Genomic DNA, 466,486 nt, shown 5'->3' on the forward strand with positions numbered 1-466,486 from the left:
CCCCCCGTGCGGGTGGCACATAGGAGTTGGCGAGTCTTTGCCGCGGATGGCACTGCTCCGAGGGCCAAGGCTGACACTCCCTGTTCCACAAACCAGGTGGCCGTGCATGCCGACCCCGCCGAGGCCAGGCGGGGAACAATCCGCTTACGGACAGCCGCCCCTGGTTCCTTCCCCCCGGCACCGTGAAGGGGCGTGGCATCGCCCACAGAGCAGCTCGCTCCGGTTGCCCGGCGCATGCGTAGGAAGGACTGACGCCTTCAGCTGCTCTCCTTCCGCGGTCAGCAATTATCCCGACCGGAACAGCGATCGCTCCTGCCCCTTTGCTTTCACCAGCGCAAACACCTGCAGCCAGTTCATCGGCAGCGGGGCCCGCAGAGCAAGCTGGGGATGTTCCCCCACTGGCTCCGCCACCTCCAGCCAGCCCGGCTCCCATCCGGCACGCGAGCTGCATCGCTGAAGAAGTTCCCAAACCCGCCTCGCCGCTCCCAGCTGGCCCGCTCCCCGCTGCTCCCTTCAGGTTGCCAGGGGATACGGACGGGGACAATGGCGAGCACCAACAGCCTGTCCCTCAGCAGGGGCGTGTCCTTGCAGCTGGGGGCCGGCCCGACCGTACCGCGAAATCTGAAGATCCACATTCCCCTGGGATCATCACCTTCCCTGGGATGGGGGCCCCCTTGCTCTGTGGGGTCCCTGCCATGCCTTGGAGCACTCCATGTGTCCAGCTCTCATTCGCGGGGTGAGAGGAGTGGGGGCCTGAGAGGCTGTGGCTTGGTCCATGTCCAGGTCGGTCGGGGAAAGGGCGGAATGCCGGAGGGATGGCCGAGACATTGGCTGCGTGATGGGGGCGGGTAGTGAAGGAGGAGGCGGGAGTGACCCGCTCATCCTAGTGTTGCAGTGAGTTATTCTAATATTCAAATAAGAATAGCAAAATTATGTATTAGACGTAGTTATGCTAAAAATTGTAACCTAAGTAAGCTCTTAGCATGATATATGAGAACAAAAGACCAGTGTTGCAAGAAATCAGTAGAGCATGATTATCTAAAGAATGTGCAGTAGAAGAAGAAATTGTCGTCTACATGATGTATGTCCATAAGGAATGTTCTGTTAGAGATACAATGTAACCGTTAGTCAAGGACCAGCTTAGAGATGTCACGTAGAACAAATAAAGCAAAGAGATCAAAAAGATGAAGTAATCGTATAAACAAAAAGGTATATAAATCTTGTAATTTTGTCTGGAGCCCGGGACTCTGATTTTGGGACGTTAGTCTGCGAAGACCCCCAGGGCCCTCAATAAAGCACCGCATAAAACAACTTTGTTGTTTTGTGTTTTACTCTCTTTGGATACGGGCAGCAGTTTTCTGGCGACCGCGGCAGGACTCCGAAGGTGGCTGGGGCGGTTCACGTCCTGATCCACTCCACGCCGGCACCGAGTGATTCTCGGGGAGTCATCGGTTCGTGCCCGACCCCCGCGCCTGTCGGACGACTGTGAGGAGGTAAGCCCGAAGGTGCTTTATTTCTGGTATTGGTTCTTGGGTGCCTGTCCGTAAGACGAGGTGGCAATCCTCGCAGGATTGGGCTAAAGACGTCTTAGTGGAAAAGCCTAGGCGCCGGCTGTAAGACGCGGCGAAAGCTTCGCTTGTCCGGCACTTGCCCCTCGCGGCGACGAGTAGTGGCAAGATTGGTTGGGTTGGTCTGTTCTATTTCTCTCTTTGAAAATTTCTTTTTGTATTCTCTGTTTTATTTCGCTGTGGTAAAATTGTATTTGGTTGGTCTGTTCTATTTCTCTCTGAAAATCTCTTTTTGTATTCTTTGTTTTATTTTGCTGTGGTAAAATTGTATTGTGATATGATGCCTTTTAAAACGTTTAAAGCACTTGTCCAATCCAATGAGATAGTGCCGGGGAATACCCCACTGGGTTGTTTGGTAGGGAGATGGAAATCAGAAAGCTTTGATCAAGACAGATTACGGAAAGGAAAAATGATTGATTTTTGTAATCACTTGTGGCCCTTGTATGCCTCTGAGGGAGGGCCAGAATGGCCTTTAAATGGCACAATAGATCACACTGTGATAACTCCCCTAATGCAGTATTTAAGGAGGAATGAGAAGTGGGAGGAAATACCATATCTGGATTTGTTTTACTATTTGGGACAAAAGACAGAATGGCAGAAGGAATGTGGTATTATGATGTTAAAAGTCCAAAATGATGAGGAGAAAGACTGTCTGGAATGTGAGAAACGGAATGTGTATGTGAGCTGTGCAGTTAAAGCCAACTGAGAAGAGGAGGATATGTCACTGTATGTTGCAGCCTCCACGCTACCTTTAGAACCAGAGAAAAAGGAAGGGATAGAGATTAGTAAGAAGGATTATGAGGATTTGGATGGGGATGATGAGGATGAGGGGGATGATGATACCGAATCTTTGGAGACCCCAGGAGTCTCATGGGCAAAGGTTACCCTTCGTCCCCAAACCCCTTCCCTCGGTAGTTCCCGTAGTGTTCAAAGAACTCCACTCGCAGCTTGCACGCGACAGGGGAGACAGAATCAGGGGAAACCACACATGATTGCGCCGCTGAGAGAGGCAGTAGGGCCCCAAGGGTGGTAATAAAAGTACCTTTCTCCCCGAGTGATTTAGTGATTTGGAAACAGTCAGCGGGAAGCTACCGGGAGGATCCAGAGAGAACTGCGCGGGTGATAAAAATGGTTATTAAAACACAAAATCCTGGTTGGAACGATTTGCAGGTGTTGTTAGATACTCTGATGGATTCAACTGAAAAGGACATGGTGATGTGTGCTGCTAAGGAAAAGGCTAGGGAAGATATACGGGCACAGAGGCTGGCAGGAGTTACGGTGGGAGAAATCGTGCCTACCGATGACCCGGGGTAGGATCCAAATAGTATTGAGGGGCATCGGAGGTTGAAAAAGTTCCAGGAACTGTTGTTAGAGGGAGTAAGAACGGGAATGCCTAAAACATTAAATTGGTCTAAGCTGTATGCGGTAAAACAGGAAAAGAGTGAATCCCCGTCAGCATTTTTGGAAAGGCTGAAGGAAGCGGCAAGGAAATACACTAGTTTGGATGTTGAAAAGGAAGAAGGGCAGTTACAGATAGCCTTGTTGTTTACGGGTCAGTCACAGGATGATATTCGGAGAAAGCTGCAGAAATTGGAGGGGGAGGATACCCGGAGGCTAGATAAACTTTTAGAGACTGCTTGGAAGGTGTATAATAATAGGGAAAAGGAGACAGCAAAGAGACAACAGGCCAGTATTTTGGCAGTAATGCAGCAGCAGGCTGGAGGACAAAGGGGCAGAGGACGGGGAGGCAGAGGACGTGGACGTGGTGGTTTTTGCAGAGGCAGGGGATTCTTTCTGAATGCAGGGACAAATATGGGGGGTTTTGGCAACGGGTTTACTCAAGGAGGATAAAGCTCAAATCAGTGTGCATTTTGTAAACAGATTGGACATTGGAAAAATGAATGCCCTGTAAGGAATGGAATGGGGGGAGGTGGAAATGGGAGTGGAATCGGGAGCCCTATGGGAACTTACCCAATAGCACCACCAGATGTCGCCCAAGCCCAGGCAATGATGCTGGGAAATTGTCAATATCAGAGCTGACTAGACCGGGACCTCAAGGTAAGGATAGAGATAGGGGGGTACAGAACAGGAGTTTATGGTAGATACAGGGGCTACTTATTCAGTATTAAATAAACGTCTAGGACCAATTAGTGACACTACCATACAAGTGGTCGGAGCTATGGGACAACTTGAGGAGAGACCCTTTCTGAAGCCCCTCAGTTTAAGGTTTGGTGGGAAGGAACTGGATCATCAATTTTTATATATGCCAAATTGTCCAAAACCGTTATTTGGTCGGGACTTATTATCCCTACTCAATGCAAAAATTATTTTCGAAGATGGGAGAGCTAAATTGGAAATTCCACATGAAGAAATTGGGAAAATTTTCATATTAAAAGAAGCCGATCCAGTGCCAATCCCGCCCGAAGCAGAACAGGCAGTAGTCCCTTGGGTTTGGGAAACAGGAGTACCAGGGAAGTCCAAAGCAGCCCAACCCATAGTGGTGGAATTAAAAGAAGGAGCACAACCAGTTAGAATTAAACAATATCCCATTAAGACAGAGGCAAAGCAGGGGGTGGCTCCCACAATAGCTCAATTTATTACTTTAGGGTTATTACAAGAATGTGAATCGGAATACAATACCCCTATATTCCCGGTGCGTAAGCCAAATGGTAAGTACAGGCTAGTACAGGATTTAAGGGCAATTAACAAAATAGTTAAGGACATCCACCCAGTGGTTGCTAATCCTTATACTTTGTTAACATCTGTGTCAGAACGCTTTAAATGGTTTACTGTGATTGATTTGAAAGATGCCTTCTTCTGCATCCCACTGGCCGCGGAAAGCATGAAGTACTTTGCCTTTGAATGGGAAGACCCTAACACAGGACGGAAGAAGCAGCTGACATGGACACGTTTACCCCAGGGATTCAGCAACAGCCCCACAATCTTTGGCAATCAGTTGGCCAAGGAACTGGAGGAATGGAGGACCACCCAGGTGAAAGAACCACCGTCTAGGTATGTACTCTTGCAATATGTGGATGATATCCTGCTAGCTACTGAAGAAAGAGGGGTATGCCTGACGCTAACAATTGCACTGTTAAACATGTTGGGACAGTCTGGTTACCGAGTATCGAAAGAAAAGGCACAACTCATTCAGGAAAAGGTGCTGTATTTGGGTTGTGAGCTGAGCCAAGGACAGCGTAAACTGGGGACAAATCGTGTGGAGGCGATCTGTTCTATACCCCTCCCTAGAAATCATCAGGAATTAAGGTCCTTTTTGGGCATGGTGGGATGGTGTAGATTATGGATCTTAAATTTTGGACTGCTTGCAAAACCATTGTATGAAGCTCTGAAAGAGCCCAAGCTAGAATGGAATACTGCTAGAGAAAAAGGCATTCCAGGAGTTAAAGCAAGCTCTAAAAGAAGCCCCTGCTTTGGGCCTGCCGGACCTGAATAAAGATTTTCAACTTTATGTGAATGAGAGACAGCAGTTGGCATTGGGGGTACTTACCCAACGATTGGGGTCCTGGAAAAGGCCAGTGGGTTATTTCTCCAAACAATTGGACACTGTCAGTATGGGGTGGCCGTCATGCTTGCGGGCCGTAGCGGCCACTGTCATACTGATACAGGAGGCTCGAAAATTAACATTGGGAAGGAAAATAGAAGTGTTCGTTCCCCACATGGTATTGACAGTGTTGGAACAGAAAGGGGGACATTGGTTATCATCTAGCAGAATGCTACAATACCAGGCCATTTTGAGGGAACAAGATGATGTGGAACTGAAAACAACTAACCATATCAACCCAGCTGAGTTTCTCCGCAGTGAAACAGCAGAAGGGGAATTAGCCCATGACTGCATGGAAATAATTGAGCAGGTGTACTCCAGCCGGATGGATCTGAAGGACACACCAATGGAAGATCCCGACTGGGAGTTGTTCACAGATGGATCAAGCTTCGTGGAAAGTGGGACCAGGTATGCCGGGTACTCTGTTGTCTCCACAACCCAAGTTATAGAAGCCAAAGCATTACCTCCAGGAACCTCGGCCCAGAAAGCGGAGGTCATAGGCCTTACAAGGGCACTGGTACTCAGCGCTGGAAAGAAGGTAAACATTTGGACTGATTCTAAATATGCTTTCGGGGTAGTACACATACATGGAGCTTTATGGAAAGAGAGGGGATTACTTAGTGCACAAGGAACTATGATCAAACATCACACAGAAGTTTTAGCCTTACTAGAAGCAGTCCACAAGCCAGAAAAGGTGGCCGTCATGCATGTACGTGGGCATCAGAAAGAAGAAGGAAAAATTTTCCAAGGAAATCGCCTGGCAGATTCGGCTGCCAAGGAGGCTGCACGGCTGGTATGGACCCAGATGGCTTTGATCCCTACAAAGGTAACCCCTATTTCTCCTTACTTAAACAAACCACCACACTACTCATCAGAGGATGAGAAGCTGGCCAAATTGTTGAGGGCACAGAAAAACGCAACTGGATGGTACGTCACAACTACAGGACAAGTGGTGGTCCCAAAACAAATAATGAATGCAATCCTTGTTACAGAGCACAATAAGTGTCATTGGGGAGCAGAAGTATTGGTAAAATTTTTGAAAAAGGAGATGGTTTCTAACCAGATGTTAACAATGGCAAAGCGGGTGAATGCAATGTGTCCGGTGTGTCTGAAAAATAACCCCATAGTTAGGAAGCAAATCCAGCTAGGTAGGCTTCAAACTGGGGCAGAGCCAGGAGATTATTGGCAGTTAGATTTTTCAGAATTACCGAGGGTTCAGGGGTACAAGTATGTGTTGGTGTATGTGTGTACTTTCTCAGGATGGCCAGAGGCCTTTCCCTGTCGTACCAATCAGGCTAAGGAAGTAATCAGGACTCTATTAAAAGAGATCATTCCGAGATTTGGGGTACCATTGGGATTGTCGTCAGACCGGGGACCACATTTTATTGCTAACATTGTACAGGAGGTGGCTAGAATGCTTGATATCACTTGGAATCTACACACTCCCTGGAGACCTCAGTCGAGTGGTCAGGTTGAGAGAATGAATCAAACACTGAAAAATCAAATAAAGAAAATCTGTCAAGAAGCCAAATTGCAGTGGCCGCAGGCTTTACCGTTAGCTTTGCTCAGAATTAGGATAAAGCCTAGAGAAAGGGTGGGAGTCAGCCCTTTCGAAATTCTGTACGGGAAACCGTATCATGCAACTACATTGAGGGGCGACCCACATGTGTCCGGAGATCAGGTGATTTTCAATTATGTTCTATCCCTTCACAGAGTTCTCAGCGCCTCTGCGTGGAGCATTGCAGTGGAATCGACCACTGCCACTGGAAAATCCTGTACATGACATACAACCAGGAGACCAGGTGTACATAAAGAACTGGCAAACTGATCCCCTGAGGGAAGCATGGGATGGTCCGCATCAGGTGATATTGACAACCTTTACAGCTGTTAAAGTAGCAGGGATCGACTCGTGGATTCACTACACCAGAGTCAAGAAAGTTCCTGCACAATGGGAGACACAAGTATTATCCCCAACTCGGATGATAATCCGAGCAGAAGAACCACATTGTTAATTATTGTATTTCTGATAGTAATAAGATGTCCTTCTGTTAATGGTTTTGTTGTTGTATCAGTCCCTGAACCAGTTGTAGGAGCACTGGAGGGAATGAATGTCAACTTAACTTGTGTTTTTACAGATGACCAGAGAGCTGGAGCCAGGGAGGTGACCGTATATTGGAAAAGAGGGAACGGGAACCGTGCCGAAAATCACAATGCTGTCACAACTTGGGATAAGGATGCACAAATTGGTAATTCAATCATCACTTTAAGAAACATAACTGCGGGGGGACTCAGACTTGTTTGGTCAGGATCCGATGGAGCTTAGATTACAAATACATACAGTTAAGGGTTGGGAATTGGGAGAGAAATGATACTGGGATAATCATAACTCCTTCCACTGCTGATGTTGATATGTGGGATGGACCTCCTTTGCGAGTTAATTGTTCTTTCACCACCCAGGATTCTTGTGGTACTATTTATTCAGTCACATGGTGGAAATGGAATAGTGCAGGATTGTGGGACAAACCAAAGGGTTGAAGCAATGCATAGGTTACAGATCAGGGAGGTATGGGATGGTACAATGAGACACAACCACGATTGGGAGAATCAGAATCAGAAGGAAAATACATTTGTATAGTGGTTTGTGGGATGCAATCCTCATATGGAAAGAGAGAAGTTAAAGGAAGAGCACACCTGGGAGAGAGAATGAGACCATCACATTGGGTATATCGAGCAGTGGCAGGATCCCCAGTGATATTGATGTGTGAATTAGATTTGGGAATGGCATTTTCCGAATTTGGATGGTGGTTTGGGGGAAGTAATCTTCTCCAAACAGCTAAATACCAGAGGGAAAAGAGACTAGGGAATACAGTAACTTTAGTCGTTCAAGATTTGCAATCCTCAGACAAGGGTATGTACTGGTGTTGGGTGGCTCAGGATGCTTGGTGGATACACGCTAGAACCACAGTTTCGCTGACGAAAGGAAGGGTGTTTAATCGGAGAATTAGAGAGTTGAGAAATAACTTCCAAAGGGGGGAAGAGCAAGAAAATTTAGTAGTTGGGTTAATCAGAGATTTTGGGGTAGTACAGAATGTTTCAAAAATTACGGCTTGCCTGCCACTACCACAAGCTGCAGGAGAGCCCATTCCGTGGGGAATAATCCCGATTGGACCCCTACCAAGAATGGAGAGAAATACCACTCAGATATGTCGCAGTGAATTGAAACAGTGGGTGGAAATGGAACATAAAATTGTAGGCAGTCGGGAGTCCTGGTCCATTCCTGGGAGCAGGGATGATTGTCAAAAACTACCTAGTTATCGAGTTGCCAAAATAAGACGATTTAAAAGTGTGGGGCGGTGCAGCTATGATGAGGTCTGTAGAGCGAGTGCTCCTAAGACTGTTTGGTATAACGAAATAGTATGTCAGAATGTTTCTCAGAATATTTCATTAGAGGAAGAATGGAAGACAATATGGGGGCCCAGTCTTTTAGAGACCTATAGCTACCTAGGATTGGTAAAGTGGTGTATCCAGTGGATAGGAAGTAAGAACCAAACCCATCGCTCAGTCACAGCAGCGGTGACAGCACACTGGGAGCTTAGGAAGCAGAAAGAGAATTGGAATTGCACACAGGTGTATACCTGTGACACCCCGGAAAATGACATTGGACTAATTCCAGTGAGAGTACTACTTAAGTGGGGATGTGAATGCCGGGGGTACAATCACTCAATAAACGGGAATATACTTAACCAAAATCAAGTAAATTGTAGATCAACCACAATTCGCAGCCCCGGTAATTTAGTTTGGGTAATGGGACACGGACAGTGGACTACACATCTCCCCATTGATGGGCCAGTTACACAAATCACACTTGGGATTCCTACCTTATGTCCATTTTGGAGACAATCAAGCTTGAGTGAGAGAAATAACAGACAAAAGAGAGATGTGAGTCCTGAAGATGAGTGGCACGAACCAGATAGTGGTGTTAAATTTGGATGGGCCCTGGAATCATTCTTTGCACCTATTGCAGCATATCGAAATATGAACATGATTTATAGATTGATGAGTCAGACCGAGAGATTGGCAGCGGCCACCAAAAAGGGATTTAAATATTTAAATTTGCAATTGCAAGCCACTACAAGGATGACTTTGCAGAACAGAATGGCGTTAGATATGCTGTTACTAAAAGAACATGGGGTTTGTGGTTACTTGAACAAGAAAATAGATCATTGCTGCATCCATATCCCAAATGTGGCCATTGAAGTAAAAAAAGATATTTTACAATTAGAAAATATAGAGGAAAAGACCAAAGAATTAGAAAAATAGACAGAACACAATTGGATTAGGGCATTGTTTGATTCCTTAGGGCTCCAAGTCTCTGGTTGGATATCGTCGGCAATTCAACATATATTGATGTTTTTGATATTAATACTAATCATTTTTGGAGTATACAGATGTATCGTAGGTATGATTAGACGAGAGCGTATGCACACTTGACGACTGATGAATGCAATGACTCAAATTCCAGCAACACCACCGCCCCCGTACAAAGAGAACAGACATGCAAATGAAGCTGAAATAAAGACTTGAGCATTCCTGCAAATCTAAGATTGAGAAATGCTCAAAAGGGGGAACTTGTTGCAGTGAGTTATTCTAATATTCAAATAAGAATAGCAAAATTATGTATTAGACGTAGTTATGCTAAAAATTGTAACCTAAGTAAGCTCTTAGCATGATATATGAGAACAAAAGACCAGTGTTGCAAGAAATCAGTAGAGCATGATTATCTAAAGAATGTGCAGTAGAAGACGAAATTGTTGTCTACATGATGTATGTCCGTAAGGAAAGTTCTGTTGGAGATACAATGTAACCGTTAGTCAAGGACCAGCTTAGAGATGTCACGTAGAACAAATAAAGCAAAGAGATCAAAAAGATGAAGTAATCGTATAAACAAAAAGGTATATAAATCTTGTAATTTTGTCTGGAGCCCAGGACTCTGATTTTGGGATGTTAGTCCGCGGAGACCCCCAGGGCCCTCAATAAAGCACCGCATAAAACAACTTTGTTGTTTTGTGTTTTACTCGCTTTGGATATGGGCAACACTAGGATGGGCACGGGCTGTCCCAGGGACCCCAGATCCAGGGGCCCCAAATGACCCCAGTGAAAAGCTGGGGGAAGGGAACAAGCCACATGAATCTGGGCTCAGCAGTGATGGAGTCGCCGCCTCGCCCGCCAGGGCTGGGTCTCTCGGCCGCCACTGCTGGCTTTCTCAGAGGGAAAAAAAAAAAAGAAAAGAGGGGGAAATAGCTACCGTCTTCACTGACAGCTCAAAATGCTGGAAGGCTACGAGTCAGGCTCGGCCCAGTTCATTGAATTAAAGGCTGTGGCCAGGCCATTCCAGAGATTTCTTACATACCTCTGAATTTGATTAACAGTTTTACATAGAAAATGTAATCCTGCAAACTCTCCAATTAGAGCTTGGGCTGTGGCCAGGCCCTGACTCTACATGTATGGGATGACTGACAATCAACACAGATGTTTTCTACATCCAAAGGATTCAAATCATTTTGGCTTGGCAATTTGCTCACATGTATCTGACAGCTGAGCCTATTTTTAAAGGGAGTTTGGAAAATCACAATCCAGATATTATTTCAATTCTCTGCTGATTTGAGGTTTATAAGCTGTTGCAGACTCTGGGATGACAGTCAGCGCTATAATGCCTAAAAGCTATATAATGTCACATGTGTTATTGATTATATGCATTATTGGAATGATTCCTAATTGTTGCCAATTTCTTCTTCATTGCATGGTTTTGCACTGACACTTCCTCATACGCATAACCAAAACACACCCATGTTTGGGAACATATGGAAGCAATTTTTCAGCAAAGTTTTGTCATCATCATAGTATGATGTCCCTATTAACCTTCTTCAGCTATTCTCTGTTTCAGGACCAAGAAGAACATTCAGGGATGTCAAAGATCAACATCTCTAGCTAATGGACCTTCTCCTGAAATTCAGCTTTTTGGACTTTAAAACAATGATAGTTTGTTGCATTCTCCAAAGAGACATTGCTATTTGGTTTTCTCATATTGTAAACCCTGTCTTAGTGATATGATAGAAATAGTTATTCTGCAGGTAGAGAATCTCCCTGACCATTCTAAGTCAGCATCTGATTGAGGTTCTGATTGTCAACCAGCAAATTGCTAATGGAACCTCTGGAGCTGTGTTTGTTCTCCTTCCTTCACAGGGCCCTGCAGAGGACTACAAACGCTGCCTTTCTCTTTAAACACAAAAGGGTGAACTGTGGCAGCAGCTCTCTGGCCACAGAGAGAAACCACAACTTTCCCAGGCTTTCCTGAGGAAGGGTATGAGAAGATCAGAGAAGAGAATGATAAACAATTCTTATTTTCACTTGCTGCACCTGTTGTTGTGAACACGTGGAGTGGGTTATGGAGATTTGTTTACCAAAGTGTGGTTTCTTAATTAGCCAATGGTGATGGTGTTTGGATTGGAAGACCAATTAGGTCCAGATGTATTGTTACTGTCTATAAAATCAACGGGAGAATAGAATAGAATAGAATAGAATAGAATAGAATAGAATAGAATAGAATAGAATAGAATAGAATAGAATAGAATAGAATAGAATAGAATAGAATAGAATAGAATAGAATAATCAGCCTTCTGAAAATCATGGAGTCAGTGCTAATTATTGCCCAGCTGGGGGCCTGTGGTGACACCAAGTTGACTTCAAATTTTCTTAACTTATATAAACTGACAGCCTGTCCTGGACTAAATTCTCCTTTCTGAACTGAAGAAGACAACCTGGTAGCTGCAGTTTTGATAACCTCTTCTGAGAGGAGGAATTCTTGCTTGAACGAGGAAGTAGAAGAGTCAGTAAAGCATCTCTGTGAGGATATTGGTATTTAGTGACAGGAAGTGAATATTCTGAGATTACACAGTCATGCTGTGTGGGTGTCATCACACAGAGGAAATGGAAGGAGAGTTTTGCATCCCTTGTGGCATCTTATTCTTCCACTTCACTGTCTCAAAGTTATTTAGGCTTCATTTCTGCTATTGGAGTCTCAGAAATGGGTCATTCCATTTAAGAAAGAAGGGAATTGATATTTTTGAACTTGGTTTAATTTATTATGGTAGCATGTTAGCTACATCTGTCTTCCTGATCATGCCTGATTCTTTTTCCTGGACATACTATGCATGTAAGAGTGACAAAAGAAATCTGCTGGAAACTATTTTAACAAAATGCAATCCTTCAATAGGTTTATTAAATGACAGTGGCTAGAGAGACCAGAAAACATATTAGATTCTTTCAGCTTAAGGACCACTGGCAGTGCAAACTTATAGTACAATATTACAGAAAAACAATATTTCCCATATGCTTACATTTTCAAAGGCAGCGTGGCTTTTACAGGAGGCCTCTGTTATAGATGAGTAATGCTCACAATTAAGCTCTCACAAAAAAGCTCTCACAATTAAGGGATGAATACTGTGTGTATGTTAAGAGAAGCTTTACTGATGTATAGTTATGTTATTGTGTTTTGTTGTTTAGGCGTCCTCTGTTCTTCCCACAGTTTCCTTTCTTTCCCCTCTGTATTGTTGCCACCAGACAGCCCGGGCTGCCAGACATGTGAAGGGAAGGTGTGCGCACGGGCCCTTTGCATAGGGCAGCTGAGAATGGGAAAAGCTTGGCGCTGGAGGGGTGAAGCATGACAACACCTGACTGCCAATCAAGTTGGAAGAAAGCAGTTTCCACTAATGGAATGGAGAGAAAGAGTTAACGGACGGACCTTGGGAGGGGTCAGGGTTGCCTGATGCAACCCACCAGGGCATAAAAGGCAGAGCAGCCATTTTATAGAGGAGCACATGCTGGTTAATCATATGCTCCCAGTGTGCTGTTATTTTTCCTTATTCAGTCTTTTTTTGTGTTTTGTCAAGATTTGATAAACCTTTGAAATTTTACAGTGAGAGGTCATTTCTCACACCTCTACGCAACTAGAGAGTGTTATAAGCAGGAGCATCAGGAATATGATTTATGTGAATTCCTCTTCAGTTTGTTCTTTTGCTTAGGAAACAATTCTGAAGGAGACATTTTCTGCCCAATGTTTAATATGTTTAATATGTTTGCTGGTACTCTGAGATTTTTCCTTACAGTAAGCATGTAGTGCTTGGCTGAGGTTTTTATGCTTTTTTTTACAGGTATCAAGGATGCTACACACAAAAGAGAGTGGTTGATGGATGTTACCTCTAATCAGCTGAGGTAAAGGTCAAAATACACAATAAAATGTTACTGTTCTAGAAGAAACAAGAGAAGCAAAGACAAAGACATAGCAAAAAAATTATTATGCAATTTTGTCTTTAAACACTTTTATTCAAAGAGTAAGTTATGTTCCCTGTAGCACACAAATGCTGCTTTTTAAGTAATTTCAAACATTTCAACAAGATTATCTCTATGTGCTTATTTATGTGAGATAAAAAAGCTGGCATATGCAGTGTACTCGATTGTAAGATTGTGCTCCTAAATTTCATGTACAGTTAGAATTAATAAGTTATTTCTCCTTGCACTGAAAAGCCTGCTTATGATATCACATGGTTTATTTGGGAATGGAAGAGGAAGAGTCTAAAACACTCTATGCTGAAACAGTCTGAATCTGCCATCTTGAAAGGAGAAAACATGTATGATAAGAGTTTATTTCTTTAAGGTAACATATTTGGTGGTGCTGCAATGGCATACAAAAGGTATCTAAGTATAAAGTTCAGACTGAAATTTCCCCAGCAGTGTTTAGCAGCATTCAAACCTGAAGTTATTTTAGGTGTAATCCTGTGTCTGTTACTTCCTTTGTGCGTACTGAAGTATAAGCATTTAAGATCTGTACAGTAGATGTCAGACTTAAGAGGAATTTTGTATGCATCAGGGTAGGGTGAATATACCCTGCTCTTCCTGAAATCAATGACTTTCCACATTGTCTGCAATGGAATCAGGTTTATGCTTCCCACTTCCAAAAATGCATAATCAAACTCCAAGTATCTAGCTTATGAGGTTTGAAAAGATAATTCAGATTTCTTTCTAAGAATTAGATTACTAAGAGAAGTAAATTGTAAAAAAAGTTTACTGTGTAAATGCAGCTGTAATATATACAGTAAAATCTATCAGGACAAGTCTGCTTAAAAGCAGCAGCAACTACATTATCTTCACATCATTTATACACTATAAATAAGAGCAGAATAATAAGACAATCTTCTTCTCTAATTCCTGTGACAGTGAGGGCCTGACCTCCTTAACAGATTTGTGGGGCTGTGTAATAGCTGGAAAGCGAGCTGTTCCCCTAGTAGTGTTTTTTCAGCACTGAGTTCCTGGGCTTGAACCCCATTAATAATCCATGTGGCTTTCATTGCATTTACACTTGTCTTTTCCTCAAATATTACAATTCCATTGGTAAATACACTGACATCATATCCTGCACTTCTCAAAACTGTATCTGCTGAACGACCCAGTTTAAATACTGGTGTCAAATACAGTTTGCCCTTTATTTTGTTCATATTCATGCTGCTAAAACCAATGCCCTGTTTTAGCAGGGAAGAGTTCTTGTAGCTTGATGAGTGTCTGCAGATTTGAATACCTATGGGAAAGCCTGTGCAAACAAACCATAAAACTGGAGTTTAGGATTAACTGTAAAATCAGATAAAACAGCCAGACTCAGTAAGCAGCAGACATGAAAAGAATGTGTCGAGGAATTCAACTCAGGGGAATTCATTGATCATATCTCTTTGGAAAACAAGACAACAAGGGCTACAGAAAATTTTTAGCTGGTATGTGTTTTTAGAACTCTCTTGAGGGTTGTCATTAGCCAAGAACAAGTGATGTGTTTCACTAATTCAAAATAAAATCAGTGCTATGAATCAAAAGGGGCTTTTGTGACAGAGCAGGGCATCAAATTTTGGAGATGTCTTCTTTCTCCTTGTACATGCCTGATTTCTAGATGACTCCTCTGTTGTCTCCACCTCCTTTTTTGCAGCTAAAATAAAACAAATTTATTAAATAACTGTAATGGCAATGAACAAAAAGCACAATTAGCTACTTAAAGTTGTCCATTATGCATGTATGAGATTATTTTTCTCTGTACTAGTGCAAATGTCACATAGCTTATTGTTTCAAATATTTCAGGAGACCACATTTTGTATGCAAGGTCAATGCTGAATGCAAAGGAAATCAGGCTGTAGCAAAATTTGTAATTTTAGATTATTTTTTTTTCCCAGGATTTGGCTTTGCTGGCAAACAGTGGCTTAATGACCTTTTGGCAGTATGTATTTCTTCATCTAAAATGTTGTGATCTTTGGGAGAGGTTTTCCTAAAATTCCATTCTCCTTGTTTCACATACTGTTCTAGGAAAAAAATTGAAGGAGCCAAAAAGCAATTAGGAGCAGCAGTGCTTGCAAAAAGAACAAGCAAAGTACAAATGTGAAATAGAAAAACTGAGTAAAATGTGAAATAGAAAAACTGATCTTTTATTGATCCAGCCTCATATCACACAAGGAAATAATGTCACAGTAATAAAAACAAATCATAGTTTGTAGGAAGAGATCACATCTTCTGAAAGATCGAACTTTATCACTATAAAAAAGGTGCAAATTTTTGGACATGCTAGCACTTCTCTGTGTCAGAGGGAAAATATGGCTTGAATTTTTTTGTGATATGATAGCCAGATATCTTACCTTTTCTTCTTTAGCAACCAGAACGCTACTGCAAGAATGATGAGAACTCCCAGAATGCAGACGGTCCCAACAGATACCACAAAACCTAGGAAAAGAGGGAAAACATGCACAAGTGTTAATACCGTTGCCTTGAGTGAGTGGACAAGGTGAGTCTCTGATCTGTCGTAATGTCTGCATTCTGCATCTGCAACCTTTCTACAGCCTTGTCACACCACTTTGTGACTATGAATGGGCAACTTTGCACACATGTTCTCTGTAAATTCCCAGTCCCACAGCCTGCTCCACAGTTCACAGTGCTGTGACATGATACACATGTTGAAGTCACAATGCCAATGTGGAGGCCCTGGTACAGCAGGTCATAGCAGGAGTATGATTTTTATGCTATAATAAATCAGAACTCATAAAGAAACCCAAAGAATTAAACCCAGGCAATCAATGACGTTAAATTCAATCCCTTTTGTTCTCTCACAGAGAACACCACTGACTGTGGACAGCTGAAGAATGATTTTCTTTGCTGTTGAGAACATTGCTTAAAGGCATCAAAGAAAGTAAAAATGAATTCAGGATATTGGTATGAAAAACTGGGTGATCTCTTGTTTGCATAAAGATTTAAAAATTATCATAATGCTGTATTTCTTAGTAAGCTTCGTGTACACTTTTGGGAATTAAAATATTTTGGCTTCCACAAAGATCCCGGAGGTGAGCTCCCTTTTCTTAGCTGCATTTTCTTAATTTATTTACACATTTTTAAAAATGTTTTTTCAAATGATTCGTTCTCACTAAGTAACATCAGAGCACTTTCAGAGTCAAACTGACAGGTTTCACACATTCCATCTAAATATTTTCTCCTATTAAATCAGCTGTTGGTGAAACACAAATGTAAAATGTGGAGTTTAACTGCATTTGACCCATTAATTTAAAGTCCAGCTGAATGGAAGAAGTTTGCAATTCATGGAATTGAAGAGAAGCTGTTTTACAAAAGGTGAGTTTTGTCATAATAAAGGTGTCAAATGGACACAAAAATATAACACCAAAGAGATAACTGTAGAAAAAAAGAGCCTGTAGTTTGAAGGGAAAGGGCAAGGAGCACTTTTGTGTGATGAGAGGATCTTCTTAGAAAATTTAGTTAGATAGTATTTCAGCCTGGTACTGTAATCAAAACTAGACATGAGTTCCTGTTTAACTCAAGTGGTTTGAACATCGTAGCAAATTCCAGCTGCATTTATATGAAGGGGATTTTGCTGATAAGACAAAATATATCACAAACACACGCGAGTTTTGCTATGTAATCCTTAAAGATTAGAGACTTTTTGAGATGTGGTTCTTATAAATAGTAAGCGTGAATTTAGATGCTCATTACTGTCATCAAAAATGTGGATGACTGAACATCTCTGTTATTTTCAATTTTGCTACAAAGCACACGCCAGTGGCCCCATCTTGTGGTGCCTGTGCTCAGGGGAAGGTGGCAGTTCAGGCTTGTCAGTGATAAGGCAGAAAAGTTTCTTTGAAAACCTGCTTGCCAGGGGCTTAGGTGTGCACAACAGGATTTCTTTTACAAATTTCAATGGTTGCCTGGCTCAGTCCTTGACTCTCTGCATTGCCATTCCTTCCCTTAATAGGTGTGCTCTGTTTCTATTTGAGATGCAGCTGACTGCATCAGGCTGGACACTTGCAGCAGCCGCGTGTACTTCAATGAGCTCTGACAGGAGCCATTTTTCCTTCTTTTTTTTTTTTTTTTTTTTTTTCCTTTCTCTCCCTTTTTTGCCCTTTAGGTGAGGGGCTGCACCTGTGAGGAAGCTTTTGTGACTCCAGTAAGTGGAATGTGAGATTACAGGGGCAATGAATACTCTTTTTGAAATGGGTTGAACATTTTTTCTATGGTTCACTGATAGAGTCAATGAGCTTTTGTAACTTAATGTGCTTAGACTGAATGGGGTTTCTATTAAAGTAGCACTGAGCAATGTCCTTCATAGCCATAGAGACCAATTCTGGGGCGTGAACAGCCGGATGGGCAATAACCCCTACAGTTTAACTCTGCTAAGTCAAGCCAGCTTTAAAGATACACTGAAAATGCTTTTATAGCTGGTGTCATCTCTGCGTGAGAGCCAATATTGTGCCTTAGCAGAGGGAGAACCAAATGTTATTATTTGGTTTGGCTCTGGTTCACAGCAACAATTTTGAGTGTCATATCTAGATCAAATTTCCCCTCATAAATGGAAGTAATAATGCTTACACTATTTCTGTGAAATGTTTGGGGATTCCTAGATGAAAAGCATAGTCTCAGATTTTCAGTTACTGGCTTCATGGGTTGTTAACTCTCTACCTTCTACCAGTAAGTACTGTATGATTTATAGAGAGAATATAGTCAGGTGCTGAAAGGTCAGTTTAAGAAACAGAGGGAAAACTGCATTTCTCACTTCTGACTGGCCATTCAGACTCAGCAGATCAATGGCTTATAGGATCAATGGCTCTTAGGAATTGACAAGATACCCTTGCCAAGTCCACCAGGTAGTGAATTGTGATAAACAGAGGATGAGGGTAGAATATTTAGAAGTTGGATCACTACAGAGGATTCCATGGTGAACCTGTTGTAATCACAAGGGTGGTGCTCACCCTGGAACTTCTGGTACTTCAGGAGGTGTTTCTGCAGTGGCATAGCTGTTGTAGATTGTTTGTGCAGGGATTTAAGACCTGCAGAGGAAGCCTTAGTCTCAGAAACGTGGAAGCTGCATTGCAAATTCTGCTGGTTGAAATCATTGCACATAATCTGGCTTGAGCAGTGATTTGAAGATGATGATTAAAATAACCATTCTGAACCCAACTAGCTCTCTAGTCAGCAGCCAGTGTTTGAGACTGGAGGTTGGAGAATAAAGTTTTAACCTCTTTGTGGTCAAATAGGAATGCCTTAGGGGGCATTTTTCTGGTTGGCCAATCCATAAAAGCAGAAAAAAGGCTGACATAATCTAGATTTTTCCCTCTTTCACTATTCAGCCATCTTTTCATTTATTCAAAATATTGTTTGTGCAACTAGTATCACTTTGTATATTAATCACAGAGATGTTAGAAACTGTTGATAATTTGGAAAACTTGTTAAATTGTAAAATCTTCTTAGGTGTTATGTTTAGAATCTAGCAACAAGAGCACTTCTAGTGTAATTCTCATTTTAAGAGATCAGACAACTTTTAGTGGCAAATCTAAATCATCTCTGATTTCAGAGAAATGTTTTGCCCAGGATTTGTTTTGGCTGATCTCTAATTTTCACTTTTCTTCTTTATAGCTTTCTATTAGAAGAGATACTTTATGAAAGGGTCTGTCTGCAGAGGGGAATGGCAAGAAGAGCTACTGCAGTGTGCCAGCAGGGAACTGTTTCTGTTGTGTCCAAAACAGACAACTCGTGTTTTCTGGTTTTCTTCTAAACAGTGAAGAAAATGGGAGGCGAAGTTGAAATGATGCTAACACATTTTATTAATTTGAAAGTTTACTGCTTGGCTAATCTTTTTGGTGAAGTCTGCTTTTTCTTTTATAAATATTTTAATTTCAAATAGTGCAGTGACTTGCCTAAAATCATCTGCCTTGAGTGTACACGCCAGCTTCACAGATCCTTAAGAGTATATGTTTGCAAGACAACAAAGAAGTTGGAACAATACATTTTGCACAATGTACTCAAAGGCCTTTCTGTGGGGTACAGCTCAGCTTCTCACCACAGATGAAGACTTTTGTGCAAAGCCCCTCAGCCAAACTTACGTGTTGTCCTTGTATAACACTACAGAGTTAAGCTTTTGAATCAGTTCTTCCTCGTAAAATGGTGGTATTTTGGTGTTTTGGTTTTTTTTTTTTTTATTTGTAACACTGAATCATACAATCAAGTGTTATGAATTATATTTATTTGTCAAGTTTGAATTCCTCAAAGATCTCTTCTGATTCTGTATAATTTCCCCAAAACAGTGTCCCTGAAGTTAGGACTCCCTTTAAATGTGTGGTCTGCATAAGATCAAGTGTGACCTTGCTGAGAAGCAGCAAATGTCAGTGGTGAGACAAGGCCATCTTAAGCACTTACACTGGCTGAAACAGCTTAGCTGTGGAGCTGTTTAGTATTTAGAGTGACAGCAAATACTTCTGCAAACCATGACAAGGCCAATCATGTCTTCCTTCTTTTATCTCCTTGCCTTTGATCAGAAGGGTTGCAGGGCTTCCCTGATACCCACTGTGGAAAAAAAATCTTGCCTACCCTGGGAATACCTTATTCTTGTGCAGTTGCCCATGCATAATGCAATATGAGAAGAAAAAGCAACAAAGTGAACTGCAGGGAGATAGCTGTGTTTTTGCAGTGGTACAGTCGAACAGGACTGCCATTCCAGTACTTCACATGTGCAGATCGCTGCGCACTGTTTCTTTGCACAGAAGCATTCATACAACTCACCTTCATGGAAGGAGATAAAAACCAGTCTTTCATGGAATTCCTGAACATTTCTGAAGTTATCAACCATTTCCAGGGGTTCTGGGTCATCACTTTGTGTGCAATACATGGCTGTTTCCAGTGCCAGTAACTATAAAGGGAAGCACCTGTTCAGCTCAGAGAATACAGAGAAAGCAGAGCCTGTGTGTGATCACTGGGAGTGTTTGGAAAAAAGAGAAAGGGGTAGTCAAAGGGAAGGGACCCATTAAGTTTCATGTGGCCTGTGAACCCAAATACAGAAAAATGTTTAAACAGTATGACATCTCCAAGTCCATACCTGTATTTTGTTTACATCCTGATGAAACTACTGCTTACTATCAGACTGTCGGCCAGGAAAACTCGATGGGAGGAAACATGGTAGATTTCTCCAGCATACTCTCCCTGGACCAGTCTAACTCCTAAGTAGTATTAAAGGCTACTTTTTGAAAGAGTTCTTTATTTTGGTAAGAGACATGGTCTGACAGAAGCTGTGAATGTATTTTCAAAACAAGGAGCTTGCAGTAATTTGATCTGAGATTTTGCTAATAATATTTCCCCCTGTGTCTATAATTAGGTGAATCAGAAGATAGTGATTGTGAGTTTATAGTCTAGGTAAGTGGCCACCTAAGAGCAAAAGAAGGTAATTAGATAAGCACAAACAATGTAAGTTGGGAGAAAAGTTAGGGAACTCAAGATGGATAAATAACACAACACAAGCTTTTTAGAAACTTTCCAACCCACCCAAGTCCATCAGGATCAAAGTAGCACCAAAATACTTGGTGATTAATGTTCAGATATGGAGCCCAAACAATAATCTGCAGGTAACTCATTGAAAGACTTAGAGCAGGGAGTAAGTACATAATGAAAATCAAATTCATCTCACTTGACTGGGATTTTTTTAAGCTGAAAAAATACTGTACCAATTTCTGTGCAGCAGTCTGTCCTTTGTTCTGGCCAGCTGAGAACGTGCCAACAGAGAACAGAATGGGATATTGATTTATGTTAGTTCTGTGCTGTTCTTCCCACTTAAAGGATTTTAGCAGTGGTCACTGCTCAGTTTTACAGGAACATATGAGAAATCCAGGAAATGAGACTATGTATTTACTGTTCTTTAGCAGACACCAATCAGGGAAATGTGCTCTGCTGGAACTTGGAACTTGCCTGGTCTTGAGAAATTTTAACGGAGTGTCGGAAAACCGTCCAGAGAACGCTTGGGTAGCAGGGAGGAGTGGTCAGGGATCCTTTGTAGCGATAATACTCATCCAGTCTGTCAGGAAGCAGTTCTTGAATATTGAATCCAGGGACCAGGACCTTCTGATCTAAAAAAGGGGGTTTGTGTTAAATATTGCATCATGATTACACAGGTGAAGTCAATTTGCTTTTTGGTAAGTAGGATATTTTCAGTGTCATATCACTAGGAAAAGAACAATATCTTTTAGCAGAGGCACTCCCAGTTTAATATGGACTACATTTTTTTAAGTTTCTTATGTACAAATCTTGCCTGAGACACCAAATGAGAGTCCTCTAGGATAAACTGTGGCCATATTAACTAAAAAACACCATGTGGAACAAATAAGGCCCAGTCAGAATCACATGGGGCGTGCTAGCCATACGCTCTTCCCAGGAATGCACATTTGGAAGCCTTTCACAGTCTGTGACAGATTTGTGTGGGACCTCTGGACTGTTTCTTCAGCCAGTTCAATCTCTCTCAGGGTGATATCTGATACTCTCAGTCATTCTCAATCTACTTAGTCACTCACCCTTGTATTTCACATTCTGGAAGTGCCTGAAGATCTTTTCGTAGGATGGGCTGAAGGGTCCAATCTGTAATGATCACATTATCAACAGCTGCAAATCACTAGTCTGAATATGAGTCTGTGCTTCTGGCCTGTCCTAAGGCAAAGGCTTCCGCTGTCCAGATATTAATGTACTAGAATGGCATAAGTATTTTGTAACTCAAAACATTCCCTCTGTCCTCACAGCCATGATAATATTCCTGCTCCAGGGCTGTAAGAGTTTCTGTGTTGTACTGCTACCTTTACAACTGCTGTGCAGACCTTTTGTGTGCTCTGACCCTATTACCCTTGCCTGCTCAGAGTGCTGTGCAAATGAAGAGAAGCCCTTTCCTCTGAGAGCACTGCAAACAGAAGTTCTCAGCTGCCAGGCTTTCAGTTCATCTCCTGGTTTCCAGTCAAAGCCACATTTTCCCACCCACAAACATTTTTATAGTGCTGCTTCTCACAGCCCAGGGAGGTAAAGATGACACTGTTGGGTACCACAGGGCCACAGGCCTACAACTGAACTATCTGACTTCTATCACACAAGACTGTTTTTCAACTGCTACCAGGAGCTTTTCAGTCTAATAATCAATGCCTTTTTTATGAGTTCTTCAGAGCTGGTGCCGACCAACTCCTCTGACAACCAGACATAGTAAAAGGGTGTCCGTACATTAACTGTAATACCCACCATCTCTCTGAAAGGATTTCCAAGACCTAATCTCCATTGCTCATTAACTTGATTTTCAAATACCATTGCTTAGAAATAACGAGAATCCCAGTATTATTCCCTAGTGTGATGTACAATACTCTGACACTTCACAGCTACAACTTCCAAATGAACTGAAATTTAACACAAAATTACTCTCAGAATCTTAGAGGTGCTAGGAAGTGAGCTTGGGTAATATCAATGCAAGCTTTGTGTGCTAACTGGAACATTTTACTTTTTGATGAAAATGTGGAAACTTGTGGTTTTGCTTTGTTATATTGCAGAAAATCCTCACATTTAAAAATTATCTTTACAGTTATCTTACTGAGGAGTTTTAATCCTCAATAAGAATTATATAAGTACAAGCTACCAATTTTTTTCTTTTTGTTTAGAACCACTATTATCTTCATATGTGGGACTTAAGAGAGAAAAATTGGAAAGCTGTCCTGACATCTTAAAATGTCACTGAACATACCAATTTTCTGTAATCTGTGATTCAAAGAATCTGGGAAGTTAGCAGGCAGAAGACTGTGGTTAAATCCTAATTCCAGTCAGTGGTCAAAGGCAGGGTTGTGTCTGCCTGTGCCTCTCTGCTGTGTTCAAACTACTTCATGCTACAGTAGGCAGATTTGAGTGAATGAGCTTGAAATTCACTGTTGCCTCTAATTTGACAAGCACTACCAATCATTAGTTTGTAAATGAATGCAAAAAAATTGGATTTAACATAGCTGAAGTTAATTTACTAAAAAACATGAGGAAATACTCAGAATTCCTCTTTTCGGGGCATTTGCTCCTGGTTTGGTATGTGCTGCTAGAATCTGACTCTTTATTTTATTGTGAAAGAGGAAAGAAAGGTCCTTTATTCAGCCACTGTATATAGTAGTAGTAGTAATAATAATAATAATAATAATAATAATAATAATAATAATAATAATAATAATAATAATAATAATAATAATAATAAATTAAGGTGATTTTGTACATTAAAGGTCTCTCATAACTGAATGACTGAAAGCATATCCTAAACAAACAGAAAATAAAGATCCCACATCCTACCTCAAGGAGAACAGCCAAAACAGCCAGTCCATCTGCTTTGTCCATTGCTGCTGTTATATCTGGGTATTTCTCCGAGTTGTAATGTACAATATGCAACTACAAAGGAGGAGATACTTTGTTACAATAACATCTGGGTTATGCTCACGTTTATGTTTCACTGTTAGAAAGGACCATGCAGCCACCTCAGGATAAGACCGTGCAGGAGGGTTCTTCAGTGACTTCTGGCTACAGCGGTAAGATCTTTTTAGAGAATGGCAGAAGGTCCTGGGACCCACAGCCCTGCTGCAGCTGAGTTACACGCAGCCCACACCCCCCCCCACACATGATAAGAAGAGAAAGAGAATTCATGACTTCAGCTTCAGGGTATCTTGACTGGAGTGACAGTAAATTTTTCTGAAAAAATAACACCTTAGCACACAAATGTTTGGAATGCAAACCCCAGTGTTAAATATATCTAAATAAGTAGATTCCTAAAGCGCTCTTATGCAAACAAATTATTTTGGCTAATTTCTTTTTCTTAATAATTTTGAGGTAAATATCTGATTGGTGCTGCTTATCAAAATCTATTCCCGAATCCATAATTTAGAAATTAGAAAAGATAAACTGTTTGTCACTTGTAACTGCGGGCTGCGGCCACAGGGAATGTGTTCTCCGGCCAGCTCACTCCCGGAGACAATAGGCAGTCACCAGAGAGGCGCCCCGGATCCCTATGGAGACCTTCCCGCGTGGCGGCACGTACAAGGGGCTCGCGGCTCCCTGCAGCAGACGCCTGTGGCCCGGGAGACACAGCAGCGACCCAATACGAGGGACCGAGGCGAAGGAATCAAGAGGAAAAGCTCAGTTTCAGTACCACCTTTTCTCCCCCTGAGAAGTCAGGGACAAGTGACAATAACTGAGGGCAAAAAGTTGCTTTTAAGGAGGGGAGGCAATAAGGGGAGGACACAACTTCTTGCCAATAAAAGGCATTAGGGAAGGAGTGCAGGATAAGCGCTGTCCAATAGAAGCCAACAAGAGGAAGGAGCAAACCTTCAAATCCAATCTTGCTTCGAGGAAGAGATAAAGGACAGGAAACATTCCAGAACAAAAAGGGTGTGCTATCTTTGATAGACCGGGGGATTGACATACACTTGGCGGGAAAATCTTGAGGTAAACAACTCAGGACTGAACCCTCGGGGAAGCCAAATGGGGTACATGGAATGAACCTTTACAAACTTATAACAAGCAATATTTAAAACCTACTACAGAAGCACAAACTGTAAAATAACAGACTACCACAGTCATTGTACAGAAGAAGGTGAGTAAAGGTAAACAGAGCAGCACTGTTGTACAGCTAAAAGTTACCTCAAGTGACCTGGTGCCAGCTCTGAATTTAGAATCTAAACTCCAGCTTCCTGACTTAGTACATCCGAATCTATCCTTTTTGTTGTGCACAACCCTTTTTTTTTTTTTTTTTTTTTAATATCCCTAGATCATAAATACTTGGCTTAGAGACTCACAGGCTTTTACAGTCATTTACCCAAGACAGAGATCCCACTTTGAAACATAAGAACCTACCCAACCTTCTTTGCTTCTTTCCCTGATCTGAGCTGGTCTGCCTTACCTCCGCTGCAAAATGCTTCCCGCCAACAGTGTGCTCAGAGCCTTCGGACTTGTTTTGGTTTCCCCAGTGCAGGTGAAGTTGAGATGCAGTGTATTCAAATGGGAGGTTTCTGATGAACATAGCAGGTGACAGATACATTTTCACTGTAAGCAGGTCAAAACCAGATAGGAACAAATGATACCACAGCTCTCAGGAACAGGACAAATAAAAATACCGAGTCTAAGTATGTTATATATGGAGCATGAAAAAAGCAGATTCTTGACTCAAATCCATCTCAGTCCGTGGTAGGAGATAAACACTTCTGTTGTCTTTAAGCCTTTCTTGGTAGACCAGGATTTAGAGCATTTAGAACATACCCATTTCTATTTTCCTAAATACATGAATTTAATGTGACAATTGTTGCTAGTGGAAATCTTTGAGGAATGTGAATTTATCTCAGACATTGATGACACAATTATTGATGTGTCAAAGCAAAATTTAGGCTCGTGTATCTTCTTTCAATCCCCTTATAATGGTTGAAAATAGCTTAATAAATTAATATTTCTCAGGGTAATTTATATCCCCTGTTATATTGAACTCTGCTGCCTCTTAATCTTCTTTTAAGGACACAGGATAAAACCAAATAAATTCCCCCTTTCCTTGCTACTCCCAAAATCCAGAACAGCGATGTCAAGCAGCAAGACAATCCTCGGCCTTAAGAACGAGCATCTTCTCTCTTGACGTGCTGGAGGGAGACCTTTGTATGCATGACCCTCCCGTCTCCTCACTAAGGCTCTTGGGTGGGGAAGGCAGGCTGGCTTGTTGAGTTTTTTTTGTGTAGAAATTACAGCAGTAATTCTCAAGCCAGAAGAAACTTCTCCGTTGTTCACTTGGAGCATTGGGAATTTCATAAAGCAATGGCTTATGTCAAGAACAGATTGATTCTTTTGCAATTTATCTGTATTATTTTCCAGACTGAATACAGTTTGGGTTTGGACTGCCCTGGACATGTTTTTCAGGAGAAACAAGGCTCAAAACCGTGCTGAAGTAACAGCTGTGACCCTCTGTATTTTAGACTTCTGCTGAAAAGGGTTTTTTTTTTTTTTTGAGCTCTACTGTTTTCAGTCTAGCTGATGTAGGTGATTGTGTCTGGATGAGCTGGCTGGTGAAGAAAATCAAACATCTTATAGGAATGACTTGACAGCACAATACTAAGCATCTTAATGGTTTCCTCTAGCTGAAGGAGAAGTTAGCAGCAGATGGTATAATGATCAGTCCAACAGAGGCTAATTTTTTGTTACTCAGAGGTAAATTAATTTGTATCTAAGTGTGGTTTCCAGAGTAGGATGCATCTCTGCTGCTTTCTAGGAGGGCACTGACATTGGAAAAGGAATTCCCATTTTCTTGAGGGGGTTATACTTTTGTCTCGACTTTCTTTAGGAAATAATCCAACTTCATGTTTTAGAGGTGAGATCTGACAGTGGTAGTGGCTTAGGGTCTCCAAGGAATTTGCTTTTACATGTGTGACTGTTTTGGGAGGGACAGGCTCTCAGTGCTGTTCTTTTGGCTCCTTCTGCACTCTGGCACCCTTCAAGTACACAATGACAATATTTCCTTCTCTGCCTATTGGCTGTCACATCAGCCTGGTACATTCAACTGTGACAGTCCAGTCTTTCTCTTAGGACTGAGAAGGACTTTTAGGAAATGAAGGTTCACAAGGAAAGGATGTTCCAGCCATTCCTAGTCTGAAGCAACCTGGTTTTAAAGGAGAAATTGATCAAGAGGAAAACGAGGAATCTGTCCCAAGAGGTTGGCCCTTACTGAAGAATGGGCTTGTGATGTTCAGTTGAGCAGGTCAACTTCACTGAAAGAATGATAAAAAACCCCAATTTTTGCATGTTGGTCAATTCATAACCAAGCATGTGAGAACAGAGGCCATCTTATAATGCAGGTTATTTTGATACGTCTGCAGTAAAGGAGGATACAAGGAAGGAGGGCTTTGTAACTATTCTTATTTCTATGTCTTCAAGTGTTTCAGGAAGGAATAAAATATGGTGGGGATCACTCACTGGTATTGTATATTGTGTCATTATTGGAGACCTTTATGAGACAGCATCATCTCTGCCTTTACCTACTGTACTGGCACTGATTCGGTGCTACTGTGGGGAGGACCTGTTTGTACACTATTTCTAATTATTTTTCTGTCTTCTTACCTATCACTTCATATCACTGTCTATCTTACCTTACACTGAAGAGGTTTCTGTCTAGTCAAAAAAACAGAATGGTGCTCCTGCATTTTTTTTCCTCTTCCCCATGCCCTCCCATAATTCAGTTGAGCTGCTTTGATGAATCAAAGAGACTCATTGCTCATATGTTATCAGTTAATCTCTTTTTAGCAGAATCACAGTCTGTTTCTGTGCACCTCAACCAAAGTAATAAGAAAACCTTGGACACTAATTCTGACATGCCTAGAGTTTATTTTAAATTTCTTTATTTAAAATTTTAGTTACTGGGAATCCTTTTGTACTTAGTACTTTCCCAGATGTATCTAGCCTTCTCTGTAGATGTAGGTATGCTGATGTGAAGGATTTCTCATCTGATTAGCAGCTTAATTTAATTTAATAATCAAAGGATTTCCCATGAAGTAAAAAAAAAACAAACCAAAACCAGTGAGTTCCTGCAACTTCCTTTTACCATTCCTTGCTGTCTGTGAGCTCCCTTACCTGAATGGCCATTATTGATCAATGTAAACTGGTCTGTGGAGGGCACGTTATAGCCTATGAATTCTACAGGCAAGAGATTAGAATCATACTGGAGAATAGCTTTGTGGAAATCAATTGGTGATTGGAATACTCCTCCACAAAATGGGTATTTCTTTGGCCAGGCCTTCTCTCCATCAGGACCTGTGTGAATTAACAGAGACACATTTGTCAAACCTTCACTATGCAGTTAACACAGAAATTCTCCTGTGTCAGCCTTCACAAAAAAATTTGGAAAAGAAGCCTTTTCTGAATTTTTAAGACTTTTCTTTTTAAAAAAGGACCTCATTAAAATGGAGGTAATGAAGAATATAATCATTTTTCTGAGGGTGTTGTGACCTAGAGACAGGTCTGATTATATCAGACCCTCAGACATTTCCTTACTTTACAAACTGTCTGGCACTATCTAACAGGATTGCATAACCCACAGGGAAAAGCTAACGTGCAAAAATTGAAGGTGCTATGGTAATTTGACCTGCAATAACTTGCTCAAACTCTGGTGAAACTTTTCTTCATCACAGCCTTTTGCCCGAGGTAAGATCTACAAAGAATAGATAATATCAAGAGAATTTTAATTGTGCCTTTGCTTTAACTGCACATTAACAGCTACCAGCTGTTTACAGACAGTAAGATGAGATGATTTGGATTTGAATACCAGAAGAGGTACTTGCAATTTTTGTTTCTCCTTGTCTCTGGACATTCATGGTTCTTTCCAAGGCAGGAAGGTCCTTAGGGACCCAGTCTGATCTATGTAACACAGGACACTGGGCCTCCCTGGATAAATTTCTACTTCCATGAGGCCATTTTTTTTCAGAAGGGAATAAACATCTACTCTTCCTTTAAGCAGATAAAAGATACTTTATTAGTGCCTAGTGGATAATTACTCTCCTTGGCAGCTTGCTTTTCACTGTGAGCCTGCTGTTCCCATACTTTCGTTCCTCATTTAAGTACTTATAATATAGACGATATAATTTCTCACTTCTCTTAAACTATGTAGATTGAGTCCCTTGAATCTTTGATTAGAAGGCTTCTTTTCCAAAACTATAATATTCCCAGTGGCTTTTTTGAACGGGCAAAGCCAGTTCAGATATTTTATGAAGGAAATTAACAGGCAGGAGGATACTATTAGCAGTTCACCTTATTTACATGAAAGACAATTGCCAAGTAAATGCATATTGGGGGTGAATCTTTCTTAAACATAGTTCATGTGACAGAACCAACAAGACCAATTCTGGTAACTGATAAGTAACAGACTTACTTTCTTGGTAAAGCTGTTTAAGAGTATTCAAGAAATAGGGTTAGCAGGTGACATTGTTTGCAGTGTGCAGAGTTTGACAGACTCAGTCATTGCTTTTCAGTATAAATAGGCTTCGCTGTCGCTGTAACTTAAATTTTTGACTCCAGTTCGCTGACAATCACATCAATTTCTTTCTTCTTACATCCTTGCGGTACTATCTCTAAAATTGCTGAAATTATTTTAAAAAGCTAATAAGTGTTATGCTGACATTATAGAAGCCAAGCCTCTCCTCTACCTATTTTTGGCAAATAACAAATACATCCAGAAGAGCATGAATTCCATACTGTGGAATACATACTGAAGAATATTACCCAGGAAAATATGCATTAGGATATTCCAAGAAATTACAGTTTCTTAGGTTCAAGCTCACTGTGCATGACAATGACACTGAAATTTAACACTTTTCAAGGAACTAATATTTCAGCAATGTCAGAAATTTGTTGAGAAGCCTTTATTGTAAAAAGACTTCAATAATTTTAAAAGTTTTGATAAGGTAATGAGTTTGCAAGAAGATTTCAATATATTACATATCACAGCTTTGAAGACTTGATAATTAAATAGGCGATTGATGTATAAAATAGAAGTCTAGTCCCAGCCAGGGAGTCATGAAGTACCAATCATTTTTCAGTACTGTGTTTGGGTGACTTAAATGTCTGGAAGAGCTGGCAAAAGAATATGGGAACTTCACACCTACGTTTCCAGTTCAGAAGGAAAATTTTGTCTTTTCTATAAAATGATGTCGCCATTGCAGTCTTTATGTACCTTGACCCTTTTCTTGACATAAATCTGCAACTCCACTTACAGGCATTTAAGCTATAGAACCTTTTGCTTGTTTCTCACTCCTGCTCAATTAAAAAAAAAAAACAAAACAAAAAAAACCAAAAAACCAAACAAGACCTCTTTTTTGGTACAAACCCAGATTTTACAGAAGTTCTGTCTTTTATCACATAGTCTTTCTAATTTCAATGCCTCAAAACTCCCATCTCAAAGAGTTGAGCTCACTGCAGCTTAGTTTTGCGTATGTGAAATTGAGATTTCCAAGGTAGACAAACCACACAGCTGTAAGGCATTTCTCAGTTAGGTCTGCTGAAAATGGATGATTGATTGTGAACCAGATTTTCCTTTTTCTGTGCCAGTACACTCATGTAAATTCAGTGGAAATCACATTGTGTTTACAAAGGCTTTTTCTGATCACTACTGAATAGAGAACAGCTTGTGCATGTAAGATTGGCCTGTGCTACAAGTCCCAAAAAATATTAACAGAAGAAGTATTGCAAAATTATCTTCAAAGGTAATTTCCTTTTTGTGTGACACATTTGTGATCCAGGCATTTCAGAAGTGTTTGCTGCTATGAGGATCCCACCAGGACTGTGTCAGCAGAGCACTAATTGTGCCATGGGCCTGTTCTACCACCTCAACACTCTAATTCAGCTGTTGGAGTGAGCATATTAAGGTAAGGAGCTGCTGTTGCCAGTGCAAGTAGAATCCTTCCTGCTACCACTGCTCCCAGTGCTGCCAAGAGCACTCCCTGTCGTAGGGGGTGCAAACTCAGGCTGCTCAAATCCAGCTTGTGGATTGCTTTGCTTGACATAAGTTTGCAGGACCATGTTCCCTTACCACATTGAAAATAGCCCTGAGCCTGACTGTGCCCTCACAGCTGTTTAATAAAAAATGCCTTTAAATAAAGCAGGAATAATTTTCTGGATTGTCTGGCTGCCCACTACCCAGTGAGCTGAGCAAAACACCCTCAGCACCAAGACTGCATGTAACATTTCCTTTGACAGCTTTATGCTTTCCAGCCAGTCCCAACAACACTGGTGCTGCTGGCCAATGCAGGACAGATGTTCCTTCATGAACAGTGGTGTCTCCTCCCAGGATATATACACTGGCCCATTTAAGATAAGGAGAAAACAGCCCTATGAGACACCAGTGGTACCAACAGACTGTTGCTCTGATGACCAATTAATATTCGTGTTGTTCCCGCTTCTCACAGTCTATGCAAGTTCTCTTGATCTGAAGTAACGTAGTAAAATACATTGGGTCAGTAAAACAGGGAATGCCTGTGGTATTTTTGCAGCCAGGCAGAGCACTTTGCCCTGTTTTCAGCCAGCTGGAAGCTGTAAAGCTGCTGTTTGCCCCGGGCTGAGGTGGTGATGAAGGCTGAGACCAGGCTCACTGCCATGGTGACATGACCGTGGGGTTTCCATTTTGCTCAGTGCTCGGTAATACCGTTCTGTGCACACAGAGCCAGTTATTCCACACGTGTGTCCAGAGGGAAGCTTGTGAGATAGAGGAATTGCCAAGGGCTGTAGCTGTCGCTATTACTGCATTCAAGTGCTGTATGAGAAATCTGGGGCATGTTCTATTGTGTTCACTACAGCTGGCATTTCTGAAGGGGAAGTGAAAGGGTCTTAGCACAGGTTCTCAGCACCTCACTGAATTGGAGTATTTGGCAGCAGCAGAATAAAAGAGTTTTCAAGTCCAATTAACCTGATGTCTGTTACCAGCAGTTCTTGTGCCTGCATTACAGCATGAAGTTGTCTCTTCACATGCTAAAGCATGTTAATAATTCTGTTGGCACTATTACCTTAAATTTGTCTGCAAAGCTAGTTTTCTCTGTTGTAGCTGCTTGTCCATTCTGAAGGGATGATTCTGGTTCTCTGATTTCATTACAGCCCACTTACACTACAGAAAAAGAGCCAGGATCCAAAGAATTGAAGCCTAGTATCTACTTCTACCAGGTTTTTTGGGGGGCAGAAGACTTCAGCCTGCACCTCACAGACACACAGTAGGATTGCCAAAATCTGTGTGCATATGCTGTCCTGAGCTGTGGGGCGTTGGAACCCCTCTTTCAGCTCTTTAACTGAAAATGCTTTCCTTATGATACACCTGATCTACTTTGTCCATCTTACAGAGAAGATGGAGCTACATTTCAGAGAACACAAAGCAAGCCTGTGTCACCAGGGGTGGAGGCCTCAGGCCTCACTGCTCTATGGTGTTTCCTCCAGGCACTTTTTCTTGGTCTATATACAAGGGTAGTGGAAACAGGAAGAAGAAATAGTATTGCTGTAGTTAGGCTAAGGAAGAAGCAAACAGGAGAGGTTTAGCCTTTATCTTTGATGTATCTTATGCAATAGTTTCCATTATAGGCAAGGTGAACTCTCATGTCTTTGGAAAGCCTGTGATGAATAGAAAAGGCCTGATCACATGCAGTGTCATCTTGCTTTGCCACTATGGCCTGAGGTATTAACACTTCATCAATGTTCAGTTTTACATATTGTAAAATATGTAAAATACTCAACAAATAGAAATCTCTGACAATGAGCACTCAGATTTCTCCTCCATCCTTAATCTTGTACCTTGACTCTCATCTTGACATCAGTCTGCACTGTGGTTATAATGGCTTTCTTTCTTTTCCATTCCCATTGACTTAATTTCAGTGAGAAGCACTGCAAAGTGTTTCAGGGGCAAAGGTAAACAGTGGAAGATTTAGAACGCCATAAGGATCAGTAGAAGAGTATGTAGGGGCTCTTTCCTGGCTTGGCACAGTCTCTCTAATAGCAGTTTTTCTCTGTGGGGATCAATGCTTTACCTCTGCTTTTCTGTACTATTCTGTACAAATTCAGTTACCACTTCAGGTTTTTGAAGTTACTTTTATATATTTGTTTTTATATGTTTTTATAGATATGTTTCAAAATCTATAGCTGAAGGAAAAAGATAATCTGTTTTGTGAACCTTCTCTTTATCCTCCTTACATTTAGAATGTCAAAATCAGACTGCAGTATGGAAGAGCTTAACAGGAATTTATGAAGTTGGACACTGAGAATAATACTTTGAAATCAACACTGGTACCCAAATTCCTAGGAAGGGAAAAGTAACTAATTTAAACAAGGAAGGAGGGCAAAACTTCTGCTTTCATGGTAGTAAAAAAAGTCTTGTTTTCTTTACTATCCAGCAGGGTTAGGTTTATCTGATGGCTGCTGTCAAAGTGGAAAACCCAGACTTTTGATAAAGCTGTGTCAAGCTTTTTCAGTACTGGGAATGTGAGGTCTATGCGTGGATGCTGGCAGATAGACACGCAGCTGGCAGTTCTCCTTCTGTTTATGTGAAGCAAGTCAGGTAAAATAGAGCACAGCCAAAAGGAGGAGCTCCTAGCAGCAAGTTCAGTCTTGGAAGTTCTTTGTGTTGTCTTGGAGCAGTATGAAAAGCTTAAGAACAAGATTTTTTTCTGAGATTCTCTATACCACCTATTTCTGTGGGGGTATTTGGCATGTAAAATGCTACTCTGAATGAGGAAATACCTGGCTAGAGGATTTGATCAATTAAAAGAAAAACACTAGATAATTCTTTTCCTGAGCAGCCACCAGGTCCTTCTGAGTTAGTAGATGACTAAAAGGATTAGTTACAAATTAACATTGCTTTCATAAAGGTGATTTATTCTTCTTTGTCTTTGCTGGGATCTTCAGGGACCTGAGCCTCCAGAAACAGAATACAGGTGACTTACTGAACTCTGATTCTACTTGAAAAAGAAGACTCATGTGGGTAGGGAGAGAATGCTCTTTGCAGAACTAGGCTGGAATGTGACAGCTGAGGAAACAGAGGGCTTCAGGGACCATCTGCAGTTGTAGGGTCAGCTTTAGTTTGCTGAAATTCTTGTCATTCCACAAGGAAATTTAGAATTCAGTAACTGATTCTCAGTCACCTAGATATGAAACCTGGTGGATGAATAACAGATTTCAAGAAAATTGACCAGATTCAAACCTAGGTAAGGATTGTGATCCCAGTAAGTACTCACCAGAATACATTTGGCCAATTGTCTTTAAAGCACAGAAGAAAGCCATATCATTGTATGTATGAATTAATACTTACCAATATAAGACCATTTTGACACTGTTTAAAGAAAAAGGAAATATTACTGTGAGTATTTGAAATTGATCTTACTCTGTAAAGAAACAAATTGCTACTTAAACCCATGTATTGAATATTGCCATACTTTTATCTATCGTTCTAGTCCCAGCTGTTGAACAAAAGATAGAAAAGCATGGATACTTTCAAACTTTCTGATATTATATGAACATTTCTCACTCAAATTGTAACTATAATTATCCCTGTGATCCTGCCCATAGGGGTGAGTTCCTTGTGGTCACTTAAGTCTTGGGGCAAGACTGCTCTCAGGACTTTTTTTTTTTAATTGGAATATACACAGGCTGTCTCTAAGTACACCCCTGGGATTTTTCTCCAGTTAGAAAGCTAACGAATTAAGTGGAGTGTAACTACAATGAGCCCCCCTATGCCTTGTTGAGGAGTTTGAAAAACATCAGTGCTACACTGAGAAGTGATGGACAGAAATTAATAGATGGACTTTGTAAAAAGGGAGTGTAACACATGAACCCATATAACTCAGAAAATCCCAAGGAGTGACTGTTAAAATGATCAATACTTGTCCACTGCTTAAGGAACTGACCTCGGGACAGTATCTCTGCATGTTTTTGGAAATGACTTGACTGACAAAATGCTCTTTTTAATATTTTTTTTCCTAGTCCTGAAACCTACTTAAAATCACTCAGCTTGCTGCATAGTTAGAGGTGCTCATCTTGACAGACCTGAACAGTTTGGGTTATCAGGCTAATGCTGATCTTTACTCTCTGCAAATTTAATTTTATTTCTGCTTAGAAAACAGTCCTGAAATGCAAATCTTGCAAACACTCAGTGTGCCTGTGAGTGTGTCTGTATGAATGCAGGCAAATATTTATCATTTCATGCACTTGTCTGCTCAATACATGGTTCTTGGCAGCATTTCTTGTGTTCTGAAGCGTGGTCACAGATGCAGCTCTTCCCTAAGAATGTTGTGTGAAATGTTTGGGATTAATTTGTTGGGTTGTGCAAGTCAACTGCATTGTATTGATATGTGGTAGGAACATGAAACTCTCTGTTTTCACTTTGTTAGGACCAATGTGCCTCATTCGTTTGCACTGGAATTTTCAAAACAAGGTCTGTGTAATCATCCTGACTCAAGTCCTCAGGTTCCTCTCATAGAAGAATTCATGTTTAAGATTTCAGGATGAGAAACCTCACTCTCCTCTTGCCTTCTCTCTGCAGGAGATTATCTCTTACTGGGGTTTTGGGGGGTTGCTTGTGTCCTTTGGTCATTCTGTAGACAAAAATTGCATAAAGATAGAAACGACTGGCAGTACATTTTAGAAATGTCCTCATTTGAGCAGGGTTTGAAGAAATACTGGAGAAATACAATAGCTACTCTGTTCATGCTCTTATTGACCATTAAAATGTGTATGAGATGTAAAAACTATGATTTTTATAATCTACAGCATCCTTAAGACAATCACTTTCAAGCATTTATAATATTTTGGTCAGTTATGCCACTTGACAGAAAAGTAAATGAAAGCTTCAAGTCTTTTGCCAAGTGAAGTATTCCTTAACATCTGAGCATTTTGATGATCTGCAGTTTGCTACCCTTATGACTTTATGGTGAGCATAGCCATAGAGCTGCTGTAGGTAGGGCTGAGGCACATTTATAGTAATTTCATCTTGGATCAGGAGATGAATCAATGACCAGAGAGCAGAAACTTGCTGATTTTGTCTGAATGAACACAGACAGCTGCCAACCTCAGACCCTGAGGAAGGTTTTTATTGCCAGCCAGGGGCTATGCACAAATCACGAAAGGGGCGGGACTGCTGAGGAAGGTATCTCGAGCTGTTGTATTTTCCAGCATCAGTCTCATGACATGGCTATGACAATGGGAAGATGCCAGCAGCTCACATCCCCAGCAGCAGACAAAGAACTCAGTGTTACAACTCACTTAAAAGTTTTTTGACCAATCCCACAAAGCAAAAGCATGTTGACAGTAGTTCTATCTGACCACTATCAGCACATGTACCTTTGGTTAAAACAATGCTTGCTTTTTTATAATACAATGCCTGCTTGTAAGCCTTAAGATACAATGCACAGAGCTCCATTATTAAGCTTAGAACTTCCTCACATCTGGCTAGATATATTTTGCTGTAGCTTAGAGAGTTATTCTAGCCAAGTGTTAATGCACGAACCATTGTTCTATTTGTCCTTACTTTCTACTTCTTATATGACTTTTCTGCTGACAAGTCTCATCACTTCTGCTTAGCTCTAATTGCAGTTCTGCTGTTGCTGAGGGCTGTCTTTTGCAGCTTTCCCAAAACCCTCTGATTTTAAGGATTCCCTCAGTTGCTTTTATTCTGCCTGATAATGAAATGAGAGTCAGCCAGACTGTCACATGGTGTCAAATTGGAGGATTCACACCTAGAAGTGAATATTCAATGGCTCTATGTCTGTGAGCACTCTCCTGGCTCTTTGTTCATGTTGGGATGAGTATTGATGAGTGACACAATTATGCGCCCATACATGGCAGAGGTTCCTAGAGCCAGTGTACCTGCATTTGACTGATCAACAGCCAGGGATAAAATACATTTCCAGTGTTACTTGAGAGCTAGGAAAGTGTGAATGCTTGTAAGTGTGATAATCTACTTGGAAAGATGTCTGAGATGGGCAGACACTGTAGCTCTTGCCACTGGACTGGGTTCTAAGTCTGAGGCAGGCACTCTCCAGAATTCCCTTCAAGATGTATCATAAAACATATTTTCAACAAATCCTTTCAATTCCAAACCTTCAGTATGGTCACGGAAAGCACCTGTAAAGCATCAAGCTTTATTTATTCTGTTGTTCTGGAAAGCATCAATTTCTAGGAATCTCTCTCATTCAGGTGGGAGATTCTTCTATAGACTATAGGCATTTTTTCAGAGGACATATGCACAAAATAAGAGATGACCTTAAAAGTCTGAATTCCATGCTTTTTGCTGCTTATGCAAAAAACCTGATAAAATGCTTCTCCTGACAGAGCTCTCTATGAACCAACAGCTCTGGATTATGTTTGAATCTCCTTGATTTTTGTCCCATGAATATACATGCTGAGTAACACAAAACTTTAGAACAATTCTCCTAATATCCGATAATAACACCAGGTAGATTATAATTAGTTTGAAAAAATGAAAATTGATTATAATCAGCTTGAATAGATGAACATGACTCCTAAAAAGAGAGAGAAGAGTACCAACCTCCTGAAACTAGACTTGTTTCCAATATACGAGAATGACCTCTAGTGTGTAGGATGCTTTACAGAGATTGATTTTTTTCTCTCTGGTTTAAAAATAAACAGGCAGAGGGAAAGGTGTGATGCTTACACTAGCTCTGAAAGGGCCAGTCTCCATTTCATTTTTTGAGAAATAAAAATCACAAAGCAAAGCATACTGAGCATGCAAGAAGTCTGTAATGCCAAATAAATCAGAGGACAAATTTCTCTTCCCTGTATAAGTCAGAATACCTATTCTGAGAAATTAAAATAAGGATACTAACTCCAAACAACAGCAGACTGCAACAATATACAGCTTGGAGCTGTATAATGAAAAGGTGCCATTTTTCTGCATAAATGGCTGCCTTAAGGTACAAGAGATAATAAAACAGAAAGCTGAAAGACTTTACCATTCAACGGCGCTTGCACTGAGAGCTGTATCTTTTGGAAGAAAGTAAGCACAGTAGCCACTGTGACTATCCTGAAGCTCTTGGCTGACATCTCAAGGAAAGACTTATTCCAGCAGTTCAGTTTCTTTGCACTCTGAAGAAATTCCCTTGTAAACATGTGGCAAATAGCAGAATGCACATAATATACAGAGCTTCTGCTAATGAGTTATTGCCCTCCTCTCCCCTTTTCTCTCTCCTTGCCTTTAGCACTGCTTTTTATAAAGCTCCTGAGACTCAGCCCAAAACAAATGATGTAATCAGACCTGCCTCTATGTCAGAACACCCTCAGAAGACTGATCATATCCTTCATTACCTCAGTTTTAGTGAGGTCCTCAAAGGGAAGACTCCAGCACTTAGGAATTTAAACATGGAACTTGAGAAATTATTTTGCAGAGACAAAAATGCTTTAAAAAATCTGTACTCCTATGGGCCATACCACAGTAGAGTTTTTCTAGCCTGTTTCAGAGAGTTTCCCTCAGCTCCCATTTTTGGATCAGTCTGATCTAGTATAATGGCCCACTGTTAGGACTGGAGGGAAGGGAGGAGAAATGAGGTTCTGTGTGGAACTGGTAATAACTCAGAGGGACCACGGACATTTCCCACAAAAACAGTCCAACTTGTCAGGAACAGATTTTTTTTTTTTTAGCTGAATGCTCTTGGAACCAGGAGGACACATGAAGTAGGGAGGACTGAAAATTCATGAAGCAACAGTCCCAGAATCTGATATTATTCAGGACATTTATGGAAGAGGGGTAAATAGGAGCACAGAGGACATTTATGGCAGAGGGGTAAATAGGAGCACAGAGTATAAGTTAATGTCCTTTTCTGTCAGTGACTGAGGAATAAGCTCTTAAAGTGAGGATAGTAGAGGAGCAAAAGGTGGGATTGAAGAGACCATTGGTTTTATTTGAGTACATTATTATTTATAATTGTTATTAACTTCTTGCTATATATCAGTAACAGCTTTATCATGTATTAGTATTGATTGGTCAAACTTTATTTTATTTATCAGCTACTGTGTAATTGCTCAATGTTATTAAACATGCTTATTTTTTCCTACCATTTATGAGGTTGCTTAGGAAAAGTTGACTATAGCATGGCTCACTTCTGCCTAAATCCCAGGCAAGGCCCTGCTGTAAAGCATGGTTCTGATCTATTGCTGCTCTTCATCCATAGCCCAGTCCTCCCAGTCTAGGTAGAGGGAGTCTGCAAGGAGCAGCACCAACTAATTAATGTCCTGTAGCCTTTTAGAAAGCAGCTGTGGTTGAGAACACTTCCTCTCATACTTAGCATTTTTGTAAACCTAGATTGTAATTCTGCTTGTTTTGGTTCAGACAGATGTAATCAAGAGTTAGAGAGTGTAAGCTACAGTGAAAATGTTTTTAACATGACTTCACAAGTGCCATAGTCCAAAGCAGAGGGACACATTAGTACAAAAGGCATAATGAGTGTGTTCAGCATGAGGGCTATCAGCACACAGCTGTTGCTGCATGCAGGACCACCCTAACCCAATGGAAATTTGGAAACACCATTTTGTAGGTTTCTGTAGAATAAGTCGTTTTGTCGTCAGCCTTCACATAGCTGGCAGCCAGTCTGACAAGCTGCTAAAGTTGGCATCAAGAGCTGAAAATTACCTGCTCTACGAAAAGACCATGCTGTGTAGGAGTGTATGGACTGAGCTATCTGCTGAACTGTATTTTCTTATCTCCTTCCTTCACCTTTTCTGCCAGTGCTCTTGAAACATTCACCATGGTGAAGTATGCTCTGATTCTTAGAATCTCCCTCAGACCGTTTTTGCATTTTCACAATCTGTACCTCTCCTCCCCTAGATCCTGCTATAGCAGAAGCCATTTTGGCTTCACATCTATGAGAGGAATTCCAGGCAGTGCCTGTGCTTTCAAGGCTGGCTGGAGAAAAAGCTCTTTGCTTCCAAAATACAAGCCATGGAAAAAGAGAAAAAAACTCCCTGACACAATTACCTGCCGCTGTTCTGCACAAACTACATAGGGATTGCATTTTATTCTGGCTTTAAGAAATTTCAGGTTGCTAACAGTCAGTTTTCATTTCCACACCAGGCCAAGGCAGAGACAGAACAGCATTTTCAGATGGGGTGGCTCATGAGAAATAGTAGATTTACATCCTGAATGTGAAAGGTCAGGCTGAAATGCTGTGTGGGTTTATCAGTCTTTAGCTTGCACTGTTCTGTAACCTTGGTGGTGTTTTGCCAAGGCAGTAGTAATGCAAAGACTGATGTGATAATGGAAAGTGTACAGGACAAGTTCAAGGCAAATGGGTGAGACAAGGCATTCTCATTAGAGAGTACATTTGGAGTTTTCACTTGCAAATTCTGTGAGCATTTGACTGACCACAATCCTTCCCTCTTCCTGGTGTGTTTAACCTCAGAGATAAAGCCGTAATAAAAAAGAAAATAAGGTCCTCTCACCAGCCATTCAGGTGTTGGGTGGAGCTTCTAGCAGCCCTTGGCACTTTGATTCAAAGAAGGCTCTAGGGAGTGTGGTGACCCAGGGCATGGCACATCATTGAGGGTGTGGCACATCTTTGAGGGCATGGCACATCTTTGAGAGCATGGCATGTCTTTGAGGGCGTGGCACATCTTTGAGGGCATGGCATGTCTTTGAGGGTGTGGCACATCGTTGAGGGTGTGGCATGTCTTTGAGGGCCTGGCACGGCAGCTTGTGCTGCAGTTCACACAGGCAGCACAGGTGGTGTTCTGCTCAGTGCCTTCAGTTGCAGGGACAAATGATGAAAGGAACAGGAGAACCTGCATTATCAATAAGTGGCTTAAGGTCGGGTGCCATCAGCAGAGTGCCTTTTAGATTCTTTGATCATGGGGCAAATTTTATGGCACCTGGTCTGCTGGAGCCAGATGTCTGGCTCCATCTCTGTTAAGAGCAAAAGGATTCTAGCCCACAAATTGGCCCAACTCATTGAGAGGGCTTTAAAATAGGTTTGAAGTGGAAAGGGGATGTAACTGAGCTCTTCAGAAACAAGCCCAAGGATGGTAAGTCAGGGTCAGGGGTGAAATCAGCAGCCCAGCTGAAGTGCATGTACACATGTACACTTATGCTGAGTGTCAGCATGGGTAACAAATGCTTGAGTGCTCTGCCCAAGTCTGGGCCCTTCAGTTTAGGAAGGATGTTGAGATGATTGAGCATGTGCAGAGGAGGGCAGCAAGGCTGGTGAGAGACTTGGAACACAAGTCCTGTGAGGAATGACTGAACAACCCCAGTTCCTGGGGTTGTTTAGCCTGAAAAAAAAAGAGGCTCAGGGGTGACCTTATCACTCTCTATAGCAACCTGAAAGGTGGTTGTAGTCAGGTGGGGGTCGGGCTCTTCTCCTAGGCAGCCACTGACAGGACAAGAGGCCATAGTCTTAAGCTGCACCAAGTGAAGTTTAGGCTAGACATTAGAAGAAAATTCTTCACTGAAAGAGTGATTGGACAATGGAACCATCTCCTCAGGGAGGTGGTAGAGTCAGGATCCCTGGATGAGTTTAAAAAAAGACTGGATATGGCACTCAGTGCCATGATTTAGTTGATGAGGAGGTATTAGGTCATAGGTTGGACTTGATGATCTCAAAGGTCTTTTCCAGCCTAGTTCATTCTGTGATTCTGTTCTGATGTGAGCAGTGTCAAAGGTTGGAGGAGATGCTGATACTGCATTTCTTTAAAAAACCTTTTAGTAAACATACAGCTAAATGGCCAAAACAAACAGACTATGGAGCCCCTTGCATACTGTAAACAGAAAGCAAAGAGGGTCAGTTGGATCCAAAAGAAGCAATTACCTTACTTTCTGCAGTAACTAAAATCAATCTGGGTGATAAGGCCATCTTCTGGGGTCTCACCAGCTCCCCAGTTTGGGAGGCTGGTGGGTGTTGGGGGCTCTGCTGGCAGTGGGGACCAGTCGGAGTGCCTGAATGCAAGGCTCAAATAATACAAACCCAGTAACTGCTGTCTGTAAGCAAAAAGTTTAACCCCAGAGCAGTCTGAGGAAGGGCACAGCATTGACAGACAGACAGTTAGTTGTCTCAGAAACCCTAATAGTGCTTGTGGAGTCTTGGGTGATAGGCAGTATTCACAAGAGACACCAGACAGCCTTGAAACTGAGTCCTGCTTTCACATTTGAACTGTGCTGGAATACAAACCTTGATGTCTATGTTTGAAATGTCAGTGCATGCTGCCATTTAGTCCATTCTCTTGGAATCTTTAATTGTGTAGATAAAATATATTGCTCAGAGCTGCAGTATTTGTTGTCTTCTTTTTGACACCGATTCACTTAGAAAGGACACTCTATTGTTAAACTGGTCATTTCCAAATTATGGGATTTTATTATTTGTATCTCAAGCAAGTTCCTTGTTTCCCTGACATGATCTTCCTTCACGCCTTTCAGCCTGTCAAAACAACACTTCTAAGTAACTGAAATTTTGGAAATTGTCCGGTACCTTTGTTTATATCACATCTGAATGTGGATACGTGCATCCTGAGGTGCAGTGCATAATAGTAGATATTTTTCTGCTGGGTTTCCATTTTGGTTTGGCCTTGTTTACATTACATCTGCAAGTCCTCAAGGTAAGAACTGCTTTTTTAAAAAATCATATTGCAGATGATACAAAACCAAGATACCGATCCCGGGTCATTGCAAGCTGTGGAGTTAGAGCAAGAATGCACAAATCCAGTCCTCTGCCCTCTAAATTATTCTACCTCTTGAAATTCCCTATATGTTAGCAATTTCCCATCTGCCCTCCCCAAAATATTATGCCCTTATGAAAGAAGTTTCTGCTGTGGCAGAGTAGCCCAATGAAGTTATATTCAAAAGTTCTTGCATGTTCTGAAGTAGATGCTAAATGGGCTGGGAACTAGCAGACTGAGCAGAGCAGCACTCCAGGATTTCCTGTAAGAGGTGGTTAGGCACTGTTGTGTGTCACCACTTGCACAAATTTAAATCAATTTCCCCAACATTTTTTTTCTGTTCAAACTGATATTCAGATTTAGTGCTTGTCTTCCCTTAAGTCTGCTCTCAAACAGATTTACAGAAGCATGTGAGATCACATCAGGCACAGACCTAAAGGTCCCTCTGAGTGCATAAGTTGATTTTGTTCAGTGTATGTCTTCAGAAGGTTTCATTTCTCTTGCATTTCTGGACTGAAGTTAACCTATTACAGTAAAACATGACCATAAAGCAACTTATTTCAGGTCCCAGCTGTTGGGAAAACCCAACTTGTATTTAAACAGTAGACTAAACTATGATGCTTAGAATAGGTTAAACAGCACCCATAAAAGAAGCAGACTGAATGCTGTATTTACAGTGTCTGTGACTGTAACCAGTTAGAAATACTGCTAATCTTGGCATGCAGGTGAGTCCAGAGTACAAATATATTGCCAGTTAATTTAAAGGCACTACATTCAGTTTCTGAGAAAAAGACCTGTTAAATATCTGCTTAGATGCATGTAGGGAATAACAAACTGATTATATACAAGGGTAATAAAGCTTTTTGGTGCTAATAGGTAATATGACTTAACTGAGTTTCTCAGTCACAGGGATGAGGTGGATATGCTGCTTTGGTCTCTAGGGCATGGTTACTGCATGGTCTGCAAGGGCATGGCTCATTCTGTGGCAGGAGAAGGCAGGAGGGTCACTTCTGATGTAAGTGTGTTCCTGGGAGCCATGCAGGGTAGTGGGCTGTGTTGTTCATAGTGATGGCTATGAATGATGTGCAAGAAGATCTGTTATCCAAAACAGGCTCCAACAAATTTCTTTGTCACCTACTAGGATGGTGACCCTGCCACCACATGACAAGCACAAATGGTATCCTATGTTAGGAAAGGTTACCTAAGAAAGTTGCATGAAATAAGAATTTCAAAGCCAAAATGTTTTTGTGGTCACTGCTATGACTAAAAGGGCTTCTATTTAGTAATTTATAAACAAGCTGAGGATTTGTCAGGGGGTGTGGGGGGGATGAGAAAGGATCCTTGCAAGGTGGCAACAGCCCAGAAGAAATTTCCAAAAGAAGTTTCCAGCAAACCTAAAATGTAAATTCATGGTGTACTCAGGTGCACTTTATATAACAACTAAATGACAGATATATGCTTGTTAGTCACTATATTTGTCCTGTCTGCACACACTGAAAAGCCCAAAAGTGTGGTTAAAAAAAGGCTCAAGCAAACAACTCACAAAACACTGTACAGCAAAGTGAGGCATTCCACTAAAAATGGAACACAGCTTTCTCCTTACTGCTTTGTACCCCTGGATCCTGCCTGAAATACTCCTCAAAATAACCAGATCATTTTTGTTGCTGGCCTCTGCTGTCTGCTTCACTCACCACACATGGTCATGGTGTTGGCTTGAGCAAGGAATAGCCAGAGTAAAGCCTTGCTATAGAGAAGACAGAGGTATTACTGTCAGTTCTGGCCTTGTCTAGGTTCTAAGGCAGGCTAGAAGAAGGTGAGCTGGGCAGGGTGCTGGGAGTCCCCATGCTGATTGTCATATTCTGACTGTGGGAATGACTTGCTTCTGCTTAATTTCTGTCCCTACACCTCTCTAAATATCTGTAGGTGCTGCATACTTTCCACATTGTGGCCAGCCAGACCCATAAGGCAATATGAACTGGGGAAGTGTGGAAAAATGGCCAGTTTCCTCCTTCCAGTTGTGCCCTTTGCTCTGAGCATTGAGGTTCACTGCAGTTGCTGCTGCACAGGATGCAGAGGCCCCTTGTCACTACTCCACCAGCTCCATCAACACAGGATGGCTGGCTAGAGTCCAACCAGAAGTTGTTCCATTTCTCTTGGAGTGTCTATGTCTCTGAGGGAGATTATGTGCTCATTAACACCTATTCAACTCTAGTTTTTCTATTACAAAAAAACAGCAAATAACAAAGACAAGTCTGCTTGTGACTGGAAAAAAAAATTAAAAAAGGAAGAAAGAAAAACAAACCCAAAAATGCACTTTACAGCTTTTTCCAAAATATCTTTAAATTGTCTGGAGTGACTCACTGACTCTGTTACACATTGAGAGATCTAAAGGTATAAATTAAAACAAAACTAGAGAGATGAATATTAATCCTGCTTCAGCCTCAGCTCCAAATGTATTTATGGCTTAGTGTTCTGGCTTGAGCCTGTTCTAAATCAGCAGGAGAGCCTATGCTTAAGAAACTACAGGATGATTAAAATAGCCATCTCTTTCTGTGGAGATTCATGCAGAAACTCAAGGCAGGCTGTGTACCAAGCACTATTTTATTATCTTTGGAGACATAAAAAGCTTGCTTGGTTTGTCTGGCCAGTAAACACTTTGCCAGTCATATGTTGGCTTTAAAAGCCAATGTGAAAGTTGTAGTTTTCCAGAAATGTCAATCCTTCATAGTGACTGTAAACCCAGGGAGTTACAACTGGGGAGGGAGAGAAATGGGGGCCAGTTTTTTGCATGAAGGCATGAAAAAGTTTTAAATTTAAATGTATTCTGCTTACATTTAAATAATATGTCCCCAAAATCTTTCAAAATATTAATTGTCTCCAGGAATGCAGGGAGTCCCTGTCTGCTGGCCTGGGTTCCCTTTGGGAAGGCAGTGCACCAGTGGTGCAGTTGCTGGTTTGAAACCTCCCCACAAGAGGCTCTTTGAGGCAGCCTTGGAACATGGAGCTGTCGGAGTTGTCCCACTAGCTTGTTTGCTGCAGCAGTCTTGTGTTCAGAGCTGCAATGTGATATTTCATGCACACTGATAGCCACATTATCATAGCAAAGAGAGTCAAAGGGACCAGCATAGGCCAGCACTGTAGAGTGGGAACATTGCTGAATTGCCTCTGTTATTACACAACCAAGAAATGCTGCAGCTGTTTGCTTACAGAGGTGATTGGGAATTACTTCTTCACTGACAGGCAATGGATGAAGAGTTTTCCCACATTATCTGCATTTCCACATTTTCCAAGAATGTGTCCAGATGATGGCAAGTCAGATGGATTCTTCAATTTCACTTTTCATTTTAGCCCTTAGTGATGCATCTGCATACCCCCTGACAACTTGTAGTCAGCTGAGTAAATATAATCTCAAATTGCTGAAAGATTTGTAGGTGTCTCTGAGAACAGAATAATTTGTAAACACTCTAAGCAGCATGTGCCAACAACAGAGACAAAAGGTACACAGTGCACATTCTTGCAGGAAGAAGCTTGCAGGTAGTCCTAAGTCTTACATTTCTTGTACATAGATACCTTGTGGTTTAATATTGCTAATGCTTATACAGCTCTATCAACAATTTCTGCTGCTTTTCTCATGACAAGGTGATGGCAAATTCTCTCTGTAGGAACAGCCAGGGGTGACTGGGCATTGGCTGAAGAGATGCCTGGTACAACAGCCTGCTGGCAGCACAAGTGCCAGTGCCCTAACCCCAGCCAGGCAGGCTGGTTCTGGCTATGGGTGGTCTTCAGGCCAAAGGAGGGAGGTATGGCAGGATGGGTATGGCAATGTTTGGGGTCAGCCTGATCAGCAGCCCAGTAACTTGGATTGTTTGGGGCTTGGCAAGACTGCTTTCAAAGGTTTAGTTCAGCTCACAGGATGTCCCAACAGCTTCTTATTTCAGAACAAGCTGAACATCTCCCTCTCCCTTGAGATTTTGCCATCTCAAGTTTCAAGTTCCAGCTAGAGCAGGAACATTTCAGAAGGCCTTGTTCAGTCCTTGAATTCACAGATGTTAAGTGAAGAGAGTGTGGAAAGGAAATCTGGGCCAATGGTCTCCTGTTTCACAATTCAGATTGCTACTCAACAATGTGAATAACTGGGCCTGAAGAGTAACATAATAACAGTATTAGTAACATAATAATGTAATCCTAGTGACATGGCAAGAAAATTCCTGTTTCCCTGGTAATGAGCTGATCTCCAAACAGGGTAAAATGTGCCATTTTGCAAACACAAATCTCATTCAAGCTAGTATCAATAAAGTGTGTATTCTGTCTTTGTGTATAATGGCAAGTTTTTCCAAGGGTACTTTGCTTTGGAGTCAAAACACTTCAGAACCAAAATACTCTGATATGCTGGCACCTTTTGTGTTAGCATTTACAGTTTTTTGTGGACAGTAAATTAGAATCAAGATCTAATATGTGTGTAGTACAGTACAAAATTTGTTGTACAAAACTGGAGGCAAGTACGTGCAGAAGAGAGGTGGGATGCCTTTTTAGCTTATGGCAAACAAAGCAGAAATAGCTTGTACAGTCTTTTGACTATCAACAATCTTGTTTAATATAGCAGAAAAGCGATATCATTTGTGTAGAATTACAGTTCATAGATAGATATGCTACTTTTACTGCTGTAATATTCAACAGATATAATTAGTATATGCAATTAGATATTTTTTCACCTCTAACAGAGGTTAGAGGTGAAAAAATTCATTTTAGATCACCCCGTTCATCTTGGGACTTTCCATTTGTAAGTGTTTGAGATGGGAGTTCAGAATTTAATTTTAATATCTCTTTTACAATAGTTTCTTAACATGTTAGTTTTTCACTGGCAAGTAGATTTTGCATTCTGATTCCTAAATTTTATCTGAAATAGTATAATTCTATACCACTTCCTTATCTTCCTAATCCTCCCAGATTATCACCAGAGTAATATTTACATTTTTTGTATCTGGATTATTCTGTGATGTCCCTAGATTTGTTAATTAACTAATCATAACAGTGAAATTGAAAACCGGAATGTCATTTAAACATGCAGTACTTGTAGCTTAGAAGTAGCTTAAAAGTAGCTATAGGTTTGCCCCTTGTGACACAAGAAATGGTACCAGCAAGTTTTAGGTTCTGGAGTTACTTGAGCGCTTCTGAATAGTTTTCCCTTCCTTGATAATATGGATGCGCTGGTCCTGACTATGTTGTTTTCCAGGCAAATAAATACTACTAGGTTTTCTTTCAACAGGATGCTTGGAAGTTTTTTTCCGTGCTCTGATACAGAATGTAAACTGAGATGCCTATTTATTTTTCTTTTATATATACCTGTACTTCCCCCATTTGCCATGTTTAGTTGTGATGAAGTGAAATTAGTTATCTTGGCTATAAAATGTTCTATTCTGATGGGGTAAAATAAAGTCTGCCGATCTTCAAATAAGCTTAAGCAGAAGTACAGAATCATTATTTCCAGGACTGCCTTTGGGAATAATGTAATATAAATTTTACATAACGAATACACTAAGAACTAAATCGCAGTGGCATGAATTAATACTGCTGGATGTCACCCTGATGAGCTTGCATTATTGAACAGGCTCTGGATCACAATAAACAATTGATGAAGCTGGTTGGTAGCTGCCAGACATATGAGAACTTTCAGGCATTTGTTTAAAGCATGAATTTAAAATAACTCTTTGTCTGTACAAATAATACCTAATGTGAAAACCATTGAGTTTATTTGTACCATTTGTTCATCACATCTTCATTGGTTTGTTAAAAAAAACCCACCACAGATATTACTCACATTCACCTTAATTTATCCCCTTACATTGTGCCCAAGCTGGGATAGTGCAGAACAGGCAAAGTTTGGGGCAGAATTAAAGCACTGCCTTTTTTTTTTTTTTTTTTTTTTTAATTAGATGCTTCTGGAATCCTTGGAAAAGTGATGTAAAATTAGTATAGGCTCTTAGAAATTAAAGAAATTAAATCTCAGATACATATTTGAATTATACTTTGAAAAACCCCCACAATCTTCTGATGGAATCTGTATCAGCCCCATGCCATTTGTACTGCCAGAGTCAACCTTATTTCCCACAGGAAGCAACTCATTCAGAAATGAGGGATGCTTCCATATTACTGGAGAGAACCGTAAATCCCGTGGCAGTAGATGTCCCGGGAATTTTTTGCAGTGCTGGTGAGAGCAGGGAGAGTGTAGAGTCCTTCGGCCCTGGAACCTTTGCTCCATGCCTTGTGTCACACCGCCCTCAAGGGGCGTGCTCGGCAGTATCCTGGGCGTGCTGGGACGCAAGTCCTGCCCATTAACACGCTTCAACTCAGGCTCCGAACTGTCACAGATGCTTGCTCTGGGCATTTGCCTCCATTTAAATTCTTTGTCCTTCATCTCGGAGATCCTGCATTTTAGAGAAGAATCTTGAACCTTGTAAAGAGAGGTGCTGGTGTTCTTATAATCTTATGTGTGAGCTTTATTTTCAGAGGTAATGCAGGAAATGGAAATAGATTTGTTAATGAGATGTGTCAGGAGAAATGTGCTTGTCGTATTTAATGTGCTCTAGTGTAGTTTCATACACAGCTGTCTGCAGCTAAGCTTCTGTCCACTGCAGATGGCATAAAAGTCACAGAACTGCTTGGCCAACTTCAGTAGAGGTTTTATTAAGCTGAGACCTTGTGTTACAATTTACCTATATTCTAATGCTTTCTATTGATAATTTGCCTGCTAGCATCTGCCTCAGAGTTGCATCTGCACCAAGTAAAGGACTCACTTTGTTCTGGGCTTTTGTGGTCTCCATTACTACTGCCATCATACCTGAATGTTTCAGTGCCCTGCCTTTGGGAAATTGGAGGTGAAAGCCAAATCTATCAAGTTGCTACTAGGTCTGGATTGGCATGTTCAGAGCGGTCACTGTGAGAGGCTGTGTGGAGTTTAGTTGCCACCTGGGGTTAAACCCAGTGCTCAGAGCAAAAGGTTTGGTAATATTCAATTCACCTGAGTTTTCAGAGCATCGGTCAATGTCCCTCATTCTGAATGAGAAGAAACATGCCATGGGGAGATGATCTTCTTTCTATCTTTATGCATTGAATCTAGAAGTGGAGGATGGATATGTATCCATAGAGATAGGAAAAAGTCCAATGTGTGGGCTCATTTTACCACAGAGCTGGACTCTTTTCACACCTGTAGTTGAGAAGGACATTAGTCTTCAAACAAGTAAACAGGCTACTTTGTGAAGAATTTGGTTTAAATAACCTGCCAGGTGATATGCTAGATCTGTCTGGCAAAGACTAAACTACAGTTCTTCAGGCCAGCATTCATTCCACTTTTACAGCATCATCCCTTCTTCATTCCATACTCTCCAATTTCCACAGCAAATATGGAAGTCAGCTAAGGCAACAATCTCCTTCACTAGGTCCACTGAGTAATGTTCATCTAGTGGCTTTAAGGAGGCCAAGAGCACAAGGAAAAATGCTGCTACTGCATCATTAGATCATATAATAATACCTACTCATGGCAGGTAATGTTTCAATGTTTTCAAATATTTAACACCACCAATTTTATTTCTGAGGAATACAGCAGAACAAAGGAACTCTCCATACAAACTTCCCCAGTTCCACTGTAAATTCTTAGTATCTATGCAAGATACCAATTCAGGACCAAATTCTAAGCTCAAATGCTCTCAGGAGGAGCCTATAGCATAGATGGACGACTACATATATCCCAGAACAGGATGCTGTGTGAAATATCTCTGTTTTAGTAGAGATAATGCTCTATTAAATCGAAATTTCTAATATACAGTGCTAAATCAAAAGCTCCTGTTCTACACTGATTGAACCCATTATAAGCATGCCTGTAGGATTTATATTAGCTACTATCTAGAGTACTCTGATCTGAAGAAGGGTGGGAGCAAGAGGTGAGGCTCTCGTTCCAAATCCAGTGATTTGTACTGAAGAAATCTTACTGAAAAAGCTAACCAAAAAGGAAAAACATACTGTCCTGGTTTGAAGGATGTGAGTTTTTTGGGATGCTGTGGGCAAACCAATAGGTGCTAAGATTTGAATACTGGCACCTTGTATGGCCACTGAGGACATGGATACGCCTCTGAGAACACAGGGGGTTAAAAGGAGAGAACTCCCAGGGGGAAGCTCTCTTGGTTCAGGTGAGTGAAAGAGGTCAGACCTCCCCTGCCCAGGTGCGGTCTGGGCGGGGAAGGGGAAGCCATGCGGCCGGGTGAGGTAGGCTGGATCCTTGGACAGAGAAGGGAGGTGAAAGCCCCTGCGGGATGGAAGGGTGGAGGAGTACTGAAAGACATCGGCAGCAAACCCCCCCACCCCCACCCCGAGAGAGAGCGCCTGTGCCTGTGCCTGTGCTTGTGCCACCTTGAAATTCGATATCATGTGCTGGCAGCAGAGCTGAGAAGGGAAGGCATCGAGAAGGTGCCCAAAAGGACCATCATGGGAGTTCTGGACTGGCAGAGCCCAAGATTTTTAACCCTTTTCTTGAATGATGAAAACCTTACAAATGGTGATCCTCCTGGAGCTGTATGAAAAGAGAGCTAGAGATGAAATAGGAGGAAATGGGCAAGTATGATGGAAGTTGGTGCAAGTGAAAGATGTCAGAAGAGTTGAGAAAAATCCTAGGTGGGAGGAGATGATAGAGTGGCCTTTGGCTGGACTTTTCTTGTATAGCCATGGACAGAACCATTTTTCCTGTGACATAGAGACTGCATTTAGGGGGAGGCAATGGTTTGGAGCCAAGAGAGTGCAGTGATGTGATGCAAAGGAGTGGCATGAACAGAGACGACGGGTGAGGAGGGTGGTTGGTGCCCTCAGTGAAGAAGATCTCTGTTCTTGTGACCCCTCAGCCCCAGGGAGTGAAATTTGGGGGGGACAGGTGTCCCAAAAAAGAGAGACTTTTTTTTTTTTTTTTGGAACTGGGCAAAGCATCCTTAAGAGGGGAACCCTAGAAGCAGCTCTGGTCCATGCACAGTGGTGAGAGCACTATAGGAGTGCTCTATATATATATAGGAGAGCACTATAAGGAAGATGTCACGATGGCAAATGATCTCCGGGTAGTGCCACGTGTGACAGGGAAACACGAGAGGTTTCAACTGTGTTTCCTGGGGAAACCTATGGTTTACCTGTGGTACAAGAGGGACTCCTCTCTTCTTGATGAACTGAGAATTGATTATCTGAAGGGTGGTGATGGACTGAAAGTTGGTTATCTGAAGGGGGTGGTAACTGAATTGAGAATCCAAGGTTTTGTCTTACTGTGATGTATTGGAAATTGGTGGGGGGAGGAGGACTGTTTTGGAAGGTTTTAATTCTGAGTTCTATGTGTGTTTCTTTTTACATATAGTTGTAGGTTAATAAAGTTTTTTTTCCTTTATTCCTAAGTTGGAGCCTGCTTTGCTCTATTCCTGGTCACATCTCACAGCAGACACTGGGGAAAATATATTTTCATGGGGGCACTGGCATTGCTCCAGCATCAAACCATGTCACATACCCAGAGCTCCTACCAGTTTTCCTCTGCACTCAACATGTACACCTCACTGCAAGCTACTGAAAACCATCCTTGTTTACTGTAAGCAAAGCTTTTGAGATCTGAATGCTGAGAGTTGCATTAGTGATCAATTATTTTTCAATAGGCAAGGAGGCTGCATTACAAACATGCTTTGCTGGTCCTTATGCATCATCACATATGTGATAACTGCTATGCATCACGACTCCCTAACAGACAAAATCATCCTTGCTTAAGTACTTATCTTGGCAGCTAGAGATAAAAAATACTTAAAGGCTACCATATTTTCCGTGGGCATGGCAACTAAAACAAAGAAATTAGCACATTTTTACACAGAATTACACGGGTCAAAGATGCAATGAATGGCTGTCAACCAACAAATGAAAACTCCATTATTATCTTGCAAAGGAACAAGGCGTAAAGTCAGTGATAGCAGGGCTAAAGTGAAAGTAGACAATCAAACGTGCTTATTTTACCATATTTAAATTTAATCTTGTTAATATATTGTTTTCTTACTTTGAAAGACTACATATACTAACACAATCCACACAGAGGTAAGAACTGACTGTTTTGGTTAAACTCCGGTTAATACTGCTTGGAGAAGGCCAAGTGATGCAGGTAGAAGGGGAAAGTGAGAAGAGCAGATCTAATTGAGGTTTCTTACTCATTGTTTGTAAGGATGGGTGTGGCACAACGCGAGGATTAAATGTATGCATTAGTTAGAAAAGACAGCAACTGCAGTCAAACTGCTGCTTTAATGTATTGTCTTCATTACACATTGTAGCAGAGGATGCAGAGTAAACAAAAGGACCCTTTGGCTAATGTAAAGCATGCTAACATGACCACCTTTTTAAAAGCTCCTTAAGCTAGTAATTCTTAGATATATATGAAGGTTTGTATGTTGTAGGAAGCAAATTTAAATAGTTTTCCTAGTTGATTTTTTCTCTATTTGTACTTGCTTGTTAAAAAATTATATAAATTTCTTAATATAAATTTTATATAAAACATTATATAAATATAAATTTACATTTATAAATATAATAATAAATTTATTTAACATTTTAAAATATAGATTTATAAAACATAAATTTATATAAAATATTATATAAATGTTATACAGGTTATATATAATACAACCTGTAAAGTATATGATATGAGTGTTACCTAATAGATCATATATTTCAAGTTTGAAGGATGGGGGTGTGTGAGGAAGATGTGGTTTTGTGTCAAGATAACATTTGCAGCCATTTAATTCACAGTTTAGTATCAATGACCTAATGCTGCTTCTAATTACACAGCTAGAAATGCAAACTAATTCCATAGAGTGTAGTCCAAGTAGTTTCTGATGCTGTGAAGAATTGGGTCTTTCATGCTCTGAATTTCCCCCCTTGTGTAAAAAGGGTGAAAAAGAACAAAGGGTTAAGAATGACATTTTGCCAAGGAGATTAGTGACCACCAAGACATCTTTGATATTAATATTTAAAGTGTCTCATCTGAAAATCCATTCAGAACTGTCAGTTTCTAAAGTATTCCTTCACAAAATAATGCAGTACCACATATAATAAATAGAGGTAGATGCTTTCCGTGTCTACGCAAAGGTCGTACAACAGGCAAAACCAGTGGCAAAATTGCATTTCTCACATTAAAGTAAGAGAAAAGGTCTAAAACTCCTAATATGCAATGGTTGTCACAGCTCCTTCGACTAAAAAATCCCCACTTTTATGCTGGTGGGCTTTATTTGCTCTATTTGAAAAGGAACTGTATATTGGTATTGCAAATTGCTGAGTGTGAGAACTGTTATGTGGCATTGTCTGGTAAAGCTGTACACAACATCTGTACTTTTATTGCCACTTAAATATTATAGTTATAGAGTAGGAAATTCAATAACAGGCTAAATTTGAGGCCATGTAGCTCTTTAAAAAACGCTGGCACAAGCCTCAGGCCACGGTTCTTACAGAACAGAACACTGGATGACAGGCTGGACATGAGCTGGCAATCCGTGCATGCAGCCCAGAAAGCCAGACGTGTCCTGGGCTGCAGGGAAAGGGGGGATTCTGCCCCACTCAGTGAGACCTCAGCAGCAGAGCTGCCTCCTGCTCTGGGGGCCCAGCACAGGAAGGTCGAGGAGCTGCTGGAGTGAGTCCGGAGGAGGCCAAGTTGACCTGAGGGGTGGAGCAGCTCTGCTGTGAGGAAAGGCTGAGGGAATTTTGGGGTTTGTTCAGCCAGAAGACAAGCTTCAGGGTGACCTAACTCAGGCCTTTCAGTACCTGAAGGGAACCTACAGGAAAGATGGGGCATGACTATATGGCAGAGCATGAAGTGAGAGAAGACAAGTGGGAACGGGTTCAAATTGAAAGAGAGCAGGTTTAGTTTAGCTATTAGAATATTCTTTACTGTGAGGGTGGTGAAGCCCTGTCACAGGTTGCCCAGAGAAGCTGTGGATGTCCCATCCCTCGAAGTGTTCAAGGCCCGTTTCGATGGGGTCTGGAGCAATCTGTTCCAGTGGAAGGGGTTGGAAACGGATGCTCTTCAAGGTCCTTCCATCCCATAGCACTCCCCGAGCTCCGGAGGCCGCTGTCTGCCAGGCCAGGCCGGGCCGGGTCGCTCGCCGCTGCCCGGGGGCGGCCGGCTGCCCGCAAAGCCCGGCGGGTGGGGAGCGGCGCGCGGAGCGGACGGGAGAGAGGGCGGCTGCCCGTAAAGCCCGGCTCGGCCCCGCGCGGCGCGGAGCGGGAGGCCGTCCTTAAGATGGCTGTTGTGCGCGGGACGCCGCCGCTGTAGCCCCGCGAGGAGCCGCCCGCCCGCCCCGCTCCACCGCGCCCGCCATGGAGTGCCCGCACCTCGGCTCCAGCGTCTGCATCGCGCCCGACTCGGCCAAGTTCCCGCAGGGCTCGCCCTCCTCCTGGTGCTGCAGCGGTGAGTGCGGCCTGCACTGCGCGGCCCTCCCGACCCGAGGTGGCCCGGCCGTTCCTTTGTCCTCGCTGCCCGGCGGCGGGAGGGAGCCCTGCGGGCGGGGGAGGGCTCGGGGGTGCGGGGGAGGGCGGCTGCCCCGGCCCCCACCCTCCGGGGCCGCCCCGCGAGACCCTCTGAAGGGGGCTGCGCCGTCCAGCCGCGGGGGAGCTGCGTGTCGAGGCAGGAGCGGAGGCTGCTCTCCGACCCCCGGCCCTGCCCCGGGCTGCGAGCGCAGCGCTGTCCGGCCCGGGGTGGGCAGCGGACTTTGTCCCGGCGGGGCCAACGTCCGACTCCGCGGAGCGCTGCGGGGCCGCGCTCCGCGCTCCTTTTGTCTGCCGGAGGAGCTGCGTGCTCGGTTCTGTCCCGGGACCGCGGCTGACGGGAGAGGAGCCGCTGGCAAATGCAGGGTCAGTGTATTCTTCTAATTGGTCTGAAATTACTTTCCTTTTTTTTAAATTTTTTTTTTAATTAATACACGTTTTTGGAAGGACTTTAGAGATTGTAGTTTTAATAAGACCGTTGTGTCTTAAGGCGTCGCTTGGTACCCCCCCTTCAGGCCAAGGAGCATCTCAGTGAAGGTGGTCTGTGGAGGTTTGGGAGTCACGCTCACCCGCCTGTGAGTCGGTAGAAGTGAAGTCGTCGTCTTTTTTTTAGTATTTTGCTCATTGATTTAATAATGCAAATACCCTGTCATCACTACTGTCCCTCTCATGATCTTGTTTGTTCAGGGGCATTCCCTTTAAACGTTCCGTGCGCCAGGTGTTTTAAATTGAGCTTTCTACACAGATAAGCCCCGATGTTTGTTGTCGTTGTTTGTTTGCTGTAGTTGTGTTCAGTTGTGCTCCATACGAAAGCGGACACAACTATATTGGTTTCACTTGGGAAGTAGGCCCTGCTTAGAGTACTTGTGCCTGTGGGCTCCGGGGAGAAAGAGAGAAAGCCTCCTTAGGGAAGGGCCGGATGTATTTTAAGGTGTTCCTTTTTTTTTTTAAAGGAAAGATGGTTCTCCTTTGTCTGGTAGTGTCAGTGCCTGTGGGAAGGCTGCTGCTTACTTAACTTGTTCCCTGATTGCAGTTTCCGGGAGCCAAGGTGTGGTAGTATTTCTACTTCCTTTTGCAAAACCAGTTATTTTTTCTTTTGATTTAGAGGGTGTACACTTTCCAGTGGAGTCATGTGGAGAAATTACTAGAAGGAAAGGAGAAGTACAGGAAAAATTGTTGTCCCTAATGGTTTTTACAAAAACAAACAAATATTGACAAGAAGTTTAGCTCTGTAAGTCCATCTGTTATCTTCAGAATATCAAGGGTAAGCAAAGTTGTCATCAAGAAGCCTATGGCAGTTCAGAGAACTTAGATAAAAGTACCAAAACTAAAAAGATATTCTGAGGTATTACTATAACTTCATAGCTTAAAATAATAGCCAGTTTCTGGCTACCCTCCTATGCATTTCACTTCTCAACAAAGAAGTTCAGCACTTAGAACAAATTTTTCTTTCTTGTTCAGAGGAGTTTCTTCCAAACCAGCACTTACAGGGAGAGCCAACTGCTGGGCAATCACCAGAGTTCTTTTACAGCACTGAGGCAGGAGGAAGGTATGAGGGCTTTTTGGGACCTGAATAATGATGGCGCTGTATCTAAGGGAGTTTTTTGTGTGTAATGCTTTTTAAGAAAATAAAGATAAGTCACACAGTACTCACATAGATAACTGTAGAAGTCTTAACAAGTGGCTAGAGGAAAAAGCTAGATAGATTGAATTTAAAGTCCAGTGAAAAAATAGCAGGCTCTTGTTAATTTAAAGCAAATGATACGGGGGGGGTTTTTAAAATACCTGTTGCATTTCTACTAGTATACTAAAGTTGTAGTGCCTCAGTTCTCACTTCCAGCTAGCAGTATGTGATTATTGTTACATTACCTGCTTAATAGTATGTAGAGTGCTGTCTTCTTCTTGTTTGTACTCATTTTGGTGACTTTTATTATTTTTAAAGATATGTAATACTGGTTTATGTCAAGTCACACTAGATATTATATCTTATTTGCTGGATTTGATGTAACTTTGTAATATAAAATTAAGCAACCAATGCTGCATGTAATACCTTGTCAATATCTTGTCAAAATTTCATGCATTTTCTATTATTTTTGATGCTGTTTTCTAAGACTGTGTGGTTTTAGTTCTGTTTGGTGGTGGTAGTGTCCCAGTTGTAGAAAAATATTTGGAAGGCAGTTTTCTGCAGTCTGTAATTACAGGGCATCTCTCATCAAGTGTGTTGTCTTAAACTAACTCAGAACTTGTCAGTCCTGTTCCTAATTGTTGCTAACCTTTCCAGAAAAGGATAGTGATCCAGGAAACTTTCTGGCAGACACCTGATGTGCCAGTGATAGCAAAATGTTGCAGAATAGGTTGGAGAGTGAGTTTTAGCTCAGACTCCCAGTGGCTATTTTTGTAATTATCTGTGTAGCTGCCGTGCTCAGTGATGTACACTGGTTAAAGTATCTTTTCCTTGTCTCTCCACAAAAACTCCTAATTGCAACAATAACTTCACAAGGTAATATGGAGGCACTTTTAAATATTGTAACTTGATCTTGAATATTGTGTTACTGTATAGTGGAGGAGTGTTGCATTTTGTGCTGGTATTTTGAAGCCAGTCTTACTGAAGGTAGGGAGTCGGTAAGAGGAGTGTATGTAGCCTGAGCTGCTCTCTGATGGCCTAAATAAGGCCCTTGAAAACTTCCTGCCAGAGTTGCTTTGGAGGTCTTGTGATGAAGGAAGATTCTTAAAGAAGCACTGGGAGGAAGCATTGCCAGCAAGGATGTGATCCCGATATCAACGGGTTTGCTCTCAGTTAATAAGTAATGCAGTATGTTCATTTTTAAATGTCTCTATGTCTTCTGTTATGTTCCTGTTAGGTAGTTTGGAAGTCAGAGAGTTTAAGGCCTCATAAGGTGGTGTGCTTTCCCCTGGGTATTTAATCCAGTTGGGCCTGCTGTGTACAGTAAGCCGTGCAAAAGAGTGCAGAATGTTTTGAGGTTTTTTTGGTTTTTTGTTTTGTTTTGTTTTTGTGGATTTTTGTTTTTTGGGGTTTTTTGCAGATCTATAGGCAGGTTGTTCTTGTTGTAATTGGGTATTTAGGAGATATATATGCAAAGTATAAATGGTGTAGAAACTGAAAATGGCTTTTAATCAGTGCTGTGATGTGAAATTATGTGGGCAGATATCTGCTAATTCCAATTGGAGTGCAGTCTTTCCATGCACTTTAATTTCTGAAACTTGTGCTGAAGTTGGAAGCAGAGTCGCTGGAGGCACTGGTGGAACTGTGTCACAGACTGAAGCTGTTGCATTTGTATGATGTGCCACACCTTCAGCACTTTTGTGCAAATCATGTAATTATGAAAAGTACTCTGGAACAGCTCAGATGTGGTATTTCTCAACAGCTTTTCATAGACTCATCAAACCACAGGGAGCCCTGCCCCACCTAAGTAAGATTGCAATCTTCTAAGCACACCTGTGGAAGTCTGGAGTGGTTTTTCAACTATTTTCTGTGTGGTTGAGGATTCATTAATTGTTCTCACTGGGCTCATTGGTTGTTCAGTGTAGAATCTGAAGTTCTATCTTTAGAAGAACTGTGGACTGATAGGATTGCATCTGCTGATTTTGTGATTTTTGGGGTTTTTTTAAAGGGCAATTGCACTGGTGAAGGATGCCTTTGGTTTCAGATCGCTATCAGCTGAATACTTTTTCTCCCTCTTAAAGAACATAATTTTGTTAAGTATTGAAGAGCAGTTCTGGCTGTAGACTAGTGTTTCCTGTAAAAGCTGAATATATGTGCCTGGCATCAGTTTTTTGCATTCTGATTTCTGTTGCATAACAGTTGAAATTGCACCAATGGTCAGAAGCATATATTGTGGGATTTGGAAATGACACTGGGAATATGAAAGTCAGGAGAGCCAGCACTAGCGAGCTTTTTGATGCCTCCTGAACAGTGATTATGCTGAGTTAATGACTTTCTTTGTGTGTGTTTTAAGTTACTAAAATATTTGGTGAATTCAGTTTGTTCAGGATAACACCAGATATCCGGAGTGCTAATTTTGATTTGAGATCAAATGTTTTGGGCTGACTAGGGCTTTCAAGAATATGACTGCACTAGATCAGGCTGCTTTTGATGGGCTTTTTTGCTTGCTGCTTCCCTGCCCACCCCCCATCAGATTAGGTTTTTCTCAGTTTAGTCTCAATGTTCTGCTTTCACTGGGGTAGGTAATGCCATTCTGCCACACTGGGATTTCTGGCTTTGGACCCTTGCAGTCAGTGCCAAAACAAATACAGTATAAAAGAAGAGGTACAGACTTTACCCTCTTGGCTTTTCTTTTCATCCCAACTGCTTCTTAGCATTGCTTCTCCATTTCCATAAGTATTTCTGTCTCTGTCTGCTTTTCCAGTTTTATTACTAGAGGTCCTGATTTCTTCTGTCTTTTCATTATTACTGTAATGTAGGAGGAGGGAAAACTTGCTGAAACTGGGGAGGGGTGGGTAGGACCTTATTCCTAAGAAAACTTCAGTTCTCTGTGTGTAAACTCAGGGTGAGATCATGGACAGTGTTTGGACCTAATGGTCTGTATTGTATGTGTGAGGATTATTTGTCACCCTATAGCTGGAAAGTTAATTCGGCCTGGAAATTGCCAGATTTATTCTGAAATTTAAATGACAAAGTAAACAGATTTTCAAAATTACCTCTTTTTATTTAGTAACTTTAATTTCAAAGTTAGGTACTATTTCACCTTTTCATTTCTCTGGGTTGCTGCTATGCAGGAATGCTTGTTAGTAACTCTATAGGTTGTAATATCTCCTTAGATTCATTCCCTGGCTGTTGTTTTAAGTTAGCTTGTTAGATTTATGTTATTTCAGACTCAGTCTTGTTTTTCTTAAATTTTTTTTTTTGGTTTTTTGGGGTTTTTTCCTGTTTGAATTGGTTACTGATGTGTGAACTGACCATGGGGTCAGCAGCTACCCTGGCCTATGAGGTAGAGCACACTGCTTTGGAACAAGTTCTGTTAGAAGATACACATTTATTGAGATAGGATAAAAGTCTCAATTTTGGTCTCATAAGTTAGATGGAAATTTTTTTTAATTGCAAAAAAGAAGTGAGTCTCTCAGATGCTTAGTATCTTTTACAAGTCAGTAAATTTAAATTGGTGGTAATTAATATTTTCTAGATTTTCTTTTGAAAATTTTGTTTGTACTCTACACAACAATCATAATCTATCACAAAATTTGAACATTACATTGTGGAAGAGGTGCTTCAGAGGAAAGAAGTAGACATTTAATACGTTGCCTTTGAGAAACAGATCTAATGTTCATGATGATTTTGAAGATCAACTTTGAAGGGCAAATTTTACTAGTGACTGTTGTAAGTATCCAGTGCTTTGAAATGACTCTTCAAAGTGTAGCAGGTAAGGAGACAGGATCATCTGACACTGTGGAAGCAGGACCAGACACTCATGTGTGCATGGCAAACTTTTGATTTACCTCAGATTAGGGTAAATCTCATTACAGCTGGTTTCAATGTAAACAGGATGATTTTCACCTGCCCTTCCCAAGCTCTGCAGGGTATGCAGGTGTTAAACAGTATCTCAGTGCATTATGCTTTGTTTGTCTCCTCGTGTCACGGGGCTGAGGCTGGCACACTGACTTGCTAAGTTTGGGGTTTTTTGTCACGTGTGTCTGAGGTTGACAGAGTGAAAGTTCCAGACCCAGTGTTTGGAATGAAATTAAGCTTTGAGCCATTTCTTATTCGATCGGTAGCACTCACTTCATTTAATACCCCATTCATGCTTTGCTTTCTGTTTTAACTAACATTCCTTACCTAGGTAAAAAGTGATTAAAAGCCATTAATTAAAATATTCCATGAAGGTTAGAAAGTACAATTTAAGAAAAAAATTGGATCTGTAAGCTAGTCAAGGCTGTTCTGATTTATACTTCAGTATTGTTTGAGGAAACAGATTTTATTGTAGAGTGAATTTGAATTGCTTTATGGTGCCCTTGGTATGGCAGTAGTGCAAGATTTTGTCCTTAAAAATTATTTTCCTCAATTATAAGAGGATGTGTTAAATGGTACTTGGCAGTGTACGCATCTCACTTAGAAGTCTTATCTAGTATGTCAGAGCAATCCGCTGGGTTACCCCCTTTGGAATATCTTGCATAATTTTGGATCTTGTAAAGGTAGTTTGACATTTCTGTGGCAGATTTAATTACCCAGATGAACCTAATCCCAATACCCCCAGGCAGCCTGGCAGAAAAAGGTGGTGGTTCTGGAAGTTGGCCTGTCCCCGTAGTGCAAGCAGCTTTTTGCCTGTGAAGGTGATACCCTCAGGTTTGGGATGGGGGTTGAAGGTCCTTAGCAATATCAAACGGGGAAATACTGAGTTTTCAAGGTAATTCATAGGTGGGAATATGAGCATCTGCTTATCTGTGTCAAAATAGGTGTATTTTCTGTGAGAAACAAAGCTCAGTCCTTAAAATCTTTATAAGATTAATAAGGGATAAAAGGGATAGTACCCAGTGCTGGGGTGTGTGACGAACTGCTAGAAGCATACCGTTAACTATAACAACTCTTCCTATATACTTTCTAATTCCATTGGTCAAATGCAAATTAATGAATATTATATATATTCAAACATTCCTTTGAGTTCACATGTTCCAAGAATTCTTTATCGTAGTTTGACCCTTGACCTCATCTTCTTAGAGTATGTGCCACAATGCAGATGGGATTTTGAGAGTCTTGTATTTCTTCATGAGGCCCCCTGTCTGTGGTTTGACAGCTATTGTTAGCCGAAGGGTCTGTCGTATATTCTTCCTTGTGCTTTGGGTGTTATTTGTCTGGTTTTTTTCCAATATTATCATATAGATGTTATAGCTATTTTTACAAGTACTTTCAATCAACATTAGCTATTTCACTGTTGTCAGTCAGCTACAAAAATAAAGGCATTAGTTATTATTTCACAATTACAATTACTTCTGCAAAAGTTAGTTATAATACACAGTACATAGCCTCTATTATAATATTTCGCAAAAGTCTAAACTATAATGTATATGTTTATTATGCTAAGATATACAATTTACACAGAGATTAGGGTATTAACCATAAAAGGCTGACAAATTATACTATATCAAAAGAGATTACAAACTGTACTATATTAAAATAATTTACAAAAGCTAATAATAGTGAAAGACAATAACTACATAGGTATTTATAACATTTTCTCACAATACCCTTAACCTTTTTAGTCTTTTGGAGGTTTCATTCATCCTTCAGTTCATGTTTTGATTTGGTAATGTTTTCATCCGCCATGCATTTATTTCTCTCTCTCTCTCTCTCTCTTTTTTTTTTTTTTTTGTCACAGGGGTGGTTTAATATGTCTTCTTTTGCTGGTATTGGGGAAGTAGGCATGTAATAGTGGCAACTACAAACAAACAGATTATTACTAGATTATATAAAGAAATCAAAAAGACTTTTTTCCCCTGTTTTCCCTCCTGTTTCCAGTTTGCATATTTTGACCTGCTATTAATTGCTGACTTATTCAAAATGACATTACACTGTTGGCTTTGCTGGGTTTTTTTTGGCTGCTGTCTGAAAATGAGCATTTACGTGTCTTGCTCTAATGTAAGGATTTACTAATTTTTTTGGGTTTTTTGTGGATTCTGCTGCTACACTGATGAACGATATCTGGTTTTCTGTGAAGGCTAAAAGCATTCAATTTTAAAATATCTGTATTTAAATTTGTATGCTAATTAATTATTAAAGTAGCCAAACAACTAAAAAATGTTTTGGAGTGTTGAGGAGAAATAGAGGCAGTAATTAAAAAAAAAATAGCTTTTGGCTATGCCTTTTCATTAACATCAGACTACCTCTATTGTTTTCTTTCTGTCAGTCTGTCTTTCCATACTTTTCACTATGCTTCCAGGTAGGATGTGATTTTTGTGGTATATGCAGGAAGACCAACTGCTGACATGTCTGCGTTGTCCTGGCCACGTAGAAAGATGAAATTCTCAGAAAGAAATGGCGGTGGTGTAGCCTGGGAGCCGAATGTCTGTCTGTGACCGGCAGCGCTGATCTGTCTCTCCACCCTTGCCCAGAGCAGCGGCGCAGCGACTCAGGGTGTCTCTAGCGCTGCTGGGAGTGACCTGACTTTGGTTTGGCGCCTCCTCGCCCCCAGTTCAGCCACATCCTGGGGACCTATATACGCTGCTTAGAAGTAGTTTTCCTGACCTCAGCGTCTGCTTTTCTATCACTGCACTGAGAATACAAGCAAACTAAAACGCCTGCATTTTTGTAACATCCCCGTTTCTCAGTGTGGAATTCTGATTGCATAATCTGAATGCCGAGCTGAAGCCAGTGTGTTTGAGTGTGGGGAAGGGAATTTCAGGCCGATGAAGCTGATCACTTTGTTCTGACATTCTTCAGCGTTAGGAATGTGTTGGGCGCTTCAGTGACCTACCTATTCTGTGAAAAGTTGTGCACCTACCCCTGCTTTGTATTCTCATGCAGGTGTTGTTTAGTATATCTAAATTATGTATGGTTTTCCACTGTAAATGGGAATGGTTCACTGTAACCATGTGAAATTTCTTCTATGAGACTGAGTAATGCTTTTACTTAGCACAAGGAGGAGGAAACTACCTGTATGCATGGGCACAAATAGTTCACAAACTATCACTAAATGACTTGTCTTCTTACTAGAAACCTGATCTTTTGGATTTTGGCTGAAAGATAAAGGCAGGGAAGTAACTTGGGTTTTTTCCCATAGCTGCAAGTGAGGGTTGTTTGTTTCTTTCTTTCAATGTTCTTTGGAGTATTATTTACATTCTCTTATATTTGAATGTGATTTGAGTCAGGCTAGGACTTGATGCTGTTGAGACTTTTCTTCATTGTGAAAGAAGGTTTTAACATTTTTATATGTTTAGTAATGCTTACTAGGAGACTTGCTTCCTTATGAATTCTCTTGCTTTGATATAAATGTAATTGAAATTTCCTTAATATTTTCTCAACTTTTAGTTTACATAAGTGTGTATTAGTTCATTTTAAAACAAAGCGTTTTAAATAGTATCATTGAAAATCTTTTCCCCTTCTGTCTGGTTTCGTTTTGGCAAGAATGCTGTTTTTCTAAAATATGCAGTAAAGATGTCTTACAAATGAAAGTTATGCAACATATCATTAAATAGAATTTTTTTTTTTTGTAACAGTTAAGAGTTTAGAGCAAATTTAGTGCACATATGAACTTCTTTTAATAGGGCAGAGGGAAGGAGTGAAAGAAAAACTTTTTGAAATTGTTTGGAAACAAATGGGAGTATTCTTTAAAACCTGGAGAATAAAACCAGCTGGCTTCTAAGTGTAGAACGTGTCACTAGTTTTCAAAGCCTGTAATGTTCCTTTTTCCTTCATTCTTTGTTTAGAATGGGGCGTTTGTCTGCTCAGGGGTTTAAAAAATACTCTTGGAACATTTCCTTCCTTTTTCAGTCACCTGACTTTCATTGCAGTTATTCACCTGGAATTTACTGGCCTTCTTAAATATGGAGAAGATGCTTTTCCCAAATGCATATACACTTAAAACATTGCCCACCCAAAGAGAAAAAAAAAAACCCACAGTCAACAACCATGCACATTTAACTCTGTATTTAACTTGAGGAACTTATTCCTAGATTATAAGATATCATTAGTATTCTTACTGCATTTCTGGGTTTGTTAAGGCCTTTTCAGTACTTTTGAGTCCTCCTGAATGTAAACATACATTAAGGTCAGATGATAATAAGAAGGCTTGTGTGTACACTTGAAGGAACTGCCTTTTTAAATACACAAATGATTGTCAGAAGCTGGGAACCTGATCAGTTGTATTGGTGTATCTGTACTTAGTAGTAAGGAACTTACATTGCCTGTTAGGCATTTTTACATGCTGCAGATAAAAATGCTAATGTACCTTGGAGGATACCTGTATTCTTTAAGGCTTCTTTGTTTCTAGCAATAAGGTGTTTTTTTCAATGCCAGAGTGTCTGATTCTGGACATACCCACATACCCTGCAGTCTTGACTGATGTTCTGTGATGCGGAAGACTTGTAATTTTTGCCTTGAGATGCTGTTTATAGTATATGTTGGTTTATAAGTGAGTTTGTGGGCCAGGAGGAAAGAGTGCACATGGCTCTCGAATGTTGTGATTTGGTCCATTCATCTTGCTGGAAAATCCTTGGTTCCAGTCTCAGTTTTAACAACTGAGTGTTTTGTGTGGTGGATTTTGAATGTAGAGTGCATAGATATTCCTTGCTGTGGAGCCTGCAGCCTGGGTGGAAGCTGTAAATGCTAGGCTGGGCCAAAGTTTCATTCAGTCTCTTGCTTTGTCTCACTGTTCCCCAAATGTACTTACTCATGGAAGGAATTGGCAGTCCTACTTCAGCATTTAGAAATTGTCTGTAAAGAAGGTCTTTCAAGGGTAGGAGGTACGTGCATCAAACTTGTGATGTTCACATCTTGAGTGAAAGGGCATTTTGTGGAGAAAACTCCTCTGCTGATTTATTCAGTCTTTGAAGAAACTCATGCCTGCATCCAGATGGAGTTCCAGAGCTCTGAATTCCAGCAGTGGGCAAAACCTTTTTGCAGCTCCAGCATGTAAACCTAGAGGAGGGACCACATCCAATGTGTTTGTCTCCTTGATGTTTCTCATAAGTTAATAACTTGAGTGATTCCCTACTTAGAACACCAGCTTTTGTGAATGACTCTCAAACACCTGTTGCCTGTTGTATATTGCATATGGGAAGTTCTGTGTGTTCAATTCAATTCTGTGTGTTTTGGCAAATCACCTTACAAATTTTGTGCAGAGTGATGGCTTTTGGGATATCTTCCCCTTGTCTGCAGTTAAAATGATTTAAAGGACTAAGGTGTATAGGCTAGTAGGCTCAGTTCTGATCTATGCTGGAAAAATTATTTTGGTAAATCATTCAATCCCTTGTTCTCATCTGTAAAATGGAAATGGGTTTTCTGAAAAATGCTTTGAATCCTTTGACTGAAAATCTTTGCATTTGAAATGCTGTTACTAAAGGGGGTTTCGTAATTTTGGTTAAATACTCTTACAGAATTTTTTGTCACCTGGATTTTTGCTTGCAAATTTCTCCCACCTTTACTTCCAGATTCTTGGAAAAGGTAGCTTTCAGTCTGATTCCCTAGGCCTAATGTGTCACAGCAGAAGGTTCATGTTTTACAAGGAAGAGGTTTCTCATTTTGGTGTGTGGATTGTTGCTGCTTTTTTCTTCGTATGTTGCTAGTGGAGACTTCCCAGCTCTTTTGCCGCAATTGCCAGGTTCTTTAAGGAACAAAATGGGAGTCCCATTACTAAGTCATAATTAAACAGGACACAGATATTTTTAAGGCAAAATTAAGGTAAAGGTGTGGGAAAGAAAAAGTAATCCATTTCTTGTAACAGTATTATTGTGGGGTTTTTGGATAGGCACATGTATGTCACATAATACAGCATGCTGTACTTATGTAGCATAGTTGTATGTTTGTCACCAAGTGCTTGTGTTTGTGGGATTATTTCCTCAGCACAGTGTCAGTGTACCACTGATACCACAAGTCTGTACTCTTCCTTCTTCTTGAGTGGAGCCACAGTGGGGGTTTTTTATTCAGTTTAGCTTGTTTTGATGTAGCTGACCCATTGTCTGAACATAAAGTGAACTAACCAGAGGTCAGTTAGTCTGGAGATGTTTGTGTGCAGGTCACTGTGTTATTGAGGTCTATAACTGAGCCAGTAACATGGGAGTGCTGCTACAGCTCTTTTTGGGAGCTGAGCCCAGGCTGGTAAAGGCTGGGGAGACTATTGGAAATTGTTTAGTGACCCTAATCTTGTTTCAACTCAATGTACTTTTAACCGAAGAACTAAAGTATTTTTCTTAATATGCTGATATTTGGTGACCTTTTCTTTAGTGTAACAATGAAGGGCTATTTTAAACCATGGCTCTAAGCAAAGTTCTGTAGCAGCTCTGGCCCGGAGTCACTCCTGCTGTGTTGATCGCATGGCTGTGCTGCTGCCAGATCTCTGGCGGACACTGCATCTTGCAGGTTTCTGAACTTGGCTGCTTTACAAAAACTCCTTCCTGTGTGTCTCTTCCTTTTCCTGCTGCTTTTCTCTGTTACCAGTTTTACAGCTATGCAGTGTGCTGTTTAAACAAACCCATTCATTCCACAGGTCTGTTGTATACCTTTACATAGCTTTAACTTTCCTTCAGTGACAGTCTGCATCTTTGCTGTGTAAGAAATGCAGCGTTTGCCAGGAGCAGTCATGCTTCACACGAGTGCACTTGGAGTCAGTTTTCAACAAGGAAAAAAAGTCAAGCACAAAAAGTACATATTTGCATGATCATGGGGGTAGGATGGGGTGGGGACCCTGTGGTGAGAGAACACCAAATTGATTAGCCGTATCTTGCTCATTCTGTTTGGCGTAACTTTGTAAACCTTATCCGGGTGATTTGTAAAAAGTGGAAGCTGTGTGGATGCCTCTGAGTGTTCTCAAAGTTATGTATGAGTCTCTACTCTCCTGGGGATGGATTGATAATTCCTCTTCATTTAGTGAGGGCTTTGCAGACTGTGTAACACGTCAGTATTCAGGTTTTTCTTAGAGAAATCATTTGGTAAAAGAGTTCTTCCCATTACATGATAAAAAAATTGTGTTTCTAAGTTTCTGAATTAAGATGATTTTGATGTAAGGTGGCAAATGGCCTCAGAATAGATTGTGGCATTGCAGCTTTGCTTTCCTTTTTCTTTTGACACATTAGTGTCGTCTTTGCCTGACCACTTTAATCTATTCTAAAAATACAGCAAATTGAGGCAGTTGGTAGCTGTTTCAGTAGCCAAACCTTTGTCCAAGCTGAGAAAGCAGCCGATGTTCCTTGGTCTGTATACCACTAAATAAGACAGATAATTTTTTTAATGGGGTTACAGTGTGTGAACATAACTTTAATCCAAAGTAAGGGATGCTAATGTAATGCTCCCCTCTCTTTATTAAGTAGTGCTTAAAGCAAAACAAACCAAACCTCCAAATCCGAATTGGAAAACTGATTATGGAGCAAATATTTTGGCACCTATACAAATGAAAATCATTCCTCATGATTTAGTGTGTGTGACCTGAAAGTCCAGAATACCCAAATCTGTTTAAGGGGTCAACTTCCAGGGCTGTGTAATGTTCTTCGAACTGAAAACGGATTTGCTATGGATCATTCTCTCTCACTTCTGGCCTACTTTGAAGGTTACTTTACTCCTTTCAGATGGGGTGCTGACATGAATAATGTGCAGTGTCTTTATACATGAAGCCCAACTGTCTACCTCTAGTTTAAATTGTAAGTAGTTGTAGGACAGTGACTAAGTAGTAGTCACTGTAGGACAGTAACTGTGATTTTGCTGTGCATTCCATGGTGCCTGTCTTGATAGAGTCTTAAGTAATGCCTGAAACTTCCGGTCTAATTTAATTTATAAAGTAGCAAGATGATAAGGATGCTTCAGGATCTGAAGGAATGCCTGGAGAGCCAGGCTTTAATGCAGTTATCTGCTGAGCCAGCCTCAGAGAAATACAGAATGCAATCTCCAGCAATGTCTTTAAAAAATCAGTTGTGTAATTCTCTGAGAACAGAGCAATTGGAGGTCACAGATTTAACACTGGATTCTGTGTTTAATCTTAGTGGGAGTCACTTCCATGTGGTGTGAGTTCATTGTGGGTGGAGATGTTTGTGCACAAGATAAACTACACATTTCTGAAGTGATGCAATTGGTGCAAAGTTCTTCCTAAAAGTTAAAGTAAACATATGAGCCATCTTTTCCCATTCCCTGATAGGAAAGATGGAAAATTTTAGTGTATGCGATTTTTTTTTTTTTTTTTTTTTGGTATTGTGCAGAGGTTGGACTTGTTTGCTGGCTTTGTGCAGAGCACTCAAACCTGCAGAATGAGCACTCCTTCAGTATAATTTAACACTTGACAAACAAGCAGTACAGGTATTTAAAGTACCTGAATGTGAAATTGTAATTGTCTGGTAGGGGTGGAAATCTGTAGTAATAGTTTCCATCATAATGCTTTGACCTACTGGTTGAGAACCAGTTCCATGTGTAGATGATAACATAGTGAAAACAAACATGTTATTTCACAGTGGTAAATTTCTGCTAGGATTTTAATCCTAGGAAGACCTTTTTATGTTCCTGTCATGGAAAGTGTAGTGCTTTCTTCACACAGCACTTAAACACAGATTAGGTGCATGAATGGTTTTGGCTTCTTTTTCTTTCCTTCTGGTTAATATTTTACATTGCCGTTTGTAAATTCAAGCAAATAAGAGTGTGTCAGGGTAGACCGGTGGTTTCTTTAGCCCATTTTTAATTGATAATAGCTGTTTTTAAGATCTTCCCTTTCTCTTCTGTTTGCCAGTGTTAAATTTTGGTTGGGTTTCTTGGTAATGTTTTGGTCAAATTTGACAAGCTTCTTCCACGTTCGTGAGTTGAAATGTAACCTGAAACATCTCTGCCTGGCTGCCCTCTATTTATTGCAAGATGACCATTACAGCTGTGGGAATAAGCAGCTTTAGAAATAGAAAAATTGGGCATTGCAGAACCAATGCCAGATAACTGAGACCTGTGAGAAAATCTGTTTCTCCAGTAAAGTAGCTGAAGGAAGCAGTTCTGCAGTCTTGACTGAAGAGTTTGAAGAAGTTACTTCATAAAATATTTCTGGAGAATGTGCCTTTTTTCCCCCCACATAACACGGTAACATTCCCATTTTAAACGTGCCTTGGTTTTTTAGCTTTTGAATTGAAATACAGCAGCTATTTGTAATAATAAATTCAAATGCAGAAAAAAAAAAGTTTAAAAAGGAATAGGAATGTACTCTTTTTTCCCCCACCCAATTTAAATCAAAAAGGTAAAAACTGCTATGGAAAAATGTATTACCTCTTCTAAATAGCTAAGTTTGTCAGTTCTCTGTTGAATCAAAATTGACCCCTTCCTTTTTAATGAACATTTAATTTGATAAAGAAACTACTTTTCTTAGCTTGGTTTTCTCTGATAGTCTTGGATCTTAACAGTTTACTATGTACCATGGTTCATAGCTTGGTGAACTGTATTTTGAATTTTGCTACAAGTCCTGAATTAGCCTGCTCAGATGATCCTACCCTGGAGCAGCTTCTATGCTGCTTCAGTTCTTGTTTTAAGGTGTGACTCCAGAAGGGGAGGGCTGTTCTCAAGCTTTCCCACAATAAATAACAATACAAGTAATTTACACATACAACCAGGGTCAGTCCTCTTCTCTTTGTCTTTCTACCCCCTGGCCTCACAGACCCTCGAGTTCCCAATGCCTTTTCTTTCTTCTGTGACTCTCTTCACTGGCAGTTCCGAGCAGCAGAAATTTATGGTATGCAAAATGTATGGGTCTGGTATCATACCCTTTTGTATTTTGGGGATAATTAAAGTTGTATTTTGTTTTCTGCCCTTGTAGCAGTGCACTTAGCATTTTATTTTAATTTTCTCATCATATTAGTTGCGTATTTGGAAGTGTAATGTTTCTTTAAATTCTGTAGTAATAGATAGTTGTTAAGAATTATATTTCATTCAAATCGAAGTATTGTATTTTGTAGCATCCCGCTTTCAGTGACCTGCTGGGTTGGAATTAGAGTTGGAATATCCCATTTCTATGGCCCTACCTTGGGATGTTGTTTCATCTTTTTTTAGTGTTTGCCTTTTTTTTTGTTTTGGTTTGGTTTTTTTGGTGGTTTTTTTGTTTTGTTTTGTTTTGTTTTGTTTTTGTTTAAGCCCTTTAGCTTAAAACATCCATATTTTAAATTTTCTGGATTTAAAATATGACAGCCAAAAACTTAGATAGTATTTTCTGATATCTTGAGTAGATTGTGAAGCACACCACTGGTGTTGCATTTTAACCTTTCAGCTTGTGCGGGACTGAGGGTGAAGTCATTATGGAAAAATTCTGTATCAGCACTGCAGCAAAGGAATACACATTGTATAAATGGTCTGTATTAGCATGCATTGCACAGCAATTTATTCTGTGTGCTTCTTTATCAGATTGCCACGGCTTCTTGCAATATCTTCTTAATAATGGTTTCCTGTAGAACAAGTTTTATGAAACAGAAGTGCCATAGCTTTTTATCCTGTGTTCACTGGACTGTTATTAAAAGCCAAAAGAAAAAATTGGATGGTTTGCTAGTGTTTTTTGTCATTCTGTTATTCTTGTATTGTATTTTAAAATCAAGTAGACTTCATTCATTTGACACTTTTTTTAAAAAATCTTTTATAGTGTGCCGGTCAAATAAAAGTCCCTGGGTCTGTCTGACGTGTTCGAGTGTCCATTGTGGAAGGTGGGTACAGTGTTAGGGTGCAAATCTTAATCACACCTTTATCTTTCTCCTTTGTTGCTTGCCTCTGAGGCAGTTTGTTCAAAATTTGCCTGAAATAAAACTTTTATTATCTCATTTAATGTTGTATGTTTATGCTTAACATGGTTCTTTGCTACTTTATGAGAGTCCAGAGATTATATTCAAGATATGGGGGTTTTATTTCATTGGGTTTTTAAAGTAAAATGGACAGTAAATTTGATTGCTCACTTCAAAAACTGTGTGGAGATCTGATAGTTTAGTAGGCTGTTGTAAAGTTCCATTCTGTGGAACTTTACTTTTTCTTTTCTGATAAGATAAACACAGTAAGAATTGTTGTGATGTCACAAGTTGGCACAGCTTATTTTGAGAGAAACAGTAACTATTCAGCTGAGACTGAAAATAGCTTAAATGTACTGCAGTGTAGTTCTGGACCTAAAGATATTGCCATAGCCTGTAAGAAGTAGCTGCCATCAGAATTCCCTCCGACTTCACCTTGATGTCTGTATTAGTTGAAGTGCACCAAATAAATTGTGGAAGAATTATTCAGTCAGTGCTGTTATTTATTTGTCAAGATAATTGTAGAAAATATGCTGCTGTAAATGTTTGATATGCACATATTATTGGAATGCAGTTAGTATTGACATTTAGACAGTATCTGAGACGTGAACATGTTTTCTTCTGTTGGGTACCATCTGTGCTGTTATTCTGGAAAAGCATTAAACAGTGATTTTGTCTTTTAAAGTGGTTTGAATGAACTCCAGCTTTTGGTTGTTTGATCTGGGTATCACTAAGTGCTACAGTTTTAATAATGTGTCCTATTAAGATTTTCTGACGCTGACCCTTTTTTCCCCTCTATTTATCTATTTAATAAATTTATACCTGGTGGTAACTAAGATGATATGCAATGGTGTGCAATAAATAACTGGAATGTTTTAATTGTTACTAATCTTAAAAAAAAATACTACTGTCTCCAAATATTGTGTCAGTTATTTATGGCAGGTTATTTTGTCTTTCTAAATGGCTCCCATCCTTAGAATAGAAAATAATTGAATGAGGAGATAAAATATACCTTAGGGCTCTTTTTTTAATTTAATGTGCTTAATTTCCTATATATCAAACTTTGAGTATGAAAATGCTCATTGTGTCAGCAAAAGAGCTGCAGGATTTTAGATTTCTTGTTCCCTTATGTTAGCCACAAGCTCCAGAGACCAAGCTCATCAACTTGATGTCTGTAGCATTAAATCATGCTGCAGAATGGGAAAGCTGAAAATGGGAGTCAGCCCCTCTGTTAAAGGGATCCCAAACACAAGTGCTGGTGGGGAAAAGGTAGAGCTATAAGAAGAGTATAAGTGAAGGCAGTACAGAGAACTAAGTGCACTACAGGTATGGGAAAAGGGAGTTCAGGGTTTTCTCAGTTGTGGAAATGAATTAGTTTGTTAGCACAGATTCTGGGATTTGGTCAAGGAGATAATGGGGCCAGTTTGGACCGCTGGAGAGAGTAAAGAGGGAAAACATTAGAAAATTTGGCCAGTGTTTTCACACAGGTAAATTGTCTTTTTAATGCTGTTGTAAATATTGGATGCCTTTTTTATTCCTATTCTTTTAATGACTGTTGATTACCTGTTTAGAAGTATAAACTTCTTTCTTTTACATTTATTTTAGATATGTGAATGGCCACGCAAAAAAGCATTATGAAGATGCACAGATTCCTATGACCAATCATAAGAAAACAGAAAAACAGGAGAAAGTTCAGCATACTGTGTGTATGGATTGCAGTAGTTACAGTACATACTGGTAAGGGTTTAAACACTGTAATTTGACAACTTCTTATATACTAGAAGGTGAAAACATCAGACTCTTGTGCAGCATTATATTATACACATTTTTGAGCATTTCATCTTTTGCTTTCCAGACCTGTCTTTTTGGAACACTCTGCTTTTCCATGTGTATTGCAGCACTGTACAGTTACTGGCTGTAACTAAACTCTCACATGTCAAATGCCTTAAACAGAGAAGAAACCTTTTGAAAGAAGTGCTGTGGGGTTTGGAGTTGCTTCTGTTTGCTTTGGGGAATGTGGAGACCCAACCCTCTTAATTGTGAAAGCTGTTTGGTTGGTGTTGCTCCTTCCATCAAGCCCGTGAGCCTTTCACATGTCCTTTATTTGTCAGGATTCAGAAGGTAAACTATTACATTGTAGTTCCTGTCCAAGAGATCTGAATTCGAGTTGTGCTTGTTTGTGTACTTTCTATGAATCTGGGAAAGTGGCTGATCCTGTTGGGAAGCAGCATCAAGTCTCTGGCAAGAGTAAGGAAAACAATCAGAAATGTTTCTTTAAACAGTGCAGTGGCCTGGGTTGATTGCTTCTGTGGGGTTCTTTGCAGTGTGATATGCACTGTTTAGGGAAACTTAATATTGATGCTGCTAATTTTGGATTCCCCATGGTCCTTGTTCCTCAGAGGGCCAAGACTGGGAGTCAGTGGAAAGCACTGCTTTTTGCCTCAGCATCCTCCATCCTCTCTTCCCCCTTAAGCAAACCTGCTGACAGGTGCTTCCCCATTTGCAGCTGCTCCATGGTTTCCCGTTTGTGTTGTTACTTGTGCAGTGTGGCAGAGTAGGATTTGAGCAGTGTAAATCTTGGGGAAATCCCTGTTACACTCTTCTAAAATTACTGGGTATGTGGCTGCTCTAATGGGTATTTTATTCAAATAGTTGGGTGTCTTTTGGGTAGTTCATTAGGGAAAGAAAGTCTGTTTGATGAAGTAGTTTTATGAGGAATGCTTCTGTAACAAATATTTTTATCCCAGTTAAGTGATTTCACCTGAAGAAATGTTGTTCAGAGCAACTGAAAAACTGCTCAGATGGTGGAAGCAGCTGTAGGTATTTAATCACTGACTAAAGGTTTGAGTAACTTTGTGGTGTAGGGGAATTTTGCTTTTATTTGCATTTTATTGTAATGACTGGCATTTTTATCTGCTCCTATGGCATTACATGAGAAAACAGTCAAGTTTTTGAAATTAACAGGGCAGGAGATAATCCTCCTTTTTAATGCCTTTATTAAAGTGTTCAGCTTAATATGGGGGTTTTGGCACATCTGTGGGCTCCTGCCACCACTCCCAGCAGCACCTCAGAAGGACAGGATTAGATGTTGCTCTGTCCACCAGGAGCAGAGCCAGGAGTCTTGTCCTCAATGGGGGTATACCCAAGATTCCTATGTGGCTTTTGGTCCAGGGGGTCCTGGGTCCGACTGGCATCGTTTTCAGTCGGGGTGAGGAGTGACCGAGGTTCTCAGTGTCTCTGCTGGCTTCGGACCTCAGCCCTGCAGTCCAAACACCACCTGACTTCTCAATTCTGCTTTTGCTCGTCTCTTTTGGGGCATTTCCCAGGATTTGGTGAGGGTCTTGTCCCAGTGCAGTCTGGGTTTTGAGATAAATTTGCATAGATGCAAATTTCCTCCTCTCCCCACCGTCGGGGGGTGGGGGGGGGTGGGGTTGTCATCCTCCTGGCAGCAGGCGAGGGTGGTACTGAGAAACAAGAATTCTCCACAATAGAGAGTTAAATGGCGATACTTAAGGATACTCAACAGGTGATTACAACATTTAACTAACAAAAGAACTCTTTGCCAGCGATCAGTTCCCAGTTCAACTGCAAACGCTGCAGCTCCTTCTCTTAAAAAAACGGTCAATTCTTTTTTTTACTCATAACAGTTTGCCAAGGGGTAAATATGCACAGGTTACCAGCATTGCAGCAGCTGTGAGAAGCTAGTTTCATTTTCCCAATCAATACTGGTAGGAGCTGAGTTCTATGTTGTGGCTTTTTGTTTTCTTTGAATTATGCCTTGTGTTCCAGTCATTCTGAAGGTAATAATCTGTGGAGGAATTTTAGCAGGGTATTTGGAGTCTTTGTTTATATCTCCATTATGACAGATAGGGTTCCGAACTTGCTGAGGCTTGATGAATTACAGCAGAAGTCTGAGCACCCTGCTGACCTTATCCCAAACTATGTGGCGATTGCAAAATACCAGCAGCCAGACTGGGGGCTGTGGGATCTGTTACTGACCCAGCTGTACTGGGCAGGGCAGGCAGACCTGCACCTGGGGAGGTGTGTGTTTGTGGGAGCACAAAAGGGAAGCAGTTCAGCATGTGATGTCTTTTCTGCTGTAGTCGAGGGCTGAGTCATCTGTGGATGAACTGGAACTAATTGTATGCAGCTTTTCCTTGGGGAGTTCTGTTGTGTGGATAAATCACCAGCAAATTATAACTCCTGTGCTAATGTGAAGGTGAACAAGTTTCAAAAGCAGTTTATCTTTGCTTTCATTTAGGATATTTCAGGTTTTTCTCAGATGATAATCAGGGAAAGACACTTGAATTTGTTACTGCACCTGGTTGAAATGGGCACAGAAGTTTAAAGATGAAACAGAAGGCATCCAGATCAACTTTTCCCCCTTTGTTTTGGACAGTTCTGTGGAGGCTGCTGCCAGTTAAAGCTAATAGTTGGGTAAATTTGAGACGTAATTAGGTATTCTGGAGTGTAAATTGGCTTTCAATAGCTTTGAAAAGCCTATTTGTGAACTGCAGTGTAGACATTAATCCAGTAGACAGTCCTAAGTTTATGCCATGGTGGTTCCTTTAAGTGAACTTTTATGTAAAGATGAGTATGTTATGCTACCAGGGTGGGCTGCCTCAATAATTTGAAAGTCAATAAAATACTATTGTAAGACTTAATTGAATTTTATTTCTACTTTAAAATAATCCAGATATTTTGATGCAGTGTCAGCTTTTATATTTTTATTTGCAGTTGTGTTTACTGCAGTAAGTTGAGTATGATGCTCTTATTCCATTTTTATCCTATGGATCTGAATTTGCTGTGTTCCTTGGCTTGCATGATAGTATCAGTGAAAAGGCCTGTATGGGCTTTCTAAGAAGGCACCATTTGGTCCTTTGCCTTCCTTTGGCCATGACATAACCTGTAATGCAGTCTTTCCAGAGGGTTTTGTTCTTTGCTTACTCAGTCCTCCTATCCAACTGCTCAATTTTACCAGTGGAAAAGTTGAGAGAATTTGTTAATATTTTGTTATGAGAGTACAACTCTCTTCTTGATTCTTTGGTCACTTTTGGGACAATAGATGCAATACTAAACACTCAGACTAAATTATATTTGAGACCTTAATTGCTAAGAGAGTCCTGAATCCCACTTTTTGGACGTAATCAGCCTTTCAGTTAGTTCTAAAGTACTACACACAGAGTTGCAAGAAATACAGATCTTTTTTGTCTTCAAACTGTTATAGGGTGTTTTCTCATTCTGTGTTAGGGGGATTTTTTGTGCACGAAAAGTAAAATGATACATGTAAGAACCCCACTTTCCTGAAAGAGGACTCTTGTAAATTGGTTTTCTCTGTGCCAGTGCACAGACAGTTGGCACTGAAGAAGAAAGGCTCCCTTGTTGATATATTTGCATAATATGTTTCCTGTGTTCATTTAATCCTAGACACAGTTTGCAGGTCAGGTTTCTCATCCATTACCCTCCTGGTTATCCCTTAAAGGGACACAGCTGTGTCAGGGGTGTGTGTGTGTTCCTGGCTGGTGTTAAAATAACCAATTATCAAGGACTTAGAAAAATTATTTTTTAGTCTCTGTGAAGAGGGTTCTCTTTTAAAAACAAACCAGACTTACTGTGCTGGTGCCTTGAGCACTGGAAAATGAGATTGCTTAGTCCTATTATTTTGCATTCTACAATCAGTGAAAATAAGAGTAAAAAGCATTTTATCCAGACAGTAAAACTTGAGCTATTAGGTGTTGTCATAACTAAGGAAACATGGCTTTTCTTAATTTTTCCTATCCTTCAAGTTCTTCAAATCTAGTCAGGGCTTTTAAACACAGCATGAAGTTCTGTCCCTCCTAAGCACTGTAACAGCAGTAAGCGCTCATGTTCCCAGAGCAGTGCATACATTCACTGGCTCAATGCCATTTTAGAAGCAAAGGAGGCTAGTCTTGGAGGTAGCAGAGGTACTAAAAATAGTGTATAGAGGAAAATACTGTACTAAGCCATATAAGGGACCCTCTGCAAGGTATAGAATTTGTTCTGTGTCATTGCTGATAAAGCATATTTTAGAGCTACTGTATCCAAAAAATGTGTATGTTGATTTGCGATAATCCTAAGGATCATAAATGAAGCAGCTGTTTTGAATGGCAGCTTCCCATACAGGATGTAATTTCTCAGCAGTTTACCCTTAAGGTGTGAGGGCTTAGCAAATTTAAGTTACTAAAACATAAACTTCTTCTAAATCTGTTTAATTGGTTTATCCAAAATAGTTTGGAGGTAATGCTGTTATTTCTAATAGTAGTGCTGAATCCTCAGTGTTGCAAGAGGTAGGTTTAATAGGTAGGTTTAAAAAGCCTACCTATTAAAAAGATAAATAGAAGATTGTCTTGATTCTAAGTGAAACTTACGATTGCTTTTCCAATGTTGGAACGACCCTGACATTTACTGATGTATTTGGTTTTATTGTTCCATCTTGGGGCAAGTACTAAACTGGCGTGTAAAAATAAGGTTAATGTGATCTTCAGGGCATGGGAACAATGAAATCATCTTTCAGCAATAAGTTCTCATTGACAGTTTCAGTGAGCTTGTATCTGCTTCCATTCCCTGCTTTCTCAACAGTAGCTACTCCAGCATTAGTGGCAGTGTGACTGTGCTGGTGCAGCTGGGGTGCCCCTGCTCAGGAGTTCCACACTGTGTATTAGCTGACTGGGCCTGTGTATTCTGAGTGTTGGCCTGAGAGCTGGGTCCAGGTTGGTGGGAGTGCCAAATGCAGGAGCACCTCATTAGGTCTTTATAGGTAGCTAAAAAAGCTGACAAGGACTACCTAAGATGTGGCTGAAAAATAAGGACATTAGCAGACTTCTTCCCCCTCCCAAACTAACTTGGTCTGTGGCCATCTTTAAAAATGTAAAAGAAAAAATACTGGTAATCTTACTAATTTCTAGATCTTGTGTTGTTGCAGGCCCCCAGCTGGGTAATAATTTTCATTGACTCCGTGATTCCAGAAGGCTGATCTGTCACTTTATTATACTATACTTATTAAGAAACCCTTACAGACAGTCACAATACCGGTGGACCCAATTGGTCCTTCAATCAAAACACCATCACCATTGGCCAATTAAGAAACCACCCTTTGGTAAACAAATCTCCATAACACATTCCACATGATCACAACAAGTGCAGCAAGTGAAGATAAGAATTGTTTATCATTCTCTTCTCTGATCTTCTCACAGCGTTTCCCCAGAACAATGCCTGGGAAAGTTGTGTTTTCTCTCTGTGGCCAGAGAGCTGCTGCCATACCATAACTCCTGCATGCAATGTTTGGATGTCTCGAGAGGTGTCATGTTAATTTCTCTTCTTAGAGGAAAAAATCAGAGGTACTGAAGACACTGTTCTCAGGGGCTCCATTCAGTGGCAAGGACCTTTACTTTTTCAACTCTGTAGCCTTTTTAATAATGTAGAATTCAAAGAAACACTGGCAATACTTGCAGATTTACGCAAGAAAGAGGGTTGTGAATTCCAGTTGTGCCTGAAGTCAGTAGCTTCATTAAATTAGGAAGCAAATGTGGATCTGCTCCAGGAGAGGAATAGCCTGAGGTGATGATGATTATGTATTTTGCATTTGAGTCACTCTTGAGCCAAATGGAAAGGGGAGACATAGCTACAGTTCTGATATTAAACACATCCAAAGTTAGTTTTCCTCACTTGTTCACTTGCCTGTCAAAGTTTGAAGCTGTAATTTGACACTTCACAGTATGTACAGAAACTGATGAGTGATTTGATATTTGTGGTTAAGCACGAGATGCAAGTTGCCACAGACTTCTGGCTTGACTTTGGAAAACTCAAGTGATCTCTTAGTCTAGCATCTTCCCTGGAGATTTTCAGTAGCACAGACTTTTTTGTTTTGTATATATCTGTTCAGCACTTCAGGTTTCAGTGATAACTTACAATGTTAAAATAGTTTAAAAATTAATAAAAGCTTTATATTCTGTTTAGCAGGAGTCAGTGGGTCTTTTCTGACAATTCTGTGGATAGACTACTGATTCTGCTTTTTGTTACACTGTTTCAGTTTTTGTTGAACTAGAATTCTGCCTCAGGCCAGGCAGTACATCATGCTTTTGATTTATAATAAAGAACTAAACAAGCAGCAAACCCATGTAATAAGATGGTTCCTGTACCCTCTTCTGCTGCAGGGGGTTTCTTGGAGGGAACCAAACTCAGTGTGAGGTGCTGTGCTCCCCAGTTTCTTATAATTCACTGGATCCCTTTGGTGCTTTCCACACATAGGCTTGTGTGGTTTGATCTGCTTCACTGAGGTGCTTTGCGTATTTTGAAAAATGTTTTTCTTGCAGTTATCGCTGTGATGATTTTGTAGTCAATGATACCAAGATGGGCCTGGTGCAGAAGGTCAGAGAGCACCTACAGAACTTAGAAAAGTAAGTCTTTTGTTTTCACCCAGACTGCCTTGGGCAGACTTGTAATAGTGCATCATTGAAGTGGTATTTGTTTCATATGTGTATATGTATCTAATTACAAATGTCTTAATCCTTCTATGTGTCTGACACTGTGTTTAAAAACCTTTTCATCGCTGAGAAGCAGAGGTGCAGAGGAAATGAATTTGATTGATCACGATCATATGTCCTGTTCTGTTGTCAGAGTTTTGTCAAAAAACCAGAATAGGCTTTTTTTATCAGAGAAATTCAAGAAGTGCAGGTGGAAGTAGTTTTCATATTAATTGTACAGTTTGATTTGCTAGCAAAAAGATTAAGAAGACTTAAGAACTTTGGAGCTGCACAGAAGAGACATTTTTTCCTTTGCCTCTGTCTGGTGCTCTTCCACTGGAAAGCAGATAATCTGATCCTGGGTGATGTATGTGCTGTGGCCAGTCCTAGAGAGCAAAGAGTGCTTGCACAGTTGGCCTGAAAATCTTACCTAATGCCAAGCAGAAAAGAGAGTGCATTCAGTGCTTCCATATACATCAGAATGCCCCTGAGTTCACACAGGACTCCTGCTACAAAATTCCTGTCATCTGGAGAAATCTCTGGATCCTCCCTGAGCTAAGTGTATCAATTACTTGGTAGGTTATATTAATATTTTCATTATTTTCTATCCTCTTTTGATGGTCTTGTCAGGTACATTATGATATGTAAAGATGTTTAAGTATAATGAGAAGTGAATTGGAAACATCCAAGCAATCTAACTTCTTGGGAGGTAAAAGATACAGTGCAGGCTTCTATTCAGTGTAATGGAGTTTTTTCTTGGAGGGCATTTTAATAAAAAAGAAAAAAAAAAGGAAAATCCTACCAACCAAACTCTGAAACAAGCTATGATTTCAGCATCCAATTAGAGAGAAATCATCAACTGGTTTAACTGAGGGGCCATTAATTTCCATTGATGTGCAAAAGACTAAGCAATTATTTTTGTAACTTAGTATTACACAAATGTTAGAACTTCATCTACTTTTCTTTAAGTAAGAGAAGTCAGTTATAATATGCAAGTACTAACATCCCACATATTCTTGATTTTTGGTATCTTAATTTTGTCCTGATTTTTTTTTTTAAGTTGTATTTTTAAAGGCTTAGATGATTTTCCTTTCCTTTGGCCTAGGAGAAGGATGAATATTTTAGATGACAAATAGCTGCTACTAAAGCCACTCTTGAAAGCACACATCCCTAAGCAGAACATCCAGCATAAACTTACTGGTGGGCTGTGGGGCTGTGCCCTGAGGGAGGTTCAGCCAATTTCATACTGCAGCAATGGGGAGCCTGTTTGCTGTCAGGGACAACTGGTGACAGATGAAATCACTTTGTTAAACATGAGTTGATTTTCTCTGGTCCATTCCACACAATATGTAGTTTTTTCTGGTAAATAACCACTTTTAATTGTTTTCCAACAGTTCAGCCTTTACATCAGACAGACATAGGAAAAGAAAACTATTGGAAAACTCATCTCTGAACAGCAAGTTATTGAAAGTAAATGTAAGTACAACAGATCCAGTACAATGAGTTTAAAGGATTTTTGTAAACCTGCTGATGTTTATAGTTGGCCTACACCCAAATTGTGCTTGGTGCACTCTGGCATCTTCTGGCCACACACCTGAAAAAGGCCCTTCACACACAAACATGGCTGATGCTCTTCTGCATTTCTCTTGATGTAGACTGAGCTTTCCTGGGCTTTAGAAGGGTTTTGTGTCAAAATGGAGCTTTGCTTTTTTGAGCAGGCAAGGAGCTTTTGTCATTTTTTGGGTTTTGGGTTTTCATTGTCCTGGGTGCAGAAGGCAAAGGAGGAGGTACATCCTTGAGGAAGGCTAAGAGTAATTGTTAGGAAAAGGTAAAAAATGTTACCAGTATTTTTAAAAAGCTCAGTAAAACTTGCTTTCAAGAGGAACTATGGACTGTTTTTAAGCTTTTCTTTTCCTCATTTGATCTTCCTGCTATTTTAACTTCAGATCTGCAGGATAGCACCCAGGAGAGGAGGATCCAGCCCTGGCTAGATGGCTGAAGGGCTGCATCATTTCTTCCAAACAAGGAATGTCCCAAGTCAGATGTCTCTTTTGCACAGATTGGATTATAGGAATTTCTTATTTTCATAATTTCTCCCAGAATTTTAGGATGGAAAGGGGAGATACTGACCCAGGTGTATTCAACTGGTTCATTTTCACCCTTGGGAAAATGGGGGCGAGATGGAGCAGAGCTTTTGGGCTGTGGGACAGTGGTGTTACCAAAAGGAGCTGGAGGAGCAGCTCCTTCAGCCATAGGAACAACTCCCCAAGGGGATGGGAATGGGAATAAGAGCCTGGGGTGGAGCAAAGCAGTTGGTTGCTGTTGGCAAAGTCTGGAGGGGCTTAGTTACTTTAAAAAATGCACTACTACAGTCAGTTTAGGGTTGTCTGAATGTGCTGTCTGCATTTCCTGCACTGTCCCAGTCTTGCAGAGATTGAGGAAGCCTAGGAGAAATAGTTGGGCTTTCTTGCTATGGCAGTAACACAGCATCATTGTCTGGAAAACTAAAAGCCAGTAAAAACCAAACAAAAAATTCCAGGCAACATTTAGATAAGGACAAGACAGACTTAGAAAGCTTGAACCAAATGCTTCTTTTATTCTTCCTACTCTGTGCTGTTTTGTCAGTTTTATTAATACTTCAGTATTGCCTCTAACAACAGATTCTTTTTTATTGTTGGCATATTGAATCTTATCTTGAACTGCAGGGGCAGTGCTGCATTAGTGCTGTGCTGTGGCACTTGGGGCAAGAGTGAGAAAAGAATGTGCTCAGGACACTGTGGTGTTTGCACTTTAAAACACTAAAAGATTTAAAAGCCCAGCTTTTAAATTCTCTTAGAATAATGCATAATGCCCAGAAATTTGATGAACTTCCAGTGTGGTATTTTGTGAACAGTGGAATGTGTCCAAATGTTGCAGATTCTAGAATCATAAATGCAGCGTTGTCCACATTTTTCTTCCCTTTACTCCCCACCCGCACTGGAGATAATTTGACAAAAAGCAAGCACATCTGTGGGTTCATTGTTCTAGGCTGTAAATGGTGTGTATTTTGCTTCTCTTCTTTCAACTCTTTGCCTCTTCTTTGCACAGTCTAACTTAACTGTTTATTTCACTTGACTGTTTATTTCAAATAAATGCTGTTGTCTTGTCTTTCAAAAACCCTTCTGGCCACCACAGAATCCCACTGAGACTCAGACTAATGCTGGTGACTTAAAAGCAACCTGTAGGTGGCCACACTGTGCTTATTAGATGTGGGAAAAGATGGATGAGGATTGGTACTTTAGGTTTTCAAAGGTGCTGTAGGGAAATTGCTCTCCAGTTCTCACTAACGCTCTTGGAGTGTGAATATTTAACATACATACACACAAAACCTTGGCAATAAGAGCCTGTGATTAACTATGTTGTCCTATTCTAGATTTATTTGCACAGGAAAAGACATAGTAGAGTTTTCTCTTGACAGAAATGAGTAAGAGAGTTTTCATGTCAAGATGGAGCTTCAGGGCAGTTTGAGCTGCTGAGGTGGTTGCTTTGGCTTTGCAGCTGCACTCAGTGTAGTTGGTTATTGTTCAGATCTGTGCTTGATCCAACAGTGATGGCTCTGGAGGGGGGAAGTGGTGGAGCAGTGATAAATCTTTCTGTAACCTAACTGTTCTCATTCTAGGGAAGCACCACTGCCCTTTGTGCCACGGGCCTTCGGAACTTGGGGAACACTTGTTTCATGAATGCAATCCTTCAGTCACTCAGGTACATTCCCCAGCTCTCCCACCACTCTCAGGGGGCTCGTGTGCTGTAGCATTGGGCATGTGAATTTGGCATGTTCCCACTGGACAGAAGCATATCTGAATTTGCAGGAGTGGGTGTGCAAGGGTCAATAAAGTTGTGTTTCACAGTGTGATGCACATCCCATGGTACAGCATTCCAGAGGAAACATGCTGTGTCCTTGGCAGACCAGGAGAGTGCCCCTTCACTGCCAAGGCCAGTAAAATAAGTTAATTTTCTCAGCAAATGCAAGTCTGGGTTGTAAGGAAATGATAGCTCAGTCTGGCTCTCTTAGACAAAGCAGAGCCAAAATGTAATTATTTTAGGAAGCTGGGATGACAGTGATATTTGCGGATCTGCAGAGTTATTGATGGAAGGTATTTGCTATAGTGTTTCTTGTCTCTTGAACTGTTTGTGATTACCATCCTGTATCACTGCATGAAGTGGTGTTTATGCATTTCAAAGAACAAGCTCCAGAATATATAATATTATGTATCCTTTTTCTCTGCCCTTTAAGGATTTAATTCTTATTTCATTTTTCCTAGTAACATTCAGCAGTTTTGCTGTTACTTCAAAGAGTTGCCTGCAGTGGAGCTAAGGAATGGGAAGACAGCAGGGCGGCGAACTTACCACACCAGGAGCCAGGGGGATAACAATGTGTAAGCTCTGTGTGCCTTGTGAGCTCTTAGCTGTGCGGGAAACAGCAAGTTTGGGCTGCTGGGGCCACTGGACACTTTTGATCTTGCACAATTCACAGGGGACAGAGGCACAGAATAGTTGTCTACAAGGAAAGAAACTCGTATCACTTGCAGCTTGCTGTTACAGGTCTGATGCTGCAGGGAGAGGCAGTCAGATACATCAGGTAGTGCTGAGTGTGACATGTTAAATCATGTTAAGAAGTCCTCTTGATATGTGCTGCAGACATTATGCTACTGACTTCCAGCTAAAATAGGGTCATGAGGATGTGACTGCAAGTCACCTTACTGCAACTACTACTACAGAAAGTTCAGGAGTAAGTGATTAATGATCTGAAGGTTGCTTGAGCAAGTGTTAAAAGGATGATGTTAGCAGAGTCCACAATGAAATGGCAAACAGTACATAGGTGTTCACATGAGTTCATCCTGAATGTCTGAAATACAATTTTCCAAATCTGTGTGTCTTCAACAATTGTGGGTAGGATTTTGGACGTAAAATCTTTGAAGCTACTGGAAAGGATACCTAGTCATTACAGTCTTAACCCAACTAATGTCTGATACTTGTACCATTGAACAAGTAAACCTCTAAGGGTTGTAAACAAACGCACATTAAACACAGCTCTTACTTTCTTTACAGTTCACTTGTGGAGGAATTCAGAAAGACACTCTGTGCTTTATGGCAAGGAAGCCAAACTGCATTTAGTCCAGAGTCTTTATTTTACGTTGTTTGGAAAATAATGCCAAATTTTAGGTAAGTTTTTTAAAAACATAATGGTATTCTTGATTGCAACCACATATTGCTGGTGTCTTACTCTAAAAAGGGCTGCATCCACAGGATGCACTCTGCAACTTTCCATATGCCTACAGATGTGCTTTGAAAAGGATCTTTGCTTTGATCAACAGTTTTCTGTTCATCAGTAGTGTTTGCTTTTTCTTTCTGCCCTTCTACCACATGTAGCAGTTTCAGAGAGGATAGAGATCTCACATGGGAAACAGTGGTAGTTGCACCTCTGAGCTAGTGTTCCAAAGGAATCAAGCTATTGACTGGTTGGTAAGTGCCAAGTGCAGGGTGTTGACAGAATCCAGGCTTGGCTGCAATAAGAAAATGATGTAGTCAGATTAAAAAAGATAGAGCACCTACAGGTCTAAATGCGAACATACTGGCTGAAACTTCCTTGATTCTCTCAAAATACAGTAGTCACCAGCTGGACATGATGTAAGGGCTATAAGAGAAAAATCCTGTGCATAATAAGCATTTTGGGCCCATACTTACAAAACAGATGATAAAGAGAAAGTGGTAAAGAAGGTTCCCCAAGTAAACCCAAGTATCGTTCCTCTCTAAGGTCTCCCTGTCCTGACCCATGAACCTCTTTCAAAAGAGCACTGTCATCTGTTAGGATATATTGTGATGTAGGTAAGTTGCTGTTGTAGTTTATTGTAGTTTGGTTTTTAGTTAAGGAAAAAATCCACCAACTACGGAAGTAATTCCCTATAAAAACCGTAACAGCTTCATTAGGACCTGACAAAACCAATCAGCTAGCTAATTTTAAATATTGTTAAACCCTGTTGTTTAACCCTGTTAAACCACTTAAAAAAGTGAAATATGCCTCTGTGAAATCACCATCAACAACATAATCCCAATTCAGAAGCGCTGAAACAGCTGAAAGCAATGCTGCGAGCCTCTGCATCCACTGCCTGGCAGAAATCATATGACCAACAACAAAAAACCATTTCCTAATACAAAGCCCAAATAAAAATACATCGGACTCTTTTTCCCTATAACTCATAAAATGCCTTGGAGAGATGTAGTGTTCTAACCACAGCCATGCGCAGAAACACCAATACTAAAGCAAGCACATGTTGAAGTAACTGTAATTTGATGAAAAGCTTAGAGAGAAATGAAAGAGATGAAAACCTTGCCCCAGGGATAGAAGAAGAGACCTCTGCTTCCCAAAAAATAGATAAAGAAAACTTTGGTCTCTGTACTAGAACAGCTCATCCTTAAAATTGCACCCCAATAAACTGAAATGACCCATGGTAGCAATTGTGAAAAAACTACAAAACGCAGGAGAGACTTCACAATTGTTAATTTCCAGGTGGTAGCTATCAGTGAAAATTTAAACCACGGAAGAACTGTTTTTTGTAAAAAAATCTCCATGACATGGCAAGAAAGACTCCTCTCCCTAAGCAAACTGAAAAAAGATTATTTTAAAAGTAATAAACTGACTACAATACCACATTTTGTCTCTATGTTGTCAGAAAAGAAAGAAGAGTTGGAGGGAGTAGAAATGTTCTGAAGGTTTATTCTGATTTCTTATTATTTTTCTTTTAGTTTGGTTAATAAAGATTTCTTTATACTCTTTAAAGGTTTGAGCCTGCTTTGCTCTCTTCCTAATCCTTATCTTGCAGCAAAAAATGAATAAATAATTCTGATGAGTGCACTGGCATTTTGCCAGTGCTAAACCCACTACATTAGTTGGTGTGTTAACTGAAAAACTCAGATTAGCAAACCAAAACCACTGCTGTGGCTCCATGTTTTCACATAATAAAGATATCTTCTTCCCTGTTATATCTCTAGCACTGCTGAAAAAATGCTGTGAAACCATCTGCTCAATGAATAACCCAAACAGCACAAATCTGTTTATTTTGTTCTTCACATAGCTAGTTTCATTTTGCTTACGAGAATCAAGGAAGTTTAATACCAGTAGTTTCCAGCAGTGACCAAAACATTATAGTCAAAGAAATATCACCCATTATGTCTGGGGCTAGTGTCCCTATTATAGGCTTCTCCATAATTCTTGTTAGACCAAGTGAGGAACCTGTTCCTTGAAGTTCCTCAGGCAAATTTTCAACTGTGGATGCTATCATAGCTTTTAAAAGAAAAAGTGCTCTTTTTTGGGGTTCTCCCTCTTCCCTTTTTATTCCCAGTTTACTGGGAGCATGTCCACAATTAATGGATAAGGGAACTCATAAAATCAAATGGAGAATGGAGTCAGCTGCTTTTAGCATGTCCCTACTCCCACGTGATGCAGGGAGAAAATTTGAATTTGTTCAGTGCTTAGTTGAATCTTCTAAAAACTAATGATGCTGAAATTCCAGTTGTGTCTTGTGTGGTCCCTGGGAGATGAGGAGGAGAAGGCAGATGGACAGATGTGTGGAAGAAAGATGGAGCCAGGAGCTTGCTAGCAGCACACCAGCCACTTTAGGGTGTGCTTATGGAGCCTGAAATGGTGGGGCAAGGGAGGAGCAGCTGGAAAGGTGTTCAGTTTAGTCCAATGAGATTTTTGTTGTTAAAGTGAAGGACTGTGAGTGCTGCTCTCCCTGAGGAGGGTTATAGAAGAAGCTGCTGCTTCTGCTGCCCTCTGTGCCTCCACTGCAGCAGGGAGTGGAGAATGCCATTTGTAATTACTGCAGGGCCTCTGGGCTCTCCTGCTCCCTGGCTGCTCTTACGCTGCATGCCAGGGCAGTTCTGCAGCCTTATCCCAAGTTGCAAGATGTGTGTTTTGCTGATTTACTGCTGAATAAGTAGTGTACTTTATTTTCCTGGTATTCCTCTTTATATCCTATCCTCTTGCCACTAAGAAAAAGTGTTGGGAGTGGGCTTGAATTGAATTGCTTCAGGTGGACAGACATCAGTTTTGTTATACAAGCAGACTGTCAGACTGCTTTTTGCTGAAGGGCTCTAACATAATTTATTTTAAACAGTGCCAACAATGTGGAACAATTCCTGAGATTTATTTGTGGCAGACCAAGTGTGCCAAGCTCTTTTGGGGAATTTCATGTCGAAAAGGTGTCTGAAGCAAAGACTTACCATACATTTAATCTTCGGCTGTTTAGTGTGGTTGGGTTTGTGGTTATTGAAGAAATCTGTATTCAGTAACCTAATCAAATCCTGTGCTACTGTAGCAACTTCAAAGCCCTGCACAATTAACATGCAGCTTTGAAGCAGAGTTTGGTTATACTACTTTGTTTTAACAAACATATAATTACTTTGCCACTTTGGGACAAAAAGTCCTATCTTTGCTGTACAGGACTGTGGCCTGTTGAAGCACAGCAGTGTTTCTGGGTGCTGGGTTTTCTGTTGTAAAAGATAGGCAGAGCTGCCCATGTGTCTAGATACAGACTCCTTGATTTATTTTAAAGCTGCTGGTTTGGAAGAAAGCATTACTGTAATTCTACAAGGTGAAAATTGTTTATTTTTATTATCTCTTAGCAATACTCTCATTGGACACATCTGTGTTCCTCACTAAGCACATCAGCCTCACATTGCATATTTCTGTTGCAGTGAGTCTGTTAGCATTTCTCTCCCCTTCTGGGTACTCTGCCTCAAATCGTACAGGATTTTTCCCTCCCCTGAGCACTCGCATTTATATACCCATTTGTATTTGTCTCCCAGACATTCCTATCTGACGGCTACTGCCAGCACTTAGTAGTGTGGTGAAAAAGGGGAGGCCTGATAAAGCAGTTTATGAGAATGGACAGGAGGTAGATGGGAAGCCAGCTCTTGCTGTGTAGGGATTTCTGTAGCTTAGGCCTACAATGTCTTGCACATACTCAGGTCAGTGTTGCACAAAGCTTTCAGTGTTTCACTACATGTGTTGCCATACTTTGTCTCAGTGTGCCGCTTAATGGCAAGTGAACAGCAGCTGTTTGTTGAATTTGATTCATGATTCAGCTTAAACAACTTAAAAGGCATGTTTTACCCTGATGGCTTCTCTGTTCTTTTCGGTAAGGTTTTTTAGTGGTGAAATAATAATGGTGACTGAGCAGCATTGCTGCTGATGACACAGTACAGCTCCACAGACTGGAGCCCTGTCCTGCCAAATCCAAATGCTCGAGAGATGCTCTGAATATCCCCATCATTACCTCCTTCTCCCAGAAAATGAGTTATTCAGGGGAAGTGTGCAACTCTGGGCATGGCTGTAGACCTCATCCTAGAAGAAATGGTGCTCTCATCCTAATTATTTCAGACTTTATACTGATGCTGAAAAATGCAGAATAGAAACCTAGAGACTAAATTCCTGCCTTTGTTGAGGAGGGGACTAAACAGACAAACAAACACTTGTACTTGCTGAAGTGAGTGGGATCAGGGACTGAATGAAAACCACTCAGAAATATTGACTCTGCATCCCTCATGAACAATACATTTTGTGGTGTCTTTCTTTTGAATCTTACCAGGTTTGAGATTACAATATATTGACCTTCACCTGTGGCCGATTCAAAGTAGGGACAAATAGTCTCCTGTCTGAATCAGATTCAAAGCAGTTCTGCCGAGGCACAAATCAATCATAGTCAGTACCAAAGGAGACAGAGGAGAAACGACTGCTGTCATCCATTGTTAACCGGGACACAGTCCTGGGATGTGTCCACATCCCCACAGGCTGGTGAGGCCAGATAACAGTGTGGCTGCACCGTTAGGCCCAGTGTGTTGTGTGAGCACGTGGCAGGTGTCTGCTGCTCCCTGCTGCTTTCTCTTCCTATCTGAATTGTATATTCTTAAAGGTTTCTCCGTTCTCACAAGAGGCATGCAGAGAGCCCAAGCTGCAAAGGACCAAAGTTACTTAATTTGTCGGGACAGACACTGCCGTGTCTTTCCAGAGGCTACTTGAAAAACTGTCTTGGTACCAAGCACATATGGAAAGTCTGCTCGGTAGGATTAAAGAAGCAAAGGTTCTTCTCCTGTGATCCTTGTGCTTGCTGTGTGTTGCCTCTAAAGCAATTTTGTTATTGTTTCCTTTTCTCTTAAGGGGATACCAGCAACAGGATGCCCACGAGTTCATGCGTTACCTTTTGGACCATCTACACTTGGAACTCCAGGGTGGCTTCAACGGTGTTTCACGTTCAGTAATCTTGCAAGAAAATTCTAACCTGTCTGCAAGCAACAAATGTTGCATGTAAGAAATGGTTTTTAATTTCTTCAAAGCCTTCATGCCTTTGCATGGGTCTGCATGTGGTGGCTGTGGAATTTCAGATTCGGTGTTCCTTGTTTTAGGTTTTCTTCTGACTTTAGGCAGTGCAAAACTGTAGGTTATGAAGATGAGCATTCTGTACGATCTGTGTCCCTTCAAAACTGTCTTAGATCAGCAGTTTCATAGGTGTGAGTGAGCATACAGGCTGAGCTGTAAAGACATTTTAATTCACTTGTCTTTCAGAAATAAAAAACTGTATTTTCTGTACTCCATAGAATTCTTTCTTCTCTCCAGACAATATAATTGTCTTAGGGTGATAGATAGCCTGAATGTTGCAGGAGTGAAAATGATGGCCAGCGATTTTGATGTTTAAATTGTGAGCTCCTGGATAAATGACTGAGTAGTGCAGTTAGCGCTTGAAGTCAGTTTTCCAGCAGATGATCTCATGTATCATTTGACAGTTACAGTTGGTGCTTTATTTTGTGCATAATTTTGGTTTTTATGCTACTGTGTACCTTGAAACAGGTGTAATTTGGGTGTTTGACTATTCTTTCTGTATTTCTCAAAATACTGGTTTTTCTGACCTCTGTCCTAGCTGTGTTTTCTCTTAAGAGAGAAAACCTTATTTTTCTTCAGGAAGGAAAGTTGTCAGATCAGCCTGCACACTTGGTCCCTAAGTCCTTAATTCTCTACAGAAAAACAGAGTTGAGTTTCTCCTTCTATACTGATTAGGACAGAGTAAGCAGGCCTGAGATGCAGGGTTTTGTAGATTTTTTGTTAGGGAAAGCCTAACAAAGTTCAGACTGTGCTCTTTACTGCATTTATGTTGTGTCGCTGATGCTTAAAAATCCCCCAGAAGAATCTTAAAATGTTTGTAGAATTGACATATATTTGAAATCTAAACTGATTTTGTTTTGTCAATGTTTTGGTTGTCAAAATCCCAGGAAAATTTAATCTTTGTTCACCTATCTACTGTAAATTTGTCTTGGCACAGTGATGTGGGGTAAGCTGCCCTTCTTATGAGGGTGCTTTAATGCTTCCAGTAAAGTGATAAATAGGCTGTGAATGCTCTCTTCTTGTGCACCAGTCCATTTGAGCAGCTATTTCCTCTTACTTAGGAAGCGTTGAGATGAGCTGTAAAGACGTAGGTGGAGTGCAGGCAAAGAACACAGGTTTCTGCAAGTCTGTAGTGTATAATAACATAACTTAAAATTTGTGTGTTTTTTAAATTGGACTCTGAGAAGCAGATTACATTATCTGCTAAAAAAATTCAGTAGGAAAGTAATGAAAGCTTAGAGAACAATGCCAATCTTGCACATTATCATGGCTTAATGCAACTTAAGCTGCCGTTGGCAGTGAAGTGCAGAAATGTGCTCAAAGAAGTCAAAAGCACATGTAAGAAAGGGTGTAGAGTTAAAACAAAATATGCTTGACCTACCAAAGAAGAAAGAATTTTTGTTTCAGATGAAATCTTAATTATAGGGTTCAAATCCTGGACCTGTGTGAGCATCCAGTACAGCTCCACTATAGAAATGCACCCAGCTGCACCACAACACTTTCAGTTTGAGCATCTGCTTACAGTCCCCCAGTTCACCCTTTCTTTAGGTCCAAGATAAAGCAGTATAGGCACCACACTCATTTGATGTGCCCCTGGGCAGCTGCAGTGCCCATTCTGCCTGGAGCACCCAGTCCCTGTTTCATTGGCTCAGCCCAACAGCAGGAGGTGTGAGCACCAAATATTGGACTCGTTGGGAATTCAGCTCAGGCTTTCTGGCTGACTGTACTTCTCTGATGTGGTTTGTCTAGAAATGGAGCGTCTACTGTTGTCACTGCCATTTTTGGAGGCATTCTTCAAAATGAAGTCAACTGCCTAATATGTGGGACTGAATCTAGAAAGTTTGACCCATTCCTAGGTAAGATGCTGCCTCTTGTGTTCCAAATACTGTGTGACTTAGAACAGAAAATTAAATCTGAAGCTTGATTTATTTAGATGTCACATGATGGACCCAGTGTGTCAGCCTGAAAAGACTAGGCATTGCTCTATTCAGCCCTAATTTTGTTTTTTAAATCATTGCTTTTCTAGACCTTTCACTAGATATTCCAAGTCAGTTCAGAAATAAACGTACTAAAAACCAAGAAAGTGGACCAATGTGCACGCTACGAGGTAAGAGTGCCTGGCTAATGAAATCATACCAGGCCCAAGAGGATTTTCTTTCTTATCAGAGCATTTCTAATGTAGTTCGCTCTTCCCAGACACTGATCTGTAGTGTTGCCCTTGGGTGTTCACTGGGGCTCTATCCTCAGACGCGTGCGCCCATGCCCACAGTGAGGGTGGCTCTTGGGGGTTCTGCATTTAAACCACATCAGTGCAGTCCAGCAGGTTGGGCAGCAGTACTGTTACTGACTTTGGTTTGTACAGGATGTTCGTTTTTACAAATTTGTGAATAGACCTGATGAAAATCATGAAATATTCAACAAAACCTTCTTGTTATGTCTGTTCACTTTGTATCTAAAGCCAAACAGGCTTTAAAAGTTGAATATTCTGTGTTAGAAAATTATTTGTCTTCGTTTGAAAGCAGTTTTGCTGAATGTTGGATGGAATCTTGTTTGGAAGATGGAGATTTTGGGAATGCATGTTTGTTTCTTTCAAAGTACTTCTAGCTGCTTTCAGGAACAGGGGAGTTTCATGTTACAGCGTGTTATTGTATTAAAACATCATACAGCTTTTTTGCTGCTCAGCTAGATATAACTAGAATGGTTGCACCAGATGAGCACACTTATATTGCTGTATTTGTTGTATTTCATGTTACAAAAACCACTTGATGTATCTGCATTTTCTAGATTGTCTTCGCAGTTTTACAGACCTGGAAGAACTTGATGAGACAGAGCTGTACATGTGTCACAAATGCAAAAAGAAACAGAAGTCCACAAAAAAATTCTGGATTCAGAAACTACCAAAGGTTTGTATAAGCATGAGAAATAACAGTGTGACAAAATGTCAAAGGAAATAATGGTTCAACCAAGACCTCTTCCTCCCTATGCCTATTGCAGTGTCCAGCATCGAGTTCAGCCCTCTCCTCTAACACACCTTTTATAACTGCCCCCCCGTAGGTGCTATGCTTACACTTGAAACGCTTTCACTGGACAGCATATCTGAGAAACAAGGTTGATACATATGTTGAGTTTCCCTTGCGAGGCCTAGACATGAAATGCTACTTGTTAGAGGTAAGAAGACTTCCTGATGCCTTCTGCAAGCAATTTGTTCCATGGCATACATCTTTATTACAAATTACAGGGTGCTACTGAGATTTGAAGAGTTTCTGTTTTTTCCTATGACAGCCTGAAAACAGTGGCCCAGAGAGCTGCCTGTATGACCTCGTGGCTGTGGTTGTGCATCACGGCTCAGGGTGAGTACATGGAGCCAGCCTGTCCTCCTGGCACAGACCTTCTCCCATTCCGGTACATGCAGAGATAATGAAGGGTTCTCTGTCCCAAGCACATGTATTTTAATTGGGGAAATAAGATGTAGTTTATAAGCTGGCAGGGAGCTAAGCTGAATTAATTTCAATAGATCCAATAGAGTCAGGCCTGTGAATGTCCCCTGGCAGTCTTTGGGCTTAATGAATACATGTGTGAGATTAAATGAAAATAGTCTAGTGCCTCTACAAATAAAAAAGCCCTAAACCAAGAGGAGGAGTCAGGGGGCCTTCCAGGAATTAATGTCTCATTTTGAAATTCTTACTATAAAACAGGACTATTTTTTCCTATTTTTATTCATGTTGGAAGGTACATTTGCATTTATGTTAAAGTGTATGAGCATGCTTGGAACAACTGCCGCCCAAAGATGCGTATGGTGAAAGAGATCATCACCATTACCTTTCCTGTCACAGCAGTGAAGGCTCACAGGCATGCCCAGGGAAGGTGCTGGGCATAAGGTTACTGGGAGTCTTTTAACCTCTCCCAGCTGGGGACAGATCTGTTGAGAGTAACAGTAGAAGGGACAGGACAATGTGTTCTTGTAGAACTTTAATTTGAAGAATTTGAGCCCCACAGCTCAAAAAGAGAAGCATCTGCTGTGCAGGGCTGTGGGTACCTTCCTTCCTCAGGCTGCTGTCAGTCCCTTGGCCCCAGCAGAAGGTGCCTGAGTGAGGAGTATCCCTGACTATTGTCCCTCTGCCTGCTCCACAGCGTTGGTTCCGGCCACTACACAGCGTATGCAGCACACGAGGGCCGCTGGTTCCACTTCAATGACAGTACTGTAACCCTGACTGACGAGGAGACCGTGGGCAAGGCCAAGGCCTACATCCTCTTCTACGTGGAGCGCCAAGCCAAGCCTGGAGCAGAGAAACTTTAATACCTCCTTTGCATTCTTACTTATCAAGTCCACCGGACAAACATTTCCATTTTTCCATAAATACTTGATCCAAGACTTATTAATTTCATTGTGCACTTTGCAATTTCCTCTTGTGGGTTTTTGTTTTGTTGTGTCAATGGTAGCATTTGACTTACTGAACTTGGACACAAACTAACTTTTTTTTAGTCATACCAGAAAACCTCAGCAGATTTTGATTTGCTGCTTTAGTTGTGATAACTCAATTTTTATATATATAGTTTCATGAAATAGTTATTTGACTTTTTTATATTAAAGTTTTCAGTTCTCACTTTCTAAAGGCACATTTACATCAAAAAAACTGTCCTCCTTACAAGCAAGATAAATGTGTTTTTGATCATAAAGCAATACAACTTCATGCTGTTCGCAGTCCTATTATGTAGATATGACTTAATCTCTTTAAATCAATGAATTGTTTGCATGTACTGTTTTCCCTCGTGCAAGAAACTTTAACAGTGACCTCTGACCAATCATCCTTTGTCTGCAGAAGAGAGGCAATATAACATCATTAAGTAGACCAGGTAATTGCTGCTATATTGGTGTGTGTTCAGGCTGGTGACTTTCAGGAATCATTGTAAATAAAGAGTTGGTTCGATTGTATCAATACTGCAATTTAATTACAGTACTGCTCAGATATGCTGCCCCCTAGCCCCTGCAAATTTAAAACAATTATCTTTACCTGTCTAAATTACTTTGCGCTTTATGGTTTTATAACTGAACCTGACTAGCATTTGACATCTCTTGGTTTAGACTGTCATCCTGAAATTGGATCATGAACACTTATGTGCTTGAAAACTGGGGAGACTTCCTGGCAGTAGAATCCCAAGTAGAACCTCACCTCTCAGCTCCTAGTGGGAATTGGAAGTACAGTCCCAAGGGCTGGGGATTGTGACAACAGGTGTAGGTTTAAATGCAGCTCTGCATGCAGCTTTGCTCCATGGCTACAATTCACTGGGAAGCAGGAGGAGACAGAATGGTGTTGCATGCAGGTACTTTGCATGAAATTGTTCTATCAGTTCAAATGCAAACTCAAGAAAGGATGCTCAGTCTCTCACAGCAGAGCCCTCATAGGGGAAGTGCTAAGCCAAGCATGCTTGTGACTGGAGCCGGCTCAGAGAGCTTCTGTGGCATTTACACACTGGCCCACAGTGGCATTTTTGTTCAGTCTCTAGGTGAACATTGGAGTCTTGGTGTAGTTTCTAAAACCTGGCTATAGAGAAGGACTACGCTAAAAAACCCAAATCAGTTTTAGCTCTACTGCTGATGAGGGGAAGTCAGCTACTGTGGTGGGAAAGGCAGACAGGAAAATCACTACTGCCAAAGCCAGGAATCTGACAGAAAACATGAAATTTGAGAACCATTGCATTTCAGATCTGTTCCCTTGATCTCGCCTTTCTAGCTGGCTCTCTTGTACCAAGCAAGGAGCTGGTGCTCCTGAAAGCTCAGTAAGAGGAGACTACCGTTCATGGAGAGTCCCACCACCAAACAGCATCTCTTAGTTGTGTTAACTAGAAAATGCAGTTGTCTGAAAACTCCAGTTGGGACTCCTGTTTTATTTGAAGCCCCTGAAGGAAATAAGCAGGGAGGATGGTGTGGAGCCCAGTGCAGCCTGGGGCACAGGGAGTGCACAGCAGTGACTTGCCCTGGGGTCTTGCTGGTTGTTCATAGGCCAGGGTAAGGACAAATTGCAGTCAGGCATTTGGTACAGGGCCATTCCTGAGAGCTTTGTCACAGCACCTTATAATAGGAAAGGGAGAAATTGACTTAATCTAAAACTGCAGAAATCATTCAGCATAGCTAATGGGTTTTGAAGTATGCACACAGGTTAAGACTGTAGAATTAGAGTTATGCAGCAACATATTTATAAGGATGTTGTCTTTTACTTAAGTTGAACAGTAACTAGAACTTGCCATTTCTTTAAGCTTTAGATAGTTTGTCACATTCCCTTCCTTACAGGCAGTCTTTCTTCTAATCAACCAGAATAGGTTGCTGATACTTAGACAAGCAGAAAACGGAGGAGGTAATTGTACCACATTCCTGCCATTCCTGCCGCTCACAGGGACCTGCACAGATGCCATCTCTAGCTGTGTTTTCTCTGCATGCTGCTTGAACTGGATTTCTTTAGAATTTACCTTTGAGAATGCCAAGCTTAAAATACACAACTATGTCTGGGCCAGCAGCAGTTTACCTTACAGTAGTCAGGTGTGTGCAGTGTTCTTGCAAAACAGTGATGTAAATGTGCCTTTCTGTATTTTTAGAAATTTAAATTTGTAATCTTCAGCAACATTCACTTCTTTTAATCAGCTTCTACTTGTCAGCAATTGTTTGGGTCAGAATCATGTTCTGACTTGAGCATTTTCTTTCAGTCCCATTTGTTGTGCCCCACGCAGCTCCTGGGCAGAGGTGTCTCCAGCAGGGCCGTGTGGGGCCTGTCTGGGAAAATGATGCAATCACAGCAGGCTGTCCTTGCAGCAGGTGCTGCTCAGGACTCAGCCATATGCTTTGCTGGAACAAGTACATTGTAAATCCTTTCCTAATTTAACTTTCTCCCACTGCAAACTCAGATGGGCAGTATGAACAGTTTGTTGTGGCAACACAAGTATTTCTCTTCCTGGTGGAGAACTTTGCTTATCCACTGTATTCTATTCAGTGTGGTGTCAGAAAAAAAAAAAGTAACTGAGCACTGAACCAGTAACATAATATTGGGCCTGTCCTAGTATTACCTTTTTAACCTAGCTTGTATATCTTGTATTTATCTACTAGCTTGTGGGGGGAATATCTCTTTCATTTAAGCCAAATGTTTTTTTTCTACTTACTGCTCATTGTAGTACACACTAGCTGGCAAGAAGTTTTTTTCTTGCTTGAGACTGCTCTGCAAGCAGCAACTGCTCTCTACAGTTCAAAGACTTGCATCTTTTTCACCAAAATGTGTCCAATCAAAGGTTGTCCTTTTGTTACTGATTCTTTAGCCACATATACAACTGGAGCCAATATTTATGTCAATCAAAACTCCAAAATGTCCAGCTCCTAAATGTCAGCAAGAGGTTAAAAGTTTGAGACAGGAAGGGATAGTGGACTTGTATCAAAAACAGGAGGCCATTTATGAAGATTTTACTAAATCAGTGGGAAGTGTAACACATGGTGTTAAGAACATTCCCCCAGCAATGTTTCATTACTGATGTGTCTGTGTCTTACTGATGAGGTAATGGACACCTTGACAGCTGATTCCAATGTGCTTTAGGATATTCTCAAGTACTGTAGTGCCATAGTTGTAATTGTTTACCATTAAAATCATGTGTGTTATTTTCAGTGAGGATTACTGACTGTGCTCATCTTGTGTGTTTCTGGAGCATTTCCAGGATGAATGTGAATTATATCTCATCGCATAGTGTGTTATGGAAAATGTGCCATTAAAGTGTCTCCTTTCCTTAGAAAATGAACCTTCTTGTCCTTCTGCAGGCTTACAGAACATTGGTGTATGTCCTCTGAAGACAAATGGCAGAATACTGTACCTTGCTCTGGGAAAAACAAAATAAAGTAATTGTAGTGTTCCTAACTCTGTAACACCTCTACCAAACCCCAAAGAGGACCTGCCACTCCATTTTAAATGCCTTGTTACCCAACTGCTGTTAATTTTTGTCTCAGATTGTGGTGTGTCCCCTCTGTCTGGCAAGAGTCCATCCTAACATCCTTGTCATTCAACTTTGCTAGATTGTTGACTTGTTGTTAATTGGGGGGGGGGGTTAATTAGTATTTTTTGAAATACTATTCCTGTATGTAGAACGCTGAGAAGTCTCAACTGTTTAAACCTGCTCAAAACCAGAGGTAAGTTCTTGAGATTTGAAAATGCTAATACGAGAACGAAGAACACCTGCAGGCACATCTTTTAAGCTGCTGTTTTCCAGTAAACTGCATTTCCTGGTGTGGGAAATCTTCTTGTCCCTTTTGTGGCATTGACCAGAGCTGTTTCTGATAGGGAGAGGGGGAACGACAATCTCCTTATCATTTCAAAGAAAAGATTAAATGACAAAGGATATAAAACCAAGAAGACCAGCAATTATTAAACACGGCTTACTGTATAGAGTAAGAAGTTACTAACTAAAGAATGAAGCAGAAAGAATTGATATTTCTTTGCGTATGCCAGCTGTGTTCAGACACACACATTACTCAAGCAGTTCCTTGAGCCATGATTGTTGCAGACTACAAATTTCAGATCTTGTTTTTCAGAGTTGAATTTTAAACTGCATTCTTGGTGTGTGAAGTAGGAGCTAAAATTGAGTCCCACTCAACCTTGTCCTGTATTAAAACACTCCAAATTAAAATGCCATGGTCTCCCAGCTACTGTTTGTGTGCAGGCCACTTGAAAAACCCCCCAGGTGCTGTTTCCTGTAACTTTTTATGGATTTGTTGAATGTGTTTATTGTCTTGTATTAACACCAGGCAGAAAGTGACTATGAACCTTCATCTCAAGCATTTTTGATTCACAAGCTAGAAAGTTAAAGGGATGCTTATTGCATTTAATTCCAACCTGCCCTTGCTGTAGCTTTATTTTTCTTCTAGGAACAACTTTCTCCTACAGTTTCTCCAATTTCTGTAGAACAGATACTTTTACCTGGAAAACCACTTTCATATCTCCTTATTCCACCAAAGGGTGGAAAAAAGATTTCCGTGGTAACGGAACTAAACCTACAAAACCAGAAAAGCTAAAGTTGTAAAACTCGAGCCAATAGAAGACATCTGTTGAAAGCACGAGCCCACAAGGAACTAAACATAGCCTCGCTGTTGCCATGCGTGGCTGCCTCTGTGTTATTGCTTCCCTCCTGCAGAAGGCAGGGACACAGCCAGCTTTGTTTATACAATCACAGCTCAGCCTCAAATAACTGTGGACAGGAAACTGTCCCTACCTACCTCTGGGGCTTGTGAACTGAACTGCAGACTGTGTGTGTGCTTCAAGGCATCCAGAGAATGTTTCAGCTCCTTCTAAAATACTTTATGAAAGTTCCATTATCCATGTAACAGTCCTTGAACATGAACCAAATGTGCAACCTCAGAAAAATCAATGAACAAAGAGAGAGCCACGTGTACTCTGCCAAACCAAAGTGCTGCTCAGCCAAATCTCCTGAATGGGAAACACAAAGATATGCCTGGTAGCTGCAGCTACAGTCCCACCCCACTCCAATAACTCAGCGCAAGAACTTTGCTACACTCCAGGAGAGTCTACAAGGGGTGGAGGGCAGGGGGGAGAAATCCCTTTTAAGGAAGCATTTCATGACAGTCAAGTTGTACATGCCCAATCCATTCCCTTGGACAAAGGAAGCACAAGCTACATACATGGTTCTGTTCCTTTCCCTGTTCTGAGCTTCTGCACCAGTTGTTAGCCAAAAATAAACCTCATACCACAACCATATATGTGCAACAGCCTCCCGGTTAGTGTGAACCCCCTCCAGCACTGCTATTACTCAAGACACTCTGCCACTGCTGCTGGGCAATGCACATAACCCAGCTCAACCGGGAATGCCTTTTAAATCTCTTCTCTTTTCTGGACAAAAACAGTAGGAAAAATCTGGCGAAAACATGTCACAAGTTACTAGAAGTGTTTCAGGATCCTTTACTGTGGTCTTCGTTGAACTTTCATTCTCCAGTGGAACTAAAGAAGGATAATTTTCTCCTGGGACCCGCTTTAAAACACTTATCCATCTGCTGGTATTCAGAGAGAGTCAAGGTGTGTAACGTTGAAGACTGGATGAAAAACAGTTTCCAGAAAGACTTCTGTAAGAGGCATGAGACCACTGTCAGTGATTTTTTATTAGACGTTTGCAACAGGTATGTTCTGTGGGTGTGAGTGTGCAGTAACTGCCTTGAGTGAAGTCAGAGTTATTTCAAATACTCCATAACCCCTGCCTGAAATGGAGCATGAAGTACATGAGTGCTTTGCCTTTACAACTGTAGTGTAAGTTCATTTTACAGTGGCAATAATGTATACTTCCTCTAGATTTCCTGTAAGTCTTCCTTCTTTTTTTCTAAGAATTCATTATTAATATGGTAAAGTGCACTCCTGCCTCCCACACTGCTGCTCAGCTAAACTACACCATTCTGGCAGTCTGCGGGGTGCCTGGAGCAGAGCCCCGAATTCAAACAGTGAATACACCCATTACAACTGAGTTCAAGTAACATGTTACTAAGCGTCAGCTGTGTCAGCTTTAGTTCAGTCTAAAGTTCTGAAGTTTAAACTCCTAGCTGCTTCTAAACTGCAGCGAGGGAAGAGAAATACCATCATGGAGAAGCAGCTCTGGGTGCACAGCTTTTCCTTTACAGCTCTGCTGCTGCAAGACCTCTGAGGAGGGAGCAGAGCAGTGACAGGAGGAGGCTCACAGGGTAGAGCCAGTCCCACTGTGTGTGGGTAACATCAGGGCTGGCTTGGTCCCAAAGCAGAGCCAAGGGGCTGTGGCAGTGGTTCCCTGACATGGTGCACCTGTGCCACAGCCCTCAGCTTTGGAACAACAACTGAAAAAGTTATGGGATAGTGACAGGAGAGAGCCAGCAGCAATGCAATCTCAAAACAAGGACTGAAAAGCAGCTGCAAAACAGATTAAATTGCAAGTGCCAGATTTCTGAAGTAAATGTTCTAGAACAATTTGATAAAAATCTGGATTAAGGAGGAATCAGCATACCTGTGCCTAGAAAGGATAATGCAAGGTCCTACCTATTTTTGCTGCAGCCCATTGAAAGCATTTCCAGTCAAAATTCCTAGCACTGTGTACAAAGAAAAATGCAAATTAAATATCCAGCTTTTCTTCTCAAGTTTAAAGTAGTTTTATTCTGCTAGAGCCTTTCTTGACTGCTGCCAGCTTTTTCCTCCAATTGCTCCTAACAGAAAAGAGTTAAAAGAAAAAAAATTCTGTCCAGACGTCTCACAAGAGCAACATTAACACAGACCTGTGTGTGATGCTGTTTAGCTAGGTGGATGCTGAATTGCTACTGCCTGGAGAGGGGGCTGAGCCAGGAGCCAGACATGGCACATGCCTGCCGGCTGCTGCACAGGGCCCTGCTCAGCACAGCAGCTGTTCCAAGACAGCTCCTGCACAGCATCAACACCCCACTAGGGACAGGCCTTTCCTGTTCTTCCACAGGCCTACTCAAGCAGCAAGAAAAAGCTTTTTTCATTTGCTGCATTATTGTTTATAACGACAGTTACCAGTTTCAGAAAGTTTAAGAGCTGAGTGGGGTTCGAACATCAAACACTCTTGAGGAAGCAGCTGGCACCTCATCAGTAAGTCCAAGGAGATAAGATATATCTGTAATTCCTAAAAATGAAGAGTGGGAGTGCCTTACTTGCTCATCCTCAGCATGTCTGCACAGCAGTCTCTTCTTTCAGTTGTCCTCCACTTCATCCTGAAATTAATCTCCTCTCTACTGGATCTCCTCTGTCTGAACCTGGAGAAGCATAGCACCATCCAACTCCTTAAGAAAAAATTATGCAGCCACAGCTTAAATAGGCCTCCACATGCCACTGTGCCAGCTGAGCTAGAGATGTTGCTACCAACAGAAAAAGCAAAGTAAGCTTTGCCTTCAGTTAAGCTGAACATTAGGATCTACATGTGCGCTCAACTACTTGTGCCTCCTTGCCCCTCCTGATGAAGAGGAGGCATTTTTTCAGCCTTCATATTTATTCTTGATGTTATTTGCTTCTGCAAGCTCTATGATTTACTTCTCCCATCTCATCTGTCACTATCCTGCTTTCAGATGTCCAAATCTGCTGTCTCTGACCCTCTCTGGATGTGGCCATGTTACAGATGACTGCATTTTGCAGCTTCTCAAGAACTGCCCAAACCTGAGGAGCCTCAAACTGGAGAACTGTGTGCAGATCACTGACCACACCCTGGAAGCAGTGACTCTCCACGGAGCATCACTGCAAACGCTCCATGTGGATTTCTGCCGAAATGTAACACAAGCTGGGCTAGAGAGAGTCAGGGAAAAGTGCCCTTCAGTAATGCTGAGAGCAGAGAGAAGTGCTAACATGATCCCAGACAGTAAGCCAGAAAAAAAGCTGATGCTTGAAAAAGCATCAAGAAAATTGCTTCAGCTTTAAAGTGTGGGTATTTTACTTCACTGAGGTAGCAATGAACTGTCGCTACTTCCACGGGTTCTGGTCAAGTCCAAACAAATGGTTGTTTTGTAAAGGGAAAAGATATGCATCTCGTCCTGGATGGGCTTCAGGAAATAACTGTTTGCTCTCTGTTGTTCCTTGCAACTGGGAAACCCTGCATTGCTGTCACAAAATGCCAGATCTGCTGAAAACTGCAGGTCTGGTACCCTCATGCTGCAGATGCCCTCACTCAGAAGACGGAAGCAGCAGTGTGTTTATTGAGGCCAAATAATCTGATAGAGTTCAATAAATTCTATGAACTTTAAAGAAAGTTTAACAGTAGTTTGACATGGTGCAGTAAGTTTGATGGCAAGGTTCACTGACTGCATGAAAGAAACAGAGTGAACTCAGGTAGAATGAGTCACACAGGGATCTGAGGTCACAAACATTAAGAGCCTCCCACTGGGTCACAAGGTTCAGACTGGACCCTGCACTTTCAAAACTCCTTATGTAATGGCCAAGGGCATAAAGCCACAGCAGAGAGAACCTGAGTCACTAGAGGATTTTCACAAATTTCAGGACTAGAGTGATTTACAAACTTCTGTTAAAGGGTATTACCAGACAGTCATTCCACCTACTAAGGAGGATAACCACTCCCTGAAACATCCTTCTAGCAAAACCACAGTACTGACCACCAGCACTTCCTCACTGATTAACAGCGGCAGCTAATCTACCGGGCTTTTTTACTTAATGAGAGAATCATGGATTCAAGGCACACAAAACACAGTTTGACCCTCTGCATGATGTACTTATGTAACAAAAGATGCACCAAGTTATTTTTTAAAGCTGACATTAAAGGAAGTGCAATCTGAACAAGTGCTAATTCAGAGAACTAACCCGCAAGAAAAGACAGTGACTAACAGCCTGTCTTTTAATGCTAAATTAGGAACACAGTACAGACCAGCTGTATATAAATACCCATTTCTCGCTGCAAAGTACAGAACCAGTAGCTATTTTCATCCCAAAGCACAAGGCTGTCCCCTTCCTGCACACTGCTCTGCTACCTGGAAGTGAAACTTTTTTAACATACTTTTTTGATGCTGTGCCACCATCTAGAAAATTCGACACCAAAGAGGACTTCACAGCTCTCGATATAACTGAATATACTTACTTTGCCTTCTGATCCTGGTTAATTGGTCCACAGATATACCTGGTACTCTGGCTGAGGTAAGAAATAAATCATAGCACTACAGCAACTTAGTCAAACAATACTGCAATTCTACAGAAATACTTGACCCGTATGAGCATCTGTAAGAAACACTCACCCAGAAAACCGAGGAGGAAACTAAATTATTCCATCTTCATTACTTAGAGATATTTAACAGCATGACACTGTAAAAGTGGTATTTCATTAACTCCTTTCTTAAGTTCAAGTAGGGCCCTTATGCACCACAAGGTAAGGAAGAAAACTGGAAGTCCAGATAAGGAAACACAACAATCCTCACCCAGCATTGACAGCTACAAAAGGACATTGCTGAGCTGAACAAATTTACTGTGATGTGGAAACTGACACAACTTGTACCTTGGATACACTACAACAGTTCCATACACTGCTGACAAGGCAAAACAAGGCATGAACATACAGTCATGCAGCAAGCAGAGACCTCCTCGTGCCACCAGCTCTCCCAGCACTCTGTGGTGAAAGACACCTCTGTAGTTCTAACAGGAACAGATTTTCAAGTAGCTACAAGATATGATAGGGTGGGGGGAGGAGAGGCAGGGTATTTTGTGGGATTTGTGGTTTGTTTTGTTTTTTAATTTTCTTTATAGAGCTAAAAAGGGTCTTCAAACACTCTCCACTTGATTTCTTTCCCTATTTGTTTAACAGTGCTCTAACTTATTATTTTGTTCTTCCCCTCCTTGAATGGGGATATTTGTTCATGACATGGTAAAATCTGAACACTATGGTATTGATACATTTTTTCAGCATGAATAATGAATTTTCTTACTTCACAATCCAATTTGAAAATTGGGTATAGAAAGTGATGACATTTTACTTAGGGTATTATGGAAGGATGGGAACATGTCTACGGTTTTCTTTAGTTTCAAGCCATTAAATTCCATCAAGCACAATCCTTTAATAAACATTCCCTGTGATTTTATTGTAAACTGCCTCCAAAACAATCTTCATTATCCAGAAAGCTAACTGCACAGTCCACAAAAAACTGCCATTTTTAGGCACATCCATGAGGTGTAGAAGGCAATAATACAGGACTTAATACAGCAGTTTCTCCATTTATTTAAATACTATATTTTTTACCTATTAAACCTACACACTTAGGCCAAGATGTGACTATACATCCTCACAACACAGTGATGGGACACCAACAACTCAGTCCAATTTGAAACTTAACACACAATAAGGCAGGAAACCAAGTCTGCATGATTTCAGAGCCGCGAGACCCTCCTTCCCCCAACTCCTGATCCCCTTCAAATGTTTCACTCTGCAGTGGTCTTTGATCATAGCCAGGCTTTTGCCTTTTTCAAGAGCCAACATCAAGTCCTGAGAGAACCTCATCAGATAAAACCCAGATATTCAAATTTTTACAGCTTACCAAGCCCTCCCTGTGAGCACTGGCAGCAATGCAGCAGCTCAGTCTTGGACAACAAGGAAATTTCCCAAGCAATCCTTGTTAATGTACAACAGACACATGAGAGAAAGTAACAGGAATTTCTACCCTTACACTCCACACTCAGACAGACCAGTCTTGCCCCAGGTGAGATGACACTAATAGCCCTCAGTTCCCACAGCATCTTCCGAAGGAGTTGAGGGAGGAAAAAATGGAACAGAGGGGAAATGGGAGCAGAAAAGCTCTGACTCACATAGGGACAGCCTCTCCCCTTTTCCTTCCCCAGGTACATCCTGCTCTGAACACCAAGCAGTGTTTGTAGCTTGACATCAGTGATGTCTTTCATAGAGACAATGGGCAATTACCCATTGTCCAGCACTTTCCTAAGGCACAGAGCAGAGATCTCCTTGTGCAGTACACTGCTGTCCTAACCAAACAGGAACATGAATCACTGTATAAGTCAAGCCATGCTGATCACAATAGTTACAGCTGAGACAAAATGAGACCAAAGGCAGAACTAAAAATGTGAATAAAATCCCCAACCTTGACTACTACCCTGTCCCTTCCATTTTAATTTCTGTGTACTCTGAGCAGGAATCAACCACATCAATGTGTCCATTAAAAATATTACTATTTTGCTCAAAATATTTAAGGTTTTCTGAATCAGGGTGGCATCATGCTGTTACTGTCAACAATTACTATGGAGGAGCAAAATGTTTAAACAAAAAGCAAGAAGGAACCAAGCACAGCATGAACTTGTATTGCAGCATGAGGAATGAACAGCAGTACACCCAACCAGCCAGGGCCTCAGGCTAGGAGAAGGCAGAGCATGGGGCTACACAGCACAGTCCAGCAGCCTAAACATTTTAAGATGCTTTAAATGTCACACCCTGTCTCAACACTGTAAGACTGTAATTTCCTGAGACAAAATACAGAAGTATGAAGCCTGAGTAAACCAACCACAGTCGACAAATGCATAACAAGCAACCGAGTCTTGAATTTGCTTTATTTTTCTCTGCAGAAGGAACCCTGCACAGGCAATTCAAAATAAAACAAAATAAATATGTGAATATTCATGTAAAACTGTTCTGGCTAATGAACAATTATACACAATGTACAACTCTTCATGTTCACTGGGAGGGCTTACAAATGTACTATTCCCAACAAAAATGCACCAAAATGTCTCCATGCAAACTTATCAAAAGTGACCAAAAGAGGAGAAAAAACTTACCAATCATACTTTTTTGTTTTTTTTTCCTTTTTTCTTTTTTACAATCACAAAAAAATAAAAACATCTAATTTTTTGTTACATTTAGAGTAACTAAAGTGTGGCCACCATCTATTAAGATCTGGTTTTATGCTCCTAAAACATCTATGGTTACTGTAAAATTATGTCAACGATGAATTGGACTTAGGGCACTATTTGTAGTAAAAGGAAGATGATTTCTTTCACAGAATGTTAATAATCTGTGTCTGAGCCCTCTGCATTGTCCACATTCCGGGAGAGCATGTAATTGTCCATGTCTATAGACCTGCAATTATTGATTGCATAGCGCAAACGCTCTGCCATGATTACTTGACTGGAGTAAGGTGGGAGCCTCAGTTGAAAGAAACAAGTCTGTGAGGTAGGCAAGCTGTCGTAAGGCTGTGGAAATGGATAAAAGGTGGGACACTGGTAAGTTGTGAATGCAGTTAAAAATGCAACAATATCCACATATCATTGCTCCTTGCCTCTACCATTTTTACATTCTGTCTCAAATTCCTTTTAAGAAGCAGACTGACCTCCCCTGTTTACAGAGTTTGTTCCACCCGTAAGTATGTCCAAAACCACTGTAGCACCTACTCTGCAAGTAACACAAACCACTACTGAATTCAGGCTTTTGACAAGTTGATCATAACTGCTGATTAGAAGCCCACTGCTAAATACCAAACAATGTTCAAATTACATACCATAGCATGCCTTAGCATTAGGCAATCTGAGAGACACCTAACCAAACATGACAAAACCCCCCCTGCTAGCTGAGATTTTTAAGTTTTTTGTTCATGTTGTTCACAGACAATGTGCTTTCACTGCACAAAACCCTAAGTGAATGCACCCTGTATGTAAAACTATACACTGTAAACTCATTGCAGTGGTTTTAAAACATTAAGAGTTCACTAGTGATATGTTGCCACTTAGAGGAAATTAAAAACAGAAAGAAAATTACTAAATGAAAAGAGATTGGAACAGTTAAAGTAGACAAAGATTTGTTTCTTGTCTTGATCTCCAATCACCAGTTGCACCAATTAAATTCAGATGCAATTCATGCAGCCTGTGTCCTTCTACACAACCAAAATGTCTGAGTTTATTAACTTAGAGCATATCCCATTCCAGACTTTCTCTGTAAATTTGCAGTTATGGAAATTGTCTCCTAGTGCCAAAGCACAGACTATACTTGAGAGGAAATATAATAATAATAATAATAATAATAATAATAATAATAATAATAATAATAATAATAATAATAATAATAATAATAATAATAATAATAATAATAATAATAAGTAGTAGTAGTAGTAGTAGTAGTAGTAGTAGTAGTAGTAGTAGTAGTAGTAGTAGTAGTAGTAGTAGTAGTAGTAGTAATACCAGTGTCTTACCCTATCAACCTTCATTATTTGGAATCGCTGAGAGATATCAGCTGTGTTGGCTGGCAGTCGAGATCTTCCTGACACAAACCTCATGAAAAGGACTCGCTCCTCGTTTGAAAATTCTTCCAGGGTGTGCCAGAACCACTGCACCAGCTGATGCTGCTCATCAACTTCTCTGTATCGCACAACCTTCTTCAGAACCTCAACTGATATTTCTGGCATTCCACAGACCATCTGCTCCAACTGCTTGGCAGTCAGAAGTGACAGCAAAGGAACGGGAACAATCCAAGACATTCCTTCCCTGACAGCAGCCACCTAATGGGCAAAAACGGGAGAGACATTTGAAGTGCAACTGTCTGATCTCTGCCACTTCCTGCACTATCCAAACACAAAAGTAACTTCTCAGCTGAGAAACAGCATTGAGAGACAGAATTACCAATGTCTTCCAAATACAGCCTCCCACACATGCAGCCCCTGCAAGGGCTGTATTGCTTCTCAAAATTCTAGAGAATATTACAGATATTTTTAATTGTAACTGCACATTAAAGAACATGTTCTGATCCAACACAAAACTTTTTTAAAAAATTACAACTTGACAGCACAAATAATGATAGCTAAACCAAGCAACTGTGTAAATACAAAAAAGACTTTGTTCCAATTCAGATGTACGGTGAGAATGCTGTACTTGTTCTGCAAGACTTGGGATTTGGTACCTCTGATGAGGAAGCTGTTTTCTAAGTCAGATAGTATCACACAGACATCTTTACCTTATAATTGGAATGCTGCTTTCACAAATGACAAAATACACAGAACTATGCAATAGGTAACGAGCACTTTCTCAAAACATGAAATAAACAGTTTCAAGCTAAACAAATGTTTGTCAATAATATTTACTTTAGCCAGTCTCTGTGTTGTTCACATGTCCAGTTAGAGTACCCAGCATGCAAAACTGCAGGTTTTTTTCTCAAGTGGGGCTACTCAAATGGAAGACCAGCTCTGATTTCTAACACTCTTCTGCCAACTAAGCAATTACTGAGGAAAAAATAAGACTAAATTTTATAAAAAGGGCCAAAACAGTTTGTGGGGAAGAAAAAATAGAAAGACCCAAAAAGGATGCAGCAAGCCAAACTTTTCTTATCACTGAATAAACTGTAATGGAAATAGGCACAAATTACCCCCGTTCCCACTAACAACAGGGGCAAGTCACAATGAGGTTCTTACCTGTCGGTCCATTTCATGGAGTCTGTACTCAATTGCCCTCTCCACATACTCTTTCCTGTTTGAAAAGGTAAGTGGGATACTGTTCCCTCCAGGGATTATGGGAACCATTTTACCATCAGCACTTTGGCCAACAAAAGAATCTAAAGGAATCATCTGTTACGCAAAACAGAAAAGGCGTAAGTCACTCCAGTGATTCAAGTATGGCATTTTAGCACAAGTCATCTAGAACTACATATAGTAAGATCACAGACTACTCTAAATGCACAAGTACTTGTGCATTTAGAATGGAGACTGGAATTATAGAACTACTGATGTGAAGGTCAATCTGATAGAGTAGCTGCTTTCAGAATAAATCTGAAAGCGCCAACTTTCTTATCTTACCTCATGGAAATTTTCTTCAGTAATCCCACTGTCTTCAATGTGAAGAATGCTGTTGAGGGTCTGCACATAGAGCAGATCTACCTCCTCCAAATCCTCCAAGATGAGTGGGATACAACAAAGTTGCTTCCAGACCATTGGAGCCAAATGAAGATCTAATGGCTTTTTTGTACGAATAGCTACACCCATGAGAATGCCCAAGAACTTAAACTGCATCAGATGTTCATCTAAACATGCTGAAGGGTTAAAGAGAAATCTGAAAGAACAAAGAAGCAGTGAAAAGAGTATTATTTCTATGCTACCTCATTAGAAGTAAAAGGGAAAACACTTCTAAGCACAGCACAGTAACTGCGACCACACTTATCAGCAATTGTCCAAATAAACTTATCCAAATAAGATTATTGTTATCTTTAGCTGTTGAAACATTGGACCCTGAGGGAGGCAGAGCTCCTGAGCACAAAGCCTGGCATCCTGATGCTACTCTGAATTCTGCCAACAGCAATCTAGCACGTCTACCTTAAAGCCATGCCCTGGCTCCACAATGAAGTGACAACACACCCTGAAGGAAAAAAATACACTAGAGACAATCATGAAGTCTCATAATTTGGTATAAAAAGTCAACGAAAGATTTGGATTTTAACCCACCACCATCTGCAATAAAAGCAAGTCCTGTACAACTCACCTATCCCTATTGTAGCCTACTTCAGCTGTAGCATTTGGGGAAGGAATCAGCAGATCTACTATTCCAGTTTCCAGTTCCTTAAAAATCAACAACACAAAAGCCTTCTTAGAAAGAGGGAAAGCAAACCTACAACAGAACTATTAAGACATTCTAGCGTTACAAGACAGAATATTTCACTATGGTGACGATTACTCCTTACAAATTCATATGAGACACTGAGAGAAGGTAAACATGGTAGGATAATTTTAAGGACATGTTTATTTCAAGACCCTTCTTTATGTCGGGCTACAATGGGTTTTTTTCCTGGGACTGCACTGTGATACATTCCTGTTACACATTTCCAAAATATTCACAGATGTACCTGACACATTTCTGTAATGGTGTCATCAAACACTCCACCTGCATCATCAGCTCCTTCTCCAACCAGCTTCACTTTCCAGGCACGGGAGGGTAAGCGAAGGTCTGATGCATTCAGCTTTACCACTTGCCTTGCTATCTGGACAAAAATGGGCTTGCACTTCCGACCCCTTTGGGGGAAAGACACACAGCCAAAAATGTAACTCACAATCATGTAAAGGCTCTGAGTCACTTGATCAACAAAGGTGTCCAGAGAGAGCTCAGAATGCCAGAACAGAAGGCAATGTTTGAATCTCAGCATGCACACAAGGTGTAACCCAAGGCCTGTGAGAGCAGCACTGACCTGGTAGAGATCCTCTTCACAGTGATCTGGGGCCCGTAGTTCTTGCCCTGCACCATGGTTTTGCCTATAGAGCGCACCATGGGCAGGGTGTACACCCGCGGAGCCAGCAAGGGCCTGAGCTGTCCCTGTACTATCCCCCACGTTCCAGCATTGTAATGAGATGTACTGTTCTGCAATAAAGCACAAATGAAAATAAATGTATCAATAAAGGATATAATTCCATTCTTAACAGAATAACAGGACTTCAGTGTTTCAGGAAACAGATCAGCACTTTTTGGTTTTAGTTTTAAGGCCAGTAAGCTTTTGGAAACCAGAGCATTGATTTGCCAGTGATAGCATAAGTGAAAAAGTAAAGCAATACCTCCAAGAAGCTTGCTTTATTTTGGAATTATTTATTTTTAAGTTTTTTTTACAAAAAAAATTACAGAGCCTATTACTAAGGTCTATCTAGACCTGGTCAGAAACTCTCTACCAGAACAACACAGCCAAGCCAGTTTTTTCAAATGGAATTTTACCTGGTTATTGGGACTAAGGTTAAGTAATCGCCATGAAGAATACATGAGGTCAGAGAAATGGTAGAGCAGTCTCAGCCTTGCTCTCACTGTGTGAATGCTCACTTCTTTCAGTGCCCCATACTGGGGTGGAATGGCATCAGGTAAACCAAGCTGCAAAGGCACTGAAACACCTGCCACAGAAAGAGAAACCAAGCACTTGTTTGAGAAAAAGGAGCTGTATTCCTTTGGCCTGGATGAAGCTGATTTTCCTCACAGTAGCTTCCAGGGTACTCAGCTGCCTACTGGGGTTAAACCACAACAGAAGCCAAACTGAGAGTAAGATAATTTGTATATTAAACAAAACAAGGTATGGATATAAAAAAAGCCCAGTTTTGTCCTAAATATTCAGAAATTCTTGTCACGCTCACAGCCCAGGAGACACCAGGACTAAAGAAGAGGCCTGACAAAAGCTCAGTTGCTCACCTGGAGCTCGAGGGGGGACGGGCGGAGCTGTCCAGGCTGCGCTGTGGCAGCGGCCGGCCGAGATCTGCCGCACGTTCTTCCCCTGCAGCATCGTCACCAGCGTGGGCTCTCGCACGTGGTTGGTGTGGCCCAGCCCCAGCTGCCAAAAGGCAACAATCAACAACTGATAGCATTTCTACAACTCTCCAAGCAAGAATTCAGGGAAGATGATAAAAAAAATCATATTTGTTTACAGCATATATTGTGATAAAAAATATTTCTCATATATATATTTTCACTTTTTATCTTTGACAAAATACTGCACCTGCACGCAACAAGAGTAAAAGATCCAAGTGTTAAAGAGACCTGAAAGCAGCTGGAAACTTCTCAAAAAATCTTTCCCAGTCTGAGGATCTGATCCATGCTGCTAAGTCCTGTATTGCAGTCTCTCATACATAGACAGCAAAGCTCCTACATCTCCTCTGCGCTATTTAAACAGCCTTTTTGTTCTAGAATGTAAATACTGGTTAACAAAAACACAGTTTGTGTAAAGAGAACATTCACTGAAGCTGTTGTGACTTTTTGTGGAGTTTCATATCATATCCTAATTTCATATTCTGTGAGTTAAAAATTTCATATCACAAAAGTGTATTTTTTTTCCCCACTTCATATAAAACCAGTATTTTGAACCACAAGGAAAATCACATTAACAGCTTTCAGAATTAATTTCTCTACATTTTTACACTGTTTTTTCTCTTTCAAAAATACAAAGTACCATATTAGAAAAAACCATTAATAAAAGTAATTTAAAATAGACACCTCAAATAAGTTCCTCAAAAACTATTCCAAACACCTTGCCCTTCTCAAAAACTCAACCCTGGAACACCACAGGATGAAGTTTGCCCAAACTTCCTGAAACACCAGTACTTAATACATCAAGAGACTCTTCCTTAAATTTGTAGCCTGCAGTAGAAAAATTTGAGTAATGTATGTGATAAAGGAGGAGAATTTCTCATTTACTACGTTTTTTCTGCCTTCAAAAAAATCATTCCTTTAAAGAGGTTCATTTGTATTTTCACTATGGAAAGTATCTAAAGAGTTCAAAAATCTGATTGACATCAACCATAAATTTTATTATGTTGAAAAGATGACAGCTTAAGAATTCAGAGAAAATCTGCAATTGTTTTAAAAAGCTTGAATTAGAGTAATTTGGGTAGCATGTCTGGAGTGCTTCCCCAGTCTGGTACCATGGAAGAGCACAGAGAGTAAACAAGAAAATAATGGAAATCACCTAAAACATGATCATGCTGATGGGTGAAGGAGGGAAGGAAAATCAAAGCTTTCTTTCCCACCAAAGGAAGCCACACCCGGCACAGCGGTGAAGGGCAGCAAGAGGCTCCCAGAGGTCAGGAGCAGAGAACAGGATGTACCTGGCCTTCAGAGTTGCTTCCCCAGGCGTAGACGTCCCCTGTGGAGGACAGGGCCAGCGTGTGCTCGGCGCCAACGGCGATGTCCTCGATGAAGACCCCGGCCAGCAGCGGCACCTGCTGCGGCCGGTTGTGGTTGCGGGCGCGGCCCTCGGGCAGCCCAATCAGGCGATCTGCAAGGGCAAACACCAGGCTCCAGGAGCAAGCAGCACTCTGGGGAATCTCATTACAAGCACAAGCAGGGGAGGGACAGAGAGCAGATCTGTACAGTCCTGGGGCTGGGACACAAGGGGAATCCTTTAGGGACAAAGGGCATACTGCAAACTAATGCTGCCTATAGTGCTCATTTGCACTGCTAAAGCTGTTTATCCATGGTCAGTCAGAAACAAGACCAAATTCTGCTAAGCCAAGGCCTCTAGATCTAAATGCATGGTTTTATAACAAACATGAATTAACTGACTTCAGAAGTTTCTGCATGTTTCATTCAGTGCACATAGAAATCCTCCTGCCCAGACTGTTACATGTGCGGAAATACGTGCACTTAATTAGACAACATAAACTTTGAAGTAACCTAAATGTTTTTGGATATGTGAAATTCAATGAAGTTCTAGGAAAATGCTCTTCAAAAAGTAAATTAGTAAAATGAAAGGTGTTCTGAGATCAAACCAGACAAAGCTACAAATCTGGATTTCAGGTGTGTGTGAAGATAGCATTGTTCAAGTTTCAAAATTTACATTAGGGCAACATGTTTCTAAAAAGTAGCATTAATCAGTCTTAGATATATGTCTTAATATTCTTCCTTTTTACCTTCAATTTACACAAGCCTAAACATGGAAATGTCAAAAGGGCAGTTTGTCTTACCTTGGCCAAACGTATACACATGACCATCTTTTGTCAGCGCAACCGAGAACTGAGTTCCACAGGCAACTTTTTTTATTCCAATTCCACAAAGGATATCCACTTTCTATGGGGTAAAGTGAAAGGAAAACAAGCTATAGTTTTACAAGGCTATTAACAGAAAGCAAACACAAATTCAATCTGTAACTCCTGCTTCCAAAATAAAAATTTTTTTATTCACACTGTGCAGCATACACATTGTAGAATTATTTTAATTAACACTTGGAAATTAGTACAGGAAACAGAAACTTTTTTATTCCAATGGAATGAACACCTTATTCTATGTATTATGATTCAAAATACCAATTTTTCCTGGGAGTGAGGGGGAGTGGCATGGGAAGAAGTAGATGGGTGTGGAAACAACCTCCTCCCCAGTTTCCAAAAGAAGGAATGTCTCTTCTCTAAGATAAGCCTCAGATTTTGACTATTTGTACAGCTACTGGGACACAGTCACTATGATGTACACAAAATTCTTGAGAGTACTAGGCTCAGCATAACGTATCATCAGAATTGTGCCAGATTGTGTAACAACTGCATGGAATTAATAACATCTGGAAATCACACTCTCAACACTGTGCAACATCTTTAAGAGGACTGAAAGTTTATGCAAAGAACCATTTCCTTGGGAATCTAACCTGTGGTGAGGACTTTGCAGTAGAATTTCCCAAACCAAGTTTACCATAATCTCCATCTCCAAAAGCCCAAACCATTGAGCCATCTGTTGACACGGCCACAGTGTGATTGAGGCCACAGGCAACCTGGGTGAGAGATAAAATGTTATTACCACTGCTTTTGCTGACTTATTAACTTAAACATACCAGCTACCTTTAAGAAGAAAAACTGTGTTTTAAAAATGAACTATTCCTGGAAAACCACTAAAACTTCCACTGCTTATTCAAGTGTCTTAAAGACCCTTAGGACTGAAAAAATACAGCAGTGTTTTATCAACACTTGCTTTTTCTCAGCTCATAGAACCAAAGGATGGTATTATGGCACACATACTCCCTGCTTAAAAATACAAAAAATCTCATTAATTCATGCTTAAAAATGCCTAAATCTTGAAATGTTAAAAACATAGGTGGTTTTGCAGAAAGATGATCAAAAGACTCAGGAAAGTAAGTATTAAAAAAATCATGCATACTCAAATTCTGCCATCATAATCAAAATAAAAGGCAAGGTTAAAAACCACAACTGAACACTTAAGTATATTAAAACCACAAGCTTTAAACTAATATACAATGCTAATTTTAGATAAAACATGCCTGGCCAATCTGGTAACCTTCCAGCGCTGTCACTCTTTCTGGAAGTTTCTTATTGGAAGTATTTCCAAGCCCCAATCGACCATAATCACCATTTCCAAATGTAAAAAGTTTGCCATCTGCTGTCACCACAGCTGAGTGTTTGAAGCCACATGACATCTAGAAGTAAAGTAAGCATTATTTTTACACACATTTTATACTTGGTAGTTTATACTGACTATTACATGTACATATGTAATATCTTTCTTGACCCTAAACCATATTCCTTTTTAAAGAGCTAAAATACAGACATTTTAGTATTAATGATTTCTCTAGCAACTCATCTTTTAACTCACTTCAGTGACAATGTTATGGAAGGGGACTGGAGGATATTTGCATGAAGAATTTGCTGTGTGATTATCTAATTTTTTTAGAAAGAAACCTCCAGTCAAAAGCAAACATGTGCATTGTTAGTACTTAGGAGGAGGTCTTGGAGACCAGTTTTGTAGGTCAAAGTCACCTGACAAGGATGAAGGGAAACTTATAAATCATGTCAGCATTTTGATCATCATTAAATTACCCCTTTCTGCCATGTTCTATTTTTAGTCCTCTCCAGAACCAACTGTCAATTAATACATCTGTGGTACTGACATCCTTTAACTGGAAACGACCACCCTGGTTCATAAGGCCCAGAGTATTAAAAAGTTGCCTGTTTTCATGCAGTTCTACAGCACTGGGTTCCCAGGCCTGCAGCTGGAAGGAGAAAGAAATATTTTGAAACCTGCACGACTTCTTCTCCCTGCAGAGCCTCAATCTGCCTGGGCCTGCGCTGCCTGTCGCTGTTCCCATGGCCCAGCTTGCCATAGTCCCCATCTCCCCAGCTGAAGACTTCCCCGCTTTCTGTCAAAGCCATGGAATGTCCATCAGACCCACAGGAGGTCACCAGCTGTGTCACAACAAAGCCTAGCAAAGACAAGGGAGAAAACAAAGCTTAGCATCGCCTACAGCAAACTCTTACAAACATTTATCCATGAGTGCTTTGTGGCAGCCAATTAGGTCTGGGGAAAGGAACAAATCACAGTAAGGCTTCTTTTTATAGCAATAATTTACTTTTAATTCAAACAAAATCTTCGTTTTCTTATGGAGAACTCATGCTTCTATCCTGCCATTAGTACTGAAATTAAACGTTCCTAATTTGAGCAGACAGTTCTCCCTGAAGCCTTCCTAAAATTTAACAATTTTAACATACTGTTTAAATCTTACGGAAATATGAAGATCTTGTTAATTTGTTCAAATTTTAAATTAGAAACTACAATATTTTGATGAGTAAATCTGCAGAAGAGCATCAGAATTGTTTTGTTAGAAACAATTATACTAACTACCAAAATGCTTATTTATGCTCCATCACTGGATTCCTCTCAAATACAACAGTTTTACCTTGCAGGGCTGAAATGACAGTTAAGACATGAAGATCATCAGAATTTCCTTGTCCCAGTCGCCCATAGCTCCCTTCACCACAAGCCAAAACTGTGCCATTGGCTTGGATGACAAAAGTACAATTCTGACCACAAACCACCTAGGTCAGAAAGACATGAAGGAATGTTAATAATGTATATGCTAAATGAAGCAATGTTGCAATACTTGCATTACAGTGCACCATTTCCTTCTAATTTGTTTTCTTTGCAAGTATATCAAGACAATATTCCATCAAGTCAATGATATTTCAGAAAGCCTAACTGCCACAGGCATCACGTGAAAGTTGCGCAGGTATTTTAAAATCATCCTCATATCAAATAATTCTGTGTTGTCAGATTTCAGTGGCTTCTTGGTTTGAATTTGTTAAATAATTTAAGATTTCCTTTCTAGTGAAACCCATGTTTTGAGATACTTAGAGTTAATTCAAACAACAAATTGAAAACACATTTAGAGAGGGATTTTGACAAGCTGTACAAATAACAGATGGCAAATGATGAAATCATGACTGGTTCTAAGTGATCACCTGCTGGGCCTGGGAGAACGAAGGTGCTGCCACTGGGATCATGACATTTCTGCCAGCCTCTGCCAGCTGCCCGTGCCGTCCTGCTCCCCACAGGTACACGTCACATTTGCCTCCTAAGTGCCAATCCTAGGGAAAAGCATGAAAGAAGGCTTTAGAACAAGTGCACTTTCAACAGCCTGCCACATTTCAAAAGAATAAAAACCCCTCCAAAACACCCCAAACCCTCCAAGCCATCTATTTTACTGACCTCTGGCCTTGATGTTGCCCAAGACATGATCTGTTCATCCATGCCATTAATCCACTTACTGTTATCCTACACAGCAAAAGCCACATTTACCATGTTCAGCACAAGAGAAGCACAATGTTTTTCTGTTATACAATATATATTTTCCTAAGAACAATACTTAAATCATTCTAAACAAAAATGCATGCAGACTAGCAATGACACTGTTATCCACGACTTGCAATGCAAGTCAATGAAAGAAAAACTAAATTCATGATGAAGTTATCTTTTTCTACTTACCGATGCATAGGGCTTTTTGAAGTTTCAATTGCAAACACTAGCTTGAAATGTTATAAACTTGCTTATAAAAAATTATTAATAATAATAATAAATAAAAAATTTCTGGTTTGGTTTATATAACAAGTCATGAAGAAAATTGACATTAGCAAAATAATTCACTGTGAGAATGTGACAAAATGTTACTCTTAAAATAGCACTATAAAGCTCTACATTTCTTCCTATCACACATGAAAATTACTGTCATAGTTTTGGGTTGTTTTGTGCAACTGACTTGCACTCATTACACACACAAACACACAGAGCAATCTTAACAGTATATTCTAACTAATTAATTAAAAAATAAACTTATTGCTGGTGCTTATGTTACTAAATATAAATGTTTACAGTTCAAAGACTTCACTGCATCATACTGTGTGCTCAGTAACAACACATTTGGCTGTTAAGACAAGACATCAACTTTTACCATCAGGAGAGTAAGCTCATCCTCTGGAACAGGCTCCAGGTCTGGGACAGTGAAGGACTCTGGGAACTGAGCTCCCTTGGCCAGGGCTTCAGCAGCTTTTATGGTAGTGGAGAAGCACTCGAGCCAGGCCCATTCCGTGGGGTTCCAGGCAGAGGGGTCAGGTAGGCAGCTCTGGTGGTGAGGGGGCACTGGGGGGTTGCAGAGCAGCTGGTCCAGGTGCAGCCCCACGGCCAGGGATGCCAAGCACTGCATGTAGGGGCTGTGAACCAGCTGGTCCCCACACACTACATGGGGCTGCAGGGCAGCAGGGAGGAGAAGAGAACACCCAGTTAGAAACATACACCAATCACTTCAAGATACAAGTCCTTAAAAGCTAGTCCTGTACAACAGTACCTTCCTCCAATGCTTAAATAAAGCTTTTCTAATATTTTAAGTATTTTCAAATTAGGAAGCTACTAGCTTTGAAAATTGTGAAAGATATTTCAAGTAGAATGTAGATAAGTCTTCTGGGTTCTCTGGCGAAAGACTGAAAGCAGCTGAGATCTGAACAGTGAACTCATGTCAGCCACGAATGCTAATAAACATTTGTGTTTCTCCTACCTTCTCATAGGCATACTGCTCCTGCAGCATCACGGGCAGGCGCTCCAGGAACGCGCGCATGCACGGGGCCATGTTCAAGCCCAGAACTCCCTGCTGCTTCAGTGCAGTCCTGCACGTCGCCAGCACGTGATTGGAAGAGATCCACTCTGAGGTGCAGTTCACCACCAATACGTCCTGTTCAACAGCAGTCACATTAGTCACATTAGAAATAAAAATTCATACAGCAGGATCATTCAGCTCCACTGATTTTATCACCAACCATCTTGGTTTCCATAGGGGCCAGAAAACACACAGGTTCAAACATTTCTGTCTCACCTTTGATCTGTTAGAGCAGGCAGCAACTCCAACCTCAGGGATCCACACGGCAGTCTGGATAGCTCCAGACCCTATCACAACACTCTGCAATACTGAACCGTCCTAGGGAGAGAAGGGGTTGAAGTCAGGGGCAAAAAGAGCTACAGTTCTGTTCAAATGCGTACACATTCCTAAGGGATGATACTCTCACAAGATTTCAATTACTACCTAAAAACTGAACTGCTTAACCTAAAAGCAGAAACCCTCATTTTTATCATATTAAGGAGATAATATAACTAAGGATTTAAAAGTGTTTAATAATCTACATTATCCAGCTCTTTAAATTAGAGTCCTCAACATAAGAGAATATTGTTCTTAACTATAACAAAAGCAGCTGGTTCTGCAAAGCCTAACTAACATGACCAACGCTACAGAATCAATCAATACTGAACCATAAACATAAAGTACTTCAATGCTAAGTACAATTTCAATTTATATTTTATTATTTATGATGTTATCCCACTATTTTACACCACACTTCCTCTAATGTATCTAACATGTGGTGAGTTGGAAGTTGGTTTGATACCTTGACCAGTTCACATACTCTTACTAAGAACGAGAATCAAGCCACACCAAAGATGATCTTACCCGTAAAGACCAGATATTCATGAGGCCACCAAGGCCCCCAGACACCAATGCCAGCCCATCAGGACTAAAAGCAACAGTGCGGACAGGAGTGATGTGACCTCTCAGCTGGAACACACACTTCACTTCCACTGCTTTCCTGTATCCATCCTGCAAGCAATCACACATTTATGGAACACTGCACTGCTTCCAGAAAATGGAGTAGCATGACATGTCTGTATTCTGCAATATATACTAATCGTACACACACAGAGCAAAGTTTCACTAAATAATTTAAAAACACCCAGGCCCATGACAATATTTTATAGATAACTTGATCACATTATCAGCTTTCTTCCCCTTACAAAAAGCCATCAACATCAAAGACCACATTACAATTTATGTAGGGTGAAAATAATCTTCACTCTTTATCTACAAAAACTTTGAACTCTCACTAAATTTTAGGATAAACTGATCAACTTTTAAAGGAAAGAAAACAAACCAAAATATAATCTTCAGCCTTAATCGTAAATAAATGTTTCAATTTCCTTTTCTGAAACTGCCTACACATACACAAATGCAGTGTAAACTTCTTTCACCAGATTTCTTCTCTCAGGAAACTTTGAGATTCAAGTAACTCATTCATATTCTTCTCCTCTTTCAACTTCACAACAAGCAAAGAGAATTTCTTACACACCAAGTTTTGTCCTTTTACCTTGGCACTTGTTTCTTGCTCCCACCATCCTTCTGAGCAAGCTGAGCTGGACTGCAATGTGGTTATTATGTCCTGGGGAACAGTCCAGACACACACCAAACCATTGTGGCATCCCCTAAAGCATGTTGAGCGACATTAGAAAAACAAAGTAAAATATTAACTAACAAAATATCAGGTGTCTGGTACGAACTCGCATACTAGTAGTCTTCACGACCTTCCTATACAACCATATTGCATCAATCAATCTAAAGTAGAAGGGCCCGTTCCCAATGGGTAAATGCATTTTTCCTATTCCTCACACACTGTAGCTTTTCCATTTCTACTAAAAGTTTTTCTCAGAAAAAAAATTTGGATGAAGCAAAAAAAATCCAAGCAGGACTAGCACCACAGGTCATGGAGAAATCATCTGGTAACACAACCTCGGTCACTCTTTCTGTTTGAATTCAGGAACTTCATGAATCTCATGACAAGTAACTTACTGAAGGAATATTTTTTTAAAAAAAAAAACAAACCCTTTTCTTTGCTACTGACCCTACAGACTGGTAGAAAACTCCTGAAAAAGACCTACAGAAACAACAACAAAGCAATGACTCACGTAGCTAACAGGAGCTGGGCCTTGGGTCCTTTCCCTGGCAGAGCACACCAAGCAATGCCATTCACCAGGGCAGGGTGGGACAGGGAGTGCAGGCGCCTCCAGCATCCTCCCAGACACCCCCAGAGCTTCACTGTTTCCTCTTTGGCACAGGTCAGTAGAATCTTCCCAGTTGGATCCCACTTCATACTAACAACCGTGTCCTGTTGGATTTAAAAAAATGAAAAGTTGCTATGAAGTAATACAGTAATGAGGAGGAAAACTTAACTCTCAGAGCTAATGTAACTTGTAATTACTAATAACAAAAGTACTTTCTTCTCATATAAATCACAGATAGCGAGTTGCAATTATAAAGTCATAATGTTGCATTTCAGAACTATCAAATTAAAAAGACTTCAAAAAGTTTGCTGAAAGAAACTAAATGGGAAACTAAGAAAAAGATGTTTTCTTTTTACTGCAAACCCTTCTTGATTATTTTTCCCCAGAAATAGCTTTGAGTCTGAGGTAGGAAAGGAAGACAACCCATAGCAAGAAGGCAAGTACAGATTTATTGCCACAGTGTGGGACTGCCCTGCTTCACACAACCAGAGCAGCTCTTGGAAGCAATCAAGATGATCTCACTACACCTACATTTGAGGAATTCTGCTCTTAGCCTAACAAATAATTAATGGACTATTAATGACTCATTATTACATTCTGGCTAAGCAAAGGTTCTAAACCTTTGCAACTGCATATTTAGAAAAACACCTTTTGCTTTGCACAGGGAGCTAAACAAAAACATGTGACATAATCAAAATTAAAATTTATTAAGAATACTCTTAGCAAGTAAAACAATTAGTCCTTTAAGTCCAGTCAATGCACAGCTGTGTGCTTAATTCACTTCCATCACTGTATGTACATATACTTCACAGTGTCTGATAGCAAAGAGGGTATCAACTTTATCTTTTCTTTTTTTACATTTGGTAGACTGTTTCTTTAGAGTACATTATGTTAATATGTATATCAGAAATAGATGTGAATTTTTAAAGTAACATTCACTTGTCTTTATAAATAGCTTTCAAATAGAGAGAACAGCTTAAACAGATTTTACCTACAAATAAAATTTTTACCTACAAAAAGTCTACATTAGTTTAACAAAGACCAGCTCTACCTTATGTGCATCAATGAGAACGACTCCTCCTTTCTCAGTTGGTTCCTTTGCTCCTAGGAGCAATTTTCCATCTGAATAGCCAACAGCAAATGGTCTGTCTTCACTGAACCAGGCCAGGCATGTGACAGACACTGCATGAACAGACAACACAAACATTCATTGAACTAAACTGAACTTCAGCCTAACCAAAGAGGTTTCTGCAGTTCAGCTGTCTAAACCATGAAGTGCATAACAATGTTCACCACCACCAAGGTCTCTTAACATATTCTGGTCTGAAAATTTTCCTGAACTCATATGGTAAGATAAAATTGAGTGTCACTAATGACAGCTGTTGAGATTATTCTGCACTAGTTTTCTCCTTCTTCTTTTCAAGAAAATAATTGAATTTATACTCCTAGTATAGTGAAAAGAACTATACCAGGCAAAAGAAAAAGGGTAGATTGAATCTTATACATGTATCTGAGATAGGCTTCTAAAAATGCTCTGAAAACAACTTGTCTCCCCTAGGAGGTAGATACTGCTTCACTTGATTCTGCCAAAAAAATATCTGTAAGGCTTCTTGAAGAAGCCAGATGCAAAACCACACAATACTACCAAAAATCTGCTACTTGATGTCCTTTGGGACTGAAGCTATAAAGGAAAAATGGCAGTCACTGAGGTATTCAAATGACACTCTGCAGGCCATCTGCAGACAGAGCAGACACTGCAGGAGATAGCTACTGCTTGTCCACAAGGGCAAGGAATGGCAGGACTTTACCAGATTACTACCCACTGTTTGCCTCTGCTGTGGGAGAATCAGGGTGCAGATAAAGATCCCACAGACTTTTCTCCTCCCATGAACCAGAAATCATATCCCATGAACAATAACCAAAAATTATTATATACTTCCTTAATAAAAAGTGGGAGTGTGTTCACAATTTTAATTTCAAATACTGATGAGTCTCTTACCATCCTTTCTGTAGCAGTGTTCCAGTTCCAGACGGTGCATGACTGAAATATCCACAACTTCAATAAGAGCCAGAGATCCATCCATGCGCCCAATTAACAACAATTCTGGAGCATCTCCTGTCCATGCTGCAGCTGGCCCTTCTTCTGGCCAGGCTAGAGCTGATACCCAGTGAGACTGAAGATCTAATAAGCCTTTTCCTCCTAGGAGATCAAAAAGTCTGTTAAAACTACTTCATCTTCATAAAGAAAACAATACTTTACATGGGAAAGTTTTTTTTATCCATGGGAAAAAAAATCAAGAGATCTTATTGAGAGCTAGGACATACTACAAACTCACCTAAGTTACAGGAAAACAAAGCAATGGTTCACTAATCTATGCAGACACAAAATCTAGGCAACAAATCTCACGTATCATTCAATTTAGGTAGTTCTGTTAAGAAAGGAGGCTGAATTCTTCAGTACCCAGAACATTTATACTTTCGTTGGGGACTATCTATTACCACAGGCACAGTAACTGGGGACTTTTTTAAGTGCAAAGCAACAGAATGAAGTTTACAAATTACAGGGATTAAAAGTCTTCCTCTCAAAGATGTGTATCACATATCCACTTGGGACTAGCGCCTTTCTCAAATTAAACATGTTCACAAGACACTGTGGGAGATGGTAGTATTTAATCTGGAAAGTTAAACACTGGGGTAAACAAACACACAGTGACTTGGCAGCTCCCCATATTTTTATATGGTGGACCAGGAATCACCCACAGGCAACTCAGGACATACCATTGACTTGCCAGATGTTCACCATCTTTTCTGTAGCTCCAGCCAGATACTTGCCACTGATGCTCCAACAGACAAGAGATAAACTAAGGTCACTGGGTGACCCCAGACCTTCTTCAGAGTCACCCTCTCTGTAACACAGTAAAAGAATGAAATTAAGAGGGCATCTCTTTTAAACAGACAGGAAAACCTAGAACTCATAAAATATCTGCACAAGAACCTCGAGTCCTGCCATCGCAGCAGATTTACATAACGTTTTTCTGCTCAGAGTACTACATTCCCTCTAAAATCACTCCAAATTACAGAATGAGATATTACTTATTTCCCAGAAATTTCAAATTAGGTTTCAAATAGAAACTCTTTACCTTTACCTAGTTAATCTCAAATTTAACATCTTCAGTGAAGGCAAAATTTTGTGGAAAATCATGAAATGAAACAACAGCATGGACAAGAAATAAAAGAGGCACATCTTACTACCAATTCTGCTTTAAAGTCTTTCTCCTGTTACAATCATGTTGCATTATTCTAAAATTCCATTTTAAAGTCTGCTTTGCCTAACTGTAACAGGGCCACAGATACCTTTAATTGCGCACATTTTTTTACTGCTTTTAGTACCAGAACAATGAAGGATATAATACTATTATATCATTCTGGTTGTTTCTTTTAAGGCCACATCTAACACCAGCAAGCAAACAAGAACTAAGCCAACCACTAAGAAATAGTCACAAAACAACCTAGTAGTTCACTACTGCTCCTTCATTCTTCCAAGTTCAGCTATGTTTCACTAAAGAATTAGATTTTAATCCTTCCTTTTGCTTTCTTCTTTTCTGGACACATCCAAATGACAAAAAAAGTACTTCCAAGATGCTCACGCAGAATTACACTTAGTTCCTATATCTCACTGGTCAGAATTCTTTTTTCACACTTGAATCAATGACTTGCAATAATCATGTTATATGCTGGAGCTGTCCACTGGAACCAAGTGAAGAGATATTCACTCTTCTGCTACATGACAGTCCCATACCATTTTTATTTTACCCATGTCTTCTTATATCAATTAATTAAGGATATTTTTAAACAGCATTGACATGATCTCTTTGTAGAGACTCTTACCAGGTTGACATTTAGTTCTGTTTTCAGTTTTAACCTATTTATTTTGCATGCCATAAACACAGCAACAGAAAAACAAATGAGAGATTTTAAGAGCAGGAGATAATGATAACAGCCAATCCTGCAGTATTTTACACAATTACAGCTTAAATGAAATATCTGGCTGTTGTAAAGGATCAACTTACAGCTTGTTGAGCACACAGGTCTGTTGCAGTGAATATTGCTTCTTTGTCACATTCCACACTCTGATGGTGCCATCATTCCCACTTGTTGCCAAAAGTCCCTTTTTATTGCACCAAACACATGTCATGACCTACAAATACCAAAATAACCATGACAAAACTGGAATTTACAACTTGGGTATGTTTGCTCACTAATATTAAGCAAACACTAACAAGTAAGACAGTGATTGAAACACCCTGTAACAATCAAACTAGACTTTTTTTTTCTACTTTTACAGCAGTATTTACTGCAATTATCAGGCTTGATAAGGAAGCCACACTTCATACAGCCCCATGCTCCACTGGCCGCTACTGCACAGAATACTGCACAAATATGTTAACTATTATGACAGAAAAATTAATGCAAATTAAGATTTAAGAAAATATTCAGAGTGATTCTGCTGACTTTATGTACCATGACAACATTTTCATGACCCTCTTAATTGAAGCCTCAAAGAAGCTGAACGTTTTTGTGCATCACAGGTGCAACAACTTAGATCAAGCAACAGCTTTATCTCCAAAAAATTACTTCCTGTGGGAAATAATTTCAGTCAGCGTAATTGTAAAACTATACTATCTTCCTTTTTCTGTGCTCTGCCAAAGATAGCAGGGCAGCGGTTGCAGTGAGGGAGCCACGCCTACCCTGTTCTGGTGAGCCTCGAGCTTGATAAAGGAGCACTTGCGCAGGTCTCCGCCCATGTCGGCGAGGGTCTGTGGCACGCTCTGGTTGTCGCGGTCGTGCGCGGCCAGCGTGCGCACCAACTGCTGCGCTGCCCACTGCCGGTGCTGCGAGGACAGGCGTGACGACAGGCAGCACGCGGCCAGCGCGTTCGCCAGCTCCAGAGGGCCTACAGCAGAGGGATCATAGCAAGGATGGGCATACAAATGGGCAATTAAACCTGCTTAGACAAAACAGTGAGATGATGCCTACATGAGTGAACGCAGCAACAGCCAGTATTTCCAGAAAGAGATTAACAAACATCTTAACACAACAGAATTCCAAACAGCCTTATTCCCATGATATGGAAATGGTTGGTCAAAGAGCGAGTGCTTTCTAAACAGGAAAAGCCTCCTCTGACAGAGACCTGCCACTGTCACTGCCCTGTCCTTCCCTCTCTATCCCAGCACCAGCCGGGGAGGGAAGGCGGGGTGGGGCCGGGGGGGGGGTGGGGGGGTGGGGGTGGGTGGCACAGCCGTTTCTTTGTGGCTCCCTGACCTCTCAGAGGACAGGCAACACAAATTTCTGCCTCAGACACAGGACAGCACTTGGGTAGTAGTAATCAGCTGCTACCTTCCTTAATTTCATCAAGGTGGCATAACCAGGCTCAATGTCTCAGTTCTATGGCTCTGAATACATACAAGCTCAAACTATATTTTGCAGGGGTGAAAGATGCAATTACAGAATAAGACCATATTTCTAAGTAAAATGTGTATCATAAACCATAACATTCCTTTGATCAAAGCAAGTTTTGTCCATTTTTTAAAGTGTATCTCTTTATACATTATTCTAGCAAGTGTCTCCCTTACATACAAATGAAGAATTGAAGATCAAATGATTAAATTTTAAAAACAAAGCTGTATCATACCTTTCTTTTCAATTTCAGCTTTATCATAGTTTGGCCTCAGTTTGGCCCCTTTGTCAGCCAACAATGCTACTAGTGCTTGAGTAACCACAAAATTTGGAGATGTGACAAGTTTGTTTTCTTCTGCAATTCCTCTTAAAAAGCTTGGTAAAAATTTTCTCTGAATTGGATCATCAACTGTTGTCAAGTTCACACCAGTTGCTGCAGAAATCAAATTCTGAAAAAAAATAATTGATGATAAATAATCAGTTAGTTTCACAGTTTTTTCTTTTATTTTTCTGTTCTCTGCATAGAATTAACTCAATTAAAAAACAAAACCTTAACAGAAAACCCTATGAACAGAAAAAGCACATTCATTTTCCCCACTTGAAAAGACTACTCAGCAGATGCATACAGTTACTTCATTTTTACCAACCATCAAACATACCCCTGTGCAAAGCGATAAAAAAGGACTCTAAGGAGATCCTCAAAGTGAGAGCACTCTCACCTCAGCTGAGAAAGTAAAAGCGCAAGTAATTGCAGCAGTCTCAAGTAAGTACTGAAGTCCTACCTGTGTACATAACTGTACCAGCAGCTTTGCAGCACTGGGAGTGTTTGATGCCAAGCAGCCAACTGCAGTGCTCAGGTAGGCAAGGCAAGAGATGGGCTTGCTAGTTTTGCTGTGGATGCCCCTGGATCTCTCCGTGGAGCTGGACACTGTGGCTGGGCTTGTGGACAGGCCTGCTCTTCCCGCTGCTGCCAGGCACATCAAACGAACCAAAGTGCGGATATCTGTCAATCCCAGGGACTCAAGGCCAGCTGCCAGGCTACAACTGGAACCACTGTGGAAATGGATATAAAACCCTTGGTTCAAAAGAAAAAAATCAACAGAACTTTTTCTCTTAGCACTATTATGTAAGTACAGACACAAGAACTGCTTTCCCAGTTAGTTGGAAATTGCATCGTTATCAAACAGAACTAGGTAACTGGTTACAAAAGGAAAGGTGGAAGTGTTGCCAAAGATGCCACGAACCTGACAGACAGAAGTGAGAGCGCTCTCATAACCATTGTTCTTGCCAGGAGCACTTGGGCAGCAGCTGTCACTCTTCTGAGGGCCATGACACGGTCATGTGGATTTACCAGGGCAGCTGCTTGTTCTCCTAAGGTTATCCTGCCAGAAGAACTTTTTTCTATTGAGCCATGACAGCCTTGGAAATAATGATGATTTGCATTAGTGTTTAAAGAAAAACAAAACACTATCATATAGCAATAAGCACAAAAGCAAAGTTGCCCTAAGCTACTAATTTTTCAGTATTTCATACAAAAAGAACTACAATAATAATAATCAAGAGGAAAATACACTCCATAATTTATTTATTCCCTATTTTCAAAAGAGACATGAACACAATCTGACACAATCTTAATTCCTCTGATTCCCTCTTCCATCAGAAGGGACTATTCTTATGTCCCAAATTAAATCCATTCATTGGGTTCAATCATTCAAAACATGTTACTGGCACCTACTGTTTGACTACGGTAAAAAGTTTCATTGGCAAATTCAATCCTTCTGTCAATTCATAATGCCTCACACTCCTCTCTCTAATTTCCCTATAATAAAAGGACAATTCAGAGCCGGTCTCCACTTCCTCATGGAGGCAGGCAGGAAATACTGTCAGGATATTCCTGCCTTGCCTCTAGAAAAACCCCACTAAAAAGGAGAGGGGGTGGTGATAATTGTTATCATTATTGTTGTGGCTGCTGCTGTTATTATTATCATTCTTTCTTTAAATGAAATGTATTTCAAATGTACCTATTTGCATCAGTGTTTCTTCCATACTGTTGGTGGCTGTCACCATTGCAACTGAAGCACCCAGAGGGTCACTGTCAGGGAACTGAACAGGTTCAGGTACAATGCGTCGATCATTTAACCCAAGAGGCCCAGCCAACAATTCAAACTCCTCTTCTCCTGTCAGCTTTTCATCCTCATCCACATCTAACATGTCCCAGTCTTCTAGAATTGGAGAAATATAATTAGATTTGGTTACAAAAGCTCAAATATTAAATAATTTCAATTAATTAAAAAAACCCCAAACAGTAGATGGTATGAAATTCCACAGCACAGTGGAATTAAAAACTCAGCTTCTGATGTTGACATAGACACAACAAAGTAAATCAGAAAAACAAAATACTGTTCTTGGCCCTCTCTGTTCAACTTAACCATTATACTGCACAAAAGTTTTATGGAAGATTCTCTGAAGTATCAAACTAGTTACTCTTTAAAAACACAGACATTAGGGGTCATCACATACAACACAACACAAGACAGCTCCAAAACCTAGGGTACAGTGAAAAGTGCAGGTGTTCAGTTATGCTTTAAATCATGGTAACAAGTCTGTATTTCAAAAGACTGAATGGTAAAGACAGATGTTAGAAATTCCTGGTCTTCATGTTGATCAAAAAAGCATACATTAGCTCATGGGTTAAAACTGAACACCCAGGCTTTTGCTTTTCATCCCAGAGAATTAAATAAAACCCCACCAACAAAAAAAACCCACTTAAAATGCAATTCAGTGAGACACTTCCTTCACTTGTCAGCCATTTACACACAAGTCAGCTTATATTTACTCATCTTTCTGCTCTCACTCCACTCACAGTAGAATCAAAACACCTTTAATCTACAGCAGATAGACTTGCCCTAAGTACTGCAGCACTCATTTAGTCTCAAATAGACAAATGTGGTAAATCACACAGTTGTGATCACAGGAGCTACAGAATGGATCAGAATCACAGAAGCAACCGGGAAAGGTTTTCTACAGACATCAGAAATAATCTGTTTAAAGTGAAAGCCACCCTGAGGATGCTCTCAGCTTGGACAAAGGGAGAAAAATTAATAACAAGACTAAAGGCAGACTTTTGGGATGCTAACTTACACTAATTAATTTCTCCAACAAAGGCAGCTGAAGAAAGATATTTGAAAATAAGACTTTGCAAGTGCAGTTCTGGATGTAACATCTCCTCACAAGACCTTATCAATCCCAAGTTAGGTGCTTACCCTTTCAGCTGCTTACAGTGGAAAGACAGGGGAAAGAATTCACTGATTTTGTTTTCTGATTTTTTCCCAAAAGTAAAATACTGTATCTAACTGGAAGAGATTCTAAAATATACCTTCAGGTTTATTTGCATGAAAGTACCTCTTAGAAAATACAAAACCATATGCAACTTAAAAACATACCTTCATAGACACTGTCTTGTTTACCTATTAGATCAGGAGCCTGACCTTTGTACCTGTATGAAAAAATGAAAAAGAAAGTCACTGAGTGGCTCTAATATTTTATAAATATGCATAAAAATTTTAAATTTGGTTCCCTTTTTAGTCTAACTTTATTGTTAGGTTTACATATATTTATGAATGATTCCAGAAAAGCCTAGCAACAGAGAAACAGATAAAATGGCTTCTGAAAGTGTGTGTGGAGCACACTTTGCAGTACTACTGTATAAAAAGTCCATAGAAGAAATCCTGGAATTGCCCCACAAAATTGATTAAGAGCTTTCAAAAGTCAATAAGAAGGAGGCAACATCCCAAGAAATTATTCCTTGTTCTTAACTTAGAAACCAGAAATATCATAGCAACCTTTTTATCCTAAATATGCATTTGTCAAATGCAGAGAAATATTTTAAGCATCAGAAAATCTAGGAATTCTTCTCTCTTAAATCAAATGCCTAAAATGCTGATGGCTGGTAACCACGTTTAGTTTCCTTTCTTTATCCACTGTCTCCTATTTCTGTACCTTTCCGAGGCCGATATTTTAGATTTGTTCTTGAGAGCCAAGTATTTCTCTCTGCAGATTCCACACAGGAGGTAGTAGGGGTTCCCACTGCCACACTCCCCTCCGAACCAGCCGTCCACATAGGAGCCGTTGCTGCGGTAGCCCTGGCGGTTGGCGCTGCGCCCGCAGCCAGGGTGGTTCCGTTTCATGTGCTGGTTGAAGCTGACCACACTGGATTCACACAGCTCACAAACCACCACTTCTTCTCTATCTTCAGATTCACAGACATGCTGCAGAGCAAGATTTTCACATGTTATTTGTACAGAATAAGTGTCTGCACCTTAGATATAAAACATGCCAGTATCCTTAGGTGGGTGTACCTGCACATTTCTGTCACTGAGTGATATTTATATGGTTGACTTGTACAAAAGTAAAGCAGAAACATACAATTTATGACATAATGAAGACCATCTCAGAACAGGAAAAACATTTGGAAGTAAAGCTTCAGAGGAGCTAATTTCCTATTTCATGTTAGATTGACTCAAGAATTCCTGACAGTGTAACTTTTTATTTGTAACACTGTCTCATTCAACACTGTCTGTATCTGGCTCTCCTCAGAAGTTGTATGAAACTAGAGCTAACAAGGAAAAGAATCCTTTTTTGCTTTCAGACAACCAGATTTTACATTTACTGGGCAACAAAAATTACCATTTGTGTCAACAAATATCAAGGTTTTATCTCAATGTGAAGTCCATTTTTCATAATTACTATTCTGTCCTAAGTCAATAATTTCACTGAGATGTTTCAGTGACACAAGTGCTCTGAAAAATTCAATATGCATCCTGCAACTTGCTTCCATATCAAAGCTAGGTAGCATCATAACTAGGAGATGAAAAGCTGAGTCTTAAGGGTTGATTGTCTAGTCTGACAGGGATAATCATAAGATTACCGAAGTGCTGTTATTATCTTTGTTTTCCAACTCAATAGTTTATTTAGTGCTCTACAGAAAAATTCAGCGAGGACTGTCACCACATCCTTCCCAGCGAATGGACTACATGACACAAGAAAAACTGACTGAAGTGCAAATTATGTTGCTAGAGATTAGATACTATTAGTAGTAGCAGGAGAAGACACATTTATAACCTGCTTGTTATCTCACACAACTAAGCCATCTAGGAACACCTACTTGATTTCTTATTGGTATTATCAGAACAACTATATGAGTTCTGTTCTAATCTTTCAGGGGAGGGAGAAGAAAACTAAATGTGGAAATGCAGAGCAAGAAACACAAGAAATCACTATTCTTAATCTAGAAATGATGCTACAGAATACAAGATGATTTTCAGCACTGCTGGCACTTAGTAAGATACTTTCAAAAAGGCTTTAAACACACACATGTTGCTTTAAACTTGAAGATACAAGCATGCAGAAAGCAGTAAGTTAAAGCAGCCCCTGCTGCAGTCACACACACCCAGGTAGGCCAATCCAGTACCTCTGGGATCCACATTCCCAGAATATCATTATCACTAGCCAGGTCTTGCCCAAACATAGCTTCCATGGCTTCATCATCAAGGTCAATCTCCAACTCCTCATCCAAGTTGAAGTCATACAGTGCCCCTGGATCTTGCTGCAAGGAGATCCCTTCCCTGCGGCTCTGGTTCCTGTGGGCCTGCACTGAGCGGTACAATCCCGCTTAAGGTGGGAAAAGAGAGAAACAGGAAAGCAGGACTTTTATTTTCCATGGCAGAGAGCTGGCCATACTTTCAATTTCTTTTTTGTTTTAACTCTTCTGCTGAACAATCTACTTATCACCACATAAAACTCTTAAATATACATTGGCACACATATGAGAAGGAGTTTTCTAAATGTCATGCAAAGTCCACTCCCCTTCCTATTTATTTCCTGGATAAGCAAAGCCCTTGGAATTCTTTCAGTCCCTTACCAGCGCGTGCCAGCAACGTTCGGGCAGCTAAATCAAATTTGTGCCTCCGTGTGACAGCTGACCGACTTCGAGAGGGAGGGCCACTCGCTGCAGCTGCATTATCCACATGATCCAGATTATCAGGGCTACAGGAATTTGGAATTTACACGTCAATTAAACCAAGTTTTAAACAACCACATACAGTAACTAAGTCATATTTATTAGCATTTTTTCCTTTCTTTAACAGAATTAAAAAATGGAATTCAAGAATCTTCAGTTTCAAGGAGCATGTATATACTCTTTTGACTGTAAGAGTTACCTCAAATCAGATGCACTAAAGTCAACATCTATATGATCTTCCAGAGGGCCTAAGCACAGCAGAAATTTTGAGAGAGCACTCATTCTACACTAGGTTAATTAGTAGCTTGAATAGTTAATTAATCAGCTTGAATTAGTTTTTTCTCCTCTTTTGAAGAAATAAAATCATCTCTGTTGTTGCTGGCTGAGTCAATTTGCCTTTGGCCTAACAAGTGAATTTGACAAAACATGAATTTAATGGAATTTTGCTTTATTACTTGGTCTTTTAGCTAAAATACAACTATACTATCAGCCCTTATTTTTTTTCCATTCTTTTCTTTTTTTGTGGTGAAGAAAACATGTTCAGTTACATTCTTCCCCAGTTCTGCACGCAAACAATACAGGAAAATAAATCTATCATGTACACCTAATTTAATTTGCTTCTGCTCATGCTGTAATAAAATTCAAAAGCTGCATTGCATAGTAACTCTCTGTCAGCAACAATGAATTTGTGAGATTTCCAGTTTCAGGAAACAGATTACAAGCAATTATGAGAAATTCTTCTACCTCTCACTAAAGCCTTCCTCCATTTCAGGGGCATCAGCAGAAGGGATATCACTTGGAGACTGCAAATAGCAATGATCCCCAGATTTCCCACCGCTGCCAGAGACGATTGCTCCATGCCGTGACTCTACAGTCCCCTCTGACTGAGGCTCCTCATCATCTTCATTTCCAGGGTGCTCAATCATCCACATGGCCAGCACTGTGATGTTCTGTGCATCTGCTTCTCCTCTGGCACCTGAAAGCAGGAAAACCACACTTTGGAACTGTATTTTACCACTGATGGTTACAAAAAAAGCAATCTGTTTTTCCACAGAAATGGTTATAAAACTTAAATTTTAAGTATTTTACTGGAAAACAAGTGTTTCACATGTATCCAGTCTTTCAGTTAAACTGATATTATAGCTATAGATTACCTGTAGCTTCCATAGCTTTTGCAATTTGCCTGAGGGAGAACCCCATTTCTAGCAATGGAACAGCAATGGCAGGAGGAGGAGGGGATGTTGAAAGTCGGCTGCTTGGATCAGACAAAGCTTAAAAGACAGAAAATGATAACTGTAAAGCACATAAATCTTCCTCTAGTGTTACTTTACTACACCTAGATATATCAGCTTGAACTAAGGAAATAATTACTCCCAACTTTTCTCTCACTTACTTTCCACAAAATAAGATACTTTCTGTAACAAAACCAGATGGAGTTCATTCTTCTTTGTAACACAGATTACGTTCACTGATGATATGCAAAAAAATATTTAAGCAATTTCTACTGTTTTCATTCTGAACTGTATCAAATTATCTATTTGATCCATATTTAGGTAGCCTAGGTAAAGTTATCCTTGTCCAAATCAGAGATTCCCAAGTGGTGAGATCCTTATACATTCCCCTTAAGGTACAGAAAAAGACCTCAGCTGAACTCAGAACGTATCTGAAAAACCTCTTAATGGATGATGGCTGGGTTTCTGTGCAGAGTCATTCAAGGGACTCTAAAGATGTCAGCTATACTGCCACAAACCCACAGTTTCTTTCTGACTTGCCATAGAAGTGATGTCTAATCAGTGAAGACAAAAATGCACTAACAAACAAACAGTTGTAAAGACACTATCGCAACTAGAAGCAAGTAATCTCATCACTAAAAGGGAAAAAAAAGAGACATGAAACTGAGGGGATCAGTTGCTATGCAACACATGAACCACTAAACACCCCGATTAATAGCACATATATAAGGGCAAGAATAAATAGTAGTGGTGAATGTACCATAAAATACATCAATTCTTGTTTTCTGTGTGGTATGTGATCTAACAAAAGCTAGAAAATTACTTCACTCAACAGCAGCACACAACCAAGTAAACAAGCCCAAATCAGATGAACATTTTGAAGCAGTTTCCAATCAAACTTCATTATTGCTTTTGAATCCAATCCACAGCTTTTAAAAACTCATTTTGTTTGCTTGATAAAGCCTACAGCTAAATAATCTGTTTCTTTTTTTCCTAAGACAGTGACTAAAAGATTTTCAACAATGCTTAGCATGTTCATTTGCCTTAAGAAGAACCTTTGCTGGGTTTCCATCTCTTAAAATACGCCCCCTGAGCTCCTGTGACTTTCCTAACTTGTCCCCATTTCTACTCCACTGACAGGTTTACCTGTGCGATTGGCAGGCCTTGCAGACTGGGAATCTGGAGAGGTCAAACTTTGTCTCCTTCCAACTTCATCTGAAGGAGATGTTGGTAAAGAAGATATTGGGGGAGTCTGAGCACGTCGTGCTGGAAGTACAGTTGTAGTAGGATAACTGGAGAACATTTGCCTTGAAAAAAGGACAATATATATTTCTGTTGAACAGAACCGTGCTGAAAAAGGTCTGACACAAGAAGTACATCCAGTTGGAGTGCACGTGGCAAATCCTACTTGATGCAATTGAGTTTAAGTAAGGGTAAGACACAACACATATTTTAAAGCAACAGTTCATTCCTACCAACTTTTATCTCTATAGTTAAGTTCTAAGAATAACATAAAAAAAACCCCTCAGAGACCAGGAGGACTCCTAGGAGATAAAATAAAAATGAACACTTTTAGGAGATAAAATAAAAATGAACACTTTTCCCATTTCCATGGTTTGTTCAGAACTCAGGTGACTAATAAATAAGGCTGACTTACTAAGGTATTTGATGTTCACTGTCATAGTATGAAGACATTGTTCTGGCTTTTATCTAAAGATATCTGCAAAACTTCTATGAATTAATAAATTTAGAAACGTATTCTATGCAAGGTAAAGCAGATTTCCTTCAACAGAGTAAACTACCTCTGAGTCCTGGTTTAGGGCAAATTTGGGAGGGGGCCCTCCAGAAAACAAACTCACATGGCCCCTCCCCCAACCGGTTCAGGAAGAATCCCTCAGAGAGAAGTGGAAAGAACCTGCTTATTTGACAAGCACAGCACCCCCCAAATGAACAAAATTAACAATACTGGATGACAGCACTCTTTCACTGCTCTGAAAAAAAATGACAAATTCAGAAAGTCTCTCCTGGGGTGTTTACTCTGTTATCAGTCCCTCCAGCGCTGGGGCAGCTGCTGCAGCCACAAAATGCAAACTCTCTCTCCGTGTTTCCCAGGTCCCAGTCTGGAGCAAGTCGGTAGGTCCAAACAGGAAAGGAGAAACAATCCAAGAAAAATTTTGAACTGTTTAGCTAAATTAACTAATGAGCAGAGGAAAGAAGCAAGAGCAAGCAGAAGCAAAGCAGAAGCAGAGCAGAAGCAAGAGCAGAGGGAAAGCAGGGCAAAAAGCAAAAAAGCAGCACTATGTAGTGTACTATCTGCATGTCCCGCCGAGTAGCTGATAAGAGGCCCAAAACAAAAATTTCACTCTGCAGAGCCAGTCTTAAAGGCACAGAACATAATATCCAGCATAAATTACACACACAAATGGGGATAACAGCATCCTAACGTCACCCTAAGACACTGCAAATTCAGTAGCTTATCTTACTTTTCAGTATGTCAGGGTAAGCTGAAAGAACATCTTAGCTTTACAGGATGTTACCTACCAAGATCTATTCTGGTTTGAGAATCAAACGTTCATTAAAAATGAATTTTAGAGATTTGTAATTTAAACTATACCAAATAAACATGAGAACCGAAGAACAACTTAAGGAGAACTTTTTCTCCTTCTTAATGAATTCAGACATTACATTTATAAACAGTGTACGGCAAAAGCTTAACAGCTTTCTAATAAAAAATGCATGCCCTGCAAGGCAAAGTAACATTTAAACTGTGTCCCTCTGCAGAAGCAGTTCTTGGCAGCATTTTTAAGATCTTAGGCAGCTGAAGACATATATTCTACCTAAACCATGCAACTGGTTCCCTACACCCACTGAATCATACATGCTAAAAGGATTTTTTACCTCAGCAGACTGAGAGGCATAACACCAGGTGATTCTGATGCTGGAACTGTTTCTGTATCAGTTACTGGCGTAGTAGCAGTGGTGGTATCCTCCAGAGAGCTGCTCATGAAAGACGTTGTGCTAGAAGCAGAAGGGCTGGTTGTAACTGGTGTTTGGGCTTGCTGAGACTGATCACCTTCTTCTACTTGTTGCTCCACTTCTGCAACAGAAAAATAAGGATGTTACAGCAACATTAATTGTGCAGATCAAAACAGTAGCAGCCATGGCTAAACTTTAAAAATAACCATTGTGATTTAGAATTCATCCCAGAAAAAGAAAGGGGTGTGCAGATTCTGCCACAAACTCATGGACTTGAGTAAAGAAATCAGTCCAGGTGCTCTTGCTGTTCTCACAGCAATACAAGGCAAACAGCAAACAAACCATTTACTTATGCAAAAGTTTATGATATTCAGATTTATGGTTGTATCAGCCTGGATTTTTCTCAAAACAGACAAAAGGGGTAGAGGTCTTAGATTAAAGTACAGCTGATTAACTATAAACCTATTTTTAACTCAGCTGTGCAAGTAGCATTTAAAAGGGGGTTTTATTGCTGGTTTAGAAGAAGTGCGAATTCTTCTGACAAGCATACAGAGCATTGATCATTTTTAGAACTATTAAAGACATTAAAAACTCATTTCTGACTGATATGCATTCACTTTTTATTAAGATAATGAATTAGGAAAAAGGCAAAACAATCAGTGTTATATCTATAATACAGTAAATGGAGTTCTGTAAAATTTCTCCGTCCGATTAAGTTTCCCCCAAAATATAACCATTACAAATCGGCAAGACTATGTTTATTATCATTGTTACTATTCATTTTAATCTTATTTTGAAAATGTACCTTGTTTAAATCTGCCACCAAACTGGTCCTCCAGCAGCCCATGAACCACTAATTTGTAGATCATGGCCTGTGCCCGCTCCAGGTCCGCCAGCCCCAGCGCTCTCTTGATGGGCGAGCGCATGACCGCGCGTTTCACCATGTGCCGCATCAGGAACTGCAGCGCCGCACGCAGCTCCACGTCCTCGTGCACCACCGGCGACCCCGCGCAGTCAGAGTTGTGGCCGTTCTCTGCCAGCACTTTGGGGATTAACAGCAGCTCAGCATACTTACTACAACTAAGAAGAACACTAAGAGACTTCATAGCACCAAGATAAAGGTAAGACAGCTGCACAGCTCGGATTTCTGACTGCACTATATCATGACTTCGCGGGGTGTGCTCATGATTCTTTTTTCTTCCTTCAGCAGGTTGGTGCTGGGATTCCATACCTAGTGTTGATGGTTCTAAAGAAAAGGAAACAATTTCATTTTCTGACTTAGAGGTTGTAGCACCATGTCCTTTGTTATCATCAGCACTTTGGCCTAATCGTGTATCTGATCCAATGTCACCCTCCATTTTCTGGTCCATTTCCCCTTTATCTTCAGATTCATGTCTGTGTTTTTTCTCATGTCTCTTGGTGCTTTGCTTTCCCGTATCTTCATGAATGCCAGTCAGATAGGTAAGGTCCAGTAACACAGTAGCTGTCAGCCCACGAAATCTTGCAACATCAAAAGGCAGTGGTTCACAGGGCTCCAGATTATACAACGGAGTATCACTAGGCGACCAAAAAGTTGGGAAGCTTTAATAAAGATCAGAATGACACAGGAAAAAGCAAGTGAGGGAGAGACAGAAGGAAAGCTCAGGAAGTAATGTAGGCAAATAAGGTGTAGAATATATTTAATAAAACAAACCAATTCTAAAAATTAAATGCAAACAAGGGAAATGAGGTTATGATCAGAAAACAGGAGATATGGTTTGAAAGCATATGCAACAAAGCATACATGGGTTTTCAACAACAAGCACTGAAACCCAGAAGCACCACAGAAGCTATCCATTCTGTGCTAACACAGGCTCTGGATACATTACTTATCAGAAACACGTAACAGACTTTAATTAAGAAAAACTATCTGAAGGTAAATATTATCATCATACCTGAATCTTAAGCTTATAAAGAAAACTTTCAAACATTAAGGAAAAGAAACTTTTAAACATTAAGGAAAAGCTTTGATTGACCTCAGCTATTCATCACGAACACAATCCTGAGAGCTCAGGACAATGCTGTCTCTGGTGTGTCAGGACAGACCACCTAGTGAACAGGAGTCAGAAAACCTAACAGACACATTTATCTACCTGTCCATCTATATTCAGGGATATTTTCCGGTACTATTAAGGACTGTTACACTTGACTTATTTTCACCTGAAGCAGGAACAAAAATTCACCAGCCTGTATTTTCATACGCCTTGTATTTTCTATACCTCCAGCAGATAAATGACTTTCAAATCTTCCTTTTATTATCCCAAAAAATTTTCCCATCTTACAATGTAAACTTCTACCTAAAAATGAAAGCAAGCTTTAGCCTGGTTTTAATTAAAAAGGTGAAAAATGAACCTAATTAAATGCTTTATCAAAAGCTTGCTTATGATCAAGTGCTATTCCACATTACCCAAATAAAGCTTTGAATTATTTTAAGGGCACTCTTACTTTAGGCTACCCTGTCACATGGGCATACTTAAAAGAATTTATACCTGGAATTAAATCAACTGCACTTCAGCATATTTAGTCAAAGGGACAACAGCCTTTGCAAAGACAAAACAGACATAATGTTGCAACAGCTAGGAAAAGCCAAGTGACCTCGGCTATTAGAGAATGTAATTGTAATTGGCAGGGAAAAGAAAATAAAAAGTCATGCTCTATTTCTTCAGAAGACTTCTTCAGCTATAGGCAGAAGGAGTTCAAGAAACGAAATTAATCAAATCTTTTCCACACAGAAACACAGGCAATTCTTGTGAAAGCACCAAGAAGCTGAGAGAAGCTTCATTTCAGCTTCCTTCCAGGTGCTTTACCTTTGAAGGCTTGTCTGCAAGACAGGTGTGAAAAGGAGCATCTCTTTCCAGCCTTGAACACTCAAAGGCAGGTGGGAGAATGAATGAACACTACCTCAAGGCAGCATTAATTTCAATACCACTGAAGTCTACTCTTGAATTGATCAGCATGACTCTAATATAAAGGATAGGTTTCTTCTGAGGATTTCCAACCACAAACCACTACCATTACATAGCGAAAAGTGTAGGAAATGGGCATACCTGATCGTAATCTCAGCTTCATCCCACTGGACCTTGGCAGAGGTACTGCCCTCCTTCACCACGCCCAGCAGTGTGGCATGACGGCCCGTTTGCCTGTGGACACATCGACCTCCAACTCTGAGCCCAGCATCGACTCCACCAATCACTGCTAGGACAGGCCACACGTCCACACAGAGCATCTTCAGCTGCAGCTCTGAGAGCTCTGCCAGGCCATGGCGACTGTGCTTGCTTTTCTCCTCCTCTTTGTTTTCTCTCTCCTCTCTCACCTCGTTCTCTTCTCGGCTTTGAACAGAGCGACTTTTCTTAAGTTTTTGACCTGCTTCCTTAAGACATGTTTTGATTTTGTTCAGTCTTTCCATCATTTTTTTATTGATGCAGTGTGTCCAGCGATCTGTGCGATGCAGGATTCGAATGAGCTGGATCGTGGCTTCTGCCAGCACTGCAGCAACAGGACTGCAGATGGGATCACCAGGCAGCAAATCTCTTGGTGTCCCACGCATCTGCATATCACAGATCTTCACCTGTTTAAAGAGAACAGTTCACAAATTATCTTCTCAACATACCTCAATAAGCTCTTCTTATAAATACTGGAGTAGCCTGCTGAATAGAAATAATTACTAGCACTGTCTTTTTTTTCCCTCAGAATCCTTAGGAAATCCCCCTTAACACTGAGCAAAACCCCCATCCTCCAGACTCGAGGATGCTGAAACCAAGTATTTCATGGTTTCTCACACAAGACTATCTAGAAATCCTAATACTACGCTTTCCTTGGCTTCTGGGGAATAGAATGTTTTGTGTAGAACATGAAGCCTTTAAATCTATTCTAAATAGTAAAAATACATTTTAAATTTACAATAGGTTACAATAATTGAAACACTCTGTATTACCAACACTGCTTTGGTCAGAAATGCAAAGCAGCACCATGCAGGCTGCTGTGATGAATACTGACTTTATATCAGCCTAAACCAGTACACCTCCACAGATGAACATTTCAGTTACCTTCTCCCCTGGGTTACTGCTATAGAACATAACACAAGGGTATAACTCAGCTGCATCCACATCTTCAAAAGCTAGTTTTGGCTCCTAGGGAAGAAGCAAAGAAAAACCCTTCAATCTTAGAACACCCTAACAAGCAAAACTATGCAACATGAGAAAGTTATGTTTGTATTATAAATCTTCTAAGTACTGAAACTGCCAAATGTTTTAACTCTCATTCTTATCCATGCCATATTACCTTTGCAAGAAAACCCACCACAAAACTAATTATGTTAAATACCTCTCCATTTTTACCGAAGGAAATAGTTCTTGCTTCCATATCTAACACACATGTAATGAAATCTCCTTGGGTAAAGCTTGACAGAGTCAAAGTCTGCTCTCCATTGTGATACAGGTTGCCACTGTAGGCTCTGTAGAGCCACATATCTGAGGTAGTGCGATGGTTGAAGTCATGCACGGGCCAGCGAGACACTCCCACACAAGTGCCTTCATTGCCTCTGTTCTCCTTCACGATGTAGAACTAGCAGGCAAAACAAACACACAGGGAAAAACATCCGGAATATACACTTTAACACACCAAAGCAATGAAAATCTTTCTTACACATATGTATGTCTACTTTTAACTGTGTGTTTTTCACAGAAGATTTTAATGAGAAAAACAGTAAGCTTATATGCTAAAACCATTTTAAAAATCCCTTCAAAGAATGTATTTAACACTGTTCTTGTCAGCCAGGCTGATGCGTCTTTTTGCAGGAAAACAACATGCTTTGCGAAATGTTTTTCTACAAAAAAAAATCCTAAATCTACATAATTCAGTACGTAAGTTTTGCAAAACTGCACATGCATGCTGACTACGGACCTTAGGGGCAACTACCATTACCTCTAATAACACATAACAATGTTCACAGTCTCCAATCTGCATGCTGAAATACTCAAATCCCACCACTCAAAAGCAGACACAAACTTTTCTCTTGGCACTGAAAAATCACAGAATGACTCAGGTTGGAGAATATCCTTACAATTGTTGAGTCCAACCATACATGTAACACTGCCATTTACTCAAGAATCATGTCATAAGTGAAAAACACAGGCAGTTGCTGTTAATAAACATAGCACATTTCCAAAACAATGAGAGAGAAGGTAAGAAATACATATTTATGCAACCTACCTTCCACTGGTAACACCCAGAAGTAACTCCAGTGGAAGCTAAGCCATATCCTTTGCCTCCACTCCCATGAGTTAGAATCTGCCCGTTCTCCACTATGCAGCACTGAGCTTTCTCAGGATCAAAGGACACTTCCTGGATGGGAAGATTCTCATCTTCATCCTCAGACTCTCCTTGCTTCTACGAGAAATAGAACAAAATATTTGTGGTAAATGTAATTCAGCTGCATTCAGTCACAAGACAAAGTACAGGCACTGTTACCTGGAGCTTCATTTCTTGTTCTTTCTCCTTTATTTGAATTGCATGTTTGGCCTGGGCTATCGGACTCTCCCACATGCAGTCAGACAGAAGTGAGAATAATCGTTCAACAACCTGGGGCATTGGGATACAATTCAGATCATTTTAATGCCAACATGAGGACAACAGCAACATTATATTGTTTTATTTTGCTTTGTAGGTATAAACATCAAAATATTTAGTGTTCTTAGATTAACAAGTAACTACACTGAGCCTTGCTTGATTGGGATTTTGAAACCTATGAAACATTTAGAAGCTTAAGAGATTTTTGAGGAAATGTGAAAGTTTGTAACAAAATATAAAGACCTGAGCCATCTGATCATCTTCAACACCAGATTCACATGCAGGTAACACAGCTTCTAGTACATGAAGTGCAAGCAGTCTAGTCCTCAAATTGCCAACCAAGGGAACTCCTGAAGATGGAACAACATGTCAATAATCTTAAAATTACTTCAGCTTCAAGCCTTCCCCTGGTTCTATGCCCCCAGCGCCCCAGAGTGTAACCCCTGTACACCTATACTGCAGTTGTTTTGAACTGTTCCCTAGGAACTCACTATGTAATACATGTTCTAACAGGGCTTAGTTTTTGGAACTGCACTACAGAAATGCAAAGTAACCATGGACCACATTTTGACATGATGATACCTGAGCAACACTTCTGGGAAGCAATGTTAAGAAGGACTTCTGTCCACTTTGGAGATGCCATCTTGGACTGAATTGCTTTTGAAGACACAACTCTACGCAGGAAAACAAGAAAGTCTCCCAGGTGCAATTCTGCTGCATGTTGCTTTCGGAGGGCAGCTAGGAAGTTAAAGCAAAAGTTTTACAGCCTTAATATTACAACTTGACTGGCAGTCCTGGTTACCAGGAACAACCTGTTTTGCAGGTAAAAGCACAATCATCAGTTATTACATGGTGGCTGGCTGTTAACCTTAGCTAGCTGGTGCCCATCAAGCTGTGCTCTCACCCTGCTCCTCGGCAAGACATGGAGAGAAAATAACATTAAACATTTGTGGGCCAATGTAGGGAGGGAGACCACTGTGGAAAGACTTCATATTCTAATTCCTGATTAATTACCTTACTAATTCATTGGACATTGCATTATTTTAAAGTGAAGACAGTTAAAAGCACAAACAAAAACATATATACACTTAAAACCAAGCTACAATTAAAAATTCTTCAAAAGCAATTTCCACCAAAATTCAAAATGCTCATTAAGGGATTGTAAGCTATGTGAAGATATCAGTATTTCAGAAAATCTTTTGTTGTGGATTTTCCCATGCAACACAGTAGTGTCACCTTCTTGCCATCCACTCGGACTGCAAAACTGCATAATACAAAGCAAATACAATAATTTCCTGAATAAGGATGTATTTATTAACTTAGATAATTAAATTCCTATGACCATATTTATAAAAAACACTACAACCACCAACTCATTTTCAAATGAAAACTATATTCTCTTCCCAATTCCAAGCCCAATGAAGTAATCCTTATTCTCGGTCTGCTCCTATCCCTGCAGTTTTGTGCATCAATTCTGTGTAAATCTGAACTGAGCACAAAATCATTCAATGACTTTAATCTAATTTACAGAATTAAAAATGACCCACCAAAAACCAATACACAATAAAGTGGATGAGAACCTCAGCATTCAGTGCTTTCTTCTATTATGTTTCCTGGTATTTTAGAATTGTTACAGACATTATGTAAGATAATTACCTCTGAAGTCTCTCTTCTCATTATCCCCATTTGAATCTGCTTTTTTGGATTCCATTTCACCTTCCTCACCTTCCCCTTCTCCAAAGGAAGCCATCAGCATCACACCAGCTTGTGATAGCAAGTTCTTCAGCTGGCTGCATAATAAATCCAGCAAGGACTGTACCACCTTTGGGCTCAGTTTATCTGCATAGGTTCTGTACACACACAATAAGAAAATTAAGAGTAGCTTAAGAGCTGATCTAAGGAACAGGAATTGCAGAAGGTTACTTTTTCCCATCCTCCATTACAGGCTTAAATTTTTTTTTATTATTTTAACCCTACTTTTAATACAAATGAAAACAGTCTAATCTTTGGAGTCAAAGGATAAGTTTTCAGTACCTTCTAGGGTAAAAAGGAACAACTTTATTAATTAAATGTAATTCCACTGCAATTGCTATACACGGGGTACACAGGTTTCTATGGGTTTGGGGGATTTTTTTGGTGTAGGATTATTGGGCATTTTACACAACAGATTTGGCAGGTAAATGCAACGTGTTGTACAAAGACTGAAAGGAAGATGCATGTACTGAACATCAAAAATACTCTCACTTCAACTAGAAAACACTTTCTCCACTTCTGTTTTCTTTACTGAGTAAGAATAAATATTTAAGTATTGCTAGGACTCTGCATGCTGTCCCACGGTCTAGCACTATTCCTCAGAAAATTCTTCCATATTCTGGAAAGAAGCACTACGTCCTGCTCTGAGAAACTCTCACAATAATCAGTGCTGCTTTTACACAGATGACGTTTACATAGTCACAGAAAGTCTTATCACATCAACTGAACACACCTCCACACAAAGCTGAAGTAGCAAAGTGGGGGTTACTAGAATACAGTGTTTACAGACCACAAAGCTGTGACTATTCAAGTTCAAACACTCCCAACTGAAAAGTATTTGTTAGTCTTACATGTATCTTTCCTATGAATTATGTGACTACTGTTCCCCTCCAGCCCCTTCACTTATGTATTTCTGAGCAACATCTACTGTTCTAATGAAAGCTCACACACCATTTTTCAAGGGTGCTGATAAGCTCAGTGATGAAGGTTCCCAAAAGCAAGGGACACTCACCCTGTGGTGATAGCCAGTATCTGCAGCAGTCTCGTGCTGGCTACTTTCAAAGCTGTGCTGAGCTGAGATATCCCAGTTTTAGGCAGCAGCTGCAGGGGCTGTCCTAACATGGTGTCTGTGCCACACAGCTGGGACAGCACATTTAACAGCCCCGTGGAAATGGCCAAGGAGACATCAACAGGCTGATAGTGCACGCTGAGAGCAAAGACTGTCACCAACAGAAGACGCTGTTGTGCTTCTAAGATTAAAATAAAGTTAGTTTTAATTATTAAAATGTTTAGAGTAAGAATATGAAGACAGAAGATCAGCAGATTATTTTTAAAATATAATTTAATTAATTAAATTTTCAAAGAAAAAGTGAGTTTTGTCAGATGCTTTGAGGTAGTCTTTCTGATGAACCACTGCACTCAAAGTTCTTTAACTCAATGTAACTCTGTGTCAAATTATCCAAGAAAGAGTAGCATGCAGATCTAGCTCGTGATTTAATGTTCTGAGGCTAAGTCACAAACCAGAATCTCCTCTCAAAGATAACTGGGTGTACTTCTTTCACATTGTTTCTCAGAGTGAAACACCAAAAAGACCCAAGTAAGAATAGCCACTGGGTTCTACCAACCAAGGCATATTTCTCTTTTAGGAAAAGAAGTCAGAGAGGTAATTCAGTGAATTCTGGTCACTAATATCAAAGTCTGCCTTGGAAAACATAGAAGCTGTTCTACTGTACATTAGAGAACATCTGATTTGCAAATCTGCTTTTCACTTACCTATGTGATGCTTATTAGCTTGCAGAGCTCTTTCTAAAGTAGCAGATAATTGCTGGTAAATTTTGTGCACAGCCACCTGGATTTCAATTTGAATACTCCTCTTGGCTGCTCTGATACCATCCTGGGACAAATGAAAAAATAAACATTATAAAAGTGAGACCTTTTTATCACTGGGTTATTGAAACAGCAAGCAGAAACTGCTGAAGTACACACCTGGTAGTGGTGCAATCTTACACTCTCTCCTTTGGCCCCTGCATGTCCTACAGTGCCCAGACCAAAGCAGCCAGCAAGAAACTGGAGTCTAACAGAAGTAAGCAAGGAAGAAGACTGAAATCCTAATACTTGGCGGCTTCCCATTAATGGCACACAGCCTTTTTCCTCCATTCCTGACAGAAGCACCAAAATCTGATGAAGTGCTTCCAGACGAAGCTAAAAATACAGGCAAAAGACAATATTAAGGAAGTAGCCAGTACCCTTAGAAATGGAAATCTGATTATACTGAACTGTAAGCAAAGATGAATGAGGTCACTGTTTTCTCCTTCACATATTTTTTTTTAAAAAAGGAACACTTTCAGTTTTGTTTCAGTTTGTTTACATAATGTTCCCAGTTCCAATTAAGATATTTAACAGAAAAGAAGGAAAAAATACTTTAATAGATAGAATGTGGACACTTTCAAAAAAATTACAATAATGAGCATAAGGTACGAAGAATAAGAAGAGCTGTTAAACTGAAATTTACCTCAGCCCTCAACTGCTGCTGCTCCATTGCAATTATTGATGCTTGTGGACTAGTGGACATACTTTCCTCTGGTTCCTTAAATCCTGGGGAGTTTCCCACATCTCCACTTACAAAACTGACAGCGTTTTCAATCAAAGTATGAACTCCAAGGGATCTTGAGAGATCAAAATCGGGCTCAACAAATGAGTAGGAGGATGTGTATAACCAATCTCTGCTGTGTTTCAGTCGAACCCATGAGTCACTCAGAGATTCCGTTTGACTGTGTATTGCTCCTAAAGATACACACAACAAAGTCTCATCAACTCCAATTCAGGTAGCACATTTTGGCAGTACATAAAGACTGAGGTGCTGCTACTGACACAGGTGGAAAATGAATATTCATGTTATTTATACCATGCATTAAGCAACTTAGAGCAAAACACTTGATTTAAATTTACAGCAATTTCCCTAAAGAAAAGGCTGCATTTCTTTTAAATGTTCAGCACTATTGTAACAAGCTGCCATGTGAAAAAAACAAAAAGAAGCCACTCAAACTGCTCAGCTTAAAGCTGGAACACTAAATAAAAAATGCTTTGCAGCTACATGACATAACTGTAAAGAAAAGATTTTCTAACAAAATAACTTATGCACTTGGATATTTACTTTGAGGTTTAAACATAAAGCAAGAGTGGATTTTAATCAAGCCACTGTATTTCATTGTTTTGAAAAAGCACAATGTTATTTTGAATGAAATATTTTCAGAATTCATGACTGCAGAAAAGAACAGAAATTTTTTAGACTAAAGAGAACTTTGAATCAAGGTAAGATACACGTGTATTAAAACATTATCTAGAATAAATGTTAGATCTCTGCCATCTGGCAGTTTCACAAGTCTATTTTTAAGTATTTCCTATCATCAGCATGTCATTACCTGAAAAGTTACTACCACTAATAAATGGACTTCTTCAAATGAGCATCAGTCATCATTCTGCAGCATTGGAATTTATTACCATAGGTTTGATCCGATTTCCAAGAGAGTTTTGCTAGAACTCTCTCCCTGGCACAAATGAGTGCCATGCCACTCAAGCCATCTGGAGTCAATTGATTAGGCATCAGTCAATATTTTCCCCCTTTAGTAAGTGCTGCTTGGCCACTTGGAGCCATGTGAAGTATTACAAGAGGGCACACCCTGCTCAGAAGAACTTCCCATTGGTACAGAGAGACAGCGTCTGGAGACCTCTGTGGAAACCTCAATTGTGTTTACACTTGCTTTGAAATTTTAGTTTGGATTATTCACATAATGTACAAAAAATGTTTAACTATTTATCTACCTTGTGTACAGTAAGTTGTAATTTGGAGAATCACAACCTGCTCACAGTACTCGTAGAAATCTATATTACTTCTATTTTAAACATCTTTCTGCAGGCTATCAGCTTCAAACATTATTAAACATAGCCATTTTCAAGGAAAAGTCACAGATAGTCATAGGAATTAATCTGTCCAAAGCTTGCTTTCAATAGCAAGCTTGAGTTCCAATGGTTAACAGCCCAGATCCAAATTACAGGGCCTCCTTTAAACACTGCCTCCCTACAGCTGCTGCTCACAGGAACAAGCAAAGACAGACACAGTGGTTTTGAACTTGGGCTAACTTTCCTAGCAACCTATATAACTTTTTTCCTGAAGTAAAGGCGAAATATTGTTACTCTGCCAATGAGTCAGCAGCACCTGCAGGTCACAATTTGCACCTTCATGCAATTTACAAATTCAAAATACTGCTTCTCTTTTGTCAACCAGGTTACCTTCACTTGGTTGCCAAAAATTTAAATTATCAGGGCTACAAATCCTGAAAACCTCTTCACATCCCATTCTGTTTTCAGTAAATAGTGTTAACGTGCTTTTCCACAGTATTCCTTACTAAGCAGGCTGCTCTGGCTTCAGGAAGAGCCGTCACAGTACTGAGGTCATACAGACTCAAGTTTATTTTGGATAATGCAGAGATCAGGTTCAAACACTTCTTTTCAAAGTGCAATCTAATTTGCTAATCTCTGCTGCTTTCCATAACACAGTAAAACTACATGGTTTACAGAGAACAACCTATTTTATCACCTTTACTATGAAAAAATTTAAAGAAACTCTGTTACTCAATTTTACAATTTATACCTGGCAATAATATTTTTAAAAAATTAAAAAGATCACCTTTACTCTAATTTTAACATCAATTGTTAGAACAGTTGCTTTAAAGCTTTCCTTTAAAATCTAAGTTACATGGGGAGGTGGCCGGTGAGAAGCATAAGATAAATAAGACAGAACAGAATAAATAGGAGCTAAAATATTCGGTTTCATGTAGGAAGTGGTTTCCTGGCAAGTGCATGGTGAACAGAGCCCAAGGGAGAGGATAAATGCAACCTCATATTACTCAGAGGAAGCACAGCTTAACCATTTCCTAGTCCACAAAGCACTGTCTACAGAGCAACAGCTCTTTCCAAAAGCACCATAAGCCCTCCAAGCCTTTGTACAGCAGGAGAGCTCAAAGCATCCCACAGTGACTTGAGCTTCCTCCCTTCCACCTGCCCCCCACTGCACTATGCCACAGCACAGAATCAAAGCATTTGGAAAGAAACAAAAGCCAATTCCAGTGGCTTAAATCATAAGCTAAAGGAACTCTTTAAGGGGTTTACAGAATATCAGAAGAGAATTTAGTTTTTATCGGCAACAAACCTTGTAAGAAACCCAACCATGCATTAATAAAACCCTAAATTATTTCGTATTTCAAGAAACTATGACATCTTAGCTAATTGGTTTAGTACAAAATGCAAGAATGTTTAAGACCAATGTAAAAATACTTCTAATTTGGAGAAAACTGCAATGATTACGAGTTACAGATTAAATGTAGAACAATAGAAGTTATAACTGAAAGGAGAGAGTTTAAACACAAATATGTCAGAAATCAAAGGAGAACACTTCAGAACTAAAAATGTTTAGCCACTAGAGCACAGAGTAAATTCTTCCCTCTTGAACATACCACATATCAGCAGAAGAATCAAATATGTGACTACACTGGAGCTCAGCTTGATTCTGTGTAACATCAATCACACAGAACTGATTGCAGTACAGCGCTTCCAGAAGCCTGCACAATCACATGAACAGAGCTGCCCAGATGAATAAACCTGAAGCTTACAGTAAAACAAGAACTTTACTTGTCCTTATAAGCCAGCTTGTAATAATGAGTTTTCTAAATGAATGTGGCACAGCTGCAAGGCACACTTTATAGAACAAAGGAAGCTATGTAGGGAAGCTATAGAGACAAAAAATAAACATGCCATCAGTTACTTGCTTGAAGCTCTTCTTTTTTCTGGGGCTCAACTGGCCAAAAAGGAGTAAATACACTACACCACACAAGAAGCAGAAGACAAAAGCACACATTTGAAACAGACTGTAACATACTCATAAAATCTCTGCCTCATATTATTCTGACTTAAACAATCAGTCTCATCTCAATCAATACAATATAACAAACAGCAAGGCATGTGGAAAAAATATTTACTCTTGTTTGGCATGAATACAGCCTAGATAACAGTCTTTCTAAATTCTCCACCTTTAAGGAAAAAAGAAATAATCCCCTATAGCACAGCTGTATGCACTCATGTGTATGCATGTTGGCTTGTAGGTTCAAGTCCCTTCCTTAAGCATAATTTGTCAATTTTCAAAGGCAGAATTCATTATTACAGGTACACTAAAATATTTAAATTCCATTTGGATTTCAGTTAAGTTGCTGCTTTTCTTGGAGTAGCCTAGCTGTGTTAGGAAGGCACAGCAGTACACAGAAGTACACTGAAATTCACTGAGTTAAGTTGTAGATGATGAAAAGCCAAGAGTGGAGGACTCTCACTGATCTGCAGCTGTTTGTGACTGCCCTGCTGGCTGTACTTTCCTTACTGCTGTGTACATAACATGGTGTACAGCACCCCACAGGCTCTGTACACAACATGTACAACATCTGCAGGCACACTCTCTGGATCTGCAGAACTGAAAAAATTAATCTAAGCAACAGAAAAAAAAAAGGACTTAGATACAAGGGGGAAAAAGCAATGTGCTGCTCATTACCCCTTACTGCAAAATGACTCAAAAAAACTTTTTCTGTATGTATGGAAGGAAAAGTTTACTAATAAAGAAATAACTGAATAATAGCAGGGAACAAGATACTCAAAGGATCCTCAGGCTGAAGCAGGAATAGCCCAGTTCTCTTTCTGAATAGACAGAATAAATTAAGAAGTTAGTTATAATAAAGACTGGACTGAGTGGCTACGATGTTAATGAAGTTAAAAGAGAATGCTTTTCCTTCCATACTCATTGAAAAGACCATAGGAACTCATAGTATTATCTCCTTTATTAGTCACAGCACACCACAAGAATAAAGATAAGACTGATGGTGATTCACCAAACATCCACAGCCGCCACTGCACTGTGCTGGCCACATGACAAGGGGTGGACAATCCAAAAAAGCTGCAAGTTACACCCTCACCAAACACTGGGACATGCTTCAGTTCTAGGAGATAACTAGGATTCACAAAACGGACATGTCACAAGAAACAAAAGACCATAAAAAGCACTGAGCTGAACAGCCCATCCATTTATCACGCAAATATTTGTAATCTTTTCCTGACCTTGACAGATGTACAAGGAATGTTTCCCTGCATTCTCTGACTCTGGCATTGGTTATCAACCAAAACTGGCATATATATCACCCAGCACAAGCAGACAAGCTTGCATTATTGTGTGCTAACTCCCAAGGAAGTCTTCCAGTACCAAAACAGTGGCATCTGTACATGTTGTGACAGCTCATTTGCAAACTGTGCACTATCTGAGCATCTTTAGGTTCTGGACAGATTCACTGTATTTACCCATTTCTTCTCAGTTCTCAGACCCAGTAGAGAATCTTCTTGCTGTAATAAAAGTTTTGAAGTCTACTCTTGCACTATTCTTCCCTTCCTGAGGCTTGTGACTAAAGTAACCCTGGCCTAAGTCAGTGGTTCCAGGTTCAGGAACCATAATTCATGAGACATATTGTACCTGAGACCTAATCCAAGATTATTTCCTAGGTTACTCTTAGGACACAGAGGCTATCAAGTACGGAGTTCGGTGTCAGAGTAATGGCAAAGCTAAAAATGCCAACTTCAAAGAATGTCCTGCAGATCAGGGGTTGACAGAGGCCTTCTGATAGATCTTCTAACCCTGAGAATGCCATGATACATCTGCTGTCACAGTAAAAGCAGCTCTAGTGCATTTCTTTATTTGCTCAACTGTTTCAACTGATTATGTGTGGACAAGGCATCACTTTCCACGTTAAATATTGAAATCTAATGAGTGCTGCCACTGATAGCACCCCTCGCAATTCCAAAAGACTTTCAAAGGCATGAAACCTCTGAGTATTCTGCTCAATGATTAAGCCTTTTAAACCAGAGTTCTTACTTTACCCAAGAGTATTGAGGCTTCTGTTATTGAGGAATATCAAAACTCAACCTAATTCCTGTTTGCATAGTCCCATGCTTTTACAGATACAGCAGACCTGAGTTGTGATTCTCAAACAGATTCTGCATGATCCAGATGGCAGTGGGACTTTTTAGTCCCTCCACCACCTTGTATCAGGGAGCTCATTGAGATTCCCCAGTATGAAGCAGTAACAAAGAGCAACAGAAAACATGGCCGCTTGGTTCTGTAGATGTGCTGGTGTTCAAAGGATGCAAAGTAAAGCAGTGTCTTCTGAATACAAGCTCTCCAGGTTCAAGCACATTTTATGGTAAAAGTTCATTGTTAGCACAAGAATGGAACATTCCACATAAACTTCTCTCACAAATTTTATTCCTGAAGTCACATGAGTGAAAACAGAATGCACATTTCTGACTCAATTAACAGAAAACCTCACTTGTTTCAAAAGAGCATTACAATTGCAGAAACCAGAATGAAAGGTAATAACTAAGGAAATACTATAAGCAAGCCACAAAGCAACAGAAGTTCACACAACACAGAGTGGGTAACAATTCTTTTAAATGCTATTTTTAAATGCTCGGCTTTAACACCTGCTATGTAACTATAAACTGTATGCAATTGCAAACATAGTTAAGACATTCCTAACATTTATCAGGTTAGTATTCACAAAGTAAACAAGAGAACTTACCCCTCTTCCTGTGTGATGCTGCCAAATCCAAGTCAACATTTCGTCTTCCACTCTAAATTAAAAGAACAATAAAAGCCTCATTTCCTCAGGTGATCATACATGGTGCATAATATTAGAGTATTTACATTTCATCCCTCACCATAAAAGTGAGACAGTTGACGGAGCTATAATTTTTTCAAATTTTTTTTACCGTTAGTGCTTCCTCTTAACAATGATTAAGGTACCGAAACACAGAGCTAAACAAATGTTTCAGATGTACTTCCCATCCAAACATTCTACTGACAATCCCTAAATACATCATGCTGGTTTACTTACCAGTGAATAACCTTCCTCATCTGATTCTGGCTGAGACAAATCAGATTCACTTCTTGACTTCATCAGCCTGTAGCTTGAGTTTGCATGGATTGAGCGACTTTCTGCTGTAAGACTTTCACTCCTGCTTCAGGTGCACACACATTCATGTGCACACACACAGAGAAAAAAAAATGCTGATATTACATGAAGGTAAGATAGCCAAATTTAGCAGGTGCCACAGTTTTATTTGGGAGGAGACTATCACAGAACATCACAAGACCACATTAAAGAGGAAAAGAGTGGTCTGATGGCTTCAATTATATTTAGAAAGGGTTTTAGTAAATTCTGTTACTTAACAGCCTTACTGGTCAAGGCAACCTCAAATGAGTGATTGCTCTAGAGCCTTCATAAGTATTACACGGAGTAAACAAAAACACTGAACTGAGAGGACAAGAAACAAAGTAAGTGGGTGAAAAAGCACTGAACTTATTAAAAACCCACCCAAAAAAATGCATCCTAAAGTTGATATGCTGGAGATGAAAGCCACTTTCACAATGACAGAGGGAGCCACCCATGCTTTAGGGACTAGATTTCCAAAAAGAGGCAAAAAGAATAAAAGGGTACTGAATATATATAATTTTCCTCTTCAATATCTTAATATCTTTCCCATCAATATCTTAATTTAAAATATCACCTAACAATAACTCCTATCCATGCCTATGATAGGAATGTCTGTAAAAAATCAATCATGATCAACACTTTTTGTCATAATAGGCTTTGAATCTTTTGTTTTAAACATACACAGTTGGGTTTTTTAACACTACTATAAAGGACATTGGTATGGTTCAAAAACCCACAAATATGGTGAAAAAAATCCAAACACAAAAAAATCACATGAAAAATGAACAATTGTTCAAAATACCTCATGCTGTCTGTACACCTGATGATCTGAACTACTTACTACTAAGCCCAACTTTGAAACTTAAATAGGGTACACCCAAAATAAAACTCTTCAGGTTAGTTAGCATGGCCAAGAAAAATTGAGAAAAATCACTCTTTTCAACCAAAGCATAACACTGCTCTCAGCAGTAATTTTCTTCTAAATAAAACTGCAATAATTCTCAGAGGAAAACTGGGATTGTATAATCAATTCTAAAGGGAGTAGAGAAGAATTCACCATGGTGTAAGAGTCAGCAAAGCCCACCTGGTCATGAGCCCAATGCCCTCTGGAGCAGCAGAGGGAGGCTGCTGGAGCTGCCCATCCTCCCTTCGCTTCTGCAGCTCCTCAATGGCAGGGCTCACGCCCAAGATCAGCAAGGCACATCTGTGGATCACAGAGTTGCAGGCAGCAGTGTACACATCCTGCCCTTCTGTCAGATCAGTGCTGATCCTTCGTTCCTGCTGGGACTGAGCAGGTGGATCATCAACTCTAGTCCCCGTCCCCGTGCTCATCCTATCTCGATCCCGACTGCGAGCTACTTCACGGGCTGACAGGAAACATTGAAATATTTCTGTAATATGCAACACAAAAAGAAATTCTTAGCTTCTAGACAAAGCCACAGAGAATAAAATATTCATCTACATCTTGGGCCAAGAACTGCCCCACTTTTAAGAACAACTACTATTTTTCTAACAGTAAAAGAATACAATGCTAATACAGTGACATAAAAGTCATACAAACAAGTTAAATGAAGCATTTATACAATGTTAATTTTAAAATGAAGGACAATGCACTTTGACAGAACACCAAAACTCTTTCAGTATCTTACTACAACCCATCTCATGTTTCACTAGCATCAAAGAGATTAGTTTACATTTGCTTTTTAGCAGATGTCTATAAAATAGTGCTTCTGTAAATCCATATTGCAGACATCAGAATATCTCCAATTTGACACTGGAACAGTTTCAGGCTTTTATTAGCTTTGGGCAGTACAATGAAGTTCCTATCAAAATTCTTAGCCTACACTTTCCTTAATTCTGCTGTAGTCTCAAGGGTCAGATTCTTCTAAAGAGTATATCCAAAGAACTAAAGTTCTTTTGATTTAATCACTTTAATTTTAAAGATTCAGATCCTCTTTGGAAAGGCAAAGGTAAAACCAAATACTTCCTTCACTGATATGATTAGAACTCCACAGAGTGAAGAAGACACTGTCCTTCCAAAGGACATGGCATTATTTACACATATAATCAGTACTTACTACCAGCTGTCATAACTTCATGTTCTCTTTCCTCCTCTTCGTCTTCTTGTTCCGGGTGTCCTTCCTCCCTGTCACGTTCTGCCTGCTCCTCCATTTCTGCTTCTTCATCAATTGTACGAGTAAAAGAATGTTCTTGAGTATCAACATCAGCAGATTCTTGGTTATCTAGCATCTTGATTAAAAAAATTACACACATGAAGTAAAATTCTCACCAAAATGAAAGATGAATGTACAAGGACACAGGCATTGAATAAGAGGTTTTTTCCTACCAAAAAGTACTTTTGATACTGTGTGAAATATACAACAAAGGCAGGTGTTTACATTCAAGGTTTTAAATAGCTAAATTCGAAATTTTAATTTTCCTTTTGTAACCATGGCTCAGATTATCTGCAGAAAAACGTCTCCATGTAATGCTTACTTACACTCTACAGTCAAAACTTCTGACACTTCAGCACCAAAGCCTTTGGAAACCACAAGCCTGGGTATACTGCATGAAAGCAAATCAGGTTCTTTTTCCCAATGGCATTAAATCTGAAGCAACAAATCTACTGCATATATCAGATTTGCTGTATTGCACCTGTAAGTCTGAGGATTTCTGGGAGTAACAGAACTTACTGCATGCAAACCCAATGCTTTCAGAAGTCATGAGCCTCTTGCAACTATGTTAAACCCCTACCCTGAGAAAGGAAGCGAGCAAGATACACATATCCCCATAATATTAACCAAAAGTAGAAGACATACCCACACTATTTTTAAGAGCACCACTAGTGCTTTACAATACAGCTAAAAAGCCTCTTAATCCTGATGCTGCATGAGTATTTTGCTCATTAAAAATATCTTGCTTGTAGATTGCAAACCACAATTAAAAAACCTATCAGAGAAACCTGCTTTAAGGACTACTTTGTATTGCCAAACAGGCCCAAATCCTGTAATTCACTGAACACTTTCATCATTAACGCAGATCTGGCTTAATAAAGTTTTTCAGAAGTTGCCAGTTTCAGGCCCAATGCTCTCATATCTGACATTTACATAGGGCTGAGAAGGACAAGTTGCCCTGAAGTAATGCTACGACTAAGAAGATTATGTGGCCATGGAGGAAGGAAGAAGGGGTAGTAGGCAAGGAAAGGGAAGAAAGTGGTTCAGAGATCAGAAGCCCAGATAATGCAGTTGGATTCAGGAATGGCAGCCAGACAAAGCTGCGGCCTGCCCAACACAGCTGAGCTATCTCCAGCTAAACTCCAGGGCTTCTGCGACCCAGCATTCTAGGGATGGGAAGAGGGAAAACCAGGCTTGAGGCTGGGCTTGGGTCAAATGACGCCAACCAATCATTTCCTTTAGCTGAATTAATATCACATACTCCAGGACTAATAGATTCCTAATTATACCCTACCCATTTTCATTTGGAAACTCATGAAGGTTTTACAACAGGATAGAAAAAAAACCTGACTGGCAATTTTGTAATATTTTCTAAATAGCCAGTAAAACCAGAAGAACTGCAAAGAGATGCACAGCCTTACCCATCTGTCTCTGGAGGATGACCTGGTCTGAATAAGTTCCATGTTCTTGCAGGCAAGCAAGCGACTCCGAACTTTATATACACAGCGGTAAACTTCTGCCAAGGCCTTACCAGGCTGGTACCTACAGAAAACCACATCCAAGCCAGACAAAAAAAAAATCACACAAACTTCCTTTAAAAAAAGTCAAGCTGATCTTTTAATAGCAGCTTTGAGTTACTTACCTGCTCTCACCACAAGCTTGACTAAGTAAACTCGTATGTTTCAGAAGAGCTGCAAGGACAAATCTGGACACAGTGTCTAGGAGGGATTCATTACTTAAAGTTGCAGTATCCCAATCTGAAAATAGAAATTATTTATCAAAACTGGCTACCGTTCCCAAAACCCAAAAATACTTGGTTTTTTCAGCATTGTATTCAATATCTTCAACTATTTTTTTTTTAAGGAACTGACTTTCTAATTTCAAAAAAAACTTTCCCCCACTTTAAAAAGGACCAGTATGAAAATAATATTGCTACACTATGAAATAACTGAACTGCCAGGCAAACCTTCACAAAGCACCATAATTCTCCATGGCCAAATAAAAAATTACTGTCCCCCTTCTTTACAAATAAGTTCATAGTATATTTTTGTGTTAAATATTATCCTATGAACTGCTGTAGAAATGACAAAACATACCTGGCCATAGGAAAGTCTAGTTTAAAACACCTGCTCCTCAGCAAGTTCCATGACACTGTCTGTGACGCTCTACTAACGTGAGCATACAACTTTCAGTCAGCTGCACAGAGCAGACCCCTATCAACTTCTAAGGAACTCAGTTCCACAGCCTAAATTAGACAGATCAGCCCATTCAACTCATATTCTGCAAGCAGACAATCAGCACTGTTTTTACTGGAATTCCCACTTCTGTGAAATCCTGTAACAGAATTCCCTGTGTTGTTCTCAACAGGCACACAATACCATTTTCTCTTTTCTTCATCTGGTTCAGCTTGGCCAGAGCTACAGAAAATTATCTCTGGATACAGCAGTTATGGTACAAGTACAATGCTCAGTGGAACTCAATAACAGGAACCTGGAAAGACTGAGCAGGAAACCCAGATTTTAGGCAATAAGCATGAAAAATTATTACTACTATAGGACCAGCCTCCCAGAGACCTGAAAAACAAAAGCTGACTTACCCCCCTTCATTCCATTCCTAACGTATTTTGCAAGTTATTTTGCCTTCCCCCTCTCCTCCCCTTTAATTTTTCTTTTTAATTGCAAGTTTCACCCTTCTCTACTCAGAAAATGGAAAAAAACTGAGTAAGCAAACAAGAGTTTCCTCTTACTAGTTCAGAAGGAAAACAACATTGAGCTACATGTTTGCCAAGCACTGAAATCAGTGTCAAAAGTAAATAACAGAAAAAGCAAAAGAAAGATGACAGAACATAATAATAAATTAAGTTTATCATGTTGTAGAATTAAAAACTGCTGCCAAAGAAAATGCAGGATTATGCTACGAGCATAGCTGGAGCACTTAACTTGCTTTCAGCATACACAGGCTATTTTCAACATCCTACCTTTACTGACAGCATAGTCCTGCATACTGATCCACAGGCTCCTTGCTGGCTCTTTTGTACAACCCAAGGCCAAATCAACGTAGACTGCGATCTCCGGTCTCAGCTTATAATCAAAGGGCTTCTGCTCCTCATTTCCAGACAGGGCCACTTCTAACAAGGAGCTCATGCATTTATCTAACAGAAAGGAAATACCAAAGAAAATAAACTCTGCAAATGTTGAGGATTAAACACATCTATCTAACAGCATTTAAACCATCTATCACCTTCCTCTTAGTTTAAAAAAATAAAAACAAAAAAATCAAGACATGTCATTGTCCTTCCACAAATTCACCTTATATAGGGAAGTGACTTAAAAGACAATCTACATAAAGCGTATGGAGATTTAAAAGCATTATCCAACTCTTCTTCAAGAGCATAAATCTGTATCATTAATTCTACTTGAACTGCACAGCTACACACTTGCAACTACTGCCTGGACCCATTTCAAAATACTCTGTCTTTTAAGTCTTGAAGTAGCCTACTCAGAACCAGAGGGACGAGATGTGAACTAAGAGGAACAGGGTGCAAAGAAGCAAGTGCCCCATTCAGATAGGAAGGGATGACTGGAACACCACTGCTGAGTTGTTGATAATTCTGGTGGATCATAAAGAATGAAGTTTGCTATTAATAGTAGTGTTTCTAATTAATTAAGAAATCATTTTGCAAGTAGAATAAAATAGAAGAGATTTTTTTCAATAATTAATATGAAAAATTAAGTTCCTGGAGTGTCTGTTAAATGCTGAGCATCTAAGAGTAAAACATTTCTAATAAACTGTGTGAAGTCTGTAGTCTTTCATTGAGAAATTGCTATTTTTTTTCTCCAGAATGCATTTCCAAGACTCTTTATAAACTACATCTTAACCTTAAATACCGTTTTGGAACTTTTTGTATTACAACACAAATAGACAAGAATGCTGAAAGACAAACCTTTAGTACAGGGACTTTTTCAAACATTATCAGAAATTTCACACCTGGACACATATTTACACTGACCATTAGGCACTGGCACTGAACAGCTCACCTAAATGAGGAATATCCATCTCCACTCCATCGCTGAACAGTGGGGTTTTGAGCCAGTAGGCCGTGTCCTGCTCCTCGGGGGACACTGGAGGGCCCTGCAGCATCCCCCCCAGGCAGCGCCCGATGAGCAGGGCCACCGTCCTCTCCAGGTCCACCAGCCACACCCATGACTGGGCAGGCTGTGGCAGGGGCACACCCGCAGGGTCAATCACCTCAGGGCCACCTGCAAGTATTCAGTGCCAGGTTAGTCACCCACTCCCAGCTGTCATAAACAATCCCAAAATCCCAATGCTAATGGCAGATCTTCTTCATATTTCCCAGTTAATCGCAGATTTGGCCCTCAGTCAGCAACCTTTCAACTGAAGGAACAGCAGCTAGGACAAACAGACTGCTGAACACCGGAACTACAGTACAGCAGAGGTCACCACCATTCATGGCACAGGTGTTCATGAAGTAAAGGCTCTTTTAAACTCTGCCCAAGAACTTGCTTTGTCTAATACACACTTCTCTGTGTTCTGATAAACAAGTATAGATTAAGGATGCAACTGGAAACAGCACTCTGAGCAGTATTTCACAGCTAGGGCTACTAATACATTAAGGAAACTGAAAAGGAGATGCAGCAGTTTTAAAAAAACAGACATCTTAAAAGGGAGAGCTAAATTCCACTAGAATAGATACCATTGCTTATTTTTCAGATTAAAAGCATGTTTGTTATTACACTTACCATGAAGAGGCCACTGTAATTCCTGATCTTCCAAAAGGGCTGCAGCAGGCAAGAGTCTGTTGAGACGATCTAAAGGTGGCAGGAGATCCAGCAGGTAACTCAGCAAAGGCCGGGCTACTGACACTGGCAGCAGCAACAGTGAGTTGACAATTTGGGAGAGCATACTGCCAGCAGCTGATACATAAATCACATCTGCAGAGAAAAAAACAAATCTAAATTAATTATGGTTATGGAATTACGTAAACACAATTTTAAAAGTCAAAGAATTGCACCTCAGCTATCTCAGAATGTCTTAAACAATAAAGGTTGAATTGATGGGTTTGTTTAATTATTAATCTCTTATTTTAGTTACACACTTCTCAGTAATCACAATAATTGTACTTCTAAAAAGAGAAATCTACAACTAATGAAACTGAAATAATAATGCATATTCTGTATTCTGTTCGCATTCACATTCACATTCTGGAGTGAAGGTGAACAGAATGGAGAACTCGCATTCTCCAACCTGTGCTTTTCCTGCACACAAAATGTCCTACCAAAAACACGAACCAGGCTTTCCTGGCTGGATACCTCATCTCCTCCTTTGGGGGAGACTCAGGATGCCTAATTTATGCAGATATAGGAAAAATGAGGGATTTTTTAATTCAAACCTAAGCAAAAAAAGTGCCTTAAGTTTATAGAGACACCATTACTGATTCTTCCATGGACAGTTACCTCTCAGTTTTTCCCCAACACTACCATTCCAAGAGCTTTCTTTAAGCAGTGTTGCAGAACGGGAATAGATATCTGTAGCATGAGGCAATAAAAGCTGAAGGTGCTTGTGAAGCAGTGCCACACTGCTGGAATTCTAGAAGGAAACAAACATAAGAATAATTCTGTAAATACATATAAGGGTTCACTATTTAAAACACTTCAGCTTTCAAATACTCAGAAGATTTTCAAAAGGAACCTTACAACATTCTGATACTTATGAATACCAAATTATTTTTTTTCTCTCCTAAATGGTAAAAATAAGGATACACACCTCAGTAACACTATTGATGTGGCAATAAGCCAGCAATTGTTTCTGAAGGGAACATAAAAGCTCATGCAAATGAGCAGGTTGGCTGTTTTCTGAAGATGATGTACCTAGTAGAAATTTATCACTGTTTTTTTCCAGTTCTCCAAAGGCTTGGTCCTATTAAGACAAAAGTGGGAAAAAGATAACAATTAACTCTGCTTCAAGTACTCTAATACTTTATTATCACTTAAAATAAGCATTTTCATCTTTACTATGCGCACCTGTAATTACTGAAGAAATTGGATAGTGTCAAGTGGATCACGGGATAAGCAAACTTGAAATTCCAATTGTTTATAACGCCACAGGAACGAATGTGGTAGCCGTCAAGTAAACATTTCTTACTATATTACTTTCACATGCAGCAACACTTTTATTGCTCACCAAGGATAACTAGATTCAAAAACTCAGTTCCTAACCTACCCCCCAAAGCACAATGTGTTAAAATAATTTAAGCACATGTGTTAAAAATGTGGAATAATTCCTTAGGATCTGTTGTGGGCTGATGCATAAGATATCTCACATTATAATCCCTGACTGCACTATCCAGGATGGCAGTAGAAGATGGCTGCTTGACTTCCCTTGGAATCTACTGGAAAAACTGAGTAGTTTCAAGTGGCCAATTCAAAGCAGACAGGTCCACCTTGCTGACTGAAGGAGGTCTAGAGAGAAGAACAAAACACTGCCAACCCTGTGCTGAGAAGCTCCTCACTATGCCAAGAAGTCAAACCTCTGATTTCTTCTCGCTGTTGAATTCAACCGGCTGGTTGATTAGCAAGCTGAGTCAGTGATTTGCTCCCATGCTCCCCTACACTCTCTGAGAATAACAATCTGGCTGACTGTGTTTAGCAAGACCTGAACTTGCTGCTCTGTTACAAGGTAGTTACCACCACAGTGAAGTTAATTAAACAGATTAATGCTCCTGGTGTTATTGTTGCTCTGCTTATTGTTCCCTGGTGGCTGAGATTATACTGACAAGCACTGTATACAGTCTATTTAGTTCTTGTGTTATGTCTTCTCTTCCAGAAAAATCTGAAACTAAAGCAAGAGCAATAGAATAGTCTGACATGAAACCAGCTGCACTTACATAAGTCACCTTAAACAATAAATACCACTAGAGCAATACTAGAACCATATTGTTAGAGATGATTTAACTGACTTTAGTCCACTTAAGGACAAATACATGTGGCAGTGCTACTTCAGATAAACAAAATTAGCATAATTTCCTTAAGATGAGGGGGAAAATAGTAACCCTTCAAAGTATCCAAAATTAATTATAATTTAAAAAGAAAAATTAATATGAAGCCTGTACATACTGTATAAAATCCCAAGTTTCTTAGAAGAGTCTTCATTAAGATTTCAGCTAGATGAGTATCTGGATGACTGCTCTGGACAGCATATGTTTGATCAGAGAGGTTTCCATAGCTGATACACATCGAGGCAGTTTCGGTGGTATCGGATGGGGAGCTGTAGCCAAGCAGGGAAGCTACATGGGTGTGATCCTGCAAGCTTGTCAGAATGATGTCCAACTGCATTCTCTAAAGAAGAACGTTTAGACACAAAAATCGCTCTTCGTTAGTAAGGATAAAATAATGAGCTAAGAAGAAAAAAGGCATTAGTCATAGTTAGCCAATAAAAAAAATCTTCTAATGGGACACAGAAATAAGCTGGAAGGCTTTACCAAAATATTCCAGGTTTTCATGAAGATTTGTACTATTAGAGAATGGATAAATATACTGAATTACATTGACCATACCTAGTAAAAATCTCAGATTAAGAGAGACAGAAACCAGACTGTCCACATGGTGGGCAATCAGTGTAAGACACTGAACCTAACACTTTCTCCAGCATTTCCTGGAGAAACCTGATTATCTGGGAAGACGAGTGGGAGACACACAATTTCTCTACACTGTACATAGGAAAAAGAGTACAAAAATGAACCTTGCAGTCATCTTTGCAAAGTAGAGTGAAATTCATGGCGAGAAAGCATTATACAAGTATTCATCCCAGGAAACAGTTAATTTGCTCTCACCAAGGCTTGTTCAATCAATCTAGTATTCAAAATTATCCTATCTCTAAACTTGTCTGGATATACTACCATAGCAATTCATAAGCTCTCTGTAGTTGACCTTCACTTGAGAAAATAAGCAGTGCTCCCTGCCTCACCCCCTTCTGGTTTAGCCAGGCTGCCCTGCAGATTTTGTTACACTGGGCCTTGCACTGCATCTCCCCAGAAATGCACTTGCACTCTGCAAATGAGGCTCGCCTCATAGCTCAAAATGTTCCCACAGGAAAACACAAAGCATACCCTAACTGTTCTCAGGCCTACTTTTACTTGACCTTACCTGTCCTTTTGATAAGCTTTCCCATCTATCAGGACCTTGGGGTAGAAGAGAATGTAGCAATTCCATTCTCTCTCGCAATGGAGGAAGTAGCATAGTTGCTCCAACTGATAGTGTCTCAATTACAACCTAAAATCAGAGCAGCCGAAAATACTTCTTCAGTGGAGAAGGGAAATAATCAACCCACCTGCATCCTTAAAAAATACCATACACCACTCATGATATATCCCAAATATCTGCTTAATTTCATTTAGTATCAGAATTCTACCGCACAATAGCACACTAATCTTATATGCTATGACGCAAACAATGTGCAGTACACTGAAGGAGTGAAACAAGACCAACAAAAGTTGCTATTTCCTGTAAGAATGCATCTTAGGAGAATTACTCAACCAAGTCAGTCACTCAATCCACAACAAAAACATTTTAGGCTCATTATTACAGGGAAAAATAATTTAAAAGTTACAAAATAGAGCAGCTTTTTGAAATTCTTATGTAAACATTCTTCTCTGCCTTCAGATCATAAAAGAGTGATGGTGACTACATTTTTTACCTTTAATAAGTAAAACTGTCAAGTCAGAATCATTCAAAAAGTCTAATAAATATCTAACTACACAGAAAAAAAAAGAAAAGAGAGTAGTACAATTTTCACATGTAAACAACAAGGCATGACTTACTTCTTGAATTTCATCAGGGACAGAAGAGTCCATCAGTCGGAACAAGAGATTTCGAAGAGGACCAGCCTGCCGGCCAAGAATGCTGGTGGCTACACCTCCAGCCAGTGCAAGTGCAAGGTGATTAGAAAGCAGCTTCAAACACAATTTAAGAAAACTGTGATGTTCCCTGTAAAAGAATTATGTATCTATTAACCTCTCCTACTATTAGCATGACTCCCTTCCACTTATTTGCGCACTAAGCTTTTAACTCTCCTTTGATTCTTCATACCAGAAAGGCAAGTAAATTCCAACTGGGAGCTGAAGGAAACTTCTCTGAGAAACTTACTGCCAACCTCCTTAAAAGAACAAAAACTGAAACTAGAATAGAGAAGTGGTTTTGTGGACAATGGTTGTAAGAGGCATTCACTTTAGATTAGCAGTCCCATGAATTATGAAGCAAAACAATCCCAAAAGACAGAAATAAACAATAATATGATACACAGAGAGAAAGAAAAACTTTTAAGAAGCAATGCATGTAATCTTCTCTCAGAAGATTTAGAAGTACATCAATCAGGTTAAAAACAAGAAGTCAGGATATTCATTCTAGTCCTCTTAAAAATATTTGAAATAATGGTTACAGGAGTAAGAACTGATAAGACAGAAACAGTAAATGCATTTCAACTACACAGAAAAATGTGTTTTAAAGGAAATATCTGAAGTAAAGCACTTAATTCATTGCATAATGAAAACAAATTCAGACTAAAGATCCTGCTACATTTGAGACACCGTAAAGCTCCTCTGTTGTATAAATGCACTAGAGAAATTCTACACAAATGGCACCTGAATGAGCAGGTAAACCAGATTTATGCTTGTTAAAGAATAGGGTAACAAGGACTAAGCTGTGCGCCACTGCTGTAAAGAAAACACAAATATAAAAATCTGTAACAACATACATATGCTGTATGTACCTTGATGAAGGAAAAGGAAGAGGAGGAATTTCACTGTTAATTTTGTCACAGTAGTGCTCAAGAAAAGAACGAAGATGTGAAAAGGTACTTTCTTCAAGATCGACACAATAGGGTCTGTGCCATGCCACAACTTGCCTGGAATCAAACATCAAGGAAAATTACCTTCTGGAAATCTTTAACTGCTTTAATAAATTAATAGTTTAAACAAGTTGAATACATTTAACTAAACCAGTGTCTGTCTTAGAGCAACGAATACAACTATAGCAGACCAACTTCTTGACCCATGAATGTATTTTCTTCTCTCTTTTCTGTAAAACTCTTTACAATTGAACGCTCCACTTTTATGGACAAAAACACCTCAATGCCATAAATCTAAAGCCATATGTATTTAATCTCATCCAGGCAAAGGCTGACTAGTACTCACAAAGCTGGTTTTAGCATAAATGTCAGGTTAGAGACTTTGATAAAATGCACAGAGCACTATTTCCTTATTTGACAGCTCCCTTGAGAACAGGCATTTGAAATTCTTCTTGAATTATCTTCCAAATATTAAGTTTTTCTGTTCTTTTGTGTTAGTCCATACATAAATGTTTACCGTTTCACTTCAATCGCTTGCTAACATCTTTGGTGTAAAAATATTACTTGAGTTATTGTCTATTTATAACCAAACTATTTATTTAGGTACCTATTTTCAGTTTAACATGTAACCATACAGAAATTTTTTAAGATCTTTAAATGCACCTCAGTAAATTGTCTGAACTTCCCCTTTCCCAAACTCTCCTGATTAGTCTACTACTTATTACACTAAAAGAAACTTCCCAAGCCATAAAGAATCCCCTTAGAAGCAAAAGATAAAGAATACAGAGTTGTTTCATCTCCCACTGACTCCCCTGTCAATATTAATTAAACAGAGGTAGGTTTTGTCTAACTACATATAAGAAACATTCATACACAAATCGTTACCTGTCCCTTGGAAGAGCTGTCCAGGCAAGGCTATGGGATGTTCCTGCCGAAATCTGTTGAATCGCAACTCCATCTAAACCACTTACTTTCTTTGGTTTAGTAATGGGGCCAGTAGAGTTTCCCTGTCCACACTGCCCCATTGAATTGTTACCCCAAGCATAAACTTCATTATCTATAAACATAAATAAAGTAGAAAACAACTGAAATACAACTGGTTTTGATCTAAAAGAGGATTACGTATTTTTACAGCTTATTCTCTTTACCATGAGAAAGTGCCAAACAGTGACTGTCACCAATGGAAATGTCAACTATTCTGGTAGCCGCCAGCTCTTCAATGAGCTTGGGTCTGAGAGCAGTTGCCTCTGAAGAGCCACAGCCAAGGCAGGCCCCGCAGCCCCACGCATAAACCTGGAGCAAAGCAACCACAGAACAGCTGCAGGTCACACCTCTGCTAGTGCTGAGCACAGCAAACAACATCCCAGCAAACCACTTGTACAAGGACTGCAATTACACTTTCAGCACAATCTGCATAGGACTTTCCTGACTGAACACACATCTCATACAGTGTGCACTCCTTCCCCCAACCACTGAGGTGCCACAGAGCACAGCACCAGAGAGGCTGCTGCAGAAAAACAAACTGCTGTAGTGAATGTCAACATTCCTAACCCCCACTTAGAAAACCCAGTGCATCTGAGTCACAGAGCTGAAGGTGGGGAGGCCAGCTGGGTTACACGTGTGGAAATGCTTATTGGATTGTACCCATCATACCAGGAAGGGCCCTTGTTTACCACCTCAACATTTAGCTTCAAGCTCTCCTGAGACTTTTCAGATTCAAAATAAAACTTGCAGTTAAAGACCTATATTCTAATGTACATATATATTTTAAAAAACTATTAAATCACTTAATCACCTGAGTTGGTTACTTTATTAAAAATTAAAAGCATTTCACTGTTGTTTGTTTCTTGAATCCAATTTGATATTACACTGGTTACATTTATTAACCTAAAAATACATTTTCTATGACTGAGCAAGAATCTTGAAAAGTGTGTCGTAGATGACTCTTAGCATATTTTGAAATACTTTTGCGCATTAGGTACTTCAATCTCTAATCAAGAACCTCACTTCTACCTAAGTACTAGTTGAACATTTTCTCAACAGTTAAAATAATAAATGCTGAGATAATGTGAACCCAAACCCTCTTCACCACCTCCCATAATTTGAGTGAAACTTGTTTTGCCTACCTGCCCTGTTGAAGTCAAGGCAAGCGAAGACTGACTTCCAGCACAAACTTTTCGAATAAACATTCCTTGCAAGGCTTCTATAACTTTAGGTTTATATACTCTATTTGTATCACCATGACCAAGTTTGCCTGCAAGGGGAGGAAACACAACTGAAAGGTATTTTCAATGGATAGACAACAATTAAAAGTACCCCAAAAGAGATTTTTTTGGATTTCCAAAAATGCCAGAGTGGATTTTTTAAATTAAAACATTACAGTTCTTATAAAACCTATTTTCTTTCAATTACAGTAATTACAGACTTGAAGAAATATATATTGATTTTAGTCTATTTTAAAATTGAAATGCAAATCCCAGGCAGTTTATATGCAATAGTTTGTAGGATATAATTAGCTACTGTCATATCATGAGTGAGCTTATTTGAAAGTCATCAGCACAGCATTTTTTCCAGAACTGTTCATCTATTCACTGACCTTTCTGTGCTGTGAAACTCCTTCCCTGCTGAAAATCTTTTTTTTTTAACCCTATAATCCTGCAGGTGAACTTCAGATATTATATTTAGATTTTTTAAGCATCCCTTCCTTTAACAGCTACCAAATGACGAATAAAAAACAGAACCAAACAGCAAGGAGTACTGAAACTATGAGGCAGATGGAGTAAGACAAGAATTACTACCAAAAACATTTGTTTTACCCACCATTATCTCCTCCTCCAAACGACCACACTGTTCTCCCATCTTTGGACAGCGCTATCGTGTGTGAACTGCCGCAGGAAACCTCTCCTACATTGCTAATATCTTTTACTAAAGTTGGAATGTTGCGGCTGTTGCTGTCACCATGACCTAAGGAAAAAAGAAAGAAGTATTTTCTTTTTGTGACAATTAAAGTCCTATTTCTGTTCCACAATCATAAGATTTTGCAAATTCCACACGCATTGCAGTCATCACAAATGATGATTTTTGCCAACTTTTTGGAAAGATTTGTAGTATGGTTTGGAAGACATCTGTCATGAAGTTAAACATTATATCTTTAGGACATACTTCAGAACACCTGTTCATATCTCACTGCCTCTGAAACTTATGATTATTTTCTACCTAGCTGAAAAGAAATAAAAATAATTGCTAGTACAACTGCCTTCAGTACCAGCTGATTAGGTAGCTAGACTTCCCAATACTGGGCAGCAGGTATCCTGCAAGCATGACGAAACTGCAATAAGGGCCCTCTGTCACTCCTGTCCATACTGCACAGACTGAACAGATCAGCCCCTCAGCTGCCCTTAGGCAGCCACATTTCTAACAGGTCCTTTCTGCAGAAACCAAGTACATTACAGTTAACACCTACTTCATAACAAGTTTTATTTCTACTAAACTCCAGAAAGTCTGTGGATACGGAAGAAAAATGGAGAACAGAAGAAAATTACCATCATTGGTATCCATAACTGATAAAATATTAAGAATGTCCTATAACCCAATGAAATGTTACATTTAGCTACATTCTAGAACTCACCACTGTACACTCCAAGACCCCCAAGGATGTCAAAACTCCACAATAATCTAAAACTCAAGGAGAACATTTCAACAATTCCCACCAAAATTCCAGTTAAACCTCTAATGCAGAGCTCTTTTCTTAACAACAGGGATACACTTAGAACTTCTACTGATTCCCTTGAAAGCTGTGACTGTCAAACACTCTCCTCATCTTCCACCCCTGCCACTTGCTTGCTTTTACGCCTCTATACTTGATGATTGCGGCATTTAAAGAAAACAGAAGGGAACTGAAGCACAACTTGAAAAAATTTTCTATACAAAACCTGTTGGTTCAACTGAACCTGCTCAAGAAGAGTAGTTTTACACCAGGCATAGCAGCTCTACAGCAAAGATGATGAAATAGACAAGAGAGCTTGAAGGAAATAGTAACACAGGGTTTCTTGTTTCAGTTAAATTTAACTTTTTCGATGTATTAAGGTGAAAGAACACTAAGCCATTCTGGCAAACTTAACATCAAGTATCCTTATTAGAATCAGACCCTTGATATTATTGGCCAGTTATTCCTGACTCTTCAAAGAATCATTTTACCATCACACTAAATTAGGTTTATCTAGAATTTCAGGTTTTTTTAAATGTCTACTGTTTTTATATTCTAGTGACATTAGCAATGATATAGTCTTAGGAATGAATAAAAGCAACATGCCTTGAAATGAAAAATCTTTTAGAAATAATCTTTGTAAAATTAACTGAATTAAAAACTTTTAAGAGACACTGCACTTGTCAGCCGTACGCACACACCTGAGTACATGTATATGTGTACGTAGAGAGGACAATTAGAGAACAAGGCAAACAGATATATAAAATCATTACTAGACACAGGAATTTTTTCCAAAAGCATGAAATTTTCAAATTACCTAATCTTCCGAAGTCTCCTTCTCCCCATGTGTACAGCTCTCCATCTTCTGTAACAGCAGCACTGTGTCTGTAGCCCGCCGACACACACACAACCACCTACATTACATGCATAAAGAAAGAAGGCGTTTTTACACAAAACAAGTGGGAAGTTTGAAAGCTTAGGAGAGTCAAGTTTCAGAAGGAATCTACATAAACTTTTTCATTCACATGGATCAAGTACACACATAATCTTTGCAATCTTTTCTGTTTATTTGATAAGGAGAAATAAGTACATAAAAAGTTTATATGTAAAACTACTAATGATTTATTTATCAAGCAGGTTTAGCATCATTATATCCTAGTCTTAGAGGAGAAAAAAGCAGCATCAGCAGATGTTTAAGACACTAAACAAGCTATATGTGAAAGCCCTGATATTGCAGCAAGCAAAATTGAAACTGCAATTTAGTGAAAGCCCCTGAACAAGTTTGACTCAAGGCTATGAGAAGCTTTTCTGACAATGCCACTGCCATAATCACAGGCCTACAGGCAACCATAACCTCTAGTGTTTTGTTGCAAGCAGACCCAGCCTCAAAGAGAGGTCCAGAGAGAACACAGAACTTTTTCTTAGGATTTTATCTATTTCAAACTTTATACAACATCCCAGCTGAACAGAACAAAAACACGTGCTCCACTATACAAAACATACCTTCCCTTGCAGGGGCCCCTGAATAAGTTTGGGATATTTCTGAGTTGAACTATTTCCATGTCCTAGTTTTCCGTAGTCACCATCACCCCAGCTGAAGACCTCCCCTTCTGTTGTAAATGCTAAAGTGTGACCATCAGATCCTTTTGAAGATGACACCTTTTTAATAGACCTGTGAGGCTCAAAAGTCAATTTTTTCAATGTGGACTGATTGTTGGAGTCTCCCAGTCCCAGTCTCCCATAGCTGCCTTTTCCACAGGCTCTAACAGAACCATCCGTAGAAATGACAAATGTACAATATTGTCCAGCTTCAATCTACAAAGAGAAAAAAGAATGTAATAGAGAAATACAGAGATTAGACAAATTTACACATAGGTTTAGAAGTCTGTATTTTTTAGCAGAATTTCAGATTTCTTCATATAAAATGATGTAAAAACTAAATATAATACAATGTTAAAATAATTTGGATTTTATCAAGCAGTAAAACTAAAATTCTTGCGAAATATGTTACAATTAAATCTATTTTCATAATAGACTAAAGTATATGAACAGTGATTATTTTATTTACTTGCATCTCTTCTACAGACTGTAGAATTTGTGCTGCATTCAGATCTCCAAAACTCACGGATGGAAATCTTAATGTTTTAAAAGCAAAAAAGACAAAGTAACAGCTTGATAAAACACTGGAGGTTTTGCTTAATTTAACCAGTACCAAGCGGTAACATCCCAAAAATAAACCAAATGCTAAAAATCCACTCACTTGAGACTATAAAGTTCAATCACGTGAACATCAAAGAAATAAGATCAAAAGCTTTTAAGAAAATAAGAACTTGCCCCTTTTGGGAAGTCAATGCTCAGCTGAGGAATGACCCAACAGCAAACGGACTAACACAGAAATCATCTCCTATAGGAATCTTAACACAGCAGAAGCGCAGAGCAGGTTCTATCTGACGCATAAAGGCACACCATAAACCAGCCCCAAACAGGCAGCCACAGCCCTATTTAATGGGAATGAATGTCTTCATACAGATAACCCTACCACAAGCATCAAATGGAAGGCTAAGTGGAAAAATCACAAAAATTTGTTCTATAGTTGTATACAGTACTATTAAAAGAGTAATACATTCATTCGGATCATGCATTCCCTTCTTGTGTATTAGTCTTTCAAATGTTTTGAAAGTTTTCTGAATGCATAAACTTGCTTTATGATGTCCAGTCCTGCAACCCATTGAAATATAAAATACATCAGTGACATCCACAGAAACAATTCCAGAAAATGCACCTAAATTGTCTAGTGACCAGAAAGTGCTTTCACTTAAGTCAACACTGCAAAGCCAATAGAGTACCAGAAAAGCAAACTATTATATTCTGGGTCATGCATCAACAGAGTTGCTCAGCTGCAACTGCAGAATCTGTGACTGAGAGCAGAAAGAGTATGTAGACTGATTTGCAGAAAGCTAATTAAGGTTGCTGTGTCAGCAGCTAGTCCAATTTGGAGCTTTAGACTCAGCAATCTCTGGTGTAAAAACCACCAATGGAAAAGAGTATTAAGTCGTTAAGACACCTTTTAACCAACAATTAACAAAACCAACCCAACAAAAACCAAAACAAACCCACCAAAAAAACCTACAGGCTTCTACACTTGTATCCACAGAGCAAGTCAGGTAATTCAGTCATTCGTGTAACATGGATATTTACCTGTGCGTGTCAATAAAACCAAACCTGAATGTTTTTCCCAGGCATCAATAAAAGTAGTGAGATATTCTCAGTAAAATAACCTGTGTGACCAGTTCTGAACATCATTCATTACAATTTGCTTCATTACAACTTGACACTCAGAAATAAAGGTACTATTTTTCAATTTCCTACTGCGACTATGAAGCTGCTGAGTGTTACATAACGCACCACTAACAGATGTTACTCACCGTCTGTGCGTCAGAAAAGCTTGGAGCAAGCTTGGGTTGAAGTATTTTCTCTTGAGTTCCTTCTACCAGCTGGTGACTGCTGTTACTGCCCCACACATACACCTCACAGGTCTCCGACACAATGGGAGCATCACCCGTTTGAATGCTGTCAGGGCTGGCACATGTCCTTGAATAGTCTGAGGCCATTCGACAAACCTGTTCAAACCAGAGATTTATTACACAGCAGCATTTTATATTTCTTCCTATACAGTCACAGTGTTTAATGCTGCTTTAACTGCCCCTCAACATGGTAACTGTCTAAATTACTGATAAGCAGAAAATGTTGTAATTTTTTGGATTTATGAATTGCTGGGGTCAGTCTGTATCTTGCACACAACAGTGTCTGTCTAGCTCTATCCCTTACATGCTGGGCAGAGACAATTCCCCTCTTGCCTGGAACCCCAGAGCCTCTAAGCTGCTTGCTCTGTAACCTTGGCAGCTGGGGCTAACACAATTCCTCGGTTTTGTTTTTGCAACTGGACCTCTCTAAATAAAAACTACAGAGCCGACCGTATCATTAGCTTGCCGACTAATTAGCTTAATGACTTCGCCAAACTACATCTTCGTTTTTCAACCTTTTTTGCACCTCTTTGACCCCAGAATAACTATACCCACATGTGCACGCAAATCACATGTGTGAGGAGGAAGCAAACTACAGTAACTGAAAAGTTTTTTTCAAGACATACCTCTTCAAATAAACACAGAGCTGCCTCATACAGAGAACATAAGCCATCTGATGTTCTGGTTGGCTCTCTCCATTGACTTCGATCAGCAGATGATCCCTACAATATTTACATGTTGTTAGGAGAAATACATCTCCAATACAGCAACAGTCCACCTGAACAAAATACATTAGGGATTTGTTCTTATCCCTAAGCAAAAACTAACGGCTCTTTCCATAAAAGTATAAGTACACTACCTGTCTCCTGAGCCGTAACAACTGCACACACTTCAGGAAAACAAAACTGTCACAAGTGCTAGTCCAACATTCTTACCAATTCAGTTTTATGAAGGTATCTGGGTATGGAGTTAATTTTTCCCAAAACTATGTTGTAATGAAATGCAAGTTATTTGTGTCTAAAGTGATAATACTACTAATAAATAATTTTATGTTTACATACCTTTCATATTTTGGTCTCTAATTGTATATATAGCCCAAACCCAACAGCAAATAAAGTTGCCCATCACAACATTTATTCCAATTCAGATATTGCTACTGCCATGCTCTTCTCATGGACCTCATTCTTCAAAATATTTTTATATCTTTTTTAGAATCTTTTTTAGATTTTAAAGTTTATGTTTATTAACGAGCAGTACAAGCCTGAAAAAAAAGTATGACCACTTAAGGGAAAAAGTCATTTACTGTTTTAGTCTGAGCATCACGAGACAGAAGCTTGCCACAGCTTCTGTGTACTGTGCAATAATTTCATACCTTGAAAAGCAATATTCCTCTAGCACCAGCAGTGAGCACTCAATATACAAAGCAATGTGCCACACTTCCAATTTAGCTCATTTTCTATCACACTAATTTCTGAGCATTAGCAAAACTGCTGAACATCCTGAACATGAATAAGCAGAGGCCTAGGTGAATGGGGGAGCAGGAATGTGCAAAAAAAGTAACTAATAGGAAACAAAGTGTATTGCAGAACTTTGAATTTTCTAACTTTTTCTGCTATGAACTTAAATGTACAAGTCCAAGTGGATCAAGTATATCCTCAATTCTTTCCCTGAAGTTAGAGAATAACACCAAAATGACAACACAGAGACTGTTTTGCTGTTTCATCTTTACCTATGAGGAAACAGGTGGGCAGGAAGGGAGAGAAAGAGATGGTAGGTAACAATGAAAATATGGCGGGGGGGAAATCATAAAAAAAGCCCCCTAACATATTCGGCAAACTGGCATTTGGGGTGGAGAAACTACTCAGTTAAGAATGCAAATAACTGCAATTCAGAAAATCCAAAGCTGGTTATACCTACCAGAGATCGTCGCATCTGGGTCAATATACTCATAAAGCAATCAAAGCTGATCATCCCTTCTGGACTTTGCAGTAACTTGGTTTTCTCCATGGTGTTTACTATAGCTGAAGCACCTAAAGCCATTTCTATCCATTCAAGAAGGTATCTCAAGGCACCTCGTTGGGCAGCCAAACCAAGAAGCAACTCGGAAGCTAATCTACGACCTAGAGTATCTGCCCCAGAGTTTGGAATCGTTACTCCTTTAAGAAAAGTTGTTACTTGTGACAAACAGTCCAAACCCATTGGTGGAATCTTGCTTTCATTTGCTAGAGATAAAGGTGGTAAAGAGCTCACAACTTCTATTGCCGTATGGATAACATCATTGCAGAGACTGAGGCCAGGTCCTGCCACAGGCATCATCCAGCTTTGTCTCAGCAGTGCAAATAACAAGCTCAATCCAGTCCGAACTCCCATTTCTATGAGTGCGTCTGTGCTTGACCTTGGGCGTTCACTGACAGAGTGCACATCTGTGGATCCAGAACTGCTTTCTGGTGAATGCTGTTGCTGTTTCACCTTTCCCTTATCGTGGTATTTATTAGAAAGTGCATAGAAGACACGCTGCAGCACAAGGAGACGCTTTCGAAGAGCTCCAGCAAATGGAGAGTCTGAGCACACCATCTTTGCCAGTGCCAGCTGGCTGCTAAGAAGGGCATCCAAGTAGTGGTCCTGTTCATCACTAGATAGAGATTCCCGCTCAAAATCTGGTAACTGAGGTCCCTTGAGGCACAGAACCTGTTGGGGCAATGGCACTACTTCTTTATTGCTAACTAACTTAGCATACAAGACAGAAACTCCCTCCCTTGTTGCAATAGATTCACTGTCTTCCGTGATCCATGAGCTGTTTAGGTGTTCAAGCCACTTCAGCTTCACAGGTGGGACCATAGCTGCCATGCTGGTTTTACTTCTTTGCCATTAGTCCTGAAGATGAAAAAAAACTGTCAATAGGTCATGCAATATTATCTAGAGATCTTATTACTTACAGCAAGACAAACCCAAATAATCCTTTCAGAAGGTAAGCAGTGAAAGATTGACCACCAAGAATTACCAGTTCCACCGTTTGACCCATATGCATGTGTAACTTACTTAATGTGATGTAAGAATTTTAGTGTCAGTCTGCATTTTCTAAATCCATATGCACAAAAATTCACATAAAGCAAATTAAATCCTGCTAAGTGACATGAACAGCATTTAACAGATAAGGCAATTTAAGATTTAGATGTCAAGAACCACAAAGGTGCAAGGCTGATAAGCATATCTCAGCACTATGATGATTTATGTCTGCAGGATCATCCATGTAATGGTACAATATTTTGCTATTTTATCTGAATAAAAGATCACAATTCCTAAAAACATACACTGAGTTCAAAAAGTTTCTCACATACAAGAACGCAGACTGATCACTACTAGTGGAGACCAGGGTTCTTCTAAGTCTATATCTGAGAAAATTTTAAAAATTAACAAATTAAAAGAACATTCAGATCCTAAAGAGACACTCAAGTTACAAATTTTAATGCCGGTAGCATTCAGAACTCCAGTTCTTCAAGACGATTGTTGATGTCAAGGAAAAGAGGCTTCCTCAAAGTCAGTGTTTTTAAACTGCTCCTTTTAAAAGAATTTTCTTTAAAGTAATGCTTTACCTCCTATTGTACAAAACAGATGTGCTAAACTCCTCTTTTATAATCATTAACCATGGGTTACATAGGTTCTGAATGATTACTTTCTGTTCTTTGACCCTTTAAGTCCTAACACATTACACTTTCACCAAAAAGTACTATAATTTCCTAAAGGAGAGTTTTGTGTGCTTTGGTAGTGTGAGCCCTATTTGATCTAATTTCACACTAAACTCCTGGGGGTGGAAGGAGTCTCCGCCATGCAGTGAAAGTCAGTGCTGCTGCCATGTCATGCTTGTAGGACAACAGGTAACAGACAGTGCAATTTGGTCCTCATTTCATCTTGACATTTCACACCTAAAATCATAAATTAAAAACATAAACTACTACAGTTACTCTGCCAATACATCTGCCAAAAAAGCACACTGTGTGCTATTAAGCACCTACTTTTATTTCAGCCAAATTTTCCCAACAACTTATATACCTTTAAAAAAGCTTTACATGAGCCTTGCCCAATTACTGCTGTTGCACTATAGCAGCCCCTTACCCAGGTCTATCCCACAGAAACCTGAGCAACAGCTGTTAAGTACCATTCAGAGCCGGGAGCATTCCTTGCATTTCATACAAGACAGACCTTCTGTCTACTCACACCACAAAACTTCCCAGCAGCTCAGCCTCAAAGTGACACAGACAGGTACTATTACACCCAGGACCCTGTTGACTAAGAAACAGCAACACTATCTCATTTATCAGAAAGCATTTGCTAACTACCATTGGATCTCAACAGAAACTGTAAGGCCAATTAATGAAAGCACCCTAACTCTGGTCTTATGTGAAGTTTGTGCCTTATCAAGAGGTAAAACATGGGGATGTAGCTCCATTAAGAAGTTCCCAAACAGACTTATTCATAGTATTTATGCTTTCACCAGCTGCTCTTCTTTCAGAAACTTCAAAATGTGCTCATCTACCTTAAAGGACCAAATACTACTGCTGCTTTTCCTGAAAACTGGTAGATTTTTTCCTTCCTGCCCTTGTATGCATCTTTAAAAATAGAGACTGAAGCTTGAAGCTGAGCCCTTGGGAGTGCCCTAGTCTCCCCTTCTGCAGCTTAAAGAAGAAATCGTTGGTCCACCTTGAAAACAACATTCAGTTTCATGTGACAGGCAGAAGGCTTTAACCAGACACTGCTCATAATCCTGGAAATGCTCTCTGAATACAAATGGAAAAGATCTCTGTCTCTGCATGTAACAACTACAGTTCACTGAAGTTAAGCAGAAACCAGGTAACAGTTACACAGGGTATAGGCAGGGTTTATTTCTTCCAGCTCATTGCCACAAATACAAGGTTTATAATTGCTCCAGAGCCTAGACATGAACATCTGAGTTCTTTTTAGGGCAGACAGAAAGAAAATACATTTGGCTTTAAAAACTCAAGTGAATGCTCACTGCTGTTTCACTATATTTGACCACTGCAGGGTCAGGTGAACATGTGGAAGGTACCAAGTGTGCAGGGTGGGCCAGTCCCACAGGGTGCAGTCCCACACACTTTCTGAACATGCTGATCACATAGCTAAGGACGAAGGGAGAAGCCAGAAACATATGACAAGTGGAGAAAAGTACTTTTCTCTCGTCATCATAAACCTGTAACAATCTAAATGTATAGCAATAGCTATTTCAACACTGGAACACTTAAAACACTTTAAACTAAAGTACCCAGAACTTTCTGGGATTTATATTAAACAAACAAACAAAACAAAACTTCCAGCTCATCTGCCCTTTAAAAAAAAAAAAAAAAAAAAAAAAAGAAGTGAACCATGAGAATGTGCAACTTATCTGTCATATCTTTTAGAACCACAGTTCCTGTTGAGGAAATCACCATTTTGGGGCAGTAATTTTTTGCATATATTTCACTGCTGCCTGTTGGTAAATCAACTAAAATGGGACTTTAGACTCATAACAAAGATTTCAACAGTGTTACCAAATGTAACACCTATTTCAAAAGCTTACTCCAGGGAACAGTGGGGGGAAAATGCATACATCAAACCCTGAAAGCCTAGTTCTATGTATCCGGCATGTAGCATTTTTCTTTCAGAACAGCAGTGGCAGCAACTTGAGCTGCAAAGAAAGACATGTGAAGGTAACCAAGTCTGCCTTCAGAGCTGGCTGCCTTGAGAACCACAGCCAGCGCTGCAAGAAAACTCAAGGAAAGGCTCAGCCTCATCAAATCCTCCAGTGGAGTAAGTGCACAAGCACAAGGAGAGCTGTTGTTACCCATCACTGCACTGGACACCAACTATTGTTTGCTCCTCTTACATCAGAGGAAAGGGAATGTGAGGAAAATAATTTTAAAATGAAACCTGTGAAAACACAAGGAATATAATCAGGGAAGTCTTATGCCTGAGCTAAGAGGAGAGTAGATAATTTAAATTATAGAAGAAAATCTTCTTAAGAGAGGTCTCTTTTAATATTATAAGAAACATGGAAATTACCTGCAGCAGAGACAAAGGTTCTTTTCCCTTTTATCAGTCCATCGTTTTAAATGCACCTGAAGGTGAACCTGTAACTTCCAAAGCTGAATCCCACTGCAGACTGATTGTGTATCCCCTGATTCTGTCTCTTCAAGCTCAAAAGTCAAAATCAGGTACTATTTCTGGTCTGTTCATGGTTTTCCCCATCATATAAAAAACCACACCACAGAGCCAAACTACCACTTGAATTCTAAGCTCAGAATCAAGTTTCCACACCTTGCAATAACTAGCAAGCATAGGAGGTAATAGGATGCATCTCAAATTCAAAGAAATCGACTTACAAGCAGCCAGTGTTTGCAAAACCATAATAATTCAGTGATTGGCATGCATTTCCACACAGCCAAGAACTGATAAAGAAAGCTGATGACAAATTTCATTACCCTTTTATCCATTTATTTCTCTTCATCTATTTAGTCAGATGATGATTTTTAAGAAGTTTTTGATTAGATGTGTTTGCTGCACTTAAGGAAAAAATAAACACAAAACCAAGAGCCTGCAAATGTTTGTCAGCAAGACAGAGTATACGCTAATAATAACTGATATGCTTAAGATCTTCCCTCTTGAGAAAAATAAGGAAAAAGAGGAAAGTTGTCTTATTTTAGGGAAAGCATGCAGTCTTCAGTGGCCTAGCAAATAATGTTAAAGAATTTAAAATATGTTGCATTATTAAAGAGTTTGTTTTTTCCTAAATAGGAATGAATTCAGCCTTAAACCACCAGCTTATTTTTACAGGTCACTTAAAATATTAATTTTTAAGCTCTGGTGGAAGCTTGCCTACAATAACTAATAAAATTACATGTATTAAAAGTGCAAATGGCCTATTGCAAGTCATTATTAAATACATCAGACAACTGGGTATATTAAAATTAAAATTAAGTTTATATCAATAATGAAATAGGCCAAACAGCCAATTCTTTCACTGGGAAAAACTGCAACTTTTTTTAGGAAAAGAACTATTCCCCTATCTCACACAAGCATAAAGTAAGAGACTGGAGGTACATCTAACTACAAGTTATTTCCATGAAACAGAAATAAATTATGAGGAGATAAACTATGAATGCTGTTCCTTCTTTCCCTCTGCCAAACAGCAATTTAATCACAGACACAGAAAGAAGAATTTGATCTTGTCATTAATCCCAGCTTGCTAATTTCATACATACAATACCAAGTCACTGACTGCATGGATGACTAACACCTTAATGTACAACTGACCAGGAGATACAACGAAATAGGTATTCCACCACAAATATTTCAATATTTTTATATATACATGCATAGATACATATATATATATATATATATGTATGTATTAATATTTTGGTATTTATATTAAATACTAAAAATATCTGTGCTTCATGAATATGTGTCTGAAACACAAGTAATCTTCCTGCAACAATTATTTATTTTCAAAGGGGAATAATTCTTCCAAAGCATTTCAGTTAACATCAAAGTGAAATTATCAAGAAAATTCTGTATAATTTTTTTTTTTTTTTTTTTTTTTTTGGTGTTTATATAAAGTGACATATGTAAGGTAAAATGGGACTGAGAACTAACAGTAGATTTTCCAGCCACTTGCCACCATCTCCTAAATTAGCTATGGAAAGGGATTTTTCTAGAAAAGGAAAAAAGGAAACACTAAAGATTTTTCATAAATCCACTTGGCTGGCTCAGACAAGAAGACTGTCAAACCTCTAAGAACAAATATTTTTTTCAGATTTTTACTACAGCTTCAGGAAACCAAGAAGTTTTTAGGTCTTGTCACTTTGAGGTAAGTGGGACAGCTTTGATCACCTTCAAATGCAAAAATAAGAACTCACAAGGGGGGAAAAAAAACATTACCAAAGAAGTTCATATGGGAAATTCTCAACTTGAACACAGTCAAAGGAGTGAGGACTTTGGAAACTGCCCCAAGTACTCCTATATTCAAAGTGTACAGGGGAAAATGAGAATAACTGACAAAGGACTTCAGCATGGGGTTGAAGGTTAAAGTCCATCAGGTTATAAAGTTCCTGTTTCTGAGTCCAGCAGGAAAGACAGGTCTTGGACAGAACACACACAATCCCCCGAAGGAATTTCCATAGTCTTCCCTTTCCGTGTCCGCCCAGAAATTATGGGAGATACTTGAATGTCACCCAAGAACCACCTCCATGCAGCCAACAAATTCATCCTGACAGAAGTAAATGGGAAGCTCCCTTCTAGGGTTAAGATTTTTAAAAATGCTTAGAATTTTTAAATGCTCCTCAGAAGTTGCTGTGCATAGATCTAAGAGAAAGACTGTTGGAATAATTTAAAGAAAGGTGGAGATTGGGCAGAAGCTGTACAGTGAGGCTACATCACACTGTAGCTCCTTTTGATGAAATCACGAAGATCAGAAACGGCTCAAGGCAATTCAAGAGAGGTAACACTGAATACCTGCAGGAAGGCATGTAGGTATGAAAGTCATGACAAGAAAAAATTGAAGGGTTTATGTTTTGTTTTAAAGAAAGTTGTAGAAAAGATCCTTAAAAAGTAGAATTATATCTAGCTGATTTAATTAGAGAGTGTAAGAGTAGTCTCCCCACAAAACATGTTTTGCTTTTTCAGTCCTTAGCACACACACTCAACTTATCAGCACACAGAAACCATTGAAACATGTGGAAGGGAGGAGCTGATTTTAGGGCCCTTCCCCCCACCCCAAACATCATCATCTCCAACAGATTGGCTCCACCTCATTGCCAAATGCAGGTAATCTCTGGTATTCCAGCAAGAATAATAAAGTCCACAGATAAGGAGGAAGAAGGTGCAACTGCTTCTCAGGCTGCAAAAAGGAAAATATGAACAATCAGCTCAGAAATGCAGGTAAATCTTGAAGCACAGTGATTTCCCATTGCTTGTACAAACCTGAATCTTCCTGCTTAATTGTTATTTTACAGCTTTGTGCTTTCCTCCCTGTACAAGGTCCAAAGAAGTAAACACTGTAATACGGGGATAAAAAGCAAAATTCATGTTACATTAAGTGTTGTCAAATGAAAACAGCAAACGAGAGGAATGTATTTTAACCTAGTGTATAAGGTAGGCAGAACTACTCACAGTCCATGGAGATTTTCAAACACACAAATTGCAAAAAATTATATACAGTATCTTCAATTAGTATGAAGAAAGTCCACTTTCTTAAATCAGTGACACTAGCACACACACTGAAGATATAACAAGGATGGAATTTGACAAAGCTACATGCTACCACGTTTTTCTTTAACTTAGCCTGACTACAGCAGAAATCAAGCGCACACAAAAACAATTATTCTGACAGAAGTCAGGTGCTCAGGCTCTTAAAACTCCTACAAAAGTGGCTGAAAGCATTATTTTCTGCAAAGCTCTTGAAAAACTGCCCCTATAAAGCTGTAAATATTATATTTCCTAAAAATAAAAAGTTTTCTCAGAGGAAAAATAAACCTCTCAAGCATTCACTCTCTCCCTCTCTGCAATCAGCAATTTCAGCAACCCTTGTCAGAAGCTGACTACATTTTATGGGAACCTAATTATAAAAGCTTGTAACACAAGAAGTCTGTCTATGCAGTCAGATAGCAGGCAGGAAACACCAAAATTAAATATGAAGATCTGGTTGTGAAACTGAAGTCTGTCCACTGCCCGCCTGCGATGTTGTACCACACACATAAATAGAGCTCTTCACTGTGTATTCATTGACAATGAGCTTCCTGGAGTCTGCAAAAGTTCCATTGATTATTTTCAACCTGAGGGACTCTTAGAGCACCTCCTATGCTCAAGGTCCCTTCAGCCTGACGTCACCTGGGTGGTTTCTAAAAAGGAGCAGAAAATTTAATACTTAAACAGATGGCAGCCAGATCACATTACAGCTCTTAATGATGCTACAAGTAGTTAAACCTTTGTTTGCAATGGTGAGAAATTAACTTCTGTGATGGGTCAGAAATATCAAGGATTTTGTGGCTCACACAAAACTCAGGAAAGATTTCACAATCAGAATGATCAGATAATTCTACAAGCTCATTAAAAATATAAATCAATTCATTCACTGCAAATGACACTGACTACTGAAGAAGTTATTCTGGGATGTTATTTTAGATAATTTTTGAAAAAGTAGAAGTTCTGAGTTCATTGCCAGTCACAGCTCTGAAAAAGCTAATTTGCTTAAAATATGACAGAAAACCTAATAAATTATGTTTCTGTTTACTCCCTCACTGTGAGGACAGTATTACAGCTGCATTATACAAGTGGAATCTCTTCAAAGTTTCAACATTTCAGTTTCTTAGCATAAGCACTTAGGACCCTTTTACATTGCTTTTTTATTCAAATACATGTAACATTCTTACCAGTCAACTAAAGTCTTTAGTCTGTATCCAAGACTACTAAATTATTTTCTCAATATTCTGTCAAATTCATAACCCGTACAACTCCAGAGCTAAATGTCAAATTCAAGATACGGCTGTACCTTTATTTTGTGCAACAGAAGGCCTGTTCTCTGGTTTTGCAAAGTTCCACTCCTAACAGTTCCTGACATTCCATAAAATGACAGATTACCTTAAGTTTTTATCATTCCAGTCTATCATACTTCTTACAGAGAAGCCACAAAGTCCCAGTAAGAATCTTGCTTCACATGCTGCCAGCTCTTTTTGCAATCCTTATATGAATTTTACAATCTGAAAGTGCAACTAAACGGAACTGATTTGCTTCCCTTTTTTCCTAAAAAAGGGACTGTATATACAGGATTTAGCAGCAGGTATCAGAACTCCAAACAACATTTACAGCCTTTTACTTGAAAGGTAATTTAGAAACCAAGAACATATAAAAGTAATTGAAATCCTGCCTTGTCACATACCAAAAATATGAAATGTACAGAAATGTAAAACCCACAATACGTTTCATATGGCTTATGGCAAGGGGACTCTATGACAGTTGAAACTAACAGGACATAATGTTGGCAGAAGAGTTATCTGTTCAGTATTTCACTAGTGCCAAAAAGGTCACTATACAAGGCAGGAATCTTCAAATGTTGTTTTTGGCCTCTCCATGTAGTCTGGACACACTGTCATGAGAGAGGCAAAGTGAATGGAATCTATCCAAAACAGTCACGGGAAAGAAAAAGAGAAAAAGATAAATTAGAGAGCGCTTGCACTGCAGAGAAATTACTACAAATTCACAAGAATTGAAAGTAAAAAATGTCCTCAGAAGCTGCGAAAAAAATAAAAAAGGCAGCAGGGCTAGTAACAGGAGATGGACTGTAAAACAGCGGAGAAAAAATAGTTGGTTTCCTACAAATCTGAAATAGGAAGCAAGGAACAAAAGGAACTAACCCACAAAAAGCAAGCAAGAACAGCAGCTATAGCAGATTGTCCTTCACTACTGAAACATTACAGTGAAATACACACCAGCATTAATTCATGTGAACATCTGTCTACACTGAGCACAAGGGCCAGTACCTTTCCTCCTTGTATTAGACTCCTGCTCAGCATATGAAAACCAAATGAATGACGTAATCATTCAGAATAAGATAAATCATGCAAACAACCATTAACTTTTCTTTCCAAATACTGAATTCCACCTAAGCTCATATTTGTTAAGTAAGTCATGGTAAGGTTCTACTTGATACGCTTCCACTTTTAGTCTTCCTGCATGATTTTAGGTTCCTGTGGGAATATTTATTTATTCATTATCAGGTATAGTATTTGAACCAATATAACACTATGCTTTCAGCTGGTCACAACTGGTTACTCAAAAAATCTTTTTGGAGACAGACTAAAGGAAAACAAAGTTACTTTTAAGCTAAAATTATATTAAAGCTATATGCCCTTTTGGCTTTAGGGTTTAAAAAGTGATTCAAAAACCTAATCATGGCTTCTCAATGTAAACTCCTGGGGGCTGTACAAAATCTACCCAAGCAGAGAATAAATAAAAATTATCATTATTGTTCAGCAGATAAACTTAGAAAAATCAATTTAATCCATTACTTCTTCAGATGCTTTAAGGTTATCAAAACAAAAGCTGAGAACGCAAGGCACTCCACACACACAATCATCAAAAGCAGTTAGTAAAGAAGAGCTGAGAAGCAGAAATTCCCCGTGCATCAAAACATCACAGCAATTGGAGCAAAGAAAGGTGCCTGATCTTGCACTGGAAAAGGGACGAAAACTATGGTGAGGTTTTAGCACTACCACTCTCCCCAAAGGTACAATCACTTGTATTTCTACTATGTAGTGTAGTAACAATATTTTCAACAACCACAATACATAGGAACAGACATTTTCTTGCAAAAACTACAGAAGTTTTAAAGATGTATTTACTAGAAATCATTACTTGAAAATTCAGCAACAGACAGGAGAGTGAAATATATACAGACAGTCAAAATTCAAACACTTTCAACTTTCAAGTTAGCTGTATGTAAGCAGAAAGGTGGACTGCAGCCTTTAGATAGATAAATAGATAGATCTATATATATATCTATATATAAAGGGGGCATATAAGAGCAAGGGAGAGATACCTGTTAACAGGGCCTGCAGTGACAGGAAAACAGGAAATGGTTTTAAATTGAATATGAGTAGGTTTACATTGGATATAAAGACGAAACATCTCAATGAGGGTGGTGAGATGCTGGAGCAGGTTGCCCAGCTAAGTTGTGGATGCCCCTTTGTGTTAACACTTCCCGTTAACATTTGCATTTCTTGACTCAGAGAACTCCTATTATAACTACTTGAAAAAGAAACTTCTGTTGTGTAAATTCACACATTTGTAAGGAAATGTTTTGAGAATGAATTTTCAGTATTATCTAGTCCCGACAGCAAAAGAAAAAATCATTACTAGTAAGGAGGACTCAAACTGCAGGCTCTTCTTTAAGCAGCAAATTAATTCCAACTTCCAGCAGAGAAGATGATTGCTTGAGCCACCTGAACATTCTCCCAAATAGCTTGGTGACATCAGGTCAATCACAACAGGCCAGGGAATATACCTGGCCAGTTCCAAGGTCACAGTTACACTTGCTGTTGATGGGCAAATCCTGTAGCCACTGGGCTACAGACTGGCTTTGTTTTCTTTTTTCATTTTAAGAAGTTACAAGGGTTATTCTGAATGACTCTAATGCACAGCAAGCAGTTGCAGCACACTGCCACTCATTTCAAGCAGCCCTGTGACAGCAGAGCTTCAATTTCTGAGGGCTACTTCAGATGTTTTTAAAGAGTTAACACCTACTAGATTTGAATGTTCCACTTGACTGTCAGTCAGTGCAAGGGAGACAGACAAAAAGAAACCGTGGCAGCAATTTCAGAGTTTGAGTACTTCTGAGAGCCAATCAGAGCAAACACAACCAGGACGGTACTCATCATTCACTACCACGACTTTGACAGCAGGAAGTCAAAGACAGCCACAGAGAATTGCATCCTACTTTTAACTAAAACACACCAGTGCAAGATAAAAAAAATATCTCAAGTTACATGAACAGAGGAAGATTAAGTATCTGTACAGGATCTAAGGCCGGTGCTGTGAAAGGCTAATGACTTCCTAACAATCTATGACCAGAAACCAAATGCCTGCTCCACCAAGCCAACCTAAAACACACATAATTTCTGTCTCCATTACTTATTTTTAAAATGGGAATGAGCACATCTCTACCCATGAGTATTAGAAGAATAATAACAGAAACTGAAAACAGAAAGAAAAATTGGAATACTACATGTGTCTTAACGTCTTAAATATACATAATTTTACTACTCAAACACAAATATTACTGCTAATTTAATATGTAGCTTTCCCTATCCTTAAAATGGTCCTACTCCAGTCAGTACCGATAATTTAAAATATTAATATTATTAACAATTTAAAATATTAATATGCTTCTGCAGAGCACCCCTCTACTGCTTTCTTTGAAAAATAAACTTTATGGCTACCTCAGATTGGTAAACTAAAGGCAAAACCCAAAAAAGATCTTTAATCAACTACTATCTATTTAATACAGTTCTGAAACAGCAGAACAAGTTTTCACTGTTAAACTATTTTTCAATTCACAGGTTAAATGAATAAAAAATACTGTGTTATATTCTTACTATGCCAAGCAGTCTCTTGGCAAAAATAAGTCAAAGACTTGACATCCCTATGCTTAATTAACAATTAGATAAACGCCTCCTTTACACAGTTTCCAAAAAAAATTTCAGGACCACCTCCTTCCCCTTCAACTTACATATTTCCAACCCCCTAAACTCATTTAGTTTTAATGTTCAAAGAACAAAATATACATGATACAGTTAAATAAGAACACAGGAGCAGTGAGGAAAACCTCACTACAGGTTTGCATTCAGAGACAAAAAGCTTTAAGATGTTTCATTTTAAAACACAACCACTGTGATAGAGCCACCTAACAAATTCCTCCCAGGTGCAAGGCTACAGGAGACTGGCAATGCCATTCTGTCCTGTAGCACAACGTTGTACAGCTTTTAATTTTCACACAAAAAACAGATTCCTCTCAGAATGGGAAAGTAGTAGTAGACTGACCAGGTACAAAGCTTACCTTTCCAGATTAAATACCTATTATAATTTCCCCCAAAACTATGTGAATTAACACTGAGATCCAAGTCCTCCACCATCCCACATCCCAATGGTGCAGACATGGTATACATGGGGTCTCTAACAAGGAGCATTAAATCCAGCACATGTAAACTGAGGTTTTATCAAGAAATACCAGCATAGAAGAACACTCCGCTAAACTACAAATCTAATCAACGTCATAAGACAACATACACATATACATATACAGACACATACAGGATATGTTTACATATATAGAGAGCACACGGTTCCAGCTACAAGAAATTACACCACTCACGGGGAAACAATCAGCTTAAGTATATGACAACAGAAAATAAAATGTTTCAACTGCACTAAACCTCTCTTATATACCGTGAAAGGGAGAGGGCATAACTATAGATTCTGCCCCTTAAAAAAGATGAAAAGCAGCTTGTGTACAGCAACATCTCAATGAAATTAACCATATGCAGTTTAAAAAAAAAAAAAAACACAAAACCAAAACAAAACAACAAAACACCTGCTAGGACTTCACTTTGAAATACAAAATAAATCATCTCTAAGTAAAAGCATATATATAATGTTTCAATATTGCAAGCAAGAGCCAACAAACATGCCATAGGAAGATGGTGCAATTCAAATGACAGGTCTGGAGATAGAAGGAACACCTACCTACAGTCATGCACACAGTTGATGAAGGCAAACATGACAAATTTCAGACTGAATTTTGTGACACCTGCCGGGTCCACCTGGGATGCACGTAGCCAGAGATACATTTAACATTTAGAGGAAAATGCACGGCAACACTACAACAGCATCCATAAGGTTCATGGGGAAAAAGCACGGGCTCCGAGGACCTCAGCCGAAGCACAATGCAGAATTCGAACAGTTTATGCCGCTTTGAAAGGGCACAAAAAGCCCCCATGAAGGGAGAAGAGCTGCCGGGGGACGCCCTTCCTTCTTCCTCCCTCAGCAACAGGGCAGTGACACCCGACCGGCCCCACCTGCCTCCCCTTTTCCTCACGGCCGCCTGCACCTTCCCCCGCTCCCGGACGCCCGCGGCTGTAGCTGCGGCCCCGAGGTGTCGTCGGGCGGGGAGGGCGCAGGGAGAGCCATCCCGGCCCTGGGCTCGCCCAGGCCTCCCTCCCCTGCCCGCGCTCCTCAGCCCCACGCGGCCGCGCGCTCACCAGGCAGCGGCGGGGGGAGGCGGCGGCGCTCGGCCCGGGAGCCCCGCGGGACCGGCGGGGCGCGGAGAGCCGAGCACGGAGATCCCGCCGGGAGCCGCGTCCTCCCGGCCCGGATTGTCACAGGGAAAACATGACGCGGGCGGGGAGCCGCCGATCTCGCGGGGCTACCGCGCGGTTCTCGCGAGAGCGCCGGCTGCTCCCCGCCTCCGCCCGCCGCAGCCTCCCGTGCGCGGGCACGCGCAGCTCGCTGCCGTGGTCGGAGCGGCGGCGGAGCCTGCGGCGGGAGCGGCTTGTCCGGCAGAGGGGAAGCACTGGGAATGGAGACAGTGCCCAGACAGTGCGGTTTATTGGTCTTCTGCAAGCGTGAGGAAGAGCAGACCAATGCTTTTGCATAAAAACGACCAAAGAAACAGGTCAGGGAAACGAAGCACGTAATCCTGATGGAATTGATGTATTGGACATTTAAGTGAAGAGAAATGGATGCCGTATGCAGGGACAAAAAGTGCAGAAAAGGCAGAACGAATCACATTAGAGGACAAGCAGGAGTATATTAAAGTGTTCGCTTAAACAAAATGAACAACATAACAGCAAATATTAAAACTGTCACTGAAGAATGAAATTCCAAGTCTGAAGAAGGATAAAGGATGCAGTGAACATCGTCACAGGCTTAGACGGTGGCAGCAACAACAGCACACCAAGATGAGGGAGGCCACAGCGGCAACAGAGTGAGAAATCTCAGTTATACCCACATGAACTGGCATAGTCCATACAATATTAGGGATGTCATGCCTGAATCAGTAGACATTCACAGACTAAGAAAATGGGAAAACATACAAGAAGCAAGAGGAAAACTCTGCAAGAAGGGACTGCATATGTTTGAGTACATCAGCCTAAGTCAGGAATACAATGGAAGCTTACATAAATTAATGATGTGAAATAGGTGAACAGGGAATAACGTTTATGCTCTTCCAGTGAAAGAGCTAGAAGGGAACAAGAGGAACTAGTAGATGAAAAATTCAGAAAAAGGAAAAGAATTACTGTTTCTTCATTCACGTATAATTAAGCTGTAGAACACCTTGATTCAGGACAAAATGTAGTAGAAGTTTACCTGGACTCAAAAAGAGACTGGAAAAATACAGGAAAGAAAAAATCCATCCTCTGGTTGAAAAATGCCCCTGCCCACAGAAAGCCCTACAATATTTGGAGACACTTTCCTCTGTGCTTGCTCCTGCCTTTCCTTCCCAAGGCATGGGCTGATGGCTGGATCAGACACGGTGCCAGTGGATCAGCAATCCCATCCTTATGTTCTTGTCCTATAGCCTACGTTTCCTGGATCTCTCCTCATTAGCCTTAATGCTTTATTCTGAGTTATGAAGTGTTAGGGAGGTCCCTAATGGTAGAGCTCAGCTCCCTGGAGGGACTGTTGCATTTCATGACAAAAGTTCCAACCAAAATTGGACTAAATGTCACTGACCACTTTGGAGACACATCCCATGTATTGATGGCTTTTCATTCTGCCCCCTAAAAGGCAACTCAGGGATGCACAACGTTTTGCATCAGAATAAAACTCAAATGCCTTGCTTTGAAAAGTCTGACCCAACCAAGCTAAAAATCACAGACTTAAGAAAAAAGTCTCTGTTAGCAATTTACCCATGTAATATCAACTCAGAGGATAATGGTCAAGATAACCCATTTTTGTTCAATAAGTTGTAAGATTTCTTTTGTTTTGTTTTGTACCTCTAACTACACCAGCTAATCTTTTATCTAAAATCATAGTCAAACTCTGCTGTGAATGAGCACCTTCTTTGTTGATGAGACCACCTATGCTAACAAATACCATCAAAATAGGGGTAAACTATAAAAACATTTTAAAGCATTCCTTAAGTATTTCAAATATGACAGCTAAAGGATGCTGTATAAGAAACAAACTTTAAAAAATCAACAGATACATGAAAACACACTCAGTGCAGACATGTCCAGCAGATCTGCCATTCCACAGAAGAGAAAGAAGAATAAACACACACTCAGCAGGATGTGCTCTTCTCCATGTTCACATGGCCCTCGCCCACACACATTAATCCCAACATGAAGACAAAACCTTATCATTAACTGCAGCTTTTATGGCTTGAAGGCTCCACCTGCAGCCAAACATTGTATAATTCTCAAGGAATTTCTTAGGTTCACAAATGTCTAATTCTTTTAAGTTACGTACACTTAAATATTAAGTTCACAAAACCACAAGGATTTCTGTTTTGTTTGTCAAGTCTTTACCCAGCCCATCAATCACTCTGCAGTACTGAGAGTCAAGGTTCTCCCCTTGCCATTTGCCTGGATGCAGGTAGTAGGGCTGGATGCAGGTACAGGGGCTGTTTCCAGAGGCTCACTGATCTCAGAATTGAAGTTACACTGGAGGACCATTGCTGTGGCAATGCTATGAGTATCTATTGCTATGAATAGCATCTTTGTGAATTCTCACATGAAGCGTGTTTATTAGATAGAAACTGTTAATATTTAATATTAACTACAATCTTTGATAAGTCAAGTGACTTCCACAGTTTCTCCTTCAGAGCTAGACCCCCAGTGCCTGAGCTACTGTCTGCATCTACAGCCAGCTGGACTCAGGAGCTTCCAAACTGAATAAAACCTAGCATGGCAAGTGATGCAGGATGAGAAGGTCTAGTCCATCACTCTGTACTAAGCAGGCAAGTATTGTGAGAATTACTGAGAACCCAAACAAGGCAAACAGCATTCTAGCCTACAGTAGCTCCAGTAGGTGTGAAAATAAGGACATAAATAAGGGGAACAAGTCTAGATTTGCTCTGACACTACCAATGGCTGTCACCACAATTCAGCCACCTTATCTGAGAGTCAATTATGATTAAATGAAAAGATAGCACTTGCACCCTTTGGAAATTGCAGAGCCTCCTGAAACTCATTTGGGTACCCTGAGGACATACCAGAGGAAAGATGAGCCCTCCAGCCACCTGCAGCTATATATTAACAGGGTGAATGTAACAAAATGTTGAGAAGAGTTTTATGGGACACACCTAGACATAGGCCAGGAATACCTGAATCACAGCTTTTCAGTAGGCAACATCATTCATCCTTTTCTCTCCCCTTCACAGCAAGCATAAGCAGAAGTATTCAAAACTACAAATCTCAAGAATTCAGCCCCTAATGTCCCTGACTGCCGGACACTCATCCACCATTTTTATTTCCAAAATAGTTTCCATCCTACCTTCAAAGCATAGAGGGAGGCCAAGAGAAAGCCCGTATGATTGATCATGGGGGTTTCAAGAGAAAGGAGGCTGTAGATAATACCTCTGTTGTCTCTGTGCTCTCACCTCTTCTTTAAAACAGAAATAATCCTTCATGATGCAGACCTCTCAAGTCCCACCCACAGTTTTCCTCCTTCCCAGCTTCACTTGGACTAAGGCAGATTTCTTCCAGCATTTAGCTCTACAAGACCTGTTTTACATCAATGATTCCCTACTACTTTGCATGAGTTACTGAATTATTTATTAGTTTAAAATGTACTGTTACATAATCCCATCAAATGTACTTTAAATATTAAGCAATGAAAAGAAAGGTATAATGACAGAATAACACACAATTTAACATCAAACATTTTTCTCACTGTTAATAATTATCCTTTACTTTTTTAGTAACCACATTTAACTCTTCATCCTCTTATGATCCAAACATTTCACCAGAGCTATGAGCAATTCCACTCTCACTATTTTTGTAAGATCTTCTTTTATAATGCAGTGCCTAGGACAAGACCCAACATCCAGCATGATGCTATGCTATTTATCTAGGGCTTATTCTCAACTACTTTTCCACAATGCAGAATAATTTTGGATCATTACAGAAAATGGGAATTTATATATTAAATACCTCAATTAACTGTGTTTTGATTTTACTGACTTCTCTTTTTCCAACAGACTTTGCTAACATTGGAATGCCTTGCTGTTGTCATGGCAATGAAAGGAGTCTGTATGGTTTGGGATGTGACTCAGAAAAATTTTATACAGAAATGGGACAACAATTACAACAAAGGACATTGAATGTTTCTGTGCCACCAGTTAATAAATGGTCAACGGAAAAAAAAAGAAAGATCCCAAATCTGAACAAATGATACCGAACAAAACTTGATTGGATAGAAGACACCAAATTATTACTTGTGACCCTCTCTTGCATATAGGTCTCTATGTATAGCTTTATTACCCCCAGGAGCAATTAAAATCAGAGTGATCTGCCTGGTCAGTTACTTAACCATAACAGAACCCAGATTCGCCCAAAGCAGTTACGTTCTTAGTGTTTAGAAATATGAGAAGTCCTGTATTGTGGACTTATCCCAATAAAAAACACTCTCGAAGCCATCATCTCTGTGAGGGCTCATTCAAAGGCAAGGCTCTTCTCATGGCTCACAATTCACAAGAGGCAAAAGGGAGGCAAGTTTGCCAATCAAAAGATGAGGTAAGGAGCTTGTGGCAGTCCCCGAGGAGGTGTGGACAGAGCGGTTGCAAGCAGTAAAAAACATGACTAAAGCCAACCTACACTAATCTATGAAATGCATGGAAAAATTATTTTTAGCTAGACATTCACCTATGTCTTCTATATGTTACTCGTGACAACACTAGCTCTTTTCCTGTGGATCCAAGCTATGTGAGGGGAGCTGTTATTAGATCATTTGCCTGGGCAGGGATGCCAAATATGAAGGCACTGAAATATATGCATCTGTGTCAGCCCTTAATTTCATCTTCTGACTCCTGATCTGGAGTGACAGTTCCTCTGGCAGTTCCTATTCATATCAAACTGAGCCATACTAAGTGTTATTTATTAGAAAGCAATCTAAAGCCACATCCACACGGTCAGCTGGCTCTTACCCCAGTACAAATCATCAGTGCCACATAATCAGCAATTTCAGAGCTCAGGATTGCAGGCAGTCATGTCACTTCTTTTCTTCTACTGTTGGACACAACTGTGAAATGCAGGGTAGGAACCAGTCTGAAGTAACCTCAAATTTAAGATTGTGCTCGGGTGACATTAGGATGCTGTTATCCCCATTCGTGTGTGTGTAATTTATGCTGGATATTATGTTCTGTGCCTTTAAGACTGGCAGAGTGAGAGTTTTGTTTTGGGCCTCTTATCAGCCACTCGGAGGGACATACAGATAGCACCAGTACATGTTGCTGCTGTTCTGCTTTTTGCCTTTGCTCTTGCTTCTGCTTCGCTTCTGCTTTGATTTTGCTTGCTCTTGCTCTTTTCCCTCTTCTCATTAGTTAATTTAGCTAAACAGTCCAAATTCCTTCCTGGACTGTTTCCCCTCTCCTGTTTGGACCTGCCGAACCTGCTCCGGACTGGGACTTGGAAACACGGAGAGAGAGTTTGCACCTTGTGGCTGCAGCAGCTGCCCCAGAGCCGGAGGAACTGATAACAGCGACCAGCCCCAGGAGAGACTTTCTGAATTTGTCATCTGTTTCAGAGCGGTGAAAGTGGTGTCATCTGGTATTGTTCATTTTGTGTGCTGGGGGGTGCTGTGATTGTCAAATAAACAGGTTCTTTCCACCTCCCTCCGAGCGATTCTTCCCGAACCGGTTGGGGGGGAGGGGCCGTTTGGATTTGTTTTTGGAGGGGCCCCTTTTTGAGGATTCTCTCCCAAATTTGCCCTAAACCAGGACAAAGATCTAGTTCAATCCATGGCCACCTCTCCCTTTCTTTAGCTAGCTGGTAACTCTTTCAAACTGTTTCGCTCAGCCTAGCTTTGTATCAAGGGTCCACACCTCAGAAATGCCCTTGACCAAGCCAAGACAGGAAACATTCCAGTGAACCACTGGGGAAAAGGCGTGGGAATCAAGAGAAGTTTGCACTGGAAGACAATGAATGATAATATATTGGGGAAATTAGAAGGATTATGTGTGAGCAACTAAGTAACAACTGAATTCATACACAAGACTAATTCCACACTAATCTATGCATGGATATGAAACATTTTGAGCATATGTGGCCAGCAGGTTACTAGGACTTCAAGAGGATTAGTAATTCTCATTACCTCAATATGGTAGCATTCAGTCAATATGGTAGCATTCAGTACACAGCTACAGTGCAGCTTAAATACTGTGTCACAATAACACCTATTTGCATAAAAATAATGGAGAGTACTAAACAACAAAACAGAATGGCCAATTGTTGAAGTATCATTCATAGGATTGCCATTCCTAGCTGCATGCTTACGGGTTGTTCACAATTCCTTTGAGGTCTCATGAGCAAATTTTGGTGCTCTGCTTTAAAAACCCCTGTTGCACAACCCTGTAGTGTGTCTCCACTTCCCATGCTTTCAGCAATACAGTCAGGAAAAGAAAAGTGCCTGTCACTATTGCTTTCCCCTCCCACACCCTTTAGTCTTTCCTACTCGGTGAGCAAGACCTTTGAATGGAAGAAAGGAAAAAAGGCAGCACAGGGCTCTAACAACCCCTTTGTGCTTACTACTGGAGACTCCCCATCCCTTTGCATTTCAAGTGGAGAGGTTACCCAGCCTCCATGGCCCTGGAGAAACAGGAGCAAACAGACCAGTTGCTCTTGGCAGGACATGGGGGGATGGACCCAAGCTCTGCCAAATACAGCACGCAAGAGCTGTGTGCATCCCCAGCAACCTCGGAGCCCTCCCAAAAGGGAGCACCTGCAGGGTTGCACCAGTTAATATTCACAGAGAGTTGCATAATATCAAACTGGGCTCAGTAGCAAAGGAACACTTGAGCTGTTTCGAGCAAGCATCGTTCTAGTTTCTTCAATGTAATCCAAGACAGGTGAAAAGTTTAGGAAATAAAGACTAAAGTTTATGCAATTCACAAGCACAGCATTGACCCAGTCCCCATTTCCATAACCAGAAAAAAAGCCTTTATTTAGAGGGCTTCAGTAAAGCAAAAAGCTTCAGTTTTTTTCACTGAGGCCATCTGACCCTAAGTCCACTTCCTCATTATTTCTCTCTGAAGTAAGTTATACATCTAAGTACTGGCACGGACCTGCTTTCAAATTACTCTAATCTTTTCGCACAAATGCAAACTATTATTATTTTTTACCACATTTTTTCCATGCAAGATCCTATACATCATTTCTTTCATCAAGAATTTAATTTTGAAAGTCAGAATATATAATAATCTCATAAAAAGGCAAATATTAAACCTAGGAAAAGCTTTTTGTTTTTTTTTTATAATCGTGAGTTAGGTTTTCTTTGCAGAATACAAATGCATAAAAAAAGAGAGCTGTCCTCAATATTAGCAACATTCCAAGACCATGATTACACACAGTATTCAGGTCATTGTGCCACATGAAACCTGAAGGCCTGAAAGATACTGAAAAACCTTTCGTCTGTACAGCATATTCAAAAGCATTGTTTAGCATTTTTAGAAAGAATTTATTTTTCCACATTATCTAGATAATTCTTCAGAATAAATCAGATTTCAAAAAAATCTTTTTATGGAAAAAACCCTAAACTTAGAACTCTATTTTTGCCCCAGAATTAGTCTTTCTGAACTTGAGCCACAAAAGCAATAGATTTTTCTCTGAGTTTATCTTTCTTTTCAATTCTGACACCTATGTGTCTTCCTTGCTCATGCTCCATTCCACCATTTCACTACTTTTCCCTCCCTTTTCCTAACAGGTATTTATCTAGTCCTCTGACTGCTGGGGTTTTTTACTGACTTTTCTTTGGCTTCTGTCAGTTCATTAACATTTTTCTGGTCTTTAACTCAAAGTGAATATTCCAGCTGTTGTCCAAAAGCTGTACAATGAGGAATTATCCTTGTGCTTTCATGAATCAATGACTACTCTGTAAGGCTAAAAGCAGTTTTTCTCTTTCCATTGTTTTCACATTTCCTCTCATTCCATTTGTTCTTGCATTCAATTTTTTTCCCAGCAAACACCACAAGACAAATAATACCCTCTCATACCTTTCACTTTGAGATCTCACAGTATTTTTCAAAAAGAATCCTCTTTCCCTTAGATGGGGGGGAAATGAACAAATAGGATAGAGTTATCTCATCCCAATATGTCTAGCACAGGCTGTGTTTCAGTTCAGCATGTTACCTGATATTCTCCTTTTACAAGAGAATGCCTGCTCATAGTGGTCTGTGTAGAAGGGACTGGTAAAGTTCCAAACTGCTTTTTCTGGTCCCACACAGCTCCTTGGGCTGCCTTCACCACAATGCCTGGCTGCTGCTGGGCAAGGAGTGCACCCACTCACAGGGGAGACTCGGAAGTGTAAAGGTCACTTTCCAAATGAATACTGGAAAAAAAACATTTCACTTGGAATGCTATCATCATCTTCATTTCAGAGAGGTCAAAACTAAGCCTAGACAAATGGAGCAACTTTTCCAATACCTGGGTTTAACCCAAAAGCCCAGAGCTCCTTCCACATATGTTCTGGATTTGTATGTGCCATGAAGTCCTGGACTTGAAAGACAGAATCACAGAGCATCCAACAGACATTTCCTCTTTGACATAGCTAATTCAGTCCTAAATTACCCAGAAAAGAGATGAGTTAAAACATTTATATCATTAAACACTAATAAACACTTCAGCCAATTATACAACATGAATTATGAAAACAGGTAAGAGCCTATAAAAGTGATTAAAAGGAAAAAAAAAAAAGGAGGAAGTAAGAAAAGATCAAGGCAAATACACAACAATCAATTAATTTAAAACCCCATCCTACACCTACTTTTGAATTTTCTCCAAATGGACTGTATCAAGCTCTACATAGTGTTAAATCAATTTTATTACAATATCACATGGAAAATAACATTTAAAACCTTTCACTCTTCTTCCCAAGAGTGAAACCAAACTACTACCCAACACACCTTAGTAGATTTCTCTTTTTGTTTAAAAAAAGCCTGGAATTCCCCCAAGAGAAAAAGAAAAACACAAAATAACCCCAAGTTTTGCTTTGAAATGGAAAGCAGTTCCATTATGTAGAAATGTTTGGCTAGATTAATAGAAAGCTCTGCCCTTTGCACAAAAAGGGCTGCAAAGAGCATCCTATTAAGCTGGTGTCCTAAAGAATAGTCCATCAATACATCCTCTGAGTAATTTGCAGGATGGGATGTAAGTCATCACTATTGGAACTTTATGGATCATTTTTTGAATTAGCTTAGAAATTCTTTATGTCAGTTTTCTGCTTCCAGCTGAAGCACTCACCAAGTTCCTACTCTCTCCTATCACATATAGAGTTTGCCATATCAATGTACAATTAGATGCCTGCTGTGCTAGCCTTTGAGTGAGGAGAGGCTTTGGGATCCTTTTTGGTCCTGCTCTCACATCTGTATTTCAGTGAGGTTATCCTGTGCTGAATATTGGTGCTGAGAACAAAGTCCAAGCTATGGAATTAAACCTACTGATAAGAAGGGTGCCAGAATTTCAGCATGGTGACATGGGAACGAAAATAGGCATCTCTTTTCTGTTGCTGTGGGGTGTCACAGAATCAAAACTCCTACCGTACTGGAAGGACATGGTACATGGACAATGCCTAAGGACAGTGGATTGGCCCACACCCACTGCCACCTCCTACACCTCCCCTAATGTTTGCTGCCCACACCATCCAATACAGTGACCCTTTCCCACCTCTCCCAGCTTCTCCTCAGTGTCATTCCCCTGCTGCCCTCATTCACTACCCTTTCCCCCCTTTCTAAGAACATTTTCCAATTTGTCTCTGTCTGTCAGTAACATGTGAACATGTGACCCAGCCCCCTGCACTGCAAGGCCAGCCAGTCTGCAAACACACTTTATTCTAGTTGGCCTCTGCTCAGTACACGCAACATGACCAGCGCAGCAGCCGCTGCCTTGCACTGCCGGGGAGATGTGTGTCCTTTAGCCTGGCACAGAGGAGCTCCAGTGGAACACTGTGACCTGGTGCTTGGAAAGGCAATGTGTCCCACGTCAGTGCTCTTTCACTTCCTCGGGCAGAGAAGCTCCAGCATCAGCTGAGTGTAACAGAGCAGTTGGGGGAGGCACAGAAGTGAGACAGTTTGGTATTTTATTTTGTCTGCAATATTTTCAATGCTGGGATTCTAACTAGCCCACCATCATTCACAAGCTTTCTGTCAGATGTATAGCCATATGCAACAGAGAACAAATTATTTTAAATACCTGGAAATGCTACTCCTCCAAGAAATGTCCTTAGCTCTTCTTCCATGTAACAGGCATCTTAAGAAACATACACCAAAACCAATGTCATCCTTTCAATGCAGCAGTTGAATAAAGCAATACAAAATAATATTATTGTTCACGTGCTGCTGGAAGAACGATTTTTAAAGTTCATGACTGAAGAAAAAACAAAAAAAAAACCCCAGTCATTTACTTTGGCCACACTTTAGAAGCAATGCAACAGTCATGACCCAGCTAAAGCAAAAGCAGCAAGGCAGTTGAATCAACATGGACAACACTTTCTATTACGTTACGCACTTCATGTAAGGGTGTCCTCCTTGAATTAAAAGCTGAAATGCTACTGGGAAAACAAGGAATCAACACTAGAGGAAGGTAATGTAGAAGTACCATTCACAGCAGCAGCAGTTTGCAGGAAAGTAATTTGGGACATATGGATTGAGAATGCTGAGAGGAAACCCCTGCTCAGGATTTGAAAGAGAAGGTAGCCTGAAGAAACTTTGCTGGGTCTTGCCTCCAGATTTCAAAGGACAAAGTATTACGTGGAAAACTTTTATAAATCCACTGGTACAATTAGTGAAAGAGAGAGTGATCACTTACACCAGGCCTTTCCAAAAACAGAAGCCTAATCCTGCTGGCCTGGGCAAAAAGGAAGCTCCCTGACACAACACCCATCAACCCAGACTACTCTGCTTGCTGGTTATCCATTACTGGCAACTCTTGTGCAGAAACCCTGTGAGGACCTGTAGTGATGCTCTCCAGCACCCCTCTGCCAGGACCCCTGCACACACCCAGTCTTAGGGTTTATCTTATGATCCCATGCCCTACCAGGGAATTACAGGGATGAAACTGTACCAGAGCTGGGCACTGAAGAAGAGATTAGGCTGTCAAGCACATGGAGCAGGAAGATAATTAGGCAAAACAATAGTGAAATAACAGGGAGGGCAGGTATCTGCCTGTCCATCTTTCCACACACTAATGTGGGACATTTGAATTTTCAAACCAAAGTTCATTCCTGTACAGGCTGCTCTAACATGCTCCAGGATCCACAGCCATGCCTAAACTGAGGCAGGACAGATAAAAAGTCTACAGCAATGAAAAGAGCACAGACATGGGCTCTTCCTTTGAAGCAGGCCATTCAGAAGGGTTTTCAGGTTTTGCAAACACAGGAATGCTTAGATCTAAATAGAGAGAGAGTGCAGCATAAGTCAAAGCTCCTTCAGAAGAGCATTTGATAGGCATGTGTAACTATGTCTTTCAGAGAGCTCAGGGTCAGACTTAAATTCAATTCTAGATGTTCTCCTCCATCTGAAAATAATGGTTTCTATAGCATGAGAAATCAGGCTGCACTGCACAATAGTTTGACATAGGAATGTGACATGGGAGAAGGACTGCAGGCCAGTATAGGACAGGAAACAAAGGACAGCCACTGGATCCCAGTGGAGCAGCAGGGCACAGTTCAGGCATGCCGAAAGCAATTAGTGCCATGGGAAATGGGCCAGCAGCCATCCCTTCTCAACAGCTACAGGGCATCTGCACTGCAGCTTGACACGGTGCCAACCATGGGGCACCTCCAAACACACAATGTCACTCCATATTCTGGGATACTGGAACAGAGAACAAAAAAATACCACCTAGCAAATGCCCAGCAACTTCTCACAGTAGTGAGTCATCATTTCTGTATCTTAACTATGAAGTGATCAGATGCTTAACTCCCCTTAAGATACAGTTCAGTAAGAAGTTAAGAAAAAATAAGCCTGAATCTAGTCTTTTCATAAACATGCTCGATTTTTGTGAGCAAGAACCCATGTGACAAAACAAGTCAAGTTAATCAGTGTCTTGCTAAGCCTTTCACACCATTCTGAAAGCTGCCCACAACTAGACGGTGCTCAGACACTATGTACAAACATGGTAAGGAATTTTAAATAGAATACTGTAACAAATTTGCTAGTTTCTTTTATGTGTTAATTAGCTAAGCCATTTGAAGACCACATACATTTTTATTACAATATATCTCAATTCTGCTGATCTTTAGCATTTGGATCAGAAGAGATCTTGGCTAACGTTTTATAGCTCTACACATAACTTTCTCTAAAGTCGCTGCCCTCAAAATCACTGTCCTATTTACATTTTTACTGAACAAAATTCAAAAGTAAACAGTATGTCACTTCCAAAGTACTTAAGACTTAACATGTGCTCGGGTGAAAACCACGAGTCTGGCATGAACTGTACTGCCTGAGAACAGCTTCACTAACATGCTATTTCAACAGAGCATAAGAAATCTGCAGTACTGATTAGAAAGAAAAATTTCTTTAAGGAGAAAGGAGAGAAAATCTTTACCTCATGCAATTAGAATGATACTAGGACATTAACATGACCTTTCTTTTGGCTGGCAATAGCTGTACATAGCTATTAAGTACAGAAAAAGTTTACTGTAGATAAACATTATGAAAGCTTGATTAAAAGCAGCTGCATAAAAATTGATTTGAAAAGTACATAAGATTTTATAACTTTCCATTTTTTTTTAATTTGGTGGTTTCAGATTTTCTTTTTTTTTTTTTTTCAACAAAACTTCTGTGTAATCTATTGTTTCTCTAGGGAGTTGTTAAGCAAAGCTGCTACAAGTACAAAAAAGTATAAAAGGCTGGGTGGGGTAAGGGGAAACCTGTGTGAAGGAGCATTTAAACATTCTTAGCTTTCCTTTGCTACCAAATAAAATGTCTTAACTTGATAACAAATGAACACTAGTGTTGATTCAATACAGAAAACTAGCTTTTCAACTGATTCTTAGAGCCCAATGACAATGTTGAAGTTGAATTTCCCTTTCTTTCTTCCATTTCTTTTTCCATTTCTTCTGAGAAGAAGAAATACATTCTGACAGAGAATTGTAGATTATTTTTTTTTTTTGCCTTAAACTAAGCAAGTCACACATTTTGGTTCCCAAGCAGATTTTTCTTGATTTTATTAATTATTTTTCTTCATTACTGCACATCACCTTGCAGGTTTAAGTTTAGTTAGTTTCAAAGAAGACTGAGATAGACACTGGTCCTAACCAAAGCCAAGAGAAATAACATTTCAGCACCTCTTAATAATACCTACTAGACAATGGCTTAATTGAACTCCCTAACAAATTTTGATTTCTTTTTTTTATTTTATGAACTGCTTTATCAGCCTTAAACTCAGGTGCAGATATCAAATACCCAAAACATCTTTCAGAACCCACTCTCAAGTCCTGGCACAGGTGTAATGCATAGCACGGCAAGCATTGCCATGTGAGGTGCATTTACTTGAATCAGAACCATCTGTGCCGCTCACTAGCAATGGAGAAAAATGGAATCAGACTGATTTAGTCATTTAACGGCATGCGTTCTATCAGCTTGCCAGGAAAGCCCCACTGAGCTCATTTGATGCTCAAGTAGGAGACATGAACAAAGATACTAGAATACTTGTTTTGAAGGGTGCCTTTTGGTCCCCCAAAACACAATTTTTCTGGAGGAAAATTTATTTTCTGCAGTCTTAGAAGAGGGACTTTCACTGATTCTTCCACTAGGGAGTGGAAAATAATCTAATTATTTTCACAAATGAAAAGTTCTCTGGGTGCAGAGTCAGGAACATAGGCCAAACCATGTGGGGACTGCTTGAAAAGTTTCATTTAGGCCTTTAGTCACCCTTCTGGGAGCCCAAAGTATTCCCTCCATCAGCCCTGTTACCTGGTGGGACTGGGAATCCCACATTCCCGTCAGTGCCATTTGGAGCGATAAGAGTTTTATCACTCAGGGTTGTTGCTTCCAGGCTACGACAGAAGGAGAAGGAAATGCTACATCCACCACAGCCTCAGAAGAGTATTCATCTACCACTTGCAGATAAAAAGTACCTTTTTAGCAGCCTCCCCTTAACCATACTGTATACTGGGTATCTGTTAAGGGGGCAAAGGAGGTGGCTCCCTAATAATGGCCACTCAAACAAAAAGCATCAGGTCACTTCAGCTATGTGCAATGGATCACTTACTGGAGATGCATAGAGCAGCTCCTGAACAGCTAGCAGCAACCCCCAGAATTTGGTCCTCTGATTTTCCAGCATGTTTTCTAAGAAGTTCTAATCCTCACAGAAACACTAATAGGGACAGGTCAGTCCTCTTCCTTGCTAAAATTCACCTCCTTGACTGCTGATCTGTGTCTCCCAAAATAAGACTGTTTTGCCAGAATCTTTCAAAGTTCCTGCAGATCATGCAGTTTATTAAAGATCAGGCACCCCCTTTTATATTAGCAGTTACAACAGGAACAAAGGGAGAGACAGACGCTTCAGATCACAGCATCTAGTAAGCATTTTAATTAATTTCAATTACAGGAATTGCTTGAAGCTAAGGCACGCTAGTGCAGGTTTTGTCATGAAGACCCTGTCCCAAAAGGCATTTAAAGTCATGTCCCAGACTTGCAGGCAGCATTGCCATTTTTCTCACATTCAGGTATTGCTGTGCTTTAATTTTGGTTTAAGTTGACAGAATAAATTTTTATTGCCCTCTTCTGTTAATAAGAGTTTTCTAGCAGCACATAGTTTCAGTGGTGTGAGACCCTGCTTGGTCTACCTTTAAAACTAGACATAAATTACTTGAACAGATAGTTCTAAAGACACATGGACTTGGTATGACATCCAGTGGTGAAACAGCCTCTATTTCCCCTCAGCGCTTTTTGCCCCATGTAACTGAACTTATCAAACCCCATCTGAAAACTCCATTAAGTTTTACTTTACTCAGTGGAGCCAAAGCCATTACACAGAATAAATGTTCATAATCATCAACGGGGGAAAAAAATTCTCAGTTCCATTTCTAACAGTCCGTAGCCTGTTGATTTTCAAAACAAACAGAATGAACATCTGGAATTCTTCCAGTGACTTTTAAAAGAAATAAACAGTCAGTGCTCCTTGAAATGAAAAATCTGAGTGGAAGTACAGTTTGGGGTGAGGAGAACAAGGCAAGAAATCTGCATCAAAAGACAGTAAGAAAGGAACTCACCAACTCTTGCAAACATACTCCCTTGTTTGACAATTTAGAAAGGTGTACTAGCACATTTATCTTCATTCTGCTCTCTAGAGATTTTGTTCAGAGGTCTTTCCCTTCCAGGTACTCTTACTGCTGTTTCTAAAGTGATTGAAACCCCACCTCCCTTGTCACATCTGCCCCAAACCATACTTTCCTAGATAGAACATATGCATTGAACTTACGTTTTCTGCCTCCTCAGCCCTTATGATGCAAAAAGCAAACTTTTCATTTTCATAAAAACTGCATCATTTTTTTCTACAGTATTTTATGAAAAGCGAAAGCTGGCAGACTTTTCCTCATGAACATATGGATCTCACTGATAAGGCTATCTATCTCAAGCACTTTGTCTGTGCTATGGTATGTAGTCTGTGCCACCTCAGTTGCACCCCACCCATGTTTGGCAGGCTCTAAGAACTCTTCCACTAAAAACTTTGATATGTGCTAATGTTCAAAACCCTTGGTGTGACTCTACAATTATTAATTAGCATATCCAACAAACTGCATGCCCTCTGAGGCACATTCAATCCCTACAAAAAAGACACTGAAGGGCAGGGACCTACTACACCAGGTTAAAATAAAAAACTGCAGGTGCTTTTCCCCACCATTAAAAAAAATTAAAAAGCTTTTTAAGTGCTTTTCAGCACTTCATCAGAGCCCTTAAATAATTCTACACATAATAGAAAAACATTTCTATAATTACTAATGGGCCCTAGATAACTCACAGAATAAAAAATGCATACCTGAAACCTAACTCCTCTTTCAAGGCTTCTTTCCTTCTGTGCTGTACTGGACTGTGGGAGAGCGTCTATCTCTGGAGGCAGCCCTGAACTGTCACCTGGAACCAGGCACCAAGCTCCTCCTGCACAGATGGCCAAGTCCTCCAACACAGAGGTGCTGCAGCTCCTCTCTCGCTCCCTCTCTTCAAGGGAGGTTGCTCAGAGCACAGGGAATGAGCATTTGTCACTACCCTGGTGTTGAGGGCTCTCAGCTGAGAAGGGAGTGAGACCTCTGATAGTCACAAGACACACAAAGACCATTTCTGTATTTTAGCTCAAACACCTTAAGCACACACCATTGTATGTGACTAAATGGCCTCAGCTCTCAAAGCAAAACAAGGGGACAACACCCATTGGCTCTGAGCATTGAGACCCAGGAAATCACTTCTGGAATGGAGCTGCTGCAGCTAACTATGAGAAGAAACTACAGGAAGGAAACAAGCGGCTTTTGCTCCACAGAGCAGAGGCTTCTGAAGGACAGAAGTGGTTCAACATCACTGTGTGCAACTGAGACATCTCTGTGTGCAGAAAATACAGCTGTCCCTCCTGAAAGAAGCACTACCCAGGCTCCTCTAACAGCAGTCTTAAAAATTCTATATTTACAAAAACTGAGGTCCTTGCAGCTCCACGTACATGACTATTTTTACCTCTCTATCAGTAGCACCAGGATACACTCCTTAAAAAAATCATAAGTTGTCTTACATGCTCTAGAAAGCCCAAAACTGGAGATCTAAATAATTTTATACAGTTTGCTCTGCTAACTGATCAGTCATTTCATAAGCATGGCTCTATTTACAATGGCATTCCAGTCTCAGTATAGACTCTGTATTAATAACTTTGTGAGATCATATATTCTCCTGTACATTATGCTTTTTCCAGCATTATGTATGTCAAATGGAATAGCTCTATGAATTCGGTCCTTAGGATTAAAAAAACCCCAAAAACTCTAAATGTAGGTCAGTATTTGCGTAACAGCACAACCTTGGGCCATAAGTCACGAGCCTGTTAACCAGTTAACCACAGGTCTGTCAACTTCTGACCCCTAGCATAACACACCATGTTTGGTAATTGATCTGCCCCCACCAACTGGCTTTGGATCTACTTCAACTACACAGCCGCCTGCTTTATGTCATTCCAGATGTCCTACAGAGTCCTGTAGAATTTCTTCGTGGCAGAACAACCAAACATCAGGAAAGGATCCGGAATCTCTAATTTGTTGATTTGCTCATAGGAGTACAAATGCAGGCACAGACACATGCTGTGCAGGGGACACTGCATATTTGAGCACTGGCTTGCAGAGCGCTCCTGTGACAGACTCAGAAAAGTCGTTCTTTCTGCTTTGATCCAGTTGCAGATGCAGGGAAACAGAGGACTCCAAATGACAGAGCAGCAACACATATTCCCAACTTTTCATGATCATGAGCTTTGAGTCATTCACATTTCAAAATCAGACTTCACTTGTTGCAGACTTCTGAGGACTTAACTTTATATGCCACAGCTTTTAAAGGCCCAGCATGAACTAAAACAAGATTAAGGCTCAGCACCAAGAGCAAACCTCCATCCTTATGTTGTTTTCTCTTGAATTACATAACTAGGACTAAACCAAATGTAGCATTTCCTGTCCTTTGCTAGCTGAATGAGAGGCTCTAAGCTGAAAATGAGAAAGAAAGGCTTTTCCATGCTTCAAACAGTAAATCTAATTAAATTGAAATTTAATACCAATACATTACAGCATATTTTATGTGTATAGAGTAAAAAGATTTAAAAGATAACTGAATTACCTAACAGCCAAATAATTGTTATATTAAGACAATTTTCACATGCCCACAAGATACTTCAAACAATTATATTTAACAAAGCATTATATGTAGCTCACAAGGTTCATCCTTGGGAAAAACATTTTAGGAAATACTGATGTGACACCATTTTTCTTCGGTTTTCTGTTGAGCAGATACATCCCACCCTAAAAAGGCTGTGACTGAGCATGGTTCCAAGTAGAACAGGAAAATGTCACACTTCTGATGGATGGCCACAAATTGTAGCAAACTGCTATAAAAAGCAAATGCTCAGTAATAGTCTCTGCACCTACCTCCCAAAAATAACAGCAAATACACCAGCAATGACACTGTGAAGAGACTCTTGAACAGGCTCTGGCACAAGGAGTTGCAGGTAGAACCCAGATCCATGCTTAGGCTTCTGGATCACCCATGTTTCTGATATGGGGAACACTGTGTACAGGGCATGGTCACAGATCCCTGTACACACACCAGCCCCAGACCCACAGCCAGGTCAGCCATTTCTTCCCATCTTCTCAGACAGCCAAAGCCTATTCTCCACTCCATCAGGGCTCCCTAAGGTCCCTCCTTAATCCACCCTTCCCTCAGCAAAGTTACTTACCGTGACAAGAACCATGACTTCTTGTCCATTTGAAACCTTCACGGTCTCAACTCATCAAAAGCTCTGCCTCAGGGCCAGACTTCTGCCCCTGAGCCTCAGCAACACACCGGGTCACTCCAGCAGGGGTACAGGCCCTGCCATCCCCCACAAGCCTCCCATCCCTTGTGCCCCAGCTAGATGAAGTTTGCTGTAATATCACTTCATCAGGCTCATGATCACTTACAGGTAATGGCTCCCTCCCAGCCCTGCCCAGCAACAAGGTGCACCTCACCCTCTTTAACTCCTCTCACTGAAATTTACATGCTGAAAATTATGTATCACCTACCGTCTGAGCACTAAAGTTGTTAAAGTTTGACGTTTATGTGAAGAGAGAGCAGACATTTATGTGAGCAATACAGAATGTCAGTTACAGCAATCATATAGAAATGAGAGAGGGAAAAGAAATGCCTCAAAGTTCTTTGATTCTCAACTGATCATTGTTAAATATATTCCCTGCACATACAAATTCCTTGAGTTACATACAAATATAGATAGGAACAATACCTCTTATTAAAAGAAAAAAGGAGCAAGTGAAAGTAAATGGAGTAAGGCAGGACAGACAGAGGTGACGGCAGCAACAGCAGAGCTGCTGAGGTCGGCAGTGGCTGGGCTTACCTCGCTGCCGAGGGTGCGGGACACCGCTTCGAGCTGCGGAGACCTCGGTCCTGAGGGGGAATGAAGCACGGTCTGTCGGGCCCATCAAGCCCTCTCGGACCAAAAGGCGAGGCGGTGCCACGGTGGCGCCTCCTGCGCAGCCCCAAAGCGGCCCTCCTGCCACCCGCGCCCCGATGAGCCCCCTCACCCGCAGCGGGCCGACTCTGCGGGGAAGGGGCGGCACAAACCCGCCCCGCTGCCGCCGGCCCCGGCCCGCTCCGTCCCGCCGCCCTGAGGCGCTGCCGCTTCCCGCCCTCGTGGGCTCCACAGGTGCTGCTGAGGGGCCGCGCCTCAGGCCCCGGTCTCCCGGTCTCGGGTTGGGGGAAAAAGACACACACCCGTCCAGCTTTCCAACATTTTATTAGCAAATAACAAATATCTCTGCTATTTTTGACAGTCTGTACTATTTCCAGACACAAACAAACAAACAAAAAATTAAAAATCAGTGTTTCTCCTAATAAAAAATATATGCAGATTAAAAAACATCACCACTAAAATAAGAATAAAACTAGCCAAATAGCCATACTTTAATAAAAATACTTGTGGGCTTTTGTGGGTTTTTTTACTATGCTTTTTTTTTTTTTCCCCAGACTATCACTTCATTTCTCTCCAGATTCCCTAATGCAAAACAGAATAATATATAGAAAATAGATTTTCTTTTCCCCCAGCAAAGCAGGTTCTGTAACTACACTGCGCCTCCCTGAGCGGGCTGAGCTTCGCCTCATGGGACAGGCAGGATGATGAACACAGAGAACACCACAGCTGGGAAAACCCTGTAAAGCTTCCTAATGCATCAGCAACATTAGTCCTGAGTACAAGAGATTCTACACTCACAGCATGCTCCTACCTGGAACGGTCAGGGAAGAGTTTGTATGGAGACGAGTGCTGCGTGCTTTGGTTTCTGTGCAATGAAGTTGTCTGGGAGCCATGTGCAGTGACTGAGTGCCAGAGAGAAAGGCCTGGCCTTAGCTCACCTGGGCACAAAGATGACTGAAGACTGAACAGTGAGCTGTCTGTAATGTCTTTGTTAAAACACCACCTTACATCTGTATAAAGGTAGAATTAATAAGCCAGAGCTTCACACAGCCTTGCACTCTCTGTCTGCCTTTCTGTGGAGTCCCATCTTTCTCAGTAGTTGCTAGGATTTTACATGAGAATAACCCCATCTCCATGACAGCACAATACTGATCCAACAACCTAACACCTATTTTAACCAGGGCTTAATTTTCAGAAGTGCAACTTACATACACATCCCACAATCTCAAATTAGGAAAGCAAAGGTGTTTTCAAAGTCCAGAAATTCAGAAAAATACCACTGGCTTGGAGTCAGTTTGGTTTTCCACATCCTTGGGAAAGCAGAAAGCAAAATTCGGTAGGTAAGCTGGGCGACTTTTTATTCAAATATATATTTTTAATGTTCTGTTTATGAAAGATTCCCTCGAGACAGTGCCATGGTTTAATCCTCATTAGCAACTAGACCCCACAAAGCGCCTCGCTCACCTTTCTTTTGCCCTGGTGGGGAGGAGTATTGGAAAGCAAATCTCAAGGGTTACTCTGAGATAAAACTGTTTTTGAAATTGAACTAAAGAAAAATATTATAATAATAAATAATAATCATGGAAAGGAAAAGAGAGGAATAAACCCCAGGAAAGACAAGTGATGCACAACACAACCGCTCACCACCCACGCACCAATGCCCAGCCCATCCCTGAGCAGTAACCAGTGGCTCCCAGCCAACTCACCCCACTTTATACACAGAGCATGACATTCCATGAGCTGGAATATCCCTTTGACCATTTTGGGTCAGCTGTCCCTAGCTATGGTCCCTCCCAGCGTTTTGTGTACCTCCTCACCAGCAGAGCATGGGAAACTGAAAAGTCCTGACTTCTGGTAACCACTACTTAGCAACAACTAAAACATCAGCATATTATCACCAACATTATTCTCATACTGAATCTAAACCACAGCACTGTACCAGCTACTAAGGAGAAATTTAACTCTATTCCAGCTGAAATTAGGATACACTGAAACTTCAGGTTTCCCTGATACTGCTCCCTCTTACTACATACATTACTGCGACACTTTTTGAGGATTCTGTCTCAAGAAATACACTGAAAGTTCAGAAATATACCTTTTAATTGATTATGAAGAGAAGCCCATGCCCTGCATCTCATCCCTTGACAAGCACACATCACAGGCTATGGCAGCACAAGATATAAAATAAATAGAAATTAAATAAGTAGTATAAAAATGCAGTGCCATATTTGCAGAAACATTCACTCTCCAGCTTCCACAATTCATATATCCACATTCTCTTTCCTTTCCTCCAACTTTCCCAGTCCAGGATCAGCTCCACATCCCTCTCATATTCGTTCCTGTCCACTGTTTTTTTCCTCCCACTCCCTCCTTCATTTTATGTTTCTTCCATCAAATCCTAAGTTCTGCCTCTCTCCTCCGAAGCTTCTCATACATTTCCTTCCTTCCACAGAAGTAATTTCTTATCAACTATATTTTAGTCTCCAACTAAGCAAGAATACAAAGTTACAAATATAAGTAGCACAGTTTTATCTCTTTCTTAGAAACTGGAAGCCATCAAAATTAACCTGATACTTGTTTTCAACACCTTCTGCTCTAAAACCTCAGCCTAGAGGTGACAAGTGTAAAGCCAAACAAAATCAGTTTCCTCATCCATCTATAGTTGTTTCTAATTGACTTGCTTTCTGATTTTTAATTCATTAAATGGCAAAATAAATAGGAATTTCTAACAGCAAATACATTCAATGAAAAAATACCCTAGTCTATGCACATTTTTTGGTACCAATTGAACAATACTGACTTAGAAGGTAATATAAATGTTTTAAATGTTGCCACTTCCCTGTGCAAAGATATTACATCAATATCAAAGTGCATATTTCCTTAATTTTGGATACAACTCCCTGAATAAAATACAGATGTCTGCAGTCTGGGTTACATGTAAACAGCACCTATACAAATAGGTGTTACAGAGTCTCCAATTTGCTGAAAATAAATAATATTGACAGCAATAACAAAGTCTAATAAAGACTATTTCTTCACATGCTTTAGGTTTATAAATGCCCTTTTTTTGCTGAGGCATCCTGTCATCATTCCATGAAAATGTTGTATTTGGGTGCATGTAAATCACTACAGAATTTTTTTCTCCTTTCCATCCAAAAATTGCCTTGGCCAACCTCAGTGCCACAGTCAGTTGCACTCACACTAACAATGAGAGTTGTGCTAATCCTCAGGCAGAGACCATGGCCAGAGCACAGTTCTTGTTGCATTTCAGAACTATTTACTGCCAGGTTCATAAAATCAAGGTTATGATATGCAATGACATTGTGATCTTCTTTTCAGTGGCAGCAATAACAGAGTACTGCACACAGCTAACAAAACCAGTCAGATACCTGCCATCAAATACTTATGCTATTAACAATTATAAAAATTTAATTTAAAGAAAATCCTTATGACTCGCTAGCAATTTCCTGACTGAAATAATAATGCCCACAGTCTTAACCACTGGGCGGAATGTGAATTACTCTGCAGCAAAGATTGTCAGTAGAAACCCTACACCCTGAATGCAGTTGACATCAGTATCACTGAAGTATCACTGAAACATTCAATGTATAAGAGCACTCCAACTGGTGCTTGTGCTGCAGCATTTCCCTGGGAATCTTGATTCCCAATTTTCTAAAATGCTTAGGAGGCATTTAAGACCATCATCCAATTGTTGGGGTAGTTTGAGAAGCAAGAAGCATCATACCAAGGACTCAGACAAGAAGTCCAAGTCTGCTGCCAGGCTGCTTGCTTCAGCAAAGATGAAAGTTTCCTGTCTCCTGCCAATGGAATTCTCACCCCATTATGATATGCTGCTTCTCCTCTGAAGAGGGGCTTTTCTTTGTGAAAGATCCTCACTGTCACTTTCACAGTTTCTCTGAAATAGAGAGGCCACAAAGTCTCATGTAAATGACATACCATGCTCTTAAACATGCTGTTCCAATATTATCAGTATCATCTACTGAGAAGAGCAGAGCTAACAGAGCCTTTAAAGTTTTACTTCAGAAGGTCACAGGCAGTGCCAGGGTCCCCCACCCTCCACCACAGAGCTGGGCACAAGAGCAGTGAGCTCCCCTGCAACTGCTCACATCTCAGTCACCCCCCATGGTCACTGCCTGGGATCCAGACATCATCTGCAGGCTCCTTGCTGCTCCTTTACACAATAACGTGCTTAGCCCCTAGAAGGTCTATCAAGACACTGGCCCTCCCTGCACAAGATTCCTGTCACAGTAACAGAACATACAGCAGCATTAAAGACACAAATGATGCCATGGTCCCCTCTGGTTTCCCACTCCAAGCCACTGCTGTCCTGGTGGGCTGTGCATCCATGTAAGGACAGCAAAAATGACTGCACAGTAAGACCGGTTCTTCTCTTCTTCCCGTGTGAGGAATGCACCTACCGAACTCTCATCTTGTGTCAGGGCCTTCTTCACCAGCGAGCGCGATAAGTGGTTGCACAGTGAAACAATGCGGTACGAAAGCTGTGCAGAGAGGGAGGAAAACCAATTTGATCACACATACCCCAGTGCAGACACATCCAAACACATTTCATTCATTTACTGCCTATTACAATTTTACGTTCAAGCTCTATCTTGCCCACTGATCTCATCAGGCGTGGGAAGCCATATGTGAGAAGGATTAAAGGCTCGTTGTCATACCTTCCATCGCCTTCTAGCATATTGCCTTTTGAAGTTTTCCATGTTAACCACAGATGATTTCCGAACCAAAGCCTGTTGCTTGTCCATGGGCTGGAAGATAAAAGAGCAATTTTATTCTTCAGCTCCCTTTGGTGCATAAAATATGCAAGATACCTCACGTGCACTGGAGCTGACAGAAAGAAAGATGGGGAAGGTACGGATTCCTACAGGTAAAAGCAGAAGAAAAAGAAATAAATCTAGCCAGCTCTGGGACTAGACAGGACCCTTTTGATCGCAAATAAAATCCTAAAACTAGTGGGTGCTAAGGCTATGCTTTCACTTTGTAAAGTTGCTAAGGTGCTTCTTGCTCACACCTGCCCCATCTCCCTTTTCTCTAGATGACATCACTGTAATAAAATGGAACAAAGGTAGCTGTCATGTAGTATTAGTGATAAGGATACATGCTATCTGAAAAACCTTCAGCTTTGTCCTTTAACCATAGCCAGAGTATGAGAGCACAAGGCATTGACACCCAGGCAATAAAATAATTGCAATATCTGACGATTGAAAAACAGGTATAAAGAAGAATTTAGATCCAAATTCAGACATGTGCCTAGCACTTGGATGTCAACCTGGTGTTAAGGAGCAGATGTTCCACAAATCCTTCTGAAAATGAAGCACATTTCAATTCCAAAAGTACCTAAAAGTTTGCATAAACTTTAAAACCAAATCTCACAGATTGCAAGAAAGAAATGGTTCAAAGCCAGATCAGACATGAGTGAAAAGAGAAAGACCAGGAATCAGCCCTTCAAAGAGTACAGAGTGACAATCATTCCAGCCATTCTGATCTGCATATGGAGGAGGTGGATAACACAGAAATATCTGTACTGAACTGGACTGGAATGCAGCCAAGGCATGTACCTGAAACAGCAAGAGTACCAAAGGAGAATGGAAAACACATCAGTGAGTATTTAAACATCTTTTTCAGCAAAATAATTTAAAATGTTTGAGACAACAAATTCACTCTTCTCATCAAATGCTGTAGGTTTAGCATTTTTGCAGCTATCTCAGCAGCACTTCTAGGAGCCAAGCTATCAGCTGGGCCCCCTTCTCATTTAGATGTACACACCATTTGCATTCAACAGAACTGGGACAGTTAGGCATTAAATATAATTTCCTCATGCTGCAAACAGCCAGCTTGGTGCAACAGGCGAGCAGAAATCAATTTGAAGTGGAAAAAATGTCACTGGTCAAATGTCAGCTGCACAATCATTATGAAAAATTTCCCAGTGCCCTTTCAGCAGCAGAACCATCACCGACTCTAAATAACTCACTTTACTGCAGACTGCTAATAACCACCTCTTCCTTTTAAGGCCACTGCAACCCAGTGACCTTGTCATTCTCTCAAATCACCAGGATCTCTTCTCAAAAGCAGTGGATTAGCCTCAAGGACAGAGTCACAACAACACTGCCCTCACCCAAATATGCTCAGGAACAAGGTGGCCTCATTTAATGCTCCTTCTCATCGTGCCAGTGCATTTGCTCATTAAGAAAATCAATATGAACAAAGAATATGAGATCATAGCTGTGGGGAGGCAGACTCTCTTTCTTGAGAGTGTTTTCTGCAAATTCTAACTCCCACTAGGCTTTAAGTAACATTTTAGGAATTAAGGCTCTCTCCCCCTGACAATAAAACCCAGTGTTCCAGTTCTCCTGGACAGTTTTTAATGGGTCTTCCTGCTCAAAGGAACCTGCAGAAGCATTCTGAAACAATAAATATGGACACATGTAAAATGCTCAATACTCTTTGTCACAGTAGAGCCCAATTCTCCCCAGCCATCAGCACCAGCTTGCCAGGATCACATCCTGGCTATCTACACTAGAGAGAAGCTTTTGAAATTTCACATATTGTGCCAAGAACAATGCCACAGAGAGCACATCCAGTCTCCATCCTCCTTCAATCTCTCCTCCTGGGAGAAACAATATCCCAAGTGAATAACTGTTTTCACAATTCTGAATTGCATCAGCCTCTGCACATCTTTATGAGGACATGGCAGTAAATGGGTCCACTATACTCTCCAAAAATTAAATGAGAGTATGCTTTTATCTTTTTATCTCAAATTAGGAAACATTATTCCTAATCATATTAGGAAGAACAATAATTCAGTTTATTTAGGTCATTTACTTCTCTGCAAAAGGAGGAAGGAGGAGGGGCAGTGAAATATATACTCTTATACATATATGTGAAGATTCACTCTAGCTGGACTTGAGCTATTATCTCACTGATTCTTGTACTTGCACAACAGTCACCATGCAACAAATGCCCACAGAAACTTGGCATCTTTTTCAGTCATTAACCACCAGGGAACAACTGCATCCTGCATAAATAACTATTTATTGTGTTCAAAAATGAGACTGGTAGATCTGCGCATATTAATACAGTAAAACCAAATGACTTCTTTGAAATACAAGTCAGCAGGGCATGATTCAAGGTTGGGTTTTCTTTTACTTTGTAAAACCTAAGGAAAAAAATCTTTATAGCAAGAACACTAGTCTCAAATGCCACACCACAGATTAAGTTAGTTGTAGCTTTGTAATCTTGTTCACTGTAGAAAACAAACCAGACGACTATATTATCACTTAGTCTAAAATTGACATTTGCACTGCAAAATTACACGGTCATTTGATCATTACAAGTTCCCAATGGTGTCTTTTGAATAGGATTTCTTCGGAACAGGACAGGAAACTCAGCTGGCGATTAATCCTTTAGTTTAAAATTCACCTTACCTTTGATGGTAAAAGAATTCACTCTGCACAACTGGCCTAAATACTAACCCTAAAATTCTTCATTGACAGCCATTTCACAGCGAATTTCCACAGTATTAGCTAAATTACTATGCCATTTGCTTTAATTTACAGATTTAACCTTTGCAAATATTTGTATCATAAGGTGTATAGAACTGTCTGCAGCAGGGCTACCCAACTGTTTCCTTCAACCAACCAAAGATGCTATAAGGGGACTTTTTATTAGTTTACAGGCACCCAGTTTCTAGTAAGTACAGACTGATTTATTCTTTATTCCACGTTAATTACCTAGAATCTTTAGGAACTGTAATACATGATGAAGAGTAAAATATAGGCAATACCAAAGGTTCTGGCGTTAGTTGTGTCCATACCACTGTGATAATCTTGTTCCTGTGAGTTTAGACACTGAACAGAGGAAAAAACCAAAACAACTTGAACACTACAAACCACTGGGAGATTATGGCCTCGGTCAGCAGCTTGTGCAATACATCAGAAGTCCTACTTTAATTCTAGGTCACGTTTTTGTGTAGAATCTATGCACTGGAACCTTTTTAAACTGTTGTACATTGAAACAAGCAACAAACCCTGCACTTAGCCTGATCTCAGTGTTACTGATGGGATTCTGTCACATCAAGATTCAACCCTGCAAGGAATTCTTCACAGCAAGATCTACTTAACAGCTCCATTAGTGATTCATTAATATCCTTGTTGAAAACAGTGAAAATTTCCATTCACACAGGCTTCATTTTCCAGTTGAAAACTGCTCATTAAATCCTGTATCCACCTGATTTCATCAGAAAGTTCCTGTCTGAGGGATTCATACTGGCTCTGCAGCTCAGCATATTTCCCGCACACGCCTGCGAGACTGGTGCCGACAGCCTCAGTGTCATCGTGCAAGTGCCTTTTCAGGGACTCCATTTTACGGTATTCATACTTCAGCTGGGACAGTGTGTGCCTCACGCTTTCACTCTCTTCTTTATACCAAGCTTCTTTCTCATTATAAATGGAAAGCAGAGCATCCATGTCCTCCTGCAAGGAATCATGGGATGCAGCCAAGGTGCTGAAACCCTGCTCCACACGGGAAATGTCCTCTACAATGCGGGCAAAGCGCTCAAAGTTGATGTAGGTGTTGTTGGGGGGCATGCTCGAGTGGCACTTTATGGTGTACTCCCTGAGGCGTTTCGTCTTCAGCTGTGCATTCTCCACCTTCTTGTTTTCCTGGACTTTGGTTTCATCTTTCAGCTGGTGAGTTGTCAGACAGAGGAACCAATATTATTGAACATTTTACAAGACAGCAGCAATTTAAAAACTCTACACAAAGGATGCAGGGATAAAGAGCTTCCACAATGCTGGGAGATTCTTTGCTCACAAAGATTTTCCTTCGTGCATTTGATTAAAAGAAACAAACACCAAACACTTAAGCCCAGAACTGAATGTGGTAAGTGCTTTCATTCCAATGTGATAAGTGCAAACAACATGGCTTCATTTTATTTTCATGCTAATTTTTAGCAATTAACAGTGTCAAAGCTCTCAATATTTGTAGGAGAAAAACCAACAATCCTAATACCACTCCAACTAATGTTTTGTGCAATGCAAAGCAAAAACTGAATTTCAAAAATCCTCATTAGTCATGCTGAGTCTAGCTAAATGTATTTTCAGTAAGAAAAAAAAATACTTACCCAAATAAGCAACCAATGTTTATGAAAAAATACATGCAGACACACAAATGTAAGCAAACCAGAACACGGGGTACACAGCAGCTCTCTCTCCAGAGAAATTGTATTTTCTATATTGATTGCAGTCAACTCTCAATTCAAGAAAGCCAACACACAGTATATACTCATGCAAACAGAGAGGAATGGAAAAATGCAAAGCCCAGTCCAATATGGGATACTGTAATGTGCAATAAACATCAGAGCTTTGTTACTCTCTTTTTGAACGTTATCATAATAAAGGAAATAATTTTCAGAAATCCAAGGATTTGGTCAGACCCAAGCAATTTTCTCCCTGTACATCTCTTTGTGCATCACAAAGTACTTAGGGGGCAGTTTTCCATTTAACACACCAGTAAGGGTGAGAATATGATCTCTGCTTTGCTCATGGAAAAAAACAACAAGGTCTTTTTCTTTATTCAGTCTTACCGTTATCCATGGATGAGACAGAGCTTCCTGAATTGTAAGCCGCTTCCTAAAAAACAACAACACAAAAAAAACCCCAAAGACTTGAATGATAAATACTTGGTACAGAAGTCCATTGACCCACACTCTTCCCGGGCTTCCTATGAAGGCTTTATCAGGATAATTCCAGGAAAAACCCTCAAAATTCAAGGTTATGCTTCTCCCTGAGGCACACTGCTCGTGTGCAGTTTAGTTACTGTTCTAAATTTCAGTAGGTAGCTCTCCACACAACTTTAATTCTTATTTCATCAAAATCTTCCTGTAGTTTTGTGCACCCTTCCATAAAAAGTTATACAACATTCCTTTGTTTTGTTCATCCGACGTGCTTAGAAAATACATTCTTGCTATACACCTTTGATACATCTGTGTCTGAATCAAGAATAATTATACCAGAGGTCGTCAACAGTAATTACACCAAAGCTGTCCTCTAGAACACGGTATTACAGCACTGCAGGAGCTGTTGTTTCCTGAAAGCAGCATTTCTGAGAGGAATACTGCAAACCTAATCAAAGTGGATCAAACCTAACTTCCTTCTGCCTTGTAGCAGTTTGGTGAACAGCGTGTTAAGAGCACTGAGAATCAAAGACAGAAACACAGCATTGCTGCACACGGGACAAATACCAACAGCACTGACTTCTCCTTGGAGCTGCTAGAGTTGTGCAAAACTCTCATCAAACACCTACTCTACCCCACACTGAGGCCTGATGATTTACAGAATCTTCATTGAACAGCTCCTTCTCTCTCGTAGCTATTTTCTCCCCTGATGAAGCCATTAGAAAGAATCACAATGGTCTGACTTTCCTCCAGGACAAAGAAGGTTACAGGGAAGGAGATGCTACCTCGGTGTGCACTGTATTAAAAGCAAGTAAAACAAACAAACCAAAACAAACCAACAACCAAAAAACAAAAACCCAAAAACCTGTGGTTCTTGTAAACTGGGAACAAAGATCTGCACAACTGTCACACAAACCCTAGGTGACTGCCACAGATACAGAGACAGAACAACTCCATATCAGCACATGTACTGATTTTTCTGGCATTGCACCACTGGGGGAATATTCTGGGATAGTATTACCTTCATGGAAGTAGTTCATAAGAAACTGAAGTAGTGGAGTGGTTGTTACCCTGAACTCAAAATTGTGTACATCATTTTCAGCCCTTCAGGTACACCCTATTGCGCCAGGTTGACTCAGGTGAGAATTGAGTCCTGAACATGACATTTAGCTGAGATTTGGTTCCTTTCCTCAGGGCATCTGGATGCAGTGATTAACTAGGGTCACAGCAGCATCCTCCTGTCTTGCTCTTGACTGGCAATACACACTGCAAAAAAAGCTTTTTCACTTGTCAAGCCACATTTCACTAGGTTTATTTTAGAGATAAGTGCGTCTTTCTGAATATTTGATTACCGTGTATCTTTCACCAGTAGTTTCTGAATAAAGTCTTTTGCGAGGTCACTAGTATTGCTGAAAAATTCTTCATCAAAATCGTAATTCACAGCTGTGATGTTGGCAAGTGTTTCTTGTTTAGTTTCTCCAAGGAAAGGTGATGCACCACTAAGCCTAGATAAGCCAGAAAGAGGAATCAGTTGGTAAAATAAACAGCAGAAGTCCCCTAATGAAATTACAGTGACCGTGGAATATACTCTTAGGACATTTGTGCTAAGAGTGGATCTTGTGTTGAAGCACCTCTGCCATGTAGGAAAAAACATGGCCAGCTTTGGCTCTCTACAGCTGTGGCTCACTTAGCTGAGCCAGACTTGCATTGAAAGTCGCTAGTGGAGCACTAATGCATGCACACAGAGAGAAATGCACAGATTCTCCTCTCCTGAGTGTCTCATTTAAGTCATTGCTAATCAAACTAGAAAAAGTTTCAGCTCAGGAGAGTCTCTATCCCTGTGAGTCCACAAAGACTACCAGGCTGCAGCTTCTATAACCTTCAAGCTGATAGTTTTTCTATAGATTTTCTTCAGGAAGGAAAAGCTCTGTCCCTACTTCTTTTCTGTCTGCAAAGCTGCTGATGAGTTCTCTGCACAGTAGGTCCAACCAAGAGACCTTTCTCTCATATGATCAGAAGTCAGGCACATGGCCTTGCCTAGGAGCCAGCTCCACTGGAGAGGCAGGGCCATGCTGCTCAGTAAAAGGAATCCGCAAGCAAAAGGGCTTTGGCTGCAATAAAATCCAAGTGTTTCAGAACAACACAAAATTTCTTTCTCTCGGCACCTGCTCCAACTGCAAGGATGTAATGGAGACAGTATCATAATAAAATGCCACCTAGCATCATAATAAAATGCCATTCTTGATTTAAGAAAAAAGTTTCCTCCTGCTTTGCCCATCTCTCATCTGTGACTATCAACCTTCATCTTTGATGACTCTGCACCTCTGCTCCATAAAACTTGTGTCAGAACAGAGTTATCCCAGACCCCTCCTACCCTGCCTTTCCTCCAGGCTCCTCTTCTCCCAACACAGAGATGCTGACTTGCAAAAGTCTGGTTTACAGGAAATGTTATTTATATCAAGGAGACTGATCTCAACCCTTTTCTTATATTCTTTGGGCTATTATTGTGCTTATCTATTATGTCCAGCTTTGATAACAGTTTCAGGATGCAGCAGGCTCAAAACAGGACTGCAGCAAATTCCAGGGAACTAAACTGAGGTTCTGAATACTAAACCATTTGCTTACATGATCCCACTCGCAACAGACTTTTTACCTTGTCTGTATTGCCACCATCAGGTTGATTGGGAATATTGGGGGATAAGCAGAAAGTTAGATGGGACCACCCAAGCCTTTGAGCCCAATCCCCACCTACCAGATGTGATTTTATCCATGGAATGAACACTCAAGTGCATAAACTGCTTCCTCCCCCCTCTACAATCACACAACACCACAACACCACCAAAGCATCTGGCACAGGCAAGAGAGCATGAGTGAGGTCCTCCAGTTGTCCTTGGTGCAGAAAATTTCATCCCATAAACCACAGTCAGTCCCAATTCTTAAGGGGTTTTACATACTTTCTCTTAAGCCTTGCTTCCATTTCTGCTGGCTACAAGTAGGCACCTCTCCACAGACCATGAACTTTGCTCCAAAACTGAAACTTGGAAACCTGCCCTAGGGCCTTGGCTTCTTTTCCTTTTCCCCAAATTATGCCATGAAGCAGCTGTAATTCCACCTCCTGGCCCTTTTTTGGAAGTCAAAATCAACAGTCCTCTATTATTTGATTCTTTTTTTTCTCTTTGGGGCTCAGTTTTGAAATCTGTGAAATGGGATTCTTAAATCCTAATATCCAATGCAACTGGCTTTTGTTATGTCCTGACTCTGTCTGTAAACATGTACCAGCAGACCTCAGTAATAAAGGCTTTGCCCTTATAACCCACTGAATCACTGCAGAGTTACTGGATGGAGGACTTAGATACATTTTGAACTCCACACCTGATGATGGCATCCATTTGACTGCTGCCATGTTTGCTAAAGTAGGTGGTACCATAGACACACCCCAATTATTCAGAACACTTCTGAGCAAAAGGCTTTAAAATTAGGAGGCAATATTGAGTTGAAGGCATGCAAATTTCTCATCCATAGCCTATCATGCAAGCTGATCCCTCCCATTGTAAAAAGCATGCTCTTTTTTTCTGATCATTTGTATGGAGACATTTTTCTACCTTAATGACCACAACAATCATTAGTAGCCAAGGTAAAACAGAACTCCTGTGCTGGATGCAGTACAGGAACTGCTCCCTTACTCTGTCCCAGCACAGACCCCTCAGTATAACAGGAAGACCTGAGGAGCAGCTCTGTGCATCTCTAATCACATGCTAAGTATTCCCACCTGCTGCTTGACCTCAACTCCTAAGTTTTCCTCTCATCAAACAGGAATACCCATTTTACAAATTCACAAAGTTTAATGTCCTGGCAAGTACAGGTGTGTCCGTGCAGATCAGAGTGCTGATAAATAAAAAAGGGACTGGACTGTATTTTAAATCCCTTTACCTGAGCTTGGGCTCAACCAATACCCCAAACTTTTCTTTGCACTGCAGAAAAGAAGGGAATCTGTTGCAGTGAATCTGATTCCTCAGACCCTACCTTTCTTTTACAGATTTTGGGGTCTAACCCTTATGCACAGGCTCTGTACTTGTCCTGATGCCTGAAATGTGTAGTGCAAATCCATCTAATACAGGAGTCCACCTTCTTCAAGTCTGGCAGAAAGTTATTACTCTGAATATCACAAGGAACAGCCAAAGCTACGGGTGCGACATTCCCAGCAAGCAGTGTCAGCTCCCCACTCCCCAGGAGTCTCAGGATTTTGATGGAACTACTTAGGATCAAGGATCACTGTCCACTCCTGCAATTCTCATGTCGAATGAGAGGAAAAGCAAGGAGTGCTGTTCCTCTGTTGCATGCATCCATTGTCACACAAGCAGTTTCCCAAGTTGTCAAGCTCCATCTTAAAACTCTCAACTGCTTGTCCTCAGATGCCCACAGAAACTCATTTCATTGAGAGCTTGAGCACATCATAGTCCCTCCTTTTATTTATTCACCACCAGTTGACACACTTTTCTTCTAAAGAGAATCTGTATCTAAAAAGTATTCTGTGATCCATTTTTCCTTTATGCCTACTGGCTATAATGATCTCTCCAACCAACCTTTGCTTTACTAGCTTTAATAAACCCTTTTTTTTCTCCTGTAAGTTGAATTCTCAGCTTCCAGGGTCAACTTCTCTGCTCCTCTTTGAGCTTAAATTCCCCTTTTTGACCTTACTTATGCATAATAATCTAGACTGCTGCCTTTACAAGCAAATAAAAACTCACCATTTCCACCTGAAATAATCCAACTTGTAAATGGGACTTACACTTTCTGTTTCTATGCTCTCATGCTGGTAGCTCACAGTCATTCCAGGAGCTATTAATCCTCTCAGCTTTTCCATCCTCTACCATTTGGATGAAATCCCATTAAATGCAGAAATGCCTAGTGATGCCAGGGACATTTGTTTTTCTTCTGCTCAGAATGCCCCTCTTTTTTTACTCCTTATTTTAAATTGAAAAGGCTGTGGGAGAACTGTTCTGTACTAGTGCAACAGACCTTTAGGAAAGTTTCTATTTCTACAGGAGTAAATCTGTTGTACTCACAGTATATAGGTGATGACTCCTATGCTCCTAAAAAAAAAAAAGGACATTAGTTGCAGGGGTTCTACATGACCAGTATTCTTCCTAATGTGCAGAATACACAACAGTCAGTAGTAGCTGCAATAGAGGCAGGAGAGCCATTGTGACCTTAGATAACTGCTAACATCTTTTACAGAATGCGGTTTTGAGGAAAAAAATTATTTTACATGTAACATCAAGGAGTGGATATTGGAAGTTTCTGTGTATTTCTACTCAGTGGGTACTTACTACAGTGTACACATGAAACACAGAGGAGCAGAAACAGGATGTTAGATTTGGGGTGACCTCTTTTGCCTGCCTTCCCATTACATTAGTACGCAGGTCTCCTCTGCATGGAAGGCTCTTACAAATAAAGCTGTCACAAGCTCTGCAGGAGCATGTTTCCTTCTCAGAGTGCTCCTCTGTGTGGACAGTGGCAAACAGTTAACTCTGGAACTGCCATCATAAAGGTTTTTCAATGTAATTTTGCAGAAATTAAATGTTTATCTTTTAATTTAAAAGAATGTATAAAAATAGAATGACAGAACAAAGACTCATTAACTGTATTTAAGTTTTTTTTTTTTTTTTTTTTTTTTTTAATTTGTTGTGGTGCAATGGATTCTATTAAGAGCAAAATAGGAAACAGTAATTGTACAGTAACCAGGAAAAGAATGCACAAACACATTATAAAACTTACCACATGTCTGCAGCTAGTCCCAGTGGTTCATAGTTTACAATTTCTGGAGCTGTAAGAAACGTTTAATCAAACAGCAGAAACTTAAGTAACAAATTTTAACCAGGCTGGAGTAGCAGGCCAAGAATTACCAAGGGGAAGAGGGAAAAGTTAGTTACAACATACATTGGTTATAATTTTACAGCCCAAATAGGAGTTCAAGTTCACAACTCTTCAGAGGAGATTACAGAGCATAACTTGGAGCATAATGCAACTCAAGAATAAGGGTAAAACAGACTTTATTATATTATATAGTATAGTATTATATTATATATTATATAGTATTAAATTACATAGTAACTATACTGTAAATTACAACAAAAAACAAATTATTTCACCTCCCAAGAATGCTGCTGCCCCTAAGCATGAGCTTTTGTTTTGTTTTTTAACTGGTGCCATTATAGCAACTTCACAAATGCCATTCAGAAAGAGCTCTTGAGCAAGAGGTTGAAATTACTTGCCAGACTACACTGCTATCCATGTCATACTCTATTATCTTTACAAGAAACATTTCCTCATTGGAGAACATTCCCATATAAGACTGCATGCAAGAGAAAAGAGCAAAGGTGAAATAAGCTGAAAAAAATGATCTGTAACAGCTGTGTTTAATTGGAATATTAAGTACAATTCTCTACCAAGCCCCCAAACAAATTCCAAAATAGAAACTAGTAGAAAGGAGCAGGATTAACCCAAAATCCAGGCGAGACAGATCAGAATTACGAGCAGTGAGGAACAAAAAGAGAACAACATGGAAAAATGTAAGGGGAGATGAGGGTACTCAGCAGGTGTACAGTGTGAGGTGGTCTTATTTAGAAAGCAGTGACAGATACCCATGTAATTGTGTACTCATGTACCACTACGCTGAGATCTACTTATCCCAGGCAACAAGTAAAAAGATTATAATTTATATATGCAGAGCTTCACAATCTCAATCCTGAATTTACATCTCTAAATATTTATTTGGCAGCAGGCTAATCTCACAGGAGTAGTACATCTGGTTTACAGAAAGCACCTTTGCTTATTCCAGAAAAATAATGTAAACCTCTAGATTTAAATGGCCTTGACAGAAATAAGATCAAAACTACTTCTATCCCTGAATTTTTAACTTTGACAAGATGTCTCGACTTCCTCTGAAATTTGCAATCTAAGACAAAGGAACATGTCACTCACCTACGAATTCTGGGGTTCCAAATATATTTTTAAATTCAACTCCATCTTCTATTTTGTGAGCCAGGCCAAAGTCAATGAGTTTGATGTGTGGAATAGGGATATTCTTGTCTAGAAGCATAATGTTTTCAGGCTAAAAATGACAAAAGATAGATCTAAGTTATTAAAATATTAATATCTTGGAAAGTAACAGAGTTTTCAAGTGCTTTTTTTCCTTTGCATATACATCATCATAGAACAAGTAAAACATCCCTGTGCTTAGCCATTTACAGTTCTTTTGATTGAGGTAGTACGCAGCTGAAGCAATTCAGGTGTTTGCAGACAAAATGCTACTGCCCAGACGTGAGTGACAGCTGCACTGCACAATATTTTGCTGACAGCAATTTTACTGATCAGTTCTTGGAATTTACACTTCACAGTATTTGCCCAGTTGACTCTATACTGTATTGTAAGCCAATGGAAGATGTTTTGGTAAATGCTGAACCTATTCAGGGAAGGAAAAACCAACTTCTCCATGAGACTAAATTCACAACTGCAACAAAGCCAAGAAAAGATTCAGGATTTACCAGCTGAACAGTCCAGAAAATGCAAACAGTTGGGACCAGAGGTCCTACGTCATATCAAGCTATTAAAATAACATGTGGCATTCTCACAGCACTGTATGAAAAAGCTGAAGCTTGAACCGTGAAATCAAAACTAACATGTTTAACCACAGACTTTACTTTTTTACCAGATCCAACATATTTCATAAAGTCCTGTCCTTCAACTAAAATTCTCAGCCTCAGCTACTCCCTACCATGGCCTGAATTCACAGGTTTGAGAGTAAACTATGGGTTCAATTTATCTCCCATGATGAGCTCTAATGCATTAATCTGTCATAACTTAATCATAACATCAAGGGCAGCAGTGAGAGAGTCTGATTCCCTGCTGGCAGCTGCCTGGCTTTTCCACAGCAGAATCTAACGTGGAAGTTGCTCCTGCTAACACATTCTCTCAGTCAGAGCTGCACTGGGAAACAGAGCATATGAATAATTTATTCTCACAGTCATTGGACCAACCATGTTTTAGCCTCAGGGTAAAAAGCCTGGTTTTCTTTCATGGATCTAGGGCATATATTTGTTCACCACAGACACATAAGGTAAGCTTCTTTAGAACAGACAGAACAGACTGATATAGAAAATATCACTGTCTCTACCTCGTGGAGGACTGTTTTATTCCTTAGGTGGTATAAAACAGTCCAGTGGTATAAAACATTATAGCTCCACTGCAGGCAATGGAGCCCTGTCAAATGATGAGATAATTATGAACCATCCTCTAACTGATCAGATCACTGCTTAAAAATACATCTCTAATTTAACACTTGCTAAACTCCACACCCAGTCCTTTAAAACCCAGGAGAGTTATTAAGTGAATACACAATAGGTCATTTGATAGTCACTGCCAGTTTAATGATTCTTTACTTATGCTTTCTGGTTTCTGTCTTGCAATTCTTGCAACATCTTCAGTGAACACCTGACCTTACCCATATTAAATATCAAAATTAGCAGCTACAGATCAGCCAAAGCCTAAATCAACATCTTTACCTTTAGATCAAAGTGAGCAATTTTCTTAGAGTGAAGGTAATTCACACCATCCAAAATCTGCTTGATGAACCTGGTTGCTTCCTCTTCACTCAAAGACTCCTTCTGCGCCAGGAAGTCAAAAAGTTCTCCTCCAGAAACCCTGAAAAACACACCAAAAAACATCCTGTTATCTCCTGCACTGTAATCCATAACATTAATGCAAGCAAAGAAAACTAAAGCAGCAAAGAACCTCAATACAGTTAGAAAAAGTCTCCTCATGCAGACAACCACAAGTTCTGTGTTCTGGTCCCAGGTGTGCCCAAACCTTCTTTTGGCTTCAGCTCTCTTCCCTGTAAATTAAGGACTGGCTTTTCCATTGATGCTGCAAGGATCACAAAGGTCTGGAGTTACATTGTTTGCTGAATCCCCAGACATGCTATTTCAAAAGGTCAACTTAGCAACTTCAATTGCTATTTTTCAATGTTTTTGTTTTGTATGAACAAGTTGTAAGAGTCAGCAACTGCTGAAGAATTACTTTTCTCAGCAGCTCCCATCAGAACCTGAGGTAGTAAAATGCGCCAACAGAATCTCTTTTCTTTACAGAACAGCCATTACCCTGTTCTACTACAGATTCCTGCCTGACATAACAGGAAAGGATTTCCTTGGTGCTGAATTTTTTAAGAAGAAAGTTGATTGCAGCAGGCTGGAGGGTATCAAAACCAGTTTTCCCAAATCAAGAAAGCGCTCTTAGTTACTATGAGTTTTCACATCAAAATTGAAATCCATTCCACTCTTATTAGTATATAAGCCTTATTTTCATTTCTTTGCCTTCTACTGAGAGTTCCAGTGCTATTTTTCTGTTTATCTGAAACAAGATCACCTAAATATTGAATTAGGCCTTGTTTGCAGCTATTATTCATTATTACGTTTACATGTATTGATGCCAGTTCACACTGTCATTAATATTATTGTTTTATTCTCATTCAGATTCAGTTTTGGAGGCACCCACAAAACAGTTGTTACTCTTGGGTGCTGGTGCACCACCACCTGCGCTCAGAGCGCAAGCAAAGGGCCTGAGAGAACTTACAGTCATTTTGGAAAATAAGCTCTTGGCCTGTCAAAGCACTGCAGGTCAAAATGCTTTGAGTTCCTCAGGTGCTGTAAGTCACAGACAAGTCAGATCACAACTGGTGCTCCACAGGTCTTTGGGGAATCGCTCCTCTGACTCCAGGCTCCCACACAACACTGGTGGTGACAACATGGTGATTCCTTACTCTGCCTCTTTCAGAGGAAGCTACTGTCAACAGCTGCACAACCTGCAAGGACAAGTTCACTGCAAGCAAGAACAGCATGTCCAAAGCCCAAAAGACATTGGGTTTGTGTCTTAGCTTCCTCTGCTGTTCCTATAGGTGATAAGGTGCCTTGTTGGTCCAGAGACTTACTCTGGGCATAGTGACTTGCCCATTGATTACCAGGTTTTTTTTCATACCTCTCACATAGTCAGAAACTTTTCTAAGCCACGTGAGGCAGGACTCTTCACCTGGGCAGAAGTCACTTGATACTTGTAACAACTAAATGCCCGGCAAACAAAAATAAGCTTATATGACCCAGAAATATATTGCAACTGCTGTCTTTAGCTGCCACCTTCTCCTTTCTAATAATCTATTAATCTCTATTATTCAACCTGTGAGACTGTTACTTCATCTCTTGATTTTCTTTCTAGGTGACACCTACCAAGGGTCTCAGCAGTACCATCAGCCTTTCTGGACAGGTTTTGTTGTATCCTGTACAACAGAGAACACTGCCTCCTTTCCATATCATAGTAGGTTTAGAGGCCTTTGTTCAGTAGTGCATCAATTACTAGAGACTACTGTGACAAACCAATACAGAAATCTGTAAGAAAAACCTGGTAGTCTCTTGGTGAAATCTGTGTACAGTGAGCAAACAACTCCCATTTATTTAATGATTTCTACTCAGAGTGCACTGAAGCAATCATCTCTGGCAGACACTGCATCCAGTCATCAGGAAGCCAGCTGGACAAGGGTATGCTCTTGTACTTTTCTGGAATGTAATCATGCATGCACCCTGTTCTCTCTTTCTCTTTTACCCTGCAAGATCCCCTTGGTGTTTGTTTCCTAAGCTGGACTCTTTAATCTCCCTGAGGCCAGACGACAGCCCAGCCTAAGCCCCCCAGAAGCAGGTTCCACTTCAGGAGAGCTCTCAGGCTGAGACACTTCAGCAGAGCTGTTCTGCTTGGCTCAGGGTGTTCAAGGATACATTCCTGCTTGGAGGAGACTGGCAACTCCCTTTAGAGCAACCTCCTTTGCTACACAAGCAATGTCAGAATATAGTTCAGCTGCACAGATTGGAGCAACTTAATTCTCATTCTCTCTTGCTGTCTCCAACAGTGAGCACTTAAACTGGCTGGGTCATCTGCTCAGGGCTCACCAGGGAGTTTTCTCCAATGGCAACCTCACCAACATCCTAGGCAACCAGCTATGCCCAAGACATGACTGAAGAACTGCAGCCTGCAAGAACAAGGATCACAGGATATTTACTTGAAAGCTCCTTGATGTATTTCCCCACTTCTCTTTGATGCACACTAACCTTGAATGATGCTAGGAAGGGGGCTTTCAAGCTACAGAATACAACATAAAAATAAAAGAAACAAAAAACAAAGATTCAGAGAACTCCAAGTCTCTTTGTTACTTTATCAACAAAAGATTCCCTTCTACAATAACCACATGAGCATTTCATTTTCTGAAGATCAGAGATGGGCATACATGAAAAACACTACATTAATCTCTAGTCTCTTGAGGTATAGCCTAACACATTAGCCTAAGCTGTAGAGCTCTTAAAAGAGTAATCTAAAGGAAAATTCAGTAGAAGAGATGTGATGATTTTCCATTAACAAAGACTCAGGCTTTAAAATCAGGCTTCAGTAAACTGTACCTAGAGAGTGGTAAGTGGTTTATTTACAAGATCATTCTTATCCAAGTTATACACCTGAATTCAAAGAAACTCACAAGCAAAAGAGATTTAGCAATCCCAAAAGCCAGACATTATGGAATCCCAGAATAAAAACCACACTTCAAGAACTAATTCCTTTGCAGTAAAACACTCATAACTGCATCAAGTTACATTTCAACCAGGGAGGTTTGTTTTCTAAAACATCACCTGCAAATGGTAGTTTCTCAACTGTTACAGAATTCCTTCCATCCCTTTCCCTTTTACCATGTCACCTAATACCATGGCAAGGAAGCAAGCAAATGGTACCTTTACTTTTTCTTTGAAGTCCAATAAAAGACAAACAACCACGCTGCCTTACTTCTTGGATAGAGCTGTTTTGTGTGCACAACCCTGACACTAACCTGTAGAGGAGACACTGGTCTATCAATCCAATCTGCCTCCAGGCTGCTTCTGCTTGGGCAAAGCAGGCTCCAGGCAGGGCCCAGCACACAGAGAACAACAGCCTCACAGAGAGCTGGGGGGCAAGTCCCTGGACAATGTGCAGAAGGAAAGAGAAGCCATGTATCTGCCAAACGGCACTCACAGCAATGGACCTGGCACTCCTCTTGAACAGGAGAACCAGCACCTGCAGAACTGACCTCTCTGAAAAGAGGAGATGGTTTTGCCAGCACTGTGAGTATGGGAGAGCGTCAACATTTCAGACAAATCCTCTTTTAAACACCAGGGCAGCTTCTTCAATTGCCCAGCAATACTGGGGCCATTCTTTTGAAACTGAAGTTCACTGTAGATTACCATACTTGCTTGGCCAGGTGCTGTTACACTTACTTTGATAAACAGCAGGGAATATGAGACTCTGAGAGCAGGGTGTCAGAGGGGAAGAGATTATTTGTTTACAGAGAGAATTTATTTATCTTTATTAGCAATTATCATCATCCTCAATTTGTATGCAGCAGATGAATGCAGAGGCCTTTATCAGATAAAATTTCTGTTGCATGCAGATTTTTACAAACTGCAATATGTTGCAGCCTGACAAAAGAACACACAAAATATGTCAGGCCACATGAGGACAGGGAAAAGCAGAAGGTAATGAAACAGGAGGTTGCTTGAGCTCAAGGTAGTCACCAGTGAGAAAGAGCAAGCTCCTTCCCTGTCTTCCAGAGCTTGGCTACAGAGACCAACATTTGGCCTTAGACATATACTTCAAGGTTAACAGATTCTCATCATCACTCATATGCCATCTTCCAACAGTCATACTAATCTCCAGGAATGCTCCCTGACCTAAATGCTGGTCCCACTAGAGACCTACCTCAGAGATAAAAGCCTTGTTGACTGGATTCCATACGCAAGGTCCATGCTGGTGTCCCAGGGAATATATGGTCTATCTAACTTCAAGCATGGTGACTGTATTTCCTGCCCCATACACACTAAAAAATTGCACCATTTTGCATGTAGGGGTGAGGAGGTCCACTTGTCAGCAGGACCTAAATTGCAGTGGTTTGCCCCCCTCATATGGTAGCACAAGAGTAAACAGCTTTTCTTCATTCCCATCCTGCTGCTATTCATCCTCAACACTCAACGCCAAGGGATTAAAAAACCTTCTTCCTTGCTCTCCTCCCGTTTTCTCCTCTAGCTGATCTAAATGAAGAAAATATGGAAGTAGTGAGAATGGCTGCAAATTTTGGAAAAGGCTTGATGGCCTCACATGTATTGAAAGAGACGAAAGCAGGAAGAAAAATAAAACGAGCATTCAGCGGCCACTTGCACTTCCTCCAAGGTTTATGTCAGGGCAGCCCTAGGCAGACATGAGGTAATCCCTCCTTAGTAAACTGTTTTCAAGTTGACAAGATTCCCTGGCTCAGTATCAAATGACCTCAGCTGATGTTCAGGCGCACCTGTAACCCCAGGGCACACGGATGGAGCTGGGGAAGCTGTTCACCACCAACCTCACTCAGTGCTCCTGCCGAGATTTGTGAGGCCTGAGAATGCAACAGCTCCATTTATCAGTGCCCCTGCACTCCAGCAGCCTCTGCAGTGCTCTCTGGTTTCTATTCACCTCAGCCATCTCTGCAGGGAAGGGCCCTTACTCACAGCTCCAGGATGAGGACCACGTCTGTCTTGTTCTCATAGATGTCGTGCAGCTTGACGATGTTGGCGTGCAGGATCTGCTGCAGAATGGTGACCTCACGCTCAATCTCCTCCCGGCTCACCCCACGCCGGCTGGCCCGGCTCTGGCGCTTCTTGATGAACTTGGCAGCATATTCCAGCCCTGTGCTTTTCTCTCGACACTTCCTCACTATAGCAAACTGGCCACTGCGAGGACAAGGAGACAACAAAAATGCTCTTAAGGCTTTTACATTACAGCTTCCCAAATAAGCCAGTCCCATACAAAGCCTGATCCTGTAAGCCCCAAGCAGCACCACTGAGCACTACTAAGCATGTTCTTGGTACAAGAGTGAGGACTGTCAGGACTCTGCAGTCAAAGGCAATAGAGCATAACAAGGTCCTACTCTGTCTGAAATTTAGCAAAACCAAACAATGACTAACAAAAGGAGTTTAAACCTCGAAAAACAGTTCATGTTTAAAGGAGTAAGATCTGCCTCAAAAGGTTCAAGTTACCACTACTTCACTTGGTAATGCTTAAGAAATTCAAGTCTACAACATACCACTGGGTGTTTGAAAGAACACACATATTAAAATATTTGTCTTAAGAATAGTCCCTAGAGAAGAACTCAAATGAATGATAACTCTTTGGAAATGCAAAACTAGCCTCCAGCAACCAATTTTCGAATTTAAAAAAAATTGTTTATTCATATTTATGCATTCACTTGATAATTTGGCTGTAAATATAACTAGAGTAAGTGCAGGTTTCTCACTGCACCTCAAGGACAAAGAATTTCCCAGTGTACCAAATAGTAGAGTGGCTGCATTAAGGTTAAAAGGCATGTTCTTGCAAATTGCTAGTAAAACTTTCCTCACTGTGGCTCTTAAGATACTTCAAGTGAAAAATTCCTGCCTTATCTCCTAGGAATTGACAGAGCTCCAGTCCCAGAATACACATTTAGTATCAGATACTTCCTTATCCAGGACATTATATCCAAACTTGTAAGGAAAAGACTCATCTCTCAGGTAACCATAACCTTTAGCTACTGTGATTTTATCTGATAGGATCTCTTTATAAGAATCACAAACAAACTCATTAAGTGCATCCTCCCATGACTACACTGTATAAGCACTGAGCTGTTGTTTTCAATATTATTATATAATTCACTGGCTTGGTAAATGAGGAATGCAAGTACAGCTGGTATTTAAACTATGCAGCAATTATATTCAGCACCTCATTAGATGCTGTACTTAGTGCTTCATCAACACAGGCATCTGAATGGAGTCTGTCTTAAAAAAACAGAGACGTAGAAATTAAAAATTAAGGCTGTCACTTGGTGCTCAACTGCTCTCAAAGGCTCCCACCCTATGGCAGTGGCAGTCTCCCATTTCAGAGTTCAAACAAATTCCAGGCAGCCTGACATACTTCTTTTAGTCTTTCATTTTCATAATATATCCTAAACCCTTCCCAGAAGGGAGGCAGGAACAGATGGGACAAGTGTACTTATCCCTTTGGGAATAATCATTCACAAATGGAATTGAGACTGTGGCCATTTGTCACATGCTTTAATTCATTCATATTTCTCCTGCTTTTATCATTACCTGCAAAACCTAGAGAAATTCCCATTACAAAATTCCCAAACTTGCCTTAAACATTCTACTAAAAGAGTTTGTTTTGTAGTGCTGAGAGCTGCTCATGTAAAACATCATGATTTTAATGTTTTTCTTGTTTGCTTGATCATATTTTGCAAGACATGCATCTTGCTTGGTTCAGACTTTCTGAAGAAACATGGTATTATTGTTCCTGTGCTTGTTTCCTTGAATCCTCTCTAGGGACAAATTTTGTCAAAGTTCAGGAGAAAATATTTTTTTAATGAGTGCTGATTATGGGAACAGCCACTTTTGCATTTAGAAATTCCAGTGATACTGTGGATTTTGTACATTTCTGTTGATGCAAAAGTTTACAAAAGTAATAATGACAGAGCATAGGAATTTCTGTCTTCTCCTTTGACATAAATAATTGTCCCAGACTTTAACTATTAAAGTACCAATTCTCTTGTAATCCAATATTGCTCCCCTGCATGTGTGCTCACCAACACACACTATTGCTCTTGTCCCAGCATTCATGCCATTTCCCATCTCCCTTAAAAACAAGCTTTTGCAGACAACTCTTCAGTGGGAGAGTTTGGGACTGAGGAGAAGAGGTTACAAGTGACAGGGAAGGACACAAATGCTCAGTTTCTTATCCTGTAACATTTAAGACAGTTACAATGCAATTACTAATGAACAGCTCCTGGAGGCCCATTCTGCTATGAAACAAGAGGATGCCTCACAGGCATTTTACAATCACAGTCAGACACTTGGGATTCCTTGTCAGCTACAGAGACTGTAAGGTCAGGAGCAAGACAACAGTGGTTTTGTGCCTTCTCATGCATCTGCATTCTGACCATAAGAATCAAACTCTGTCAGCTTCCAAAACTTTTGACCTAGGCTAGGAAAAAAGCAGAAAAGAAAGTATGTATTCCTGACACCTAAGCTGACAGCACTTAGAAATTAAGCCATTTAGATAATTTCAAATGTGGCATTTGTATCCGATCTTAGACTTGGAAACTGAATTTCACAGCTCAGATATCCAAATTTCAGCCAAAAGACCTTGCTAGAATTCATGGGTTTTAGTACAGTGCTGAAACAAAGATGACTTGGATCACGAACAGAACTATTTCCAACACATGCAGGATAAGCTCAGAGTATTTCCAACACACGAGGATAAGCTCACTTCAGGATGGAGCCTACCTGAACCTCAGTAAAGCCCTTGGCACTGTCCCCCAAAGCACTCTCCTAGAGAAACTGGCTGTGCATGGCTTTGACATTGGTCTTTGATATCACTTAATGACACTACGATTCCCAATTTCTAAAATGTTTTTTGTCCAAGGAGTTACATTTGTTCCCTTCCAGAAATATTTTGGACAGCTGTGCAACAGTCTTGTCACACTCTAAGCATCCTTAATTGTGGAAACAGCTCACAAGTATGAACAATAGCAGCTGCATCCTGTCAGTTATAATATAATTAGTTACAACATCAAATCTGTCCATCAGTAATGACGAAATTTATCCCAGCAATGAAGACAACCTATCATCTGCATTGCTACTATAATGTAGGAGGCTTGTCACTGAATAAGAACACAAAGACAATACTACTGGGTGGTTTTGGAGTCTATTTTCAGAAGCATGCTTTAGAAGAGCACAAGTTCAGCTCATTTAATCATCATGCACTTCAGGAGAGGATGTGGAAAGGATGTAGGAAGAGCGAAGCTGGACAATCCAGAATAACAGGACAACTTGCTCTTTGTCAAAGTTTCCTTCTAATACTGGTTCTGGAGGGTAATGCTCTAGGGCAGAATGTCATCTGAGAGCAAGAGCAGTGCAGATACCAGTCGGAAATGCCCCAGTGCCCAGCAGTGCTGCCTCTCCACAGCTTTAGAATAAAGAGAGCCATTAAGCAACTGCTTGCACAAGTGTAGGTTTATTCCAGTCTTCCTCTGATGTTCCTGAAACACTCCATGGCTCAGGAGCTCTTCTCAAAACACTGAAAACATATAAGAAAAGTACTGAGATGACAGTACAGGCTACCTAACTACAGTCAGGCTTTCTGAGGCCTGAGTGGGGAGAAATCAGGAAGCTGATTCTGTCTATCATTTGAGAACAGCAAACCGTTTCTTCCCCAAATACCAAACCTATGTTCCCTTTCTTCATGTTCAGTCTATTTCTTTACGTCATGTTCATCTTCAACTTCATTTCATTAATTAAAGAATTCTAAAAAATATGACAACGATGCTTTAGCTGTTAAAATTTGAAATTTCCATAAAAGACATGATATATGTGAAAACATTGACAGATACACTTCAGACTGAAATATATTTTCAACAAGTTAATTGAAAAGTAAATGAACCTGGGCAAAGGACAGTGCTCTGGCATTCTGCCAGTCAAGAGGGGACACATCTCCCTATAGGAGCCAGGGCAATTTACTTAGGAACAGATTTGCAAGGGATTTTAGGCAGCCTCCCACTGACTTTAACAGTAATTAGGTTTCCACACACCTAATGAAAAGTAACACCTTTGTCCTTCTGTACCTAATTTCACCAAGTCTGTAAAATACAGGTAATACTACTGCAAAATGAAATAACATTATATGGGGTAAAGATACAAATTAATTTCATGTCACTAGATATCACTAGAAGTGTAATTATAATAATTCATATTTTATTCACTAGGTGTTCCTGCACAAGAATACATGACTTGAAAGGAGGCTAAAGTAAAACCAAACAGCACCTAGATCAGTTTTTACTGCTTAAATTCACAGGCAATACTGCAACTGCATGACAGTTTAAAAATACTAAAAATACATTATGAAATCATCCTATGTACATGCATGAGTTAGTAGACATAAACATAACCACAATAATAGTATTTAGCCAATACTATTTAGCCAAAATAGTATTTAGCCAAAATCTGAGCACAGGGCTTCTCTACATTCAAGGCTGGTGTGTTTAGCTCAGCAGAGGATAATTCATTCTCACTTACAACCATTGTTATAATGTTAACAGTTTTGTTCATCATGCCTTTTTGCCACTAATAAATTTGACTGGTTTCAACTGGTCATGTCAAGCTTAGAAAGTCTGCACCTTACTACTTTTCCATCTTTTTCATTCCTATTTACTTTTCTTGGAAAAATATATGAGTCATTTTATCAATTTATGGTTGGTTTTTTTGCTAACTTTCAAAGCAAAGCCCTGGAGAATTCTAGCTGAATTTGAGGCAAACATATTTTTCAGCTTTATTTTTTTTCTAAGTGCTCAGAGCAGTTGCTCAACCATAGTTTTATTAAACTAAATACTCTCCTCCCTCTTTGCTTACACTTCAGAGATGACTTCTGCTATTTGTAACTGCACTGAGCACTCTTCCCAGCAGAGGACAGGAGTCTGCTTGGAACAACAGTGAGCATCTATTTTTATGCTTTCTGTTCTTTTATGAAACCAGATCAACCAAAGACCATGCAAAGTTCACAAAATATATGCATAAAAGCACATATAGATATGATATAGATATAGATATAGATAGATATAGATATAGATATAGATATAGATATAGAGAGATAGATAGATATAATATAGATAGATATATATAGATAGATATAGATATATAGATAGATATAGGTATAGATATATGGAGGGGTTTTGCAGGAATTCTATAATCACAGCTATAAAGATGTAAAAGCCTTCTTTAAATGACAATAATTTGCAGTACATTTTATTTTTATAGACTTTTCATTTTAGACTAAACCAGAATTTGGTACAGCAAAAATTTAATCTATACAGTAAATAAATAGAAAGTCAAATAGCACAGCATTTATAAATAAATTAGAATAGGATAGTTGAAACAGTAAATCAGAAATTCTATGGCAAGGTCACTGAAGGGAAAGTATCTCACTGCTTCTGTGAGACTTGATGGAATAAAACTAAAAAAAACTCCAAAACCTTCTTCTGTTAAATACTCTGATGGCACCTTTTGTAACTTCATAAAGAGTTTTAAAAATAAAACTGTCACAAATGTCACTGTACTTCTGTTAAAGCCTCAGATAAAACCGAGTTTTGGTTTACTTGTTTGTTTTTCTTCCCCCCCCCCCATCCTGCTCAAAACAAAATGCAAAGGAAGTGATTACCTCTCCTAAAGCAACTACACAGAACCTAAACTACCAGATGCCAGATTATAACAGAATGATCCAAAACTTTTTTAAATAGGGAATTTCACAGGAATTTTGCTGGACTACTAAAAAGTAATAGAAAGAAAAAAAAATCAGCCGCAACTTTTAAACACACTGTCATTTTCACTCACAGCTCACATTTTACTGATGGTGTAATGCTCTAGAGCAAAGTGACTTTGGGGCATAAATTTCAATATTCCTAAAGGGAAGTGCCGAGCACCTTTGGACATATCCTGTCTTTGATAAAGTCACTGTCTGGGACCTTTCATCTCCATCTCTCTGAACTCACAGAAGGGTAACCTACACACCCTGACCCAAAGGTGATCTCTGAGTCCAGTGCCAGAAAAGAGTCAGAAGAGTAGAATATTGACTCTTAACAGAAAGATCTGGTTTACTAGAATAAGTAGAGAGCAGCTCATTTGAAATTCAAAGAAAGTTTGATAAATCTAATGTTTCTGAACAGTGCTATGAATTATTACAAGCTTTCAGTACAGTAACACAATTAATACCTTAAACATCTTGTGGGGTCCTTAGCCACGAGTCACAAGAAATTGTGCCACCTCCTGAATCATCAACAGCATCTCCTGAAACTGTTCAATATTTCTGGAAACTTCCCAGTCCTGCAGTGGCCATCAATGTGGCCCTTATCAGCTCCCCCTGAGACTGGAGGTGAAGAGTCAGCAGTGAGACAGCATGAGCCCAGCAGCTCTGACAAGTTCCCAACAGCCTGACAAGCTTTTTGTGTAATCTGAAGCTCAAGAATAAAATGTGTGTGATGAAGAATCCTCCCTGCTTATCAGACTTAGCTTTTGGATTGAGTATCAGTGCTTGGAGTGGCAATGAGCAGAGTGCAGAGAGCCAGGGAAGGTCACAGCTGACTCATGCTCAGCAGGAATAGCCGATCTGATAAGCTGTTCCTCTGACCATGTGGAGCAACAGCAGGACAGATGTAATGTGCATAAGGTTAGCACATTGCACCTGGGTGTATAAAGGTCCAAACACACCTAGATATGGACTGAGAGTAATAGGCCCAGGAGTACGTGAATTGTAAGAGTGGAGAAGTATTACAGTCAAATAGTTAAATGATTTTTCTCCTTCCCCATGTGTCAAACAGATGGAAACTATGCTGGCACTTCATTCAAGACTTTAGGAAATTATCTGTAAGGCCAAAGCTGAAAAGAGTTGCTGAAATTCCCATTTCACTGCTCAGCTACTACTACAGGTCTTCACTCTGGTTCAAACTAGAGTATTAACAAGGATTAACAGATGTCACCTGAGACCTTGACCATCAAACAAGTACCTGTGAGCTCTATTCTGCATCGATGTTAACAATTTTTCCAGTGCTTTAATTTGTCCAGTGCAGTTAGAACTTGAGCTGCACTATGTTTATTTCATGTGTGTTTTTACTCATAAGTAATATTTTTCATTTTTAAAGTATGGAATTAATACTATACACAGTATATTTTCTCAGCTGTTGAAATTTCCATCTGCTTTCTACACCAATGCAAAATAGAAAAAATAGTTTTATTTTTACAGAAATGACAAAACAAAGATTGGGATTATTATTCAATGTCTTTTTCCTGGGATTAATATTCTGCTTATTATTCAGTGGCTAAACACATTACAAAATTTGAGCTTTGTGAGAACTACCACAGAGGTCATCATCTCTAATTATATCTCAAAGCCAGACATGAACTGAGGAGATACACTGAGATCACTTACATCACCAGGGTGGAGGCTGATGATAAGGAATGCATGACTTTGTTACAAAGTAAGGCCAAAGCCAGCTCTTCTCTGTTACTATAGGTAGAGCAACTTTGTAATTAGGAAAAACCAAAAAAACAAAACCTTCAATTTTCTCTGCACTTTCTGTAACAAATGTTTTATTTTGGAAACAGTTAAGGTAGCATTGAAAACTAATAGGAAAACCACCTAGAAGGACTAAAAAGAAAAAATTCAAGAACAGTGACTGCATCAGACAGCTGATAACAATTCACAGCGATTGTGACCAAGTTCCAGATGCCAAAACTGTTTCAGCAGAAGATTCATATACATGGAACATGACTTACAAGATCTGTAACAAGAAACATTAACAGAAGTGCTGGATAGTCCTCAGGAACTAAATTAACATTTTGCATCAAACATAAAGACCTGCTTTGTGCGTGTTGTAAGACAAAATAATCCAGAGTTATTCTTCAAAATTTAAAGAATTAATTTAAAGTGCAAACTAATCAAAAAACAGAGTTAAAGTTCATGTCTGAGAAAGCACAGTGCTGAGCAATTTCTACAGTTAGAAAAAAAACATTCCTGGTATGAAAATACGGTGTGGTGTGAGTTAAGGGTAACTTTACCAACTGCAACCACAGCTCTGTTTAGTGGGGAGAGTCCAACTAGCTGGGGGCCATGACTTTTTTACTGTAGATTTCCAGGTTCCTGCCCTGCAAAGAACACCTGGGTTATCTCTGCTTTTTGTTTTCACTACATAAATAAATACTTTCACTACATAAATAAATACAGTTACACTGTCAGAACAGTGACTGTGCCAGGCTCCAAGGTCCTATTGCCACTGGTAAAATGCTGCACTTGCTGCTCTTTAAAGCTTCACCCAGAAAATGGGGTATCTCCTCTCTCAGAGAGCAGAGTTAATCCTCCTCCCACAAGCACAGAGGAAGCAGGAACTTGTAGCTGGAGATGGGGAACTAGAGGAGGCATAACAAGCCACTGATGAAAGATGGAGCTTGGCTTTAACCATGAAACCACAGCCCAGGTCAGTAGGGGCTGAGAAACTGGAGCCTCAGTTATACCAAACTGATCAAGAGAAATCACAGTGATTATTTTCTGCATGAAGGCATTGACTGGCCCAGGAGATGAGGAATGAGCATAGCTCCCAGTTACTGACACAGGCAAGAAACTGGAGTGTCAGCCAGTAAGGCTGGCCCACATTGTGGAGGAAGGCAGAGCCCCTTCCCTACAGTGAAAGGACAACAGTGAAGAAAAGGGGGAGACTTCCATGCTCAGAAATATCACTCCAAGGTTTGTCTGTTTTTCTCTGTTAAGTGTGAGTCCTTGCATGCTGCAAAGCAGAGCTGCAGGAGCAGGACACTGGCCCAGGGCAGCAGTGCCAGGCCCACAGAACCCTGAAGGAGCACACTTTTTCAATGGGCACTGTTAAAAACGCTTTGGGAAAAGCTCCATGACACTTCCTACCCTCAGCCCCAACTTGGCATGAAACAGTGACACTGCCCAAAAGGCACAAATGTCAACAGCTCTCACAGCCTCACTGGCACCACATTTAGGTAATAGATCAATGACTCTATGATACATCCTTTCATAAATCACACTGCACATCTCAAATTCCAGTACCTACCAGCACCTTCAGTGCTTGCTAGTACAGCTGGAAAAAGCTCCTGCATGTTTGCACAACACTTTTTGTGTTGTAAAAAGCCACAACTACCCAGACAAAACAGAACAACTGAAACATTATATTAAAGGCTTTCCAGTGAGCTTTATTGCTCCCACTTTCCTGGAAACTATATCCCTAGTTCTAGCAGGACAGTTCTTCTTTCTCTGTGCCTACTCTGCCTGTGATTTAAGACTTTCCATTCTTGGCTGTCTTCAGCTGTCACCTCCCTTGCCTCAAGAAGCAGCAGTTATTTGACCTGCTGCATATTCCCAAGAAAACAAGTTAGTCTTCACTTCTTCACATTATTCAAGGAGTATTTCCACTGATTTGTCATGCCATTAACGTCAGCACAAATTGTTAAAGCCGTATTATTTCTTTATTATGTTGAAATTTGCTAAATTCACTTTTGAGAGTCCTCTTTTTAAGCTTCCTTTCAGCTATGGCTAGAGAACCTCAGTCCCCACAGACCTGAAAGTGACTGATACTATCTTGAGGGAAGCAATACAATTATATATGTATATTTGAAGTATTGCACACATTCAGCATAGGCCATGCTAAGCTTCCCAAACAGAGCTGCTGTAACAAACAAGGCCATCAGCAAGCTGTCTCTAAGGCCACATGCCTGACAGATTGCTCCCTTCGTGTACCCTTTGGAGAAGTTGAGCAACCGAGGTTGGTATAAAACTAATATTTGAACGACTGAGGGAATGTTGGAGCTAAGCAGCTGGTCAGAGGACACAGCTGCAGCTGTGGAAAACCTGCTCCCTTCTCTGCAAAATGCCTTCCCTCACACCCCTGCCTTGGCACACGAGACAACTGCACCGACATCTCCCTCTGAGCTGCCTCCAGCTCCGCAGGGACTCAGAGGATGATCTGGCTAGGCAGTGCCCACCCACATTCCGTGTGCAGGGTTTTACATGGTGGGAGCTGGGGACCTTTGCTGTGGTCACCCTCAATGCTGCACAATGACAGGAAGTGCCTCCTTTCATCAACAGACCAGAGTTCAGGCTTTGCAGTCTGTGGTGGGATCAACCGTTCCTGAGTGCTGTGCACAGACTTTCAGATAAACAGGTGCTGGCTCTGTCAGTGAGATACTCTATTTTGCTGAATCCCAGCTAGAACAAGCACTAGGCCTATGTTAACAACTAGTTTTGCTCTCAAGAAGTGACAAACTCAGTGAGGAAGACAAGAACAGGAGAGACTCTTCACAGACGTTGTTTGAAAACATTTATTTTGTGACTTCTGCAGCCAGAATGATAATAAAAGAATCCTTTAACCTACCTCTATCAGCTTGTTGCAAACGGAACTAAGAGAAGGCATTTACAGGTTCTAAGGGCATCAGTCAGCATTGGAAAAGATCAGTCACTGCAATCTGTCCAGCACATTAACTTCCTTCTAAAAAAGCCAAATACCATTTGTCACTGGCCCCCCAAACCAGAAAGTGAAAATACACTGACAAAGACAGTGTGACATTATACATGCAGCCTGAAGAGGAAGAGGGCTGCTCTGACCACACAAACCTTGATCAGCCTCTGGCTGATTCAAGAAGCAATGGCCAGCCTTCACCAGACTGTTGCAGCTACACTTCTCCATTGAAAATCCCCAATACCCATCAGCTTGGAGAAGGATGTTCATAATCCCAAAAGATTCCCAAAACCAATTCAGAAACCAAAGGAAAAAAAAATTAGTCTCCAGTTTCTCGTTTTAGTAGTTTGACTGTTTAACCTAGGACCTCATTGGTTAAAAAACACATCTCTTACACCCTCCATGCACACACTGAATTTCTTTACTGCTCACTGTTGTCAGGTTTTCACTGTCAGACCGATACTCTCAGTACTAAGCAATATTTAAAAGTAAGCAGTTACAGAAAACTTAATAGTTATGGCCTTCCTGAGAGGGAAGGAAATGGAAAGAAAACTAACAAACAAACCTCAACCCCTCTCCCCTTAGAAGAGGTCTTCTCAGTAACTCTAAAGATTAAATAGCTGAGAGTGAAAAAACAAAATTCCGAATGGACATGGTATCAACTGAGGTGTTTTAATGGAGCTCATTACTGGTCCTTAAGAAAGGGTGATGGCACATACACAGTCGTGTATCAATGCCAACTGCCAGACACTGGGAAAGAAGCTATTCTGTGTACAGCACTAATTTAGCTATTTGCATATTAAAACAAAAAACATTAGAGGGTTGGACACTGAATGGAAACCAGCCATCCTCACCCAGAGCACTGTATGCTGCTGAGAGACTGAGTATCCAGTACCCTGTGGCAGCCAGTTCACAAACCCAGCAGTGTTTAAGCACACGCTCATGGTTAAACATGGTAACAGTTGGTAATTACACCTGTAATTAATACCTGCAGATGAGCCTTTATACATTAAAGGCTATCTACAAGCATTAACCAGTCCAACTGAAGATTTGAGAGGTAAAGCCTTACAGGAATACATGCTCTTTTTTTTTGCAGGCACATATGAACATGTGGTGTCAGCACTTGGAGCCAGCTGAAAACAACAGTGCTGTGGAGTGCTGCTCAAAACAACAGGAAAAGTGAAAGTTCTGTGTCTGTGGTGACATCTCCACAGGCTCCTGGCTCCCAGCTGGCTCTGAGAACAGGCATGTGAACTCTAGTCTAAAGCATGGACACAGGTGACACCTATCTACAAAAGACAATGCAAACTTATCTTTTGTTGTCCTAGTGGAAGAAAAGAAACAGAAAAAACAGTTAGCACATATAATCTAAAGAAAAAACCCAAAAAACCTACAAAAAATTCCTATCCAAACTGCAGCCTTTGTCAAGGTGTGTGTTGCTATTGTAGTATATTGTAACTGATCTAGGCTATCACACAGAAGGAAGTAGTGAATATCTCATGTGTCAGCTTTTACAATCACGTGGTGTCACCAGTATGACCTTACCTTCCCAGCTCTTCCCCAATTTCATAAATATCCTCCACCTTCTGTTGCTTGAAGAAAGCCATTCTTGGTCTTTCATTGATACTCAAGGATGATGCAACTAGAATATTAATGAAGAATTACATTCATTACATCTTGCAAGAGCCTAAGTCTCAGTAACATACATTTGTGGTTTAGGCACTTTGGATTCATTGCAGCTCATTCATGGCCAAAGTTACCACTGATCAATCAAAATAACTAATTCAGCAATCTCAGCCAAATAGTGAGGTCTCAGATCTGGAAAGAGATGAGCACCTTTAAGCAAAGGAGATTCTTGGCCACCACTGATGTACCCAAGAACACAACTAAGTGGAAGCACAGAACATACCAAGAAACACAAATGTGATGAAAGGAAAATGAATTAATAATTTGACAAAGTTCTGGACAATAAAGCCTCCACACAACACTAAAGAGAGCAAGAACAAGACCTAGCATTACAGACTCCCTCAGACAGATCCTCAGCCAGGGAGACCAGGAGGCAGAGCTTCCTTTTTCTCAAGTCAGGCAGTGCTCCTGAAGCACACAGGCAGGACAACACACAGACATTTGAACTGCTGCTGGAAAAAAAGTGCCAATTCCTTCTCCAGAGCTTTCAGCACATCTTCCATCACACACAGTAGATGTTTCAAATGAGAACACCAGCAACATCTGCTGCAGGTGTTACTCTCTGTAACTGTGCAGTTTGTTTCCTGAGAACAATCTTTTAAACTGATCATCTCTGTGAGCTCTGAAAACACAAGCTTCACGCTGGTGCACTGGAGCATCTGTGCGTTACACCAGGTTGCTTCTGGAAGCGGAGCAGATGAGAACTCACATTATTCCTTGGGATACACCTCCACAGCAATGTATGTAATGGTAACAGACTAGATTTGAACAGAGTAATTGGTCAGTCAGGTCATGAACTATTTGTTGTTTCCTGAGGAGATGAACGCCGGTACTATGCCCAACTGCCCAAATATCCACTGTTTAGATCAGAACATGTAAAACAGCTTAAGGCTTCTAGCAGCACAATAAAATCTAACTACATTGAGACACATAGTTATTCTCCCACTTCTCTACACTCAACAGCGTATCTTGTCAATGTAATGTGCTTTGCTTTATGAATCCCAGACACTGCTTCCTTCAGATGGACTGGGGACATCCAAGTTCCTTATGTCTATACAGCTGCTGGAGATTTTTTAATTGAGGTCATTGGCATCTCACTGGTGCACATTGTAAAGCATATTTCACAAGCAAACAAAGCTCTTTTTGATCCTTTAGAAATAGGTTCAATTCAGTGTTGCAAAAAGATTCAGCAGACCAATAAAACAGGACTAAGTATCAAAGAGCAATTGCAGTACTCCTGACAAACTGAAAGGCACACAAATTGAAGATTTTTCTCCAACAAAAGCAGGTATTGTGAGCAGAAAATACATTGTAAAAATCTAACAATTCCTCAATACACACCCCAAGCTGTCATCATTCACTCACCTCAGGAAAAAAGATTGCTCGCTTTGTTTGCCCCAGCCCTTTTTACAAACCACTAGCTTCTAATACATAGGTGGCATGTTGAGTATCAATTCCTTTCCAAATATGCTCCTTCTATTACTTCAAAGGAACAGAAGGTCTCCTAGCACTTCTACATAAATAAATATTTTTAGTTGTTGTTAGCAAAACCTACACATTAGGAGAAAAAAATCTTTGTTTTATGTCAAGCAGAAGGGCTACTACATCAATCCTTACAGCCACACATGATGTCAGGGGATGAGGAGTATTTCAGTTACACATTAGAACTGCAACCAGTGCTCTCTGAAGGTGTGTATCTGCACACCTCTGAGGTGACAGTCATGCTGTGGTGTGCCATGTCTGACCTGCACCTGGCACACGACCCAAACACACCCATTTCTGCCATATGTCAGAAGTGATCATTTCATTACACACTTGCAGGTGCCTTGGTGGAGGAGAGGAAGATGCAAGGTATTCCTCACACGCTCTCGAGAACAGAGAGATCTGCAGATCTGCACTGCACATGGAACAGCTCAAGGACTCTGAGGCTGCTGCATTTCTATTAAAACACATGCTCAAACCCCAGTTTCAAAGCTCTGTAATGGAGACAAATGCACCTCCCTTGCCCTCCTGTGTAACAGCGTTTTACCAATGATCTCTCTTGTTGGGCTATCCAATGCAAACAAGAGAAATCACACAGGTTGTGACACTGAAGCCCAGGGTAACCATCACACTAATAAAATACACTGTAGAAACCAACACTTGCATCGGTGAGCATGATGCACTGCGATGTGTGTTACTATTTTTCCACTTTCTATCTTGGCTTTGTTGATATTTTCATCATTTTTCAAGGTGAAGCCAAGTGAACTGTTCTCTTAACTCTGTTGCTCAATAATTTCCTTCCAAAAACCATGTTCATGTTTGGGATAAAAATGTCTATTTTACTTTTCAATGAAAATAGGCAACTCAAATTTTACTTTGTAAGCAAATTACAAAGTGATTTATGCAAAGTGAAAAATACTTGATGTATTCTTCAAGTAACCTTTCATCATCTCACCGAAAGATCACCGACCACTATTGCTCAGATCTTGAAACTACAGTCAATAAAGGCTTCAGTCATATTTACAAGAATGAGGACACGTCTGAGCTATTTGATCCTTACTAAGTTTATATAATATTGCTTGCTATTCTTCAAAGCAGAATCTTCTTAAGTGTTGGCTGCGTTCAGCCTTCACAGACTTCAAAAAAGCAAGCAAAGGACAAATCCAAGGCTTGCTGAAAACACAAACCTTTTGCTCACCCTGAATTGCAAAATTACATTCTGAACACACGCGAGTACAGCAAAATGCCCAGGTAATAAGAGATGCTGCTGAGACTTGCCCAAAGATTGTAAATCCCTCAAGCTGACTACTCCCTTCATCAGAATCCAAGGTACACAGTTATAAACAACATTAATTCAAATACACCTAAAAAGTTGTTGTTTTAAGAAAGAGTTCATCGCCATTCAGAAGTGCAAGTTAAAAAGATTGCTTTGAGAGTGGGGAACCCACCCGAAGTGCCTCTGTGAACACAATCACTTAATGTTTGATTGACAAGTTCACTCATTTCCCACAACCTCCAAAGAACACAGCTGATTCTGCAGGTGAGTAGAATCCATGCAAAAAATAACCAGGAAATTCTTATCTCTTCTTCTGATCTCTTAACTTACACCCATTTCTGCAGAGATCAAAGCATTATGTTAAATCTCCCATAAAGGACCCACTCAAGCCCAGAGTCTGATTTTTGAAGGCTGAAGACAAAACTGTTGCACAATGTTCAGACCCCCAGTGGTACCTCTGATGCACTGATGCACTGTTCAGACCCCCAGTGGTACCTCTGATGCACTGATGCACATGGTTTCCCATGTCTATCCCTTCATGTTATCCTACCCTGCCTTCCACAGATACCTCTCCCTGGCTTTCACCCAGCAGTCACACTAAGCAAATGCCCAAAATAGATCATACACTTGATGATCCAAAGCAACTGTCATTAGCACAGCACAAGAGGGTAAGCTACAAAAGATAACCTTCACACACTTAAAATTCATCTGAAATAGAAGTGCCATTCACAAGCATGAATGTTACCCTTCTCTCACCTTAGGAAACTACGGTGATTACACTTTCAAAGATTTCTTATACTGTAAGGTTTTTATTGGACACCATTTACAAATACAGAGCACAAGTATATCAAAGCAGGAATGAGAGCCTTATTTTTTTTTTTTCTAGTCAGGTGGTACTTTTTCTTATGGTGGCCAGTGAAGGCAGGCAGAATTAGAGATGGACAGACATTCATCTTGGACTCAGACAAAAAAGTTGTTCAGGATCTGTGGAAAAACCAACAGCCAACTTTTTTTCCTGATACACACCTTATGCTAACACTTCAGGGGCACGTGCCCAAACAATACCAGAATCCAGTGAGTCAGGGCCATTCCCATTGCTTAAGAGAACCAGAATTCATTAAACCCAGGGCGATGAAGGTATCTGCTTCAGTGAGTTTTGAACCAGTACAGAGCTTAATTGCTCCAAGGCAACCTCAGCAAAGGAGAGCTGAGGTTGCTTCTGTGTTGTTTCACAGAACATGCCACATCTATTCCCCAACCATCCCACATTGGGCCCACCTCTCCTCTCCTTGTCTCTTTGCTCTGGGATTCCTCACAGTGAGCATTTTCATATGAAGGCCAGCTTTCATACTCAGCACTTATACTGCTGTGTTTCCATAATTACACTCCATAGTATAGTACAGTATAAAAACATAATACTTTACCTTTATTGCTGTATCCAACTCTTCTTAACACAGGCCAAATACCACAAGGCAGCAAAATAGTGTTTATCCTGTGTGAAGGATTTTACTATAGACATGGAACAAAGCTGTAGCTAACCCACAAATAGGATACAGGCTCTGAGATGGCAGTTTCAGGCACTAGGAACATGTCCTGGCTCATCTCTTCACATTCTTCCTAAACTCTGCCCTACCATAAAATAGAATCATATTTACCCTAAGAAATCAGTTTCCCACTATGATCTAAGGCATGTATTTACACACACATGCTTTCCATCAGTACAATTTCTGGGTAAAGACATTCTTATTGCAGACAGAACAGCCTTTTTAGAGCAGCTTGTGCTGTGTGTAAAGGACATCAATGTACAGAAACCCACTCTTCTGTAGAGAGTGACAGAATCCCTCTCAGGAGGAGCAGAAGAAAGTAAGTTCTATTTCTCCTCTCTAATGAAGTTTTCCCTGCACGGGTTAAGTTATTAGCCTATCATTACCAAATTATGTGACAATCAGTGACTGGTTTATACACGTCAAACCCACGTTAAATGTCCACCCACCAGTAAACAAGAGCAGAATACAGAAATCAGAGGTGAGAACAAAACTGTTGGAGCACTTTTCTTGCCAATAGCCTTGCATTTTTTTCCCTTAGGGTTTCTTCTGTCCTAAGGAAACCAGTTTCAAGTGACTGAGGTAACAGCTGAATAATCTGACTTTCTCAAGTACACCTGACATGAGCTGAATCATTAAACCCTTTGCCAAACTCAGAAGCATTCCCCTGGTATGCTTTTATATTACAAAACGTTAGTTACACTAAACCAAAATCCCAAACCCATTAGAACAGACCAAGTAAAAACCTCTCATATGAACTGTTTTATAATACTGAAAAATGACCAAAACCAAATTAGAATCAAAACCAGACTATTTTAAAATAGTGATCTGGAAAATGAAGGGGAAAAATCAGAAAAGAAGAAAACCCCCCCCACCTAAATAAAACCAAAAAAACCAAACCCATTAAATGAATTAAAGTTATATTGTCTTCTAGTTTTGGTGTTTTATGCTAAAAGTAGACAGATTTTTATAAGCATTATATATAAGTATTTTCTTCTTTCACTTTCATTCATTTTTTCACCTTTCTTTCTCTTTAATCCCACAAAAGACTAAGCAATTCCAACTGCAAAAAAAACCACAAACAACCCAAGTGGGTTTTACACTCTACTTTCAAATAAGCGTAGCACAGTTAAAAGTTCTATCAGTTTCAGCAAACCCTTATTTTCACTGAAACACTTTCCTGTCAGAAAACAAAAGTAGCCTAAAAATTCTTCTGCCAGGAAACTGAGGCAACTATTACTACTATGTGCCTATAAAAAACACAAAACACACCGACCATCTGAGCATTCAATCCCAGTGGTGTAGAATCACTGCTCCTGCCACTAACTCTCAAGGGCTCCCTTTCTGACCCCCCAAATTTACCCTGCAGTAATTACATGTGTGGCGAATGACCTAAGACTATTTCCAAGCCTCTGCTTCAAGCACACGTACCAACCACACTGGCTCTGCAGCTAATTCCAGCTGCCCAGCTCCCAGCCAAGGCCAGGGATCCCAAAGCCCGGCGTGCCTGAGCGATGAGCTGGGTGGGAGCACAGTCCCAGGGCGCAGGGGAAGCCCGCAGCGCCAGGCACGCCACGGACAGAGCCCTGTCCCCCGTCCCCGAGGCGCCTTCAAGGATTACTGCTGCACATAATTCACATCACTGCCCCAAAGTCAAGGGAGATCTCGCCTCTGCGATCTGTGTTTCTCGCACCAGCAACTGAAAGGCACAGGAATGTCTGAAACCAGCTGATGTTTCAAAGAAGGGTCAGAGATGAGCTTTTACCTCAGGGTAAGCACTGCAACTTTGGTCCTTTTGCAGCTGGTGACTGATAAGTCAAAGCAGGAGCAATTGCCACACATTTTCACCCTCTAACTCACATCTTCCTTCTTGACTGTCCTCTACACGCATGCAGGCCAGCCAAACCAGTCCCCTCCACCGTGCTGTGTTGCTCCTGGATCCCCGGCTCACTGGCCAGAGGAACAGGTGTAAAGAAACCCAAGTGAAGATGCTTGAAGGAAAAAGCAAGAAGAAACTCGCGGATGCAAGTTGAGCACAGCATTCGCTGGATGTCCCCGACGGCCTCGGACAGGAACCGCGCCAGACCGAGCGGCGTGTAACACCAGCAGGGGCACTTGTGGAACCGCGGCATTGCCCGGCCCCTGTGGGACCCGCTCAGGGACAGCTGCTCGCGGCGGGGATGCTGCGGGGAGCCGCCTTTGCCCCCGGCTGGCGGCTGTGGGCACACACAGAGCCAGCGCAGACCCCGTGAAGAGGCCGAGGGTCCGCACCCCCAGACCCGCAGGAGGGACCCGCCGCCGGCCCCGGAGCTGCCCGGCCAGAGGGGCTGCACAGCCGCGACACCTCACAGGTGAGACACGGAGCGGGAGCGCCGTGAGGGCGGCTCAGCGTAAGGGACAGACCCAGAGGAACACGGAGAAGGGAACCTGAGGAGGCGCCGCCAGCTGAGGGAGCAGCGCCCACTTACCGCGTCCGCCGGGCTCCCTTGAGCGCGCAGGACCGGACCGGGCTGGGCCGGGCCGGGCCGGGCCGGGCCGGGTGGAGGAGCCGCAGGGCACCGCCCCGCCCGCCGCGGGCCCCGAGGGACGGGCCCGGCTCCGCGCTCCGCCCAGGGCAGCCCCGTGAGGAGAGGGCGGGCGGGGCCGGGCTGCCTGCAGGGGCAGCGGGACAATCGCTCCGGCTGCAGCGATGCTGTCTGGATGGCAGTGTGGGGCCGATGCAGCCTGTGAGGCAGCCGGCACCACCCCGACTGTGACAGACCTGCACTGCCCCGATGGGATACAGATACCTCAAGCTGGGTCCAAAGCCTTCCAGTCCAACACAGCTCACCCAGGCTGACTGGGGAACATCTCAGATGTAGAATCCCATTTCCTTGCTTTAGTATATACAGCACATGTGAAAGGAGTACTAAGAAAATAAGGCTGAGGAGGCAAATCTAATCGAGAGGCACTTAAGTTGTATAAGCCTTGTTTCTGTACTCTCTACAAGCCGAAACACAAGCCTAAATTTGGTTACTGCGTGGTCTGAAACTCACCATTTCCCAGTGAAACTGCCCGTTGTTTCAAGAGACCACTGTGACAAAGAACAGCGCAGGCTCCCAGATCTCTCAGACCGTGCAGCTCAAGCTGCATTCACAAGCACTACGGTAACAAACCTCTGCTTCCCAAGCTGCTGCAGCCCTAGTGTTACCTTCCAACAATGACATCCTTCATCTGTTAACTCTTCTATCATAAAAACATCCCCAAAACCTGTAAAAGTAGATTTTCTCTGGCTTTATTTGACACACAGTTATAGAAGTAAACACTCTTAGGTCTCCTTACATTTCTTCTGGGCAAGTCCATCATTTCCTAATGAAAAAAAATGTGGGATTGTTCACACGTTTAAAATAATTACAGGTACCAGGTTGCCTTCTCTTCCAATCCTCTACGTGATTCAGGTAACACAATGGTAATGGCAAATTATCATACATAAATAAGCAGGATGTTTTCCTTTGCAGTACGGTGCGAAGATAGCTAAAGTTAAGAGTGATTTATTCTAGGCAAGTACCTAAAGGCAGTGGTTTTTATTACCGCAGTTAAAAAGAAACTTGGCTTGTGCCAAGTCAAGAGAACTGAACTGTGCCCCTGATTGCCTGCCCTGGGAGTGGTGTTCACAGCCCAGGAGTTCCACCCAGCTCTTCCAACGCCAAAAGGAAAGTGGCTGCATCTGATACTACTCAGGGTGGAGAGCAGGAATTGGCAGCATAAGTAAATATTTCAAAGGGCAGTGGAAGCATTCAGAACTCTCTCAAAATGAAATAAAGATTATTAATTTTTCATCTTTAGTTCTGCAAGGGGATACGATCACATGGAAGTCACAGCAATCATACTACAAAATTCTCAGAGCAAAAGGGCACATGAGGAAAGGCCACCACTTTTGTTTGCTCCTAGCTGCAAGGAAGGGAACTAAACACCCTGAGAGGCTACAGCTGCTTTTCGAATTGTGACAAGCTCTCCCTAGACCAAGAATAACCTCACTTTGAATAAAGGTTTCTAAGAGCAGCAAAGGTAAATTGAATCCCACCCCTGCTGCCATGTCCATAAGGGTTGTAAGCCCAAATACAAGTTCTGCCTAAGTAGGATGTTGCTCTTTCATGCTTCTAGAGTTATCCACCCTTAAAACACTAACTCAAGACTTCTTTTTAAGATCTTTGGATGAAGGTAAAAGCCTTTATGTGCATACAGGGCAAGAAAGAAAACTCAAACCTGAGCAGTGTTTCAAGTAGGAAGCACCAGCAAACACTGCAGCCACACATTTGCCAGCCTCCTTTAGAAGTGACAAAGAAGGAAACCCATGCCTTATGGGTTCCAAATATGTTCCAAAGGGGGAGTACCAGGATTAAAAACCAGAAGAACAACACCTGCATTTTTTAAAAAAGGCAAATAGCAATATTCCACAGTTTAATCACCAATGACAGTGCCTGAAGACATCACGGATTCCATTCGTCAGCTCAAACCTGACATCTTAGGGGCAACTCACTACACAATCTAGATGGTTTGTACACACCAAAGGGACATTGCCTTTGAGAGACAAAGGCAGAATGCTGCTGCTCAAGACCGGGCAGAATCTTAGTTGGCCAAAGTCAATTTACCAGGCATATTCTAATATTGAATGTTATAATTACTGGAGAGATATATTTTTAATAACTGTGTTTTTTAAAGTCACATTCAGTATGTAGTCCTGAGTTTTACTTTCTAGTCTCATGGTCTGAAAAGCTGGTTGTACAGGTAGACATCCTTGAACTGTAGACAAACGTGGCTTTTACAGCTGATCATCACAGTGAAAATACCACTCTGCTAACTTCTGACCGAACCTTTTACCTTGTTTTCCAGGGGGGAAGTTTCCAAAGCAGAGCACACCCTTCCTTTGCATTATCTGAGGGAACATACTTCATGTGTGGGAATTCTTAAAGCTTCAGCACTATGTGGATTCTGCTTTCTGTTAAGGTCAAGGAGCTGCAGATAAGGAAGCTATGTTTAGCACTTCTGAAAATCCCAGAGAAGGAACACCTGATACCTTGTAATACCAGCAGATTCAGAGTGTTCTCTGCATCCCTGAGGCAGCCAGAGCAGTGAGACTCTGCAGGTATTTGGTCTCAGTTCAGAGTAGGCCAGCTGTGTTTATACTATGTTATGCATTTTTTAGGAACCAGGTTTTTAACACACATCAGCTACACTCACATCCTTATTGCAATCCCACTGAGAGCAGATGCTTCAAACCTAGTTTTAAGAAGCAAATGGGAGTCTCAGCTGTTCTTTGCAGCCTCAGCAGCTGCTTAGGGCAATACAACCTACTCAAGCTAAACATGCCAAGTATCCATGTGAGGACATTGCTCCCCATGCACTCTCTTCCCAGAATTTTCTGTTTATTTCTCTGACTTTAAATTTTCAGTATACAGGACACAAGGTCCTTAGGCCACAGTTGTGTTCTGCCTCAACTGCTGATCTCTATGCTGTTTTGCAACCCCTTTGAACAGATTTCCAGCCGTGCCAATACCTACTCCTATAACAGCTTGCCATTCTGTAGCAGAGCCAGAGGACAAGAACTGTGCACTATTCACCTCTGATACCAAAGACAGGCTTGGATATGCAATTACAGTCATGTCCTAACTCTTCTTCCTTCCTCCCTTACACTTAGCTATTAAGTAACATATCTGAAGTAGCTGAGGTATTCCCTCTTTAAGGGACTCAAGCAATTCCAAAATGCAAAATTCGTATCTGAAAGATAGATATTGAGACTTGATTTCTAAATTAATTGAGTACTTGGTTAAATTTTCAAAACAGCTGAAAGTATTTATTTGACTAAAAAGACTGTGTCAGAACATCAGTACCAAGCCTCCTAAAGAAGCTTTTGGGGTGTCAGGAGGTATTATACAAATATGTTTCCCAGAAAGTGTGTCAACTTAGAAAATTCTTGTGAACACTCATGCAAATTTTGTCTTCCCCCCCTCTTCTCCCAAGAAATAAAAGACACCAATGACAAGTCTACCCAGTCAGCATCACCTGCATGCAACATGTCTATGGCTCACATCTTCATGCTTCAAAGCCAAATTTACATGTATGTTCCTTTATAGAGATTCTCTCACACCTCATTATCAGACAAAAATGCAAGCTCTACTACTGCTTTGTTCTGATGACACCTGCAGATATTTCCATCTGTTATGGGAAAAAAAGAAGAAGAACCAGAGCAATCTATAAAGCAATGAACAATTTATTTTTTCTTTACATCAATCTTCATTACGATAACATCACTTACGTTTGTGATTCAAATTTCTTGTACCGCATATTGCTGATGTTTAACATGGCACTTAAGGGAACAGTCACTTAAACAACTATACAATTTCATTAAATTAATCAATTTGCCGTTTTCTCAGTTATGTGTCTGAACATCCAACCCTGTCAAATTTAAGACCATTCATTTCTAATGTTTTATAACTAAGAAAAAAAATCTTTCCCTTTCTGCTGAAATATCTTACCATCTTTACAAACACTGAAGGGAAGGGGAGACTCTCTCACAGAAGACACCAAAAGAGCAACAGAAAAAATCCTTTTTATTGATTACATAGCTGGTAAAAAGAAGACCACCAAACAATGGGATAATACTGGATGATAACACTACCTGTAAACATGTACAGGTCAAGCTGAAATACTGTGCAGTTCTAATAACTAGAGGTGTAGTGCACCAATTTTTTGCCTATTTAACAGAAGATAATAGACCCTTTTAAACAACTAATGAAAAGTTTCACCAGGAAGCCATGCACACATGAATAGAGGAATATTCTGCACAATGCAACTTAGTGGTTTGGGTTACATCACATATTCTGGGAACCACACATGAGGAACTCTTTGCATGTTATGTGCAAGGCCTTGAAGTTAAAATATTTTCTTGGGAGTTCTTATGTGTATGAACAGGTCACCTGCCTGCTGTCTGGCTGGCATGAATGGTAAACCTCATGCACCACCTCAGAAGTTCACACACAAGCACAAACTCTTGGGCTCCACACAATTCAGCTTTGGCAGGCCACTGAGGCACACTGTATTTTGGCCTGGTTTAATCAGGTTTAAATACTACCTGTGTATCCAGCATGTCCCTAATGAGTTACTACTCTCTAAGGTAACCATATTTAAGCACCACTAGAAAACTAAGTCACATTTGGAAAAGCAGCAAGGCAAGCTCCCCTGATGTTAGTTCCTGCTATACATCTTATTTTTGTTCTGCAGAGACTTCTAGTGGCCAGAGGTGAGAAGCCTCTGCAATTTTTTGACCTTTTAGCTCATCACTAAATCAGAAACAAGGCTTAACAAAATGAAGCCAACAGCTTGCTGGGAACTTGAGCATAACAGCATCGGCTCATTTCTTATCTGCAAGCTGACAGAATACCCAGAGACAAAACAACTTCCACAGGATTCCTAACATTCATGGGTAACAGTCACACCGTGGCAGAAGAAACAGAGCTACTGAGCTTTACTCTACAACTGGAAACAACTTAATAGAATGAAACATAGCAACACATGCGCACACAAACATAACCATCAGCACAGCTCCAACAGAAATGCTCCTGTAATATTGCAGGTCGTGTTTCATCAGCTAAAGAACTTCTCCAACCGTGGCCTCAAACTTAGCTTTATCTTCACAACCCAAATACTTCAATGGAATCAGTCTGAAAACATCTCCTGAAGTCACAGGACTAGCTCCTACTGAAGACTCAAAGCCAAAGAAAAATGGATTGTAGGAACAGGGTAAGTACAAGTATCTAAATTCTTCGCCTTAATATTTCATTTGTGGCCACCGAAAGGAAGATCTTCACCTTAAAAAAAATTCATTTCACACTTGACAACATTGTTAAAACAAACACACAAACAAAAAGCCTGCATTACATATTGATTTAGAGACCAGCTCTTTCAAAACCAAGACAGCGTAACTAGAAAATTAGAAAACCTGGTCCCATTTTTGTATTCAAATACTGATTGTAAGTAGAAAAAGAATACAGTACAAGCAATAATATCAAAACCCTGCCCTTCAGTACACAACCAAAAGTAACTAGGGAAATAGAAAAAAAAACCCTAGCTACTGCTTACCACAGACAACATAAGGGACATTTCAGAAGGCTGGTAACATACAAATCAAGATGATCACACCATCCATTCCTTATTGGCAAGGATTTGCTGGCTAGGTAAAAATTATGTGTCATATAGGAAGCATAAATTTTATATCAAAAGTAGTCCTCTAAGTTACAACTTCACCTCTGATTAAATAGTTCCCTTCCATATAAACTAACTTATAATATGCTTACTTGGAGAAGGCTACAACTACATTATCTAAAATAATTTTTTTTTAAAAGTGCTGTGAAACAGAAGCAGGATTTCTCTCTGCCCCCACTTAAGTTGACTAAAACAGTTACACGATTATACCAAATAAAGTACTACTACTTCTAGAAAACCAAACCAAAACACATAAAATACAAGCTTGATGCACTTGACTCTTCCCAATGATTCATTTTCTTTTTTGCTAATTAACCACTTCCCCAGAGCTTGGTGATTTGCTGCCTAGTATTTGAATTCTAGTTTTATCATGACACATTGTACTCAATACAACATTCTGGAAATGCAACAGTTCAAGAAAAAACATTGCAAAAGTCCAGAGAATAGCCAGCAAGAAAGAAAGCCTCCTTCTCCCAAGAAGCACTTATGAACACTGCTAGTTACCAAAGGAGAGAAAATGGTCCCAAGCAACACCTCCACAGCAGAAACACTATAGCTCAACAGCCCAGATGTTGCTCCTTACAGCTGTCTTGCAGGAAGTGCATCCAACACACAGTAAAGCTGAGTACATTAGGAGAATATTGCATTTTTTTGTTGAAAAAGGATCTTCAGTTCCCGTGTGCACGTTGTGACCTTTAGGTTTCTTTTGATTCATTGGTAAATATTTGTTTTATGAACCCAGTCACTACCACTATTGTACATAAGCTCTACAGTCATGCAGAAAGAATGCTGTGTTTCTTCCTAAAGAGCAAGGCTTCACCTTAGGTCCTAAAGAGGAAGAAGCATTAAAAGAAAAGATAAAAAAAACCCAACAAAAAAACCCTCACAGAAACAAAAAACCATAACAGAACAACCCTTCAACAGATATGCAAAAAATTAGCTCCTAAAGCATGGTACTCCTGTGACAAGCTCCATTCTTCCATAATATCTGGAGTTTGGTTGTGGCCTTTTTAAACCATTGCAATCAAAATAGTGAATACAAATAAAATTGATTAAACAGAGTTTGATCTATAAATGCCTTTCTATTAATGAGAATCTTTATCAACACAGCTGCTCTGAAAAGTAGAAATTATGTTTGCTACCACTGTTTCAGTACACACCCGACAGGCAGTAACAGAAACAGGTACTTATTTTACCTTTACTTTAGAGTACATATATTCAAGGGTTCTGTTTGGTGATCCACTGCATGACACTTCAGGAAAAGACAAGGGAATCTTCAGCCCATGCTTTTCTGGTTAGTTACCTCAAGAAAGGGTGGATGGAGCCAACCCGAATCCAAGAAATATGGATGTCCTCTCACATTGAGCCTGCACTATGAAAAACATGATGACACCAAAAAACCCCTAAACTCAGGACGGCAATGAATGTAACAGAGCATGGACTTTTCTTATTGCTTCACATCCAGGCATTAATGGTGCACTGTGGGAAAACAACTGTCAATTCAGCTGATTGACTAAACTGAGACAGATATTAAGTGCTCTACAAATTATTCCAGGAACATAAATGTAAACAGAAGTATTTGGCCTCCATACTAAGTGGTATTTCTGAAAGTGCTGGGATTTGGAAATCTGTCCTGCATATTTCCAAAAGCAATGAGTTTACATTCTGTTTCACAGGATTAATAAAGTGTTTTGGAGGTTAACTCACTTTGGTCATGATCCCAAAGAACAGTTTATATTAAGGAGTTTCAGCTATCCTCCTCATCATCACTAATAAGGTCTCTTTTTTCTACGCAGGTCTCTCGCTCACGCAGGAAGTCCTCGCGAATGGCTTCCAGCTCCGTCAGCTCCAGGCGCACTTTCTCCAGGTGATAGGCCCTGCGGTTCCTGATCTGGCGTAAGGGAAAAGGGTTCAGGTCTCCAAAAGCAATAGCAGTCAGTTTCCTGCAAGATTACACAATAGTAGAAGACAATCATTCATATTTGGTGGGCTTTTAAACTTCATATCAACTTCTATCATATGAGACATACCTCTGGTCTCTTTCACACTTCATAGGTCTCAGGTGTTATCGATATTTCAAGAAATTTCTATAAAGCATTCAGGCTTAAGGTTATTTCAAGTGATAAAGTGTTATCAAACGCTCAAGAGTTCTCAAGCCACCCATAAACTCTGCTACAAAGATCATGGCCTTAAAATGATGAGCAGAAGACATAAGCTTGGGTCATCAGAGCTTCCTTGGTACACTTGGATACTCGGTGCATCCAGCTACCCGTACAGATTGGATAACTTCCTCCATAGAACCCACGGCAGCTCCTTCAATCCCAAACCCCTCAGCTCTCTAGTTAACCAAGATAACCTGACAATCAAGAGATCAGATAAAGCCAAGGACAACACACACGTGGACAAGGATAATACAGAACGTGGACAAGCCAAAGTTTCCAACACACTGAGAACGCTCTGGGGATTCTGGTGGCTGCAGCACAGAGATCTCTGGACCAGTGTCAAGCCAAACTTGTCAGGGCACAATGCAAAGCACCACAGAGGATCCAGCCCCCTTCCAGAGTCACACTGCATCATACCATCCTGCAGTCCCAGCAAACCCAACTGGTCAGTCTAATCAGTCCAAAGTGACTGCATCCAACTACATCATTACTGCTGATCTACACCCAAAACCATCTTTCTTTACTAAGGAAAAAAGGGGAACAGGAATATTTCATTTATTCAATTTGAATTATTATAAATAAATATTAAGAAAACTTCTTTGGATGGTTTATTTAATGGTAGGCTTGCATTTCTGAGTGACCAAGGAATGATTTCCTGCTATTTCTACATAGAAGATATTCCAGCAGCTTCTCTACCTGTGCACAACATTCCATGGCTCTGTAGAAAAACCCAGCTATGACATCCTGTAACTAGAATAAAATTATGCACGTGTCTGTAGAGACTCTTCTCTTACTACAGAGTTTAACTTAGAAACTCTGTGCAGAATGATTTTAACCATTCAGAATATCCATGAATTCTATACAAATAAATACTTCTGAATTTTTCCTCTACAACAGGATCATTTTTTGTCCATATCAAGAAAGGCCTCATTCTGCATGCTTCTGTACTGCTCAAATGTTGATGATCTAAAACCTGTACAAACATGGCAGAATAATAAAACAGGCAGTTTGAATTCTGTCTTGTCAGTCCTAGCAGGCAAATCCATATTCCCTAGGTGGCACTGCACTGCTTCCACTCTTAAAACCCCAAAAGGCAGAGACTTACAGATCAGCACAGAGCATATTTGTATTGCAAGTATCTTTGATGTACTGAATTCTGTCCTTCTGTCCTCACTTGAACTCCCATCCCCAAATGATCCGTACTTAGTTCATTTTGTTAACACCAAACTCAGCAATTTTATAAATCTTTAAAATAAGTTATTTCAGCACCAGAAAGTTTAGACAGAAGAATCAAGACATGATTTCCACAAGTGGAAAAGGAATGGAAAGCCAAATCTTCAACTCTGATTAAATATCAAAATTTTGTTTGGATTAGGTAAGAACATAAAAATTTAATTGTTTTCCTTTCTGCATCAATCCCAGCAGTCCCTTTCAAGCACAAGCTTATTCAGCTTTAACTTCTCTCCAGTCAAAACTGAAACACAAGAAGTAAAAATAATAGTGCTCTTGCAGCAGGAGTCAAAGTGTAAGCCTCAATTTATGTGGAGTTTATTACATTTTAAAAAATCTCAGATTTCAATATACAGTTTTTCTCTAAATTGAAAACTAGTGAGCTTCAAACTAGTGAGCTTCAAAAGATGTGCAAAATATTTTCAGACAGTAAACCAATCCCAATATGACTTTTCTTTTTAAGACTAACCTGCTGCTCTACAGTCTTGAAACCAGGAATCTAAAAACACTAGACCCTAATTTACAAGCTATAAGTCCTATGCAAGGACTGAAAACAAGAAAAGTATCTAATTGGTATTTATTTTCTGCTTCCAAGTATATCTTAAAACCAGCTGGAACTATGTGGCAGGAGCCTGTGCATTAACCACACATAAGAGATTTAAGCTGTGGGGGACAGGGCTCACATCTTTAATGCTTGAGCCAGGAGGTACTTTTATTTATCATAAAACATTTTGGTAAGAAGTTACATCTGCAATGCAGAGGGAAACTTCATCTATGGTTGAAATTCTGACCTGTTGCTACCATGATATAACACCTAAACAAGGTCATTTCCTTCACAAGCAAAAATTACTATTTAAGCCTACATCACTTCTGATTTGTCTCTGCTAGATAAAAATGCTCATGACAAATCCTAGCAGTTGGTTGCATCTCTAGTTGCTTTATATATGAATTAGGATCTAGATGAAAACAACACCAAAGCCACAAGACAGACATCTCCCACGGACCACTACAAGTCACTCAGTGCCACCCCAGTGTGAGCTACCCACCTGGCATCAAGGATGGTGCGTGTGAAATAGCGAAGGTACTTAAAAATAGACATTGAATCTTGCAGCTTTAAGATTTCCTCTTCTTTGTACTTAAACAGTGCCAGGGCAAATCGGAATATTACCTGATAAGAATACATATAATATTTGGTACTTTGTAAGTACAGAATACACTGGGTCTCATGACCATTTTTATAAACCCCCAAGAGTTCTTCATGCACAGGCTGCACTTGAGCCCTACATTCACAGCTCTCCCTACCTCCCTTCCCTGCCCCTGCCCCTACTTCCAAAAGCTGGAAAATGTTTTGAATGGTTATGCACAGTTCCTCCCTTGTTTCTTTCCTAGATGTCATTTTAACTAACAGGAGTTTTGCAAAGCAACCTTCTTTTGGCCCCGCACTCAGTAACACCACAGTACTTTGTTATCAGGTAACAAATGAACAAACTCAGCCCATTAAGTTCACCTTTGGTCCCTCATAGAGGAAGGAGTCCCAGATTTTGAAAAGGATGTCACTAACCACGCTGTCCACAAAAACCACAAGAAACCAGTTGAAAGTGATGAGAGTATAATCAACTTTATATTGTTCAAAATGAGCATGTAGTCGTGGAAGCTTCTCACTCAGTAAGTCCTTAAACACTCGCTGATCAACCTAAAGAGATGGCAGATAGAGTGTTATTGTTCCAATTTTCCAGCACATCATTCAGAACAAGGCTGTGCCCAATCTGTAAGCGCCAGTTTTTCCAGAGGTAACCAGGAAACCAGGATTGTCTACCTCACACTTCCAAGCTAGATCCACCCAAAGCACAGACAGCAGCTACCCCACTGCAGATTGCTCTTGTCTGCTTCTCAACGCAGCCTCAGTATCACAAGGCTCCTCCAACACAGGTGGGATGTTTCTAGTACTGGTCACCAGTGCTGCACTGGTGCAGGAGCAGAGAGAATGATGGGCAAACACTTGGCTGGAGAAGGCAGCCTAGACCAGAGCATCAAAAGGAAGCAGGAATGCTACAGTGGCTACTGCCCACAGCATTGCAAATGCATTCTCACCCCGCCCTCCCCCAGAGCCCCGCACCACCACTCCCCCAAATGTGAGGAAAGGAACGACAATACAGCTCAGGGTTGTGAAGCTATCAGTGAGAAGAGGGGTTAGGGACTCCAAGCAGGACACTGAACAACTATCTCCCTGTTAGAGTCCTTGTCCAAACAAGGGTCCTTGTGTTTGGAACACACCCCCGTCAACTCCACTCCCATCCCCTTCCAAAGAGGCATATCAGATAGCTGCAGAGGAAAGCTGTTGACTGGCTGTAGTTTACAGGACCGACTTTATCCCAGCAGAGCACATACCTGGGATCCCAGCAGTGTCTTAGTATAATAATCACGAGGCATGAAAACTTCCACTATTGTTACCAGACACCAAAAAGCATCTTCCTGTTCCAAGTACAGAAGTGCAATTGCTACCAACCTGAAAACAGGGTTTATTTGGAGGAGAAAGTTATGAATGATACAAACTATAGTAGGAACCATTATAGTAAAGTATTTTTTTCTGTTCAGCAGAAATAAATGTATTAACAGCAGAGCACTGAACAGCAAAACTTGATGAAGTCTAAGATGGGGCAAAGCCATGCCTTCTCAGCCACACCAAGTATTTGTATTCAGCTAAATAAGAAAACAGAAAGAGGCAAAAACTTGCTCAAAGAATTTCTTGAAGTGTTGGTGTTGCCAATTTTAAGAGCCCTCTAAACACAGAGTCTAGTTTAGAAAGGAGATTTTTATCCTAAGGGTCTTAGGTGGAGGTTTACACATTACTACTACTGCCACCACCACCTCCTCACCACCCCTACTACATGACTCACTGCTTCTATTCTACTACTTCTTCAGTGCTCTTCCAATAGACAAAGCTGCCCTAAGTTCAAAAACCTATGCTAGTACATAAAATAGTGCACAAGTGGACATCTATAGTATTACATCATGGGGATGAGACAGGGTGTTAGACCAACACACCTGCTTCAAGTAGCACCTTTGTTTACTATAGATCTCCAAATAGCAAAGCTATTCTGGCAAAGGCCAAGTGCAACGGATTAGAATTTTTCTTAGCATTGTAACACAAGAATCCCCTTTAAAGTCTGCAATTCTGACTGAAGACATCAGTGGAAAATGCTGAAATGTGTTGCCTTAAGAATATGTAAAAAAGGTTTCAAGCTTTTTTTTCTGCTTGCTTTAAAAGAAGGAAAAAACCTAAAAATTCTTGCACAAAAAAGCAACATAATCCCCTACAACTGAGATGAAGTCAATGTAAAACTTCATTTGAGTAGCTCATTTCTTAAGAGTTAATTCCAGTTCCAGTTTTGATGCCAAGTTGATTTTACAAAATTTATTATCCAGGTCAACTGCTTTTTTTCATTGGTTTAAAAAATGCGATAGTTATTTATTTATTAAAAATTATGAGCATGCAACCCATAAGGCAAACTGCTGTTCAAAACCATGTTGCTATACATGGGATTTGAAAGGCTCACTAAGTGTTTTACTGCATAGGTATTAACCAAGATAAGCAAAATCTTACCTGTTTAGCCCTTGGCAATATCCTATATCAGGATTTCTCCAGGAAAATGCCAGCAGCACATTTCGCAGCTTCTGGATCCCTTCAGACGTTGGGGAGGAGTAATGTTTGTTGTTTGGCAAAGTCCTCAAGAGATCCAACTCAATCTGTTTAGATGCGGGATTTGGCTTTTCCAGAGCTTTTTGAAGCAAGATTTGGAAGTAGCCAGGTACTGCACTGTCCTTGAACTTTTTAACATGGAGATTGACACACCATTTCCACATCTTGGACCGGTGCTCATGTGGAATTCCAGACCGAATAAGGTTCTTCAGTTCCACACAGCGCATCATCTCTCTATTCATTGTGCTTGCAAGATAGTTTTCCCATTTCACTCCTGTGGAGATCTCTCGATTTTCACTGAGTGAAAGTGATCTCAAGTCCAAAGCTCGTGACTTTGCTACTAGCTTCTCCTCATCATCATCCTCTGGGATAGTCTGAAAACCATATATATCATATTCACTGTAATGGAGAGGAAGAAAAAAAGTTTTAAAAATATGTTCAGTAGCCCTGAAGCTCCCAAGTTCCCACCATGAAGTTACTTCAAAGCCACTCTCCATAGCTCTCAAGTTCTTCTTGTTGAACATTTTTCTGAAGTATATTCTTTATTTAACAACTGTACAATTCCATATACAGAAGACTTGGTGCCTATGTTCCTGTATATATTACTAGACAAATTAAGCAATTTATTTAGCAACATGGTTGAGCTGGAATGTACCCATCTCCTCAGGAGCTCACCTTCAGCAGCTGCAGGGCAGTATCTTTGTCTAAGTTTGATATTGCATCTCAATTAATGAATAAACGTGCCAGTGAAGCTTCCCAGTGGGACCATGTCTCAGACTCCCTGGCAGCCACACACCCAACAGAGACTGCCAAAGCTCCCTGCCTGTTCCCGCTCAGCTCCTGCACACCCCACACTCACAGCCAGGCCAGGGTTCCTCACAGCTTCCAGCCCTTGGCAGAGTCTCAGGCTCCACTGAACACTTTATCCAAGGCACACAGACACAGCATAGGCTGTGCCAAGGAGCACCCTCAGCAAAGGGATGCTGGGGTTTTAGCCCCTCAGAGTCCAAGGCTTCAGAGCCCTCCTCCTCCTGAGTCCTCGCTGTGTCTCCAGTGTCCCTCGCCTGGCTGGTGCCACCAGACCTTGTGGCCCCATCTTCCAGATTAGACCACCCAGAGCTCAATCTGCATCTCGACCTGCACCAGAGGTCTTCCCCAAGACAATGTTTTTATACAGCTAAAAGGATTTCATGACCATTCCCACATTAATGAAAGGAAATACAATCAATAATCCAAATCCGCAAATACGTTCTCACTGTCTGTTTTCCAGTGTTATAACAGAGCCCACTGGCCAAGACACACACACATTGAATTTAACAGGACCAAACTACCTGACCAGGTGGGGTTTGAAAAATGCTTGTTCTGGTTGTTCATTAGGTTCTACTTTCAAGGCATCTTCCAGTAACTGTGTGATAACCTCACGAGCAGGACTTTGATCCTCAGAACAAACAGGAGTTTTCATTTCTTGAAGCAAGATCAAGTATTTACTTTCAATCTGGCAGAGTTTGGCTTCTAAGCTGGTATACTGCAGAAAACAATACATGATACAAATCTTCAGACACTTACTTTGTACTAAACTTCTTTTAAAGCCTGGCTCAATGCTATTCTCTTGTTTTATGCTGCTTAGAAATATCTAAGTCAAGAATAGCTAGCTTAACTTTCCCATTTTTGTAACACCTGGAAACATAAGGCAGCATAGCAGACCAGATGTTTTCCACCACACGTATTTTTGCATATGGAAATTCTGAGCAAACCTTAATTATCACTGCACTGTATGAAATACTTTAAAAGAACGAAATGGTTGCATAGTAGCAGCTTTAGTCTGTGCATTTTTGAACAAGGAGAACTCAAGTGGCATATGAGTTAGATAATAGCATGTAGGAACTGTAAGCACACACCTCTGTACCAAAAATAGAGCATTTAAGCCTGGCCACTGAGTGCATGGCTTCCAAACAACTAAAAGCAAAGCCTACTGAACCAGCTCCAGGTATCTAACCTTAGTTACAGATGAGTGCATTTTCCCTAACCCCAAGCACTGGAAATCTTTATTATTTAACTGCAAGATCTCTACACTCAAATTCATCCAGACAGAAATGACATTCACCGTACCACAGGCATCCTTTGTGCTCAGCAGAAGGCTCGATAGTGACCTATCAAATCCTTACACATCTTGTCACGGACCTTTAAAAAAAAAATCACTACAGCCTTAATTCTGAGGAAACAATGTTTTCAGACATGTACATGCCTTTGTTCATAAGTTATCAAAATGTTCCACCGGGTCACATAATTTGAAAAACAATTACTTCTTTCAAGAACCCATTCAGAAATATTGGTGTGTAAGGACTGAGAGGGCGTTTTTTTCCAAGCTATCATATTTAATACATTTAAATGGTTCAATTTCCCGGGTAGATTTATGGCTAAAGTATGGAAAACTGCTTTAGACATTGCCAAGTGAGAACATGCTGACCTTTGCCTGCCATTCTCTCTCTCTTGCTTCTGCATTTCTTCGTAGAGTAGAAAGTTCTAAAATCTCCTTATTTAAAAATTTATTCTGGGTCTTATAACCCTGAAGATTGTCCTGTTGATAAAAAAAACAACCCAAAGCAGATTATGCCTGTCAGATAAAGATCACCTTAGAGCACAGAAAAAGCAGCTAATAATAGGATTTTAATTAAAAATATCAGGCGCAAATCAAATACTATTTTTGGACTTCATGTAAATGAAATGCACATGCCAAATATGAGCACAGGGTGGTGCTGTGACCCACCTGCATCCCTCCCAGTGCCCCACTGCCTGCAGAAGGCAGCTGGCAGGGGACAGGCAGGGAGAACAGGCACCTGCAGGCTGAGCCCATCCCAGAGGCCACAGCAACACAAAAAAGGGGGGATGAATGCCCCTTGGGTTTTCACCACCCTCACCAGCCCTCATTAACAGTACAAGTTTAATGTCTGCTTCCTAGAAAGAAAAATCCTCAGCAAGGACCTTCCCTGCCTAATCCACTCAGATCCTGGCTACAAACACTGCCTCTGAAAGCTGAGCCTGTGGGATGAGGCTGGTACCCTCCCAGCAGCCACAGGACTCTCACACTCTCTAGCATCCATGAGCTCTGACTCCTTTCTGCCAAGATCACTGACTTCTAGTCTCAACTTAATTTCCTAAAACTTACCAGGCTCGCATATAGGAAAGAAAATTATATATGTTGAAACATCTTTTATGCAACTTATTTATATGCCAAATGCTTTGGAATATCAATCAATTTGAAATACAATATTTACTCAAAGGGAAGAATGCCTTTTTTAGAGCAAAATGGATAACTTCAGTAACTCCATTAAGAACTTGTGACACATTCAGAAAGGTAAGTTACAAAATAAAAATAAAGCGTAAGTAGCAGCTGTAGCAGCTTTACTAAAACAGGTTCTTATACTCCTCCCTCTTTTTTTGTCTCCTCAGAGCTTCCCTTTGCTTTTCCACATGCTCTTTGTTATCTCATTTTTGATATTTAAAATTAAAAAAAAAAAACAACAAAGCAAGCCTTCTGTTTGTATTCTCCATGCTTGTACCTTTAATCCTTCCTGCTCCTTTTATTATTTCTTACATCTCTTCTGCTCCACACCAATGATTAATTTACTGAAAGTATAGCCCTGCACTAGAGATGGCCCAAAGGAAGTTTTGGTTAGATTGTCACCCCCAAGTGGAGGTTCCAAGCTGATAAAGCTTCCATTGATGAGTGTCCTAGGGAAGTGCTGTAGTGATCTCAAACAGTACAGCAGACTAAAAAGTACTTTTACAGACAGAAGAAATTCCCCTATGCATCAAGACAGAGACAGCGCTCTTACTTTTAGTCTGTCCAGTTCCTGTAGTTCCTTATTAGTACAGGTGGCCATGGGGGAATTTATTGCTCCACTTTGAGAGGATGTGCTGTCCTCACATTCACTGAGCTGACGAGACAGTTTCATGATGACTTCATCTTTAGCTTGAATAGTTTCCATCAACATTCCCAGCCGTTCATTGAGTTCTCCAACTTTACATTTCAGATTCTTGACCTCCTGCTGGAGACTATCTTTTTCCAGGTTTAACTTTTCAAGTTGATTATTGAGGCCCAAAATCTGGTCATCTTTTTGGTGCAACAGCTCTAGTGTATCTTTGGGAACGCCCTCACAAAGGCGGCTTGCAAAGTATTTATCATATTGGGAAGATCGGACTGTTTGCTGCAGAAGTCGAACAAGTTCCTGAGAATTAAAAAACAACAGCAAAAAAACCCAATGAAATTTTAAGTTTCTAAATTTTATAGCTTAGAAATCTAACGTCAAGCAAAATAAAGTTCCTGCAATGGGTTAAGACCTCATGCTGGTGTTTTAAAGAGAAAAGAAAACACTTTATGACGTGATTTCTAAGGCTAACACCTTACAATGACGGGCGTACACAAATGGCTTCAGTGTCCTTCGCTGAGCTGAGGATCCTGCCTGAAATGGCTGTAACACGTTAAGGAAAAGGAGTGGACAGCTGAGGCCCAGCGGTTACTTGGAAGCCGAAAAAAAGCCTTGCTTGCAAGAAAGGCATCCTGTTGTAGGGTGAACAGGAAGAGGCTCAAGCCCAAAAAGTTAACAGGAAATCATTACAGAATGGAAAAAGCAAAGGTAACTAAGAGCTCTCTCCTCTAACGGATGTGGAGAAAATAAAAGGAGGTAAAAAACAAATGCTGCTTTGTCAAAAAGGAAGTCTATGAAAGGCTGTTTAGAAAATCTTGCCACAGAAATGACACAGTTTTTCTTCTTATTAAAACAGAAGCAGGTCTGAATTCAGTGTTGCACTAGACCAATGAGATTTCTTACAGCAGCAGGCTCAAAAGCTCAAATGTACTCCTAGGAAAGATAATGAGTATAAATAATGAGCCTAAAATGAGTATAAATATGGGGCTCAGACTCCTTCTTTGGTTTCCTTTTGATCACCTCACACAAAGGAAAATACAAGTAGCAGAAGCAGCAGCTCCACATAAGATCTAAAACATTTCTCTCTGAAAATGGGTAGAAGTTCTTTTAGATAAAACCAAGGTATTGAATAAATTGGAGTTATGTGGGCACACAAGCATGACCACCATGTGAGTGCGGTCCATATACACACATTATGGTTAGGCCTATCTTACAAAACCCCTCCTGAGGAGAGAAAGAAGCCAGGTCTATTTCCCACCCACTGCACTAGCACGTAAAGAATCAAAAGACAAACAAAGAGAATCTGAAAGGAGAAGTTCCCAAGATATTTTATGTACATAAGGAAAAAGAAGCTATGATTATCAGCCAGGATCCTGGCAGACACCAAACAAGTTAACTTCAGAGAACAAGGAAGACAGATAAACCAATGCAATGAACAGTGTGCAAATGGAATTTTTATTCAGGGCTCTTACCTTCAATGGATGTAAAAGATGGCCCTTCTTGTTTCAAGACTTTTTGTACACAAAAGTTTGTTTAGAACCATCATTTTATAACAACCAAGCAGGTCTTAACATAGTGAGATGACGAGAAAGGTTAAACCCACAACCACCTGCCAGACCCATTTGCTTTTGTGCACTTTGCCTGAAGGTTTAATTACCTTTTGGCTCAAAAGATCTTTCTTCAGCTTCTCCAACTCTTCCTGCTGGCTTTGATACTTCAGTTGCAGTTCAGAGACCAGCCTGTTCCCATTGCCAGAGCACCACTCTGTTGGGGAAGAGTCGCTGCTGTTGCGGTTTCTGCTTGATCCAATCATATCTTTCAACGGGCGCCTTGCTTTGTGTGGAATGCGGCCAAAATCAAATGGAAAAGCTGAACTAGTCAGTCCTGCATAAAACAATTTCTTCTAGTTTGGTTCACTTAGTAAAAGGGCATTTCAAAGCATTCAGATTTTCTTAAAAAATATACTCATTAACATTAGACTTTGAGCAGCTTTCAAACCACTCAATACAATAGTGTTAAACATGCCTCGTTTTCCAAGTTGCTTCCTTTGTGGAAAAAAAAAACCCTCAAAAAATATTCTCCCCTCCCAGATAAAAGACTTGGCTCATAAAAAATTAACACTTTTCATATAAGACATGAAGAGAATTTTACAATTCATTACATAAAACAAAAGGTATCCGTAACTATGGCAAAGTAAACTTTGCTTCAAATAATCCTAGCAAAACCATCTCTGATATCACAGCGTACTGCCCCTGTAAGAGGATTCAATGTAAGGTTTCACCCCCACATACAGGATATTTTCTAACAGATTAAATCGCCTGGATGTCACCTAAGGTGCTCTTAAAAAGATGTAAAAACATCTTGACAAGGTTATCCCAGACACTGGTCAAATCTGAGAAGCAGTTACAATACACAGATGAGCTGCGGCCTCATGTCCATCCCTGCTTCTGCCCCATTTCAGAAGCAAGCCAAGGTAAGACGTACACACACAGCAGCTAAAGGCAACTCTGCTTCAGTGGGTGTCACTCAAGTGAGTAATTACAGACATCAGCATTTCCCTTTGCCTTGTTACTTTGCAACTCATGTGACAAAATGAACCAATAGCACGCTCAGGAAAACCCAAACCAGTGGATAACAAGGTTTTGCCTTTATTCCCTTGTACTTGAATGGAAGAGGACCCCAAACACACCCTAAGAAATTGTTTTTTTAAAAAATAGTTTACAGAGCTGTGGATGTGGTTTGTGAAGAAAAAGATAAGCTTTCACTTATCTCCTAGAGACAGACATAACAAGGTACTCTATGCTAAATAAGGTAAGACATATGATCCCCTTCCTTCCTCCACTTCTACCTTTACTTCCTTCTGCCAGGTGTTTCCTTTTTTCTTCCAGAGCCATTGAGTCCTCCAAGTCTTTTGGGGTTGGATCCAGCAATTCCCACTCCTCAGTGGTATAAAATATACTCCTGCGATTGTCGTTACTTCCTTTTCTTAAGGAGGACATGGAATTTCTGTGAAAAAGGCAACAGGAAAAAGTGACAAATATTTCTCCATTTTGCATTATTTTTATAAGGGGCTTTTCACAGTTCAAACAGTGCAAACTAAAAATAAGCTACAAAAACAGACAAAATCAATACCAAATAAAAGCTCAAAAAAAAAAACCCAACATACACTACCAAACAGTACTTGCAATCAACAGCTAAATTCCAAGAACAGAAGAATTATTTTACTTTAATGCCGTGGTCTTTTGCATCCCCCTGTTTTAGCTTTGCTTTTGCAGTGGGCAAGTACGAAACAAAGTTAGGATTTACAAGCAGCATCTTTTTATTGATCAGTTGTAGTTTAGAATTTTGGGGTAACTGCCAAGCATTAAACTGAACAGCATGCAATCAAAACACGTGTATGTTACAGCTCCATACTGGGGATTAATGGAAAACTTGGGATCATCCAAGAGACCTGCTGCAGCTGAAATGCTGATGACAAGACTCCTTTGCAGTTTTTCTTTTCTACGGTGGAACATGGCCAACTATCTGCAAGAACATTTCAGGGGCAACCTCTGAATTCCAGCCAGATAATTCTATAGGAGAACAACACATTTCCCAGCAGGATGAGATTACCTGACCCAGCTCCCCCACAACCATCATGCATTCAGGAACTGTCCACTCTTAAGTCCATGAGTATTAACATAGCTCAGTATTGCAAATCCCTTGTTCAACTCCATAAGAACATTCCAAATCAACCCATATGAACCAGTTTAATATTTTAGGCATAAAACTGGAAATATATTTAGTATGTCAGCATTTTCCACACAGTCTGTGCAAGCTCACTAAGATTCTTTCACTCAATCATCCACATTCTCTCTTCAAAACTTAAACAGAAAATATCCCATATTACACTTTCAAGATCATTTGATGTTCCAAGCCAGTCTTTCAGCTTCACAAGAGATTTAACATCTTATCAACATGCACTCTAAGCAAATCATTAAGTAGTGCACAACTTTTATAATCTGATTAATTGATAAATATTTACAATTTAAAAATAATCCTGATGGTTATTAATAAAACTATTTCAGCAATCAATTTACAAGCTTGGCAAAGACTTATTTACGCTACAGATTTCATTTTCTTTCAGAAAGATTCATAATTCCTGTTGGGGGCAAGAAACCTAATTTCTTTGTTCAGACGTTCCATACAAATTAACTAGATGAAATTGGGCAATGATGGATTGGACACCCAATATCAGTGAATGTCTCAGGAAGTGCAACCTGGCATCTCTACACCTCTTCTCCAAGTAGTAGCTGATCTCTTAACAGGCAACTCCAAACTCCACATTCTCTCTTCTGTTCTCTGTGCCTGTTCTGCACTCACTCAGCCTCAACATTTAAAAGCCTGAACACCACCTTCTAAAGCTTGAAAAAGCCACAAAGAACAAGTCAAGTGACTTCCAAAACAGCTTCTTTAAACCACTGCTGTTAGGCCCATGAAAAATCATAGCTGATGCTGAGTTTTGTAAAGCTTTTGCACAGGTTGGTTCAGGGCACTCAAGCAGCAGTCCTCCGAAGCTTTCTAATAGATTAAATTAAAATGAAAGATTAAATAGATAATTTTGAAAACAGCATTTATTTCCCTAAGTACAGTTGGACAACTTATGCAAGAGCCAGTCATATGATCTAATGAGTCTCTATTTTTAAATGTTTGGGGTTTAAGTCTTGTTTTTATGGTTATATAAAAACAAGAGGTTATGGTAATTCAGTATGCTTCCAAATCTATATTCTGCATAAATAAGTATTGAGAGCAAGAAAATGAAAAAAAAAAAGAAAATCAAGCCTAAGTGTCTGTATATATCAAAGTATTTGATAGAGTATTTTTAAAAGTAGAGAAGCGCATTTCAACTTTAATTATTGTAAATATATACACTGCTTAACTCCAAGACATATTTTTCCTCCCCCCTCCCCTTTATTACACCACAACTGCTACCTAGGGTGCAAATACAGCTATTGCAGCAATATCTTCTCTGTCAGACACATTTACACACACTAAATATGTGTAAATGTGTTCAGGAGGAAGGACAAAGGCTTTTACTGAGATATCTACACACCTTAATACAAATTCATAAACATAAAACAAAAATGTGCTCACAGCAAGAGAGGAAACTCTCTGCAGTTTTAGACACACTTTGGTCCATCCTCTACCAATGGGGCTGTAACTAATCACAATCCAGTAAGACACTGGATAGGGCACACATATTCCAAAGGCTGCCAGATCTTTCCCTGTCCCAAATGGCACAGAACTGCTGGAGAAGGGAGGAAAACAACCAACCACAACACTAGGGGGAAAAAACCCAAAACAACTCACAGCCAAAACCAACACCGTCTGGTAACCTCACAGATCTCTGTACTAAACCAGAAAGCTTTAAAGGGGATCTGTTTCACTTCGCACTGCTGATGAAAATGAACATTTTCCTCCCAGCTCAAGAAGGACATGCTTTACATGCTGTAACTTTTTAAACCAAAGCTACAGCTCTGCTTTGTGAGCTGCTCTGCATTAGCACTGTAACATGCTTTAAGCAGAAGTAGAAAATCCATCTATGTGGGCAAAGCAAACCACAAAATTCTTTAGAAAGAAACCCAACAGGAGAGCTGAAAGTCAATGGGACTGCTTTCCTTAAAGCAATTAATACTAAAGAGGAAATTCATTGTGAATGAGGGGTTTTCTTGTTGTAGAGAAGGGGTCTGATACATTTTTGCTCAGGAATTTGAACTACATCCACTTCAAATCTGTGCCCACGTCAAATGTCTTTTCATTTGTTTTAAGAAGAAAACAAAAAACAAGGATTTATATTGGTTTGATTTTCATCACCATAACAGCTCCTATGCACTGAGTACTATGACTACTACAATGCTGAGAATTGACAGCCCCATGAAAAAGCAGCAATGGCTGAGAATACAACTCATCCTCAACAACAGCTGGGGTTCAGAGAGGAAAGCCATCACCAGAAGTGCTGTACAAGACTTTGCAGCTATCAGTGATGCTACATAATAATGTTCCCTTAAACCTTCAAACAGTAAATAGAGAAAAGAATCTGTTTACTTGAAGAGATACAACAAACAAACCCACCCCATCACCTCCATCATTCTAAGAAGCTCCACTGACCACATACTGATGTAGGAAATAGTCTTGGTCAGGAACTACCAATCTCATGGGAACTCTTTATCCCGGGTTCACAACTTACTTGATCTCAGTACTCCATTGTTTAAGTGAGAAATTGATGGCACTTCCTTGGGCTGGTGCAGGCTGGGAAGCTGCTTGTTCCCCTACCAGGTCTGTAGGAGAAGTCTCCACAGCTAGAATATTTCTAGCTCTCTCTGCTGAAGCATTTTGACTTAGGATACTCAAATCTATATTAAAAGAAAAAAAAAAAAAAAAGAGAGAGAGAGAGAAAGAAAATAAACATAACCTTCAATAAGTAAAAGAATATTGGCTATGAAAAGTCATAGACTGCTCAGTCTGCTAGTGATATTGTTCAGGGTTTACTTTAAATTGCTAAAACCAAAAAATTTTATAAAATATTCAGTTCAAATGAGTCTTATAAATCACAAACCTCTCAGTGAGATCTCACTGCAGCCACATACTTTTGATAACAGACAGGACCTGTGGGATGCTTACAAAGCATTATTACATGAGTGATCGACAAAATAGGCAATTAGAACTAAGTCCATAACAGTGTCACAAAAACACTGACCCAGCTTTCAGGGTGTGCTTCATCCTGTGAGTTATTCATCCTAAAAGTGATGCTGCTGCTGCAAGTCAGTGACCTTCACAGCCCTGAGGCAGTCCTCTGCAAGGCCAGGCTGGGCACTGCCAGAATCAAGAATGCTGGCACAGCTCTGCAGGACATCAGACACTTCCTGTACCACTGAGGATTCCTGAATGCAGCTCCTCCTCAACCCACCCCAGTCAAATCTCCTGTGCACTGGAGCAAGTGGGGACCCCATGGTCAGGCCATGCAGAGCTGCAGAACAGTCCTGCACACCCCACGGGCTCCCAAGGGCTCCAGGAACTGGCCTAGCCCTGAGCCACAGCTCCCAACAGCCAGAGGAGCCAGGCTGACCCAAACAGCACACCAGAGCTCCAATACATCACCCTGGCAAACACAGACTGCACCACCTGCAGTGGCTGTGCTACCCCCGTGCTTCCATTAGTCTGGAGAGCTGCTTTCTCCCTCCAGCAGGCAGAGGGAGTAAAAAATCCAGAATACAGAATATACTATGAGTAGCAAAAAGCATTAGAGAGAAGCATAAATGGTTTACAGCCTTCTATAAACCCTCTGAAAAGACAAGTTAAACAAACCCAAATGCAATTTTCAGAGTCTTGATATAATTCATAAAGTACTAAAGTGGATTAAAGCTTTTTGACAACACTCTCAGACTTGATTCAACATTTATATTAGAAAGTAACACATTGGATGGGCTCTGACTTAAATAAAACCCTTATGATACTCTCTTTTATCACTGGTGAGTCTTTCAGCCTTTGCTTTGACAATTGCTTGGCACCAGCAGCGAGACCATCTTTAAGCAAACCATACCCTCCAATCACTCAGCAGAAGGTTACTTTTATCAAGTCTCAAAGTTTAGAAATAGAAAGAACATTCTGTGATAAAGAACATGAAATATTAAAGATCTCTGACACTAGGAATCTCTCGAACGCTTGAAAAATGGTATCTGACACAGAAATGTATCATGTCATGTTTCAAACAGAGGTACAAGTTACACTGCCTTGATTTTTATAAACAGATACTTCAGGGCCTTATCAGCCAAAGGGAATTCCAAGTTCTTTTGCACTGTGGCTGTTTGAACTAAGCACAGTTCAGCTAAAATAGCTTAGATAAAATTAAACATGGGATTATATTTACTGTCTAATGAAGAGGAAACATAATTAGTAGGTTTTAACTAAAAAATAATAATTAAAGACAAAAACAAACCCAACCCCCCCCACCCCCCCAGAAAACCCAAACATCCCAAAGGAGGAAAAAAAAAAAACCACCCAAAAAAACCCACAAAAAACAAACCAACCCCCCCCAAAAAAACCAAAAAACAAAACAAAACAAACAAACAAACAAAAATCCACACCACAGCACACAGACAGGAAATCTATGGAAACTCAAAGCTAGGGTGGAATACCAACATTCTGCCTTTACACTTACAGCTTGTTTCATCTTCTACCTGTCTGATTCCACTAAGTCCTTTTAGAGGATGGTCCAGGTAAAGGAATTGCTCAAGAGCTGAATTCCCAACAAAGGCATTTCCCCTCCCAGACATGCCAACTGTCTGAATGTGGCACCCTGAGGTTGCTCACTGGACATCATCCCCTGCCCACACCAGCCAGGAGTTGTTAGAGGCATGGACTGCACAGCACACAAAGCAAATGACAGTGGGTGCTCCTGCAACCTCCAAGTCAAACAAAAATAAAATCTTGTTTTGGAACTTATTTCAAAACACAACAATCTTATACATACATGGCATTGCATGTTTTATTAATGCAAATTAAGAACTGAAATCATAGAAACTACATTAACATTTCATTGATTTCAAGAAAAAAATAATAATCCCACATGGTATAAAGAAAAAAAAATTATTTGACTTCCATGGTAGTAAGGCACCTCCATGACAAATCCAACAGTGTAATTATTGTTAATATTCAATTTCCCACATGCCACTCTGAAAAATACTTTGAAGTATTTTTCACTATGTTGAATGTTCTTAAAAACCTTTCAAGACTGATCCACAAAGCAGCATCTAGCTCCATGCACGCCCCAGGTAGTCCAGATTTCTGAACAGGGAGGGGAGAGGACAGGGGAGGACAGACAGGCAAGGCTGCAGTAAGCAGTTCTGGGCTTGGACTGAAGGCAGACTACTTCCCCATTTAAAACATTAGTAATAGCATCTGTACTTGAGCACTAGCAAAATAAACCAATTTCTATGCTCCAGTATAAAGCACAACACTGCATGTACACTCAATTCTTCAGAAAAAAGAAAAAAAAAAGAAAGAAAAAAAGCCACAAGACACATATCTTGGTCATCAACATGAAAGCAGAGCCTTACAGAATCCCACAACTCTATAGAAGAAACTCCTGGAGTACTCGATTAAAAAGAAGGAACAAACATCAATCATTCTGTCTATTTGCATTTTCCCCAAAAGGAATCCCTACTTAAATAGTTCAGTTGATGATAAGAATTATCACTGTCGTTTGACCTAGAAAATGAGATACTCTAGATGCAGCTCCAAATTCTACATGATGCAGTTTAACTGCAGGCTACCCCTGAAAGGGATGGGCCTACTTAGCCCATGCATGTTATGTTGACATTCCTTGTCCTGGATATAACAACAACAGCAATTTAAACTTTAAAATAATTTAAAAATCACATTAAGAGGTTCAGCTGGCTCATCCAGAAAGTCCCCAATGACTTACAGAAAAATACCAGATCAGTGATGAAACGACTGGATGTGATGCAGAACAGGTGTGAGGTTACAGCACCTGCACACGCTGCAGTCACAGAGGCTTGTTTCACATTGTACCCAAGCTCTGAGGGAAGTAGCACAAAAAAAACAGATTCTGTGGCCAAGGTACATATTACAGTTGATGTGATCCAACACTCTGCTGCCAAGAGGGCAGGCCTGTCTGCTGCTTTACTCTGCCTTCCTGTATTTGGTCGCTGTGCCTTGCTCCCTCCTGTCCACCAGCTGTGCAAACCCCTGATTGCACACTTAACATATTCCACTCATCAATCTAGCAGAAATGAAAAAAAAGTGCTCCTTTCTGGCTAACATATGAACTCAACCTACTCAGCACAGGGTCAGTCAAACACAACAAAGAAAGGGAGCCTGTGCAGCAGAGAACAAGAGGCTGAAGGCAGAAAGACAAAGGGCCAAAAGAGCCAAAGCCTGTTCCCTTTTGCAGCACTCAGATTTTTGCTCACCAATACATGCTCCCTGGAGCACGTGCTTTGACAAGCTGCTACCCAGAAGGGCTGCTGCCAAAAAAAGGGGTCTTAAACCATCCCACTTGGCAGACCCAGCAATTCTCTTGGGCTAATCCTGCCACTGACCTGTCCCTACAGTAAACCACTTCTGGAAACTACACTGGCCAGAAAACTGATCTGGAGAAGAGGCCAATAGCTGCTGCCTGCAGACCCTGCACTAGCACATGGCAGGGCCAGCCCTGCACCAGCTCAAGGGCTGGGCTCTGCTCCCAGCAGGAGCTGCCTGCAGTGCCTGAAAGGCCCAGCTGAGCCCCCAGCAAACACATGGGAGGCCAGATGCGTTGAGCAAGCAGCCACAAGCAGCACATTCTCTCAAAGGAGAAAACGGGTTAGAGGAACACACTAAAACAGGACCTGAAACTCAGGAGGGGACAAGGTGTGACAACAACAGCTCAACACTGCTGGATTTACAGCAGGAGCAAAGTGACATCAACCAAATGTGACATCTGTTGATGAAACGTGCCTGATGTCAAGGCACGTTGCTTAAACCCAGGAGAGCCTTACTAATACCTAACTTGGCACAGAACTGGATTTTACTCAGTCTTATTTATGGGTAACAGAAATCAGCAAGGAATCCATTTCTGTAGGGACTGAGGAATAAAACAATTCACAAGTGCCTGTGCAAAGTAGTAAAAAATGCAAAGTAACTCTGTATAATGCATGGCCATTTTGATAACTCTGACACTAGTTTAGAATTACGTTTTCCTTGCCTAAAAGTATTTCAGAGACTGAACTTCACTGTAATACCACTGCAGACTTTTACTTTGAAGGCACTGCATTTTTATCAAAGTCAGATAGATCCACCACACCATACCTTTTCAGGAACAAAGCATGGTCATTCAGAATGCAAAATATACCTGTTCCCATTTAAAACTGGAGTTTACATCTCAGGATATTTACCATACTAACTTTTTAAGATGTTGCAACCACTAAAAGACAACTTACCTAAGCTTAATGAAACCTAGGTAACCTAGACTACTCAATTTTATTTCATTTCTAAAAATCTGTTTTTCAAGGAATCAACAGGTTTTGTAAAGGATACAAAATCACATATAAAATCCCATTTATGTTAAATATTGTAGCATATGCAAAGTTTACATAGAGTTACTTGATAAACAGATGTGAAAAAGCTGTCTTAAGGCTGTTCTCTACCCAAGCGCAAGACCCTGTATTGATCAACTGACGCTGAAGAGAGCCATGCCCTCTGTTCCCACTCAAGTTCTCAACGTACCGGGGCTGTCTTTGGCCACGAGACCTTTGGAGAAGTCGCTGGGTGTGGGGGAGGTGCGGCTGTCCCGTTTGGCCGCGTCCAGGTTGTTGCAGTACTCCCACCTCTTCTGCTGCAGCTCCTGGAGCCAGTAGGTCGTGTCCTGCCGAGTCGCAGCCTGCAGGACATGGGAGCAGAGCGCTGGTGAGATCCTTGCATGTCCTTGCTACATGGACACGGTCATTCCAAGTGCAATAATAAACCCCCCACAGATAATCAGCAGACCCCCAAGGTACCATCACTCAAAATCAGTATGATTTTAAAGAACAGCCACAAGGCACCAGGTGCACCTTGTGATCACATGCACATCCATGATTTTCACGCCAGAATTTTTCATTTTAGAAGTCATCTCACGCATTCCTTTTCTTCAGTTTTACACTCAAACTTTAGAAAATACAGCAGCATCTTATATTTTACACACACAGCACTGTTTGAACATAGAACTACAAATCTATATTATTGGAAAAAATCCCATACACATTCAGGAAGATTCCCATTTTCTTTTAACTTGCTTTCTTATCAGCAGAAACCAACAAATGAATAATGCATTGCAATGCCTCTTACTTTAATGACCAAATCTACATACTGTATCTCCTGATGATCCCATGAGCTAACTAGCTTCTATAGAAAAATCATACTCAAAAGAAAAAAACCCCAAAATCCAATATTAATGCCTAACCTACAAGACTACAGTCAAAAATGTGAATGGGCAGTAAGTGAGGAAGAATTCAAACATACCTTGAATCAGAGCTCTAAGTAATTTCAATGCACGTGAAATTACAATATACAAATACCAAGAAGAGACAAGTGAAGGTATCTGACACTCCGGGTGCTCTCATAGAGAAGTTACTGTTATTTCAACATACCTCTGCCAGTCTAGGACAAGCACCTGACCTGGTAACATGGACTATTTAGGAACAAAAAAATTAACACTGATGAGAAGACACTCCCCTAACTCCTCTGGCTTGTTAGCGCTCGGAGTGCTTATCTTTTAGCTGGCCTTTCTCCTACCTTCTCCCAAAGTGCATGATGGCATTATCAGTGGAAAAGATGACTATGTTTATTCTTTAAAGACAACCTAATTTCAAACAGTTTTTGTTCTGTTCCTCAAAAATTAAGAGGGCACCTGTGCAAGGCACAGCTGCAAAAGAATGGAGAGCCACAAACAACACACATTTCCTTACAAAAGCATACAGTAAGTGCTGCATAAAGCACAGCAATGGCACAGAACTGTCTACATTTTTTCACATAAGAACACTTCTGGTCTAGTAAAATTGAAGAGTCATTGGCCATTATATTTTGGCCCCAAGAGCAGGTAACAAGAAGACAAACCATAAACAGCACAGCAAACAAAACCTGATGCTTCCCCAGGGTGCTCTCTCTGGTTCAGCAATTTGTAATCTCAGTTTAGCCATGAGAGAGATGGATTTTTAGTTTACCTTTTGGCTCTTTGTACCCCTACAAGCTTTAACATCCATGACACCCTACAGCAAATGGCTCCAAAGGACCATTCAAGGAGATTAAGCAGAAAACCTCAGTTATTCCTGAAGCTGCTGCTCCAGCTCCTTTCAGTACATTATGCACACGGCAGGATACAAGATATATAAATCAAATAAACATTCATAAATCAAGAAGTGAAACAAACAAGTGATACATAAGGACACTGCAGAGTCAGTTGGTAAGAAAGATATGTAACCAAGATACTTCTAATCTGACATGGAAATCAGCTTTATATATTCTTTCTTGCTTACTCACAGAAAACCAAAGAAAACCATTTCCCTCACAAAAAAATACATAGGGTAAAGAATAGTTCAGAAGGTCAAAGAACTGGACTCTGGGAATGCCAATCCCCACAGCCACCTCTGGCAGTTTGGGAATGACTACCACAGGAGCAGGTTTTTAAGTCTACAGACTACAGTCACTTCTTGCCAGGAGTAAACATCTCCCCTTCTATTCCTAGCACTGAAGCATTTCCTTTGGAGCTTTAGCCAGTGACAAGTCTTCAGCTGTGGTAAATTTGAGAGCTTATACTTCCTTTAGAGACACCTGCTCACAGGCCATGTAAAGCAATGTTTTACTTCACTCCAGCAAAAAACCACCAAGAATTCAAAGAGCTTCCACTAACACAGGATGCAGTGCTTACGTGGTTCTCTTTGCTACCACAACACAACTAATGAGGCAACCCACCTGCAGTCAATCTAAGTTACACCTACAATTAGCTTCTGCCCATGACTTCTGCAACTTCATGAACCTCTCTCACAATTTGTCCTGCTACCATCTCGCCAATAACCTTCAGAGAACTGTGAATCAATGTTCTTGGAGTAGCTCCTTGCTGCTTTTCAGTTCCCAGCTGCACTTGCTATCTGCAGAGCTGCACGGAGGCACCCTCAGCTCCCAGGCTGTTACACACAGAGCCAGGCAGCAGTGCCCACCCTTCAGCACAAAGTGCCAAGGCAAAGCAGGACAGGGTTCTCACAGCCCTGCTTTAAGTAATTTCCCCAAGAAATACCCCGTGCCCTCCTGCTGCTCCCAGCCTGTCACCTTGCCTTCCTTTCCCCCCATACACGGTCCTCCTCTTCTGGAGTCTTCCTCTCCCTCTGAACAGTTTTGGCTGAGTTTATTACAGGCATCTCAGTTATTTACAACTAAAAGAGTATCCTAAAAATCTCTGTTAAAATTAGTTTTGTTTAAACAAAATCAATCATTTAAGCTGCTGTTTGAAATAGACTGTTTAGAAAAAAATGAAACAAAAGAAAACCAAGAACCACACATAGAATATTTAAGCTTTCATCTGCCCCAAATCATAAAGAGCACAAATTTCGAAACATATTTTTAAATTCACTTTATCTGTCAAAGTAAGGAACACTCCCATGCTTGCCCATTTCTCATGACTTTTACTAGTATTTGGCTACTGCCCACCATGAGAGCCAAAACATTTAATTAAGCAGAGTAGCAATCAATTTCACAAAAAATCTTTATAGCTACTAAGGTATTGCTAAGGTGCTTTCTTGCTGCAGAGCCATGCAGTTGCATTTTAATGGATGCAGTTCTGTGAGAAGAAAAACTACCATGAAAGTCCCCTGAACTGGTGTGAAATAAGGAATGACTGTAAGTGTACTGCCGCAAACTTACAGGCAACAGTAGGAGTAAAAGACACTCTTAAGTGAAGAGCCATACAGTACCATGTAGTTCTCAACTTAAGCAATGGAAAACTGTAATTGAATTTAAAATATTCCCCTAAATTCTTTCACTAAGAATGATGTAGAATTATCACCTTCTGATGCAAACATGATACAGAAGAATTATTTGAGGAAAACACCCATGCACTGCCACTGGACACACTGGTGGAACACGTATGCCAACATTAAATACTCTAAAGGAAAAGTCCAAAGAAATGCAACAAGCAGACCTCACATTTTGAGAAATCCCATGAAAATTCTTGCTACATTTCTGAACACAGACAAACTCTCCCTCAAGCTACTTTGTAAAAAGGGAACATCACCAGAAAGTTTGCATTTCTTAAGATTTACTATTCCTGCTATGCTCAAACAGCAAATCTGGAGCCAGATGGCTTCTTTTGGAGGGCAGCCCAACTTTTAATTAAAGCACTGCAACCACTAACCAGCAAAGTTTTGAGCAAGAAGCATCAGCTCAGACAACAAATCACCCTCGGTGCCGAGCTCCCTACTCTGCTGTGTCAGGCCGTGCAGCAAAACTGTTCAGGCTCAACATCACTGATCACTGCTGCATCCTCTGAGATCACTGACAAATGACAGCATCTGCTCCTAAGCCACTCTCAGTTCAGCAAGTTTGGTGTCCAACACTTTCAAGCACCAGGGCCCTGAAATCTCTGCAGTGTCTGGAATGCTTACACTTGGCCAACAGCCCAGAAAATTTTTTTCTTTCACAACTGTGCAATTTCTGTTCCACTCCCAATTCACCTTTATCCACAGAGAAGTTACCACTCATAAGTGATCTGACAGTCCAGAATCACTGGCCAGAGTTCCTTTGGTTCTGAAGCAAGCAAAATGTATTACTACAAGACACTGCTTTAAAAATAAATGAGAAATACCACCTTTGTTCATTTTCACATATTCATAATGTTAATTATTTCCCCCTTAATGCAAGACCTTTCTGTGCAAACATGGCCAAATGTTCTTTTGATAGTATTAGCAGCATTCTGTGTTACAGCACACATTTTCCAGATCAAAGTATTTGCACGCCTTTCTGTGAAAATATTCTCAAAAATAATTTATCCATAATTCATAAAGTACACAATTTTCTGTGCTCCTTTACCTAAAGGGATGGTATCTGCTATATATTTAAATAGAAAAGACTTTTACACACACTTAGCTTCTTCTGCACCTGTTGGAAATGTACAAAAAAACTACGATCACACAAGTGGCAGGCTGGTTATCTACAGCTCTAAAATATGAACATTTTGCTTTATTTGCTGTAAAGGCTGCAGTATATTTTTTCCAGAATTCTTATCTGGGAACAAAGCTAGAGTACATCACAGAGTTCTTAGCTCCCATTACCTGACAAAAGGCTGAGCAACCAAGATGATGGAATCATTACACTAACACGAAACTGAGGCATGATAAGAAATAATGCATTCCTCAATAGCATCATCACTTCAATCTGGAATTCCAGCAGCTTATTTTTTATTGCTCTTCTCAGTCTATAACACTGAATGGGAAAGGCCAGATCACAAGATGTGGAAATTTTGAACAAACAGCAAATTGAGGAAAACAAAGCATGTGAATTACAGGCTGAAGAATACATTTGACTTTATTCCTCGGGCTCTGTGTGTAATGTTTTCTTGACAGAAAATCACATTTGCTTTTAACAGGAGCTGGATTGGAGGGGGAGGGCATGGGTTGTTTGGGTTTTTTCATTTACCATCTTGAATTAATTTGCAATTCTACCTAAGTTAGCTGAAGGATGCTTTTAAAGGCCTTAAAGAACTATGATGCTGGACTGAAGAAAATTAATTTCAGCTGCAAAAACCTTGTTCCTTGGTGAATGACATGGCCCCAAAACGCCAGTTGGTCCTGCAATATCCCTTTTTATTAACTCCTTCTTTACTACATAAACACCTACAACATAACATCATTTTTATGTACAATCACGTGGCCGCTTTAGGGCATCACAACACAAAATTATATTTTTCTGTTAATTGCAGAAATTAATTTGACTTTCTTAACTGGCACCATTTCTCAATCCCCATAGGCGAAGCATGAAGAAAGTTCCAATCTGTGCACACTCTTTCCTAGAGAGCACTGGAAAAAAATTAACACATAAAATATGGGGAGAGTACTAACATCACAGATGAAAAGATACAAAAAAAAAAAAAAAAAAGAAAAGAAAAAGAAACCCCCCATGTCTTACATTTGTGTATCAGTGTTGAGGATGATTTGTGTATTCATGACTGCAGAAGACACCCAAGGCTGCTGCCAAAGTACTGTCTGACAGACAGTCCAACACAGCACATAGCATTTTACACTGCAATCTTTATCACAACTCCAGTGTTTCTCAACAAAACCCCTTCTATTTAAAAAGCCCCCTCAACACAAAATTTTTCTGAAGATCTCCATGTAAAATCACAAACCACTAGATGCTAATTAAAACAAAAAAAACTCCTCAAACTATTGAAAGCAAAGCTTAAACCAAGTCTGCAGTTTTAATGTTCATAACACAAATACTTGGGCTATAAAGGCAGATTCATGAAAAGCAGTAAAATCTTTTACAACCATACAAAGGTAGTTTTTACGTGCAACTGACTACACTCCTTTTACCTAAGCAAATACTGTTAAAATTATTATTGTATTCGTTTCCTAGGTAAATAAATTTCTCATTCTCTAGTAAAGCATGTTAATGAGTCTGTATTTTGATATTTATACTCATCAATACAGAATGCTAAAGAGCTTGACACAATCATGCTCCACAGTCCCAGCAGGCATTATGACTGCTCAAATCTCCACTATTAAGTAAGTGTGTAACAGGTACTTTCCAGCATTCAATAGGAAGTTCTACTGCTTAACACTTAATGGATTATCTTCTAATACTAAGAATGTTTCTCAGAAAGTACACAGTTCACGTGAAAAGTTACATTCTGTGCAGAAGAACGTTTTTTGAAGGACACAAATCTGCCTTAACAGAATTCAAAAACAATGGATGCTCAGAATAATTTATTTCTTCTTTACTGAGTCAAAATTGTTTCCCTGTTAGCTTTTTTTTCCCTAGGCATGACAATATCTTGTCATGCCTAGGAAAAAAATAGGAAAGATATCTTAAATAATCCAAACATTTACCTCTTGTCCTACGAAAATCTGAGTCCTTGAACAGACAATGCGATAAGCAGCCTCTGCTACTATGAGGAAACAATTCTCCCTCCTCTTCCTTCCTCCCAAAGCAGCCTAGACGCAGACTCCTGCCACGCATCATCTTTTCAAATAAGCACTCCAAAACTGAAACCCGACCACTCCCTCCAAACTTCCAAAACCCCAACCCGTCAGATTTCTGCGGAAATTTTCTTCTGCCCAGACGATTCCAGAGAACCCGCTCAGCCCATGCTCCGTAGAAGCATTTCCTCCTCCCCAGAGGAGCACGGTAAAACACGGAATCGTAAAGGAGAAAGACGCAACTAACACACACAGCTGGGGCCAGCCCGGTCCTGCCGATCTGGCCGGCGTTTGCGAAACAGCACCTTCCTTCCCGTGCCAGCCCGCAAGGGGCTCCTCCGCCGGCGGGGCGGTACCGCGGGCGGAGGGCACGGACAGCAGCGGGGATGGGGACGGGAACGGGGCTGGGACAGGAGCGGCGATGGGTCCCGCCCGCCCCCGCCCGCCCCGGGCCTACCTTGAGAACGGTGACGGCCCCGCCGGGGCTGTGCACCTCAAAGGCGGCGGGCTCGTCCCCGGCGGCGGCCGCGCCGGCCTCGGGCTGGTGGTAGCTGAAGCAGGCGGAGGCGATGTCCAGGTGCCCGAGGGGCAGCGGCTCCTGCGGCCCCTTGAAGTAGTAGAGGTAGCAGCGGCGGGGATCGAACACGAACCAGCGGCTGCGGAAGCCGCGCAGCGGCCCCTTGCCCGACAGCTTCTGCAGGTACCCGCAGAGCTTGGGGGTGCCGGGGCCGGGCTGCTCCCCGGCCAGACCCTCCTCCCCCTCCGAGCCCGCCGCCGGCATCGCCTCGCCCGCCGCGGACGCGGCCCCGGGGCCGCGCAGGGAGCGGGGACGGCTCGACCCGCACCCGCCGCCTCTCGGGACTTGTAGTGCGGGCCCGCCCCGCCGGCCCGGGCAGCGCCGGCACCGCGCCTGCCCCGCCGACCGCGGCCCCTGAGCGCGGCCCCGCCGCCGCTCCCAGCCCCGAGCCCCGGGCCCGGCCCTGCCCCAGGAAATCGGCCGTGCTGACGTGGGAAGGCGCTGCCTCGCTCCGCGCGCACCGTCCCGGGTTCTCGGGCTGCCGGGTTCCAGCACTTTTCCGACCGAATCAAATACAGTTTTCTAAATCATAATCTATGAGCAGATTAAAACCCTTCTCCTGTAGTCTCATGTAGTCTCCTATTCTGAATCCTATCCCTGCCCGGCATCGCAGCAGCAGCCCAAGGAGTGCAAAAAATATATATGGAAAATGCAGGCGCATCAGCAGGTAAAAAGCTGTATTTTACAGGGATTAGGCTAGTGAATGTTTTTGGGTTTTGTTGATTTTTTTTTTTTTTTTTTTTTTTCACTGAAACGCTTAGCATATTTTGGGCTCTAGGGAACTTCTGGTGTTAATAATAAGGAACTTCTAACATAGGAAACTTGACTGTGAAGACACCAGGCTACCACAGGGAGGTACACATAACTTCATTTCTCTGAGTGTTTGGAGCACAGTATATGCGTGTTTCCTTTAACCATGCCTTAATGCGCTGGTACTAAAACAGAAAACAGTCTGATGTGGCATAATCATCCAAAAATGGGAGAAGACTGTTCCATGTTTAATTGCATACAGCTTTTCATTCTCACCCTTAAATACAGCAAGGAAGGCTTGCTGTCAAAATAGTTGTTGGAGCTGATATGTGCTGTGGTGTTTTCATTAGTACAATGCTATTTATGAAATAGCATCTGGCTGAATTTTGACAGACGTTAAAATAGTATTTGGAAGATGTCCTTAGTATTTGGAACTTCCAGTTACCCAAAAATCCTAAATTCTCCAGAGCTTCTCACTCTGTCCTCATTTCTAAATGCCTTGATGAACTTCTCATTAAAAAGTAACTGTCTCATCAGAAAATATTTTCATTCTATGGTAAAGCATATAAAGGATATGAAGCACCTGAGTATTTTTATGGTTGTCCACAGGTTCAGCTTGGATGTTGGCAAAAGGAACTGCAGCATCCTTCAAGTCCTCCCCTGTGGCCGTCACCTCCTGACCAGAAATGTGCCAAGTAAGGAGATAGCCAGTGTTCTGCTAGCAGGAAAACATGAGTGATTTGTTACAGAAAATGGGGTGTAGAAGTTCCCTCCCCAGTCAACTCATATGACATAAGTAGGATCTACTGAAAGATTACACATTGCAAATTAAGGCTAGACAATTTTCTTTTAGGATTCTTTTAGTAAATGTGGACAGTAAGAAGGGTTGATCCTGCTTTAATAACAAGTCAATAATGTTTCTTCCACATGTACTGCTCAGTCTCTTCTTCCCCAAAGACAAAGTATTTATCATGCTCTTTGTTGGCAAAAGTCATTTGCCAGAGCATGAGTTACACAGGGGAAACACTGATTCCCTTTGGAAGCTGCCTCTTTCTTATCTCAGCCATTTAGACAAGTTGAAGTGCCCCAGCACCTGCCCCTGCTCTGTTCCATTATCTCATCAGTGTACTGAAGTGTGGCCTTGTTCTCTGTGAGCTGAGCACCCATGACTCCTGCTGGCTATCAGTGATTACATCCTGCAGCAAATCAAAGAATCACAGGATCCTCAAAACTTTTGCTGTCAGTACTTCTCTTTTTAAATTTTCTGTTTAGCTTCCTTACTACTCTCATAGCAGGAGAATCCCCTAATTTCACAGCTGATTCAGATAAGCATACAGTTCCCCTTGTTGGGAACTAAGTTCCTTGTTTCATGTATGCACTTTTTCACAAACAGATCCAGATGTGGACTGGCAAATAACTTATCTCTAAGTTGCTGTGGTGAATTAAATGAAAACAATACTTTTACCTGCTTTTTCCTTTCATGTTTTCATGCCCAGGATGCATAGATGACATTCTGTTGCTAACAAATGTCCAGAAAACAACTGAAAAGAGTGGTATCACAAGGCAAGATTTCCCTCCTGCCCAGAGGCCAGGGCCAATGAAGCTTTTGGCGTGCACATAACTCCTAAGCATAATGCAACAGGTAAGCCAATGTTACACACTGTGAGACAGTCATACTCCTAAAAGGACCACAAAGCTTGTCAAACATGAAAATACCTGAAATTCCCTTTTATTCTGCTGCGGTTTTCTTTCCTAAAAGTTAAATAGTATTTTAGTTATAGCACTTCTGTTACAAGGCAAATAACTCCACATAAAAAATAAAAATGTATTTACTCTCAAGAAGTTGAGACTGGTCTAACTTGTAATAATTGTAGTGACTTTGTCTTATAATGAATATGAGCATTCATGGTTCCTGAGTAAGTCCACATTTATTCTTGAAAAAAGGTAAATACGCAAGAAAAAGGAAGTCTATCATCACTAAGGAGGCAGAGGTGATACAGCTTGTGTCTGTGCCAGGCTCATGCTGTCATGTTTACAGAATTGCAGGAAACATGGATAAATAAAGCAGCATATCTGTACTGTGCTTTTGATTGAAGTGAGATCAGAGCTCCAAAATTAGAGTGGCTGAGAGCATACACTGCTTCTTTCCACAAAACAGATGATACCTATATAACTTAGATCAAAGTTACAAGATGCTTATATAGCTTGAGTTATAAGACATCAATATAACCTGATATATTTATATAACCTGATATATTTATATAACCTGATATCAATATAACCTAAATAATGACTTTTTATATATCTATATAACCTGAATCATAGCTTTTTATACCTGTATAACCTCAATCATAAATTGTACACCTCTATAACCTGATAAAAATATCTTTCTATACAATGCAATGGCTAGTATAAAGTTAACTATTTGCTTAATGCTGAATAGAAAAAAAAAAAAAAAGAAGAAAAAACTCACCAGGTGGATAGCTTTAGAGATAGATAAATATAGTAAAATGAGAAATTGACAAATGTGAAGTCAATTAGCCACAAAACAAAGAATTTAGGCCAGTTAAGACCAGACAGACCAAGGAACACTATAACTGTGCATGCTTCGCTGACAAAGTTGAGAAGTTCAGATGGGAAGAAGACCTTGGAAGCCTTCATCAAAGACCCCCCACAACCCGCAAATTGGGGAGGAGCAAGCACAGTGCAAAATCTAATAACCATGAGATCATACTATATAAATTAGCTCCTGTGTGTATGTGATATTGTTTTAGTGACACAGTAACACTAAGAAATACTTACTGTATAAATTTGGCGAGGGTGGGTGAGTTAGGTGGAGCTATCCCCCCCTCCACCAGCGCTGCAATAAACAAATTCCTGCTCCACAGACATTGGTCTATGGAGATTTATTTCCAGCATCACAGAAAGCAAAAATTACTGTCTCTTGTCTGATATCTTCTGACAAATAGGGATTCCATTAGAGATGAGCCCAAGAGTTTTTCAGAGCTCACACAGAACATCCATTGGTCTTTTCTTTCCAGAGCAATGGAACTACCGACAACTGCCCTCTCCATTCCTCTCCCACACAGTGTCAGCCCAAACCTGCATGCTGAGATGTGGCTAAACTGTTCCTTTCACTCCATTTTAACAAATGACTATCTATGACTGTCACTGCCAAGATAAGTACTGTCCCCCTGCTATTGCCTATTTACAGTACTTGCATATTCTATCACAGATTAATTCAAAGGCTGAATGGTTTTGGCCTACTATTATTTAAATTGTTTGGAGATGGGAAATGAGAAAAACTTTCCTAAGCTTTTTCTTTAACCAACAAACAGGCAAAGTATTTTTTCAAATGACTGTTTCTGATGCAGTCTGACCTGTCATTCTACATCCCCCTGCCTCTCAGTCACCACGAGGTCCATGAAGAACAATACAATGTTACATTCCCAGAATATACTCTTTCCTTCTATGCAAGCAAGTCAGCCAAACAATTACATGGGCTGTTTTAACTGCTGGCAATGTCTCATTTTCCAGCATTATTCTTTAAGCACTAGATGGTGCTCCATTCCTCTTGCCCATTCACCATTTGTGTTCCCCTCTCAAAATGGAAAAAGATACAAGCTGTGGATAAGCAGGGAATCTTAGCTGCAGTTTCTGATTCAGTAGGAAAGATCTTATTTAACTTCAGTTAACTGTTTCATCTAACACCAGTTGACTATATGACAACATCAATACATGAGTTTACTTTTTTTTTGCTGTTATTGCACTGCATTTTAGCAAGAACTCCTCACTATGAAAAAACAGCAATATACAATTCAGTGAATGGCAGCATTGATTTCTAGCTGGAAATCTGTAATCTGACTTGTGAAGACATCCAGGCCAGTTGGCAGTTGTGTAAAAGAGAAAGAGTCAAACTACACCCCTTATGAATAGAAAAGCGAGAATTACTTAACTGTGGCAAGAAGCTGAGCAATCCATATGCACACAGTCCTTGGCCTGTCAGCATCCATCTGGATCTCACCTGGCTGCTACAGGGCTTGGGAGGTATGCTGAAGAGGAAAAGCAGAATTTTGAGTACTGTTGTAGAGATTAAACGATTAATGGGTAAAAGATAAAACCAAAGCTAATAACACAATTAATAAAACACAATTATTTCAGCTGCATACAGTGTAACTTACTTTCATTTACATAGATGTTTTCTTTACATAAATGGATATACTTCCACGTCATACTTCGTTCCTTTGGAGAACCAAATATATACATACAGTGGGGACTTCCAGAAGCATCCAGTAAAAAGAAAACTTCTGTGACGCCTAAATTTACTAGGTGATACTAGGTGATGCTAAATAGCAGTCCTACAGCCCATTAGTGCCTTAAGTTGTGTTTACTTTCAGCACAACATTTTTGCTGAAAACTGGCCCAGCCAGTTTTCTCACCTGTCAATCACACTGTGGCCTTTTTCCTGACTTTCTAACTCATTTCCTGGGACACTGTAGCCTGGCTTACACCTTTCAATTGTATTAACTGCAGCCATGAAACTGCATTTCTTCAGTAGCTCTTAAACCTCCTTCTTTCCATGTACAGTAGTCGTGGACCACTTCCCTCCCTCCACTTACACTGTAATAGAAACCTCCTCAAAGAGAGAACAGCTCATAGGTGAAGCTTAGTGCTGATGTCAGATAATTGCAGTCATGGGAATATTGAGAAACTTTCACTGTCTTGTTCCAGTTGTTTTTCCAGGAATTGCAGGTAGGAACAAGCCCAGACAATGTGTGTGCCTCAGGGAATGGTTCTGCACTTACAGCTACAGTTCACACAGAGCCCCCACTGTTGTAATTCTTATCCAAACATGCTCTTCTTAGTTCTTACCATTTTATCTTCAGTTTGAATGTCCATCTCACTGAAAGCTGATTCCTCTCCCCAGTCTTTAGATATTTAACTGAGGCTTAATGCTGCAGTGGGAAATTCAGTATAATCCCCAGATGGAAGGTATATTGTGAGTGAGAAATCCATTCCCTCCAGTTTCCATCTAGTGTCAATGGGAAAGCAGCAGATAATAATGGAGAGCAAATCATTGCAGAGTCTGAACTTCAGCGGAATGAATTCCAGCCTAAATTCTTTGGACAGGAACTTCTCTTTTGATGTAGACCATGAAGTGCTTAACATACTTAGAGGTGTTAGCTAAAAGTTACATCAAACAGTGTGCCAGCTCTTTGCAAATAAGCTTTCTTCAAATCCTTTTAATTCTTGAATTCTTAACTGTATAACAAGTCTATTCATCACTTTTCAAGAAATGAACCAAATATTCTAGTAAAGGGTAATTGTATTTGTCGAAGATGAATGGGATTAAAAAACCCTTCAGATGGTTAACTGAAAGACACTTTTGTATTTTTAAAAATAGAAAAAGCTATAACAGATATAATCTGAACTAAAAATAGAGAGATTTAGCCAGACTATTTGGTCTAGAATCCAGGCTACATTTGTCACATAAAAACTATTTTGCAGGAAATCTCTATTGCTATTTGTTTCCGCTCAAGACAAACATTACCAGAGCAGCTTTTCCTGTGGTTTTCTGTTTTGGAACTCCTGGTTTTGGCTTTGTAGAAAGACAGGAAGCACATGGACAACTGAGGAAATACAGATTCAAGAGTAAGTCACAACATTTAAATCTGGAACCAAACTCATCCAAGTCCTGCCCCACTGAGGCAGAAACTCAATAGTAGTGTTATCTAAGAAAAGGTGAGGAGGAAATTATGCCCTCATATCTAGACAGCCCTCTCCTGTATCCAATGTTACCAGAATCATATATGCCAAATTTTAATTGTACTTGTCAGGAAACACTGTCCATGTGTGCTCAATCTGAGGAGTGTCAGTTTATACCACCAGCACTACATTCTCTTGCCTTTTGGGGTACTGAGGAAGGCTTCACAAAGGAGAGGGAATGGATACCATATTCAAAGCAATTAACAGCTCTAGCAATCGCTTTTGTTTGGAATCTTCTGAGGCCTTCACCAAGTTAACCTCAACCAGAACAGCTCCCCAGTCACAAGACTGATGTGTACTGACATGACCCAGTTATTTCCTGCATGCAGCCTGTACACACAGAAGCAGAGCCTTTGGAGGGAAAAGGGGTATTTCAAGTATTGTATTCTGCCAAGGAAGCAGAAAGGAGAGAGGGCTGGCAGAAGTGTGTTGGAGAAGGCTGTTGGAAGAACTGAAAATAAGGAGTAATGAGGACAACCAAGATGGCTTATTTACTGTCAGTGCACTGAGTGTCAATCCAGACTCTTCAGTCCCAAATGAGACACAATTCCTGAAGGAGGTTTTACCTGAGGAAAAAGGGTAGGATATGGGCAGTTCTTGTGGAGAGCTCTAATTCCAAGTGGATCAAGAGACCAGAAACATCTGTTAAGAATAAAACTAAGGGATCCACTGAACAATACAGCCTGACACGGAAGCAGAACCAGCTCTGGCCTGGCAGTTGTGGTACAATGTTTTGGCAGGGTAATTGTACCTAATTGTACAGGTACACAATTTGTACCTGTACTGTACAGGTTGTGCTGCTGTGGCTGCACTGCTGGGACTGAGGATACCCTCACCACCAAGGCTTTCTGGTAGTATTTTATACCAAGGTATGGTTTGAAAGCTGTTTCTCTGTTCAGACCTCCTCAAGGTATTGTTAGACACTTGTGATTACAGCTGAATAAACAAGCTTTCATAGAATAAGAACAGAAATAACACCCCAAACCGACCATTTTTTGGGACAAACTTAATTACACTTTATTACACTTAATTACACTAATCATAAAGCAGAGAAAATAATTGTACTTAAAGTGGAATAACTTTTTAACTAAGAAAAGACTCTTCCTCATAGTGTCAGACATTCTCCTGTGCTTTTTGGCAGACTTTGAATACAAACTATACATCTTGTTCTAGTTTAGAATACAACCCTTCAGAATAAAAACATCTGGAATCATGCACCCATGAAAAAAAATAGTGGGTGACACAGCAGTTTAGGCTCATCTTCCATAATCTATCTAAAATTTTGACAAAAATATCTTGTATCTTCTTGTGAACTTCAGAAAAGCTCTTTAAAAAATCTACTACTACTCTGCACTTTTGCATTTCAACTGGATTAAAGAGAGATGCAATGAAGAGAAATTGCTATCCTCCAGATCCCAAAGAAGTGTGAGCATTCCAGAAGCACATGGAGTATTTCCATTCTCTTGATTTGCTTACACTGACCATGTGAATTCCAAGAAGCATCAGGCCAAAATTCCATTCTCAGTGGTACTAGCATTTGAATTACAACTTTTTTTGTTTGTTTAAACAAGTCCTTTTCAGCAGCTCATTATGCCCATAGATAAAAGATGCAAACCAAACAACTGGTAAGTCCCTGCTATGCATCACAGACAATTGAAAATCACAACTGACAACAACCCCCTACACTTCTATTGTGAGCTAACAAAAAATCATTAAAGAAAGGATATAAATTGTTTCATGAGTTCAAAAAAGAAAAAAGAAAAGATAATGCAGGCAGCCAGCAACGCTACTCCAGTGTCAATGTTAGTAGAAAAATATAAAAGTAAGATGGTCTTAAATAGAAAGGAAATCCCATTCACAAAAATGAAATCACCTATGAAGCTTGATTTAAAACTATTGCCGGGATTTTCTTTTCCTCCTGCCCCTATAATGGCCTTCTAAAATAAAAAAAAATTAGAAATTGGCTACCTCAGCAGATGTGGAGGTGACTGAAGATTGTGCTTGGGGGTAGAACAAATCATTAGATGTCCAGGGAAATGCCCTTGACTCTTTTCTTTGGCAAACCCTTCATTTTCCTCCTTTTTAGTGAAATATAAAAAGAATTAAAGACCACAAAGAATCACATTTGTAGATTATTGGATCAGACATCAATTAAATAATTCCACCTGCTTTATCTCTTAGATAAATAGGATGAGGAAAGGTAGAAGGCTTTGTAGGGTTCCAAATTCAGGTCACTGAAACAAGCTTCCTGTGTTTCATCAGCATTCATAACCCCCTCACCTTCATTTTACTAAGTCAGGGTTTTTGCTAGGCTCTTCTCAGATAACAGACTCAATTTTCCCTGCATTGTTATTCTCCACACTACAAGAGAGGAACTGCAGAAACTGTGAGTGTTCTACCCCATCTCTGCTGAAGATATGAGTAAGAGTGAATCTTCAAAGGACACACTGATATTTTCAAAAGGATATAACAAATATGAGGTTTCTTCCCAGGAGGAGTTTGGGAAGAAATATGAAGACACTGTTCAGAGTATTTCCTCTGGCTTTACCAGAACTTATTCTGTGAAATGCTTACTCATAATGGCAAGGGCAGTGGCATTAGTAGGAAGTCTTTGTGTACAGAATGTCCTCATTTCAAGGAAGCAAATGAGAGGGAATGTTAGCTGAGTTCTGTACAGTTTTAAAGGAAATAAAAATAGAGTGAGAATTCTAATGCCTGTGTTCTTTATGAGAACTCCAGTGTTCTTTGTTTAGTGTAATAAAGCCTAGACTTTCAAACAAAATGTGTCAGACACAGATGAAATGGCTAAGCAAGTTTTTTTTTTTTGCATTTTTTATTACTCTCAGATTAGCTATTCATGTTTTAATAAGCTCTTCAAAATCAAAGGGACATACTAAAGACATTTACAATTCCTCTTCACTTATCTGTCATACAAAGTTTTAATGTTTTCTTCCATTTTACATACTCCCTCATAGAGAATGAGACAGTAAAAACACTTGCAGTAAATCTGTTTTCCATCTCTGCCTGCATATTAGTATTTCTTCAGAAACAGGTTAATTTATTATCTGCTGGTTTTCATTTTTTGTTTATGCATTCCATGCTTGAATAAAGCAAAATATTATTTAAGGACCTGATCTGAAGCCTGCCTGCTGAAGTGAGTAGGAGTCCTGTGGAGATCTCTCCCCCAAGGATACCTGCCTACTACAGAATTATCACAGTGAGAAAAAAACTCCTCTAAGCCAATCTGGCCGAGCATGTGGCATCAATAACCCACTGTTTCACTTGCTGAGTTACCTGGAATGAAAATACCTCAAAACACATTCACCTCCCTGGATATCAGTTATTCCCTCTGCTTTTTCAGTGAGAGGAGACAACTGGAAATGAAAAAGATACTGAGAATTAGTCACGTGGGACTAAGTCATTTCACTAGGAATATTTACAAGCAAATTCTGCAGAAAGCCAAATTTTAAAGACGTGTAGTAAGAAGGATTTGTGAATGCAAATTCTAATGCTATTGTCATTATGAGGATGTGTGAAATTACAACAGGGAATTTTTATATACTTCCTTATCATATTTGGTTCTAACATTAGAAGAACAATAGTCATTAAAATAGCCATACAAGAGATGAAAATTTTTAAACGTATGAAATGCCTCACTGAATTTCCTGGAATTGAATTTATTTCTGTGAACATATACATCAATTAACCTATTTGTTTAGGCAGAACAGTAACAGTCTTTCAGTTTCAAACTTCTTCTAGAGGGAATTCTCTCTGAATCTACAGCCTTTTGTATGCAGAACTTTTTATCTGTATAAAGAAAAAAAAATCATCATCATTTTCAGGAAACCCAAAATACCATTTTTGTTAAAATACCAATATGCTTTTTCCTCTCGGGGCCTACCAGTGCACAATGACAGTGGTCACAGCACCAAATCAGACAAAATTGAAGAGTTTGGACCACACTCTCAGGCACCTGGCATGGCTCTTAGGGTGGTCCTGGTCCTGTGCAGGGCCAGGAGCTGGACTCAGTGATCCTGATGGGTCTACTCAGCTTCTTCTGTGATCCTCTGATTCTATAAGCAGATGTCTACGTAAGAGTTGAAGTAAGCCTGAATATTAGATTGCTAATTAAAGGTTACTAATGATCCACATGAATTCACTATCTGTGAAGTGCTGCCTCCAGGGTGATGTGAGAAACAGCCCATAGCCATAACACCCATAACCAAGGGGATGAGAGGCCTACGAAAAAGCTGGATCTGACTTCTGGACAGATGAATACTTTCCCAGACTAAACTGTAATCCATTTCCATCAAGTAAATAGAGTTCTACATGAGGGACCAGACCAAAGTCTTCAATTACCACCCCTTCAACCAGCAGCTACCAATTCCCAGAGCTTTTGTCAGTGTGCAGAGCACAGATTGATCCCTATTGAATTGCCCAAGCTGTGATTAAGCCCACAGCAAGAAGTTGCCTTGCTCCTGGCAGGCTGCCACATCCACTGATTTCAGTGGAGAAAAGTTACAGTTAGAAAAGGAGGAGGCTGGCCTGGTGCCCACAACCCTCTTCAGCAGAGTTCAACCACTCTGCCCTACATTTGCAGGCACATCTGGCCCCAAGCTGCCTGAGCAGGAACTGGAGAGCAGGGTACAGATGATGCCTTGTGCTGCAGGGCTCATGAGCACGCACCAACAGCCACGGAGCCGGTACCTGCAGAATGGCACAAGCAGTCAGGCCTTTGTGCATGAAAACATCTGGCTCTGAGCAGCTCCTGACTGGGAAAGAGCAGAGGGAAGGGCTCATCTACATTGCAACTGCAGAGCACCCAGGGCTGGCACACCTGGGCTCCTCGCTGCTCCTGCCAATATGAGGCAAAGGGAAAGGAAAGTGGGGAATTTCACTTGGAGTTCAGATTGGAAAATGTCTTACAGACAAGGATGACAGAACTTAGAGTTAAATAAAGGCACTGTTATCTGAAATGCTGATGCTCTTTGAATTCTACCAAGAACAGTCTCCTCTTTCTCCCCACCGAAGAGAATGTGATAGTCACTCAGTGTCACTTAAATCTCTACAAGACACCCAAATCTGCAAAATCATACAGACAAAAGAGGAGAACATCTGCGCATGTGTTCTGTACTTCTGTCTCAGACACACATCTTCCTAAGGATATGAACAATGATAATTTTATTATCTTTAATGTCTTCCTCATCAAATTTCACTCCACTGTCTGACCCAGACAAGGTGTATTGGGCAATAACATTATAGACTCTTCTTAATCTTGCTGTTATTTCAGCCTGAATTGATTTACTGGGGATTCTGAGCTCACAAGCACAATATTTCCCATCCACAACAAAACCTCTACTTTATATTCTGTTATTTTAGAATATAATCTCAACCAATTCAAGTGTCTAGAATATGAGTTTTTTACAGTTTCAGCAGGAAAATCCCTGTTTAATTTTTAACGTACATTTCAATTTTCAGGGGCTTTACTAAAACATATTTTTATTGATAAGCTGTTGAGAAACACGAAACTTTCTTTGTAATTATGTACAGTTTTAAAATCAGTAATTAATCACAGTTTCATTTTTTTTGTTTGTGGCATCATAGATTCTATAGAGTATCCTGTATTTCAGGGACATTTAAACTGTTAAATGAAGTTATGAAGTTCTGACTCGCTATGGTGGTGTGGTGCCACCTAGTGAGGTTCCATCGTAAGTGCCTCTAAGATGCACAAGGAAATAAAAATTAGTCCTAGGGATAAAAAGAAAGGAGACTGTTCCTCTGTGACTGCAATAAATTGCAAGAGATTCCAACAGTGAGCCTGTTGACAAAGAAGAGCATGTGGTTATTGGTTAAGAGAAGAGCATTCAGCACATGAAGATTACATCAAAGGGCATGAGAGGGCACAAAGAACTGCAGCAAAACCTCAAGTACTTTCCCCAACACAGATCCAATTACAGACATGAGTTAATTCCACTGAAGTCAGCAGTTACTGGAGATTATTGTGGAAGTAATGCAAATCAGATTTTGGCCTGCAGGCTGTTGCAAATCTTGGCTTACAGTATTTCCTTAAAACAATGATCAATTATTATAACCAAGTTATTTCTTACTTTTTGATACTGTTTTATTTACTTTCACAACTCTTTGTTTTGTCCCCAAGATGCTTTAACTGTATATAAATGAGAGATCACACACACACAGCTGTTTTGATAGAGGCTTTAGGTAATGGTTTTCATTTTTCTTTGTCCATTTTTGAAAAAATATATTAATGTCTGTTTATATTTAACACTTTTCTGCAATTCAAAATGTATGTCCTCTGACTTTTGGGCCAAATCCAAAACTGTTTTAATCTAAACCTCTTTTACTGTTCCAGTTTCTTTCCACATGGCCTGATAGTTCTTTGAGAGTAAGGCTGGTTGAAGAAACACTTGCTAGAGAATCTGCTAGATTGTGCCAGTAATACAATTGCCAAAGTCCAGCAGGTTTGGTGCCTTGTGACAGGATTAAATTTGCATCCCACTGAACTACTCACTCAACAATCTTGCTGTAAGAAAACTGCCAGTCACAAGGCATCCAGCTACAGACAACTGTGCAAGCACCAATTCAAAGCTGTTCAGAAATCCATCCCTCACCTTTGCCATCAGGTGCTGGAAATACTCACCCACCACTAGGCAGAGCTGAAGGGCTGAGTGTACAGATCTTTCTCAAATGCCAGGAACACACAATGTTGCTCTGGTTTTTCTTACAGGACATGAATGTAAGTCAAAAAAATAAAGGCAGTTAGGACAGCTGCACACATTTGTATCTGCAATATTTTGCAAGAACACGTCTCTATGAACAGGAATATTTCTCCACAATGTGCTCCTCATTTATTTCTCTCTTTGTTACTCAGCTGAGGTGGATGATTCCAAGGTCAAACATGTGGCTGCAAGCTCACATGTCTCCTAAGGGCTTTCTGACATTTAGGTCAGGGAGGACCCAAGGAAACAACACACTGAGCACTTCCAAGGCCACTCATCCTTTAAGAGCGGAGTATGATATAACCCAAGAAGGACACACACTGTCAAGAAAACAGGAATTTTAGCTAATAACAATCATTACACACAGAGGAATGTTGATGCCAGAAGGAACTGACCTATATCATCAGCACCAGACCCTTTTTATCTGGATAATCTGATCCCAGATTTTGTAACCTAGTATTTTACAAATACATCCTAATCATATCTTCCTACACACCTCGTAAGGCTTCCAAGATTAAATGTCTGTCTTGAAAAAAATTTTTATAAAATTACGCTGATCCTTCAATTAAGAGGAAGTAACTTTAACATAATCTCTTTTAATGCCGATGTCTTGCAAATATTTTGAGTCAGCTGATACATCTAACTTAATCTGCTCAAAATGAACAACAGGCTTGAATCTCTTTTTACTCAATCAGAACTTAATTTGAGGATTGATTTCTGTTAATTTTAACTTGGATAAAGGAATTCAGGTTTTAATTTCTTTACCTAAACAGAAATCAGTAGGAGGAAGCATTAAAATGCTATAAACATCAATGAGCATGATAGCTCTAAGATATGTATTACAAATAAATGTAAAAATTACTGTCATTTTCACTGTGCAATCTTAGACATGTCTGTCCTGAATACTTTGAATAGCCAAAATTTCCACTGAAACTTTTAATGTACACACATACTGCTAGAGAAATATTTCTTCTTTATTCGTAGTGTGTAAATCTGAACAGCAAAGCTACCCTGCAAGCTCACCACACAGAAGAGTTTCTGAGGTAGACAGGCATCACCATCCCTACAGAAATTATAAACAGGTTAGATTCTCTACTTAACAGTTTTCTATATAACACATTTCATTCTTTGTAAGATTTAACTTTATAGTAATTGGAATAATGATCAGAAAGGAAATTAGTATGTGGTCAGCCTAAAGAGTCTCAAAGCACAACAGAATGCTTCAAAAGTTTTAATTGTAATGACCTTGATACAGAAGCCATGTAAGTGACAGAGCCCTTCTATTGACTGTTAGTACAATAATTAATACATATATGATTGTCTTCAGGTCCCAGTACCTAAACAATACTGGAGGTAAAAATTATTTAGAAAAAAAAAAAAAGAAGAAATAAGAAAAAAAAAGAAAAAAAAAGAAAAAAAAAAGAAAATAAGAGATCTAGCTGATTTCCAGCTGCAGAGGAAATAAAAAGATATAACTGCATTCATGCATTTTATGGGAGAGATTGCATAGCTTGTTTCAAAAGAAAATATCTTTTCATGTCCTTAATAGTAGTTCTGTGCTTCTTCAACTTCTTCATGAGTTACAGATGACCATGTTCCTCCATTCAAGAACATTATCTGCCCATAGAATGAGTAAAATGCAGGAGCCCCTTTGAGAATAAGGACACAGTTTTAACATTTATCTTGGGAAGAAAATAACACAGTTATCATATACAAAAGGCAAATATTTCAAGTTTTATAAGGACACAACAATCCATTGGTTGAAGGTAAGCACCAAACCCAGAAGTTGCCATTTTAGTGGCTGAAAGGCAAACCTGGGCTGTGGCTGTCTTCAACACTGGGAGCTTGATCTTGACTGCAGTTCTTTCACCTCAGGTATTTTCCATGCAAGATCCCAGCTGTACAACACAGTGATAGAGGCATCTCCTTATTTAAGGCCCGTGCTTTCTTTCAAATACTCTTGGAAAACACACCAAAGCTAATCTCTCAGTTTTTTGGTTTTGGGTTTTTTTCACTATTAAGAACAGTATTAAATATTCATAAATATAAAAACTCTGTGGAAATACCTTTAATAATATTCTGATTCTGACTGTTGAAAAAAAGGGGCAAAAAAAGAAATACCACACTCCAACAACCAACCATCTTCGCCAGAGTGCTTGGCCAGCAGAGAAGATAAAAATGTGTCTGTTCCAAATATCCTGTAGATCACATGATGCTTCTGTCTCTTTGTGGACCAGAATTCTTTCAGTACTTTCTGCTGAGTTCTAGGAAGCCCTCATTAGAGGGCAAAACTCCCTGGAGTGCCTGAGATTCAGAAAGGTTGGACTGGCAGAAACATCTTCAGATTCTTATGTGGAAAGTACTGCAAAAGAAAAAGATTAAGACATACAAACACATTTGTCACTATGCAAAAAATTTTTCTTTAAGCACAAAAAGGAAGGCACTATGTGAAAAAAAAATTTACTTTCTTCTTTCATGCTTCAAGAAGATTTAAATCTCATGGGAGAAAATTCTATCTTCTGAAAATGTTAGCTCAGGGGCCAAGCTCAATACTGGATTAAATCAGGTCTAAACTGCGCAATTTATTGGCTGTAGAGCTGATGCCTTGTGAAGGCTGAGCTATGTTGAGGTGTGTGTTTTTGATTGTAATTCGGTCCTAGTAGTCAGTTTTAGAACCCCTTATTTTGTATTGTTATAGCATATTTTATTACCAACGGATTGTTCCTTTCCCCCTGTGTTGTTGTGTCTTCCCTAGTTGTCCCTCTCCCCCAATTCGTTCCCTGTTCCTCCTCCCACTGAATGTCAATCCCTCCCCAAGCCTGCCCCTTTCTCTAGAAACTTCCCCATCAATTTTGTATCCTTCAAAACCTCATTGGTTTGTTGAAGTTATTCTCCTCCCCGTAATCCCCTATTGGTTTAAACATTGTATTCCCTGCCTTGTGTTCCACCCCCAGTTTCTCCCACTTGGTTAAAGATTGTATCCTCCCCATTTATAAGTTGATGTACACCTTTGTTTGGAGTCTTTCTGTCCCTGACCCTGCTGGGAATAAACTCCTTTGGAAAACATACAGAGACCTCTCCCTGTTCCTTGTCCCTGCCCTCAGCACAGTCCTATCCCCAGCGCAGCCCCACCCTGTGCCTAGAGCAGCTGTACCCTACAGCCGCACCCCGATTCCAAAGCTCTGCTGCTGGGGGCAGCCAGTCGGGCTGAAGAAATCCGGTACCACAGCAGATCTAGGCCAGAGGCTAGATGGAGCTAAAGAATAAAGTAGGGATTTACTAAAAGACCTCAACAGATCCACCTTGAGCAGTACAAAAGCCCAGCCAGGGCTACACTCAAGATGAACCAAAATGGACAACTGGTCATGAGGTCTCTCACTTTTATAAGTTCTGCTTCATTTGCATATTGGGGTTAATTGTCCAGTTATAGCTCTAGGTTATGGAGTCCCATCCTTCTTGTTTATCTCTCTTGAGTCCACATTGTTTGTGCTCTTGGGCCTGAAATTTGGGTGGTTATCCTTGGCCCCAACCTAGAGAAGGAATTGTGTTGTCTCCCCACTCTGTGACGAGAGCTCACCATCCTAATATGAAGCTCAGAACTACACACTAAAGTAGTACAGAATCTGAAAAGTATAAAAGATAAAACCTAGGGCATCAGAGCACAGCTGTGTTTCCCGACGGTACTTTTGCTATGGCACACTATTTGGGTCCTAAACAAGACAAATTAGGCAGGTAAAGTTTTTCTTGTTGGGCCAAAGAGATTCTGGTTGTTACCCTCTATTTGCTCTTTAATACAGGCAAGCAGCCTGGCTTAAAACTGCCACCAGGCTTCGGAAGAGCTCATGAGCATCTCAGCAGGACAGGGAGAGACAATTTAAAGAGGGTATGCTGAAACCTCACTGTCTATGGGCAGCAATCTGTTCAATGTCATGACAGTATCAACTGTTTTTCTTGACTGACTGAAAGAAGAAGAGATTATTATGTATTTTTGTATATAAATTCTGTAAGTCTATTGCCTACACTGAAAGAAAACCTTTTTGGAACATTTGAGAGGCTGCAGACTTTTTGGATGCACACTGTTCGGATTTTGTTTTACCAAAAGAATATTCCAACTTAATTACGGCTATTGGATTTGAATCAGAAATTCACTAAAGGAAGCTTGTGGCATGTATTTGGAGGAGATAAAATTTCATATTCAACATGGTGCCTAGGAACTTTGTCTCTAGGAGTTTATTCAATCTGGGTGACAGTAAAAGATATGCTGTATAGCAGCTTGGCACACCAGCCTAAGCACTGTGAGACAAAGCAGATAGTGATGCAAATAGTTTACTGGCACTAATGTTTTCTAAATAAAAGAATTATAAATATCTTGTTCACAATTCAAGAAATGTCTGGAGACTATATAAGCTGTTAAAAATTTAACTCCCATGCAGGTAATATCTGGAGCTAAAAATCCATCACATTGTATGTGAAAACATTTGAGGCATGATTCCCCAAAAAAATCCACCCAAATCCACCTAACTGGAAATCAATTTATCAGAAAAATTTCTGGTTTTATCAGAGTGTCATTTTGGCCTTTGAAGATTCAGCTAAGAAGCACCTAAAATACTCTGAAAAAATACTGACAAAAATTATTACCTTCCACTGTTTCTTTGCTAACCATCTCTTGCCAGTTAGGCACTAGCTCTAATATAAATCCTTAAGAACCAATTAATCTGCATGTTGGGACAGTCTTATGAGAGACACATTTCCTCTAAGGGAGCTTCCTTTACTTCAGCATTTGGTAGGACTGGGGTCACAAAATCAACCAGTGGCTAGGCAAAGGCCCACAACAGTTTCAGAAATGCTGCATTTCCAGTGTTTAATGTGTTCTTTCCCTGTGTGGTTCTGGCACTTCCCAGGTATTGCTAATGCCATATTCCTCTCAAACCCCTTACCTATTGTTACATCACGCTTCACCCTCAGGCATTCAAATCAGCTGAAACTTCCAGGATGATTTATAAAACAATTTCCTGTGGAAAACGTAACCAGTCTTGTAGAACAGAACACTTAGCAAGTGCCAGCTCAGTCTGCCACTGCTTCTATTAAACTACAAGCAGCTTCTTAATGATAACAGTTTTGAGTGAAATAAAACTATTGGGATCCAATTTTCTGAACTAGTAACTGTCATTATCATTTACAGCTTAGTTCAGCTTCTGGGATAACAGCCAACTGCATGGATGTGGTTAATGATTAACAGTGTTTTCTTCTAGTCTGGAAAAAAATTCCTCAATGACAGCAGTGCAAATCAAGCAACAGACTTTACTGCATCTTCATTTGCCTGACAGCAGCACAAAGCTGGCAAAGGCTATCTGTAGGAGATTAAACCTACACAGGGTCATTAAGTAAAGGTTTGAGAAAGGATTGATGAGTTAAGGAAAATAAGTCAATCTAGAGTGGATGAACTTCAGCTCATAGCAGGCCAAAGCCTGGATCATGGTGTCAAAGTTAATGCCTGCTGTGTATGTTAAGTAGGTGTGATAATGTGACAGCTTAAAAAAACCCCAACGTGTGCTTCATAACCCGAGTGCATATTGCTATTAGGATGTGGCCTTCAAAGGTTTTCCACAGAGTAAAGAAGATATTGCTCCTCAGCAACTTCAAATCTCATGCTGCTGGTGATGATCATTTGCAGCTGAATGAAAGTTCTCAACATTTGTCACAAGTCAGGTGAGCACTGGTCCCACATAAGAGAGCAGAGACCTGCTCACATTGCTTGAGCAGGTGATCTGCTATGGCTTCGTGCAGATCACCTGCTCAAGCAATGACAGAGCCAGGAATAAAACCTAACTGCCTTGAATCCTACTTTTCCCCCTTTTATGATATGAAGAGGTGGCTTTGGTGGGGACCAAAGGAAAAAAACTGAGTAAATCCTTTACTACGGATACAAAGCATCTGGGGCCTTGCAAGTTGTTCAGCATTTTCAGAAGGCTCTCATACCACATGCCAGGATGGTATTCTGGGATCAGACGTTCAGAAATACTGACTGCCCACGGCTTCACAGCAAAATCCCTGCAAACTGCAGTTAGCCAGCACCTGCAATTGCTCACTGGCAATCATTTTCAACGTGGCTATTACTTTCCTTCTTAGGTGTTCCATTTTCACAGTTGCTGAGCAGCTGGAAGTGTAAATCACTGGATTCTTTGGCTTCCTCGAATTTAAATTCTGGAATGCATTCAATTAGGCACAAAAAGTGGAGATAAGCAAAACCAAATGAAATTGTGACTGCCTCTGGATATTGATGGCTTGGTATTTCTTCCACACATCTGCTTAAGATTTCAAATGGCCAATTTATTTTAGATGAAAGCACGTTTTTATATCTTTTTGCAATAGTAAGAAGCTAGTTCAGTTTTCCACTGGCATACAGGGTCAGTGATCTGCTATTCAGACACTTCCTGTGCTTTGCATGCTCTGTAGTAGATTACCCAGTGAAGCTGCACAGCCCTGCCTGCCCTTTGGCTGCACACAGCCCAAGGCTATCATTTAAGACAACCATTACAGCTGAAAACTCAGAAGAAAATGAGAGGCTAGAGACAGAGCTGGAGATTAATTCACAAAGATGTAAGAAAGCTTTGTTTCAGTAAATGAATAGGTAATGCTTCCAAGACTGTAATGGCAGAAAGAACTGGGCTTTTTGTGGTGAGAGATCAGCTACAGAAATTGCATTCTTGTCCCACGTCACAAAGTCTGTCACATGTTGGCAGGCACTGGCTCCTGCCACTGCTTGTTAGGTTCAGTCTCAGTCAGACTTTGGTGAACCTATTGTGGCATTAAACTTCAATGAATCCCATTCCGAAAGTCAAATCTCTCTTTAGAATGCAGTATTTACCCAGCATTTAAAAAATTAGAATGAGCTCCTCAGAACATGAAGTTCAGTATTAACAAGTATGCCAGTCTGCGATGCAGTGCACACAGGAAAAATAGAACTAACAATGTCCTACAAAAATAAAATACCTTTACAGACAAAATGAACAGTAAACCACAGTAAGGCAGAGGTATCAAATCTTGCATGTAAATCGGTTAGATAAAAGTAGTCTTATGACCCCGGCACTTTCTTTTCCTGCGGCTGTTAAAATTAAAACAGAAACCAAACTAGAAACCTACACATTCTCAACTCTGAGGCTTTTTTCCATCACCCTCTCATTTTCCAATATAGCTTCAAAGACACTTGTTGCTGAACCGTAAGAAACATCAGATTCTTCAGAGGATTTCTAATATTTTCTTTAGATATATTTCCAGCTAAGAAATTGTTTTCTTTGTACTGCTATCCCCACAGAAGCTGCTTTTATATAGAAACTGCCTGGTCAGAGGCTCTAAACCAGTGTTTTGGTTAGGAGGTGGAAGGAGACCCTTCTATATATCACCAGGAGGTCTTAGGCTTGAGTACTTCAGAGATGAATCCCATGACCCAGCTAAACTCCTGAACCTGAACGAAGGAGCAAGTTACAATTCCTCTGGAAGTCAGGGATGCCAAACACCTACCCTAAATATGCACATTGCCATCTTAAACCTGAAGAAGATGTCTTGTCACAGACACAGATCCAAGAACATGTGTTTAAACTGAGCAGCTGGACATTCAGTCTTTCAATACTTGGTAGCCTCATTCTTTGATTTTATTTGTGCTCTCCAATTTCTCTTACCTAATCTATAATACACATCTCACTTCATCCCACTTTATACTCATCATCTTGCCCTGCTGAATACCCAGCACTCAGTGATTTTCACTCATTTCCTCATCTTCCCAAAACATCACCTAACTGGAAAAGAAAAATAATTGTGACAGTCATTCCAATGGCTACACTGGCAAACATTCCTCTCTGCAACTTGCTCGGGAAACAACTGGACTGGACAGCATCCTCAGCTTGGAATCCTCAGTCAGCAGTTTGCAAGCCTCTATAACACAGCAGTAAAGTCAGTCATGGCACAGGAAACTTCTGAGACTTCTACTTCTGAAGCTTCTACTGAATCTTCAGATCTGCCTTCAATTCTTTACATTTGATCACTGTTCTCTACCAGATTTGTAGGAGCAGCACAGCCTTCTGATTGATTAAAATAAACCCCACCTGATCCCAGCAGCTTCTACAAGGATAGCAATATAAAGAATATGTTTTCTTAGCTGGAAGTATCTGTAAACAAAATATTAGAATACCTACTGAGCTGAGCCTCACCATAATGATGATACATATCTTGTTCTAAAGGGGTTTCTGTTGATACACTTGATTAGTCAAGGAATACCTGAAATGTATCAAAGACATTCACATTGAATGTCTCCCCTCCAGAAGCTGATGTTTCTCAAGGTTCACTAGAATCACATGCTCCTGCTTGATTGTTGAATCGCTTTTAACCTCTTTCCTCAGAAGTTTCATTCGTGAAAGAAATACTGTTCTCTGTTCTGCAGGACTCTTTACACTTCTTCAAAAACCACCTTCACAGCAAAGAGATCAACGTATTTCTATGTATATTTGTAACATGTATACAATATTTAGACACCTTCCTATGCGGACAGCTGGGATCCTTGCTATAGGCTTAATCCTTGCTATAGGCTGAATTTGAGCTCATAATGGATCTAAATATTTTCCTGAACTGCACAAAGACAGGTGGAGGAGCAGGAAAGGTGATTATTAAAAGTCATTGAGCTCTTCGTCTTAAATTAGGAGAGAACTGGGATATGCCCTGGAAAAGTAAATTGAGTTAGGTAAGAAGCCATCCCCTAGTCAGTTCTCTAGTAATACTTACGTCTGACACTTCTTGTATTAGACTGCACAGTGATATCCTAAAACATACCTGCAAGTATGCAAGAGACTCTGTTTTTCTTAAAATAATACCTGAGAAAGTCTGGTGCCTTGGAAATCATGTTTTCAAAATCTGCAAATCCTAATTTCCCATCACCATCCATGTCAGCTTCTTCTATCACCTTCTCACAAACCAGAGTAATTTCCTCTGCTGTCAGCTCTTCCCGGGTCAGCTTATTGAGGGTTTTTTCCAAGTCTGCTTTACAAATGAAGTTATCTGTGTTAAAATCTAAACAATAGAAGAACCAAAGATCACCAAGTGTACCACTCATTTACTCCAAACATGAAAAGCACACCAGAGCCCCTCCACACATTACCATAAATCTTAAAGGCATAGATTGCTTTCAGCTCTCGGGGAGCCATTTCACTGAGCACGGAGAACATATCCACAAAGTCATTGAAGCTCAGGCTCCCCTCTCCATCTTCTGAGAAAGACTCCACAATCCTTTCTTTGAAGGGATTCTCCTGTGAAAGACATACATAGACTGGTATTTGGAACATGAAAAAACCTGCAGATTCCCTGAGAATTAATATTTAATTGCATAGTTGGCTTCTTAAAGACATGTTTTACTTTTTTTTTTTCCCAAAAATGCATCAAAAAACTTACATTTATATGCTTTATCATGAAGTTTCAGCAGTCCTTGCTGCTGCATAGCACCACTTCTGGCCTTTTATTTTCACTGACACATGTCAATGTCCAACCTGTGGTTGGATTGACTAAAAATTCCAGAGATTTAAATGAAATGTAATCACCACTGGAGATGATTCTGAAACCTTAGAATAAGACAATATTCTAAAATCATAAACACATGAGCAAGCATAAGAAAAACTGCTTTTTCACTATGAAATCCAAAACAAATGTTTTTACGGAAAAAAACCCATTGTCTTTATCAGAGCTATACAAAACCCCAACACCACACAATTTGTAGCTGTATCAATAAAACTTGGAAAATCAATTCAATTCAGTTGAATATGAACAGAACACAAACATCACTTGGGCTGTAAGCAGCATCTCATTAAAGCTGTACTACAGATCTTATCTGAAGCCAACTTACTGATTAACATACTGATCCATAAATATATACAGCTGTGGTGGTGGCATATCAGGTTCACTATTTTTAATATGCATGCAGCATTTTGTTTGGCTTTTAAAGAAGCAGTACTGTGAAAGCTCAGAAGTTCAATCATATCTCCATTTAATTTCTTTTTTTCCCTGTAAATTTAATTACCTAACAGGTATTCATAAACCATCCTATTATTTTAAATGAAATTTCAAGAACTAGCTATATTTGAGAGACAACCAGAAAATGTTGTTTTTCAGTTTACTTGACTTCTTTCTTGATAATTCACACATAGAACGTAAGCATCTATAGAAGGCATTTTTGGCATAACTGTGGTGACTAAAAAAGTAATGACCAGGAACAAGGCTGTTTTTATGGACAGATGAAGTAGGGACCACAGAGCCTTAGGCTCAAATGACAGCCCATTAAAGTAGTCAATACTAAATACAAATTCTCCTGCAGGGTTGGATGACTGAAGGAATCCACAACTGGGAACGGGCCTACAGATTTCAAAGGATAGGAGATTAATGAGTTCACTGTTAGATGAAAACAAAGCCAGGCCAGATAAAACCAAATTAAATAGAATAGAAATAGGGATTCCTGAAAATAAAAAGCAGCCTCAAAAAGCAAAAGGGTCACATCTCTCCAGGGCATGAGAATGAAAAATAACACCCCAGACCCAGGCAGATGGCTGAGAGAACCTCACTGTAAAAGGATATGAAGTGATCACTCATGTCTCATGAATGAGATGTGTTCAGCAGGTGTGCATCTGTGGGTACTCAGGTTAAAGTATCTCCCTGCAAATATTTTTGAAATACACATTTACCTGTTTGTGGGATTTACCTGTGGTTATACACATATACCTGTTTGTGGGATATGCACACAGACATGCAGGGAAGAACAATTGGTTCTATTGTTTCAAACTGACAGTTTATAAATAAGCCAAAGTAAGATTCATTTGGGCTGAAATGTATGAAAAGGCCCACTTTCTTCCTAAAAGCACACCAAAAAATAGTGTGTGATATGTTTAATAATTGAGAATGCCAAACATCAGAATGGACATCAAAACATGTTAGAATTTATTTTTCATTTCTAAAATGCTGTATAGCTTCCTTTGGAACAAACCTGATGAGAAGTAAGTGTCATGGTAACAGTAGTAAACTGACATCTTAGAGGCAGCATTGGGTAACAAACCAGGAGCAGAGAGATGCAAACATCCCTATCAGCAGTGAATATCAAGCCCGGGACTTTGTGCTTTAGAAAGGCTGGGGCAGGATCTCACTGACTCAATAAGCATATTGCTGTTGCATAAGATGAGTTATTTATTTGGTATGTCAGAGGTCTTGAAAATACAGATGAATTAAGAACGAATTAAATGAACCTAAGCATACTTAAGTAACTCTTTGCCAAATGGATCTCTAAAACCAAAATGAAAAATAAAGTCTTTCCTCATATTGATTTCTTTCCTTTAACTTTCTCATATTATGTGTCTTCAGGCAGTATATCTGTGGCTTACACAATGGAAAGTATTAGTTTACCTTCACAGATACTTTTCACATCCTTTCTGTAATTTCATTACCTCTACTCTAAAGAGCACAGATTAGGGTTCCATCATATTTAAGGGAAGAGCCATGAGGAAGGGAATAAAAGGGAAAATTATATTGTTTTTTCCTCGATTGCTTTCCCATAAGCACTAATTGTTGAAAAAAAGATTCCTTTTAAAACTAGAAACTTACACTTGTCTTAAAAAGCTTTTTCTGTAGTCTCATGATAAAAATGAGAGGGGAGACAGGAACAATAAAGAATTGCTATAACGGAAAACCAACTCTGCTCTTTTGCAGATTGATGCTGTTGCTGTAGGGGCTTGAGAGAATCCCAAATGTGCAATCCATCTTTCCAAGGAACGCTTCTTTTACTCAGATAATTCTGTGCATTTTAAATCTCACACAGCATCTATTCAAACATTCAGATCTTTAACAGTTTACAATAAAACACAACCATTAGTTTTCTAACTATTTGAGGGTTTACTCCTGGCATTGCAGCTAAGTCACCAGTTATATTCTTCTGTCCTCTAGTTTCCATCTCAGACTCTAGGAAAGTACTCTGGTGGCCTTTTGCCTTATCTGTTTTGTAGTTTGAAGAATTAATTTCAAGCATCCAATCCTATTCCCACAGGCTGACCGCATTTTGGAGATAAGAGGTTGCAAGTAAGTTCAAAGATAGGTCAAGTTAATTAAGGCTGAGATACCAGAGAGTCATTACAAAATGCTGCTTAATTTTCATATTCACAGAAACACAATGATGACTTTCCCTTTTGTATTTGAATGTAAGTCCCCACTGACCTTTAGAGAATATATTTAAAAGCACAAAGCATTCTATTTTTCAGACTGTTGCAAGTCAGAATCCTTTTGGATGCTTTATCAGGACTTTTTCAGCAATGGTATAAATTAGCCTCAAATTTCAGGAGTTATTCCAAAACAGAGGGGAAAAAAATTGCTATCAGACAAACATTAATATAAAAGTAGCTAAATTGTTCATTACCAAAGCTCCACAGGAAAGACTGGTGCTTCAGAAGGGAAGCATAATAAGTGCAACAGCAAATTGTCCCTGGAGCAGAAAAAAGCAAGTTTCTTTGCCAGGTTTTTTTCTTAATTTTCTTCTTCCTCAAAATCAATAGCTTGGGTTTTATGTGTCTATGATTATATTAATGTCATCAAACTTCTCTGCAGTGCCTGCAGGGTACTATTTAAGAAATTCCTGCAGAAACCAGGGCTAAGACAGAGCTAAATTGGTACATTTATGTCTTAACGGAAAAGACCAATTTGTTCTGTCAGAAAGCAGAAACATATGAAGTTCAACAATGACTCTCTACTGAAGTCACAACAACAAAAAACCAAAGATTCAAGCTGTATACAGAATTGCTTAAATATTACAGAACCTACCAGCACCTCATGGGAAGGTACAGCATTGTGACAAGAACTGATTCCTAACAGTGACAGGGAAGTGTACAGACAAGGCTGCAGGGGAGGTGAAGGCCTGGGGTTTGATGCAGAGAAAACAGCCCTCGCCTATACTTGATAAAGAGACTTCAGAGAAGCAAGGAGAGTGGTCAGAGTAAAGTTTTGCTCCTCTGAAGGGAGTAAAACATCCCATCATAACAAGGAACAGCTAACAGAATGCAGCAAGGGTGCTGAGATGAGCTGGAGGCAAAAATCGGCCAGAGCAGCGCTGGGGCTTGGGAAGATCATCCTGCTCTGGCATTACCCATTGCCCTTTACAGGGAAAGCCCAGGTGTCATTGCCCAATGCACAGAAAGCTCTGAACCTGAAGAATCACTGAAATCACATTTAAAACCTCATCCTATTAATATTGTGGAAAGTATTTTTATTTTGAAGCAACTTGCTTGCATGCACTTTTAAACTTACTACAAATAGGGTGCTGACATTGGTTCTGAAATGTGAGATGGAGTCCCCATTCCCTGTGTGTCCTTGCTGGCTCCTGGCTGATTCCTGTGCCTGCTGCCCATCCTGTTTCAGCAGTGGATTTATGAACTACCTACCTCCCTAGTGAGGCTTACGGCAAGGCCTGCAAGGTTCAGTGAAGTTCCTGTGTGAGCCAAAACGCAGGAACCCACAGACTGTAAAGTGACTGAAACAAAAATGCTTCCCCTCCAGTAGCCCTTTGCTGCCCAGCTCTGGAGAGAAGGATTGCTCTGCACTGCAGTGCCCACAGAGAGCCCACAATCTAGGAAAGAGGCAATCTGGGATGTGGGTATGGACACCCACCACTGCTACCAACACCACAGGGGTCTCTGACACCAACTTACATTCCCATCTGCAGCTCTGTGGCAATGACAGTGATAATGTGACCAAAATCAGTTTTAATTTAAAAAAGTATCACTTTTGCTTTCTCCCTGGTCCCACACTGAGCAATCCATATAATGGCTACAGTTTTGCTATGTTAATTACTGCCATGTCACAGGTGTCCGGATGCCCCAAAGTTAATTTATTAGACTGGTGCCAGTGTAACAAAGATTGCGAAAATTAGAGAACAGAGACTGCAATGAAAGTGATGGAGTAAAGTAGCTCTGTTAACTTCAGTGTAATGGTAGACCTAATCAACTGAAAGTACCTTCCCCTTCTTTATTTATTTATTTCTTGTCCCAACTTTCAACTTTTCAGAATCAGGAGTTAGTGAATAATTCATTATCAATTAAAGAGAATGACCATCAGCATTTTTTTTTCCCTTGAAACACAAAACACCTGGCTCAAAGCTTTAATGCATGAGGTAAAGATCTTTCTTTATATTAGCAGAATCTAATTTAGAAAAGTGCATTATTGATTCTATCCGTTTGTCAGAACCTGCAGTGGCATTGAGCTCAACATTGCCAGTAACTAGAAATGTAATGTGTATATGAAAAAAGCCAGGTGCATTGAAATTAGCACTAATTTTATTAGAATTCAATAGACATTTAGGTCATTTATTTCTATTTTAAGAAGTAAATGTTGCCTTTGTCTTCACCTTGATGAAAATTTACCGAAGAAAGAAAACACCATCATGGTTTGTTAGGCAGTCTGGTCAAGTTGCAAAGGTCAAGGACTTTTTTCCTAGTGTATGAGCTGAAGTTGGTACCTAGGTCGCTTCAAAAATAAACTCTTGAGGAAAGACTCTCCCCCTCACACCCGTCTGCACAGGTGCCCACAAGATGGTTCATGAGCAAGATGGGCCCCAGTTTATAACAAAGATCCCAGGCATTTTAACATCTTTTAGTATCAATGCTTTGAAAGACTTATGGAATATCACCTCGTCTCCTGCTACTGGGATTTTACTGGAAACAAGCTCAGTAGCTATTGAAAGCACTTTTCTCTGTGAGCTCCCAGAATTCCTGAAATAAAATGAGTGGTTTGCCAGCAATACTTCTAAGGTTCTTCCACAGACTTAGGAGACCTGAGAGAGAATTTGTATCAAATTCAACATTGAGTTTGTTCTATCACTTTCGTAAAGTCAAGTTCCATTATCTAGAGACATCTTCTAAAGCAGGTTGAAAAAGCATCATAGACTTGTGGTGCCAGTAGATAGATTATGATCCATATATGATCCATACATGATTATGATTCATACATGGAAGCCTCTTAGCAAGTCTGTCATTAACACCTAGGTTTGCAAAGCTAGCATGATATGCTCCTATATCTCAATCTAAATACGATCCTGTATAAAATTTCTGGTTTGTATGCCAGCTTCTGTACCAGGCCTTCCATCTCAAAAGTTATCATAGAATGAGTTGTTCCTTAAGTGTTCAATCCTCTATCACTGAAGCCAAAAAGACTCTGTGTGATCATCATTTCTCACTTCCCTTTCTAAGCTTAGCCTTGATTTGTCACAAAGCAACTCTCACTGTCTGGCAGTTAGAGTCTGAAGAGTCAAAGAACTGTGCCAAAGGATTCACGTTGTGCCATCAAGATCTCAGAGATGATAACATAAACCTTAAGGGATACTGATGCCATTAGAAAAAGCATAAATATATTTTGCTAAAGAAGCCCATGCTTACTGTGAAAATAAATTCTAAATTATTTCTCAGCTTCTTCAGAAACCCAAGCTGTCCATAGGCATCTGCAAAATCAGAGTCTGAAGAATAACTGAAGGATAAAAATTTTCCCAAGGTTTTCTATCAAATTAAAAGCTTGCAGGTGTTTAATGTTTCCATTTATATGAAATGCTGCTCAAATACTTTTTAACACAAATACATTAACAAAACATGCTTCTTGTTCAATAAATTATATTATCTCAGAATCAAACATACTGCAAGTGTGGTATTAAAGGAACAAAGAGTTCTGTAATCTTCAACTTGAAATCTAATTCAAATGTTTTTCACTTCATGTTGGCTTAGTGTCCTCTACAACTGAATGTCTAAAGCATGGCTTCTGCTTGTAAGATACCAGATATTTGAAAAAATTACAATACTAAAGAAGAATTTCTAATCATTAAAATTAAGTGGAAAGCCATAAATTAAAAGGTTTTTATAGCATTGTTCTTAAAAAACTTAATAATGCTTCATGCAACTATCAGATTGAGCACATAATTGTTTCCACATTATAGTAATTTATAGACATCAATCAACTAGCATACATGAAAAATAGACTGTGACAACACACAACATAATTCAATTAACTGTTTAAAAATAAATGCTGAAAGTCCACATTTGTCCTGTTAAAATCATAAATTATTAAATTTTTGAATTGAGAAGAAAAACAAATAATGTCTCAATTTTTTTTTGCACTGATTGCTTTATACCTACTGCTTCTCTCATTTGCAGTTACATGGACTGTTTCTACACTTCCTACCATTTAATGTCCCCATGAAAATGAAAACTGATAATTAAGAAAAATAATATTTATTGTGCTTGGGTAGCTGAGAAAAAAAGGGGAAAACCTTTACTTTTTATCAGCAATATTCTGCACACTGATAGCAAATTTCCTACAGACTGAGATAAGAACTTCATATTTCTAACCAGCTCTTCACACAGAGATTCCTGTGGATACGTGGCTTCCGTGGGGGGGTATACACAAAAAGCAAAGATTGCTAAATTTATTTCCTATTCATTTCCTTTAACATCAACCCTAACTATCTCTTCAAGAAAGACATTCACCTGATTATTTTCCAGTTTCTGAGGCTGGTTTTGCCCTTGAACAATAACAGGAAGGGGAAGATCTTAGCATGCCACAGCCCTTCTGGATGTCAATTATGGAAAAAAGTCTGGCAGATGAGCTACAGAAGTTAAGATACAGTTTGCAAGCAGTCAAAAGGAATACCTTCAGCTCAGGCATGTTTATTATAAGCTGCATAGGTAGTTTAACATCTGGGTCCTTTGTATAGTCCATGGGCACAACGTTTGGTGCCATTTCATGGTATCGGCCATGCAACCTGCAAACAAGCAGAAACAACCAGCTAATAACCAATTTTAAATAACCAATTCCATTCAGACATGTACAAATTCAATCACGTACAAATTTGTCCTGAAGCTCTAATCATTGGTTTTAGCGCACAAGTCTGAGCCCACCAAATTCCCATCTTTCTGAAAAAAAGAGGTTTTTGATGCAGCATGCAGCATAACTGCTACCAACAGCCACATGTTTCTCGAGGTCTGTAACTGAGTAGAGTTTCACACAGTGTGTATGTAACATTTAGGCACTGCCAGGTATGTGTACAGAAGGCCTGAACCAAGGCATGTACTACGAAATGCAATTCTTATCATATGTGGAAGTTAAGCCTTACACCTAATTCATAAACTGCTTAGGACAGAACGTGCTCCTTTGTAACGTCCTATGTCTTAACACAGTGCATTCTGATCTCTCAGTAGGGCATATGTACTACTTGCATACATTATAAAGCCATATCTTGTGACTTACTTTCCCTTTAACAAAAAATCCTGCTTGCTCACTAGGCATACTAACAATTACATATAGAGATTACTATATTTTAACAGCAGAATATAAGCAACCCCTTCATTTCCCCAGCTTTACGGGCAGCAGCTCTGCACCCAACTGAACTACTTCAGGTTCATGTGTGTAAATAAACTCAAAAACTAGGGCAAAATAATCTAAAGGCATCTGTTTTCTCATTATTATGATGTACCACAAAGAACACATAAAATGAAACACAGAAACACATTTTTTTCTGCATTGTAGGAAACTGATGTCCTCATCCTGCACAGCAATACTTTGTGCCATACCAGAAATTGGATATCCACTATCTCAGCACATTTCAGCTGCTTACCACAGCTCACCCTGACATTTCATAAATACTGTGTAATTCAAGATGCAATAGCCATTTCCCTCTCTAGCAATTGATTTCTCTGTTGTAAACAGCAGCTAAAAAGATGCTTCTAAATACAACAGAAAAAACAACTTAAAAGCACTTAAAAAGGAAAACTTAAAAGAAAACAAAACTTTCAAGTCCAATGTCCATCTAGTAGGGTTACCTACTTTTTTAAAAGCTAGAATACTGAAATGGTGTTCTAGTCTTCAAGAAAGTAAAGCACTCCTGATTGGCAAAACTTGACCATTGTGGACAACATTCAGAAATTCAGGAGCTGACGATCCCTGCTTATTTTAACTGCCAAGATTTCCTTCTTTATCTAATATTAGACTTGTCTCTTTATAACATGCCATATCAGTGCATAGTAAACCTGCCAGCTCTTGCTGACAGAATTCACTACCTTGTCCACAGAAATTGCAATCCATTAACACTGAAGTTCAGCCATACCTTTTGGCAGCCAAAAGAAGGATACAGCTCCCAGCTCTAGACTAGGCTGACAGAACTGTCTGGAAGGCAGGTGCTGTACACAGAAACATGCAGGTAACTAACTGCAGATTTGAGGGTGGCTCTCATATCCTGTTTTCCTCCCAACTAACCCTGCTGTTAATTCACCAAATCGGTCAAAGAGCTGTGGATATAGGAGCTTTCTACCTGAGTGGATTTCATACTAAAGCGTCCAAATGAGTCTGCAGGAAGTGGCTCTGATCTAACTTCTGCAAACTAAATTGCAGCAATAAAACACATCATCCACATGCTTTTATCTGCAAGGATCCAGCAACTCTATTTGTAATAGCCTTATCACATGCCGTGATTAGCATTTAAGACAATGAAAAGGCCCATAAGATTTCCCTATACCAAACATATAGTATGTTGCACTTACTCCATTATCCTTCAAAATAACAAACAAGAACCCCAACCAATCGAACAACCACAAAAGACAGCAACACCTTTTCCTTCTGTAAGATCTTGATGCTGGAAGGTTCTTCAGGGACACTATGTACTCTTTTATAATCAACTGGATTGCCAGTATCAAATACTGGATTTTGTAGAAAAAATAACAGACCTGCTTCAGCCTCTTAACAGGATCCCAAGAAAACCACTTGTCATAAGGAACACAGTCCTTCACGCTGGAGGTCCAGCAAAACTCCAGTTTAGTTGAATAACTTATGTTGCATTGGGGGAATACTTACTTTTTGGCAAGGAAACAATACATGTCTGATCAATTACTCTGTAACATGATGTAAAGCTCAGTAGACATCGGGGTTATTTACACCCATAATCCTCCTGCCTGTATGCAAAACTTCACTACACCTTGTAGTGTTGTGCACTATGACAAATCAGTAATCACTTCCCAAATGCTGCTCTCATTACTGACTGTTCTCTCAATAACATTAATTCCTAACTACAAATAGAGAAGAAACAAAGCTCTGGTAAAGGCTCTGATATTTCTCCTGTTTTGGAGAAGCAGAAGGTTCTTCAGGTGACCTGAACACCTCAGAGCAGTGTGGACCTAGAGGAAATGCTTTTTGTCCTTTTACTCAGCATGCCCTTCACAAAAAGCATGTCTTAACACAACCTCAAACCTCTTTATCTGTCCTAGACACAGAAACATTTATTTCGTGTCAGGGAGGTAATGTAAGGTTTTGCAGTGCTCTCTGAACACACAGATTTGGAAAAGCTGCCATTGTCATACAAAGACCACCATGTACATTCAGAAGCCCAAGACCAGCCTCACTGTCTTTGCAGCAATAACTACTACAGCTGTATTTCCTTTGAAAGATTCTTCTGGATGCATGCAGAAACATTTTCCTATTCTTGGATGTGCTCTCTTTGTCAGCAGGATTCCTTATTAACTTTGCATAGAAGTAGGAAATGAAAAATTGGCAGTGTCTTCCCTGCAACAAATGAGAGTAGAAGGGAATGTAGTGACAAATTTAATGGCAAATTTCGTTAACTGATGATGCTCTGACCCCACAGGTACTGGTATATGTTTATGCTTCACGTACAACATTCAAGGATTAGGGTTGTGATTCTGTATCATTTTAATCCAGTCTAAACCGAGACTGCTGATCTGCCCTTGCAGAAATTTGAAGCCCACCAGCCACTCATGTCCCTTGTATAAGCACTAACATTTAAAAATGTGCAGTGAGGTTCAGGAAACTGATGTGTTTGAAAATAAAGACATTTTCACAGTTAGCTCCTTGAGGTTACTGAAGCAGTTGTGGCAGCAGCAGAAGAAAATGGGGGTTTATTGATTAATTTAATAGAAAAACTAAAGGCAGAACAAGACTTACCCCTGTAGACAGCAGTAGTGTTAAAATCAACTCAGTTGCCCATCAACCAGCGAAAAACCAAAAGTGCTGTGTTCAGAAAAAAGCCCACAACACAGTTTTGTCTCCATAACCTACTTTTGATTGATGGTAACTTTCATTTTACTACTTTGGGTCTTTTACATGGCAAAAGGTAGGTCAGAGTCTGTTCCCACTTCTCAAAGGTGGAGCATCCTAGAGTCAGCAAGGATGACACTGTGGGAATTTGTTGGATATAGTTTGGGATGTCTCTTACAACAGAGCCTCCTGCTCTACCTGAATAGATCTGAAAAAAGAGATTTCTAAGCTTACACCCTGCAGCAACCATTTAAATTCACTATTGAGCTTTGGGAGGGAGTCCGACTGTACCCAAGGTCACCAGTGGTCTGTTAAAACACAGAGCAGTCCTTCCTTGGCCTGGTGTACATTTATCTTCACCATTAAATGTAGTGACAACACATTACAGCTGGCTGAGCTGCCTTTTTAACAGGAACTCTGCACTGAAGAAGCGCTGAAAACAAGAGATAAAAGCTTGCAATGGCTCATTGATTAGAAATAAGTAGAGGCTTTAAAGTGGCCTTTAGAAATGAATAAATATCTCCCCAGTTTGGGTCCCACAGCAACAGTCACTTGATTTATGCTGTAAGGGGGAAACATTTTTATTCAGCAATATATATATATATATTTATTCCTAAGTAAAAGGGATGCATTCAAAGACGTGTACATTACACTCAAGACCATCTCAAAGATTAAATTCTAGATTGCTTGGCATTGTTCTGTACTGACAGAAAAAAAACCCCAGCAAATGGCTTAACTAGAGCAATGAAAGCAGGCAGTGAGTGCTGATGGTCAGTCCCACCATGGGTTCACAGGAGTCATGGCATGACCTGACTATACACTCGTTGTACAGGATGGAACAACCTGTGCCTGCAGCAAGACCAGAAGTGCACGGCTGCTGTTCAGTTGTACTTTTGGTTATTCACCACAATCAGAGCTATAGGCTCCTGTCCAGATGACAGAGCTGAATGAAACAGGAGAAGGACTTTGTGTAATATACAGAGAAGAATTCACCACTCCAGAGACCAGCAGGAGAACTGACAAGTCAACATAAAGCCCTGGAAAGAGCCAGGTCTCATCAATCAGCCCTTCCAAGCACCTGAGATGGCTGGAAGTAAAAGAAGCAGCAGCATTGAAGATGAGACCGCAGAGAATGCAGGACAGAATGCACTGATGGGAACTGATTTACAACTCTTGTACCAGAGGCTGCAGCCCTGTACTGATGCAAATCAGTGAACTGCACATGCTCTCTTGTCCTGCAGTCCTTTAATGGACAGCTGGGGAACAGAGCCAGACAGACCAAAACCTACAGATCTGCCACACAGGGAGAAAAAGCTGCTCTTGCTCAAAAAGAAGGGGGTTCTTTAATCTGGGGCTGAGAAACTGAGAAAGAAGGGGCCTTTGGGGCAACTGATAAAGTACTCGGAGGGTCTCAGATTTATGCCATACTTGCACAAACTGTTTTTGCAACAATAAATGTTAAATGTTACACATTGTAACGGAGGCATAAATCCCTGTGCTGCACCAATTCCTCAGTGAGTTATTGCTTCCAAGGATTGCAAGAGGTTAGAACAGTCTATTAGAGAATGTGGTCTACCATGTGAAGCTGAAACCAAAATGACAGGAAACATGATACAAGGAAATTCAGTCAGAAACTGAAACCACACCTCACTGAATTGCCACAGTTTGACAAACAGATAAAGAACAAAGGACAGTGAGAAACACAAGAAGAGTTGAAAGTTGAAGGAATTCTGTTACTGATATGTCTTTCCCCTTTTATGATTTCCAGTTGAAGTTATTTTCATTGTATCAATAAAATACAATAACTGGGCACTGAAATCAGATTTATAAAAAGGCAGCATAATAAGATGAGAAAAAGTGGATGGATGAGTCTTCTGCTACTTTTTAGTAGCATGTAAAGTATTTATTCATCTTTGCAATGCAAAATGAAGCAGCACAAATTCATTTAAGAGAATACTACAAAAATATCCTCCCAAATAGTCTACAGTAAAATTAAAAAGAAATTGTGAGAAATGTTTTTGGCAGACAATTTATAATACATTTATTCTAAATCTAGTTACAGTTATGAAAACTCGGACTTCCGATATTTGTACCCTACTGTTCCCAGACCTACATGATGCATAGTGAGTATAGATAAGAACACTTTATACTGTTTTTCCTTCCCTCAAGTGCCACTCAAACCCCTGCTCACAGGCATCTTTTCTGCTGGTGATTCCAAGAATCACAGTGTGACTGAGGTTGTGAGGAACTCCTGAGATGAACCGGTCCAACCTCCTGCCCAGCAAGGGCACCTTGAGCAGGCTGCCACATCCAGATGGCTTTTGAGTATCTCCAAGGCTGGAGATTGCACAACCTGTCTGGGCAGACTGTTCCAGTGCTTGCTCACCCTCACAGTGCTTCCCTGTGTTCAGCCAGAACCTCTTGTGTTTCTGTCTGTACCCACTGCCCCTTTTCCTGGCACAGGCCTCTGTCTCCTTTGCAGCCCCCAGATCTCAGGTCTCTCAGCCTTCCCCCACATGGGAGAGTCCTCAGTCCCCTATCCATCTCAGTGGATGCTGGAGCAGCTGTATTGGGGAGCCCAGAACTGGACACAGTACAGCAGCACTCTGGACCCCATGCAGATCAACATTGACAGGGATTCTCTTCTCTCCCGAGCCTTAGCAAAACAGGTACAATCTGACTTCAAAATAATACAGGAAAAGTTTATGGTAGGGAAATACAAGGACTGCCTAAAACCCTTTTTTTTTCCCCTTTTTCATTCATAGAAGATACAGAAACATTTTTAACAACAAGAATGGTAATGTAATTATCAAGAAGATCAACAGTAGCTTCAGGATATATGTATTCTTTGTGTATATAACTTCTTGCCTAAAACTCAGGAAGATTCACAAGGGTATAGAGCTACTAATTTAATTCTTTTGGCTGATGCCTTTTCCTCCAAAGCTGACAATGGGGCAATTCCCCTTTCTGCATACAAAACTTCTAACTCTTTAAAAGAAAAACAGGAGCTGTTTTCTAACTCCTCCCTCCATTTGTGTAGCAACTTGCTCCACAGCAAGCTGCCTCCCAAGCAGTTTGCTGCATTTGCTCCCTTATAAGGAAGCTTTCCAGACACTTGAAGGAACCACTGCTTAATTCTCTGGCAGATTTCAGATTTAAAATCCAATATTCAGCTGGATTGGCTAGAAGGGCTCCCGACACCTCACCTTTCACCCATCAGGAACAAGCCACGAAGCCACAAGCCAGAAGACAAGGCAACAGAAGAACTATTTTTCTTCTACCAAAAGGTTCAAAGGTTTGCTGATGTCCCAAATTGTGCCCAGCTTGGTCATCTAGTGCCATATTCCCCTGGCAGTTGTCTAACTAGGTTAAGTCACTCTCAAGTAATACAACTTGAATTGGCAACTTTTGTGCTTTTTGGCTAGGACAGACATCCAAAACCACCTGCATTTGAGTGTTTGTTTGGGTGCCAAACTGTACCAGTCTACACGGAGAAGCAGAAACAGATGGGCTGATGAACAGTTAAGCACTATTGCTAGAGTAAAAGCTAGTCTGCCAGAAAATCAGATTTGTAAAACTGACTAAAAGAAATAATGCCTTTTGAGAGACAACTCAACCATTTGTTCCCATTTACAATCATGAGAAGCACGTTATACAAACAGATTCATTGCTATAACTAAAGTGGTTTTCCCAACTTTTCTTCATGACATTTTTTTCCTTTTTATTCCTTCTTGTCTCTACAGGATGTTTTCCAGGATAACAAATCTTTTTCAAATCGTGATGCTCAAAACTGGACAGTCTATTCCTTCTGAGGTTGCAGTACTGCTGACTGGAATTCTCCCATTTTATAAACACTGCTGAGGCTAACACATTTTAGAAATGCATTTCTCTTTTTTGCAAGAGCATTGTAGGGGTGGTGTTGTTAAAATGATGCTCAGTTTGCTCAGATCACTAACCCCCCAGCCCATTATTTTGATACACTCCATTCTGCACTTGCAAATTTTTTCTCAGTTCTTAGGACTTGAGTGTGTGAATTTTATTTTGCTCATTTTGACTCCAGTAATTTCTCTAACATACTGAGTACTGTTAAAAAAGCTAATTTCAATCTTCATAGCATCTGCAACTCACTTCACCTCAATGTTTCTTACCATTCTCACCAATTTTCTATGTTCAGGAGTATTTTGACCAAGAGTTCAGTGCACTTACACAAGTAGAAAAGGACTACTACAAACTGGAATATGTAGAAGTCTTTACCAAAATAAAGACATGTTGCAGCTGCTTCTTTTCTCTGACTTACAAAAGCAGATACTCACAGGAAGATTTGATTTTAACAAATCCGCAGTGGCTGCCTCTGAGCATGTATTAAGTTCTAGGCACTTACAGACTGCTTGTCTACCAATGGGTTCTGGCATCTCTCCATGCAGAAGAGTCGTGTCCTGAAGCTACACACATTGGTCTAAATTTTCACATTCTCCTTAAGAAAACTGGGACATGTTTTAAAAACCCTAACACCACCAAAGCAGCAAGTAACAGCTCTAAAAATTTGTCAGCTGTCCCATTAATATTTTAGATAATGTTTTGAGTCAGTGATAACAAATATGTCTACAGTAACCAACATTCTTTAATATGTTCTTACCCTGGAACCATGACTGAATGCTCATAGCTGCAATCAGCACTTCCAAAAATTAATCATCTTTAACCAAGACTTAAGAGTGCATTTAGGTTTTCTGGTGATAAACAGCTGTCAAACACCAACAGTGAGCTATGGTTTCTATTTTTCCCTTTCACCAGGCACACTTGCCTCTGCTGCAGTCTTAGTTTATATTTTTTCCTAGATCCATTTTCAGCAATTTGTGATAAACTTTTCTTCACTTTAAATTAATAAGTTATACTATTTTCTAATAATTTGCACATTATCCACACTCAGATTACTAATCAAAAAATGTGTCTTCAACCCCTCTGACCACAGCCTGGATTTATGTTGACTTGAGCTGCTGTTGACACCAAAGCCTTGCACTCTAAGGTCAGTGTGTAAGTCAGTCTAAAAGGTTACTGGTAGGGAATGCTCTTCCTCATTTTCAGTTGCATTTGCTTGTTGTGGCTCTCTTGTCAGCTTTGGCACTCATCTGATCCTTCAGAGAGCTGATTCAGCTTATTAAACCAGCAGAAAATAGATTTACTGGTTTTTTGGGTTTTGATGGGCTACTTTCCCTGCAGGGACACATAAAAACACTTAGCCCATTTCACCTAATTGCAGTCTCACACTGGCTTACATCAGTTTATAGCAATCTAAATTGAAGCTGCCATATTCATTCCTTCATCCCCACCTACACAACAGTCATTAACAGCCATGCAAACGGACGGTGAGACAGACAGAGCTTTCTTTTTTTTTTTTTCCTTTTTGTAAGGATGCTCCTTGTTGGATCATCTCACTGAAGTGGGCAGCTGCACAAGAAATTCAGTTCAGCCTAAAGAGGACTCAACCTGCATTTCCTCCATATCAGCCCTGTGAGCATCCTGCAGGGTAAATAAGTGCCCAGCAGTACCTGGCTGCCCCTTCACTGAGACAGGGAGATGCTAAATCAGTAAATGCTAATTAACCAGGGAATCATAACCCATTTTGTTCTGGCTCACTAAAATTTCGCCTCAGACATGTAGAAACACCTCTGGATTCTACACTAACTGCAGGATGTGCCCTCACTGGTATCACTGAGCAGAAAAGCAGCAAATCCCTTTCATACAAGCCACTGGCACAACCCTAAAATAGTCTATGATACTCACTTTAAGCTGATCACCACCTTACGACAATTATACATTATAAGTGTATCTTAAATCCAATCCTACTCTATTCTATACAATTAATACCTGCAGAACAACAGGCTTTATCTGTTTTCCTCACAAATCAGATAAAAAGATTTAGCCCCTTCCACATGGATCTCAAAGGAGAAATTTAAAAGAATTTACTTACCGAAGGATTTCCTTCCGAGTGAAGAACGTGCAATCCTGTTAAAGAAACAAAATATGTCATTGTGCTACAGAAATATTGAAAGCAGCTCAAAGAGTTATATCTCAGCCTTTTGGAAGGAAACTCAGATCTGACAGAGAAACATTAACGATGCCATTTGGGTGCCATCTACATTTGACTCAGAAAGCAACATACACTAGAAAATAACAGAAATATTTCAAGGGCAGGCCTATCAGTAAAAAGAAAGATATTGATAGTGTGATAGCTCAGGAGGAAAAGCCAGGTTGCTGAGATACTTCTCCAATGTGGAATGACCAGACCAGAAACAAAATTAAATCTAAAATAGAAGGTATATGCCAAAAGTATTCATTAAAAGAATATGGAAAACTACAAAAAAAAATTGTCTTCTTACTTTAAGTATCCCCCTGCTGGAGACAACTGGTTTAATAATAAAATTATGTGTATTTATTAGTTGTTAACCATTTTTGCTAACAATCAGTTTCTACAGTGATCTCTTTGTTGAAGTCTGCAAACTCCTCTCTTTTAGGAGCATGGATCAATGGATAGCCCCTGCCCTGAACAGCAGCAAACCATTCAACTCTCTCTGCTATCACAGAACTAGAAAGAACTAAAATGTAAAAGTAGAGCTTGCTGAACTTGAGAGAAGAGCATACAAGCATTCACTTGCATTCTAAATGGCTCTGTGGTGTAACTGAATTGACATTGGTTTAATTTGCTTCATGAACACCTCTTTTATACTGGAATTCAAACACTTCACCAAAGAACCAGAATATGAGCAGTAGCAGAGTTTGCATTTCATGCCTTTCTACTTCGGTCACAAAAAAAAGATATAATTTCAAGTGCTGTGAGGAAACAATAATCACTCCCATCCCATTCTAAAACAATCTCCTCATCTCCACTCTTACCTAGTATGTATTTAATGGAAATCCTGCCCTGCATCCAAGACTAGGAACACTGTGGTAATGAAATATTTGATAATCAGTTGAGAACATCATTCAATTCAGATAATATGTAACTTGATCTTAGAGCCAGCTCCTGAGGTATATATATTAGGGACAACTACCAACACAGAAAATTCTTCCTGATTACCCACCTCTCCCACAGGCCCATGTGATGTGGCAGGGCATTTGCCTAACCATTCAGCTCTTTGTAATTTTCCCCTTTTAATGGAAAGATATTTAGAATATATTATCTTTGAAAATCAGATTGTGACAAGAAAACAGTATCAGACTTGGTAAGTCATACTTAAAGGGTACATACAAGTACTTTGTCTCTACAAGTCCTGCTCTTCAGGTAACCAGTGAAAAAGTATTTCTTTCTCAAGCTGAGACTCGTTGGGGCTAAATGTCTGCTTTTTCCAAGGAGGGGAGAAGCAAAGGATCCCTTGCTGGCAGAAGCACACAGCCTGTCTCGGGTGTCCAGGAATGCGATCAGTCCCGCAGGTATCAATTATTGAGCTGCCTTGCTCTCCTCTATACAAAGTGCCTGGAGCAGCAGCTTCCTTCAGTGGATTGTGCAGTTACAAGCCCAGGAGGAAGCGCCTTGGGAGCTGCTGACACTGATGTCACATTGTCTGCAACTGCACAAAGTAACATTGGAGCCAGCTGGTCAAGTCTTCCTTAATTCCACACAATCCACACAGTCAAAGTGTCACTTAAGGATGCATCATTTATTAAGAAAGGGCAGGTGTAATCTCACAAATAATTGTAATGCCCTCAGCAGCAATCATCTGTAATTATACAGGCTGGGGAAAACAGCAGCCACTTAAGTAGAAAGCTGACAGGAAAGTGATATACAAATGGAAACAGATTAAAAGGAAAAGTTACCCTTTTAACATGAGTCCTGAAAAAATGCTATTGGAAGACAAATTAGGTCAGATAATGAACCATTTTTGCTGACAGTCCACACATTTTTAATATTTTATTCTGAGTTGCATCATGACGCTGACAATAAACACTGCTGCCTGCCTGTTTTTTGATCAACAAGTTTTTTACTAATGTAACCTAAATCCCACGAATACTGAAAACCTCTATAGCAGACGCAATTGCAACTTTCTACCTGACCACTGGTACTGACAGCTCTATTTCAATAACCCAATTGCCAAGGAATTGTCAGGGATGAAGGCTGCCAAAACAAAATTTAGGAACAGTCTCACTCTTAAGAGAGATCTTAAAGCTACTCAGGGTGAAAGCACCACAAACTCACTGTGACCTGGCCTATACCCTTGATCCAGCCAGATGGTACCAGCTATGAAACAATTTACCATAAAAAAGCCTGTCTGGTGTCAAATGGCAAGTGCAAAACCACAGCTCCATGTGACCTCTGATAGGGAAGTCCAGCCATCCCTCTTGCTTCTCCTACCCTTTTTTCTGATGCAGTTATTCTGTTCATCAAGATGAAGTCTGCCTGTTCCTTGCTGCAGACTTCATTTTGATGAACAGAATAACTGCATCAGAGAATTTTGAAGGAAGAAACTAATGTGTTTGTAAATGAACCTACAATAATGGACACATTTTCAGCTTGGATGATTCCCTTTTAGTGACTTGGAATATAGAGTTGGCAGTTCTGGTTCAAGAGACAAGGGTGAAACAAGTATCTGTTGATGGCAGGAAAAGGGCACAGGACTGTGGGGTTTTTTTTGATTTTTTTTTTGTTTTTGTTTTTTTTGTTTTTTTTTTTTTTAATTACAGCCCTCAGTTGGATTAAAATCATGATGGAAAAAAGGTCTAAATAACATAATTACATTTTATAGTTGCTGGAACTTCAGCAATTTAATTCCAATTTAATTAAGGCTTGGCCAAAGAAACACAGAGGCGAATCATCCAATTTTCTTCTGGCTACTTCATTCATACAGAAAAATACATAATGAAGGACAATAAATAGTAAATTAACATGTTAAATTCACTCTTACATAAGGAAAGGTGAAGTTGGCTCTGGAAAGTATTTGTCATTTATGCACATGATAACTTTGATTTTCCTGCAAGCCAGAGATATCGTGGAACACATTTGCTGTTTTGTGGATTGTATTTGAGTTTACTAAGAGCACAAAAAGCAACCTGTCTGTTCTGTCTGGACACAAAGATGTCTGGGAGTCCTGCTAGAAAAGCAGAAACGAAACAAATAAACATTACCAGTTTTCTTCATTCTTATCAGTCCAACATTACAGCAAGAATTGATCCTGGGAATTATTGCCTTCATTTCTAGTGCTATACAATGGCCTGAAAGACTGCTGCTGACAGCAGGCCCTTGGGAGCTTTAGCTTCTTGAGAACAGAGGCTTTGCCTTGACAGGTCACTTATTCCAGCCCCTGAGAACAAACATGCACCTTTTCCAAGATCAACTCTCCTGCTCACTCTGTCCTCGTGCCCTTAATAATCAAGTAAGTTACAAGTCCAACGTGGGCTCACTGATGGCTGTTTGGAGGTAAGATACCACTAAAACAAATCTGTAATTATTTACTTAACATCTTGTAACAAAGTGAATAAAACCAAGCAAACAGAAAATAAATTTCCCATTGATTTCCATGATATCATGATCTTGTATAATGGGACTTGATTCTCAAATTTAGCATTTAGAGGGCTTAACTGCTTCTTAAAATACTTTGCAGAGAGAATAGGCAGACAGCTGGTGTATTTAGGTTCCACAGGTAGCTTGGCTCATGGCTGGTAATTGGACTTTCTGCAAGTCAGTCAGCATGGCTTGTAAAGTGCAGTTAACAGTCTCTGCTCTTAAAACTTAATTATTATAGCAGAGCAGCATGCACATGCTGTTACTTTCATTCTTTTATTTCCTATGTCAGATGAATGCAAATTTAGGACAGAACAGACTGAAATATGGGTGGTTGGTCCACCACCTTGTCCAGTCATCTGCAGAACTTACCTGCAAACTCCTTGGTTGGTTCTGCTTTGTTTCGAGTTCTACAGTGATTTGAACAAAGCAAAAAAGGAGAGTGAGATGCTCTGACAATGCTGCTACTTAACTGTCTGTAGTGTCCATCCAGCACAGCAGGAGGTGTGGCTCCACTCACCCACATGCCAGCTGTTCTGGGGATGGATTGCCAGTTCCTGAGAGCAGCACACAGCTTATGAATGGCAGCAGAGTCCAGTGAATGGGTGGTTACCAACCACCACTCCCAGAAACAAGTCCTGTGCTTAAAGTACAGCTCTGAAACAAAGCTAACTTCAAGGCAGTACGCAAAACATTCCTCTACAGAACAAAAACTGGAGAAATGAACAACAGAATGAAAGAAAAGAACACTCAAATATGCTGTGAAACAGTATTTCTGAAAGCCATTAAATGCATATTTCTCTTCTAAGAAAACACATATATATTCTGCTTTGTATATGTATAGTTTCATAAGGTCAGGTTTACTTTGATTCTGGAACAGCTTAATTGGAAACTTTTATAAATACAAAAATAATATTAATCAGTCTTATAAAATCACTGCAAATTAAAAAAAAACCCAAAACCCCAGCCTCTAAGATAATGCAGATACTGTAAACCATATAGCTATCTGAGAGAGCAGCTCTTAAAAAATACTAACTATTAGATGCTGCAGCACCTTAAAAGGTAATATTTAAAGCAAATTTACTTCAGAGGTTTCATTTTTAAAATGGCAAATGACATTTTGTATTGTGCCAAGTACAAAATGTGTGTAAGAGCATTTAATCAAAACACCATCAAAATATCGTCCTGTGAAGCAACCAAGAATCCGGTACCAGACAGAAGCAAATGAACTCTTATATAAAAGATCTATTATTAACTCTGCCCTAGCAATCTTTTACAAATGCAATACTTTTGTTCTACATTCCACATGACTAAGACTGGCATAGAGTTGTGCAAGACTGAGTCTGCAAGATATTTATGTATTTTCATCACTGTTAGTGTATAAAGAGTTAAAAATGCTGTTTGCATCAGAACACCAATGAAAATTTTACCATACAGCTCATCCATACTTGTCATCATATATACTTCACAATTACACCCAAACCAACCAAAACACCCACTGAGTTTCAGAAGGAAAAAAATCTGCATCTGTAAGAACCTGTTTACATATTGATATGGCAACAGGGGAGTAAAAACAAGTCAGACATTAGCAAGGACTGGAAAAAAGCAAACTGCCAACAGAAGTAATTTTTCTCAATCTACAGATACACCAAATGGTAACATGAAACAAGAACCTGACCAAAGGATATTGTCTCAAAAAACTTGCTCCATTATTATGCTACTTTTACTTGCACAATAACAGCAATACTGTATCAAATGAAAAATACTTTTTACAGAAGATCCTGGGGAACCTATGAATGCACTTCTTGTATTCTTGCAAAGGATTAATTTTCCAAGACCCTGGATGAAGTCCGGATGGCTTTTTAAAAGACAGTTTGATGAACCTGTTTTACTTTACAAATGGTGTTTCTTGACAGATCATAACATCACTTGTTTAATCTGGTTTTGCATAATTCTCATGAAATAAAGTTGAATTGCACTTTGACTTCAATTTTGATAAAAGGAAACAAGTGAGCTCTGTAATAGAGAAATTCTCGTGTAACAGAAGAAAGTCAGTGCTTCATAGTACTATACTGTATTGCAATATTGCCTATAAGACTGCCAGGGTAAACACCAGTTTGTTTTGAGACTGCATTAAATAACACCATTAACGAACAAATACAAATGGCTTGCAATAAAACCAGTAATATGCTTTATAATCTCTAGGTTCTAGAAGGGAAATAAAACAAACAATCAAACAAAAGGATCACTGAATTTATACTGAATTCAGATCCCTTGATTCAAGTAATCCCCGAAAAGGAAATCATATTGACTAAACAGTGCAGGAGTTTGTCCACAACCCAAGTACAGTTTCTCTGCATCTCCTACTCAATAGAATTGTTTTAGAGTTAGAAATGCTGAGCATTGAGGTGAATGAATAAATAAGTTGCTTTACAGCACACTTGTATTTTCCATTGCTTCAAGCATCTGTACACACTCAAAACACCCTAAAATATCAGGTAATTTTCTTTTCTCAATATGAGACGACCTCCAAAATCTGTAGGCAGCTTTTAAAATCTTAATTTTAAAATGTTCTTTTATTGCAATGAAATCCATCTTTCTTGCCTATCAGTACTTACTTTTTCCCTCACCAGACCTTGGTTAGATTTCACATTTTCTGTATTAAAAAAAAACCCTCAACAACCAAAAGACCCATTCACAGAAAAAAAAAAACAAAAAACTAAAACCCACAGGCAGAACTCTAAGGACATAAGAATCATAAATGCCCAATAAAATTCCTTTTCTTAGAAGGCCAGTATTTTAAATGCTGTGAATCTCTATGAGCAACCCAGTGCTAGCAAAAGCCTAATTTGCAAAACATTTTACTAATCTTCTTAATAGCAGGTGTTAGGACAAGGTGTTAGCCTGGAAAGCTGCAAATCTCCTTTTTTTACTTTGCCTCTACCTACCTGAATTTTAAAAACAGAAAACAAACAAAAAAACCCTAAATGGTTTAATATTATCAAGCTCTGTTACAGGTCTCTTGTACAAACAGTTTCAACTGGCTACCAGTCTTCATGAAGAGCATTTAAAAATTGTCCATTTAAAACACTGAGGTGTATATATCCTGTCGTGACCACATTTACAATTCTTTAATTTAAAATCAAAAGTTCTGCTAACAACTGGCTTTTCAATATGCCAATTTACATGCAAAAAAGGTGCATACATAGGCTTTTCAGAAAGTTTTCGATAAATCAAACAATTGGATTTATTTTATTTCATTAATATCACACTAATGACCTGAGATTTATGCATGCTAGCTTTTCAAGCAGGTGATTTTTCTGCAGCCTAATCTTCACTCTCTAAAGCCAAAGCCACTTGCATAGGTTTTACCATACTTTAGGCACATGAACTTCTCACTTTTTCACCTCATAGTGTATTGTATGGAACAAGCACATAAAATACAATGAATTTTTTTAAATTATAAAAATTTTCCACCTGAAACAATATTAGGTGCTGTAAGCGCAAAACAATTTGTACAAAAGACAGAAATAATAGAAGGTACAACCAGATAATACAATGTCCAGAAACAGATTTCAATAAAGAAATTATAAATCTAACCATGAGGTGAGTGAGGTTTGGAACAGTCTACCAATAGGAACTGTGAGGAAGTAAAAAAAAAAAGAACAACCAAGATATATTTTACAAAAGAGATTTACACTTTTGCTTCTGAATGCTGATACTATGAACACTGTACTACTGTTCATAGTATCACTGGACCACTGTTGTAAGGAGTACAGAACTAACTCACAAACACATAAATTCACAAGAAACTGCTTTAGGAAAAAAAAAAGACTCAATGATCAATTTATAAAAGCAATTTATATGTAGATGCCTTCCTGGTCACTGGGGTACAGATGTGCACAACAGACTGTAGCAAAGTGGACTGTGGTACACAGTGTTTTACTTTGCCCCATGGTTTAGAGGCCCTGGTAACTCAGCTGCTAGCTCAAGACATGAAAAACCTGCACTAAAAAAATTATGCAAATATTGCCCCATTCTTCCTTTTTCTATTCTGAAGAAATTCCACAAATGAGAAGAAGGCAGGTAAGATGGCAAATTCCAAGTCAAACAGCTCCACGTACAAAGAGCCGTCTCCCCCAGGATGGCATGGAGAGGCAAGAGCTCTCTGTGTGGGTGGCCCCAGCAGTCAGCTCAGGATCTCTTTGTTTAAAAGACTCAAGAGAGATGCAAAACTAATAAATCAGAGGCAAGTCACCATCAAAATTATATCTTTATCTGATTCTTCACAGCATGAGGCTAATGCTCCTTCCTGACAAATTCTGCAGGTCAGTTTTTGTCCTGAAACCTGTTATTTTATGGTACTTGCCAAGCACAGTCAAAAATTGTCTAGCTCTACACTAATGAACTGCAAGTCTGCCTGTAACAGAGAAATCCCAAAGGCGACTCAATCCACTGGGCCAAATTCCTGCCAGGCTTTGAGATCAATTACCCAGCATTATAAAAGGCAGGGGCTGCAAAAGCCATTAGAGAGAGGCAATTTCTACATGAAGAGCACTGAATTAGGGATGACATTTCAGCTCTTGCATCTACCAGTTTATGTCAAGAGGATAACATTAATTACATTTGGATTTTGTTTTGTTTCACTGCAGTTGTGCTCTGTTCTGTGTTCACTTCTATTGTTGGTAGGAAGACTGGTGCTTTACAGATCTTTGATTTCTCTCTTGCCTATCCAGCAGGGATGTGAAAAAGCTTTGTTTGGATCTTGGACTGCTAAGTCTAAGATAGGGTCTGTATCTGTCCCTTGCTTATCACAAGATAAACTAAATCTTGATTTCATGTGCTGCTAATTTAATGTTTATCACTTCATGTAGGAGAATAGAGCAATGCAGCCAACCCTGGCTGCCTCTCTTAATAAGCAGTCAGCTGCCTCCTTCTTGAGCACACTTCTAATCAATACTTTGCTTCACTGTATTTTCAGAAACTTGTTCAAGATGCACACTGTGCAGACAGCTTCCTGAAATCCATTTCAGTGAGATTTGCAGTGAAACATGACTAAAAACATGACGTTCTTTTTTTTTCTTTCTACCCTATTTAAAAGCAGTTTATGCAATGTTAAGTAAATAAAGAAGTGCCAAGTTATTCCTGACATGAAATGCCCACTTACTTATGATGAGGTAAGAAACTGCTCTCCAGGAGTGGACACAAGTGTAACAACACATATTCTGGAATTATACTAAGCATATTTCTCAGACTTATCCTTAGGAGAAGTGAATTTAGACAATATCTATTTTATTCCTTTGCACTCTATTGCCAGCAAAAGGCATTGGGGAGAGAAGGTGCTACACTTTTGTCAAGCTAGTTGCAATCTTTATTCTGCTTCCTAGTTCAGACTGAGGATGTGACCCTTCTCCCTCTATACCGAGAGGGAATTAAATGAATATATTCAACAACCCAGCCTTAGAATATTATTACAGCTGCTGGAAGGAACAGTAGAAAAAATACATGTAGGTTAAAAGAAAGTCTTCAATTATATTGGAAAAAAATCACTCCCCAAAAACCCAAATCATGCGTAGATTGCTCCCTTTAATCCCCGAATGCAAATCAAGATATCTTACCTGGTAGGCATCTAGCTGTTCATCAGTAAATATCGTTTGCTTGTTACCCATCTTAAATGAGGAATTCTTCCTCTCTGCAAATGCATCCCATTAGAAGTAGCTGGATTCCTCTGTACTGTAGGCATTTATAGCATGTATACTCCGTGAGTGTGCTGAAAAAATCCCAGAGCCTGCATTGAACTGCTTTGGATTGCACCTGCCCAGTGAGGAAGGACACAGTCTGGCAAATCTTTGTAAAGGCTTGACTGGAGCGTGCCAGGAAGGAAAGTGTTAAAATCACAGGCAGGTGTCGTGCAAAAACAGGGATACTAATCTGTCCCGTTTCAGATGCTTTTCTAAGAGGCATAGGAGCTTTTATGACCCAAACCCCGAGCGGCCGCACCCAGCAGAACGCAGCTCTCTCTTCCCCCGGGGTCTCACTCAGGGCGCTCCTCACGGCACCTCCAGGTTTTGGAGCAGCTCTGCGTCAGCCGGTGGCGCTGGGCAGCGCAGCCGTATTGCCAGGCACCCCAACCAGGCTGGGAACAGGGGAGCGCACAGGCATCGCACGCAGAGCCCAGCCGGCTCTGCGAGCTGCCCTGCCTGCCTCGGGCTGCCCGGGGAGCGCGGCCGGGGGCAGCCTCACCGTGTCCTCACGGTCCCTCTCCCGCACCAGCTGCTGCGGGAGCTCCGCAGGAAATACTCGTGTCTGCACCGTGCCTAGAGAGGATGTGAGTTCACCCCAAAGGTACCAAACTGCCGATTACAGCGCTGAACACAAGGACTCCTTGGCACCTTAACTAAATTTTTAAAAGACAGCAAGATTAAAGTAGTTAAACAGACGCTCTCCTGCCTCCTTAGGCTCACGCAAGCACAGCTGGGAAGGAAAAACCTCTACCACAGCCTAAAGCAGAACGTGCCAGTAGAGGGCTCACGGTGTGTTTTAGCGCACCACAACCGTACTGACGGGAAAGTAAAAAAAAAAAAAAAGTATCTATGAGAAGCAGACAGACAAAATCATATTATCTAACATCTGCAGAAGGAAAAGCTCTTATAACAACAGCAGGAAGAAGTCGGAGTGAGAAAGGATGGCAACGAGGAAGAAAGACCCATTATAAGCTCACTTTCCATTTGGGCACATTGGAACAGAACAGGGTAAAATTTCCAACTTTATTTGTAGCCTGCCAACGGTCATTATTTTCTCATCAAGACAGCAAGTTTAATAAAAACACTTTGAGAATTATTGTGTGCTTTCCCCTACAGCTTCTAATGATCCTGGGCTGATAGCAGGATTGGATAATAGGAGCTCACCTTGGCATGTAACAACAAACATTTAAAAGTAATAGTGAAAGCAAATATATTGTATACATAGTAAAAACATCCTATGAAGTGTGTTGGATATGTAGTAAAAACATTCTAAATAGTGCAGAACCACAGACTGTTGTAAGGGATGGCTTATTCAAATGATAAGATTTAAAAATGCAGGTTTGATTAGCTGCAAACCAGCAGTGCCCTGAGCTACAAAAATTACAAGGTATATCCCATATACAGAATAAATGCCTTGGGATGAGAATGTAGGCAGTAAGTCTTATTAGCAATAAGCAAACATCAGAATGTAACATCAAAGAAATGCATTCTAGTAATAGAGCATATTGCAGCACAGTTTCAAAATAAGAGGGAAGAAGCTACGTTAGTAAGGAAAATACAAATGGAGTGATTTACCGTCAGATCAAGACAGCAGCAAGCATCTCTTCAAATACCATACAGTTGTACTGATTGGCACATGGCAAAACCCATCTCTGTTTTCCCAGCCTTTTTTTCTCCTTTTCCCTGGTGTGTAGTGGCTTTGGATTCCTATTATGTTCCAAAACGTTCTCCACAGGTAATTCAGAACATTAAAAAGAATTTTTTAAAATCTGCAAAATACATTATTTCCATTTTTTTTTTTTTAATCAAAACACCAACAATCTATAAGGGCCCCTTGAGACTAAGAACTTGCAATGTTCTGTAAGTTCTGAATGAGCTCAATCATTGGCTTTAGTGGTTATAGATATAATTAAGCATGGTTAATATCGCTGATCCGGTGCTACTAAAATGCAAGAGATAACAGCTGCTCTCAATCAGACCAGGCCAATACTTAGGCAAGTGATTTGCATGAAATGGCATTCCATTCACAGCCACCTACTTCAAGCTGCCCATCTATGCAAATCAGATTAAATATAAATGGCCAAATTACCTCTAAAGTCATTATACAGAAGTTAATAATCAGCAGGAGTGGATATGGCTCCGTATCTTTTAATCTTGTGATTCTGTATGCTTAACAACGCTCCTGCAGTGAAAAGCTGACATCCATCTCTTCGTTTTTCACTTGCTTTTATATCCCTGGCTGCTTCCCCTGTACCCTAGATACCAAACACATCAGAAAGTCTCTATCTTTTGAATCAAAACAACAGCAGTAAAACAGCAGCAGAGCTTAATGGAAAGCATTAACTAGGTAAGGCTTACTTGTGGTTACAATGTAGGCCAGAGGATTCAGATATAACTGTTAAGGTTTACACTATACCAGCTAGCTCTTCTCAAGTGTATCACAGTGGTAACTACATCTCAATGCACAATTACCTTGCTGTGCTAATTGCACCAAATTTAAAGATGGTATAATACACAAAGTCTTTTTCACTCCTATTTGTTTGTACATGTCAAAGTTCAGATGATCTTCCAGTTTACTCTTCTGTACTTCTATCTGTTCCTATTTATCAAAGATTAGCTTATTTGCCAGTTGGGTGTTAAGCAAACTTACTGCCAGCATGTTGCTGCAACAAATCTATAGTTTTCAATGTGCACAGCAAGAACTGACCTTAAATACTACCACTACCACATTTCACTATATTTCAGTTTTTAAAAAACTGTTTGCCAAATCAAGTGGTTTTAAGCTATTAGAAATAGATAACAAACATCTTGCAATAGGTTGCCGATAAAATTTTGTAAGGATATCTAGAATAGTCTTACCATTTCACTGCCCATTGAACCAGAGACAATGGTTCAATAGCCCCTGCTCATTTGCTTTAGAAGTTTAAATCCCAGAGCAGGAAATACACTGTTACTCACACAGCCCAGTGTAGTATTGGACAGCAAGATGACTGTCAGCTGCCATGGCCTCGGCTGACCACAGCCACAGCTCAGGCAGTGGGACATGCCCACCTCACACAGCTTTTGGTGCAAATTTCTCTGCTCTCAAGTGTTGCAAGCCCTGGCTGTCACAGCAGCTGATTGATCTGTTTTATTAGGAGAGGTGTAAATTTAATGGCCTCCAACAGACAGGTCAGAGTACCTTAAGTTGCCTCTGTAAATAATGCAGTGAGAATGCGAAGGTGGTTTAAGTATCAACTCCAACCCCTCCCAAAAGGAGGCTCAAGCTGCTCTGAACAGACCACTTTGCCACAAGAGGATCCACACAGAGTTTTAACAATCACGTCGCAGATCTGCTGCTTTCATATATTGGTTTGCTACAGCTTTTAGTCGGGGAGAAAGGAACCTAAGAAATTTCATGCCCATTACACCAAGTATTCCAACAACTTCCCTCTCACACAGATATTTCCTTGCAGATGCAGAATAACTGTTCATAAAGAGTTACTCTGTTAGCAAAAAGCACAGTTTTGATTCAGAGGGGCTGCCTGTACATTTATTCTGTTGTTACCTTGCACAAGTCCCTAGGGCCCACTGCTACTGCTGGTGTGAGGAACTGTGATCACAGTGTGCAAGGGGAGAAGTTCTATTGCCCACTGATACTGTAAAAATCCCCCCTGAGTTTTTGGGATTTATTTACTGGAAAGTTATTCAAAATTCTGTTTGCATAAAATAAAGAAAAATAATAACATTCACCTTATACAGCGGCTGTGGAGCTAAAAAAAAAGTTCCTTAAAGATACTACAGAGTTACAAAACAATACAATTGCATGAGCTATAAATAAAAAATTAACTGTAATACACAGTTATGAAAACCTAAAAGATGTGAAAAACGACAGTTTTTGCTACTGCAATGGGTTAAAAAGTTGTTTTTCCAACACATGGTTGCTGGGAGGATGCTCAGACCCCATTAAATTTGTCTGGAAGTGATATCATATGAGAGAAGGCTTCATAGTCTTGAGCTCTGAGGAATGAATAAACAGCTTGAAAAACACGCAAGACTCACATCTCTCAAACCAGGGAAAGCTGCCAACTTTGCTATGAGGAGCACGAACTTTCTAGGGAGTTTTAATGCTAAAGAAAATAAATAAAAAGGAAAATGTTGTGTGAAAATGTGTTAGTTTTATGATCTTATCTATCTAGCTTAAAAATACACCATGTTAGAAAAGGGAGGTTTCTGAGTGCATTTCGTTAAGCCTAATTTATCCATAATAAATAGAAATTACCTTTTTTTTTTTTAAGGTGTTTTATACAAGACAATGTCTTGCCTCAGGGACAAAATAATAATAAAAGTAATGGTTGCCTTAGCAGGCTAAAGGTAATATAATGAATTTCCCCACAGGGAGTGACAATATAGTGATCACTAGGGGAAAGACAGTATTGTGTCTCCTCCCAGGCATTATTTTCTTAAGTAAAATAACCACTCATGGGTTTATTATTATCTTCTGCAGCCCTTCTCAGAACAGATCCAAACCAGCCACTGTTAACGCCTTATTACTGTAGCATTATTATGGTAACACCCACAAGACCTAGACAAATGGGTGTTGAAAACGTGTAAAAGAATTTTCCACAATATCTCCCCTTCCCCCACTTTTCAATCCAAGTGCAGCCTAACAATGTGGATACAGATACAGTCACAAACACAAGAAAGCAACATGAATCTATCTGTTCGCTATGTATATAGTTATCAATACTGAGCTAAATAACTGGAAAGGCTGCTAATAATCTTCTAATTCTATCACTAAAAAATGGTACAAAATAACTCTGAGCTAAACCTCAAATTTTAATGTTGCCAAGTGTAAGAAAGGTAGGAGAAGTTTTTAAAAGCGGCCATTCCGGAGGTACTAGCTCAAACTGCCTTACTTCTAGCCTTAGTTCTAGCTCGGGGCTTTTCCCTCCAGAAGGCCCCAGCCCTCCCGCCGCCCCCCGCGCCTCAGGGACACTGCGGCCTCCGGCTCCCTCACTCCCCTGCCGCTCCTCCAGCGGCTTTTAAAAATATCGAGACAAGTACCTCAGAAATGGGGGCAAAAAGAAGTCTTAAATTATCCCGATTTCAACAACTGTGGTTTTAACACTTTAAAGTACATGGGCTTAGGAAGCTTCCGAAAAAACTGGAAGCATTTCTTAACTACTTTCTTAACTACTATTTTTTTTCGCATAAACGACCAGCCTCCTCCGGCGGCACCAAGCCGCCCGCCTCAGCGCCTGCAGCAGCGGAAGCCTTCCGGCAGCACGTCCATTGGGCCGCGGGATAAGGGCCGAGGAGGAGGCTCGGACCGCCTCAGCCAGCGGCGGGCGGGAGCTGAGGGGCCGCGGGCGCTGGCGCAGCGGCGGTCCCGGGGCGGGGCTTCGTGGGGCGGGGCGGGGCCGCCGCTCCCCGCGCGCCGGTTCCGGTTTAGCGGCGGCCGCGGAGCTCTCGGGCCTTGGCAGCCGCGGTGCCCGAGCGCGTCATGGCCGCGACCGCGTGGATGCCCACGGTAGGTAGGGGGGCGGGCCGGACCCTACTCCGCGGCTCCCGGGGCGCGCCCCGGAGCTTGGTGGCGCCTGAGGCGCGGCCGCCCGGCGGCAAGGTCGCGGTGCCGCCGGGCCCTGGCAGCGCTCCGAGGGGGAATGGCCGCGGGGCTCGGGCCGAATGGCGGCCCCGTGGCGCTCGCGGGTTCTCTCCTTTCTCTTTCCCCCCTTCCCGGCACGGCTGCGGGAAGGGGCCGTGGGGGCCGTTATTCGAGTGGGCCAGGCCGGGGGGGCGCCGTACCATCCTTCAGAGCGGCCTGCGGAGAGGTCGCGCCGTAGAGGTCACAGCAGCGGCGGGACCACCGCGGCTGCGGCCAGCTCCCGGTGCGCGCGCGGCAGACAGCACGGCCTGGAGACGCCGTTCCCGCAAAGAGCCCGCGGTACCGGCACTGCAGAGCCGGCTGGGCAGAACTGCTACCGGGCTCTGGCTGGCTGCCTTCTGGCCCCCACACCTGTCCTCTGGGATTTACAGCTCTGAACCGTTCTGAAACGCAGGCGTTATCCCGGGGCTGTCACGGAAATACGGTTTTTTTGCCTTGAGTAAATGAAATTTATTTTGTACCTTTAAATAACAGCCTGTTTGAGGCAAAGTCATTCGGGCCGCCCCATTTAACCTTATCTGCTAAAGTAAGGAAGAACTCTCAAGAGCTAATCATGACACGTGACTTTAAGGTCAGAATGGATCAGTTTTCCTTGGGTGGATTCTTTGTTGGTGTTACCAATGTTGAACTTCAGTATAATGTACAAGGCCCATGATTTCTGACACGACAGACTGTGAATCCTGATTCTATATGCAGGATTCTGTACCATGAGAACACTTACCCTGTACAGTCAACTTTACATTTTCATTTGATTGCTCTGCCTTCCTCCTCAACCACAGGGCCTGCTTTGATAAACACTGCTTGCCTGTTGCAGTGACCTTGTACATCTCATGTGGGGCTACAAGTAAAAATAGATCTATCTTAGATTACTTCTCCCCCAGCATTCATTATGAGAATTATATTAATTTATAATATATTTATTATTTTATCATTACAATATGAGAATTATATTATTTCTAGTTGTTTCTCTTGGTGCCAACATAGTTTGTTCCTTCTGCTACACACCATTCTGTCAGTAAAGAAATAACAAATGCAAGTGAGACAGGAGAGGAGTATGAATTGTCAAAGTCATTTCTAGCCTGATAGCTGCAGACAGCCTCCATATGTGGGTATGGCAGAATTGAAGTAGTGTGAGCAGTTAGAAATCTTCTGGCTCCTAATTCCCAGAGGCATCAATAGTTCTAGAGAGGAGGTTAAGATTGGGAGGCTGTGATTTTTCTGCAGAGTAGGGATTTTGTCCATGGTGCTCAGCTGGGTGAGAGTGCAAGCTTAGATACCATCCCAGTTTTGAAACTTAATGCCAGTTCAGAATACGCAGAAAATGTAATTCTTTGACTGTGATGTGTAGACTTGTTGGTGTGGTGACTTTTGTCTTCAGTGTGCCTTGAAGACACTTCTAAAAACTGTCAAGCATGCAGAAGGCAACAGTGCAACACCTACAGGTATAAAATGTAGAAGAACAAAATTCACCACAGTTTGAATGGAAGAAGTGACACTAAAATGTAAAGTAGTTTTGGAAACATCACCTAAAATGTGTAAAGATACTGTCCACCCAGCTGCTACCAGTGAAGTGTTTGATTTTTTTGCAGAAAGCAAAGTGTCTTTGTCCTTAGCATGTGATGTATTTAGTTAGAGTTCCTGCTTTGCCTGAATGTTTGCTTCCAACAGGATGTGTGTGAAGACTCCAGGTGGGGTGTAGGGGTCCCCAGGCAGGACAGGAGCATGGGGCAAAGCGTGGCTGTCCTGGGCTCACCTTGTGCTAAAAATACCCACAAGGCGCTGCTCCTCTGAGTGTTCCACTGAGACTTGGCAAAGCACTGGGTACTCTGGTTTCATTAGGATTTTTATACTAGTTCAAGATAGGAGATTTAAAGCAATATGACTTTAAAAAGAAGATTTGCTGCAATATTGTTAAACTTGTAAAATCACGTTTGTTCAATAAAAGAACATCTTTTTGGTTTGGATTTTTGCAGGTTTCTCGATTGCTAGGTGCTTTCAAAAGCCAAAAAAAGGTGACCAGAAGTTTTGGTAATGCTGTGAGTATAACAGTCCCATTTTTTTCTTTTAAGAAGTTTCTCAATAAGCGGGTTTGGAAACTTATAAGATCACTGTTGTTATTCTTACATTCCCAAAAAATAAGGGCCAAACAAGTGAACATGCGTGCTCTTAATGCCATCCTGGATTTATACCAGTTAATTACTGTCATTGGCAATTGCACATCAGTGTGAGAATATAAAAGGCTCTAGCAAAAAATAGAAGTGGTGTGGAAAGTTTTCACAAAATACAGACATAAGCCAGTCTTCTGGAATTCATCTGGGAATGAGCAAATATATATTGGGCAAAGTAGAAAGATTGTTGAGAAGCTTCTCGTTTTCTTTCTTTTGCAGACTTCCCTCTAAGCTCTAGATTTACTTTACTGCTGCTTTTAGAACTCTTTGCATCTAAAATTCTGCCTTTTCAAGGTCCTCTTTAAACTATCTTAGACGTTGTATATTTCCCTGTAGACGTTTTACCTTCTTTTTTGTGTATGTGTTTGAAATGCCCATGGGCCTTGTTTTTGGTGAAGACAGGAGCAGGGCTCAGCACCCTTAAGCAGCACTTAATCTTAAAGAGGAACTGTAGCTTTTCATGATAAGTTTTGTAGAACAGCAGGTACAACAGTTAGAAAAGAAACGGAAGGGTCACATATGCAGTATAAAAATCAGAAGGTGAGGCACCCCTGGTTCTATTGAAAACACAAGTTTCAGGCTCAGGTGGAGCCCTGCAGTGCTGACAGACAGCACTATACTATTCTCGAGGCATTTCATCAGTGACAGCTTGCTCAGCAGCAGTGTTCTTTTATCTGAAGCTCTGGTTTATTGTCCACAGTAAATTACTTTGGCTCAAAAGTTAAAAAAAATCAGTCAGTCATTATATATTGAAGTTCTGGCCTGTGAGTTGATTCTGTTGGGGGTTTTTCAAATAATGTATGTGAGCTGCCTTTTCTGTAGGTAATAATGAGCCCATAAAAGCTGTTGGATCTCTTTAAATAAAACAACATGAGCTGGAGCACATACCCTTGGAACATAGATCATAATTTATTTTTTTCTTTAAAAAAGAATACATTATTCCCCTGCTATTTGTTGAGCCTCGGCTGTGCATTTTTTTTTACTTGTTTGATAATAATAAAAGAAACAAAACTGAGGACATTATGGGAGGTAAATAAGTTGGTATTGTTTAAAATGGGTCTGAGATTTTTAGGAGGTCACTTGAGAAGTTCAGCTTGGCATGACCTTTTTTAAGGTGAATGTAGCTTTTCATACAGTTAATCATTTCTAGCATGTGTCAGTATCATGCAGCATGTTGATAATATTGTAGAAATATGTGGAACAGAGCCATAACTAGGTAATACAGCTTGCTCGCCAGATTTCCAGAGGAAAGCATGCTACGTTCATTTCAAGGAGTACTGAGCAGGAATCTGCCTTTCACATTCAGCCTCTGTTGTGAAACAGGAATAGGTAGTAGGTGAATTTTTAAACATTTCTCTCCAAACATTTACACACTCCCTTGGAAAGCAAGCCAGTCCTTCTCCTGTCCAGGACTGCTGTTCTTAGTGAATATTTGGTAAAGGAAAATTTATTTTGTTTTCTAGTAGTTATTTGGTTCCTACAACACATGAAGATGTTTTCTGTGTAGAAAACAAACATTCATTTGTTGTACTACTGATATTTCTTTACCTAGGTACAAACAGTAACTTTAATCCCAGGAGATGGCATAGGACCTGAGATTTCTGCTGCTGTCATGAAGATCTTTGATGCTGCCAAAGTAAGTCATATTTGTCTTGCTATAAGCATTGCAAATTAAACTACAGCAAAGAACATTAATTAGGCATATTTAAAAAAGCTTAAAATCTCTTTTAAGAGATTAAGTCATATTTAGCTATTAAAACTTCTTTCCACTAGAAAGAGTTTGAAGCTTCAGCTAATAAATGACAGGAATGTGATAGCAGGGCACGGCTTGAAACTGTTAGCTGACAGAAGAGTAGAGACTTGAAAGCAAATGCTGTGTTTGATTTTTGGAAACACGAACTCAATGTCATGTGAAATCGCCTTGTTGATGTAGTAATCCTGAGCAACTGACAGAGGATGTTCTTTCATTTATTATGACTTCAAGTGTAGGTCGAAAGTGTGTGTGAAAGGACTGGCTCATTTTAGCAATCCAATCGCTGTGCTGCCAAACACATTAACTTCAGTGAGATGAAAACTTACTGTATCCAGGAGCTGTTCTCTTACCTATCTGAGAAACTTCACCAGAGCTTGTCAAGTTTCCTTGAAAGGAAATACAGCTCTTCAGGCAAGATACCTGCTAAATTGTTCCATATTATTAACAGTACCCAGGCATATTCCCTTTGTATTACAGCTATCCAACATGGATTTGAAAACGCAAAGTTTCTTTGATGTTGTGTCTTTTCTTTTGTGGTCATTCCTGATGAAATGAATGGGTGGCAGCCTGTCTCCACTTAAGAGTCCTGTGGTGAATGCAAATTCAGAAAGCATTGTGGAGCATGTGCAGATTTTCAGTGAGATAACAGATACATATCTATGTCATACACAGTCTTCCAGTCAGTGAGGATGACAAGTCCTCAATGAATTCAGCTTTAAAATGTCTCTTGTATACAAGGAACTCAGTACCTCTAAAACCTTTCAAGAAATAGCACTTGTGTATATGACATCTAGGGTGCCATTGTGGTATTCACATTCTTGATGATTTGCTGCTCACAGTATTTAATTTCCACTTAATTACATTTTCCAAAAATTACTTTAGTTCAAACCCTCACTCACCAGAGAAAATACTGTTTAGGATTTTCTACTGTTTAGAAAATTCCTTACACACCTTCTTGTGATAGTTAACACTTGAAGCAAAGTCATGACATTAAAGTTAACATAGAGTGTGTGTGTTTAGGCACCTATTCAGTGGGAAGAGAGGAATGTTTCGGCTATCCAAGGACCAGGAGGGAAGTGGATGATACCCCCAGAAGCCAAAGAATCCATGGATAAAAACAAAATGGGATTAAAAGGTATTTTAGGGGTTAATACACAGATATTAAATACTGTTGTGTTTCTCACGAGTTTGATGTAAAGCCAAAGTTCTTCCTCTGTAGCACAATAAAATAGGGGACACCCTGTCAGGTACTTGTCTGCAGTCTTGCAACAGTCCTTGCAGGAAAGGTTCATGCAACTTCCAAGCCCTAAGTTTGATAATTATTGTAGTTGAAATTGGGTACGTAACAACATTTGGACTCTCTGCAGAAGGCATTCCTAAGATACACAACAGTATGCAATAACTACGTTACTAATGAGCAGTATCTTTTTATGTTTTAATGAATACATTTTGTAAAATCTGTTCCACGTAAGGCTCACAGTTTGGCCTTTACCCAACTGATGAATGTGCCTGTGCGGTAGTTGACAGAACAGAGAACTCCCATGGCATTCCAGCATAAGGGTTAAACAGGAATTTGGAGATCCTCTGGAGGAGTCCAACTAGTTACCTAGTTAGTTTACCTAGTTTCAGCTCTCAGATCCATGGAGGGGTTTATTTTCTCATTCATCCTTGTGTACCTTTTTTGCCTATAGGGCCTCTGAAGACCCCAATTGCTGCAGGGCACCCATCGATGAATCTGCTGCTGCGTAAAACCTTTGACCTTTATGCCAACGTGCGTCCGTGCGTATCCATCGAGGGCTACAAGACGCCCTACACGGACGTGAACATCGTCACCATCCGCGAGAACACCGAGGGCGAGTACAGCGGCATCGAGCACGTGGTGGGTGCCTTGGCTGCTGCCTCTGCTGCCTTTCTGCCTCAGCACTGCTAACTTTGCCCATCTCACTGGGTTCAGTGGGATTCCTTTTTTACGTTTGGCACCCATAAAAAAGCTTCTCCATTGTGAAATGCATTCTGCCTCACTCAGAATTCTGCTGCTCTGTTCCAAATGGGAAGAATGAACATGCACTGCTGATGCACCTCCTTTCTTTCAGATTGTTGATGGGGTTGTGCAAAGCATCAAGCTGATCACAGAGGAAGCCAGCAAGCGCATTGCAGAGTTTGCTTTTGAGTATGCCAGAAACAATCAGAGGAGCCACGTAACTGCTGTGCACAAGGCAAATATTATGTATGTTGACACTTCTTTTAAGAAAAACAAAAACAAAAAAAAAATCCCCAAAAATTTAATCATAAATAACTGCTTAAGTCTTATTCAAATGTGAAACTTCTGCTGATGGCACTCAGAGTCAGTAAAATGGGAAAAATTCAAGTAAATGCCTCCTAAGAAAAATGGACAGTACTGATTCAGTATTGACAAGGCTGAGCTAATGGTTTACGAATGTTCTTATTAGCAAGTTTGTAGTAATCCTCCCAAACCTCTTTCTAAAATTAGAAACTTTTAAACAAGGAAAATGAATTTTAAAACTGAGGTGAAAGTGGCTGGTGTCTTTTGCAGTTTCCACACCACTTTGAACTGAGTCATAACACACATGATGTTATGTGACATTACCTTCACAAATTCACTAAGCTTTTTATAAATGAATGTAAGTCATTCTGAGAATTAATTTATGCCGTTTAAACTACTGATACAGAAGTATTTTAGGAGGGATAAATAGTCACAAATCAATTTTCTGGATTCTAATTAAACCCCCTTGCATGCAGTTTTCTTTATCTCCAGTAATGCTTCCTTACAGTAACTGCAATGTTCTCTTGCTTGTCTGATTGCAGGAGAATGTCTGATGGCCTTTTCTTGAGAAAATGCAGGGAGGCAGCAGAAAACTGTAAAGATATTAAATTTAATGAAATGTATCTGGATACTGTATGTCTGAATGTGAGTATTTATGTTTTAGTTGTGGTTATTTATTTATTTATTTATTTAGTTTAAATTCTTAACCTGAATGAAAATATACTTCCTTCTAGATGGTTCAAGATCCATCTCAATTTGATGTGCTTGTTATGCCAAACTTGTACGGTGACATCCTCAGGTATGGAGATTTTCATTTAAACATGTAAAATACTGATACTTTCCCAAAAATCACTGAGGTCATGTGCAAGCTAGATCATCTTATGCACTCAGACTTCTTAACAGACATTAACTGCTTCAATTATTAATATATTAATGGGAGGGGCTATATGATGAGAATGTACTTTTTATTTTAAAAAATCTGTTTCTGCTTATGGAGGCTTTGAATATTGTTCAGATGGGACAGAGAGAAATTTTTCCAAATGTATGAAGAATTTAATGGCTTACATTGTAATAAAGAATGAATGCCTGCTTAGATATTGGAGAAAAACTTTCTCATCCTCAGCAATAAAACAGATTGTGTAGGCTGACTGTGGGACTATGATGTACTCAGGGAGCTCATCATACATTTAAATCAGCCTGCATATTCACTGAAGAACTAAATGTGTGGCCCCTTAATATTCTGCCAGCTCTTGGTTTATGTATTACTTTTCCTTACTGTCAAATTAAATTTTTATATTTGAATAACATTAATTAACTAGAGGTTCTTTTTGTCATGAAGGCAAAACCTATCAGCACACATTTTCCATGTGTAAAATTATCAGGTAGAGTGTAAATACCATTAAACACCTGTTAAATAAGTGTTTTAATCTGAACTGTTAAGTGTATTATGTAAAATAGTTTCTTCTCACACCTCTAAGGAGAGATTGAGAAAAGATCATAAACTGGAATTTTTATTTACAAGTTTGACTGTTCACATATTAGAACCCATCTCCTGGTTTTGTGCAGATAATAAATTTAAAGGTAACATGTATAAAAAGAAATGGTTCTTAAGCTTCTCTTAAAAGAGCACTCTCTCTGTGATAAGGCTGTGCACACTAAGAAAAATCAGATTTCTAAATAAGAAAGAATTGGTGAAGGTGTGCACAGGGCCCTCACAGCAGCTCTTACTGTGTGAGTATTAACTAAGAGATCAAATCAGAGGAGTCTCATCATCAATACCATTTCAGAGAGTTCATTATCAACCATTTTAAAGTTTTCCTAGAAATTCCATTAAAAAATTCATCATTCTAAAAATTTTCAATAAATTTGAGTCTGTTCTTGAAGAGGACACTGTCACCAATGGGTGAGGTCTCACCTGCTGCTCTAAAAGTATGAAGAAAATGCCAAGCAGATTCCTTAGACTGAATAGGTAGAAGAGAATCTCTTCTCTTTAAGCATTAAATACTTAGAGTGACAAATGCAGACTGTATTCAGTTTTTCCCCAGGCTCTTTGTAACTTAAGTGGTTTATTTTAGCTTAAAATATTGTTCTGCAAAGTCATCCAAACTTTTTTCCTTGCTAGTCCTAAGCTAAGGACTAACTTAGCTTAGTATGAGCCAAGTTTGTAGGCAATAATGATGTATGGATGTGAAAATAACAGAGTTTTAAGAGTTTTGTCAATCAGTGTGTTCAGCTCGGGAGTTACAGTACGATGACAACAGGCACAGTTGGTTTGTTGTTCCCCGTGGTAATTTTGGTGCAAACCAAATGCAAATTGCTTATATCTGATGATCTGCTAATGTCAGACTTGTGACCTGCAGGCTGTTGAGTAAAGAGAGGAAAAGCTAGTCTGGTGAAAACATTCCTTAAGCTACACACAGTACACCACAAAACCACCAGTAATGCATCTACCTGAGCAAAATTCCCCCACATTTTAGAAGGAATTTACATATGAAAAGTACTTTTCATTTACATATGAAAAGTAGCCCCTTCAGAGGAAGTAAGATTTTTGTACAGTTACAGGGAACTATACATAACAGTTAGTTTTTGAGACTTTTACACAAATGCTGTGCTTCTAGTACTTCTTGTTGTGCCTGTGTCTTACCAGCTTTATTCTAGTATTTGCAATTAATTTTCCTTTATTACATTATCATCTGCTAAGTTCTCAGAATTTTCCAATGTTCTGATGGGTACAGGTGGCTAACAGCATCTGTTCTTTCTCCATATTATTCTCAAACTGTACAGGTGTATAAATAAAGTTATAGTTGCAGTTGATTGACAAAAATATTTTAGTACCTTGCAGAGAGGAAACTATATGGAAAAACTCATGGATTGTTGAATTTGGTGGTTGGGTTTTTTTCAGTGACTTGTGTGCTGGACTCATTGGGGGTCTTGGAGTAACACCCAGCGGAAACATTGGTGCCAACGGTGTGGCCATTTTTGAATCCGTAAGTCTTGTTACACACAAAGGGAGATCAGTTATAACTTTGTCTCAGCTTGAGAATCTAAACTTTTCCATGCCATACAATGAGGCTGACATTTATCTAACAAAGATCTTCCTAGAACTCTTTTTTACTGTGAAGATACTCAAGCTTTACCCTGAGAGACTGGTTAAAGTAAATATTGCACGTAGGTTTCTTGCATATCCATTTTTTGGCTGATATTTTATTATCCTATTTTTTTATATGATAAATACCCTCTATGAAATAGAACTTGATGGGCTCAACTTAAAGGTATTAGGTGACCTAGTTTTCCCTGTCTGACATCTTTGAACTGAATTGTTTTGATCCTTGGTATCTCCTTTCTGCTGACTGTATCCCAGCAAAGTAAGTCCTGTTTTAACATGAAGACCTGTGGCTCAGGTTGCTTGCACAATTGCCTAGGACATTTTAATCAGCCTTAATGACATAACAGTGAACTCTCATTTCTAGGTTCATGGAACAGCACCAGACATTGCAGGAAAAGACATGGCAAATCCAACTGCCCTCCTTCTGAGTGCTGTGATGATGCTGCGCCACATGGGAATGCACAAACATGCCACCAAGATTGAGTCAGCTTGCTTTGATACAATTAAAGATGGAAAGGTAACGTGGGTGTGCAAATAAGTGCACTGCATTAAAATCATATATCAAAGCAAGAATTAACATGGAAGATTCAACCAGGGTGGAGGATGGCCTGCTGAGCTGGCCTGTTGCATGAGCAGTGCCACTGTCCTTCTCTGACAGTAATTATATTATCTTTGGTGATATTAAATATGCCCTGCTCTAATAAGGGGACAGGCTGTAGCATTCCTTTTGTCTCAGCAATGCTTGTCTTAGATTTCCACAGCTTTATGAACTCCAGAATAGTGAACTGGATGGCTGTTTTTCAAAAAGGGGATCAGAGCTTTAAGTAACTCTTAGCATTTCACTTATAACGTTTATGAAACCTACAAAGCATATATATTGAAATCTGGATCCTGAAGTGAAGGACACTCATTTGCCTTTCACAGGCTTCATCATCCACTTTGTTCATAGCATTTCAGTACTGACTGTAATACTTGTGTTTCTGTTTTTTCAGCTTAATTATTTTCTTTTTTCATTCTTACTGCTTTCACTCATTTTTGACTAAAAAAAGAACAGTTTTTATCCAGTTAATTTTTTTCTCTGAGGATTGGATATGTTTCTCTTTGGAAGAGAGCGTCTTCAGATTAATGACTCAGATGAGATACTGGGGGGAGAGGGGGCCTATGCTCTGAACCCTGACAAATTTATGGTCTTACCATTATTGGTTCACTCTTCTAAATTCATGTCCATCTCTTGAAAACATAGTTGTCAAAATTTTGAAGATTGCAGTCAAAGAGGGTTAGCTAGTCATGCTGGTTCATTTATTTTAGGCAGGACCATGAGAAGCTGCTTTGTAATTAAAAGTAACAAGAATGCTGAACCCAAAAGTTGTCATCATTTTGTAAGTTTGCAGCTATCTTGCTGTATGTAGGAGCCAGTTAAAAAAAAATCTAAACTTACAACTGAATAAAGAGGTGCTCCTGTAAAGTTCCCGTTCACTGCTCTGGAAATTATATCCTCCATCAGTAGGTCAGTTATTACATGGAAGATAACAGTGCAAGTTTTGTGACATGGCTACTTACAATGTTACGATTATATGCTCACAGTGGAGACAGTCTTTTCAACTGAAAAACCCCATAATGCAATTTAAATTCCAAGATCCTAAAATAGTAACCATGATTGCTCCTCTTGCTTGTTATTCCTCCCTTCCCCTCAACAAGTTAATTAAGATATGTGTGTATGGGAGGGAAACTAATAATTAAAATTATCTCCTAGAGTGCTTTAATCTAGCTAGGTTGGACAAGTAATGTTGCCCACACTTTTATTTTACTGTCTTCATGATGCCAGACAGGAGTTGTACTTGATGAAAGAGATTTTGAACTCTACATTTCCTCTCTCTTAAATAAATGAAGCAAATTTTTTAGAATTGTTAACATGCAGCATTAAGAGTTATGTGTGCTTCTTCTGCATGGATTTCATTAAAAAAAAGACCCAATATTTCTGAATTACTCTCAATTAGTTGTCCTTGTGCTGAGCCTTCATATACGAACTTTTCTTCCAAAGGACAAACTTCTTACTGAAGATGTAAATACTTAATCATTAATTACACTCTTAAAGCACTTTATTCCTGTTGTTAGGATAAAATCATGTTAAAATCACGTTCAAATCTGATAACATTTTAAGTACTTCATGTATACTCAGGTTTTCTCTCCCCGCACAGTCCTTTCTGACAAAGTCTCTATGGGATGCAGAACTCAAATTTGATGTGTTCCTACTCTACCATCCATTGACAACATATCATGAGAACATCCAGAATTGTTCAGAGACAAGACTGGCCCCATAATACATTTCAGTAACATTACTTTTTTCTTTCTTTCAGGTCTTGACAAAAGACTTGGGAGGCAATGCCAAGTGTTCGGAATTCACAGAGGAGATCTGCCGCCGAGTACGGGACAAAGACTGAACCTCCTCCTCCTCCTGCTGCTGAGGACTCTGGAAGGACATGTCACAGAGTACAATATATGTAACCTGATATCCACATGCATAGAGTTTGCTTATCTCTTGAGAGCAAACTTTTTAGCTGAGGCCTCTCCATTAATAAATCTAGTCCAAATGGCTACAAATAATGCTTGTGCCTGCTTTCGGTGGACTTTTCCAAGTGCTTCGTTTTATTTATTTTTTTCTATTTGGTGAACATTTTTATGTAAGTGAATTCCTTTATTGGCACTGTAACTGTGTAATATTTTCCATTTCAATTAGAGGTTTTATGTTCTACATAGAAAAATTACGCAAACAAACCAGTAACAGATTAGTGAAATATAAATGCACCTTAATGTTTAAAACCTACTTTATTGATCTTGTTGAAATTTAAAAGATAGGTTTTCAGCCTAAGAGCAGCACAAGATGATCTTCATGCACAGAAACGGGTATAAAATAACTTAAAATAGCAATTTTGTCTTAGAAGCAACAAGAAAACGATTTCAATACTCTGGTGATTCATGAAATACAGCCCTGCCCCCAAAAGGCATGAATTAAGAAATACAAAATTCTAGAGATTTAATCTATTTCTGTATTTTGAAAAACCCTACAACCATTAACAAGGGGTGAAAATTAATGCTGAAGTAAAGTTATTTTTTCAAATCTATATACCAAAATAATTCTTACAAGTTTTCCTCTCTGAAACACACTTTACAATAGAGTTCTAATGAGGGCAAACAATACAAAATTACTTCCACCATATATTGTGAGAGGAAAGTATTAACTTTGCAAATTTACACTAAATATTTCATGACTTCGGCTAGAATGCTTTCTGTTTTGTAGTTTCTGCACAGTCTGTTCAGTGTGTCTTGCTGTATTGACTAGTAATTTTATTCTAGAAACTCTGAATGTAAGAGACAAGTCCTAAGTGGATTAAGATAGATCAGCGGTTTGGCTCTGGTGCCTATGTTCCAGAAATACATTTCATCCCTATTCAAGGGGATCTGAATCTATTTTTTCCTTGCTTACTAAGCTGAATGGGTGCAAAAGCAACTCGTTGCCCTCCCTTCCCCTCCCCATCAAATGCAGATTGTCACTCGCGTCATTCTGATCTGTAACTATCAAGGTATTGCTTCCATTCCTGCACCTGACAAGTAAATATGTATTTTCATACTTGTTAGTATAGCACAGGATTATCCCTCCTGCCAGAAGCAGGATTCTTACAGCTTCATGTTATTAATAGAAAGTAACTGAGTGGAGTAATATCTAGTACGACTGTTTAGGGCTGGGTGTTTCAGAAGTAAAACAACTTTGGAGTAACAGTTTCTTGTGTCACTCTCTAAAGTAAGCATCCCAGCTTTTTTATACAGTCTAACAACATGCTGGAGGAGATTTATTCCTCCAACACTCAGCTTTTTGTGAATAGGGCAACATTTCTGTGTTTTCCCAGCTGCTGCTTCCTTGTTTCCTTCAGATTAATATTGTTAAAGAAATTCTGAATTACTATTGCGCACAAAATGGGGAAGAATAAACTTTTCAAAGTCCTATTAGTTGTTTTGTTTTTATAATCCTAGGCTGCTGCTTTGTCTTATATATGGAGCTGATTATTGGTACTTGCAACAAATCTTAGGTCTGTAAGATGTGTGGTAATGGAACTTTTATGGAAACCTTATCCTGTTCTGCATCATTTCTTTGTCTCAATAACGGGCTGTGGCCTGCCTTGCCTGTGTGAGCTACTAGAGCTGTCTGCCAGAGATCACTTACAGCACACCCTTTAGACAACTTTGTGCCAAGCATTTCCTTCTCATAATATGATTTATTTTGTATATGGGTAAGAAGAAATGCAACCCACATTTGTCAGAATTAGTGCAATGTGAATACTGAAACAGGCAGATACACACTGACAAAACTGCTCAAAGAATAGCACTCAAAACAATTTTAAAGAAGTTTCTGTAATAGCCTTTTAATGAGAGAGCTCCTGAAGTTATTACTTTGTGCCTTTGAGTCTTAAGGAGCTATTGCCCTACTTCTTCTGATTATTTGTTATTATGAGAAATAGTAATGCTTATTCCAACATGGACTTAGGAAGCGAACTGCTATGTTCACAGAAGTCTGAATTCTAGGTATTACAGAAACTAGAATGTCTTCAGGTTCTGAAATGTGTTAGTGAACAAGAAAGTGTTCTCTGGGAAAGGAAAAAAATCCCAGCTCTTTTGACTTTTTTTTTTTTTTAATAATTATCACTGGAATGGTATGACAGTTTCATTAAGCAGTACTGCTACCTAGCAAAATACATCATGAGCTACAGGAAACATCCTGTAGAACAAAAGAAAAAAAAAAGAAAAATGGAAGACTATAAAAAACTTGTTATGTTTCAATCTAGAGGAATTAGTTATATCTGCTTTATACAACACAGATGTTTTAGTCATTAAGGTCATAAAGTAAAAGCAGTATTAGAGAATGGACACACTAGAAAAATACTTCTGTAAAAAGAGGACAAATGATGAGGTGAGTATCAGGAACAAATTAAATTGACATCAGCTTTCTAGTGGTTTGGTTCAATAGACTACAAACTTAAAGCATAAATCTTGGTTAATGCTTTTGATGAGAAAATACTTCCTTTTGTTCACAGATCTTTTTTAATGCTTGGAGGAAACACTTTTTATTCTTTATAGAAGGAGTCTACTTCATTTCGGTATTTCTCGAGCACAGCGAGCCGCTTCAGCTTCATTGTGGGACCTTAAAAGAGGGAGAATTAATTCCAGAAATAGGAACAAAAATTCCTACTCAGTTTGAGGTTTGGTGCCTGAGTTTTTAATTGAAGAGCCTGTTGGGAAGAACATGCCCCCCTCTAAGCACAGATAAATGCTAGAAGTGAGAAGTGTGATATGTGAGGTTGCCTCCACATAAGCATGAGGATTTCAAAGGGAGCTGCAGATAAGAAAATGGCAACTGGCCATTATTTTTTTTTCTAAAAAGATGTTTTTGGAAGCTTTTAAACAATTCCCACTTTATTCAAAGAGCCTGGTTATGTGCTTCGGCTCCAATATCAGGCTTTCATTATCTTGCTGCTCTTTTTTTTTTTTTGTTTTCTTTTCAAGAGAAACTTTTGATGCTTCAAGTTTTAGCTTTTATGTTTTCCAGATCAAGACTGCTTTAGTCTATAGCTCTCAAACTCCATAGTCTATCAGCTACTGTTCTCCCACTTTATTCAGAAAAAACAGTTTCTCTCTAGGCCTGAAACCCAAGGTTACATTATTTTCACAGGCCCTGAAAAATGTAAACTACAGTGGAGTGGTGGGGAGCAAACTAGGGGAATGAGACTCCACTACCTGAAGCTGTGACTGGACATTAACCTCCAATATGCAAATAGACCAAACTTACATCTGTCCAAACAACACATGATGGTTGTCCATCTTGGGTGTAGTCTCTGTGACACTCCTGCACTGCCCAAGGTGCACCTTGTGAAGGCCTTTCAATAAGAACCTACCCTTTCTCTTTTAGCTCTGTCTAGCCTCTGTTCTAGGTAGCCATTCCAGGCATCACTTTCAGTATTATTACTGGAAGTTATTAATACTTTAATGCACATGGAATTAACCAAAATTACTTAATTACCCAAAACAATCTGAAATTTAAGAGCTCTGCATGCAAATGAGAACAGATTCATAAATGTGTGCACAGCAAAAACTATCCAATTTTTGTATTGGTTACCACACACTGCATAACCATTTTTTCCTTCTCTACTGAATATTTGTAGAGCAGCAGCCTCTCAACTTTGTGTACCTCAAGATAAATCAGTAAGTCTTACCTAGTTCTCCCCCAGAAATGGAAAAATCTCTTGGCAGGACGATCCATTTCTGAATGCAGTGAACCCTGTTGGTAGCAGTGCTGTTGACTCTGTCAATTCCCTCCTGGATGGCTCTGTAGATTGCCTCCTCTCTTGTAGCTACAATCTCGGACACTTTGGTGGCTTTACTGCCACTCCTCTGACAGAAGTCTCTGGCTTGCTCTGTCAGAATGTCAGTAGGATCAGATGTATCTGGGTCCAGCACACTCTGAAATATCAAATGAAGTGAATCATTAAACATTCACTCTTAAAAGGCATTAAGAGGTTCTCTGACCAGGCCCTCCCCCTTGGGAAGAAGGCTCAGGATAAATACACAAACATTCTGTAAGCCTTAAAAAGCAGAAACACCTACAAATCATAAAGGGCTTTTCTTTACACTTGGCTACCAAATGCAAATATTTTCAGCTTATATGCAGATGTCATGAACAGTCTTAAAACGTGTGAATGAATTAGGCCATAGAGTCCATCTCTGACCTTGAATTTCTGCCATATTTTCCAAGTGACTCCATTGTTACAGGGAAACATTTAGCTCATGTTCAATGGAATTATGGTGTAATGTAAACAGCTTGAGATAGAAGTGTTCCTAGACTTCTTAAATTAGCATTTCTATTGTACCTGAAGATAGGGAGTATCAGTCATAGAGGTAAACAACTTCCGAACACCTAAGTGGCATTCACTAGGTATGTTCACAGAACTGAAGCGCAAATGTTTCAGAACAGAGGTTTCTCAATTGAAGCTTATACCACAGCAAGGCTATTAATAATTTTGTTCCATGGTCATCATTCTTGTGTTATAAAAATAACAAACTGTAGAGAAATGTTTCTGTTGGAAGGTTTCTGAGTTTGCCCATAACAGAAATGTTTGTTGGTTTTGCTCATGTGTAAGCATAAAAGCTATTGTTGTGTTCTGTTACAAAGACTTCTAAATCTTCCAGCATTTCTCATATAAAAATTTGTATTTAAATAGAAAATAGCTCTTATTGTACATGTAGGAAAAACAGCAGTAAATATGTGGATGTTTAGCTCTCAGGGGATCGCAGGGCTTTGCAACCCCAAGATGTGTTAAAAGTCTCTGCTTCAGCCCGCACGTCCAAAGGATGAGTCGAAGCTCTTCAGTTTTCAGTCTCGGAATTGTTTATTGTATCTTATCTATAAAATTTTTCCTCCTGCCCAGCCGAGGTCCGCTCAGCAGAACAGTCAGAGGCACTCTGCCTGCCCCCAGGGCGGTGTTATCTTTTTATATACTAAAAACTACGTGTAACATGTTTACAATTACTTTCCAATACCTATCACCTATGTTAGACTGTGAGTTTCTACTCTAAACCAATCTAAAAGTGCCAACATCACCACTGAAGATGGAGGTAGAGAAGAGGAAGAAGAAAGGCTAGACATGCCCAAGTCCCTCCATCTTGTCCCCAAAACCCCCTATACTAAATATCCCAAAACCTACATTTTTACCCAGTGACAATTTAATTATTACACTATTTAAACTGCTGTGGCTTTTAGCTCTTCATACAAAGCTGGCAATTTGTTCCATGGGTCTTAATTGAACCCACTGGTGTTCTGGGCTGTGTGCCAGGGTCTCTGAGCCCCCTGGCAGGAGTCCCAGCAATTCCGGACTCCCAAAGGGATGTCCTGAGTTCTGACATTTAGCAGATCAGGTAACCCTAGGTTTAGACCCAGCAGGATTTGTCTGTAGCTGCTACATGCTTTTTCCCCCTAATATCTTCCTACCTAATTTTAGGTCTTTTTACAAATGGTTCAAAATTATTATTCTTTTGTTAGGTTCAGGTGTATAACTTCATTGAAGGCAATATTATAACTGGTTTACCTTTAGGGTCAGGAACATTGACAAAAACTTCTTCTTATCTCCAATCACCATAGCATTACTAACAATTGGAAGTTCTTTTTTCACAGCATCTTCAATTGGAATTGGAGGCACGTTTTCACCTCCTGCTGTAATAATCAAATCTAGGCAAAAAAAGAAAGGCTATTAGTTGCATTCAAATAAATTCCAGAGATCAGGTTGATGTCTGGCTCAACCTGCTCTTCTTATTCTGACATAAAAAATACGAGATTTTTTTTCCAAGAGAATATCTTTCAAATACCACAAATTATCCAGTAACAGCTTAATCTCAAGGGACTGTTACATAACTAGAATTTTTCTTTGAGAGATCATCTCTTCCAAATTAGCATAGGATTCACCCACTATTCTATAATTGCTATCTCACCAAACAAAAAGCAAGTTCATTGCTATCGTGATTAAAACCAATTCTTAAATCCACCAAGAGGGGTCAGACAAAAGTAAGTTACTACTGGAGGAAGGCTTGATAAAAGCAATATTTGTTCTGAAGTGTAATATATATATTCAATGAAATTATTACAAACTTGAGTATTCTCTAAGTAAATTGCAATTCTTTGCTGTTGTTATATTAGTGACTGCCAATTGTGCTCAAATAATTGTCTTCACAGCAGTTCAGAACATGCTTCAGCAAATAACAGAGACACGCTTTTCTAAGTCTAACTTTTCCTTTCATTCCACCCTTCTTTTGTAATAGTCCTGTCTTTGTCCCAGATCCTCTACCAATTTCTCTGTCCCTTAGTTTTTCATTGCCCTTATTTGGAATGAAATTGAACATATGGTTATTTTATCTCGGATTGTCTACTGATCCTGTAATTTAGAGTAACTGCTATTAGTTCAGCAATCCAGACAGATATAAGAGAAACACAAATGTTATGAATCGAGACATGGGTTTGTTACTGCTGTGCTAAAGGAAAATGAATCAGACAAGAAAAGAAGTTAAATCAAGACAGCTGCATTTGGTGCAGGCTATTAATACTACCAGCTTCAGTCCTGATACCTACTAGCAGGACATGATGCCACCTGGGATGAATTCACACATCTGTGTTGTCTCCCAGTGATTCATCTTGAGTTCTAAGATAATATTTAGTCAATTCTTAAATCTTCCTCAGTTACATCTTGCCTGTGACCAATCCAACTGTCTGAATACACATCATGAAGAAAGCCTCCAAGTCAGCAAGTGACTAGTCAGTCTCATGAGCCTTCAGCCAGTGTCCTGCAGTAACACCTAAGTGCATGGCTTCAGCTGTAGCTTTCTCTTCTGCTCTCGAGCTTCAGCTCTGGTCTCTGCAAACACTTAGCCCAAGACACCAGAGGAACCAACCTCTGAGGTACAGCAGCAATTTCTCCATAGCAGAGCGTGCCTCTCCTTACCCCCTAAACATTCTAATGTGCAATTAAGACACTGGCAAGATTCAGAGGGAGATTGGACAGCTTAATGATATCATTCAAATTGAACACGGCAGACACATTAAACCTGTGTTAGTAGTTTATATTGCTAATTGTAATTAATGATGAGTAAAGGTGTGGGAGATGAAAGGCCTGGTTGTAGGAACTGAATCATCTCCACCTACTACAGACTAAACAGGGAAACCTTCCCTGAATACAGGGTACACTGTGGTTTTCTCATAGGAAAGTTTATTTTACCTTCCTGTTAGGGCAATGCTGCCTGTATTAGAGAAAATACACTTCATTAGATGGACTACAACTGAGAGATGACTGAAGAGTGCTGAACATTTACCATAAACAGAGAGCAAGATTTTGCCTATTACCTTTAATTCTTCCAGTGACATAGAGAAAGCCATCCTTGTCTAGCTTTCCTAAATCTCCAGAATGCAGCCAGCCCTCCTCATCAAAGGCTTCTTTTGTTCTGTCTTCCATATTTAAATAACCCATGAAAACAGTCCTTCCCCAGAAACAGATTTCTCCATTGCCTTCTGTATCTTTGTCCACCAGTTTCACTCTGCATCCAGGTGCTGGTTTACCACAGCTACCAGAGAAGAGCAGAAAAACCCCACAAAGATCACAGAAACATCAAAATAATACTGATTAACTGGCCAATGTGCCAAATCCCTGAAACTGTCAAAGTATCCATGACTGCAATTATCACCAGGCTGCAACTGTCCAACAGCCATGGAATACTCCTTCATTAGGGCAGATTTGTCAGGGTGCCTGAGCACTTTCTGGCAGTCTGTCTTGGCCTCTGCTTGCTGCTTTTCCCCATTGTATCTACAGGTATAAAAGCATTTTTGGTTTTGAGGTCTTGCATTCCTCCCTTGGGCAAGGGAGGCAAGGTTTATGTCAGATGTAGTCACTGTGTTTGGCTATAATGCTGCAACTCAGCTTCAGTGCTCCTGGCACAGTGTGCTATGGAATCAACCTGTTCAAATTCTGACCTGGAAATTAGAAATTCTGACTCCCGAAGTCACAACAGAGTGGCAATGCACTCAGGGAAAATAAAATAACCTGCAGTATCTTTGCTGACTTTAATAAACACTTTTTTTTCACAGATAAAATGAAACAGATCATATTAAAAATAGTAATAAAAGCAAAATTACCTGTGCTGCTTGTAAATGTAAGGCCCAGAGAGGCAATGTGGGCCTGTGGTCTCACTCATCCCATAAGCCTCATACAGGGTGATGTTCAGACCCAGGAAGAAATACAATGTTTCTGTATTGAGAGGAGCAGCACCAGAAAAGTGCTTCTGACAGGAAGAAAGCCCCAGTGCACTACGGACTTTTGCAAGCACTAACCAGTCTGCTAATCTTGTCCAGAGCTGCTTTAGATCACTGCTGAGTACAAAATACACAAGTAAGTCACAGCAACCTAGGAAGTTTTCAAAACAAAATCAGGCACAAATTTTGTATGGACATGTATTTGTCATTTGGTTTTGGGTGTTGACAGAAGTTAGAACATCAGTAAGGTGAAACATTCATCCTTCTTTCATTTATTCAGTATCTTGTGTTTCTCCTACTTTTGGAGCTTTCCTACCTCCAACTCCTGAGGTATCTGAATTCAACAAATATATAAAGAATCTATAAAAACATATTTTATACAACACAGATTTTGTATACCTGATTTTTTTTATCAGTTAAATGTGTCTCTGAGAGCCTAGACCATTGAAAACTGAAATTTGCAAGATCTATCTGTGAAACTGAATGACAAGACGAGCAAAGGAATATCCTGGAATGATATTTTGGAATACCATTGGGCATCAGAAATTTCCCTCACTTCCTTGTAAACTCATTCATATCAATAACAATTAATAACTACACCTCCTTCCTGCACCATATTTACTGTGTTGCCAAGCCAGATTTTACCCACTTAAACCAAGAGTCTCACTGAAGCTTCATGGTTTATTATAAGTGAATTGCTACTTTCAGGTTGCTGGAAATCTCACTCATTGTACTACACACCTGTTTGAGCCATTCAGGTTCCTCTCTAAGCTAAGTGACATAGCCCAGGAAACCATTTTCTTCTTCATAAATCCTGACTGAGCAGAAGCATCCTTTAACTTCTCCATGATTTTCTCCCATACTCGAGGAACTCCCATGTGAGATGTTGGCTGCACTTCTTTTAGTGTGTTGATCAAGCTGCCCTGTTATAATAAAGAAATAATTTCAACAAAAGGCACACAGCAGAGAGAAAGAGTTTTGGTGAAGTAAAACCTGAATGTTTCAGTCTGTGGAACATCACTAAATATGTAGAACATAAAGAAGGGCTGCTGAGCTCACTTCAGTCACCCAAATGCACTAATATGTGTCAGTCTGACACACTGGGGGAGGTATGTACACAAGGAGAAAAACACACATGGTTATTTCCTCCAGCCTCCCTTTTCTCTAAAAACTGCTTATAATTCTTTTGCCTTAAAAGAACCTTATGAATATGAATTATATATTTTAATTAGAATTCAGAGCACTAGGTCACAAATACAATGAGCTTTATTTTTTCAGAACTCTTACAACAATGGACTTTCAATCTTCATCCTCTACAACTTTTCAAATATCATATTCTGTCCTTGGGATGTTTTCTAAGAGAAAGAATTGCAATCTTAATTAGATGTAATGCAAGACAAGGTACCTTCAGAGCATCTGGCTCAGCAAAGTAAACTTGCTCTCCCCATTTGATTCCAGTCCACAGGTCATAGATCTGTGCAGCTATATGGCTGAGTGGGAGATAACTGACTATAGATTCCTGCTGGACCTCTGCAGGTTGCATACCTCCTGCTCTGCTGCAATGGGCTGATGTCCAAGTTATCTGTTTAAATAAATAATACAGCACATTAGGTATGGTCGGGATTTTGGCTTGGATTTTTCTCCTTTCTTCCTCTTAACACAAACTTGTTAACCTCTTGCTATGCTAATGAAACTGTGAAAAATCTGTGCTCACAGAAAGACATTGCAGTATTGACCACACACCAGTCTGTCAGTTCCCTGAGGACACTGCCAAAAGCCAGATTACCTTTGTAGAAATACAGAAGAGCAGATAACATAAGTAAATACAGCATTTGTGCTGCCTGCCTGGGCTGTGGCAGCTCCCCAAGACCTAGTGTGATTGTTCGCAGGGGTTTTAGGATGAGGAAAGAGACGAGAAAGTTGACTCCATGTTCAGAAGGTTTGGTTTATTATTTTATGATATATATTATGTTAAAAACTGTACTAAAAGAACAGAAGAAAGGATTTCATCAGAAGGCTAAGCTAAGAATAGAAAAGGAATGAATAACAAAGGCTCAGACTGACTGAGACAGTCTGGACAGTGGACTGTGACTGGCCATTAATTAGAACCAACTAGATGAGACCAATCACAGATCCACCTGGTGCATTCCACAGCAGTAGATAAGAATTGTTTACAATTTGTTCTTGAGGCCTCTCAGCTTCTCAGGAGGGAAAAATCTTAAGGAAAGGATTTTTCACTAGACATGTCGGTGACACTAGTGACACACTCAGCCAGGCAGGCTCGGGCTGAACGGATGAGAAACAAATTGATCCGTCCCTTCCTTTCCACCTCTCCATCTTTGCAGGCTTTCTATTAAGCTGGCACCTTCCACCAGTGCTGTATCTGCAAGTCCGAAAAGGAACAATAAATACTCAGTGATCAGTGAGCTCAAAGGACAATTTCGAATCAGCCACAAGCTCATTGCCATCATCCCCTGGCTAAGCACTCAGGAGGAAGATAGCAGCTGTACTCTATTCCTCTGGAAGCCTCTGGGATATTCACTGCAGTGGTTCCCAAGTGACACATAAACACCCACCCCTCTCATGAGAGGCAGCACATACATGAATAGTTTTGAAGTTGTGTTGCTTGACTTCTTAGGGAACCTGGATGATGTTTCCCCCCTCCTTCTTCCTATTTCCCACTTTATCTCAGAAGATGCAGTTCAAAGATGCTAAATATGCATATCTTCATCATCAGAACATAGCATATGGAAGACACATAAATATGTGTGACAGTGTGAGAGACAATAGAGAAGATATATGTGCACAAAAATAGCAACCAAAACAAACAACATCCCCTCCAAAAAAACCCCAAGCAAACCAGAAAACCCCAAGCAACAAAAAGAAACAGCTCTTTCTCAGACAAGTCTGTAATCTAAACTGGGTAGTGCAGGATAAAGATATTAGAGTATTCAAGATGGCAAAGGACAGACATAAACCACAGGTATTCCTACAATCATAGTACATTCCTTTGTAATAAATTAAAAAGTACAAGTGTAGGCCTGGCCTAAGGAAATAGAGATTCTCAAGAGAGGGTTCTAAGGAGCAGCATGCTGTCAGGCCAGGCCAGGCCATCCAAGTTTAGGTGGCAGCACTGGAAAAGAAGCTATGGGAGACTCACACAGTAGGAAGAACAGGATGTCTTTAAGATGTGTCTGTACTCATTGCTTTTACTTCAAGCTTCACAACACACAGGCACACTCACAGCAGATCTGTGAGGGTCATGCAAGACTGATTCAGCACTGGCTTTGCACATGAACAGTAGCAAACATCTTTGACTAAAGAAGGCAGCAGCAAAGCTACAGGCATGGCATGCTTTCCACTGTTTGTCAACATAAAAATAGCCTGTTTGTGATCAGCAGCCAAGAATAGTTTGTCAGCTGGCATGGAAATGACACCATACTCCTTTGATATAAAGGAGCATAGATTTGTAACATCAATCACTGTTTTTGTCTCCCAAGTTCATTATGCTCTGCTTCCAGGTACTAGTGCACTAATTCCCCACATTTGGATGAATTGCTGTTTCCACATTGCAAGTCTGCAATAATTTCTGCTTTAAGGGGTGAGGCCTCAACTTAGACCATCCCTTTGCACAGATTATTATCTATGTATTCAGAAAGGCTTCCTACCACCTTCCACTCCTGCTCAGACACCAAACATGTATCTTTCCAAGCAAATCTCTGTGGAAAGTCCTTTTAGCTAACAACTTTGCTTTTGTCTATAACTGGAAATCTTCTGTTTGCAACAACACAGGTAGGGTTACTGTCAGCACCAGCACTGAGCACTGGGGCTGTATTATCCTCCAGTAACAGACATAGAAACCTGCACACAAATCTAGGAACAAAAAGCACCAAAGTAAAAAATCCACACATCCAACCCCAATTTTAATAAAATCTGCAAAAGCAGTCCATTGGGCTGTTTTGATAGTAGCTGGCTGATGTATATGATTTGTTCATTTCACAGAGACCTATGACATTCACTAGAGAGACTTTATAGCAATCTGTGAAATGTATTTATGAATTCATACATTAGATGTCACAAGAAATACAGTGAATAAAAATTTCATATTCATAAAGAACTGTTCAACTTTGTGAATGGCTGTTTGAATGGAGTTTCATTCTTTACTTTGTTTGTACTTTACCAGAAACAACTGACTGCCCTTTGCTTTGCAGTACCTTATCCACGCCGTAAAAGCAAAAGCATTTCAGGGCTCTAGGATGTCCCAGCCATTTCAAACCACAGAAATAAATATCCCCACACTTTGCTGTTTCTCTGCTACAGGGGGAGCCTAAAGTACCTACGTTGTCATGACTCAGCATGGCTCCTTTTGGGTTCCCCGTTGTTCCGGAGGTGTATATCAGAACACAGCACTGATTCGGCTTTTGGGAGTTAATAACGTCATCCAAAGTACTGTCAGAGACGTCACCTCCCAGGTCCAGAAACTCTTCCATCTAGAACATGGAACAGAAAATACAGCATACCAAATGGGTTTCTACAAATTGACATGGTACTGCATCTTTCCTGTCTCAAAAATGTTAGAACATTTCAATGCCTTGTTCTGAACACATGTCCAAGGCAAGTTTCCCCAGACCTTGGCTATGGAAGAAATATGATGAGTCTATCTTAGAGCTTTGTGTGTGAATTGCAAACAGACTATCTAAAATTGTGCTGTCATGAGTCTTTTCAGTGTCTAAGAAGGAATAGTAATACTGTTTCTCCTCCAATGTGGATACTATGGGTAAGTCAGGGAGGCTAAAACTCTGTTACATTCTCACACTGTAAAAATGATTTTGAGTATTATTTAAAGGAATCTAGATGCATCATTTTTAAGAGTGCACTTGTGACAGCTCATCTATCATTCATTGTACACTATATAAATATAACTATAAAGCAACTGAGCAAAAGCTTCTTTGCAAAAGCATCATTATCTAGATGTGTGAATGTTTGCCCAAATGATGTGCTCTTTTATTGGAAACGGCATATGATGATGATGCTGGTCACAACTTCCATTCAAATTTGGCTCATTCTAGAGTGAGATAAAACTTTTATGACACTGGACTTTTGTGCCACACAAATTGGCCTAGAATAATCCTGAACCTGCTCCTCTGTATTATATGGGTTGCTCCCCAATACTTCTGTTGCACACCCCTGATGTGCTGTTGGGGTAACATTGCTTGCAATGCTAACTGGAAACTAGAGTATCACAGAATTTTAAAAGAACATGGATAACTAAATGGTCAGTTTCCCATTGCAATCATGTGATTCATACTGTGCTACAGAAGTGTAATATTTAAATGCAAGGTGCAGCACCTTCATTTTTCAGCAATTTCTTGGCGCTCTGTCTAGGACCACAAAGCAGTAATGGGGATGATGAGAAAAACGGAGGTAAAAAAGGAAACTCTGCTTGAGGGTAGGTAATTTCTTCTTTCAGACATCTGGCATTGCCCTGGGCTACTAAGATTACAACAGTCAGCATCTGTGGCACCTTAACCTCCTTTTCTTGGGTGGCAAGGCTGTCCCAAGAATTAGTCATTAAGTTTTACACTTTCTTCCAACAAACCACATCTCTGAAAAGAGAGGCACTGCACAGCTCTGTAGCAAGTCAGGGATTTGTCACATTCTATTGCTTCCCCACAGAATGTGGCTGCATCAATTTCACAAGCTCCTGGACAGCCTGGTGGTGTGAAGGACATAATTGTTTGTATGTCACTAAGCAGTTGCTCCTGCTCTCCTGACCATACTGTATTCTCACTGTGGAATGCACTGATCATTGAGAATCTGTTGCACAGGCTTTGTTTACTGAACAGCACCTGCAACAGATGGCGTTGGCATTCCAGCATGTGTGGAAGGTACAGAAACAGTCACACCACACACCTGACTCTGCATTTGCCTTCTGGAAACATGCACTGCTCAGTCAGCTCTGCCCCTGCCGCTCATCACACGGCACAAATCCCTTCCATCAAATACCATGTGGGCTGGGGGTGCTCTGCTCCACCCCTCAGCAACAATCATTTCTGCCTCTGGTCATCTGAGCTCTCCTTTAGATGACATAAACTGTGGCACCTGTCAGACACTCACAGCTGCCCGGCTCATCTGCGAAAATGTCCAACTTGACACCTGAACACTGAACCAGTGTTTAAAAATACAGCACTTCTCACACATTTCGACTTCAATAAGTGCAAGTTGTTCAAGAATTAAATGCTAGCACCTAATCTTTTTTAATAGTAAGATCATATTTGTATTAAAATTTTTATTGAACAAGATGCAAGGCATGCTCTATACCAGTATGTAGAGTACTGGAACAATAGCAGTTTATTATTAAGTTATGCAAGACATTAAAAAAAGGCACAGAAGACTTTTTTCTTATCAGATTATCAAAACTGCAAGTATTTTAAAATATTTCTATGCTGTTCACTGTTCATTATATTTTTATATACTGAATACATTATATATATATATATACATTATATATATACTCTTCACTATATTTTTTCAACAGCTGAAGGTTTTCAACCTAAAATCTGATCTGTAGTCCAGTTAATATACTGGATTTAAAAAAAAATTACTGAATTCACAGGTACCAGGGAGCAAATTTTTTCTTAACCATTTGAGAGTACACATTCCCACCCAAAACCTACAGGTGTTTTAATAACCCAGACAAGTTAAAAATTAGGAAGACACAAGACAGACAGTAAAGCAGGTAGCTCTTTTCTTAAATGTGAAGTAATGGTAATTTGAATGTTCAATGGTAAATTGAACAGAAAAAGCTGATAAAGCTTTTGAATGTGTTTGCTGGAACACAGCAATGCATTCTAAAGGCAGATAAGCACAGTAAAAATGTATCAAATAAATAACAGACCAGGTATTAACTGGCAATACATGGGTGTAACCCCATGCATTACTTGCTTATGCCTCTGTTCTAGCATTCACTCACCGTGTACAAATTTGGATGTCTCTCTGCAATGGAGTCCTTATATAGCACCACAGCCTTCAAGTGGGGCAACCGATTCCAGATCTGTCGCATTTTTTAAAACAAAGTTATTTATTATTCATGTCTTGTGTGGGCTTTTATCCACTCTAATGCTGTCAATGGGTTGGCAGGCACAAAAACCTCCCATTTTCCTTCACCTCCATATATTCTCCCCTAAACTCATCACCAACAAGCTCAACTAGAGGCGGCAGGGAGGGAAGGCTGCTTCAGGAAATATAACTTCAGTCAAAAGCTTTAAAAAATGAAAAATACACCAGAAATTGCTGCTCAGCATCCTTTCTCATAATGCACAAAAAGGCACATAAAGGAACAGTGCAGGCCAAGCTAGAAGCTGACCCAGGCCTGTGATTACCAATAAAGTCCCTCAGCAAAAAGTGATGTTCAAGTGTTAAAAAAAGTTCTACTTCCTTAAGGAAAAAAAAAATCAAAGGAAGCTGTATGCACATTGTAAGGATAAATAAAAATATAAAGTTGCAGGCTTACAGGCAGACAGCAGTGGCTGCTGCTTTCAGCAGCTCTTTGTGTGCTTTGCATGGCCTATAGTAAGCATTGATTTCACTGCATTCTGTGAGACCCCATGCCTCACAGACACCTTTCATTTAATCACATTTTGAACTAAACTTTGCCAATACAAAAGCAGTGGCTTGATGATAGCCAGTATGTACATATTATTAGAAGGATAGCAATTGAGATGTTATTATTTCAGTCTGGGGTTCCAGAAAAAAAGTTTCAAAAAAACCCTCTGCTGGATAAAGCAGTGCTGGCCAGAGCTCTCTTTTTCTACATAATGTGTATAAACCAAACCCCTTGAGTTGTTCCATTTGGATTCTTCTCTACATGTTCACAATAGCCTGGCATTGTGACAATGACACCGCAAGAAGGCTTATCTGAATGTGTGTTTTTATAGAATACTTACAAAAATCTCTCTTCCTCCATATTGCATACAAAACACAACTACAAAATACAAAGTAATTCATGAACAGCTTCAAATTAAATACATTTGAAAAAAAACCTGCACATTTTCTCTCTTGCAGGTATGCAGGCTTGGCAGAAAGCTCCATCAGGGAGGGCCCTCCTGCTTCAGCAAACGGTGCCATTTGGTGCAAGTTTGATGAATCCACAGGCTTCCCTCAACACCTGACAGACAGACAAGCCCTTCTCAAGAGCTGTCTGTGCTCCTCTCCCCAGTCACCTTACCATCAGACTGGTCTCTCCATCTGGCACCGTTGCTGAAAGGCAGGCCCAGCTGCCCAAGAGCTCTGTCAAAATTGAGACTGTTCACTTAAGAAGGCTGCTGCTTTCTCACTAAGCTCTGTCTCATGTAAACCAAAGTGCAGTAAACTCAAGAGCCTTAATGGCTGATATTACAAGCAGGAAAAGACGATACCTTGGAAAGAGAAAATTCTGAACACTGACATTCCTTAATATTTAAATGGCAGACCTTTACAAACCTGTATCAGCATAATCTCGTCCATTCAAGTGGACTGTGTTTTTCAAAACAGAATCAGGTGGTGACAATAAAAATATGGGATCAAAATGTGAGTTTTTTTAGGTAAGCCTGCAGTGAACCATCCAGTTCACTGTTCTCTGCTGTAGCCACAGACACTGCAGAAGGTCAGAGCCGCCCATGAGCTCTGACACCAGATACCAGATTTCTGAGTAACAACACACACTTCACAAAGAAAGGTTTCATGATGCAGAGTGTACATGGTATTTGGGACCCACACAGCATCGAGAAATGAAAAATTGTGGCTTTTCAGTAATCATTCAGCCACCTTGTACCTGCATTATCTTGTCCAGCTGTTTCTGATTTTCCACAACCATAATATCAGTCTTGCTGTCATGGGCAATGTAGTGACAGGCCTCTGGAGAATTGGTTGTATATATCCCTGTGACAATTCCTCTGGATCAAAAAATTTATATATATAAGAACATACACTTTTATGCATACGCATACACACACAAACACATGCACGTAGCATCAAAAGAGAATAATAATCAAAGATCATATGAAACCTGCAGGGGTATGAAGATGTGGAAGCAAACAGCAGGACAACTCTTACGTTTGTTTCACATATTCAGACATACATGAATCTCTGATTTATGCTCATTGCAAAAACCAATCTCTAAACTATTCAGTAGAAGATGCTAGGACTCAGTGTTTTAACTCACTTAAGGTTACACAGGAGCTAGCTCAGGAAGTGGTAAAAAAATACTCACTTATGTCCTCTTTTTGTTCAAGCTGTGCACAGATATCAATTTGTGTTTCATTGGTACAGAACATCTTAAGAAGTAAAATCCAAATTAACAGGCATCAGGACAGAAGAAATCAGGGTAGTTAATATTCATATGTTACATCATCTGCTTGAATATATCTTACTGTAGATACCATTAATATTGTATTATTATCATTAATATAAAACTGGGGTTCTCATCTATTTCCCACATCTTCCATTGATAAGATCCTGTACAACAGCTTCTGTGTGATTGTCATGCTTAAGCTCACAGCAAACAGGATCCATTTATGAGTGTCTGAACTATGTGGGATATAAGACTCCAGCAGGTTGCTGAAAGTGTCAGTCAGTAGCAACATAACTTCCAAGATATGATACAAAATACTGACTTGATACATTCCCAGACCTTGCAAAACAGAAACCCCAAACCCCCTCAAAAATTAACTCCCCCCAAAAAATCTTACCCAGCAAAAACAGCTCCAACAGCTGAGATGAACCATTCTGGAGAATTAAATCCAAGGATTGCTACGCTATGGAATCGTTCCAGACCAAGCTGAAAAATAATACACGTAAGGTTATATAACATAGGCCCACTGGAGAGAAACATACACACAAATATAAAGATGAAAACTTTTGATTTATTATCACAGTACTGACAAGGCATGTGAAGGCATGTTTTGGTATCCATAGCAAACCTGGTATTTATCAGCAATTAATAGGATGAGAATTTTCTACTCCCTTCTCCTGTCTGCTTGAACTCTGCCGCCCAGAAAGTCCCAAGACCCAGAATATTTCAATATGAACAAGAGCATAATAAGTACAATATTACCCTTTAAAACATTTAGAATGTTTTAAAGATTGTCTTTATCTCACCAAATTCATGACAGTAGTTTTCCCCTATTTTTCTTTTGTGATCTTAAGGCCGCTGAGCTCTTCTGAGTTCTGCACCCGTGTCCCAGAGACACAGTGCAACACAGCAGCTCCTCACTTGCAGTCAAGGTTCCCTGACAGCAGTGTTACCTCTGACCAAAAGTAATTTTCATCATTATAATTTCAATAAAGAATATTGAATACTGATCTTCAAGTAATGCAAAAAACCTCTTATATATTGTGGGGTTTGGGGTGGGTTTTTTTTAATTAATTTGTTTTTTGGGTTTTTAAAGGAGACAAAAGGATTAAAGGCATTGGTTTTGTTTCCTGCACCTACCTTCAAGAAGCTCTTGGCTGCTTTCCTAGAGAGGCAATAATATTCTGAAAAAGTTATTTTCTCCCATTTTCCATTCTTTTTGCTGGCCAAAGCATTAAGGGACCCATATTTTTCCAGGCTCTCCTTGAACATCTGATGAACTGTTATGGGAGTCTGTGGGCATGAGTTATCTATTCTCAGTCTGACTCTGCCATCAGCAAAAGAAGTCCACAGAGACTCTGGAAGGTAAAGCACCATTGTCAAAGTAATCTGCAATTGAAAAATACCATGCGACTGCGTACCAGAAGACAAGAGGACTGAATAAAGACCACAGGACTAAGCACAACTTTGGCACTCCTCAGCTCTTGAGAGAAGGGTTTTCCAATTTTCTTATTATCACATACACCATGTAGAAAACTTTATTTCTTGTACTTCGTTCTGCATCTTGAATGAAAGTGCCATACAGAATTATGTTGATGATCTGTGTGTTGCAGGCACACCCCCCGTTCCAGAAGAATCTGTTTGCCTGTGCTCAGCTCTGCACTCCCCCTTGTGCCAATGGAGTGGCTGGTGAATCAGAAGGCTGAAGAGATCCAAAAGACGTGAAACCTCCACCCCTGCTCGGTATCCAAGCTCCTTTTATGTGTTATAACTCTTCCTTCCCTCCTGCCCCTCCAGCTATTCTTCCTCATCTTCTCCCTGTTCCTCACTAGTTCCCACAGTTTCTCCCTTGGTCATCTGTCCCGTGTTCTAATGTGTCCATTCCACTCACTCCTGTCTTGCCCTCATTCCATGGTTCCATTCTTCTTCTGTTATTGTCTTCCTCACCCTGTCTTTATACCATCCATTTTCTTCTCCTTGTATTTTTTTCTCCTCTTCTTTGACAGGACAAAGATGCAGAGCACCAACAAATGCCACTTGGCTCTCACCACTGGTGCCAAGGACTGGGACAGTCCCTGGCACTCACAAGAAATGTCTGCCTCAAAGACTGTCCTTGGCTTCTGCAAACCGTGCAAGAGGTCAAGTATGAATATACTCTTTAGAGGATCTAGGGGCTATAAGTTGGCAAAATTCAGGTGAATTCTCACAAGGAAAGCACAAACCCTCCTACGATTTCCTCATCTAACAGTTCCCATACTTATGAACAAAACAGTACAAGAACATTTTAAAGAATTTTTTTTCCTTAGATGTACTTTCATAAATGAAGCAATATTTTTAGCATAGGCATAAAAATTTCAGACCAAAGTGCTTGGGTTTGTAAGAATTAAGAGTAACAGAAAACAGTACTTTTTGTAACTCCTAATACAAGTTAATAAACATAATTGTATTTTACTATGCCTATGGAAAGCAAAAACTGTAAAGCAAGTTCAGTCAATATCTGTGCTGTTTCCTGCTACCTCAGTGGCTGAAAAAGTGCAGTTTTGGAGTGTTGAAAAATACAACATGGATCACACCCCTCTCCAATGCTCTTCAAGTTGCTTCAGAGGTCTGGGAACTGCCTCTCTGAGCACTTCTTGCAATGCAGGAACACATCAGCTATAGCTGGATGCACACCAGTGCTTTAGAACACACTTGCAGCCTGCACCAAGAGCAAACTACTATAAGCTCACAAACATTTCATTCCATTCCTGCTCCTGGCTGGCAGATTTGCATTGCTGCCTTGACAAACAGAAGGTGCTAATGACAACAATAAGTACAAATTAAGCTGCTTCATCTCCATGCACCTTCATTTTCTCATGTGTAAATGGCACATAATGATTTTCAAAACATAGGTGCAGAGCTGTGCTTAGGTCAGTGGAGAAAGGGCATCACAAATCCAGATAGTTTAGAAACAAATAGCTGTGAAGGAGTTTAGGTAATAGACAGACTTGATCAAAGTATAGGCAGTAGCATCCAATAAATACTTTATGAGTTGAGAAGGCAAAGCAACTGTTTCTGCACTTAACCCCAAAGCAGGTATGAAAAGGATGAGAGGTAAGACTATCAGAGACAGAAGCTATTGTTAATCCAAATGTTTATTGTATGCAGTGACACAGATGAAAAATTATATTTTTTAATATATATATATAAGCCAGGACTTATATATATATATATATATATATATATATATATATATGTCCTGGCTTCCAAAACAAAGGTATCAGGGATTTCAGGTGTGCTTGGACACAGGTAGGTGACTTCAAAACAAAATCATACCATACAGAGCTAAAATACAACATTCTGGTCCTTATACCAAAACATTCCTGAATAAAGACGATCCTCTCTTGAAGGAAACAGAAAATATCAGCAACATTACTACAATAACACTACAGAAGTTGCATTAACAGTGTCTTTTCACTTCACATATGCAGCAGATAGCAGCACTGCTCCCAGAGAATAATGAAAATTAATCTAATCCCTGAAATATCTATATATTGAAACCAAAAATGTATTTGAAAACTGGGTTTCCTTTTGTTTTCCTTATGCAGGTTTTTCTGCTGTTAAAAAGGCATCTTTGATTCATATCAAAAACAAGGAAGAGAATCACTTTCAGAGACTCTGTGCATCACCTTAATAATACTCAAGATACAGTGCAAACAAATATAAACCTGAATGCCCATTCAGTGTCTGCTTTTGCATGTGTTTGCAGGTAGAACTTAAATCTCAAAACAGTTCTGAAATCTCAATAAGCCAAATAATTCTAAAAATCTAATTTGTCTGTCCCCAGAGTTGGTTAAAAAAACGGAACATGAACAATATAGTCCTCTGTCAGTTTGCAGAGGGATTGTGAGCAGAGGGCTCATTCTTCATAGAAAGTGCCTGGGAAGGAATGCCTGGCTAAATACTAAATGCATCAATTATAAATGTTAGGAGAAGCAAAACAGGTGTTCTGCCTCAGTTGTATCTGAAAGTTAAACTGCAATGTCCAGTCTGGAAATCAACTCAGTACCTCCTGAAACCAAAGTGGAGATAGAATAAAACCCCTCAATATGCACTCTAAGCACTGATACATTATACAATTGTAGCTTTGCAGAGTGCAAGGAAAAAACCCAGCACTCCAGCTCAAAGCACTTGATGCCACTGAAAGTTTTCTGTATGCAAGCAAAGAGTATTTGTTCCTTTCCTCTTTCTTCCTCTGACTTCTGGACCTGCATTATACCTCATACTCAAAATGCTTTTTCATCCACTACTATGTGACCTTGGCTCATGTCCTTCATATGAATTCTGAAGGTCAGAGATGCTGCAAAAAGATTTCTGCTTAAAGAAGGCTATATTGTCAGAAAAAGGACAACAGAAATTTGATTCAGGTAATAGAATCTGGACTGTCACTGTTTGAGGCTCTAGGACATTTTTTCCCTATGTCATTCTTCTCCAAGGCTAAAAAAGTCCATAGTCAGACTTCATTTTCCATGTTTCACTGCCTTCCCTGCTGAAGGAAGAGAAGGCTCAGGGTAGTCTCATTCATTAGTTATAACAGCATCATTGTACTGCAGCCTGTCTTGGGAACTGTTCTAAGAAAAGCTGATCTAAATACCTGGGATTTCAGATGGGCAGTTTTCCCACCAAGATGGGAACTAAAGTGTAAATTTTCAACAAGAAACTTAACAGGAGGAAAAAAGCAGTTAAGAATCCCTGAAAAGACACACTTGCAGTTTTCAATTGATCTTTTACAACAGAATCCTACACTTATGAACCATTTACATGTGAATATTGTGTTATAAAAGTACATTTGTTACTCAAATATTTTATACCAAGTTTGAAATTAAACACAACATATACATTTTGAGTAAAAACCACATTTTGTGTAAAAACTACATTTTGTGGTTTTTAACAGCTAGTTTATTCCTTCCACCATGTAAAATGGTAAGTTCTGACATGGTACAAGCCCAGATATGAAAAATTACTTCCAAAAGACAAACAAATTACAACTTTTTTTCCCCATGTATAATCAGTCTGGCTGAAACTGCTTGGACCTCTGGGATACATGAGGGATCAAGAGAAATCAAAAGAAATACAGTATTCCTACAGCTTAAAGTTAATATCTTTAGTGAAACCTTCTCTCTCTTCACTACCTGACCTGCAAGTATTCTGGTGACTGCCAGAAAGGATTTGAGAATGTAAATTAATTCAGATGTTTATGGAAGAACAGCTCTGAGAGTCATATAAAATGCAAAAGACCCAAGGTCACCTTTCAGACAGATAAACAGGCTGATTGTGGAATGGCCCTGCTGCATGACCTGAGCAACTCCAAGTGACACTCCACAGATATGCCCCGCGAAGCAAGAAGTAAACCAGTAATTTAAGTTCTGCTTGAAAATTAATCAGATTTAACTCACAAAACAGGGTCTTGATTAAATACCAGATGCTGCAAAACATCACTCTGCCCTAATGACGAGAGAAGGAATTCAGCTGTCTGCTGGAGGCATTCCTGTCAGTCATCATCCAAGATTCCACAGCTATGACACCACCACATTCTGCTTCTGTATTTCTGAAAACAGAAATACACCATTCCTCCTCTCACCCACTATTTTTCACTTTTCTTCAAGATGTCTGTGACCCTGAAAGATTAATTTCATTTTAGTAAGAGCTGGAGCTGAATACACACTGTTTAGAGTCTGCAAGCTTGGCATCTGTGTCAAACTTCTCCTTGTGCCAATAAACAGATTAAACAAAGGTGGAGAACTTAGGAAATTCAAGAGAACCTGAAAGTCTCAGCCAGCCTAAACACATAGTGATTCTTCTAATAAAACATATAAACTAGCTCCTGTGGCTTGTCTTGCCACAGCTGGGGGAAGAAAAGGGTTTTCTGCTATATTACCAGTTTTCCACAATAAACAAATAATTTTACCCTAACAGAAAAGACAATAAATAGAGGAAATATTTTTAAATTAGCCAAAGTACACAAAAATATTTAAATTAATGGAAACTTCTACTTTTTCCACTGCAGAAAAAGGGAACAATTATTAATTACAATGAAACATTCTCCTCCTCACATCGGTAAACCCCCACAGTGTGTGGACCAGAGAAATAAGATATCCTCCAAAGAATGCCTCCACGAGCTGACGTGGAGGGAGTGGTGCACCAGGACAAGTACAAAATAAGCTTCATAACAATAGTGACGCTTCTAAAACTGATTATGATGCACCAAAATGAAAGCGTGTGGAGGGTGTAATCAGGAGGAAACATCACTACAGAAACATTGCCCAGGCATGCACAAATGGAAAGTCAAAACTCAGAACTGAAATTGGAGAGTAATGTGAAAAGACACAAGAAGGGCTTTTCCAGGTACAGTGGCAACCAGAGGGAGAACCAGTGATATTGTGGGCAACCACTGACACAAGACATGCAAAGGGCTGATGCTCTCAGTGCCTTCTTCACCTCGGTATTTACTGGCAAGCTTCCATGCCTAGTGGAAGAGGAGATGTATTACCTACAGTAGCAGAACATCAGAGACCACTTACACAAACTGGACACATACAAGAGTTGATGGGACCAGACGAGTTCCTCCAGAGTGGCACTGAGAAACCAGGTCAATGCCATCCCAAGGCTGCTCTCTGACATCTTCGAGAAAGCACAGCAATCTGGTAAGGTCCCCACCACAAGAAAAAAGGTAAATGCCACACCTGTCTTCAGAGAGCAGAAGAAAGAAGATGCAGAAAACTAAGGGCCAATCAGCCTCACCTCAGTCCATGGAAATGCTATAGAACAAACTCTCCTAGAAATCATTTTGAGCTATAAAATGGTGACTGAAACTGGCCAGAATGGCCACCCTTGACTTGGCCCGATAAACATAACCCATCTGCTTTCCAAGATGAGTTGACTAGCTCTGACAGTGAGAGCAGCAGCACATTGTTTACTCTACCTTTAACAAGGTCTTTGACAACTTCTCTATAGTCCAGCATCCTTGGAAGGTTTGAACCTGCTGCAATCGGAAGAATAGGTGGATAAAATATTGACTGGACAAGTAGTCTTTAAGAACAGTGGTCAGCAATTCTAAGACTTCTTAGCAGCCAATTCCAAGTGACATTCTTTAGGGGGGTTACTTGTGAGAATGACACTGTACAATGACAGCACTGTTGTCCTGGACAATAGAATGCACCCTCACCAGCTTCAGTGAGCAAGCCTGAGGAAGTGATAGACAGGACAAGAGGCAGGGAGTCCATCTAGATGGACCTCAGAACACTGGATGAATAGGCTGACACATCCTGAAAGCTTGAAAAGGGTGAAGCCAAGTCTTGCACTCTGGGAAGGACAGCCCCATGGCACAGCATGGGCTGGACACCAGCTGGCTCAGCAGGAAAACCCCTGTGGTTCTGCTGAACAGGTTGGCTGTCAGTCAGTTGTGTGCCCCAATGGAGATGAAGGCTAACTACACCCCTGGCTGCACTGGTAAGATTAAGCCAGCAGATGAAGGAAAGGGATTATTTCCCCCTACTCAGTGTCCCTGAGGCTGCCCCTGAGACAGTGTGCAAAAGAGAGATCCTGACAAGGAAACTGGCATAAGCCCAAAGAAAGGACTCCCAGGCAGTCAGGGGCCTGGAGCACACCACGTACAAGAATCCCTGCAGGAACTGTGTTTCTCCAGTCTGGAGAAGATAAAAAATGAATCTACCTGCAGTCTGTCGAAGACTGAAGGAGGTACTAGGAGGAAAACAGATTCTTCTCAGAGGTACACAGCAGAAGGACAAGAGGCAATTGACATGAGTTGCAGCAAGGAAAATTCTTGCTGGATCAAGAATTTCACAATGTAGGTGACTCAGCCTAAGAAGAGGTACTGAGAACCTGTACGATTTCCCTGGATGTTTTCAAAACTCAGCTGAACAAAGCCACAAGGCTTCCTACGAACAGAAAGATGTCCTAGTTGCCCTCCAGTGCTCTTTTATGACATTAATTATTTTCAATTCCATTGGTATAAAACCAGCATGGATGAGTTCTCTTCTTAAAACCAACTTCACACTGGTTTTAAGTCACTATAATGCATACTGCCAACAGTTAAGGTACTCTAGATTTACATATGCATTAGAAAACCCCAAATCTGGCCCGCGTCCACAGAAATGAGCTTCTATACAACGGCAGAAAGGAATGGGGAAAAATTACTGAACAACCTGTGGTCCTCATTAGATTAATTTACTCCTGACATTGCAGAATGTATCAATTATAAAGTGAGGAAGTCAGTTCTGAACAACTAGAAGATACCAGAATCTCCTCCTTTTCTCTTTACATACAATGTAGACCTCCTGCAACCAGTCACTGAACTTCCTTCTCATGAAAGATCTTTTGGGAGGAGTTTTTGAAACTCAGCCCTCACTTCACCATTCAGCATCTGCATAGCAGTATGATGTTTCCAAGTTAAACACTGCTTCCCATTTGAATAGATAACAAGTAGTGTCATGGATTCCCAAAGCCAAATAGAAGACAAAGTCTAACAAATTGTAAGCTCCTGATTCATCAACTAGAAACATATCTAAACACCAATAAAGGAACTGCTTAATTTAAATGGATAAGGTATGACCTGTGTTTGCAGGAAAATTATGATGGAACAGCTGGAATGGCTTCTATCCTTACCTGTTCACCTCACCTTTGTGGCAGAGGCTGTGGTCAGCCCTGCAGGAGTGACTGAGTGACATGTGCATTCCTGCTGGGGGACTGCTTTACAGCCCAGCTTACTTCTCTAAACTGCAGCAACCTCTGGGAGAGAAGCAGGTAGGGAGCTGAGAGCATTAACCACTGTCCCAGATAAATGCTTAGGAAAATAGGTCAGAGCCTTCACAAGCTCATAAGCACTGTGCAGAATCAGTCTCTGTGACAATCTACATAGAAAATGTGTAGCTCAAACAGTACAATAAGATACCCTGTAAATTTGAAAACAGGAGTTTGTTAATGTCTTTATTCATCCACATTTATTTCCTGCTCATTGAAAGCAGATACCTAGCAGTTCACTTGGAAAGAACCCTACTGTGTATGAAAGACCTGCCTATTGAAAAGTAACTATATATCCATACAGATAAATATTTATACACACTATAAAGTCTGCATGCAAGATTCCTACATAGATCAGATAGCTATGTGCTCACTGCTTCACTTTTCTCTTAGAACAAATATTCTGTTTTAACGAGCACATTTAGATACCAGTAGCAGTCTCTCCAAGGCAACAGGGAACTCTCTGAGGGCTGCAAACCTTCCAAAGAACCTCAGAAAGTTCTGGTAGCAAACCTCCTTTAAGCCACATGGTAGTACGTTCAGGCAAGCCATTCAGCACTGCAGTTGGATTAAATGACACCAGTGTGCACATGCTCTGATGCAACACAGAATTGACCAAAGCATAGATATTCCTTTAAAGCCTCCAGTCATTACACTGCACACCAAATCCTCCCCAGGTGACAGCTGGTGAGTAGCCTGTGATGCCAAAGGTAATACAACAACTTGCAGGATTCTCAATAGGATCAAGCTATTTTTAATTTTTATCTAGTCATCATTTCAAGTACAGACAAACACTGGCAGAAACACATGCAAATTTTCAGGAAACTCCTGAAGAATTTTCAGCTGCCCTGACTCACTTCAGTTTTAATTTTGTATTTCATTAACTGAGCCTTGAGAAATTGTCAGTCAAAACCTGCTAGAAGAGACATAAAAATTACATTTAAAAAACCCCAAAACCTAAGAAGAGCTCAAATTTCCAAGGATCATCTTTTACATGCTTACCTGCTGGCTCTATGCCTTCACCCTGGGTCTCCTCCGAATGAGGCAGCAGATCCCTGCAGACAGTCTCTGCATCTGTAAAGGTTCTAAAAGCAAATAGAACTATTAAGATGTTATCCAGGAGCACTAGCAGGATCTAATACAATCAACATACATATATGCAAAATAGATATCAAAAGGTAAACAAAAAACACGCTTGCAAGCACTTTGAAATGCAAGCATGTGGAATTAGAAAGTTCAGAGCTATCAAATACATTTTCACCCTTGCAAACTCCACAATGACCTGGTGAAATGGAAATGTCTCGCCCTAAGAATGACATTTTTTACATCACACTTTTGCTTAAAACATCATGGAATATACCAGATGAAGACACTAACTTTGAACTGCCACAAAGACACCATGAACCCTATAAGTATGAAGAATGAGTTACCAATCTTAACCCTGATCATACTGACCCTGCTACTACAACAACACCTTGTAGATTGTCACTCTTGATACCTGTTGAAGCTCTGAAGCGAGGACTTTGTTTTTAGGCCAGGAAGAGAAGGCAATTTTCAAAATACTACTACTAATAATAATAATAATAAGTTTCTCAACAATGTCACCAACACAACAAATTATCATTAACATATGAATGAAATTACCTTTTCCTAAAAGTAAACAGACAGAGTTTAAAGTACAAACACAAATTCCAACCCAAAAAGTCTGTAAGGTGACAGACTGCTAAGAATTCGATGTGCAAAATATCTAAACAATAAGCATTTAGAAATTACCAAATATAGCAATGCACTACAGATTATGCAAGAATAGCAGCATAAAGATTTTTTTATTTAGCTAATTTCATTTAATGGAACAAATGGTGGGAATCAGAAGCCTTTAGAGGCAAAGAAGAAGCTACGACTTCATTCTTTCTCCATAAGTACAACAGAAGATGCAACACAAAAGAGTCCTGAGTGAAGCTCAGGAAGTCCTTCCCCTCCACAGTGCAATAAATTAATTCAAAATGTAGAAAAAGAAAGCTGAAACAATACCCTTCACAGCTTTCAAATAAATACAACCTCAAAAGCAGTTTTTACACAGTGGTGACAGGGAGCAACAGCAGGATCAAACACTACATCAGGTACTATTTCCTATTTCATATCAACAACCACACTTGTAAAATATGTGACACACTCATAGAATTTATTATTGTTAGTCACAAAAGCCTTAAGCAAGCTGTATCTCCTTTACAATAATGCAGCAAACCTGTGTTCCAGATTGCAAGGCAAGATGTATTTTATTACCATCTGTATGGCAGTTGTCTTGTGTCAAGTGGGCAATTCCCCTTATAATCACTCCTCCCTGGCAGGAGACACCTGCTGATAACAGGCTATGGAATGTCACTGCATGGCTGATAAGAACTGTAACATCCCATTGTGAAATGCTCCACCCAGAAGAAGGAGCCAAGCATTGCTACCCAGATAGAATCTGGGGATTCTGACACACCAGCATGTCTTCCCACTGGATTCCCCAGAGGAGCAGCAGCTGCTTCTTCTTCCATGGATCTGCAGAGGAAGAAAACCCCCTTTTTCTACAGGACCCCCTGCTCCAATAGAACCACACCTGACACTTCAGGAGGACTGCAGCCACTTTTCCAACTGGACTGCTACCAACACCCTGACCAACAGGGTGTCAGGTTGAGTTCTGACTCTGTCAGGGTTGTTCTAGTGTATTGCATTGTTTAATTTTATCCTTTTATTTTTTTCCTTCCCTATTAAAGAACTGTTATTTCCTGCTCCCATATTTTTTGCCTGAGAGCCCTTTAATTTAAAATTCATAGCAATTCGGAGGGGTGGGGAGGGTTTGCATTCTCCATTTCAGGGGAGGCACCTGTCTTTCCAAACCAAGACACCGTGTAACTCTTCACATCTCAGAAGTGACAACCACAGTTCTTTTCCTGCCTCACTCTTCCCCACAGGTACCCTCAGAGCAGGGCACAGGTCACAAAAGCAGCTGAAGGAAAACAAGGAGTCATCACTAATCTTGCCAGGGAGGATATTTCCTCTCTTGTTAATGGCATGATGGCATGAAACATAAAAGGCTTCTCTGATAAACAAAATGAGGATCTGAAAATAGTCACTGGCTTGGTGAAGGCAGATGCTGATGAGAAACTGAGTAATTTAAATATAGAAGGGGATTATCCCACATTTTGAAAGGTAAGCCTGTGTTTGGTATGTGGAAGAAATGGCGATTTAACTTAAAAATGAAGTGGGATTGCAAAGACAGAATGAAATACCAGGAAGATCTATACAGGAATAAAACCAAAAATCCCCATCTGAAATAAAAACATATGGTTGTCTGCCATCTCAAAACACTTGATATAATTCTTGATTCTTTTCCTATTTTAAAGAAAAACTATATTTGATGTTTAACAATCCAGTGGAACCTTTTCCTTTAAAGATCTTGTGAATAATAAAGTTGTTTATTCTTTTATAAAACAAATAAGCTGAAGTCTTGGTCCAAAGATAACTGAAACTTTTTTGATGAAAACAAAGAGCAGAAAAGCCTTCTGAATAAAACAACTCTGATTAGTAATGTATCAGAAGAGCATCATTTGATGATACTCAAAACATAATAAACATTATTAATGACTTTTCCCAGATTAATATCTCTTTAGCTTGCTTTATTCTTATCTATTATAGGACACTAGTTCAGTTTATATTATATTCTCTTTATAGAGAAACAGCCAACCAACATCTGAACTTCTGGACTTCCTCTGGTAATGCTTCAATGTGCAAAACTTCCATGAGGATCCCTACACATTAAGTATCTTTGTGAGTGTTGAAGTTGGTAACACTCCAGGCTACATAGTTCTTACCTGTCCCCATGAATCAGGCAGCTCATTTGAGAGTGAGGTTTTTTGCCCTGAAAGTACAGTTAAGAAATTTTCTCTTCCAATAACAATTTCTGTGTATATACAGAACCATTGCTTCTGAGTGAAAGAATGCAGCTTTGATGACTCTACTTTAGCCTTTTATTATGAGTTACTCCTTTAAAAATTAAGTAAATATCCAAGAGTGGTTATGGTATCTGGAATTGTTCAAGACTGAACTGAGAAGAATTTGGTGGGGCTGCCTGATCAAGAGCTTACCAAGCATAAATGGCAGCAAGGAGAAAAAGCACTGCAGAACCATGGCACGGTGCCATAGGCCCCAGCAAAACCAAAATGCTTCAAAGATCTGGACTTTGGCTCTTAAATTTTTTATTAAGACTGAGGTTCTGCATAAATCATTCAGTGTTATTAGTGCAGCATCCTCCAAAATTCAACTACCACTTTAAAGGTGGACTTTCTGCATCTGATTTCTGAGAGTTTACAATTCCAAAGACAATAAGCAAAAATCTCTACAAATCACACAGAGCAAGAATTTAACAAGAGAGGTCACTTGAACAAGGACAAACTGAGATACAGTTCTAAAACACTGACCAGCTAGAATTAACCAAAGCATATTTCTGTATAACTCCATTAGCATGGGTGATTTTCGAACGACAGTATTTCCTGATGTAATTTGGGCTTTAATTTCCAGGTACCACTCTGGCAAACATGACCTCACCTGCTGTCTGAATTCAACATGCTGCTCTCACCTGAGACAAAAGCACAGCTCAGGCTGGCTGGCTTATCCGGAGCTCTGGGGCAAAGCCCAACACTGCCCACCCCACCCAGAGCTCCCACCACTCCCCTGTGCTCCCTGGATGCTATTCCACACTGATGCTGTTCTCACACACCAGGCCAACCTGAGAAGCAAGAATCCGAACATCCTCTATTAACAAAGGGAGAGCTTCCTTTCCCTCTGTGTTTCCATGACTGTAACAACTCTCGTGAGATTTATCTTTGTAAACCAGGAAGCAATGTGTGTGTGAGGTAAAATAATGACTGATGTAATTGACAGCCCTTCCTGCTGGGTGTGAGTCACCAGAGGAGAAGCATCCAATCTGGATTTGCTGTCATAGCAATTACTGGTTTTATCTGAGTGTATTTGATATCAACCACTGAATACAGTATCACTTCTTATTGTAACAACAGAAACTAAATGCCACAGCTAAATCTCTCTGCTTCTATCATTACAAAATGAGTGCTCTTTTGCTAATTGCACACTAGAAAAACTTTGTTCTGTTACCATAATGATGCTCAGTGATTAATGGCACTACTTACTGTGATACTAATTTCCATATTTTTTTAATTGTTGTTTTAAGGGACTTTGGAATTAGCCTTTCCCTTCCACACTCTCTGTTTCCTGTTCTGGCAATTAGAATTTCTGCTTACACCTCACGCTCTAGGCCAGATACAGTCAGATATTTGCTGTCATCTAAATTGTTTCCTCATAGTAAAATCTGGTGAAAATACAAACCATAAAACTGAAGAGAATCTACTAAGTCACTCTTTAATATGATAATAAACCATTTTCCTCTTTGGAAAAAACACTTTATAGAAATTCACACTTGAATAAGCCTTACAGAATACACTGAGTGTATAATTAGGTTGTAGCTTTTCTCTCAAATTTAAAAATGATGAAATTTAAGTCCTAGGATACATTTTGGCCTTGTTTCTGCAGACTGATTTCTACTATCACAAATTGCACCAAGAGAATATGAACACTGTCATGCAGCCATCATGTTATGAAATTTAAGGGGAATCTATTCATTAAATAGATTACGTATGGAAGCAAATAAAAAGATATCTCATTCTTTTGGTATTCCCATTCTTTATCCTATTCCTGTTGCTCAACTCCTGTAATCTTGTCAATGCTAAGTTTTTACCAGTCAGCTCTCTATAGGAACTATCAAAAATTTAAAAGATCAACCTTTCTAGAGAGAGAGAGAGGCTTTCTATAAAGTTGCAAAAATAAGCCATTTAATGAATAATTACGTACATAAATTGTTAATACATTACTTTATACTTTTACATTTGGAAATCACATTGACAACTGCTCACAAAGAAGACTCAAACATTTTTTCGACATGAAAACAGAGGGTAGTTCAGACCACACATTCACTCAGAGCCATATTCTGAGCTTCCAGACCTGTGCTGTCAGATTCACAAGGAAGATACCATCTCCTCCTCCCTTTCTTGGTATTCCTGTTGCAGAGGCTCCTTCATTACACAGCTTCTCCATTCCCACCCTGCTCCTGGGTACTGTTGTACCACATGTGAGATCACCATGCTGCAAAATATTTTTATTAATTAATTATTCTTATCCTGGTTTAATGGATGACACATAGTCACTGTTGAAGATGCTGCATTCATTATCGGATAAACTGAGGTTGTGATGTGATGCCTATGTTTAGAAGAACAGTATGTTCAAGGTGCCAAAGCTCTGGCTGTGGTCAACCATGTTACTGCAGTTCAGGTCTATTTAACTTCCAAAACTTTTATAATAAAGCTTGCATGATTTTTCTGCTTTTGTCCTCTCAAAATAAATTATCCTGCAGAAGTGTCTGCAACAGAGAACACAGCCAGTACGGAGGGAGTGCTCAGTCACAGTGTCTGCGGAATGCATACAATTTCTCTGTCTCTTACATGATTTTTTTCCAAAAAGCAATCCCGTTCAGCTTCCCCTGGGGATGCTCTGACAGCACTGCTTCCAGACTCAGTGGCTCTCAGGAAGGCTCAGTGCTGCTCTCTCTCACTGTGATGATCCAAAGCAGGGCAGCCCCTTCCTCTGCCTTGCTGCTCCTCCAGGCCTATCACCTACAAGCTCACCAGAGACTGCATTCGCATGGCAGTGGGCATGTTACTTCATACTTCTTACAACAAAGTCCACACCTTTTAATTAAACTCCTTTCTCTGCTTGCCTTGCCCAAAGAAATATTTTGTAAGACACAGGTGTTTATCTTATGGAGCAATGTGTGCAGATCCCCATTTTCACAAGCATTTTTTTCTCAAACTTTGAGAAAAAACTTTCTCTTTCAACTTCTTTGTTGAACTGGCTTTCCTAACTATTAAATATTAGTCCTATTTAATAAACACACACACAAAAAAAAATAGGCTGAAGTGGAAAATATGCCTTATTTCAAGACAGAACTTCTTCATAAGTTTTGATTTTTCTTTTACTGCTTCCTTCTCTTGAAGACAACTTAGTGAATTCCCTCTCTAACTGCAGCTTGGTGGCTTGATTATCTGAGGAATCCAGTATAAAGTGGATGATAAAACACCCTTCTTCTAATCAAGTGTCCATCTTGTGCTGTTTCGGTGTGGTGACAAGTGTCCTAAATATTGATCTCTGTTTCAACACTGATGAATTCCCCCCTCCAAGCTTTTGCTGCATGTTCTCCAGGCCAACCCAGCTGTATACATTCCACAAGCCTTACTCTGCATTAGAGTTGCCTTGGGGAGTGTTTTGGGTCTACATCTGCACATTCTTAAAAATTTTTCATTGGGTGTTAGACATTTTCAACAGCTCATTGGGGCATTTGATTCAAGAGGGAATCATTAAGTATTCACCTGCCAGCTCTTCTGGCAGCAAAAAGCAATGGCTTAAATCACCTATGGGTAACCTCTGAAAACTAACGATTCTGGTATTTTGCCTAGAGACTTCAGAAACTAAATATCTTCATCTGCATCCCATTCATGAGAAATCCTTTCCCAAATCCCCGTGTATCCTATAAGAGATCAAAATATCAAATCCAGTATTTTAAAACAGAACTCAAGGGACAGATTGTAGAAATGAGCATGAGACAGTAAATTCAGAATCACAGATCTGACCCAGAGTTCTAGACAAAGACAATAAAGTCACTCTGACTTAAATCAACATAGCACCACAGCTTTGACAGATCAGCAGCTAAAGAGACTGGCACAGAAACAGCCAAGAAAATACTCTGTCTCCAGACTCTGAGGTGCTGCCAACTGTTACCCAGGATGTTTTGAAGAAGTTTTCTCATTTTTTATGACATAAGGGAAAAAAAACCCACAGTAATGCCCCACCACATTAGTTCTTTAAACCCTCATTTTCTGTAATGCAACATTTTTCCTATAATGAGTAGAGAGTCACAGGAAGTCCCCATGGCCCTTTACAGGCCACTGCTGTCTATTATGACTGGTCATCTTATTTACTAAATACTCCTCTATTCAAATGAGGGCAATATTATAATACATTCCTTATTAATTCTATTTAAAAGTTCCCCTTTGCCCTTGAAGAACAGGTTAGATTTAGCTGTTAATTGGTTTCCATGCCTCATGAGACTTAAAAACAGGGCCACAGATCAGCCCAGATACGTTCCTATTCTTGCAAAAAGGCTCAGCTGATTCAACAATTGCTTTGATTTCACAGTGCACAAGAAACCAGTCTTTATCAAATTACTCACACAACCTCTTCTCTCACAGATATATTTTAAAGCTAAACAAACGCTGAATAAAGAACAAAATAGGAGTGATAAAGTTAACAGCTGAGATCTACACAGATGGCACACACCTTCTAGTAAAACATATTTCTTTACTTGCAAAAAACAGAACTGAACCATTTTATTCTTGTTAAGAATAAATATCCTCAAAAATCAGGTCACTTATTTTGGTGAGCAGAGCAGTTTTAGGAATCGCTGAGAACTTCATGGCTGAACGGGAAGAAATAAACAATGTAACGAGGCTTTTTTATTCTCCCCCAAAAAAGGCTCTATTCAGCAGTTGGGAGCACACGACAACCCTGCCCTGACCTTGGTACAGATTTTCTGGCTCTGTCCTCCCCTGCACAGCAAAACCCCAGACTTGAAGCAGAAATCTCCCAGTATCTGTATGGCTATTTGCAGGGAATGCAGCAAAGTTAGGTCATACAGAACTCATTATTTCATCTCTGCCTCATTTTTTAGGTCATACTGATTCAATTTCAGCCTTATAAAAGATCTTCCTTTCCTATTTCCATTTGATACAATTTTATTTTCTTTGTCTAGTCCTTTCTACTTGGAATCCTACTTCCAGCACACTAGGAAAGGGACAGAAGTTTGCTACCTAACATCAAACCACACCAGGTACACAACAGCATTTAACATGTCAACACGCACTGGCATCTTCAAAAACAAACAAACACAGATGTTTAATGCCAAAGACTTTGAATGCATCAAAAGTTTTTTGATATTCTTTCATCAGAAATTCAGTAAAAACCCAAATGCTAAACATATTTCTAATACAGGAAGCTTAAACTTCCTGTTTGCTGTGGATGCAAACCACTGTACTTTTAAATTCTCCTTTAACTTTTTTAACACAGAAAACTCAGATTTTTTTTTTATTATTATTAAGTATGTCACAAATAGAAGCATGCATGGACTAAAATAGAGGCATTATTACTAACTTAGCAAAATCCTAACTTTCATGAGTTGGAGTGTACATATACCTATACGGATCACAAGTCAAATAGTGGTTTATGATCTCTGGACAGGTTAAACCAAAAAATGACAATTTTACTACTAACTACATGGGGATTCCAGAAGCAACAACAATATATTCAAAAGTTTTCAAAGATTTCTTAGACTTCTTCCTGTTCTGAAAGCCTTAAGTCTTTGGATTGCTCCTCATGATTCTTAGCCAGGAAGAATAATTACAAAGCCCAGAACAGAAGAAACCATTATGGCAGCAATTATCCCAACCAATCCTTTACCTGAAAGGATCAAACAAATCTTTCAAGAGACATAACATGCAAGTTATTCCCTAAATAAATGGGAAGTTAGATTTAACTTAACAGAAGACTAAATTCAGTCTCTGGAAATGGACATTAGTCCTTAGCAATACTGACAAACTTCTAACAATCAGAAGCTAAAATATTTCCCATGAGATGTCTTGTTCTAATCTTAAGTACTTCCAAAAACTCTAGAGATGGGGAGATTTCTCTCTTAGAAGATACCATTCCGGTGATAGACCAACAGGTAGAAGAAACAATGTGTTCTGTTTGTGCTGCCTAGGACAGAAAGGAGACAGCACCCAGCAGGATTATTTTTGTAAAAGGTAACATAAACATCAAAATACACACTTCTAAAACTCACTTCCCCACTCCCACCTCTAAGAGATGGGTTACCTGGTTAAGTTCTGTTGCCTTTGACAGGAAGAATATGGTCTGTCACAAAGATCAATTATTACCTGAGGATTACTCCCCCAAACCCAGAAGAGAAGCCGCTAAATAGCCTCCGTGCTATAAAATAAACATTATACAGGTGTATCCTATATGCCAATAAGATACAAGCAACATATTAGCTACTCAATGATGCTATTAGGTTTTAAGTCAAAGTAGGATTTAGCATAGGAGAATAAACTTATTTATAATCTTCATTATTCATAATCTTCTCTTATTCTAGCTTCAAAAAACACACCTTATTCTTCATTAGATAGTAGAGATACCAGGAAAAATTCTTGTGAATCTGCACAGTAGTACAAGAGAACCTTAAGCTGGGAAAAATTGGTATATGAGTTTGTTAAAATAAATGCTCAAGCTACTTTACCCATTTTCACAGCTTCCTGAAACATTCCTCGCATTTCCAGTCTGCAGTTGTTTCGTGAGAGTCTCTCCACTGTTAGGCATGCTAACAAACCTGGTCACAAATATGCTGAAGGACTGTGCAGATCAGGCATAAATGAACTACTTGGAGAACCAAAGAAACCAATAGTAACTGGTTATTTGTTAGAAAAAACAACACGTAATACAAGAGGAGGAGACTACTGCTACAAAAGCTATTTCTTTCTGATTTTAACATGCTTGAAATGTCGCAGTGCCTGTGAGCTGCTTACTGTTAAACTTTCTTTTTAATTCACTTTTCTTTAATTATCCATGAGAAGAATTTTAATGAGTTCACAATGCTTTAAGATGCAAATCTTTTCTTCTGCCAAGATTCCCACAAATTCATTCACACGAGCTGAAGCACTTCTAATTTTACTAAGTCTAGTTTCGAAAAAGAACATTCAATGAAGCTATTTTCTTAAAGAAAACACAGACTAATTACCTTAGGAAATGCCTTAAAGTCAACTCTACCTATGAAACCCAGCACTGCAACAGCTAAGCACCTCCTCCAGCACCACAACTACAGCAGCACTTCCTGCACCTCACCCGAGCAGGCCTATGGTGTAATATGGAAGTTTCTACACATGACTGAACAAATTACTTCCCAGGATGTAAGAGAGACCAGTTCAGCTATTTAGGCTACTTCTATCCTGGTAAACTAAACAAAATCCAAAGAATTTTGGCTCAAGCCACCCACTGTGAGCACCTTCCCTGGCATGGTTCTGTATGAACTGGCACCTGCCTGGGACAATGCAGGGCAGAGGCTGCCACTGGAGACGATATTAATAACTACCCTGTCTGGAGGAGGAAGAGAGATGCAAGCCATGCTGTGCCATGGCCTTCAGAGCCAAAGAACATAACCTAAAATGTTTTAATTAATGGTACAAAGAGAGCCATAGTGACTAGGAGTATCTAAGATAGCAAATATTAACTTTGTAGAAAGTGGGGATTTTATTCCAGAGTGCCTTGCACCACATCCAAACATATAATTGTAGACAATGCAACTTGAAATAAAACAAAACTTTAAAGTGAGATTCTAAGGGATCTGTTCTCAACACCAGAAACTAGATTTGAAAATATCTGAACACAAAGTGGGGGTATTTCAATGGTAAAAATTTGTCATCATATGCAGCAAAACTCTATTTGTCAGGATTGATTTAGCTCTTTCATTTTGGGATAATTCTCTAAACGCTTTGTTCCAACAATTCTCTGCAGAACGCCACAAGGTCTCTTCCTTGCAACCAACTTTCCAGTAACATAATAAAGACAACTCAGCTGCAAGAAAACTCTTCTTTTCCTTCTTCAGGTAATTTAAAGTGTTTTAGATGCTATATGAAGGAAACCAATTAGAGAACTGGTAGTTACCTTGACTGAGTTGATCTTGGGTGTTTAGTGGCTGGGTAACAGGCTGGTCTCCTGGCAGGACATAGCTGCTCATTCTATAAGTCTTGTACTTTCAGTGAATAAACAGAAAACCTCAAATTTATGTGTCATCTGTATACACTGTGTTTATGAAGGATTTTTTTGTTTTTCCTATGATTTTCCTTAAACTTGCTGATGGTTAGCAAATTATTTTGACACAATTAAGCATTCTCCAGTGACAGATCACTCCTGCAGTAACAAGGGCAGCTTGTTACTGCCAGAAGGACTTGTTACTGCCAGAAGGGAAGCCAGGCTGTGAAGCAAGGGGAATTTATCCGTGGGAATTGGTGGAGAAGAGTTGCTTTGGACTCTCTATTGTGTGACTGTAACAGAAAACTCACATCACTGGGATAAACTGTGTTTCCTGCAACTGTCAGCTACGGTCTTGTCACTTGAACAATAGGCTCATGAATGTCAAGCTGTAATAGTTTGACACAGAACCTGCCTTTGCAAGTCTGATACATTTCTAGGTTGATTTCAAGTTTCAAGAAATAAATCCTAACAAATGAGGTCAGCAACTTACATGGAGTTCAGCAGAAAAAACCTTCATCTTGAAATGGTTTTTACATGTTCCACCTAACAAGATGCTACAATCCTTTTCTTTTATGCCTAAATCTACCTGCATGCAAGTTGCACAAGCCTGCACTAGACCCAAACAGAATATTTGTGCTGGGATGGGCTGCTTTTTGCAGCTACAGGATAAGATTTCTGGGCGTTGACAGGCTCTCTAAGCAATAAAGGAATATAAAAGCCAAATAAAGCTCATATACTGTTCACATCCTTTGCTCTGCAATTAGGACTGGTATCTTTCAGAAATTTGCAACCTCAGAGTTGAAGACACTGTCACTACAATTTGCACAGTCACAAGATCCCAAACAGAAATATCAGAAAGACCAAACCAAAGCCATGTTGTTACTAAGGTCCAACAGTGACCAACAGCACTGCAAGTCAGACCAGCCTTGGTGTGGGTGGAGCATGCTTGGGACAGGATGTTTCAGGTTTAATTCACAGTAAGACTATGGAAACATGTACTCTCCCATCTTTTTACTTGTAAGGGAAGAAAGTGAATGTTTCACCATAAAACCTGTATTTACTTAAAATGAACAGAGGGGTGGAATAATTCTGCATGCTCCTTGCTAGTCATCCCAGTTAGTTTAAGAAAATGTATGACAGGGCCCCTTTTTTTAGTCATATAACTAGTAACAAATAGTGTCAAACAATACTTTTTGGTGCAAACATTAAACTGGTAGTCCTATTGTTCCTCCCATCTTCCAGCACTGAATCCAAATCAAATCAAAAAAAGCCTTACCTCACAACCACTGCCAGCAGAACATCTCATAACCTTTATTCAAAGCCTGTTTCAAAGGCTTTGTTACATTTCTTTACATAAATTGCACGACTTCTAATATTTTTTATTATTTCATATCAGTTTGCTTAGAGCCTATCAGCTGTTCAACTTGCTACTCAGTGCAGCTATGTTCTGTTAACTACATTTATTGTGATTATCTCCAGCTCTCTCTTTTTCCTACTTTCTCATAAAATTAAAAATTTCATTCAATGTCTAAAACATTTTAGCTAAAGTAAAAAAACCCAAAAAACAAAAAAACTCCATAGATCTACTAAATTTGAGTAGCTTTCAGGGTTTATGCAAAATTCTAAATCCAAACACGTCTTCAAATATTACGGTGCCAAAGCCTCCATTAAATCTTACTACACAAGTGAGTCTCACCACACACCTTAAGGATCAACCAATTTATGCTACCTTGGGCCAAGGAGATGATGCTGAGGGCAGATTCCAGAATGAAAAGCTTCAGGCAAGCAACAGCTTTTTAAACTCACATATGCTTTTTATAATAATTCATTTCTAATGTAGGAATTCAGATTAGACAAACCTGTGACTGCTAGTTAGTCACTACACACTACCCTAAAATAGCTCAAAACAAATGCCATCACTTACATTTTTCCTGGAGACACAGATCTTTTACTTTTCATCTATAGCAAAAAGATTTTTCTAACAGTTTGTTTCTGTAGAAAGAATCCTTCTCGTATCATAATTATGGGCCCAGGGCCATTAAAGCTTCATTAAATGAAACTGTCACACTTTATTGTTTAACATACATTTCTAATAAGACTAAAAATCACAGCTTAATATTATTTAAAGTATATTTCCCTAAGAAGTTTGTAGAAATTGTGCTAACTTTTGAGATCTGGATGCTTGAAAGAATCCAGCTCAGCACAAAGGAAAGTCGGCTGTGATTCTAATTTCACTTATAGAGGAAATACTGAAGCTCTTTTAAGCAGATTTAGTGTGACTGAAAAGAGACACAATTCCTCAGATTACTTTTTTTTCCCCCTGGTGTTTGTAATAAAAGGTTTTTTTGATACTCTACAAAAATGAGGGGTGCTGCAAGAAGCTGCAGCTGCAGTTCAGCAGATTGTTCTCTTACCTGTGTCTCCAGGATCCTGCTTTCAACAAGAACGAGAAATAGCAATGCAGCCAGACAAAAAAATGCAAACAAGCAGATTCAAGCAGTGGTTTGTACAATGGGATTCAAAGATAAGTGCATAATTCTTGTAGGATATAAAGATGCTGCATGGTCCCAAGGTCAGGGGGGAAGCCGTTTTAACTCCTGTGTTTGTGCTAACCTGTTTCAGAACCAGAGTCCTCTGATGGCTAAATAAAACAAGCTCCAGATCTAATCATTCCCCATTCCCAGTCCATTCCTGCATTCCTGCAGAGAACAGAAATTCTCTGCTTGTTTTCCTGCTGACACCCACACCCAAATTTGATACTGGGCAAGTAAAAAGAAACAAGTTGATTCATGTTACGTGTGGCAGGAGGGAAGAAAGGGAAAGAACAGTAAAAGAAATTAGCTGTTCATCTGAAAAATGGGTAAGCAACTGCTGGTTAGCAACAACCACAAACTTTAGGAGGCAAGGTATGCACCACAAGAAACAGAGTTGGGCATATACACCCTTGATCACCAGGCTGGTTGAGTACAGCAACCACGACTGCAATTGCATGTGTAAAGGCTGTATCACATTTATTACTGATCATGACAAAACTATCTGCTGAGGATTCTAACTCTATTCCATAAATACATAAATAAAGTATTAATAAATAGGAAGGGTCTTGCTTCAGACAGCTATAGGACTGTATTCTCCTCAGGTATCAGAATGAGTGCATCACTCAGACAAGAGTGATGTAGGAGATGCATGTGATGATGCAAAGAATATCCATTGAGTGGCAGCTCCTGTTTTTATAATCTCAAACACCAACCCTTACTACTTTTTCCACTAATTCTTTGAATAAATAACGATTTGATTGCACCAACTGGAACCAAAGATGGAGAAAACAAATACTGTATATGAAGGTAAACATAACCTGATAGGTTGCCCTAATAAAATAAAAGTAAATGATGTAGGAGGCTCAATCCTCTTCAGCAAAGACCCAAACTAGCCAAGTTTTTGGCTGTTATTACAAGTAACAAATGTTAACAGTAAGAAACCAACAACCAGTGTGAGTTCTTATTATAGTTACCTACACACACTTACAGGAGGATTTCTACTCACAGAAATTATATACTCTTTTTATGACATACTAAAAATAGATCTCTAAAATTCATTATGTGCTTTGAAAGATTCTCATCTGCTAAAGCATTCAGATACTACAAATCTATAAACTGATTTATTGTTTCTTCTCAAAAGGAAATATTATGTTCAGAACAACAGATTATGGGTAACTTATCTTTAAGGTAGAGACCGTTATGAGAATGAACCTTTTCTTTGCATTAAAAAGGAGATATTTAGTTCTTGGTCTACAAGTTTACAGAGTAACTTACATAAATATTTCTAGAGAAGAGTTACTGCATTTACTTGTCAATATAATTTCACAATTGCAAAACATAGATTTACATGCTGCTGATAATTACGCTTGGAGAAAATAATAGTTAACAACACTGATTTCTTTCCTGGGGTTTTGAACTGTTCCTTTCATTGATATTTTCTGTTGATTTCCTGTAATTAGCTCCCCCTTCTTCAGTAAATTTACATGCTGAATATATGTAGGTTGTACTAATTCAATCTTCTAATAGTATTTAGCTGAAATACAGTAAGAAGTTCATTATAGTGGCACCACAGAGCTCTAATTGATGACAAATTTTCATTTGGATCCCTCCTCCTTTTTCTTTTTCCCCATTTCCCACTGTTAGACAACACAACACAGCCCTGTCCTTCAGTCATCCTGACTCTTTACCTGGGCTGTGGCTGGCAGGGCAGGGCACTGGAACCTTTGGGTTTTCATAATCACAGGAGATCCTCTGCTTTCATAAAACTATTCCCAGGAATAAGGAACTGTTTCCTGGAATAAAAAAGCAGCTTGTAAACATTCCTATTCAATGCAAGTTTGAGCAAAATCTGTTCTCAATTCATGCAGCTTTCCTGTATTTTTTACTTAAGATTATTCAGCATTAAGTTGCCATCTTCTAGGAAAAAATGCTATTGCTCAGATCCACACAAGTACCAGTCATCTTTCCCCTGAGCAGTAAATAATTATTTGAGGACCTTCAGTTACCCGGAGAAAGATGGAAAGTAGCCCAGCATCCAAGTCTGCTCCAGGGAGGCTGGCTTGAGAAAAAGGCAAATAACAGATATGGAGCAGGGGTATAACATTAGCCAAATTAATTGAAAAAGTCTAAAATACTGAGGAATAAGACATCAGGAAAGCCTTCTATTAATTAACCAGGACAAGATCTAACACACAGCGTGAGGCAGGTTGTACCAAGGTGCTCGCCAGCCTCTCCCGGAGGCGAATTATTGGATTTCAGAGGGCAGGGAGAGAAACGGGAGCCAACCGAGGCGGTGCCATGAGGGGTCCCTCAGGAGGGACCCCGCACCCCTGCCGGGCCCACGGTACTTTAGGTTTGTCTAAAGCTGACACAGGTAGAAGCTTTCTAAATTAGACTTAACAGACTCTGTCTACAATATAAAGATATAAAATTTCGGGTAGTTTTTTAGATATTTTTAGCTCCATAAAACAGTCATATTTTAACTGTAAAGTGCATCTAAAGTTTCCATATAATAAAATTATTATTATTTTGGAACCTTTATTGAAAAATAGTATTACATATAAATCTAAAAGAAATAAAGAAGAGGAAAGAATAGACGTGCATTACCACATTAGCACAGATAATAATTTACAACTCCCATCCAATGCCAACTCCTCGGTACCCCATGGCCCGAGTACGGTTTGCGTGAGATGTACTCAGGGAATGCCTCAGGGGAGGCCTCGCCCGCACAGCCCAAGCTAAACGGAGCGGCGCGGCTCAGCTAGACCGCCCCAAATTAAACACGGAGCGCCAGACCCGGGCCCAGCCCGAGGCTCCTCCCCCCGCGCGCCCCGCCGGTGACGTCACACGCCGCCGTTCTAGACCGTTCCAGCCCCGTGACGTCACGCGCGGCGTCATTCCAGAAGATTCGGCCGGGGCTCCTATAAAGCCTGCGGAAGAGGCGGGACTGCTGGGATCGGTGAGCGGGTGGTGGCTGTGGCGGCGTTTTGTACAGCGGAGTAACCGCAGCGGTGAGCGTGGCCCGCGGGCGCTCGGTGGAGCGCTGGGCGGGATAAGCCCAGGGTAACCCGAGGGTAACGTGCCGCGTCCTCCCACAGGCACCCACTATGGTGAAGGAGACGGAGTACTACGACATCCTGCAGGTGAAGCCCAATGCCTCCTCCGAGGAGATCAAGCGCGCCTACCGCAAGCTGGCGCTGAAGTACCACCCCGACAAGAACCCTAGCGAGGGCGAGCGGGTACGTAGGGTCGGGGCCGGAACTGGGCCGAGGCCTGTGGGCCACCCACCTACCCACCGTGAGGCGGCAGCGGTCCAGGCGACACCTACGGCCCTTGCGCGGGGCAGGCCCCGTCCGGCCCTCCTGACGGGCCGGGGCTGAGCCGGGCTCGCCGCAGGCCCCGTCCGGCCCTCCTGACGGGCCGGGGCTGAGCCGGGCTCGCCGCAGGCGCCGCCGGGGCGCGTAGTGGGCGGCCCTGCCGGGAGAACTGGAGGCTGGCGCAGGGCCGCCCGCGGAAGCACCGCGGGTCCCCCACAAAGAGGACGTTGTTAGTGCTAGCGTGCACTAAGACCCAGCTCAAATTCTGCTTTGCCCTTCCTGGAGTGTAGTGCTGGTACGCGAAGGCTCCCCCTACTTCCAGGTCTATATTCAGAGCTGCGAGCCTGGCAGCAGGCCTGACTGCCCACCTGTGGCAAAGGGGATGCAGCTTTTTTTTTTCTTTTTTTTTTTTTTTTCTTTTTTTTTTTTTTTTTTAATGTGGCGTATACTAGTTTCCTTGAAGTTACAGTAGAAGATCGTCCTTAGAGGAGTTGGTTAAAACAGGCAAAGCTGGAAGGATTTCTAGTGTGCCAGTGGCCACTGTGCTGTCAGACGTTTAAAAGGCTGGTAGTGGATCCAGAGCACTGTTGTGCTCGATGGGCTTGTGCTCCTGAATAGGATGGGTTTTCTTCAGAGAAAAATGCTGATGAGGATGTCCAAGGTAACTATATCCGGGAAATCACTGGGCTGTACGTGGGTGGACTGCTTACTACAAGAGAGCTATTTTACATGCTGTCAGCACAGACCTGCTAAGCTGCCTGTGTTGACTTGGATGATAAACGAGCACCACAATTGGAGAACAACGGAAAACATGAATGATGGGATTGTTTATCTAAAAGCTGGTCTACTGATACATTAACATAGGAATAGAAGGTCCATATTTACCTTACATTACTGTCTTACAGAACTCAAACAGTAGCCTAGTCAAAGTCAACCTTTTCTGCTCTTATTTTTTTAGTCAACCTTTTCTGCTTTTATTCTGGGCCTGCTTTTTTTGCTTACACCACTTTACATGGCCATGAGTAAAGGAAATTTAAAATTGAAGTAGTCACTCCAGTAATAGCAAATTCTTTTTAAAAATTCAGTTGGTAATTTTAGTAATAGGAAATTCTTCATAGCTATTTAAGAGAATTCCTTAATAGTTCTGGTTTGTATCAAAGTCCTTGTGTTTGTGATGAGTAAGCAACACCAGTGTCTGGTCACATAAATCTCTGCTGTAGCTGGATGTACCAGCTCAGCAGGCATTGAGGATCCCTGTGTAGCTCTAGGCTGACTAGCACTGCTGTGGCCATGAGTTGGGCACCTGCAGGACTTCAGGGATAACACCATATTCCTTTCTAAATGAATTTGTTAGAGGTTTTAATGGTTGTTGCAACTACCGCAATCAGCAAAATGTAGTTGCTATATACCTGTAAGGTGGATGTGGCTGAATTAAGCCCACTTAAAACATGGGAGGAGGGGGGAGAGGGAGGAAAGGGGTGGTTTTCCTGGACAAAAGTGTACTATTACAGTGCGTTACCCAGGGAGTTTCCTTTTGGAAACAAATGCTACAAGAGGGTGTTGTAGTGGCTCGATCTGTAGATGGAGTTGAATATGAGAGGGCTACTTTTCCTCTTGGTCATAGTTGTTCAGAGCTTCTTTTTTCTTTTTAGTTTAAACTTATATCCCAGGCATATGAAGTTCTGTCGGACCCAAAGAAAAGGGACCTCTATGACCAGGGTGGGGAGCAGGCTATTAAAGAAGGAGGCCTGAGTGGCGGCAGCTTCTCTTCACCCATGGACATCTTTGACATGTTCTTTGGTGGTGGAGGCCGAATGAATAGAGAGAGAAGAGGTACATAGTTCTAAACAAGTTCTAGAAACTCTAACCATGCACTTAAGCATAAAACACCTGTGCTATGGTACTGCTGTTCTGCTGAGTGCACATAGCGTGGATATAACTTGTTGCAACAATAGAATAAGTAAACTATGATTTTTCTAGTTACGCTAGCATTAAGAGTCTAATAAAGTAGATAACGTGGCTTAGCCATAGGCATCTTTCTGTTAAGTTCTATTTATTTTTTGTTGAAGGGGGAATGGGTAGTCTGTAGGGGAGGGGGAAACATCAGTAAGTCATCAGTTGATTTAGACCTGTTTAAGTTACCTTTTTTCTGAGTCTGTGCCTCACTTGCTCATATGCTTTTGGGCAACTTGCTTCAAAGGACACCATCAACTTAAACTTCAGTAATTTTAAAATATTTGGGAGAAATTACATGAAACTGAGTACAGTGTGCTGCCAAAAGCATGATATGATCTTAGTTTTTTCCAAGCCCAATGCCTGTTAAAGGAGCAAGAAGTAACTTGCTGTAAAATCACAGAAATTATGCTATGAAGTGGCATGGAAATTCATAGGCAGGCATAAATAGCAACTTCTAAATTGACAGATCTGAAGCTGGTAGTGTCCTTGCATCTTGCTGTTTCAGTTAAGCTTATAAAATTAGGAGGAGGAGCAGGGATAGGGTGGCTTTGATGATGCTTTGCTTAATTACAGCTCAACTCTTTTGTTTGGAAATAAATGGGTGGAGCTTAGTGGAAGCTGATGGAATGCTTTTAAGGGGGCTGAGTTGTGTTCAAAGTTTGGAATGAACTCTGCATTTCTTCAGTGAGACTGTGCATGAATAACATTTGTCTTCACAAGAGCTGAACAAGTATTAATATTTTCCTTTTTTTTTCTGAAGGCAAAAATGTGGTGCACCAGTTAGGTGTATCTCTTGAAGACCTATATAATGGCATTACAAGGAAACTGGCACTGCAAAAGAATGTTATTTGTGCGAAGTGTGAAGGTAAAAAAACATGAGTAGTGATTTCAAATCCCTCTTCCAAGTTGTTTGTGTGGCTTGTCTAGGGCTGAGAAGAAAGTCTGAAGGCTTTCTTACTTTTCTTTGTCTTCATTCTTTGCCTGATCTCTGAAAGTCTGCCAGGGTATTTATTTCTTACTTACACTTATCCAAAAGAAAGTCTCTCAACAATGTTAAAGTGATTGTTCTAATTGCAGACTGAAACTGTGAGTGGCAGTTAAGGGTACCTAAATTAAAATCATCTTCACCCAGAACTTGGATGTAAATGTTTATTCTGTAAAATTTCTTTAATTGCTGCGGGTAGAAGACTACCTTGTGTTACGCTACTCATTTTGCAGTTACTAAGTACTCCCTAGACTGGTCCTCTTTGAGGTAAATTTTAATAAGGTCTTATATCTTAGTACTCTGTTAAATATTTAGTAAGCAGATTCTTTCCCAAGTATTAATGGAATATGTATGTCTTGAATTTGGTATGCTGACAGTTCCTTGGAAACCAGGAGCTTACTGGGGGGTGGGGCAGAGGCTAATACAATAAGCTGTTTGAACATTTTGTTTGTAGAAACCTCCAGCTTGTGGGGTATGTTTTATGATGGCAGCTAAATTCCATTACTGAGCTACTCTTAAGTTACCCTAAATATGCTCTTGAAGTCAGTGAGTTCCAGCCTGACTACTGTAATTTTTTGAGACTGAGATGCAATTTAATTCTTTTGTCAAAGGTTATGGCGGGAAGAGAGGGGCAGTAGAAAAATGTCCTGTCTGTAAAGGAAGAGGGATGCAAGTTATAGTTCAGCAGATTGGACCTGGCATGGTGCAGCAAATCCAAACTGTGTGCCCAGAATGCAAAGGCCAAGGTGAAAGAATAAATCCAAAAGACAGATGTGACAACTGCAATGGCTGTAAGGTTGTAAGAGAGAAAAAGATAATAGAAGTTCATGTTGATAAAGGTAAGAACTGTATATTTGTATTGGTTCCCAAATAACAATCCCAATAATAGTCTATAGTTCTGCAGAGAATAAATGTGTTTCTTTTCTTCAGGTATGAAAGATGGTCAGAAGATAGTATTTCATGGAGAAGGTGACCAGGAGCCTGATTTGGAGCCTGGTGATGTTATAATTGTGCTTGATCAAAAGGATCACAGTGTCTTTCAGAGACGAGGGCATGACTTAATCACAAAAATGAGAATTCAACTCTCAGAGGCTTTATGTGGTTTCAGAAAGACAATTGAAACTCTGGACAACAGAGTTCTTGTCATATCTACTAGGCCAGGTAGGTCGTTAAGAATGCTAATACTATGTAAACTGCTTGCCTGTTTTATTGTACCTGGACTGGAGTGTTTGGGGGAGATGGTTCTATTTGTTTTGTTGGGTTTTTTTTTCTAACCAGATGATGCAACAGGTTCATGAGGCAGTCACTTAACTTAGTTGGTTCTTTGTTGTTACGCTTTCTAAAACATGCAGTTATACCTAAAGCTGTCAAATACTTCATAATAAACCTCAGCCCCAGTTGGTGGCTAGCCAGGAAGATAGTAAAGAGGAAAGAATCTTAATTCTACTAAATTATCTTCATTCAGCCTGAAGGCTGTGCCAAGGAAAGCTGATTTCTCTTAGAGCAGGGGAAATAGTCTAAGTGGCCTTAGTTGTGTACAGCTTGGGTTTAGGTCTTTGCTGTGAACTGGTTACCATCTCCTGAGGTGCCATGAGAACAGAGTGTACGGCCCTGCCTTGTGTGGCTGTGAAATGCCTGTCCCATCCCAGCCAGCCCACTTACAGCTCTTGCCTCCATAGGTGAAGTGATAAAACATGGTGACCTCAAGTGTATCTACAACGAAGGGATGCCTGTCTACAAATCTCCAATGGACAAAGGCAGCCTAATCATACAGTTTTTGGTAAGATGCATGCTTTTCTGTAGCCAATATACTCATCTTTGCACATGATTAAATATTGATTTTAAAATATATGTAAAATTGTAGGTCCAGTTTCCAGAGCACTACTGGCTCCCAAGGGAGAAACTGTCTCTGCTGGAGGCTCTGCTTCCTTCACGAGAAGATGTTATGGTTACAGATGAGATGGATCAGGTAGACCTTGAAGATTTTGATCCAAATGAGCAAACCTACCGTAACAGTGCAGGAGAAGCATATGAAGAAGATGAGGAGGGTCCAAGAACAGGAGTACAATGTCAGGCATCTTAAAGCAAGGTGGAGCAGATGTCATCTAAGATGTAAATTTTCACAATGAAAACTGCATGGCTGTAATAGCCACTGCTTGTGGTTTTTGTGTTCAGCAAATTGAGTTGCTGCGCTGTCAGTATCACCTTTTTGTAACTAATTTATATTGTGTTCTTGTAGTCTTTCTATATGAAGCAAATATCATACAGCTGAGAACCGAGTTGGTATGCATTCTTGCTGTGAAGGTTCTCAATTTATTCACCTGTGCTATTTCTATAAGACTTTGGCAATATCAATAGAGGCTAAGTGGAGTGTCTTATGTAAATACTTTCATACTGGAAAATTAATTTCATAGAATAAAACATAGCAGAATAACTTCTAATAAATAGTACTTCACATTTTCTCGTGCTTCTCTTGTACTTTCTAAGCCATTCTGGAGCCCCCTTTATTTAAACAAGTTGTTCTAAGCTCAGACTCCTGTCATCTAGTTTAGATTATTTGTGTTAGCTGCACCACTCAAACGTGTCTCATTTTGTATTTCAGAAGCATATTGTGCATGCCCTCCTCTCTGCCTCATAGCCCTCTTCCTCTGTTTTGTGGGTTTACAGTAGCATTCCTTTAGCTGCTTCTCTGTGTATGACCTAAGGTTACAAGCTGTCCTCTAATGTGTTACATACAAGCAAATACTTGCAAATAAAAGTTTGACTTTTCAGAAGCTCAAGCTTTGTATTTCAGCCTTTCCTAGAAAGGGTTTTTACTTCCTCCTAGGCATTGTATACTTGTGCCTTAACTAAAATGAATAAACGAAAACCACCTCCACTGGGTATACTGCTGCTGTTCTGTAATGTACATGATACCATAGTACAGCGCTCCCATTAAAGCTTTTTTCCACTTTACCTATTTGCTGGTAGTGTTTGTATTAAGTCAGGGTTAGAAAACAAGTGGTCCCCTTTAGTGAAATGAAACCATGATGAATGACCTAAGTCCATGTACCATACAATTGTTGAAACAGGTGTTCAGCTTAAGTGATCCTCTTGCACTCACTGGTCTAGCACCAGGACAATCTGGGCTGTCATTTCCCATGTCTATAGCACAGCTTCAGTCATTTTCCTTCTGCTAAAATAAGCTGCTGTAACACTTAGCCCATGCTTTCCAGCTCTAGTCTATTTATGTTTAAAGGCAGGGGTGATTAACTGAGCAGTTACTTCATCCATGACTACCTATTTCCAAAAATACTTTTTTTTCCCAAGAATTAGACACAAGGACTTGCAGTTGTAGCTTTTATTTTAAAAAAGTAAGGCTCTCTCTTGTGCTAAGCAAAATCAAAATTAGATCTGGTTTTGCAGATCAGTATGAATGGTTTTATCATACTAAAAAATTACATAGGACAGTAGCAGTCCCTTGAAACCGCTACAAGACATTTACTGAATCAGCTGAGTCAAGACATTTAAACTGGACAGTCATAAATATGAATTTCTTGGTCATCACCAACAGACACAATTTTGGACCCACTTCCGTTGTATTTCACTCCCCAGACCTGTAAATAAGACATATGCAAGTTTATCCAGAGAGGACAAAGGAGTAGAGGAAAGATTATTGAAAATCACCTAATTAGAAATGGTGGAGTTCTGGCTTCTGCTTCACCAGCAGCAAAGGCTGCCGAAGCTGAGCAGGACACTGCCCTCTAGGAGCCTGACGAGCTCCTACAGCCACTCCACTGACTCTGGCTTACACCAGCTGGAGATTCTCGGTCAGGGCTGAAAAGTGCTTGCCCCAGCTTGTATAAACAACCCAAGCATTTTCACTCTTGCCCATCCTACAGCCCTTTCTGAAAAGGGTATTTTACGGTGCAGGAAAGGAAGAGAGGAAGTATTTGTCATGCAGACTGAGACATCGTGACAGACTGAGGAATGACTGGGTTTGTCCTTGAGCTCTTTCAGAGAACCATTTACCTACCAGTACAAAACTTAGAAAAATCCAGGTCACTCTGATCTAAGACAGTTACACAAGCTCTTACTTGACACCCATCTCCATCAGAATGACATCAGGAAGGGTGAAGGCTACCCAGCACGTTAATGTGAAGTGCAGAATGGCTGTGTTCACAACAGTATGTTTTGGGTAATCTTGTACACTATTTTGCATTAGTACCCAAACCCAGCATTCCCAGTAACTAACATATCTTTGTTTGCCACAGACTAAATGAGATCATACACAAGGGCTAAACAACAGGGGAAATCAAGTCCCACTTGGTACTTCAATATTAAAACTCCCATAGCTATAGGTAACTGAAAAGGTTACCATCAAGAAAGTACTACAAAAGAAAACACTGAAATAAAATCTGGAAGAATATCTTTTGTTTCTTGCTCAGTGGTCCATTAAAATATAACACTGTTCAAATGTTAGGTGATAAACAGAACAAAGAGTAAATGGGTAGAAACCTAACTCCTTCCCTCACAGGTAGCTATCACTGAACAATAAATTAAAAACCCACAGTATTACAGACACTGGAGGAAAACCTCCCAAGTTTCCAGGCTGCTTTCAAGCATCTGTTTAAGTAATTCCATCCTTTAAAATAAGTATTTCCACCCTTACACATGCACATGCTCTGTTAGTCACAGAAATAAGTAAAACCAGAGATAAAGGTAACAAATAGAGTTTGGTGAGACTTAGGCCACTCAGGATTGCCTTTATTTGGGCCTGAAAAATGTTAATTACTTGGAAGAGATCAGCATATACACCTGGGAGTATCAGTTCAATATTAAGTACTAAATAACCACAACTTCTAAAATTTCTTAAGGCAGGCTAAAGCTGCATTACTGCAAGCCTGGAGCTGCAGCACCAAGGTGAAGCACAAGTGTGCTCAACTACACAAACTCTCCTGGGAACGTGGTGACTCAGGGAATAACAGCCATACCTGATCTTGGTGGTCAAAAAAAGTATGGACACAAGTCCTCGTTCCAGCATCCCAAACCTTCACACTTTTATCAGATGAACTGAAAGCAAAATAATACTGATTAATGTTTAAATTAATATATTAACTAAAGTTTAATGCAAACATTAAAGGGTCTCATATGGTAGACATAAGAAACCCTCCTTCACCCATCAAATACAGGGATGAAGTAGTAAAGGACCACATCTTCTGTCAGGTTCCACTACCTTTAAAATAAATTTACTGTTCCAACATCTGCAACGTGAAAATGAAGACCCCCATTTTGGCCAAAAAGTTCTTTGAAGAAAGTTCATATACATATACTGGGTCCCCCAGCTGCCTCAGCTGTAGATTAATGTACTACTGCTTTAGGTTATAATTCTTGATTCAAGAGCAAATTTTCAGCTATTTAGAATCGAGGTTAGGTGTTTTTCACTTGTCAGGAACTACACTGCAATGGCATTACTCTGTAAAATGCTCTCACTACAGCTGGTATCACATCACAGATTGGCTCGAGCCTTTAAATTTTATGTTATTTCATTACAGATCCCACTGCAATTTGTACACATTTTTTTTTCAGTAATCATAAACAATTAAAAATCCTCAATACCTGGAAACAAAATGGGTATCATCAGGACAAAATGCTACATTTAAAACCCAGGATCCATGACCACTTAATGTGCCAGCCAAGTTTGCATGTTGCCTATGGAAAGAACATGTTAGCATTTGCTTTGTGAATTCCAGGGAAAAAGCAACAGGAATATACTCTAGCTAGTGCAATCAAGAAATGGTTCAATAGAAGGTGATTTCTGGACATTTTTTCATCCAAGCTGGTGTTACAGCAGCTTTTTTTCCATTTCAAATAACTAACATAAAAAAAGTCACTAAGAAGATGGAGGACAAAGAGTTTCAACAAAGCCAAAGGCAGTGCAGGTTTACGGGGTGAAGACCATTGAAGCAGGGCCATTTCCTCCCCAGGGTCTTCCAAGGTATTACAAGATGCAACAGAAATAGGTCATAAATATAATTTCCAGTGTACAGAACAGATGTTTAGGAAGAGTGAACACAAGCTCACAGGACAGATACACAGAAGAATTAGCTTACTACCTACAGGCAAATATGAGGAAAGTAATTTGTTTTCAATTCACAGCTTTCTTCTACATCTACACTTTCAAAAACTATCTAAGGATGTAGTATTTTATGATTTAGGATTATTTATTACATAAAAAGTCACCAAAAGCTGAAAGGAATTCTGGAGAGCCGAGGGTTTGATCTATGTTTCACAGCATCAGCCTCTCTAAGCAGCTGCTGTCCTGCCAGCAGGGCTGGCAGTCCCTACTCACACGTCGTAGATTTTGATGTAGCCGTCGTCGGAGGCGGTGACGAGTAGCTGGGAGTCAGGGGAGAAGGTCAGCGAGCGGATGGGCATGGCATGGCCTGCAGGGACAGGGACACAGGGCAGGACTGGCACTCCTCTCACCAACACAGCGCCCAGCAAGCTACAACAGCTCTGCCTGATCCGAGACAGCAGCCTCTGAAGCCTCCTTCTCTCTAGAGGCTTCTTCCCACAACAGAAAATGGAAACAGACAGCAATTCTCAACTGTGAATGTTAAGGCATGTCTGCAACACAAAGACTATCTAGTTTCTTTCAGCTGTGGACCTCTATTAGAAATCATGTCATATTTTATAGTATGATTGCATATTTAAGTGGCTGGGGTTTTGGTTACAACTGGGCAGAAACTGCATGAACACTAAAAGCCCATTTATCTGTTAAAAAAATGCATGTATTCTACAAAATAAAATGTTCAGTTACTTTTCAGACCAGCAAAAAATTGCTTTAGAACAAATAATGTAAGAAAAAGAAAAACCATGTGCAGGGCAGCACACATCTGGCTTGGCTTCATTCCCTTGTATTTTTCTGCAATACAAGGAGCTCCAATTTAAGAATTTAGTTAAGCATTACTGTCTGTATCTTTTTAAAATGACATTTATGATGCAAACTTGAGTTTACAGTTTGCCTCTAATATTTTAAGTGGTTTAGGTTAGAGCACACTAAATAACTAAATACTGTCTAAAGGACAAATATGCCAACTCACTTTTGCCATGGTTGTTGTAGCTTATTCTGACTTGCATTATATCTTTTAATTTTGTCAGAAATGAGGTCAGAATTAGGAACTGCAAATAACCAAACCATACCTTCTAGCGTATGCAGAAGTTTTCCAGTTGCAATATCAAAAATATTGATAATGCCATCTATTGCTCCACTGGCCAAGTATTTTCCATCTGGACTCTGTAATAAAACACAAAAAGTGTGATTCAACATCTGTATGTATTTATGCTGTGTAAGCCCTGACAGTCCTTTGGCAACTTTTCACAAATAGTGATCTATGCAAGATACCTGGGCTCCAAAAACCCTGAAGACTATAAACAAGATCCACATATATTTTCCAGATATGCAGGGGAAAAAGTCACACAATTGTATTGGAACTGTGGCTGTCACCTAGTATTATTGCAGAGATAAACTGATAGGTGGAAACAAAAATACCTATTTACAACATATTACAGCAATAGCATTTCTCATAAGGAATTATCAATTGTGCTTCTTACATATGCAATGCTAAGGATGAACTTTCCTCTGGTGTCTAGAGAATATTCTTTCTTTCCAGTTTCAACACCGAAAATATTTACTTTCCCCACGTGACTTCCTGTTGCAAGGTACTGGGAATCAGGTGAAAAAGCCAGGGACCAAGCATCAACTGTATTAAAAAATAAAAACCAGTTAGCTGGATCCTGTTCCTGGTTCTTATTCAACAGTGTCAGTTCTGTGTGCATCTGTTTAGATGTGTAACCCTCTAAGAGTGTACAAATTCATCAAGTTATCCTTCTATGTAACTAATGGAGCCTATCTTGAGTTATTTACATACATTTAGTAAAAGATTACATTTCTAGTAAGACCCTGATCTTATCAGACCCTTGTGTAACAATACATTTAGAATTTAAGACTGCATCAGTTGAGTCAAAATTCTTACTTTTTTCCTGGTACCAAAAGATTGGAACTACTGAAAAATCAACACTAGTATGTAGCAAAGCACAGAAGATGCAGGAGAAATGCAGATATACAAATGTAACACAGATAACATTCCTGCAACTGAATGTAAAACCCCATCATTTTTCACAGCAGTGCAATGTATTTATCTGGCACAATGTAATCCACAGATTTTTTTCTAAAAGTTAAAAATAAATTGTATAAAACACTGCAAGATTGTTCTTAAATTTGTGAGTTCCAGTGGACTCATGAAATACTTGGAATAAGAGCTTAGGCCCCGAATTCCAGCTTGGAGAACATCAGCATTGTTACCATTGACAGCTGTTTTGACTTGCTTGCTCAGGATTGGACATGTTGGATAAAAAAGGATCACATGCATGGCTCAAATTCACTGCAGTGTTATGAAGAACATTCAGAGCTCCTTTGTAAATCAATCTGAATAAGCACTTGAATTATTTCTTCCAAATATCCCTTTACCAATACATGTGTATTGGTAAAGGGATAAATCCCTTTACCAGTACATGTGCAGAGAAGCTTCTGCTTTATGCATACAGCAAAAAGCCTACATGTGTACCCAAGAAAGCAAAAGTAGTGTGTAAAAATAAATGTAAAATTGTCTGATGCTGCTTTGTGTTGAGTTCATAAAACCTTTAAGACTTCTGCAAATATAGGAAAGATTAAACCCCCCAAGACCTTAATGCCCTCATGTCCCCCAGTATTTGGCAGGAAGAGTCACACTGTTCCCCTGCAGAGCCAGCTCAGCACGGGTGTCTTACCAGGACCAGCATCTATGGACTTGATCTGCTTGCCAGTCTCTAGGTCCCAGAGGCGAATGTGGGCATCCAGGGAGCTGGAGGCTGCAATGGCACCCGTGTGGCTGATGTCCACAGACACCACCCCCAGCTGGTGCCCCTCCAGAGTCCACTGCAGATCCAGCTTTTCATCGTTCCTTCCGTGCAAGGGAAAGAAAAGCCCTGTTGGGAATGGCTGGGGGGAGCTGAACATCCCCAGCCTCACACAAAACAAACAATCCACACTCCTCCCTTTGTTGAACACAAGACAATCCCAGCCCTCCCATGAAATGTGAAGGGCTACATACAAACTCTCTGTACTTAAAGAACTGACAAATCAATAATTTATCATATTCCTGCCAAGCAGGTATTTCAGCCTAAATTTGGAAGCCATCCCACCAAAAAATGTCCATCACTCACCAGTCTCACAGAGTGCTCACAGAGCTGACCTGTGAGCTCAGCACAAAGTACCATGACTGACATCTTGACAGTCACCCCACCCAAGCTAAACCTACCACCGAAGCAAAGCACATCCTTCACGCTGCTTTACCTAAGAGACAATAGCTTCTTTCCAAAAGCACACTTCCATAAGGATTATCAGCATCTTTTTTTCATTAAAAAAGGAATATGTCATTTCCTCCTTCTCACTATTCCCATTTTTTCTTTCACAATACACATGTCCAAATACACCATCTCATTAAAGGACGCATTTCTCATTCTTTGGTTTAGAAGTACATTAAGTACTTCTGAAATGCATTTTCAAAAGGATTCTCTTTTTTTTTTTTTTTAATGAAAGCACACCAGAATGCCACCACTCCAAGAGAAAGCACACCAATGGAGATAAACTTGCTCAAAGAAGCAGCTCTGTGTGCCATTCTTCTAACATCCCTGCAGATGGTGGAAATTCAAGGCTGCTCCACCCTGACCACTTCCAAGGCCTAACACAGATTAATGTGGGGCACTTACCACTTCCAGACCTTTACCAGATCATCCAAAGAACCAGAGATCACTGTTTCAGAACCATCATTTTTATTTTTGCCCCAAGCAACTGACCAAATGGCATCATCGTGAGCTAAAAGAGAATATAAGCACATTAATTAAAAAAATAAGTATTTTCTTTTGATAGCAGATCACAATGGTTTTGGTAATGCTGAACTGGCTAGCTGCAATGCTGGCAATAGACCCTGCCCTGCTCCTCAGGTCTATTGAGCGCTCTGAGAGCCATGTCACTGTCTTCTGTGCTCCAAAATATGCAATGTGTTGTCTGACCAGCGTCACTGCTGAAAAAGCAGCATAGCTACCTCTGAGTTTCTCAGATTTATGCCTAATATAAACATAACCAGGTCTCCTCACACGAATACCTGCCGGTATCAACTTTACATCATCCCAGAACACCAATATTACTCAATACCCGCCAGCGTTTGCTCACCTTGCTCTTGCTTGAAGAGAATACCGTACTAGAAAGAAAAAATAATTAATATTACACATGAGCAGCCTATACATACGTACATACATAAATATGCACACACCTCAAGCCAGCAATTAGCTTAGCTAACGTTGTGTTTTTAATTACCTGTGTGGTCATGTCTTTCTGAAAGCGATCCCGAGGGGAGCGCGCCGAGAGCAGCCGGACACAGCTCCCGCCGCCGCCGTCGCGCCGCGATGACCTCGGGTACCACCGAGAGCGCCGCTCCCCTGCGCCCTCCGGCTCCGGCCTCTGCCGCCGCCCAGTGGCCGGGAGGCGGACACGTCCCTCAGGCGGAAACGGTGCGTCCCGACCGTCAGCGCCCTGGGGAAGAGCGGGACCGAGCCCCCGGCCCCGCGTCCTGCCCCTCAGCGCCCTGGGGACAGCGGGACAGAGCCCCCGGCCCCGCGGTTGCGTCCCACAGTTTACATCTTCATCGCCGCCTCTCACTCATCCCCTCCCGCTCACCCGTAGGACAGCCGGGCGCCATCGCTGCCGGCAGCCCTCAGATGTTCGGTGTGTGGTAGCGGTGCAGCGGTGCCCTGCGGTGCTGCGATGGCCGTGACGGTGTGGGCTGTAGGAAGCTCCTGACGGAAGGCTGGGCTGGCTGCCGCTGGTCTGAGGTGAGCAGGAGGCAAGGGGCAGCTGAGCACAACACTGACCGAGCCCACGCTCCTTGGGCTGCAGCCCATGGCTCTTACCACGGCACAGGTTTTAACTTCACAGGATCACATAGTCACAGAGTCATTAAGGTTGGAAGGGACCTGCAAGATGATCGAATCCAGCCTAAGTTGACCACCTTGTCAACTAGGCCAGAGCACGAAGTGCCACACCTGATCAATTCTTGAACACTTCAGGGATGGTGACTCCACCACCTCCCTGGGCAGCTCATTCCAATGCCTGACCACCTTTTCTGTGAAGAAATTCTTTGTGATGTCCAGCCTGAACCTCCTTTGATACAACTTGTGGCTCTTTCCTCTGGTCATGTCACTTGTTTCCTGGGAGAAGAGCCTGATCCCCACCTAGGTACACCCTTCTGTCAGGGAGTTACAGAGAGCAAGAAGGTCCCCCTGAGCCTCCTTGTGCTCCGGAAGGCACAAGGAAAAACTTCCCTGCTGATCAGCTGTGTCAGATCAAAAAAAAAAAAAAAAAAAGGTATGACTTTTCTTTTGGAAGCTGAAGTTTCTCACGTTGCTGTCTCTGCTTGAGTTAGAAGTGCAAAAAATGTCAGAATGTCAGTTCAGGAGAATTAATCAGATTCCCTGAAGCTTAAAACTAAAGACAAAGGATCAGTGGTCTTTCACAGCTCTTAATCAGTTTTCATATGTACACAAAGCTCTTTGAGATCAATAGAACTCCTCTGAGTAAGCAGAGTAACAACCAAAACAGGAATTCTGAATGTGTCTTAACACAGATCTGCAGTCAAGAATGAAAATCTGGGTAAAACTCTTACACTTAATTACAGACTTTTACATATAATTACAGAATCCTTAGTTCTCTGATTAGGTTGAGCTTTGAGAAGATTTTAAGGCATACAGCTTTAACGTCTTGAATTTCAGAAATCGTCATTTTCTCATTTGTAATGATGCAATGGTAAACATTCTCTGTTGCGGTGTGATCCTGTCTCTCAGGTGTGCCAACTTACTTTCCCTCCCCCTGTCCCCTTGTCTTCCTCCTAACTGCTGTCTGTCAAGTTCCACATTCCAGCAAGGGCATTGTGTGATTGGCAGAAGTTCCAAAGATGCTTCTCAGACCTGGGGTCCTTGGCCTGTCCAGGTGTCATTGTCCCCTGAGACCCTCCCCCTCCCACCCGGTTGGTGGCTCACCTATCCTCTCCCTCCCCCCTACCTGTGGGTTTAAAAGGCACTGGAACCATGCATTCGGGATTCTGTTGGAGCTGTTCCTGGTGTTCAGAGGTCTGTCACCTTGGAATAAACTCTGGATTTAACCCTCCGGCAGAACCCGCTCTTCTTCTCTTCACCATCGCCTGAACTTTTTCCACTAGAGGTAAACTGAGTTTCTACTTTGCTTGGACTCATTCTGAGTGCCTAACTACCAGCCAAAGGTGTCTCTGAGGTGAAACATCCACAGCAGTCACTTTTGGTTCAGTGCACTAAGGCCAGACGAGCCCAGGCACGCTCTGCTCAGCAATATTGGGATTTTATTCCAATAATTCTCCAAAAGTAAAAGAAGTTATTCTATTTCTTGCCAGGGTTCTTCTAAGAATTCTTTCATTTAAAAGTGCACTTAAAATGTATTACTTTCACCTTATGTTCAAATAATTGAGCTTGGTCTTGCAGTTCTGTACCCTGTTTTATACAGGTCTTACAGTCCTGTAGTACTCTGTATAAAGTGCTGCAGGACTGCAACATAATCTTTGACAGACAAAGTGTTTCTAATCCCTCCAGAGGTTTCAAAGTTCTCTCTGTGCACTGGTATTTACTCTGTACAGTGAACACCTTAGGCCTTCATGGGAAAAGATTGTTCCTGTTCTCCCGTGAGAGGGCAGAGTGAGATTGTGGGTTATTTCCTGCATCACTTATGACACAAATCTGTATTTGATAGAGTGAAAGCTGATTAGATGCTGCTTTGGTGCGTCAAGAGGATAATCTGAAGCACAGTGTGCCACATGTTTGATTTACAGATAAATTTCCTCTGTGGAATAGAAACTGCGAGCAGGTTTCTGTATGTCTGTCCTTGTTGTGAAGCACTGTGTCAGTGTGGGTATTTCGGCCCTAATCACAACAATGCCTTGGGAGTGCCTCTAGATTAAAATGACAGCTTTTAAAACAGTGTTATAGGGAAGAAACCTGACATACTAAAATGATCATTATGATCACCCTCATATTGTGCTTACACACAGAAGTGAATTAGGTCATGACTTCGGATGCTGCATGAGCATTGCAAAAGGCACTTCCTAGCCCAAAGTTCAGTTGCAGAGAACATATTGAGAGCAAGACAATTTAAGAAGACGGGCTGAGTGCCATTGTGGCCTGGTATTACAGCCCCAGTTCAGATCAGCGTTCACAGTTCAACACCAGCCTCACACACAAGACGAATGCCACGTAAGCCTTGATTCATTAAGATCTTGAAGACACATGAACTTCCATAAAAGAGGAAGGCTAGATAATTAACTGGGAGCTCCAGCTCTGCAGGTACATGAGCACTGCAGAATTCAAGTACCAGACGTGTCAGCTTCTCTCCCTGCTCCACACTAAATCATTCATTTGCTAGTGGGTTTGAGGAAGATGAGAATGGTATTTAAGTTATGTGGTGGTGTTTCCCAAAGTGAGTAATACAGGAATATGCATTTTTGTGGTTACTAATGTCAGGCCATGTCAGTTTCGAAAAGTGACTGTGTATTACAACTGTGCCTGCAGAGAGCTGAATTCAATTCCAGGCTTCTTTCAGGACTGTTCCATCAGTTTTGGGTTTGTTTTCCCATCTTAGGGTTCAGCGTGGGATTGGTCACCCACAGGTGCTGCAGAAACAAAGGGCGACTTGTGACAGAGCATGGAGCCTGTGTGCAGATCTTTATATATATATATATGCCTGTGTGTATATATAATTTTTTATATATATATATAAGTATGCATATGTATACCATCTCCCTGTTGTGGGGCAGCAGCAGCAAGAGCATCTCCATCCTCTTTCCAGGAGTCAAACATTAATCATTTCACATCCTTCTGTGTCCGGGGACTCTGAACAGTTGTGGCAGGAGCAAAGAATCCTCTGCCTCTGTTGCTTACTGTGTCCCTAGGAACCAATTAAGGGACTGTGTTCCTGGGAGTGATTGGGAATGGCATTTGCACTGTTTGCTCATTCATTTCAGATCTCTGGCTGCTCCACCAAGTCACTGTAGAGTACCTACAGCTTTTTGTATAGCATGTGTCAGTATTGTAGTGCATTAGAATTGGGGCAGTTGAGGCAAAAGACAAGAGCCACAGAAAACTGAGTCTTTATACAGTTTTCAGTTCCACTTTTGAAACAAGTCTAGTTCCTTGCGTGCAGATTTGATGGACTTTCAGATTTTTTTGGTTTTCCTCTGCTCACTTATTTCTTTGTTATATCTTTTTGTCAGCTGTTGTCCCCTTTCTTTCCTTTTCTTGAAACTTCATACACTTTTTCACTGATAGGTTTCTCTTTGATAGTCCCAAGCAGCTGAATTGGGATCTGGTGTCAAGTATAAACTTTCCTGAAGTTGGAAGAGTTTCAAACATAAGCTTTGCTTTAAAAAACTCGTGTCTTATTTCGAAAAACATTCATTATGTGGGCACTGCATGTTGCAAGTGGTGGCACCAAACCCAGCCATCACACCTTATAGGATATAGAGTTGGAACTACAGTCACAACTGTAGTCCAAGGGCTGGCCAAAACACGGAAATGATATAATGGAAAAGCTCTTCTTCAAGAATCTGAAACCAAGACCAAATATTAATGACATTCTTGCCCTATGAGTTAAGGAAGGATCATTATCCCATTTCACAGATGGGTGAAATCTGAAGCAAGGTGACTAATTTAGTCAGTAGTAGATGGTGGAATGGAACCCCTTTCTCAGCCTCTTGGTATGTGCTCTGGCTCAGTGTGTATTTACACACTGATATTGCTTTAAGTTTGCATTTAAATACTACATTGTTGTGCTAATGAGAAAGGAAGTATTTTAATGTATTTATTCAACAAGCAAGGAAAAGTACTTGAGACAGACAAAAATGAAAAGGAAAATCAAAACTTCCAGAGACTCGGTCTAACAGGAATGAAAATAGTACTTAGCACTTGCAGGAGCAAATCTTCCTCTGGCTGGCACTATGCAGTTCGTGTCCAAGGTGTCCTGGTGCGCTTCTGGTCAGGGGAAAGCTTAGCCTGGAGAGTACTTTCCTTCAGAATGGATCATGTTCCTTTGTAGTAGATGAGGTGGACAGTGAGAGTAGAGTGGATGAGCAGCTGCTTTTAGGAAGAAAAGAAGAAAATAAAACAGTTAATTAAACAAATAAATCCTAAAACCTAGACTCTCTTCACCATGGAAGGAACCTCATCACCACTGTCATCTGCAGAGAAGCCAGAATGGTCAGATGTAATTACAAGCCCTTTAACCTCCTGCTTACGGTATAGGTCAAAGAGAACCTTTCAGAGTACAGTTTGAAAGGAATAATGAAATAAGGAAAAAAAAGAGAAGAAGTAATTGTTCTTCATGAGAGCTTTTTTTAACAAAAAATCAGTCTGTCCTTGATGATAACTGAACCCAGATGGTTTTTTCAACCTATCTTCTCTTTCTCCCTGTGAGAAGACTTCAGTTCTTCATTCATTTGTTTACTTTAGCAGAATTATAATATTTTATTCTTTATTTTATTCTCTCACACAGCTTTCTTTTTTTAAGGAGCAAGAGATGGATCAGAGAGAGTTTCTCAGACCTTAACATGAGCCTGAAATGTTGGATATATAGAATATATAGTTGCATATAGAATGCAACTACAATAAAAGAACATCTGGTGCTCATTTGTCAGGATTGAAATAAGGCCCTTTAAAATATCATGCATGTAGTTTGGACTGACTTGCAGAAGACACAAAGTTTCAAGCCATACATCAAGTCTAGCAGTAAAACTTTTTTCTCCAGGATGATGAATTTCACGTTTTACCAAAATTAATGTATGTCCCTTGCTCCCTTGCTATTGTGGCTTCAGATATATATGATAGCTGGGGATGACCTGGTGACCTTACGCACCAAAACTGAACCACTTGAGCTCTAGGAAAACACTTCTGGCTGTCACTTAGTAATTCTGTTTAGTTGTGAGCTACTAAGTATTGACCACGTAATCTAAGGCTCTCTTCTAAGCCTGACTGTCCTTTTTACTTTGGTATCCATACATAATGTGTGATAGAAGGCTCTTCTGTGCCATCCTCAGCCAAGTGCTGTTCAGCCCCCAAGTGCCAGCGAGTGTCTGCAGCCACTGCCTGTGTGAAGTGAGATGCTCTCACAAAGCAGGAGTAGGAAGGTGTGGGGGTATGCTCTGCACTTCTCTACCCAGAATGCTGGGTCTACTTGCATCTGGGTCACTTGAGCTTATGATGAGTGGTAGTAAAGACAAGAGAAAGCACCTTTTTTTTTTTCCTTTTTCTGATCCATACAGATAAAGGCTTGAATAGGCTGATAGACTGGGAGGCAGAGAGGAGGGAAGGGTTTTCTTCATCTGCTGTGTAGCATTCTATGCCTCTGACCAAGCTATTTACAATTCACTAAGGATGAAATGAAGGCACCATGGATCCAGTCTCTCGATATGTTATTTGCTCCACTGTAAAATGTTATTAACTTTATTCTTCTTAGAGACTCTCTTTTGAAATTGATAATCCACTTAGCTGCTAAAATTGGGTTTTGGGCAATTTTTTTTGCTGGAGTGGGGATCCGGAAACTGGCCTGGCAATGTGGCACCTTTGTAACATCAAGAGTCTTTTTTATATGATAAACTTTTACAGGATCAAATATTGAGGACACAACTCTGGCTTTTTAGAATAATTAGTAAGAAAAACCGGGAAGAAAACCCTTCATTTGTTGGCAGTAGATGCTAAGAGTGTTCATAATAATTAGCTCCAATAGTCTCAAAAACTTTCAGTTGTGTTTACTAATTATTTGTTCCTATGTATCCTTGTGTCACCATTTGGAATATATTTACATAAATAGGTACTCAGATCTTCAGTGCTTGATGTCCATTTGCATGGGTTGCTGGCAGATGGACTCCATGGATACACTTGGCTCAACCAGACAATTACTTTGCCACTTATCTTCATGTCACTGCCCTGCTTTGTTATTGCAGCCTTCAATGCCACTTCTGTCTTCATCAACACTGTCTCATTCATGCTTTTTGCTTTGATGACTTTGCTGGGCAACCTCTTTCGTGTCCTTGTCTCCTTGTGAGAGAGGCTTTTTCTTCTTCAGTTTGCCTGTCTGGCTCACAAACCCCTGTGAATCAAATTGATGGTATTAACCTTACACAGAGGAGTTGTGCTGCAGGATAAATGCCAGTGCTCTGCAAGCTCTGGCTCTCATGGAAGTCAAAGGGGGAAGGACTAAGTATGGCACATCTTAAAGCATTATGTTCAGCTACCTCTGGATGAGATGCTTGACTCAAACCATACAAGTTGTTTAAATCACTGTGTTGTTGCTGGCTGTGAGAGCCCATTTTACAGTGGTGATTCAACATTCTACTCCTGCACAGCAAGACCATGTGTTCATGTCTCATGGATTTTACTGGGTCCTGAACGCATGTTCAAATCTCCACTGAATCGGTTCCAGAAATACCTCATATAAAATGCTAGACACTTTTGTGAGTTCCCATCATAAGTACTTCATTCACATTTGACACTGTATCAGTGATGGGTGTTTCATATAATGAAAAAAATTTCAGACATGTAATGAGGTGATTGATTGACTGCTTTGGTCCACCTATGTTTAGTGATGTGTTACTGACATTAGCAGAAACATGGCATGAGGAAATAGGAGATTTTGTATGTAAGGTAATTGTCTTCTGGGTTCCAAATTTTCTAAGTCAGACATGGAACCAAAAAAAAAAAAAAAAGAGAGGAAAAACAATTCCTGATTTCTGTGAACTTCAGATAAATTGCATGACTGGAGGATTGTTGCTGAGATCACATAACACTGTACTGGAATTTGGATGCTGTGATACCATGAAATCTTCAGTTCTTTGTGTTTTCTGGGGCAAGAAAACCTTCCCTTTTACACTTCTTTTATTTGAGTCAGTTTATGAAGTGGCATCTGGAACCCTGTGCTTTTTGATTTTTCAGGTTTGATGGTTTGGAAATGCTGTCTAAAATGCAAGTGTCCCTTCGAAACTGAGGTTGCAAATTCTCAAAAACCATGTTGGGAAACTGCTGAGGAAAGGCTTGCTTGCAGAGATTGATACGTTGAAAATACTGAGAGTGCAATTTCCCTGTGGTGTCTTGGTCCTTGAGGGTAGACTCGGAGGTACTAAGAGTGAGGAACCCCTAAATGTGTTCATCATATGACATTTGACAAGTGCTAGTGAAGTGGCTTTTTCGGTGCACAGGAGTCAATGCTTTCCATGCTCAGCTGAAAGAGAGCAACAAATTTAAGCAGCTGCACTGAGCTCTATTTGCATCTGTGACCACTTAGCTACAGCTCTTGGTGCTGCCTAATGGAGGGAAGTCAAGCACATCTCAGTAATGACACCTAGGCCAGAGCTGATCCTGCATGAAAACAATTACACACTGACCCCTACACTTCCAAGGTCAGGAAGGCAGTGATCTTTTAGGCCCTTGCAAGGCACCACCGGATTCCATAAAGTGCAGTCTGTAGCTCTCATTTTCTAGTCTTAGTTAGTGTGTTGTTTAAAGGCAGAAATTTAGCAGGTTATTGTTTGAAGTGCTACAGTCATCATAGGAATTACTGGGATATTTTGAATTTGACTGCCACCACTGGATGTTCCTGTGACATGCAGTGATCACAGCAGGGGTGTATGGGATTTGTACAAGCCCCTAACTGGCAGCAAAAGCTCTGTCATAGGAGTTTGAAAACCAAGCAAGGTGATAGTAAAAATATGTGAGTGTTGGCCAGCATAGCATTGACTAGTCTAGTGCAAACAGACAACACAAACACAGTGTTAGAAAGCAGAGAACTTGAGTTTTGGCCCAGAGAAGGGACAGCAGGGGTCCTGTCTGGACTGACATTGTAAACAGGGATTTTATGAGTGCTCAGAAAGTGGAGTGGGTTTGTCTGGCTCTTTCACACTGCTGAGCTGGGGACACACAAATGTGCTCCAGTCCTGATCCAGCACAGTATTTAAGCATAAACTAAGTGCTTTAGCATTGAAATACAAATATGTAGAATCATGATGTTTAAGTATTTTGCTGGTTCTCCGTCTTAATTACAGGAGATGAAGGTAACAAAAGCCTTCTCCCATCTCCTCAGTGAAGACTGTCTCAGTGAAGGTTGTTGTGCAAGTCGTGAAGAATTTGTTTTAAGGAGGTATTTTAGACTGATGTTTTGCCTAGGTCAGATTTGTCAGTTCCTGAGATGGGATTGCTCCAAGTAGAGTCTCCATACATTTTGATGAAAGATGTGTGTGCTATGGGGCCCTCTCTGAGAAGAGTAATTTTTCAATATAAAAGGTGCTCTATCAAACATCAGAAGAGAAAATGGAAAATTCAGCTTCACAGCTGGTGGTCTAAATATTGGCACATGATCCTCTGCAGCAGTTTTAGATTTTGAAAAGCAGCTTTTCCAGCACGTGTTTAGAATTGGAATAATTTACAATGTGAAGAAAAAACAAATTACAGATTTCTAGTGTAAGTATGAAGGATCAGTCATCTCTTGTTTCCATATACTGCTTCCTATGCCAGGTTTTGTTTTCTGAGAAACCAATCAAAGCTCAGAGAAAGGCCTCATTTGGGAGAGAAATGCACAAAAGCTAAAGGGCACTCGGTAATGTGAGATGGACTCCGATACCCTTTGGAGCCCTAAGCTCTGCATAGCCAGAATCTACTCATCGTCTTGAGCTCGTGTAGCAGGGTGGCAAACCTGGCTGGCTCTTTGTCCCCAGTGTAATGGCAGCTGTTGGCCAGTGATGGTGCATTGTGAATTAACCTCTTCTGAGCAAATCACAGCAAGAACAGCCTCTTTTCCAGAGATGGGAAGTTCTTGGGTTTATTACATGTGGTAATAAAAATATATTATAGTAACTGCTGATAAGATGCTGATTTAAAGACATGCAGACTGTATGTCATAGTCTCAGTGGACAGTTTTACCCTAGAGAGACTGACCAAAAGCAAAAGTGTTTTTGATTGCCTTGAGTAATGATCATCTTGAATTTTGAGAGCTAGATTTCTGCCAAATGCAAATGGACAAATCCAGTTTTCAACAGTGAGCTTGCCTTTGAGGATTTACATTGTCTAGCTCCTTCAAGAAAGTATCAGCTTGCTAAGTATGCACAATCCCCTTTGCTTTGCCATCTTTGCATTGCTGTCTGCACAAATTCATTTTGTTATTGCCACTCTGCTGAGGTTTTTTCTTTTTGCATGAATCAGGTCGCTTTCTAGTCTCCTTGCATTAGAGCATGGTAACGATATCCAATGTGACAGTTCCCCAAACGTTTCAATGTTTCCAAGAGGGAGGTGTGAGGCAGCAAAGGAAGGCTCTGCCCCTGCAGGAATTTAATCTATTGGGAAACAGTCTCGAGTCCTTCCAGGCTCTTCATTGACTGACTTTTCAGCAAACTGCTGAAAACTTAATTGGACTATGTTTTTATTGGTAAAGAGATCTGAGAGGCAGTGCATAAACAGAGGGGAAAATGAGCAGGGAGAGCTGAGATACACAGCAAGTTACTGTGGAAAAGACCATCCTGCCAGGCTGATCTGAACTTTCTCAGGCTGCTACATTGTGCAAGAAGAAAGGAAACAGCCCCTGTCTACTTCTTCTTTCTTTACCTGCTTCTCTGTGGTGAAATCCAGCTAGTGCAAGCCATTTAAACCTCTTTGCTGAGGCAAAAGGAGACAAACTGGGCAGTATGGGCAGGTACTGGTCTCCAGGGAACCAGAACTTTGCAACATTTATTGGTGGAGAGGAAGGTTGGAGGGGAAGGCAGAGAGAGTACTCTCTGCTACATGATACTGCTGCTTCTTGCTCTCCATGAACTGATGGTGCTGCATACATGGTGGCTGGGGAATGTGTTTACCCCTTTTCCAGAGTTTCTTCATCCCCCTCTACTCTTTCAGGTAATTACTTACAAAAGATGAGAAATCCCTGTGTTTCCTAGAGCATCCTGCCCTAATGCAATCCAATCAAGACAACAATTTTTTTTTTTTTTTTTTTTTTTAATATCATGCCAAACTCCTCACTGGAAAAGCTATAACCTTTCCTTTTTAGAGTGGCTATATTTTGTTTTCATCTCTGATGAAACCAGTCTCCATGTCCTGTGTTCTGAAACGTTATCTGCATACTGAATTCTGGTCAGAAGTGTTTTATCCCATCATTGCCATGCATTCAAGGCAAACACACATACTCAGAAAAATTATTGCCCTAGGCATAGTACTTGTGGTTTATAGTAAATAGCGCTGTTATTCCCTTGAAAAATTGTTTTAATGAAAAATACTGATATGAGAAGTCCAGAAATGTGGAACTGGCATCCCTTTGTATCCTATGTGAGGCTGTATGTGATAAAGGATTCATGTGGAGTGTAAATAAAGTCTGCACCATAAGACAATAAGCATTGCAGAAAAAAGAACTCTAAGCATATACCTGAAAAAGCAAGAACAGACTTGAGGATTCAGAATGAATCCAAGGACCCCACTCTAGTAGGTGACTGTAGATTTCTTCTGAAGATCTCTGTAAAGGTCAGTGTCCCCTTGGTGTTTCTGGTTCCCCACTATTTCAAGGGAAATACATCTTGTGTGTAGTTCTAGTTGTTCAGTTGTGTTTGTAGGTAGAAGTGACCTTGTAAAATCAGTGCAAAATTAATAACAGCTTGTAATTATCAAATCATATTTGTTGAAATAAATCTATTCTCTTACATATCTCTGAGTAATGTAATTTCCCCCTATAATTTCAGGTGGAATCACTATACTTGTTCCTGCCTTTTTTCATTAAGGCCTCACAACCAGCTGAAGTTCAAGCTAGCCAAAAAGAGCTCATTATCTTCCCTATGGTTTTCCCAGTCACTGAGGAAAACACAATAATTCAGTGTATTTCTCAGGTCTGTTTCCAGACTTAGACTTCACTTTTGACTTGCCTCTTTCCTGTGTTTTTATCAGCCTGTCTCTAAGGTCTTCAGAGATTTTCTCCATAACATCTCTATGATAATGAAAGCCACAGGGCTAAACTTTCATCCTGGGACTTGAGTCTCTGCTGCTGTAATATTCTTTTCTTTTTCTCAATGATTTGGATTGTTCTATCCGCAATTCTCCTATCACAATTCTGACTCATCTGCACAGACTCACTTGTTTTTGTACCTGTATCTTGCTAAGCATAAGCTACTTGTCTTCACTCTCAAGACTGTTCCTAGCTACAAATGCTGGCCCTTTTATCATCTGGCACTCAGTACAATGGGTTCTGCAATAATCCTGTAACAATGGGCTGGAGTCTGCTTCTCTTTCTCACATGCAAGTGTACATTACTCCTGAAGCAGCCTCTTTGGTTTCACTGGGCACACTTGAGAGATTGCAGACAGCCCAGCCTGAGTCTGTTGGGTAGGAAGATCTGCTCTGAATTATTATTATTATATAATAAATAATCTCCAGATGAAGTAATTGGATCCCTGTCAAAATCAGTATCCTTTGAAACAGTCAAGTAACAAGAACAGATGTATCAGGATGTTAGCATGCATTAGAAATGAAGTAAATAGATGCCTGTGCATGAATGCCCCAACATCCATCAGCTCGTGGTTTTAACAACCAGGATAAGAAAACTGTGAATAATTAGCATAATTAAATAAACTCAAATGCAATCAGAACTATAACACTGCACCATTAGCATGTTTAGAAAGTTTTCAGAGACAGTTATAGACAGATTTAAAAGTGTCTCGCTCAACCAATAAGATGATTTATTACTGTGATCTTTCAGTGCCCAGGGCTACCTTCTTTGCAGTTAATTGCAGTCATTCTTGGTAATGATGAAACTGTTTTAGAATAAGCATTAATAGAGACTTAGTTAAATACCACTAAATAAACTGGAAATGTCTCTTGAAATAAACTAGAAATATCTCTTGTGGTCACAGAGAAACATGTAGTCACAGAGAGATGATTTGATTTAACAGTTTCAGTGAGCAAAACAGCAGCTTTCAAGTCTAAGATTTAGACTTTCCTAGAATAGCAGTTGAGATTCATTGCCATGATGAAGAATAGTGCTTCTCTGTTTTGTTTGTCTATTTGTCTAGTGTGTCTTTCCAAAGAGGTCTTTCTCTGTGTGTATTATGCTTCATCAGAAAGTTAGCACTTGATTACTTTGGAGTGGATAACAACTAAAGACTTGGAGATTAATAGAGTTTATTTTTAAAATGTTGTAGGGTGAAAAACATGTTTTATGTAGACTCTGATGTAAAAAAGTATGTCTAAAACTCTGAAAGTGGCATGAATAAGTAATTTCCTGCTTTTCCTTATCTTTCCCCAGGAGGAGATTCCACCATTTTCAATTGCTTTAGGAGTATATTCACATCAATCTGCCTTTCTAAGCTTTTTGGAAAATATTCTTTGTGTATGAATGTGACATGCATTTAATGGAAGTGATAGCAAATGGCTGAATTTTCATAATGTTCCAGATAAAACAGTGCCTTTTCTTAAAAGCTTGTGTAACAGTGAAATCACCAGATCACAGAACAGGTAAGGTTAGAAAGCACTACAGTGGGTCATCTGGTTCAACTTCCCTGCTCAGGCAGGGTCATTCTAGAGAATATTGTACAGGATTGCATTCAGATTTTTAATATCTCCAGTGAGGGACATCAATCAGTCTCACAGATAAAGTTTTATTATTCTGTTGTGCACTGTTCTGTGTATTAGGGAGAAATGGTGAGGAGGTGCTGTTTACAAAAGTTTATATATGTGAAAGACATAAATTTGGGGTTTTGTCAGATGAAGTTCTTAGATATCAGTACAGTGACATCCATTCTGGTATGAGTTAATCTTCACAGAACTGATCCAAGTGGTAGAGAAATAATGATTTCCTAAATCAGCAGATCATATTAGCATCTGCAGGGAAAGTCTGTGTTTCTGTCCCATTCTTCATGCAGAGCTTTATGCCACAGGGGTTCCTCTACAAGTGTGAAGTGCAGTAGTCTCATCTTCATTTTCTATTTTTCCCTGACCCAGAGGCTTATTCTGACATTGTACTTTCATGTGAAGATGGGGATATAACAAGGAGTTTTAAATTTTCATTTCCCTTTTTTTTTCCTTACTAAATCCAACTCTGACATCTCACTTAAAAGTGTGAGCTTGCTTTCATGCTATTGCTGAAAATAGGCACCTTAGTGAGATATAGCTGGCAGAAAACCAGATCAATTTAAAGCAATGAGTTTAAAACTGAAGTAGGTGCAGCAGGGAGTCCTCTTGTAAGTCTGCAGTTTTGTTACTACTTCTCTTATTTTTTTAAATGCTTTTCTCAGTACTGTTTATTTGGTAAAGATATAAAAGGGGTTGTGAACACCTGAATGCTGTGACACTGCTTGCTCCTGCATGCTCATGGGTGACCATAGTGAACACTCATAGTCCTGGCTAAGATTTCCCTCCCATCTCCAAACTGAAACTAATCCTACAGGGCTGAGCTGCCTCCAGAGAGGATTTGAGCAAAGCACCAGAATTTACTGGAGCCAACAGTTCACAGAGTAAACGAGTTGTAAAGAATATCAGAGTAATGCTCTCTCTGCTTCTCTACATTTACAGGCATTTGTAAGAAAATCACAGACAGGTATGATTTTTTTTCTTAGTTTGTGGCACTTCTAAATTGTACCAGCTTTATGCAAGCATAATACTCATATAGGCAGTAATAAAGCATTTGATTCCTACAGTAGCATTCTTTTAAGTTGCAGACAAAGGGATGTGATTTTTCTTCATAATCTTCTGATAAGATTCCAAATATCAGTTATTTCTTTTTGTCCCACAAATGAAATAATTAGCCTGGGTGAGATGCCAAGAACTTAAAAACTATTTCAATGTGTTGGTTTGCACGCTTGATGGCTTTGTGAAGTAAATGTTTCTAAAACTCCCATCATTTTTCTACACATGCACATGGTGTTCTCCTCGTATTCTCATCCACTACAACATTACATGGTGTCTAGAGATCACAGAGTCAGTCCAGCACAGCTACTCCGAAACAAGCAGTGATATCATGAGTGAATGACCTTCTCTTTTCTATTGTTGTCAGTGCCCAAGGGCAGGAAATGAAAGGTTTTCATTTATTCTGAAACGAGGGTTGCTGATGTGCTGCTGCTGGGCTGTGACAAGCAGAAATAAACAGGCTTCTGTATATAATAGTAAGGACTGTCATGCACTTTATTAGTGCTATGTGAGCTCTAGCTGGCCTTACACACTATTTTCACTGCATTTTTGGTACACATTTAGAATCAGGACACCAGGCTGTAGATCTTTTTTTCCAGTTTATTGTGGGTTTTTTCTGAAGAGCTAAGATCTGCCCCCCCCCCCCCCCAAAAAAGCAAGTTTTACAGATCTTGCAAGTTACTGAGGGCTTTTAGTTCTTGCCTCAGAAGGCATACATTGGGTACAACTTCAGTTAGAATCCCACATAGGTAGTCAGCTGTCAGTCTGTCTTTTCAGTCTACCACTTATCCTTTCTACTCCCATCTCACTTTTCATTGCTATTGTGAATCTGTTTGTATTTAACATGGTGGCTACCTACTCCCCTTGTCACATGGAATTGGTGTGACAGCATCCACAGGAAGGAATGACATTTTGGAGCTGACTGCACAGACAGGCTTCCCTCATCAAGATCATACAATATTACTGGCCAAATACTTCACCTATTTCTTGCCTACCCTTTTCCAAGGTTGGGGACTCCATGTGAAAGGTGTGCCAGCTGAACTGGGCACAGTGGTCATTTCAGATGTGGCAGAGAATGGCTTAAGCCATTAAAACATTACATGTATTTGTGGGGTTTCTTCCTCCCCAGAGTGACTCGTTGTGGGGCACACTGTATATAGCCAGTGTCACACTCCTCACTGCTTGTATGGTATAACCAAGCCTTTAGAAATGTCAGATAAAACAGAATTTGAAACCTTTAGCCAGCAGCAAACCATGCTGTCACAGTCAGTCTAAAAACCATGGGAAGCACATTAGAGGTTGTTGTGAAAGTATATTCTGTCTAATCACAGCTACAGGCAGTGTCTTTCCGAAGCAAGAAGTAAATCATCAGAGTGAAGGTCCTATTTAACAGCAGAAAGTCGGGAGTTTATATGGTGTTTACCTTCAAAGGGATGGTAAACTTTTTTTTTTTCATCCTTATAATTGTTCTAATGAGTAAAGTGTTTCATTATTAAGTCCATGATGTTTAGCCCACGTTCTGAAGGCAAATATTGCTTCTAGAACTGGGACATCTCAAAATCGTAAGCAGCAAGGTATTGTTCTTTTGCAGGGAGGTTTGTTTTGTTTGAAAAGACCAACAAACCTGTCATGTATATAGCATTGGACAAAGATAACTATAGCTGGTGTCACAATCTGTCCTTGTGTGCCGGTCTGGAGAGTGTGAGTCCATTGTGACTGAAACAAGGTGCTGAATCCTATCCAGTTCTTAGTTCCCTCCTTTGATCAAAGCTTCTGCTCCTCAGTTTCTTGCTTTGCAGGTACAGCTCCCATATGTGGCACTCGGAAGCAGAGGTATTTGCTACCCCATAGGCTGCTTAGGCATTCTGCCACCTGTGCCACACCTGTGCTGCACCTTTGCCAGAGGCTACTGAAATCTGTGAGATCCAGTCCTTACTGGACAGCGAGTTCCGATTCCTGGAGCACAAGAAGCTCCTGAATACAGTTTAATTGCCTTGATATTATTTACTTTTCCTGCTGTTTTAGATCACAGACAGCCCTCCCAGTAAGCTTGCTTCTGATACTGGAACATCTCTTTGTTCACAAAAGTAGCCTCCATTACTCTTTAAGTTGGTTGGTCTGTATTCATTACTGCAGCAGATCATGGAATTTCAGAAACAAATCCAAAACAACATTAGAGAGACCCCATTCAAAGTCAGTGATATTATGTGCAGAACCCCTCCTGTTCCAGAAAGGAAGATGCATTCGTCTTAGTCAGCTTTCTGTCATAGCTCATTAAGCAAAATCAGAATTAATCAATACACCACAATTTCTTCATTTCCAGCTGTGATAATCTGACGTTGTGCCTCTGACATATGGGCTCCATTTCTCTTTAGAGATTCTACTTAGGCTTGTAGCCTTCATTTTAGCAGAGATTTAACAGCTTGGGTCCCAGATATGCACATTGATTTGCTTCTACCAAGGAAATAGCCTTCACCATTGTTTACAAATGGAAAAATGCAGGCAGAATCACATCTATAGCGTATGACATAATGGGGACTTTAATCTTGGGAGGGCCTCTTAAATGCAACATTAGAGAACAGTGCATAGTTGAAAAAGATGAGTGTTGTCTGTGGTCATCGGCCCTTTTATGATTTAGGTCTGGTTGTTTACATGGAACTATTAAATGTTTTTCTTTAGTTGTAGACTATTGCTTTAAAAATGTGCATGTAATGACATTTCTGCTTTTATAAACTATCTGCCCAGTCACAAACACTCTAAATGTTATAAAAACCAAGGCCTTTCTTTTTATCTTTTCTAAAGGGAGAATCTCTTGTATGGCTGGAAAGCCATAGCCATCCCAACAGTCTGGTGGCAGAAATTGAGTTCAGATGAGGAGAGTGCTCTTTAGTCTGTGACCCACAATAATTAATGGTAAAAAGGAAGTGTTTAACTTTTTGCTCTAGAAATTTGTGGTTTGGGATTGCTGTTTAGGTTTCTGACATGGAAAGATGTTGCTGTTCTTTGCAAAATAAACCAATACTACATTAAAATAAAAATTTTAATATCCCTGCAGTTTCACTGTGGTCCCTTTTTCTGTCAGCTCTTCTGAAAAGTAAAGAGATTGCATCGGCACAACCAAGTGTAAAGTTCAGCAATTCCCTTTTAACAGTGTACCTTATGTAATGAACTTTCTATTTGTCAGCTTTTCTGAAAATACCCTCCTGGAATTCAACTGTAGTATTTCACCTAGCCTTACTTTGAGAGTTTGTGTCTCGAAATTACTTGCCATAACATCCTGTCCCTCTGCCATGTCTTTGCTGTTAACATTATTGATGGGAGATGCTGGTAGGAAACCGCTCAAGGCAGAGTGCATCTGGGGCACAGATGGAGGAGCTCCATGGGCGCAGGGACACGGAGCGTGCTCTGCACTAGGTGGTGCTGCTGGCAGGAACTGCAGCCTCCTCCGGGAACCAGCGCACTTACTGCCATCACCTTTGAAATAAGAGGGGTTCAAACAGGTTTTAAAATGTAGAGAATTGATTCCTAAGATTACTAACTTTTTAATGGCCTCTTGTGAGGGAGGATTTCTTGGGAAAAGTGAGATAAATGCTGTAGAAAGTGACTTATTTGTACTAATGGGTTGCATGAATATGGTCTGCTGTTACTGAGAGGCTGAAGCCCAGAGTAATATGCCCCTGTGTCTTGGCTAGAATTTCTGTTTTTCCAGCATGTATTATAGAAGGATCCTAAACCCTAAACTTAGAAGCCTAATTACAGCATCTTCTTTTGAGAAATTTGTTCACACTTTCCAAATTTCATTGCTTTTGGCTATTCATCGAAGTATATAGTGAGGGACATAAGTAAAAATATTGCAATTCATAGGAATGCTGAGTACCCTCTCTTTTGACTGACATTAGTTCAACTTATTTTTAATTCTGAAGACTGAGGTTCTTTAGAGATTTAGATGCCTCATGATATAGTTTGCTACAAATTTCATCATCCAAGTTTGAAAACTGTGGCCTTAATCACTTAGGTCCCAAAAGATGACCCCTCTAATTTTAATAGGCGAGGAAGTGGCTTGAGTTATCTTGATGCTTTCCAGATAATGTTTAGACAAAGAATGTCTGCATTATTCTTTTTCAGTCTGAAATCTGCAGATCTAGTACTAGGGAGGAAGCCTGGAAAACAATGACCTCCTTGTCAGGGACTCTGGTTTCGGTTGGGAACGGTCGCTTGGCCTGTTCAGTTAATAAGCCCCAGAAACCTTCTGAATTAGAAAGAGCAAAGGATGTTAGTTTAGAAGGTCAGAGGGTTAACAATAGAAAGAGCAGTTGTACTCAAGGTCATTTTCTAAGCAAAGTTAGTAGGACAAAACAAAGCTGGGAGAAGAATTGGTAGGAGTTAGAACACCTACAGGTTACATATTTCTGGACCTCATCTTCTCATAGTATAAATTGTCATGTCTTCCTTGAAGCTAGAACAGTTATAGCTGTTTGTATTGGTAAGAACTAGCTCAAATGCTTAGACTTATTATTGCTTCAAAATAAGCTGATGAAAAGCCTTTCAAAGACATTTGGAATTTTAAATTGAATTAATGGATAAGATCCTTATTTCCTGGTTCTAATTTATGTGGAATGCTAAATACTCTGTTTTGCTAGGAAAGGGAAAATGAAGTTTCTTCATCCTCTTTTTGTCTGCCAGATGCAGTGGGAAGCTTTTGAATTTAGCACATACGCAAAGGTCAGGGCACCAGAGTAAAACCTCCGGTTGTGCAAATGGCATGGCCTCTATAGCTTCAGGACATAGCCCTGTTGGGAGTTCAGTCCAGGCCTAAATGAGAATATATTCCTTTGAATTCACTCATTCTTCTTCTGGACATTGGGAAAAAATACCATGGTCCTCCATCCCTGGAGACGAAGGTCCTTTAAGAATCTCTAATGACCGCACATCAGCTCGGTCCATCTGCTTGACTAAGTCAGTCTTAATAGACCTGCATTGTCTTCAGAGAGCTGACACAGTTTGATTACTTTTCTATTGACAGCTATGGCTTTATTAATGGCTTTTGTTCAAGAAAAGGAGACTTGCTGGGTTCCTGAAAGCCTCTATGAAAATCCCTGGTTTCAAATGTTGTGGTAAACCCTTTATGAAAAATAAGCAACTCTTCTGCATTAGTAATTATAGGGAGCATTTCCAATTTAACAACTTCAGTAATGTCATGGCCTGAAATAGCAAAGCAAGGCTGTGACACCCAGAGCACTGCTCTCACTTTTCTAGCATTGTTCAGATTTTTGTGGTGACCACATGGGGAAACTACCAGACATAGCTCAAAGGAAAGGTTGGGTTTTAAGTGCTGCTTTATCACCTCTACCCTTTGCCTGACTGAAGCGCACATTTGGAGACATCAAATAAATACATCCTATGAGCTATTTCCTTAAAAGCCTCTGACAGGGGAACAGGAACTATGCTCCTGACTATTGGACATACCTATGAAGGACTCCTTGGCTTGGAGCCGACTTGATTTTATCTCCTACAGATTTATGTAGACCAGTGTATCCCAACCTCAGGAGCCTAGGACGCTCCTGCCTCAGATCCTCTACTCTCCTGGTTTAGTTCTTGTCTTAGGTTGCCTGTGAGCAGGTGCAGTAACTCCACTGCTTAAAGAGATGTTTGTTATCTTGTCTGAAGTGAAGGTATTGTGCTGAAGGGGAACACCCCCAAAATTAGTCAAATCAGGCTGAATAGCTTCCTTCAGCTAAAGAAAAGGAAAGTTGAGGAAAGAGAAAAGAACGCTAATGTCTTATTGACAAGATTATGAAAAAAACTTTTGGGACTTTCCACAACCTTCTTCATTCAGAGAGCCATCCTTGACTAAGGGTTCCACAAAAAAATCCATTTAAACATGTGTAATGCACTTCACAGAGGATGACTTTCACCTCAGGCCATAGATTCTGAAATCAATAAATCCTTGGTTTAGTTTTTTCTTTCTGAATAACATTGTTTTGCCCAATAAAACAGAAAGCTCTGTTTAATCATGTGAATACATTTTTTTCCTTCCTGTTCATACAATACTGTATTTTAAAATTGGCTGATTGTTAATGTTGCTTCCAAGCTGTCACTTTTTGCCATGTTGCTTTGTCTGAACCAGAGGGGCTTGGGGATTGATGACTCCCTTTCAGCTGCCAAGCCACAGGCAGAATCTGACTTTCAGGAGGCAGGAATTGTTCAAGGCAGCTGTTGGTAGCTGGGCAGTTTGGACAGAAGGTAATGTCACTAACATTCCTCACACTCTCAGTCAATGCTCAAAGTTGATATGTTACAAATGCTCAAATGTATGTTAAAAGGTCCAGCTACTGAAAATCTATATTGGATGTTGGTTATTCAGTATGGCCCTTCTACAAAATTATTTAACAGTTTGTAAGTCATTTTCCAAAACAGTTTCCAAAAATTCTAAACTAGTTTATATTACAGACAGAACAATCGTCTGAGATGGAGTGATCATGATTTTCCTCTTTCCTGATATTTGTGGCTTTATTCTGGTGCTTGCCCAGGAAAACACACCTTTAAAGCACAGTTCATGGTGATTGTGTTACTACATTGCTACTACGCATCGCTGCATCAGGCTCAAGTTGCTCAGCAGTCTGCAGAATTAATGCCCTAGTGAAATGACAGTCAAACTCCCTTTGTTTTCAGAGTCAGAGAAGCAAATTTTACTTTGGTTAAGGAAATAATTCTCAATTTTATTGTATCCTTGTAGCACATCAGAAGATAGAGCAGGTAGCCAGCTTAAAGCCTGATTGTGGAAAAGAACAGAGATCAACCAGTTCCCCATGAAAGGGAATATTACAGGGAAGGTATTAAGATAATCATATATATTTTTCTTACTGCACATAAAACTGGCAAAATCTTTACTGTTTGGCCCTAACAATGCAAGAATCGTTTCCTTTCCTATGAGTTAGGCCTCAAAAGCAAACTGGATAGCTTGGCATTGGAAATCCCTCTAGCATTTCAGTTTGGGAATAGTCAGTATTCTTTCAACTTAATAAGAATGCAGTAGAATATACAGTGCAACACTGCAGAAATGCTGTTGATGTTGCACACATCATATTACATTTCACCTATTGTCATGCTAGCGGCCCATTGTAAATTAATTTGGCAGATAAATTTATGATGGCAATTTGCCTTCCAGTTGTACAATTTATTCATGTCAGAAATAATTTATTATGTTGTCCCTTAAACCAATCTTTTTTTTCCTTCTTCTTCTTACTAGGGTACCACCTTAGTAAATAAAATCTATTATTTACACTGAGCCTTGTGTGACTTCACAGTGGTCAGTCAATAACCTCAAGGGGATAGTTTTGGTCACATTACTGGTCACTTATTTGTATAGATGATGGAGTTCCCTGATCCCATCTGCACATATATTACTTTCCTTTATCTTAGAGGCGCTGCTGGAAAGATTAATTAGGTCCATCTGTAGGAAAGGATCAGCCTTAAGGGATTCAGGTAAATAAAATAAATGCCAAGGGGAAAAAGTGCTGAGGGGCATGTTTTGAAAATCAAACTGGTTTTTGTAACATTAATGGGGAAATTACATACAGAGGGAGATTGAAAGAAAAGTAAAACTGTCATTTAGTCTGGGTTATTTCAGCATGACCTGATAAACATCTCCTATTGCTGCTGTGGTAGGAAAAAGGATCTATGAAGTCGGCTAAAGTAAAAGTCCATGGGCAACATTCTCAGCTAATAAAAATCAGTATAACTTTCTGATCTTCACTTTATAACAGTAGAGATTTGAGTCATGTCTGCCAGAGTGATGTTATTTCTGTCCTTCTTTTGAGTGATCCAATATGCAGTAAACTGATCCTAATTCACATTCTGTCTTAATTTTTTAGTACAGCGGTGCTAGATACCTTATGGGTCTTACATCACACCTCTGTTTTCCTTTCCTTTAAGCTTCTGTCCATATTTTCTTCCTATTCTTTCCTTCCCTCTCCTTCAAACAGCTCAGCATGCAAATGAGTCTCATAGCATTGAGCTAACTGATGTGATCACAGCTCGTAAAATAGAAACTCAGCTCTTACTGACTTTTATATTATTTATTAGTTTATACGTAATAAATTGGTGTAACTAGTGCATAAACCATGTGAAATTTGTTGCCATTTAAGTTACACTTCACTCTGTTGCTTATCAGCCTAAGTGGGGATCTGTGTTCCACCATGCAATGGGATTACAATCCACAATATTTTCATGAAACACCAAATGGAAAACCAAAAAGATCATTTTTCTCACTGAGCTTTGGCTGTCTTAAGGGACATAAACACTAGAGATGTTTTGCTTTTAAACTTTTGTTGGAGCAAAGTTAGGTTCCTTTTGACTTTGCAGTTTAACTCATTGTAACTTCTAAATTAATTAGTAAAGCCAGAGAAACACAAAGGCTTATTTTTGAGAACAAGAGGAAAACCATAAATTATTTAAAAGAAAAGAGAAACAGTGTGCAGAAAGGATACAAAACAAAGTGTAACTCAAAGATTAAGGGGGGGGATCAGTTCAACTACCGTGTGTACATGAAGAACTACGGGTGAGAGGGAAGTTATTGGCACTGGAAATGCACATGCTTGTCTCCTGCCTGTGCTGGCAAGAGTGGACCCTCACTCTCAGAGGGGAGCAACTTCTTCTGGAGTTGAACTTTGAAGTCTAATTCTGAATAGTTGCATTGCACAGTGCTGGAAGGAAACTGCCTCTCTGTATGAATAAGGTCTGAATGTGTACACATTGCCACAGAGAGGTAGTTAGACACTCTAGAGTGTAACTGGGCTTTTGTTTTAGAAGCTGTATTGTGTAGGTAGAACAGTGCCTCGTGGTATTTAGATTATAACATACATAAAAATGTAATTTAATATCTCTATATTTAGGATAAATAGCTCAATGTGCTACCATTGCAGAATAGAGCCTTTATTGAAGTGACTGAAGGCACTTCTTCCTTCCTGCCTGATCCACTTTCTAGATGAAGGTTATTTTGAAGGCTCCCTCTTGGTCCCCATGGAACAGGTCAATGGCCACAGTACAACACCTAGAACACATGTCCTACATCTTAGAGACACTCTCAGGTCACATCTGCTGGAAGAGTTCTTGTTTGTATCAGCAGGCCAGCAAATAAGAGAGCTTAAATGGTCCTTGAAAGAAGAAATAGTCCTTCCTTAAAATCTTTTGAGCCGATTTATTTTCTCATGTAGAGATAGGAGTTCCCATCTGGTTTATGCTGCTCATACTCATTGTCATAGGTAGCTAAGGACTTTGTCCTGCAAAGAGTGAGCCATAACACTTCCACTGGCCTCCAGGCATACACATTCTGCAGGATTCTGGAAGCAAAGCATGTGTTTAGTTTTACAGCTGGGAAGTTGGAACTGAGGGTCTGAGCAGGGCTCTTCTTCTGTATATCATGTATATCATTCTTTCATATCATATACAGGCTTGGTATGAGTTTGTTCGGCCTGCAGCCCTACATTTGAAAATCTTAAACTTACTTGCAATAGGAAATTGTTTGTGTGTCTGTCTTTTTTTTTCAGAAGTGTTTTTCTTTGAGGGGATTTGAAATTTTAAACAAAGTATTTCAAATGGAGATGAATTTATTGTCATTTACTAAAACAACTGAAGGATGCTTCGTGCTCTGGTTTTTGTTTTGGGCTTGTATTGCTCTGTTTCTCTTTTTAGACAAACCCTGTTATTGAAAACATATATTCCTCTCTGAAATGTTCATTTCCTGGAAAAAAACAGATTTTTCATAAAAATATTTCTGTTAAAGAGCTATGCCAGGTCTCCAGGGTGTTGTTCTGGAAAGCAAGAAACAAAAATCAGTAGAAAAAGAGTGACAACAGACAAATACTGCTCTATCATTCTTACTCAGGTGAAGTTCTTCCTGGAATAAAAAATGAAAGCAAATTTCAGCATATAGAGAATCCTGCCTGACATACTAAAGTAACTCCCAGAACTATTAGTTTTCCAGGAGTAAACACATTTTATACATAACTCAAGTAACCTTCGTGTTCATTTTACAGACTCTAACAAGTGAAGAATGATTGTGAATGTACCATGAAGTTGGTTCAGCAAAGGTTTTCCTATAATTAAAATACATCTGGCTCTTCACAGGCCTCTGAATGTTTTGATTATTTCCTTATGCACAACAGCAGCAGAAAAACTCCATAACCCTAACCTGTCAAATTCTGTTCCATTTTATCATGTGGATAAATCAACTGCAATAACAAACTTTAATGTAGCATCTTTGACCTGAAACTAAGGGATTCAAAGCAAAGACAATGGAAATGGTCATGCAAAGTATGAGGGGCTCAGAACAATACTGGTGCTGATTTAAGTAAGTGCAAAACAGCTTGCTGTGTTTCCCCATAAAAGCTTGTGACCTCCACTGGCCCTGTTCTTCCTGGTGCCAGTTCTGCACCTACATCCTCCTGCTGCCAGCGGTGTCCCAAAGCCCTGGGAGTGCATGGCTATGGTGAGGAATGCTTTCGGTGCTGTGTATCCCTTTGTCCTTCACCCTTCTCAAAGGGGAGACTCGACTCAGGGCAGTGACAGCTTCCTTACAACAGTTCCCTGTCCTGGAAAGTGTTCTGCTCCTTGCCACCCCTTGGACCTGCTGGCTGTCCCAGTGAGCAGTGCTGGGGGAGGCTGGCAGCTGAGAGGCCCAGGCATGCAAGGGCTCGAATGAGGTGTGATGGGCTGCTGTGCCTCGGCCCTGCCGTGCTGGGGTCAGCCCAGCGTGAGCCTGGAGAGACTGGCGCCTGGTTGGATAGCCCTCTGCCTTCCCTGCCTGCCTCTGGGGCTTTTCATCAGGTCCTCACTGTCCACCTCGTCTGTCCGCCAAGGGTCAATCGGGCTCTCGTTCTTGGGCAGCCCCAGGAGGGGCAGCTGTGGAGCCTGCAAGGGCAGGATGGATGGATGGATGGATGGATGGATGGATGGATGGATGGATGGATGGATGGATGGATGGATGGCCATGACTGGGAGGGGGCCAGCTGTCTGGCGTTGTGATGCTGGCCCGAGGGAAGGGGTGGGGGGCCGGGTGGGTGTGCCCGGCTCTCCCTGCCGCTGCCGCCACGGTCCGCCCCACTCACAAGGTGCCTGAGCCGGAGAGCGAGCAGCAGCGCCGCGTCCCCGCCGCCCTCCGCAGCGCCCGACCCGCCATGGCCAACTTCGCCGGCACTTGGAAGATGAAGAGCAGCGAAAATTTCGACGAGCTGCTCAAGGCACTGGGTGAGTCGCGGGGGAGCCGGGCAGCGGGCTGTGTCCCGCGGGAGGGGACCCGGGGCGGCAGCTGCAGCCGCGCTCCGGTGCCCGGCATCTCCCGGGAGAGCTCCGTGCGTCCGTCGGCCGCGGGCAGGAGAGGCTCCCGCCGGTGCGGAGCATGGCTCGGAGCCCTACCCGGGGAGGGGCGGTCGGGGCACGGCACGGTCCCTGCCTCACCGACGAGTGCCGGCGGTCCTGCCCAAGGAGCCGGGCTGCCGCTGGCCCGGCGTTCTGCCGCAGGGATCTCTGCGAGAGCCCGCGTGTGCCGGCCGAGCGGAGCCTGCCCGAGCGCCGCCGCTCCCCAGCACCGCAGCTGTGCCGGGGGCTACGCGCGGTGCCCCGGCCTCTCGCCCCGCTCCCTGATCTGTGTGATGCTGGGCGAGGTCAGCCCGGGGCACGGCTGGCGACTTCAAGCTCTGCTTCCTCCCCACTTCGCCCAGGTGTCAATGCCATGCTCAGGAAAGTGGCGGTGGCAGCCGCCTCCAAACCCCACGTGGAAATCCGCCAGGACGGTGACCAGTTCTACATCAAAACTTCCACTACTGTCCGCACCACTGAGATCAACTTCAAAATCGGGGAGAGCTTTGAGGAGGAGACGGTGGATGGACGGAAGTGCAGGGTAGGAGGAGAGCTGGGGCATGTGCGTATGTGTGGGGGTTGTGTGTGTGTTACCAAGTTCTTTTCAGATGGGACAAACACATCCGCTCCTCGTGTCCCCAGGCAGTGGCATTGCTGCCCTCCACCCTCTTCTTGAAGCACTCTTGGGGGTTCTTGATGGTCACCACTTCCCTTGTCCCTCTTTTGGGATAAAACTGAAATCTCAAGGCAACAGGACATGAAAGGTCCAGAAAGCAGAGTTCAGGTATCTGGTTTCCAGCTTGGCAGGGTTTAGTTCTCTTTTTGCTTTCCTCTCCCCTGAAGACCTCAGCTGCAGGGAAAGCTCTCCCCAGCTCCTGTCCCTGACACAAACATGGGAAATGGTGGAGCAAGAGAGACCTCAAGAGTCAGGATTTAGTGCACAAATCTGACATAGCTTTTGTTTTAGATTGAATCAGATGAGTTCTCAAGCAGGACCACAGTCTGTTTGTTGGTTGGGGCTGAAATCCTCTTTCACACTCTTGCCAAGTGCATATGTCCAATTTACTGGTAGACAGCTCTTTAACAGTGTAAGACAAGCTTTCAGCAGGTGTTATACCAGCCTCAGTTACACCATCTCCTTGAGCAGAAGAGCATTAGAGGCATTCCCTGGAGTGTTTTGCCTTGATTCAGTGTGTGAGGCCCTGCTCCTCTAACTCTGTAACCACTTCTGTGGCCGTGGAGGGGGATTTGTCGGCAACATTTGACACCAGGTTCTTGCTGGTGTAGATATGTGGGATCTGAGATTTGGGGAGCTGGGCTGTGGTCATAGCTGCCTTTTGAAAACCATTATTGAGGGAATGGGTTATGCTTTCTTCAGACAGTTTACTCTCATAATTTTAAAGAAGTATGTATAAGTATATATAAAATTCTTATAAAAGAAGTACAAATAAAGATTATCAGAAAGTAGTCTCAAATGAGGATCCAGTTTTAAAGTATCCAGTGTTGCTGAAATAATCTGCTTTCCAAAATATGATCTCTCCTAATGCTTGGGTCAGCTTTTGAGGCCGTTTTTATCACTAAAAATTCAGAACTTACTGAATTGCACTGTCTTCAGTGCAATTGGTGTCAACATAAATTTATGAAACAAGAAGCAGATTCTGAGAATCAGTGAATATTTAGAACATCCACTTGCTCTCTAGGATGAGTTATCATATATTTAACAGTCTGTCCAGGAAATGTTGCAGGCTTTGTTAATTTATCTTGTTCCACAAAAGTGTCTTCATACATAATGCATATACAATAAATGTGACCCGCTTTTTGGAGAAGGATTTATTGCTGCAGATGGAAAAACAATAATTATGGCTGTAAGCTGTGAAAGTTGGAAAAACCTGAAAGAAATGAGTTTTGTAAAGAAGTAAATTTTTTCCATGTGTTGTGAAATTATTTATAGTCCACTCTGAGGAATAAGTTGTACTGCTCTGTGTATATAACCAAGATGTGGCCACAGACCAGAAACTGACAGATAATAAAATAATACTCCAGAATGTAGTTTGCAGTATCTGGCAAAACTGCTGACTGGTGATAGATTTTGATATACTTTATGGGGTGGAGGGTTTTGTATTGCCAGCTAACTTGATCCATTGTTTGTGCAGACAAAGAGGGCATCATATATGGTTGTACTTCGAGGCACAGCTTCTATAACTGCCATTTGAGATGGCTTGTTGGTTTATAAAATATATTGTTTTGAAAAATATTTTGAAACTAAACAGCTAATTTTTAATCAAAGTAAAGGGGTTTTGCCTTGGAAAGTCTGGGAAGTGTTAAGTTGAATTTAGGCATACATATGTACACACACACATGTATATGTGCATGTATATAGTCACAGACTAATAAATGTCTCCCCTACACTATAATGTGTAGTTATAAAGTGATAACTTGAACATTCATTACAGGGCATCCTTCTGCACAGCTGTTTTTTACACTGTGGGGTAATAGTTCAGTGCTCAAGAGAAAAGCAACAGAGTCAGGGCTTGCCTGTTTGGGAAAGTTTAACAAAATCGTGTCGTTTCGGGGACTTTTATTTTTCAGTGCTTTCATAGTCTTTATTCAAATGCTTTGAAAAATGCCCAAGGGTATCTCAATCTTCAGACTCACAACCTTAAAAAAAGTAATGTCACAAACACTTGAATTCTGACATTTTTTAAATTTAGCTGTGATTTATTCTAGTTTGTTAGCTCCATATGTTTAATACACAGTTAACTTGGCCCAGTGCCATAAAGCAGGAAAGATTGTAAGTGACAAATACTGCATTATTTACGACTACAACTTGATATATACAATTGTTTATGCTTTTACTCTTAGGGGACTCTGTAGTGATAAATAACATGTCAGATCAAATCATTTTTACAAAGATGCTTGGGAATGTCGATGCTACATTAGCATGTTCCTAAATTACACTTTCCAACATCAAGCATTTGATGGAAACTGAGTGTCTTCACACTGAAAAGACACATTTGCAATTACTTTGTTACTTTCCAAAAAGCCCCATCACACCTAAATTTTAATTTCACCACTTTCCACTCATTACTTTTTTCCTCTGCCTTTGACTATCTATGTGTTGCTCCTTTAGTGGAGCAATTATTCTCACTACTGCTCATTGTTGTCTTTGTCTCATGCTGCTGGGGAATATAATTAATGTATTTCCTAATGGTTTTCTTGCCTGCAGAGTTTGGCCACTTGGGAGAATGAAAACAAGATCTACTGCAAACAAACTCTTATTGAGGGAGATGGTCCCAAAACATACTGGACTAGAGAATTAGCTAATGATGAGCTGATTTTGGTAAGAACCTTGAACTCCCTCAATGTATATACCATATTATCGGGGTTTTTTTATTACTACATAGTAAGAGTTATTATTTTTCCTTACTCAAATCCATCTGGAAGACTACCATTGTTATAATCCTCTACCTTACGATTAATACATTGGGTTTTTTCCCTTTCTTTTTTATTTTTTTAAAAGCAAATGGATATATATGCATGTTCTGACTGGCACTTGATTGTTTAAACTTTCACCATACTAGTACTGGTAGAATAATCACAAGCTGGCCACTTCTGCTCTGTAAATGCACAACATCATCAAAGAATTTGCTTGATTTATTGCAGATTTTCTCTGGTGAAAGTGAGATCAAGGCATTTGACCTCATTTCTGGAGAATCTTCTTTTTAGGCATGAGCATAATACTTATTCTTATCCAAGGTCACATGGCATATAGCAGGAAAGATATGTATGTTGTTATTATGCTCTAATCCCTCCTGTTTATGAAAAATACGTAATTTCCTCCCATATCTCTGCCACCTTCCCCACTTCCCTAATCACCTCCGAGTCAGATTGAGAATTGCCTTCATGAGTTTCTTAGAAATACAGATATTTGCACGTTTGCTGTCAGCCCCTATGCCCCCAATGGTGTGTGAGCTTCCATGTGGCAGCAGGGTGGGCATCCTGAGCAGCACCTCTGCAGCCACCCAGCCGTGCCCACCCTCAGTCACACAGGGCTGGTTTATTCAGATTGTGCTCGCTTCCCTTAGAGCTCTCTTTGCTTCACCTTTCCTCAGCAGTCACTCCAGATTAATTTACCAGTATCTGCATCTGAGTAAAGACACAGCAGCACAGTTCAGCTCGAGTTCAGAATCATTTTATTGCACATGTTCTAACTAGTGAATTCTGGATAAAGAGTTGATTAGACTGTTATGCCTCATCAGTTTAGACAGGGAAGACAGGCTCCTGGAGTGGTGGGCAAGAAAACATCAAAGCAGGGAGGTTTTATTTCTATCACAGTAACTAAATCTCTGCACTTTAAAAAACAGCCTCCCGAGTGTTTCTCTAAAGCAGATGGAGTTCTGTTTTTAAGATTGTATCTGAAACAAAAACAGGACCTAAACCTAACCTAACCAAGCATAAACAAAAGCTTCTAAGGTGTTAATATTATTCCAGACATCTTGGAACTGTTCACCCACATGAGGATATGTGGTGTTAGTGAACTCACACTGGTTTCTAATGAATGAATACTCCAATGCTGCATAATTTCTTTTGACTCAACCACTGGAATGCTTTGTATTATCACAAAATTTTAAGGGGCAAAGTACTTTGATCTCTTCTTTGCATCTTTAGATGAGATGCAGTGGACAAAATATATTCTCTAACTAAAAGTTATTGCTATAACTTTTCCAGCTTTCTAACAATACATTTCTGTAGTTTATTATTTAAGCAACAAGCTGAAGAGGCAGCTGTTAAATAAAGTGCACTGCTCTGAGCAAAGCAAGAAAGCCACTCATAATACAATTGCCTCCTGCTAGCAGCAATGTGAACTTACCCTGCTGGGCAGGAACAATGAACCTGGATAAGAAACTAGAGGGATTCAAAGATTTAAAGCCATCTAACCTTTTTTCTTGTTTAATACAGTCTGTTGAATTTTTGTGAATTAATTATTTTTCCAGTTAGGATATAAATTAGAACAACTTGCTTCTTATTAAAATATGTCCTTTTATAGGAACTCAGAACTTTCAATAAGTTGGTTTCTTGGTTAATTTCCTTGTCGTTAGAATATACATATTTCTTTTAATCTGTGTATATGTAGATTCAACTTCCAGTCATTGTATATTGTGTATAAAAGAACCTAAATAATATGCCTAGAATTTGTTATTGCAAATACTTCTCTTAACACCACAAATCAAGCCACCTCTTAGAAGAACCTTCTGGTTGTGAAGCTAAACCACTGAAAGACCTCCAGTCTTTCAATGTAAAGAAAGCTTTCACTGAATCATTATTTGAGTGCTTTTTAACCCTGTCCAATTTACAAATTTCCCTCCTAAACTAAGAAAACCCAAATGGCACCTGCTGTTTTGCTAGCAATCTAGCACCTGATGTTACAGTGATTTCCTCTCCCTGCTCCTATCTAAAATGATCCTGATTAATTTGCAAAGGCTTTGTTAACTCTTTTCTGGTTTCCATTTCCCCAGACTGATCCCCTTCCCACCTCAGGCAAGCTGGAATTTCATTCATTGGTTGCAATGTGTGATTTTACTGTGGCAGAAATGAAAATTTGATATTTGTTTCCAAGTGATCCAGATCATTCTCTCTTCACTTTTACTATTCAATATGATATACAGTTTCATTCTCCCACCTCTTTGAGCATAGTGACCTCTTTTGCTTTAAAAAGTATTTTGACAATAATTCATCCTCAGGACAAGCATTTTCAAGCCCTCATGGCATTGATGGGTCTGAATGTACAGATCTTTTAAATACGTGGGTTGACGTTCAAGATCTGACAGCCAAAAGCTCAGCAGTGAAGTGTTTCTGGGAGTGATGGTAGTGTGAGACCTCTGGTCCTTTGCAGAAGATGAAATGGCTCTTCTGGGAAAAAAAAGAAGCAAAACAAAAAAAAAAAAAAAGCTGAAAATTAACCCTTCTGGGAGGTAACAAAAGGTTCTACTGGTTGGAGAGTGACAGAAGAGAAGAAGCTACATTTTCTTGTCTGTGGTTCCTCATTTTAAACCCCCAGAACATTCCTTCAGAGAATTGGGCTTTAGAAGCTAAACTATTTGAAGGCTGAGGTGTGTTCAGCACCTGTAAAAGGGAACAAGAGCCCTTAGTGAGAAGACTCTATTGATCTCTTGCCCATCCACTGTGTTTGGGTTTTTCATCACTCCAGTGAACAAAGATTTGACATTACATTATTTTATTTTATGCTTGGTGAATTCCCTTGGATCTGAGTCTGCAAACCCCCACTTATATCTTACTTCTTCAAAACCAAGATCACAATGAGAAGAATAGATCTCTGTATTCTTCTTCTTTTAAAGCCCTTCATCAGTCATCAACCACTTTAAAATGTTTGTGTGTTACAGATTAAACTTAGATGGATTTCTTCCTTCTCCCACCCTCAGAGCTTTCTTCGGGATCTTTAGTACCTGAAATTAATTCTCATTGACTTTTGCTGTCCATATTGCTTCAAATATTTAACAGTTCCCATCTTCACGCTTCTCAAATCTCCCTGCTTACCTAAGAAATGTTTGTTTGCTCTCTCTGATGTGCTTCAGTAAGACTGCTTCTGTTTCTCTACCCAAAAAATTTGTTCAAGAAGCCTTGAGACTCCTTATTCGCTACTAGATGCAGTTGCAGAAGAAATCAAGAAAAGTCCTACCCAGTTTGAAAGAAGTTGTAAGAAAGAATGTAAACTGTGTTAGACTGAGGCATGAATTGAAGAAAGGCTTGGGATAACAGGCAGGGGGGAAGAAATTAGTTTTACTGTGTTAGTACTGGCTCCATAAATGTTGGATCTTTGCCGCATAATTTTGATCTAAAATACTGCATTGCTTAGGGAATCCATTTGATTATGGTATTTTCCTAGTGTAAGGATATATTTTCTCTCCAACACAGCATTATTAAATAAAATGCATTTATTAGCCCATATAATTAAAAAAAAAATTAGTGTTTAATTGCCTTGACACCACAGAGCTAAAATAGAAACCATATTACTCTATAATTATCAATCTTTCTTGCATCCTGGTGGAAGAATTCCTTTTGTTCTTCAAAGATATTTCCTTGGAGTAAAATGATGGTCTTGCAAGTCACATCATGTCCTTTGATACACAGATGCTGAGAACATACTATTTAGTTAGAAAAGGTTTTCTTTACCTTCAGTTGCCTTCAGTTCTTCTTAGCTCCCTGCAGCATGGACAATAAAATTGCTCTTATTAGTAGATAAATAATATTTGGCTCGAACAATGACACATGTAGGACTGAAGTCCTGTTAGAAAAAGAATTCTTTCAGCCAAGGAAGGGGAGGATCAAGTTCTGCGTTATAAAAAGATGGTCTGAAAACTAGAACATTGATCTAAAACTAGAACATTGATCTAAAACTAGAACATTGCAACACCTTTTATCAGAGCTGTTTATTCTAATCTCATCTGATGCACTTGCTGGGATTTCAGTGCTGCATTTTTAGAATTACTGAACAATGTAGATAAAAATCACATGGAATGTGCAAGCAAGGGAGGGTGGAAAGGGTAGCTCCCCACCAAAGTCCACATTTATTTGTCTGCATCTTTATATTGTACTGTACTTTGGGATTGTACTGCATACATGGAGTCAGGATATCTGTATTTACAACTCTACCTTCATAAACTGTACTTGGATTAGCATTTCAGCAATCAAGATCAAAATATAATACAAAAAATATATATTTCTTTTATTTGTTTGAAAATGATGACCTGGAATTAAGTGCCTTTTCTTCCCTCTATTATACTCACAATGTTTTTGTTGTTGCCGTGTGTTTTCGTCAGGGACATTAATGAGCTATCAGTCACTTATGTAAGTCAGCAGAACAAAAGATCTGCTCTTTGCAAAGCTGAAGGATACTGCTTACAAATATTGGCTATTCAAATGAGATACATTTATATTCAAACCTTAGGTGCATTTTTGCTTTCGCAGCTGCTCATGCCTCTATCGATTTAAGTTTAATTTGTAACACACAAATGTTTTAAAGTGGATGGTTCCTGAAGAGGGGCTTTAAAAACAGCCTCTGAGCACATTTTACACAGTTCACCTATCACACAGGGGTTCTCAGAATCAATTGTAGCAAGGGTCAAAGATCAGAACATTGGTGAAGGTTCAAGCATGGTTTTTATTCTACACTCCCTACTCAGAAAAATCATGTCATCGTTGATTAAAACTAGTGAGCTGTGGAGCCTAGACGAGCAAGCAAACATTTTTAAAATTATTTTGCTGACTTCTGAAATTAAGTATAGTATGTGAGAAGGGTCAGTGCAGATTTGGAAAGAGATTTTGCAGCAGAATGCTGAAATGTGTGATGTGCCTAAGCCTTGTATCAAACAGTGTCAAACTACCCAAGTGTTTAACTTTTCTATAAGTTTTGGAGAGTAATCTTATATAAAATCAATTATCAAAAGAAGGGTCTGGTCATATCAAGCTCAGAATGAGGGGGGTGCTGCAGTTCCCATTAGAGCAGCCTTGACAGAAGTTCAGAAACCTGTAATAATGCAGTCATGTGTGTTGCATGGGCCTAATGCTTTCATTTACTTTGCCATGAGCAGATTTACAAGGGGCCTTAGGGATCTATAGCCCCTGCTCATTACGACAGCCTTGTCTGGATCACATCCCAAACAAAAAAAGAAGCCAAAGCCCTTTGCATTTTGGCTGTCCCCCATCCTGAATGCAGCCTTTTGTAATATCACTTGTAGCTTAGATGTCTTCTGTGCACTGGCTTTCAGCTATAACTGGGAGATACCATTGCCTCAGATCTCTGTCACGCTGTGCTCCGTAACTTTGAAGAAAGTGTAGTGCAGTGTTCAAACACAAATACTGACATGTAGGCCCCTTGAGAAATTACCTAATTTTGAATGGTGCTACCAATTGATATCTTGAGGAACACGAGGTTTTGAATTGGGTGATTTGCTATTAATAGACGAGTTTGAAAGTGGGGGCTGCACATTCAGTGACTATGGCCTTGTAAGGATCAACCTCTTTCTTAAAATTTTGTGGGAGTCAGGAGGAGAATGGAAATAGGCAACCTGCCTTTGTTGTGAAGATTTATATCTTTATTTTAGATAACATGGAAGTGTGCACATGGACAAAGTCTTTTCTGAGGATTCATTTAAGTAATACATTCTTTTCTCCATCAGTTTGCTGATGGATTCTGTCTTCCTTTTGTGAGTTGCCTCTGCATTTTGATCAGTCATGAGCAGATAAAGGGATTTTTGCATACACTGGCAGTAGTGATCTTTCCCAGGTGATTGTTTCAATGACACTCTTCCTTATACTGTGTGCTCCGCTTGCCACAAAGCCTCCTCAGCAAATATTTATAAAGAAGGCCTTCAAAAAGGAGATTTGATCCTACAGAAATATATTACTACCCTGTAATTCTCTTTTAATCTCTCATGATGTCAGTGGTCATCAGATTTTGAGTGAACTGAGAGAGGTCAATTTATTGGATTATCCCCTGTGCAGGGCTTTGTTTGCAGTGTGCTTTTGGCCTCTTAGCTACAGATAATGACAAGCTAAGTGAAGAAAACAATTCTGTAATTTGCAGTCGTTGTACATTTAGAATCCTGTTTTAGATTTAGATGGAAGCCTTGCCTTGGAGCTTTGTATGAGATAAGTGGGACCTTTCCAAGCCAATGAGAAGGTGGTGTTTGAATATCCTGCATCTTCCTGTTACATCAGAATTACAATTTGGTAGCATTGAACTTGTTTCAGTTGCTCTGATGAAACTTCACCACCAAACAGCCAGGATTGCTCATTCTCTTTTCATTTGGAAGTTCTACTGCTTTGGGTCATGGAAATCTTTAAAATCTGCCTTTTGGGACAGGAACTATCACCTCTTTTGAGTCTAGAATTAAAACCATAGACACTAAACTGATTTATCCTACCATTGAATACAAGGATTTAAATGTGAAGAATAGAGGAATAGCACCCTCTGGATTTGGATCCTCCCCTGACCTTGGGCCCATCTGTACATTAGAGATTTCTGTGAATTACCACAAGAAAAAGAATACAACAAATTTGAACATATTCCTCCTTGCTTTTTTTAGTAATGCTGAGTGGAGTTTTATGAATAAATGATAGTGAGTCATGATAAGATAGGAAAACACCTTTTGTGTAAGTTCACATTGAAACCTGTACATGACTGTGGTAATAAAGCCCTTTATGTGCTTCAATTATGTTGTTAATCATCTGGATGTGTATAAGGTATGAAATCCAAGTGCTAAAAAATGCAGTTTATTCCTGAAACAGGTCAGAGTCCACATAACCTAAGCTGGGTCTTAAAGGAAAAGATGTCTTGGTTGTTTGAGAAGTGCACAGTGGTTACATGTTGTAATTGTGCTTTGCATGATTTCTATCTCTTTGCAGATTTAAAGACATTATTATGTTAAATTATAGTGGTTTTCCAGACTCTGAGAACTGTGTGTTGTGGAGTCCTTGCGTGTAGCAACTGATTTTTTAAAATTTGGATTCCCTGAAAATGTCTATATGTTCTGCACTTCATTTTTGTCCAGAGTAATTTGAATGTAGTCCTATGCCTGAAATTTTCAGAAGTCCAGAAGTCTAGCTGGAGCTGGGTGCTGGAAGTACAAAGTGAGGATCCTGTGTCCTGTGTCACAAACGTGCTGAGCTGTGACTCTGAGTGCACAGCAGCCTGTGCTGCTGCTCACCCATACTACTGAGCTTTCCCAGAAAGTCTTACGTCTTTTTTCTTCCTCCTCAAATTTTAATCTTTATTTCCACTCTCCCTCTTGTAAATCTTCCAAGAAAGCTGCCAGGCAGACTACACTGATGTCTTAGGAGCAAGCTCTGCCCAGGAGCACAAGCTTAGAACTGGGCACTGCAATTTCAGAAGCTCAGATCTACAGTGGCTCCCTTGCAGTATGAATCACACCTATTTCCATCTACTCTTCCCTGCAGTGTTCCTTCTCAAAAGAACTGCTGAGCTGTTCTGGGAATAACTGCTGTTGCTTAGCTTTAGGGGAAGGAGTTTCTCTCTTAACTTGCCTGGAAGAACATAAATTTGTCAGGCAGGTTACATGAGTTTTGGCACAAGGCTGCTGCAGCCTTTTGCATTAAATGGACTGATGTGACATTCATTCCCACCTCACGATGTGGCTGCTTGGCTGTGCAGCCCAGCTCTCAGACTGGAGCTGTGCCAGCTCTGGGAGAACTCTACACAGGAATTGTTTTACTACTGTTCATGATTTGTGTTGAAGTAGCAGCAGGGGACCCAAGCCTCCCTGTGCTTAGCAGTGCCTGAGTGTGGAAGACAATCACTGTTGCAGAGATCTTACAGTCTCCACAGAAAACCTTGAGCCCTGGATGGTCTTGACTCTTACTTCCTCTCTCTGGCAAAACTCCTGTTGAGATAATTTTGTCTTTGTGGATCATTTGGAAATGTTGCTGGAAGCCATAATAAAGGGTATTTGCAGCTGGTGCTGTGAACATTAGAGAACTAGCCACATCTTTTAATGGTCATTTTCAGATGTATGAATGTAAAATCAAAAAATATATATTAAGCACTGATATGATATTGATATGCATAAAAACAGAGTCTGAATCTCCAAAATACTAACAGACTCGTGTCCCAAAAAAAGTGAACAAAGTGTAAGCCAGAGTCAGTTTTAAAGCTAAGTTTTTTCAAATTATTGGCCAAAACAGGTGTAGAAAGCATTAAGACAAATAGCCCAGCTGAATTTTCATAATGTACTGGGGTAGTTCTTAATGCATGCTTTTCACTTAGACCTTGGCAGTGACCACAGCCAGACATCCCAACTCAGACCTTGCTAGTGTTGAGCTCAAAACCTTCTGTCTGCATAGCTGAATGTGAAGAAGTTTTTGGCAGTCTCTATTTTCTCACTCTTGCCCCTATTGTTTGCTTCACGCTTCATTGCTCAAGTTTTAGCCTACCAGACCTGAAATTACATACAAACACTTTGGGATTCAGGTGGCTTTCTCAGACAGCCCCACAATCTCTGTCCTGCCTACATGTTCTGCCAATCTGTAGGGCATTCCAGATCCTCCTCACAGCTAACAAACTGCCTGGGTAAGGGCACAGAGATCTGAAGGAAGGTTGTCATTGACACTGCCCACACTCCAGCCTGGAAGAGAGGCTTTGGTATCCCAGGAGGGGCTGTCAGCTGCTTGCACAGCAGCACTATGTTTACAGGTGTACATCCTCCTGGTCTTCATCCTTCCTCCACTGACTTCACTTGCCTGCTTGGATTTATATCTGCAAATATCAAAGAATACCTTTGGAACATGCCATCTGAATTCCACCCTCAGCATTTCTAGTTCAAAGTGCTGCAACTGTTTCTAAATATAACAACAGTACATTCCAAATTCACTTTATTTTCTCATGTTTATTTATCAATTCATGCCAAGAAACTACAGAAAAAGAGAATTTATGCATCATTTATCATTCTGACAAAATCCACCCTGCCTTGAAAAACAGGTCATTTGCATTGCATTCCTCTTTCAAAGTTATTTCTTTCTTTACTCTCATCTGTCAAAAGACATAAGAAAAAGTATTTCTGCTGTAGAACTAGTTACTTTAGTAAAAATAACACTTTGAAATGGTGTTAAATGCTTGCTGGTTCTATCTCTTTTGATTGATTTTTATTTCTTTTCCAGACTTTTGGTGCTGATGATGTTGTGTGCACAAGAATTTATGTAAGAGAATAAAAGCATCAATGTCCTTGTCAGCTGGAATGAAGTGGAGAGCTGTGAAGCCCCCAGTACAAGGAGTGTCTGTGTGTGCTGTTCCTGCCTCAGTGTTGTACGTGACCGTGTGTGCTAGATCTGAACCCAGACCCTCTGTTAAGTGTATTTTGCTTTCAGTTTTCATTTCAGACACTATTCCTCTCCACTTTTATGCCACCGATTTTCATGTCTGCTTTGTATTTTGTAGTTGTCACTTGCTATGGTTTCCTCGGTTATTAAACGTATTGGGCATAACTCACAGCTGTTTGGGGGTGTTTTTAATTGAAAACCCAGCAGTGCTTTGGTTAGGACTGGAACACTTTTTACCCTCTGCTGAAGTCAGTGTGGAGTTTCCCTGCTGTTGGCAGGTCCTGTGCTGTCAGGGAATTCCTCCTAGGGCAACACAAAGGGAGGGAGAGCAAGTGGAGGGCAAGGCCTTTCAAAGAGCTGCAGGCTGCCCTCTTGAACCCAGAGCTCTGCTACTTTCCTTCTTTCTGTCCTCTCTCCTTCTTCCTCCTCTCTCTCTCTTGTCCTTTCTTCCTCCCTATTCAGGAATAATTCGTGTATGCTGTGATTGCTGGGACTGGGGTTTAGCTGAACCAGACAAGACAAGGTGAGATCTTTTCCCTTTCCTGCTACAGGACAAATAACATTGTGATCATGACTAATACTCATTGTCATCACACCCAAGCACATCAGGCCTGATCAGAGAGCCAGAAGAATCTGACAGATTTGTTTTGGCCATGAAAAACGAAACCTATGGAATGCTGCTTTTCTCCTACCTTCTCACCTGTGACAAAGAGAATTTCCAATGGCTTCACTCCCCCTTCCATGTTACAACTCTCGCTTCTGGTGATTCAACCTTTAATTCTCTGAGCAGCTAAGTGTTTCACAAACCAGGGCCATAGTTCAAGAATTAAAAACCCACCACATTTAATGTATTTATTCTGGCTCAGAGTTCTAGCCGCAGCACTATCAAGTATTAGATTCAAGCTGAGCAGACATTCCACTAATGAACCAGAGAGTCTTCAGTTCTTCAGCCTTGGAAATGTCTGGAGATTGAGACTAGGAGCACTACTTATTTCACTGCAATATCCAGTATTATCTGGCCAGCTTTTATCTTTGCAAGAGTAGTTTTTCTGCTCCACGTCACACAGTAATAAAAGATTTTTAAGAGGTTCAATGTTAGCAGAATATATGCCCTGTTCACTGGATTCTGCTCACTACTCACAACAGGAAAATAGGACCAAAACTGACACATCTTGGGATATTCATGAAAGATTACTCTGTCTCTTCATCCCTCACATAGCTCTGCAGAGAAAGCCCCTCTGACAGGATTGCCGAACTGCCATGAAGAAATCAGCCAGCTGTTCTGTTTATTGCAGTGTGGCCTACAGAAGCACAAGAGGAGAGAAACATACAGTGTTTTCTGTCTCCTCTGCTCTGACAGGGCATGCTTGCTTTCTCTGCCATCAGCACCGAAGATAACACATTGCAGCTGAAAGGAGCAATCTGAAAGGAGGGTTCTTTTCTTCCACACTCTAACCTTAAGCCAAACCCTGTTTCTGAGACCTTGGCTCTATTGGTATCAATTAAATAGAGTGCATGCTGGCCAACACTGAGGCAGGGGCTGAAATTAGTTCATTGAGGTTTGGAAGAAGATAGAAAATAAAGATAGATCCCTGTCTTCCTCCCTCCTGGCTTTGTTGTTACGCTACCCCCCTGTAAGAACAAAACAAAGAGGGAGGAAGACAGGGATCTATCTTTATATTCTATCATCTTTTAAGATTCAAATTAAAATAGTTGGGTGTTTTGTTATAAACAAGTTCCACTTCAGGAGTATCTGGATCTGCTTGTGCAATCAGCTGTGCCAAAGGGACTCCACAAAAATTGCCAGGCTTTGAGCTCAAAGCTGCTCAGGGGTGCAGACAAAACTGTCTTGCCACATCAAGGCTGAGCAGTCAATAACACTGTGTTGCAGCACATGTTGGCACAAGTCATATCCCAGAGCACCAGGATCCCACCAAGACCACAAAGGCTTTGCCTTCACCTCCAAGAAGTTGTGTGGTGGATGTAGAGGATGGTACAGGCTGAAGAGGCAAGTAGTAGAGACAAAGCCAGTGAGCAGCAGGGCTCTTTTGCCATTCCAAGAAAAAATGCTACTCTTAGCAATTACCTTTTCCACCTGTGTCTAAAACAGCCCTAATGCACAGTTTGTGAGGGTTCCGCAAGGTACTGGCATGGCCCTCAAAATGTCTAAAGCCAGTGAGTGCATTCAATAGAAGCAGTGACTTCTGTGTTTCATTTCTAGGAAGGCTCAAGCTGAGCTGTTGTGCTGCTCAAGCAAATGTCCTTCAGAAAACTTTCCCATCAACTGGAAAATCCCAAGTCAGGTTTCCATCCAGTTGGCAACTACTATCCAAGGAGTAAAGCATGGGCTATGTAATGAGCTTGTAGGAGTTATGATTAAAAACAGGCTCTGGAGACGTGAGCAACGCTGAATAACTGGGAACTTTCTTCTTACAGGCTTGAAGCTGCTCTCCTAAGCTCCATTTGCAGTCTGGCATGACAGAAGTTCCTTTCTTTAATAATTTCAGTGTGGAAGCTTTACCACTTGATTGACTTTTGTGAAGTTATAATAAACTTACTGGTGCATGGGTAAATTCCTATGAACAGAGACTAGAACTGGTCCAGGGTGTTAGTTTTATGGCTCATTGTTGTAAGTGCAAAGGCCAAATTGCATTTTGTGAGTCGTCTTGGATTTAAAAGCCTTCAAATCTAGGCAGTAAAGGATTTGGAGTGAATTTATTGGCCAGAAGCCTTGCAGTTGTCTCCTGCTTTTTTTTTTTTTTTTTTTTTCATTGCTGGGATTAAGCTCCTTTGGGAACATGGATGTTGAATGATGCCATGGCAGCCAACAGAGACAGTGTTATCCAATTTTTGTGGAAAAAGTAGTGAATCCACATGCACACACACACCTCACAGATGAGGTAATGGAAGCAGAGCAGAGTTACTGTACTGTGTCGCATTCACAAAAATTAAGTCTCATGATGCCTGAGTGTTGAATGGTTGCTTAGCAGAACGGGGTCCTGAACGCTTCAGGCGGCTGCTCCCTGCACACAGGAGGGAGGGACTTTAATAGGCAAAGGAGCCTCTAAAGCCAAAGGACAATGGAGCACCTAAGGGTTACATAAGTGGTTTGTTGATTAGTTGGTAGCACGTGGATGTCTGAAAGAGGCCCCCAGGGATTTCACAGATATTGTCTTCCAGATTCAAGTCAAAGAGACACTGTCTGTGGCTCTAGGGAATCAGCCAGGGACAGAGCCTGGCTCACAGTTACGTGTGTCAGTGGGCAAGCAGGAGCTTCCCCTCATGCTTCTGTGTTCTAAGCAACACTTTTGTCACTTGGGCTGGAAACCCTCTGTGGTTCTAAGCATTGACTGGTGACAAACATGGCCCACCTCCATCTGGATGGCTGCTGATTGCATAAGCACCAACCCCCCATCTGCTGTCTTGCACATCCCTGTGCCCTACAAGCCAAACTCCTGAGCTCTGCAGGATGATGCTGATGGCCAAAGGACTTCTGACTGTAGAAATGAATGCAGGCGGGAACTTTCCTTGTGAGGGCATTACACACTGCTGTTTATGCTTGAGAGCATTTCCCCTCTCAACGGCAGCAGAATTCAGCCAGCTAAGAAGGTAAAAAGTCTTCCTCCTTGAAGTTTAAAGGCTTTGTCTTGCCATTGTCTGAACAGTCCTTGAATGGATACAGTACAAGTGAGTATTCAGTATTATGCCTAAAAATAACTTTCTACAGCTGTTTTAGATATCCCCTGTATCCAAGACATCTGCACAAAGCAGGATCTTCAGGGGAGCTGTGCCTTTTTTTGGAAGGACAGCAAGAGACCAGGGACAAAGCCTGAGGGAATCACAACTGGGGTGGCTGTGACTGGGCAAGTGACTGCCAGCCTCTGTGCCTGCAGGCTTGGACTGAGCACTGCCCAGGCCATGCTGATAAGCAACTGCTACAGTGAGACAAAGAAAGGGTTCCAGGGGATCTGCAGCAACGTGGCACATGGGGAACATTTCACAACAACAATTCTTGCCCACATGAGTGGAACATTAGCATCCAGTGGCCACATTCTCTGCCCTAAGGCAAGAAGAGTTCATTTTAGGATTTTCCTTTGATTTTCTATATTTTATTCTTAAGTTGCTTTCATAAAACATTTATTGTTTTTCTTCAGGAAAAATAAACATCCTAACCAGTAAACAGATCAGACAGTAAAGTTGGAATCAAAATAATCCACAGTGGGAAACTCAAAATACGAAAAAAATTCTCAGCAGAAATGTGACACTGCATTGAATAGTTCAGTTCACAGATATCTGTCTCACCAGCTCTTTTTGTGTGGACCAGGCTGTCCCACTGTGTGCTGTATGCTCTGAAGACCTAGTGCTGCTTTAGCTCAAGCTTTAGCTAGCTTCAGCTTTAGTTGATTGCCTCTTGCACACTGAGTGCAAAGAGAACATTTCTGCTAACAGGAAGCCCCAAATCCCACATGGCTAAAGAATCCAGAGTCTTTGAATATTTTTTTAATAGATGCTCTCTGAGCACTGCCATGTCAGCAGTGGGACAACCTGATGCTCTGCCAACATGATCTGTGGCAGGCACACAGTTCTTTGCCCATGTTCTCAGAATAAAGAGGGACAAGGCAGCTAAACTCTTTTACAATCTTGAGTAAGATTTGCCATTAGAATTTGCTGTATGGTCACACACTGCAGCCAGAAAAGAAGGTGGTGAGGCTAGAAATGGTTTCTGCAGCAGACAATACCACAGTCTTCTGCCAGATACTGCTCTCTCCTGCAAAAACCAGTGGGTCGAGAGGAGAGGCAGTTCAGTTGCTCAAGCAGAAAGGATGTGACAGCCTAGGTAACTGTCTGAACTACAGATTTCTTAAAAGCCCTGCAGATAAGTATCTCGATGTTAATTTTCACAGGATGTTCATGTGGAGCTGGGGGACTGATTTCATCATAAGTCTGATGAGTTCACAGAAAGTTTTCAAGGTGCCGAAGCTTTTGTGTCTAAGTGGCTGCTGGTCCTGGGAGATGAAGGTGAAATTGGAGTTGTAATGTTCTTACAGAACTGCAGATAGGAATAGCTATAGTGGGTCAGTGTAAAGGTCCTCTCTTCTCCAGAATTCAGTGCCTAAGACCATTCCCTGAGTCTTCTGCGAGCCTACATATCAAAGTTACTCAGAAAGATCTTTTGAGCACTAACATATAGTCCATGTCAGTGCTGAGATTCTGCTGCTTCTAACATGTTGATGATTGCTTAAGCTATTGCTTTCCATTTCTCTTGCTGTAGCTGGGACATTTTTAAAATGTTCCATATGTGAAGTTTGTGTAGAACTGACACTATGCCATAGTGATGCATAGTGAATCTGGAACACCTAAATAATGATATTAATTTGCGTGATCCTCCATAGGGTGTGCCAGGACATCAGCAATGACTGCAGTGAGAAAGCCTGTCTCTGAAGTAAGCACCTAATAACTCTTGTTGTAGGAGTTTTTAACACTGAGCTTAGGCATGTGGCAAGGCTAGAGACTGGGAACATATTGCAGTTATTATGGAGCTTGAAGTCCAAGTTCCTTTAAGACACGTCACTAGTAATGTGTTTTAATCAGAAGTATTTTAGTGACGTAAATTGGAAGCATCTGGACCTGACTGGTATCCTGTTCTTTCAAGTGTGATTTACTCCATAATTCTTTTAATGAACTGGATATCAATACTATCTGATGAACAGGAAGAATGAACAGCAAGGATCTGTAATGCTTTCCATTACAGGTTATACATTTCCAGTACAGGTTATACAGAAATGTTGCTGTTGTTGATTTTGTTGCTGCAACAAAAGAAATCTTCAGTACAGGTCACAGGGCAGCCATGGGAATGGTCAGAGTGCTGTAAAAGGATCTTTTTCAGGGATAGAACTTTCTTCCTTGCCATTGTTTAAGTAACAGGAGAATTAGTTAATCCACTGGTGTGCTGCCAATGTTTCATCCTGCTGGAAACATACCTAAGAATATACTCCAGGATGGGGAGACCTTGCAGTGTTTCTCTTGACCTCATAGTCAGGGTCCCAAGTGGTATGGGACAAAACTGTGTTTTCAAGAAAGGGAAGGAGGAGGCAGGAGAGGTGTAGTGTGTGTTTGTCTGTGTGTGAAATAGCCATGGTGCCACAGGACCTGATTTTCACACAGCTCTAGTACCCCTAGCTAACGATGAACACAGTGCTTGCCTGCTTTTCTTTCAGTTTATTGGAAAGTGACCCATTTTGTTCCAAAGTTATTCACTTCTCCCTGACTGAAAGATGGCAGAGCGATGGCATGACTGAAAGACCTCCTCCCAGTCTTGAGAAACGAGGCTGAAATACGAGACATGTACAGGTGACACAGTTTAGTGACAGAAGCAACACTGGACACTTCTGCAGGTAGGGTGAATGTGGCTATGAAATGACCCATTCCATTATTTTCTCAAAGCTTTTTGACTTTGCCGTGGGGGCTGACACTGTGGCACACAAGATTTTTCATGTGAACATAAATAGCTATTTCCCCTCTCACCAGAGCTAGCACTTAGTGTTAGTATGTCAGTGGGGAACACTCTGCATTGTATATCAAAGTCTAATAAATCTCAAATATAATACTTGGAACCATAGAAGGATCTCAGCATAAAGCCCTGTGTCTGTTCCAAGGTGGGAGGAGGAGGAAAGAAAGGGAATTTATGACTTTTTCTATAACTTTTTTCCTTCTTGATTTTGGCTGAGAAACAAAATTTAAGGAAGCGTTTGGATACTTTCCCATAATTAAAAGCCTGGGAAGAGCTTCTTTGTATGCTTTTTAACTTACAAGCATTTGAACAAATTGTTGTATAGCTCCCTAAACTGTTTGACATTTGCTCTTGTTAGGGCAAATTATGGTTACATCTACTTCTGACCCGGATATTTTTTGAAAGAGTAAGTTGCTTTCTACTTAGTTTAAACAATTGCATGTGCTAAATGCTTGTAATAAGTGCAGTGGCCTGTTAAATTAAGCCTGAATTTATTCAGGATATGTTAATTTTATGAATACTTTTGAATAAGTAATTATCATTTTGCCTGAAGCCTGTCATTTGGATGCTGCAATAATTAGGGTGCCCATTAGTCAGATTTCATCATCTAATAAAACAAAGTAAATACAGATGGAAATTGAGGAGAAAAAGTTGGTATGTTGAAGAAGAAGATAGTGGGACAAGAATTTAAAATACATTTCTCTATAAGCAAGACAGGAGTTAACTGTTAAGCTTCTGGAGCTGATTCAAGAGAGCCACAGTGCCAGCGTCCCTCTGGCAGGCAGCAGCCGTCACAGCTGGGTGGCTGGAGGCAGAGGCAGCCTCTGGGCATTGCAGGGGGCCACCACTCTTTGTCCTGGGCACAGCACCAGCCTCTAATGGCAGACCCATAACACCCAGCTGGTGAAGAGAACAGTTCACATAGCTGGTCCTAAAGAGGAGATCAGTCTCAAGGAGAAGATGAGAACCTACAAACATCACAGTGCTCACCAGCTGGGAATAGTGTGAATCTCCCCCTCACTTAACAGTCCTGGAGGCACAAAATCACCCTGTTACACTGCACTCTGGGCAGCAATCTTAAACTTATTCCTATGAAGTCGCATTGTTGCTCTGCAAGAATTTTATTACCGTAGTTACTCACATATATGTAAAGGTGCTTTTTAAAATGAAATTTTCTCTCTGTAGTTTGGACAGATGTTCTCAGTGGAAACCACTGAGTTTCTGCACTGCCCAGAGTTTAACAGAAGATGGAAGGAGCTAGCTGGCTTTGGAGGGTTATCCATGGCAATAAAATGTGAGAAGGGCTCATGGAGCAACAGGGATGCAGTACACAGAGCCAGTGCCATTCAGCAGCCCAAAACTTGCTTTTGGTCAAGGAAGCAGCTCTTGCTCCTCCTGTGCCCCTGCCTGAACAGAGTGAAGATATGCCTTTCTGGCTGAGTCGAGGAATAAGGCTCAGGAATGGAGGAAATGACAGGAAGGTGAATGGTCAGGAATTGCAGCCATGAACAGATGTTTGTGTGGAACACACTTTTATCCCTTCAAAATAGATGCAAGGGTGTCCTTACATTTAAGAATGCCTTACACAACTTTTTCACTCCACCTAGCTGAGGTTTCAGTCCTGCAAGCTGTGTTCAGTGCTGCTCACCTGACAGGAAGATGGTTCCTTGCTCAAAGCTGCCCAAGCACTCACACACTTCAGCACTAGGAGATCTCAGTGCAAGGCTGCTCAGGGAAACTATGGGTTTCTTCCAAAGTCCATTTGGAAGAAATAATAAGAAGAAATATGCATAAAGGATTTCTTCCAAAGTCCATTTGGATAGTGCCAGCTGCATTTCTAACTCTATAAATAGCAACAGTGCTTTTTCTTATATGTGACTTTTAGGGCATCATTTGTCTTATATTGGTATAACTACTGTCTTATGTGTAGTGTTGCAAGAATAGCCAGAAGGCATTCAGCCTGCATGAGCCTTCACCAGAGATGTTTTCTCCACAGCACATGGCAAAGTCCTCTATTGTTTCTGGGAATCTTTGTAGCTTGAATGCATTATTCTGCTGTCTTGTCTTCCCTGTGCATGATAAACTGGGCATTCTTGTCTATTGTTTTATGAAACTGTGGATAAGAAAATGAAATGGCCTTTTATTTTATTTAGGCAGCACAGTGATTTATGAAAAGACACATCCACTTCCCTGATGGAAAGTCCATATGTGCTTTAAGCCCCCAGATGGACTGGGCTGAGGCCATGCCTTTGCCATAGGTGTTACCATTGGTATTACTGGAGTGCACAGGAGGACAGAACCCCTCTACTGCCCCCAACTCTACTGTGCTATATGCTGAACAAAGATGGTTTGAGGCCCTCCCAAACTTCACTCTGTATAAACACTCTGGGACAACAGTCCTGGGGACAGAAAGACACACTCCTCTTCCCCATGGGGTTCAAATGATCCACACGGAGGCTGTCATCTCTTGAATTTCAGTGGTGAACTGGAGGGAAAGGAGGGGGATTTAAGCAGCAGCACAAAAAAAATATAATTCACACAGCCTTGCTTCAGTGCCTCCCCTCTCAGCTCTCCCCAGAGCAAGGCCTTTCTCCAGAGCTACACCATTTTCACTTCACCAGGTTTTTGGCCTCAGTCTGTGTCTGGGAAACATTGCCCCATCTGTTGGGGGGGGGGTGTGTCTCAGGCAACTCTCACTTGCATGAAATGAAGCTGTGCTCAGCTTTATCTGCAGTTACAGCTGAGTGCATCCACCTTAGTTGAGCAGCCATTGGCTGAGGTTGGCTGAGCCTCTTGGCTTCATCTGGTGAAAGGTAAATGACTGAAAGGATGAAAACAGGTTTTTTTAATTGCCAAGCCACTTGAATCAATGGGGAACTCTGCATGCTACTACGTGTGGTCTCCACGGACCCCCTATGAAAGACGAAGGCAGCTGTGACCGCGCTTCATCACCCTTGCCTCAGTCAATAGCTCCCAGCTTTTAAGGTCCCAAAAGGTGTGATTAAATCTCTGCTGCACAAAGTTAGCGTTTCCAGCATATAGCCCATTGTCCTGACTGAAAGGATCTAAAGGCCTTATTCTGTGAGGGTTAATGACCAGATGTCCCTGGGAGGAACCCCTGGGCCTCACTGCCAGGAATTACTACAGCTGATTTCATTTCCCTTTGCATCCATGTTGCAGCTTCGGTGGCAGCGTAGAAGCATTTCACTTGGGTAAAGGAGCTTGTGGGTGCAGGGATAATCCCAGTGATGTCCTGGGAGAGGACTGGAAAGAGACTGGTGTTATTCTATTATGTTGCTCTTAGTCTATGAGAGGATGCTTCAGAGGGATGCAAACTCAATCCCTTCCACACCTGAGGATGTGGTGGTGCATGGTTCAAGTCCATAAATGTAGCACTTTCTCTGCAGCACTCCCTTTTAAGGAGTGAGTGCTTGTGTAAATGTGACTGTGCCAGCAAAGTCTGAATCAGACTGTCCCCTTGTAATAGCGAGGCTTTAACAATGCCTGAACAGGACAATTGCACTGTCTGTGTAAAAACAATAAGGACAAGTTTATGGACTGCAGCAGTAGATGCTTCAGCACCTTTGATAGGAAGGAAATGGACACTGTACATTGGAGAAATAAATAAAGAAAGAAAAAGTTGCCTCATAGGTGTAGGTACATGACACATTTAGGAGACTAATAGTGATCCATCATTCTCAAAGGGCCATTTCAATGTCACCATTTTCATGCAGAAATCTAACAGTACATTCTTTAACTTAAAAGAGCTCTCTGAGTAGATGCCTTCCTTACACTTTTCTTTCACTCTGTTTCATTGTTGATCCCAGAGCTCTGGAGGCTGCGAGGATGCTTCACTTCAAGCAAAACACTGACACTGGTATCCTGCTCTCCCCATGGTGTCTTATTGACAGTACAATCGGATAGGGAATTTAGTTAGCACAGTATAACCTGGGTATGTGGTATTACTGGAGCATCGTTGTTAGTCTTATGGCAGGTTTTTAAAGTTATTAATTACACCTTTTATCTTCCTTTGCACATTTAGAATTTTGAAAAATATTGGATACCATTAATAAATCTTTAGTCCTTGTAGCCAGCAGCAGCTTAGCTTTTGGAGAAAGAAAAGCCCTGGAAGTGTTCCTTCCAGGCAGTTGTGCCTTGCAGGTGAGCCTGTGTGTAAGCACAGATCATTAAGGATTTGCTGCTCTAGGATGAAGGCAGAAAGAAACTTACATATGCACAGAATATGGAGCACAGATCAATGCAGCCAGGATTCAGTTCGAGTGCAAGATTAGTTTCTTTTGAAATGCCATCAGAAAGCATTTGCTCAAAATGTAGGTCACAGCAACAAAGGCTGTGGGAGAGATTGACTGAAGGCAAAAGGAGTGAAGCTGAAATTGCCTATGTTCAACAGCTGTCTAAGTCTAAGCCAGATGTTTGCAACATTAAATATTCTGTGGCAACAGAGGTTTGTAGCAATGTAGATCCTATAGTGGGAAGAAATTGAATTGTGCATTTCTATAAGTCCACACAGTGCCCTCGTAACTCTCTTGCTTGTGCTATTGCTAAAAGTCTCTGCTTGTCTTCATGCTAAAAGTGTGCCAAACACTCATTTGCACAGCTAGCTCATATTATGTTTTTTCTAGTGCCTCACTTCCTTGCCCTGAATAAAATAATTGTTCTTTGAGCTCAGTACCTGAACCAAACATTGAAAGAGATTAAGATGACCAGCAGATGATGGGAAACAGAAAATGCAGCTAGACTCATTCCACATAAACAAATATTTTGAGGTGCGCTGCTCAGCAAACTGATTAGTTTGCCAGCTGTAGGTAAAGCTACAAAGGAAATTAAAAAGGTGGAGTATGCTGAAAACTGCAGAGGGAAAGAAACTGCAGCAGGGTACACTGATTCATAAAGCAGCAGGGAAAGAATGAGGTTTAGACATGAATCTGCTGGGTTTTAGGATTCTTGCTTCCTTGAGAGACAGTCTGTCTGTGAGACACTTTCTATACTGTCACGCCAGCAGTGGAGCGGAAACTTCTTTTTTTAACAGGCAGGAGAAGGGGGGAAAGCCCTGCATAAAGCCCAAGCTCCCATAAGTGGAAAATATCATATGTACCTTTTAAAAATCCTTCAGGATGCAGCTGCAGATAATGAAGACAAATGATTCCTTCAAAATAAAGATAATAATGGAAACAGGCTATGCCTAGAATTCACCTCAGCTTTAGATTTTGGTGGCAACAAAGGTAAGAGTATAAAGGAGCCTATTAATAGACTAAGAGGAAGTAATAGACAAAAACTGCAAGGATGAAGGGTTACTTAAAATCTCCAAGAGATGTATACAAAAGAGTCCGAGGCAGGAAATCAGCACTGAGATCATGAAAGCATGAACAGTCATGATGAATATCAGAAATACTTTATGACCTACCTTTATTTGCAGATAGAAGGAGTAGCATCTCTAGTGCCCTCTGCAAAATGAGATATTTCAGCAAACAGCATTAAGTGGAAAACAGTCAGAATGTTTTCAGAAATATACTTCTTTTTGTCAAGAAACATCAGTCAGGCCCCAGACTTCTCCTTTCAGTAATGGAAGATTAACTATGAAAACTCAGTAGGTTTAGGGTAGTATTTCTACTGAAAAAACAGCCAATTACAGAAAACATCCCAGTAATTTTGGCACTCAACAGTATTACAAGAGACTTGTAACAGAAAAGTTTGTTCCAAGTTCCTCTTCCTGTTTAGATGATGCCATGAGCTTCAGTCAGATGACAGAGAAAATGTCTGCTTTTGGTAAGAGCTTTTTGGCAGCCTGGAGATTCTCCTAATCCCTGAAAGTGATGAAAAGGTCTGAGAGAAAGAAATCTAAACTATATGCACTTCTAAAACAGAATACTGGTCACCTTATCAATTCACACTTGATGCTGTCTGACAACACAGCAAGGCTGGAGTATCTTTTTGTGTTATTTCCTCTGATTTTTAAGAAAATTTGGGACATAATTTAAATTAAACTGAACAGAAAAAAGCATACTTTGAGCCAAAAGGGGAACTGAGAAAATTCAAGGATGGGGTGAACCATCTGGGGAAGTAAGAAGCCTGGTTCATTTCTGTCAAACTCCTCACAGCATTCCTGGATGATAATGCAGGCACTGCCTGGGCCCTGATGAACCCTGAGCAGCAGGGCAGGCCTGTTCTATGTACAAAACATACAAAGCTGTCACTAAGGCCTGGTAAGAACAAGGCTGTAGGTGTAAGGGACACGCACCATTGGAATAGCTGGACTTAGAGATCAGTGCTGAAAGACCAGCTGGCAGCTTGTATTAATAAGGTTTAATCTGTTATCCAAGGAGAACTGACATATATCACAGGAGCCTGTGGCCTCCCAGAGGGAGACTGACTGCTAACTTCACTAGGATGGGTTAGAAATTAGGCCTTTCAAGGCCTCTCCTCTACTGATTATTCATTTCAAATACTTTTGAGAATCTATTTCACACCTGACCTTCAAGCCTCAGCCTGCATCTTTTGAAATTTGCCCTGTTAGCTCTCTTAGACTTTCACACATTTGCAAAACCCCCAGAGGCACAGTATCACCCATCTTTAGAAAACCAGCCTGTGCCAAGCAGTCTCTGACACACAGGGCAGGGCTGTGGGGGCAGAAGGGCCGTGCCACCGCTCCTGATGGTCACTGGTACTCTGAGCTCCCTGCCAGCTCTCAGATGCTGAGGCCATTGCTGCAGGAGCAGTTTCTGTCCCATGCGCACGGTCCATATTGCAGTGGGCTCTGGGACTGGAGACAGCGGTACATTTCTGCTAAACAGAAAAATACTGCTACTAACAGAACAAAGACTTTCAACCATGATTAACATTTTATTGCCTGGGCAGTAGGTATCAAAGGGCTTTTTGGTTCTTCTGGAGCCACTTCAGTCCAGTTGGATTAAAATCAGCACAGCTGTTCCCCAACTGACTTTAAAAATGCTTCCAGTAAATGCCACTTCCTACTGTTGCTGTCCCTCCTTCTGGAAGCTGCATCATCCTGCTTAGCTTAGCTCGAATGCCTGCTCTTCTACTCCCTCCTCCCCTTCCTCTTCCTCTTCCTTCCCTGTGTGTTTGCTTTAGACCAAACAGTCTCCATCCCTGTATCCCCTGCACTTCTCAGCAACAACCTTCAGCACAACATTGATGAGTGGGATGGTGGGGGTTACCAATAAGGACGTGGAATTGCCCACAAGAACAAGTGGGCTGTGAGTATGACAGACGCCAGGTTACTCCTGCTCTGTTCTCCCCTCTATACTGGGCTTGGGCACAAGGACTGGATGCTTTCCCTGGCTCTTCCTGCACTGATTAACAGGTGAACTCTGCTGGAGCCAAAAACCCCCTGTGTGCCAGGGAGCTGCTCAGTAGAGGCAGGACAGCTATTTCCTTGGACACGCCATGTGGAAGTGAAACTTTCAGATAGTGAGGACTGTAAAACCAGCAATAACAGGTGTTTCTGCCTCTGCTGTGGATAAAGCGGTGCAGAAACCTCTGGTAGCAAAGCAGAGATGAAGAGGGACTGGAAGACTCTAAGTGCACTTGGAAGACAGTGTAAATTTACAAGAAAATAGTTCAGAGTGTCTGTGCAGAAGAAGACAGGCCAGCAGAACTGGAGCGGCTCCTCTTCTGTTAAAGAGCTGCAGATGGGTGATCCCAGTGGGATGCTGAACAACAGAGTGACAGAAGTAGGGTTCAGAGTTGTCTAAGCTCCTTTGATATCTCTCTAATGCACTGCCGTGCTCTAGCCTAGATTTCACTCCATCCCTAGGATGCAGATGCCATCTGCAGGAGCCACTCGATCCAGCCTCCTGCAAACTACAATAGCTGTGAAGGGAAGATCTAATTCTAATAGTCAGAGATGACGGAAGAGAGACTCCATCTTTCTCCCTGCCTGCACCCCAGGAAGGAAGCACAGCCCCTTTTTGTGGAGAGAGCTGCCATGGTGGGTGGCATGAAAACGACCTCTCTCAGCCAGGGTCCAGGGGTAGAGGAGATTAGTTTGCTCAGGCACCCTGCCTATTGTAGGGTGTAAGTTGAAGGTCTCTTCTTATACAGCTGAGGGCTTCCCATCTCCAGTAAAAGTGTCTTTGACAGTATTTAGGCAAAAAATGTTGGGGTTGTCTGCTCCCACAGCGGATTTCTCTCCCAGTATGCCTCATAGGTCTGTGGGACTCTTACCCAGTGCTGACTTGAGGACCATTTTTTCAGACAGAGGATACAATTCCTAGCTCACACTGATGGCAGTTTGTAGGAAGGAGGGGTATGGTTTTGAGTGGTCATTAGCTTCAGGAGTTGGAGATTATCTTGCTAAAAGCCTCAAACACTTCACTACATTAGGAAGTCCTGAGTACACCTCCAGCACCTCTCTGTCCTTTGGGTCACAATGACTGAACTCAAAGCACAACTTGCTGCAAGCCACATCCCAGGTCTCCAGAAATCAAACACAGGAAGTGGCTTGTCCTGCTGTGGAGATTTCCGTGGATAACTGAGGACTGTCAGGTGTGGATGAGCTGTCATGATATTAGAAGCAGTTAATAGCAATCAGCAGTTAAAAGGAGTTTTAACACCATCCACGCTTCCCTTATGCACTAGGGAATTGCAGTGCCTGGTGCTGAAGGGCGTCACTTAATGATTGTTCTTGCCAACTCTCACTAAATCGCCCAAATTTCTTTCTTGTGGATGTATGCAGCGTGTTCCCTGGTGCCATCCCTCTCTGAGGGGATGGAGCTCATTGCCCTTTGCAGCTGGGATGCACCCAGCAGTGGTGCCCAGCATTCCACCCCCACACCAAAACTCCAAACCTCGTGCCCCGTGCCCCCCACCCCATGTCACCTTCTTCCCTGCAGGTGTGAGAAAAGCCCCTAGTGGTACTTGCCTAATGAAGCTTTCTCCTGCAGTGAGTGAGGAAAGAAAGCAATTTGGCTCCCAAGGGCATGTATGAGCATATGGCAGGTGACCACTACCTTCCTGAGAAGGAAAACATTTGTTCCCAGAGGCCAGCATGCCTGAGCTTGCAAAAATTCCTGAGGTAAGAAAGCTGAACTGTGCCTCCCATCTCCCTTTCCAGCAGTGTTGAGGAAAGAAGGCAACAGATGCCATCCATTTAAAACAAGCATGTCAGTAACAACCACAGCCTGAACCAAACCAGATGTGATCTTTAGGGCTGTTAAGCCTGATACTGCACAGACTGCTCTAAGAGCTGGGCAGTGTAGCTTGAGGCTCCCCAGTTGCTTGTTGCACTTCCTGAAATGAAGACCTCAGGCTCACAACTCAGAGTTCAATTGATCTGCCATCAGCACAAAAGAGTCCTTCTTGTTCCTGACATCTCTGGGAAAAGACTTTGCACTCACTTAGACTCTGCTGAGTAACTAGAAAAGGCAATTTTTCAAGCTCCTTAATGATACAGGAGGCCCAACAGTGCCGCAATCTGAAAATAGGTGCCTGGTTTCAGATTAGCAAAGGTTCACTATCCTATTCCTCTCTTAGATGATGTAACTGGAAGTAAGCATGTTTACTGAATTTCACTTTTGGTACTAATGAACTCTTCACAGCAAGGCTGTTCTCCCAAACACAGTTTCTGCAGGATCCTGTCCACAAGCACTTCTCTCACATGTGAAATCATCTTGAACACCTTTCCTCCACCTGGAGAAAAAAATGTACTGAGCTCAAGTAATACATTTTGAAAAGCAGCTTCCATGATACTAGAACCTCTTCATATACTCAACCTTAGAACAGTTCATGTGCTATCTCTAGATGTTCACGAGACAGCATTATCATCTGATTTACTAAGAGTCTGCTGAATGCTAGGGAGGGACTTTTAGAGGGGTGCTAGAGTTGTGTACTTCTGTTTAAATGGCAGCTCTGATTTTTTTATTTGTGTCAGCATTTTAGATGAAAAATTATGACAGCAACTTGAATTGCCAGCAGTGAATCAATTAGTAAACACCAGTCTGAGGTAACAAATACTCCAGGTATGAGAAATCTAGGTAGTGTTATTTCTTAGTGGAACCTTAGCATGAGTAAGGAACCTGACTTTCAGTGTCTTTCATGACATGGGCTCAGACAGCACAGACTTGTTGCCACACCCTTGTGTCAAGAAGAAATACTTTTTCCTCTGGCAGTTATAAATCTACTTACTTTGACATAAGGGACAAAAAAGCCAAACTTACATTCATATTCTTGAAGATAACATGGTAGCACTGAGGATACTGTATTCAAAAAAATTAATTTACAGAAACAAAGATTGTATCTTAGACCACGTGGTGTCAAAACTAAATATTCAGTCATGTTCTTACTGAAGTATCCAGTCTGCCATGTTCTCAGTTTGCAGATCACCTAATTCCTGTGGCTTTGCTGCTGTGGCACAAGACACAGGAGGAATGTGACCACTTGATTTTCTTCTTACAAATTGTACAATCTGAATTTTACAAACCCTTTTTTTCAGTTTGTTACTGAAATGTGGCAATGTCAAAATACCTTTGTGATCTTTTTAATCAGCTGCCTCAACTTTGATTGTGATCTATGCATAGATTACTGTGTGTCTTACCTGCTCTGTAATTTCACCTATGGATTTTAGACTCAATTGATTGGACTGGCCTAAATTTCTTAAGTAAATATTCTAAAGAAGTTTCCCAAATATTCTTTCTAAACCTCATGTGTTCATTCAGTCGGAATAAAACCAGGCTGCTGTGTTATTTTTTCCATCGATAGGTAGTTATGAACAGTTTTACTCCCTTCCTCCAAAGACCTCTCACTGCCTCACAAGAACAGTGTAAGATTTAGTACAGCTGAGCTTCAAGTGCAGCAGTAATATGGAAGCCAGGATTAGAAGCTATTTTATTCAAAGGGCTGTACTTCAAATTCCTGAATCAACCTGCTTCTCCTGCAGAGGAATGGATGCTCTGGATGCTGTCTGGTTGTCACTGCTATTGACTTTCATCTCTCTTTATAGGGAAAATGGAGGAAGACAAAAGAAGGGCACAACTAGAAATGTGTCTTGCACTGCACTGGTTTCTCTCTGGCTTGCTGTGGTCTCTTCTGTGTGACAGTGCTGTGGAACACAGACCTGAGAGCAATATTTAGCTCAGCTTTTTCCACAGCAAAACTGCTTTCTCTGTTTGAAGCCTGAAATATGGTGAACAGCAGTATTGGAATTCTCTCTATGAGTGACTGCCTTTCACACAAGTAGCACAACGTAATTCCCTCTACTCACATTCTCTTCTTCACTAAGACTCTGCTTAGCCTGCTTCTGTCAGCTCTAATTACAAACCAGCAATACCCATCCCCACTTTGTTCTGGATAAGCTCTCCCTTGAATTTGACTTATTTCAGGATGTTGGATGCCAGCTGGGAAATGGAAAATACATTCTGGAAACTGCAAAACCATCTTTCTTCCTAGACAGTTACACATTTCCTTAAGGGACTTAATTCTAGAAGAATCACGTAAAAATTAGTAAACAGAACAGTGCAGTAGCTCAGGTGGTATTAAGCAAAAAGAAAATTTTCAGTATAAATTGAAAGCCAAATGTTGTGTTAAAACCAAATATATATGCAATTTGCTTTCCAAGAATCTGTCTGGTATGTATGCAGGGCAAAAACCTCTAAAGATTTGGGGTTAAAGGATTTCACATGTGAGCAAGAAATACTCCATGCTCCCTAAAATTCCTTTCCCTGGATGTACCTGACCCACCGAAGTCAGCCTTCAGCCAGCAAAGGGAGATAACCAGCAGCTGTTTATTCACTGGCATCCTGAGGACTGAGCCCTGTGAGACTGGGGTGTCTTTGGCAAAGGAAAACAACCTGTGAGTGATGGTGCAGCACATCCCTGGAGATGCTTCTTGTTGGAATTTGTCAAGAGACAGAGCTCCAGCATTTGTCTGCCAACACTTCATTTGCTTGTCACCGCAGCTGCCAGCACCAGCCCCAGACACTCCTGCCTGGTTCCCATGGAGCTCACATGTGGCCAGCATGAGAGGCAGCCTCGTGTGCTGGGGTGAGGGTCTGGGCTGGCTTCTGTCATAGGAAAGGACTGCACTGATCCAGAAAGGGTAAAAGCTACCCCTTAGATGTCACACGAGTGATGTCTTCAAAGCCAGACAGCTTTGGGCACCCTGAACGTGCTTTACACAGCCAAATTTGGGGAGCCCCTCTAGACACATCTTGGCCACATTCTCCACCACCTTTCCACCCATCCCATTCCCTCTGGCTGCAGTCTGTCAGAGATAGGTCAGGCATCATTGCAACCTGGAACAGAGAAAAGGTGGCCAGAATTAGGGTTGCTCATGCAGTTTTGAGCATAACTATTGCAATCAGTGTGTCAAGTCCCTCTATCACTATTCAGGAAGGCAATGGCAGTTTAGGTCAATAGAGACGCAGGCATAGGGGAGAATGGATT

At 40.4% G+C, this 466,486-nt stretch overlaps 13 protein-coding genes and 1 long non-coding RNA gene across 43 annotated transcripts; 7 read left to right on the forward strand and 7 right to left on the reverse strand.

The window, feature by feature from the left end:
* Positions 1–220: 220 nt before the first annotated feature.
* On the forward strand, positions 221–7,877 carry LOC108963831 (uncharacterized). Of its 2 annotated transcripts, XM_050978553.1 has the most exons (3): positions 221–1,493; positions 4,340–4,580; positions 5,389–7,877. In XM_050978553.1, exons 2-3 carry the CDS (start codon positions 4,411–4,413, stop codon positions 6,911–6,913), a joined length of 1,695 nt encoding a protein of 564 aa, XP_050834510.1. In that variant the 5' UTR covers positions 221–1,493; positions 4,340–4,410; the 3' UTR covers positions 6,914–7,877. The 2 variants fall into 2 exon arrangements, with proteins under 2 accessions (XP_050834510.1, XP_050834509.1); XM_050978552.1 differs by having other exon boundaries at positions 222–4,580.
* A 5,476-nt stretch (positions 7,878–13,353) lies between these two features.
* Positions 13,354–38,214, reverse strand: CA12 (carbonic anhydrase 12). Its single transcript, XM_009098193.4, has 10 exons — positions 37,992–38,214; positions 34,334–34,354; positions 28,132–28,311; positions 25,430–25,572; positions 23,830–23,925; positions 22,050–22,113; positions 21,451–21,608; positions 20,275–20,401; positions 15,855–15,939; positions 13,354–15,157 (listed from the first exon to the last, which is right to left on the reverse strand). The coding sequence occupies exons 1-10, from the start codon at positions 38,146–38,148 to the stop codon at positions 15,118–15,120; spliced, it is 1,071 nt and encodes a 356-aa protein (XP_009096441.3). The 5' UTR covers positions 38,149–38,214; the 3' UTR covers positions 13,354–15,117.
* A 16,684-nt stretch (positions 38,215–54,898) lies between these two features.
* USP3 (ubiquitin specific peptidase 3) lies at positions 54,899–98,158 on the forward strand. 2 transcript variants are annotated; one of them, XM_030228670.2, is made up of 15 exons: positions 54,899–55,135; positions 71,481–71,541; positions 73,222–73,353; positions 79,950–80,033; positions 81,494–81,575; positions 83,758–83,840; positions 84,401–84,514; positions 85,188–85,301; positions 90,298–90,444; positions 92,266–92,372; positions 92,543–92,623; positions 93,301–93,419; positions 93,571–93,684; positions 93,799–93,866; positions 94,648–98,158. In XM_030228670.2, the coding sequence occupies exons 1-15, from the start codon at positions 55,045–55,047 to the stop codon at positions 94,811–94,813; spliced, it is 1,563 nt and encodes a 520-aa protein (XP_030084530.2). In that variant the 5' UTR covers positions 54,899–55,044; the 3' UTR covers positions 94,814–98,158. The 2 variants fall into 2 exon arrangements, with proteins under 2 accessions (XP_030084530.2, XP_050834454.1); XM_050978497.1 differs by lacking the exon at positions 54,899–55,135 and adding an exon at positions 55,442–55,578.
* A 279-nt stretch (positions 98,159–98,437) lies between these two features.
* FBXL22 (F-box and leucine rich repeat protein 22) lies at positions 98,438–103,359 on the forward strand. Its single transcript, XM_009098196.4, has 2 exons — positions 98,438–100,672; positions 102,593–103,359. Exons 1-2 carry the CDS (start codon positions 100,338–100,340, stop codon positions 102,936–102,938), a joined length of 681 nt encoding a protein of 226 aa, XP_009096444.1. The 5' UTR covers positions 98,438–100,337; the 3' UTR covers positions 102,939–103,359.
* Positions 103,360–106,554: 3,195 nt separating this feature from the next.
* HERC1 (HECT and RLD domain containing E3 ubiquitin protein ligase family member 1) lies at positions 106,555–208,068 on the reverse strand. Of its 16 annotated transcripts, none has more exons than XM_050978483.1 (81): positions 207,819–208,068; positions 198,939–198,995; positions 197,175–197,309; positions 196,881–197,079; positions 174,907–175,863; positions 173,616–173,711; positions 172,891–173,085; positions 170,969–171,280; positions 170,283–170,379; positions 168,580–168,723; positions 167,886–168,013; positions 166,908–167,052; positions 166,645–166,816; positions 165,682–165,816; positions 164,735–164,900; positions 164,061–164,186; positions 163,032–163,253; positions 161,683–161,835; positions 161,373–161,505; positions 160,659–160,850; positions 159,936–160,157; positions 158,876–159,049; positions 157,541–157,655; positions 157,320–157,440; positions 155,803–155,974; positions 154,809–155,115; positions 153,626–153,749; positions 153,311–153,362; positions 147,157–147,428; positions 146,631–146,846; positions 146,418–146,538; positions 145,657–145,894; positions 144,549–144,742; positions 143,475–143,630; positions 143,136–143,242; positions 142,794–142,904; positions 142,536–142,712; positions 141,648–141,887; positions 141,371–141,454; positions 140,372–140,892; positions 138,091–138,866; positions 137,208–137,406; positions 135,456–135,616; positions 134,232–134,348; positions 133,822–134,053; positions 132,979–133,103; positions 132,508–132,728; positions 131,058–131,326; positions 130,502–130,554; positions 129,080–129,280; positions 128,303–128,477; positions 127,841–128,111; positions 127,294–127,507; positions 126,350–126,606; positions 125,672–125,799; positions 124,380–124,507; positions 123,601–123,801; positions 122,653–122,783; positions 121,506–121,705; positions 120,911–121,025; positions 120,220–120,366; positions 119,593–119,694; positions 119,278–119,451; positions 118,678–118,971; positions 117,939–118,004; positions 117,692–117,817; positions 117,130–117,268; positions 116,474–116,655; positions 115,717–115,872; positions 115,090–115,212; positions 114,419–114,521; positions 113,561–113,730; positions 112,152–112,290; positions 111,690–111,859; positions 111,175–111,344; positions 110,836–111,001; positions 110,475–110,551; positions 109,796–110,048; positions 109,415–109,567; positions 108,203–108,508; positions 106,555–107,210 (listed from the first exon to the last, which is right to left on the reverse strand). In XM_050978483.1, exons 5-81 carry the CDS (start codon positions 175,834–175,836, stop codon positions 107,025–107,027), a joined length of 14,646 nt encoding a protein of 4,881 aa, XP_050834440.1. In that variant the 5' UTR covers positions 175,837–175,863; positions 196,881–197,079; positions 197,175–197,309; positions 198,939–198,995; positions 207,819–208,068; the 3' UTR covers positions 106,555–107,024. The 16 variants fall into 16 exon arrangements, with proteins under 16 accessions (XP_050834440.1, XP_050834453.1, XP_050834446.1 ...); XM_050978496.1 differs by having other exon boundaries at positions 126,350–126,555; positions 153,626–153,746; positions 198,939–199,112; XM_050978489.1 differs by having other exon boundaries at positions 153,626–153,746; positions 198,939–199,112.
* A 132-nt stretch (positions 208,069–208,200) lies between these two features.
* Positions 208,201–250,249, reverse strand: DAPK2 (death associated protein kinase 2). 3 transcript variants are annotated; one of them, XM_009098198.4, is made up of 12 exons: positions 250,204–250,249; positions 243,293–243,389; positions 231,207–231,428; positions 226,170–226,308; positions 224,590–224,719; positions 223,384–223,432; positions 222,672–222,698; positions 218,958–219,110; positions 217,516–217,561; positions 212,591–212,680; positions 212,333–212,413; positions 208,201–211,809 (listed from the first exon to the last, which is right to left on the reverse strand). In XM_009098198.4, the coding sequence occupies exons 2-12, from the start codon at positions 243,352–243,354 to the stop codon at positions 211,735–211,737; spliced, it is 1,074 nt and encodes a 357-aa protein (XP_009096446.1). In that variant the 5' UTR covers positions 243,355–243,389; positions 250,204–250,249; the 3' UTR covers positions 208,201–211,734. The 3 variants fall into 3 exon arrangements, 1 of the variants encoding a protein (XP_009096446.1); XR_007778532.1 differs by lacking the exons at positions 208,201–211,809; positions 212,333–212,413 and adding an exon at positions 218,627–218,883; XR_007778533.1 differs by lacking the exons at positions 208,201–211,809; positions 212,333–212,413; positions 212,591–212,680 and adding exons at positions 216,600–216,616; positions 218,627–218,883.
* TBC1D2B (TBC1 domain family member 2B) lies at positions 231,315–285,649 on the reverse strand. 6 transcript variants are annotated; one of them, XM_050978724.1, is made up of 14 exons: positions 285,160–285,649; positions 278,263–278,416; positions 273,224–273,389; positions 269,846–270,003; positions 268,655–268,881; positions 266,905–267,297; positions 265,536–265,646; positions 264,400–264,593; positions 262,973–263,467; positions 261,757–261,874; positions 260,876–261,061; positions 260,415–260,536; positions 257,684–257,919; positions 231,315–231,428 (listed from the first exon to the last, which is right to left on the reverse strand). In XM_050978724.1, the coding sequence occupies exons 1-13, from the start codon at positions 285,481–285,483 to the stop codon at positions 257,724–257,726; spliced, it is 2,844 nt and encodes a 947-aa protein (XP_050834681.1). In that variant the 5' UTR covers positions 285,484–285,649; the 3' UTR covers positions 231,315–231,428; positions 257,684–257,723. The 6 variants fall into 6 exon arrangements, with proteins under 6 accessions (XP_050834681.1, XP_030084408.1, XP_050834682.1 ...); XM_030228548.2 differs by lacking the exon at positions 231,315–231,428 and adding an exon at positions 243,293–243,389; XM_050978725.1 differs by lacking the exon at positions 231,315–231,428 and having other exon boundaries at positions 253,968–257,919; positions 268,655–268,761.
* Positions 285,650–285,682: 33 nt separating this feature from the next.
* LOC108963303 (uncharacterized) lies at positions 285,683–290,195 on the forward strand. The gene is made up of 4 exons (XR_001991994.3): positions 285,683–285,946; positions 286,639–286,724; positions 287,526–287,671; positions 289,071–290,195. It is a non-coding gene; the product is annotated as an uncharacterized LOC108963303 (long non-coding RNA).
* Positions 290,196–297,411: 7,216 nt separating this feature from the next.
* On the reverse strand, positions 297,412–337,925 carry CIB2 (calcium and integrin binding family member 2). 2 transcript variants are annotated; one of them, XM_030228551.2, is made up of 6 exons: positions 337,905–337,925; positions 324,595–324,629; positions 315,234–315,345; positions 307,681–307,828; positions 307,397–307,592; positions 297,412–300,894 (listed from the first exon to the last, which is right to left on the reverse strand). In XM_030228551.2, exons 3-6 carry the CDS (start codon positions 315,321–315,323, stop codon positions 300,873–300,875), a joined length of 456 nt encoding a protein of 151 aa, XP_030084411.1. In that variant the 5' UTR covers positions 315,324–315,345; positions 324,595–324,629; positions 337,905–337,925; the 3' UTR covers positions 297,412–300,872. The 2 variants fall into 2 exon arrangements, with proteins under 2 accessions (XP_030084411.1, XP_050834684.1); XM_050978727.1 differs by lacking the exon at positions 337,905–337,925 and having other exon boundaries at positions 307,397–307,559; positions 324,595–325,050.
* A 1,332-nt stretch (positions 337,926–339,257) lies between these two features.
* Positions 339,258–352,823, forward strand: IDH3A (isocitrate dehydrogenase (NAD(+)) 3 catalytic subunit alpha). The gene is made up of 11 exons (XM_009098200.4): positions 339,258–339,375; positions 341,484–341,546; positions 343,231–343,314; positions 344,452–344,566; positions 345,123–345,310; positions 345,525–345,658; positions 346,258–346,360; positions 346,450–346,514; positions 348,618–348,702; positions 349,186–349,338; positions 351,179–352,823. The coding sequence occupies exons 1-11, from the start codon at positions 339,349–339,351 to the stop codon at positions 351,260–351,262; spliced, it is 1,101 nt and encodes a 366-aa protein (XP_009096448.1). The 5' UTR covers positions 339,258–339,348; the 3' UTR covers positions 351,263–352,823.
* Positions 352,182–395,042, reverse strand: ACSBG1 (acyl-CoA synthetase bubblegum family member 1). Of its 3 annotated transcripts, none has more exons than XM_050978273.1 (15): positions 394,897–395,042; positions 393,978–394,082; positions 378,791–378,873; positions 370,130–370,347; positions 369,387–369,475; positions 368,471–368,591; positions 366,632–366,712; positions 363,999–364,148; positions 361,064–361,240; positions 360,400–360,581; positions 359,542–359,772; positions 358,756–358,973; positions 356,954–357,093; positions 355,085–355,331; positions 352,182–354,015 (listed from the first exon to the last, which is right to left on the reverse strand). In XM_050978273.1, exons 4-15 carry the CDS (start codon positions 370,259–370,261, stop codon positions 353,939–353,941), a joined length of 1,845 nt encoding a protein of 614 aa, XP_050834230.1. In that variant the 5' UTR covers positions 370,262–370,347; positions 378,791–378,873; positions 393,978–394,082; positions 394,897–395,042; the 3' UTR covers positions 352,182–353,938. The 3 variants fall into 3 exon arrangements, with proteins under 3 accessions (XP_050834230.1, XP_050834229.1, XP_018778790.2); XM_050978272.1 differs by having other exon boundaries at positions 359,542–359,775; XM_018923245.3 differs by lacking the exons at positions 393,978–394,082; positions 394,897–395,042 and adding an exon at positions 388,245–388,484 and having other exon boundaries at positions 359,542–359,775.
* A 106-nt stretch (positions 395,043–395,148) lies between these two features.
* Positions 395,149–401,007, forward strand: DNAJA4 (DnaJ heat shock protein family (Hsp40) member A4). 3 transcript variants are annotated; one of them, XM_009098203.4, is made up of 8 exons: positions 395,149–395,300; positions 395,388–395,528; positions 397,259–397,439; positions 398,323–398,427; positions 399,159–399,386; positions 399,478–399,708; positions 400,227–400,327; positions 400,412–401,007. In XM_009098203.4, exons 2-8 carry the CDS (start codon positions 395,397–395,399, stop codon positions 400,628–400,630), a joined length of 1,197 nt encoding a protein of 398 aa, XP_009096451.1. In that variant the 5' UTR covers positions 395,149–395,300; positions 395,388–395,396; the 3' UTR covers positions 400,631–401,007. The 3 variants fall into 3 exon arrangements, with proteins under 3 accessions (XP_009096451.1, XP_009096450.1, XP_050834231.1); XM_009098202.4 differs by having other exon boundaries at positions 395,157–395,248; XM_050978274.1 differs by lacking the exons at positions 395,149–395,300; positions 397,259–397,439 and having other exon boundaries at positions 395,390–395,528.
* Positions 401,008–401,872: 865 nt separating this feature from the next.
* On the reverse strand, positions 401,873–409,068 carry SKIC8 (SKI8 subunit of superkiller complex). The gene is made up of 10 exons (XM_009098206.4): positions 408,947–409,068; positions 408,803–408,830; positions 408,340–408,445; positions 407,359–407,531; positions 406,144–406,292; positions 405,733–405,826; positions 404,879–404,972; positions 404,146–404,238; positions 403,521–403,599; positions 401,873–402,143 (listed from the first exon to the last, which is right to left on the reverse strand). Exons 1-10 carry the CDS (start codon positions 408,956–408,958, stop codon positions 402,054–402,056), a joined length of 918 nt encoding a protein of 305 aa, XP_009096454.1. The 5' UTR covers positions 408,959–409,068; the 3' UTR covers positions 401,873–402,053.
* Positions 409,069–434,444: 25,376 nt separating this feature from the next.
* On the forward strand, positions 434,445–447,724 carry CRABP1 (cellular retinoic acid binding protein 1). The gene is made up of 4 exons (XM_030228393.2): positions 434,445–434,592; positions 435,066–435,244; positions 437,930–438,043; positions 447,397–447,724. Exons 1-4 carry the CDS (start codon positions 434,523–434,525, stop codon positions 447,445–447,447), a joined length of 414 nt encoding a protein of 137 aa, XP_030084253.2. The 5' UTR covers positions 434,445–434,522; the 3' UTR covers positions 447,448–447,724.
* The last annotated feature ends 18,762 nt before the right edge of the window (positions 447,725–466,486 follow it).

Source organism: Serinus canaria, chromosome 10 (genome assembly GCF_022539315.1).
Source record: "Serinus canaria isolate serCan28SL12 chromosome 10, serCan2020, whole genome shotgun sequence".
Taxonomy (NCBI): domain Eukaryota; kingdom Metazoa; phylum Chordata; class Aves; order Passeriformes; family Fringillidae; genus Serinus; species Serinus canaria.

What these genes read in the sequence shown, in the direction of transcription:
- LOC108963831 (XM_050978552.1), top strand. Translation starts at nt 3,664, where the DNA reads ATGGTAGATACAGGGGCTACTTATTCAGTATTAAATAAACGTCTAGGA. An exon ending in GTGAAAGAACCACCGTCTAG is followed by an intron (nt 4,581 to 5,388) that starts GTATGTACTCTT and finishes GTTTCTCCGCAG; the next exon opens with TGAAACAGCAGAAGGGGAAT.
- DAPK2 (XM_009098198.4), bottom strand. Translation starts at nt 243,354, where the DNA reads ATGGCTTTCTTCAAGCAACAGAAGGTGGAGGATATTTATGAAATTGGG. An exon ending in ATTGGGGAAGAGCTGGGAAG is followed by an intron (nt 231,429 to 243,292) that starts GTAAGGTCATAC and finishes TTGTCCTCGCAG; the next exon opens with TGGCCAGTTTGCTATAGTGA. An exon ending in GTGGTCCTCATCCTGGAGCT is followed by an intron (nt 226,309 to 231,206) that starts GTGAGTAAGGGC and finishes TGTGTTTTTCAG; the next exon opens with GGTTTCTGGAGGAGAACTTT.
- CA12 (XM_009098193.4), bottom strand. Translation starts at nt 38,148, where the DNA reads ATGTTTACAAGGGAATTTCTTCAGAGTGCAAAGAAACTGAACTGCTGG. An exon ending in TTAAAATTTCTCAAGACCAG is followed by an intron (nt 20,402 to 21,450) that starts GCAAGTTCCAAG and finishes TTCCCTTTATAG; the next exon opens with TTACTGGCACTGGAAACAGC. An exon ending in TTTTATCTCCTTCCATGAAG is followed by an intron (nt 15,940 to 20,274) that starts GTGAGTTGTATG and finishes CTCTTTTCCTAG; the next exon opens with GTTTTGTGGTATCTGTTGGG.
- IDH3A (XM_009098200.4), top strand. Translation starts at nt 339,349, where the DNA reads ATGGCCGCGACCGCGTGGATGCCCACG. An exon ending in CCAGAAGTTTTGGTAATGCT is followed by an intron (nt 341,547 to 343,230) that starts GTGAGTATAACA and finishes TTCTTTACCTAG; the next exon opens with GTACAAACAGTAACTTTAAT. An exon ending in TGGATACTGTATGTCTGAAT is followed by an intron (nt 346,361 to 346,449) that starts GTGAGTATTTAT and finishes ACTTCCTTCTAG; the next exon opens with ATGGTTCAAGATCCATCTCA.
- ACSBG1 (XM_018923245.3), bottom strand. Translation starts at nt 388,324, where the DNA reads ATGCCTAACAGTGGAGAGACTCTCACGAAACAACTGCAGACTGGAAAT. An exon ending in AACCTGAATGGCTCAAACAG is followed by an intron (nt 359,776 to 360,399) that starts GTGTGTAGTACA and finishes TTTTGTACTCAG; the next exon opens with CAGTGATCTAAAGCAGCTCT. An exon ending in CATTTCTGGGGGAGAACTAG is followed by an intron (nt 354,016 to 355,084) that starts GTAAGACTTACT and finishes CCCTCTTTTAAG; the next exon opens with GTCCCACAATGAAGCTGAAG.
- DNAJA4 (XM_009098203.4), top strand. Translation starts at nt 395,397, where the DNA reads ATGGTGAAGGAGACGGAGTACTACGACATCCTGCAGGTGAAGCCCAAT. An exon ending in ACCCTAGCGAGGGCGAGCGG is followed by an intron (nt 395,529 to 397,258) that starts GTACGTAGGGTC and finishes TTTTCTTTTTAG; the next exon opens with TTTAAACTTATATCCCAGGC. An exon ending in TGTCATATCTACTAGGCCAG is followed by an intron (nt 399,709 to 400,226) that starts GTAGGTCGTTAA and finishes TTGCCTCCATAG; the next exon opens with GTGAAGTGATAAAACATGGT.
- CRABP1 (XM_030228393.2), top strand. Translation starts at nt 434,523, where the DNA reads ATGGCCAACTTCGCCGGCACTTGGAAGATGAAGAGCAGCGAAAATTTC. An exon ending in TGGATGGACGGAAGTGCAGG is followed by an intron (nt 435,245 to 437,929) that starts GTAGGAGGAGAG and finishes TCTTGCCTGCAG; the next exon opens with AGTTTGGCCACTTGGGAGAA. An exon ending in CTAATGATGAGCTGATTTTG is followed by an intron (nt 438,044 to 447,396) that starts GTAAGAACCTTG and finishes TTTCTTTTCCAG; the next exon opens with ACTTTTGGTGCTGATGATGT.
- USP3 (XM_030228670.2), top strand. Translation starts at nt 55,045, where the DNA reads ATGGAGTGCCCGCACCTCGGCTCCAGCGTCTGCATCGCGCCCGACTCG. An exon ending in TCGAGTGTCCATTGTGGAAG is followed by an intron (nt 71,542 to 73,221) that starts GTGGGTACAGTG and finishes CATTTATTTTAG; the next exon opens with ATATGTGAATGGCCACGCAA. An exon ending in TGAAATGCTACTTGTTAGAG is followed by an intron (nt 93,685 to 93,798) that starts GTAAGAAGACTT and finishes TTCCTATGACAG; the next exon opens with CCTGAAAACAGTGGCCCAGA.
- SKIC8 (XM_009098206.4), bottom strand. An exon ending in TACATCAAAATCTACGACGT is followed by an intron (nt 404,239 to 404,878) that starts GTGAGTAGGGAC and finishes TTCTTTCCATAG; the next exon opens with GCAACATGCAAACTTGGCTG. An exon ending in GATACCCATTTTGTTTCCAG is followed by an intron (nt 403,600 to 404,145) that starts GTATTGAGGATT and finishes TTTTGCTTTCAG; the next exon opens with TTCATCTGATAAAAGTGTGA.
- HERC1 (XM_050978482.1), bottom strand. Translation starts at nt 175,836, where the DNA reads ATGGCAGCTATGGTCCCACCTGTGAAGCTGAAGTGGCTTGAACACCTA. An exon ending in TCGAGGCTCACCAGAACAGG is followed by an intron (nt 125,800 to 126,349) that starts GTAGGCGTGGCT and finishes TGGTATTTGTAG; the next exon opens with GTCATGACATGTGTTTGGTG. An exon ending in ACCTGTGTGCTCAACAAGCT is followed by an intron (nt 124,508 to 125,671) that starts GTAAGTTGATCC and finishes ACTGTGTTACAG; the next exon opens with AGAGGGTGACTCTGAAGAAG.
- TBC1D2B (XM_050978724.1), bottom strand. Translation starts at nt 285,483, where the DNA reads ATGCCGGCGGCGGGCTCGGAGGGGGAGGAGGGTCTGGCCGGGGAGCAG. An exon ending in CGTGGCCAAAGACAGCCCCG is followed by an intron (nt 273,390 to 278,262) that starts GTACGTTGAGAA and finishes CTTTTAATATAG; the next exon opens with ATTTGAGTATCCTAAGTCAA. An exon ending in CGCACCATCCTTGATGCCAG is followed by an intron (nt 257,920 to 260,414) that starts GTGGGTAGCTCA and finishes GTAATCTTGCAG; the next exon opens with GAAACTGACTGCTATTGCTT.
- CIB2 (XM_030228551.2), bottom strand. Translation starts at nt 315,323, where the DNA reads ATGGCACCAAACGTTGTGCCCATGGACTATACAAAGGACCCAGATGTT. An exon ending in TAAACATGCCTGAGCTGAAG is followed by an intron (nt 307,829 to 315,233) that starts GTATTCCTTTTG and finishes TGTCTTTCACAG; the next exon opens with GAGAATCCCTTCAAAGAAAG. An exon ending in AAGGCACCAGACTTTCTCAG is followed by an intron (nt 300,895 to 307,396) that starts GTATTATTTTAA and finishes TTTCTTTTGCAG; the next exon opens with TACTTTCCACATAAGAATCT.
- FBXL22 (XM_009098196.4), top strand. Translation starts at nt 100,338, where the DNA reads ATGCACATAACCCAGCTCAACCGGGAATGCCTTTTAAATCTCTTCTCT. An exon ending in TTATTAGACGTTTGCAACAG is followed by an intron (nt 100,673 to 102,592) that starts GTATGTTCTGTG and finishes TCCTGCTTTCAG; the next exon opens with ATGTCCAAATCTGCTGTCTC.